Raw genomic sequence first — 568,360 nt, 5'->3', positions numbered from 1 at the left:
CCTTTCTCTCCCTCTCTCTTTTATTCGTCCTCCCACACTGAAGAGGAAACATATTTACAAAATGAATTCACCTTTGCCATGGGTATATCCTCTCCCTTAAAAACATCTGCAGTGTCCGGTTGGAGGTGAGGAGATGAAGACTAGATTCTGCAATCTCTGGGAGAGTGAGGATCAAGGAAAACTCAGGGCCTCCCTGGGCCCAAGTGCAAATTAGAAAAAGCACACCTAGCTCTGGGATGCGGGGGCGGGCGGGAGGGTGGTCTCAGGCGATGAACAGAGAAGGGGGGATTTCCTCCCCTTCCCCCTCAACCAGCTGCCCTTGCGCAGGGCAGATGTTCACCCTTGGGGCCAGCCAAGCTAGATTTGCATATTGATCTTCTATAAATCAGAACTTAGAGGAGGACGACCCACTTTGATGAGAAGAGAAAAAAAAAAATCCTGGCGAAATCCTTTTTTAGACACACAAATGGTGGCTGGACTGAAAGCAAGACAGAGACAGGATGGAGGACGATGTCCTAAACCTGCCCACAAACTGAGTCTGGGTCATCAGGTTGTGGAGAGGCTTAGTGTGGTTTGCTTTGGGCACCTGACGGTACTACCCTGAATCGGGCCTCGAGATGGGGTCGTCCAAAATTCTAACGTGACCGACGACTCCGCCCCTCCAAGTTTGTTCATTGCAAGTATTTGTGGCTGGTCTGGAGTTTGCTAAGTCCCCTTGGCCAGTTTATGTACTCAGAACTGCCCTGTGAAAACGGTGAGAGTCAGAAAGCCCCCCAACAACCCAGATGAGCTTTTTTTTTGCTCAGTCCTCTGAAACTTGTCCTGCCTCTTCCATCAACATACATATACCTCGTTGAGAGACTTTCACAACTTCCCACCCACCCCCACCAGTGCCTCCCGCACTACAAAAGCATGAACGTTGGTGCCCCCAGATTCAAGTCATCCCCAAACAATGTCAAAGAGATCCTTTGAGTAGGTTTCCGGGGGGAGAGAGATTTTAATCATCTCAAGCCTCGGAGCAAACTGGATCCATGTTCACGTGTAACTGCTCTCGCGGAGGTGCGATCTCATTTTGCATTAAACTTTAAGCAGGACAGATTGCTGAAGCCATGATATTTAAGGTTTGACTTTTTAAAAATCTCATTACTCTTAAAATGAATGCTGCCATATCAGAAAATAACCCAGGGAGGAAATTCCTCCTTGCCTGTTTTTGCACTGAGATGCAATTAGCCAACCAGATTATTGTAGCAATACTGCAATTATAATTAATTTTCAACCCTTTCAAAAATCTTGTCAAACCAAGCAGCTAAATAGCTCAGCAAATGTAAAACATGCCAGGCCATTTCCTCTAAATGGACCTTAAAGAGTCAGGCCATGTGTGTCACTCTTGTCCAAATGGGAGCTTATTTCAGGAGCCTCACACTTGTACAGACATGGTCCTTGTTATTCCATTGCCGTAGCTTTGCTTCAGGTTGTAGTGAATAATGACATAGTTTTGCATAATTCCAAATTAGAGTGTGTGAGTGTGTGTGTGTTCATGTCCAGACATTTCCAATCACCCGTGTCTGTTAAACACTTAAAAAAAATCTAGGGACAATTCTATTGCCTAACTCATTTTAATTATTTCATAAGTGCATGGATCCCTTTGTGAAGACATCAGGTAAAAAATGTAGGGGGTGTGTGTGGGGGGGTGTGTCCTGACACAGTGGTTGGAAGAGCCTAAGGAAGAGGCTGAGAGCGTGTCAGCTATTTTGTTCTCTTGGTGTAAAATGCCTCCCCCAGCTTCGGGAACTTGGAGGCAGAAACTTCTCTCTGCCTTTGGGACGAGGTATCCCCACTACTGCCAGCAGGGGGCGCCCTGAAGGCAGCTGGGGACGGTGCCGGGTTCTCGTCAGCTTCCCTCAGGCTCTGACCAGCCCAGCGGAGCCAGCCAGCCCAGGTTCCCTGGGACTGAGGCGGGACACCTAGCCGGGGACCTCGCGGGGAGGGGACAGACATCTTAAGGGCCTTGTTTAGTGCCCACCAGAGGGTTCACCTGGCTCCCCCCATTGCTCTTCAGCAGGGCTGCCAAGGTTTTCCCCTTTCATCAGGAAGAAAGAATGAAGAGCTCCTCAAAACCAAATACGCTATTTAAATCTATTGGGAAGGAGTCCTGAGCTAGGGTTGGTTTGCTTGAGAAGGAAACCAGCGAGAGAGAGAGAGAAGACACCACTCTAAATTTCGTAAGAAAACGATAAAAGAGCACCTCCTCTCACAGTCCTAACCCCTGAAGCCACAATATATTTTTGTGTTTACGTGCTGTATGGAATCTTTCCTTTCTTTTTTCCATTAAAATCATTTTAAAATTATTTTTTGAGATTGCTTAAGGAGAATTTTGTCATATTTCTGAAGATAATCAGAAATGCCCAGAGGGGACCAAGGACTTGAGCTTAGTCATTGTCGGAGGGTCTTGAAAGATGGAAATATTCTGCTTTATTTCTGCCTAGCCAGGTTTTCATTAAGTGTGAGCAAGTGACGAACGTTCTGACAGGGCATTTCTTCAGCTCTTCCCTAGCGAGGTTACAGGGTGAAGCGACTGGACTCACCTTTTTTTTTAAACCTCAGACAACAAAACATGGGATTGTGAGGGAGTAGATGACCTTTGTAAAGCCACAATGTTCTGTTAAGAAGAGGGGTGAAAACCCGTTGGTGGATTATTTTTTGTCATAAACACACTCCAAGAACTGAGTGGTTGCCCAGCCCTGCTGTGGTCTTGCCATGTCCTCTATCCCCGGTGGCATGAGAAGGCCACTTGAGAACCCCAGAGGAGAATCCGGCAGATGGTCAGACGTCTAGAGATGCCATCATTCCTGTTTCCATCTTGTGATGTCACCTCAGGGCCGACGCCCCGCTGCACTCACAGGCGGCCACTCGGCTTCCAGAACCACTGCGGGCTGTGCTGTCGAGGGAAGAGCACTGGGAGCCTCATGCTTCCAAGGAGTCCTTCCCTCCCATGGTTACCCTAATCGAAGATGATTCCTTCATGGACAATTGGAAGCTGGATTTTTGAAAATCTAACATTTACTTGAAAGAGAATCTCTCTTATTTATTGCCACCAGTTAAATATTACGGAAACATGTCTGCTAACAATTTGCTTTGTGTAATTTGTTCTAATGCTAATAAGCAACAGCTGGGATACTTCCTGTGGTAAATTCCTTTGTGGTTACAGTGGTATTATATCACACATGGACTTCACCAAAACGCTGAACTTAAGAAGAACGTTCACTCTGGCTCTCTCAGACTTCAGGAAATTCCCCTGACTTAGAAGCAGTTCTGAGCAAAAGCCCATTTTTAGAGGAAGGTTTGCTCTGCTTCACTCCCTGCTCTCTCCAGCAGGGCCCAGACCCGTGCTTTTCAATCCTATGTACAGAGCCTGAGGGCGGTTCTCCTCCCTTAGCACTGAGTTTGAGTTCCTCCAGAGGAAAAGACAGGAAGTAGAACTGAAGAATGACACCTTCCTCCAGGTGAGGATGCCGTACCCAGAGCCCACAGGAAGAGGATGTGGACAGGAGAGGAGGGGATACCCATCCAAAGGGGAAGAGGTGGCTCAGAAATTGAGCTAATAATGATGTCACCCAATGGGGGAACAGCAGGATCTTTCTGTCCAAAGGGTCTCAGGAGACCACTCGGACTTGCTCTGGGCTGCCAGCCCGCCATGCTCAGCTTTGTTGCTCCACCGTCTCACCTGAGCCTTCTAGTCGGTTCCATGCATTGATGCTTGATTCAAAAGGCCAACACAAACGTCTTCCATTAGTTCCTACTTTGGAACACACCCGGCGCCTTGCTTTTTCAAACAGCTCACTATGAAAGCACAGACCTGAATGGAGTGCCCTTGCACTGTCACCCGTGTGACAGGACGCCGCTGCCATCATAAACGTAGCATCCTCAAATTTCGGGAAGGTTCTGCCTCCCCACCCAGCGCTGGATCGCCTTCCCCACAGCCCTGAGAAACGGCTGTGCCCAACTACTTCCCATTAGGGGGAGTTCACGCCCATAGGAAGTGGCTTGTTTCTCCGTTGGACAGCTCTGGTGGTGAAAAAGTTATTTCTCAGGGAGACACAGATGTCTGTGAATCACACACAGACGTTGGAGATGAAGCCAACTCTGCAATCTTTCTCTTTTTAACAGAGCTCGTCCATGCAGTAACCGCACCTCTAATACAAATCGACATTGGCAAGGAGATCCCAGCTCTGCTACCCTCTATTTCAGGATAGAGGAGCAGACGTTTTATATAAGCGTAGAACTTAGCAAGGTCATGGCCATCAGATTCATCAGACCTGTCATGAAGAACTAGCAAAATTCTTGTGGCCTCACACACACACAAAGGAGTGTCCTGGGGGAATCCTCTATGTAGCTATGAGTCTGGCAGTGGTCAGAGAAGCATGTGAGTTACGTGGGCCTTGTGTGAATGGATCTGTAAGGCTGTGCGCTTCATTAACTGTGAAAAAATGCTATGGGACGCTGAGGGCCTATTCTCTTAATTGTACTCATTAGTGATATAATGAACTAAGAAGGCTTTCGTTTAGATAAAAATAAGATATAATTGATGATAGAAAAGTAAATATGGTCTGTTGTGACCATGTTTGTTACCCCAGGCCCAAGTCACACTTGGTGCTTATGTGTGCATGCGCGAAGGAGTGTGCATTTGTGAGTTCATGCACAAGAAGTGGGCATTGGGGGATATTAGAAGGGATCGCAAAGGGAGATTTTGCTTTCTAGAGCATTTTGTCTTAATCAGAACAACTATCTAGCAATGATTTAGAAATCAGACCCCAAACTAAATAAAACATGTAGCTTATGTAGCTTACTTGGGTAAAATTCTGGATGATGGAGCAGATTCTCTGTGAAAATATTTAAATCTTGGTGCTTGGCAAACTTAGATACTAGCTAGCCCCTTGCATGGCACTTGCCACGTAAAAGGCACCTTGTCAATGAACTGAATGAACACATGCGTGACCAGTTTTCATATTTTTGTTGAAAAGCCACTGGTTTCTCTTTGACCCCCATCGTCTTTATTGAAAAGAGAATTGCCAAAGCAGAGCACGCTTCCTCTTAACTTCCAGGCTCTCCCAACCTCCACGGTCACCGACCTGAATTTCATCTGCTTCCCTTTGTCTTAAGATCTCACATTCCGATTGGCCTTGTGGTCTACTGCAAGCATTAGGAGTAGTATTTACAGCTTTACTTCTGAAACATCTTTTCTTTCGCCTTCATAATCTGTGATGCCTCTCACAAATGAGTGGAGTTTCCATCTACGGGTAAACTACACAGGGAGGTAAACATCTCTCTGGGAGGGCCGGGGAGCTCTTTCCATGACCCCTGCCCTGCCAGGACCTCGCTCACCTTGGAGAGGGCAGGCCCACCAAACTGGGCCTCCCACACAAGCCACTCTGTCAAACGTGTGGATGGCAGCAAGCCAGTTCAAGAAGACACAGCCAAGGGGCGCCTGGGTGGCTCAGTGGGTTAAAGCCTCTGCCTTCGGCTCAGGTCATGATCCCAGGGTCCTGGGATAAAGCCCCGTATAGGACTCTCTGCTTAGCAGGGAGCTGCTTCTTCCTCTCTCTCTGCCTGCTTCTCTGCCTACTTGTGATCTCTGTCTGTCAAATAAATAAATAAAATCTTTTTAAAAAAAAGAAGACACAGCCTGTAGGAGATGGATAGAAGAGAACCTTCTCCTGTCCTCTGCCATTCTTAACCTATCTCTGTCCTTGAGAACAGATTCAGAAATATATGGGGCTTCTCTCTCTCACTCTCTCTCTTTTTAAGATTTTACTTATTTATTTGTGTGTGTGAGAGAGAGAGCATACACCTAAGCAGGGGAAGCAGCAGGCAGAGGGAGAAGTAGGCTCTCCACCAAGCAAGGAGCCCAGCATAGGGCTCAGTCCCAGAACCCTGGGATCATGACCTGAGCCGAAGGCAGACGCTTAACCGACTGAGGCACCCAGGTGTCCCTGGGGCTTCTCTCTTTTCCCTAGTGGTCACACAGAACAGAATCATAGGACTGAATTTTTTCATAACCACACCGAAACTTAAGAGTGTTCTGCCTTCAAGAATATTGCCTTTAAAAGCCTGGGCACATGTTCCAAGGATGTTGTCACTGCCCAGATATTTTTTAGTTCATCTCTTCTGGGTTCATCTTTAGAAGCCAGAACACTTTCCTTTCAAAGTGTGGTTGGAAGCATACCATCATCCCTTGGGAGCAGATTTTTTTTTTTTTTTCTTTTTGAAACAAGCCAAAGCCACTGGGGTGGTGTCTGGTGAAAACACAGGTAATCAATCCATTTGAGATTCTAAGTGGCGTGTGTCCATACTCATTATTTTGTCTTGTCCTTGTGTGTTTCCTCAGTTGTTCCAAAACGTCAAGCAAGAACAGTCATAATTCGTTTCTTAACTGAAATATATCAGGCAGGCATTAGTAGAAGGAGCTGCGGTGCATAAACAACTTGGAAGGGCAGCCTCGTCTGGATGTATACCATCCACCACGGTTCATTTTAAAGTAATCTGCTCACCGTATCTTTGGACATGGTAAGCTCAAGATACCATGAGTGTACGCAAGTACACAGACCCTGCTGTCACACCCAGAGTCCCCAAATCCCGGAGGAATTGGAAGGAAGAATCTTTAGGGGTACCTGGACAGCTCATCTCCAGTGTAGAACTTTCTCTGCATCATCTCCTGTGGGTCCCACACAACTCTGTGAGTGCAGATGATAGGGCAGTGCAAAAGAAACACGCTTTCTCAGTTACCCACCCCACACCCCCCATCCTGTCAGCTGGAAAAGGAAGGGGCATCCAGGTGACTTTGAAATCAGTGACAGTAGTCACTCCCAGCAAACACCAGGGTGGCTACTGGTTCCTCACTCTTCTGTTTTATGGCTTGTAGCTTCTGCTTCTCCCCCTGTCTGACCTCGTCTAGATATTTTCTTATCCTCTTCTCTCATGGACCCATAACTTTTCCTCAAAGCCCCTTAAGCATGGTTTTGCCATCCTCCCTCGTTTGTTTCTACCCTTTCTTTTTTCCTTTCTTTCTTTGCCCTTAAGTCCTTCTCTCCCTCCTCCTTCCTTCCTTCCTTCCTTCGTTCCTTCCTTCATTCCTTCCTGTCTCTGTGATTCTTCATCTCCCCCTTTCTGTTTTCATCCATTCCACTAGCTCAAGTGGTTTTTGGGAAGAAGACAGGAGTTGAGGCAGAAATAAAGAACAGGTAGTCTCCTCCCTCCCTAACCCCACAGTACTGACCCATGCCTGCCTTCCACTGTCCTCTCATCACCGGCCCATAGCATCCTTCTGCTCTACCATGTTCCAGGCCTGACCTCCACTTGCTCTTTCCATTTCTCAAGGTCTAGCCCTCTTGGTCGGTCCTTGAGTTTGGGAACAAGCATCCTGTTCTTTTTTTAATTTTTATTTGAGTCCTATCCTTTTTAAATGCTTCATTCTATGAGTCACCTGGATGTCTCCCTAATACAACTCATCAGCCTTCCTCAAGCACAGGCCCAAATGCCCATCCCTCTAGGGATTCCTTCTCATTCAGTCCTGAAGGTCAAGAGCCAAGTGACCTGGAGACAATCTGCCATACCTCTTGAGAAGCAGGAGTTGTTTTCTTCCAGCTGCACTGCCTCCTGCAGTCTGCATGGAGTCACTCTGCCATCCAGTAGCAATTCCGATCGTTCCACAGTTCTTTATGGAACATGGAGCTTTGTCCGGACCCACTTAACTCTGACTGCGCCCCCTGTGGCCAAAACCAGGCCAATGCCTCAGTGTAAATGAGGGGGGCCAGCCCGGATCAAAGATGAGGCACAATGACCTATCTTAGAAGAATTCTGGGGTAAGGTTGTGTTTTTAGATGTTCACAAGTCTGCTGAGAAGTGTGCAATAGCAAGTCTGGATAGGGAAAGACGATATATTTCTCAAAGGAAAATGTGGTTTAAAAGAGAGAGAAAGGCAGCAAAACTCTAGAAAGGGGATGTTCTATTCCTGGACTTTAGCCAGCACAATTACATGCCCTCAAGGTCTTTCTAGAAGTCACATTTGTTTCCACCACAGTATCTGAAAGTGTTTCTGCATAGGTGTGAGAACTTGGAGGACTTAATTTCTGAAACCACAATATTTAATTTGCTATCATCTTCCAGCCATACCTTTGATCACTTGAGGATTAAAAAACAACAACAACAACAACAACAACAAAAAACGAGCTCCTCTCATCTCATCCTCCAGAAATTCAGTTGCTTTATATAGCAAATATTTCCATTTTATAGACATTGGTTGATTACAGCTTTTCTCTCCGGCATATACCTAGATGTAATTTTATTAATGTAAAGATTTTCTCCTCTAAGTACATTTGCAGATAAACGTGCTTTTTATTCTATACACATACAGTAAAACTAAATAAAAATGGGAGAAATGAAATCATTTCAAGGTAATTGTCTTCTGTTGCCATTTTTTCTTTACACTAACAGCAAAAATTTTTGTTACAATTAAGTGCCATTGTAATATCACAAAGCGTCACTGGGCCAAAAGGTTTGTGTTTTCCTAGCTAAGCCGGGCTGTAATTATCTGACAAGGCTCTTGCTAAGTAACAAGGGCAAGTGGAAATCCATATTCTCTAAGCTTGTGAGATTGAATGATGATGATTGAAATGTTATGCCTTTTGTTTTGTAAGTTGAGGGGTTTATTGTGAGATTCTTTCTTTCAACTCAAGCTCAGTTGATCTCGTGTTTCCACCTCTTTATTGTGCTTCTCTACCCCACTATGCCCACGCAGGAGGCTTTCTGATCTCACTCCACCTGGGAGAGGGGTAGCCAAACCCTTTTTCTGGTAACCTTCTGTCCATAACCATGCACTGCATGGAAGAGCCAGAAACCAAGGGTACGAACAGGTCATCTCCCCATTTCAGTAAAAGAAAAATAGGGTTGATTGCATTGCCTTTTCTCTACCTAGATGGGCTTCCTCCCTTCTAATTAAAGGTTTTAAAAGGGTGTGTGTATGCATATTCATGTGTGTATTTACGATTGGGTTTGGCAATTTGAGATAAAGGTCATCCAGGTGTGCAAGGAGGGCCTGGTATACGCATTGGAGATACTCTAAATACTTGAAAACTCATTGTGCTTTCACTTTTTTGTGGACATAATGGAATTCTGGAACATTACTTTAATTCCATGCTTTATTTAGAAGTGCTTAGAGAGTGTGGAGCTTTGAGCTGAAGAAATGGTGTAGTTTTAGGGCCTAGATTTTCTTTCTCCTTTCTTTCTTTTTTTTAAATTTCAGTGGACCTAATTTTGCACACCAGAAATCAATGAATAAAACTCATTGTAATGGGGAACAGCATTTACACTGGAGAGAAAGAGCAGTAAACTCTGTCACCTGAGAAAGAGCCTCTCCTTAATTTTTGCTCTTTGTAAGCATGATGTAATCAGTGTTTCCTAATATTGGGACAATCCTCTCCCTTTAAAGTGTTCCTGTGTAATTGTGTCACATAATGGTACATTGTAATAGGCAATTTGGTTCTGTAATTCAGTTTGCAAAGCATGCAAACATAAGATAACTAGGTTAAATGCAAATAAGCATTACACTAAGGTACAAAAACAGGGAGGAGAAAAGATGCTGCGTCCATAACTTAGAAAGAACATGAATTTTATTCCTCATGTGCCTCAAAATGTAGTTTATTAAAGTTATTTATCCTCTAGTTTAATTGCATCACATGCCGTTCATACAGATAATTATCTGTGTATAAACATATATGTATTCTTACTGCATATGTTTATAGATTTCTCTTTTGCAACAAGAAGGCTCCAAGCAAGCATGTTATTTAGGAGTGAGTCGATGTGCTCATTTTTTACAATGTACAGTGTTTTAACAAGTAGACGATTATATATAAGCACCATATCAAAATGTGCTTTTAATTTTTCAAAGCCTTTTGTTATTGTATGTGAGCTTTATCATTTGGGTTAATTCTCTCATTATTTAGAGATCTATTTTTAATATGTCCCTTTACATGGTGACCGGTAGGTACACCATAATCAGATATGTAGTTTCATTAAGTAAACATTACTGGCCTTAATGATTTTAATATTTTGGGGTGCTTTTGCTTTCATTTTTGAGGCTGTATTTTTTTTCTAGTACAGTGTATTATGGGCCTGAGAGTGATTCAATAAAATTTCTAAATCTGAAGATTCCAAGGCAATGCAGCATTTTCTGTTCACGCTGTAAAAAGTATTTGTGTATTTTAATAAAGAATGGAATTTACGCGAGGCTGTGTATCTTTTCTCTGATCAGCTTCCCTATGTTCATTACTATTTCATCAGACCTAATTCCCATAGGTGGATAGCAAGGAAAAGCCTTTTAAAGGAGGTCTTTTGACAGCCAAGGCCAGAAAGTCCTGATTCACAGCTGCCTGCAACGCCTCAGTCGGCAGCACCGAGCTGGCTGGGAGCGACTTCTTTCAGGAGCCTGGGGTTCTCTATTGACTATACTTCCTGTCTCCCTGAACTTCCTATTCTGGCCAGTGAGTACAAGGGGGCAGCCGAAGGCAGGAAAGGAACGTGAGATTTGATCAGAGCGCCGGGTACCTGGTGTCTGCCCAGGGTCATCTTGGACCAGTCTCTCCTCTAGGATTTCCTTCCTGGTAATCAGGGACAAGAGGAGGGCTGCCTCCAGTGGTACTCAGGAACATTGAAATAAATTACAGTCCTTGTAAACACACACACCCCCCCCCAAACAGTGTCCGTTGAATCTGGAAACCTATTCCAGCTGTTTACTCCAGTGGGTTGGTTGTGACTCTGGCTATTTGGGGGTCATGATAGTTCCTGAGTTTTGATTTGCTCTCACCCTGACCTGCCAATTCCCTCTCAGAGGCCACCATCCTGTCCTGATGCTTTGTAATGATCCTTCACAGAGGCAGCAAAGTAGGTGCTCAGTGAAACAATCCAGGGGCAGGGAGGGGTCCTCAAATGCCAGAACTCTGTGCAGCTGGGTACGGTCAGAGGAAGGCCTGGAGATAGCTCTTGGAAAGGGCTGGGCAGATCCCCAAAACCTTCACTCACGATTTGCCCTTGGTTTGCTTAAAACTTAATAGATTCTGAAAATATTAACCTTGCTACTTGCCCTGCCTCAAACAAAACCATTCCCAAATTCATCTCCCACACCCCCTGCTGCACAGATCCAAACTTTCCGTATGCCTGTGAAGTCCCTGAGCCACCCCAAAAAACCCATCTACCCATGCCCTCGCACAGTCAGGTCCTAAGGGCCTCTTCTCTGAGCCTGCTTTCCTTGAATAGTTGGACACAAGCTATGAGAACCCAGCTTCTGTTACTAGCTTTTTCTTGCGGTGATTGTACCAATTGTAGTATGCAAATTATAAAAGGTCCAACTGGGGAAGAAATCCCCAAGCGAATGTGATAGACTTTTGTGTCAACTCTGAATATAGAATTGGCAACCTGAACACTTACAGACCTGGAAAGGAAGGAGGGAACACCATGATGAAGGGAGGCATCTCGCCCTGGATTAAAGTAATTGCGTGGTGTGAACCAACCATCACCGAAGGACAGAAATAGTACAGCTGTTGTGCATAGTGAGCTCTGAAGCTGATGTGCAGGTGTGTGCACAACTCAACGTGTGTATGTACATGCATCTGCCCCTGCCTTATTCCCTGTGTCTTTTTTGTTTCCCCTGCGTCTTAAGAAACAGAATACAGATTGGACCAGTAGCCACATTTGGAGTTTAGCCCTGGCTTTCCCACGGACCAACTGAGGCCATTGGGCATGCTTTCCTCTTCCAGACACCAGAGAGTTGGACTAGCTGAGGTCCATGTTCCCCCATGCCCACTCTGGCTCTCTCCAAGAGCCCGTGGGTCTGTGTCTTAGCAGTAGAAAACCCCATTTACACTAGACTCTCTTTTCAGGGTCTTGAGAGCCCTGAGCTTAGATGGCGGAGACTGGGATAACAGCCTGCGTCATGGGCTTCTCCTAAGAATCCATGAGGAAGAGTAGTCTTTAAGATCAGAGTGGAGTTGATTTTCTCAGGCAAGTTACCAGAAAAGAGAATTTCCACTATAGTCATTTAAAGCGCCATCACACACATTGAGTATGGACAGATCTTGCCTTCTGATCTCTAAGAACTTCCATTCATTTTAGTGCTCAATGAACTTGCACGTTTTCCCATTACCCCTTTCATAAAAAAATCATTTTTAAAGCAGAATTGCTTTTCTCCTTGAACTCTTCACCAAGGTTGATTTGATATCCCTCTAGGAGTGGCTCCTAACTTATTGCTAACCTGTTAGTGGGAGCAATAAAAAAAACATTGAAAGGCAAAGTCTATTTAAATGAGAAATATTTCTGTAAAATCCCCTGGGATTGGGAGGTGGAGCAGTGGCTCCAAATGGTAGCTCCGTTGCCGTTTTAAGACGAACAGGTTTGGCAATGATGTTTTGTTAGCAGCAGTTAATCAGCGAATCCCATTACTTAATAAAGCTATCACTCTTAGCAAAAGCTGCAAATTACAGTTTCTTTGTCTCCAGGCTGAAGATCACATCCTTAAAATTTTGCATCGACAAGTAGTTTCTTGTTAGCAGAAATCAGGTAAACAGAAGCACTCTGAAAATGCCATTTGTGTGCAATTCGGGCTGCTGTTTTGATCCAAATATTTCAGTCATGTTAGCCAGCCGCCTCCCTTCTCCCTCATCCTTTGGTGCCTGAGTGGACTGTGAAGGAGAGAGAGGTGGGAAACGGCTTCTTTGTTCATCCGAAGCTGCAGGAAATCCACTCGAGTGTCCACCAAGAATATATTCACGGGCTTGAAAAAGCTTTGCTAAGTCACCGCCATCCCCAGGTCTGTCGGCTCCTCAGACTTAAAGGAGGCTTTTCAGTGATTTCGTGATCCAGGACAGCTGCTCCTCTCAACAAAACCGCTTCCATTAAACCCCCAGGGCTCTCGCTTGGCACCTCAGCGCAGGGCACTTGGAGCAGCCCAGGAGCCCATCCCTTGGCTCCTGCTGTATGTAAATCACCCCCAGCCTCCTTGGCCCAACGTCCTCGGTGCGAGTTCACACAATCTACCCATCCCACTTCTTCACAGAAATGCTGAGCGGGGCTAAACACGCGGGCCTCGGTCTGGACTTCCTGCCAAGATGGCGCTGAGTCCCATGGGGAAGGGGAGGCGGTGGTGTGGGGAGTGTGTCACACAGCCGTTGAGAAGCACTGCGGGAGCCCTTCAGGAAGGGGGCGGGGGGAGCTCTTCCCTCCGTGCACAACACAGCGCCAGAGGTGCTGCGGGAGAGACGTCTGGGAGGGCAGGAGAACCTGCAGTGGCCACTTTCCTGCCGCACCGCCGCCATGGCGGGAAGTCTGCATTTGAGCACCACCCCTCCGCTCTGGGATATGCACCCAGCAGCCCTGCTAGTCCATCCCCACAGGGCTCCACTTCAGAGTTCAGTGGTTTTGTGCTGTTTGCTGCTTTTTTCCCCCTTTTGCCTCAGAAGGCTCCGAGGGGACGGATTTGAAGACCTTCCTGGGAGGTGTGTGTTGTGCGCCTGCTCCCAGCGTCCCTCCCTCCTTCCGGTGGGTGACTGGCCGTTGTGATTCCCGCCTTTTCTCTTCCCGCCCTTTCTCTCCCACCCGTTCCCAGGCATCCGCCAGGCCCCAGCGTTTCTTAGAGATGCATATCAGTCCTCCCAGGAGGGACTTTGTGTTTTCTGGCTGAATTATTCTTTAGACATTTCCAGTCACTTTCCCCTTTTGGTTGCACCTCTACATCCTTCCCACACTTGGCTATTGAAGCATTTTTTTCCCCCCTTGGGGTTTTATTTCCTCCTCTAGCCTCCTCTACCCCCACCCCAGTGAGAACATCTCTGTGCATGTCTCTCAGTCTTATATTTTCCACCAGTAAACACACTTCCAGGGGCCTTAGTGACTAGTAAAAATTCCTTCCAAACTCTCCTGGAAACAGAATGTCAGATGAAAGATTTCTTCATTAAAATTAGACACTTTAGGGGGCACTCAGTAAAAGCTCCAAGAATCCCCAGTGTGCCTCTGTCTGGTGAGGGGGCCAGCAGGAGGCCTGGGCTTTGGGAAGGGCTAAGACCAAGCACGCCAGGGTTCTGTCCCTTTTTTTCTGACACAGAATTCCTCCCCCCTGGGGCAGGGAGGTTTTGAACCTGACAGGTTGTTGCCTTCTTTTCTCGTTGCTCACTGTTGACTGCTGCTTGAAACAGCCAGTGTGGGGGAGGGGGTGCCTGGAGGTCCTCATGACCCACTGTTCTCAGAGAACATAATATGATTTATGACTTGCAGAGCTAGTTGGGGCTTTGGATATAATTCCAAGCAGCAATTTCTCATTTGGGCTCCTAATGTTTGATTATGCAGCTGGGCGGTGTCCCCTCTAACAGGCAGGTTTCTTGACATGAGCCAGTTCCCAGCTGGGGGTTTTCACTGGACCAGCAACATGCAATGGGAGTTTGGAGGAAACTTCTGGGCAGGGCCTTAAGAAACTCAGGGCCTGGGAAAGTGGTTGTGTAACTCTGGCTTGAATACAGGCAAGAAAAAGGCAACCAACTGGCCCTTCTTTGGAGCCAGGTTCAGCCCTGGGTACTCCACACACAACAAATATCTCCCTGATTCCTCAAACACCTCTGCTCTATGGGCACATGGCAGAAAGGCTCAAGGCACATTCCTGGGGCAAACCAGACCACCTGCTGGGCTGGCAGGAGCGCCCCCCCCCCCCATCTCTCTGTGAAAGCTTTGGTGTCCCCACGAGGACCCAAGGCTAGGTGGTCTGGTCTCATGATTGGGCCTGTGTCTTAGGCCATGTCCACCTCTCACAGTCCAAGCCTCAGACCAGATGGACCATTTTTACTTCTTTCGGGGACTTAGGATATAAGCCTCGAAAAAGTTGTTGAGATGTCACAAACACAAAAATGGACAGAGACTGTATTTTTTTTTGCCACCTGGCCTACCTGAAGGAAGTCAAAGATAAAACACCTTCTCAGCAGAGCACGCATGCACTCTCCCTCTCTCTCTCTCTCTCACACACACACAGAATACAGCAGTGGATTTGTCCCATCCTTTACTATAGACCATTGCCATATCTAACTTTCAGGCAAAATATTAAGATGAACATCCTTGCTGGAATATTGAATCCGGAGACAGAGACCAATAGCAATCATGTCTTCCTTGTCTAGCCTGCAGTCCCTCTTCCTTGGTCCACCCACTTGAGACTCACTTCACACGAGCAGGTACTGTTTCCATCCATAGACTGAGTCAGGTCCTGCAAACCTTGGTGTGTAAGCACTTTCCCCCCCAAGCAGGGACCGTATTTCTTCATTTGATGCTGAGACCTGAGTCTGGCTATTGACCTGGAGACAGTAGGGGTTGAGGTGGAGATTGGGGAGCAGACCTTGAAGAATACATATACCATCTTGTGAGGCTTTGGAGGATGTCTTTACATTGTCTCCAGACACCTGGGAAGCTGTTTTTCTATGTCAAGTAAGAGACATAGATTTAAGGAGAATTGGTCATGAAGAGTCAAGGAAAATTGCTGCTGGCCTGGAGAGTTAAGGAGAATTGATCATGAAGATTCTTAGATGTTTGCAATCAGTATAACTATCCCAAGTCTCAGGGTCCTACTCTTTTTCACTTATAGGGCTGTAAATTTGACGTGGGAGACCTAAGGTTACACATTCAGTATACTTGGAAGCTCTGCTACTATTCTTATCAGACCTCAGGGCTGATTTTCAGCACAGGTTGTCCCATAGATACAGGACATAGAGATTACGGGCCACCCCAGAGGTTCTCTGGCCTTCCCGGCTTGCTCAGGTTGGCAGTAAGCTGTCCTCCACACTCTTCCATCACGCTTCGCAATGCCATCGATAGCAGCCAGCACTACCACGATCCTTCTGATTACCTCCTTCTACCAATCCAAAGCCACAGCAAGTGCATATCCCAGCAGTTCCTAAGTTTTGCAGCATATAAGAATCACCTGCTGATTATCTAAAAATACTGACACCTGGCTTCCACCCACAGACCATTTCATTTCATAGGTATGGGGTGGGACCTAAGCATGGGGTTATTTTAAACTTCCCACGTAATTCTAACATGGAACAATTTGGAAATCACAGGGTTATTCCTCATCTTGGCATGGGCCTCTCGGTGCCTCGTCTTCCACCTCTATTTCACTGCCGGTGAAAGTCTCAGTGCCCCGCGGCACAGCAGGGCTTTTACCAGCCCGCTTTCCACTGGCAGTGCGGGCCCTTTGCCTTCAGACGGGTGGGCAATTCATCTCCCAGATCCCATTCTGATGGGCTGCTTCTTAGGGCCACTGTTGGAACTGTCTCTGCCCACATTCCTAGCACACAGAGGCTGAGCGAAAGCCTATAGGAAAAGACTTGATTGCGGAATGGAATTCCAGGGGATCCGAAGAGAAGAAAGAGTCAGGGCAAGAGACAGAGCAAATACACAGAGGTGCATTGCCCGGCTGGCCATGGCTCAGTGCGGAACTGATTGCTGAGGCCTGCGGGTTGTCTCAGAGAGACCACACGACACCACCCATCCTCAAACGGTCCTTCCTAGGGGAAGAAGGGAGAAGGATTTGGTGTCTGACTCCCATCTCCCACGGGTCCCGGTTTGCCAGTTGCCATTTCTGGATCGTGTCTGTTGGGCATCAAGTGTCTCTCTTAGTGTCTTGCATCTCTGTGGTGATAGGAAAGCCCTGCCACAGGAGTCGAGGCAAGAAATACGCAGCGTGGTGTGGGAGAGACCGTGCATCTGTTGTCTATGGCTGGGAGACCAACCCCCTAAAACTCAAAAACTTAAACCAACAGCTGCTTCTTTGGTTCACAGGCAATTTGGGCTGGGCTCAGAGGAAGGGTTCTGTTGGTCTTGCCAAGGGGGATGCACATAGTTACAGTCATCTGCTGGCCTACCTGGGACTCCCTTGGGACTGAAAGGTCCAAGATGACCACGCTCACATGTCCGGCATTTGCTGCCTGGCAATGGCAGGGAGTCTGTCTTCACATGATTGTTCACCCTCGCGGAGGCCAGCCCGGGCTTCCTGACATGGCAGCAACATATTCCAAAAAGGACGACAAGAGGCTGAGGCTCAGAAGTCACCCAGGGTTACTCCTACACATTTTCCTGGTCAAAGAAGTCATGAGACTCAGACAAGGAAGCAGAACTGGCCCTCTGGATGGGAGGGGGAAGAGAGACCCACCGCAATGGGCGTACACATGGCAATGCAGGGGACCTTCGCAGCTGCCTTTACAAACATTGTAAAGCGAGCACTGTCACTTCAGGCCTGCAAGTAGGCCCCTGACCCATGGCAGCGGTGGAGGCAGCCACGGCCTCCTGACCCCAAGACAGAAGCATGTATGGCTCTGGCTGGCTGGTACCTACATTCAGTTCAGAATGTACAACTATTTTAGAGGGCAAAATGGTCATATCTAATAAAGCTGGAAATAGGCCTATTGTACAGTGTCAAAATTGCACTTCTAGAAGTTCTCACAGATGTTCATAAGGTGAGAAAAAATTGATTCCTGGTAACTTGGAAGAGCAAAACATTGGAACAACCTCCAAGTCTATCAAGAAAGGAATGGATAAATGAATTCTGATATACTCATTTAATGGCATATTATACAATAACTAAAATAATATAGATGTATCAGTGTGAATAAAGCCGAACTATAATGGTGAATGCTATAAAGAAAGCTGAAAGAGATATACATATTGATGTAATTTGTACGGGTCTTTAAAAAACACAAAAAATGATACCTTTGTTAATTCAAGCATGCAATTATATATAATTATATTATTTGGGTGTAAAAAATTTGCAGCATTGTGTTTATTAGAACAAAAGGTATCTGAAGTAAATATAGAAATGCTAACTTTTCTTATACGTGGGCCTTCGGATCATGAATTTTTGTACTACCTTTTTCTATACTTACCATATGCTTGAAATATGTCATAATAAATAAAAACAAATATTCTTAGAAGGTACAAGGAGACCTCGATTCTGATCCGGATCCAGCTTCTAATCTTGTTCACGGATAGAAATAAGTCTGGGAGAGATACACATCAGAATGTAAAGGTTGCCGATCTGTGGGTGATGAAATTTTAGATTACTATTATTTGCTTAATTTTTATTGCAGTTTTTAAATATTGTTTGTATGTTTTATTGTCAGAAAAAAATTAAGATAATTTCAAGAAACCTTGATCTTTGGCCTTAGATAATTCACCCAGCTTTAAAACCACACTGAGCATCGCGTGAAAAACTGAAGGGAAATCACGATTTTGTAGATTGAACCTCTGTGTTGGCCTCTGTGGTCTTGCCTGGGTCTTCTGCACATAGCATGCATGACTGGCCATTAAACCCAGCTGCACACCAGTGTGCCTGGACTTTGGCAGGTGGGGACACAGGAGAATTCTGTGGCAGACAAGGCTCTCCCCTCACTGGGAAGTGGATCCTCTAGCCCAGTCCTTTCTTAAATAATTCTTGGCAATTGTGGTCTACCTGAGGGAGGGCCCCCTGCTTCTCTATTATTAACCATCTCCTTTTTTGCTAAAGACAATAACCTTCGTGTTTATGGCCTTCCCTAGTCATAAATGAAAGGTATTCCTGGCTTCTTAGGTGCCAGCCCTTGTATTTTAGGGCCAGAGAACTGCAACTGAAAGGAAAATTGTAGACTAATCTCACTTATGAACTTATACCCTGAAATCCTAGACAAATCATTTTCTTCAGGATGACCTCAGAATGCTGGTTAGCACTGCAAGAAAACAAAAAAGAAATAAAATATATCAAGATCAAAAAGGAGAAGCTAATACTGCATTATTTGATATGATCGTTTACACAGCAAATCCAAAACAATTGACAATCTATAGAACTGATAAGGCTTCAGTCAATCACTATCAATACACACAGATATTTTCTACTTACCAGCAACAATTAGAAAATGTAGATATTTTTAATGATATCATCACAATAGCAATAAAAAGCTAAAATTTATCTAGGAATGGATCTAATACAAGATGCGTGAGGTCTTTACAGAGAAATACAATTTTTGGTTGAAAGATATAAAAGAGAAATGGAATAAATGGAAAGAAGCACCATGTTCATGGAAGGAAAAATTCTGTATCCTAAAGGTGCCGCTTTTCCATAAATTGATATATAACTTAGTAAAATTATAATTGAAATCCCTCCAGAGTTTTTCATGGGATATTTCCATGGTCATTCATTTCCACCAAGGGATGGGCCACGGGAAAATCCTCAGAGCACAGTCACCAGTGGCGACAGCCTCACCTCTTATCTGCCATCATCCCAAGGTGATGGGACTTGGGCCTTGGTCCCCATTCACATCAATAAGGCAATGAGCAGGAGAGTCCTGCATTGGGCCCATGACTGAGCTCTGTGTTTTTCAAAGAGGAGCAATGGAGAAAATTGGTTGGGGCTGTTTCTATCGCTCAGGAACCAAAGCCTCTTCAACTCTGAGATCTGGCCGGCTAGGACATAATAAATAACCCTACCAGTGGAAAAAACGTCTTCATTTCATTCCATGAGTTTATAAAACAGTATGTTACTCAGTTATCCCCTGACTTCATCTAATATTTTTCTCCATCACTCCACCATTGGGGATAGTGTCCTGCAGGAAAAACTTACATTCTGAAATGTGCATTTCATCTTCTTCCAATATGGAAAAGCAGGCTCAGTGAAGAAGGAAGAGTGAGCGGCTGTTGCCAGCTTTCTGCATGGACACAAGCCATGGAGAGGCATCCAGGAAGAATCTCGTTGGAGGATGACTCTATCAGGCGTGATCAGGAGTTTATGGCAGCAGCTCACGCAGGAGACTCCGCTGACCCATAAGGCGGAGCAGAGCTGGCCCCCTCTCGACCTCGGTGTCTGTCTCCAATCTGGAGGAAGCTATGTGACACCGCTCTGGCCAAAAGATCAACCCCAACAACTGCACCCAAGTGCAGGTAGCAGACCTCACTGTTAGCAAATCACTTCCGGTCACTTGATCTATATAACAACCCTGTGACTGTTGTCATTTGAAAAATGGAGAATGTGGCATTTTACAGATAACAAAGCAAACCCAGACTCCAAATTCACAGCTAGTAAGCAAACAAGCCAGAACTCATGTCCAGCTTCTTAAAAAATAACCGTCCTACTCCTTTCTGTCTCCACACTCTGTACATCATTGCTCTCTGCACCCTCACCCTGCAGCCTCACCTGTGCCAGCCTCTTCCAGGTGCGGTCCCAGCTGGGTCAAGACAGCCTGCAGCTGTGGTTTTGCTCTTCTGCAGGGAGATAGAGGCCTGTGGTCAGTCCACAGGCAAGACTAAGGGAGGGTCTTTTGGTAACTTAATCAGCGTGCCGCCACTAAGAAAAAAAGGCCCTTTCTCCAAACAAGGAAATTTCAAAGGGCAGCTGGCAACCCCTTCCCTGTGCGTGGCCAGAGCTTCCTGCAGGGGCTGTGCACAGAGCTAGCACCTGGCCAGCCCACTACTGACACCTTGTGGCTGAGAAGCAAAGTTCCTGCTCATTTCCTATCAGAGTCACAAGGAAGGAAGCTGAATGTTAGGAACCAGCCATATCTCCTTCCTCTCTTTTCTGAGCTCCCCCGGCAACTGTCTCCTCTAAAGCCAAAGTGCCAGGGCTGCTTGGAGGCATAACCCTTAGTGGGTCCCTGCAGAGCTTCCGCAGGGCCCTGGCTGCCTAGCTCCTGTGAAGCCACAGTGGCAGTCACTGGGCCCTCTAGGTGGCACCTGCTGCCCAAGACAGTCAACAGCCTGAATGGCCCTCGCCAAACAACTGACAGATCAAACAAGGCTTTGCTCATAAAAATAGGCATGAACCAGACACCTGAACACTGGGTCTACTTTGGGGCCCTGTGTCTGCTGCCGCCAACTGAGCCTCAGAGCGTGGGCAGGGGACACCTGCTAGAAATAGAGCTGGTGCCAAATGGCCTCTTGTGACGGCCATGGAGGCAAATGACACTTTAGAGGCAGAAATCATCAAGGGACTTGTTCTTACGTCAGTAAGAAAACACTTCAACTTCTAAGGAAACACTGCTCGTAATAGGAAGAAAAGTACCCTTTGACGTCCATATGCGTACCCTATGGTAGAGGCATCTGACTGCAGAGTCTTGTCACTGTTTTAAGATGTGGTGTGCAATTATTTTAGCTCAAAGTATTTTCAACATTCCTAATGTAATCATCAGTATGGCTGTGACTCGCTTAATTCATTTCATAAGAATTTAAGATAGTTCTATCTCAGAGCCCCGCGATTCCCATCACGCTAAATACCTAAGTGTCCTGAAGCAGGTCACCGCATCTCTAGTCCTCTTTTCCCCACCTATACAATGAGAAGTTCGAACAAATCTGGATTTCTTAAGGGCGGTTTGTGAATGTATGTGCATCAAAATCACCTGATCTTCAATTAAAGACCCAGATTTCATACTTGTTCATCTGGTGTCTGAGAATCTACATTTGAACACATTCTTCTTCATCTTCTTTTTTTTTAATTAACTTATTTATTGGGGGGGAAGCCCATGACTGGGGGGAGGGGCAGAGAGAGAGAATCCTCAAGCTCATCTGAGGTCTGAGAATCTGCATTGAACCCTTTTTTTTTTTTTTTTTTGAGTTTATTTGTTTGAGACGAGCAGGGAGAGGGGCAGAGGGAGAGAAAGAATCCTCAAACTGACTCCCGACTGAGTGCAGAGCCCAACACAGCCTGATCCCAGGACTCTGAGATCATGTCCTGAGCCAAATCAAGAGCTGGACGCTTAACCCATGGAGTCACCTAGGCATCCCCAAACCCATTCTTCAGGCAATTTACATATGCACATGTTTGAGAATCACTGAACAAGGGGATCCAATGTCTAAGAGTTACTGAGAACCCATTGTGCACCTGGCACTGACAAGAGAAGCCTCTTCCCGTCTAAGAGCCCACAGTCCTGTTGGGAACACGGACAAGCAAACGAAAAGACATAGTGAGTGACAACGAATGCTGGGGCAGAAAGGAGGAGAAAGGGGGAAACTGCCTGGGAGCGTCAACCCGGAAGGCTGCACAGCAGAAGGGACGCTGGAGTTGTCTGGGAAGACGGGTTCCCCAGGTGCACAAAGGGAGCCACGTCAGGAGGGGGCTCTGCCCACACCATGAGCCCCGTGTGACTTTCAGCCGCTGAGGTCCTGGGGCGGGGCGCTTAGAGACCTGAAGCCCCACCCCGACAGGGAGGCCGGCATCTGTAAGAGGAGAGCAGCTCACTAAGGATTAGTCTGCCGTTTTCTTTTGATCCAAAAATGGATCCAGAGTTCTGGTAATCTCATCCTCTCCTTCCAAAGCAGTAAGAGGTCAGGTCCTCACCGAGGGAGGGCCCATGGGCGGGGCCGGGACTGTCCCTCCCCTCACACGTGTGACAGGGTTGGGGATCTCAAGAGCCGACCTGGGACTTGGTGTCAGCAAATCACTTTCTTAGTCAAAGGCGTTTTAAAAAGTAGTCCTGGGGCACCTGGGTGGCTCAGTGGGTTAAAGCCTCTGCCTTCGGCTCAGGTCATGATCCCAGGCTGCTGGGATCGAGCCCCGCATCAGGCTCTCCGCTCAGCGAGGAGCCTGCTTCCTCCTCTCTCTGTCTCTGCCTGTCTCTCTGCCTACTTGTGATCTCTATCTGTCAAATAAATAAAATCTTTAAAAAAAGAAAAAAAGTAGTCCTAGTGCTCGCTTCACAGCACATATACTAAAAGGTAGTCCTAATTCTCCTTCCAATTTCTCTCCTCTTTCCCGCTTTACCCTTCCAATTTCCTTGGCTAATATTTAAAACTGTTTACTTTTGGTAGCTTTCAGAACGAGGTACCTCCCCCACCCCAAGAAAACCCACCTTCAGTTATTTACTATCTGGGATCTGATCCATGTTCTTAAATCCATCCCTTGTGGCCCTCAGCCTGAGTTCTGCCCCAGCCTTCTCACCCAATGCCCATTGTCCCTTAGCCCAGCGCAGGAGTGGGCTGGGGGCTCCTCCTATCATCTCCTGGAAGCCGATTCTCCATTTTCAGAAACATTTTGTTAAATACAGACATTATTGAAAATTAAATTATACACATTACAATTAAATAAGTTTTGTTAAAAACAAAATTAATAGATGCCCCTACCTCATCACTTCCCAATTATTTCACCACGTTATACTATTACCTACCCCCCAGAGGTTATGTATTTCCATTATATCTAAATAGTGGAAATACTATATAATGAGGTGCCACTGTGTGGGGTCTTGCCAACTCCAAGTTCAGTGGCATGACTTTGTTAGCTTGCAACTGACTGTGGTGAAAGAATTTACACCATACAGCAGCTCATTCTGCCCATGGGTCCTGTCTCCGCCCTCTAATAAAATCACCTCTTTGCACCCAAAAAAGAAATTCACACCATGGAAATCAACATATGCTAGAAATCAGGGCTTGATTTATTATTTTCTTAATTGTCTAGATTTAAGAAAGTGATGGAAAATGTTAATAATAATGAGAATTAACCTTAAAAGCATCGTCACATCTATGGCTGTTATGTGGCGGGTAGCACAAAAATTGGAGGAAATATTTCTCAGTATTTGAAAAGTCATATCTGATGTAGAAAAGAAGTCACTCATGTCACTGATGAATGAGCAAGGTTCCAACCTCTGTCTTTGTGGTTGCACTTTTGTCTCACGTTAAAACATACAAGAAAATACCACTGAACACCCATTCAGCGATTGCAACCAAGTATAGGTAGGAGAATTCAGCAAAAATCAACAAAAGGATTCTGAGAGAACCAATTTGGTCTGTGGAATTTATAACAAAGAGTGTTGCATGTTTTCTGATTTGCGAATTGCTTTCTACTCATCCTTAATATCAACAAAACTTCTACTACACTTGTGTGTGTATATGTGCACATTTTCCCCCGAAAAGCCCATAGTTACTCATCTACCAGTGCACCATTAATCTTCTCTGAGCTTCATTTCTGAGAAAGATGCCTCACCCCCATCAAGGCTACACAGCCTATAGTCAGTTTTCATTGCCGTGATGGCCCACGGATTGAGAGTCCATGAAGACCCGAGTTCTCATCTTGGTTCAGCCAATCTTCTGCCAACCCCCTCAGCCCTCTTCCGCACCTCCATGTGCCTCAGTGGGTGTGTGGAACCATTGGAAGAGTAAAGTCCATTCCGGTTCTACACTGTTAACTATTCAGGAATCCGTGAGAAAGGGATGACCCCACAGTTGCAACAATGCCATCCGGGAGGTTTGGGGTGCACAGATGTACCCACCAAAGAACTCCGACTCTACACTGCAGTGCCAAATGTCATATGTGAAGTCACAGATATGTTTAAAATGCTCCCATGTTGTTTGGTTACTTTAATATGAATGACATGAATTCTTGGAAAGATGAGGAGAAAGACCTTACCTATGAAGAATGTCTTTCAAGGCCTGTCTCTTTGAGATGAAATAACATAATTCTGCCTGTGGGGATGGGATTAGCAAGACAGACTAAGTATCCTCCTCAGGTGAGGGCACTGCCGCCCTATCTTCCTCAGCCTCAGCCCTCCCCTTCTAGACTCGGCTGTCCTGCTCCCAGGGAACGTCTTGGGCACTGACTTCTCCCCCCCAGGGCGGGAGCAGGGCTATCACAGAGTGATGGCCCACAAAGTCTCATAATTACACAGAAAGCGCTGTATAGATCCCACAGTGCCTTTGTAGCCTTCCCGGTGTTGGGCAGGAAATGGTTAAACGCGACAATCCTGTTCCAAAGCAGCCACAGGCAGGGGAGGGGCGGCCAATTAATAACACAACACAGGAAGTGTGGGCCTCTTTCTTTCTGCCCAATGGGGAAATTCATTTTTCCTGACCTCAATGAGAAAGTTTCTCTTCCTGCCAAAAGGAGCTACAACCTTCTCCATCCCCATGGCACAGCAGAATCAGAAGACAGGAGGCAGACTGAGAGATAGCCTTGAGGGGAGAGCAAAAACCAAGGGAAGGGACAGAGCAGGGAGCTCCATGGAGACCACCCTTTCTCAGTGACACAACTCAACACTCACTCACAGAAACGGAGGACGATGGACAGGGCTGGACACCGGAAACTGTAGAAACGCTGGCTGGTGTGGAATAGCAGGAGACACAGAGAAAGGTCCGCCAAACTAGAAGAGCCGAGACAGAGCACGCCCCATCACCTGTGTGTTCCTCAGCAGAGAGTAAATGGAAGGCATACCCAGAGGTCACTATTTTAAACTAACCTGTGATAAAAACATACATAATTCTTATCCTGGTTTTTTCTGTCTTCATAATTCCCCAAGTTGAGGAACCTCTCTAGAAATTGTTTCAGATTTACCACTGGCCCAAGAAGATCCTGACCTTGTAGGTCAAGTCCCAGACCTGATGCCTTGGGTGAGAAGAGCCAGGAAAGGAACCCTGCCCCCTCTCCCCCCTCCCCACCCCTTTGTGGAAGGAGATCCTCAGGGGGCTTGTTTCCATGCAGGTGGGTGGCCTGTTGGCACATGTGACACTCTATCAGCCAAGGTCCCACCAGGAAGACAGCACAGCAGACATCTTCATGCAAGGCGACTCAGTGAAGGGGACTGGCTGCACAGGGGGACAGTGAGGTAATCCTGAGGCTGAAGGCACAAGGGGAGGGGGTATAATGGGAGTTGTAAGGCCAAGGGTTTTTGAGGAGGGACTGGAGACTTGGAGGAAAGGCGGCTACTGCTGGAGATGCTGCCTGAGGCAGAGAGAGAGGGAAAGAGAGACCTCTTCTCTCGTTCCCATTGGCTGAATTCAGCGAGGGACGGGTCCCCTGCTGGATAGGGCAGGGAAGGAAAAGGTACAGATTGGGCCTGAGGGAAAAGAGGTTTTCCAGAGCTAGCATGCATGCTGTCATTTAATCCTGGAAGTAACCCCAAAAGTAGGTATTACCGTCTCCATATCACTGATGGAGAAACCAAGCCTCAGAGACCTTAAAAGCCAATCCAGCCAGCAACACACAATGGTAAACTGTGACACTGAAACAGAAACTTAGATCTTCCATCTGTACCCCCAGGCCCTGTCTATTCTCTTATTCGGTCCTGCCGAGGTGTGAGGGGCAGGGATGTCTACGGAGCCACATAGCACTTCCAAGCTTCCAATGGTAGTGGTCCTTAACCTCCTGCTCTTTTCCGTGCCAGGAGCCACAGTCAGGGTGCCACATGGTGCTCTGGCATGAGGGGAGGCTGTCGCGGGCCAGGACTGCCAGCTGGGGCGGTAGACTCACGGGGGGTCTCGCCCAACCTCCCTGAGCCTCTACGAAAGACCTCTGTGTGCTCTTCAGAGGGCAAAGCAATGGGCCAATACGCGGTCCGTGCCAGCTAATTATCTAGACTCCCTTCTGCTCCCTGGAAGACCCGGCCTGCTGGACTCACTGAGGGTCTGCGTGTCTAATGTCAGATGGCCTGGTTCCCCCCTCTCAGCGGGGCTGGTATCTGGTTGGTCCTTCAGGTTCCCATTTGGCGCATAGAACACAAACATCTGCTGGGGTTCTGGTTGGCCTGGGGCGGACTTCAGAGCAGACACAGATAGAGAAAGGGGGGTAAAGGAGGAGGGAACTCAGGGAAGGGGAGCCGAAGGCAGCCTTTCCGGGGGGAGTTCATCAGCTACTGTGTGATGGGGGCTCTTTCCAGCTCCCCCTCCCAAGAAGGGAAAGGCAAAAGAGAAGAATTTTCACGGGGTTTCGTTGGAAAGCCTAAAGTACAATCTGTGGACGCTTCTCCTTCATTGCTTTGGTTCTCCCAACTGTTCCTTTTCTCACCAGTTGGCTATTATTTTCTAACGCATTTTGATAATTACTTTATCAATCAAGAAAGATAAACAAAAGCCTAAAAATACATCTGAGTGAATGAGTTCCCAGCGCCAACCAATCTTCTGTACTATGATTTTTATGGCTCCTTTTTTCTTTCTCTCTTTCTTTCTTTCTTTCTTTTTTTTCTTTCTAAAGACGTGCTCAGGAAACACTATAAAGGCTTGATTCCTCACTCGCTGATGGTTCAGTAGAATGTAGTATCCAACCTTTTCCCATCCTGGCACTGACGTAGCTAGCCGAAGAAATTCAGTGAGTTAAGGAAATGCTATTCAAGCAAAATAAATGCCCTAAAAACACGTGCCTATGGTCTGATCCTTATTAGAGCGATTTTTTTTGCCTTTGATTTGCTTATTACGTCCACAGAGCACTGGGTCAATCACCTTATGAGCTACCCTGTAAAAACGTAAGATGTAGGGAATTTGTATTATTGCATTGCAACTGTTTGGGAAGAAAAAGTGCCAGAGTGTCAGCGACTAGAGCTCATATTTCAGAGGCCAAAATGCTGTCTAGATATGTCCGGCGAGTGACGGGATGTAAGGACCCCCGCTACCCCCAGACTCAACCCCCCTCCCCACCCCTGCTCTATCTCATGGAGCAGCCCAGCCTGGCTTGGCTTATTAAGAGCCTTGGGGAGACGCCACTGAGCACTGCAGTGGGGAAGAGGCATTAGCCTCAACTTCTGCCTCCGTCCTAAATCCATGACTTGGGAATGAAAAAGTCACTGGGACAAAGCATCCGAATGACCAACTGGAAAGACATACCCCACCCCTTCCCTAGTTTTCACTTCCCGAAGGAACAGCGTCTCCTACCAAAAGGGGCTCTGGGTTTTCTTTTCTATCAAGAACAGCACGGGACTAACATATTCATACTAGCATATCCCCAACAATCTATAGCAGGTACTATAGGGATATCAGACCTGAAGGAAACCATCCAATTTATAGCTGCTCACGTAAAAGCCATCAGGAGAATCATGAAATGATTCTCCATATGGTGCCCTGAAGCTTCCAAAAACTATACGAGAGAGAGGCTTGGAAGGAATTCTTTCCTTTTTGGAGACAAGGAAGGTAGAAGCCAAGCATCTGTGGCAACCTGGAAAAGACACTCCTCCCCGACGCTCACCCACCCCTGCATCCCCGGGGTGGCCAGGAGGCTCTGTCCGCGCTGCGGCCCAGGCACCCGGGGTCACCGATGCTGGCTCGGTAGGCTTTTCCATTAACCAAGCTTATGTTTTCTAGTACAAATGGACTCTGCAGTTACATTGTGTGGAAGCTTACAGACATGGTTTGCCAAATGGAAAAACATTTGGAGCTTGGGAAAATATCTTGCACATAAATTACTGAAGGCACAGAGAATCTGAAAGAGGGATGAAATCAGAAGCCAAGGAAAAGCCGGGAGGGTGCCAAAGTAAAATGGAGAGAGAGACAGAGACAGGGAAAGCGATGTAATGATTTCTCTTAATGACCTGCCTTCAGACCGAGAAGGCGAGTTTCTAAACCATGTTTGAGCCTCATAAAAGCCATGTGCCTGAGTATGGGGAAATATCCTTTAAATGGTAAGATCAAGCCCTCATTTTTCATCCTTCCTGAGTGGAGCTCTCCATTGATTTTGTTAAGTGCTGGCCACCAGTAAGGAACACAAAAGCTCGTTGTCTTTGACTGTGTCGAAGGCCAGTTACACACTTGTTAATTTCCTGATTTATGACACTGAGAAGAGGGGCTGGGGAGGTGCTTTTCCTCTCTCCTCTCTCCCTCTGTGTGTCTCTCTCTCTTTTTCTCTCACTGTGTCTCTCTGTCTCTCTGTCTCTTTTGGTGGTGGCAGTGGAAACTATTAAAATAGAGGCAGATCAGGAAGTTTGTGATAAAGAGAAGCCGGGCTCTCGTCTGACACACGATCTCTCTCTTGGCTTAAGTAAACTTGCTCCTTCAAGGCCTGCCATCAACAGAGTCGGGCTCATGTTTCACCACTAAATCTGAGTCAACAATCTCTAATCTGGACACTGGGTTCGGAATCCGGGCTCAGGTTGCACTTGGAAGCTGACAGCAGGGACGAGAGCAGAGGAAAATACGGCCTTTGTTTCTGGTTTGATCGTCCCCACCGAGCGGAGCTGAGGTCATGTGTCGTTTTCTGTCATCAACAAGATAAAAGTTTGCACCTCTCTGGCCCTGAAATGGCTCTCCTGCCATTTCTATTAAGGCCAGAGAGCTCTCTGCCACAGGATCGGAGGGCCAAGTTTGTAGAGAGCTAAGATTTGGAGTCCTTTTCATCTTTCTGACATGTGATACCGTGACTTAGGCAGCCCCAGCTGGGTTGCTATGCAGATATACAATTTCTGAAAAGTTACACCCGGAAAATGAAAACCCCAGGCTGGATTAGCATTTCACAAAGAACAGGGATAAAATGTGTAGCAGTTGGGCTAAAAATAAAATTTTTTTTTAAATTTTAAAAAAAGAAAAAGAAAAAAGAAAGAAAGAAGAAAAGAAGAAAACGTGAATTAAAGGTTCATGAAAACAAACTCTTTTTTAAACCATCAGTAAGTATAAAAATATCTCCTTGCATGCCTGGCCTTTGGTCCTGAGCCGTAATCCAGCTACTGTATGTGAAGGAGACACTAAACCAAATGGCGAGGGTGGGAAGGAAGGTCTTGGCGCAGGGTCGGGGTCTAGGGGTGCTGGAATGTGAAATGAAAATGGTGTGGCTGCTTTATAAAACTCATCTTTCTTTCTACCTGTAGTTGTTTCCATTGTTTTTATTTTGTGATACTATTTCTTTTTTGTGTAAATAAACCTAGAAAGAAGCGGGGAGGAAAGGACCACATAGTCTAAAGGTTCTGACTAAATAGGCTTCAGGAGCCACCCTCCCTTTCATTACCAAGGTCAAAGGGCAGACCTTCAGAGCTCACTCACTCACAGGTGCCTTTCTCTTCATTTTTTCTTTTAAGATTTATTTATTTGTTTGAGAGAACGAGAGTGATGGGGGGAGGGGCAGAGGGAGAGGGAGAGAAAATCTTAAGCAGACTCCGCACTGAGCACAGAGCCCCACACGGGGCTCGATCTCATGACCCTGAGATCCCAACCTGAGCCGAAAGCAAGCGTTGGACAGTCAATGGACTGTGCCACCCAGGTGCCCCTCCTGCAAGCCTTTCTGACTGAAATCTTTTTTCAAGTGTTTCACATATCAGAAATTATCTTCTGTGGGACTCTTAAAAGGCATGTGACATGCTTGCACGAGGAGTAGCGGGGGGAAATGAATGAGGGCTTTCCTTGCTGTCCTCGAGACCGGGTGCCTTCCAGCAAGGACAGCATATTCCTCTGCCCCAGTGGCTGTGACCACACAGCGGGGGAGGCAGTGGCCCCTCACCAGCTGTTCAGACACCACGACTTCCCAACAGCCTCACCTGCAGAAGCTTGGGAGGGACACCCAGAGCAGGAAATGGGAAAGGGGACACAGAAGGTGTGGAGGAGATGGGAGGGACTCCACTAACGCTGCTCCCACAGCGGATGAGGGAAAGTATGGCCGCCATGATCTACACACAAACCCTGGGTCCTTCCTCACCTGAGGAAGGTACAGTTGATAGAGCAGAGCAGAGCAGAGCAGATGAGTGCAAGTAGAGAGCTGTGGCAGGAATCCCCTTGAGCACCCCCATGTGTTGGATCAGGGGGCTGGCGGTGTTTGTAAAGAAGAGTGTTGTTGGTTGTTCGGAACAGGAATCCCTTGGAGATGAAGTGAAGAAGATGGAGGCAGTTGACTCTTTCTGGAACTCCAGAGATCAGAGCCACTTTTGGCCTCCTCTAGGTCACTTCCAGGGTTGATCTCAAAGAGGAGATGACGTACATGAAAGTGACTGGTGTAAAATCCGGCCACGTATTCATGAATTAAATGCTCTTTGATTCATGCATGCAGGAATCTCTCCATCCACAAGAGGGAGGCTAACGTGGGTGTGTGCTGGTTAAATGTGTGCTCTGATATCAGACTGACCAAATGCACTTTCAGACTTCACCCTCACCGTTTTCTCATGAACGTGCTCCGTTTTCTCATCTAGAACATGGGAATAACATCGGTATCCTTCTCACAGGGTTGCTGGGAGGCATAAATAAAATGATGCAACTAAATGGCATTTTGTGCTCATTGGATACATGTCCATTAAAATTAGCAGTGGATTTCACTCCCTCTTGGTTTGACCCAACCCTGCACATGAGAAACGGGTGAGGAAAGAGCCTGATACGTTCTCAGAGGTCCGGAAGCAGGCTGCAGTGACATCACCAGGTATGCGTTCTGTTGTCCAATTCAGATTCAGACTGAGTTAAGACCTGAGTTGACACCGGTAGCTGTGGTGCCCTCGAAAGGGCATGCACGAGGGGACAGAGGGTCTAAATGTGGGCTCTAGCACTCACAAGCTCCATGACCCACGCCCATCCCTTCATCTCCTGGACGGTGCCTTCCTGACCCAGACATGGGGCTTGCGCACAAAACATGTGGTTTTGTGACAGTTGCCCAAGACCATCTGAGTGACCACTCCTGTCGTGGCGTCTGGCATGGGGAAGCTGTCAGTGTTTCTGCCCATTTATTTGGTCAGCTTAGTTGACCAGTGATCCAGTGGCGCAGCCTAGAAGTGACTGTGCGGCTTGGATTCAGCCCCTTAGAGTCTGTGAGGAGTGACACAGCCCCAGGGGACCCCAGCAGCTCTGCCACTGCTCTGGTGAGCCACCCCCATTGGCCATCTACACAAGTAGCTGGGGACAAAGTTGAGCTTAGGGCTCAAAGCATCAAAACCATGGGGAATGGAAAACAGCCTCTGACCCAGAGCCCCCTTTCTCCCCAACCCAGAAATCTAACATGGCTGCCAAAGTGCCTCTCTCTTCTCTCCTCCCTCCTCTCTCTCCCTCTCTCCACTCTCTTCCTCTCTCCGAGCTACTGGAACAGCGGCCCCCCACACCCCGTCTCCCTCAAACTTTACCTGCACATACACTGACAACAGTTGTCTTTGTGATGTTGTTCAAACCCAGGTGTGAGGAAAAGTAGGAGGAGAGTTTTCCCCCTCTATTAACAGAAAGGTCAACACTGTCTAATCTCATGGTGTAGGCACCAAATCAGTGATCCCACCCTGCTCCGCAGGCTGAGCCATCAGGTGTCCTGGGCCCTGGTGAAGCAGCTGGACAGCACCGCGGGCGGTGTGGACACTGGAGCCCGCGGCTGGGCCCTGCCTCTTATTGTGTGTAGCGCCTGCACAGGAAGCCCCTTCACCTTCATGCCTCAGTTTCCCCGGCTATGAAATGGGAATGATGATGATAGCAGTGCCACACTCACAAGGCTCTCATGAGAACCAAACAAGTGAATGTGTGGTAAGCCCGCCCTGGGGTCATGTCCAGAGGGACACCTGTCTTGGCAGAGGGCCCTTTTCCCTAGAAGAATGCCGCACACTGGTGGCAGCTGTTCATTCCAGCCATGGCCAGCATGATGGACTTAGAGGCCCTCTCTGGGTACTGAAGCCTCATTTACCATCTCTAAGAGTGTCCAAGGGTCACACCTAGAGGTTATCTTGTGTAAGGCCTTCCTGGCTTAAAAGCGTCATAGTTCTGCAACCTGAAATCATTGCACATCACAGAAACCCTGGGGCCATGATGGAGTCTTATTCTCTTGTGTAGCTCCCTACATCCAGAAGAAGCCAGAGGTAGGTAGAAGCCCCACAGGCTAAAGCAGGGTGACACTGGAGCCCCGCTTCTGTGAGCGCCAGGGACAAAATGGAGCTCTGCAGGCATCCTGTGTTCACTGCACAATGGCTCTGGCCATCAGGCTTGTCCCACCCTCTTCCACCATCAGGCTGGACTCGTGCCCCAACTCAGCCCCCATTTGCTCATCCAAGGGTGAACGATCGTTCTTCAACAATACAGTTAGGAGGGTCACAGGGTCCTATGTGTGAACACCCCAGATGACATAGGAAGGGGTGGCCTTTTCCATTTAAACAAGATCCCCAAAAGCCCGAGGGAGGAGCGGTGAACAGCGCCACAGGGAGATCGGGCTTGACTTCATGGACGGGTGGCATGAAAACTGAGCTTTGAAGGGGTGGTTTGTAAATCGCATTAATGATCATCATCTTAAGGGTTCCCCCTGTGCCGGGCCCAGGAGAACCAAGGCGAATAAGACAGGATCTGCACCCTCAAGGACTGTGCAGTCTAGCGAAGGGCACAGACAGGCGAGGAGCTGGACAAGCAGAGCGTGAGGTGCCCTGGGAGGGAGTGGGGCGTGGTAGGGCTCTTGGCCCAACAGGAGAGGGGAGCCAGTGTTTTTTGCAGACTCCCCTAGAGAGCATCACCCAAGTGGTTGGCTGCGTCCTGATGAGTTGTAGAAATTGCCCCGGGAAGATGAAGGAAAGATATTTGATGCAGAGGCACCTGGACATGCAAAGACCGAGGATGGGCCAAGAGCAGGGGCATCCAGAAAGAGTGCCTGCCGCACTGGCAGAGAAGAGGCGGCTCTGGTGAGGCCAGCATGGACCAACATTGGAGGGCTCCGCTTGTCCTACTAGGCCCTTGGCTTTGCTTCTGTAGGGAACCACTAAGGGCTTGGGAACAGGGTTGACATGTCCCAGGGTGAGGCCCTGTTGCCCCTGGTCAAGGAGGCGAGGACTCTGGCTCCTGGGTTGGAGGATAAGCCAAGGAGGGGAGGGAAGCAGTATCCATCTTGAGTGCCTTCGTACCTAGCCCTGGACTCTGGCCTTCTGCCACATCATGTAGGCAGCATGAAGGGACACCTGCTTACAGCTCAAGCTGTCCTCCCATTTTTAAGGGAGCACCTACAGTGCGGGGGGGTGGGGTGTGCATCTTTGCAAAGTGGTGAATTTCATAAACCTTGGAAAATATTCAAGGTGATTGCTGGTGAGACCAAGAAGGGGTCCATCCTTTCCACAGCCCCGTCTTCCCATTACCTGTAAGCTACGAGGGCATGGGCTGTGAAATTTATTCTTCTTCCTGTCTCCCCTTAGCATCGCACATGGGGCCCCGGGACCAGTGGGGGTTTGATAACTAACCAGGAAGACCCTGCCTGACGCGTTTCTCAGGAAGCGGAGTGGTCTCAGCACTTTCCCACATCCAATAAGGGGCAGCGGCCAGTAACCATGAATGCTCAACCTTCCGGCTTAGTTTAAAATTGAGGACCACTTTGGAACAAAACTGAGCCACTGCCAAACTTACAGGAAGTCAAAATGACTCTTCATGAAGATGTCATCTGTTTTTCTCTGGCTTGAACGTGCATGGCCTGGGCTCTGGCCGCAAACCTCATGGATTTGAATCCCATTCTGCGACTGACTGGCTGTGTGGTCTTGGGCAAATATTAAACTCACTGAGATTGGTTCTTCTTTTATAATAAAGGGAAAAGAACAAGGCCTTTCTCATACAGTTTCTCTGAGGATCAAACTAAGCCTCAGCACATGCTAGGAATAGTTGATGTTCTCATTTCTGTTTTTCTTTATAGATAGTTTTGATAGCCCAAGAGGATTTTGTATTTAGAGAACACCAAGATTAGGAGAAGGAAGGGAAGGGAAAAGGTATGCTTATGTCTACTGAGATGCCATAAAATCCTCTCGTGTTGGTACAAAGGTATCTTTTGTTTCTAGAAGGGTCAAACTGTTTGCTCAATCGTCTTGGACTACGACCACAGCAAAATCAGCATCCTCGATGATTGTCTTTATGAGCAAGTCCAGATGAAAAATCCTACCTGGGACTCTGTGCCAGACAACAACAGCTGGGTATCTGGGCCCCTGGCACGTCCTCAGCTGGGCCTACAGAGCTCTGACAGAGTTGTCGTCATAGCCCCAGGCCAGCAACATGTGAGAGTCCCTGTTTTCACGAGAGAAAGAAACTTGGTCTCCAGAACCCTCTCCCAGGAAGGTCTCTCAGAAGAAGCTGCTGACAGTGCCTACGTTTTTTTAGAGAAGTTAAACCACACCCATGTGGGACTCAGCAAATCAATTCACCTTTCCAGGCTTCGGTTTTTTTCAAAGGCAGAACAAGAGGATGAGACAGATCAACACTGGCTAGAACTAGGTACTAATGTATTACCCACCTTAGAAGTCTTCCGATGTTTAATTCAGTACCAAGGAGAAACCAGATTGACCATTCTTGTAGAGTTCTACATTCTTGTAGAGATCTACCATTCTTGTAGAGTTAACACAAAAACATCTCCCAGCCTGGAGGAGGAGGGGGTGTTGAGATGGTGTGGTGGGAATGAAACCCGATGGGGATGTTTGCAACTGGATGGTGCTTCTTGGAGCCCAAAAAAACCCAACCCTGATCAGGACTGGGAGGGTGGTTGGGAGGGACACACAGTCTACAGGCCCAGGACCTCACTACTCATGTCCCTTCGTGTCATCAGCAAGGGCATGCTGGGGAAGCAGCCCCTCACACAGGCCAGTGGCCTCTTGTTTGTACACAGGCATGATTCACTGCAGGTCAGGAAGGCCAGCGTTGCCCCTGTATCTCAGCATCCTTCAAAACGTACTCACTTTATTTTTTAGAAAAGGTTTTCCCTGGGGGAAAGAAATGAGCGCCTTCTGTAACAAGGAAAATAACAACAATAGTCATAATAATGAGAAAAGCAAAAATAAGCACATGTAAGTGCATTTTTTTTCTTAGAGATTTATTTTTGTTTGATGAAGCTGACACCAGTCAGGGAGAGAGGAGAATGTTGGGAGCCCCGCAGGGAACTGAGCACCCAGAAGAAGGACCGCTGCTTCCTGTGGGGTTGGGGGGGTTGGGGGGGGTGGTGTTGGGGTTTGTTTGTTTAATTTGTCGCTGGAAGTTTTCCTTTTGTTCTCTTTTATAAATCTCTCCCTGGGCTTTCGAGCTTCCCCTCCCTCCCACCTCCCTTCCCCTGTCCCCTAATTTCATTTTTTAAAAAGCGAGCTCGCTCGCCAGGTGTGTCCCCCAAGCTCTCACAGCTCTAATAAATAAGGAGCACCTGTAAAACAGTAGCTTGACTTGTTAAGTGACTCTGTACAAAGGAGAATATAGAAATACAGTATGTACATGGCATCCGCGGGCCCATGGTGCTTCAAGGCCAGCGCGACACTGTCCCGGCCTCACCGCCCCCAATCCACCCCCACCACCGCTTGCCGCCCCTCCTGTCTCCCGCTCGCTTGGCGGCGGCCCTGTGGGGTGGGGGGTGGGGAGGGGGGGACACCTGGACCCCTCAAGAGGGAACAATTGCTTTATCTGAGTTAGTAAACAGATACACTGAATCACAAGGTGATTTGATTTTTTTTTTTTTTTTAGTTTTCTTCTTTTTTTGGATTTTTTTTCTTATTTTTTCTCTTTTTTTTCTTTCTTTTTTTTTTTTTTTTTCTGTACTCATCAGAATGGGATACTCCACGACTGTCTCACCAACTCAGTGTCAGTACACATGCTCTCGAGGACTTCTGGACTCGCAGCTACGACCGTACAAGTGCACACAAGAAAATCTACCCTGTTATCCTCCACCCACTGACCGAGGATCGAATTGCACATTTCTCTTAACCATGACAGGAGAAAGCAAACAGTGAAACAGAATCATGGGCGATCTTTCTCACTTTCCCTCTTGTTTCCACTGGTTCGTCCATACCATTCTAATTATCATGAAAGGACTCTGCGTAGAGAGAGATTGCTTCACTGACTTCCTGGATCACCAAAAACCATCAGGGTTGAAATTTCATCCAAGTCTTTCGTGACGCCCAGCAAACAGTCCCCCCAGATTGTTTTACACCTTGAGGGCATTTTGGTCTTCAGTTCAACACTCTTGCTCTGTTCCCAAATGGGGCGCTATTTAGGAGAATTTAAGGAGAAAGCTGAGAAGAATAAACATTTACCGAGTTCTCTTGGCATTCAGTCTCTGAAAAACCACAGTATAAACTATTCATGCTGCTTCTTACATCTGTCAAATCGAAAATTAAAAGCCATAAAAGTGTAACACTGAAAATATGGCATTAAAAAGGATAAAGGTGGCCTTTGTAAAAATAACAAGAAAAGTATATCAGCCAATAAAATATTCTAACTCTTCATTTAAAAGTGCATCCTGGGCAGGACAGAGACGACGCTGAAGTGTTGGGACCCCAGGACGATCCCTCTCCGCCTTCAAAACGTGGACAGTACAGGTCCCAAACCGTACAATGCAAAAATCACAATTCTTCGTGTAGCAGCAAAACCACAGCAGTTTTTAAAATGACTAAAAAAAGATATTTGTTTTCAAATTCATATCATCTTCCAGCCTCACCTCTGAGCCTCGAAGATGGAGCGGGGAGAGTACCTATGTTGGTCCTTGTGGCTTGTCGGTGTCTTGTTGTTCTAAAACCAGGGGCGAAATCCCTAAGTTCCTCTGGGGGAAAGCAGAGACGGTGGCCGCAAGAAGGCTGGGCCGCTTGGTAGGTCCAAGACGTGCTGGCTTCTCTGGGCTGGAGGCCACCGAGGGAGGGCTTCTTCCTCGGAGATGCTTAATGACAGGAAGTGGCTTGATTCGTTTGAGTTTTAGCCAGAGGGGGTGGTGAGCTGACCAGCTGGTGTCATTGGATGGCGTGACATGGTTTGCTCTGCGCCCTCTCTCCACGCAGGGGACCCTGTGAGTGAGCATTCCTGGGAAAAAGAGAAGAAAAGGCCGGTCAGCATCCACGGGATCCAACCACACCCCTACCCCATGCAGGGAAAACCCAGGCAGGAGGCAGGGCCGCACACTCTGGCCCGGTGGGCCCAACCTGCGACGAAGGCGCAGGACAAGAGAGCACAGCGTGATTCTGACGTGTCTTTAATTCACAGTTCTGCTCGGGGTCAGCCCTGCCAGCTTTGTGTGAGGAAATGAAACAGGAGTCGCTTCTTGGAATGCTGTAATGAGCATGGGGCACCACGCCCTCCCCCAAGACCACAGCAGCATCCCTTCGCCACCAGGCAACCTTCGCCCTCCCCCATACAGCACGTTTAACTGGCAGCTCCTTTGAATGGCCCAAGGTCACCCCAAAGCGAGGCAAGGTCACGCAGGGGCCCTGGAGCTCCAGACCTCACCCCTGTACTCTGGGTCACAGCTCTGGTGTTTGCTACAAAGGAGGAAAGCCTAGAGATGTGCTTTTTAGCCCATGAATATCGACTGCAGACACGAAGACCTCTCTTCAGAGGTTTCCTGCAGAGGCAGCTGAGCTGGGAGAAATGCCCCTCTCCGTGCGTCTTGCCTGACAAAGGTGAGCCATTCCCATCTCTTGCTACCTGAACCGAACAGTAGCAAGGGACTGGCAGACAATAAGCCAACAGGGCTTCGGGATCCCAGGGCAGAGGCTCTGAAGGGGACTGTTCTCCAGGGAAGTCCATTTCTGGAGAATGCCCACCCCGGCTTTTACCACGGATGTTGGGCTCTGCCTCTCCATCCCTACTGGCTCATTTCATTGGCCACCAGTCCCTTGGTTTGAAATATAACCTCCTGAGGACACCCAGGGACTCCTAGTAAACAGCCACTTAGAAGTCTGCCAAGCAAACTGTAAAATCCCTGAGGTCTGGGGCTGTGTCTGTTTGGCCCACATCTCCACACCCAGCCCCCGGTTCAGCTAGACACGAGTTTGTCCAGTGAATGAGGGTCAAGCAGCTCCCGTCCCTCATGCCCTCAAAAAATTCCTTTTCTCTTCTGCTGATCCGTGAGGATGTCAGAAATGTAACTGGGTAAAAGCTGACTGAACGTGAGGTTTACGAGACAAGGGACTCGTAAACATCCTTACAAGGGTTGAGATTATTCCTAGAACAACGAACAAATAACCTCAGGGAGGCAATAGAATTGAAAACTTGAAGGGACCCCAGAGATAATATAATTTCCACATTTTATAGATGAAGAAAAAGAGGCCACAAAGAGACCCGCAAACTTGCTTGGGGTGTCTGTAGCCTGAATTCAGCTCAAGTATGAGGAGGTCAGCATGCTCGTTGGGAAGACTCAACACGAACTTGTGCTTTCAACCCTGCTCTCCCAGTCCTGGTGTTAATGGTAACAATAATAATGATCAGCCAAAAACAAGGTCTGAAAATCTGAATGTGCATGACAGGAAATGCCTGAGTTCCCCAAATCACATTAAATCACCAGATCTGTGTGTATTTAATATGTATATTAAAGAACCAAAGTGAAAATGCAAGACACCACAAATATGCAGTGGGGGTTGGAATTACAAGGCCATGGAAACCTTTTCATTTGGCATGGTCAGATTTGGAAATGTGGCTATTTATCTCTGAATAAAGAGCTCACTTTTTATTTCTTTCTTGTCTCTCTCTCTCTCTTTTACTTCCTTTTCTTTCTTTGTTTCTTTCTTTCAGAAAGAAACAATGGCAAGAAGGGATACAGAAATAAAAATGTCAAGAGCCACTATCAAATGAGAGGTCATAAAGAATTGGAAAGGAGACTCAGAAGGCACGAATGGATCCAAAGATACAAGTGTAGCTTCTTCTGGGGCAGTTCTTTCCATTTAGGGAGCATAGCCTGGAACTTGCTTTGAAGGGAGGAAAACCATCCCCACCCCTGGGCTTGGGACCAAGAGTGACCAAATTTTGTAGTTGGAGGAGGTCTCTGAATCCCTTCTTTAAAAAGGAAAAGGCGGGGGCGGGGGGGGGGTGGCAGCAGAAAAGCATTTAACGCTTTCTTCCAGTGACTGGGAAACACCGCCATTTTGAATGACTTACTTAGGAATGCCGTAATGGCTTTTTCAAGGATGTGGCTTCCCCCCCCCTTTAATGTAATCATGACCTCAAGAAGAGGAATATTTCTCAAACGAGTTTCTTTATATTCAAATCACCTTTGGACAAAGGCCAAACATGGACAGCATCAGCCTACTTGGAGAAAATTTCAAGGCTTTCATAAGGGACTTGGGAAAACGGGATTATAATGAGAGCCATTCTGGAACCTTAACTACAGCGTTTGCCATCCCAAACACTATAATAATCATTATTATTCTCTGGTATCTATTATTGTCTGGTAAATAATATGTGTTTTCCCCCCAAGTTCTAAAGGGTGCAGCTGCACTGCACTCTATTTTTTGCAGCCCCATTCCTGCTGCTCTGAAAGCCTCCTCACACCGAGCTTATTTTAAGAGAATGGCAAAGTAGACAATTTGTGCTGTTTCCTTGCCTCTCACCACACACTTGCCATGTCTGGGACACCCACGAAGGCCAGAGGGTGGCAGCACAAGTCCCTGTCTGCAGTCACATTTGAAGAGGGGGTGGGACGGAGGTCATCCTCCTTGTGTTCCAGTGACCCTGGCTGGTTCAGGGCAGGCCCCCCCTCCCTCCCACCCGTTGTTTGGGACATGGGAACAGACTCTGGCTTCAATGACAATGAAGAACCAAGCTTGGGCTACACCTTCCTGAAGTGACTGGTATGCAAAGTATGAAACTCAAGAGTGAGGAGGAAGCAAACTTGGAGTTTTAGAGAGGGATCATGAGGAAGTTCCAGAGCCTGAGCCAGTTCCTATATTGCCCTTGCCAAGCAGAAGGATCTTATGGAAAATCCATCCACTCTAAATTTCTTGATCTGAACAAAGGGGAAATTACTATGATAAGTGAAACAGAGACACTAGTTACAGTCCAGCGTGTCCCCTTCCTTAACCTGCCCAAGCCTTGATTCTTCTGTGAAATGGGTGCCTGGGTGAGATTTTCTATTATATCTTCCACCTCTCAAGTTCTATGACCATAGGATTTTTGGACCAAAGCCAGTGGTCAACTATGCAGGATTATAAACTTGAGCATAACATAAGGAAAACTATTAATAAATTTCTGAACTCCAAAGCCCAAAGTTCCAGAGACTCCTTTCTACGACTCTCTCTCTCTCACTCACTCACACACATACACACAGCTCTCTGGCAGAGAATTTTGGAGCGTCCCTTAATGCAGGGAATTCTGGGGAAGTGACGATATTTGTGCCTCCCATTGGGATTTTCCTGTGAGTTGGAGGTTCATCTCAAGGCAGGACAACCCAGGGTCCTATAACATGGACTATCATGCACACACAGCCCAGCTCGTACACCATGCGTGTACTGTATTTGAAGACCGGCTCCACAATGCACCGTCTCCAGCAGGCTCATATGGCCAGGTGCCTTCAGAATTCCAGACCCTTTGGTCCCTTCAGGCCAGAAGAATGAAGAACCTTCCTCAGGGAATGCAAACACCAAGGGCACTGAGAGAGCCTCTGCCTGCCTAGCACTTTCCTTTCTTTCTTTCTTTTAAACTAGACTCCACACTAGGGCTTGACCTCATGACCCTGAGACCAAGACCTGAGCTGTAATCAAGAGTTGGACGCTCAACCGACTGAGCCACCCGGGTGCCCCACTTTTCCTTTTTTCATCAGGAGAGCATTGCTAAGAATGTGATCGAGTTACTCATCCTCTTTTACCACACAAGAGTTTGCAGAGAACTACAGAGAATAAAAATTGGGCCTGAGTACTGATAAGTTTTTTCAGTGTCAATACTGTCAAAATACGACCATTCTCACCTTTCCTTCTTTGGTCTTTACAGTCTAAGACTTAACACTGGTTGTGTTTAAAAGGAAATTTTGTAATTTCTATGCAACCACTTCCAGAAGTAAACGCGCATCCAGAGAAAAATGTTTATCTTATCCTACATCCCAACATTTGCAAGCTGGTCCCTCCACGGTACAAGAGTCCACCTCTGCCAGAAAACCAGCCTTGGGTTATCTAATCCATTCTCCAAACTTCTATTCTTCTTTCCTTCCTCAAATACCTTTGTCATTAGCATCATCAAAATCCTGGATGTCTGTTGTGTCTTACCTGCTTAGAAGCCAAGCTCCCCGCATCTGTCATATTTACTCCCAGAATCTACAACCTTGTGGCATCAGCTGCACGATGTGCAAGAAATGCCCGCTGCTGAGCCTCTGGCCTTTGTCCATTTACCGGGGCCCCGCAGCAAGGCAGCTCACTCGGGCACGTCGGCCAATCACTTATCACGGTTAAATACAGCCATTACGCACTGGCTTGGGCCACGCTGTTTATCTGGGACAATAATGAGTCCCCGAGGACTAAACTGCTCTCAGGTAGCCGCAGCTATTCTGGGACACTCACAAGAGTAGAGCCTTGCGGTCAATGAGCAGAGTCACCTGCGTTAGCTGATAAACCCAAGTGTGATGCCAGATAGTGGTCTCCACGGCGAGCCCTTTCCAGAAAAGGCTGCAGCGTGGTGAGGTTTTGCCAAAAAATGGTTCCTCCTCTCCCCCATCAATCATCGCTTCGTGAGGTATTGAAATGGCTTTTACCAAGCCAGAAAGGGTTTTCATTTATGAAGTGGAGGGCACCTCTTTGCTTACAGCTCATTAGTGGGTGAAAGTCATTGAGAAACATCCCTTCTCCTTCCTGGTGTCATTACGATGGGACATAACCAGTGGCGGGGAGAGTGGTATGGGATCCAAGGGTGAGCTTCAGTTAGCTCAGGGTTGAGCTCTGGTCTGAACTACAACCTCATCACCACGGTTCTGCCCTCCCCATGGCTCTGAAAAGCCAAGGCTCAAGTATATTAAACAGAAAAAAAAAAAAGAAACCAAACATCAGGCCTTGGTTTTCTTTTTTTATAATCTTCTCCTTTAGCAATATCTCCTATTTTAGTCTTTAATCAATAAAAATCACAACCATATAAGACCACCTACTGGGATAATTCCATTTTTAATCCTTTGTTTGACAAATTAAAATTTTGGTTTTCTTTGCCTGGCTAGTTCTATGAGTTAAATGGGTAGAAAGGCCTGGTTATTCTCATAAGTGGTCACTGCTATTTCTTGCTGACCTCGAAAAGTTCCTAGGGGACAAAGAGCCCTCAGCCATGGAACCCCATCTTGTGCACTCATACAAACCCTTTTCTTCATCCTGGACAACTGATCTTCCTTAAATACCTCAAATCCTTCCTGGAACCTGGGGGATTGAAACAAACCAAATGACCCTGTCTGGCCCTACCCTAAAAGCAGGTGGGGATTCATGAGTACATGTTCACTAACGCACTGGAGCTGGTGGCTACAGTTATTCACAAAAGAGAGAAAAAAAAAAGAAGAAGAATTACATAATACAGTAAATGTTCTGCAGGAAATTTTGATGATGAAAAAGTCCTGGCTTTTAGGACTGAGCACTTCTGTAATGGTTCGGGAATTAAGTTAAGTTATTGTGTTAAGTCTGCAGTTTTCCACTCAAATTTTAGTGAGCACCTACTTTATTTCAAAGACTGCACTAGGCACTTTTATGTACTTATTTCACTTGAAAACAAGCATATTGTGTGTGGTTATCTCATTGAAACAACAATGCTACTCAAGTATTTATTATCGTCCCCATTTTGCAGATGAGGAAACTTTTCCCAGGAAGGGTAAGGAGCTTACTTGGTCAAAATCACTAGCTAGAAAGGGGCAGAGTTGGTTGAGTCCAGCTCCTATGACCCCAAGTTCTACGGTCCCGTGGAGGGAGTGCTTCCCCCAGTCCAGGGTTTCATCTCTCCCCTTCCTTCCCAATAAGTGGGGGGGGGGGGTGGTCACAGTGTCAAAGCCATAAGGGCCCCAGAGACATACACAGTCCAGTTCCTTTGCTTGACAAACAAGAACTCTGCGACATGATTTGTTAAGAAGTTATAAGTGCATTTCATTCAAGTTCCATCCAATATACAAACTGGCTAATGCTGGTTCATGTGCCTTCTAAAAATTTTGCTTTGGACAAAAAAAAAAGTAGATGTTTATTGTGTTAAGTCTGAGTCTGTCATTTCTCTATATATCTATATTATCTGGACATAGGCAGTCTAGGTTAAAAAAAAAAAAAAAAGAAGAAGAAAAGGATCCTAGAGCAAAAAGCAACTTTCTGAAGCAAGCAGCTATGGTTTACGGAGTGATAGTAAATTCTAGGATTTTAGGCGGGAACTGGAAAGGTGGTCTTTCTGGCACTTTATCTCTTCTCTACAACCAGTCCATGAGTAGAGGAGGGTGGGAAGGAGCACAGGAGATACTGAAAGAGGGAGAGGCTTCATATTCATGGAAACTAACTTCGCTGTACAGAATGAGAGCAAGCATGCTGACTCCCCACCATGCTGCCACCCACCCCCACCCCCATGCAGCCAAGGACGTGGAGAGTGAGGTTAATAATTGCTTCCCTGCAACCCTTCACCCTCACAACCCCAGATGTTGAGGTACAACTTATTTCCTGAGATCAGCTGCCCAACGTGAGGAAGTGATACCACGGGTGGCAAAAATATGCCTCTGGTTCTTGGCACGGGGTGTGTAACTCAAGCAGCTTTGGTCAGATCTTGTTTCCCACTGAGAGGAAAGGCAGATGAGGACTCAGGTTCTAATCCTGGCTATGCCACTCCGACCTTGAGCATTTGCTCTGTTTGTCCCAGTCCCTACTTGTAAAAGTTGAACCAAACATCTTAGAATTTCTGGAATGGTTTCCTCACCTCCAAGGCTGACAGCATGGAAGCATTTCCTCACCTTCCATTACACACATCCAAGGGAAGCAAGTTCTGGGCTGCAGGGGCCACTGTGACGATTCTTTTAGCAAGCACCTACTATACACCAGACACTACCTCAACATTTCACCCAGGTTATCTACACTGGAGCCTGATGACTCTATGGGGTAGGGGCTATTATCTACATTTTCCTTGTATATGAGATATGCTCTGTGATTTTATATGGGGACTCTGGAGCCGGGCTGCCAGTCGGATCCCAGCACTGTCGCTGATTGACCAATGACACTGGGTAGAAGACTTACCCTCTCTGTGCCTCAGTTACGTCATCTGTAAAATGGACTTAATAATGGTATCCCATAGGGTTGTTGTGGGCGTGTAACATCTGAACACTGCCTACATATAGAGTGTGCTCGATAAATATTAGCTGATGTCATTACATAATGAGAGAGCAGGCACAAAGAGGTTATAAAGCATATCCAAACTCACAGCTAGTAAGCGATGTGGCCAGTTTTCAAATCCAAGCAGGTCTCATTCCAGCCCCGTGGTCTTCTCCCAGACCTTGCAGCCTTTCCTCTAGGGACAGTAGCTGCTGGCTGTTGGGCACTTGTGATGTGCCCCACTGTCCATGTTTTCTTACCCATCCCTCACACGCGTGGGATCACTGCCTATGACCTGGAGAGACAAGGCACTTCCTTCCTCACCTCGAAATGCCTCTGCCAGGATCTGGACCCAGGCTGGCCCAACTCCAAAGCACAGGTCTTTTGCCAGGAAGCCACACCACTGCCAACCTTCCCCCCTGGAAGCCCACTGTCACCAGATGCGGGTGCTCGGGAAGAAGGTCTGTGATAGGGAAGGTTAAAAAAGATAAAAGGACATCTGCAGAAGCTGTCCCCTCCCCTGACAGCACTTGCAGGCGCTTGGGGGTGGGGATGGGATTCAGCGGCTGGGGACATCCCAGAAGCTGTCTGAGGTAGAACCAGCCACCCAAGCCTGATGGCTGCTCTTGGTTCCAAGACCAGAGCGTCCGGGGGTCCCCGTGGCCACCGTCCTCCGTGTGCCCGAGAGCTGCGGCCCACAGCCGGCACCAGGCCTGGCCAGCTGGTGGTCCCAAGAGATGATCCCTGTGTCTGCACGGCCCTGGGGCCCCGCCATCGTCCCCCGGACTGGCCTTGGACACTGTCCGTCCTTCCGCCACCAGCCGGGAAGCCCCTCTAGGCCCAGGCCCGATGCAAAGCCCCTCTTCCGCTGCACGGCCACCACTTCCGGCGCACAGGGGGCAGCCCCGCCCCTCTCATGGTAGCGATAACTTCCCGCAACGTGTAGCATCCACCCCTGGTAATTAGCCTGTCATCAGAACGCAGCCATCAGCCTCAGCGATGCCAGTCCTTCTCTCGCTTCCTTTCAGTCCCTGAACAGCTGCTAAAGTAATTTTCCCCCAGCACAGATTTCACGCTGTCACTCCTCCGCTCGAGGTCGGCCTGGCGCGTGGAGTACCAGCCCACGCCTCCCGCCCCGGCGCTCACTGCCCTCCTCCAGGGCTCCAGGCTCCGCCCCAGCCTGGCAAAGTGGGGGGCGGGGGGCGTTTGCCCCTAAAGGAGCTCACTGCTCTCCGCCTCTGTGGCTTTTCACATCCCATAGCCCTCCTTAGCCTGACACTCCCGACTGCCAGTCCAGGCCGCTCCCCAGAGTTAGGGCCTAACTCCCAACTCATGTGCTTTCTAGAGCCCTCCCAGGGTAACTCCATTCGCTGTTGCTCTCCTGGGGCTCTTCGCCTATATTTAGTCCACGAATACCTGCGCGCCCCCTTGGCCAGCCTTGGGCTAGAAAGTCAGTTACAGCCCCGAGGGAACTGCACAGGCCCCTGTCCTCCCTGAAGCACCCTGTCTGTGGGACCACGGCGACGGGCAGCTCTGCGTGGTGCTTGGAGAAGCTGCTTGGTTATTTCCTGTCTCTCCCAGCAGTTTATTAGCTCCTCAAAACAGTCAAGAACACCTGCCACTCCCTCTCCCCCTTTTTTCTTTTCCCTCCCTTCCTTCCTTCCTTCCTTCCTTCCTTCCTTCCTTCCTTCCTTCCTTCCCTCCCTCCCTCCTTCCTTCTCTTCCTCCCTTCCCTTGTGTCTCTTGACAACAGTGTCCCTGCACAAAGTCAACATTAGATATCATTAGTTAAAAATGGATATATTTTTTTAAATGGATATATTTTATTCTCTAGGGAAATACATGAAGACCATCTCTATCAATAAGTGAAAGGGGGCTGCCTCCCTCTGTTTAGAAATGATTGGGAGTTTTTTAAGCTTGTAGACTGTAAAATATGAATTAAGTATAAATTAAGAACTCCAATACAGAATTTTTTTAAAAGCTATTATTCTTCTGCATAGGCCACACACACACGTGTGCGTGCGCATGCCTGTACACATACACAACTGGTCAGATGATCAGACAGTGAAGAGAGCTGTCAAAATTGGACCTCTGAACCAGCTGCCCCTCACCTTCATTTGCAGAGCCACAAAGTTTTTCCAAAATTTTTCATAGTTTTCAATTAACATTTAGGATTCGTGTTGCTCAAACCTTGGTGGATATGATAATAGACATTAAGGCCCATGCTTATGATGCCTTCATATTAAAGGAGAGGAATGGAGGGACCTGGATGTATTTTTGGTTTGGCAAATTGTAGAAATATTTTTTTTCAAACATTTGGGGTTTGGCTAAAACCAAAACTTATTTTGCCAAGCACTTTGGCCTTAATTTTTAAACCCATGTGTATTTTAGAAGAAATTCAATCTATATGTTTCTGACTCATTTACACTTAACTCATGAAAATGCTGTTTGGTAAGAGCTATTAGATGTCCAAGCAAGTTTATGAGCCTTTTTTAAGCCTTCTTTTCCCTGTTCTTACCAGAAAGTTGTATTTTGCCAGCCATAAAAGAGTGTGAGCCCCAGAGGCCTGTGGTCAGTCTGAAATTTATAACCTCTGAAGCTTAAATGGATTCTGAGTGTGGAAAAAGTTTGGGTTTTTCCCCCCTCCTCTTTTTCATATGAAGTGCATGAAAAGGTGACCTCTGATAAAGACAGGATCCTAGGTCTTAGTTTCCAAGACAGCTAAAGGTGAATCATAAAGGGTCCAATCTAACCACCAATAAATTGCCCCTAAAACACTTCAGAGGAACGATATGACACTTTAAACTCATATGGCCACAGATCCAGAGCCAACACTCTCCCGGAAAAGTCTTACTAATTACTCCCAGGGTAAGACAAAGAGGTGAGACACAATACGATTCAAGTTGAACATTTTACCTTTGGGAGAACTGGCTCATTTTTTTTTTTTTAACTCACAGACAACCAACCCTGTTTATGACTTTTTATACATTTTTTAAATAAGCTGAATCTACTAAAAATAGCATTTGAATTAAAACCAGAAAAGCAGGAAGAACGTGCATGCAAGCTGCTGTGACTTCACCCTGTATCTTCTCTATATAATGGCGCTCGGATACCACTCAATTACAGTATTCCAGTGGGAGAAAGCTTTTGGATAAAGTACTTAAAAATGGCTTATAAATATTTAAAGTATAAGCATCTAACAAATCATAATGACGAAGTTTTACATTTAACCACATGTGCTCCAAATATCTTTAAATTACTCTAAATATGGGTTTAAAATATCAAAAGGGCTTGTTGATGGGATGCAGAACTTTGCAGAGAAACTTAAACCTGATCGTTCTTGCTCCCACAACACCCAAGCTGCACAATTTTTAAAGTGTGCGTGTGTAGATTTCCTTAGAAAAAGATCACGTTACAGCCCGAATTTCCAAAACAAGAGCTGAAGGATGAAATATAGGGTTTCCCTTTCTCTCACCAAACGCAGCTTAGCCACTTTGCTTCTAGATAATTTGTTAGTGTAGGTCGGCTCAAATTTAAGACAGCAACATTTTAGAAACACTTCGAGAACTCGGCCAGCTGCAAGGAGGATATCATTACAAATTGGGACACATGTTGAATGGGAATACCATTCATTTTCAATACCAAACACATGTCTGGGGAAATAAGCCATGCAAATGAGAGAGAGAGATATACTTTTTAATTGCATTTTTTGGGATGTTAGGTCAATGGTTCATATCAAATGAGTCTATAAAGTGTATCTCTCCCTCCTGTTGCATAAACGCTCTCGGCCACATTCTTACCTCCCTTTTTACCCGCAACAAAACACAGCCTGCTATCAAAGAGAGACAACACACCGGAGGCTCAATGGGGGAAACGATGAGACATCCAGCAGCACAGCCCAAGAGCAGGGTGGGATGAGGCTGGGGAGAGCTGGGCAGCTTTGATTTGTCACAGTCTGGACCCCGTGGCTCCGTGGAAAGGCAGTTCCCTTCTCTCTAATCAGAGAAGGTGCTGGGAAAACTTGGTAGAACTGCACACACAGGCTACTGCTGATGCCATCCCAGTAGGAGGAGCGAAGAGTTAAAAGATCTTGGGGGCAGCCGGACTGGTTTCCAATCTAAGAATGTGCCGTGCTCTCGGGGGCCATTCTAAAGCATAAGAGCCTGGTTTCAAGTTTTGCTCGTTCTTGTCATCTGCTTTTGCTCCGGTTGCTGTCACTAAGCATCTTTTCAATGATCCTTGAAATAATGGGTGTTTGTGTGTGAGTGTGTGTGTTCTCCCTCTTTGTGGATGGCCTCATGTTCTCAGGCTGGACCCCATCCCACTTGGTTGTCAGGCAGAATGCTGTGGAAATCCACAAATTTGGAGGAGAGCTCTACGGGGTCAACATTTCGAGCTGGCCTCGGAGAGGGCATTGACCCCTTTTCCGTGAGAATGGGACCCTGTTAAAGGATGCCGGCATTACATCGTTTATCTTTTAAAGCTAATTTATTTGTTTCTCAGAAATGGATTCCTTTTAGGCTTTTGAGACATTAAACACACAAAAAAGCATACGCATGCAGAATGCATTACCTTAACATGCATTCACATATGAAGTGCTGTCCATTTAGACTGGCAACCGAAGAGCACGCAATAATTCTTTGCAGGATGGGGTGAAGGGAAACAGAATGGCCACCTCTATCCCTCTGGAACAATCTCTTTGACAAGAGAATCTGGAAAAGGCAGCGTGCTGGGGGTGGAGGTCTTTCACCACATGAGGTAAGTGTGCAGGAGTGTATTTTGGTCCTCAAATACCTCTGGCCCTCCCCAAGACGTGTCTGCACGAAGGTAGGTGTAAGTGATCGAACCATGATGCCCAGGCAGCCGCTCAGGCTGGCAAGGAGATGATTCGTTGGAAATCAGACAGGGAGTTTATTTCTAGCACCTTTCTGAGCAATGGCTTGTTAAGAAGAGATCCAAAGCTTTCACTCTCTCCAAGCCCGGTGTCTCCAGGTGAAGAAGCATGCTAGTGAGCTACGGAAAATGGGTAGCACTTCCAGACATGGCTCCATCAATGCCTTGGTATTTACTGAGCCGTCCACTTCCCAGACGCTAGCCATTCTGCTCCCTTGTCCTCGAAAGTAGGGCAGAAGCTTGTCCCCTGAAGGAGAGTGTCTCCCTCCACGGTAGAAATCTCAAATTCCAGGGGGCTGGGGAAGTATCTAACTTGTTTCTTTTCTTGCTTACCTTTTCTTGTGCTCACAGGACATGGAGGGTCTACAGCCTTTTGCCTTTTGTCACTAAAGCCATCTTCTGGAGGCAAGTCTTATGTTATATCGCGGCAACAGCAGTTCTGCGATATTAGGTCCATCCATGGCAAAAACTGTTACAGATAATTCTGTTTTAAGGGAAACTCTACCATTAAATCGGCTTCCTCAGAGAGACAAGGAAAATTCCGGCTCAGATATGGCTTTGTGATGATGTCGAATAATCCTTCCGAGATGTCAGGCATAGTTCTTCGGAAGCTGAGGTCTACGGACCTCTCCTCCCAAGACAATGCCTCTGTGCACAGGTATGTAACCCCTGCCCTGGAATTCCGGGGGCTGCTGCTGAAGGCCACCTGTGGACTAGTCCAGGGAGCAGAAGACCAGCTTGAAGAAGCAGCCACATCAGCCAGAAGGCCTGGAAGCCAGGCGGGGACTAGCACGGCACCTGCACGCCCCTGAGACTGAGTGCTTTCGAGTTTGTGCACTGAGCACCTTCTCACTTCACCCTAGTCTGAGCCCTGCTGAAGACGGAGAGTTATGGCTCCATCTGAAAGAAGTAAATACCTGGTCACATACATCCTTTCTTATTGCACCGTAATCTAATTGAAATAACATCCAAAAGCCAGATGCTTGCACATTAAAACCACCCTTTGTGGCAAGGGTTAAAACAGCCAGAGGCCCTGAATGAGATGTGGCTAAGGCCGACCTTGACTCTGTGCAATCTAGAAAAGTCTCCTCTACACATCTGAAATGATCACAGAAAGCTCTGGCAGTTCCTCCCCACTCACACGTGTCCATGAGGTGGACCTGGCGGTTTCTCTTTAACTCTGTGAGTTACGCCTACCTAGAACTGGACAGCCCTCTGCATCTTGACAGACAGCCGAAACTTGAACATCAGGGGTTACGTGGCCAATTCACACATTCCATAACCCTATGTAGTGGGACATTAAGAATCTCCAGACTGGCAGAGGGTCTGAGTACACCCCATTGGGATCAATTTCCTCTTCTCAGGCTCAGGTTTTCTTCTTTTTCCTTGCCTTCATAGCAGGCAGCCAAAGGAGTACTTCTAACGTATGGATCTGACTTCCCAGGCAGCTGACTCTCTCAAGTTTCCCAGCTGGAGAAACTAAACTGGCAAAGAGTTACCCATCACCTCCACCCTTTGGGCTTTCCTGAAGAGGTCAGCACCCCTCGCCCCACCTTGAGATCATCCTTCTCAGGACTGTGGCTCCATAACCAGACTAATGATTAAACTCCAAGAAGCCACAACTAGGGCTGCCTCCTCCAGCTCTCCCAGAGAAAACAAAAAGTGGGAGGGACCCCTGCTGCTGAGGCGGAGGGAGCAGCATGGAATTGGGACCAGGGAAAAGAGTCCCAGATTTTCTTCCTATTTTAGAAACATGTACGAAATCTGGAAGCCACAAAGGTGGAAGTTGTATGGACTTGTTGCTCCAGGGGGATGGAAAAAGTGAGGGTGAAAAGGTTACTCATGGTACACATTTTTTCCATTGATTATTTTACTTCGAATATGTCATTTCCCTGGAAAATCGAGGAGGGGGGATATTTTCTTTTGAATATCTTCAAACATTTGCAAATGGTTACTCTGAACTCCCCAGTGTACCATAAACAAGTGTAAACTGTAGAAATTCAGAAAATGTACAAATACAAACAGCGATCCCCCAAGCTCCCAGGCAAAGACAAAGAAGGGAGTATTCCATTTACAAATGGAATTCTTTGTGGATAGAATAGTTTGGAAAATGTTTATATGTTGTTTTTCTTATTATTTGGAGAAATATTTTTTCCAGCCTACAGAAGCTGCCACACTGGTATTTGGAGCCTTGAAAGTTGAAGATTAAAGGAAGATGACAATCTTCCAAAGTCTTCGACTAAAACCTCATTAGTTCTGCATCTAAGACAATATCTGCTCGTTGAAATCATGTGTAATCCTATCAACAAAGAAGAATGCATAAAGTCAGGTAACCAGGAACAGAATCACTTCAAAATGGAAAAAAAACAAAGAAAACAAAGCCCCCCAAAAACAAAACCCAAAAAACACCAAACCTCAAATTGGCCAAGAACTAGCAAATCTGATGGCTTCTTTGGAGAACACTGTAGCTCCCCAGATTACTGATCCCAAGATACAGTCTGCTTTGAATCTGCTTAAGATGATAAACAAACAAGCCGGTAATAGGGTAGGAGAATGGCAGGCACAGGGGAAAAGCACGAAGAACCCTGACAAGTTACCGACAGACTTTCCAAGAGAAATAGTGTGTGAGTCACCAACAAGCACATGGAGAAATCCCTCAGCCGCACCTCAGCCCCCACAACTCAGTCCGGTTTAATGCTTTCCACTTTGGCTTTAACTCGTCACCAACAGTGTTCGCTGTCAGGGCACAAAAGCCATGCCACCCTTTATTTAACGGATGCATTTCCAATTTCCACCACCATATGAATGGGCTGGGTTTCTGAAGGCACTGAAGAAAAACAGCACCACATGTGCACAGAGAATCAAGAAGGGTCAGAGGATGTGAGTGAATTATGGCGGGTTGAGACGGCACTTCGAGGTGACACGTAACTCCAGAGGGCAAGAGGAAATGTGATTTAGTGGAGGAGAGGCAGTTCTTCCCCATCTTAAATCACTTGCCTTGTCACCTTACTGGAGCTGGCCAAGCCTGAGTGTCTCTGACTTCAGAGAAAAGCTGTAATTTCTTACGGGACCCATCATAAAAAGAACTCTCCCATCTCAAGGGGCTATGGGCAATTTTGTCACTGCGTCTTCTGAAACTGGCTGAAGCCAGGTTAATATTTTTCGTAATGACTCTGGTCCTCATACAAGACCCTAATATGATTCTGTATTCAGCAACATATATCATCCAAACAGCCACCATATATCTCATGCTTTTATGTTCTTTGGGCCCCTCGCTACTCATGGACCAGTGGCACTATTCTTGGCCTGGTCACTTCTCACTCCAGTAATGGCAGTAAAATTGTTCACCCTCCAGTTCCTCCCATAACGTCATAGGAATGATTGCTATCAGAATATATTTAAAATTCCAATTCCTAATGCTTTTTGGCTTTCTAAAGTCCATCACTTCTTCATCCCACACTTTCCTGTTGCTCACTGTTTTATTAACCAGGTCAAATTATGCTGGTGGAGATATAAGGGGCATTTCCATTTGAGGGTGACTACAAGAAGGCTCAGTCCATCTGTCTCCGGACAGCAGAATTTGTAGATAAAACCAAGAAAGGATGGTGAGCTGATTTTTAGTGTTCTGCTGCTACTGGCAAAGCCAGCAATGGAAAAGGAAACCTCAAACTATGGTGACTGGGAAAGCCTTCTCGAACCGCCCAACAAGCCCCCTGGCGCTAGCCCTATGCTTCCCAAACAAGCCTCTGGCTGTGAGTTAGGTAGGTCCCCATGTAAATATGCCAACATGGAGACAATGGTCTGGACACGCCATATCCAGGCTTCTGGCCCACATTTATATTTCCCACTGTGGAGTAACGGGCTGGTATTTGGGTTTGTTGTTGCTGCTGGAAAAACAAGAATTGAACACTGTCAAAAAAGAAAGAAAGAATTGAACACTGTCTCAACACTTGGAAAAGTTGACAGATATGTTTGGTTTTTGTCTAGGAACCTTCCCCAAGACAGCTAAGGTGAATAAAAGAATTTCATCAAGTAGGACAATAAAGGGACCATTCAGCCCATTCTCTTACAGTGGTTTCAAGAAAATGCAGCTCTAGGGCGCCTGGGTGGCTCAGTGGGCTAGGCCTCTGCCTTCGGCTCGGGTCATGGTCTCAGGGTCCTGGGATCGAGCCCCGCATCGGGCTCTCTGCTCAGCAGGGAGCCTGCTTCCCCCTCTCTCTCTCTCTGCCTGCCTCTCTGCCTACTTATGATATCTCTCTCGCTCTCTCTGTCAAAAAAATAAATAAAATCTTTGGAAAAAAAAAAAAGAAAAAGAAAATGCAGCTCTGGAGTCAAACAGCCTGGATTTGCATCTTGATTGCTTCCTAACTCGGTCATCTTGGGGCGCTTACTTAACTTCCATGTCTCAGTTTCCTCATCAGTAAAATGAAGACAACAATATTATCACATTGATCCAGATCCAAATAAATAGTACTAAAAAACACTTAGAAGGGGGTCTGTACATGCAAACGTGAGCCAGCCATTCTTCCTATATGGTCCACTTCTACCCAGGCTTCCTTCCTCCCCGGGTTTATGTCCCCACCAGAGTAAGTGGAGGGCAGGCACTGAATCATAGTCACCTTAGTTTCTCCCCAGCTCCTGGAAGGAACTGTGCACAAACCAGGTGCTCAGCAAATGTTCATTTCTCTTCCTTTTCTCTCCACAAACTATTGCTAAGCCTCAACTGGATGGCCGGTGGGCCTGGGGCTGTCGGGCCTGGGGCTGGCAGGCCAGAGTTAAATACTGGTTCCCCAACTTGCTAGTTCTCATTTGGACAACACCTCCATGCCTTATCTTCCTCCTTGCTAAGGTGGAGATGACACCGATTCTGCCACCTGGTGGGAGGCTCACAAGAGACCACGTCTGGCTTTGGTGGGAGTGCTACACGTGCTAGTTCCTGTTCCTCTTGCTGACATTCTGGACTCATTATCAATAGCTCATAGGGCATGAAGCGGGATTCCTTCCCTTCATGAGGTCGGACATATGGACTCCCAGTCGCTTCGGCAGCGTAGCCCTCTCGCCTGTCAACCTCTCCCACTGTCCCTAGAAGGGAGCAACCCACCGGCTGAGCCACTGAGCCCCAGAAAGGAGAGAAGGCAAAGCTGGTCAGCAATGCTGGAGGCCTGCCCTAGGGAATGCTTCAGGACAAGAGGAAGGAAGAGCCTCGCTCAACAGGACCTATGGACCACTCTTCCAACACTTTGCCACGGAAATGGGGCTTAGGGGCCCAGGGTTCGGTTGGCATAAACACGTAAGAAAGTTAGTTTGTATTCTCATCTTGCACATGGAACCTGTGGTTTTTGAGAAAATTTGGTGAGTCGAGACCTTGTGCCAATAAGCCTACCCACCTCCTGGAAGTGACTCAGTTCACCTTTACCACAGCTCTGTAACCTCACGTCTGGACATTTAAGGGTCCCGAGGAATCTCTCCCTCCTCCCCACACCGTCCCTCTTCTTCAACAGGGTCAATTACAGAGATGGGCTTAGGAATAAAAGTCTGGTTAACTAGATAATGTTTCAAGTCAGGCGCAAGACGGGGCTTCACCATTAAGTCAGTCACCTGGCACGGCATCTACCTGCTGTGATGAAGTTTCCTCGGCTGTAAAATGGGAATGATGTTGGATCAAAATGGTGACAGCGTGTGACCGCACTAGGTGAACTCTAAAACTCACACGGTAAAAACACGAACATCCCGGTAGCGCTCTCGCGCGTCTGCCTCGTAAGGAGTAGGGAGAGGTGCACGGGCTCGTGCGGAGGAGAGCCCCGGTGGACATACAAACCTTTTACTTATTCTGATTTCTAATTCGGAGGCACCTCCTTTTGAGCGGAGGCTCCAGGTCCTCCGGCCCGGCGCTGAGCATGGGCGAGGAGATGATGCACGGCGCCATGGCAGTCTTCTCCGCGGGTTTTGGCACAGGCTGGATCACGCAGCCCGTCTTGGGCAGCATCCGCAGAGCGTACGCGTGGTCCTCGTCCGCGGGGTTATTAAGGTTCGGGTCTGACTTGTCGCCCCCCGCCAGGGCTTCCTCCCCCATCAGCTTTTTGGCCGCCTCCCCGTCCAGGTGACAGTTGGAAGCACAGTTGTTCTCCTTGACGGACTCCAGCTCGCTCACGGCCGGCTCCTCGGGCGACAGCAGCTTCTTGGGGGGCGCGGGCGGCGGCGGCGGCGGGGGCTGCTCCGGAGGCGGCTCCGCGCCCTTGGCGCCCTCTGCCGCGGCGGCGGCGCCGCGCGTGCCATTCACGATGACGTTGCAGGCCGCGGCGGCCTCGGGGCCCGCGGGGGCGCCCGGACCCGGGTCGCCGGCGGCTGGCGGGCTGCAGTGGCCGTCCCTGCAGCCGCCGCAGGTCCTGCGCTCCGCGGCGCCCGGCTCGCGCTCCGCCTTGACGTGCGCGTGCAGCGCGCGGTGGATCACGTTGTGCAGCCGGGCCCGGTGGCCCACGGTCAGGTCGATGACGCCGTCCTGCGGGCCCTGCAGCACGCCGGGGAAGCCGAGCTGGCCGCCCGCGCCCGGGGGGGTGCCTGCGCGCCGCGTCAGGTCCACCACCTCGCTCCGGCCGTGCTCCGCGGGCGCGGGCGCTAGGCTCAGGGCTTGGCCGGAGCAGCCGGGCGGCGAGTCCGCAGACTTGGACGAGCCCTGCTTGGAGTCCCTGGGGGACAGGGAGTGTCCGCCTGGCTTGCCTCCAGACGCTGAAGAGTCGCCAGGGGCGCTCGGAATGAAGTTCTCCCCGTTGCTGGAGAATCCGTTGGGGGGCTTGGAATCATTGACGTGAGGGATGGGAATAGGGATGGGGATGGGCACAGGCAGGGGCACGATCACGGGGTATGGCACGAGCAAGGTGGGAGGCGGCACCAGCGGGGCGAGCGATGGCAGCCCGAAATTCATCATCTGGGGCACGGGCATCGGGCCATTTGGCATCATGCTCACCGGCGGGAAGGGGAGACTGGGCAAGGGCGCGCCCGGGGGCGGTGGGGGCAGCAGGCCCGGGGGGTTCCCAGGCATGGTCGGGGTGCTGGGGGGATGGATGTGGGGCGACAGCATGGGCCGGTGCATGGGACTGGAAGTGGGGCCCAGGTTCCTGGGGCCGCCGGGTGGGGGCCCGATGCCAGGGAGCATGGGGTTGGACAGGGGGCTGTTGGGGTTGGAGGCGTGGTGCGGCGGCCCGCGAATAAAGGGCGGGCGTATCTGCTGCATGATCTGTTGTTCCATGAAGATGGGCAGCGGCACCGGGCCGCGGTTGGTCATCACCATGGGAGGGCTGCGAGGCGGGACACCGAGGGGAGGCCCAATGCTAGCAGGTGGCTGGACGGAGACAGGAGGGATGTTTGGCGTCTCGCTGATGGGCATGGACTTGGGCACTGGCGTGGGGATTTTAGTGACAGAGCAGTTGGCAGTGTCAGATGGAGAGACGGTGGTGGACGACGATGGGCCAGGGCCCTGGCTTTGGCCAGCTGCAGCCACCGGGGAGGGGGCCTTCCTCCGAGCATCTGTTAGAGGGATATTCCAAGAGTCTGGAGTGAGCAGCTGCACCCCGGTGCCTTCTGCTTTATTTTCCATGGGAGGGTGTAGTGTGCCGCACAACCCAGCTGGAAGATTGGCCTGTGTCTCTTTGTAGAAAATGTCCATTTTGTATTGATTGAGACATTTTGCACTGCAGAACTGAAGCCTTCGTTCCCCGTCCCCAAAATCCAGGTATTCTTTTGTGTGTCTTATGTGCTTACACCAGTCACATACCTACAACACAGCAATAAAAAGAAAACAAGATAAGCAATTTCCTCTGGCAGATCGTGTTTCGTGTTTCACATAGAGGTTCTTTCAAACTTTATCACCATTTTTCGAACAGGCGGAAGGGTTTCTTTCTGAAAGGTAACATTCTTAAATGTTTGTCAAATGATTTCTCCTTGGAAGTCAGACGTGCTTTTTAAATAGTAACTCTTGGGTATAGCAATTATCACCATTTTCCAGGAAAAACAATTCAACAACAACTCCAAACCATGTTGTGCCCGTGACGCTCAACGTAAAGGGGGGTCTGACAGAAAGGCGTACATCCCCCTGCCCACATATTTTCACCTGTCCAGGAGGCTCGTTGGAAATGTAAATGTGAATGGTTGTGGAGAAGAGGATTCTCCAGAAGTTTGGCGGCCTTTGAAACAGAGCCCCATAAAATTCTCCTCACGCAAAGTACTTTACACTATTGACTGTGTTCAATAATGCAGTTGGAAAGGTTGTGCTGTGTTAACCAATAACACAAAGCGCGGAACATCATTATGTCTGGCTTCCAAAGGGAAACTTGGAATTAGTCATGAAGTCTGTGTGAGGTTTAGCTATTCCCAACCTGTGATGTTGCAGCAAGCTAGAATTATTTTTTGAGCTGTTTGCCCACTCGCTCTCAGTAGTCAGAATTTTTGGTGACATTTCTTGGCAGGCAGTCTTATTTAACAACTTTTCAAACACCAGAGAACGTTTTCCAAAAGTTGTTATGGCTTCCTCCCCTCCCCTTCAAATCTACTCCTGGCAAAAGAAAGATATCACCAAATTTATTTTAAAGTTGGGCTGCAGAACTAATTAAAGGCTGAGAGCTTTTCCCAATTGGAAATCACTAGACATCAAAGTTCAAAAAATAGTCATTCTCGGCTTCAGAACCCATTACTTTGGAGAAATTATTGTGATTTCATTAACACATTAATTTTGCAACACCATCAGCTCTCACAGATGGTGAAGACATGATCTACAATTCAAATATGACTCTTGTTTGCACAAATGTCTTTCCTTCATATGGCATTTTAAACAAGAATTAATATGAGTAATCTTGCCATAGCTATAAACAGATAAACAGATGTCAAAATTTTCAGTAGTTCTTTCAGTGCCTTACTTTTTTGACTGGAAATTACACACACATTTTTTTTTTCTTTTTCTTTTTTTCTTTTTCTATCTAAATTTCTTTCTTTCTTTTTAAAATCATATTCTTAGCAATCAAGCCATACAGCAGTGGAGGAAGAATTCGGAAATGCTGTGCAATGGTGAGTTCACTGAATTCAAGGCTCTCATCCATGAAGCATTGTTTCCAATATTGCTCTAAATGGAAACTTGTTTTTGCTGAGGAGGGTGCCTGTTGTTTTGTTGTTGGTGTAGTGTTGTTGCCTTTTTTTTTTTTTAACCATGGTAAACGGATAGCATTAAAAGATGATAACTTTTAATCACAATTGGTCGCATCAACAATGCAAAAACAACATATGCTGGGCATTTGATTACTTATCTCATTTAACTCTCAGCTTTCCTTGACTGTAAACAGTGGTGGCATGCTCGTATGTGACTGGGGGTGTACGCACTTGTGGCAGATGTGGGTCTGTATGTGTAAATCCACTCTCTTCCTTCTCATTTTTTTTCCCCACTGATATTTGCAGGTAATATACTGTAAGGCGTGAGACTGAGTAACAGACACTTAATGGCACACATTCGTTTTCTGTGTAGTCTCATATCAAATTACCCTTTCAAAAATCCTTGTTGTAAGAAGAATAATTTCAATACTAATATACTTCTGCATTTCAGTACAGTATTTTCAGGTTTCTCTAGAATTATAGGAATCTTTTTTTAAATCATAGGTGAGAAATCTGCAAGTTTACAGGTGAGTGCAGAATTGCCTCTGATGAAAAGAATCACACAAAACCCAGCAGACCTTGAAAATTCTTATCTAGATAATGGTTAAATAAACTAGTAGTTAAACCTTGAGGCAAGTAAGTTATTATTTTAAAAACCTGATCATTTTTACAAAGTTAATATGTAATGATGTGACATTTAAATCCCTATACGAAATAAAGCCACCGGATTGTTACAGTATTAGAACCCATAGAAAGCCTAAAATGTAAATTTGTAAGCTTGAAGGAAAAGATCAAATATAGCTTCTTTAATCATGAACTTAAAAAATATTATCAATGAATTAAACTAATTAAGATAATATGCCAAATTTTTTGGCATATTTCTTTTGGATCTTATTTTTTAACCATAAGGGGAAAGAGTTTTCTGAAATCCTTAATTGGTTTTTAAATTGCCAGATTGAATTATTTGCCTCCAGAGGATTCCTCTGTTTCCTCAAGCTAAATAAATATTTTCAAGTGGAGTCACAAAAAATAATCTAAATATAACTTAAATGTTCTCCCTTCCTTCACTTCCTTCACTTTTAATAATTCAGTGATGAATAAGGAATGCTCACAGATCCACCCCAATTATCAAATGAGAATTCTCCACCACATTTTATCTATTTCCACATAAAAAGAATTTCAGACATCAAAGTTTTAAAGCAGAATTCTATTGCATCAAACTTTCCGGTTAAAGCAAAGGCCTAATGTTTACAGCTTCATTCTCTGCAACATTCTAAAGCGTTTAGGTAATAGTGTGAAAGTTTGTGACTGCCTCGTTTTGGGTAATGTGAGTGTGGATGTGTGTATGTTCTTGCCTTATTATATTTCAGTTCAGAACACTGCCCTAAAAACACAGAAAAGCAATCTTTCTGATGAAGCAAAAAATTATTAGAGAGAAAAAACCCGTCACTTAAGAAATAATGAATCAAGTCTGTCTTACAGGAGACATCATTTAAGATGAGGTCAATGAATTTATGGCACAAATGGCTAAATCATGTGAGGCAATAAAACATGGTACCATCATTCATTCCACATCTAACTAATGACACACTTCTGGTAATTAAAGATTTCATCATAGGAGCCTGAGCTGATTACTTAAGATGTGATAGTTAGGTGTAAATACATACTATAGATCTCCCTCTTTAATAAAACAACATTTTCATATCCATGAAATACACAGCATGTGTCTCATAAACTATGGTTTTCTGAATTGCCTGTTATGGGGGTAATCTTCCTTTTTCCACAGGCGGCTTTAATTTTTTTTTTTTCTTAATATGCCAAGAAGTACCAGAATTCCTTCAGATATTTTAAAAGATAAAGATTAAGAAGTACAGAGCTCAACTCACTGGGCTCTGGAACGAGTTCCCCCTAATTCCACCCCAGCTTTGTTTCTGTTGGAATCTGGCCTCTTTGGTTCCACTTCTCTCCCTAACAGGTCCCAGATTGGACAGAGCTGAAGCCGGAGCCGCTTAACGATGGCAATCTGGGTGCTGAAAAATCGGCATGCAATGCCATTGAGCAGGACAGCTGAAATGCTTCGTATCACAAATACATAATGCATCACCAGGAAGACAAAAAGATCACAAAGGAGATAAACAAATGCGTATTCCATTCAACCCTCTAACGGCAGTCCTCAAAAAGATTGAATTTACCTTCTTGGGATGTGTCCAATTCTAAACAACAGAATGAACATTTCCTTTAGTCCATTTAGTATTTCTACTTTGGTGGCTGGCTGCCAGGTTTGTACTTATAAGCTCAGTGGCCTGATGGACTCACTCCTTTCCTGTGATATAAATGTGTGGCAACCTACACCCGCTAAACTACTCAAAAGACACTGCCTCAGCAGAAATATCACTTGCTCTTGATAGAAGAGAACTGGAAGGCGGGACTTCTGGTTCCTATAACTCTTTCCATCTTGTATTTCTCCTGGAAAGAAAGCAAGCTATTCATGTTGGCAACTGAGCCTTTATTTTTGCATAAACGTCCAAAGTCAAAGCCGAAGTATGCCATGAGGTTACCCACATGGGCATAATATACACATTCTACTGGGCTTAAGAGAAGATGCGGATGACTGGGGAGGGGGTCGGGGTTCCTAATTAACACATTAATCAGCTGTTGACTGTGGGAGTGAAGTTCACCCTTTAATGGAACCCACTGCCACCTTCGGAGTGGTAATCTGGTGTGAGGCAATATTTAATTAAGAAACGCTTTCGCTGAAATCTTTCTTATCTGGGCAGAGGCAATTGTAGCAACGGACCAATAAAAGGATATTAGCAATCCCCTGAATGCCATCAACAATCTGAAAAACAAAAAATCTTCGTGTGCTCCTGACTTTCCACAAATAGAGCACCCAGGTAACAGCTCAGAAGTTATAGCTCCTTAAACGAAATTGTAGCTTGTCCTAAGAGGCTGGTTCTCTGGGTCTTGGCCTGTTAAATGTGGCAAACAATCAGTGTTTTTAGAGTCTGGGGTCTGCCTTACCTGTGGTCACCTCACCACATGAACTGACCCCACCCAGACCCCTGCTTCCAGCCTGACCCAGAGGTCCCAGGGTCCCAGAAACTATTTTTGGGGGGAAGGCACTACCTCCATCGAGGCCCTAATTCCATGCCCTCGGGCAGCAAAGGATGCTATGGAAATTGCCCGGGATTTGGAATCAGAAGACATGGGTTTGATTGTGGGCTCTGTCATTTACTAGCAGTGAAAATTTCAGCTTCAGTTTTTTCCTCTGTGAAATGGAACTAACAGTAGTAATGAGCCATGCCTGTGTGCCCGGCAGATCACCTGGTTTGCTGCACAGTGCGTTTTTTTTGTTTTTTTTTTTTTTTCTTTTCAGTCCCTAGCCCGCCTCCCTCATGGTTGCTGATGTCCCAGGAACATCCCATATGTTTAGGTTCATTTTAACTAATGGGAGGATGTTTCTATGGCAGTGTTAGTAAGGAACGGGTAATTGCCATGCACAGCTTTCCAATGGGCCTGTGTGTCTTTGAGAGAGAAAAGAGTGAGTTTCTCTGTTTCTCTCTGGGCAAATGCCTGCTGTACCTCATAGACACCAGCCCCCCAGCCCAGCTTCCCAGGAGACTGTTCCAGGGTAACAGAGGGACTCTGTCTACAGGGAACCAAGCCCGTGGTTCTATACGCATCCCAGCTGACCACCATCCCGAGAAGACTCTAGTCAGCTCCTTCCGAACCCTCTCTTTCCACGGCCAGTCATTCTCCAATTCAGGCAAAAGCTTGACAAAGCAGCACGGCTGCGTGGAAATGAGTGTTCGGACCATTAAAGGGAAGAATTCCTTTCCGGCTCAACTGCTCTTTGAATAGTGGAAGCCATAAACTGTGCTTTTCATGTTTTATTAAAAAACAGAGCTGATGAGCGATCTGCTTGACTCATTATGTAGAAGGGCCAAAAGCCACAGTAACACAGCCTTTTCAGACAGGATGACCCAAGCCCTGCATTGGGAGAATGCACAGGAGGATGAGCCCCTGTGGAGCGGGGAGTGGTGCACCAAAACCTGATTCGGGGACCCAACTCACCATTCCAAATTGTCTTGCGAAGTTGGACTAGAGAGTAAAGGAAGGAAAAAGATGGCCTAGCCATAGATTTTTGCAAAGCCACTCAGAAATCTGGAGAGGGATTTAGAACCAGGAAGAACCGTTGTTTTTTGTTGTTGTTGTTTTGTTTTTGGTTTTGTTTTAAGCAAATTCATGGAGAAGTTCATTTTCAAAATAAACTTTCTGCAGGTTTGGATTTCAACATGATGATGTTTGCTACATAGTTCTTTTTATTTATGGATCTTATTCAGTTTCGTGTTTTGCTTTGTAGTTTGGGCTCTTTCTCTCCCTCTCCTCTCTGGTTTCTCTAATAGGATCTGGAACTCAAGGAGAAGCCAACAAGTATCTTTGTTAGAATTAAAAGTCTCATTAGAAGGCTGGCCTGTAGGAAATTTATACTGTGACTCATGTTCTTTGCATACATTTTAAGCTGGATTTCAGAAGTCTTGGCCCAGGTGACCAGGGCAAGGTCCTTCTTTTGCACATGTGCTATGAGCTCTGTCAAGCAGAGAGGAGATGGGCTTGGTTTGCAGGACCTCAATGAGCGTTAACAAATGGCTCATTACTGACCCAAGTCTATTTCTACAGCCAAAGCAAGAGATGGAATCCTGGCCTGTATTCAGTGACTGTGGGTCCTCCTCACAGCCAAATACATGATTGAGAAGAAGGCGATTTTTCCCTTTGGTCTGATGTGTTACCTTGCCTGAGAGCATTAGCATATCACACAAAACTCTCTGCTTCACTTCTGCTGAATAAATGCAACTTACATCTTCTAAACCCAAGTCATCCAGATGGAAAACTAAAAAAATTCAAATGTTGGAAAATCTGGTCTACCTGGTGGAAATGTCTGCCTCTTCGTTTTCTAGTTAATGCCTTGAGAGGACACAGAAATAGCCCAGGAGATCTCAGAGCAATGGAAATCGAGCCCTGAAAAGAACCTTAGAGATCAGTGGGTCTACTCCTCCAGCCTCCAGCTCCTGGTGGGGCCAGGCATCTAATCACTCTGAGCCTCAGATGCTCAGTGGTGAGATGAGCTCATCGATAGTGACAGAGCTCCCCGAGACACCTGCCAGGAAGAAAGAACCAGCCCATTCTCTGACTGCTTCTTGGAGGCTCGTAGCTGTTCCTGGTAAACTCTCATTCACTTACCAACCCTGTACTGATTACTTGGAACCTGTCCAGCACCCGGCTAAGAGTTCTGCTTGCACAGCCTCATTCAACCCTCTTTGAACAGTCTTTTTTTTTTTTTAAGATTTTTAAAAAGATTTTATTTATTTGACAGAGATCACAAGTAGGCAGAGAGGCAAGGCAGAGAGAGAGGAGGAAGCAGGCTCCCCACGGAGCAGAGAGCCCGATGTGGGGCTTGATCCCAGGACCCTGGGATCATGACCTGAGCTGAAGGCAGAGGCTTTAACCCACAGAGCCACCCAGGCACCCCCTCTTTGAACAGTCTTGTGTGTACTTCTCGGCTCCCTCGGTTACAATCTGAACCAGCTTCTCCCTGTGGATCCTCGGAATTGTTCCCACTTAAGCCCCTAGTGTCCACCTCTGCCCAGTTCTCAAATCTCTCCAGGACACTCCATCAAAAGTTATGACTTTTATTATAGTGCCTGCCAGAAGCCCCAATTTAATGTAATAAGAATTGAGGACTAACGATAACTAGCACTATTTAAGCATTAGTAACCACGCTAACTCTGTTACCTCACTGAATCTCCACAAATCCCTTATCATCTGCATAACGGGGGTTTATGGAGGTTAAATAACGTGCCCAAGATTTACACATACAGACCAACATCTGCCACAAGTGCGTACACCCCCAGTCATATACGAGCATGCCACCACTGTTTACAGTCAAGGAAAGCTGAGAGTTAAATGAGATAAGTAATAAAATGCCCAGCATATGTGCCCAAGATTATCTGTGCAGGTAACAGACGGCAGATCCAGATCTAACTTAGATCCGTCTGGCTTCAGAGGCCATACTGTCCCTCACTATCTCAAGGATTTTTGCATTTTCTTTTAAAGCTACAGGATGAGGATGGTTGACTAGTAGTTGATAATAACGTCATTCTGAAATTCCGGAATTTAGTCCTCTAAGGAAATTCACAGGTCAAGCTCAACCAGACTCCCCCAGCGAGCTTGGGTTCCCCTCTACACATACACAGACGGTCTTCCAGGCAGCACTCCGACTTCCGGTGATAGGGAGAACCATCCAGATACATCCACATAGCCAAAGAATGACCCACGTCATAGCGACCAATCTCCTCTGCACTGAGTTTTCTGGTGGCTTTCTAAAGACGACTGCAGCACAGTTGGAGAGCCCTATGCAGCCTCGTTTATGGCAGCCTATTCTGTGGTTGGGCAGTTCTATCAAAAAGCTTAACCACTTCACATCCTGGTCACTTCCACCCACTGATAGCAGTTCTGTTCACCAGGGTCTCCTAGCATAAGCCAACTCCTCTTCTGAATCTCAGCTTATCAAATACTTAAAAAGAGCCATCAGAGTTTCCCCGGATTGTTATTTTTAAACAACTGGGGGTGTCTTGTGTCCATTCTCCAGGAGGGCACGTTCCCAGAGCCCGCCTATCCTGTCTGTCCTCCTGTGCCTTGTACCAAGGCATACACTTCACCTTGGTAATGCCCCTCTTAAAGGATGGAGCCCGGAATGGAATGCAGCAGCCTGACCAGCATAGAGTCCAGGAAACTCTCCTCTCCCTCTTCCAGAACACTATACTATGCCTCCACTAATACCACCCAAGAATACATTTGCTTTTTTTTCTTAGCAGGCATATCCTGCTATAAGGTCTTTGCTTTTTAACAACAAACATTTACTGAGTAACTGTTAAGTGCCAAGTTCAAAGCTTTTGCTTATCCCCCTTAATTCTGGCAACAAACTTGTAAAGGAGCTACTATTATTCCTATTTCACTTGAAAATGAGGAAACAAAGGTTCAAAGAGATGATTTGGTTTCCCGAAGCTCTCACAGCCTACAAATTGTGGAGCCAGGATCCAGATCCAGAACTTGCAACCCAACCTCTCTCTCCGCCACACTGCTTGCTTCATTCTGAGCTTCTGGTCAACCAAAACCTTTTTCTCCTAAGTGCTCATCAATCATTTGTTTAATGATATATTCAAGGACTTTTGAGGGAAAGCCAACCAGCCTACTGTGTCTAGAGTTTCAGAAATGAGAAACTCTTTCCCAATTTTGAAAATTTGGTTAACATTTGTCCTTTTTCTGTCTTTATAAAGCCTCTCCCATCTATCATGATAGAGCAAAGATTATATAAAAGTAGATATGAAATTATCTACAAATTCCCTCAAAAGGGGATCAGAGATCTAAATTTGCTTAGCACAGCATGTGCTCTCCACCTAGCTCTTTGCCCACAATGTGGAATTCATAGCCTTCTTTAAGGTATCCATCCCACCCAGTCTCAAGAACATTCTCTTTATGGAGACAATGCAAAGAAACCAAATAAAAGTTGCCCAGCCTTGCTTTCTCACCTGCTTTTGTTAAATATTAACCATTTGCTCTAAACATTGATCTATCCAACTCTCCTTCTGGTTCCTTTCATGAGCATAGCCGTAAGAGCTCCCTTTATTACCCTGGAGAGTTCCCCAAGGGTTCAGTCCCTTATGCATCCTAGCCTTTTTGACACAGAATTCATTTTTGGAATTTCTCGCCCCTCATGTTGCTCCTCCAGCCCTAAGATTACACTGAGTCTCTGATTGTGGATCTAAATCCACCTTTCCTTGGAACTTAAACAAAATTCTGCTTTTTTAAATTGTAGGGAATGTGGCTGGTCATATCGAGCATTCTCTCCCTCTCCATTGCACAGTCCACGATAGCTGGGTCACTTTCCTCTCCATCCACACAGTAAGCAGCTGTCCTCCATCTTAACCAAATGCTGATCAAATTAAGATTCTCCTTACTGTTTCTCTGCCTTCTCAGAACTATCAACAAGACATGGGAAGAAAGGTCAGTTACTCTATTTTTAAGAGAATGACATTCTTAGTAGATATCTAGGTAAGCTGTCCCATTTCTTGCTTCTTTGCTAAATAATCTGTTTTTAACATCTGCTTCAGATTTTGTACTCAATACTCCAAAATAATTCTTGTGATGTTTCTTTTTATTCTCCTCAAATTCCCATCTTACATTTCCTCTGAAGTGCATGGATTACAATGCAAGGATATATTTTCCTGAATTTTACCCACCTATTAGATATGTCTGGGGGGAGGGCAGCATGTTGTTTTATATTTTAGTTCTTTGTGTTAGCTCTAGTCTAGGCACCAAAAACTCCAAAAAAACAAAAAACCTCCAAATCTCCGTGGTATCTCTGAGATTGTTTTTATCTTTTTGTGCCCACAGTCCAGGGTAACTCGGCCCTTCCCACTGTCTGCCTTGGTAGAGAGATGTCAGAAGCCATTGGTTTATTCCTGCTCATGACTTTGGTTACTCTTGAGAAGGACTGGTCCCTTCTTCACTATCCCATCTCTTCCTGTGTCGCACCTGCTGACTTCAGTGTGGCTAGTTTTACAGGTTTATTGAATAGCTTCGTCTCTCTTCCCCACCTCACAATTTAAATTTTTCTTGATGAGAACCTTTAATCTCTAAATACATTCTTCCCAATCTTCAGTCAATGCCCCAGGCTTTTACTCTTCACTTGGGAAGCAGCAAGGTTTGGTGAGTAAAAGTGGTGAGCTAGGAATCAGAAAACCCATGTCCTGCCTACCCTGTAACTTTGGATCGAATTTCTGTGCCTTTGGGCCCTCTGTCTCCCTTTAAGTTCTGCTATGAGGAGCAAAACGAATAGTGCAAATGGAAGCACTCTGAAAAACATAAAGTGTCATATAAATATAGATATTTTAATTTTTTATTATAAATGTGTAAGAACTACCTTTAGATGTCGAAAACAAAGCACAGAGCCAACTGGTCTACCTATACTCTACTCTTATTTACCCGTATTCTTCTGTTAAATCTCAGTTATAAAAACAAAGAGAATATCCACCACTATGAATTTTCCTGTGATGTGTACTTCAAAGTAAAAAAGCACACCACAAAAATAAAACCCAGAAACCGAAATCAACAAAACACTTGACCCCCAAATTCTCCACCCTTTCCAACGGCTTGTGGAGTGTTTGACAGCAATGTAATTGCAATAATGAGGAGGTCTGCAGGCCAGGTTGTGGTCTTGGGCTCACTGCGGATGTTTTAGCCCTAGGCTCAGCTTCAGGCCAGCACCAGTCACCTGGGCCAGAGTCACCAATGGAATCCCTTATGCTTAGTCAAACACAAATGTGACATTTATGGCATCTGGTGCACCATGCTGCCAATTCAAAAGGCCTAGGATGCTGGGCTTACAAACTTGGGGAAAAGAAAGAATATCGGTTGCCTATTGTCTTTTTAGTTAATTAAAACCTGCGAGAACACCCACTTGGTAGCAGTTTCTTAAGTCTCTAAGAGACACACGCTGGGCTTCTTCTGATTCTGGATCTACACATTGATTCTTTTGTCTCCAAAAAGCTTCCTGGATGTGTGTGGACTGTTGTTGTGCCTGGTTCTTTTCCATCTTTGTTCCATGAATTTAGCCATTGTGCCATGCCAAGCCCCTGGTTGAAAGCCAGAACTCCACCAAAGCTAGATTCTCCACTGACCATCCCTCTTCCAGCTCTGTTCTCATAAGCAAATCCCGGGCTAGCCTGACCCAATCTTCCCACCCAGCTTTAACATCTGAAGGGCTAACTGGTATGAAGCAGGACAGCCAGGACAAAGATTTGTGTTCCTACCTGTTGAAACACACCTGTTATTTATATAAGTCCTTTCTCCCGGTAAATTCAATGGACTCAACAGACACAATCACAATACCATTCACAAGAAGTCTACAAAGAGACAAGCAGCCAGGGGCGCCTGGGTGGTGCAGCTGGTTAAGCATCCAGCTCTTGGTTTCGGCTCAGGTCCTCGTCTCAGGGTTGTGAGATCAAGCCGCGCACTGTGGTCTGTGCATGGAGTCTGCTTGGGACTCTCTCTCTTCCCCTGACCCTCCCACCTCTGCTCACGCTCTCTCTTTCAAATAAATAAATCTTTAAAAAGAGAGAGAGAGAGAGACAGCCAGATAATATGTTTTGTTTTATTTTATTTTATACATTTTATTTATTCATTTGCCAGAGAGAGAGATCAAGCACAAGCAGGGGGGATAGCAGAGGGAGAGAGAGAAAGAGGCTACCCACTGAGCAGGGTCCCTGATGTGGGGTTTGATCCCAGGACCCTGGGATCATGACCTGAGCTGAAGGCAGACGCTTAACGACTGAGCCACCCAGGCAGCCCACTATGTTTTATTTTAGAGATAAATTAATACTAGCAAGAATTACATATCAATGGTCAGTGTTTGGGTAAAAGCCATCTCATGATCCTTGTATAACTAACTACATCATTCTTTGGTTCACTCTGACAAAGGCAATGAAATGGGTAGGAATACTTCCATTTTGAGCCATTGTACAACAGGACTCTTGGCTCCTGGGTAAAGAGAAATGAGCAGGACAGCTACCTAATCCAGGCAGCCTGTTCGAAGGGCCTCAGATGTGATAAGGTTCCGAAGACAGGCATATTTGGGGGTAACCTAAATATGTGAGGCCAGGCCTCTCTTCTAGCACTTCTTATCTCAGAGTGAAATAAAGGGCAGTTCTGAGTATATTCTGGTAGCTCGAGGCATGCACATGGTAGCATGTGCAGAAGTTGGGAAGAACAGGAAAGGAAAGAAGGAGGAGGAGGGAAAGAACTGTGTATTAACTATTTTGTATCAGAAGGAACCCACTAGATGCCAAGTGCCTGCTATGGCCACAGCTCACTGACCCTAAGGACACCTCAAGACCTTGGTCTGGCTCTGCCTAACAGGGACAGAATAATCCAATAACCCATTAGGTATCCCTTCCTCGAGAAGGTGGGAATTAAGATAACTCCAAGAGACTAAGCAGTGGTGGGGAGAGCGCTTGTGGGAATAAAGCCAGATGACCACCAAGGACAGGCAGTAAGCAGGAGCCAAGGGGCAGGAGAGGTCACAAGGCAGAGTGGGGAAAAGAGGACTGAAGGGGCAGGAGGAGAAGTCAAGTGTCAGGGAGCTGCAAGTCCTTGAAGGCCAAGTGCTAAAGCAGGAAGCAATGAGGGGGACACTAAGGCAGCGCAGCTGCCCACTTATTAGTACTCTGGGACCATCTTTGCTTCCAGAACATCTCCCCATTCTCCATGAGCATAAACAGCTGTGGCTACTCCCGTCTCACTTATTTTCTTGAGCGTCTTTACAGTGAGACTCTATGACTTTAGGAAGACCAAGAATCTAACCCAGCTTTATACACACACTTTCTCCAACTTAATCCTTACACCTCTGTCAAGTATCACTCTCTGTGGAAAGTTGAGGAAAACCTGGGATGGGGTAGTGACTTCAAAGTCCTTGAATGATCCTCATGATCCTTGCCCCATTGACGAAGAAGCTCTCTGCGCCATGTTACCCCTGGGTACCCTGCTGCGGGTGTGGGCTGCCCCTCAGGGGCAGCCTCAGCCCATGGAAGCAGGAAGCTGACACCAGGGTGTGCCTCTCACATGCCTCTTGACACCAGCACTGTTTTGGAGGGTCATCACAGAAAGGAACTGTGACTGTCCATCAGGTCCTCGCTTGTCCCTGAGCCCACCGTGACTGCCCTCTTCTCACTGACTGTTCCTACCCCAACTTTCTATCACCTGTAGGGTATTCTGGGAAACTCTCATCCCATCCATGGCCTGCTCCTGCGAAAGGATTCTATGGCCAAGTGACTCTGCGAAAAGCTCGTTGCCATATTTAAGCTTCTTTTGAGAAGTTTTGTAGAAAAGAAACATGTTTTACTTCATTAATCCAGAGTTTCCTCAACTTCACAAAAATAGAGCTCTTTTTTTTTTCCTAGTAGAATCTTAGAGTAGAGCACTTTGGAAAACGCTACTTTAATGATCTGGCTGCCTATAAGACAGAAGCATGAAACCTAGGCCTTACCCCTAAAGTCTCTGTGGTGCTAGGTCCGAGTCTTAATGGAACTTTCACGCCCCAGTGTACTGTCCTGCATATGGGGAGGCTTCCGTATGCAACTGTTGGTTGTCAACCAAACCGCAGGAGAAAGGAAAGGTGATTTCCCACGCCTGCACCCTTCTGCCTGTCAGCAGGCTCCGTCCTGCCAGGAGTCAAGGTTATGCGGCCCCTTGTCACACTTTTTTCAGCCCTCATCAGCTTCCTGTGCTCCCCCAGGCCTAGCCGCTATTACATTTCAGCCTGTGGTTTCAGCTTCTGCCATCACTACAAACTCAATTTCTGTCCTCTCAGTTCCAGCCACCCCACACAGCCCACAGGCCCGGCAGGATGTCATGAATACCGTTACCTGCCGTGGGACCCTTCCAAGCCCCAAGGCTCCGCCCAATGGCTTTCCAGGTCCCACCACTGACTTCTCTGCCTGGCAGACCAACGCACGAGCATCTCGTGAACAAGCCACCACAACTGAGGTGGCCGGCTCTTCAAGAACAATAACAAATGGCACGTCGGTGTCTTCACATGTAGACACAGAGAAGGGTCTTACCGGTCGTGCCGAATAAAAATATCAAGAGATAATCCCTCAGACAGCCTTGCTGGCACACTGATTCTGAAGTAAATTCCATGGGTCTGTGAGAATTTATTCTACTCTGACTCCCATCAGGCATTTTTTTTAAAAGATTTTATTTATTTATTTGACAGAGAGATCACAAGCAGGCAGACAGGAAGGCAGAGAGACAGTTTGGGGGTAGGGAGCAGGCTCCCTGCTGAGCAGAGAGCCGGATGCAGGGCTTGATCCCAGGACCCTGAGATCATGACCTGAGCTGAAAGCAGAGGCTTAACCCACTGAGCCACCCAGGAACCCACCATTAAGCATTTTATCTCTTCCCTGGGCTGTTCTCTGCCACAGGCCTTTGGGCAAAGTCACCCTTATCACGAGTGAGTGACACAGGTGTCCTAAAGGGCCAGAAGAACTATGGTCTCCAAGGGGAAAGGGTGATTAACTATACCTGGCCTAAGTAAATTCTTCTAATCAGACACCTGCCTCCTGTACCCATACTCCGAGGCCTGTTAAACCCAAGGGTAAGTGTGGATGGCCTGATACCATGGTTTCTACCAGGTAACCAGACTCTCTCAAGCTCCACCAGTTGGGAGAGGGCAAATTCTCTTCTAAGTCCTCTTGACAGCATACAGTCATGTTAGCCATCCATGTGCCGAGAAAGGGCTGCGACGATTACCTAACGAGAGAGCATACCGATACCTAAGCCTCCATCCATACCCCCGTTGCTAGAGACTTCAAGAGAACACAGGCCTGGCCCGGAGATAGTCACAATGAGCTGTGCAGTGAGCAGCCTCGCTGGCTAACGGAGCTCTTTGCTGAGCACCAGTGAGACGTGAGACGTGAGTTTGGATTGGAATTCCATTATGAGTTTTTAATAATTGAACGTTACATGTTTGGAACCTCATTCTTCTGTATTACTTTTTAAATATTAATCTAGTTATATCAGCTGGACTTCCTGCAGCCTGACACGCGGTACACGGGAGTCCCACCGAGACAGACAACTGCGTACCTAACTTAAACCATCTTTGCTGCTCAGTAACAGTAAATATGGCGCTGGACCCATCCTATGCTGTAATTACCCCTCCTTTTAGAAGGCGGCTCCCTCTGTCTTTCGGCACACTCACATTTTCCTCAGCATTACAATGACTTTTTAAACTAGCAAGAAGCCAAATTAATTTTCTTTGGAGAGTTTTATAACACCCCTTGAGCTCTCTGGAGGGAGGGAGGCTGCCCTCCTCAGAACCGGGGTCAGGATATGGATTCGGAAGGTATGTGAGCGTTTCCTTGGATCTTACCCCACACTGTGATGAGACCCCAGCAGAAAAATGCAAAAACAGGAGCGCACATAAAAACCTCATTAAGGGCTAACCTTGCTATACACAGTGCCCTCAAGCCGACAAGGCTTCTCCCCAGGTGCCCAGCAGCCACTCTCCTGGGCAAACGCTCCTGGGGCTATCGCTGTGTCCTCCCCTTCTCCCATTTCATCATCCCTGTCAGCGACTCCCCGGGGGTCCCCTCTCTCTGCTGCTGGGGGTCTATGGCTCCGGTTTTGCTGCCTGGCTGTCCTCAAAGACAGAACCCCCTGAGCACAGAGATGAGGCCTTCTTAACTGCCTGATTGCAACGGTGGGCAGCCGGAGGTCAGATTTCAATGGAACTGGGATTCTAAGCCAGGCAGGACAATTAAGGACCTTCTAAATCCAAGGATGGGAGAACCAACACAGCAAGTGTCCCCTGCTCTGGGGATTGTGGGCTCTGGGGATCGTGGACACCACTGTTTCTGCAGTCAAGGTAATCATCAGACCCATGTCTGCACTCGGCCCCTTGCAGAGCACAGTCTCCGATTTGGTTTTGATTTGAGAATTTGATTCCCTTTTGAGACAAAGCTAGCAGCACAGAGCCGCCATGAGCTGTTTTAAAGAGTAAAACAGTTTCACTTAATACAAAAAAGATGTAGGTTTCAAAGCAGAAATTACATGGGAGCTACCTGTATTATAGAAAAAGGGCCCTCCCAGCTGCCCACCTCTATGACCACAGAGGAAGAGGGCAGTGCAGACACTCCCAGGAGATTAAACTTAAAAATCTCTACCAAATGTCAGTATATTGTTTTACCTGTCAGTACTATTGAATGGCTCATGCAAAATGCCTAAATGCAAATGTCCCTAATTAGTCTCACAAGGAAGCCTGGGGTCCTGTGCCCTCTCCAGACAATGCGTGGTGCCAGCCCAGCTGGTCCAGGAAGGCTGCAAGAACTACACAGTGACTGGTGGGCCCTGGAAGCCGGGACCGCTTGGGAGAGCTGTCCGTACTAGACTGTGGAGGAAAAGTCAGTTTCCAGCATGCTAGAGAAATGCTCTAGAGGGAGAGAAAAGCTCCGGGCTTATGGAAGGTTCTGCCATGGCTGAGGCCGCCTTCCTCCTCAACCAGCAGTGTCCAGTTCTCCCTGGAGCAGCGGCTCCTTTTCACCCAGAGTTTCAAGATCCATTCCCACCAGTCACAGGAATGGATGTCGTGTCCTCTTCCTTCCCTCTAGAGGCAGGACTAACAAGCAAGCGGAGAAATGGGAGAATTCGGGCACATGCCCAGCCCTGCATTCTCTCCAGAGCTGTCCTCTGATTCTCGAGGGCAGATTTCTCCTCTGTTCCAGGAGGAGAATCCTGGTTTAAAGAGCATCAGGCGCTTGTTACAGGTGGACAGAAGTCGCTCAGCAGGGGATCGATTGCCCACTGGGCTTTTTGTGTTGTGAGACTGAGGAAAGCAGAGGAAGTGAAGCTTTCCCCGTTTGCCCAATCCCCAGAGGTCATGGTGTCCTCTAGATTATGTCAGCCTCTGTCCCTCTGATTTTCGAATGACTTGGAAAACAATGCGTAGCATTCCCTAAAAAATATCTAAACGCTTCATAAATCCATCGCTTGGAAGTACCCCATTAACATTTGCTCTAAATCTTTCTTTGCTTAATTTCATTCCATGATTCCTACCCCTTGTCTCTATTAATAAATGGATGCCTTCCTTCTTAGATGCCAATGTCCTTCAGATACCTGAAGACCACAATCGAGCCAACCACCCAGGTCCTCAGACCTCACTAATGTGCGCCGAATGCAACAGAAATGACACAGTCTGTGCACGTGCCTCAGACTCCAGCTGAATCTTTCCTGCTTTGTTAGCTCCCCAAATCCTTACCCACGCAGCGCTCCATTTTGAGTTTCCGAATTATCAGCCAAGAGGGGAAATGCCAATAGGTCAGAGTAGTACACAGTTATCAGAAGATATTTAAACTAATGCTCACACTGAATCTGTAAACAGGAGACAAAATCCCCAAAGAGTAATTAAGTCTAAATATTTCATTTTCCATCAATGATGCTGAGTGGCTTTTTTAAAAAGGGGAGAGCATACTTTAAACAGTGAAAATGATAGATCACTCTCAAATTCCCTTTTGATACTTTTGCATTCAGCATTTCACAATTCAGCAACTTTTGGAAGTTCAAGGTCACCATGCCTAGGAGTTGAAATGGCACCAGAAAGTCATTTCATCCCACCTTGCAAGCAGTGCACAGAGCCCAGCTACAGTATGCTCCGCTGGACATCTGACTCAGCTGGGATGCTTCTGCCAATGGGGAGCTCATTACTTCACAAGGGTGCCCATCCTACTCTTGTTAGCAAACTCTTCCTGATCCTGAGAGGAAGTCTGCCTTTCTGCAGACCTGGCCATCTCCCTCAGGGCCACTCAGCATGGTTGCTTCCTTGTCCAGGGCAGTACATGACTGCCTTTCATATACCTGGCAATGGGGGTATGTGTCCCCAGGAAGGAAATCCTCAGTCACCTCTATTGTCCTTAAGGCACCATGATTTCCAGACCACCACAGCCCAGAGTGCCCTCATCTCACCCCCATTTCATTCTCAATACGTGACACCCAGGGGAAACACAACACCCTCTAAACCCGCCCTCCAGGGATGGGCAGAGTTGAGCTTTCAGGAGACTAGGTGATGTGATTTTGTGTTTGCTGGAAAGATCTGCTTTCCTCTTCCTCAGCCATGACAGTCTACCTTTAAAGATTTCTCTCTTTAGGTTAAAATATTACATATCTGGACTCCTCTGTTAAAAATCCAAATACCCCTGAAGGGGCAATATTTTAAACCACCAGCAGCCGGTAGGAATTGATTTATTCAGTATCTTTGGGCTGATACCTGGATTCTAACCCCAACTTTGTCATTTTTTAGCTGCAAAACCACAAGCAAGTCATGTAACCTCTCTGAATAGGAAGGAGTTAATCAGCTGAAGTATAGGAGACTACAAGCTCTTTTTCTTTTTCTTTCTTTTTTTTTTTTTAAGTATTTTATTTATTCATTTGACAGAGCACAAACAAGAGGAGTGGCTGGTAGCAGGAGAGGAGACTCCCCATTGAGCAACGAGACTCCCCATTGAGCAAGGAGCCCAACATGAGGCTCAATCCCAGGACTCCGGGATTATGACCCAAACTGAAGGCAGATGCTTAACCAACTGAGCCACCCAGGTGTCCCAGGCCTATAAATTCTTAAGAAAACAGTCATCAAACATTAGCCAAGTATCTGTGAACTTAGAGCAAACACATTCTTTCTTCTCTCTTTCCTTTCCACTTACTACCTCTAAAACTGTCAGGAAAAAAGACCTGATTTCTACAGACAGGAGTACGGTGGGTCCTTATCACCGCTAATATCAAGGCAGTTAAGGAGTGACATAAGATACCTGCGTGAAACTCCAATCAACAACAACCTAATGGTTATGCATTTTTAATAAATGTTTTTCTGCCATCCCTCTGAAATATTTTGAGGTATCACACTTGGATCAAAGTCAAGGAGAATTCCTAACCTGGACAGGTGTTTTCCTTCTGGGGTCCATCCTAGAAGGATCCTTGAGAACCTCTACATATTGATCTTTGCAGCAGAAGCAGCATGGGAAGGATGAAGCTTGCAGTTGGGCACCCCACCCCTCGTCCCCGAGTGTCCTGAGCTCCTGCATACAGACACCTCTGGGGCTCTGGGCCTGAGCTTCTCCAACTGGAGTATACATCATAATCACCTGGAGGGCTTATTATAACACAGATCCCAGATATTTGCACACCAATGTTCACTGCAGCATTATTCACAATAGCCAAAGGGTAGAAACCACCCAAGTGTCCATTGACAGATGAATGGATAAATAAAATGCGGCATAGACATAGAATGAAAAAGTATTCAACCATAAAAGGGGGTGAAGTATGGATACACGCTACATCACGGATGGACCCCAGAAACATCCTATAGGTTGAAAGAAGCCAGACACAAAAGGCCACATATTGTATGATTTCTTTTGTATGAAATATCTAGAACAGGCAAATCCATAAAGACAGAAAGTAAGTTGGAGGCTATCAGAGGCTGGTGGGAGAGGGGAGGGAGGGGTTATTGCTTAACGATGCTAAAGTTTCTGTTTGGGGTGATGAAAAAGTGTCAGAAACAGTGGTGATGGTTGTATGACATTGAGGGTGACACGGAATGATACATCTAAAATGGTTAAAATGGCAAATGGTATGTTACATGCATTTTACCATGATATAGAAAAAAAATTGAACCCCTCAATTTCTTGGGGTTGCACCCCCAGCGTCTCTGCTTCAGTAGGCTTGGAAACCTACTGCTCTAAGCCCGGAGGGATTAAGCAAACCCTTCAAACTCTCTTCTCATCCTCCTCTGCTTTGTGGATTGTCTAGAGAAACTCAAACTTCTGTATGTGTGTAGCAATGTCAACACAGGCTGCAAATCGAAAGACCAGCCACATCTAGGCTGACTCGAAGCTCTCAGTTCCCTGCGGTTTTCTCAAAACTCTTTTTCTTCTCACTCAGTTTTGCGCCACCACTGACCAGTACAGATGCCAATAATTAACACCGGCTTCATTGGGGTAGACACAGGTGCAAGTCTGAAGGGGCCGGTGACGAAGGCGATCTTTTGGGCCTTGTCCTCGGGAACCCTGCCCCACCCTGCAACCCGAACTCGCCAAATTCACAGTGAAGTGTTTTCAGATAGGACTTAGAAAAGTGCTCGCTGCTTAAAGTTTCAAAAGAACTTGAGTGCCAGGCTCTGTGATATTGATCTGGGCAAGATACTCCTATGGGGTTGGGAGGATGGAATGCATATGTCTCATTTGGGGTCGAGTAAATTGCCTTAGAGCTCACATTTCTAGGATTCTCTTTTTTGACATTCTTGGGTTCACCTGGAGTTCACTGGTTTTCCCGACGGTATTACTTAACTTCTCCAAATTTAATATATTTTTATTCCTGCTCATTTGGGTGTTGTATGTCCACGCAGGCATGCTTAATTGAGCAGAGCGTGCTGGGCCTTTTCCCTACAGAGGTAACACTGCGCGGCTTTTTCAGCTGGAAAGAGCAGCATCCCAGTCACTGCTGCGGAGTGGCCTGCCATCAGTGGCGGACATGGAAATAGCCACGGCGACCCAGGTGAACTCAATGCCTGGCTAGACTGGCCCTCGGGTGGAGCGGGTCCTCCCACTGGGCTAAGCGAAGCCGACAGCTTTTCCTCAGCGAGCGGAGAGCATGTGGGTTCCTTTCAATTTGCGGGGCTGTCATGTTTCAATATGAAAATGTTGCTTAGAGCCAAATGTTAGTGACAGCAGCCCGTGGCGCCAATCGCAGTTTGCTCTCTTACTCCTGCTAAAAATAAGCTTGCTTTCCCTGGATTCCTTCAAACTCCACATCTGCAGGAAGTTTTTGTTGCTTTGGCTGGCCCTTTTCTTTCTTTCCCAAAGAAGATGACGGGTCTTTGGTTCCACAGGGGACCTCTCCCCTCTCCCCTTGCTGGGAGAACAGCATTCTGAACAATAACAATAAACACTCAGGGCTCAGACAGTCCCTCAAAGGCATCTTATTGGTTCTCAGTTACTATCACAGGCCCCTGCCTCCTAAGTCTTCAGTGAAGGTGGAACTGGGGCAGCTACAAGGGAATAGAATCATTTGACCACAGGTGAAAGATGAGCCCACCGGGATTAGCCGGGCAGGCTGAGAAGCACAACCTGAGGGCGAGCCTTCTGTGTTTGGGACACGCTTGACAGCAGCCAAGCAGAGAGCCTGCTCCCTCCCGGGCTGCAATAATTTTGCTTTCCAGGTATGAAACGCACACCTAGCACACAGCAAGCACAGCAATGATGCATTCCGAGCACATGCTCAACTCTTCTTAAGGCAAGTATTCGATTGCCTTTATCATTTTCTCTTCCTTTCTCCTGCCCATGGTGTGAGCAAGTGAGTGGTGGGCAGGGGTGGGGGGCAGAGAAGGAAAGAAAGAGGGAGATGGGAGGAGGGGTTGGAACAAAGGGCATAGGGGTTTAGGTGTTCTCAGAATCAGCCAGAAGATCTTGTTTGGAACAGGACCTGAAAGCCTGGAATCACTCAAGGAGGTTTCTCGCTGGCCCCCACTCCCAGGGCTTTGGATTCAGATTGTCTAAGGCGAGTGGAGCCTCCCTGAGCAAGGGCCATGGGTTGGATCTCGGGTCTCCTGGCAGTGTCCTTCTTCCCCGGGCCCCTCTTCCTCACTCCCCGCTGCCGCTGTGGGCCAGCCGCCTCGGATCCCCCCTCCTCTTCAGGAGCTAGCAAGGATTCTGGCTGAAATGTTTGACAACAGACAGTCCGGACGAGTGTTATGGTTCCTTCTCCCCGGGAAAGGAAGATAGACCAGCTCTGCAGTCCCGGCCCAGCTGTCAGGCTCCAAAGGGCCCCAGACAGCTTTTCCCCCTCTGTGGGAAGGGACGCCTCTGCCTCATTCTCCTTCTGCTCCCAGCTTTGGCTAAGTGCCTGACACACGTGTGCTTGACAGAGGTTTGCTGGAGCATTGAGTGCTTTCTCGGTTTTCCCCAGAGCTCACAGCCTCTGTGGTTGTGCAGGTGAACTCCAGTTGGGAGAGGAGATTGTGACTAAGAAAGAGATGTCTGCCAGTGAATTCCTATGAAGTGAGCCTCCTTGAGCCCCAACTTGGCTTATGGAAACTGGAGATGTGTGTCTATGGTGGGGTCCTCATAGAACTAGACGCACTTGGCCAGGAATGGCTCTTAGAGTGCCAAATGATTGAGACCTGGAACACTGGGCAGCATTTTCAGATCATGACCCCACTGGCCGGTCCTGACTTAGCATTTCCCTCCCAGTTTAATCCTCTCTAGGAATAGTGATGATGTGCAGGGTGCAAGGCTTCCCCACCCGGCCTTCCCAGAACCCATGTCCTCCTCTTTCTATCTGTGGTTCTTAATGCCTAATGGAGCCAGGTGCCACCAGGGTCACTAATGCCATGTACAACTTCAACCTGAAAACTCCTCAGGAAAAAGTAGAGAGGTCCTGGGGAACAGCTCAACTACCTTTGCATTAAATACAAATTCCATACTACAGGTGGGCCTATGACAAATAATCTCCACATTTTCCTCTACCGTCTCTAGACCCTAACATACTTACAATATTTGCTCAGGAAGAAGATGTGTAGCCCAACAGTATACATCTTGGGGCTTTTCTTATCTCTAAGAGCTTGTACTATAAAATCCAGTTTCCTCTAACAGCCTATGCACACATCCCTAGAGAGGTGATCTTCAGTGTGGGGTGGGGTAACCCGGCAGAGGCAAACATGATCCACTGATGTCATGGAAGAAAATACTAGAATATTGAGTGTTTTCTTGTTTTTTAGTTGTTGTTGTTGTTGTTTACTGGTGAGATGTGTAATCAATAACCTGCTGACATCACAGGTCTAAGTGACACAGTAGACCTTTACTTTTCATGAAACTGAATACCTGGGGGTTGGGGGGGAGAAGGACTGGGGAAAGGAAGGTGTTCGAGGATACTCCCTAGGTTTTTCTTTGGAAAGGGAGAGGAACACCAGATCAAAGGTGATGGATACCCCTTTTTTCTCTGTCTGCCTAAAGAGCTTTCTGATGTCAAATCCCCAAGACCCACCTGATTCCCTCTCCCCAGTCAGATGTGATTTATCTCTGGGACCCCTCTTTGCCACTTTTTCCCTTGCTCCAAGCTCAGGTCACTGTCATTTCTGATGTCACTTGAGTTCTTATCCTGCCTGTCCCAGATTCTCAGCTCTTTGAGGGCAGCACCTATCTCTTAGGTTATCTCCTAAAGACCTTGCACATAGTGTCTGATGGAGAACGCTCAGAGACATAAGAAAGCTTTCATTTAAAAAAAAAAAAACAAAAAAAAACGATGACCTTATCTACAGTGAGGTCACCGGGCACTAGTCAGTGTTTTCCTGGCTTTGAATTCTAGTCAGTAAGAGCTCAAAAACAGATTTCAGACTTGCCACCCTATGTCAGTCCCCTGAATTATTTTTGCCTAAAAGACTTTTTAAAAATTACTATTTATTGTCACTGCCATTTCATTTATAAAAAAAAAAAAAGAAAAAGAAAAGAAAAAGGACATTTTAATACCACACAGCTAGAAACGATATAGTCTCAGAAAGAAAAGATCATCCTTCCCGAGAAAGGACTTTGGGACCTTATGCTGCCACATAAAATATCTTTATAACGTCCTCACTCCTCATGCCCTAGTTCACAGTTCACTACTTCAGAACCTCTGAGGTGGAGGGAGGCCAAGAACACAAAAACTCCAATCAAATCGCTGACGGCCTCTTGCTCCCCAACCCAGGTGGTCAAGGGAGAGACAAGCCCTTGTCTGAATAGAACTTCAATGTATAGGGATTAAGATGTTTGTGCCACCTCGTCTCCATCAGCCTGTCTGCCCACAGGTTACATCCTTTCAGGGCCCCGATCTCGCAAACAAAACCCCAAATGTCAATCCAAGGCTTTTACCTCAGATAACGTCAAAACCCAAAGAAAATAACACCAAATGGTGAAATTCCAAATGGTGGAATTTCAAGTGAGTTGGTGGCCTATCCTTTCTATTTGAGTAGCCCCTCAAGTTCCCGCATATTCATGACTACAGACCAAACCACCTCTCTCTAGAGCTGGTCCTATATAAAGAGGTCCAAAGTTCCAGCAGCCATTAGGATCCTGGACTGACACAGGGTTTCTTATACCTGCTCAGAGGGCAAAGCTCCCTATAGATCCCCCATGAAATGCTGATACAGTTAAATCTATCATTTGGACTAAAAACAATGTATACCCAGAAAATGATTATGTTGATGGTACTACATATAGGTCATCAAGAAAACCCCACCTCCAGCCACATTCTGCCCACACGCACAAAAGGGCTTGAACAACAAGTGATCATCTCTTCCTGAATTCCTCAGTATTTATTTGGGTTTTTTCCTATTGTTTCTTCGGTTTGTCAAGTGCTGGCACCTGCTGCTACAATAGGTACCAGACACCAAAGGCTTAAGAATTATTAGGAGAGAAACTCTGAAATGGGAAAAAATTATATTCATTAACTTCATTTCTTTCTACAATAATGCCAGTATTTGACATGAGCAACGGAACATGACGGTCCAGCTGGAGGTACGTCAGCATTCCTTGGGAGCCTGATGATAACAGGCTGGACTAGTTTACATTGGGTCTGTCCCAGAAATTCCAGGTGGCCACGGACTTGATCTTTTAAATGAGCTGTCCATTTCCTATTGTGCAATAAGTGGTCACCAATTGCCTGGAAAATATCGGGATACTTGATCTGACCAATATCTATTCTGCCATGTGTAGGGAGTATAAGACGGACTGGGAAATAAAGCTGGAACCCCAAGTCATCTTGATGATTTATAGTGATGACTGGCAGAACATCTGAAAACAGGTATCCTGGAGAATGGACAGTAGCCATATCAATAGAATCATCCAGAGCACATCCCTGGGACTGAACTTAAGGTCTAATGCTCGCTGGCCCCAGTCCCTTGGTATAAATAGGGACTTCTCCCCATAGTCCTCTTTCTTGGTGTGGACAACAGACTCTGTCCCCAGACCATGCGAACCCCAAGGCCTCCCCATCTGCCATGTGCTAAGCTCCCTCGCCTTTTTAAGGCACATGATGGGAGAGGCAGAGGGACGAGGGTGGTGAGAAGCCCCGAGTTGGGCACCACTGTAGGCAACATCTTTGAAGTCATGGCATTGGGACTGCCTTGGCTACCCTTCCCATAGTGCATGACCATCTGGCCTAGTCAAGAGAGGCCAGCCAAGTCTAGCCCTTCCTGGTCCTGTAGGCAGAAAGCAAGGGTGGGAGGGGGTGGATCCTGGTGCAAAGGCTGGTCCCTCATCCTTTACCAACCCAGACTATAGATCCCACTCCATAACCCCACCACCTCCCCTAAGGCAAGCTATGAGGTGAGGACCCACTCTTTTTGTTCTAGGGCTTAAACAATGAAGCCCAAATTCCAGGCACCAGAGGCAATTTGGGATTTAGTAACCTAACCCTTTAGATGCCTCACATTTTCTTTCTAAATTGGAGCTCAGACTTCAAATATGCAGAAGTGGTAAAGCAACAGGCTAAGCTTCCTGGGGAGCTGCACTGTCTTGTGCCTGTGCCCCCCACTGCCGCGGCGCACCTGCCTTCACTTGCCCCCAGCCTGCTCCTTCTGGATGCTCCCGGCAATATTCTCTCTTAGCTGTGGGTAAGCTTTCCACCTGTCATACACAGTAAATTTCTCAATGGCTATGAAAGAGATTCTGGAAGCACGGGGGAGGAGCCCAGGGTGTGCATGGCTGAGTGTGTCACGGGCATGTGTCCTATAATGGTAAGGTGCCTACTGAAGCAGACTCAAATTTACAGGATAAAAATCAATCATCATACCCTAGCCCAGGGCTTCTCCAATCTCAGTGTGCACACGAATCCCCTGGGGATCTTTTCAAAAAGCAGGTTCGGATTCAGTTCCCACCAGGGGCCCAGTGGGGTCCCCACTGCTGGAGAGTGGACCACATTTTGAGTACTGAGGGGCCATAGGCGAGTTGGGGTTGGAGGGACAGCCCAAAGTCAAGGGGACCATTTCCTGAACCCCAAGCCAAGGCACACGGTCTAAGGAAAGATTCAGGTTTGCTTCCTGGACCCAGGGGCGGTCTGGGAACCATAGCAGGATGCTAGAGCTTTGGACTTTTTGGAATATTCACAGAGATTGAGGCTAGTGATTCCCAAACTCATCTTCTGAGGACCCACTGTATAAGCCGGACCCAACAAAGCAGCTATTGCAATCAGATCACTTTTGTCTTCTCCCAGACCACTGGAAAGAAATGTTAAGGCGCTGATTTTGCAAAGTTATGGTTTTGTCCTCTATATTTTATATTTTCCTCAGCTTTCATTAGAAGCCTTCAAGATTTAGCTATGGCAGGATAATCTCCGGTAGGAGAAAGGCAGCTAATGGAGCAGGAGGCAGTGACCCCTGAGCATCACCAGCTCTGGGGTCCCCGCTGCAGCCCCACTGGCCCCACATGGCTCTGCAGCTACCGAGTGTTTAACCCTCCGGGGAAAGCCTCAGCCCTCCTTTGACATGCTGTATTCCCACTGGGACTTTGAAAAAGTTATTATAGTATATAATATGTGAGATCGAAAGAAAAAATGTACCCAGAGAATACAGAAAACCTACAGCTTGTCTGGTGGATGGCTGGACCGTTCAGGAGAAAAAGTTGAGGGAAACTGAGTGGTGGGGGGGTGGTGGAGGGGGGCGGGACGCAAGCCAGCAGAGGGGTGAGAGCAGGAAGTGGGAGAAGGGGAGGACGTCTCTGGGCAGGCTGACAGATGACTAGATCCTGCATGGAAATTCGGCCAGAGAGAAATTCCTGGTGATCTAAGAACTTTCATGAACTGGAATGTCGTATATAAGCTTTTCATAGTACTGTGATTTAAAAGCCTTTTACCAGCTTGAACTTTCAGTAAAAGTTGAATTCGCCCATGCATGCATGCAAGGACACACACACACACACACACACACACACACACACACACCCCTATACACATACACACACTATGGAGTCTTGGCTCAAGAATCTAAAACAGCAAACCCACGGGCCCCAAAATGTTGGCACAATCTGCAGGCCTGGGTCCAGACGCGGGACCCAACTCCAAAGCCAACTTGGAGGGTGTTATTAGACCACACATTGCTAGGTGTCACCCTCCAAGGCGCACTGTGGTGAAAGCGGAGAGAACAAGCCTACCCCCTGCCCACACCCTTCTGGATTCTGGAAGAAAGGAGGTGGGGAGGGGAGACAGGTGGCAACAGGAGTTTGGGTTTGAGTGGGGGTGAAGATGAGGAATTGAGTTTAGATGCCACTCCCTTCACGAATGGAGTGGCCAAGTCTCCAGAACAGGGACATTTGAGCAGGGAAATAAACACATCACAAGGCAATCACTGCAGCATCCATAAACAAGAATTACCCAAATTCAGTAGGAAGGGACACAGTTCACAGGCCAAGGCTGCTGTATCTGCTAACAAGCATTCAAAGACAACAAAACCAGCAAGCAAACTGCAAAGACTACTTATGGAAAACCAGGAACTGTCAAACCCGCTTAGACAGCTTGATTATTTGTGAACCTGTTTATGACTTTATATTTCATATGTGTATTATAAATAGCAAAAACTACTCCCAGTTCACACAATGGGGATTAAATAGGTCAATAATTTGTAGTGTTTTAAAAAGAGTGACACTATTTCCAAATGCTGGGCACCTGAACCCATTTGTAAACCAATGACTGATGAAAACTGACAGTAAGTGTGAAACGGGGAGGCTGGTGCAAATCCTGGGACACAAGGTCATCACTCTGATGGTGAAGGCACTGTGTCTGCCTTTGCGTATGACGCCCCCAACAAAGGATATCCCTGAATAAGGAAACTTGCCCGTGGCAATTCAGTTTGCTCAATTCAGAACTTATCTCCTTATCCTCCAGTTTTCTAGAAATTATTACAGGGGTTGGGGGGACTCCAGGCCCCCACAGCATGAGAGCCACAGGCCTCCTCCTTCTGGCTCTGCTTTCCCAGAAACTCATGACGAGACCTCATGGTATCTCCCAGCTCTGGGTGAAGGGGACTGGGGTGGACATACCAGCCCAGGACATCTTCCTGGGCATAGAGGTTTCCTTCATGCACCCAAAGCACTTCTTCAGGCTTCTATTACGTGGTACTCAAATTGCTTTTGAGACAGTTTTCCACTGTGTTTTAAAAGCCAGCCCCAGCATGTCTATAAACATCAGTTCATATTCCTGGAATAAATCTTTTTTGTGTTCCGTCCCACTACCCACAGGGGTACAGATGGCAGGTTTTATGTGGCGGCCACTGTTTACAATTCAACCCCACGGAGGCCCATGAGATGCCGCAAATGGAGCCCACACAGGAAGACAGCCCCTTGGGCAGCGACATTTGTCCCGACGGGCCAGGAGGGCCAGGAAGGGACACACCCTGAAAGTACACGAGCTAACATACATTCTCCATTCGGGGCCGGCAGCGGAGTCCTGGGCATCCCCGGGAGGCACACAGAGACGCAGGCTTGACCCCAGGGACGGCAGGGTGTGCTCGGCCCAGGCATACACAAAATGCCCAAAACTGGCCGTAGAGTTAAAAACATCCACAAAGCAAATCCTTCCCTACCACGAAGGTCCGCCGCGATCATTTGCATGTCCGTGAGCATCTGCTAGCTGAGTATCAAAGCATCCTTCTTTCTATTCTGATGGACAGCCGTTAATCACAGGAGATGCGACCTTGTGGGCACCTCAATGACTGAATTATAGAAGCAGGGTTTTTTGGGGGGGAGGGAAGGGGGGAAACGAAGAGGAAGCACTTCCCTCCCAAGAATCTTCCCAAAAAGCCTCTGCTGTCTCTGTCTCCGGCTAACATAGCATTTGCTGAAAATGTCAACAGATTGTTTCTTGAGCTGGAGTTGTGCAGACATCTAAAGCTTATTTTAACAGGGCATTTTGCTTAAAATCACTTGGTTAGTTCAGGCATTTCGAATGCCTCTTAGTATATAATTTGGATCAAGAAGTTCTTGTTGAGTTTGACTGATTTAGCATAAATCGGAAGGACATACTGGAATAGACTCTTCACCAACCAGAGCCTTCAGGCCATTAATGTAGCAAAATTTGCTCTTTGTTTGTGGTGAATTTTTAATGGGGTCTCTTCTCTCTTTCTTTCTTTCTTTTAATGCGGCTTAGTTGCTATGCGGAGGCTTAGCACTCCTGCTCGGGGATCAGTTCCAGACTTTGGCTTGATTGGAAACAAGCCTAGCAAATTTGCCCAAATGTTGATTTCAAAAGGTTTTCGGTTTTCCCATTTCTCTCATCAGGAGATAGAAGAAAGGTGAAAAGCAAGTCACTATCTGAGTTCAGGTGACACTGGTCTGATTTTTTCAAAGTATTTGGTAGGATTCAGTAGACACAGTTGAGAAGGACAACCAGTGCCCCTCGAAAAGCTGCCGCAGCTCGCGAAGACCAGGTCTCGGGGAGCTAATTTCAAGATGCAGATTATTTACACTTGAGATAAAGTCTCTTTCTTCCATTTTTACTTTTCAGTCTTTCTCTTTCACTTTCTCTGTCCACATCACGTTGACTAGATGTGACTCAAAAAGTTAATGGTAATTGCGCTCATTTTAATTTAGCAAAGAGAGAGAAAGAGAGAGATGAGTACAATTTGCAGATCTGAGCGCAGATCATTACAGGTGTGTTATATTAGTGTATTCATGAGCCCTCCGGGACAGCCATGCTGAGCTATCCAATAACTTTCTTAATGTGTAATTACACACCATCGGACTATAATTGATTAATTGAAAAGAGAATATAGGCAGATGTGAGGGCAAGACTTCTGCTGCTCATTAAATGAATATGTCCTTGCTTCTCTTTAATAAGTTAAGTGGAACTACTCAAAAGCAATTAAGTCAGTAGTGAAATTCATTAAATTTTAAGTAATTATTGGTATTAAATTCTGCAATAAAATCCAAGACTTTGCGTAGTTCTATTTCAAAAAGAAGTATGATGATTCTGTGGGGCCAATGTGGCAGAAGGAGGGTTCCGGAGAAAACTACACCTTAGACTCACTGACATTTTGTGTGAAAATCACCTGAGAGAAAACGAGACAGAAATGGCGGTTGGGGGTGGGGGAAGGCATTCTGGAAGCTCTGTGGGCTATCCTTAAACCTAGGAATGTAGTGGTGTTCCTGAAGTCATCCTTTCACTTAAAATCTTCATATGCAGAGTTCAAAAGGAATGAAAAAAAAATACCTGTTTTTCACTCTAATGCCTTGAGTACTACTTTTGATACCTTCTCCAGTAGTTAAATTCAAGCATAAACGTGAATTACAGGGAGTTAAAGGTGATTTGGAGAAAATTCTTTCCAGGCTCTATTCTCTCACTTGAGAAACAAACCTGAGCTTTTGGGGTCGGGGGTGGGGGGGAGGGGATGAAGTGTGCCACAGCTCGGGGAGTGGCCACAGATAGTCCTCAGGGCCCATAAGGGGCTCCCACACCTTCTGCCACTGTTCCTTCTGCCCAGGCAACTGGACGACTCAGAAATGTGTCAGAAAGGAACTCAACTCAGCCAATGTGCCGCATTCCAGACATTCCTGACAACTCCCTAGACGCAGGGGAGACCTTGGCGTCTGGTCTGTCTGGAGAAGTGCCAACTGGGAGCCACACCGGTATGGTCTGTTCATTCATTCCTATGATATTTCTTGAGCACCTATTCAAAGCTTTTTAAAGATGACTTTACAGCAATATCTATCTATATAGTACATATGTAATATAAAGTAAATGTAGAAAGATCTTATAAAGTGTGGGGTGGAATTCTGTACAAATGTAGTCCATTTCATACCCACTCAAACTGATCTGGTGCCCCACACATAGTAGGCACTCAGTAAAAGCTTGCTGACCAAACGATGGAAGGTATCGATGATGTGGGCCATGAAGAAAGCATGATAGTGTGTGGCACTCGCATACAATTCTCTATTTAGGTTTTGGAAACCATTAACATTAGACATGTTAACGCTTGGCCAGGATAGCCAAAGAGATGGTGGTGATGGCTGCTGAAAGTAAAGGAGAACTGATTTCAGAACCTTTTATCTACCCCCAGGCTTCTGCTCTAACCATCAGCATCCTTATTAGTCCTGTCAATTCTTTCTTGCAATAGAAAACTGAAAATGTAAACCCACGTATTGTGGTCATTTTTTTTTTTAAACGTTAGATTCAACCACTTTTTTTTTTTTTAACTTGTACTTCCAGATCTAAATATAACTGTGTGTGGTTAGTTGCACAATTTAAAAAGAAACGATTGTACTTTTATTGTTTGCTGGGGCTAACACTTCAGGGATGTTGAGAGCCTGTGTCCTAGATACAAGGCTGCAAGGCTGCTGGTCCCCATCATGGAGCCTGTGAGAGGCAACCCCACAGCCGACTGACTAGACACAGAGAGAGAGCAGGGAGATATGTGACTCACCATTCCCAGCGGGAGGGAGAAAAGCATTTTATGTATATCCTCATTCCTGCTGGAAGAAAAAAATTCCAATCCTCACACACACTGTAATTTTAGAAAGCATAACTAAAGCTAAAACTAATTTAGACTAACTAGGTATATTAGGCTCAAGAAAAAAAAAATCAGGGCACAAGGAAAGACATTAGGTCTCATTTTCTGTTTGCATGTTTTTCTGTTGTAACGGGCAATTTATTGTCCCACAGCTCCTTTTAATCTTGAACGTGACCTTGATAATCTGTGTAGGGGCAGCCTGACTATTTCAAAGAGAAGTTCTAACCTAGGGAACATGCTGTCCAGCTTTCTCGTGTTCACTAAATGAGGTTTTGCTCACACTGTTTTGGAGCTTTGTTTTTCATTTTTACAACTGTTAACAGGTCCCAAATATATTACAGGCAGCTGAATCAGATCAAAGGAAAACTGATTTATCAAATCAATAATTATGTGCCTAATCTGAAATATTCTGAAACTTACAAGCATATGAACAAAGAAGATGGCCAAAGAAGATGTGATGTGATGGTATTCATTTCCAAAAGAAAAGTGGAGTTTTGGGGTGCCTGGGTGGCTCAATGGGTTAAAGCCTCTGCCTTCAGCTCAGGTCATGATCTCAGGGTCCTGGGATTGAGCCCCGTGTTGGGCTTCTCTGCTCAGCGGGAAGCCTGCTTCCCTTCCTCTCTCTCTGCCGGCCTCTCTGCCTACTTGTGATCTCTGTCAAATGAATAAATAAAATCTTAAAAAAAAAAAAAAAGAAAAGAAAAATGGATTTTTAAATGGTCAGGTCATTAGAATAACTAGGAATGTAGGATTATAAAAATTTTAATTTGAGGGTTTAAATAGCATACACTTTTTGTATGAGACTTTCTCCCCCAAAGCCAGTGGATATGCATTTAATGTTCTATCTTAGTGAACTCAATATATTTAATAAAATGTTTTTTATTTGATGAAAATCTTTAAAATTTTTAGGCTCATTACTGAATTAACACCAGCTCTCCTTCTAGAATCCAGGATATGCAAAGCATGAGAAATAAGCTAAGTCCATAGAATCAAAAGCTATGTATGATAAGATATTTGTCTTCACTTAAAAAAAAAAGGGGGGGGTTTCTACACTTGTGGTTGAGCATAGCATAGGTATAGAGTTTTCTGACCTGACCATGTTGTATACCTGAAACTAGTATAACATTGCATCCACTATATTCAAATAAATAAATAAATAAAAGGATTCTGAAGAGTCATGTAGATTTTATTTATTGTCTTTCCTTCCTTCTCTTTAAAGTTGAGCACCGAAGAGGGATTTTATTCCATTTACTAGTTACCTTTTACTGACCACTTATTATATGCCAGGCATTTTACGTGTATTATCTCATTTAGATTTGACATTAATCCTCCACAGCTATTATCTCTGTTTTACAGATGCAGAAACTGATTTTCCCAAGCCTGCAAATCTAGTAACCAAAGAGCCAGGAAGTAGACCAAGTCCACTGAGTCCAGGGCACAGACACCACACTCACCCTGTGCTGTTCTTGGAGGGAAGGGAATATTGCCTTCTTGTTAATGGAGGGTCTACACTTCTTTAAATTACCCAAATTTAAGAACATTTTTCCCCCCCAGTTTGTATTTTTACAGTTCTCATCACACTGATCCCTGAATCACCCCGGATCACAAATATTTGAAACGTCAGGGTCTTGCTTCTGCTTTGATCTTGTTTTTGCCACTGACCACATCTAGCTACTTACTCAATTAAGACTGTTATCTGAAATCTAAATTTACAAGAAAATTGGCTTGAGATGAAATCCTTGCCTGTTATTTATATTAGCATGGTCATAAGAACTTGGTGACCAACATTCTTGGCCAGCCATTTGCCGTCTCTTGCCTTTCCAGCTGTGAGAACCCTTTGTCCCCACTGCCTGGACCATACTAACCACCTTCTAGAAGCCTCCCCATTCCCGTCCTCCAACCTGTGAAAGCACTGCTTTCATAATAGTACTTCCTGGCTCAGGCACCTACGACAGAGCCCCACATCCTAAAACACCAAACGTGAGATTACCTGCTTGTTTCTCACTGTTTTTATTATTTGACCACAACCTATCAAGTTAAATTCTCTCACCTGGCACATCCAGGAGCCTCTCTCTACTACCCATTCCCGCACTCCCCCCACCACCACCGCCATGTGCTCGATGCTTACCTCCCTCATCATCATTTCCCAAACAGTCTTCTCTTTCTCTGGGATACCCTTCTATGGTGCACTCACCCTCCAAGGACCAGCCCAGTCCCTCCCTCTGAGCATCTACTCTTGATGACTCCATCCCACCATCTTTCCCATCCCTTCGCTTCCTTATTGTGTACATTAGACTCCAATATGTATTTCTATTCCCTAATCAGCATAGCACCCATCGGGCACTTTGCTATTCACTAGAAGTTCATTGCTCATACGAGGACAGTTTGTTTATAAACTCCTTATGAGAAGGGCCCACATTTTATATGTTGTTTGCACTGCAACACATGACTTTTAAGCACAGCACTGGAGAAAACTGAAAGAAGACTGTCTTCATAATCTGGGTCACACACACATAACATAACCTCCTACTCTCATACTCGTGCCCCCTTTTCAGGTGTGTGTCCATGACACTAAATGCCCAGATTTTTTAAAAAGGTTTTAAATCTTCATAGACATCGCACTGGGTTATCGACATTGTCTTCATGCACTGTATATAAAAGAATAAATTAGAGATATAAGAAACTATTCAGACCAAATTAACCAGGAAGAATATATCCCTCGAGAAAAGGTCTTTTGGGTTTGAATTATGAGGCCTGGCTATTGCCACTGATGGAGCTCAATTTCCAACCTGGCTGATTGGATGACAGTCAGAACACTGTCTAAATTTCAAAATGCTAAGGAAAAATGAAAATAAATATTTCATTACAACTTTATTTTTCCATGCTATTTATTTTTATGTATTCATATGTAAACATCAAATTGTTATAGGAAAAAATACTGCATAAATTAGAAGTGTTAGATGCCACAGGCTGGTGAGCACTTCTGTAATGGTCTAGTTTATTTTCATTTTCCTTTATATATGTATCTACATTTCCACATAGGATATAACAATCTGCCTTCATATAGTGTATTTTATACATATATATGCAACAATGCCATGTAATTTCAAAACTCAAACTCTCTGGCAAATACATAAATATTTTCTCCAAGCCAAAAATGATGTTTCGTTCCTTGGGAATATCTTCACACATTTATCAGACAATTTAGAAGCTAAAAGCACCACTGATTGAAATGGGTGTGTAACGGAGGCCTTCCCAGTATTTTACATGTTGTAATAATCTGGTTATTTTTCATATAAAGGCTTTATCCAAGCACAGTGAGCAATATTTAAATATTGCCCTCTTCCCACCTCAGGCTTTGACACTTGAAAATGTTTACATGGGTTTCCCCTCCTTGTTCCCACAAAGAAGTGGGAGACAGATCCTGCCGCCATATCAAAATCAGATTCAAAATTTCCATGAAAATGAAACCAAACCATATTGAGATCTGACCGCTATAAAACAGCAGAGTATTTCACATACAAAGTTAAGGGTGTAACTTGACCTGCACAAGCTAATATCCTGAACGTGGATTATGAAACTTGGGACGTGTAGGAAATGCACCATGTGTATTTGTCTCTTCAGTAGGTTGGGAAATTCTCTAGGAGATGTTGGTGACTGTGCTGATGACGGAGAAGGGCCTCTTGATTTATAAAAAACCATACTTTATCCTAATGTAACCTACAGCATGTTCTACGGGGAAAAAGAAAGAAATCGTGGCTCTTCGACCAATGTATCTTCATGAATTTTCAAGAGAGATCTTGGTGGATGTGCAATCCCATGGTAGAACATTAAGCTATTTTCTGGGTAATTAAGGAAAAAGTTGTGCTTATTATTTTAAACCTGGCTTATCTAGGGTCTGTCTTCACTGGTTTGCTTGAGAAAATGAACAAAGTCATCTGCAGCTCCACTGAAGGGAAAGTACACAGCAGTAACGTGCTCAGCCGCGACAACCACAGGCCAGCTCCCCACTTGAACTTGTTGGTGGCCATCGCACAATCCAGAGCCAACCAAAAGTATTTCACTTTTACTGAACTAGAGCCTGGGGGATATGTTATTGCATGCACTCATTCAACGAAAAATCACCAAGCACTGATCTCCACAGCTCATGGAATCTATGTCATCATTGTTGTTAAGATACCATTATTTTATACCACTGCTAGGGAAAAACATGGCCAATTCAAAAATGACAGGTCATCAATGATCATCTACAATCCCATTTCTGAGATGTTGGTGGGGGGGGGTGTATTTTACATTCCATGAAATGTGACGTGGGCAAGCGCACTGCTCAAGGATACAGTCTAGAAAAACAAAGGTCCAGCGCCACAGAGCTTTCGGCCCAAGGGAGCTTCACCTGGACTCAAATAGAACCTCCTCTCTGGGTTGCATGTGGTCATGCAGTAGGAGACGGAAGCCCTCCAGGAAGGCCTGACACCTCAGACCAGAAGACTGGGACGCGTACAAAATACATGATTCTGAAAAAGACTTCAAGCCGAATGCCATGAGAAAATACATTCTTTCAAGGATTCTTGTTTGTCCAAATCTGTTCATTTGCAGCTTAATCGTGGGCTTTTATCTTCCTTCTTCCCTTTCAAAATTCCCTCTCACCAGTCTCCTAACACCCCCACATCACCACCTCCAATTTCTTGCCTCCCTTATTACTCACAAATGTCATTCTTCTTAACTCCAAATATTTTTCATACCCTTTCCCTTTTTCTCCCAAGAGATTTTGGTTAGCTTGTTCTTCCAACCATAAACCAAACACGGGGCTGAATATGATGGATTTTAGTTCTGGCTGGTTACTTGTGCACTTTTATATTGATAATTGATATCCTATCTGATTTTCTGGATTTGCTTGATATACGACCTGCAGTTTTGTGAAGCCACTAGAGGTGAATTTTCTTTGGTATTTTAGGTGATTGTTCAGTTCTAGCAATTAAAGCAATGAGGGAGGGTATGACTGACACCCAACTCTGGGTAATGGCCAGAAATCTTGAAGGATGTGGGTCAGCTCACTCTGAGGAATACCACAGTACTAAATCAAAAGAGGTCAGCCACCCCACCTTTTTTAAGGTCAGCTCTTTTTTAAATGGCCTTACTGTCCACGAAAAGAATCCAAATCTTCAAAAGAAGACTTAAGCACTTATCATACACAATCTATTGCTGTCAGATTTTTATTAAAAATAACATACTCAAATGCTTATATCATATTGAAAAATATATTTTCTATAGTCTACTAAACTAGAAGACCTATGCTTTGGTTCCTTTCCCCACAATTTATTACGCAATTGGGAATTCTCCAATATTACAGGCCTTTCTGAATAATTTCCCCTTCCTGACATTCTCATGGATGCTCTTTCTGGCTTCGGAACTCTCCCAAAGAACTGTACTATAAAGAAGCCAGGAAGAATGATTCTGAATTAATTTCTTAATTCCTTCATTCCACCCACATAGCCCTGGAATGGAAGGGCGTATCAGACCTGGTCCCTCCAGCACAGGTCAGAGAGATATGGGTCAAACCTTGGCCCACGCCTGCTCATTGGATCCCCTTTCTACCCCCAGTGCAAAGAACAGAACATCTCTGAATTTTAACTTCCCCACGTGTAAAGAGAAAAATAACAATTGCTGTTGATCAAAATTAGGGAGAATGAAAAGTCTAAAGGAAAGTGTATAAAGACTGAGCACAGTACTGGCATATTGGAGGCTCCCCACAAAGGATGATTTCTTGTCTCCTTTCCTTAACAGGCACATCCATTTGCTACTGCAGATATCCCCAGGTGTAAATTAAAATTTTTCCTTTGCTTTGCACTTAATTTCTTAGTTGCATACTTCCAAGAGTAACAATTTTAATATTAAATGGCACGGCAAGATTGAAGGGGTCTTTGATCATATAGAGAGTCTTCCCTGAGAGTTATAGTAAAAAAAAAAAAAAAAAAAAAAAAGCTTAGCTCTAAGAATATTCTGCCTAATATATCTTGTCCTTCTCATTGTTCAAAAGGAAATTTTGTGTTTTTTGCATGCAAATGTGCACACCCAAGACTTTCAGATAATCTGTTCCTAGAAAATGTGGCCAAGTGGTACCCTATGATGTGTTTAAAAAGCAGGCTTGGAAGAAATAATCATGATCACAACACTGATTAACTACCACTGTTTGCCAAATACTGTTCTCAGAACCTTATGGGTGTTCATTCATTTGGACCTCATACTAGCACTACTGGACAGATATTGTCCTCATTTTACAGACGAGACATGGACATTCTGCGACTTGTCTACGGTCACACAGCCAGTGGGTGGAGTGGTGGAGATTCCTGAATCCGAACCAAACACTCTGGCTCAAGAGCCCAAGCTCTCCAGTGCAACACCATACTATATTTTGAAGGTTTTGCATTCTTCTTCAAAAAAGCATTCCAATATTGCAGTACCTCACAAATCAGCAATATCGGCTAGGCAGCCAACAGGCATCCCTGGTGCCTTCAGTATGAACAGGCAAGTGGGTAGATGTTCAAGGGTTTCTCTGAAGTTAAAATATTACATACGGGCTTCTATCCCAATCAACTGGGAAGAGACTCTAGTTAGAGAATAAAGGCAGGTACTCCCAGCATCTACCTTAAGATTTTGTTTAAACTAATGCCACCTTCTAGTTCCATTTTATTAGTCATAAGACTAACACTTACTGAATTTTTACTGTAAGATGCATACTTTTACACACGATCCCACTGACTCCTCAAAACCACCCTATGAGGTATGTACTGTGTTGATTCTCATGTTGTTGATAACAACACTAAAGTTCAGGGCAGACAGTTGTCTGAAATAGATAATTTCTACTGTCAATTATTAAGACCTGTGGGGCTTACTTGCCCAGGCTGTGCAGCAGGCACGTGTGCAGTGGGATACCCACTCTTATCTACTACACCACACTGACCCCCTTGGAGAACACAGGATCCTCCACAACTCTCTCTGGCTCTAAGAACCATTGCAAGGTACTGTGTGAGAAGTCAGCATGAAACCAAACCATCACGCCTCTGACCTTTCTGTGCCACTGCCCTAAAACTAGAAAGGCAAAGATCTCCATGTCTTGGAAAAGGGAGCTTGCTGAGGACTGAGGATCTCCTAATCCAGTCGAGGGTCCCAGATCCAATCAAGGGTGCCTGACTCCAAGAAATGTGCTTATATGAGTGCAGAAGCTGGGGAACTCTAGCCCTTACCCAAATGGCTTCTCCCCACCACATAAAGAAACTAAAAAGGGAGAGCTGAAATAGGTTTGCCTCGTTGGGGAGTGAAAGGAGATGGTCTACTGCAGTACAGAGGGTCTTTTTACGGGAGAAAAGGAAGGCTCTCCACCCTGACTGCACAGCAGCAAGGGACCCAGGAGGCTGGGAAGAAAGGGCAGCAGCAAGCCAGAGCAGGTGAAACAACAGCACCTATGGCAACAGAGGGCCATGCAGGGGGAACACGACAGCCCCGGCAGAACACGCCCCTTCCGCCCCCGCCCAAGGAGAGGTCTTGCTGCTTGGCGTCCTTGCACCACCTCCATTGGCACCGCCCCTTGCTTAGTCTAACGCGGGTCCTTCTCTTTCTAAAGAGTTCTACTTTTCTAAAACATATTTCGAAAGACCGTGGGAGCACAGTTTGGGGCCAAATAGCCCCAGACTAAAGGGATCCGGAGGGTGGATGTGAAAATGGTGGCAGAGGCCAACTCTCTCTAGATAGCAACCGGTCCCCGGGGGTTTCTGGGTCACTTGACATGTTTGGGGCTGTTACAAATACTGTTTCAGGAAACTGGCACACGGCAAACTACATACACAAATGTCGTATGATATTTTATTTGATGTGATGGAAGTCCAAGTGTGTCACCATGAATTTATGTTCTCGATGCCTTGTGCTGCTCTCCAGGAACTTCAAGCTGAGCTGGGGCATGAATCTGACTTTCTGTTAAACCAAGTGTTAAGGGGAGGGGTTTTGGTTAATTATACCTATTTTGAAAAGCCTATCAATTTCAAGGGAAATATGGCTGTTTCTATCACTTTTTTTTTGGTGGGGGGGGCCAGTTCTCATTAGGTTTCCATGATCTCGCAGGAAAGTTCTAACAATAGCTAATATGTGACCGCAACCCCAGAACAGCCCCTCGCTGATGTTATGAGGCCAACATATACTCATGAGCTGAGCTGGGTCGCAAAGAGATCTGATTTCATTTTTTAAATAAATACGTTTAGAACCATGGGCCTGAAAGTAAAGAATTCAAGTCACCACTGGCACTGTGGTGTGTTTTTTACCTTCAGGGCTTTCTGAACTAGATCTGATGTCCAAGATTTGCAAGGTCGGACTGAGCAGGAAGGGAAGAGCCCACTGCCATCACCAAGTCATTTGTTTTATGTGAATTTAGTCCCAAAGCTTCAATTCCCAATGTAACCAGGGTCAACAGGTTCTTTCTAGCCAGAAAAATGGGGGACCTAAAGTCTTTACCAAAAAAGAAGCCAAAAAAGCTTCTTCACTCACAATCCTTCAGTGGACTAAAGGGGGGATGGGGTGGTCATAAAATAAAGCAATAGATGAAGCAAGATTAGTAGTTTGATCATTGTTGAAGCTGGGTGACAGGTACAGGGGAGTCAATGGCATCACTCTTTCTACTCTTGTGCATGTTAGGGATTCTCCATAATAATTTCTTTAAATCCACAGAAGCACTAGGAATTTCCATGAAGTAGAGCTACTGACGTCCAAACCTGATAGGATATTGTCAATTATTAAAACCTGTGCAAACGAGCCAGCCTGCTGGCTCACCCCCTTTTCCTTCAAGGACTCTATACTCCGCTCAACTTAGGGGCCACCGGCCGGTAGCACACCTGGTCTATACTCTCCTGCATCCTCGTCTTTGCCAAGTTATTTCCCTCTGCTTAGAATGCCCCCTTCCCTTACACCTCAGCTCCAGCTTTGGAAATCCAACCCATGTTAAGGCCTAGATCAAAGGTGTCCTCCTCTTTTGTTAAGTCTCTAATTACTGTATTTGGAAATAATCTCTTCCTCCTTTGTACTCCAGAACTTTGCTGGTGCTCTCCTGGGCACAGCCAACTGGGTAATGGTAACAATCATGGCAATAAGAAGAATCATAATAATAGCAGCTAACACTTACTGAAGGCTACTAGGTACCAGGCATTTTAAATGTGTCATCGCTTTCAAGCCTTACACTATCTTCTGAGGTTATTACCTTTTATTATCACATGCTGTAGATGAAGATCTGAGGTTCAGAGAGGTCCAAGAGGATCCACGGTGTTGTAATGCCAGATGTGTCACCATAAATTCTAAGCCTTTGTACTTATGATCCTTAGTGATACCCCTGGAGTAATACAGTGTAAGTTAAAGTCTGGCTGGGGCAAAATTCTAACTTTCAGGAAGCCCTAAGAGCCCACATTCCTGATGACTACAATACTATATGGGCCTATTCTTCCTATTGAATTGTAAGCTCCTTCAGGGAAGGGACTGTGCCTTTTTCTGTTTTGTGTCCCCCAAAAGCACTGTGCAGTATAATTCCATGTATACAGAAGATGCTCAATAATGTCTTGCTAACTGAACAACATATTAATCCAAAGAAGTTCTGCCTAAGGACTATGTCCAACTTTTGTCTACTTTCCCAAGGAAATGAGATGGACAAATCAGCCCACAGAAGATCTGCCTAAGCATCTCACCTCCCCACCACCTCGGCTCACAGGCCACAAAACAAAAATGCTTCTCATCTTCTCCTTACACTGGCATTCTGAGTGACCAGAAAGAATTCTTCCTTGATGCTATTTTTATGTAGCCTCCCAGCTGCAGACTCTATCCCCCACCCTCTGCAAGACTCCCACCCCTAACAGCCTCAGGAAAAGTCGATGTCTCGGCAATGCCTTGGGAATCTGGAACTGAGGAAAACAGTCTGATTTCCCCCTTGAGTTTCCTTTCTCTTATTTCTCCTTTCAGACTTCCTAGAGCTGCTTTCTTCCCAACCCGATTACACGAGGCTGTTGTTGCTGTCCTTTGACTCTATTCTGACCTCCTTCAATTGCAGTGATGTTCTCGGCACTGGCCTTGAGAACACCTGGGGAGTAGGCTTGGGTGCCTTCCGTTCCTTCCCCCAAACCCTCTCAACATGCCTCTTCTTTTAGCTACTGGTCTTCTCCCTCCAGGGACCCAGCTTCTGCTGTATTTATGCTGAAATTCTGCTGTCTTTTAAGAACTGAGAAAGTCCTGGATGGTGAGGTGTGAGCTCATGACATGGTAAAGGTCCTCCTCACGTGACACACAACTTCCACCATCCATATGAGCATTGCAACAGGGGAAGAGGAGAGAAAGCCTTCTCGTCCCAAAAGAATGAGGCAAAAATGGTAAAGGGACCAGAAATGGAGGTGAAGCTTGGTGCAGAGGCTAGACACCTATAGCTTGTTCTAAATGTTCCCTCTCTGGGACTCCCACAAGTCATGTCACTGGAGTGTTAATGGGATGTGAATTTCCACAGCTTCTCTTCTTGAAAGTTATTTGCCTTGGTCATAAATTCAGCTCTGCCAGCAAAATACCTTGGTGTGTGTGTGTGTGTGTGTGTGTGTGCACGTGTGTGTGCCTATCAAAGAGGTAGATGGGGCCACACTGAATTGTGTTTCTATCAAACAGTCCTCAAGCTTTATCTAATGTCACTCATCCTGACAGCCTTGCATTTTCCAAATTAATAAAAAGCATAAGGAAGCTGCTGCTCAACCACCAACCAAAGCATCTTGGCCACCGAGCGATATATTGAGTCATCTGTGTTGGACGTTAAGTGTGAAGGCACGTATCACGGTTTGGGATTTAAATGGAAAAATCAATACCCTACAGGGGTCTCCAGTCGCACAGCGGATCTTTCTATCAGCCAGTGCTTTGTCTGTCAGGGCCTTCTGTTTAGGTGTCCCTGGGCATTCCGCGCGTGGATTTTGCTTTGCTTCTGTTGTGCTTACTTAACCCTCTTCCCAGAAGCAGAGGCTGGGGGTGGGGGGAGAGAGACCGGAGACGACAAACGGTGACTAATAAAGTCTGAGGCAGTGTCCAAGCTACCTAGCCGGGGCACTCTCTGTCAGAAAGTGTGGCCCAAAGCGTTAGCCACGTAGCCCAGGGTCCTGATGGTGTGGGAGCCTAGAAGGAACCTGTGCCCCAGGGCTTTCTCCCAAGGGTCATTGACATCCCCCACGAGGTTCCTCTGCTTTCTAAACCCACCAAGCCTCTTGCTGCAGGAAATTACGCAAAATGGCTTCTAAGCTAAGAAAGCACTTTGGAGCGGGACTTGCAGTCTTTTTTTGTGAAACCTTTAAAAATTTGCTCTAAGCTGCACTAAGAAAACTCCAAGGACTTCTTATTCCTCTCTTAAGAACGTACAAGTCTCTTTCGTACAGTAACATAACTTCTCCAGGCTTCATAACCAGCCACAAACACCACTGCCTCTCCTGCAGTTGAAAAAAATGAAATTTCTCCTTGGAGAAATAAGCTTACTTGTTTTTTTTTTTCTCTTTACTCTCCCTTTTTCCTTTATCACAGAAAAGTACTGACGAAAATAAAGCTTTTCTAACAGTGACAAGAAGGACAAAGATTATACCAATCTCTCAAAACTACTGCTAACACAATATTGTGTTGAAGCATAGCAACGACTAAACATATATTTTCTCTAAAGACTGATGGAAAAGATGTTCACATGTATGTCTTAGTTCCTCCTACACAGACTGACCACAATGGGGACCCAAGCGCATTCATTTTACAAATAAATATTTTTTTAAGAAAAATCAAATATGGCATATTACTTGTTTAACAATTTCTCTAAGAAGAAATTAGATACTCCCCAAAGCATTTTGATACCAAAACATAGCATAAATGGCCCATGGCCTACAGTCTTCAGCTGGATAACCACAGTTATAGAGTGAAATATTAAAACGGAAATGAATGAAAAAGGTTTCCCCCAAAATAGTTCATGCTAGTGGACCTGGAAGTTTAAGAGCCCTAAGATAAAATATAAGGTGAGTTGAATTTTCAGAAAAAAAAAAAAAATGCATTTCTAAGCAGCAAACCGGCCCACGGATGGGTGGGTCAAAGGGACAGGACACACGGAGTGAGTGGCGCTATTGTGGTTACGCAGTTCGCAGACCAGGGAAGGGCGTTCTCTCACTGGGAACATCTAGCAGCTGTGGCTAGGATGGGTAAGCACGGTATTTTTCTCTCTTCTCCTGCTCTTTGGACACCTTGTTTTTCATGAACAGTTGGTATCAGTGCTAAGTCCAAAGACGGCTACATGTGGGATTTCCTAATGCGGAGACCTGGCAGAGCCGAACCGTGGTGGGCCAAAAAACTAACTAGAAATGAGACTACCTCGGAATGTAACAACTGAGTATCTTCATTGTCTTTCAGTGTTTTCATTTAGCTGGAGCAAATGTTTTGCTTTAATGCAACTGAAGGGAAAAGAACATTTAGGGACAATATAGCTAGATCCCTCATAAAGCCTCATTCTCAAAAGCAGTGTTTAAATCTCTAAATAAATGACAATTCATTCTCTGTTTACTTTAGGTAAACAGAAAATGCATTGCGGAGCACTCATTTTCAAAAGCTAATCAAGAACATTAGGTCCCAACAGATTCATTTAATAGAAATATAATAGGCATTCCTGCTTGCTTTTCATCTTGTCTTGCTGTAAATGCTAAAATGAACAGCAAATTAACCCTACGCTGGAACACAGTCCCTGTCACAGCTGATATCCTCTCTCTCACGACTTGTAAACATCCCCGCATCCTGTCGCTGCTTTGACTTCTCCTACATAGGAAAGACGAAAGTGCCTGATTGAGCTTGGCAAGACAGTGTAGGAACACTTGACTTCTAAAGGGAGTACTGCGTGTCAACTCTGCCATCTTTCCTAGCAGAACAAAATATTACCATGTTGTGTCCTAAAATAGTGTACAATTAGGAAGTAGGAGGAGGAGAGGTGGTGGGATTGGTTTGTTTTGTTTTGTTTTTTTTTTCCAAGCTACATATATCCACTGTCTTTCTCTGTATTTTTAACTTTACTAGCCATTCTCCAAATGGCTGGTGATAAACTACTATACAAAACAAGCTAATAAAGACAGGGCCATCCAAGCTCTATAATCAGATATAAAAGATTTGCAAACAACTTGAGATCTTATCATTAATATTCAGTGATAGCAGAATTAGCATTTAGAACTCTATACAGAAAAACTATAATACTTCATAAATTATGTAATAATGAACAAACCCTTGCAAAAACTGTTTTCACTGTGCTAAAGTAACATTCTAGACTTGTTGTAAGTATGTTATTCTTACAAGTAGTTCGCTGTTATTCTTGAAGGCAAGCCTTGGAGTTTCCTTAGCATAGTGCTGCTGGGGAAAATTTTCAGCATGTCCATCTTCATCTCTAGCCTGAAGGGAAATATAATGGCCTATTTAGGGACTTACAAATAATGGAAGAAAAAAAAAAAAGCTAAAAGCATAACAGCTCAGATCATTAAACAAACGGGAATCCAGAAATAACAACATTATTAAGAAGTTTGTTTAAATACGCAGTACGCCTTTTAGGTATAAAAATTTGGGATTTATTTTTCTTTACATAGTTTGGTTTGAACATGCAAATTCATCGTGGTGTAATATTTTAAATGATATGAAGCAAACCAAAATCAAACAATTTGGTTGGAAATTACCACCACTTCGGGCTTCCCGCGACTTTTCGTGGCACATTCAGGGTTATATGACATACGTACGTGTTTAAACTTTTTGGCATGCTTAAGCAATCTCTAGATAATGCACTTAAAAAAAATTCTAATAGCAAGGCCATAAGAAAAGCAATTTGCATTGTTATATTTTGCATTGTAATACTGTCAGAGATAAACTGATTCCCCTTGATTTTTAAATAAAGATCTGAAAGGAGCAGTGATCTAGTAAGAACAACGATTCTTCAATCGAATGCAGTAAAAAAATAGATTTAATTAAGAAGCTGCGTTAAAAGTTACTGGTTATTTTGATCTACACTGTTAATTAAGAAAGCTGAAGTTTAAATGGAGACATTAACAGAACCCATTAGCAATACCGCTTGCATACAGTCTTCGCTTTCTAATCTCCATCGGTTTCTGGTTTGGCGTTGGAGAGAGGGAGAGGTAGGTGAGAGGAGGCGTGTCTGCAGCACACTCATTAAACCATTCATTTGGGTGACACTTGCACCGTGCTCTGCTCTGATCTCATCTTAGCCCTAGCTGCTCTCCCTTCCCTGGCCTCCTGAAATTCACAGCTGAGCTGTCTCCCTCACATATGGCTTGCATATAATTATGCATATTCCATTTTGCACTGCATTAAAATGATGAGCTCCTGGCTCCCTGCCAGCTGGTTTTAAAAAGCCCAAGTGAAGTAGGAAAAAGGAGAGAAACACAGGGAGAGTCGCACAGGAAGCAGCAGGTAGTTCTGTCTGCTGTCTCTTTAGATAAAATGTATGTCTGGCACCACGGAAACAGCTGAGAACTACCTGTTGTGATGTACGGATGGAGGGGGAGAAAACAATGCGTCTACGTCTGCGCCACAGCGATGACAGCCCTTGTGTATTGTTTCTCCTTCCATGGAGTGAAATTTGCCCGCTGACAAGTATCACTCAGAGCTCCTCTGCTAGACGAGGTACTGTCATTTTGGAAACGGATCCAGATCTTGTCCATCTTAGGATGTATTGCTTGTTTTTAATACAGGCCTCTGCTACTTATTCCATAGAGGGAACGGGATGGAATTTGGAAGTGGAATGTCACGGCCAGGGACATCTGGGTTACAAGAAGTTGGTGGGAGAAGACACTGCTCTGTTTTGGTTTCCTTTTTGAAATTTAGGAACATCTCTGGGATCGGGTGCCTTTCTAGGACACCTTCCCCCAAAACTGCCACCCCCCTTGCCCCCGCCAAATCAGAGTAACATAAAAATGCCATTACAGGATTGGGCTACATGCGACAGCGAGCGTAAGCACCACTCACGTCCAGTGGTTATGCGGGCACTGAAACTGTAATGGTCCTTCTCACAGCCTCGAGCCCTACGCTGCAGCTACATCAGGGTCTAAGCTAATAGAATCTTAAATGGGGCCCACATTAAAGTGGAGTGTATAAATAAAAGGCAGCTGGAGGAAAAACAGAAAGAAGTCAATGGGTAGGAACAACGTTACATTCTTCGATTCTTTGTTAAGTGCATTTTACGTGGCTCTGTGAGGTCTCTTGAAGGCAGGGACTTCATCTATTTCATCTTTCTTAATTCTGCCATGCCCAGTGCCTTACTTTGAGTTAGTACTTAACCAACAGTGAAGTGATGGAAAAAAAAAAATACATGGAGAGCAACTAGACCCTACCATAAACAACTTTGCAGAAAATGCCACCTCAAAATAGGCTAAACTTGGTGGTAGGTTCATTATATTCCTGGTGCACTATGATACATATGCTTGGAAACACAGTTAGCATATAGTTTACGAGGGCTACTATTTACATATATATGTCTATATTCAATATATATGTATCTTGTGTATAAATATTCATAAGGTGGAATATGTTTATTATGCGTGTACTATGTGTACACATTCATACACACCAGATGCCTGGGGATATTTTCAACACTGGTGGCAAAAATACATCCATCTCACTTACATGTAAGGTGATCACAATGCTTTTTATGTTTTTAAAGGACAAAAATAAAGAAAAGAAATCCCACTGTCTAAGATTTGAAGGTGGTTCCTCAAAGAAGCTGAATTATTAATTTATGAGGTTGAATGAAGCAGCAGTGGAAGAGAAAGGAGAGGGGAGAGGGAGACAGGGAGAATTGGAAGCGAAGAGAGAAAGCCAGAAATCTGCTTCTCCACTGAGCTGTGTACTTGCCTCTGTATGGAACTCCATGGCCCTTGGAAGGGTCTGCCTCTCCCAATCAACCTGATTCCAGAGTCTAAGACGTTCTACCCTCCAGCCATTTGCTGCGTTTCCAGCACGCGCCACCAAGCTGGAGAGCATATCACGTGCACGGAGACCGAGTGCCAAACCCTTCACGTGTGTATACAGACACAAGCACTCGCCCACCTCTTGCCAAAGCGTTTCTTTTTGCATTCTGAAGTATTTTTAGGGTAAAATTTAAAATTCCTCTTCCTAGACTAAGTGAAATTAAGTGTATTCATTGATGGCAAGAGAGTTCTCTCTTCCGGCCCATGCTAGAGTCATCCAGGTGGCTTTTGGACAGTGGAGTGTGTCCTCCCCTTTCCGCCCCACCTTTGTAAGATTCTGATTTAATTGGGCCAGGGTGGGGCCTGGACAGGGGAATTTTTAAAATTTAAAAAAAAAAAAAAAAAAGCTCTGGGATTGTAACGTACAAGCAGGGCTGAGAGCCACTGAGCTAAGGGGCATGCCCAGAGTAGGGGTATCGAGAGGAGGCCCTTGGCAGAGTGTTAGCAGAATGTGCTCCAACCACGTCCCAACCTCACTGGATAGACGGCTCCACAATAACTAAAAGGATGTAGGCTACGGCCCTCGAGATGGGTTTTGTTCTAAAAAGATTCGAGAGAGGACATGACTCTAGCTGATTGCAGGCAAAAAATTTCTGATTTTAGTCCTTGGCTTGACAACTAATCTTGGAAGACCTACTAGACCAGTTCCTCAAAAGGTCTTTCTGGATCTCTCTAAGCAGTCAAAAATCCCCACCTGCCCTCTCTTAGACTGGACACAGGTGCAACTTGATGCCAATGGGTGGGATTTTTGTCCCTCCACCCAAAGACCGCACACTTCCTAAGGGGAGGGATGGTGCCTGGTTCCTCACCCATGGCCCATGAGCCCCAGCCAGTGCCCGGTGCTCAGTAAGTGTTCTCCGGGAGTGAGCTCTATTTTCATTCCCAGTCACTTGATGGCCATGTTAGATAAAATCCTAGGAGCTTCTTTATCCTACACATAGAATCATTTTAGGATGTTTTATAACCTGTTACATACTGAAGCCAGTGCCGCCTTCTGCCTCTGCCCTATCTGGGGTACAGACAATGGCGTATCGAGGCAGGCAGATGGAGAGAGCCCACAACCCCTGCAGGGAGGGGTGTGTAAACCCTGTAGATACTCCACATATCCAGTCACAGTAATAACATGAAGCAGAAAGGCTTTGAGCTGGTTTTGTTGTTCTTAAAAGTCTCCACAGACCATGGGTTCTCTAACTGCCTGTCTTAGGGCAGACCACCCCACCGCCAGTTCTTGGCCTTTCCTGGGGCCAGGAGACACCGTGTGGATGTCTGACTTTGTTCTGGAGTGACCAGTTCTGACAGAAGGAATGCCAAGATACATGACGAACTAACTCTCTCCATGTGTCTTATTCTCAACAGCTTTATTCTGATTATTATCCTGGATATTTAGGCCAACTTTGGGGAAAAGCAAATGGGAAGCATTTTTTTTCCTTACATTTTACTACAAATGTGATTGTCAGAACAAAGGTGCATTTTTTTAAAATCTATTATTCTAAGAAGGCTCTGCTTCTCACCATAAAATAGAAGGAAAAACTCTTCAATTAAACTGTTAAAAGTAAAAATCCTTCATTTAAACTGCAAGGGGATTTCCCCCTCTTGCTGACAGTCAAGCATCCATTTTCATGTGGTACCCACCATTCAAATAAATATTAGATTATGTGAGAAATTCAGACTAATCGCCTCTCTACTTCAAAAATCTCTGGTTTAAACAAACTTCAGATTCACCTCTCTTTCCCTGTGAATCATCAGCCATTCACATTTTTATTTTGATTCTTACATACGGCAATCTTTCATTCTCTTTCAAAGAATTCAGTTCTTCCTTTGGGCCAAAGCTTTGGTGTCGTGTGCCTATGAGAGCAAGCTCAGCATTTTTTTCCCCTCTGGAGGACTCCCTCAGAAAATGTGGAACATTCTAAAAACAGCTCCACGGGCCTACCCCAGAAAAGAGAGATTTCTGACTCAACAAAAAGGTTAACACTGTTGCCATTTAAGTGGAAAGATAACTAGGTTTCCCAGTTAATACCTCCCGGTGATGAATGGGAGTTTACACCTCTACGTCTCTGTGATTTCAGAATTTCTTCAGAAAACAAGAGAAGGTTCCGCGTGGAGCCACAGCCAGGGTGAGCGCAGCCAAGCCTCCAGACTCGGCATTCCAGGGCCCCAGCAGATGTGGAACCCGTCAGCTCACACATGTGGTGTCACCAGCCGACTTGAGGATATCAAAAATAGCGCGTCTCAAACTTGCGGGAGTGAGTTTAGAGAAGAATCATTGCAGGGAAAATCTTGATATTTTCTAACTCATTTTGCGAATCAGAAGTAACAGAATTTCTTTTCAAAAGTCAAGACAAAAGCACAGGGATTCCACTTCTGGAAACTCTTAGAATTGCATCTTCTGATGTCCCGTGTCCGGTCTCTCCTTCCTGAGTCAAATGCCGACACACGTTCCTCTTGAGGAAGTTCAGGGAGGAATAAACTGCAACCATCCCACGTGGCCTTTCTGTGTGCTGTGAACATCTTTGTGAACTTGACCTAAAGGTCAGCCCAGTGTCTGGGCCCCTCAGTGAAGTTCAGCCCATGTTGGCCCAGGACTAGAATAACACAGGGAGGCCCGTGGAGGAACTCCGGCTTCTGCTGAGTTCTGACCAGTTATGATCATCTCAGTGGCCCAACTCCTCACGACTGAATGCCCAGTTCCCCTCAACTGGATTCCTGTCCTTTCCGCCCATTTTCTGTTTGTAAAACTAGATTTCAGCTGTTCTCATGACTTCTCCTGGAAATTTCTTATACGCCTTTTAAGCATTCATTTAGACTGTACTCCTTTAGGAAATCATTCCAGACCTCTTCCTCTTGGTCCTAACCTGGGCTCTGAACCCCTCTATGTGTGTATATGTGGTGTGTATGTGTGTGTATCTCCATTCTACCCATTGCATTGCATTGCATTATGACCTCCTATATGTTTATCTTCCCCACTAATCTGTGAGGTTCTTGAGTACAGAAATTATGTCCTATTCAGCTGTAAATCTGTACAGCCTCATCTATTGCTGGGCATATAATAAAGGCTCCATAAATGGTGAGTGAGTGACTTAGTTGAGTATGTGAATGAGCTCCAATCCGTCAACCCTAGCAACCGGACATTCTGCCTTACACTCCAGTCCCCAGAGGTGAGTGTCCTGCCCCTGAGCCCCAGAAGTCACCTGCATACCTGAGCCTCAGCAGGCCTCTGCCAGAGCTCTCTGATTGCTCCTGCCTCCCACCTGGGCCTTCCACTGGCTCTTCTACGTACTTCTGCCCAACACCTGACCGTCCCACCCAGTCAGACACTAGAGTCTCAGCCTCATTATAGCTCTCGTACTCAATTTGGGCTTTGGATAATAATCATTTCATCCTCGTGTTTCTCCCCTGTGCCTCCCACTCTATCTAACCTCTGGTCATTGTCTAACAAATTCTTTTCCTCTAAGTCCATTCCCAGATTAACCAACCCAGTGCCTTTCTCCCTGTTTCTGATACCTCACCTAGTCCTAGTGCCCCAAGTCAGTCTGGAACTCTTTGGTGTAACTCATCTCAGTTATGACTCATGTCTTATCTTTCCTATCAGACTGGGAACCACTTATAGGAAAATGTATGAGGCCCCCATGCTCAGCAGAGTACCATGTACCACAAAGAAACCCGTTCATATAGGTTGAATGCATTCATTAATCCTTTGCTCTTCCTTAAGCTAAGACACAGAAATGTTGTTTTCCTCTACCCTGAATTACCTGCCTCTAAAAATGGATCCCCTTAAGTATGAGTTGTTTCCATGCAAATATTCAATTCGGCAAACATCAGTTCTCAGAGAATTGCACAGTTCATGGACAGGGTTGTGTGTGCACACAGCTTGGGTAGAGAGCTTTCTCTTGCACAGAGGATTCCTGCCTGGCATCAGGCTCCCTGCTCCGGAGACACCCCAGGCACCCAGAAACATCACTCTCTGGACCCAGGCATCTGCTCAATTCACGTTAGTACTAATTTTCCATCAGGATCCCTTGCCCTCCCTTTCATTAGCTTGTCATCAAAGACTGACCGTGGGATTCCTGCAGTGGGGCTGTTTTACTCTGTTCTTTTAACAAAATGTAGTTAAAATCCCATTTAGCAAGTAGGCCAGGGGAGAAGCTGTTTCCCCAGTGGAGTTCCTCCTAATTCTCCAAGCTCCGTACCTGCCAGGCTCCTCTGACAGCTCCCACATCTCTGATGGATGAGACGGACTTATTTGCCGCAGCTCTCTTTTTTCACTCCACGCCAACCTTTATATATATCATAAATTTTTAATATCCAATTTGGAGTCCTCAAAGAATAACGGTAGCAAATATGCAACATGAAGATAATGGCAATCGAATCATGTTTATGGCCTCCATGAGCATCTCCTTAAACGATGTCGGGTCAGAGCCACTCAGATGGGTGAGTGCGTGAGGCTGGCGGGCTGATCTCATGTCTGATTAATGGCTGCCCTTACTCAGAGGCCCTAATGGATTGCATGACAGTTTCGGCAACAGATTCCACATCAGCCTGAAATACGGCTACCACACGAACTAAAATATATCATGCTCGTCCCAGCACATTACAGCTGTGTCCAGTATAATCAGAGCAGTTGCTAAGTGGTTCTGCAAATTCCTGTTTTGGCTTTTCAGTTTTTTGAATCTATTTTCCCTCGATTGGACAGGATGGCTGGATTCATCTCATGCTGCTTTTCGTCGGGTCACCTGAGTGTCTTCGGTGAAGGATTGCTTTTACGGAAGTGGTGTGCAGGTAAGGCCTGGCAGCTGGGGCACGAGGCCCCCTTTTGTGTTCTCTGCGAAAGCCACGCCACCGCCCCATCCCGCGCAGCTTCTGATTATCCCAGGACCCCTGATCCGTGGTGGATTATCCGGGCTCCTTGATGGCTCCCCGTCCCCCACCTCCCGCCTCCGCCCACCGACTGCCTTTTGGCTTTTTCACTCACTATTCATCCGTATTTATTACCCAGGGTCCTGCGAGGGGGAACAAAAGGAAGGCAATTCCACTTTGTTACCCGTTGGCACCTATAAAATACTTAAATAATTGGCCTAATCCAGGCATTTCAGGTGGTCCTTTCATTTCTTTTCTCTGAAATCCCTAGGCAGAAGGGGCTGGACTCCGGTCTTTATTTACAGACCTCGGGATGGACCGAAGAAATGAAAGGAAATGCGAAGCAGGCGAGGACCCCATCTGTAAGACTAGGAAAGGATCCAGACGTAATGGAGGAGATTCACTACCCACAGGAAGTCTCCCTCGACATAACCTGGCCTCACATGGGAATAGGAAACACACCAGAACCAGATGAAGACACTGCTCTGGGTATTATCAAAGATTCATAGGAATGGCTCACATCCCTACAGCTGTTACGCATGAACCAGACACCATTCTGAGGGCTTTACATGTATTAACCCATTACTACACGCGCCCAGACACATACCAAATCCAAACAACTACTCATGAGTAGGTACTGTCACTGTCTCCGTCTTACCTAGAAGGAAACACGAGCACAGAGAGATGACGGAGTGCACGCAAAGCTGCACAGCTAACGAGGCCTGGAACCTGGATTCGAACCCAGGCAATCTGTCTCCATGGCCCCTACCCTGTACTCAATAATCTGCTACTTCTCTGCTAATGGTCCAAAAAAAAAAAAAAAAAAAAAAACCAGTGTGAAATAACTTGAAAACACTGATGTCATGAAGCTAAAAATATATATTACTTAATTAAGGGAGGTTTTCATAATTCTTTGGTTTTCTTGGGTTTTCAATTCCAAGACGGACTACTCCAAGGAAACCAGGAAAGGAGAGTGCTGAAGAACAAATATTATGGAAGGGGGTGGGGTGGTCTGCAAAGAGCCCAGGAAAAAAGTAGCAAGAGCAAACATGAGTCAGGGAGTCTCCGGCACAGCCTGAGCAAGATGCTACTTCAAAATTTATAAAACTAATCCTTAAAACAAAACAACCTTTTTGACCTGATTCTTATTAAATAATCTCTGGATCATTGATTATGACACCCAAGCCCATCAATTCCAGAAGGACGTGTCCCCCAGAGCTCCCTCAACAGTTCAGATCCTCTAGCAATTTCCTTTGTGAATTTCTTAAAATCAGTATTAGTATTATATGATTTTTTTTTAATTAATCCCATAAATGGTGCTGTGCGGATTCTAAAGGACATTGTGTGTCTTATCTCATTCAGTCCTGGCCCTCTGGCATATAAATACAGACTGTGGCTTTGGCTAGCATGAGTTAGTTCATCAAAGCCGAGGATTCTCTTCGATGAACTGGCGAAATTAAGTCACTGTCTTGCCTCGCTGAGACATGGGCCTAGATTGTGGTGATTCTTCAAGGGTGGGGTTGTGGGGAGCCAAAGGCCAGTTCACCAGCTCCTATTCAATACCACAACACCCTCCACTATGGGGAAAAACTGAGACACAGCGACAGTAATGCAGTCCCCGTGAGGTTGATGGCTAATTATCTCAGCCGGTGAGAGGACAATGCAAGAGGCTTAGAGTCACGTCCTGGAAGAGTTAGCTTGCTCTGTGTCCCTGCCACAGCACATACCCTTCATTGTGACCTGACACGTCACACATATATGGGTCTTAGCAAAGGGGAGACGGACCCCGGGGAACATGCAAGAGCACATGAATGAGTCAGTGTGTGTCTCTCGTGACTTCTAAAGGAAACAACTCAAAGGGCATACCCGGGTGATGGCAGTCATGGAGAGCCATGAGGCATGAGCTGAAACAACTGTATCCTTGAATTAGCTTCCAATTCTGAGGCCAAGGACTATAAATTTTAAATTAGCAGCAATCCTTGTCAAAGACCATGATGTCACAATTGTTATCTGTAATAAAGGTTCAGGGCTCAAACCAACCTTCTTTTTTATCTCCTACCAGCAACCACAGAAATGCCATAATGAGGGTCCAGATACAATAGGGCTGCCTACATCTTCTCTGCATGGTTCACATGGGCCTCAGTCTACCCCATCCCCGGGGTGCCCCACTAACCTGCAAAGCGGGCCTGTAGAAGCCCCATGGTATTCAGCACTCTCGTCAATCGTTCCCTCCCAGATCCAGCTTCAAGGCCACATCTCTACCACTCTTGGCTCTCAACCTTCACCCTTGACTCTGGACCTGCCTTGGACACTTTGATCGATGCCCTTGGCCTGGCTGCAGCGGTCTCCATAGACAGTGGCCTTGAAATGGCCATTCTGGTTCTCCGCTCTGGACAGCCACAGAAAAATATCCCACCCTGGTCGCCACTCTGACCTGGGACATTGTTCTAGTCAGCAACCCTATAATGGGGCCCAAAACATAAGGTGTCCTAAAGATAAGATTTCTTTAGTCAGAAATGGAAGTGAGAATTCTGCAATGGCCTTAAAGATCTAAAATTGGCCTGACATAAGGAAGAAAGACCAAGACCAGGAGTAAAATCCTGGCTGTTACTGTGCTCTGTCCACACAAATGCTGTGACCAAACAAAGTGATGCTGTGGTTTGTGCCTCTGCAGGCGGGCAAGGGAGAAGGACAAGGCAACACGTCTACTTACTCTGCCCTCTGGGTCTTGCAGAGCGTGAAGCCAGGATGTGATTCCGAACTGGACAATTCGAACTATGAGCCACATAACATCCGAACTGTTAGCAGAGGCACCGTCAGGCTAAGAGGGACCAAGTCCAAACCACCCTGTTTTCAAACACAGGACTAGGCGCCTGCGTGGTGATCCCAGAATCATGGGAAAATGGTGAGATCAAGCCCCACGTCGGGTTCCATGTTGGGTGTGGAGCCTGCTTAAGAATCTCTCTCTCTCCCTCTGCTCCCCCTCCAGAGCCCTCTCTCTTTAACAACAACAACAACAACAACAATAATAAAACAAACCCAGGACTGATCAGCCTCTCTGAGGAGACAAATGTAAAGATGGCAGCCAAGAAGCTTCTGCTCAAATGGCATCCTCTGGAGTCTCTGTTTTAAATCCCAGCCATTCTGCAGATGATGATTGGAAGTAATAAAAGGTGGGACGGTGACATGTGTAAATAAGGGACAATCCTTTCAGCAGAATTTGGCCTGTGTTGAGGAAAAGGCCTGTTGAAGCCAACAGCTGAGCATCGGGTTAAGGTCCGTTTTTAGATGATAACTTCAGTTAACACTTGTTCCTCTGTCACCCCTTTTTAAAGATATTATTATTATTATTATTATTATTATTACATTTCCAAGAGTTCTATTCTGGAATCAAAGCCTAGGTGACAAAAGACAAAAAGTCTCCTGAGTTTCCACATCCTCTCTCTTTATGGTATAATTGAGAATAAGAGAGGGTAGTTCTCCCTGCCCCGTGAGTAGCCCTGCCCCATTCCCTCTCTCACCTAACCTTTCTGGTTACCAAAATTCCCAAACTATTCCAATCCCTCTGTGCCCTGGTATCTCAGTTGCCCAGTGTGGTTCTAGATATGAGATAACTGGAAGCCCAGTCAGAGGAAGGCTCCCAGACTGCAGACTGGGCCCTGCTGGAGAGAACATCACTGCTTCTAGAAACTTCCAAATCAGTGACTGCATCACAGAGCTGTCACCGCAAAGGAAGAAAACTCAGTATAGATGTCATTTTGGACAGTAAAATTAAGATTAAAGTTTGTTCTGTGCCAGACTCCATGCTAACCAATTGCAGACCTTGGCTCCTCAAACTCTTGTGAAGTCTATACTACCATTACCACCTCCATTTTGCCAGAAAGGAGTCTGACGTGTAGAGAAGTTCCGTAACTTATCCAAACCTCAGGAGCTGACAAAGGTCAAACTGGGGTCCAAATGCAGGTGCCTGCACACCATGCGCAGGCTCTTGACCCCCACACCACATTGGCTCTCCCACAGCAGCTCAGTCAGCACAGGATGTTAGCTGACAATGAGCAAGAGAAGCTATAGATATTACTAGAAGGCAGAGAAGTCATGGCTCAAATGTTCCTGTGGGTCTTTGCAGGAGAGAACTTTGTCCTCTAATCTCCCCCTCTATGTGGCAAAGCACCCACCAATGCCCATGGCAGCTCAAATGGAGGTGGTCAAGGAAGCCAGCACCTCCCTGAGAGTCAAGGCCTGGGGGTCAGTCTACTAGGCCAGAGGCAACATAGGTAACAAGAACACAGCCAAAGGTCGAGCAGATCAAAACCCTAAGCCCACCAGGATGGAGGGCAATGGCTTTTCCAAGTATTCTGGACTTTAAGTATGGGGCAAAAAGGAGGGAAGAAAGGAAGAAGAGGGAGGGTGGGGAGTACACATGGAGATAGGCCTTTGCCAGGGGAGTCCTCCAGGTCAGCAGGAGAAACTCTGCATGGAAATGGGGTAGGGCACATCCTGAAGTTGACAGTCTTCTCATAGGGGGCTGTTTGTTTTGAAATCCCTCTTCTTTTTCATTTGCAAATCCTACAGATTTAAGATGATGGGGTTCCAAGAAGAGAGTGGGAGCCTAAATCTTCTCTCGGGCATCAACACAGACTGAGCTGTGTTTTCAAGGAGAAAGGATTCTAAATTCATACAACTTTCCTTGTGGTTCTTATCTAATCACAGAACAGAAAACTGTTATGGTTTGATGTGGAAAATAGTAAAAGGGGAATAAGAATGATCACTTGATATAATTATTACTAACATCATTCTTCCCTTATTAGTAAAAATAAGCAGTATTTACATGCAATCAAGAATCTTTGTGTGCAAAATAAGGAAATTTCTTTCATACCTTTGACTTAAGGAATGACAGACCCTTGCCTTGGAATGATAAAAATGATTTGTCTAATTCTCTAAACAGAGGTTGTACTACTCTGTATTTATAGAGTACCAAACCACTCTATGTGGCATTGTGACCCCCACAGAAAGCAGACAACAATGACAAGGGCACTCATATAACCTTTTCCTTAGGTCCCATTCATTCATTCATTCATTCATCATTTATTGAACGTCTACCACGTGTTTGGCTATTGTAGACAACTGAATAACTAAGCATCTACAATGAATGGTATTCAGCCCACATGTCCAACACATTTTAACTTTTTAAATTCAATGATAACAAAACAAATGATCCCTCACCAAGGGCTAACCATACACAGCTTGGAGTGTCAAATATCACACATTTATATCCTATTTAAAATTTAGATTTTTAAGTAATCACAATTTTTTTAAAGTAAATAAAAGTAAACCACAAAAGGCAAGAAGTAGAAAATATTCTCATAAGCAGGTAAGAATGATAAGGAAATAAAAGGCAAGAAAAAGTGAGAGCAAATTCTCCAAGGCCAAGCACCCCATGTGCCATTTGGTGGAAGATGTTCGTACAGAAAGGGATGAGGAGGGACATTTGGTGCCAATACTGAGCTGAGTTTGATTTCTGGCACCAGCAGTAAAACAGGGGACATAACATCCGGCTCAGAAATTCCATGCAAGGATTAAATAAAACAATTCATCACATGTCCTGCACAATGCCTGCAACAGAGGAAGCACTCAATATATGAGAGTTATTTAAATTTCACAGACCCACTTTCTTCTCTGGAGAGAACAACTCAGCTGGCAGGAAGGCCACAGGGACTCACTCTCTTCTTATCATTGAAGTCGTGATTAAAATTAAGTTGTGTGCAACTTTAGAGCACGCCCAACAGCCAAAGGCCAACGTCAATAAGAAGACCCTGGTGTAGACTTGAGGACTGTTAGAAAGGCATAAATACCCCCACTAGTCAGGATCCTAACCCTCTACAGATCAGTATTAATGACCACTTCTATCTCTCTCCTGCCATCTGAAGACCCATTCTGCTCCCTGCAAATAAAGCCTTGTTTTCTTTTTTAATCTCTCCATCTCCTCTTCTATTTCATGAGCAGTATCTCCATCAAGCAACTTTCTACATGGGCTGAGCAGCTCCTATCCACTCGAGCCGCTGGGGATTCATGGAGGCTACTATACCTTGAATTCCACGGTCATTACCACACTTCCAAGGAAGAACTCAACCAAGGTTTTACTGTTGCTTCCTTCCTTACCATTCAAATCGTCTCCCTTTAGTCCATATTTTCCAGCTACTAACATCACCCTCTATCAACTTGGTTTCTGACTCAGTAACACAGGACACCTGCACCATTTGCTGATGTATGTTCTCATCAGAGGGGCACGTGGGTGGCTCAGTCATCAGGCATCTGCCTTCGGCTCAGGTCATGATCCCAGGGTCCTGGGATCAAGCCCTGCATCAGGCTCCCTGCTCGGCGGGAAGCCGGCTTCTCCCTCTCCTACTCCCCCTGCTTGTGTTCCCTCTCTGGCCGTCTCTCTCTGTCAAATAAATAAATAAAATCTTTTTAAAAAAAATAAATAAATGCTCATCAGAGGATGGGCACACATACTCTGGAACCCACATACTCTTTCCAAGCTGAATGGCCTCACCAAAGACAGAGAGGAGCAGACAAAATAGAGGGGAGAATTTCTAAACAATCCAATATGTGGTTTACTGTTTGCAGAAAACGTGCTAACGAGAGGATTTCTTATTCAAAAGGCTAGGATTTTATTTTATTTTTTCCTTTAAATGTTTCATCATCTATTCAGTCCTTATTCATTTTAGAATTCAGCACAAAATTGTTGCCTTTGAGTTTCGTTTTGTTGTTTAGGTGTTCACCCTCATCTTTCTGTCACATGCTCTCTCCTTCACTCCCCTTCCGCAGGACCCCGGGCCACCTGGCAACCTGTCCATGAGTGAGAAGCCCCTCTCCTCGCTACCTGGGCAATCGCAAACAGCTTTCTCTGATCTCCCAGATTTACTTCATCTTGAAGTAAAATGTCCTCCTTTGTATGAAACATTTTCATTTCTGCTTCTCCGCACATCCTGCCCCACCACAGGAAACTGCTACATGGGTACCATATAATGTTTATGTTCATTTGTTTCTTTATATGACATCCTGCCCTCCCGTGCTCTGCGATCGGATGTCTACAAAGATATAATCAGAATGAAATTGTGTTAGTTTAGATCAGCATCTGTGGCAGTAAGGCCTTAAATGATACAAACAAGGCAGGAGCTCTAATGTCTGTCTTGTTTCAAGGTAAAAATGAAAAATGACATCTTTGATGGAGAAGACTCCACAGAGACCCGGGAGAACCGCAGCCTCTTCCCCTGCTCACAGACAGCTCTCTTTCCCCTCATATGGCTGACAGGTGTGTAATCATGTTCCTTAGTCACAGTCTGTGTTAAAATAACCAATTACCAAATGAATGAGAATGGAGCTCCAGTGTGACCGGTGTCCCTCTTGCAAAGTCATGGTACGCATCCAAAGCATGGCTTTAAACAGAGGCTCCTGGGGTGCCTGTGCAGCTGAGTGGATTAAAGCCTCTGCCTTCGGCTCAGGTCATGATTCCAGGGTCCTGGGATCGAGCCCCGAATCGGGCTCTCTGCTCAGTAGGGAGCCTGCTTCCCCCGCCCTCTCTCTGCCTACTTGTGATCTCTGTCTGTCAAATAAATAAATAAAATCTTAAAAAAAATAAAAAAATAAACAGAGGCTCCTTCTCCAAAGATGCTCTCCAAGGCTAGAAGCCTCTCCCACTATACAGTGAATTTGCTCAAATACAGGACGTTTTTCCTCTGGCCCTGGCCCTAAGAAATGAACAGTCCCACCGGGCCACCATGGATGAGCAGTCCAATTTCCCTGGCGCTGGCAGGTCCCTACCATTTCCTGTTCTGGATCTTTCCAGGACACATCACTGTCGCCTCTCATGCCTGCCCGGATTTCCACATGAACAGGGCAGCAACCACCATCAACATATTCTTCCCTCTGTGGTGTATGTCACCTTCCACCAGGCCCCTTAGGGACAAAGGACAATGCTGAAGCCCAAGAGCCAGGCAAGGAATTCCCGAGATCTACTGCCCAAGAAAGGTAGAGAGTCCCATGCTGGTAGCCTACAGAGACACGACGTTCTCCGTCATAGATGTGATCAAGAGAAGCAAATCCGTTAGAATTCATGGAAAAATCACTTTCTTTTGGCCCAAAGGTAAATAACATGTTGTGGGAAGCAAGCTTGCAAATAACTCAAATGAAGTCAATGTAGAACATTGAGATAATGGCTTACTTACAACCGATGGATTATAAGAGTGCTGCTGTTACACTCTAGGTGACCTTCACCTTGAACCCCATCGCTGTGCCCGTGGGCGGAGGAGCCCTACTTCCCAGACCTGTAGCTAAAGAAGCTGAAAAAGGGATGAAAGAAAGTTTCAACCCCTTAGCTTTGCTTCCCGCCCGTGAAGCCGAGTTCGTACTTCTTACCCACACTTGGTAGAACGAAGAGAGGGGTTGTGAGCACCATGCAACACCAGCAGTGTTTTAAGGAAAGATTTTGAGTTGCATGTCCACCGAGTATCTTTTGATGAGAAAGACTGTATTTCAGTAAAACCAAAGGAGGCGCTGATTCGAATTTTAGGCAGCAAATATCAAAGTAAAAAAGTGAATCCCCAAAAATCTCTGCATTGGTTTATTTAGGATAAAGCATACAAGGAGATTCAAGAGAGATTCAAGGACGTGAGTGAAAAGTACCATTCTTTTCTATCTCTCAATCCTTTTTTCTCTTATCACAAAAGATGTTCCACTGGAAGATTTACCTACAAAAACCAGACCAAAGCTACTCTCCTGTAAAAGGGCTTGGTAAGCTATGCCTTGCCTGAGATGGGAGGTAATAAAAACATTTGAGAGGAAGGAAAAAAAAATCAGCTGGTTTTCCCCTTCTGTGTTCTCCTGTAAACTGATGAGTTTTTATCCTCAGTCTTGCTATCCTCATTAGCATAAATGCTAATTACCACCTCTCCTCTCCTACTGGAAGGGCAAGCAGGACTCCACGCTGGCTCGAACAATGGCTGACATCCCAGGTCAAGGCTGAGGGTGAGGAAGGAAGACTAGGGCTGCGGACAGGTAAGTGGTGAGACAGGTGCGCTAGACGGGGGACAAAAGGTCAGGGGGCTGCTGGCATCGAGGGTCTCCTTCCAAGGAGGGACGAGGCCCACGGCTGCATCGCGTCTGATGTTCTCGCCTCCACTTATTCATGGGCTCCTGGCAAGTTTGGCAGCGGCACCTTGAGTGAAAAGCACACTAGTTTGCACATATGGTGGAAAGAGCCTTGTGCATGGGTTGAATGCATACTGTACTACGTACACATTCTGTTTTATCTCTGGGCCCAGCCGTGCTGCAAACGCTTGCAAATTGGGAAGCCTTCTGTGCAGTAAAAATACGGACAGGAGAAGCTAGACTGTGACTTATAAGATGCGACACTAGCCAAAAAGCCCAAGGAACGAAAAGTTACGGCGGCGCGTGCTTCACGCTCCTTGCAACAAAGGCGGCGGCTCTGTGAGGTGGGAGAGTCCCCGCCAGCCCTGGGTTCCTTCCCCTCCTCCCAGGGTTTCAGACCCAGGGAACAGGCTTCCCTTCCATACACACACACACACATACACACACACACAAAATGCCTCTCTGGAAACCTCTGCCGGTATCCACTGCTGTTTTCATTTACGGAAAGTGTGAGACTTCTATGGAAAAAAAAATTTTTTTCAGTGAAATTTCTCATTTACTTTGGTGGGAGATGGTGACGAAATTGCTATTTTTGTCCTCCGTTTCATCCTGAGGTCTTCAGCCTACCATCCTGCACCAGGATGCCGCCGCCCTTCGAGAGGCACCAGCGTCGTTTTCACTTCCTAAGCGTTTCTGAAAGCAAAATCTGATACCACTCGGGCTTCAGAACACCCTGTGTATTTGGGAAGTGAAAGGGGCAAAGCGGTGGGTTATTCTGACCTTCCTCTTCCCGCTCTTCCTTTACCTGGAGCCCAAACACAGTCATGATTTTTATAAATAACTCCTTTAAAAGGAGCTAAGGAGAGTGACATAAAAATCCTTTCTTGATTCAAATGACAGAACTTCCTTTCTTTTCTAGTAACCTTGTATAGGAGGAGGAAAACAGTGGGAGAACATAAGGATTTGGACAATGTTTATAGGGGTCAATGCACTAGGCTTCTGTCACTCTTACTTGGCCTGCTGAAAAAGGTAAGTTCTTGTCTCAAAAACAAAGAAAGCAAGATGTAACCAGGTATTTGGGGCACCTGGGTGGCTCAGTCAGTTAAGCATCTGCCTTCAGCTCTGGTCATGATCTCAGGGTCCTGGGATGGAGCCCCACGCTGTGCTCCCTGATCAGTCGGAAGCCTGCTTCTCCTTCTGCTGCTCCCCATGCTTGTGCTCTCTCTCTCAAATAAATAAATAAAATCTTAAAAAAAAAAAAAAAGATGCCAGCAGGTATCCAGTAGAAGTCACAGAGGAACTACGATATGGGGTTCTTGGCAAAACACTGACAGCTTCAAGCGTACAAAAGGGAAAGAGCAGAGAGTCCCCAGAGCGATGCCCCATAGTGCCCTCACAGTCTGCCGCAAGCTGCTTCTCGAACCAAGGAGCCATCTCTCCCCTCCTAACCCTTCCATCTGTGCAGCGTCCGAGGTTGCGAAGGAGCAGCAGGCTTACTAATGCTGAAGTGTATGCCTTCCCTAATTCTGTATGTGGAATTCCTGATTTCGTTTCCATGTGATTCAGAATCATCTTCTCACAAATGTTAGGAGTGACGGAAGTTAACCCCAAACTGGTGGGAAGCTCTGAGTTGCCTGAGGCATGCTTTGGCTTACTGCAGTCAGTTGTTCATTTTCAATATGCTTTTAGTTTGTTGAGTTGCTAGAAACAATAAAATACATATTTAAGAGATTGTGTTTTATAAGGACTCTTCCACAGGCAACTTTCTATCATACTTTCCACCATTCAGGACTTTGTCCAGCTTTCTTTTTCTTTGTCAGGTTTTTGTGGCTGTTTTTTTTTTTCTTTAAATAAGTTGAAATATACAGAAAACATGATAAAGTCAATAATTGGAAACAGCTCCCACCATTTAACTCTATTAATAACAGTATATGATAGGGGCGCGTGGGTGGCTCAGTGGCTTAAACCTCTGCCTTCCGCTCAGGTCATGATCTCAGGGGCCTGGGATCGAGCCCCACATCAGGGTCTTTGCTCAGCAGGGAGCCTGCTTCCCCCCCTCTCTCTGACTGCCTCTCTGCCTATTTGTGATCTCTCTCTCTGTCAAATAAATAAATAAAATCTTTAAAAAAAATAGTAATAATAGTGATGATAATTACTACTGATACACCTGAAATTCTCAGTGGAGATTTCTGAGAAGTATATACAAGGGAAGAGAAAGAAATATTACATACTCGGATAAAGACCCAGGTTCTTAAATTGGACCTTTTAATGAAGTCTTAAGAGAAAGAGTCAGCTGAGTTTAAATACTGCTCATCCTTCCATACGGCCACTTTAGAGCCAGAAAAGGCAGAGCAGGGGGAGATTCTCTCGGTGACTTTCAGAGCCTTTTTACTAGTTTTATTTTGAAAAAAATAAAATAAAAAACTGACATTGGCAACACATCCCAGTCCCTATCACTTCGATACAACACAGGAGTAGAAAAGGGTCACATGCAAACAACACTTAGTCCAAGGCAGAGCTCTGTGCCTCCCGAGGCAGCAAGCCCGTCTCCCCCAGAGACCCATGCCCAGAGCCAAACTGAACACACAAACAGACCAGTCGAGAATGAAGTCGGCCCCAGGCCTCAGCACATCCCACCCTCCCTACAGCCCTTCAAGCTCCCTGATGGCAGCCATGGACATCCCCAACCAGGCCAACTCCTGGCCTCTTGCCTAGCAGGGGACATATTTAAACAAGAATCAGCCACTTTTTTCTCCCTTTCATGTGTGTATGTCCAATCTTCTGGGCCAAACAGAAAATTCCTTGAGAGAAGGGACTGGATCTTATGTGTCTCTTTCCCATAATCCCCAGAGGTGACGTTCTGTGAGATAAAGTAAAATGAGTTCAGAAACCTGGAAGTTCCTCTAGAAAGAGCCCAAGTTAATGACTGAATATGCTCTGTATTAAAATGGCAATCTGATCCCAGAACTGGGTTAATAAAATACATAGGTGTTTTGAGGATATAAAATCAAGTACCAATACTTGAAATGCCCAAGAATATAGACTTTGAGGAGATAATTTCTTGATTGAGTCAGAACACACTATAGAGCGTGACTGCTCGTCCTAGCATGAGCTGTGATGCTGAACGTGTCTTTGTCCAGGGAAGCCTGGCTCACAAGGGAGGTTTGGGAGGCATTGCCTTGGGTTGGGGTGGTCGGGAGAGCAGGGGGTTTCAGGTGGGCACTTTAGGTAGGTTTTTGATAGGAGTCTTAGTTATTTTCCAGGATCTGTCCAACTTTCCACTTCACCCTCCAGGAACAAAGCTGAGGAGGAAAAAAGTATACTCTGGATTTTGGATCAGGACCACAAGTCTAGTTATGTATAATTAAGCTCTAAACTCTACCATCATTCCCATGTGCTCCCTGTTAATCCTTACCTACTTCTAGTTTGGTCATTGTTTCCTTCCCCCCTTACTACCTGCGTAGGAAATGAACAAAAGACTGTTGAAACCTTGGACGCCTAGCATAGTGCTTGACCCAAGTGAATGCTCAGCAAATGTAGGGCAGTGGACCTGGGAGAGCAACCAAGGTGTATGGCCACCACATCCCCTTCCAAGGGACCATGTACCATGTTTGGTACCACATGACCAGCCTCGGCTAATTGGAGCAAGGATATGCATGTGACCCAAGAGCAGTCACTGGATGAGACGTCCTCAACCCATGATATGGCCTGTTGCAAAGAGACGAGGTGATTCCATCAGATCTCCTCTCTCGGGAACAAGAACTAGCATGTACCAAGTGACTGCCATACAGTGACAGGGGCTGAACTATAAGGTCACAATAGTGAGCGGAGCCGGAGAGGCCATGATGGAGTCAGCCCGCTGAACAGTGAGGACCAGGGACTATGGGGAAGATAGAAAGAAAAACATGGAGCAGACAGCCAGGGAAAATCAGAGATACCATGACAGAGGAGATGGAGAGACGCCAAGCCCAAAGCTGCCTCAGTTCTCACTGCTTTCTGCTTCCAAATCCTGCCCCCTTTCCTGAAGAGACGGGCTAAAATAGACAGTAACATCTTCTGTCTTCAATTTAACTCCACTCTCTTCCTCTGCAGAAGTCCAGAGCTTGTTTTTCTTTCTCTCCCACGGTGGAGAGGGGAAGTGCCTCCTGCACATGAAGGGGGCCTCTAAGGGTGAACAAACACGAGAATTTCAAAACCATCAAGTATCTCATCACAAACCTCCATCGCCCGCTGGGTCTGACGGACTGGGCACTGCACTCAATCTCGGAAAGGGAAGGCGTGAGTGAAAGGGGTCCTGTTTGTTCTGCAGGAGTAGACGCCAGTGCTAACAAGCAGAACCAGGGGTGCAATTTCCTTCATCACCGAAAATCACCACTAACGGTGTGGATACGACAGTGCTTTGTTTGGTGAATCCTAGAGTCTGAGCGGATTCTATTTTTTATGGCAAATCAGCCATGGCCTTTTACCCTTCGGGGCATTTGTCATTTCTAATTTCTGAGAGTGGCAGATGTCAGCTCCCTTAGCAAGGAACAATTTTTTGAAATCTGTTTGTACACATCAGCTGACACAAACCAAGCTGAAACCCACTGGGGGAAAGTACAAGATTATGCTGGAAGCAACCAGAAAACAAGGCTTCCACTGCCTTTCCTGCACAGTGGGGGTGGGATGGGCCAGGGTACCTTCTCACTCCCATTTCCTTCATTTCCATTCCACATATCCCAGCGTACATTTCTGGAAGGTGCAAAGACTGGTTGATTACTCTGAATGCTCAGACCAAGTTCACTTTAATTTTCTAGTCTCTGGCTCAGAGATTAGGTGTATATTGTACAATTTAATGGAATCTTGTTTTTATTTTGGCTTTGTTTTTTTTTTTCAGTTAATATTATTTACTCATTCTACTTCTCTTACAGTTACAGTTACAGTCAAAGTCCAAGAAAGGCCCAAGGACTGGGGAGTTACTCCCTGAATTCTCCCTCTGTTCCTTGGGTTCCACTCACCTCATCCCATATCCCCATGCCATCCCATATCTAGTTCCACTGTCAGCCCAGGAACCCTGGGAACCTGGACTAGGCCCAAGTCATCTCCTACCCAGATGACCATATGGAAATTTTAGGCCCCTTCTTCCCTCCCCCAACCCCTCACGGCACGCACGCACGCACATACACACACACACTCGTAAAGTCTGAGTCAGACCCTTTGCACCTGCCCATACTGGACTCAGAGAACCCAGCATGAGAAGGACATACAGGTGGTTCAGGGCATGGCAGAACTTCCCACTATGGTAGAGACTGAGACAAGCTGGGTTTAATCAGACTGAACCTACAAGGGCAGCCTTGTACAGTCTACAGCAGACCGAGACAGAGAGGAGCTCAACAGGACCTCCCAGAGACTCTGGAATCCTAGGACAGCTGGGTCCTATTTCTGATGGTCTATGTCACTTCCTTTGCTTCATTAAATAATCACCGAGCCCTGAGGAGAAGACTTCTTCGGGTCTCTTGACCCTTCAAATGATGAGGGGACTTCATTACAAGCTAGAGTTGAAATACCATAGATTAATCTAGTCATAGAATCCAAACTGAACAAAACACCTGGACAATCTCAAAATCTGTGTTGTAGTCACTCAAACTTCAACTTTCAATTGCCATCTCTCTGTTCTCTCTTGCCCTCTTTATTTTGATCTGCTGCCCTTTCGGGCAGTGATCCTGTTTTCTTTAGCAGACCAAAGGCAGTTTGTTTCTGAGTTAAATGTCACTTCAATATTTCCCCAAGTGAGATGTTTGAACCAGTTTGTGAGTTTCCTAAGCAACAGAGAAATGCTGGAAAAATATTTGGTATCTCAGGTCTGAAAGTTGCCTTAAACTTTGGCTCTCTGAGGCAAATGAAACAGATAGAATACTCCATGCTCTCTGAAGTTTCAGGTTGAAAACTAAAGTATTGGCCTGAAAGCACAGAGCTCTAAACACCAGCCTCCCAAAGCCATGTCACTCAGGATCGTGCCCCCAGACAATTTTAATGCTGAAATAGTCTAGTGACAGTAAGAGAAACAATGGCGGCACACATCCAGGATCACGGAGCCATGGTCAACAACTAATGTGTGAGGAGGGAAGTAAGCGTCCCTAGCCAAACACAGAATTCTGCAGGAAAATTCCTGTGGGAACCCAGATTATGCCCTGAAGGCTGAGATTTGATTAACCTTCTTGTAGCATGTGTAACGACAAATGTTATTGGTCATAAAATTACCCAGCCCTTATTAAAACACAGCTGCAGCTCTGGGCTCAGTGACCTCCTGGGGGAGAGATTTCCATAAGATAGTGAGAGACTTTATGGAGGGAGAGCGCCTTCCTAGCGTTGAAACTACGGGAGAGTGTTTTCTACTTTAATGAGGAGTTCTTGAGAGAGACCAGGCTCCTTAGTATTAAAAGCTTTAAGAAATGGAAGGACCAGATTACATTCAGTCTGCTACTTGGCGGGCAGCTGGTCTACCGCTCACAATATGGAACCATCTTCCTTCACAGAGAACATGCAGCGTCACATTCTCACAGACCTACCTATCTCGCATCCAACTGTTACTGCTGAGGAAGTTTTCATTTCTCTTTGTCTTATATAATCATAGCATCTCAGAATTTGAAGGAAATTTGGAGACTCTTCAGTCCAACAACCCATCCAACTCTACCACCAAGTAGAACTGTATGAAAATGAGAACCTATCTTTGGACATGTTCCAGAAGGGCTGTGCAACTCTAGGCCATGTTCTCAAGGGCTACCACAGCCGATGGAACATACTCCTTCCAACAGCCAGTGCTAGTCAGCTCTCCATCTCATATCGTGGGACTCTCCCTGTGCTTTTCCTGAGCCTCCACATTCATGGGGAGGACAGTTATGAGGCTCCATTCCCTACAAGCCAAACACCATTGTGGGAAGGGGATCCTTTGCTTTTCTGGCATACTGGTGAATCTGTGAGCAATATCCTTTCATCTATAACAAGTTTTTAAATAACCAAAGACAAAATAAGAACAATGAAAATGCTTATTCTTTTCTGTAGCTTGTTCCTCACTATTTATATCCTACTTTCTTTCCCTTCACATGAGCCACTAAACTCATTTTATTTGTGAGCTTTAAATTTGCTCTTAGGAATCCTTCCCCCAAATACAGAATACTTCCCCCGTTTAATTTCTCCTAACTTGATCATTTATCTGCTGAAAAATATGAACACTCGAAGGACTACAGAGTTGTATCCTGTTAATTTTTTTCTCAACAAGAAAAAATCCCCAGTCATACACTTTTTCCTCAAACGATGTGAAAGCTTTCCTTGTGAAGTTATTTTGGACCCTCAAATTCCTATAATCCGTGGTTCTTATTTTTCTATCTCATATATATCATGCATCCATTAACATTTTATCACTTTTTAAAATTTTTATTATGAATTTTTCAAGAAACACAAAAATAAGGATAGAATAGTGACTCTCCACATTCCCACCACTTGGCTTCAATAACTATCAGATTTTACCCCACTTCCTCCATCCATCCCTTCTTTTTATGCCTTCGTCATAGGAGTATTTAAAGTCATCGGAGTCATGTCATCTCCACATACATCAGTGTACATTTCATCTATCAGTTTTTACATAATGTCGATATTATTTTACTTCCCTTATTTGAGACTTTCCACATTTGGCCCTCAGGTAGACTGGGGGTCTTAGCATCTCAGCACACCACCTCCATTGTCCCTATTTAGCACAGAGGAAGGCGGGGAGAAGTTTTGCCTCACAAGTAAGAAGACGCTATCATGAAATACAAAATTCTGGCCACAAATTTAAAGTCTCTTTTATTATGCCAAATTGGCATATAAAAACTATTTGGGAAAGACAAATGTGCATAACTATATAACTCAGGAACCAGAAGATAAAATACACTGCTTGGGGCGCCTGGGTGGCTCAGTGGGTTAAGCCGCTGCCTTCGGCTCAGGTCATGATCTCAGAGTCCTGGGATCGAGCCCCGCATCGGGCTCTCTGCTCAGCAGGGAGCCTGCTTCCTCCTCTCTCTCTGCCTGCCTCTCTGCCTGCTTGTGATCTCTCTCTGTCAAATAAATAAATAAAATCTTTAAAAAAAAAAAATACACTGCTGCCTGTATTCTCATCAAGATATCATGGCACCATGTACCAAGTGACCTACAAATATCTAAAGACAATCTTTCTTTAAAAATTTCTTTTATTAACCTCTAAAAAGCTTCCTTTTAATATACCATCATTAAGTGAAATTCAGTATTTAAGAGCCATGGAGCCATTAAGAAGCAAGCGTGTGATGATTTAGTAATATTTTAGTTCAAAGAATACATGATTTTAATGATCTCTTTTGAACACCACAGAACCCCAGACACTGGGAAGAAACAGAAATGTGTGACACACCATTCAAGGGCTCTATTTCTCTCTGTTGTTCTTACTTCTTTTTAAACTATCAAGCTGTAATAATTATTCAGTCTAAGCCGCCCCCGGTAAATGAAACAGCCCTTAGACAGCTGTCAAGGCTCAGTCTTCCGGAAGCTTTGATTTTAATGAAACTCATTAAGGAAAGAAATTAACAGAAAATATCATAATTTGTCTTGTTTCAGAAAACTAAACAGAAACAAAGGGCTTCTTAACCTGACAAGGAATCTGACCAGCCAAGCTCCTCTATTATATTCAGAGCTCCCCACCAGTGAGCTCTGCACAAGCATTGGACTAGGTTAGGGAAAAAACTCTTCCCCGAGAAATGGCCCGGCCTGGAGACTTGTCTCAACTCCATGGAGAAGGCCTCCTCAGTCAGGGCAGGGGATTTTTAGACCCATAGTGCTCAAGCACAGACTATTCGAGGAAATGAAAGGCTATGGACAATGTAATTCTAATTAAAGGGCTATGACTGGAGAAATTATCCACATATTTGACCGCATTAAGTTCAACTTCTCTCCAGACAATGATGACATTTCCTTCCTTCCTTTTTTTCTTCCTTCTTTCCTTCCTTCCTTCCTTCCTTCCATTCTTCCTCCCTTCCTCCCTTCTGTCCTTCATTTAAAAAAACTCCATGAAATTTATGTTCCTTTGTTTCCTTTCCATAATGTCTTCCAACTTACATTAGGCTGGAATGTTGCAAAGACGGGAAGAAACATTCACCTAAATTTCTATCTACTAGCTAGGACGCTCTCAAGGAAGACACTGATGGTGCCCACAACCTGTACGCTCATAGGTTCAGCACAGGCCTGATTGGGATCCGTTTGGATTACGTGTAGATCTAATTAGCATGCCACCCTGCCTGGTCAGATAACCCTAGAGACAGACCTTTCCGGAGACAAGGCCTCCGAATGAAACTGAGAGCAAGTATGTAATTGACAGTGATCTTACTGCTGTAAGTACACGTTCTTCAGTCCCTCAGAAAAAAAGCCTGTAAAGGTGGCGGGGCTTTTCCAGGCATTTAGGCTGTGTCAGTGGGAGGTAAGACAAGGAGCTGGTCAGGGTAGGGAGCGTGAACATGGCCCTCCTGTACCCCTGGCCATGCATACCCACCTTCAGCCTGATGCAGGGATAGTCAACAGTACAGTCTGCTGGGGGAGCAGACCAGGGTCCCTTCCCAGCCTGCTCACTTACGGGTTGTGTGACTGGGTAAGTTATTTAACTCCTCTGAGTCTCGGTTACCTCCCGTGTAAGATGGGGTCAAAACACCTTTTTTTTTATCAGGGTACTGTGAGGATTAAACAACACAAAGTATTTAGCCCCCAATGTCTGATACAGTGAGAATTTCAAAAATAGGAGGAACTGTGAGCATCCAGGAGTGTATGTAGAGGGCGCTACCCTGATAACCCTTGGGGGTCAGGAAAGCGCTAGGGAAAGGGAGAGGATCCTGGGAGCCAAGTCCTAGAAGGAGAGGAGCCAGGAAGGAGCCAGGGTGTGGGTAGAAGGGAGACCCTGGAAGGGGAGCAGGAGGAGTTCCTGCACTTGGCTAACCTCTCCTCCTGGTGTTGTACTGTCCTGTCCAGGAAAATTCTCAAATCCTTGCTGGGCGAGTCCTATCCTTACCATGGGGATCTACACAGGAGACCCAGGAGACAGCTGCATAAAGCTTATCTGGGCATTCTTTGGAATGGGGAAGGTTAAGTAACACTTCTGAAATCCTCTCTTTTAGAAAGATTGGTAAAATGAAGGCAGGAAGCTGCTAAGAAAGTAAGAATCACCAGAGAGACAAGAGGGGAAAAAAAAAAAGTTCTTTGATGGCACACAGTATTATCTCAACTGTTGAAAAAGTAATTTTGAACTAGTTATTTTCTAACTTTTTCTGGGCTCCATTTGATACTCTGAGGGGTATCAGACCACCTCCTAATTGCTGACCCCTCATTAAGGTGATAAGTCAGATCTATGCAATACATTGAACACTGTTCTTTTTCAGAGAAAGAAATTGACATGTATATTGCAAACCAGTGAGTGACCATGACTGAGATTTCTCCGTTAGATTAGGAGTCTGTGTTTGTTCGCTACAAGATACAAGCTACGTGTGGGTAGTAATAAAGGAAAATAATCAGACCTACGTGTCACCCAACTACATAGAAATCCACATTGTCTCACATGATACAAAATAAGTTTCTTACAGAGATACCACAGGATGGGTGAGAATAAGATCATTATTCCTACTACTACAAACCTGAGAAGACAGATTAGTTAATCTGCAAAGGTTTTATACAGCCCAAAGACTCAGGGACAAAGCCACGTGGCTGGGAGATCAGGCGAGTAAGCATCCCCATGACTCGGGGTTCACTGACCCCAGACAGGATTACGCATACATTGTGGTTCTCAGTCTTTTTATAGTATCTCCTCTTGTTCTCGTTTCATGCCTGTTTTTTATCGTTTTCTTAGCTAACATAAATGTCATCTAAATGTTTTTATCTCTAATTCATTGATGGATTCTTTGTGTTAAAGGATTTGCATATTGAAAGAGGGAAAAAATCTGGTTATCAGCTAGCATAATTTGTATAGCCTCCACAACCTCTGTAACAGTTCCCAGATGAAATAAATGCACCCAAGACTTGATGGTAAAAATGAGGTTATCTATTAGCCTACAAACTAGCTCTTTTAACATCTAATTAATCTAATTTGGTAAACAAATTAACGTTCTTTTCAGTGTTCCTTATTTCAAAAAGTCAGGCCTAGTTTACAGAGTCCATCATTTAGTACAGACCCTGTTCATTCATTTGTTCGATGAATATTTATCAAGAATTTTTAATATAGCTGCCATAGTTTTCAACATTGGGAATATGCCAGTAAGCAAGACAGACATCATCACGGATCTTCATGGGGTTTTATTATAATGAGAAGTACGGACAATATACAAATAAATATCTACAAAAAATGCATGATATCCAGGAGTATTACATGTTATGAAAAGAACAGCAGTTGTGAGAAGTTAAAGGATGGGGCTGCTGACCTAAGTAGATATTTGCTGAATAAAATAAAGTGCTCAATTTGTAATATCAGTAGAGTGACTTATATTTTTTCCTAATCTTCCGAGTGTGATATGAATCAAGCATGTTGGAATAAACCCATAGCTAGGGTTTCCGCAGTTTTATGTATTAATTCAATTTTATTTATTAATTTATTTGTACTCTGCCTCATTCCTGAAAGGATTTATGGCAGAGCTTCTATACAGTTGCACAAACTGTCCTGCCCCTTTGCTATTAAAGAACTAGATCTTTAGGTAAATACAGACACAGTCATTTCCAAAGTATTTCATTTTCTTTCAATCACAAGTTGATTTCCTTAACAATTTAAGTGTGTCAGTAAGTACTCAGAACCAAGATTTTCCAGGAAGATCAAATGAAAAGGCTAAAAAATCAATACAGGCAGCAACTACTCCTTATAATCACAATTCTCTTAGAAACTTAACTTTGTCATTTTTTTTCACAGTGTGTCAGTCTCCGAGGATACGAGGAGGGATCCTGTCTGTAGCCAGCATCCTCACTCGAAAATGTTCAAATTTTGCATCCCCGTTGACATACAATAAATGACAACATGACATGAGAAGGTGGAGGCAGAATGAAGGGGGAAATTATTCATAAATCATGCAGTCATCTTTTGCTGATCCTCCTTGGTAGAATGGAGGCGGTTTAAATGACACAAGACAAAGAATCACCTAAAAATTGCACTGGAGAGCACACAACCAGTCCCCGGCTCCCTAACCAATCCCAGCCCCTCAAAGCTTCCAGCAGCCAGAACTTAGAATGATGATGACAGGCAACCCTCTGCATTGCTATTAAAACTCAATTCATGAATAATTAAGTGTAGGCTACACAAAATGTGAGTAAACAAAGCAAAATCGCTGTTACAGATCCAGTACTTGGCACTCAGAGTCCATCTGGTTGAAACATTTTGTAATAACTTTCCAAAACTTTGACTTATTTTGACCAAGTCTGATATACAACCAAAGGATATGAGATACACTTTGATTTGTGGCTCGTTTTGTCATTCCCCAAAGAGTAGCCTTTCCATTTTTTGATGGCTATATTTCCAGAATTTTTAATAGTTTGAGAAAGATGTTATATGGAGATAGCAAAAACAGATTTCTGCCTGTGAAGCCAAGCCTGTAGTTCACAAAAGCACAAATATTTATTTAATACATATTTTTAAATTTTTATTCAATAATGTAAAAGTTGAAAATATGTATTCTACTTTTCAAATCTACCTAAGGTATTCATTAGTTACTTAGGCCAAGACAGTTTATGTTTTCATTTTTCTGTTGATTTCAAGGGAAAAAAACCACCTCTAAAATGTGAAATATATTTTCTATACCTTAGTTTTAGTTCTGCTTTGCACTTATTCTCTTTATCTTCTTTTTAAGAGAGAAAGAGTAGGTGGGGGAGGGGCAGAAGGAGAGGAGAAAGAGAGAGAGAGAAGCTCAAAGAGGCTCCACGCCCAGCGCAGAGCCTGACACTGGGCTCGATCTCACAACCCTGAGATGATGACTGAGCAGAAATCAAGAGTTTGATGCTCAACTGACTGAGGCACCCAGGTGCCCCTGTTCTATGTTTATCTGATTCACAGAACAATCCTGTACTAATAACAAAATGAGTGTACCAAGTACACTGTGCAAGATACACGTACATTTAATAAATGTATTAGTAACGTCAGAGAGACTAAGTCAAATGCTGGAGGTATGTGAATACTTTGTAAGTTATAACATGTCATATAAACGCATATTCTTATTAGTATTGCTATGTATGACATCACATCAATTCATTTCCTTTCATTATATAATACCTTAGGCCACAGCTTTTTAAATGATCACATGGCTCTCTTTTATCAGGCACCTGATTCTCAGAATTGCTAGATGGATGCAGGTGTCCTGCGGTCTGACTGGGATTCTGATTCACCCAGGAATAAAGAAGGTTCCATCCAGCCGGGTGCCTAAACCTGCTGAAAAAGCTGTCCCAGCTGATTATTTACATGCTACCTCGTCTTCCTGTGGAACCATGACTCGCCTGCTCACGGTCTAGGTTGGTAGACGAGATTGTGCCACTTGCTTTGTCAGGCACAAATTAATGCAGTTGAACTGTGTAATTAATTCATGCCATTTTGTCAAGCCAAGTCACAAAGAAAGAATATTAGGAAACCACACCATTACCTCCTTGGATAGCTCTACACTGTGCTCAGTCATTTGCTCTCAGCTGCAGTGGATCCAAGTGGTCTCCAGAAAGTGTCCAAAGTGACAGAGTCATGCCGCTGTGAGCACTGTGAGACTGCGGGGAAGCTGATTTGTGTGTACGTGCTCCTAGAAGGATGGCACCAGTGTAACAGAAAACCTTTGACTACATGAAGATTTGGGGAATTATGAGGTCCTTCAGCTTATCAAGGAAGAGCACTGATTTACTACGTTAGCTTCAGAGGGTGCATTTCGGCCTTTTCCAAAGGACAAATCACTGAGCGGGATCGTTAGACGCACCCTTGCTTCGGGACCATCTCAGGACACCGGCTGCCTGTGCCTCACCATAACACCTCTGTGATTTTAACAAGCAAAACCACGGTCTGGCTTCTGCGACTTGCCACCAAATTCTCAGGTCAAGTGTAAACACCTATCACAGTGCACCCTCTGGCATGTTGGAGCCCTCATTAAAAAAACCTCCAAAAGTCTTCAACTGCGCCAATGGAAATGTTTCCAAATCCTCTTATCCCCAACATAACAAATCTCATTGTTTATTAAATCTGATGTTTTGTAAATTGGATACGGCCTGGCTTACCGGGATGGAATATCCACCTAAAACAACCCAAGAGGGTTCTTACGGAAAGACAAGCAAATCAGGAGAACCCCCTTCCGTGGTTAAGAAGGCAATTCTAGGACGAGGAGACACAACAGTACCGCGAACCAATTACGGTTCTGTCTGGGTCATGTGCTATCTGTAGCAAAAAGAGGCAAGATGGCAGATGCCCTGGGTTATTTTAATTAATTTAATCATGTGACTAATTGGTCTCTGCTGGGTTTCTGTGGTAACTGCTTCCTAAGTGCTGATGGGCAATTGTGTTAAATGTAGCTTGGAATCCGCACGCAGGGCGTGTGCCTTTGGAGAGCTCCCGACCAGAGCCTTGCAGCTGCGCTCGCTTGGAAGGTGCCCTGCTGGGCCTCTGATTGTCTGACTGCGGCGCGCTCCCAGCTGTAGAGTCCTCTGGAAGCCTGCACTGCCTCCCTCTTCTCAAAGCCACTGCTCACCTATCTACGTGGGCACGAACTCACTGTGCACGCGGGAAAATGATCTCTGATCAAAGAATACCCAGGTTCGGCAAGGGTTTGGGGATTAGAGAAAGGCATCTATAAGGAAGGGACACTGGAATGGGGAAGAGGAGGGAGGGCAGATGAAGGCTACTCTTCTGTGAATAATATGCAGGCCCAGAAGCTATCATGTGTTATTCATAGCTGCCCAAACGATACTAATAAGCCATCCTTTTAAATGCCTTTCGGGGTTTAGCTTTTTTTTTTTTTCTCATTCTCTTACAATGCCATCTCCTCCTTGTCACCGAGAAGGTGCGTGGGAGAACGGGTGGGTGGATGGCCAGTTTTAGAGCACAGTCTACTTCAGACAGATGGAAAGAAAATGACTTCCAAATTTTCTCATGAAGTGGGATATGTTTGTATTTGCGCAATGCATTCTAGCACCTGTGCAGAGAAAAAAATGTAATCACAGATTTCCCTCAGAATGGGATTTAAAAAAAAAAAAAAAAAGTAAAACCATTAACGGCAGCACAAAGATGCTGCTGTACTTGATCAATCCCTTCCATCTGTGGTCCCAGGCAGACTCTCAGAACAATAGTTTCTTCCCACCCCACCCCCACCCTGAAGAACAGGTCAGTGCTTGGACTATTCTAGAAACTCAAGAGAAACTGCTTTCCGAGATCCGTTCCTGTGTCTGTTGCAATGGCGGCATGAGTGATATTTTTCCCCCAGAGCAGCAGTGGGAGGCAATAGCTGGGTGGTGTTTCTTTTCCTTAACAAATGGCACAGTGACCCAAAGAAGCTATTGTGTGTCCTGTGTGTTCCCGGCTTCTGCAAAGGGGCAGCTCCAATGGACTCCAGCCTGCTTCCCTGCCCCCTCCCCACCACCCGCAGACACAAAGCAACATCTAGGTAAATTAAGCTAAATTGGCTTCATCTAAAAATTTCACATTAGAGATGAACATTAAATGGGCTGACAGTTTAAATTCCTTTAAGAGGTGGCAAGGAGTTCTGTTAAGCAGTACAATGCATCTGACAGGACATCCAAGCAGCCAGCATTATTTAATCCAACATCTTGCTAAGACCGGGAGCTTCCCCACATCTGTTATGTCTCTGTAATGCAAATGGAAGAATCTGTCCATAACATCACCAGTTTCGTGGCTTTAATGACATCCATTTTGAGAAGTACCTGTCCATTCTAAGTATTGGACAAATTACTGAAAAATTGTGTCATTTGATTCTCAAGGTCTATATCCTGGAAGAAGCATCATTTCTGGCACTAGGCAGAACTGCCCTCTCTCCTAATACTGGCAAGTTGATTATTGCATGCTTATTCTAAAAACCGGCCCGGGACGCTGAGCAGCACTGCTCAATCCCCGGTCTTCTTGTACCATCCTTACGCTGACCGATTTACAGCACACCTCCCCTGTCCCACACCTCCATTCCAGGCTGCACACGTCAGAACACCACCCATGCTGTATGTCTGGCTTACGAGAAGGACTCTAGTGCAGAACAGCAGATGAGGAGCTGAGTTTTCCCACATCCAATCACTCTCAGTTAGGATTTTAAATCTGAATTCAAGAGGTCAACGAATGAATTTCAGAAAGTCCATGAACCCATGAAACAATCTGTAAAATTCTGTGTGTCTGTTTATTTCCTAGAGAAAAGGTCCACTCTGAACTTTTCTTCAGGTTATCCAAGGAGGCTATGATTCAAATAAGAAGTTAAGAACGCCCTGCCCCAGTTCCCCAGTTTTCTCTGCTGGTTTCTGCCCCACTCTCCTCCTACCCTGTCTCTAATCTAGCTTACTGAATTATTGATATGTGAAAGCCTTAGCTATCATTTCTTTGTCAGCCTACTTTAAAACAGATTCAACCGTCCATCTATAGATGAATGAATAAAGAAGATAATGTATATACACACACACACAGGAATATTATTCAGCCATAACAAAACAAAATCTTGTCATCTGCAACAACACGGATGGAGACAGAGGATAAAATGCTACGTGAAATAAGTCAGAGAAAGGCAAATATCATATGATTTCACTCCTATGGAATTTCAGAAATAAACTGAGAAAAAAAGAGACAAAAAAACAGACTTTTTAAAATAGAGAACAAATTGGTGGTTGCCAGAGGGCAGGTGGGTATGGGATGTATGAAATAGGTGTAGGGGATTAAGAGTAACTTAATCATGATGAGCACTGAGTAATGTATAGAATCGTTGAGTTACTCTACTGTACACCTGAAACTAATATTACAATGTACATTAAGGGGCGCCTGGGTGGTTCAGTCGTTAAGTGTCTGCCTTTGGCTCAGGTCATGATCCCAGGGTGCTGGGATCAATCGAGCCCCACATCAGGCTCCCTGCTCAGCTGGAAGCCTGCTTCTCCCTCTCCCACTCCCCCCTGCTTGTGTTCCCTCTCTCACTGTCTCTGTCTCTGTCAAATAAAGAAATAAAATCTTTATTAAAAATGTACATTAAATATACTGAAATTAAAAGTAAAGTAAAAATAAGTAAATTCAACCACTCTTTCTCCTCAATAGCCAACCTGTACCCTCAAACAAGTCCCCTGACGTGGCCAGTCCTTGGAAAGGAGAAGCCTCATGCCATGGTTAGCAGCACAGTCCTACTGACCTACTGGACAAGCCTGGGCATCATCTCATTGACTGTGCCATGGACACCAGACCAAACATGGCAACAATCTATGTGCTGCCATTTAACTCCTCGTCATCTTTGGCCCAAGGCTGAGAACTATAATGAAAAGCTGAGTGGGAAGCTGCTTCTCTTTCTTCAGTTCACAGCTCAGGTCCGTCCTCTGTGTCTGCTCTTCTAATCTGGCTCTCTTACCTAAGCTCCTTCCCCACCAAGTCACTTCTGCCTTCCTTTCCTTCATTTTCACTTGATACAAGAACTTGATGTAGCTCATTTTAAAATCTGAGCATTCCCTTTTACTGTCTGATCAATATTCTCACTGCCCCTGGTTCTCCATCAAGACAAATGCATACTTAAAAGCATATTATAAATGGGCAGCCATTGGCCATTTTAAGAGATAAATATGACTCCATTAACAGAGTCCACAATTAAAGTTTAGAAAAACTAATAGAAATACCTCAGTTTAACTTGGTGAAATTGCAGAGTCAAAATCAAGGAGAATCCAATGGTAAGACCTGGAAGGCCCCCCATCCTGCCATAATAATTACATTTAATACAAATCTCCCTATTCATCCATTATTTTCAAGCTGGGTTCTCAGCCCATTAATGAGTCCCAACCAGCAACGTTTTAGTAAAATAGAGCAGAACAAAACAGAAAATACGAGAGCACAACACATTAAAAAAAAAAAAGTATTATTTCAGGAAGCTTTTGGTTCAGTTCGTTTGTTTATTTTTTAGAGAAAGCGATAGAGAGTGTGAGCGCCAATTGGGGAAAGGGTAGGGAAAGAGGAAGAGAGAGGGAATGTCCAGCAGACTCCCAGCTGAGCACAGAGCCTGACATGGGGCTTGATCTCACAACCCTGAGATCATGACCTGAGCCAAAATCAAGAGTCAGATGCAAACCGATTGAAGCCACCCAGATGCCCCACTTTTCGTTCAATTTTAAATGGATATACCCTCTTTTGCATATTCTAAAGCTTAAGCATTTTTCATATTTTAATAGTTCTGAAATCGTGATGCATTTTATAATTATTGCCATCCAGGTTGCAGTTGTGACATAACTGCGTGAAAATCTTCTGTCGACACTTCCTAGCAAAATCAAGAAAATGCCAGCATGGAAGTGACTTAAGTAATAGGAAGTAGGGTAGGAGCGTGTGGCGGGGGGGGAGGGGGGTATGCATGTGTACTAAATTACAAAGCAAAATGCATTTCTTACTCCAAGTTCTTGGCAAATAAAACTTTGAAAACTAGCATACTAAGCCCTTTTATGAAGTATATATGTACACTTACTAAATAGTGCTATTCTAATGACAAAGAAGAGCTGTTTCTATTGCTCTTTGAGCTACTGCCATTACAATTCTCCTCCTGCCGATTTCAGAGATCTCATGCTGATCACAGCACGGATGGCGGATGGTATCCGCCCCTTACTAGCTCTGTGGCCCCAGCAAGTCACCTCCCTTCTCAGGGCCACAGTTTTCTCACTTATAATAGGAGGATGTTGGAGAAATTTTGTCACATCACTTTCAGCTCAAACAGTCCAGGAAGCGCACAGATACGCATCCAACTCTCAGCATGTCTGTTATGAGCCGTGTCTATATGTTCTCAACTTCTCTGCCTCCTTTAATCTCTTGCACATGTTTTCCTACATATAACCTAAAGACCAAAGGACGTCCAAAATCAATTTTTTCTGTCATGGGATATGGTTTTCAGCATCCCTAGAAAGTCTGTAATATTTTGAAATGTTATTACGGACCCTGGCGACTACAATAAGGCTTATACATTTGTTTTTTAACATGTGACAAGTAGAACTCCCATTCCTGACTCAGAGCCTTTAAGCTGCCTTGCCACCCTTTGCCTTTCTCCTGTCTGTCCCAACTCCGGAATTTGCATTTCAGTCCACATCCTAGCATGTGCTCGCTCATGCAGAGGACCCTGGCCCCTGGGCTGGGGAAGTCACTCTATGGTCGCCAGTTGTGCTCATCCACATCTGTTCTGGCATGCCTCCTACCATATCATTTGCTTACTCAGCTGTCTCCCCTAGTCAACTGCGAGAGCCTTAGAGGCAGAAACCTCTCCTTGATTCATCTTTGTATCCCCAGGCACAGACTAATGCCCAGTATGCTGTGGGGGCTGAATAAATGGGTAAATGAATAAACGTGTGGAATGACATCTCCATACAAGCACAGGAAAACTCACACACTCGGACAGACATTCCTCTATCACACCTAGGAGAGTTTCTGGTTCATTTGCTGGGTGCACAGGACACACAGCTTTCTACCCAAATACCCAAATTTCTGTATTTCTCTCCAGCCTTTTACTTCCCCAGTCTCTTCCAGTGTCCAGGCCCAAGCCAAAAGTGATGGGTGCAGATCCCTGATCTGCCAGGCAGTAGCTCCTGAAAGGGAGCTGGGTGACAGCATCAGGACCCAAGAGCAAGAAGGAAACAGCCAACTTCCTTCCCATCTCCCCTGGGAGCCAGCTTGGCATTCCAGGTTGAAAGAAGGGGAAGCAGGGGGAGTGGGCCATGGGTGCCAGGCTGCCCAGGAGGGAGTGAGGCCTATCTCTCCATGTCTCCTCCCGTGCACAGCTGGTTTAGGGCAACACAGTGATGTCTACCTCTTGCTGGGCCCCTGTATGGCCCTGGAGAATACAGAGGACAGGGGCTAACTGTGATAACTACGTTGATATAGGTTTTATTCCATACATCATTCATCCATGTCCCTAACATACACAAGGAGAGAGAAATTGAGGTCCAAATCGTCATTCCCAACCCCTGACCAAGCATTAAGCCAGATAGCTAGGCCCCAGGGATGCCGAACATCTTGCTGAATTGCATGGTCATAAAGAATTACATTTAACTGATATTTATTAAGTGCCAAATGGTTGCATCAGCAATGTAAAGGAAGTGAAAAAAGCAGAATGAAGGAGAAAGGGAGTCTGCTGGTTGGGGATCAGAAGTGTTAATTTAAGCTTACCTCTTAAGTTTACTTTTGTGCACTTTAATTTTCCCCTCTCATCACATTTAATAGGGCATACCATGTAAAACATCTAAATTGTTCATCCAACTCTTCCTGAATTTCGAGTTAATTCTGGTTGTCTTGATTTAGGCTTCAACAAATACAGATAATTTCTCTGAGCTCCATCCCTGGTATAGGGCTTCGGAGCATACATCTTCATAATTAATCCTCTGGGGTTTTCTGCTTTTGATTCAGTCTCTAAGTCAAATTCAATGCTCTGGAATTTGGGAAGCCAACATTATTCGTTTCTACTTATTAAGCAACTCAGGACATAGGAAAATGAAAAAGATATCCCCGGCACAGGCTTTCTCGGGTGCCAAAAGGACATAAGATGGGGGAATTCTTTATTTCGTTTGCAGTCAGTATTGTCTTGAGTATCAGGTTTGAAGTTCTATGAGGTTTACAGTCATGGTATCTGCTGCCTTCGCAGTTGATTCACAAAGTCCTCGTCCTCTGATATACCCTCCACGGTGCCACTTTAACCAGACATGGGAAGTCGTCAAACTAAATCACGGACCTGGGATGTGAGTCTTACATTCTCTCTCTCGCCTCTACCTGCATCACCCCTTCCCCGGAGCATGCCTCATCGGCTGTGCAATGCACTGCAGGAGGGAAATGTTTTCCCAGCCCAGAAACTCATCAACTTGAACCCTGAAGCATGACATCTGAATTCCTTACTGCAAGAGCAGGAGCAGCTCACAACTGCTGTACACGATCATTAACAACCTGCTTGCATTTCCAGGGCTGCCTCTGTGGATTAATATATGCACTACGTACTAAACCATCTGCCATGGAGTCTGACCTGGTCTTTCTCCATGGTGGCCAACCGCAAAGGTTACCCGTAAGTGTTAAGAGGCAGGGCACACTTTCATTGTATTTATCTTCACCAATTCTTTAGTTTTATTATTGGTTCTTTGGTCCCCATCAGTGTACCTTTTCAGGCTCTTTGCATCCCATCTTTGTATAGTCCGGAGCCTAATGAAAATATATTTAATCCTCTATGTCAACTCTTTCAAAGTTCACCATTAGCCTTTTATAAAAATCAGGTTAAAGAAGGATGAACTACACATTTCCTGCAAAGGTGGGACAAAGCTTATTGTTTGACATACTTTTGTCCGCTGTAAAAAACTATCTTTAAAGCAAACATCTAAATGCTTTTTTTTTTTTTTTTTTAAAGTCTAGGCAAGGAACACAATTGAAGCCCATTCAAACCAAACCAAGTTCCCCTCTCTGGGGATGCTGAGAGCCAGCTTATATCAGTGAGTATGAGGATTGAAAGTTTTTGTCCTCTTGTGCTAGCTGACAGCTCTGTGAATGGAATTGCATCTGATGTCAGATTACCTCATTATATTCATATATTTGTAGAGCAGGGTTTGGTGCTGTGCGGGGAGGAGGAGGGAGCTGGGAGGAGGTAATCCCCTGTGGTTTTTCAAATGAAAGCAACTTAGAAAAAGTAGCAAACTTCCCTTCCTTCCTGTCATCTACTTCCAAATAAGCAGTGTATTAAGTGACACTATTCCTAATATAAACCCCTGGGACAGTATGCTATTAATTTATACATACTCTGAAGAATATCATCCACTCCTTACCCAGGTTCTTAATCCAAGGTAAGGCTTTATTCCTGGCCTTCAGTATTTATTTTCCTCAAGGGTCTCTTTGGAGGGAGTCAGCCAAACTCTAAGTGAATTATTTGGATTTTTGAAAATCCAAACAACTTACCTTACTTTTTGCAAGGCTACATTTAGTCATCTTTTTTTTTTTTTAAGGTTTATATTGAAATGCTAACTCAAGACACAAATACTGTTTTGTTTTATTTTGTTGTTTTGTTTTGTTCTCAGAGGAGGGTTCTCAAATGACAGCCCTGCACACTGTGCACTGTTAGTGTTCTTTTTCAGAACTGACTTCTCTCCCAGTTATGATAAAGGAAACTCACCAACCTCAAACCAGGAGAGTTTCTATTTAAGCGTATGTGTGTGTCCGTGCATGCGGACAGGAGCATACGTGAAGGTGTGTGCTGGAAGCACTGAAAGAAGAGGCTGGAGGACCTCCCACCACAATGATTTCACACTTACAGGGATGCTTACGATGTTTTAGTCGTACCGGAAGCAACATCATACTTGACTTCCTTTACATGCTTTGGGCCTTCTGACTAGGGGCGCTTAAGCTTCTCAGATGTGGTCCAGCTCCTTTTCCTTGGAGACCCAACTCACAAATTTAAGTCACATCAAATCCCTATAAACACTGCCGCACCTCAAAAGGACAGGACAGGATGCCACACCCACCCTCCACATACGCCATCTTTGTCTTCCAGGGCTTTCTAATCTCCTTAGAGCACAGCCCCCAACACCCAATGTATGGAAGCGCGCTGTATGTTTTCACACTTTCTGGCTGCTTTCTGAGATGTCATCTGTGTGTCCTCTCCATTCCCCATTGGTCTTTAACATGTCTTCCGAGTTGCCGGAGACAGATTTTTCACTTTTCAAAAGGATGCCTTTTTCGTACTAATAAAACTTTCATACTTGTCTGCTTAATCACGCCAGCTTTACTGTCCCCTTTTTACTTTTTTGTTTTTGGCTCAGAGGTATATGAACCATCTGTGCCTCTAAAACAGTTTGCTTAAATAGCCTCCAGGCAGATTTTATGGTTTTTAAGTTTTTTACTTTAACCTTCAGCCTGCTGTTAGCCATTTTCATCACAGTTTTAAAATCAGCCTCTTTTGGAAACGACTGTCACTATATGTGGTTCTCAGAAGTTACTGGAACTGGAGAAGGGGCCACGGACTCCAGCTGAATTGCACCGTGGTGCCCATCCCCCATCACCTGAGGCAGGTGCAGGTACAGTTAGGCTCCGGGAGGGTCATCTCCTCTAGCGGGCATCCTGAAGAGTGACACAGAGACCCTCCATTTTGAATATCCGTGTCCACACCATCCAGTTGTGACCCATGAAAATAAAATCTGAACCACTTACCTGCCTATTTATTCATCACCACATTTCTACGGGATGGTCATCAAGACCCTAGGCACTAAATGAGATCCTAGGCTGAAACAAAGAATACAGAGAAAGGGAGGAGAATTCCTTCCTTCCCGCCACACCATTGTGCCCTGAGAATCGTCCTCTGTTATTTGCTGGCAGACCTGCTGTTCAGTTCCCATTTTATCACAGTTATCTAGTCTGGGGACCTGGGCATCAGTAAGCGTTCCTCTATCCTGAGATTTATCACCCAAACTTCCTGTCTACTCTCGCATTAATGTAACATAGGTCTATAGTTCTCTCTACATATAATAAAACCACATCTCTTCCCACACCCAGAGGGAGGTAGGGAGGTGGGCAGGATCTGCCCTTTCTCTGGCTCTTTCTATCAAAAAATAGCTTACTCCATTTAATTTCAATCATCCAACCATATTTGTCAAACACTAATTATTTTCTTCCCCCAAATCAGTGCATTTTCACCCAATCTTTTCTCTGCTGTTATTGTTGCTTTCCTGATACATTCGATAATAAAAACACTTAGGGTCTTAGAGTTATTATTCTTATTCTTATTATTTACTTACAAAATGCTGCTACCTTCAGGAGCTACAGGCTGTCAAAATACTCCCTGAAATAAATTAGTAATATTGAGCCTAGTCCACCATCCATGAAGCAGAGTGAAAAGTCAAGGAAGGCAGAAGCTAGTAGGCAAGCAGCAAATCCCCAAGGTTGGTCGGAAGGAATGAATGAATGAATGAATGAATGAACAAAGACAGAAACAAATGGATCAATGGGATTACTGTTCCAGGGAATATCTGTTTTTTTTTTTTTTTCTTGTTTATAGGTTAACGGTCCATTCCCTCACAAAGAACCTGAAATTAGCAAAGAAGTAGCAGATCAGGGCCAGGGTTCTAGATCATGCTGCTGTATCCTCTTCCCAGAGAGCTCTTCCATCCCCTTTCTCCCCTCCTTCACATCTGTTCATCTTTTGAATTTCAGAGAAAGCCCTACTTCCTCAGGGAAGCTTCCAGGTCTCCTGACTAATCAAATCTCCCTGTTGGAGGCCCTCACAGCACTGTGCCCACATACTCACAGCACTTGACACAGTGACAATTTCACATCTGTGTTATTACGTAAATAAATGTCTGCCTTCCACCGCTTCATGAGGGCAGGAACCGGTTCTCATTGTCCATTGGAACGCCAACAACTAGCACAGTGCCCGGCACATAGTACCTGCTCAAGAAATCTTTGCTTAATAAATATATAGATAAATTAATAACTTGCAAGTTGTGGCTTTCAAGGTCTCTTCTCCTTCTGCTACCTGAACTTGATGCATTCAGCCTCAGACTAAATCACAATTTGTTTGAACATTCTCCACTCCCTACCGTTCAGCAGGCACAGTTTTCAGCCACAGAGAAAGCTTAAATATGTGGCAGGCAGCCTCACCTTTGATGAGTAACAGCAGCCTCACCCAGTCCCAGGTATCTGCCTCCCCATATCCAGTACAGTCCTTGGTCAACTTCTCCTGGCCACTCACACTGGTGGAACTAATTATTGTGCTATCTGCTCTTCTAATAGTACCATTGTTCCTCTTCATAAATAAGCATATCTAACAGCCAAACACAATCCCTGCATCTTAGTTCCATGCAATCACATATTCTATGGAGTCCAAAAAGAAGAGAACAAGTCAGCACTTTGTCCTGGTACTAAAGACAACATTCTAATAATCGGGGTTTCAAATAGCTAGTCCTAGAGAGAAGTAGTTCATCTAAGTGTCCTATGGTGAATGTTAACCATATTTTTATCTCTCAATCCATATTTGGATTTCAGATTCCTTCTTCCACATGACAAGAGGAGATGGGCATGCCATATTCATTGTGTAAAGAATTCAACCTCATGAGATAACCTCATGAGGTCCCTTCTCCTTCTCTCTCATGGATATCTGCTGGCACCTACCATCAGCCGTCATTCTGACCCCTTCCCTCTCTTAAGAGATTCCAAGTTTTCGGGTGCCTGGGTGGCTCAGTTGGTTAGGCGACTGCCTTCAGCTCGGGTCATGATCCTGGAGTCACGGGATCGAGTCCTGCATCGAGTTCCCAGCTCCTCGGGGAGTCTGCTTCTCCCTCTGACCTTCTCCTCGCTCATGCTCTCTCTCACTGTCTCTCTCTCAAATAAATAAATAAAATATTTAAAAAAAAAAAAAAAAAAGAGGGACGCTTGGGTGGCTCAGTTGGTTAAGCGGCTGCCTTCGGCTCGGATCATGATCCCAGGGTCCTGGGATCGAGTCCCAGATCAGGCTCCTTGCTCAGCAGGGAGCCTGCTTCTCCCTCTGCCTCTGCCTGCCTCTCTGCCTACTTGTGATCTCTCTCTCTCTCTCTCACATAAAGAAATAAATATATATATATTTAAGAAAAAAGAGAGAGATTCCAAATTTTCATTCTGGTAGCTGCCTTTCCTCACGTGCCTCCCATGGGCTTTAGAGGAAAATAAGCCTAACTCTAACACCCAATGGAAGCCCTGACTGGCTCAAGCTAATCAGAATAGCCATTGCCCTGGTCATAGCTCCAGGTCAGGCGTGTGCATGTGACCTAAGCATAAACAATAAATATGAATTTCAAGACTCTTGCTTGGAATGTTAGGACATAGGCACTCTGTCTTTCATTGGATGTGAACAAGGAAGCATATAGGCCTGATTGCTGCTAGCAGCCTTCCCATGACCTCTGGGGAACTTGCCTTGGAAAACAGCCAACACTCTATATACAAAAGCACAAAGATGGGAAGAAATGAAACCACTGCCCTACAGGATCAACCTGTCTGAAGCATACCCTACCGTAGGACTTGAATTCCACTGGAAAGATGTCCTTTAAAGTCTAACCAGTTTGATGGGACGCCTGGGTGGCTCAGTTGGTTAAGCGGCTGCCTTCGGCTCAGGTCATGATCCCAGCGTCCTGGGATCGAGTCCCACATCAGGCTCCTTGCTCGGCGGGGAGCCTGCTTCTCCCTCTGCCTCTGCCTGCCTCTCTGTCTGCCTGTGCTCGCTCGCTCTCTCTCCCTCTGTCTCTGACAAATAAATAAATAAAATCTTAAAAAAAAAAAAAATAAAGTCTAACCAGTTTGAGTTGGGTCTTCTGTTACTTGCATTAAAAATCCTGATACTCCACGCCCCCTGCCCTCCCTCCCCCGCAAAAAAATCCTGATACAGCCTATAACTATCACCAAATTAAGTCTAAATAAAATAAATAATAATAAATAAACAATAATAAATAATAAAATAAAATAAAAATAAATAAATAAATAATAAACAATAAAATAAACTTCAAAACACTCCCTTTACCCAAAGATGCTCCCTTTAAAGTTACTATCTCCTTTCCCTCACTCTACTTCTAGGGGCCATGCGGGTGCCTGTGGATACCATAGATCTGTCTCCCAGAACAAGGTTTGGTTTCTGCATTGAGCTTACCTTCTGAGATCTTAACCTCCCCTCTAGACTAGGTGCAAGCCCCACCTGCCATATAGAAAGAAAAATCACTATGTCAGAACACTTAACCAACAATATCCATCCTTGGTTCATTTTTCCCCCACACTTTAAAAAAAAGAGAGAGAGAGAGAAAAAAACCCTAAGCTTAGTTCAACATACTTTTGCTACTGAGAAATGTTTCATAACTACTACTGAATAATTCAGTGAATCTGACACTTTTCATTTTCTATTGCCAGACACACCCAACTCCATGGGAATGCTATTGCCTTTCCTACTCCCTAAATCCTCTCTGCACCCTGGATCTTAAATGTATTACTTCCTTAACAGAGATCCAATCAACAGAGAAGATTAGATCATGTCACACATCTTGCTCTATGCCTCACAGAAGTTGCCATCAAAGTTAGGAGAAAATCCAAACTAGTAGCTCTGTGCCCTACGTGATCTGGTCCCAACCACCTTGATCGTTCAACTCCAGACAATATGGTCTTCTTGCTGCTGTTCAGAAATGCCAAGGCTCTTCCTCTGCCTCTCACTTGCTCCCCCTCCTCTTGTAAATTCTCTGTTCTAAGCTCTTCTCGTGACAGCCCCATCCCCCTTTCTGTCCCTACCCACGCATCACCTCCTCAAGGATGACTTCCATAACCACCAGATATAACATAGCACCCCATCGCCATCCGTGTCCTCACTCTGTTTTTTCTTCATAGCACTTGTCACTACCTGAAATTTTGTTACATATATACATATTTTTAACTTGTATATTATCAGTCTCCCTTAGAGAAAGAATCTAAGTTCCTTTAAGGCGGGACTTTTCTCTTGTTTTTCAGTGTACCCGCCAAGCCCAAAACAGTGCCTAGCATATTACGGAGATGCAGTATATCTTTTATTTGTTTAAATAAATGGATGAATAAATAACAATTTATTTAATCTTGGCTAAAAACAAACAAAAAAGCAGCACAGAGACTTGTCTCCTACTAGCCAAATCCCCCTTGTCTTTAAGTATTTGCCCTGCTTTTTTCCCCTTTTTTCCTTTTTTAACTGAAATTAACATACAATATTATGTATTTATGTATTATGTATTTAACTGAGTTAACATGCAATATTATATGAGTTTCAGGTGTCCAAGATAGTGATTCAACATTTACACACATTACGAAATGATCACCATGATAAGTCTACTTGCCATCTGTCACATACAAAGTTATTATAATATTATTGATATAGACCTATTTTGTAATTTATATTCCTGTGACTTATTTATTTTTATAACTGGAAGTTTGTACTTCTTAATTCCCTTCACCTATTTAGCCCATCCCCCCATCCCTCTCCCCTCTGACAACCACCATTTTGTCCTCTGTATTTATGGGTTTATGTCTGCTGTTTGTTTGTGCATTTGTTTATTCATTTGTTTTTTTAGATTCCACAGATAAGTGAAATCATATGGTATTTGTCTTTCTCTCTCTGACTTATTTCACTCATCATAATACCCTCTAAGGTCCGTCTATGTTGTCACAAATGTCTATCTGCCCACCTGTATCTCACCTACCCCTGGGTCTCTGTATCCCCAAATCTTTTGACACCAACAATTTAAATCACTCTAGTTTATAAGATATTTAATCCTACATGTGATCACAGAAAGTATCAGGGCCTTCAAAGACTGGTCTTATAACAGAGCAGGATGCGCAGTCTTAAAACTGCTTACCCTATTTAAGATAATATGAATTTATTCTCTCAAAATAGATCACAAGATAATATATCATTTATTTGAAATCACCACTTTATCCTAGAATGGCTGGCAATCAGCCTGTGAAGCAGACTAGCAATTGTCATACCTCAAAATTTCTATTACCCACCAAGTCCCCAAAATACACTTATTAGGGTAGGACCAGCTCTCGTAATGCTAATTAGTTAATCAAGAAATTGAGACACTAGGAAAGCTCAAGTTTGTGTGACAAAAATCGGATGCAAAATCTTTGATTTATAATTTCTACTACCTCGGTGGGAAAAAAACAATCATTTCAAAGTCAAAGCAGTTGTTTTTCTACAATCAAAAGTAGTTAAATACTTTTAAATTCATTTGAACATATTTATGAAGGATTTCTCCTATATGCCTCCAAAGCTCTCTTATAAATCAGTATAATGTTTCCAAGGCACATTTAGAGGTAAAAAAAAATTCCTATCTACTAACCATATTTTCTTCTATTAGAAGATGAATTAAGCAGAAAATACATTAATGTCTGAATTTATAATAGCAGTGGTTAACCCTTAGCCATAGCAAACTAATGAGGAATATTTTACCATGCAAGGATTAATCAGGGCTCTCCAACACTATGTAATTTGACATTCAGAGGACTTAATCATGAATGGATTTTATTCCCCTATTTACTTTTCATCATGGGGATGCCTTACAAAGACACTACATGTTAGAATAATATAATTCTGGAGCTTAATCTTATTACTTTAAAGAAATGTCATTTAAATAATATTCCATAGCTTTAAAAAAAGAGTCCTTACAGAGGCAGCACTCGATGATTATGTCGTCTCTGGCTTAAATGCAGCTCAAACATTGAGAAAAATATTAGTATGGAAGTAGTGAGCCTCAAAACCTGGGTCTGGCTAACCCAGTGTCAGCAATGAGACAGCAACACAAATTCTGGGAGGTTGTGATTACCGGACATTGGCTTCCACCCCCCAGCCATTGATTATCTCTTTCTTTGTTAAAGACTACAGGAGTTTCATTTAACTAGAGTGCTGAGTACCTTGCAACAGAGTTCAAGGATCTTTTATGGATTCATTAAACCATTGATCTGCCTTCCTGTGCTTGTAGTCGTGCCCAGCTCTGGCCCACAGCCTGTGTTTACAGAGAATGCAACAGACTGACGTTTGTAACCTCCAAAGGCAGTCTGTCAGTAGACATTAGACTGCACTGTGCACACGGCCACTCTAAGAGTGGATTGTAATGTTAAGGAATTTCCCATTCTCCAGCTCAACTGCTGGGGCAGGAATTACGCAGCCATCTACAACAACCTTCTTTATATTCCATCCTAATCTGTGATAATAGGAACAAAGAGCCAAGAGCCCAAGGAACAAGTAAGTCCACGTGGCTTGCCCAGTTCACACGTTTGCCTCTGTGTGCAAAAGCCAGGCGGTGGCACTGAGACGGGATGGGGGGCGGTGTGATGCGGCAGGGATAAAGACCGCAGGTGTGCCTACAGCTTGCCTCTCCCGCGTATGGCCATCTTGAGTGTACTAGCTTTTGTGACCACACATTGCAAAAGTGTATGAGAAAAATTCTGGATTCAAACTACTACCTTAAAATATCTCAAGGCAAGCCACCTGGCCTGTCTTGGGTACTTCACATTTTTAACAAGGCATTTGAGTTAAAAACCTAACTACGATCCTAGGAAAATGTACAATCCTTCTCTCTTGGTTTCTCTGGACAGGGCACTAAATACTCTTAGAAACTTCTCCCTCCTGTGGTCTTTATGAATAAGGTCTCATGACACGGTCCTTTTAAAGTCCGGTGCAGGGAGGGCTGGAGGTAGCTCACGATGGGACAACCCATGAGATAATTCTTGAAATGCCTGTTCTTCCGATAAACCGAGAACACCGCTAGCAGCAAGGTGAGAAAGTTGGCGATGCAAGGGACTGGATCGATTAGGAGAAAGCATGTCCCAAATAACTGGAACTCTTCCTGTTCATTTGTTTCCTGAGCTGCCCGCTGCCCCCAACCAGACAGCCGGACTATGAACTTGAGGCACGCCCATTCATCACTCCGCAGCCGCACTCACCAGAACACAATGTAGCTGATGCAATCTGACACTGTGGTTAATGCTAAACGAGAGCGTGCCTTCGAGATGGATTGGATAATTACCGGCAGTTCAAATGAGAGAAACTTGATTTAAGCGTATAGCATTAGCTATCATAGAAGGATGGCCAGACTCTGACTGCGTCTGAAAATCAGCATCCGAGAATATGTCCATAGACCTGCACACGCATCCCCAGATGATCAGATTCAGACCCATGAAAAATCCACCCCCCCTTCCTTTTGTGTGCTGAACAGAAATGTTGAACAAACACTGGGGCTTGAAGCTATTTGGAGTTTTAATCATCTCTTCATATTTAGTCTAAAATATCTAGTATTATGCAGAAATTGACATCCATTCTGGATAACAGATTAAAATTATTTCTCTGTTTTCCCTACAGCCTCCAAACTGTAGCCCACTAAAAACCAGATGGGGGTTGGGCGACTGGGTGGCTCAGTCAATTAAGCGACTGCCCTCGGCTCAGGTCATGATCCTGGAGTCCTATGATGGAGTCCCGCATCGGGCTCCCTGCTCAGCTGGGAATCTGCTTCTCCCTCCGACTCTCCCCTCTCTCTCATTCTCTCTCTCTCTCACAAATAAATAAATAAAATCTTAAAAAAAAAAAATAGACAGGATGCTATTCCTTTCTTGCAGTAGAAAACTTACCTACCCCCTTCTGTTTGTGCTCCCAGTATACCTTAAACCAGCGCTTCTCAGTGGTGTTCAAGTGTTCTGATAAACATGCTTACATGCCTCTCCCCCGAGTTTTGGATGGCTGTTGGGGGGCACTAGGTCCCCCCAACACTACAGAAGCTCTGCCCTTAAACCCTTTCTGGCTTTCTTCAAGAGCCCAGGTATCACTTTAACCTGACCCACGTCTTGCTTCACTGCCCCAAACTTTCCTGCTGGAATCACACCCCAAATGCGTTTCAAAGGGCTAACACCTTCCCCCTCCTATGCTATTGCTTTTCTCGGAGGTTCTCGTTTGCAGCCTCTCATCAATATTCCATTCCATATTCCAAAATACCACAGAATGAGAAAACAGTTGGGCTTGTTGTTCTCTCCCTAGAGCTTTCTGAGGACGTCCCTGTTTGCTGTGACCAAGAGGGAACTCGGCCCCTGGACGACAGACTGAAGCCCTGGGTGGGGCAGCGGGGGCCACTGTCCACCATGCAGCCAGTGGACAGGCCTGTGGCACGGATCCAAAAGGCAGAACCAGAGTGATCGTGCTGCAGGCCAGGGGAGATAGACAGACCCAGAAGGCTCACTGACACCCCGTAAATTCCAGGTGAACCTGCAGGAAGAACTCTGGTGCTTCCCTGAAATGTTTACTGCTCAATCGAGAATATTTGCAAGCAACTGGCAAAAGCAAGTCTGTGGCCTGAGATTTGGGCAGTCTAAGAACATTAATTACAAATAATTTCTTAACGTCCTTCCCCCAAATTTCATGAATGATAACCATGTTGCAAATTAAATCTTGCAGGTGTTTCAAGGGAACAAAGTAGCCAGGTTAATCAGTAGATTTGCAGGGCGACTGTTACGCATTTCTTCTGCGCTACTAGGTTGGATAATGAAGTCTGAAACTGAGAACCTTTTCCAAGATATTTTCAAGTTTAATAAAAAGACCAATACAGGAGTGCCCCTTATCCATGGTTCACTTTCCATGGTTTCAGTTATTTGTGGTACACTGTGGTCTAGAAGCAGATGATCTTCCTGATTTATCATCACAAGGTCAAGAGTGGCCTAGCACTACATCACAACGCCTACGTCTCACAGCATCACAGGAAGAAGGTCAGTACAGTAAAGATATTTTGAGAAAGAATCCACATTCACATAAGTTTTATGACAGTATGTTGTTATAACTGTCCTATTTTTAGTTCTTATTGTATAGTATTTAATTTATAAGTTAAACTTTATCATAGGTGTGTATATATAGGTAAAAATACAGTATCAGGAGGGTTCAGTACTATCCATGGGTTCAAGCATGCACTGGGGGTCTTAGAAGGTCTCCCCCAGGGCCCGGGAGGACTACTGTAGTCTAAATTAAAATGTGTCTTCAAATAATATGATACATGCTAATTAGTGATGGGTTTTCCAAAAGGGATCTCTTCAAAGAAAAAATCACTGTGAATGTAGGAAATCTTTGAAAGTGAGATAAATGCTTTATTATACAATATTCCCCTCTTTAAATATTTGTTGTTATTATCATCACGATGGCTAGCAATTTAATGATATGATTTGCAAATGTTGTTTCTCTTTATACCCTTTTAATCTTTAATTCATCCTTACTGTTATCCCTTATCTACACAGCTTACTTCCCACCATGGTCTGGTGGTGAACAGCAACGTTATGACGTTGAAGAAATATTTCTATCTATTCTTGTTTCAAATTACAGGAAAATTAGACGAAGGAAGTAAAACTTTGGTGTTTTTAGGCAATTGTGTCTGTTACTAAGATATCAATGCCATGAACCCATAAAGAACACTAAAATTTAAGATCTTAACAAAGAGAAGAAAACAATCATTTGCATTGCCGGCATTGGCCATTTGTCTTGAATTTTTATTTCCTTCTTGATTTATGGACATGAATTTAGATAATAAGATATTTTCCCAAGCAGAAGGAAAAAGACCAAACACGGGCTATTTGGAGATGACTACTACTTGTGGTCTTGTTTGTTACTCTTGTTTTTAAAGAGATAATTATTACAAGGCATCCTCCCTCAGGAAAGACAATTTCTAAGTGTTATTGTGCAAAGTAAAATTGGTGTTTGTGACACAAAACACGTGAGCATCTCTTGCAAAACCACTAAGACACCTCTGCAACTTTTCAACTCCTAGGCGAATCACTAGGCTAGAAATGTTCCCAAGTCCTTCTCTACTTGTGGCCTCAAAAAGGGGCTGGGAAAAGAGCAAGCTCTTAGTTCCCTGAAAATTCTCCAGTGCATCGAGTAATGAGACGCACGTACCATTGCTCAGCCAATGCCCATAGACTACAAAAGTATTTTTCTTCCCCACTGTTTAAAAAAACTTTGGAGCCAGCAATGGAGACTGTTGGGGATAAGGAGTCCACAAAATATAATTACGAATTAACACTATCACTTCTTAGAGCCGATGTCCTGAAATGTATAAGCTAGTAGTTAGGTTCCTTAAGTGAATACAGCTGTGACTCACAGTCCCCCTCCTAATAGAAACTTCGTGAAGAAAGCCTACGTCTGTGTGGTGATCCAAACAACCCTTCAAATAAAATTGTAAACTTTATTATTCAGTTTAAAAATATAAACTACATGCCCAAAAGGGTTAACTTGGCTGGAGTCTACCCACCTTACTTGTTAGGGCCAAGGTTTGAGAGAGACGGATATGACATGACGTTCTTAACCTACTCCATCAAACAGACACAGAGACCCAGAGAAAGAAGGGTGGAGAAGTAAATGAAATTTAAAGAGCCAATTTTCAGGGGGCCTTCATTTTGAGAGTTGGGCTATTTTTGTCCTTGTTTTTAGCAGCAAATCAATTCCTGCCTCCATACCCAAGCATTTGTGAAGAGGAGAGCAGGGGAACCGCAGGCACAGCTGTCCAATTTACATTCACAAATGCAGGTGTTGCTCAGACACAAAACAGAGGTCAGCTGAATGCGGCTCCTAATTAGCTACCTTTTCTACTAGGATTTTTCTTCCTAAAGTTATGCATGCAATTTGGGTTCAACTTAGAGACCATTTTTAGATCCCAGCATGCTATCCACCAAGAAGCGGGCTGTCATTATAAAGCATAATTTACAGCATAGTTAACTTTACATGTATTTTAAAATCTACATTACACCTAAGGCACATTTCTCTTCTACACACACATTACCCACTCTGTTTTCCATCCCCTTCTGCCTATCTAAAATTTAGTGCAGAATGTAGCCGGAAAATCTTTTATGACAGAACAGGAAGAATTTTGCCCTTTTTCTAAGATTAAGGAAGTCCACAATTTTAATAATGAGGACTAAAGACTTGGTTAAACGGCACAAGAAAAGTAGCTATTTGCTATTGTCTTCAGTGGGGAACACCCTGGGGCTTATTACAGCAGTTCTTAGAAATGGCAGGATGGAGACTGGTATCGAATACAAGCCATTAGGAAACCCAAGCCCTAAATGAAATGACCACAAAATCCTATCAGTTAACAGAAATGCAGCAGCTGTACATGTTTTTTGTAATACAATAGGATATTGTTGCAGAGATAACACTCTTAAAATTAAAAAAAAAAAAAAAAAAAAAGCATCCAGCAAGCAATGTGACCGCTTTATTCCCCTATTTGAAAAATGAGAAGGTATGGTGTAGCAGAGCTTTGGAATACATAAATAAGCATGAAGATTGCGGAAAAGACAGGTATTGTATGTACACTAATGGGCTGCTGGGATCAGCTGTCAAAGTCACTGGCTAAACTTGAAGCCACTGTGACTCCCAGCTTCTGCAGGACGTTCAAAGACCTACCCCGGTAATTCCCAGCAGGAAGCGAAAGGTAACGGTCCCCCTCGGATTTTACCTGCCGTACGTATAATCCAAATACTAATTCTTATCTTGGCTCCCAGTTCTGTATCTTTTAAAACTGCATGCTAGAGAAGTTTAAATTCAGTTCGACCTTAAACTTTATAATGATGTAATAGTACACGTTATTTATAATGATATACATTTTTATATACGGTATTCTGGGCTATTTCAGAGGCTTACTAAAGTCAAGTCGTTTGGCAAAAGATGATATGTATCACAGGGATTGTGACAAATTCATCTCTCTTGATTGTGCTCACTACAGGCCGTCCATCAAGATTCAGAACCAAAATCCTTCAGAACCATAGAAAGACAAAAACCCCTGTTCTCTAGCCATCTTCTGGGTTGGAATGCAAAGTATTTTGTTGTGGTAAGTAGGGCTTTGAAGATGAAAGTGCTGGGTCCACTCCTGTGATTGTTACCCCAGTGCTCAGCATTCAAAACGGGAGCCCCCGGATCTCAGAGATCATTTTAATCCTTCTATATTAAAACAAAACGTGTCTCCCATGCGTTGCTCTAACCGCCTTCCTCTGGCATCTCATTGGCCCCTCCCGAGGGAAGATGAACTCGACTGTTGACTGTCCCAAAAGAATTCCAAACAATTTCCTTACTTGCCTCCCTGTTCCACTGAAGATTATGAGCCTAATTCTTCGAGACTGCTACTAAAATTCCACCCCGCTGGTTCCTGCAGCCTAATTCTTTCAGCATTATGTTTTTTGGCAGAATGATGTGACCCAAATTTGCAGGAGACAACTTGCTGCAACAGTGCTTCCTGCAATGCAGTGAACCCGAGATTAGCATTCCAGGATTACAAATATCAGACTTTAAAATAATAATAATAATAATTGTTTGCTTCGAGAAAAGACAGATTTCGAGCTCGTATTATGGAAATGGAAATGCTTGGCAAAATGTGGACAATTTTATGAATTAAAGGAAGCTTTCCAGATCAATGGAAAACAATCAAGAAGTAGCAATTTACTTCAGTAAGTGGTGGCAAAATGCTACAGCGGTTCTTTTAAAGATTACGGAAATAGCTGTGCGTGTCTGTGTGTGTGAGATTGTAAAACCATCATGCATTCCATTTCTCAACAGTGGTGGCTGATACTATTCTAAAAGGACATTTTTCAGAGCTGAGGTGTCTTAAAATAAAACAAAACAAAAACTGATGAACTATGGCTGTCCCTGTGTTCACCCACCAGGCTGCTCAACAAGGCTTGGCTGTGTGAGCGAATGTTGGTTCAGGTATCCATTATTTCACCTTTTCTCGGTTTCAGTCAACTTGCACATAAGGCATCAAGTGCGACCTGACGTTCTTCTTGATTCGAATTTTGTGGATGAGGTTTTGTAAAGAGCCAGAGCAATATCCCCATTGGGAACAAATATGAAACTGCGTGGACTAAAGCTTCCTGGCCACGCTTCCGTGGCTCGCTCCTCGGCCTGTGTAAGCCATCTCTACCACTTATCTTTCGTGAACTCTAGCCTACCCCCTCTACTGCTGGAGAGACGCTGGCACCTCCGATGTCACTCGGCTGCGACCACCGCCACCGCGTCCCTCCTCACCCGATTCTCATTCACCCTCTCAGAATCCAAACATCAAGACAGAGAAACGGAAGAACAGGGGACACTTAGAAGGGGATTCCTCATTCCGAAAGGTTAAGAATGACAGAGCAGGAGAACAGACACAACAGAAAAAAATAAAATCAAAGGAAAATGTGCACAGTGTTTTCAGCTAGAAGCTAGAGGCGCATGCGCACGTGGTCTTGGGAGGCCTGCATGGCTGCCTCTCTCTAGTGCTCTTACCTTATTTCTCTTGAAGTAGGCTCGTCGGCAGGCCGCAAAGCACTTCTCGCTGCAGAAGCTTTTCACCTCACTTCCCATACTCAGGGAATAGCGCTTGATTCCCACTTTCTGGCACCAGGCACACATTATTTGTACATTTGACACATCATCTTCTATAATAAAAGTATAAGAAAAATGTTCATATCAGAAGCAAACATCCCTTCAAACTTAGACACACCCTGAGCCTGACAGAGCTACCTGAGGCCAAATTTCAATTTCTGCACCTCACCGCTTTCTCACCTCCATAGGGGAGCCAGCTCCTGAGGGGAAGCCTCAGTGCTTGCTTTCGCTTGCTTTCTCTCTCTCTCTCTCTTTTTTTTTTCTTGGTTGGCTCTTAAGTCTCCAAAAAAACATCATTTACTTAAAATCCAGAATATGAATGCACACCCAGGAGGGCTCCCGGGGCTTCTTAGCCTGGCAAAATTGCATTTTCTACCTGGTTAAGCCAGGCCCAGGTGTCATGAAGCTGCTAAAATGACCCGTTTCCTCAAAGGTGCTGCTGAAAGCTTGTGAGGGCCACACGAGGTGGGACACCCGAGTGCTAACCCACAAATGTGATGCCCTCGTGTGCACCTTGAGGGTCAGGAACCAGGCTCCATCTTGGTCAGCCTAGTGCTTACCACTGTTAGAGGACATGGGGTGGCATTTACCCTTGTGATGTAATGCTTCCCAAGTGGTATGGCTAAGTCAAAAAAGGAAGGATGTGAGTGGCCAGGTGCCACCGGTGGAAAGGCCCTAGCCTGGCTCACTCAGCAGTGTCTTTTGACAAAACCTTCCTGCATGGGTGTCCTCAGAGAGGCACAGGCCTGATTTAAATTCTCTCCATGTGATGTAGCTCATGTCCCAAAATGGAGGGATGGTAATGGAGGTGTCAGGCATGAGACCTGAGGTCACACAGCCGTAAAGATCATTCTCGACTAGGCTGGTCGTCCTAGCAGCTCCTGCAGGACCTGCGGCCCAGGTCATGGAGATGTGCAGAATGACGTTAAGTGGTATGCGAGAATTTTCAGTAATTAAAATCCTGCATTTCTTTCCTTTTGCAAGAGAAGAAAACAAATTTAACTGGTGAAATAAGCCCATAATATCACAAATATTACTGCTAAAAGCAAAGAGAGGATTTTAAAGTGAGTCAGTTAACAAAATATATTGAGTAAATCATAATGCAGGTGATAAGAAGTTCTGACAAAAATGTGACAGTGATACTCAAATGACTCAAGTCTGAGATATACTGGTCTATTTAGGGGTGGGAGCAATAAAAGGAGACTTTAATTAGAAGTCTACAAAATAGGTTCTTGCTGCCTCCTAGGAACTTTTGCTATATTTTGAGTCTTCTTATCCTCCCAATTGACAATGTATGTACATCTGACTGATTGCCACTATCAGCCACATTTCTTCTTCCTTTATGAATTTTTTTTTAACTCTCCCAGACTCGTGCTCCAGACATGAATGATAATCACAAAATCCCCAATAAGCTCTGGTATAGTGTCATCTGATTTCTGAATAAAATCCCCCAAAGACTAATTGCTAAGCAAGGCCTGGTCCATGAGCTGTTGACATATTCATGGTTCATACAGTCTGTCATGCAATCATTCCATTTCCAGGGAAAAGATTTGGTTTGAGACAGTGCGGTCATCAGCCTGCAAAATTAGAAGCAAACTAATTTGTAGTGCAGTGATACGGCTCTTTTCCCCCTGAGTATCATCACTCAGAACTATGTGCAGCATTTTATTTACCTTAATGGAATAAATATTGTCATTTTAATGACCACTTTTTTTCACAAATTACGTAATGTGATCCATTGTTAATTACCAGATGAGACATGTAAAAATGACCTTTGATATTACTCAAACATTTTTGATAACGTAACTTTCTTTAAATAGAGTCATAACACGAATTCACAGGTCGTACAATTACTGCATTTTATAATTTGTCCTAGTCAAAGAAAGCTTTATTTCTATTTTATATGGTCCCTAATATGGTGTCTGTCTACACATAGATATTTTACATGAAATGTCGATAGACGTGAAATGTTATAGACATGAAAACTGAACAAAACTCTATAATTTACCTCAGGGTATGAAGGAGGTTTTTTTTTTTTTTAAATCAGATTAGAAATAGTATATTTTAAAAATAATCATCTGTCATTCCTAAACTAATGAGAACTACTGGTTTCTATTGTTCCCAATTGATTGGCTGCTTTAAAATAGTAAAGTCCTAAAAAAGATGATACAGCAGAACGTTCCCAAATGATCCGTTGGCAATATGTTTGATTCTGGTGAAATCTGAAAGGAAAAGAAATTTTTATGGGGGAAATTACTTGGCCTCCAAGTTCAAAAAGGAGTCCCCACTTCCCACGGAGCCTCTTTAGAACAACCATTTGGTTCCCCTTGTTGTTCCTTCCCTTGGATTGTCTTGTTTGAGAAACAAAACCTAAAATTTTTCCTTCTAGATCTTTAATGGATACAAATAAGATAAAATAAAATAATCCACCATAATGGACTAAAATTGAGATGGGAAAGGGGAGAGAACAAAGCACTAATGAGGCGGGCACACAGCCTGGCAGGAAGGAAGGAGGCTGGGGAGAGGGCAGCTCGCCATCTCCCTCACACTTCCCTCCATCACCACCAGGCAGAGTAGCCAGTCAGTTTTTCAAGAGGAGGCAAGGATTCTCTCTTACAACAGACCTAACAGAGAAACAAAAAGTAGAATTTTAAGGGAGATTGCTTTTACAAATCAGCTGTACTAGAAAGCAACAATATGAGAAGATGAGACAAAGGAAATTGTGCACTTTTGTTTTGTATATGGCAGTTGGAAAACTCTTAGAATGGTGGTTAGCATCTGTCTTGTTAAATAATTCAGTATTCCCATCCATTTCTCATAAAATTCCATTTCATAAAGGCAAACACTTGGGAAAAAAATTCCACTGGATTTCTCCTTTTCTGTCATCAAACTGTTACCAAGAGCTGGTGCTCCAAAGATGGGAAAACATTTTCAGGTATCTCAGGTACTCCAGTCTTATAAAAGCCATTTTTATTCATGTTATACTTAAGAAACTAAGAACTATAATTATCTAAGTTAATTTTTCAGCTAAAACATAGCTCAAAATTCGGGCCCTAGACATGAGATGGCATCCCATCTTAAATAGGTATAACTGTACCCTTAGCAAAATGAGCTTTTCTTAAGAGCTTAAGACCAAAGGGATAGGCTTGTTTCAACAATCACATTTTTAAAAAATCTGAAACCTGGTAATTATGTGCATGCTTTACACTGGCAACATAGAAGTCCCCAGCATTTTAGCTTTTCTAACTTGATCTGCTGTAAAAAAAGAAAATTTATTAAAAAAAAAATTTCTTTGAACTAAAGAGAACCTGACTTCCTATCTTATATTTAGACTAAAGACTGTGCCATTAGAGACTTGAGATTACCTCAAAGAAGACTGGTGTTACAGATTTTTCCTTACAGCTGTTAGCGGAGTCTTTTTCATAATGAACAATGCAACAACAAATGCAAAATATTTACAGCATTAAGTCACATTCCCAAGGCCAATAGTTTGTATAACATGATAAAATTTTCATATGATAATACCATATAAATATGCATCAATCAAAATATGCATGTTTCTATTAATCATGAAAATTTTGTACCACCTTTTTAGGATTTAATTAAGCAAAATGTTTAGGGCATTTTCTTTACAATCTAGTGTTCAAAGAGCTCTAGAACATTATTCCATTTTTACATCCCAGAAGGAGAAGTTCAGATTAATTACTTTGAGATGAAATCAAAATTGTATTTATTTATCATCGTGCAGAGAAGTATGAGATCAAACATTTCTGGAATGCCTTGCTGAAATTGTTTGAGAAACTGCCTTTTCTGGTGACTTTCAAATATAAGGACGGCCATTGGTCGGTGGCATTCTAGGGTCAATTGAATTGATTATGAGCACGCATACTAGCTTACCTGACCAGAGCACAAAGAAAATCAGGAGGGTCTTAATGGACCCCAAGGGATTAAACTGAGGATTTACCACCCTTTTGTAACTTTCATGAGAGTTCAAGACTGAGGACAAAATCTGAAAAGATTTGCTGGTGATGTTTCTCTCCTCCAACAGTTCCTGGAATGCACACATCCAGACAATCATTTCAAGATTTGAATTATATTTGAGACAAGTTGCAAGGCAGTCTGAAAGGACTCCTGGGTATTCTCCACACCATGAAAGGACAGTACAGCACGGGTAGCATTCTGTCACTCTATTTGTCAGAGTAGCTATATTTAAGAACACAAATGAAGACATAGGCTGGAAGGCAGGCAAGAAACTAGGGTTGAAGTTTGCTTTCTTTGTAGCCCTTCTTGGAATAATTCAACTCCAAAAATTTTTATGCAATCTCACTCAAAAGCCTCTACAGAGTCCTACAGAAGCTTCTGTAAAATTCCTTAGGTTCTGGAAGTGAACATACAAGGAGACCTGGAGAAAATTTGGAACACTGAGCAAAAAGGAAAATAAACATAGCTAGCCATCATTCAGTATTTTACGGTGGCAGGCACAGTGCAAAGTTCTTTAAATCTATCATTTCATCTTAATCACAACCACTGTCCCCCAGACAAATATTAACTGATCCCCTCTGGGTAAAGTGCCCCGATGGGTAAAGTGAGGTTTAGGTTAGCAATTTACTCCAAATCACAGAGCCAGTACATACCAAAGCCTAGACTCCAGAGCCCAGGCTCTTGACTACAACATCTTAGAGACCAGGGCCTTTCTAAAAGCATGAGATTACACTCCATCCACATGGACTTCCTCTGCAAAAAGGACTAAAAGCTGTCACAAGATTCTGTTACTTACACAGCACCCTGCTCCATGACACACTAATAGACAAAGGAAATGAAATCAAAAAGGTCAAAATGTCTTTGAGGAAACAGCTCAAGTGTTATTCAATCAATATTTGTTGATTGATTTTCAAAAAAAGTTAAAGTCTCACAATGCAAGCCTTTATTTCTTTATGACTATGAGACTTGGATTTGCTGCATTCTGTCTGAACTTTCACCAGCAAGTGCCACTTAAACATTAAACAAGGAGCCAGAGCCAATAATACCTGGATCTCAGGAAGCAGTCATTCTACCCACAGGCAAGGAGTACTCTTCCTGGTTTTCTGTTTAGTCAGGAGGGGGATCACAGCAAGACATGGATAAGATTGATTTTCCATGTGGGTGAAGCAGGGAATCACTTACATCTGTAATTCCAAAGATGCCACTAAGAATATCCTAGCTTCAAAAATTATGCCACAACTCCTCACTAACATTAAATTCTACCATTAGAGAGTAATTTATTTGGCCATATACTTTTTATATCCCATTAAAACACAAATTCCCTAAAAGCAGTAAAATTCAGTAAATAGTTGCCAATTATGACTTATGCTTTAAAATCAGTGGTTCTTTCTGAAAAACGTGTTTTCACAGAGAATGGGGAAAAGGGCTGAGGACAAAGTTCCAATGAGAGATGTGAAGGGCAAAATGGGACAGGTTATGGTATGAGAAGCCTGTGGTCACTCACTGCTTTGCTAAAGTCTAGCCCTGGACATACAGATAGAGAAAGCTGAGGCCAACCAAGCAAAGAGTAGACAGGAAAAAATACTATCTGAGCATACAATAGCAGCTCTATCTCCACACTGCCTTTTAGATGAGAATATTAAAAAGTAGGAGTTGAAGGAGGTGGGAGGAATAGCTTATAGACAGGGACCTCTGGAAAAGAAAAGCAACAGGCAGATCCACTTAACACCACCTCAAGGGGGTGAATTACTTTCTGTTTTTGTTTGTTTGTTTGTTTGTTTGTTTGAGTGAATGAGGTAACACACGCTGCTTTGCAAACCTCAGTCGCTATTATTTGAAAGACGATGTGATGGAGTACCAGGAACCAGAGACAGAGGACTTAAGTGAGAGTACTAATACTGCAACTTCCAGTTGTACAGCACTCTAGTTGAGTGACCCACAGTGACTCAAGGGACAGTAATGCCCACCCTAACCATAGCTGCAGTGAGAATGAAATGATAAGAGAAGCAGCCACATCCTACATGTAAACGAACCTGCCTTAGGATTACCAGCAACTAGAGCTGCAAGAAAAGGGAAAGGCCAGCTGTATACATTCTGGAGAGGCTGGATGACCAGACTCCGGTTTCCTCAATCACATCCGGGTCACCCGTATGCACTCTGGAGAGGCCCGGATGACCAGGCTCCGGTTTCCTCAATCACACCCAGGTCACCCGTATGCACTCTGGAGAGGTCCGGACAACCAGGCTCCGGTTTCCTCAGTCACATACCCCCTCCCCATGGATGACATCTGCAGAACCACTATCTTTGACTACAAATAGCAACCCAGTTAATTGGTTAAATTTCACTAACTCAGACTATTTAAGAGTAAAGCCATTAATTTAATAAAAGCTTCACTTACAGTTATTCTTTTTAAAAATTACTTAACTTGAATTAATAGTTGACAAGGTGTTACCAAATATATCACTGTACTGCCAGATGTTCTGTAATTAATAGATGGGAATTCTTGGTAATTATTACATCAACTAGCTACACATGGGTGGATCTTCCTAAGTGCCTGAGAAGTTTGCTCTTTTAAAAAGTATCATAGTAACAACCGAAAATCTCTGCCACCTTGGTAACAACTATTAAAAATTGCCAAATAATAGAGTCTGAATGAATACAATTTTATTGGACTTATTTCCCATTAAAAGGCTAGGTACAGGGGCGCTTGGGTTGCTCAGTTGGTTAAGCAACTGCCTTCAGCTCAGGTCGTGATCCCAGAGTCCAGGAATTGAGTCCCGCACTGGGCTCCCTGCTCAGCAGGGAATCTGCTTCTCCCTCTGACCCTCTCCCCTCTCATGCTCTCTCTCTCTCTCTCTCATTCTCTCTCAAATAAACAAATAAAATCTTTTTTTAAAAAGGCTAGGTACAATGAAATGATAGAGGTTCCATACAACTATGATTCTTCATAATACCAAAAATTACCCCTATTTTTTTCCTTTGGAAATAAAGCCATTTGAACTGACTTCAAGAATTATTTATTATTTTTTTAAAGATTTTATTTATTTATTTGACAGAGAGAGAAACAACAAGAGCAGGAACACAGCAGGGGGAGTGGAAGAGGGAAAGCAGGCTTCCTGCTGAGTAGGGAGCCGGATGCGTGGCTCAATCCCAGGACCCTGGGATCATGACCTGAGCCAAAGGCAGACACTTAATAACTAAGCCACTCAGGCACCCCAAGAATTTTTTTCATGTTTTCGGCTGAGGTGATTTCAAGAATTTAAATGGTCCATGCCCCTCTAAATAGAGTGGTTCTTAACCCCAAAATAAAATCGAAATCTTGGGCACCTGGGTGGCTCAGTCAGTTAAGCATCTGCCTTCAGCTCAGGTCATGATCCCAAGGTCCTGGAATTGAGTTCCGAGTTGGGCTCCCTGCTCAAGGGGTGGTGGCAGGGGGGCGTCTGCTCTTCCCTTTCCCTTTGCCCCTCCCTCAAGCTTGTGCTCTCTGTTGCTCATTCTCTCTCTGAAGCAAATAAAATCCTCAAAATAAAATAAAATCAAAATCTCTCTACAAAAACTAAAATTTCGTTCCAGTAAGTAAAAGGAATGAGCACACCGTACATAAAATGACAGCAAAATTACAGAATTTAGTTTTTAAAATTCTAATGGAATGTTCCTAGCCTATTTTTAATTTTGTATATATATATGATACATATATATGTGCAGAAATGTGTGTGTATGTATGTAAAACATGTGACTCCAGAATGAATTAAACATCTACATGCTGGTCTCTGCTCTAGACAACTAGTCAAGAACAACCAGTTGAATAAGACACAGCCCCGTTCCCAAGAACAGAAAGAAAACTGTGTGCCTCATTATATGACAGGCAGAATGTGGTAAGAGAAAGGTTCAAAAACCTGTTAGAAGCCCAGAAAGTACAGCTTTTGAGTGGGGTCTGGAGGGGGAGAACGTTCGAGAGGAGAAGGGAAAAGACAGAAGGAAAGCAGGAGCCAGGGCATGGGGCTCAAGGGTGGCAAGGAGTCCTGAAGTTGCCCCATTCACCAGGATTGCAAGAAGAGAAAAGTAGATCAGACTGGGGCCTGAACAAGGAACCCCTTGAAGGATATTTGGCAAGGCAATGGAAGGGGCTCACCCTTATTCCACAGGTAATGGGGAGCTCCTGAATGTTTCCTCGTGGAAGATGACAGGATCAGAGACATGCCAAACAATGTTACTCCAGCAGGCTGGATCGGAATTCAGAAAGACTGGAACCTCGTTCTGCATCTGGGAGCCTCAGTAAGCAACAAGGCAGCAGGCTCCAAGTCTCCTTTGCCTCTGTGTGTTCAGTGCCTAGCACACAGCAGGGCTTAAACTATGTTGAATAAATAAATGGACACATGGATGGACGGACAGATGGACGGATAGAGAGGGAAGGAGATGAAGCTTGGAACCTACAGAGTGACAGTAGAAATGAAAAGACTTAACCAATTGCCTTCATCAGTTCACCTCTCTGTGTTTCTTGTCAAAAAAGACCAGGGAAGGGATGCCTGGGTGGCTCAGTCAGGTAAGCAGCTGCCTTTGGCTCAGGTCATGATCCCAGTGTCCTGGGATCGAGTCCCACATCGGGCTCCTTGCTCGGCAGGAAACCTGCTTCTCCCTCTGCTTTTGCCTGCCACTCTGCCTGCCTGTATGCTCGCTTTCTCTCTCTCTCTCTCTCTCTCTCACACACACACAAATAAATAAAAATAAAATCTTAAAAAAATATATTTCTTAAAAAAAAAGACCGGGGAAAAGTCCAAAGAGTTCTTTGAGAAAATGGGCTATGTAGTCAAAGTCAAAGAGTGAATTTGCTTTACTTTCAGGGTCCCTTCCTCATTTATTTTCCCAACATTCAAACAAAGAAGGAAAATAGAACAAGAGATCCCATAAGCCTCAAGACAGTAATTCTCTCTTGAATACCATTCTGAACTTGGATTCTCCAACAAGACACTACTTAGCACATGTGTATAAAGATCCTCGGCATTAACTGGAATTTCTCCCCATAATTTCCCTGATTTACCACTGAAGGGACCCCTGAGTCTCCTGAAGCATCTCACCTCCACGTCTCAGTACTCACTATGGAGAGTCGGTCTTTCCTACATAATCACCCCAAGAAAGTGGAATAAGAAAGGAAGATGGTAGAACTTAAGAGTCAAGAAAACCTCCATGCGACATTACCCAAAGCACATTCTACAGAATACTAATCCCAAGAGACACTTAAATGCATGTTATTATTAAAAAGGCTTCCATGGTTAAACACATATGAAAACATTGGGCTAAACAAAGTTAAATAATAGGCCCTTTACCGTAAGCTTTTTTGGTTCCACCAGTGTATAACTAGGAATCCTAAAAGAGGGAGATAGAATGCTATATTTCACCAATCTGACCATGGACAGAGAATCCACAAGACTGAGCTTCTAAGGAAGCCTCCCCTGGATGTGCTGCTCTATTACCCTCCATTAGCACTGAAACATGAGCACTTCCACATGGGTCATCAATTATCAGGCAAATCTCTCTTTTGCCCAGAAATGGGTCCTCCATTGCCAGGAGCTTTGTCCACACTGGGCAAAAAGACAAAGCCTGAAGCCATGTGGCCAGTGCTAGGTGGGCTGACCAGCACCTACTGGTCCTCACGAAATACCACCAGACAGAACAAAGACATCCATGGTTCACAAAGTCCTGTGGTATCTGCTCCATGCACTCCATACAAAGAAGGCAACCCTTTTCCTGCAAAGTCCTACAGAAAAAAATAGCAGAAATGAATAATAAGGCAATGGGAGAACAATATTGCTCTTAACACACTGAATAATTCATGTCGACCAGGTGGTTGCCATGGACAAAGAGCTCAAGTAAAATCCTGTCCCCCATTCCTGAGCCCTGCATCTGACCCTGTGTCCAAGCCAAATGCCTTGGGACAATGATACCGCAATCATGGGTTTGCTCTCCACTGGACCTCTCTCCTACATGGCTGAGGTCCACTCCTTGAGCCCCAGCACCTAGCCAATAGATGCACGTGATTAGGGAGCAAGGTCAAAATGTATGCACCAGCAAATCCATCACTGATGGAAAAGAAATTCCAAACCCCTGCTCCACAGAGAGGGGCATCATCTCCAAAGAAATACAAATGGCACCATTTTAGGACTAAGGGGTCAAGCTGCTCTACATAGGAAGCCAGAACAAGAAAAGCACTCCCATCACCTCCTATTTACAAAAAAGATAAGATCCCAGCCCTCAAGGAGCTTCCTATGGCTGTCCCCAGTGTAAAATGTCAAGGTGAAATAGAAAATGACCATGGAAAAGCCAGCCCTGCTCCCATGGCTCTATCACCACCCAGAGGTCACAAAAGCCAGGTATTTCTGGTGACGACAGAGAGGGATATAAACAGCCCCCCTGGGGGGTGGGGGGGTGGGGAGCATAAGCAGCCGCATCGTGACTGATTAGCAGGCCAAGTCCCACCTCTTGGCATTAGGGGCAGTCCAGGCAAGCAGCATACAGTGCCAAGATTGCCATTCAAGGGGAGGTAAATTTATGAATTAGAGACTGGGTGTCAAAGGGACACCTGAGTGCAATAGGTTGAAGAGTAGGTTGAAGTTCAAGTTCAGTAGGTCGAATAGTAGGAAGAACTTCACTCAAATAAATCTCTTAAAAGAACCAAGATGAACCTACTGGAACACTGCCAACAATAATTTACTTTCCTCTTCACCTTTCCATCTTGAACTATTCATTGAGATTTCTTGAATGAGAGCAACGAATGGTTAAGGAACATCTCTGAAGGTGTCCCATGGTGATCCCCACTCGGGAATGTTTTGGCATGAGATATCACATGCCAGAGGTGTCCGGCTATAGTAAAGGTGGAGGACGGCCACACCAAAAGGAAATCTTTCAGAGTCTTTTCTTCTCTCTTCATACTCCCTTTGGTCCACTTTGGCTGTGTACTCCTGTGACTCCAGTTAGCATTCAGAAGGCGAAGAGTTCCAAATCAACATAGCTACCTCTCCTGAGATATTATTTCCAACTACCTCCCAGAATCTAAACCCATCATGTCCAAAGCTGCACACCCCCCCTCCCCATTACCTGCCCCTTTCCTGTGTTTCCCCACTCCGATTTTACCCCTACCATCTATGTAGCTACCTGCAAGCAGAAATCTGGCATCTTTCCTACTTCTTCTGTCCTTCCCACCTCCCACTTTCTGATTATTCACCAGCTCCTCCTAAATATTTTTATAATATACCCACATTCATTCAATTCATGCATGCATTCATCAATTCATTCAATAAATAAATAAATATTTGCCAAGTCTAATTATGTACCAGGAACTGTTCTAGATGCCCATCTTTATGGAGTTTACCGCTGTCCATTCCAGTGAAGTCACCAACACCTCTGGCCTATCCTAAAGGAAGCCTTCTCTCTCATTCCTGTCCAGTTCATTCCCTCCACTCAGGATATGAGAAAGTCCTCTGAAACCCAAGTCTGATCACTGCTTTCACCTGCTCAAAACACTTCAGTGGCATCCACTGCCCTCAAGAAGAACTTGGACTACCTCAGCATGACCTCAATGAGCAGACCAGCCTCTCAGTTTGTCCACTCTCTGGGCTCTGGCTTGTTCTACTTTCTTTGAGGTTCTCACTCTTCTCTGAGCCTTTCCATGTGCTGCTTCCTCATCCACAACCTCAAAATCATCGCCTAATTCAGTCCTACCGCCCTTTCATTCTCTTACTTTAAACCTCATCCTAATGAGGCCTTTCTTGACCCCAAACCTGGTCAGATCATGCAACACTCTGGACTTGATCATCACCAGATGGGACTGAGATTTCTTTTTAATGTCTGTCTCCTCCAGCAGACTGAGAGCCAGTTAAGACAAGGACCATGTCTGGTTCACTAGAATGAAATGTCTGACTTTGGACCTCAGCATAAGCGGCAGGAAAAGCAGAATCCTTACAAGGTGCACCTTGGGTGGTTGGATGCCCAAGGTGGGGGTGAGGGTGGGGATAGGGGAGAAAGCCAAAGACACCATCTTCGGTAATCACTCAGAACAAAGTTGCTTTAGTGGGAAACACCAGTGAAAAGCCCCAGAACAGAATGTGATCGTTATTTCCACTTGCCTTGGCCAAGTCCATGAACTAAGTCTTCTCAATTTAACAGAAACTTTGAGAAGTCAGCATTGGGAATGTCCCTAGAATAACAAGAATTACCAACTTCACCATCACTTCTCTCTTAACCAAACTTTATTTATACCCTCAAATAAGTAATAGCAAACAGTTCAGTTGGGTCTAGGCTAATCCCAGAAATACATCCACCCTCTACAAGCAAAGGAAAATACAGCTGACACTTCCTCTTATTTCCTGTTAGCATCTTAGCACCTTGTTGACCTAGGGACAGGGTTTTCTGGAATCCTAACTAGGTCATACCCCTAGTTGCAGGCTATGTCAGGGATCAGGGCTATGTGACTTAGAATCCATGTTTAGACGGTGTCCCCAGTTCAGAAGTGAGTTCTGGCCCTGGCTCTGCCATTAATGCAACTTGGTGACCTTGAGAAGGTTGTTTAGCCTCTCAGCTTCATTTCCTCATCTGTAAAAGAGAAAATTTAACTAGATCATCCCTGAGGTCCCTTCTAACTAAAATTTTAGGAGTCTAAATATGTCAAAATAACAAGATTCATTTAAAGGAGGGCAGCCAGAGGATATTCTTTTTCTTTTTCTTTTTTTCTTGAAGTCCTGACTTAATTTCTTCCCTTTTTACCCTTCTGTATGGCCACCATTGTTGTCCCTTGCCATTTCCACAAAAGGCTTGGAAAATTCTTTGACTGATGGTATAACTTTAGAAGTAGCCCTTTCTGAGCTCTCCAGTATTTGCACCACCATAAATCTGGTAGTTTATTTTTACTCCTTTATTATATATTTATGCCTCACTTTAAAGGGAGACAACATGAATGTCCATAAAATTTTCTATTGATGCCTGATCTTTCACTGTGGACCTCCACATGCATGATATTTTATCACGAGTTTCCCAGAAAACAGACTCTGAGACACGGATTTGCATGCAGGTGGCTTATTGGGCATGTGATTCCAGGAAGTAAGAATGAGGGGCACAGGAAAAGAACCTGGGGAGGAAGAAGAGCCAATACAATGAGGTATAACCAATGGAAAGTGGTGTTCAATCATAAAAAACATTCTTTGGAGTACATGAAATACATTTCCTAGCTATTTGCCCAGGGGACAAAAGAAGGAAGAGTTTATTCACCAACTCTCATGCCCCACTGACCCAGTGTGTTCATTCCTCTACACTCCTGGTTTGCCTGAGTGTATGTGCCAAAAGGATTTCCATAATGCCCACGCTGTCATATCAGAGAAGCCCCACAGCAGGAAGCTACAGACATATGCCATAAGTGTGAGGCAAGGCCCTTTCAGAATGCACAGGCCTAAGCTGTCAAAGGACCACCGCAATCACTGGACTAAGAGGTGGGACCAAGGGGATCCAGAGACAGGCTCAAGAGGTGTCCCATACACAGAGCTATCATCACTGTAGAGTCTACTTTCTCAACCATGGTGCTATTAATATTGTCAGACAGATAATTCCTTGTTGTGGGGCTGTCCCCTGCATTGTAGGAAGTTTAGTGCCATGTCTGGCCTCTACTCCTTTATGCCAGTAACTTCCTCTCTCCCAGCTGTAGCAATCAAAATATCTTCAGCTATTCCCAACTATCCCCTGGGAGGCAAAGCAACCACTGGGGTAAAGTATTGAATATCCTATTTTTGTTACTCACCCGGTACCACTTCATTTCTCTCTACTTACATCGTATCAAAAGCTGTTCTCAAGTAGACCACTCGGGGAGATATTTATGTCTTATACCTGCATCTTAACTTTCAGGTCTCGCTGTGATATATTTCATGTAAGTAGATGATAATGCCTTAATAATAAAGAATGAGGAGATTTTAAATAGTTGATTTAAACAGTTGATTTTGATTAGTCTATAAACAGACTAGAGATGGGGGAAATGCTGAAATTATATTCTAGGATATAGTTAACTAAATCAGGAAGAGTTAAAATAAAAAAAAAAACAAAACTTTTTTTCAAACTCTAAGTCTCCAAGTAAAGGACTCAAGATTTTTTGAGACAAGGATCTTTTCCTGCAATAATGTACATGAGGGTAGGGTCCTTATCTAATGGGACTCGTGTCCTTCTGAGAAGAGACAGCATAGAGTTGCTATATCTCTCTGCCACATGAGAACACAGAGAAGGTAACTGATTGTAACCACAGAGTTTTTAACAGATACCAAGCCTAATGTTGTTGATCTTGGACTTGCATTCTCCAGAATTGTGAGAAAATAAACTTTGGTTGTATTTAGTTATGGTAACCCAAGCTGATGAATATATTTGTCATAAATCCAGAATCTGTTCATATTTGTTTCTGAACTCCACTGCAGTGATTTATATGTGTATCCTTTTATCATTATTTCATTGTCTCTTTTTAATACAACAGAAATCATTTATTATTGCTCACGGGGTCTGTGAGTTAGATATTTAGGAGTAGTTTAGAGCAATTCTGGCTCAGAGTTGTTCATGAACTTACATCCAATGTCTCTTGGGGCTGCAGTCATCTGAAGGCTTGAATTGGGCTGCGGGACCCACTTCTAAGGCAGCTCAACCACAAGGCTGGCAAGCTGGTGCTGGCTGTTGGTGGGAGACCCCTTCCTGTCCACATGAGCCCCTCCACAGGGCTGCTTGAGTTTCCTCATGTTCCCTCAAAAATGAACAATCTGAGAGAACTAGGCAAAAACTACAATAACCTTTTATGACAGCCCCAGAAGTTAGTCACATAAACCAGCCCTGATTCAATGTAGAAAGAAATTACCAGGAGACCAGGATCATTAGGGCCATTTTGGAAGCTGGCTTCCAGAATTTCATTTATCTGAAGTCCAAAAATGGGCAAATAATAAACTATATTACTAGTGGGGAGCCTCTGCTGGTGTTAAAACTGTAGAAGGAAATAAGGCAAAGATGGCCATAAAAGTGGTTACCTCTTGAATGGAAAGTTGTGTGTGGACAAGGATCATTACTTGTGGAAAAAGATAAGTGTATATTTTATGCACTTTTACATGTATATTTTAAGTCAAAAGAGAATTAACATGAGAAACACAAAGTGTTCTTTTCTCTCTTATGCCTCAAACACAGATGAGGCTTAAAGTATGTTCCAAAGAAGGACAATAACAACAGTACAACTAACACTGATAATAACATAAACTTATTTAATTATGAATTAATTATTCTAGGTATTACAATGACTGTTGGGATCTAGTAGTATAAGTCTTCCTTTTATTTTTTTCTTCAAGATTGTCCCAGCTAATTTTGCCCCTTTGCATCTCCATATAAATTCAAGATGCAGGTTTTTAATTTCCACAAAATTTTATGCTGGGATTTTTATCAGAATTGAATATATAGATCAATTTAGGAAGAATCTGTCCTTTTAGAATATTATTCATCAATCCATAAACATGGTGTGTCCCTCCACTGATTTAGGTCTTCTTTGATTTCTCTCGGCAATATTTATAGTTTCCTATATAACAATCTTGCATATATTTTGTTAGATTTTTTTTTTTTACCCTGGGTTTTTCATGGTTTAATGCTATTTTAACTGGTATTTTTAAATTTTGTTTTTTACTACATTTGTAGCTGCTATATAGAGATATAATGGATTTGGGAGTACTGCCTATGTTTAGAGACTTTGATAAATGTACTCATAAATTATAATAGTTCACCTGTACATTGATGGAAAAGGGATGGTTGTAAACAAAATGCCATTTTTACATTTCAAATCTTGTATTTTTAGTTTCTTTTTCTTGCCGTATTACATTATCTATGAACTCCAGTACAAAATTAAATAGAAGTGGTGATAGGGGTCATCTTTATCTCATTCTTGATCTCAAGGAAAACTTCCAATATCTCACAATTAAGTATGATATTTGCTGTAGGTTTTTTGTGGATAATTTTTGTCATTTTATGGAAGATCCATTCTGTTCATATTTTGCTTAGAGTTTTTATTATTGTGTTAAATTTTTATCAAATTATGTTTTCTGCATCTATTGAGAATATTGTTTGAGGTTTTATTTTATTCTGTTAATGTAGTTAAGCATATTGATGGATTTCTTAAGCTTAAATCAACCTTGCATTCCCAGAAAAGAATTCAAATTAGTCATGATGTATTATCTTTTAGTATACATCACTGGATTTTGTTTGCTATGATTTTTTTTGAGGGTTTTTGAATAAGTGTTCATGATGAACAGAAGTTTTCCATCTTAATGTAATTCAATTACATTAAATTATCATTTTCCTTACTTCTAATGCCCTTGTCATGTCATGGGATCAAAGTCATGCTGGGATTATAAAATGAGTGAAAGTGGGTTTTTTGTTTTGTTTTTTCTATTCTCTAGAAGAGTTTCTCTACATTTGGTTTTCTTTTTTTCCTTAAATTTTTGGTATTATCTACCACTGAAGCTACCTGTACCTAGAATATTCTTTGTAAAAAGGATCTAATGATTTTTTTTTTAAGATTTTACTTATTTAGAGAGAGCAAGAGAGCACATGAGCAGGGAGAGGGTAGAAGAAGAGAGAAAATCTCAAGCAGACTTCATACTGAGCGTGGAGTCCAATGCAGGGCTTGATCTCAAGATCCTGACATCATGACCTGAACCAAAATCAAGAGTCAGATGCTTAACCGACTGAGCCAACCAGGCACCAGTTTAATTTCCTTAATAGATGTAGGACTACTCAAGTTTTCTATTCCTTCTTGTGCCTGTTTTGATAAGTTAAATTGAACATAGCATGACTTCTCTTTTGCAGAAATTCTGGGAATTACTTCCAGTAATCATTACTTATGTGTAACATCAAAATTATTAGGCCTAATGACATATGGGTGATATAATCTTTTCATTTACTCACAATTCAAATTTTTTCCAGCAGTTTTTCTAAAACTTAAATCTATTATTTCAATCACTCTTCCAGAGTAAAAAATTAATAATTAGCTGATCGTTGTCTAAGTGGCATAAATTTTCCATCAGACTTTTTTTTGGCTGCCATAATTACACATAGAGGTGAGTTTTCTTTAAATATGTTCAGTCAACTAACAAATACATATTACAGTATATTAAAATAGACTCAAATCACAAAATCAGGTGGTAAATTCACCATACAAGTCATAAAATCAAGATTTTAAAAATTAAAGTAATTACAGATTACCTAAGCTAAGTACATCATTATTAAGACAAGGAAACTGAGGCACAGAGAAGTAAAGTGACTTATCTTATTTACACGGCCAGTAAAAAGCAGAGCTGGCATTCACAACCCAGGTTTCCTGATTTTTGCTCTGGTAGTCTTTCCACCACATCACGCTACCATTCAAACCACACATTTGAGAGATGCCTTGGTGGCTCAGTCAGTTAAGTGTCTGACTCTTGATTTCAGCTTAATGTCATGATCTCAGGGTCACAAGATCAAGCCACGTGTTGGGCTCTGTGCTCAGCAGAGAGTCTACTTGAGATTCTTTCTCTCCCTCTCCCTCTCCCTCTTGCCCCCCGCTTTTTTGTACTAGGTACTATCTTTTATTCAAACAAGGCAAACACCGAGGATCAGACAGATGGTCACACAGATGGTCATCTGCCCCAGGTCATAAAGCATAGTATTTACTCAATAAATATTAGCCAACCAATATGATAGATAGAAAAGGCAACACTGGCCTCAGACCCAGTCTGACTTCCAAGCCCATGTTCTCAGCCATTCTTAGGGACCAACTCCATCCTACTGGCACAATGTGTTTCTTCCCGTCTCTCGCCATATAAATGGAAGCCCCATCAACTCATCACTCTCTCTTTCACTCTTTCTCTCTCTCTCTCTAAAATAAATAAATTTTTAAAACACACACACATATTTTGATTTGGTATTAAGAATGTCTGAACATACACAATGGAATATTACTCAGCCATAAAAAAGAATGATAGCGTGCCATTTCACAACAACATAAGGGTATCGTGCTAAGTGAAATAACTCAGACAGAGAAAGATAAATACCAAACGATTTCACTTGTATATGGAACCTAAAAGAAAAAAATGAACAAACAAACAACAACAATGAAACAGACTCATAAATATAAAGAACAAACTAGGGGTTGCCAGAGGGGAGGGGAGCAGAGGATGAGCAAAATTGGTGAAGGGGGTTAATAGGTACAAATTTTTAGTTCTAAAATAAATCAGCATGGGGATGAGAAGTATAGCACTGGGAATACAGCCAATAATACTGTAATAATTTTGTATGGTGATAGATTGTCACTACAAAAAAAAAAAAAAGAGAGAAGGAGAGAATGAACATACTGAAATTTGAGTTCCACCTTTTTAAGAACCCTCAATTTTATTAAAAAATAAAATAAAATAAAATAAAATAAAATAAGGCCCATATCATAGTAGGTAAGATTTTGAGACTTCATTTTGTATCTTTCGTTAACCACCTTGAACTCTGAATGACTGTCTTCTGGCCTACATTATGTTTTAGATGTCATTTCTCCTCAACTGTGTAAATATAACAGTTCCTGATTATCTCCCTATAGACCTTCTGCTACTCCATTTTGCCCTTTCGCTGCCACCAAGCTCCACCAAATGCTGCTAAAACTCCTTCCAAAGCCAAAGTGGAACGATGTTTTGATTATACCAAGTACACTGTAACTTCCCGGTGGTCAAGGATGATGACGTACACATTTGTATTATCTAGCATAATGTGAAGCACATTCAGTAAACACATAATTGACTGACACAGGTTTTTGGATAATCCAGGGCTACAAATATGGCTTAAGGGGACATCATCCCTAAGTTCAAATGTCAGTTCTGCCACTTATTACCTGTGTGACCTCAGGCAAGATGCTCTGGGTCTCAGTTTCCTCCTCTGTAAAACAAGGTTAAAAATAGCATCCACACAGAGTTGTTCTAGAAATTAAATGAGATAATAATCTATTAGCACAATGTCTGGCCCATAATAAGTGCTCAAAAAATATTCGCTAGGATGAGATTCTATCATTACGATTATTAACTATTCCTATTCCTGCCATACACCATATTCCTCCTGTCCTTTTTCTAAGTGAATTGGAAAATTCCCCAAACCTGAGGGTTCAGTGAACATCTTTTTTTTTTTTTTGAGAAATCTATCTGCTACATAAATAGTAAATCATCCAAATCCCATTAACTCTAGGTCATTTTATTTAATAATCATATTTTAAAAGTTGGATAAATAAATAAATGGCAGAGCAATTTTGATTAAATCCTGTTTTCTCAATGGCTATTTGGAATACATCATTCATATGCAAGCCCCAAGAATATTGAGTAACAGATAAAATAAATAATGATCATAATGCAAACCACATTCTGATTCCTACTTCTCTGCAAGTATAACTCCATGTAAGAATTTTAAGAGCCAAAAAGTAACATGCTTATTAACTGTGGGTTACTCACTTATATACATAGGGTTTAGCAGATCACGTGAATGTTTCCATATTCTCAGTTAAGCTAATTGTTCCTTAGAGCCCAGTTCTTATATCCCCTTAAGAATTCTAAGATTTGCCTGAAAAAATATATCATATTTCCATGACTATGACTGAACACAAATTTGGAAAGCTCACTGAAAGCAAACCATCCTAGAAGACAGGAAATGGTCATTGTTTTCAAAGAAAGTCAAGACGCTCCTGCACGTAGGGAATCAGGCTCTTAGGAGCTTGATCTCATGTCCCTCCACATAAACCTGTGTATGCCATGGGGACAGACCCTGTCTTTCACCTCTCCCATGGGTAGCGAGGAAGAAGAATATGGTCACTTACCATTTGAGGTAGGAAAAAAAAAACAAAACACCATTTTATTCAAAACTGCCATATAAATGCATCCAGAGAAATAGATTCCCTCCTTTTTGTACATTTAATTTCATTTTATAGTATTCTGGGACTTAGAGGGATTCTGGACTTGTGATAGGCAAGTTATACGCCTCTAGGGAAGCCTGTCAAAAGACTCAGATTTAAAATGTCATTTCCTAGATACGCGGTGTTTTCTGCAGCAGAGCTCAGCGTGACTTTCACTAGGAAAAGTTGCTGCATTTCATCTTTTCCTCGTGAACAAAAAATAATTACAACAAGAGTTTCATTGATTTTTTTTTCTTTTTTTTTTTTAATTCTTGGGAGCAAAATGTCATGCAGCAAGTCTGAGACTAGAGAAAAATCCTGGTTCAAGTCCAGTCAGCAGCTCTAACCAGAAGTAGGCAGGATAGGCAGCATCAAGCCTGACCAACCACTGTACAGGACGAACGTCTGGTCAGTGGACCTTTACATATGGAAAGCAGGGAAGATCAATATAAAGTGTTTGTAAAAAAAATCTGTATTTAAAATCCATTTCAAACGGCTTGACTTCAGTAGTCACACCAGCGGCGGAGCGGGGTCGGCCTAAATATTTGGATGGAGACTCACTCCAGCTCGGCCTTTACAGACTGTGCTCAGAGTCCTTTTCTGGCACAACCCTCTTCCAAGGAAGTCCTGAAGGGCTGAAGCCTGTATTAAAATCTCTAATATGAGAAGAATTTCAGCAAGGTCACGATATAATTAACCCGAGTTATCTTTCAAAACTCTTGCTGATATATATTCTGACACTTCAGACTAGGCTCACGCTGTGATTTTTAAAATTAGCAGAGAAGGAGGCTTTCATATTCATTCGCACTAAAAGGATAAAGGAACATTTGCATAAAAAGAAAAAGGTGGTCAGTACTTTCTATTATTCTCTTATTCTTTTAACAGTTTTTCTTGTTTTTTTGTGTGTGTGTGTTTTTTTGTTTTTTTGTTTTTTTAATGGCGTCTCTATATGGCAAAGCCTTATTCTGTCCACTTGCTAGTCTGCAGAGAAGTCTTAGTCTTATTTAAGGATCATGGTGATTCCCTTCAGTGCTTGGAGAAAAAAAAAAAAGGAAAATCAGGGCTATTATCCTGTGTTTATAACAAGTCTATTACCATAGTAACGACTGTGATGTCACAAACCCTACATTGAGGGCCAAATTCTGTCCCTGACGGGGGAAGGGCAGCTTAGCCTTGGAAATCAGACAAAACTGTACACAAACATGTGTGGCCAAAGCAGGGACAATGCTTGTGGTAATCACCAAAGCCCAGGGAGCTCTCCTTCTCTGAAGAGAAGGGGGGGAGCAGGAGGAGAAAAGCAATTCCCCAGGCCCACAAATAAGGTACACCCACACTTCTGGATGCAGCTGTGCAAAAGGAGAGGAGAAATCCAAGCAAGTGTGGTGTCACCACGTTCCCCATCCCAAGTATTCCACTGGGCCCACTGGCTGCCAAACATGGATGGGATCCAATCTGAGCCCGCCCAAGCCCATGAAACATGCTCTGGAACCGGTGCCCAACCCGATGGAACCCTCTGGTACCTCAGAGGAGCAGTGACTTGCCTCATGATGGTGAGCCCTTCAAAACCAAGCTGGGGTTTTAGTCCTGCTAGGTCATCTCAGTTCACAGAACCACAGATCCTCAGGTTCAGAGAACGCATCAAGTCTCCAGAAGGTGGGGACTTGAAAAAATGACTGTGTACCTGTCACTGGGGGGTCTGAAGTAGCAAACTAGTAAGGACTCTTATTCTGATGCAGTCTAAGCAAGTTTTGTACAAATACGCTGGAAAAGCAACTTTATATTAAAAGGAATATTGAATCAGGAGTCAGAAGACATTGGATTAGTCTTGGCTCAAGTACTTAGAAGCCACCTGACCTTGAGAAAGCCATTTAACCTATGTGACCTTTATTTTTTTTATTTAGCTATATCTAGTACACTATTTCCCAGAGTCACTGTGAAGATCAAATCACATCAAAAAATGAATGTGAGTGCGCTTCATGAACTATAAAGGATTTAATACAGACATAAGGTATTATTATTACTGGTATTGTCACATGGCCAGTTTATGGCAGAACGGGAATAATTTAAATGCTAACAGTTATTTTCTTTCCAGGAATCCAAAACATACATATGCTCCCTGTCTTCCCCATCCCGAGAGGTGGACAGTTGCATGATATAGTCAGTTCTAAATTATTCAGGGGCTGATTATCGAGGGGCCTTTTACTTCTAGCCATTGTACCATTTATTAGTTTCCCTTAGGAATGCCAGTGTTAACCTACATATAGCTATAACATTGATAGAGAATGTGCCTCAACTCAGTTACCCTGAATAACAACCCTGGCAAAAGTTTTAACAGAAGGAGAAAGTGAAGTGATTAATTAGATGAAAGTTTTTAGGTAATCTGTGGGCCTTACTTATCCATGGATAATTATACACATCACTGTCATAAAGCTATAGTCAAACTCTGACAGGTTGGGACTAATCCAGCCAAGATACTAGCATTTTCTCAACAACAGAGTGGCCCATACTGGTGATGTATGTGCAGTAGGAATTTGACTATCAACCATTCAGTCAGTTTTCAACAAACATTACTGGAGCACCTACTATGTGCCAAAACTCACCACATACCCTGAAAACCCCACCATCTTCCTATCCATGTTGCTGTCCCTTATGATATTATACAGAGCACCTTGGCAAAGCTCATAGCCTGACTCTCAGAAACTCAATCCTGAAACTTTTGCCAATCTTACCCTAGTGCAAAAATCAGCAACCTCTGGTTGTTGGGCCAGACTCTCCTTCCTGCCTTTTTTGTAAATGATATTTTATTAGAACACAGCTACACCCATTTGTTTATGTACTATCTACAACAGCAGAGTTCAGTAGTTCTGGTAGAGACAGCACAGCCCAGAGCCTAAAACACTATCTGGCCCTTTGTAGGAAACGTCTGCAGACCCCTGCACTAGATAATGTGACTGAATCAAAATTCATCTCTCCTGTCCATGTTTCTGTGTAGGGATTAATGGAGAAACCTCCTTGAAAGCAGAGATCCTTTCTGTATCTTGGTCTTGTCATATAGAACCTTGGAGAAGCACAGAGCCAAGGTTTAGAGCAGATACAGAAAATTAAACACGTCCTTCCCTACATTTTGTTTTCAACAGATGAGTGCTTTGGGGTTGCATGAAGACAGCATAAAACCACTGGTGTTGAGTTACTTCTGGCTTCTAATTCCTCCGAGTTCCTATGTCTAAGACTTCCAAGGCTCAATCTTTGGCCTGTATCCCTTTGCATATTTTTTTCCTGATCTGATGTGGAATTAGAGTTAAATGGGAGCTGTGTGCTTGAATTCCACGTGGCTGGCTCAGCAGGAAACTCCAGGGCAGGTTTTTTGGCATGCCAAGCTCATGTTAGCCTCAGCTATGCTAATTTCTAAAGCTGTTTGCTTTGCTCAAATAAATCTTAGAGGGGAATTTGCATTTGGATACACACCTTTTTATGCACAAATTATGTGCATGATAATTCTGGGACAGACTAAGGACTTAAAAAAAAAAAAAGAAGAAGAAGAATGGTGTTTACGGAACAGCTTTAGTGTCATGGGCACTTTGCTAGGTGCTTTACATATATTTTCTCCTCTCACAGCCGTGACAATCCTGTGAGATGAAACTGTGATCCCCATTTTACAGATGGAGAAACTGAGGAGGAGAGAGCTTATATAATGTGTCCGTGTCCACAGAGCTGGTAAGTGATAAAGCCTAGATTTAAGCCCAACTTGTCTAAATCGGAGGCCAGTGTCCTTTCGACCTAGACACACTGCCCTAATGTTCCCATTTATCATTACCACGCATCCAAGCCACTGGACACTCACTGGAATATGAACTCTATCTACATTTACAAAAGTAGTCACCCCGCCCCTTCCCAGTGGCCTGTGCAAAGTTATGTCTTTGGTCCTTCGGAGATACACCTGGGTCCCTCTGCATCAGAAAACAATCAACCAAAGGAAAATAGGGGCATTAAAAAGGCAAACTATGTGATACACATATTACATTAGAAACTAGCAGGCAAACACAATCTCAAGTGATTTTGATAGGTAAATGGATTTTAATGACATTCTCTCTCGAGGACTTCGATACGAAAGGACACTTTTTACTACTAAAATGTAGTAGACTAAGCAAGGGAATGTACCCACACTATGAAGAAAAATGTTAGTAACTCTCAGAATATGGTGTAAATACATCTATAATACAAGCCCAGGAATTTATATCTACAAATACCTTCACTGTTTATGAAAACATAACCACACACTTATCTCCCCCCCCGAACCCCCCCAAAAATACAAGTTATTTCCCTTCAGTAAGTTATAGTGAGTACTGCCATCAAAACTTACTATTTATCATTGTTCAGCTCAATATACAGAAAAATAACCACTGTAGCAATTAAGCATTCTAGCGTAACTTCAGCATTTCACAGCAAGCCAGATACAGTATCACTGAACTTCTCTTTCCGTATGGAGCACATTTGTAACATAGCTTGTGCTATCACATAATGCTTAACTCATTGCCTTGTACCTTTATACACACGCCATCTGATCTGGAAATATTAAAAAACTGATTACGTTTGCATGCAAGTGAAATCCAGACATCCATTTTTCTTTAAAGCTCTCAAAGACAGTTTTCCAGGGATTAGAAAGAACTCTGTGACGGAGATGGATAATCTAGGTTATTTCTAAGAAGGGCAGCCCGCTCAGGAGACCCAACCCCTCACAATGCCACCACATGGTTCAGTCAGTCCGTACATAAAATTATTTCATCCTTTCTTTTTTAATTTTTAACAGATGATTTCAGAGGAGGAAAATTACTTTTTTGTAGCCAGTGGTAGGAAAAATTCATTCAGTTGAAAGTAGATTGGGGACTTGGCCTGAGTTTGCCTAACAGAGTAATGAATGCTACTTTAAATAACACATGCACGAACGTGTCTTGTCTATAAAGCTCCTAAAAACAGTCTTTTCCAAAGGTACCTTGGGCATTTAATAATTCTTTATAAGGTAATTATAACTTTCTAGGAATTGTTCTCATTGGAAACCCCAGTAATGACTTACCTGCTGGTGGCTTTATGAAAGGTGGAGGAATTAAAGGTACAATAATGGGCACATTGCCATGATCCTTGGACCCTGCAGGTGAGTCACTGAGTCCGTTTCCTGTGGCAAGCCCAGAATAGCCTGTGCTTATATTGTATGGTGAAATAACACTGTCCTCGGGTAATTTGGGTTTTGGCAAAGAATTTTCTGTAAAAGAAAAAAAGATCACATTTACTATTACAAAAGGGCTTGTTTTCCTTGTGATCACATTTTCTCAAGTCAAATGGCCATGTAACAAAACCAACTTTTCCTTGCAGATCTTTAAACACTTTACCAGAACTCCACAGACTATCCTGTACCTTTTCAGTTTTGTTAACCCTAAATTTTGAGGGGGATCCTTTACCATTTTGCTCCATTATGATAACTAGTACCTCAACTGCATCCTGGTGATGCATTTTAGCACTGGGAAAACCCATAGAAACCTGAGAGGCAATTAACCTTTTCCGGGTACAAAGTCACATCTAGCATCACCCTCCGGCTACCAGCTAAAAACATGCCCCATCCAGTCCTATCACTAGATCCCACTGTATTAAAAAGTTTGGTCATAATATAACCAAAAGAACCCATAAGAAAGGAGCAGATTATTAGAAAGAAAACTTGTTTCACAGGGTAAACATTAGTATCCATTAACTATTAACAAAAATGAAAATAAAGAAAACTTACAATGATCTGAACTTTGTGAATTTTATCCTTGCATGTGAATCATTTAAAAAAAAAATTCAACCATGGAAAACAACTTTTTCCCTCTAGTAGCATATCCTGGCACTCTCTCCATGTTCCCCAGAGGCAAAGATTATTACCTAGACCAAGTATTACACGAGCTATTAGTTTATAGAATATAAACTCATGACTTGCATTTTTCATTTACAGTAAAATTGATGATACTATCCCTGTAACATGATGTGTACAATTTCATAGCGGGCTTAACATGAAATTTGTTACGTGCGTTCAATTCCACATGCCTGCAGGACAGCTCATTTACATTTTGTTGCTTGGCATATAAGAAGGAAAAAATGCTATCTTAGAGACTGGAAATAAAATGCACGAACAGGTAGTTTATGCCAACAGATTTTGAATGCAGTGCAAATACTGATCAAATTGCCAGTGATGGTGCACGATGAATTTTACCCATGCTTTATTGAAGTTCACCAAATGGACTGCTCCTTTCCATACTCCTTTTTTTGACAATCAAACTCTCACTCCGAATTTAGGTCCATAAATTTAGCATCCATAACAACACCCACCTCTGGTTCTAGGCTTCCCTCATGAGATATCTGACACTGCTATTCGATGATTATAATCAGTGTTAATTCGACACGGCCAAGTCTCTAATTTCCACTCTTTGGCTGGGCTTTGACGAAAATTCTTATAAAATAATGTAGGATCCAATCATGCACTACTCTCTTACTCCTCATGCCCCATCCAAGGCTGGGGGCAGGAGGAACTTCAAACACAAAACAGAAATAGGGCTTTCCTTTCGAAATCCCACCAAAAAAAGGAGGAAGAGGGGATTACCAAACTAACTTTCAAGGTCTAAAAATCCAAATGCAGTATTTCACTTAATAGAAAGCACCTGTCCCCAAAAACTAATAGATCGAAGACTCAAGAAACTAGAAGGAGAACTTAGCAAACATTGTCCCTTTCTATAAATCTGTGGGCAGAACCATAACCCTAAGGTCCCTAGCCCTTGCTAGCTAGCGCTCGCATTGCTGGAAGGAGATTAAGCTGTGTCTATTTTTGTTCGATGTTGTGCTCTTTTTTCTGTGGAATTCTGCTTATGGGAAAGCACTACTGGGGATGTACGTTTAAATCAACCATTGGCATAATCAACAGGATGAGTCCCAAAGCAACTCAATTGGCAGGTTGAGATAGTTAATCCTTCTTTGCATGAACAAAGGGATATTAAATGTCATTACCTTTGAGAACAGAAATGTGCTGGCGGCTCTCTCCGTCTGTAGGGTAACTCCTGAATTCAATATCTTCACCATCTTTCAATTCGACCTTATCATAGCCGTACCAGCCAAGGAGTTCATTCATAGTGTTTTCTGCAAAGTTCTGGAAGAGAAGCATAGGCTTCTTTTTCATATCATCAATAACTGTTTGAAAAGAATGCATAAATCGAATTCTGTTTGCACTACCCATTGACGGCTAGGCCTGCCCCACCTCCCCTAGAGTGGCGCTCGTTTTTCAAATCACGTTCAAAAACCGTAATGCATTTAAATCTCAGGATGACGCATCCAATTATGACAGGCCTTCAGACACTTGCAATTTAAAGATAATAAGAAGAAAAGGTATCTGTCAGTTTTGCTTATAAATAGAAGTCATATTTTAGAATATTCTGCAAAGTCTATATCCCACACACGCGCAAAAATATTGAAAGGTAAAGCACAAACACAGCTAAGAAAATATTTTGAAAATGAAAACAATTAATCGACCTTTTTGTGGTTCAGACTGATTTAAATTAGAATTGCTTTCTGATTCAGGTATTGTTTCTTAACATAACTCCTATCTCAGAGAAAGCAAAATCTCGGCCAAGAAATAATTTCTCAGTTGTCAAGGCTACAAGGGTCTCCCTTTTTAATTTTCCCTTTTGCAAGTGTATACTTTAAAAATCAATGCGTAATTTGCTTTACAAATTTCACTAGCGACAGATTCTCCGTAAAACGAAAGGTCACTATGATTGTCTTCTGACAAATAATGTAAAAATACCAAATAACCTTAAGGTTAATAGTAAGCCCAGTTTTGAGAACACCTGAAAACATTTTATGAACTGTCAATCAATATGTAAATATAAGGTACTATTATTGTTGTTATTATACATACCAAAAATGTGAAAATAGTGGGTATAGTTGGACAGTTTTAAAGCTTTAATATCAGGTGACCATTTTTTTTGTGACCTTATCAACAGCTAGATCTGGAAATAAGATGTGAGACTGTATTAATGATCTTAACGCTTGCCTGTGCCTTAAAACATCTCTGAGAAATAAAGTGCAGTGATAGTCACCAGGAGTTCGGGGGTAAGGGAAATGGGGAGATAGTGGTCCAAGGGTACAAATTTCCAGTTATTAGATTAACAAGTCTGGAGATAAAATGGACAGCATGGTGATTATGGCTAATAATACTGTATCATATACTCAAATGTTACTAAGAGAGTAGATCTTTTTTTTTTTAATTTAAAGTATTTTTATTAACATATAATGTATTATTTGCCCCAGGGGTACAGGTCTGTGAATCATCGGGCTTACACATCTCACAGCACATCTTAAATGTTCTCACCATGAAAAAGAAATGGAACTATGGGACGGGATGGAAGGGGTCGCTAACGCTACAGCAGTAACCATTTTGCAATATATAAGTCCATCAAATCAGTGCATTGCACACCTTACACTTACACCATGTTACGTGTCAATTATACCTCAATGAAGCTGGGGGAATTTTCTTAAAATAAAAAGAAGGGCCCTGTGCTGCAGAATAAAGGCATCATAAATACAGAATGAATTTATTTTTTTTTTTTTAAATCTCTATCTGGCAAGGCATCCTGAGCTTCCCAGACTTGCTAGAAAAGCGATACATTCTAACCTTCTCTGTGGCTCAAAGAACCTTTTCTCATTCTCCCTAGAAGCTGTCATTTCCGAATTACACTGGGATGTATAATTTATACACCTGAAACAAAGCACTCAGGCTAAACCAAGAGTGTGCACAGCCTCAACGTGCGAGTTCCTGTTCTCTTGAATTTCACGACTTTAGATTTCAGCAGGGGTTGCATAAAAAAGAAGAGATATTACACTACTGACTCCACAAAAACAAACCTGGCATTTCAAACCACCCACAGAATGCTAGCATCTTTACTTTCGTGCCCACTTAAGCTCAGAGCTCCAACTGGGTCTATTGGTGACGATACAGGGCGCCAGCAGTTTAAAAAAAAATCTAGCCAGATTGATTCAGTGTGACCATCCACAAGGCCAACAGTCAGCCATATCAAGCTTTAGTGAGGCATTTATTCTCTCTGATGGCTGGTCATGTCCACATTAAATAAATAGACATTAAATAGACATTCTTTTCATGAGTGCACAAAGATGATATGATCGATCTGTATAATAATCGGCAACTTCTGGAATACCACTGAGGAGGACTCAGCTAAAATGCTGCTTTACTCAATCAGAAGAGATCCCTTTAATGAGGCACCAGTCTCCCCTAACACCCAATTCTTTTCACTAAGCTAAGCGCCTGGCCCAGAGAATGACAGTCGCTAAGCACACAAATCGAGGCCCTCCATCAGTGGTCTGGCAGCAGAAATCTCCAAGGATAAGGATTACACCTTACATCCAAACCCCAACTCCCAACAGTGTTGAAAGCCAAATTCAAGCCATCCTCTAGGTCTGTGTGCTATTTACCCCAATCTCCAAGAGAACCATGCCAACAAGACAGAAAATCTTTTTTGCATAGTAACTCCTGGCCACCATATCCAATTTTCTAGACCGTTTGTATCTGGGCTCCTCTCTCTCTGGTTCTGTCTAACCTCTGAAGTGACACAAAGGCTACAGATGCATAATTCATGGAACAACCTGCCAGCCAAGGATATAGATTTGTTTGTTTTAGTCCAGCTGCAAATCCATTCAGCTTTTCAGAACCAATCCCAGGGACTGAGTCCAGAAGTTTCAGACATTAGGGTAAAGACTGAAACCTCAACTGGGTTATTAACACCAAATTTGTATTATTGGGGCATCTTAACGATACCCCGTAGTTTATGGTTCGTGCTGAAAACTCAGAGGCTTCATGGAACAATCAATTTGAACTTGATCTAGTCCATGATTTTCAAGTTACTATAAATGTCAATGAAAATAAACTCTGAAACATTTCCTTTCTTGTCAGTGAAATAAAAATAAACACCTTAATGCTTCACTATATGCCTGCAAAAGAAGAAAACAAAAGGTTTATAAACCCTCAAGCCATAAATCTCAAATCTTTCATGGAAGGAGAAGCAAGATGAAAGAAAAAGCAACACCAAAGTTTCCTGCAGCATATGAAATGGACTATTATTACTTCTGTCTCATACACTACTGTATTAAGAAATTAAAGAACCCCAAAGAATAGCTAATTTAAGATTTTTAATTGCTAGGTAGCATTTGATGCTAGATATCATATGGGCTCATTATGGTACTAAACCAAAGGAAATGAAATAGATTTTTACAGTTATCATCCAAGAAACATAACATACTCTAGAAGAAATGAATTTAATGTTTATGGCCCATAAGGGTTTTCAAATCCTTCTGGTAGAAAATTCCAGCAGTTGTTCTTTCCACATTTTTTGTATTCACATTTTTTGTATTATTACCCTTAAAAAAGGAGTTTTGTTTAAAAAAAAATTCCTTTCCTACAAAAGTTTCTCATGTATGCTATTTTTTTTTTAATAAAGGTGATAAGAGGGGTGACTGAGTGGCTCAGTCATTAAGCGTCTGCCTTCCACTCAGGTCTTGATCCCAGGGTCCTGGAATCAAGCCCCACATCGGGCTCTCTGCTTGGTGAAAAGCCTGTTTCTCCCTCTCCCACTCCCCTTGCTTGTGTTCCCTCTCTCGCTGTGTCTCTCTCTATCAAATTAATAAATAAAATTTAAAAAAAAAATTTAAAACAAAATAAAAAGGTGATAAGATTAAACTACAGAGATTTTAGAGGTAAAGATGTTCAATAAGATAAGTTACTATACCAAGGGAGATAGTGAAATTTATTTCCCCCCAAATCTTTTCCCAGCAAATGTCCTAGAAATAGAATGGGAAACTGATGTCCCTCAAGGTCCCTCCCCACAGTAAGATTCTCTGAAATCAAAGAACTTTGACTTACACAAGAAATTAAGTATCTTTTGCAAAGAAATATCATAATTATCATGATCACACATCATAAATTTTACCGAACAGTTACTATTTCAAATATTTTATCATTGCTCCTATAAACCATGAAAATTGTGCCAGAAATTTCAATATTCTGGCATCTGAATTGCATTTTGCAGACTGCCTCTCACCCTTGGAAATGGCACAAAAATCCTCTCTCATACCATGTGGTCCAATTTGGGTTTGGAAAATAGGTCACTATAATTATAATGATAATGTCTGACACTCTTACAGCACTTTACAGTGTTTCCACATCCTTTAACTCTCCTGTTCCTTTCAATAATCCTGTAAGTTGGGCATTTGATTTCCACAATAAACTTTTGGTGAACCTGTATGATACCCTCTTTTTACAACAAAAAATTAGTGCATCCAGAAGGTAAATGGTAGGCATGAGACATCACCCAATAAAGTCGAAACAAAATACAGATCTTCTGATTCTTATACCAGGCCTCTTTCTACGATCAGTTCCATATAGTCCAATGTGTCAGCAATTCCAAAGAAACAACCTCCTTGGACCAACCAAAGAGCTGCAAAGCAATCATACTACAGGATGTCAACATCACCTGTAAAGAGCTTTCCAACTCGGGCCCCTATCTACCTATGTTAAAACTTCATTTTACTTGCTTTTGGATTTGATCATTGGTCTCTATTCTCCTTAATTATTTGTATTGTTGGGGGGGGTCAAAATTCACTGTTGAAATTTAATCATCTCATTTTATAATTTTGGGGGCATTGCATCTGATTCTAATTGCTTTGTACAATTTCTTTTTTTTTTTAACACAATTTTATTTATTTATTTATTTAGAGCACATGATCAGGGAGAGAGGCAGAGGGCGGGGGAGAGAGAGAGGGAGAGAAGCAGACTCCCCACTAAGCAGGGACCTGACACAGGCCTCCAGCTCACAACCCTGAGAGCATGATCTGAGCTGAAATCAAGAGTCAGATGCTTAATGGACTGAGTCACCCAGGCACCCCTAATTGCTTTATATTTTTAATATTTACCCCAATACTTCCTTACCCTCTCCAATTCCTCTTTCTCAATCTCAGGACTCCTAAATTCCTAACATTTAGTCTGAAAACATGAATTTAAAAAAAAAAAATAGGTCACAGAAAGATGATGGAAAGGCTGGAAATTTTACTATTTCCCCATTCCTTCTGAGTTCTTTTGATACTGGCAAAATATATTGTTGTTGAAACTTAATTCCCAGGTCATTCATTAGTTTCTCCTCTTCTTTACCTGGAGGTACTGCACAAGTGTCAAAGTTCCATCTAAACGATTTTTCATGGAACATTTTACTGGTAAATAATAAAGAGTGAACTTCAAGACACTTTGAAAATCGCAGTAATTACAAATTCTCACAATACTTCTGAAATGCAAGTACTTCAAGGTCTTCAAAAAGGACTAATGATTTTATTTTGAAAACACCAAACAGATTTAAAATATAGGTAGGTAACAGGGCACCTGGGTGGCACAGTCAATTAAGCGTCCCACTCTTAGCCTCTGCTGGGGTCATGATCTCAGGGGTTGTGGGACTGAGCCCCCCAGCCCCCAGTCGTGCTCAGTGAGGAGTCTGCTTAGGATTCTCTCTCTCTTTCTCCCTCTGCCTCTCCCACCAAGCACTCAAGCTCGCTGTCTCTCTTTCTCTCTCTAAAATTAATAAATCTTTAAAATATAGGTCAGTATCACTGATGTCTTTCTTACCAGTCCTCATAAAACTAAATGCCGACATGTTTCCAACTTTTTACCCTAACCAAGAGAGCAGAAAGTTTTCAGAGAGTTCCCAATCATTCATTCAAATGGGGGAAAAGCCATGTCCTCTCTCTCCCCACAAACATAATCCCAATTTTCACTCCAAGTCCCAGTTTTGGTAAAATATGTCACCTATCCCAAATACACTATAAGTTACCCAAGGGCAAAAACCTTTTATTTTCCCAATGCCCTACCTAGGACATTACCTAGCACTTAGAATGCACTCTGTCAATGTACTAGTGCATTTGAGTACATTCACAAATCTTAAGTTTAAAAATACAGAGAAATGATCAAATAAATTTCAAGGAAACGGATTCTAAAAATAAGTATGTGCAAGTTAAAAGAATTGTAATATCCAGTGTTAATAAGCAGTCTCTTAGTGCTGGAAATTTAAGTTGATACAACTTTTAGAAAAGGTTATTTGACTGTATGCAGTAAAAGCCTTTAAAAATGTACATACCCTTTCATTCAGCAATTTTATTTCTCAGCACTGTAGGAACTATTCTAAGGAAATGTGTGCAAAAATATGCACATTCAGGAATGTTAATCTCGATGTTTTTTTCTTAGCAAACTATATGTCAAACAATAGGAACCTGGTTAAATAAATTACAGTTTAGTCATGGGATGACTAAAATAGAATACTATTTTGCACTAAAATATACTCTGTAGATAATTTTTTACTGCCATGAAAAGCTATTAACAATATATTAAGTTTTTAAAGGAAGGATAGTATACTATAAGACCATTTTTGTTTTAAAAAATAGTATATATCACACATAGAAAAGGGCATTAAAAGACATATATCAAAATGTTGATAGTTATTATGTCTGGGTGGGAAAATTATAGGCTTTGTTCTTCTTTTAGCTTACTTGTATTGCTTACTCTACCACTTCTATCGGGTCCATGTATTCTTATAAAAATAAATCACTTTAATTAAAAATTAATTAACACATAGTCTTCTCATAGACAGCCATGTCATCTGCATTCACAGTCCTAATGACAATAAAAAGGATCTGTCAGTTATATAACTTCAAAACATTCTGACACACACTGTCCATGAAAGTGAAGCCTATGAGAAATACTTTCAAAGGAAACCCCCATTTCTAAACAATTTACAAGGTTGCGGCGGGGGGGGGGGACAGTGCTAGTATCTCTACTGGTTGAGATTATGAATGATAGAATGGTGGTTATTTTTGGAAAATATTTTATCTCCCTTTTCATCTCCATGTGTTCTGAGACAGATTTCTAATAAGCGTCATTGAACTTGTTAATTGAGATTTTAAAGGGGGGAGTGAGAGAGCAATTTGCAGAAGACAGCTGATTTCTTCTGCAGACGTAAGAACTGAACCTGATCACAAGTGGGTTTCTAGCACAATGCCCACATCTGGCCTAAGGTTGGGTCTAAGTCACCTGTCTTAACACGGACTCACTGGATCGGTTTTATTTTAGAGTTCTGCAAGAAGGTCGGAAGGTAAAATTTAAATAATGCAAAAGAAATATTGTAAGAGCCCTTGACACATTTACTTCCACATTCATGATACCACTGGATCAGATGGTATCTTAAGGATGAAGCACTCCCCACAGATGACCCAGTAGAGGCCATCCACATGCATGGAATCAGAAGAGCGGCCAGTTTATACCTGGGTACCCACTGAAGCCTTGAAGGTTTTACCCAAACTACAGCCTATTAGCCTGAGATCCCTCAAAGATGGTCACTGCACTCCATTTGGATCATTTTGTAGCATAGTCCTTGGCCACAATGCATTGATGACAATGCCGTTCTAAGGGCAGAAGACACATCGTCACATTAAAATCCAATTCCGGCCTGAAGCAGGCCTGAAGGGAAAGTCTTGTTCTCTTAATGATATATTCTAAATGGGAGGGCTCCATCATTGGCATAGGAAACCAAAGTTGTGTGTTTCCACATATAAAACCTATATTGCTTTATGGTCTTTTTGTGACATGGCACAATTATGTCCCCACATTTTAATCTATTGGCCAGGACATCAAATGTCCTAAAAAAGGTCAAACAAGTGCTGTGACATTGCGGATTCCAGCCTTGAGGCTAACATTGTGGCAAGCAAGGCAGGTGTGTGGCTATGGGCAGCTGTGTCCCCTCGCAGCTGCAGAACCCCCCTAAAAATCACCAGGACTTGTTACATTGTCTTTCTGTCCCTGCCAAAGCCACTCGCCTTAAAACAGGACAGAGTTCCACAACCCTTTGGTTATGTAAGAGATATTAACCCCCATCAGTCTACGGATCCTAAAATATACATTCAGCAAATCTCACTCACCACATTCTTTCATGTCTGTTTACACGTTTCAGTTGGCAGCACCAAAAACAAAGTACTCTTTTTTTTTTTTTCCCCTCATTCTACCCAGTAATATCCCTTCTCTTTTAGGAAAATATTCAATAATCTTATTAGCTTGAGAGTGTAAGTGTGGCTGACTTCCCATTCCACAAGAGGAAGTTTGAGACTTCAGAGCTTTTTAAATGTTCCGCCTTCTACTACTTCTAATAATTTTTTTAAAATTTATTTATTTGACAAACAGAGATCACAAGCAGGCAGAGAGGCAGGCAGAGAGAAAGGGGGAAGCAGGCTCCCTGCTGAGCAGAGAGCCCGATGTGGGGCTCCATCCCAGGACCCTGAGATCATGACCTGAGCTGAACGCAGAGGCCCAACCCACTGAGCCACCCAGGCGCCCCTAATAAATTTTTTTTTTTTTAAAGAAAGAGAAGTATAAAGACTTTTAATGAAAAGGATACTTGCCTAGAAGATATAAAAAGCATGGTCACCTAACAAGACACTATCTTTCTCCATGACTCTCCTTTTTTCAGTCACTTGTGCTCACTGATATTTGCCCTTTTCGAGGCCCTGTTTTTTACTTTCCTTTAAAAACTCTGTTACCTCTTGGTTTCTATGAGTCTGTCTTTCACACAAGCAGAGTAGGGCTTGGCTTCTCAGAGCAGTGCTTGGCAAGCACAGAGGCAGGAAACGCAGAAGGGAATGAGTCTGTCAGACTCATTTTCTTCTAGTTCAAATGTTTATTTCAGATTCGGGAGGAAGTGGAGTGGTTCCTTTCCATTTCCTGGTCTCTGGAACCTGCGAGTTGTATAAGGCTTCTAGAATCTTGCTCTATCACACTCACAGGTTCACAGACAGAGAGAGAGAGACTCTTTTCAGAAAGCCCTGGTTTGAACAGAGCAGAATTCATAGCTCTCCGCGCCCTCCCACAACTCTCTTAATGGGTTTTGACTGGAGCCTTGAGCAGGACAACGGAGAGCAACGTGGAGGACAAAGCTGGTGGGAGCATCCCCTTTCAGCTTCCAAGGAGTAGGGACCATGTCCCAGCTAACAGGAGTCCCCGGCCCCGCCACGTGACACACCTGGGGCCACTGCTCAGCAGCGAGTTGTGAATGCCACGGTGAGATCTGTCCTGAGCCCACTTTCTAAGTTCCTGAGACTGGCTGTGTCTGACATCAAGATGGAGTGTCAGCAGCAAAACTTAAAATATACCTGTTTTAGTAATGAGCTGATTTCAACCTTGAACATGCTGACTTTTCCACATTGTGATTTCTCTCTTTTTTTTTTTTAAATAGAAACCTATTTATTTCACTGCACTCACCAGCTTGATTCTGCAACTTGCTTTATTGTCTATGCAGTTGACACAGGTCATTTTTAATGCCAAATGGAGACCATCAGAAACCAAATTAGCAAATCTTGTGGTGAGTTTACTACTAAACTCTAACAGATGTGCCTGTCTCTTAACTGTAGGCATCAGGACTGTAGCATAATTTTAGGTACAAATTACTTACTGGGAATATTTATAGACAAAAAAAAAATTCTTCAGTAAAGGAGACCCGAAGACATTTAACTCAGATTATCCTGTAGTTTAACAATTGATAGAGAAATAACATTGTAAATGTATTAATTATGGTTTGTTTAAGAAAGTTTCCAGGGCAGAGAGCTTGATCTAATCACATTGGTTTTGTCAGAGCACTTTAAAAGATAAAAATCTGACTCATTACCTCTACTCATAATGTAGTTTTTTTGAGTTGCATTACTGTTCGGTAGCCACTAATCACGTTCCCTAAGATCTATGTATGCAAAAATACATACCCTTAAGTACAACTGTATTTACACTTAACACATGTATTTACATTTACACATTTAAAAGTACAAACTCATTTTTATGTTCTATCTACCATGCTCTAGGGGAACTCCTAAAATGAATTAGTCCTTCTATATGTTGGGATTCCCTCCTAGGATCCATTAATTATGACACATATGAGCTAACAGTATATTGAAGACTATTATGTCTTCACTAGATACAATCACAATACTCACTTTGGAAACCAAAAATAGTCAAAATGTGAATTGCATCACCATCTAATTTTTTTTAAATCGTCTCTACTGGTCTCTAACTAAATAAGGCACACTTATCGTAAGTACAGTAAGGTAACAAGTCCCTTTAATCAAGAAAAACCAGGATAAAGTGAGGAAGAAGAAAAGGAAAGATAAGGAAACATTGTAAAGGTCATAATGAGACAAGCATTTCTACTTGAAGATATTTTCACTACACTACAAGCAAGCTATGCCAAGTCATGTACTCTTCACACACAAAATTATATTGTATCAAATTCAAATTTGTTACAACTGCCATGCACATTAAACCAGTGATAACGAAAATGTAACCGAATATCTGATCTAGTCAAACAGCGACCAACATTAGCTCCCAGCCACATGAAGACAATCTCCAATGCCATTACTGGTGTCAGCTAAACCTCAGCCAGTTTGTCCTCTCCAGCCATTTTTAAATAAATATGTAACTATCTCAATTAGGAGGTTTTGAAGAAAGCCTCATGATGAGGTGATTTTGTTGCCATTCTCAGCGCCCTGCATTTGCTGTACTTAAAATAGACACTTGTACCAATGTCCTTTCTATTACCCGAAGGGGGAGAAAAATCACATACACACCAGTCCTTTCTCTTTCAGCTCACAGAGAAGCAACTTGATCCACCCAGTGTTGAAACCCGAGTAGGTCACTGTACACCATGATAAAATTCCCTAATCCCTGAGCCAAATCTCCCTAAGGGGGGCCTCCTCCTGACCCTCCACTTCCCAGGCTGACTTTTCCATTCGCTCTCTCCTCTGTCCCCCTTTCATTTCCCCTACCTTCAAGCCTTGATATGTGATCCTCGGTGGGGGCTCAGGTTTCCGTTTTTACAGCTTAGGCCGTGCTAGCTGTATACATTCCTTTCTTTCTGCCGGGCAGTGATTACTTACCAGGGTTTAGTTTACACTGGTCCAGATGAAAGCCGTTCAGATGAAGGCAAACACAGCCAGGCAGCTCCAGCAGCACCGATATGAAGCTGCACAAGGCCACATTGTGTTCTCGGTGACATTTTGTTGCACATATTTTTATACAGGGCAACCAACTTGTTATGTTACTCTACACTGTGGGTTTGGGGACAAGGAGGGGTAATAGTAAGATGATGCTGAAGGGGGGTTTTATTGATGCGGTTGGTAATATTAAAAGCAGAAAAATATTAATGAGTTCAAACTAACCCTTTCACGGTTTGACTTTGAGAAAATACTTTTCAAATGAAGACTTTGGGGGCTCTTCTCTTAGAGGAATACCTACAAAACAATTCCACTAGAAATGGGAATTCATGCCTGTTGGCATGGTGTGCACTGACATAACTGACGATTTCCGCCGGGCTCTCTCACACATGGGTCCAAACCAGACAGAAAATGCCAATCGTACAGGCAACTGAATTATTTGCTGCATAAAACTTCTTAATGCTGCTCTGCGCAGAAATGATGAGGACAACTTCAAATAGTAGATGGTGATTTGGAAGAAAAATAACATATTTTAAAAAGAGGAAATTCTGTGCACGGAGGTTAATACCATACTTAGTCCTGCAGCATTGACTAAAAATTGTGTAATTTTTCCCCTTCACACAATGTTGTTTTTGTTTCTTCCTCACCAGTTCAGACAAACATCTGTTATACTGTAGAAGGACAACTATCTCCCAAACCACGGAGTGCGCCCGCAGCCAAAGTCAACAACGCGAGCCCCAAGCATTGAGCACAGTCAGCCTTTATATCCAGCCGGGATAACATTTCACATGTTTTGATTAAAATTAGCTAATTTGTAATTCTAGAACCTATGAAACTTAAAAGCTGCCATCCATATAGATCACATTAGGCAGTGTTTTAAAGGGCCAGTGCACACTGATTTCCTAGTGGCTTCACTTCTCTCCTCTTCCCTCACCCCATATTTAAAATGAAATGAAAAAGTAATCTGGAAATGCAGGACAGGAGGGAAGGGTAAGTGAGAAAGAATGGTTTTTGTAGACTGTTTGAATTCCACCCCCATTGTAAGACAACTACTGGTCTCTCTTTTTAAAAACTATCATTGAATTCAATGGTGGTTTCCATCAGAAGGAATGGCACTGATTTCCAAGGCAAATCTTCCTAAACTCTCTTTGGACCGATTGAGGCTGCCCCTCATGGTTTCAGACACAAAGTTCCTCACCCAGAAATAAAAAGTCAAATCTCCAAATTGAAATTGCTAAACATATGCACCTACGTATTCATACAGCAAGTCTTATCCATGTGCCCCTTTCTAAACGGGCTTCTCAGAAGGCACTCTCACAGAATATGTTTTAATCAAGAAAGCGTCAAAACGCGATAAATTTTATTTAGTTGCATGCCATTTTCATCCAGTCTGTCTTTTAAACACAAACTTCGCCAACCTGACAAAGTCAGTTGGCAGTGTTTAGAATTCTATGCAGAAGACGGTGAACATCAGGACGGCTACGGAATGAAAACTAAAGTCCCCCTGAAAACTGCTACTTGCTTGTAATTCACAAAAAGAAAAAAAATATATATATTTTTTGAAATCCAGAGAGACTCATGAAATCAACACAGAATAAAACCCTAGCCGGGCAAAAGCTTCAACTTCATGGAAAATAAGGGCGGGGGGGGGGGGGGGTCCGGAGCTGAGCGGTGCTCTTGTGCAATCGCTCCAACGCGAACAGCTGGAGCGCCAGGCGGCTGCGCTCACCACCTCTGGAGCACCGCTGGCCTGGCGGGGAGCCCGGCCTCGGCGACAGGACTCCCGGCTGGCCTTTCCGAACAATGGGCAGGCGCTCTGGAAGGCCGCCCCTCAAACAGTTATCTTTCAGCCGTGCTAGCCCGGGTCTGCTAAACTGGGAAGCGGAGCACGCAAAGGGGAGCGGGAGGCGGAGGCAGCCGAGTGAGAGGAGCGGACAGGGGCGGGCGAGGCGAGCCGGCCGTCAACACGGTACCCAGACCCATGCCGCCGGGGCCGCACTTGCCGGGGCACTGACAGCCTCTTTACACCACCGCAGCTGGCTAGTTGGGGGGAAGCGGGATCGAGGAGCGGGGAGATGAACTGAAGGGCAGGGAGCAATCGAGCGCTCCCGGGGTTCCTCGGCCCGGGAGCTCCTTAACTTTGGAGCGATCCGAGAAATGGTTCCCGAAGAAAAGGGGGAAAACTACACCGCCGACTAGGAAAGCGTCTTCACCATGTCCACCCGTCACTTGGGCCCCCGGTCCCCTCCCACTGAAACGCGCCTGTGCCAACCTGGGGTTTATAAGGTTAAATAGTATGTGGTTTCCCGGCCGCCCCCCACCCATCAAATCGGAGGCAGGCAAATCTCGGGGATGCAGCCCGCGAGTTGGCCTCGGTTTTGCACCTGGAGGAGGAGCTGAGGCTTTCTGGGCATCCTACAGAAACTGACAAGCGCTCCCCGTACCCCCCAAATCCATACAACGGCCAAAAGGGAGCGAGCGGAAGAAAGAGCTCAGTCTCTCCAGCCCCGAAGTCCCAAAATACCTTCATTTCCTCATTGATCTCCCTTTTCACCGGGTGAGCCGGTTTCCTGCTCCTTTTATTTTCCGGAGGTCTCCCTTCTTTCTCCATTTCTGCCATGTTTTTGTGTCTGGTTTCTGTGGAGATGAAATGGCTGCTGCCGCCGCCGGCGGTGGTGGTGGTGGTGGTGGTGGTGGTGGTGGTGGAGGTGGTGCTGATGGTGGCAATGCTGGCGGAGGTAGCGGCGCTGGCGGGGCTGGGGCTGGGGCTGGGGCTGGGAGGGGGGAGGGCAGGCGGGCGCCGGAGAAGCGGGGTCTCTTCTAGCGGCGGAGAACGTCAGTGGCTGTCAGAGGGAAAGATAGCTCGAGGAGTCTCGGGGATGCCGCCGCCGCCGCCGCTCCTGCTCCCGCTGCCGCCGCAGCCGCCAGCGCCGCCGCCGCCGCCGCTGCCCCTGCCGCCGCCGCTGCCTCTGCCGCTCCCGCCGCCGCCGCCGCCGCCGGGCTGCATCCTCGGTGCCCCGTGGAGTCGTCAGCCATCTTCCGTCGCTCTGTCCGTCTGCATGGGCGAGCGGAACGAGGGCCGGGCGCGGAGAGAGCTGCTCTGGGCGTGCGTGCGTGGATGTGTGTGTGCGCCGGGGAGAGCGCGCCAGCCCCGGCGCCCAGCGCCTCCCGCGAGCCGAGCCGGGGGCGGGCCGGGGGCCGGCGCGGGGAGGAGGGGGCGGGAGGGAGGGGGAAAGGTGGGGGGGGCTAGGACGGCCCCCGGCTCCCGAGCGGGCGTGGCTTCCACCGTCACTGAATACGCGGATGCTGCGCGGCTTCGGGGGCTGCTCGCGGACGCTTGCTCATCCGCGGCGGGCACCGGCGGGACGCGGCGCCCCTCGCGGCTGCCACCTCCGCGAGACGGGCCCTGGGGCCGCCCCGACCCCAGCTATTCTTAGCTCCGTGATGTGGGCTCGCGTGGGTCTGAAGTTAGCTTTTGAGCCCGTCCTAAAAGCTGCTAAAGAAAGAAAAAAAAAAATGAATGGGGGTGGAGGGAGGAAGGTGGGCGGTGGGAGGGCACGGGGACCCGAGGTCGAGTTGTAAAAGGGCCGCTTTGCTTTCCCTCGGGGAAGGCAGACCGCGCTAATCGCCTGCGGATCCGAGCGCCGGGGTCTCGGGGGGAAGGAGACCACTGCCCGGACCTCCCCCCGCAGTTGCCAGGACAGTGTCCTCTCCGGGGGCCCCCTCAGGGTGCGCGGAGGCAGGAGGCCCCCTGGAGAGGTCCCTGTGCCCGCTCCGCGGGTTCCCAAAGCGGCGCGGGCTACGACTGCGCTGGCAAGACCGCTTTTGCCTCTCAATGAACCACTTAGAAGTAGGACATCTCGGCCCTCAGCCCCCTTTCTTTCTTCTTTCTTTTCCCTCCAGTTCGCTCTCTTTCTCTTTCTCTCTCTCTCTCTCTCTCACACACACACACACGTGTCTCACTACAAAGTAACAGTTTTACCCTGTGACCCCGCGCGCACCCTTGTCCCAGTGCCCTGGGTTTAACCTCCAAAGCATTCGGTGCTGCTGGGAGCGCAGGGTCCCGCGTAGGGTTCCGTGGTCCGGGAGCCGGTTGCCCTCGCCCCGCCCGACGGGACCCTCCCTACACCGCCCGGCGACACTTCACCGCGACTTCCCTGCGCCCGGCTGCTCTCATGCAGCCGCGATCGCTCTCCCTGAGCTCTCGCGCCTCCGCTTTGGCCCTCTCGGTCCTCGCCTGGGGCCAATCAAGCTCGGATTGCATTTGTCGCTCTCTGGGTTGAGGCATCGGTGTGAGCGATTTGATGAGGCGTCCCTGAGATACGCAGCCCAGACCGCTCCTACGCGCTGCAGGGGGCACACTGACGTTCCCCTCTTCGCTTTCCCGCGCCGCCACACTTCGTAATTACCTGACACAATGCGATATGGGGGTGTCCATTGTTCCACTGCTTGTTATTATGGAGTGTTCATTATAACAGTGGTGGAACTTAAAATTACACAATTTTTTAAGTACTTAAAGATTGAATGAATCGGTTTGGGGAATATGAGTCAGCTTTCCATTAAAATCTGTTTGGCCTGTCAAACGAGGCTCATTCTGGGTATCACGTTGCCTAATTTGCATTTTAGCACTGTTTTGTTTCTAGAACGTCAAATTAGAGATATTTGGGAGCTCCTCGGGAGGGCTAAGCACTTCTACGGTGCCTGTTTTGCATCTTAGCATTATTTTGGGTCGTAAATGCCAAAATACAAATGCTTGGGAGTGTGTCCAAGAAAGCTGAGCACCTCCCGTCGCCTCTTCTCTTCCCGGTGTGGAGGGAGGTGGGGTGGGGGGGGAGCCGCACCCTGCTCTGCGTGGCTTGCTGGATCCCAGGCGAGCCAGGAGGCCAGAGTGAGAGAGGCAGAGTCAGAATCTGCTCCTGCAAGGGGTCCAAGCAAAACATTTGCCCGGAAAAAAATGTTTAAGATCCTGGGGTGGTTATCTGGGGCAGAAAAACTCAAGAGAGGTGGATTGCAGAGTTTTTAGGGAGCGCTTTGCCATACAGGCATCAGTTTGTTCAAGGTTTTTCCAGCAACCTCTGGAGCCTACCCAGGATACACAGGTGTGAGCCCAAGTCTTCTGGGAAGTCTTGAAGACAGTAGTAGCCCACAAACGACATACAATGACCCTGGCAACAAGAATGAGGAGAGGAGCCCAAACCTGTTCGCAATAATGCACTACTCCCCGCCTCCCCCTTTCCTAGAACAATAAAAACATTCCCCAAGGTGTGAAAGTGGGTATAGAGCTTCCTAATGCTGTTGCCAGTAGGGAGAGATGGAGAGCGGGTCTTTTTGGTTTTTCAATCTGAATTTCATCCAAAACATCTGATAATACGTGAGTTGGAGGTAGTTTGTTTTCTCTGTTTTGTCCTCTTGGTCTTTAATAAGTAGTCAGAAACTTTTTTTTTTTTTTTACTTTTAAATATTCTAAAACGGTGGAAACATATGTTGTAAAGTATACACAAAGGGAAGCTTTTTGTCTTCTGGAAACATATTTAAGTCCCCTCCGTTTCCTTTAGTGCCAGAAGCATTACAATCGATTCACTGTTATTCACTTGATATCAAATAACAAGTTATATACCCAAAGTCCTAAGATACAATTTCACAAGTTAAGAATAAACAGAAAAGGTGAACTGTAGCCCAAAGTTATATTAAGAGGCAGCTATACTTCCTTTAAAGGAAGTTTCTTCTTCTGCAATGGCTCATTTAATAAAAGTAGTGATATTAATCAGCTACCTGTTCTTTCACAGCCCTATGTCCTCCAGAAAACTGAGGTTGAGAATATTGTCTTAGAATCCACGATGCTTATCTTCAAGTGAGAGAATGAAAGCTCATATAGTATGTGTGTGGGAACTTTTAGTCCCGAATGAACTTCAGAACTAATGATTGTTATAGCTTATTAATGTCAAGTTTTAGGTTTCTTCAAATGTATTATAGATAAAGACAATTATAACAAGAGTTGCTGCTTTATGAATTTGGATATATCATGAGTCTGATCATGTTCCATAGATAACTTTATACAGTCTGTTGGACGATAACCCCATGTAGGTAGAAACAATCTCCTACATTTCCAAAGAGCCACTCTTTCCCTACTATGATTTACCATTATGCCACAGCCACCAGCTCACACACACACACACACATGCACACACACCACCACTACCACCACCATCATTCAAAGCCCTAGTCATAGAAATAGTCTTTAATATTCCCTTTACGACCCCCAACAGTCACCAAGATAAGTATAGGACTGACCTTTTTTATACATTCCTTGGGCATATTTTTGCGACTTTTACTCTTCAAGTCCTCTCTTGATATTCATTCTAACCAAATTCACCTAGAAAATACCTCAGAGAGAAGATAGGAAAGCCCCAGGATGGTGTGCTTTGGACCCTCAACTTCTAGATCTGCTTCTTTGTTCTCTCTAAAACCACCTAACTCTGAGGCCCAGTCTTCCCACCTGGTAAGGAATGAATAAGTATTTGCTGATTGATTTGTATGACATAATAACACACTTACAAAGAGACTTTCCTGTATATTGTTTGAAAATAATGCTCATATTGAATAAGCTCTGTGGTCTAACCAAATACAAGGACTAAAATATGCAGAGAAGTTACTATGCTGAACACATTATAAGAATTACCTCATTTAATATTGACAAAATCTTATGAGGCAGCTGTTACGGTTATCCCCATTTCACAAATGAGAAAAGTAAGGCCCACACAAGATAAGTTATTAAGTCACAAGCTAGTAAGTGTTGGGCTTTGTGTCTGTAACTTTCTGTCCAACTCTAGTTATGGATTTCTTGATACTATGGTAACCTGATTTAATAAGTCCCTTTTAATAATCTGTGTTTTATCTAATCTAAGCCCCAGTTGATCTGTTTACATTTTAACCCGAGATTGTGATACATCTTACAATGAATTCTTATAATTATAAATGACAGCCTTTTTTTCTCCCCTCAATAGCACACTCTCCACTCAGTGGTGTGTTTGGTTATGTTAGATTGTGCTACAACAGCAAATCAGAAAATCTCAGGACTTAAAGCAACAAACATTTCTACCGCTTGCTCACATGAAGTCTCCTGAAGATCTTTGTGACTCTCCAGAGCAACTGTCCCCTCTGTGATGGCTTGGCATTCAATCTCCACGCCAGCATGTGCTTCCATAGTCACTTCTCTAGAAGATGGAACCCTGAAGGAGCTCTCACCAGCAATTAAATGCTCCAGCCCTACAGTGACATATGTCACTTCTGTCTCCAATCCATTGGCCAGAGTTAATCATATGACCCTGCCCAACAGCTAGGGAGGCTGGGAAATTTAATTCCCCCATATTCCCCACAGGAGAGGAGAACTGGATGTGGGGGATCATTTAACATGAACCACAAGGCATCTTCATTGAATAAAATATGGTCATTAGGATCAATCAATGTAAATATCAGGGATCTTTTTTATTCAAAATCGATGAGCAGCAATTGGCTTGTGATGTGTTATATGCCCCCTAAAACATACTGTCAAAGTCTGTGCTCATGTTTAATTTCAGAGAACAGAAATTCAAAGTCAATTTCAAAAAGGACATTATGCAACAGCATAACTATAATACAGGGGCTTTAACCAGGGGTCTACATGTGAGCTTCCAGACCTTTGGAATGTCCTAAAATCATAAACAAAACATTCAGCTCATTTTTTTCTGGGGAATGGGCACGTATGTGTCATCATATTCTCATTTGGGATTCATGACTTATTCACTCATTTATTCAACAAATATATATATTGAGGCCCTACCCTATTCTAGGCACTCTCATGGGTGCTTGGGATCGAGCAGCAAACACAGCAGATAAGTTTCCAAATTTCAGAAAGCTCATAGCCTGGAGAAGGGACGATAAGCAAGCAAGCAAGCAACAGGGAAGGCAATTTTAGATACAGATAGATGACAAAAGAACAATGTACTAAGTAAGCTACAAGGGTCAGAGGTCTGCTTTAGCTAAAATGATCATAAAATATCTTTATGAAAAAAAAATTTCACTTCAAAGGGGAAAGATGGGAAGGAACTGCCCATGCAAACATTTTGACATCCTGGAGAAAAGTGTTCTGGTCAGAATTCTTCTTTGAAGATGTATTTATTTATAAATTTATTTATTTATTTATTTATTTATTTATTTATTTGAGAGAGAGAGAGACAGAGCCTGTGAGCTGGGGTGGGGGGCAGGCAGAGGGAGAGGGAGAAAGAGAATCTCAAGCAAATTCCCTGCTGAGTGCAGAGCTGGCCAGCCCCAGGGCTCCGTGGGCTGGGTCCCATGACCCTGAAGCTATGACCTGAACCAAAACTAAGAGCTGGTAGCTCAATGGACTGAGCCACCCAAGCATGCTCTGGTCAGAATTTTAAAGGAGCTGAAGAATGGATGTGCTGAGCATGTTTGAGAAATGGAAAGGTGTCTGTAGAGAACAAAAAGAGTGGTAGGAGAAGCAGGGAAAGAGGAATACAGGGCCAGATTATATGGAACCTGTAGACCATCACAAGGGATCACAATCTTATTTTAAAAGCAATGTGGTTGGATGCACTGGGTCAAGAAACCTTCCTTTGCGTGCGAAGGCCTGAGTTTCTTCCTGGCTCCATTATTTGCCTGTGGGGGTCATCCGGCCATCATTAGCTCTACCATTAAACACCAGGTTAACACAGTTAGGCACACCCTTGAGCGGGGATCCCCGTTCTCCTTGCAGTTCCAAGAACATTCTTGTCCTCTTTGCCATGGTGTCAAGGTGAAGACTGTGACCTTCCTAAAAGAAGGACAGTCTTTTTTAAATCACAGGTATATAAGGTCCTCAGCTAGTGGCTTCAAACAAACTCAAGGTTCTTGCAGGACAATAAGGGGCTTCATTTCTTTAGGGAAGGAGGGCTTGAGCAAGTGATCTTACCTTAGTCTTCATTTTCTCAAATGTGAAATGAGAATTGTAAGTTACATTTTCGAGTACTGTTGTTATGACCACATATTATCTGTTAAAGCGAGCTAAAAATAGAACTGCACAAGTTTCTCTGGACAAATATGTACTATCTGCTCTTTTGAGACTCATTGTTGTTTTACAGTAGCCTTAGGTTTATATGTACGGACTAACAGAGGTAAGTGACAATTTATGGAAACCTGACACATGAGGAATAACTCCTACATAATAATAGTGTTCTTCATTTTCAATATGATGTCCCTTTTAATAGTGATTTGTTAGAATGTTATAATTTTAATTTATAAAAAGGAGATCTCTGTATACACTTTCAAGAACATTTCAACTGTACTTATTGAGGCAAACATACCACTACCTATCAATTCAAGGAAAAGATTTATTGGAGTTATAATTTTTAATTCCTATCCACTGAATTAAAATGAGATCAAAGTCCAGCATTTATTTGCTCCAGGCATCTCTATGCTCAAAAAAAAAAAAAAAAGTTAAGCTCCACTATCAATGTGTATGTCTGAATATAACAGCTTTATGTGTAATAAGCCAGTGGAAATAAATGAAGACCACCCAAAGGAAAACAAAGCAAAGCCTGTTTATCGAGGGTGAGAAAGCCAGCCACCGTCACCTGCATTTGGCAGAGACTCAAAGGGAGGCATGTGGGTGGGAGAGCTTTATAGTAGAAAATAAAAGGCTTCGGGTATATTCTGATTGAAGGTTTTTGGCATGAAGAAACCGGAGGCTAACTAGAAGGTGGGCCAAAGGAAGCAGGACATCCCATGCAATTAGTCTGGGGAACCTATTTGGCTTTCTCTAGTTGGTCCCAAGTTGAAAGGGGGAAGTATGGTAAGGAATGGGAAAGCCAGAGGTCATTGACGAAGTCCCAACCATTCTGGGCTGATGGTGGCTTCTCTGGTTTGTTGCTTCCAAAGTTAGGGATCAGAGTTCTGTCGCCATGTGGCTTTACCATTGTACATTCGTACGGTCAGTCTCTCCATTTTAAGCCTGACAACCAAGACAAAACTAGCTCAAGGTTTAAGGGAGCTTCCATTTGCAGTGAGATAATATTTTGATGTATGAAGAAGTGCTTTGTTTTGTTTATACTTGTTACTTCCTTTCTCGCCCATGCACTTCATTCATTGGCATCCATTGCTTCTGAGTAAGGATGTGATGAGATAAATTCACAGAAAAATATGAGTTCATTACCCATGACTTTTGAGACTTAAAATGGAGCTGTGAAATTCAAAGGAGAAAAAGAGTTTGAGAGAAAACTTTTTCTGAGTTTCAAGAGTCTAGATTTTGATGACCAAGACTCAATGACCTGAAGGATTTAGATTAAAAGTTTATGCCATAAAATGTGGCTTCAGGAAAATATAAAGACAAGCCAAGGGAAGTTTTTCCAAATCAAAAAGAGATCACAGGGACGCCTGGGTGGCTCAGTCAGTTAAGCGGCTGCCTTCAGCTCGGGTCATGATCCTGGGGTCCTGGGATCAAGTCCTGCATCGGGCTCCTTTCTCAGTGGGGAGCCTGCTTCTCTCTCTCTGCATCTGCCTGCCTCTCTGCCTACTTGTGATCTCTCTCTCTGACAAATAAATAAAAACATCCTTTTTTTTTTTTTTTTTTTTTAAGGAGAGGGATCACAATTCTGTGTGGTTGGAATAAAGAAGGAGCAAAGATACCTAGGTGATGGAAGGAGACTTACTATACATTCCCAGCAAGGTTCAGTGCCCTGAGGAATGGGAGGAACAATCAGAACACTTGCTAGGTTTGGGAGAATATGAAGTCAGAGGGCTGAAAGCAGAGATGACTCGTGTCTCCCCCACCCACTAAGGTAGAGGCTGAAACAGCAGCAAGCCTTATGGAACAAGCCAGCCCAACACAGAGCAGGCTAGTGCAGTGAGCATAGGCACAGTGGAATGAAGAAGCCTGAGAAGAAGGTCCTGGGGTAGCCATAAATACTCTCCACTCACCATAATGTATGTGCTTCATGTGTGGCTGAGAACGGAGCAGGTGTGACTCCGAGAGCTGCAGAATCAGAGTAGTCCTGCCCCCAAAATGTTGGGCTAGAGACTCCAAGAAGACTTCCATCTCAGAGGATGCTGGCTAGAGAGGTAACTATGTCCAAGGAATAAACATCACCCACCCCACTAGATGCCAGCTCAGCGAGAAAAGTCCAGGGCACAGGCACAAAAGAAGACCAAATCAACTTAGACTATCTGGAGGTTTTCTGCCTCCTAGCACGTAGTTGTATGAAACAGAGACTGAGTTCACTTATACAGAAGTAAAGAAATTTACAAGTAGCAAATACCTAAGGTTTTTACACTGATACTTATAATTCACATATTTATTCTGTGACTCAAATTGGCTTTTAAGCAATTTTTACAAATGGAGTTTTCTGACTCCTGGAGTAAATGGGAGGCATTATCTCCCTAATTATTTAACATCTAAATAGTATACCCAAACAAAAATAGTTGCTTTGGGGTTATAATAAGACCAACTTAAACGTAGAGCATTTTCCATAGTTAGTCAATTCTGGTACATGTAAAACTTAACTTGGTATCCAAGTTATCGTCAATGGTCATTGCCTTCTTCAATGATATCCACTGATGAAATCAGAACTCTTCTCTTTATTTCATTTATATAGAGACTAACGGAGACTTTTAATAATATATTTCCTTTAGACAAATAATCAAATGCCCTTAAACTTATTAGACCTCTGACACTCCTGTTGAAGGGGATCATCAACTATTGTGTTGATTCCTGCTCTGAGCCAGGAATTTGCAAACAATATGTCATTTATCTCTCCCAGCCATGGTTGAGAGAATAATTGTCCCCCATTCACATCTTAGGAGAGTGAGGGTGAGCACAGGGTCACACTAGGAAGTGGCCAGTCGAGGATAAAAGTGCACACCTACGTTGCACTCTCCTCCTCTCTGCTCAGCCCTTTTACCCCCTTTTCTTGGGAAAATAGTGCATGCAGTTAGGTACATAATTTTAATTTCTTCTTTATTTTAATGTATACATGGCTGTCATAAAAATGAAAACAGCTATACCATAACACTCAACGTTTCAGAAATAATGTACTACATTTTAATATTCTCAAACCAAACATGGCATTCAGTAAATGGTTACACAGGATTGATATCTGTGTTTTGACCCACCTCCTTTGAGAAACATTACCTGTAGTAAAAAACATTTTTCTCTCACAGAAAATCTGTCTCCAATGTATTGTTTGGCCATAAGTTGTCTCTTTATTACATCCCAGAGGGAGGAAGTAGAGTAGAAAAGATTCCACAGTTTAACTATGAGAGGACATTATACATTTCCATGGAAGAAAAAAAAATTCATTGACAGCTAAGTAGATAAATTAAGGATTCCATAATAAGTCTTGAGATACAGGCTGTGTGTGTGTGTGTGTGTGTGTGTGTGTGTGTGTGTGTGTTTTAATAAGTCCATTAAAGCTACTAAATTTTTATACCACATGCTAAGAAGGACTGTGGCTTCGACTCCATTTTGCCCTTTCCCTGTGAACTCCGACAGTCTTTAGTGCAGCTGATCTCCTTTCGAAAGCCTCGAAGTGAGGGAGAGCTGGCAGGGCCAGACAGAAGAGAGAAGATGCCGGTACAGAGACTGCAAGACCTGCTCCCCAAGAAAGTCCCAGAATGTGCAGTCTGGGAAGGCACTGAAGTCCCAAACTGGAAAACAAAGCAAAACCAAACAAAAACCCAGCATGGGAAAAAATGAAGTGCATTACTGAACATGGAGAGCGCACTGGGGTGTTCTTTTTATGTGGTGAGCAGTGGAGTTTTGTGGCCTGAACACATGGACAATTGCTTAGAATTTAGTAATACAAAAGCTACTATTTATTGAATGCTTCTTTATTCACTAGGGACTGTACAAAATACTTTACAGAGATTATTGTGTTCAGTCCTCACACAGTTGACACAATATTTGGTTTGGGTCCTGTTTTACAGATGAGGAAATGGAGGGCCAATGGGACTGAGTGGGCCAGCAGTCTGACTCGAGTCTAGAACTCTCTCTACTGCCTTGCAGCACCAATGGTACTGGCAAGGATTCTTGCTTCCAAGGAATGAAAATGAACTCTGTCTAAAGGAAAACAAGAATATTGGAGGAAAGGGGGCTCCTAGAGCTCAAGAGGCTGGGAGAGTAGGCTGGGAAAACCAGCAGGAGCCCGGGGCCTTAGGAGACCAGGCATAGGGAGACCATCTAAGATGCCACCATCTTCTGGCTCTGCTGCACGACACCTTCTAGAAACCAACATTGGGACATCATGATTCCCCAGGAGCTGCCCGAAAGGTTCATTCTTCATCTTGGGGTGGACAGGCCTGGCTGTGAGGGTCTACTGCCAGATATTGGGGTTCGTGCTTCTAATTCCAGGGTGTGGGGAGACTGAGACTCAAACTCTTTGACTTTCACAGGAAGGTAAGATCCTGTATCCCAACGTCACCTTCTGTGAATTTCCCCAAACCTGAGGACAGATGGATTTTAACAGCCAAAGGAATGTTATAGTGTCCTTCCAGACTACCCACTGTAGCCACTTTGTAGCAAATCATTCCATTAGGGTAGTAAATGCAGGTCTGTTAAAATAATTTTGAAAGGTCAGACATAGGTGAAATTGTGCAAACATTAAATATGGCAAATCAAAACCTGACTGACCTAGAAATTCATTTTAATAGACGTATTTGCAATCTCTAAATGCAAACTTTGAAAAGGCAAATTTGGTAACCCATATGCTAAACATCAACTAATTGAAATGTTTAGGGAATGGAATGTTCTTGTTAATTTCAATTTCTAACTAAATGTGATTAAGCCTCTAAAAAGACCTACAAACTTTTCTATTGCAGACCTTGTCACTGAAATTCTTAATAAAATATTTGGATTGTGAAGATTTTTTGCAATGCCTTGGAATTATTAATGTCTCCATGTGTGGTTGTAAAGTACATTAGGTATAGACTGTGGTAAATGGGTATAGATCTCAGGGCTGCTATTCCATGTACATTTCATTCTCCAAACTTCTGATGCGAGTTTGCCTTTTGTTCTCTCCGTTGCACAAGTTGGGTAAAGAGGAGGAAATAAATTCTGTCCATGTAAACATTTTCTTTGTAGTCCACTAAGGGCACACACACTACTAAGTACTGTGAGCATAAACATAAATGATACCGGTGTTTTTAAATGGAGAAGAAAGAAAAAGGGATGACTAATTTCGAGTGAGGGGGACAGAGATGGCAACCATCTGAGTTGGGTCTTGAACAGTCACCAGTAGGATTCTGTCAGGTGAGGGTGGGAGAAAGAACAGCATGATAGAAAGTACAATATGAAGCAAGTTGTCAAGATGTGAAAGTGAAGAGAGAGGTAAGAGAAGAGTGAATAATTTGGGGTGCCTAGAATGAATACATTAAAGGGAGCTATGAGGTCAGTCCAAAGGGAGGATAGGACCAGATGGCTAATGGCCTCAAATAACATCTTAAAGGAGTGTAGACTTCTTTCTGAGAATCCTAGGAAGCCACTGAATCTTTTTTAATATGGTGATAATGAGATCATAAGTGTCAAATAGGAAGATCTTCTGGATAACAGGTGAAAGGCAGAAGGAGAGACCAGAAGTAGGAGATCACATGAGGGTGTTTGCAGTAGTTCCAGATGAAATAAATAATTATTTATGTCAGTGCAGTAGTGCTTGGGAGGAATTCTTTCTAAGAGTTGCCTCAGAAACAGAGTCTGTAAGAATTGGTACCTGACAAAACGGGAGGAGTGTGTGTATGCATAAAGAAATGAGCCCATTGCATAATAAGGATCTCTTTTGCAAAGCAACAACAAAAATAATAATTACATTTCTAATTAGCTCACTGAGTATGCAGAGCTGTAGGTTCCAGTTTTGATTTATCTCCTCCCCATCCTAGACCAGTAGAAGTAGATCCAATAACATTAGATCCAACCATAACTTACCACACCCTGTCTGCTCACTGTCTGAAACATACCTGAATCTCACCACCTCTCTCTAATTCCATGCACCCATCCTAATCTCAGGCCCGTTTATCAGTTGCCAAAACTAAGTAATCGCCACCTAGTTGAGTCCTCTGCTCCCACTCTTGTCCCTGCGTCATCCATTCTCCACACAGCAACCACACCAATTCTTTAAAAATGTAAAACAGATTTTGCTTAAAATGTTCCAGTGATTTCCTATCATACTGTGATGGGTTTAAATATGTCCATAAATTCTTTGATGCTTCTCCCTTGAAAAATAAAGCCAGATTCTCCTTCCCTTGATTATGTGCTAAACTTAGTGACTTGCTTCTAAGAAATAGAATGTGGCAAACTGATGGTGTACGATGTCCAAGATTAGAACATAAAAGGCATTGTGGTTTCCTTCTTTCTCTCTTTTCTTGGATCACTTGCTTGGGGGAAGCCAACTACTATGTCATGATGACATTCAAGCAATCCTGTGGAGAGGTCCATATGGAAAGAAACGGAAGCCCCCTGCCAACAGCCAGCAAGGACCTGAGGTTTTCGGCCAATAGCCATGTGAATGAGCCATCCTGGGAGCAGATTCCCCAGCCTCAGTCAAGCCTTCAGATAACTGTAGCCCTAGTCAATGTCCCGACTCCAGTTACCTGAAAGAGCATGAGCAAGAACCACCCAGGTATGTGACATCCAAATTCCTAACTCACAGAAGCTATGAGATGATAAATGTTGGTTTGAAGCTCCTACATTTGGGGAGAAATCTGTAAAGCAACAATACATATTTAACACACATATTTATAATATAATACAAATTCTTTGCTCTGGCCATCAAAGCCCTACATACTCAGGATTCTGCCTATATTACTAACTTAACCATTTACTCTGTAGAAAAGACTGTTAGTGGTCTCTTAACAACTATTTGTCTTTTTTGTTTAGAAATAGAATCACCAGGGGCGCCTGGGTGGCTCAGTCAGTTAAGCATCTGACTCCTGGTTTCAGCTCAGGTCATGATCTCAGGGTCGTGAGATGGAGCCCAGTGTCAGGCTCTGGGCTCAGCGGGGTCGGGGGGTGGTTTCTGCTTGAGATTCTCTCTCTCTCTCTTCCTCTGCCCCTCCCACTCATGCTCTCTTTCTCTATCTCTCTCTAAAATAAAGAAATAAATCTTTGAAAAAAGAAAAAAGAAATAGTGTTACCAAATTTTATTCAAGTTACATGAATTGAAGCTAATGACCACATTTCCCAGCCTCCCTTAAGCTAGATATGGTCACAGGGCAAATCGTGGCCCCAGATGTAAGCAGATTTGTTGTGTGCAACTTACTGCTGACTGGATATTAGTGTGATGGTAAAAGCATAGAAGCTGGACTAGCCAATTCAAACCACAAGCTGGAAGTCACATGGTGAACATGGCAAAGCCACAACACAGAAAGGACCTAGACCCCCGATACCATCAAGCCAGAGCTGTCTGTCTGGTCTTATACATGAGTAAGACATAGGCTGTATCTTGTATTTAAGTGATTGTATTTTTCAATCTCCTTATTACAACAGTCTAACCTGTATCCTAACTGAAACTCAGCTCCTTGTTCACCACCTTCTAGCTACATTGAGGCTCTGTCTTCTTTTCTGCTACTCTGAGGTCTTTATCCTGTCTATACTTTTGCTTGACATGCTTTTCTACCCAGAGTACCCACAGATGCCTCCTTGCTTTTGGGTTTCACTGTTTCTCTAAAATAGCCTCCTCTCACTTATTCTCTATTACATAATCATAAGTTCTGTTCTTCATGCACTCACCAACACCTGAAATTTCCTCATCTGTCTGTTTATTGTCTGTCATTCTCCACTGGAATACAATCTCCATAAGATGATGAACCTTGTCTGCCTTATTCTCTGTTGAATCTCCAGTGCCAAGACAGTGTCTGCACATAGTAGGTGCTCTATAAATAGCTTTTGTGTGATAGATAAACAAATGAACTAATAGTAAATGATGATAAGAACCTAGTCCTTGGGTCAAATTTTTATAATTTAACCTCATCTACTGCTGAAATTAAAAGAAATTAGGTAATAATAATGGCAATCCAAGATTAGCAAAAGAATGTCAACAAGTCACTTTACCTTCACTATCAAAGTGTTATGGCTTAGTGAAGAAAAAGAAAGAAACAGTAAATGAATCTCTGTTTTGGGGCCCCCTTTTTTTTTTTTAAGATTTTATTTATTTATTTGAGCAAGAGACAGTAAGAGAGAGCATGAGAGGGGAGAAGGTCAGAGGGAGAAGCAGACTCCCCATGGAGCTGAGAGCCCGATGTGGGACTCGATACTGGGGCTCCATGATCATGACCTAAGCCAAAGGCAGTGGCTTAACCAACTGAGCTACCCAGGTGCCCTGCTTTGGGCCTTTAACCTAACCTAAATAAATAAATAAATAAATAAATAAATAAATAAATAAATAAGAAACTCATAAAAATATTATCCCTAAAGAACAGATTCTCTTAAATGCTAATATAGATGATTATATTACATTAACTCTAAGATGTCAACAATTGTGAGACACACCATTGTTTTACATACCATGAGAAAAGGAAAAATTCTGTTACAATAGACTGTGCTATTGCTCCCAATTTCTGTCCCCACTGCCCCTTTCCAGACTCCTGGTGGGTGGAATACATTTTCCTATTCTACTCTGTTGTCAGGATGGGCCATGTGACTTACTTTGGCCAATTAAATGTGAGTAGACATGACAAAAGCCTTATCCAGGCAGATTTAAATGTTCTTGTGAAATTAGAGTCCACTTTTGCTCCTTCCTCAACTATGAGATAGTGGTAGAATCCTTCCAGATGGTGGCTAGTCCTGGATTCTAGAACAACATGCGTAGCTGTGCAGAGCTAAGGCCAGGGCAACCAAAGCCAACCCCTGTCCCTATGTAATGTGAACAAGAAAGAGATGTCACTGTAAGTCACTGACATGTTGATAATCATGACAAAGGCTTAGAGACAATTAAACTACTACATGCCACCAACTATAAGCTGCATCTTGATTTCAGAGATGTTAAAATGTGAACAAATGCGTGTCTTAGAATCAGTACAATAGGGGATGTATTATACTTGTTATCATATATCAGCACAGGATACATCACAGTTGCCCAATAAATATTTGTTGACGATGTCATGTATGTGACGACGTGGGGCTCATATTTTTACTGAGAGTCTTCTTGATAGACATGCTTTCTCTTTAGCACATTGTAGGTAACAGTATAACTTCAGACTTAAGTGTAATGGAAACTAAAATCTATATAATAACCAAAGTTGAAAGCTAGGAAAAAGATAAAGCTGTGACTTTTCATTACCTCTTAACCTGCCTCTACCCTCCTGCTACTATGTATATATATTTTTTTCTTTTTTCTTTTTTTAATTTATATCCCAAGGGACTTTCTCCTCTATCTGTCCTTCCCCACAGACCATATAGCTAAATATTAGTCTTCTATTATTTGGGGGTAATCAGGGAACAAAGGCAGCAAAATTGGAGTTCAGTAACCACTAGCATAAACATAAAACAAAATATTTGGATGCATACTTGTGAAACAAGTTTTTCACACATGCCCCTGAACTGGGTAAGAGGATAAATAAGCTCAAGGAGGGAAGAGGTAGAAACACACGAGCCATGAGCGAGTTTGAGAGATGTCAGCGTCTCCCAGATAAAGCCCAGATAAAGCCAGGAGCTGCGTGGAAGCCAACTCAGAGCATTGCTCACTGTACCTGGCCTAATGCTGTGTTATAAATTAATCACAATATATAACTTGTATATCTTTACCCAGAAAAAAGCAAAATAATAATAATTGTGACAATTAATAGACTAAGAACAGTAAACATTAATTGAGCAGAGCACTGACTATGTGTCAGTATCTCATTTGCTCCTCATAATAGTCTTATGTATTAGTCAGCTATTGTTGCAATAATGCCTTGTAACAGGTTACCCTGAAACCCATAACTTACGGCAACCCCCATTTCTCATCTTTCCATTCAGTCTCCGGACCAACTGTGGTTTGGGTGATCCAGGCTGGGCTCTGTTGCACAACTCTACTTCAGGCTATGGACAAGGGAGACTCGGCGACAGGGTGTGTCTTAGGTTCAGATCTGCTCTATATGCCTCTGTCATTCTAGAAAGAAAGCTAGCTGAGTCATATTCTTCTCATGGTGACGGGAGACGTGCAAGACAGGAAATGAAAACACCTGATGCCAGGTTGGGACCTGGCACGTTGTCACTCCTGCCCATACTCTATGACCAAGACTAACAGTCACAGGGAAGAAAAAATACTCTACCTCAGGAGAGATGGGAGTGAACATTTCTGAATTATAATCAAATATGTGATATAATAAGGTAGATATACAGGTATTTTACACCCATTTACAGATGCGTAAACCAAAGCACAGTAAGGTTAAGTGACTTACCCAAAGCCATACAGTTAGAAAATGATGAAACCAAGATTTCAATCCAGCTGGTCTAATTCCAGAGCCTAGAATCTTAACTATCACTCTCTATGGTTTTAACAAACCAGACTCCAGGAGGCATTACAAAGGGAAACTAGAAGCAGTGGTAATTTTACAATAATAAATGGGACCTGAGGAAAAGAAGTGGGTAAGATCAAAGACTCTGACTATTTTGAGATCCTAATCAATAAAGATGATTTTCTTACACGTTTTCATCACTGCAGGAAGTAATATCATAGACATCCACAGAAGGATGTGGGTTCATTTATTTTTAGATCCCCCCCCACCATAGAAATACATTAAAATTTTATCTACTTAAATACTACTATCTTTATTACTTATTTGCTCTCCACCTACTTGGAAAGGGAAATCTCATTTATTCTGATAATTCTGAGTAACTATCTACGAAATAATAATAAATTTTATCCTTGTAAAAACACTTAAAGATGTCAGCGCCAGTCATATTTAAATCAATATTTTTTAAAAATTAAGTCTAATAAAAACATTAGACTCAAGCTTTAAGGCATTCAAATATCCTGCGTAGAAAGAAAAAAAAAATGAGACGTAATTATAAAATAAGAGAACTGAGGTACAACTATCATAAATGAATTCCATGGGAAAATTTGTTAGGAAGAGGAGAGAGAGTCTGGGCTAGAGGAGAAGCAAGAAGGAGATCTATACCCAGGAAACTTCTTTTTTTAAAAGAATATTTTATTTATTTATTTGACAGATCACAAGTAGGCGGAGAAGAGGCAGAGAGGAAAGGAAGCTGACTCCCTGCTGAGCAGAGAGTCCAATGCGGGTTCAATCCCAGGACCCTGGGTTCATGACCTGAGCTGAAGGCAGAGGCTTTAACCCACTGAGCCCCCCAGGCGCCCCCCGGGAAACTTCTAAGACTGAGATGTTGACCAGCTCGTGCAGCTTTAGTGTCCTGGAATGCCCACAGACCGTTTTTGAACTTCATATATGCTTCCTTTAAAACAAGGACTTTAAAATGATAATTTTTCTTCTTTCGACAGTAGCAAAAGAATTTTATGTCATGATATAGGACCCTTGGTCAGTATTAGAAGTAAACTCCGGGGGCACCTGGGTGGCTCAGTGGGTTAAGCCTCTGCCTTCAGCTCAGGTCATGATCTCAGGGTCCTGGAATCGAGTCCTGCATCGGGCTCTCTGCTCAGCAGGGAGCCTGCTTCCTCCTCTCTCTCTCTCTCTGCTTGCCTCTCTGCCTACTTGTGATCTCTCTCTGTCAAGTAAATAAATAAAATCTTAAAAAAAAAAAAAAGAAGTAAACTCCGCACCCACTGTGAGGGTCCCATTTCTCACTCTAGCTTTCTCTACTCTGTTATGATGATTCCAATTTCAAATTGCAGCTGTGATCATTCATTTCCTTTTAGAATAAGTATAAAGTTGAAACATCTTCCACAATATAAAATGAACCAATTACAATTTAAGCAATGCATTGCACCTTGTTTGGATCTTGACTTAACCAAGTAAACTATATAAAATCATTTTTGAGACAATTGGAATATTAAGAATTTTGGAAGTCTTGTGAGGTGAAATTGCATGATGGCTTTTTTTTTTTTTTTTTTTTAAGGAAATTTTTATTTATTATAAATAAATTTTAAAATATTTAGAGGCAAAATATTATGATATCTGAGATTTGCTTCATAATACTTTAGCATTGTTTGGAAGAGGAGTACAAAATGTTGGTAATTTCCCAAACTAGATAATATGTACAGAGGAGTTCATTATCCTATTTTTTTCTACTTTTGTGTTAAGTTTAAACACCATAATACAAAAAAAAAAAAGAAAAGAAAAGAAAATACCCATTTAAAAACACCACAAAAACACCACCAAAAGAAAAGTCTAGCTCAGGGGCGCCTGGGTGGCTCAGTGGGTTAGGCCGCTGCCTTCGGCTCAGGTCGTGATCTCAGGGTCCTGGGGTCGAGCCCCGCATCGGGCTCTCTGCTCTGCGGGGAGCCTGCTTCCTCCTCTCTCTCTCTGCCTGCCTCTCTGCCTGCCTGTGGTCTCTGTCTGTCAAATAAATAAATAAAATCTTTAAAAAAAAAAAAAAAAAAAAAAAAAGAAAAGTCTAGCTCAGAAGACGTCTTCAACAGTGAATAGATTCCTAAAATAAAATGATATGTTCTAAGCCATCTAACTGGAAATATCCTTAAAACAGCATTGCCACAGTATACAGAAGCAACTTAGCATTCCAGTCGTCTTTTGTATGTATATACATGCTTACCCTAAATAGGCAAATTGTATCATTTGGCCTGGAATTAGAAACAGTTGTTCTCCTTAAGTGTAAGGAGCAAAACACTTTGTATCTGTATTTTTTTTTTAATTGATTTGAAGTTATGAGGACCTACATGTATATAGTGGAGAGTGATGGGAGTTCATGTTGTAAGCTCACTATGTGCCAGGCACTGATCTAAGTACTTTCTGTTTATGAACTCGTGCTCATATTTAAAATTACCCGTTGATTAAGATATTATTGTTCTGGGCGCCTGGGTGGCTCAGTGGGTTAAGCCTCTTCCTTCGGCTCAGGTCATGATCTCAGGGTCCTGGGATCGAGTCCCGCATCGGGCTCTCTGCTCAGCGGGGAGCCTGCTTCCTCGTCTCTCTCTGACTGTCTCTCTGCCCACTTGTGAATTCTGTCTGTCAAATAAATAAATAAAAATCTTAAAAAAAAAAAAAAAGGCCTCTGCCTTCGGCTCAGGTCATGATCCCAGGATTCTAGGATCGAGCCCCTCATAGGTTCTCTGCTCAGCAGGGAGCCTCCTTCTCCCCCTCCCCTCTCTCTGTCTGCCTGTCTGCCTACTTGTGATCTCTGTCTGTCAAATAAATAAAAATAAAAACATTTTTTTAAAAAGATATTATTGTTCTTCCCATTTTAGACCTAAGAAAGGCACAGTACTGAGATGAAATTACATAATTTGCCCAGTATTGCACTACTGGTTAACAGCAAAGCTGGGATACAAATTCAGGGCATCTGCCTCCTGTGTCTGATCCCTTAATCACCAAATTTTGTCACTCTCCATGGAAAAACTGTCTTGTAGAGTTGTTCTTTGTTTAGACTTTGGGAACTGGGACACTTTCATTCCTAGAAGAATACAAGGATTCTTACTCCTTTTGACATCAGCATGTTCCTTTTATTTTGTCATGCACTTCAAACCTATTACTTCCAGTGTAGTCATACCAGCCCTATAATACCCAAGCATATTTATTACAGATGCTAGTGGCATGATTTCAAAGAACAGAAAACATCACAACAAGCTCTTCTGATTAATTTAAGCCAGGATAATTTTCAGAAACCACTCTGACACTGTAGAAGTCAACAATGACATTTCTCTTATTTGGGAGTCAACTTTTGGGAAATGACCTTACATGATTCTTCCTAATTACCCAATCTTCTCAGATGGTCTTTTGCAAATTCTTTTCAGCCCAGCACGTTGGTATCTCTGCTTCCATATTGCCAAGGTTGATGATGGAATCCTCTCTCTCTCTTTCTCAATCTGTCTCTTTCTGTTCAGATCCATTGTCTTATTGTTTATTTGGCAAACAAATAGTTTATGAAAGTTGATTTATCTATGGGCCACATCATAATAGGCTTTGAATATGGTAACTTTAATTTTGGGGACTTCTAATAGTTATTTCTAGAAAGGAATTAGTGTGAGTCTACATAGGGCTTTAAATTGACTTATTTGATTGAATTGATCATTGAACTTAAGAAAAGAAGGGCTTGGCACGCCTGGGTGGCTCAGTTAAGAGTCTGCCTTTGGCTCAGGTCAGAATCCAGGGTCTTGGGATCAAGCCCCACACTGGGCTCCTTGCTCAGCTGGAAGCCTGCTTCTCCCTCTCCCTCTGCTTTCTGATCCTCCTGCCTGTGCTCACTCTCTCCCTGTGTCAAATAAATAAATAAAGTCTTAAAAAAGAATGGCTTGACAGAGTTTTATCACTAAATATGTGAAAAGTGATTTTTTTCGAATTAACTGATCATGCTGATTTGATTGTTCACCCTTAGATACATCCATCCCCAAATGAAATATTTTCCAACTTGAGGGGAAGAAAAACCTGTATTTTAAGACAGAGGAAATATTTTCAGATAGTTTAGGGGTTGTATTTATTATTATAGGGCAACAGTTACTGACCAAATGCTTTGCCAACTCTATAGTCTGAGGTTATCAATCTTTGTACATATAACAAATGCAGTATGTCATGACTCCCTTTCACCTGCTGTTAGCTGTATATGCATTATATGCAACCCAATGAGGGGCTTTCTGCACATACAATTCTATCAAAATCTCTAACTCTAGGGAATGAAGTCTGACCTATGAATTTCTTTTAAAGAAAAAGAAAAGAAAGAAAGGAAGGAAGAGAAAGAGAGAGTGAAGAGAAGAAAGAATGAAAGCAAGCAAGCAAACAAAGGGGAAAGAAAGAAAAGGGAGGAGAAAGGAAGGGAAGGAAAGGAAGGGAAGAAAGAAAGGGGGAGTAAAAGAGACAGAACCAAAACAAAATAACAGAGAAAGACTAGATTATAATTTTTCTAGAGTAGTAATTCTCAACCCTGGCTGCATATTAGGATCCCCCAAGGAATATTCCAAAAATACTGATACCTTGGCCTCAAGCCCAGAGATTTTGAGTAGTTGTGGTAATTTTTGGTCATCATGAGAAACGTTTAAATAACAATGGAGAGCTAGTTGAACTTGTAGTGAAGGAGATATTCTTTAGCCTGGGGTTCTCAGTCTCATGACAAATCAAATACAACTCAAATAACTTCTGAATTTGAGTGTGATTGTGGAGCGAACATGGGAATAAAGAGTAAAGACTTAGCACATTCATTCATTACTCATTTAACTGACCAACGGATATTCATGTGATGTCTATTCTTCCGCAGACACTGTTTTAAGAATGGGGTGCGGTGGCAAACAAAACAATTAAAGAAGAATAATAGGGCCCTCTCTGAAATCTTCCTTGTGGACCTCAAGTTTCAATCTATGTCAATGCCAAGATCAATCAGGTTGGTTGGTTAAAAGAGAGAGAGAGAGCATGAAATGACCATAAAATCAGATTAGTCTACTACTTAATTTCATTCATGGAATAAAAAGACTCTGATACTTAAGTGGGTCCAAAATATCATCTAGTTTTGTTTATAGATGAGTAATTTTCACCTCATAAGAGTTAATGACTAGCCCATGATCATATAGTCATTCAGGACAGAGCTGGAGAACCCAGATTGTTGACCTTTTATAATGTCATCTATGTTCAAGTGAAAATCTTCTCAGATGATTTTTTTTTTTTTTCTGTCATTCCATGTTCCTAAAAGAAAACAGCCTCCTGGAAAGAGCTTTTGTAAAAGAAAAAGACCAAGTTCTTCCCCTATTGAGCTAATCCTAGTGTGAAATTAACTAGCAGCACTGCTAGTTAATTCCACATTGCTGCCCTGTGGGGAGAGAAACTAGCAAAAAAAAGGAGAGTAGGTCTTGGTCTATTTCCTCTCTGACTGCAGTTGTTCTAAGGTCAAACGCACCGAACATCAGAAAGAGATAGGAAGAAAGGACTATACTGTACCTAGGGAGTGAGGATCTAAGAAGGGAAGAAATAAAAATTAAACCCAAAAGAAAAATTACAATGAAGAATTATAGTCATATACACTTTCCCATTTCATCTTTGAGGGCTCATCTGTAAAATGGAAAGGGCATTCAGCAATCTTCTCAGTGATGAGGGAAATACAGAACCATACTATAATGAGATTCTGTTTTGTACCTGTTTGTTGGAAATTTTAAGAAGGCTGACAAGAACAAGTGTTGAGAGAGTGTGACCCACAGGATCTCTCATAAACACCTGGTAGAAATGTGAATTGATAAAGCTGCTTTAGAAAGCAATTTGACATTATCTATTAAAGTTGAATATTCTCGTACCCTATAACCCAGTAATTCCAATGCTAGATACAAACTCTTGACATATGAACCTGGAGGCATTTGTAAACCTCTTCATGACAACATTGTTGTAACAGAAAAAAATGTGGAAGTAATCCAAATGTCTATTGACAGGAGAATGGATAAAGTGTGTATATATTCACTCAGTGGATATTACACAGCAGTCAAAACAAATAAATTGTCACTATACACACTGATATGGGTGAATCTCAATAAAACAACATTGAGTAAAGAAAAGAGGTCCCAAGAAATTACATGGGAATTAGCATGGAATCTCTTTTCAAGATAAAAATAACAAATACATATAAATAATACACTTTTTAGAAATGCATGTATTATTAAGTTCTTTTTTAAAAAAATCATGATAGAGATGACAGATAACAGATAATAGATAAATAGAGATAATAGAGAGAGAATGATAAATACAAGGTTCCAGATAAAGATAACTTTGGGTGGAGGAAGGAAAATGGGATGGAGAGGTCCACACTGACAAGTCTATCATCAATATTCTAGTTCCTGTATTGATGGTGGGTTCCCAGCATTTATTCCATTACACAAAGATCAGCAGATCATTGTATTAGTTATTTGTTTCAGTATAATAAATTCTCCCCAAATTTAGCAACTTGAAACAATAAACATTCGGGGCACCTGGGTGGCCCAGTTAAGTATCTGCCTTAGGCTCAGGTCATGATCCTGGAGTCCTGGGTTCAAGCCCAACATTGGGTCTCCCTGCTTAATGGTGAGTCTGCATCTCCCTCTGCCTCTCCCCCATTTATGTTCTCTCTCTCTGTGTCAAATAAATAAATAAATAAATAAAATTCTTTTAAAAAGAAACAACAAACATTTGTTATTTCACAAAATTTTGAGGGTCAAGCATCTGTGCATATCCCCCACTGGTGGTTTTGGCTCAGGGCCTCCCATGAAGTTATAGTCAAGCTATGAGTCAGGGCTGCAGTCTCTGAAGGCGCTGGGGGACCCACTTCCAAGATGGCTCATTCACATGGCTGTTGGCATGAGGCTCAGTTCCTCACCACATGGGCCTCTCCATAGAACTGCTCATGGCATGGCTTCTCTCGGAGCAAATGATGTGTGTGTTGAGGGGGAGAGATGGAGAGGGAGGAAGGGAGAGAGCAGGAGCAAGAGAGCCCAAGATGGAAACTGCAATGTCTTTTACAAAACTAATATCAAAAGTGACACACTGTCACTTCTGCCGGATACTATTAATCACATAGATCAGCCATAAGACAATGTGGAAGAGAACAACACCAGGTGGGACCACCAGAAGGCAGGGATCACTGGGCACCACCTGGAGGCTGTTGACTGCCACCGTAAAATTTTTAAAAAGCACAATGCGTGGACCAATGATAAAAGTGTGTCAAGAAGCAATTATGTGCACTTGAGTTTGGAAAATAAATGAATAAATTAATAAGTGCATTCAGTTCTGAAGACTACAGGACACAGGGGAAGGAGTGAGAGGAGTTTGAGCTTTAATTCTCACCTCTACCACATTTCAGCTTTATGAATTTGGGCAAGTCATTTGACTTGCTTCCATTTAAAAAAAAAAGAACGAGAAGATTTACTTGCCTCTTTAAAAATATTTTATTATGAAAATATTCAAACATATACAAAATGGAATAGTGTAAGGAATGCCGCATATACATTATTCAGAATTAGCAACTTCGTAGATTTCAGCATTCTTGCTTTGTCTATTTTTTCCTCTCCAGAAGTGTCTCAAAGAAAATTCCTGACACTGTATTGTTTTACCCCTATATACTTAAAAATACAGAAGTCTTCTAATTGACACACTCATAAAGTTAATAATTCCTTTGTAATATCTAACATACTAAAACCAGAATTCAAATTTCTTTAATTGCCTCCTAATTTACTTTTTACAGTTGGTTTGTTAGAATCAAGATCCAAATAAGGTCCACACGTTATACTCATCGTGCCTCTAAAAATCTCAGCTTACAGGAGTCCTTTACCACATCCTGTCTCATCCCCTTGCCTTGTTGAAGAAACCCAGTCAGCTGGCTGTAGGACATCTGACATGCTGGATAGGTCTGTTTGTTTCCTCCAGGAGCTCTTTCCCTTGTTCCACTTCCTCCTATGTTTCTAGAAAATTGGAAGTTAGACCTACTGGCTTGATGAGAATTAGTCCACTATTTTGGCAAAAATGGTTCCTAGGCGGTGCTGTATACTTCATAAGGCACAGCTGTGTGGGCCCCCTCCCCCCATGCCCCTCGTCCCTGCCCCGCCCCCGTACCTAGCGACACTGACATCAGTTAGTGACACAAGGGGTGTCTCCACTGCTCCTCTGCTTTTTCCCATCAGCCTCTCATCTTTTGAGGATTGCTGCCTGAGTGGATGATTTCAGTGTCGATTTCTCCATTCTATCCTTTCTTCCTCTTTTATTAGACAGAATTATGTTAGGAAGAACTTTCCCTCATCAGCCTGGACTGTCTACGAAAAGTGGCTTGTTCCCTGTTTTACATCCTCTCAGCCTGCCTGTCGCTCCAGCCATTGCCCAAGCAACCTGCTTCCTGCGGATGTAACCTGACAGCCCTTCTCCACATATGCACTGCCTACATGTCACATTCTGCCCCCGAGCCCCTCTGACTCCATGAGGGTGCGATGTCTGCCTGGCGCTCACATGACAGCTTAGAAGTGTGAGGGGGCCAATGCCCCAAGGGGGAAAGTTGGACCAATGGAGGCTAGGAGCTGGTCCACAGCTGCCCCTCTCTTGCACCAAGCTGACAGTTATGAAATATATTCTACATGGCAACTCAGAGTCCCAGCAGCCTCAAGGCCTCCTTTCCCACAGCGATGACTAAATCGGAGACACCCTTGTATTAGACCTCCTGTGATTCACTCTTCCTAGTCATCCGCTGCTGCTTCCTGAGGTGGCTATCCAAAATAAAACTACCTCCAAGTAAGCCCTTGTCTCAGATTCAGCTTTCAAGGGGGTGAGCCAGACTAAGTCACCATCAAATACAATTCTTACAGGAAGGCAGGATAAATGTTCAATTCTTTCATGATATTGAAAATATTCAGAGTATTGCCCTAGTTGTGTCTAATAACTAACTCAAGGATTTATATGTCATCAGTGAATCTTGATCAGTTATAGTTCTTACTCTGTTTCGATGCTCAGATTGTCCCCTTTGCAGCTAGTGGGAGCTCCTTTTATGCTGACTCCTTTGTCCCTTTGACTTGACTCATTAGACTTTATTTTTTTTAAAGATTTTATTTATTTATTTGACAGGAGAGACATACTGAGAGAGGGAATACAAGCAGGGAGAGTGGGAGAAGGAGAAGCAGGTTTCCTGCTGAGCAAGGAGCCCCATGCGGGGCTCCATGCCGGGCTCCATCCCAGGACTCTGGGATCATGACCTGAGACAAAGGCAGATGCTTAATGACTGAGCCACCCAGGTGCCCCTAGACTTGACTATAATAGAATCCCTGATTTCTGACACAACAGGGTGTCCCAGGCTCATCATGCACATTTCTTTCCCCAGCCCTGAAATCTGCCATTTTTTTAAAGGACTCATCTCTTTTAACAGGGAATGGTGTTTTAAAAGTATGATTATGAGTACTAAAAGTGGTCATTGCTATAAGGTTATCATTATTTTCAGGCCTTTTCAAGGGACAAAACAAGTAAATGCTTCTCCCCTACTCCCCAGATGCAAAACTTTTCTTATTGGGACTTAAGAAGCATTTTTGAAAAGGAAAAATTATAAGTTCATACTATTTCCAATTTAACTGTAATTTTACATGGAGTCTATTTCCTCATTGTTCCTAAAAATTCTAACATTTGTTTTTACCTATGTATAAGAATAGCTCGAAGATAATTATATCCATATTTCTACCAGCAATAAGACTGCAGATTGAGAGGTGCCTGTGTGGCTCAGTGGGTTAAGCCTCTGCTTTTGGCTCAGATCATGATCTCAGGGTCCTGGGATCAAGCCCCACATCGGGCTCTCTGCTCAGCAGGAAGCGGGCTTTCCCCTCTCTCTGTCTGCCTTTCTGCCTACCTGTGATCTCTCTCTCTCTGTTTCAAATAAATAAATAAAATCTTTTTAAAAATGCTTTAAAAAAAAAAAAGACTGCAGATTGAAGTTTAAGATTTCTTTGTAGGTTTCTTTATCCTGAGAAATTTTTTCCACTATAAATGCACTGTAATAACACTATTTTCTAGAGTCATTTCATTATTTACTTGCTGTGGTTATGCCACCCACTCAATATATGTTTAGATCATTTGCTTCAGCTTGTTTTCAAATTTTAGCAATTACATTTTTCTTTAGAATTGAAAATTATTTAGATATGTAAAACATATACATGACTATTTCTTAAATTCAGATCGTTTATATAGCAATAACAAAAAATGAAGAACAGGACAACAAAAGAAAAAAAACTATACAAAAGTTAAATAACAAATGAGAAATTGGGATATGTAATTGGAACCTCTAGGAAAATTAATTACTTTTTTACAGATTGTGTAATAAAAGACTTGACTGTTGTCTTTGTTAGTTGACCAATACTGTAATGCATTACATGACTGTACGTTCAAAACTATATAGTGAAGGTATATTCAGGGTAGTCTGTTCCATACCTGTCCCCTCCAGTTGTTTCTTCCCAACCCGAATATATAGGCAAGTGTATATTCGTAGTTCACCTATCTTCCAAAACAAATACTATACTGTTCTGCGTCTTGGTGTGTTTTTGGTTCCTGTTATTATTTTAAAGCTAACCCATGTTCTGGAGCTCACATTACATCTTGTTCGGAGTTACACAGTGTATTTCATTGTATGGATCTTCTCCAGTTTACTCACCCAGTCCCCTACTCCTGGTTGTTTGGTTGGTTTCTAATCTTTCACGATTATAAATAATATTACAGTGAGTAACCTTTTGCATAAGTCATTTTGTATTTTGGAAAGGGCTCCTAGAATTGGGATTTCTGGGTCAAAGTATACATGCACACGTAATTTTTCTAAGGATTATCAAATTCCCTTCTATAGATGCTGTGAATTATTTTCCAATCTCCCTGGAGACATATGCTGTCCCTGTTCTCCACAGCCAGCAGCCCAGTAGACGGTCAAACTTTTGGGTCATTGCTAATTTGATTATTTGCCTCCTTTTTATCATTCTGCCCCAAGATACACCACAGTGCTTTTCAACTGCTTTTGGAGGAACTTTTCTTAGCATAAACAATAGGTGATTGTGTTGAGGGTGGTAGAAGGAGGATGGCTGCCGTGTCCCTATCTATGTCCACTCGCTTAATCATGGAAATGCCAAAGCCCAAAGCATACACCATCCTTGTAAAGACCTTGTACTTCCAAAGGCTGGCTTAGGTTTCCAGCCAAAGAAAAGGACATCAAATATAACTCAACTTGTTTCTAAGGTCAGCAGAATGTGGAGAGGACAGTAAGTGAAATCCACTGGCACTTTATCAACTTCAGGATCCTGAGAAAGGTGAAGGAGGAACCATGACCATCTTTTGTCGGCTTGCTATCTCCCAAACAACCCCAAATCCAAGGAGATGGAGAAGTTCTTGTACATGGCTGGAAGTTTCCACAGGTTGTGGTGTGACCATTTTATCCCGCAAGGCTACTCACACGCAGGACCTCTTCTTTTGTTGCTTTGTGGGAGTCAGTGTCATCAACGGTCCTTGTTTTTTGTTTGTTTTGTTCTTGTTTGTTTGTTTGTTTGTTTTCAGCATCTCCCATTTCCCTATATTCCCATGGGTGATTTTGGCCCCTGAGGACACTTGGCAATGTTCTGAGACACATCAGGTTGTCACAGCCTTGGAGGGTGGCTACTGCTGGGATGTTACTAAACATCCCACCATGCACAGGACAGCCTCTCCCCATAACAAAGAATCCATGCCCTCAAACATCAGTAGTACCAAGGGTGAGAAGCTCTGCTACACTCTTTCTTTATGCACATATTTGCAAACACTTGCAAAATGACTCTTACCCGTGGCAGAGGAATGACAGAATCACAGATACTTCCTCTCCCTGCTCCCCCAAAAGTCACTATCAATTCAGAAATTTCTTTAGTCAGAAAGACTCAAAGGAGTGATATATTTATCCGGAATAAATACCATTTTAACCTTCTACAAGCGGATTATCATTAGGTATAATGCAACCTTTTAACTGTAAGTATAAAAGAAAGTGCTGATTATTTAAAGTAAATGGGACCAAAAGTCCCATGAATAATCAAAAACTTGGTTAATAGAGTATGACCGGAGAATAATGCATTTGGTTTCTGTGGAGAAATTAAAGTACATGCTGTGAATTGGTATTAAGGAAATTGCATGAAAAGTTAGTCTTAAGGTTCCGTGATTCTGAAGAAACAGCCTCAGGTGCACAATCTATCACATTCAACCTTTATCTCTCTTCATTTTTTCATGACTTCTTTCACCTTGGATAACCCAGAAGCTCAGGCCTTGGAACTTTTTGAAACAGTAAGATAGCTCACTCTCCACGTTTATTTTCATCTAGAGCAGAGCTGAATTTTATTGCCAGGACTTTGTTATCTCTTCCACAGGAATTATTTTGAACTTCAGCTTGCCTTATTTTGTGGGCAAAGACTGTGTCTAACACTTACAAGCTTAATTCATTTCATCTACAGGGTACCCCTGAGAAGTTATGCCTAAAAGTGAATTTTTGGAAATAAAATTGGATTTTTAAATCACAAGGGAAATTTGCTATTCAAAGGGAGTCTGAGGCTAAATATTTGTCGAGAAAAGCATCTTCCTGCAAAATGAGTACTCTTTTCGTCCTTTTTTAAGTCTACATTTTTATCTGTAGCCTGAATCTAGTCTAGTATTGTGCATGATACTAACTTGAAAAATATCAATCATAAATTTGAAAGCATTTTGAATGTTGAAGCGAGTTTTACAAGCTATTTTTAAGAGTGTAAAATTGGGTAACACATCTTTCATTATGAACAAGGGTTTGTTTGTTTATGTATTTGGGAGAGAGAGAAAAAGGGTGGGTGTAAGGGCAGAGGGAGAGGGAGAAGCTCCAGGCTCAGAGGGATCCAGAGGCTGGGCTGGATCCTAGCACTCTGGGATCACTACCGGACCCAGTGAGCCACCCAGGCACCCCTAACCAGGGCCTTTTTTTTTTTTTTTTTTTTTTTAAACACTTGCTTTGGGTGATGAGAAAAGGGGCAGGATACTAGGTATACCTGAAAAAAGAGAAGGTAGCATTGCTTGAATGATAACCACACTGACTGCTTCCCCTCTGCAATAAAGAGTAAGGAATGGTTAGTAGGTTGTTTCTTCACGTGGTGCTGTGGTTAAGAGCATGGATGCAGAAACCTGACTGCCTGCGACAACACCCTTGTTAAAGGCCTGGTGTGGTCTTTTACCATATACACCACTTGGATGTGCCTCAGTTTTCTCACATGAAACATGGAGAATACTAACACTACCTACTTAATGGAGTTGTTTTGGGGATAAAATGAGCTAATCATGAGCCGTAATTGAAAAGCACTACGGCCGGTGATCCGGTTTTGAATCCTGGTGGTGAAACGAAGCGTCCTTCCGAAGGAAAAGACAAGAGAGGGTGGGCCCGGACCTCTGCACCCCTGTGGAGGCATGGCTGCTTCTGCCTTGGGCCGTACACAGGGGGAAACCGAGACTCAGCGGGGAGGCTGGTGATTAGACTAGGATCAAGGGCATTCCTTGGGGAAAAAGAACCCTTTCCGCCGGGCCACGCCACCTTCCGTCCGGTTGGGAACTGAGGGCGAAGAGGGCTCAGTCACACGCCTAGACTTTGCGTCCCACTACTGAGTAGCGAACCGTAGCTTCCCAAGGCCAGTCGCCCTGAGGGCCGCCCTCACACCGGTCCACTACCCAGCCAGGGGCTGGTGGAGAACTGTGAGAGGCTTCCCAGGGGAACGGGCACATCTGCCTGGCGCCCTTCCTTCCCGGAGGGCTGGGAGCCATGAAAAGACTTGGCAGACACCGACCCTCGTCCATTACACAAATATTTCTGTGCGCCACTCTGTGCTGGGCGTTGGGCATGCCCTGATGAATCAGACTGGGCCGAAGGTTCGAACACGAGTGTACCACTCCGCAGCTCCCACAACCTAACCGACTCCCAGGAAACCGAGGTCTTCCCAACCTTGGGTGAGGAGGGGGTGTGGGAGGAGCTTAAGCTTTCGCCCTACCCCATCGCCTTCCGGGGCTCACCTCCAAAGCCCCGCCCCTTCGGGGGGGGTGTTCACGACTGTGCCATAAAGTAGGGAATAGTCTTTGGTCCTGAACTACCCGCCTCTATCTTTACGACAGACCGTATTCCATCTCGCCAATATGGCATCCCCCATTTAGGAGGCGGCGGTGGTTTCTACCCAGATAGCCCGGGGCAGTGCAGAGCTCCGGCAGTTGACTGTGTAACCCGAAGCGCTGAAAGCTGCAGTTAAAGTGCTTTTCTGGTCGCGATTCCAGGAACTCACCCTTCTCTGAGGGTCAGGAGTTGCCGCTTTCTTCTAGTTCCTGCAAGTTCATCCTCTGCCCCTGGTTTGTTCCTCGAGCCACCTCCGGACACCCCCAAGTCCCTGACATTCCCAGACTCAAACTATGAGCCTTCGGCAGCTGCTGTTGCGCTTTCCCCGTTATCTCGGGGTGTCGGGTTCCCCGCGTCGCTGGTGGTGGTCCCCGTCCCTCGATACCATCTCCTCGGTGGGCTCCTGGCGTGGTCAGTCCTCCAGGTCCCCGGGCCACTGGAACCAAGTGGTGTCAGAGGCAGAGAAGATCGTGGGCTATCCCACCTCTTTCATGAGCCTCCGCTGCCTGCTGAGCGACGAGCTCAGCAACATCGCTATGCAGGTGCGGAAGCTGGTGGGGACTCAGCACCCTCTGCTTACCACGGCCAGGTGAGCTACTTACTCCCTATCCTCCTGACACGCTTGCACCCACTCGAGTCCTTTTTCCTGGCCGACACCCCTGCCTCGCTCAGACTGACTCCCTGCTTATTTCTTTTTACTCCTTTCTTTCCTTAGCTCTCCTGGACATTTGATGTTGTCTCTTCTCCAGTCCACTCACCTTAACTTTCTTCTCCATTTGCTCAGCTGAGCGGATAAGTGGTTTAGTTTTGAGAAAACACCTGTAGTCTTCTCGCGTTTCTGCTTCTTAATTATTGAGGGTAAAGATGCCTCAGTGAATTGTAGAGAAATCGAGTAGGGATGTGGGTTTAAGTCACTTTGTGGAAATGGTCTTTTAAAAATAGGATAGATTGATTTTCGGTTCCAGACTGTTCCAGTGGTCGCCTCCAGAAAAAAATGGAGAGGGGGAGATGTTGCTGAAGGTAGACAGTTCTTTGCAACGAAATCCCAGCCTTAAAGTAAGAATCTATCCAGTCAGTAGTCACTGTCTTCTTGGGATTTTTATCACTTATTCTGGACTACTACTGTGAAACTTGCTATTAGAATTTTAAGACCACAACTTATGCTTACAGTAAAAACAAACAAACAAAAAACCTTTTTTATTTGAAAATAATTTCAAGCATACAGAAAAGTTGCAAGAATAAAAATAGTTTAATCAGGTTCCCTATTCTAAACATATGTACATACTATTTTTACATTTATGTGTAAATACACACATTTTTAATGAATTATTTTAGAGTAGAGTGCATACATCATGGCCCCTTATGCCTAAATATGTAATTGTGTATTTCCCAAGTGTAGGAATATTCTTAACAGTAATCAATTTAAACACATTTAATATTGATACAGTACTTTATTAATATACCATTGATATTCCAGTTTTGTTAATTGACCCAGAAATGTCCTTTATAGTATTCTTTCTTCTCTAGTTCAGGATCTAGCCTAGGATGACGTATTACAGTTAATAGTCATGGCTCTTTCATCTCCTTCAACTGGGAACATTTCCACAGCTCTTGCTTTTGTGAGTAGAGCTGTAGTTAGTTCTCAGATGGGGCAGTTTTGCCCCCTCGGGAACATTTGGTAGTATATGGAGATGTCATGCCTGGGGCATGCTATTGGTACTTAGTAGGTAGAGGCCAGGGGTGCTGTTAAACACCCTGTAATGCCCAGCACAGACCCTACAATGAAGAAGTACGGGCCTCCCAATGTCAATAGTACCAAGGTGGAGAAAACCTAGACAAAAATTATCTTTATTTCCCCCGTTTTCCTTTTTTTTTTTTTAAATTTTATTTTTTATAAACATATAATATATTTTTTTCCCCAGGGGTACAGGTCTGTGAATCGCCAGGTTTACACACTTCACAGCACTCACCATAGCACATACCCTCCCCAATGTCCATAATAACCCCCCCAACCCCCCTCTCCCCAGCAACCCTCAGTTGTTTTCCTTTTTTAAATTAAACTTACTTTGAAGTAATTATAGATTCACATGCTGTTGGAAGAAATAATAGAGATCCAATGTACCCTTTACCCGTTTCTCCCAATGGTAACATCTGGCATAACTATACTCTAGTATCACAAGTAGATTATTGACATTGATACAGTCAAGATGCAGAACATTTCTGTCACCACAAGGATCCCTTATGTTACTCTTTTCCAGCCACTCCCACTTCTCTTGCTTACCCTCTTGGTATAATTTTTTGAGACACCTGTCGTTTCTTTGTTACTACAGAAGTGACCAAATAACAATAAAGTGATTTTACTTGTTGGCATTGTTTCCAGTATCAGGAATATCATCTTATCAGTGGGCTAAACTTGTCCTGTAGTTAGAATGTTAATTCTCTGTAGGTTTTAGATGTTATACACTCAAAACACACACACACTTTCATATGTACTTATATGTTTTAAGGCTTATTAATAAAACTAATGAGCTTACCATCTAATTTAAAAGCTGTAACTACCAATCCTTTTGAAACTATCTGTACTCCCTAGTCCACGTCCCTGAATCCCAGTGTACTGGATTTTGTGTTTTTCCTTTTTTAAAAGTTATATTGTTGTTTCTCTAAATAATATGTTAAATTTTGCTCACTTTTGAAATTTATAAATATGGTAGCTTATTGCTTGTAGTCTGCTATGCTTACTTTTTTATCCGTAATTGTTCCTAAGATTTGTCCATGTCGTGCTTAATTGTACTTCATTAGTTTTTCACTGGTGTATGAAATCCTGTTGTTTGAATATGCCATAGCCTTCTCTCAATCAGCATTTGAGTGGTTTGCATTTTTTTTTATGAAAAATGCTGCTGTGAATGTGCTTGCGCATATCTCCAGGTGTACTTGTCTTGAGAGACTAGATGGAGGAGGAGTGTATGCACGTGTTCAGTTTTAGTAAATAATAGCAAATTGCTTTCCAAAATGACTGTACCAGCTGCTACTCTCATAAGCATGTCTGAGTTCAGATTACTCCATGTTCTCATAGCATTAGAACCTTGAAGTTTCTTAATTTTTGCTAATCAAATAGTGGGTTTCACTGAGTGTGGTGGTAATGGTAGTGTTAGTGGCAGGGCTCGTAATAGTATGTTGCATTGTGCATATTATTGTCTTTGTAATAAAACATTGAAGTTAAAAGGGCAGAGCTGGGAAAGGCCTTATTACTGTGTGTATTCTGAGAGTTGTAATTCATCTACTTAGTTGCCAGAGCATTAGAAGGGGTGTTGGAGAAGATGCCTTCTAAAGCCACCAGAGACACACTAGATGAAAGCTTGTAAGACGAATTGGCTCTAAAACTTCCTGGTTGTAGCCTGCCCTGACTGCCTAGTACCATAGCACAGTGAAAGAAGTGGAGAGGAACAAAATAAATAAGTTGCAGTAAAGGTAGTAACATGTATGAATTGTTTTATTTTGTGAGAAAAGGAAGAGCTAACGTGCATGTAGTTTTATTATTCTTTGATAGTGTATCACAATTTAAACAGTCTGATCTCATGGGCAGAACAAAAAACAACCTTTGGGGAGGATGTCCTATATTATCTGTTTTAGTAGTGGACCAAGCGTTTGATCCAAAGGGTAAGCAGACTGTGATTATTGTAAATTATAGCTAAAAACATGGATTAAGCAACTATATATTTTTGAATGATCTACACCTTATTTTGTTGAAATCTTATCAGCAAAGCATTGATAATTAAGAGGAAGGATGTGAGGGCTATCTGGCTGAAACATCTGTCACCCCATTGATTGCCAGGGGTGATTCGGCTGATCTGGATGGCTAGGTAGGTGTCCCCTTCCTCCCTCGCTGCTCCATGTGGGTCCCTCCTGAAGCTATGTGCTCTGTTGAAGAAGATGACTTTCCCCAAAAGAGGAGAGGACTGTTCTTCCATCAAGGATATACGAGTAGCTGCTCTCCCCTGCTAGGACCTCCAAAAAAGCTCTCAAGGTCCATTTGTAGGAGAATGTAAGGCAGTGAAGCTTCCAAGACTGCAGACACATCCAAATGAGGTGCTGCATGTGGCAGTCTGCCTTTCTTTTTAAAAAAAAAAAAAAAAAAAAAGAGGAAGATGCTGTCATTATGTTAGCCAAGGATGGAAAGACCCCTTGTAGTTGATTTAGTTAAACATAGGAAACTGGACTTTGTAAATTCTTTTACAGTTTCATATTTTGGGTGTCTTATTATTTACTTAAATCAATATTCTAACCCCTTGGGTCATTTTACTTTTTGTTTAAATCTGCATGGTATGTTAGAGATGAATCATGTCTAATACCCTAAAATTTAGGTGAAGGGTGGGATTTTTGGTAAGGAAATCACTCTAATTTATTATTCACTACCTTCTCTTTCTTTACCTATGCCATCTCATCATGAAAGGAAAAAGAGCCTAGAAGTGTACTCTAACACATTCAGAAGTGAGATTAAATTTAAAATCTTGGGGCATCTGGGTGGCATAGTTGGGTAAGCACCAGACTCTTGATTTTGGCTTAGGTCATGATCTCAGGGTCATGAGATTGAGCCACATGAGGGCTCCGTGCTCAGTGGGGAGTCTGCTTCTCCCTCTCACTTTCCCTCTGTGCTCGCTATCTCTGTCTCAAATAAATACACAAAATCTTTAAAAAAAAGAAGAAGAAATTACATGGGTAATATTTTCGGGTAGTTGTAGTATATTACATATCGTTTCCTTTGTGATTCTTTTTTCTTCTTTTTTCCCTAGGCAATCATACTTCTTCTGGGTATAGGGAGGACCTGAAAAACAAGTGCAGTAAAGTAAAATGAACAGCAAGAAAGGAATTAAAATAGTTAAAACAATATTGGGGGGGGAGGTAGAAGGAATCATTCTACATTATGTCAAGTCATAGATATAATTTCATTGATCAAGACAGTGTGGTATTGGCAGAGGAATAGACAGATCGATGGAACAGAATAGAGAACCCAGAAATATCAACACAAATATGCCAAATTGATTTTTGACAAAAGTACAAAAGCAATTCAGTGGAGGAAGTATAGTCTTTTTAACAAGATGCTGGAATGATTGGACATCATTGGCAAAAAAACGAACCCTGACCTACACCTCACACCTTAAGAAAAAAAAAAAAAAGGAAAATGGATACCTGAGAGATCAATGTAAAATGAATTTAAATGTGAAATGTAAAACTGTATAACTTCTAGAAGAAAAATAGAAAACATCTCTACGATCTGGGGCTAGGTAAACAGTTACTAGACATAACACCAAAACCCCATTTCATAAGAGAAAAAAAAAGTCAGGAATTTGACTTCATCAAAATTAAAGTCTTGTAGGGGTGTCTGGGTGGCTCAGTTGGTTAAGCAGCTGCCTTTGGCGCAGGTCATGATTCCAGGGGCCTGGGATTGAACCCCACATCAGGCTCCCTGCTCAGCAGAGAGCCTACTTCTTTCTCTCCCTCTGCCTGCCACTCTGCTTACTTGTGCTCTCTCTCTGTCAAATAAATAAAATCTTAAAAAAAAATTAAGTCTTTATAAAAGACCCTCTTAATAGAATGAAAAGATTAGCCAGAGATGAGGAGAAAATATTTGCAAATCAAATATCTGAAGGACTTGTATCCAGAATATGTAAAAAACTCTCTAAACTCAATGGTTAAGAAAGTAAACAATACAATTAGAAAATGAGCAAAAAGACCCTGTAAAGATGACAAGTAAGTATATGAGAAGGTGGCAGGTAAATATATGTAACATTAGCCATTAGAAAAATGTAAATTAAAATCATGATAAGATAACTGCTACTTACCTGCTAGATAGGCTAAAATGTGAAGTACTGACAATCTGATGTCCTTGTGAAGATGCAGAGAAATGAAACCAGATTTCTTTTAACGTTGCTGATGGAAATGTAAAAATGGTACAACCGCACTGAGAAACAGCTTGGCAGTTTCTTATAAAATTAAACATACACTTCCCATACAAACCAGCGATCGTACTCCAGAGAATTTACTCCAGAGAAGTAAAAACTTAGGTCAAAACCTATACTCAAATGTTTATAGCAACTTTATATGTAATAGCCCCAAGTTGGAATAACCCAGATGTCATTCAATGGTGAATTGTTGAACAAACGATATTGCAGCCATGCAATGAAACCCTGTTCAACAATGAAAATAACTGAACTATTTATTCATACAACAATTTTAATGAATCTGGAAAGAATTAGGGTGAATGGGATAAGTCAGTCCACACCACTGGTGGGAATGTAAAAAGCCACTACAGAATACAGTATGGTGGTTCATCAGAAAAATTAAAGAAAGAATTACCATGTGATCCAACAATTTCACTTCTGGGTATATAGCCAAAAAAAATTGAAAGCAGGGTCTCAAAGAGATGTCCATTCTCCCATGTTCATGGCAGCATTATTTGTAATAGCCTAGTGGTGGAAGCAGCCCAGATGTCCATCAGTAGGTGAATGGATAAGCAAAATATTGTGTACATATAATGGAATATTATTCAGCCTTAAAAAGGAAATTCTGGCACATGTTGCAATATGGTGAACCTTGAGGACATTATGTTAAGTCAAATGAGCCAGTCACAAGAAGACAAATACTGTATTATTCCATTGATATGAGGAATCTAGAGTAGTCCCATTCACAGAAAGTAAAATGGTGGTTGCCAAGGGCATAGAGTTTCAGTTTTGTAAGATGAAAAAGTTCTGGAGATTGGTCGCACAATATTGTGAATATAGTGAACTGTACACTTAAAAAACGGCTAAGATGGTAAATTTTATGTGTGTCTTACCACAAAGAAAAAGTCAATCTCAGAAGTTTATATATTGTTGGAAAGAAAGAATTTCCTCTACCCTTCAAGGTCCTTCTAGCTGGACTAAGAATCAAAATGACATGAGACAGATTAACAGGAGAAAATCAAATTTAATAGCATATATGTGGGGAGTTCACATAGACATGAAATTCCAAAGAAATGAAGCAAGGAGATGGTTATATGGGCTAAGAAGAGGTGGAGGGGTCTGGGTATTACAAAGGGGAGAAAGACCATTAGCAGGAAGGTGAAAGGAGATATTTGGAAACAAATGTTGCCCAGTTATTCAAATAAGTTTCTCAGGGAAAGAGGAGTCTCTGTTAATAGCTCTCTTCCTGATATGAGCATGCAGTTGGGGGGGAGGTGAAGAGTTTTTCCTTGATCTGCTGGGTTTCAATTGCTTTTAACTCAAAATAATGTTCATGCCAAAGTAGCCAATCTTGGGACAGCCTGCCCTTGGCCCCTGTAATTCTTTATGATTCCATTTATACAACATTCTCAAAATGACAAAACTATGGAGATGGAGGACATATTAATGCTTGCTAGAGTCAGGGACAGAGTGGGCAGCAGGGATGATATAAATACAAAGAGATATTTTTGTGGTGATGGAACATTTCAGTATCTTTTTATTTTTTAAAAAAATATTTCAGTATCTTGATTTTTTTTTTAAAGATTTTATTTATTTGACAGAGATCACAAGTAGGCAGAGAGGCAAGCAGAGAGAGAGAGAGAGAGGAGGAAGCAGGCTCCCTGCCTAGCAGAGAGCCCGTTGCAGGACTCGATCCCAGGACCCTGAGATCATGACCTGAGCTGAAGGCAGAGGCTTAACCCACTGAGCCACCCAGGCAGCCCCAGTATCTTGATTTTGATAGTAGTTACATGAATCTCTACACGGGATAAAGGTGTTAAAACTATCTACACTGGGGGCGCCTGAGTGGCTCAGTTGGTTAGGCAACTGCCTTCAGCTCAGGTCATGACTCTGGAGTCCCGGGATCGAGTCCCGCATCAGGCTCCCTGCTCAGCAGGGAGTCTGCTTCTCCCACTGACCTCTCTCCTCTCATGCTCTCTCTCATGCTCTCTCTCTCAAATAATTAAATAAAATCTTTAAAAAAAAACAAAACTATGTACACTGACACATACAAATGAATACAGGTTAAGAAAGATGCTGAAAATGGAGTAAGGCTGTAGTTTTGTGTTTTGTTTTGTCTTAAGATTTATTTATTTGACAGAGAGAGAGAGAGCAGAGGGATGGGGGGGGAGAGAATCGAAGCAGACTCCATGCTGAGCGCAGAGCCTAATGTGGGGCTTGATCTCACAATCCATGAGATTACAACCTGAGCCAAAACCAAAAGTCATACGCTCAACTGTCTGAACCACTCAGGCTCCTAGGTCTGTAGTTTTGTTAACACTAATGGACGAATGTTAATTTTTGGTTTTCGTATACTGTATTACAGCTGAAGACTGAGGAAAACCAGATAAAGGATACATAGGACTCTATACTATTTTTGTAACTTTCTGAGAGTCTGTAATTACTTAATTATTTTAAAAAGCTGAAAAGAATCACTTTGAATTGAGAGAGAGAATGAATGAGTGAATTAACCAACAAACAAGCAGTAGGCTAAGGAGACAGGAGACCTGCATGTTCTAGTTTTATTCTGTCAGTAGGTAACAGTATGACCCAAGGTAAGTAATTCCATGTTTTCTGGGCTTTAGTTTCCTAAGCAATGAAGTAAGGAGTTTGAATAAATGATTTGCAAAGGTGTTGCCATTTCTATACTAGTATAGAAATTAGTGTTGTAATTGAATATGGCAGGTAAGGGAGCCATTGTCATTTCTCAAGCAGGGAGTGAGCAGATTGGATGCAATGTGGTAACACAGATCTATGATCCTTTTCCTACTATTTAAAAATCCTAAAGGCTCAGAAAACAGAATGTTTTTTCATGCTCATAAATCTGACCTGAACTGATGAGTGATTATTTATAGTCTTTCTTTATTCCACTTAATGTGAATATTCATGCATTTTTGCTGCAGAAATATTCATGTGTTTGATTACAGTGTGCTGCCCCAGATCCTACTGGAGTGCAGGGGAGAATGCACTTTCCTAAAATCAGAAAAATTTTGAATTGGTTTCAGGGACTTTGGATGAGATATTGTGGACCTGTCCAAGCTGGACAGTGGGCTGTGGGATGGACTAGAAGCCCAGGTATGTGATGTAGATTGGTAACGTGGTGGAGGTTTAACGTGGCAACAGTTTATCAACCCTTATTTCCTCACAACTTGTACCCTATGGTTCGTTATTACCTTGCTGATTAAATGTGATTATCCACTTGTGCAAAATATATATTTTTTATTTTTAATCATTTAAATTTCTGTATAAATCATTACAGATCTCCCCTACTATCTGAAAGTAGAGCGTTTCTATGAAACCTTTGATAAGCCAAAATGGCATCAAGCAAAAGAAGCAATTACCATTAATTTATATGGAAAACTTTTTGAGTATTCCCAGACCCAAAAAATAATCTCCCTTAGGCTTTTTTTGATATCTTAGGACACATCTTGCTAACGAATGCACGAAATAAATTGAGATAAAGCACAGATGCTCACAGATACAGTTCAAAGCTATGGCAGTTTGATGCTAAGACGCTGAGTGTGGTTCCCAGGGAAGGATCTTGGTTCCAGTCTCGCTGCTCCGGTGTGTGCTGCTTCTGTAACGGCTCACTGCAAAACAAACGTTGAATGCTATTTTTGCTTTTTGCCTTTTTTCATAAAAGTGAAAATCCTCTTTGTATTTCTTTTGGTCAGTGAACTAATATATGTCTTTTGTAAAGCAAAGTGGCTCTAATGTGAACTTTTGAAAGGCAGGGTATTCCTGTATTATTTTGTTTGAAGTACTTTTAGTTTTATATACACCTACTGTCAAGACCTGAAATGTTTTCAATAATCATATGGAGGACACTTTATTGTTTCTAAGGTAATGACTTACTTTTTTCACATAGAATTAAATTTTTGTTGTTTATACATAGTTGATATTGAGTAATATGGCTTTACTTGTTTTCGTTGATTACTGTTGACATATTTGGCTTTTAGGATCAAATTTTTGTTTAAATGCTCTTATCTTTTTACTTTTGCCTTGATCTCCACTGCACATTTACATAGGTAGGACTAATTTAGTATCATTTAATGGAGACAAATTATGACATTTCATCTCTCTCTAAGGGGGTGTTGCTTCCTTGGCAGACACTTTATGTTCCTGAGTTCACTACAGTTACTTGGCTACCTATAAAGCCTTATTAGTCTTTTCTGCATGTTAAAATTCTTCAGAGATCTTTGAATTTATTATTAGAATTTTAATTTTAGTCTCTTCCATGTTTATAAAAGACCCTTTCTAGATTCAGTTCTGTAATTACTGACTGAAAACCTGCGTTACTTACGAAGGACTTTTTTTTTTTTTTTTTGGATGACTAGGAGAAAATTAAAAATTTTAATTCATTCCACAAATATTTGAGGTGCTCTTGGCATGGAATGTAGAAACAAGAATAAGACACAGTTGCTTCCCTTCAGGAATTCATCAGAGACGGTATAGTGAGCATGAGCTCTACAATCAGACTGTTTAGATTTATATCCTGTCTCTACAACTACCAACCTATGTGATCTCAGGCAATTTCCTTAACCTTTTTGTGTTTTAGTTTCCTCATTTGTAAAATGAGAATAATAATAATAGTACCTATATCTTAGGGTTTTATGAAGATTAAATGGGTAAATATAGGTAAAGTGCTTAGAAGAGTATCTGGCACATAAAAAATATCCAAGTGTTAGCAATTTTCATTATTGAAATTCATTTCAGTGGGGAGATGTGCTAATAGTGAGAGTACCTTGGGATATATGCTATAGTATGTGTGAATGATACGCTATAGAGACAGGGATAAAAAAAAATCTCTACAGAAAATTGAAGACTTTCAAAGATGAGATGACCTAAGAGTTGGGTCATGTTGGATGGAAAGGAAATGACCAAGGCAGGGACATAAAAGAGAAGAAATTGCTTAGCGGTAGAGAAGTAGTAGTTTGGTGTGGTCTGAACATGGGATGGGATGAGACATAAACGATAGGTTGAACATATATGTCACTTCCGCCAAGACAGAGTAGTGAATGCTAAACAAATAGAAAACTGTACAAAAAATATGAAACAGTTGTATTCTTGGAGTACGAAGCAGTATAGGGTTGTGATTCTATGAAAGGGAAAACAGATGAGATGAAAACTATCACTCTGGCTTTGTGCTGGGAGGTATTTTTCCAAATAGCCACACAGAGAGGGGAACAGGAGCAGAGGATGGTGGTATCGGTGAGTTTGAGACATATCAGATTTTGGGGAAGTGAAGGCAGCAGGAAATTGTGGGGCAGAATACGGAAGAGGAGGGAGTATACAGAGAAAGGCTCCAGACAGCTGAGGGGCCCACCTGAGTCTATTGTTGAAGTATGAGCAGCACATGTGTAGGATGAAAATCCCTGAGGCTGGGGAGCTATAAGCTGGCAGTTCTCGGAGTTCTCACAGAGCTGGGAGGCATCTGAGTTCTAACTGGACATTATGGAAAGACTTTGTTGAACAGCCAGGTACTCAGTAAAGACTCCAGAAAATTATGCCTCAGTAATAGGGATAAACCAGCTTTAGAGGGCAGACTGGTCAAGAACCTCCCTAATAAAGCTTAACAGCAAGTCTCGAAAAGATCAGGCTGACCCAGAAGTAGTTGTACTGCCAGCCAAAGCACACCGAAATTCTTAAAAGGAAGATGAAAATCCAGTCACTCAACAGCACAATTTAACAATATCCAACATCCAATTAAAAATTACAGAACATTTCAAGAAGCAGGAAAATATGACATATACCAGGAGAAAAATCGGTCAGTAGAAACAGATCCGTAAGACACTGATGATGGAACAGCAGACAAGACTTACTATAAATATGCTCAAGTTTTTATTTTTTAAATTTATTTTAATTTTAAAAACGTTTTTTAACTTAAATTCAATTAATTAACATATAATGTATTATTGGTTTCAGAAGTACAGGTTGTGATTCATCAGTCTTCTGTAACACCCAGTGCTTGTAACATCACATGCCCTCCTTAATGTCCCTCACCCAAGTACCCTATCCCCCTACCATCTCTCCTCCAGCAACCTCAGTTTGTTTCTTATGATTAAGAGTCTCTTATGTTTTGTCTCCCTCTCTGGTTTTGTCTTGTTTTATTTTTTCCTCTCTTCCCCTATGAACTTTTGTTTCTTAAATTCCACAAATCAGTGAGATCATATGGTAATTGTCTTTCTCTGATTGATCTGTTTCACTTAGCATAATACCCTGAAGTTCCACCCACGTCGTTGCAAGTGGCAAGTTTTCTTTTTTATGGCTGTGTAATATTCCATTGTATATATAGACCACATCTTCTTTATCCATTCATCTGTCTCTGAACATTTGTGCTCTTTCCATAGTTTGGCTGGCATGGACATTGCTGCTATAAACATTGGGGTGCAGGTGACCCTTCAAAACACCACATTTGTATCTCTGGGGTACATACCCACTAGTATGGTTGCTGGGTGGTAGGGTAGCTGTATTTTCAACTTTTTGAGGAACCTCCATACTGTTTTCCAGAGTGGCATTAGCAGCCTGCATTCCCACCAACAGCGTAGGAGGGTTCCTATCCTCAAGTTTTTTTTTTTTTAATAAATTTTATTTTTTTAAACATATAATATATTTTTATCCCCAGGGGTACAGGTCTGTGAATCGCCAGGTTTACACATTTCACAGCACTCACCATAGCACATACCCTCCCCAATGTCCATAACCCCATATCCTCAAGTTTTTAAAAGAAAGCATGAATAATGATACATGTGATAGAAAAAATATGTAAAGGGTAATATCTGGGGTGCCTGGTTGGTTCAGTGGGTTTAGCCTCTATCTTCGGCTCAGGTCATGTTCTCAGGGTCCTGGGATCAGGCCCTGCATCGGGCTCTCTGCTCAGCAGGGAGCCTGCCTCCCCTCTGCCCCCCGCCTGCCTCTCTGTCCTCTGTCAAATAAATAAATAAAATCTTTTGAAAAAAGTAATATCTGTAACTGAAAGTTCAGTATGTAAAAGGAAAACATTTATCTGGATTGGCTCAACAGTAGATTAGACCCTGAAGAAGAAAAGATGAGTGAATTGAAGACATAGCAATAGGTACTCTTTCCAATCTGATACAGAGGCTCCATGAACAATTACAGCTAATACTCTTAATAGTGAAAGACTGAATGCTTTCTACGACAGGACTCAAGGATATTCTCCTTTCCTCTTCTGTTAAAATTATACCAGAAGTTCTAGCCAGTCAAGGAACAGAATTTAAAAGCATATTGGGTTAGAAAAGAAAAGCAAGTCTTAATTACTAAATAACGTCACATGCTAGGAAATCCCTAAGAATTTACAAAAAAAACCTACTAGAGCTGATAAGTATAGCAAGCATAAGTTATATAATGTCAAAATATACAAACCAATTGTGTTTCCTTATATCAGCAATAAACAGGTGGAAAATGGATTTGCAAAATGTTCACCATAATATAAAAAACATGAAATGCTGAGGGATAAATTTAACAGAATATATACAAAGTCTGTACATTGAGAGCTATAAAAACACTGGTGGAGAAATTAAAGATGACATAAATATACCTGTTCATGGATTGGAAGAATTAATATTATTAAAATGTCTGTTCTTCCCCAAATTCATCTATAGATTTAGCATACTCCCAATCAAAATTTCTACAGATGATTTTTTTGTCAAAATTGATAAGCTGATCTAAAATAAACTGTGATTGCAAAGATTCACAATAGCTAAAACAATTTTGAAATATAATCATGCAATGCTAGCATCACATGATTTCAAAACTTCTAGATAGCTACAGTAAACAAGACTCTGAGGGACTGGTGTACAGACAGGCATATACATCACTATGACTGAATATAGTTCTGAAATGAACCCACAGGTATATATGGTAATCCATTTTTGACAAAGGTAGCAAGGCAGTTAAGTGAGCAAAGGATAGTATTTTCAACAAATGGTGCTGGGGGAAACCTCATGCCATAAAGAACAGTGACCTTTTAATGGATCCTATACCTAAACATAAAAACTAAAATACAAAAATTCTAAAAGAAAACGCAGGGAAAGAAATTGTGACTTTGAAGTAAGTCGAGAATTTTTAGAAAGCATGAAGTGTAAAAGAAAAAAATTGTAAAAGAAAAAATGAACTAGAGTTCATTGACATTTAAAACTGCACTTTAAAAAAATGCTGTTAGGAAAATAAAATGGCAATAGGGCGCCTGGGTGGCTTAGTCGGTTGAGCATATAGCTCTTGGTTTCTGCTCAGGTCGTGATCTCATGGGTTGTGGGGTTGAGCCCCTCCTCGGGCTCTATGCTCAGCGGGGAGTCTGCTTGAAGACTCTCTTCCTCTGCCCCTCTTGCTCTTGACCATGCATGCTCTCTCCCTCTCAGATAGGCAGGTAGGTAGATAGATAGGTAGATAAAAAAGAGCAAGCCCCAGAGTGGGGTAAAATATACACATGTCTGACAAAGGGCTGGAACATACAAAGAAGTCTTACAACTAAAGCAGACAACCAACTCAAAAATTGGGAAAGATTTGGACATTTTACAAAAGAGGTTACCTAGCCAATTAGTAAAATTGAAAATGACAACATGCTTAACATCATTAGTCACCTCAAAATGCAAACAAAGTAAAACCAGAAAGAGATGTCACTGCATACAAATAAAAATGGCTAAATTTAGGAAGTCTGACCGCGGTAAATGTTGGTGAGAATGTGGAGCAGCTGAAACTGTCCTATGCTGCTAATGGGACTATAAAATGGTACAGCCGCTCTGAAGAACTATTTGGTCTTTTTTAAAAAAAAGGTTAAGCATACCCTTATACCTTATAATCCAGCAATCCTACTGCAGGGTATTGAAATGACAGAGAATGGGAACAAATGTGCAGTCTTTTTTTTTTTTTAATTTTATTTATTTTTTTGTCAGAGAGAGAAAAAGCGCGTGAGGACAAGCAGGGGGAGCAGCAGGCAGAGGGAGAAGTAGGCTCCCCGTTGAGCTGGGAGCCCGATGTGGGACTCCATCCCAGGACCCTGGGATCATGACCTGAGCCAAAGGCAGCCGCTTAACCAACTGAGCCACCCAGGTGTCCCTGCAGTCAGAGATTTTAACACAATTATTCAGAGCAGTTTTATTTACTGTAGGCATAAACCGGAAATAATCTAAATGTCTATCTCAAGTGAATGGAATATCCTTCAGAAAGAAAAATGAGGGGCGTCTGGGTGGCTCAGTTGTTGAGCATCTGCCTTTGGCTCAGGTCATGATCCCAGGGTCCTGGGATCGAGCCCTGCATTGGGCTCCCTGCTTAGTGAGAGAGGCCTGCTTCTCCCTCTCCCACATCACCTGCCTGTGTTCCTGCTCTTGCTGTCTCTCTGTCACATAAATAAATAAAATCTTTAAAAAAATTTTTTAAAAAGAAAGAAAAATTAGTTGATTAATGATTCACTCAATAACATGGTTGGATCTCAAGAACATTATGCTGAGTGAAAGAAGTCAGATACAAAGTAATGCATGCTGTATGATTTCATTTACATGGAAAATCTAGAATAGGTAAAATTATACTGACAGAAAGCATCCACTTTAGTTGTTTGCTTGGGACCTTAACAGGAACAAAGGAATTTTTAGGATACTAGAAATGTATCATATCTTTATTGTGGTGGCAGTTACACAGATGTACACATTTGGCAAAACATTTTACTGTACACTTAAAATGTATATGTTTTATTGTTAGTGACTGTTATTGAATGTGTCATTTTTATTGCTAAAGGGTGTTCCTCTGCATGGATATAAGCAAATTGTTTATCTGTTCACCTTAAATGAACATTTTGATTGCTTGTAGCTTTTGGCTATTGTGAATAAAGCTGATATGAATTAAAGTTGTTTTAAAAATAAAAAAGGGGGGGGGCGCCTGGGTGGCTCAGTGGGTTAAAGCCTCTGCCTTCAGCTCAGGTCATGATCCGAGGGTCCTGGGATCGAGTCCCGTATTGGGCTCTCTGCTCAGCATGGAGCCTGCTTCCCTTCCTCTCTCTCTCCCTCCCTGCCTCTCTGCCTGCTTGTGATCTCTGTCTGTCAAATAAATAAATAAAATCTTTAAAAGAAATAAATAAATGAAAAAGGAAAAGTCGTAGCTAGTTTTTGAGGAGCTTCTTTATGTAGTGTTAAGATCTAATTTAATTTTGAGATCAGCGGAGACCACTAAGATTAAGTGGTAGAGAGATTTGAATACATATGTCTTTTGAAAGCTGATTTTTGTAGCTATGAAAGTTGTGGGTTGCAGAAAAAAACTGGAGGCAGGAAGGCCTGGCTATAATCTAGGTTGGTATAATCTAGTTATTTCTATAGGTTGCTATAATGCAGTCCTTTCTCCCCCTGCACAGCTTTATTGAGGTGAATGGTCAAGTAAAATTTTATATATATATATATATATACATATATATATATATATAGTACAATGCGATTATTTGATATATGTATACCTTGTAGGATGATTACCTCACATAATTACCTTTGTATGTGCACTGATGTGTGTGGTGAGAATGCTGAAGATCTACTCTCATAGTAGATTTCAAGTATACAGTAGGGTGTTACTAGCTATAGTCACCATGCTGTACATTAGATACTCAGTACTTATTTTCTTACAACTGAAAGCTTTTACCCTTTGGCCAGCATCTCCCCAATTTTCCTATCCCTCCCAGTACCTGGTAATCATCATTCTACTGTCTTTTTATATGGGTTGAGTTTGACCCCCGCATTTTTCCCCCTTTTTTCCAGATTCCAGATATAAGTGAGATCATACAGTATTTGTCTTTCTCTGTCTGGCTTATCTTATTTAGCATAATGTCCTCTGGGTTCATCCGTGTTTTTGCAAATAGCAGGATTTCCTTCTTTTTCATGATGAATAATATTCCACTGTTTGTGTGTGTGTGTGTTTATATATCATATACTCATTAGCATTTATCAGTCGATGAATTGTCGTTTCCCTATCTTGGCTTAAGTTGTTCCATATACTGGCTGTCATGAATAGTGCTGAACGTGGGAATGTAGGTATCGCTTCAAGACAGTGTTTTCATTTCCTTCAGATGGTTACCTAGAACTGGGATTTTCTGGATCTTGTGATAGTTCTGTTTTTAATTTTTTCAGGACCCTCCATATTGTTTTCCATAATGACTGTACCAGTTTACATTCCCACCAGTAGGGCACAAGAATTTCCTTTGGTCCTTATCCTTGCCAACACTTACTATCTCTTGTCTCTTGGTAAAAGTCATCCTAACGGGTGTGAAGCATTATCTCATTGTGGCTTTGATTTACATCTCCCTAATGATTAGTGTTGAGCACCTTTTCATGTACTTGATCGCCATTTCTGATTTCTTTGGAAAAATGTCTTTTCAGGTCATTTGCCCATATTTTCATTGGTTTATTATTGTTATTATGATTTTGCTGCCGAGATATATGGTTTGCAAATATTTTCTCCCATTTTATAGTTACCTTTTCCTTGTGTTGATTGTTTGCTGTATAGAAGCTTTCAGTTTGATACAGTATTACTTGTTTGTTTTTTGTTTTTAGTGCTAAGACCAATGTCAAGGAGCTTTTTCTTTGTTTTCTTTTGGAGTTTTACAGTTTTAGGTTTTACATATAAGTCTTTAACCTGCTTCAAGTTGATTTTTGTGAATGGTGTAAGATAGGGATCCAGTTTCATTCTTCCATTCATTTCTTCTTTCAGCAGTTGGTCAATTGTGTCCCCTAGTGGCCAGGTACTGTGCTTATTACCAGGGGATTCAAAGAACACAAGGCACTGAACCACAACTCCCCTACCCCTTAACAAAATTTATTCAAATAAGGGAAATAGATGCATAAAACAATAAGTGTAATAAAATGTTACACATGTTGGACTAAAAGTATTTTCAAGTAAAATGAAGACACAAAGAATAGAGGGGTCCACTAGGCAGGGGGCTAATGAATCAGGAATGCTCAATGAAATGACTTGAGTTAAATATTAAAAATTGAGAAGGTGTTTTTGGTGATAAAGGAATATGAGGGTAGGGCATGAACTTGGGTAGTGGTGGTGGAATTGAATTATCAAAAATGGATTTAAGGTACATTTGCAAAGTGGAGTTGACAGGACTTGGTAATTTTGAAAGTAAGAGAACAGAGTTGAGGCTAAGCTAAGAATAAGCTAAATAATTGAGTATGTTGAGGTACCATTAATTGATAGAAGGCATACAGGAGGAGAAGCATGTTTGGGTACAGAGTATAGGGGGAGTTATTTTTTTTTGTTTGTTTGGTTTTTGGTTTTTTTTTTTTTTTTTAGATTTATCGTACTTGAAGTGTTTGTGGCATGTGGAGATGTCCAGAATGCAGTTAGAATGGCTCCAGTGCTCCTAATGGAAGTAGACATGAACTAGAGTTGGAAGGTAAGATTTGAAGCCATAGGGATTTATTATCTTTTAGGAAGGGGGTATAGAATAATGTTAGTGTTGTTTGATTGCAAAGGAAGAAACTGATTTTGGATTACTTAAGCAAATAAAAGAAATTTATTGGAAAGACACTAGGTAGATCACAGTTTCAAAGGGGGAGTTAGAAAACCAGGCCTTAGGAAGAATGGAAACTGGGGAAGCGCTAAGGGTTATCAGAAGCATGAATTTTGGGACAATTTCTCTGCAGTACAGAACTGTTTTTAGGTAGTTTTGGCTCTGGCTGCCTTTTGTCTTCATATGGCTTCTCAAAGCTCAAATTCCTGTAAAGGAAGATTAATTTGGCCTTTCTTTCATCTTGTGACTATTGTAGATTAGTTCCTTTACTGGCAAATGGTATACTGTGAGCTGCCCTGCCTGGGTCATTGCCCTCTCCTTTGGTCAGTGAGGGGGTAACTACTGTATTTCAGACCAACTCAAACCTCACAGAATAAGGGAAAGGAATTTCCTTAAAGGAAGATGAAGTATAATGAGACAAAGGGAAAATAGATTCTGGGCAGGACACCCTCCCCCTTAATCCTGAGATTAGTGGCTGCATGAAGCCATTGGTGCAGCTTGAGGGGTAGGTGGCATGTAGGAGTGTACATGATCTGATAGGCAACATAATTGTGCATTCAGATCCCATTTAGGCCTGTGTCTGTTTTCTTTGATGATGGCCTGCTGGAATTTAGAATTAAATGCATCCAATAACGATGAATGATGAGCTACTGGATTGCATGGTTATATAACATTGTTGTATTTAGTTTTCACCAGTCTACTAGTGAGCCAGGTGATTTTTCTCAAAAGGAAATAGTTACTTCATTTGCTTGCTGAAGGGGCCATGGCCTTGTTCCAAAACTGTGGGGGGAGGCTGTGCAGTATTAATTGGGTCCTTTTGACAGGTTCAACACATTATTATAGGTGGAGGCATCTTTTGATTTGTCTATATAGTCATAATGTTGTAGGGGAGGAGGGCAGTATGTACATCTGCTATTTAAGCAAGGAGTGTCCCACCCAGAACTTGTTACCCCTTTGTCTGGTATCAACATCTCACCTTTCCTTTAGAAATTTTAGAAATTTCCCCTAAAAATGCAGTGATTTTGATAAAGAAATGGAATTCATTCAGCTTCTCCTTTGTACTTTTTACTGTAATATTCCTTCCTCCTGAGCCAGAGAGCCATTGTGGGATTCTGTCAGTTTGTGGGAATATCTGAAAAGTAGGATGTGTTAGTCTCACAATGACTACTGTGAGAAGAGGCTGAGTTGGAACTCCATCTCTCTGCATGACTCATAAGTCGTCACTCTGACCATGGGCCAGGGGGGTATTCTTAATTCCTAAGAGTTAATGTTAGCTCAGAGCTCGTAGGTAATCATCAAGGGCATTGGGTATTTCCCTTTCACCAGCTCATGATTACCTGGGTAAATGGCTAGAGATCCATTTGAAAAAAAAGGTCTTCCATAAGGGAATTGGCCTCCAATTCATTCAACAACTGTGGGTCTTGGCTTTGGGTCAGAGGTCATGACTCTCTTAAGTGTCTCATACTGGTCTCTGTTCACTAAATGTAGAGTTGATTGTTTTTAGCTATTTAAATCCAAACAGATCTTAGTGGGATGGCCTTTCATTTGAATTCTTGGGTCTGATTAATGAAATATAGGTAGGAATTTCTGCCTATCACAGCAAAGCCTGAGATTACCGAATATTACCCTGCTGCCTTGTTGGATCACCATGTCCACTTTGCTTCTGGCAATTGACAGCTACCACCTGGACCCACCCAACCTTCCCTGAGCTCCTCAGCACTTTCTGAGTTTAGGGAGTCCATGTCAGTTGCAGTTCCTCCCACCCAAATCCTTAGCCCTAGCAAGAGCTGTTGGAACGGTTAGTAATCTCTATAGTGTGCCCCCCTCACCAATCCTTTTCTGGTGTCAAGAGTGAAGGGAGAATCTTCTGGGCCCAGTTGGGAGACTGAGGAAGAACAGTATGTTATACGAATAAAAGTTGATAGTTTGAATAGAGAAAAGTGGTTCTTGAATCACATCTTTACACCATGGGCTTCACTTTTTCCAAAGAACTACCAGGAGAGTCAGAACCATTTTCATACTGGGAATTGCAACTTAGTTTAGGTCAAGTACCATCATCTGTCATAGTAAACTAATGACAATTTGACTAAGTTTTGTACTCAATTTGTAATTTTATTTATTTTAGTTCTATAAGAACTATAACCATACAGTGTTTATAATTTCTATATTTGGACATATTTAAATGATATTTTAATACAAATCATTTAAGGCAATAATGGATGACTGAATTTTTATCCTTTAAAAATGTAACATTACCACTCAAGGATGAGGAATACTTATGAGTCTGTGTGATTTGGGGCCCAGTTAATAAGGATAAATTGATCATAGGTTTTGAAGTGCTATAATACTTAACTCTTTGTGCTTAGATTTTAACGAATTAAAATTCAGATACCCATATCTCTCTCTTCTCATATTGCTCATCACTACTGTATTGCCAGCTGCTTTTCATCAATACTGTTATATTCTATAATTATCCCTTCTTTATCCTTTTACACAGAATTTTCCTGTGTGTGTGCATGCGTGTGTGTGTGTGTGTGTGTGTGTGTGTAACACCTTAGAGGCCCTTTAGTTACCAAAAAATACTCATCTGTGCTTGTGGTTTGAAGAGTTTAATGCATGTTTTTCTAAAAATAGCTGCCTTGGAGTAGGTTTTAAAATGGGCACTAGATGTTAACCATTCAGATAGTTGTGTCTGATTTAATACTTATTTGAAGTTCCAGATACAAATCTTTAGTTTATGGAGTGCAGCTGCGCTTGCTTTTCTTCCTATGACTCACCAAAGCTTACTCAAAGCCTTTCATTTTTTTCTATTTCTGTATACTGAAACTTCATTTTAACAAATATTTAAAAATAGTTTTAAAAATTACCATTCTTTTGGAATCTCCTTGGAAGTTTATTTCATTTGCTCCAAAGAATTTTTTTTTTTTTTTTTTAAGCAAACTGAGTTGGTTTTATTTCCAGAGTTGTGAGGTTAGAGGTAGGTCTAATAAGTATTATACCATACTCTAAAAACTTAACAGTAGTATTTTGGAAGTTTTCAAACATTGATAATTTGCATGAACATATTCTGTATAACATAGGGGCTCTGGTACAGGTACTTTCTATATCTTAAATTGTTAAAGTATCAACAAGTAAATGAAATTTAATTTATACTCGAAATTGAAAGGGCTTCACAAATCTTCACCATTTCTAACTTGATGTTCTTTTTTGTTGGTGCATATTTAAAAGGAATGTCATGTATTTTCACAGGACTAATTTATAGTATATACAAAACTTTTATTGAAAGCATTTTTAGGGGTGCCTGGGTGGCTCAGTGGGTTAAAGCCTCTGCTTTCGGCTCAGGTCATGATCCCAGGGTCCTGGGATCAAGCCCTGCATCAGGCTCTCTGCTCAGTGGGGAGCCTGCTTCCCTCTCCTCTCTGTCTACTTATAAGCTCTCTCTGTCAAATAAATAAATAAAATCTTTAAAAAAAAAAAAAGGCACTTTTATGTAGAGCACCTGGGTGGCTCAGTGGGTTAAGTCTCTGCCTTCAGATCAGGTCATGATCTCAAGGTCCTGGGATCTAGTCCCGCATCGGGCTCCCTGCTCAGTGGGGAGCCTGCTTCCCTCTCTCTCTCTCTGCCTTCCTCTCTGCCTACTTGTGATCTCTCTGTCTGTCAAATAAATAAACAAAATCTTAAAAAAAAAAATTTTATGTAGTACTACTATTTTTAAGTATTATGTATTTTTCTCAAATACATTTTGTTCTGTAGTACCCATGATTAAAACATGAGAGTGACAATAGAGTGTGTATGATACAATTTTGTGAGTACATAGAAAGGAGCTCCAGAAATGAACATCTAAGAAATTGGTAGTCCTGGCCTTATAATTTTTTTGTATAAAGCTATTTTATTTTATTTAAAGGTTTATTTATTTATTTTAGGGAGAGAGAGAGAGAGAGGAAGAGAGAGCACGAGCGGGAGAGGGAGAAAGAATCTCAAGCAGACTGCATGCTGAGTGCAGAGCTTGACATGGGGCTTGATTCCAGGACCCTGAGCTGAGATCATAACCTCCACCTCAGTTGGATGCTTAACTGACTGTGCCACGCGGACGTCCCCTGTCCTTAGAACTTTAATTTAGATTTAAAAGTACTCCTGCATTTACCTGGTCAACTTAGGAAAAAACTGGGGTGGAGTTTGAAAGATATGCTGCACTGTACAAATATAAGGTAGAAGTGGAGGCCAGGACTGTTAGCATGAGAAATAGTAGCAGTTGAAGCTATGTGGTGTAGTGGAAAACACAGCTTTGGAAGATGACTGAACTGGAGTCAGCCTTGGCTTTTGTCATTTATTAGCTGCTGTTTGGGCATGTTAACTACTCAGACTTCTGTTTTCTCATCAGCAAAAATGGGCATAATAGCACCTATGTTGTTGTGGATCTTGAATGAAAGACTTAGGTGACAACATAGTTTTATTTCTCCCTCCCTAACTGGAAAATAGGAAATATCCATGGCAAAAATAAACATCCTTTCTGGAGCAAAATGTAGATTAATTTTGCATTAGTTTATTATATTTTCATTAATGACTTGCCAGTAAAATAGGATTGACTAATGGGTTAGGCATATGAAGAAAATAGTAGTTGCTATTAACATGTGGCCCTGAGTTAGATTTTAGAACTTTTGAAATTGGTTTAATATAGAGGATTTCAAAATATGAATACAGTTGGTCACTGTGGATGGGTTACAAACCCAGACGAAGTAGAAAATAGGGAGCCGAGGGTCTCTTAGGTGGATGAGAATAATGTTTGTCGAGAGGTTTTATAATCTCTAAGTCATTTTAACAATGATTAAGGTACTGTCACTTTTTTACCCTTGCCAGGATTAAGGGGGAACATCTGGGAGCAGTAGATCTCCCAAAACTCTCCAGTACTCCTCTCCATGGGTAAATTGGCTGCTGTTTGTTGAAGCAGTCATTGCCGCTACTGGACTATGGGGCACTTAGATGTCCCAGTAGTTAGGGGCCTAAGACAAATGTTTAGATATGGTGATGCCCAGTCTAGTTTTTTGGATCATAAGCAAGGTGCCTGGCTCTTTATATGCTCTTTATTTGCCAATCAGATCTTGAAATCTCACTGAATGGCAGGTTGGTAAGCTTCCCGCAGTTAGATAAATTCTAATCTGTGATACAGAGTCACAGACTCGTTAGTAGCTTCCCATGTTCTGGAGGATACAGTTTGACTTGTGCATGGCAAAATATCCTTCCTTTCTAGTCACTTCGGCCACTCTCCACTTTCCACCCTAAGCTGGAGCCACAGGAAGTAAACCATCTATATTCATACCTGGTAAACATTGCTTAACTTAGGACTTGACTCAAGTATTAGCCTTTTTGATAAGTATTCCATGGTTTCTCCAATTGAAATTGCTCATTCCTCCAGCTTTGTGTCCCTTCGAAAAATCAGAAGATATGACACCATTGAGCTTTCATTCTCCATGGTCTTGATCAGCTGGTGTCAAGTGGTGGTTGCTTCCTTTAGACTGGGCATATGTTGTACACTTTAAAATATATACAAGTATATCTGTCCGTTATTCCTCAGTAAAGCTCAGTAAAGCTGGGAGAAAAAAGACTGGGCATATGCTCTTCATTTCACCATTTGAGATGCAGTTACAGCTGACCACTTCATGGATTAATTGGCCTATTTGGATCCTTTATTTTGGACCTCTGATAGCAATATAAGTGTTTCTAAGACTATGATCTTTTTGAAAGAAATAACTTTGTCTCTATATTCCTATTGTCCAGAATATACTTGATACATAGAAAGCCTTTAGTAAGTAATCACAGAATTTAATTGAATGGAGTAAAACTTTTTCCAACCAGAGGACTTTGCCTTTTTCCTCACCTTTGCTTGAGTCATTACTTTAATTAGATCATGATATTTATTTTACATGTTTTTCTTCATAGTGTGGAACATCATGGTTGGAGATTGTGATCAACTCCTCCCAAAGACAGAGAAAGAAAAAAATACACTTAAATTGTAGCAGGATTGATTAAAATTAAGTGGGGCAAGATTTCCTAGCTGTAAAATTTGTTAGGAATGGATTACAGCGATACTGTTGAGTCTTTTTATTTTGAAATCTTCCCAGGACTGGCATACACCTTCTTGAAGACACCAAAAAGAGTAGTATAAAATTCCTCATGAGGCTGTGCAGTGCACTACTGAGTAATCAGAATGTTTCAGAAAATTTTGACTATATGTAGTATATAGTACTGCCCAGAACTGCCCAGAATCAGGTCTAGCTCTTTTTCCATCCTTGCTTTTTGCCACTTGCTGTGCTCCCCTGCACCCCTCCAAAATTGAAGAAATCAGGAACTTAATGATCTTGTGAACAGACCAGATGAATAGAATTTGTCAAGATCAGGAAACATAAGGATAATGTGAAGTTTAAAGTTTAATGCAGCAGAGATGCCTTTATACCTTGGTCATCACAGAGAGAAGGAGGAGAAACTGAAGCAGTCCCTGTCCCCCAGGTTTGGCAGTGAAGGAGCATAAATGAAACTGGTACACTGATTTGAACTGTATTAAAATTTTAAAAATTCTAATACATATATACACATATATATATTAGCTCTCATATTATGGATTAAGAATTTGAGAACAAATTCTAATCAGCAGGTGTACAACTTCTGCAAAAAAGGTAGAGTTTGTTACTCCATAATTTGCTCCTTTATCAAAAACAGCTGTCTACAAATAGTGCCTCATATTGTTGGCAAATTCATTACAAATGCAGGAAGCAATTCCTGTTTCATATGATTGTGATTTGTAAAAATAATTTAGGTGTAAGCTATCCATGAACTTTTTTTTTTTTTTTTTAGTAATAATCCTATCTAAATCCTCAAATTTTGGCATTACACGTGAGTGTCATAAGTTTAAATTCTGGAACATCCAGGCAGAAATATAAGAAAGGGCTCGTTTAGGATGGAATGGCAAACATTCTAATTGGGAGGACCCTCATTTTGATTTCTGCCTTCCTGCCCCCACCCCTTAACCAAAAACCAAAGCAAAACATCTGGAGTTATTTAGGCAGTATAAATATTCTTAAAAGAATGGACTCCTAATCATAAAGCCTTTCTGGCACTGAAAAATGTTTTTTGGGTAGATAGAATTCGCATGATCAGTTAAAATATCTTTGAATTCATAAAGGCTCCCACAAGTCGTGAGTGGAGTTTGGGAGTATGGCGGACTGAAGCTGATGGAATTCATCATAAGCTTTTATCGAAAAGCTATCTGTTAGTGCACAGGGATTACTCTTTCAGTTTTCTCCTTTAAGAATGGTCTCCAAGAAAGGTAGTTTGTTTCCTGTTAAATGATGGCTATTTCACTTTGAACAATAGGTATACATTTAGTTTTTTTCTCTTTTCCCATGTTTAAGCAAGTTTTGCTGCAGGGAGACAAGGAGAAAACAATTGCCTTCAAAGCCCCTCTCTTCAGTTTCTGCTTTGTAGTTCTGTCCATAAGACAGAAAGTAGGGAGGAGGGGTAATAGCTAAGCATTGGGAAAAAAACCACACACACATTAGTGTCAACTCAGGAGAGGAACCGAAAGGGATAGCTGTGTTGCAGTTAGTCAACCAATATTTATTGACCATCAACTGTGTATTAAAACACAATGTCGGATTTGTTGACATAAAAAGGGTTTCCATACTCCAAGGACATAGAGTATTCTTGAGGAACCTAGATATAAATCTGTGAAGCTTGAGTGATAATGTAAAATAAAAATAATTTCATCATAGTTGTTAGAGATTGCCAAATGGAAGATTTAGTTAAGTGTTAACAGGAGTTAGGTCAGGGATAGACCACTGTGGGCTGGCTAAACCAGACGGTTCTGTGGAAGAATTTTGAGCAGCTGCTTGAAGAATGGGTACAATTTGGATTGATGGAAAATAGGAAGAATATATTTCTGCCCTTCCCTGTCACTGGAATACCATGTGTGGAATTCAGAAAGAGTAGAGTTAGCGTCATGTTAATTTTGGGTAAAAATCAGCCGTTAACCATGTGGGAGAACTTTAAGGAGCCTGAGAAAACCTCTTGATTATTTCTGCGTAGTGTAACTTTCCTTAATTCAGGCCTATAAATCAAAAACAAAACATTTTTAAAACGTTGGAAGGCATAGAGAAAGTGATGCCATCCAGGATATTCACTGTAAAAGCAGCAGTATTTATATTATTAAACTTGGACATTTCAAGCAGTTTCAGTGAGGGAAAGAACACACACAAAGGAGCCATGTGTCTCCACTTGAGAAACCTTGACTTTCAACTGCACAGAAAGGTCTGGTAAATCCAAAGCATCAATAAGCTTTCACAGATTCTGATTGTCATACAAATTACATATAAAAAGGAAATGGTTTCCTGTATGCCTTCACTAAAGTGATTATATTTTTCTCAAAATCAAGTTAAGGAAGATATCATTCTTTCCCTTCTATTTTCTTTTCCCTTTTTCCAGTCCATCTTTCCTTTACTATATATTTATTGTAGAGTACACGTCTGAGTATATTTTAATAAATTATCTATTTAAAAATATCTAAATTCAGGGGCTCCTGGGTGGCTCAGTGGGTTAAGCCTCTGCCTTTGGCTCAGGTCATGATCTCAGGGTCCTGGGATTGAGCCACGCATCTGGCTCTCTGCTCAGCAGCGAGCATCCTTCCTCCTCTCTCTCTGCCTACTTGTGATCTCTCTCTCTCTCTCTCTCTCTGTCAAATAAATAAATAAAATCTTGAAAAAAAAAATTAAACCTGTACTCATTTCTGTTTACACCTAGGTAAAATAGAGATGTAGAGTTTATCAAATTTATGGTGAATAGGCATACATAGCCCTTGGGTTGCATGGATTTTTTTTAAAAGCAAATTTGGTCACATTTTGTTTGTTTTTAGGCTAGAAATGAATGCCATTTTTTCAGGAAACTGGAGGAATCATAAAGAAAAAGCAAATGTTTCTGGATCAGAAGGGGTCGTTTTTTATTTTTTTTCTGGGAGATAAAGCAATCAAGTAGGTTTTTAACCTTCTTTATTCTTTAATATGTGTTACTTGATTTTAATAATTTAATCTCATTTTTATATAAAACATTTCACTGTTAGCATAGAAATTTATTTAAAAAGTACCCATAATCTTACCGTCTAGAGATAGCTAGTATTACTAATTTGGTGTACAGCCTATAAGACTATAAAACTGAGTTTCTCCATGTATATATTTTTGTTCATATAGTAGAATATAGAGAATTGCTTTTAATGTTAAATGAACTTAATTTTTAAATTATTTTTATTAACATATAATGTGTTATTTGCCCCAGGGGTACAGGTCTGTGAATCATCAGGCTTACACACTTCACAGCACTCACCATAGCACATACCCGCCCCAATGTCCATAACCCCACCACCCTCTCCATAACTCCCCCTCCCCCCAGCAACCCTCAGTTTGTTTCGTGAGATTAAGACTCTCTTACGGTTTGTCTCCCTCCCAATGCCATCTTGTTTCATTTTTTCCTTCCCTACCCCCCAAACCCCCCACTCTGCCTCTCAAATTCCTCATATCAGGGAAATCATATAATATTTTTCTTTCTCTGATTGACTTATTTTGCTCAGCATAATACCCTCTAATTCCATCCACGTTGTTGTAAATGGCAAGATTTCATTTCTTTTCATGGCTGCATAGTATTCCATTGTATGTATATGTGTGTGTGTGTGTGTGTGTGTGTGTGTGTGTATCACATCTTCTTTATCCCTTCATGTGTTGATGGACATCTAGGTTCTTTCCATAGTTTGGTTATTGTGGACATTGCTGCAATAAATAAATAAAGGGTGCACGTGCCCCTTCAGATCACTTCATTTGTATCTTTAGGGTAAATACCCAGTAGTGCGTGCAATTGCTGGGTCATAGGGTAGCTCTATTTTCAACTTTTTGAGTAATCCATACCGTTTTCCAGAGTGGCTGCACCAGTTTGCATTCCCTCCACAGTGTAGGAGGGTTCCCCTTTCTCCACATCATCTCCAACATCTGTTGCTTCCTGACTTGTTAATTTTAGCCATTCTGACTGGTATGAGTTGGTATCTCATTATGATTTCGATTTGTATTTCCCTGATGCCGATTGATGTTGAGCACTTTTTCATGTGTCTGTTGGCTATTTGGATGTCTTCTTTGCAGAAATGTCTGTTCATGGCTCCTGCCCATTTCTTGATTGGATTATTCTTTAGGTGTTGAGTTTGATTACTTCTTTATAGATTTTGGATACTAGCCCTTTATCTGATATATCGTTTGCAAATATCTTCTCCCATTTTGTCATTTGTATTTCGGTTTTCTTGACTGTTTCCTTTGCTGTGCAAGAGCTTTTGATCTTGATGAAGTCCCAATGCTTCCCTTGCCTTTGGCGATGTTTCTAGGAAGCAGTTGCTGTGGCTGAGGTCTAAGAGGTTGCTGCCTGTGTTCTCCTCAAGGATTTTGATGGATTCCTATCTCACGTTGATGTCTTTCATCCATTTTGAGTCTATTTTTGTGTGTGGTATAAGGAAATGGCCCAGTTTCATTTTTCTGCATGTGGCTGTCCAATTTTCCAAAGTCTCTTGTTGAAGACACCTTTTTCCACTGGACATTCTTTCCTGCTTTGTCAAAGATTACTTGACCATAGAGTTGAGGGTCTATTTCTGGGCTCTCTATTCTGTTCCATTGATCTATGTGTCTGTTTTTGTGCCAGTACCATACTGTCTTGATGATGACAGCTTTGTAATAGAGCTTGAAGTCTGAAATTGTGATGCCACCAACTTCGGCTTCCTTTTTCAACATTCCTCTGGCTATTCGGGGTCTTTTCTGGTTCCTTATAAATTTTAGGATTATTTGTTCCATCTCTTTGAAAAAAATTGATGGTATTTTGATAGGGATTGCATTAAATGTGTAGATTGCTTTGGGTAGCACAGACATTTTCACAATATTTGTTCTTCCAGTCCATGAGCATGGAGCGTTTTTCCATTTCTTTGTGTCTTCCTCAATTTCTTTTTCTTTCATGAGTACTTTATAGTTTTCTGAGTACAAATTCTTTCCCTCTTTGGTTAGGTTTATTCCTAGGTATCTTATGGTTTTGGGTGCAATTGTAAATGGGATCGACTCCTTAATTTCTCTTTCTTCTGTCTTGTTGTTGATGTATAGAAATGCAACTGACTTCTGTGCATTGATTTTATATTCTGACACTTAACTGAATTCCTATATGAGCTCTAGCAGTTTTGGAGTGGATTCTTTTGGTTTTCCACATAAAGTATAGTATCATCTGCAGAGAGTGAGAGTTTGACTTCTTCTTTGCTGATTCAGATGCCTTAAATTTCTTTTTGTTGTCTGATTGCTGAGGCTAGGACTTCTAGTACTATGTTGAATAGCAGTGGTGATAGTGAACATCCCTGCCATGTTCCTGACCTTAGCGGAAAAGCCCTCCGTTTGTCCCCATTGAGAATGATATTTGCTGTGGGTTTTTCATAGGTGGCTTTGGTGATATTGAGCAATGTGCCCTCTACCCCTACATTTTGAAGAGTTTTGATCAAGAAAGGATGTTGTACTTTGTCAAATGCTTTTTCAGCATCGATTGAGAGTATCATATGGTTCTTGTTCTTTCTTTTATTAATGTATTGTATCACATTGATTGATTTGCAGATGTTGAACCAACCTGCAGCCCAGGAATAAATGTGAATGATCCTTTTAATGTACTGTTGGATCCTATTGGCTAATATTTTGGTGAGAATTTTCGTATCAGTATTCATCAAGGATATTGGTCTGTAATTCTCTTTTTTGATGGGATCTTTGTCTGGTTTTGGAATCAAGGTAATGCTGGCCTCATAAAATGAGTTTGGAAGTTTTCCTTCCATTTCTGTTTTCAGTTTCAGGAGAAAAGGTATTAATTCTTCTTTAAATGTTTGGTAGAACCCCTGGGAAGCCATCTGGCCCTGGGCTCTTGTTTGTTGGGAGATTTTTGATGACTGCTTCAATCTCCTCACTGGTTATGGGTCTGTTCAGGTTTTCTATTTCTTCCCGGTTCAGTTTTGGTATTTTATATATATGTCTCTAGGAATGCATCCATTTCTTCCAGATTGTCAAATTTGCTGGCATATAGTTGCTCATAATATGTTCTTATAAATGTTTGTATTTCTTTGGTGTTGGTTGTGAGCTCTCTTCTTTCATTCATGATTTTATTATTTGGGTCCTTTCTCTTTTCTTTTTGATAAGTCTGGCCAGGGGTTTATCAATCTTATTAATTCTTTCAGAGAACCACCTCCCAGTTTCGTTTATTTGTTCTACTGTTCTTTTGGTTTCTATTTCATTATTTCTTCTCTGATCTTTAGTAGTATTTCTCTTCTCCTGCTGGGTTTAGGCTTTCTTTGCTGTTCTTTTTCCAGCTCCTTTAGGTGTAGGGTTAGGTTGCGTACTTGAGATCTTTCCTGTTTCTTGAGAAAGGCTTGTATGGCTATATACTTTCCTCTCAGGACAGCCTTTGCTGTGTCCCACAGATCTGGAACAGTTGTGTTTTCATTATCATTTGTTTCCATGAGTTTTTTCAGTCCTTCTTTAATTTCCTGATTGACCCATTCATTCTTTAGTAGGATGCTCTTTAGCCTCCATGCATTTGGGTTCTTTCCAACTTTCCTCTTGTGATTGAGTTCTAGCTTCAGGGCATTGTGGCCTGAAAATATGCAGGGAATGATCCCAGTCTTTTGGTACCAGTTGAGACCTGATTTGTGACCCAGGATGTGATCTATTCCGGAGAATGTTCCATGTGCACTAAAGAAGAATAGGTATTCTGTTGCTTTGGGATGGAATGTTCTGACCATATCTGTGATATCCATCTGGTCCACTCTTGTCATTTAAGGCCTTTATTTCCTTGTTGATCTTTTGCTTGGATGATCTGTCCATTGCAGTGAGGGGGTGTTTAAGTCCCCTACTATTATTATATTATTGTCGATGTGTTTCTTTCATTTTAATTGGTTTATATAGTTGGCTGCTCCCATGTTAGGGGCATTAATACTTAAAATTGTTAGATCTTCTTGTTGGACAGACCCTTTAAGTATGATATAGTGTCCTTCCTCATCTCTTATTTTAGTCTTTGGCTTAAAATCTTATTTATCTGATATAAGGATTGCCACCCCAGCTTTCTTTTTATGTCTATTATTATGGTAAGTTGTTTTCCACCCCCTCACTTTAAATCTGGAGGTGTCTTTGGGTCTAAAATGAGTTTCTTGTAGACAGCATATTGATGGGTTTGTTTTTTTATCCATTCTGATACCCTGTGCCTTTTGATTGGGGCATTTAGCCCATTTACATTCAGGGTCACTATTGAGAGAAATATGAATTTAGTGCCATTGTACTGCCTGTAAGGTGACTGTTACTGTATAGTGTCTCTGTTCCTTTTTGGTCTGGTCTGCTACTCTTAGGCTCTCTCTTTGCTTAGAGGACCCCTTTCAATATTTCCTGTAGAGCTGGTTCAGTGTTTACAAATTCTTTTAGCTTTTGTTTGTCCTGGAAGCTTTTTATCTCTCCTTCTATTTTCAATGATAGCCTAGCTGGATATAGTATTCTTGGCTGCATGTTTTTCTCGTTTAGTGCTCTGAATATATCATGCCAGTTCTTTCTGGCCTGCCAGGTTTTTGTGGATAAGTCTGCTGCCAATCTAATATTTTTACCATTGTATGTGACAGACTTCTTGTTCCGAGCTGCTTTCAGGATTTTCTCTTTGTCACTAAGACTGTAAGTTTTACTATTAGATGATGGGGTGTAGACCTATTTTTATTGATTTTGAGGAGGATTCTCTGTGCCTCCTGGATTTTGATGCTTGTTCCCTTTGCCATTAGGTTAATTCTCTGCAATAATTCGCTCCAGTATATCTTTTGCCCCCGTCTCTCTTTCTTCTTCTTCTGGAATCCCAGTTATTCTAATATTGTTTCATCTTATGGTATCACTTATCTCTCCAAATCTCCCCTTGTGGTCCAGTAGTTGTTTGTCTGTCTTTTGCTCAGCTTCTTTATTCTCCATCATTTGGTTTTCTGTATCACTAATTCTCTCTTCTGCCTCATTTATCCCCAGTAAGAGCTTCTGTTTTTGATTGCACCTCATTAATAGCTTTTTTTATTTCAGCTTGGTTAGATTTTAGCTCTTTTATTTCTCCAGAATGGGATTCTATTTCTCCAGACAGGGTTTCTCTAATATCTTCCATGCCTTTCTCGAGCCCAACCAGCACCTTGATAATCATCATTCTGAACTGTAGATTTGACACATTACAATGTCCGTATTGATTAGGTCCCTAGCCGTTGGTACTGCCTCTTGTTCATTTTTTTGTGGTGAGTTTTTCCATCTTGTCATTTTATCCAGATAATAATATATGAATGAGAGAACAAAATATTAAAAGGGTGGCAAAGACCCCAGAAAAATGTATGCTGACCATTGGGGTCTCTCAGAAGAGACCCCAAATTGGGGGGGGAGAAGAAACGGGGTTTAAAAAAGTATATATACACACACACACACACACACACACACACATACATATATATGTAGAGCTGGTGCACTAAAGAAGAATGTGTATTCTGTTGCTTTGGGACACAGCAAAGGCTATCCTGAGAGGAAAGTATATAGCCATACAAGCCTTTGTCAAGAAACAGGAAAGATCTCAAGTACGCAACCTAACCCTACACCTAAAGGAGCTGGAAAAAAATATATATGTGTGTGTGTGTATATATATATTCGTTTATTTATTTAGTTTAGACTGGTGAATAGAACAGAGCCACCCACTTGATTTTGGGTGTATTTTGGTCTCTTAGAAGAAACTGCCTCCCAAAATTTTAAAGAAAGAAAAACTTATATATACAAAAATAAGGGTAAACGTGATGCAGGAATGGAATATGACTGTAAAGATTAAAATTTTTAAAAAATTCTAAAAAAGGAATTGATAAGATAAGTTGGTTGTAAAAAGAAAGAAAAAAGAAGTGGAGAGAATGTGTTCAGGCTGGAGTCTAGAACAAAACCCTTTGCTAGATTTAAGGTATATTTTGATGTATTAGAGGAAATTGTATCCCAAAATTTTTTAGAAGAAAAAAAAAACCCTATATGTACACAAAAAATAAGGTTAAATACAATGAAGGATAAAATATGACTGTAATAACAAAGGTTTAAAAAGAATTATTTTTTAGAAAGGTACTGTTAAGGTAAGCTAGTTAAAAAATGTTAAACGAGGAAAAGTTTAAAAAAATTAGAATAAGAAAAAAAATAAAATTAAAAAAATTTAATTTCAGTTGCAAGACTAAAGGATCAAGGGGAGAAAGTCATGAATTCCATGCATTGCTTTCTCCTAGCTGTGAAGTTCCGCGTTCTGCTTGATCAGTGAGCTTGGTCTTGGCTGGATGTTCTTGCTGATCTTCTGGGGAGGGGCCTGCTGTAGTGACTCTCAAATGTCTTTGCCCGACTCGGAATTGTACCGCCCTTGCCAGGGGCTAAGTAATCTGCTCTGGTTCGCTCTCGGAGCTTTTGTTACCTGAACGCTTTCTGTAGAGCTCTGGAGGACAGGAATGAAAATGGCGGCCTCCCAATTTCCAGCCTGGAGGTGCCAAGAGCTCGGGGCCCCACTCCTTAGTGTGCCCTCAGAGAAAAGTGGTCAATCACTCCCGTCTCCTTGCCTCCCCCCAACCCAACCTGACCGAGTGTTCCTGTCTCTGGCGCACAGCCCCAGTTGGGGTCTCCAAACCCAGCAGATTCCTGCCGGGCTGCTCCTCTGGAGGAGAAAGGTGAATCTCCCCAGATCTGCCACATGTGGGGTCCCTTCTCAAAGAGCAGTGGCCCAGCTGTGTCACAGATCAGAGCTTAAGATAACCTCGAGCTGAGAGCTCACTCCTCGGCTCTGTCTCTGTAGTTGGCTTCCTCTCTCTGATACCTGTGAGCTCTGCCCCACTCAGACACCCCCGATCCTTCTGTGACCCCGCAGGACCTGAGACCACACTGTCCCCACAAGGGATCTACTCCCTGCTTAGCCTCTGGAGCAATGTCTCTCAGTGGAGCAGACTTCTGAAAGTTCTGATTTTGCGCTCGGTTGCTCCACTGCTTGCTGGGAGCCGGCCCCTCCCCCACAGTCTATCTTCCCGTTGCTTCGGATTCACCTCTGTGCATGCCCTACCTCTCAGAACGTGGTCGGTTTTCTGTTCCTAGAGTTGCTGCTCTTCTATTCGATCTCCTATTGGGTTTGTAGGTGTTCGGAATGGTTTGATAACTACGTAGCTGAACTACAACCTGATGTCATCTCAGTCTGCTACTCCTCCGCCATGTTGCCTGTTTCTCTAAATGAACTTAATTTTTAACAACCACCTTGTATTCCTTGTATTGATATACCATAATATAATTCACTATCCTTTTTGGTTATATATTTTTCCTCCTAAATTTTATGTAATGTCTTTTCCTAGCCCTAGGTCACAAAGATGTTCACCTATATTTTCTTTTAAAGTTTTAATGTACATGTTAAATACATGCAGTTAATTGTATGCTAATTATACCTCAGTAAAGCTGCCTAAATTAAAAACAAATAAAATAAAAGTTGTTTAGCTTCTTTAAACCAGTGATCCATTTAGCATTTGTTTTTGCGTATAGCATGATATTAAGTCAGAGTTCTTTTTCCTTGAATGTGAATGTCCAGTTATTTCAGCACAACTTATTGAAAAGACTACCCCGGCTCACCAAGCTGCTCTTGCACCTCTGTCAAAACTCAGTTTGTGTATTTGTATAGCTCCATATCTGGGTTCTGTGTTTCATTGATCTATGCTTCTGTTCTTCTGCCGGTATGACACTGTCTTGATTTTGATGGCTGTGTAAGACTTAAAGTCAGATAAAGTGATTCTTCTTACTTTGTCTTTTGCATAATTATTTTAGAATAAACTTGTTTATAGCTGTCATAGTGGTTGTGCTGTGGCAGCAAAACCTGGCACCTCTCCAGATTGCCTGTGTGTGGGACTTGCTGTGGCTGAGGCCAGTAGAGGGTGATAGTACTTGGTTGGGGTGAGCTTCTGAACCCCAGCTGAACACAGGGTGGGAGGAAGAATTTTTCAGGGAGTAGGAAATGGTTCCTAATGTTTAACAGAGACATGACATCATTTAACATTATTTTTGTAGAAAATATTCCTCTGATCATATCAAGAAGACTATTATATAGCATTTAAAATGGCATTATCCTGCTTGAAAGCAAAGGAGTAGATGGCTAAGTACCCAAGGACCCTTCTGTTGCTGTTTTCATTTTATCCACTGTTGTCAGGGACTTGGGTTTAGGTTTCTACAGCAACCACAGTCTGGACTACATAATACCAACACTTTGTGTGCATGTGGTGTTAACACCGATGCCTTATACACTACATGTGGCAGAGTTGCAGTTGCTATGGAGATCAATCTTTGGACACACTTGGTTGATAACGATGTCTCTCATATGTGGATTTTCCTGCTGAAAGAGTAGGAAGTGATGCTATGAGCTGACCGAGAGATGCATAAGACTTGATCAATAATTTCTCTACAGCTGAGAATCTCACATTTGAAAGCTCTAAGTTACACATTTGCTCACAGATATATTAAACTGTCTGTGTGTCTGTTTACTAATATGTGGCTTGATACCTGGAAAGTGGAGTGAAAATATGACTTCAAGGAATACAGGATCAAAGCAACTTGACTCTTCTTGCCATATTAAAGAATATGCTGTAAAAAATTCAAAGACTAGCTATCTGACATTGTTTTTGTAGTCTTATAATAAAGTGGACTATCAGTAGAAAAGGGAAGGATGCACAATTCTTCTTGTGAACTACTCTAATTTGAATATGGGCCCTTGGGTAGCAGCTAAGAGCCTTTTTCTTAGAGCATCTTATATCTGAAGAGTCCTTTGAACTCTAGAAATGGAGTTCATTAAGGAAGTAGAGGAGGTGATTTTATTTTTTCTTTTCCTTTGACAGTGTCAAAGGAAAGCTAAGACAAGCTGTTGCTGAGTGTCCTCAGGATTCTTTAAAGAGATGTGGTTTTAGGTTGATAAAACACTTTTGCTTTGGGTTAGAGACACTTGTCAGTCATGAGTTGTTTTACCAGAGTAGTGATTCTCAACCCCGGCTGTGCCTTAGCATGTGGGGCTTTAAGACATTACTGATGTTTGAGCCTAACAAAAACGAAATCAGAATCTGGAAATGAAGAGAAACTGTAGTATTGGTATTTTTTTCTTTTCTTTTCTTTTTTTTTCTTGAAAGGTGGTTACTTGATACTAAAATGCAACCAGGATTGAGAGCCACTGCAGCACAGGCAGTTTTCATCTAGAATCTTAAATTTTAGCTAACTTTGTATATTAGAATGCATCAATAAAATATGAACATTGCAGAAAGTTTAGAAAGGGCAGTCTTACCATCTATGTTAGTTTCCTCTTGCTGTTGTAACAGATTACCACAATTTTATTGGCTTAAAATAACACAAGACAATTCTCTTTTCTGGAGATCAGAAATCCTAAATGGGTCTTAGGGGCTAGAATCAAGATGTCAGTAGAGCTGAGTTCCTTCTGGAGACTCAAGGGAGAATCCATTCCTTGCCTTCTGTGACTTTTAGAGGCTGCCCACCTTCCTTGACTTGTGGCCACATCACTCCAACCTCTGCCTCTGTCATCTCATCTCCTTTTCTGACTCTGACTCTCCCAAGACTTCCTCTTATGAGGATCTTTGTGGTTATATTGAGCCTATCCAGGTAGTTAAGATAATCTCCCCAGCTCAAGATCTTTAACTTAATCACATCAGTCCAAGTAAAGTAGCATTCACAGCTTCCAAGGATTAGGACCTGGCCACCTTTTGGGGCTGGAGGGCATTTATTCAGCCTACCATACCAGCCTAATACAAAGATTGTCACTTCAGTGTTTTCCTTCGTACTCTTCTTAATATGCGTATTTTTATTAGAATGTGATCATCTTGCATATCCAGTTGTTTTTTTTTTAAAGGTTTTTTTTATTTATTTATTTGACAGAGAGAGATCACAAGTAGGCAGAGAGGCAGGCAGAGAGAGAGGAGGAAGCAGGCTCCCTGCTGAGCAGAGAGCCCGATGCGGGGCTCGATCCCAGGACCCCGGGATCATGACCTGAGCTGAGGGCAGAGGCCCCAACCCACTGAACCACCCAGGTCCCCCGCATATCCAGTTTTTTATCCTTTTCTGCTACGTCTTCATAACCATCATTTTGAATAGCTACATAATAGTCTGTCTGTGATTATAACATATTTAACATTATCTTTACCCTGTCGTTGGATTTTTATGTCTTTTCAGATTCCTATTATTGATAGATCAAGCTGTGATAGTATTTTTATTTATTAAATAGATTCTGGGATGTGGGAGTACTGAGCCATATATTTTTTTAAAGATCTATGTATTTATTTTAGGGAGGGGGAGAGAGAGAGGGAGCATGCGTGTACGCAAACATGATTGAGAGAGAGGGGCAGAGCATGGAGCCAAGCGTGGAGCCAGATCCCAGAACCCATGCATGAGATCAAGACCTGAGCTGAAACCAAGAGTCAGCTGCTTAATGGACGGTGTGTTTTTGAAGAGTTCTAATTGATTTGCACCATCAGCAATGTATGAGAACACCAGCATCAGTATATCTTTGCCAAAATTGGTCATTATCATTTTAAAAAAGACTTACTAATTAGATGGGTGAAAAAAAACATTATCCTGATTTAAATTTAATCTACTCAAAAATTTTTTCCATGTTCCTGTTCATTTCTCTTTCTGTGTTTTGTTCAAGTATTTCTCCTAGAATGATTTATTTATTAACCTTTAAGACATCTTCCTATGGTGAAATTATTGCCTTATATGCTACAAATTTTTTTAAACACATTTAAAAATTTTTGATTATTCTTACCTGTTTTTTCCTTTGTGATTCTTCTTTTTTCTATGCTTAAGATTTTTCACCTAACAAAAGTTTGTGGTAAACATTCAGTTCTATTTTCTTTTACATCTTTCATGACTTAGTCACTGCCCTTAGCACATTGCTAACAAGCTAAGAGTTCAGGGACTTAACGAGTCCAGGCTTACTGTATGACTTACTGTACCAAGCAAATACCAAGTTAATTTGGTTCTGTTTATATAATTTATCAAAATTAGGAACAAATTTTTAAAAGGACTAGAGAAGAAATCTGGTAATTTTAATGCAGTCCTAAGATGTTTATTGCCCTTTGCTAGAAGGTTTATTCACTATGCTGTCATGTTGTGTGTTCATGCAGATAATTGAGAATTATAGTAAGCTATCTTAGTCTATGATAAACAGACAGAATGCACTTTAATTACATTCTAATTTATTATCTGGTGAAAGTACCTTGCTAACAAATCAACCCAGATATGACTTATTGGGTAGCCTTTGCACTTAGAGGAATAATCAGTCTGTAATCATAAACAACATGAACCGTTCATCTTCTAGATTGCTATTATATTTATTACGCTCAAATGCCTGCTCTGGGTTTCTTTTCTATTTACTTCGTACTTCATGACTTGCATGCTCCTACCCTGCCTGCTGTAAGTTGGTGGTATCTCGTGCTTAAAAATTCATACTCTTTGGGATGCCTCAGTGGCTCCATCTGTTAAGTGTCTGTCTTGGGCTCAGGTCATGGTCTTGGGGTCCTGGGATGAGCACCGGGTTGGGCTTCCTGCTCAGCAGGGAGTCTGCTTCTCCCTCCCCCCTTACCCCTCCCCCTGTTCTTGCTCTCTCTCTCTTTCTCTCTCAAAAAAAGCAAAACTCAAATTCATTCTCTTGAAATATGAGTTAGGCACATTCCTAGGAACAGAGTTCTTTGTTACTTTACCACAGGAGTGAAATGCATTTCCCCCCTGTTACGGTAAATAGAATAAACTGTCACCATAATGTACTAATCCGTGATTTATTCCTTGCTGCCTCCCCCCGCCCCGCTGCCCCGATAAGAATTAACACAATTCTAATTCTATAAAGAAAAAGTTTGGCCCCCCAGAATAGCAACCACATCCTTTAATATCCTGTGTTACTCCCCCTGCCCTTCGGAAAAGGAGTTATGCAAATTAAGCTGAAACAAGAGCCAGCCCCGGTTTCTTTCCTTTGAGACAACCTTGTGCAGAGAATTGGTATCGAGGAGTGGGTTTCACCAAGAGAATACAGTTCTTTGGTGCAGTACCTTCTTTCATTCCACCACTTAAGAATGAATGACTTCTGGCACTAGTTCCACATAATAATGTAGAAGTTTGTAGCATTACATTACCTCTGTTGACCCAGATCTTTTTGAGTACCACTGTGTTAGGGGACTTTGGAGTGGGGCTAAAGGTTGGGAGGTACAGAACAGTGTAGAACCACCTAAAGAAATTTATAATCCACCTCCTCAAGGAGTTACAATCAGGAGTTGTTACTGCCTTCTCTGCTTCAGACACCCTTTTTCCCTCTACCTCTACCTTAAAGATTTTAATTGAATCTACTGATCCAGTATCTTCAGCAAACCAAGTTGATAATAATCCTTATCTGAGAGTATTATCCTCTTTTTCTGAACAAGGATCAGCTTACACCTGGAAGAGACCTCACTAGTGTTTTTGGTATAACACTGTGACCACAAATGTGCCTACAATCGTACAGCTCATAAGTAGTAGAAAGGAGGAGTTCTGCATTTCAGTGCTGTGATTTTTTGTTTGTTTGTTTGTTTCCATTCTTGGTCCAAATTTGTATTAAAAAGGAAGGTAAAAAGATATTGGTCTATTTCACTTACCCTCTTTTTCCACATTGGAAATTTGTTTTGGCATGCAGATCAGTTTAGGTGGACTTGGAAGTTCTTTCCATTCTGAAGATTTCTGCAGGAACTATAAATTTTTTATTTTTTACGTAGGAATTGTTCAGTTAATCACTTCTGTTTGAGAGTCCTAGTTTTACTTGGCTTCAGTCTGAGTGGTAAAATAGTGGTGTAATATCACCTTTCTTCTTTCCTTTTTGTTTAAACGTTCTCTCTGAGCCAGGTCACGTGTAAGGTCTTCCCTTAAGATTTTGTGATTATGTCCCTTGAATGCCTTGCCTTAGTCCACATATGTTCTCCATCCTCATAATCCCAGATTTCTGGAATTTCCTATGGGATATTGTCCTTAAGGCCTGTTCAGCCCCACTTGGGATCTGACTGAGGTATTGTTACTATTTTATTGACTCCTCTGTTCCTGGAACCCTTTTGCTATTTCCTCGAAGCTAGATTCTGTGTGCTCTCCTGTCTGAATATTAGGAGAGAATTAGTCATCATTGTTATGCTTACTTTTCTGCCGGGGAACCCTTAGATGGCTGCTTCTGTTGGAACTAAGCCAAAAGAGACCAGATTTAGTATTTTGAGATCAGACTAAAGGGAGAGCCACAGTGGTATCTTGACAGGGATGCAGAAGGAGGTAGTTCTGAGCAGTCCGGGGCTTGTTCTGTGTATCCTGTTCAGGCGGCTACCTATTTCCTGGGGCTCTCCGCTGTGCATGAGAATGTTAGCGGAGCTAACTCTGAGCCAAACCCTCTCTGAAGCTATAGCCTCGTTTGCTTTGGAAAAAAAATGCACTTCATGTTTGCCATCCTCTTCACTCTATAGCTGTTAGGATATAATTATTCAAGAACCCCCTTCTATGACTATATTTGAGTTCCATTTGAGGAATAATAACTCTGCAGTTATATTCTGAATTCAATGGCTTGACTTTCAGGGAGAAGATCCTTTTAGGATCTTGATTTAGGATCAAATCAGAGCAAAATAGTCTTATTTGGCCATACTGCAATGTAGTCCCCCTTTGGCTTCCAGGCTATAAATTATAAAAGACTCCCCAAAATAGATCTTACCAAGATCACTAATGACCACCACATCACTAAATCTAATGGATTTCTTTTAATCTTTGTTCTAATTGGATTATTGACAGTTTCTTTTTTCTTGAAAAACACTTTAAAAAATTTTTTTAAAAGATTTTATTTATTTATTTGACAGAGAGAGATCACAAGTAGGCAGAGAAGCAGGCAGAGAGAGTCGGGGAGGGGGGGAAGCAGGCTCCCCCTGAGCAGAGAGCCTGATGCGGGGCTTGATCCCAGGACCCTGAGATCATGACCTGAGCCGAAGGCAGAGGCTTAACGCACTGAGTGACACAGGCGCCCCAAAACACTTTTTACTTGATTTTCTTCTGACTTTCTAGCCATTCCCGCCCTGCCTCTGTGGCACAGGCTTCACCAGGTGATTAAATGTTGCTGTGCCCTCCTATCACCCACTCTATTCTGTCTCTAGTTTATCCCTCTGGATCCTTCAGTTACCAGAAATGATCTGCATTCATCTAACCTCACCCACCTGGCCTCCTTCTAGACTACCTCCCCCATTCCTGAAGAATATAAAAGTGGATGTGAACAGAGGTGCCTGGGTGGCTCAGCTCGCTAAGCATCTGCCTTCAGCTCAGGCCATGATCACAGGTCCTGGGTCTTGGGATTGAGCCCCATGTTGGGCTCCTTGCTCAGCAGGGAGCCCTCTTCTCCTGTCTGCTGCTCCCCCTGCTTGTGCTCTCTCTCTCTCTCTCTGACAAATAAATAAACAAATGAATAAAATCTTGTAAAAAAGAGTGGATGTGAATATACTAATTTCTGAATTTTCAGTTCTGCTTTATTAGTCTGTCCATTCGTGGACCAGTACTACATTTTAAAATAATTAATCTTTAATTAAAGATTTATGGTATACTTTAATATTTGGAAGAGCTAGTTCCCCCTCATTGCCCTTCTAGTTCAAGGTTTTTCAGGATCCAGTATGCACTTTATACTTAGTTACTTGAGTATTTTCATTTAGATCACTTTAGTTAATAAACTAAGTATGGGAGAATCAGCACTTTATGATACTGAAACTTCCTACTCAAGGACATGGCGTGTTTTTCAGTATGTTCACATCCACTTTTACATTCTTCAGGAATATGGGGGGTAGACTAGAAGGAGGCCACGTGGGTGAAGTTAGACGAATGTAGATTGTGGTGATGAATGTTAACTAGATTTATTGTGGTAATCCTGCAATATAGACATATATCAAATTGTTATGCTTTGTTTTATACTTAAAATGAATATAGTGTTTATGTTAAATATCTCAAAACTTTTTTTAATTAAAAAAAGACAAATACAAGTTGAAAAAAAATTTGCCACTAATATTACAGACAAATAGATATATTAAGAGAGCTCACAGAAACACAGTAGAAAAATGGGCTAACATTTGCAACAACGTGGATGGAACTGAAGGGTATTATGCTAAGTAAAGTAATAAGTCAATCAGAGAAAGACAATTATCATATGATCTCTCTGGTCTGAGGAATTTGAGAGGCAGGGCGGGGAGTTGTGGGGGGAACAGAGGGAAAAAAAATGAAACAAGATGGAACCATAGAGGGAGACAAACCGTAAGAGACTGTTAATCTCTGGAAATAAACTGAGGGATAAATAAACTCAGCTGGGGGCTGAGGGAGGGAGAGATAGGGTGGCTGGGTGATGGACATCAGGGAGGGTATGTGCTATGATGAGTGCTATGAATTGTGTAAGACTGATGATTCACAGGCCTGTACCCCTGAAGCAAATAATACATTATATGTTAATAAAATTTTTTAAAAAATTTTAAAAATGGGCTAAGGATATGAATAGATAATACGGATGGCTCTTAAACATATGAAAGAATGCTCAAGCTTACCTTAAAAAAGAAATGCAGATTAATATATCAGTAAAATACAGTTTCTTACCTACCACATTGGTAAAAATCCAGAAGTTTGATAAAGCCATTAGTTGTCCAAGCATTTTCATACATTGTTGATAGGAGTGTAAAATTTAGCAGTGTTTGTCAAAATTACAAATGCATTTATCCTGTAATCCAGCAGTCCTACTTATAAGATCGTAATAGCAAAATCCAATAATAGTTGTGGGCTTTTTCTTTTCATCCGTAGGAGACTGGTTAAATAAACCACGGTACATCCTAACAATGGAATGCTATGAGTTGCAAAAAAAAAACCCAAATAATATGTTAAGTGAAAAAAACAAGGTACAGAAAAATATGTATAGCATACTTTCTTTTGTATAAGAAGGAGGGAAGAGTGTGTGTGTGTGTGTCCTCATATCAGGATAGATGCACTACATAAGAAAGACTTAAGACTGATTACCTGTGGGGGCGGAGAAAATCAGGTAAATAGTGACAGGTTGGGAGTGTGACAGTATACCTTTTTATATTGTATTCTTTTGACTTAAAAATACCCACAAATCTGATCATCTTCTCTCCCCCTTCTCCTAACAGCAGCGTCTGTTGCTCCAAGGGTTGAAACTCCTAATGTGAATAGCAAAGCCCAAGATATCTTGTTTCTTCAGCCTTAACACACAGCATGCTTCCCCTTGTTCTCTCTGCTTTGGCCACATTGGCCTTTTTTCTCTCCCTTAAATTCATTGTGTTTCCTTCCATCACAGGGCCTTTACTCACACTATTCTTCTAGCCTGGAGACTTCACCTAGTTAGAATATGCTTATCCTTTGATCTTGACAGTATGTGACTTCTGCAGAGAAGTCTCCTTAGATAAGGTCGAGTTTTGGGTGCATTAGTGGCACCTCATTCATCTCCTTCCTAACTTTGGTTTTAAATATAGTTGTATATTCTTTGCTAAGGTTATTTAACATCTGTCTCTCCACTAGAAAGTAAGCCTCTTGAGAGCAGGGACCATGTATACTTTGTTCAGAGATAAAAGTACCTATTTCATATAGTAGGTGAACATTAAATGACATGATACCTATTATGTGCCAATCATGATGCCTAGCACATAAACACATAATGGCTAGATCCTGCTATGTGTTTTGTCTTTAGTAGAAGGAAATGGTACTGTTTGTGAATAAATTAGCTGGATCAGATTTAAAGAAGAATGCTGACTCTCCTTGCAAAAGAAAGGGTTACCTTTGGAAAGGAGTAACTAGCTTGTGAAAAGAGAAGGAGAAAATAGCTTTTTTTCTTCTACTATTCTTGGTTACTGTATCTAAGTCAAACTGCAAGAAAGCAGCTTTTTTGCCAAAATATTTTTTTTCTCTTTCCAATTGCATTTCTTTTTTTAAATCAAGTAGTAGGCAGTTAAAAAAAAATAAACAGAATAGAAACTTTCAAGTGGAATCTGGGAATTGATACATACAATTGCAGATCTGTATGTGTTAATATTAACCAAACTTGTAAAAATCTAGTAGAATTCAAGACAATGAGATCCAAGGTGATACAACAGACATTTCACATTACGGCATAGAGAAGAGGTTTATTGTCGATCACTAGGGTCATATTCCCTATTGTGTGATTTGTAGGGTGTTTTTGAAAAGTTTTAAAAATTATGTTGTAGCTGCATAATCTTTTCTTCCAGTATTCCCAAGTTACCATAGCCAAATCTCAGATCTTTGCATTTTGAAAGCTGGCAGATTATTTTAACATATACTTTAAGTGCCAGGTTTTTACTTTTCATATATTAAGTAGATATTAAGAAAATTGCCTTTTGAAATACAAATTAAAACCACAACGAGATATCACCTTACACTGTTAGAATGACTAGAATCAAATAGATAAGAAATAATGAATGTTGGTGAGATTGTGAAGAAAAAAGAACCCTCATTGTTTGTTGGTGGGAACGTAAATTGGTGTAGCCACTATGAAAAACAGTATGGAGGTTCCTCAAAAAGTTAAAAAAAGAAATACCATATGACCCAGTAATTTCACTAGTGGGTATCTTTTGAAAACACTAATTTGAAAAGATAAATGCACCCCTGTGTTGATTGCAGCATTATTCACAATGGCCAAGATATGGAAGCAACCCAAGTGTCCATAGATGATAGGTGATAGGTGAATTGATAAAGAAGATTTGGTGTATATTTACAATAGAATATCACTCAGCCATAAAACAGAATGAGATCTTGTAATATATAACAACATGAGTAGACCTAGAGGGTATAATGCTAAGTGAAATAAGTCAGACAGAGAAAGACACATGCCATATGATTTCATTGATATGTGAAATTTTAGAAACAAAACATACAGAAAAAAACGAGACCAAAAAAACACCACTCTTAAATACAGAGAACGAACTGGTGATTGCTAGAGTGGGGGTAGGTGGGAAGACAGGTGAAACAGATAAAGGGGATTAAGAGGGACAAAGTCCCAGTTCTAAAGTAAGTCACAGAGATGAAAAGTACCTTCAGTAAGATGGTAATGTGTGGTGACAGATGGTGACTCTACTTATTGTGTTGAGCACTGAGTAATGTATAGAAAGAAGTATTGGATGATTGTGTTGCATACCTGAAACTAATATAACACTGTATGTTAATTATATTTCAGTCAGAAAAATAAATGAAAGTTATTGAAATATAATTGACATACAATAAAAGACATACATTTCAAGTAAAAAAAAATAAATCAAGCAGTTGATGCTCCTGTAAAAACAATTGCCTATTTATGTTACTCTTTAGGTTTCTTTATATTTCTGGAACATTGTCTGCCGCCTTGCTCTTAGGGAATTGTAGTCCTTAGATCCAAACTGAGATCTGCATAACTGGGAGATCTTGTTTTCCTTCACAACTTGGTGAGGATGTGCGTGAAGCACAAAACACAGATGGGGGTCTGTAGGCTACTTGGGGTTCTCAGATCTGTTTTGCTTGTAGAGTAAGTTGAAATAGAGTAAGTTGAATCTCCAGTCTTTTTTTGAAAATTCAGAAAGCACAGCAATAGTGGACTGGCATTTCCATGTAGCAGCAATTGGCCGCAGTTGGTTGGTGTGCCAGATGCCCTCCAGGCTGCCATAGCTTTCTGTCTTCCCCCATCCTTCAAGGTTCATCCCATCACTTCATTAATTTATATTCCTTGCCTGGTTTCTGGCTTCTTCAGGCATTTGAGATTGTGAGCCCAGGTGAGGAGAAGAATACTGTGAGGTTAAGGGTAACAGAGACTAAAATCAGTGAGCTGTTGAGCTAACTCAGTTGTACAGTCTAAGGTCTTCTATCCCTATGGCATCCTGATCAAGGGAGTCTTTGGTCTCCTTTCCTGGAAAATGAGATTTTTAAAATGGCAGTGGATGTGTTACAGAAATTAGTATAGGAGGGCACCTGCGGGGCTCAGTTGGTTAAGCATCTACCTTCAGTTCAGGTCATGGTCCTGGGGTCCTGGGTTAGAGCCCCACATCAGGCTTCTTAGCAGGGAACCTGCTTCTCCCTCTCCCTCTGCCTCTCCTCCCACTCATGCTTTCTCTCTCTAATAGATAAATAGAATCTTAAAAAAAAAAAAATCAGTGTAGGACAGTTAGATAATCATTTAATAAGAACTACAGTACTACCCAGTCAGGGCTGATTTTACTGTTTTCTGGAGCTTCCTATAATTGCTCAAAGTTTATTGAAGTATGTTATCTGTTTGTTAAAGTGTTTGAATTTATTATTTTTTTTTTGAAGAAAAAGGTTTTTGTGGGGTTTTTTAAAAGATTTTATTTATTTATTTCGTACAGAGAAAGAGATCACAAGTAGGCAGAGAGGCAGGAAGAGAGAGAGAGGGGGAAGCAGGCTCTCGACTGAGCAGAGAGCCCGAAGTGGGGCTTGATCCCAGGACCCTGGGATCATGACCTGAGCCGAAGGCAGAGGCTTTAACCCACTGAGCCACCCAGGTGCCCCTCACGAAAAAGTTTTTAAGGGAAGATAACCTGTAACTAATAAGTTGACATGTTGATTAATGGCACAGAAAACCAAAAATTCCTCACACCTCCACAATTCTAGATTTTTCAATGTTTTTATTATGGTAAAATATACAGAATATAAAACTCAACATTGTAACAATTTTTATGTGTACAATTCACTGACATTAAGTATGTTACAATACTGTGCAACCCTCACCACTGTCCATTTCCAGAACTTTTTCGTCATCTCAAATAGAAACTGTAATCATTAAACAATAACCCTTCACGTCCCCCACCCTTCCCCAGACCTGGCAAGTAATGTCTGTTCTGCTTTCTGTCTCTATGAATTTGACTTTTCTAGATACCTTATATAAATGGACTTGTACAATGTTCGTCTTTTGGGCTTATTTAGCATAATGTTTTCAAGGTTCATCTATGTTGTAGCATGTATCAGAACTTTATTCTATTTTATGGCAGAATAATACTCCATAGTATGGGTATACCATATCTTGTTGATTCATTTATCTGTTGATGATCCAAAACTCTATAATCTTAGGCTGCCTTGTACTTTCCTATTAGCAACTAAATAGGAGGATAGATTCTTTTTGGTTCATCATCCACACTGGCTTCTTGCTCTTCCTCCTCTCTCATGTCCCCTGGAGCCTTGCACATCAGCGTGACTTTCAGTCCTTGTGGACCCAAACCAATCCAGCTTCATTCGGCCACTAGTAAAGCTGTTTGTTGATGTGTATGCCTGCTTTGCCCTACCCCATTTCCCTGCTTTACTCTAGGAGTATAATGATTTCCATCTTGATTCTATCTAACTTTTGGGTTTTCTCTTGTGCATTAGACCTTCATGCAACTCCCTAGATTTTTGGAAGGCTTAGCTTTCTGGTCTCAACTGTGTCGTTCACTAACTAGCTATGTGACTTTAAGCTATATGAGTCTTAACAATGAAGATTTTAGATATTTCAGGTTTGTTCTAACTTTTGTGTTTGTCATTCAAAACATGTTATTTGCTATCTGCATGGGGGCAAAAGCAAAAATTGTTGGAAATCCATGTAGGAGTTTATGAATCAAATGAGAATAAATATCAAACTGTTTGGTAAAGGAGATTTTATCTTAATGAAGACCACAAAAATATTTCTGTACAAAGCTGTTAGAAATAGAGTATCTTCTTTGCTCACTATATAACATAAGTGGAGCTCTATAGTGAGTGAGAAGGAAGTGAGTTTAGAGAAAGTTAACTGGGTCTAAAATCAGTTAGGAAGCAGTATCTTTTTTTGAGCATTTTGAGTAATCTCTCTACCCGGTGTGGGGCTCGACCTCATAACCCTGAGATCAAGAGTAACATGCTCTTTTGACTAAGCCAGCCAGGCACCCCTTGAATGTTTTGAAAAGCCAACTTGTTAAAACTTGGAAACAATTTCATACATTTTATAACTTTTTGATACAGCCACAAAAGCTACTAACTTTTATTACTTTTGTTTGGGCCTGTCTGAGCAAGATACCTGAGTAGTTACATCTTGCTATATGAGAGAAGAGGTGGGAGAGTCAGAGGCAGATCCTGATAGGTTGATGGAACTGGTAAATTTCTTGGTTTAGTAATTTTCAAATCAATTAGATAACTTTGGGAGTCATTGTAGTGTTGTTAACTTTCTAGTTTACCAAGAAAAAATATTAAAAAAAACCTTACTGTTTATTATCACTATTTCATAAAAGGAAAACATTCTGACAGTAAAATTTAGGAATTGTATCAGAATTAAGGATGGGTCTTAAAATAGACCAGCACATTATATTAATGTTCTTCTGGGCACTATGGTAAACTTGGTTGTGAATCAGTGGGGATTACTGGCATGGATATTTTTTTGAAATTGTGAGGAAAGGAAAATCATACTTCTCTAGACTGAGCAAAGATAGAAAGGATGGAGAAGAACCAGCGCAGTGAAAGGACAAGTTTGGGAAAGGAAGTTTTCAGGGAGTGACGAAGATGCATTGGGTTTTAGATGTAATGGATATCCATATTGAAGTTCAGCAAGCAGTTAAACAGGTTAGACCTAGAGATACAAATTTAGACATCTTCTGCCTTGCGGTGATACTAGTAGTCCTGAAAATGGGCTGTCTCTTGGGGGGAAAAAATACATGGTTGATATGGCAAAGAGTAACTTATTAGAGGTTACAGGCATGGACTTTAAAACCAAACTGCCTGAATTTGAATCCTGGCTTTGCTAGTTATGAGCAGTGTGACTTTAGTGAGGATGTCTTTTTATGTTGTCCTGAGAATTAAATGAGTTCTAAGCATTATTAAAATGCTTAGAATATTGCTTGGCAGGTAGTCAATGATATGCAAGTGTTAGCTGTCATTATTGGGTGGATTAAAAGATATCTGGGTAGTTTGTAGTAAGTAGTGGCAGGACATAGCTCCTTTGTAGAAATGGATAAATTCAAAAATCTTATTTTGAAAGTTCTGAGAGCTGTGGGAACGAAGAGGAGGAGATAAACTCAAATTTTAGAGAGGCAAGAGCCCTTCTCATGGGAACTGAGACGGCCAGCTGTTTTTTTTTTTTCCTGAGAGCAGTTGCCAGGTATGGGCATGTTCCTAGGATTCGATTTAGTCCAGGCAGAGGGAGTCCCCAGGGAGAAGGAGAAATCAGAAGCGCTTTTAACAGTTGTGTGGGCTTTTTTGACAGATGGAAATCTAAGCAAGCCCAAAATGCACACCCTTTTGTCCCCCCCCCCACCACACCCCACCCCACGTCAAGACACTCGCTAAGTGCTGGGGCAGTGGAGGAGGCAGGGGGCTAGTTTGGAAAAACTGAGTAAAATCTTTTATAGTCTCATGGTGCTTAGACTTGCTAAGTTCTCAAACTCTTTCAATCTTAAAAGTTTTGGGGGTGCCTGACTGGCTCAGTGGGGCAAGCATAAGACTCTTGATCTCGGGGTCGTGAGTTCAAGCCCCACATTAGGTATAGAGATTGATTTCTCCTTCTTCTTCTCCTCCCCTTTATTATTATTATTACTTATATAATATATATTATTATGAATTATAAATAATATGTTATATATGTATTATATATGTATTATTATTATTATTTTAAAGATTTTTTTAAAAAGATTTTTATTTATTTATTTGACAGAGAGATCACAAGTAGGCAGAGAGGCAGGCAGAGAGAGAGGGGGAAGCAGGCTCCCTGCCGAGCAGAGAGCCTGATTCGGGGCTTGATCCCAGAACCCTGAGATCAGGACCTGGGCCGAAGGCAGAGGCTTAACCCACTGAGCCACCCAGGTGCCCCTATTTTAAAGATTTTATATATTTGACAAAGAGACACAGCAATAGAGGGAACACAAGCAGGGGGAGCAGGAGAGGGAGAAGCAGGCTTCCCACTGAGCAGGGAGCCTGACACGGGGCTCAATCCCAGCACCCTGGGACCACGACCCAAGCTAAAGGCAGACGCCTAACAACCGAGCCACCAAGGCGCCCCTAGAGATCACTTTTTTTTTTTTAAATAAAGTTATTGAAAACCCCAATGAGATTCTGTTTCCATGGGTTATATCTATTGATGTATACTATATCAGAAATTTGGAAATTAAAAGTAAGAAATTATTGAAATACTAATTTTAAAATAATAATAAACTCATTACCTATTAACATTAATAAGCAATTTTTGGAAAAATAATTACATTTTTCCAAAACAAGAATATATTATTGAAAAGAGTGAATTATTTTATAAGTTTACAGTCTCTGGCTTAATACCAGACAGTTAAATTTTCATATCTGCTTCTGCCTTCCGTTGTTGCAAAGTGTTGTTTTGGTTGAAGTAAAAGAAGAAAATCCGGCCTTACATAAATAAGTAGTTGGAAAAGGGAGGAGTAATTTAATAGCTTTTTCAGATAATTGTGAATATTCTTTGATCCTGCATCAAAACTTGACAGCTGGTAGTTTCTTAAAGGTTAGCTGCAGTGTGGAATCCCAAACCGTAGCAATGAACTTTTGTACTTATTATATTAAAATCCATTGTTCTGTTTTATATTTTGAATGGATCCTTTCTTTACCCACCCACATTTGTGTATCATGCATTGGTCATTTGGAAATACTGGTTCACTGAGGTATGCAAATCTTTCAAATACTGCCATGTTTCCTTATAAAACATGTTAAAAATTCACATCATATTTGTTTAATACCACCACTGATCTCATTAGAAAAGTCATATGTATTGGAAAGTTGTCAAAGCTGTGGTAGCTGATAAAATTTTCTGCAATTCTAATCTTTGCCTAGAAGTTCAGTTTCTATTGTTGGCAACAAATACTGTTATTTTTATCCCTTGAAGTAACAGGCTCACTGCATTCATTTTTGAGAAAACATCTGCTGAATACCTAAGTCAAAAGACCATAATTTGTCTATTGGTTGTTCTTTCAAGGAAAAATGGTGTTTTGTGGAGGGAGTGGGGGCAACCACTAACTCAGTTATGGCTCAAAGAATCCCCTGAGTGCTTTTTGTTGAGACAACGCCATACTTTGGTATGCAACAGTATGCTTTATGCTTGCTTTCCCGCTTGTAACTTGGATTATCAAAATGATGTGTACTCAGAGATTTAATAAAATTAGATACTATTTCATCAGGGATTTTTAAAAAAAAGACTATTTTAGAGAGACAGAGAGAGAGTGCAGGGGGAAAAGGGATAGAGGGAGAGAGAATCCTAAAGTGGACTCCCCCTAAGCCCGACGTGGGGCTCCATCCCAGGACCCTGAGCTTGACCTGAGGCGAAATCCAGTCAGTCACCTAACTGAGCCATCCAGACACCCCTCATCAAGGGCATTTTTTTTAGTAAAACTGGTGCCTCTCTTACTGTAAGTGCATGACACTGAAGAATATAATTATATGGTTGCCGTCTGTTGCTTTGTTTGGTGCTAAGGCTGTAGCAGTTTTACCCACTGTTGCTTTTGTACCATCAGTGTCAGTGTCAACACAGTGAGAAAGACAAATAATATCTTATTCTTATAACTAACCTACCCCCCCCAAAAAAAAACCCAATAAACCAAAAAACCTCTCAGTGACCTCTTGAAGTCCACAGTCTATACTCTGACAACCACTAATCTGAGGAGGGGGCCTGCACCTAATAGCTGACAGTTTACCCTCGAGACATTTGAAAGTAGAGGTGCGTGAGGTCTAGCTAAAGCGACATTCCAGTACCAACCCGGTTCAGTCCTAGTGGCCTAGCAGAGGAAAGGGCAAAACCTCTGTGGAAAACAATACTAACAGTAGTTCCTACAGTTCTATATAGTGTTTGACGTACAGTCAGATAGATGAGGAAGGACTTTTGCTTGTCACCAGAAGGGAAGAACATAATCTGGAATTGCCTTGTCTCTGTGAACAACTAGAAAACTAGTCAAGATTCTCAAAACAGCTTTCTTCACGTATCGGGCAATAGGCAGCACAGCCCAGTGTGTGTTGTCCAGAGGTTAACTGTGTTTTGAATGAAAATGAAAGACGGCGTGTCAATTTGTGGGATGCCGTGAGAGCAATGCTTACAGGGACTTTATCGTTTTACAACAGTGGTCTAATCTTCTACTTGAATCAACTCGAAAAGAAGAGCAAAGTAAATCCAAAATAAGGAAAAGGAATGCAGTAAGCGCTGAAATCAGTGAAATAGAAAATGGACAAACAATAGAAAAGAATTAATTAAACCAAATGCTGTTTGTTTTTTTAAATTTATTTATATGAGAGAGAGAGAGATGGAGAAGCAGACTCCCTGCTGAGCAGAGAGCCTGACGCAGGGCTCTATCCCAGGATCCTGGGATCATGACCTGAGCAGAAGGCAGACACTTAACCAATCCAGCCACCCAGGTGCCCCCAAGTGCCGGTTTTTGGAAAGATTAACAGCCCCACCAATAGCCAAAATGATACTGACAAGAAACTTAGGTAAAGACATGGGCAGTTGTGTCCCATCCTGCCCCTTCCCACGTGGGGTATAAAAACAGTGTATTGGGTATGGGGCAGCAAGAAAGGAGTCAAAACAGAGGCTAAACTCCAAGTAGTGGAGTGCCAAGTTTGAGGTCTTGGTGGAATTGTTCTGGGATCAATCCTGGGTGTGCCTGTACTTCTGACACTGGGGTGGGGTGGAGAGAAAGTGGAGGGAGGCCAGGATGGAAGTCTGGAGACCCAGTTATTGATTTTGACGTAACTGAGAGTGAAAAGGAAGAAGGAGGAAGAGAGTAATGTTTGCTTTTCCCTTGTGAAAAATTCTTTGACTCTATTTCTTCATTAAAAATTCAGATCTGTGAAAGCCTTAAATGTTGTCATTGTTCACATTCACATTTAAGCTAATGAATGATGCTCAAGTTGCTTTAAAATTGTATTTAGTAAGAAAATGTCTGAAAATTTTTCTTTTGAGAATTTTCAAGGTGAACACAGAACTGAAATTCAAGAGAAATATGAAACTGCTTGTGCAGTCATCTCTCCCCCTTATAAGGTGATTTTCAACAGTATTTAACTGTGTTTTTTAAAGATCTTATTTATTTATTTGAGAGAGCCTAAGAGAGAGAAAGAGAGAAAACATGTGCGGTCATGCGCAGGGGGAGGCGAAGAGGGAGAGGGAGAAGCAGTCTACCCCTTGAGTAGGGATCCTGATGCAGGGCTCAATCCCAGGACACTGAAATCCTGACCGGAACCGAAGGCAGACACTTAACCTACTGAGTCACCCAGGCGCCCTGTTTAGGGTTGGTTGGTTGGTTGGTTTGTTTAACTGTTCCTTTTTATTGCTACAGGTCGTAGCTGACCATTTTATATCCTATAGGCTAAGTAGAAATAGGCAGAGAAAAATTCTGTTAGGTATACTTTAGATGAAGGAAAATCATTAACTGAATTCTCAGATTATTTTTAATAAGAAAATAGGATTAGTATTGGTATAAAATTCAAACTTCTTAGTTGCTTATTCTATTTTTTAAAGTTGTTTTTCTTACTTGAGAAGTGGCTAAAGTGTTTTGTATAGAATATTTATTAATGTGTGTGGTAAAGAGAGATTTTTAGGTTCTTTTCATCAAATGTTAAATTCTGTGTGGTAGGTTGTAGGATGATTCCCCCCCTGTCATTTTTGTACGTGTTTAAATTGCTTAAATTTTTAAATAATGAGCATGTATTTTTTTCAAAACCTACAGAGCTACTAAAAAAAAATACCAAACATAAACATGAACTAAATATTCATTGAGTATATAAATGAATAAAATGGAATTTATGGTAAAAAAAATAAGGGTAATATGTATTCTATTACTGTTAGGTTTAGTTGTGATATGCATTGGTATGCTGGCCATTCTAGAAAATCACTGTGTCAGTATTTCTAGTTTGCTGCGCCTCCCTACCCCAATGTGACTTTATCCCATTTTAGTATACTAGAAATACTTTTAATTCCCTAAAACACCTACCCCCCCATACAACTATTGAAGGAGGAAAAGCATCAAGAAAAATATTTACTTCCAAATGATTTCTGTACCCTGTCTGTAATTTCTCCTCCCCACCCTCCCTGCTTGGAATAGAAACTATTTCTGGCAGCAGGAACTCTCTAAGGAGAATGTTAGCCCTTACCACAGCAGACTGAGTTGTACAAAGAGTTAATTTAAAATGTAGTCCATTTGCCACCAGCCCAGATAGAATGTGGTTGGTCAGTTTTTCGTATCTTCCTTTATTCCCGTTTATCCTTTTAAGTGGTCCTCGTCGTCGTCTTTTTTTTTTTTTTTTTAAACTCTACCAATTTGTCTTTCTTTCTTATCTCTCCTGAGCTGTAGGTATAGTGTTGTGGGCCTCCCACTTCATCACTGATCTTATGAATAATGGGATTTCTTTTCCAATAGCCAAGTTGTTGTTATCTCTTCCACAAGAGTAAAATACTTAAGCCCTAAATATAAAACTTGAATGGATAGGAAGTTCTAATTTTAGTATGTGTGCTGCCGAAGCGAGCACTGGATCGGAAGTTCTAAGTAAAAAGTCTTTTTATCATAAATTATCTTTTCTTCTGCATTCCCCACACCCCCATCAGTTCAAAGAGCCTTGTTTGAAGCATTATTTTGCATTTCATGCTGCTGGGAATACCAGAGTTTTAAAAAATTAAAAAATTTTTTTAGCAGTGATGGAATCCAATTAGATTGTCCATTGATCACTGAATAGCACAAACTCAATGGTTATTCTCCAGATTTTCAGCAAAGAATATTAAGACCGAAGGTAGACTTGGATTATACATCAGATAAGCACAATATCCTGTTCTTTTCCAGGACAGGTCTGGTTTATATCTGTTTTCCTGGCATAATTTTTAAATAACACGTTTTGTTTTGGAGTAATTTGAGATTTACAGAAAACTTGCAAAGCTATTACAGAGTTCCTGTACGCCCCTCAGCCAGTTTTCCCTTGTCATTCATATCTTACATAACCACAGTACATTTGTCAAAACTAAGAAAATCAACAGTAATACATTAGTATTAACTAAACTCCAGATTTTATCCAGATTGTGCTCACTTTCCCACTAATGTTATTTTTCTGTCCTGTGATTCAGTCATAAGAATACTACATTGCATTTAGATGTCCTATCGCCTTTGTCTCCTCTGTTCTGTGACAGTTTGTCAGTCTTTAATTATCTTTCATGACTTTAATGGTTTTGAGGGTCATTGGGCAAGTATTTTGTATACTATTCTTCAGCTGGGGTTTGCCTGATATTTTTCTTATATAGACTGAGCCTATTTCTTTTTTGTTCTTTCTTTCTTTCTTTCTTTCTTTCTTTCTTTCTTTCTTTCTTTCTTTCTTTCTTTCTTTCTTTCTTTCTTTTAAGGAATGATACCACAGAGATGGATTCCCCCTTTTTATCCCATAATGTTAGGGGTACATTCTGTTAGTATGACATCATTTTTGATGTTAACCTTGATCATCTGACCAAGGTAATATTTGCCACATTTCTCACTGTAAGGTTACCTGTAGCCCCCATACTCTTATTTTTTGCAAGTCGGTAAGTCCAGCCCACTCTCAAAAGGAGCTAAGTACATAAATTATTTGTAATTGTTCTGTAAGAAAGATCTCTGTTTTCTCCCTTATTTATTTCTTCAGCTATTTATTTTTGTCAGCATGGATTCATGTGTATTTTATACTTTTAATTACCTATTATTATGTTGTTTTGTTGCTCAGATGGTTCTAGGTTTGGTCATTGGGAGTTCTTTCAGGTTGGCTTCTATGTCCCTTTGACATACCCTCATTCTTGTGTGTGTGTGTGTGTGTGTGTGTGTGTGTGTTTACACAAAAGAATCCCCTGGTTAAATCACATAAAAAGATACATAACAAATATTACAAATTCAAGAAGACTAAAATCATACCAAGTATATTTTCCAAACACAGTGGTACAAAACTGAAAGCAAAGCTGGAAAATCTGCAATGTAAATATTAAATATTTAATATATAAATATTGAACAACACACTACTACACAAGCAGTGGGCCAAATAAGAAATCAAACAGCAAATCAAAATAGTCCAGAAGAGAAACACAAAATTCCAAAACCTATGGGATGCAGCAAAAGCAGATGTTAGAGTGAAATTTATGCTATAAATGCTTGTGTTAGGAAAAAATGGTCAAATAAACAATATCACACCACAAGGAACTAGAAAAGGAAGAAACTTAGCTGAAATTTAGTAGCAGAAGGAAAAAACAAAAAAAATCTGACATAAAATAGAGACCGGAATAAACAATAACATAACATCGAAAATAATGACCAGTTTAAAAAAAAATTGGCAGTGCTTTAACCACATATCTAAGAAAAGAGAGAAGACTCAAAAACCAAAATGAGAAATGGAAGAGCAAACAATAGAACAGATAACCACAGAAATACATAGTGTGATAATAGATTGCTATGAACAATTATATTCTAACAAATCTGATAACTTAGGAAAAAAAACCCAGACAATTCCTAAACATGTGTAAGTTATCAAGATTGAATCATGAATCTTGAATCCAAGAAATGGGAAATCTTCTTAGATCAATAACAAAAATGAAAGTTGAATTAGGAATCAAGAATCTTCCAGCACAGAAAAGTCCAAGACTACAGGGTTTCATTGTTGAATTCTTCCAGACATTTAAAAAAAAATAATTCGTGGCAGTCTTTATCAAAATCTCATAAACAATGAAATAGAGGCCATGAGGCCCTTACTACCCTGATACCAAAGCAGGATAAAAACAATACAAGAACAGGGTGCCTGGGTGGCTCAGTCAATTTAAGTGTCTGCCTTCAGCTCAGGTCATGATCCTGGAGTCCTTGGATTGAGTCCCACATGGGGCTCTCCACTTATCGGACTCCCCACTCATCAGGCTTCCTGCTTGGCAGGGAACCTGCTTCTCCCTCTCCCTCTGCCTGCCTCTCCCCCTGCTTGTACTCTCTGTGTCAAACAAACAAATAAAATCTTAAAAATACAAGAGCAAAAAAGTCTAGTTTGTCCTATATAAGTATTGCTACTCCAGCTTTCTTTTGACATCCATTTGCATGATGAATGTTTCTCCACCCCATCACTTTCAATCTGCAGGTGTCTTAAGGTCTAAAATGAGTCTCTTGTAGGCAGCATGTAAATGGGTCTTGCTTTTCTAATTCATTCTGACACTATGTCTTTTGATTGGAGCATTTAGTCCATTTACATTCAGAGTTAACCATTGACAGATATGTCTTTATTGCTGTTTTATTATTTGTTTTGTCATTGCTTCTAGAGATTTTTTTCTGATCCTTTTTGTCCTTATCATTTCTGGTCTCTCCTTTGCCCTCAAAGAGGTTCCTTTAATATTATTTGCCAAGCTGGTTTAGTGGTCACTAAATCCTTTAGTTTTTGTTTGTCTGGGAACATCGTTTTTTCCTTTCCTTTCCTTTCCTTTCCTTTCCTTTCCTTTCCTTTCCTTTCCTTTCCTTTCCTTTCCTTTCCTTTCCTTCTTTCTTCTTTCTTACTTTGTGGAACTACAAATCTTTGGGCTCTTCTTGTATTTTCTTCTTCTTATATTTTCCATAGTCTAGTCCAAGAAGCAGCTATTTTCCCAAGGAACTCTGGTTCTTTTTATTGGATTTTTATTGGATAATGGCATTTAGAAACCAGTATCTGGGCAGTGAGTGTGCTCATTGCTACAAGAGTGTTTCTGTTTCTAGGACCTCTCAACAGACAGAATGAGGAAATATATGTATCCCATACATACATACGTATCTGTCGTTATTTCTGTATCTTTCCATCTGCGTCCATTTAAATGTGAGTTCATACTGATGCTGCTGATTCTAACTTCGTACCATAGGATTCTTTCTAGCTTCTCACTTTGTTTATCTGTAACTTCCCTCTCCAACTATGAATAACTTGGCTCCCACATCCATCAGTCATTGACTTACTTATTCAACTATAGTGTATATGTAAAGCAGTTTTAGAAATGTTAACTCTAGGGCTTCGGGGTGGCTCAATCAGTTGAGCATCAGACTCTTGATTTCAGCTCCGGTTGTAATCTCAGGGTTGTGAGATGGAGCCCCATGTTGGGCTCCTCAACCAGGAGTCTGCTTAACAGCTCTACCCCTCCCCCACTGTGTGCTCCTGGGCTCTCTTTCTTAAATAAATAAATCTTTGGGAAAAAAAGAAATGTTAACTCCTTCTGTGAGAGACAACCAATTAGAAAACAGGGTTTATATATAGTTCCTTTGTCTCTAGCTTTACTGTTTCAAGTCTAACATAATTTTCTAAAGTTATTTAGGGCAGCTCCTTTTTTTCCTGCACCCTCTGCAGTGAAATTATGTTAGACATTTATCATACAGGTAGACGTCTTTGCATTCCATCCTGGGACCCCTAATCTCTCAGTTGATTTTTTAAATGTGCATACATTAAAGTTCACTCTTTTTTTTTTAAGGTATTATTTATTTATTTGGCAGAGAGAGACACAGCAAGAGAGGGAACACAAGCAGGGGGAGCAGCAGAGGGAGAAGCAGACTTCCTACCTAGCAGGGAGCCCAATGCGGGGCTCTATCCCAGGACCCTGGGATCATGACCTGAGCTTAAAGCAGATGCTTAACGACTGAGCCACCCAGACGTCCCTAAAGTTCACTTTTTGTGTTACAAAGTTCTTTAGGTTTTGTCAAATATGCAGTGTAATGTATTCACCATCTCAGTACCGTACAGAATTATTTCAGCATCCTAAAAATCCCCCTGTGTCTCCTTTGTAGTAAACCACTCTGCACTGCTCTAACCCCTGACAGCTACTTAACTGTTTTCTGTCCCCTTAGTTGCACCCTTTCCATAATATCATATGAAAGGAATCATCTGTAATCTTTCAGATCTACGTTTTTCACTCAGCAAAATGTTTTTAAGATCCTTCACCTTGGGTGAATCGGTAATTCCTTCCTTTTTATCACTGCGTAGTATTACATTGTATGAATGTCTCAGTTTGTTTATTCATTCCCCTGTTGAACAGTATCTTGGTTGCTTCCAGTTTTTAGTGATTATGAATAAAGCTGCTATAAAAATTCACGCATAGGTTTTTGCATAAACATGTTTTTATTTTTTTATTTTATATTTTTAAATAATTTATTTGAGAGAGAGCACAAACAGGTGGAGTGGCAGGCAGAGAGAGAGAGGGAGAAGCAGGCTCCCCATTGAGCAGGGAGCCTGACATGGGGCTCAATCCGAGGACCCCAAGATCATGACCTGAACTGAAGGCAGACATTTAACTGACTGAGTCACCCAGGTGCCCCATGAATATATGTTTTTAGTTCATTTGGGTAAATACCTAAGAGCATTACTGGTAGGTTGTATGGTGAATCTGTGTCAGACTTTGCAAGAAATCATCAAACTGTCTTCTGAAGTGGCTGTTCATATTTTTGTATTTCTATTTGCAGTGAATGAGAGTTCTGTTGCTCTGCGTCTGTGCCTGTTATATTTTTCAATAGTGCCTCCTTTCACTTCCAGTAGTGTCCGGGTTTGGATGATAAAAGTGTGCTATTTTGAAGTAAACATTGACATAGTCTGTCGTCTCTTCTTATGTTTTGTGACTATTGGTGAGAAAAATTGGGTCCAGAATTTTTCTAAGAGGTAAGACTTTTCTCCGTTCGGAACATAATTTTAGATCATCCAGTTTCAATAATGGTGATTAAGGAAATAAATAGGTAAAGGAAATTAGAGTAAAGTAATTCAATTGATTAGGATTGGATTGACATCATGTAATGAGTGCCAGTCTCTGTGAGTTTACTCATTTTGATAGCACTCTTCTAGTTTTCTAATCACTTTCTTCAGTGGCACCACAAGTAATTCTGTACATCTTTTAACATTTAGTCGCAAACTGTATTTTGGACCTTTCTTAATATATCAGGAGTTGGGGAAAATGAAATCCTTGCACTTCTGATGTAGTTCTCTATTGGACTCACAGTTAAAGCCTGTAGGGATGGTCGGTAGGACCAGAAGGCAGTTTTTGTCCCTGGGACTCCCACAAAATAGTTGAGGGTGCTTGTTATCCTTCAGATCTTTATGCTCCGGTGTTATCTTAATTTTCATATTTATTCTTTGGATTCTGGGGTCTGGTATTTCGGTTCTACCTTTGGCATTCTTCATAATAGCCTTAGGCAAGTGCCCTTTTTACCTTACCTTGAAGCCAAACAGAGCACATAATGCTTTTATTCCTTAAAAAATTTTCTTCCTTCCTATCTCTGTAATCACTCTTCCTTATTTATATGAAACTAAAGGTGTCAGCAAAAATGAGAATTAAAGATTTGCTGAGAAAAATTTTAAGCAGCTCATTCATGTTAATCTACCCAGGGTTTCTAGAGACGGTTCATTTAAGTGAAAATTGCTAATATTTCTAGAAATCCAGGCTGCTGCTTCACTTAGTCTTGCAAGTGAGAATTGTGCTTATAGGTCAGAGGTCACAGGTGCTTCTACAAGCCTGTCATCTCAGCTTCAGGAACAGCCAACCAACCTTTTTGGTCTTTTTCACAGGTGGTGGGGAGAAGTGGGTAAAAATGCAGTTTCCAGATGTCAGGGTCTGAGTAGGTCAAGTCTCAGACCGTTTTGGGGAATGTCGATTCCACAATGGTCAGGATATAGAAGCAGAGTGCAGGGGTTGGCAGAAAATTCACAAAACCTGTCAGACTTATTTGAGGGGGAAGCGGCTTGTGAATTGAATTGCTCCACTAGTGATTTTCCTTTTCTTAGATTAAATTCAGATGTAACATGCTTGCAGGAAGAACCCTACCTTGGCGCTTTGCTGGTTCATTCGTACCTTTTTCATTGCTTTAGATCTTAGGGAAATACTATGAAGATTTCCTTTGTTACTGAAAGTGACTGCTGGTTGATCTTCATGTTCTCTTTCCAACTCAGAAGATCACATTACCGTGAAGGAACAAAACTGATTGTACCTTTGAAAACTATTTCTTCCTGGTTGAAGGTGATTCAGTTAGCTTTAATGTTAAAATATTATAACTGTGCTGTGCCTTAATCTTGAGATTACCAGGCATTTTGGATGAGTCAGCAGCTTCCGTTGGCCCTGGTTGGTTCTTTTGTAAAATGAGATTTGGACTGGTGACGTCTTGGATACCTTCCAACTTCTGATTTTTTTTTTCAAAAAATCTACATCTCCAATACAATGCTCTTTACAATTATAACCTTTCTGCATGTATCCAGTATATTTTTTAATAACAACAATTTAATAAGTTGGAAATTTTAAATCTATTCCTCTTTGTATAAATATCTTTTATAGATTGTTTTGATTCCTGAATATGAGAACCCAGAAGAAAAGTGGATCACTGCCTTCAGTGTCAGCTTCTTTTCCCTATGAATACACATAACTATTTATTCAATAATTAATACAACCTTAATTTTTAAAAATGTGTTGATTTTTGAGGAGAAAAATTTACAGCTTACTTTTCAGGCTAAGAAATGAAGATGATGGGGAAAAGGGAAGTTAACCTTACCTTCATTTAACGTGAAGTTCCAAGGTAGATGTTCTATTTACTTAACATTTAATGTGTGAGATATTTAAATCTTATGTATGATTTTTTGTAGAGTTGTTATTGTACTTTTCAGGAAATGGTATCCCTTGTTCCACTAAGCAATCCTGTTGCATGTTTTGGACTGTGTATTTCTCCTGATGTACAGTAGAGCTTTTTTTTTTTTTTAATATTTTATTTATTCTTTTGCCAGAGAGAGTACAAGCAGGGGGAGCAACAGACAGAGTGAAAGGAAGAAGCAGACTCCCTGCTGAGCAGGGAGCCCAATGCAGGACTCAATCCCAGGATTCTGGGACCATGACCTGAGCTGAGGGCAGCTGCTTAGTGAACTGAGCCACCCAGCATCCCTACAGAAGTGCTTTTATTTATTTATTTATTTATTTATTTATTTATTTTTAGATTTATTTATTTATTTATTTGACAGAGAGAGATCACAAGTAGATGGAGAGGCAGGCAGAGAGAGAGAGAGGGAAGCAGGCTCCCTGCTGAGCAGAGAGCCCGATGCGGGACTCGATTCCAGGACCCTGAGATCATGACCTGAGCTAAAGGCAGCGGCTTAACCCACTGAGCCACCCAGGCGCCCCCAGAAGTGCTTTTAAATGTAGAATTGACAGCACCTGCAAACTTACAGATTTGATGAAAGTTCCAGGCCACATACAAGTGCTGCTGTGTACCCACCTAAGTCTAAAGGAGCATTCTACCTTTGCATCCGTGTGTGTTTGGCCTAGTATAATTGTCTGCTTCTTGGAGTGGACACAGAGAAAACCACTGAAAGATGCAAAGAGATAATAGACTTTTCTCTTTTTATGTCTTCATCAAAATAGCATTTGCAGAGTTCCTTCTGTTCCTCCTCTTTTTACATCCCACCAGGAATCAGACATTTCGTATTTGAAGGGCTGTATGAAACTTCCTTCTCGACCCCTCCCCTCTGTAAGGATTCCCAAATGGTAACATTCCTCTTATTTAAGCTTTTATTCAGCTTTTCCTTTGTTTCCTTTCATTTTAGTGGTAAATTGCCTATCATTTTCTTTTATTATTATTTTTTTAAAGATGTTTCAGCTTGCAGGCTTGAGCTATCAATTTTCTTGGTTTCACCATCCTATAATAAAAGTTGGTCTACCCGGCATTCTTTCAACTGAAACCTCGCTGAATACACATTGGAACAACACCCCAACATGGAGAATAATGATAGCTGGTCAGAGCAATGACCCTAAGGCAGTACAGGATACCCAGATGTTTTCTCATTTACTCAAGAAAGATAAGACTATATTAAAAAAAAAAAAGAAAGAAAGATAAGACTATGATCAACACAATTTGTTCAGTATTTTCTCACATTTCATTTCATTTGTATACAGTAAGTTGTATACAGTAACCAGAATAACTCATTTCCTCTTCCAACAGGGTAGTAACGGAGTGTTTCTTGTGTTTTGCTTCAACTCTGCTCTAGAGCTGTTCTACGTGAAGGATGTTTTTTATTAAAACATTCAAGAAGGTTATGATAGTATCCCTTATTAGGGTCATGTACTGAAGATTTCTTAGATCTTTCCTCCTAAAGTCACTGGCTGACAATTAAATAAAGAGGTGAAATTCAAGGGTGCCTGGGTGGCTCAGTCGGTTAAGCGTCTGCCTTCGACTCAGGTTATGATCCCAGGGTCCTGGGATCAAGCCCCATGTATAGGTCCCTGCTCAAAATCTTTAAAAAGAAAATAAAAGAAGTGAAATTCAGAAATTATTGTTCATCTGGAAAGCCTCATTATAACAGTACTGCTTTGTAATCATTCTGGTTCCCTCATCTCTCATTTGAAGATTTGAGCAAATATTTATTGAGCAGTTACTATGTGTAAGATATTATGATAAGAAGTAAATAACGGGTCAGGAATGAAAGGAATTAGAACTGTGATGTTGACTTTTGTGGCCTTCAAGGACTTCACATTCTAACTGTTCCTTGCATTAACTTTCAGGCCTATGTTTATACAACTGGAGGAGTTTTAGCGTGTTTTTGTTTGTGGGGATTGAGCATTTTGCATCAGTCAACTCGAAAGCACAGGGGTGGGGGGATGGGATGATCTGTTGAAGTCCACAAATAATGTGTCATTGTTTTTGATAACAGCTTTATTGAGAAATAATTTCTATACCATAACACCCTTTTGAAGTATACAGTTCAGGGGCGCCAGGTTGGCTTAGCTGGTCAAGTGTCCGACTCTTGATTTTGACTCAGGTCATGGTCTCAGGGTTGTGAGATCAAGCCCTGTGTAGGGTTCCAGGCTGGGCCTGGAACCTGCTTAAGATTCTCCCTCTCCCTCTGCTCCTTCCTGCCACTCATGCACAGGCACATGTGCTTTCTCTCTCTCTTTCTCTAAAAAAAAAATATAAATAAAAATAAAGTGTACAGGGGTGCCTGGGTGGCTTGGTGGGCTAAAGCCTCCACCTTCAGCTCAGGTCATGATCCCAGGGTCCTGGGATCGAGCCCTGCATTGGGCTCTCTGCTCAGCAGGAAGCCTGCCTCCTCCTCTCTCTGCCTGCCTCTCAGCCTACTTGTGATCTCTGTCAAATAAATAAATAAAATCTTTTTTAAAAAGTCAACTGACCATAAATATAAGAGTTTATTTCTGGACTCTATTCCATTGAGCTAAGTGTCTGTCTTTACACTATTACCACACTCTCTTTATAATGGTACCTTTGTGGTTAAGTTTTGAAATTTCATAAGTGACTTTTTACCTTTTGATTTTCTTCTTTGTCTAAATGTTTTTGGCTACCAGTTTTTAAGTCTCACTTTTTAATATTTCTCAAACTTGTATATTTGTGCCCCCACTGACAATTCATTGGTTTAGATCTTAACACTTTATTGTTGTCCAGCTCTACTCCCTTCCCACCACCTCCCCTCCCCCCCAAAAAAGGCATTAGCTTCTTAACTGATTCTTTACATTAATTCATTTAGTCATGCTTGTTTACCTACTGCACCTGCATTGTATGGTATTGGGGATATAACAATGAATAAGTCAACAATGAATAAGGCAACTCAGTTGGTTAAGTGTCTGCCTTTGGCTTGGGTTACCACGATCTTAGGGTCTTGGGACTGAGTCCAGCATCAGGCTCCCTGCTCAGTGGGGGGTCTGCTTATCTCGCTCCCTCTGTCCCCCTATCCCACTTGTGCTCTCTCCCTCTTTCTCTCAAATGAATAAATAAAATCTGAAAAAAACAATGAATAAGCCAGACATGACCTGTAGTCTTGTGGGACCTTATATTCCAGTTACAGAAGCACAGTAAACAAGGAAAAAAGAAATTAGATGGTACAATGAAAGGGAATTAAACAAAATAATCTTTATTAAATGTAAATGTAATCTGGCTACATTTCTGATTAAAATTCTTCATTGGCTCTCCATTATTTTCAAGATGAAGTTCAAGTTCCTAATCTAATTATGTTTGAACTTTTTTTAACATTACTTTTTAGTAAGTTCTCTGCTGTCTTCCTTTGTGAATACTGCATATAAACTGTGTAGCTACTATTAAACCTCAAAAATTCATCTGTAACTGTAAAAAATTTGCAGTAGACTCTTTTTATCTTAACATATTGGCTTGTATATTGCCAATGTTGGCTTGTATATTGGAATATACTTTAATTAAATGCTATAATTTTAATGAAATATTTATAAGTAGGATGAAGTATATTAAAAGAATGTATTGACATCCTAATATGGAAGTCATGAAGTACAGCTGCAAAAGTTATTTCATAGTAAAAGCATTCTAGTTGCCTTGCATGAAGCTAGGTCACAGCATATCTAACCAGAATAATCTAATTGTGGTCTTTAATGTGTCAAATGTTCTAAAATATTAAATTGTGCCTTTAATCAGACTGCTAGGCTTGTTTAAACAACACCTAATAAATTTAATACTTCAATTTTTGGATACAGTAAATAAACATAAGTAGGGTTATAAGAAAATGGAACATATCCATGAATGAGGTAAAAAGAAAAAAAAAAAAAATCTCATTTCCAAAATGGCCAGGGTGGTGAGTCAGGTGTTTTTGTTTTTGTTTTTTTTGCCATGAAGAAATCCGGTTGTTACTGAGTATTTGATAGTATTTTACATATGCTTAAAAGCTTTTTGATTTAAAGCTGTCTTCTGTCTCAATTGGCGATGAACACAAAAACATGGATGATAAGGACTTCAGAGTTAAGAAAAGCACCTTACCTCTTGGTTCATTAATCTAACACATTTTTTAAATGCCTACTCTGTGATGGATAGTGTTTTATTCACTGGATATGCCAAGTTAGACCAAGGCAAATAAGGCTCCTACTGTCAGGAAGCTTACAAGTTAGGAGTTGAGAGGGTAGACTGATAAAGAGACATGAGGGGGTGGCATATGATATAGTCTAATGGGTACTGCTTTTCCCACACTAAAACTGAGAGCTGCAAGACACAGACCAGATTTAAGAAGGAGTTTCTAAGGAAACTAAAGATAACAAGGGAGACAAAAAAAAAAAAAAAAAAAAAGACACTGGAGGAAATTAAAGCCTCTGACACCTACAGTTGCAGCAAAAATTAAGCACAGCCTAACTCCTAGCCAGTTAGATATCAAACCTCACACTAAAGTTCTCTGTATATAAAGTGCAACAACAATCACTAGAATAGGGGAACAAAGATCTTTCCTAAGTATAAAAGAAATGTTACAATTAAAAAAAAACAGATACAAAGAAAATATAGTAGATATAAATATAGTACATTTAATAATCATAAAAAATATGGTACTATTATGACCAAACATATGAATTATATCAATAAGTGTGAATAGCCTCAGCTTACCTTGAAACAAAAAAGTATTTTCAATTTAGCCAAAAACCAACTATATGCTGTATATAAGGGGCACACGAAAACAACATGAATCAGAAAAGCTAAAAATAAAGGGATGAGTAAAGAAATACCAGACAAATGAAAAAAATCCTCATACCAAAGTATAAGTTGGCAAAAAAAAAATAAAAAAAAAAGACATTAGGAATAAGGAACACATTTCAATACAAAAAGTCCCAATTCAAAATGCAGATATAACAGTTACAAGGATCTATACAATAGGTAACACAGCAACCACATTTATGAAGCAAAAGATACGGAACATACTAGGAGACATAAGCTTACTCTTTATAATGGGAGAGTTTTTAAGGGCACCTAGGTGGCTCAGTTGTTAAGTGTCTGCCTTCAGCTCAGGTCATGATCTCCTGGTCCTAGGATCAAGCCCCGCATTGGGCTCCCTGCTTGCTGGGAAGCCTGCTTTTCTCCCTCTCCCACACCCCCTGCTTGTGTTCCATTTCTCACTGTCTTTCTCTGTCAATTTAATAAATAAATAAAATCTTTATAATAGGAGAATTTAGCAAGCCACTTCCAATATGAGACAGAAGTAAACATAGGGGAGACCTAAACAACGTAATCAAATAAACAATGTGGATAGATAAGTATGTGTATATATATCAAACTTTAAGCTCCAGTAATGGAAAATCTTTTTTTCAAGCGCACATGAAATATTCACAAAAATTGATCATATTTACGTCGCAAGAGTAAACATCAGGTGTTATAATATGGAAATATTACAAGCTATATGCTCTAATCTAAATCCGACAACACCAGAAATTATTTTGTAAATTAAAACCCAAAATACAAAATTCTGATGAAGGAAATTGAAGATGACACAAACAAATGGGAAGATATTCCATGTTCATGAATTGGAAGAACACATGTTAAAATGTCCATACTACCCAAAGCAGTCTATAGAGTTAATGCAATTCCTATCAAAATACCAAGAGCATTTTTCATAGAACTAGAACAAATAATCCTAAAATTTGTATGGAACCACAAAAAAAAACCCTTTTCTTTTTTTTTTTTTTTTTTTTAAAGATTTTATTTATTTATTTGACAGAGGGAGAGATCACAAGTAGGCAGGAAGGCAGGCAGAGAGAGAGAGAGGAAGGGAAGCAGGCTCCCCACGGAGCAGAGAGCCCGATGCGGGGCTCGATCCCAGGACCCTGGGATCATGACCCGAGCCGAAGGCAGAGGCTTTAACCTCTGAGCCACCCAGGCGCCCCAAAACCCTTTTCAAATAGCCAAAGTAATCTTGGAAAAGACAAAGCTAGAGGTGCACAATTGCAGATTTCAAGATATACTACAAAGCTGTGGTCATAAAAACCATATGTTACTGGCACAAAAATAGACACACAGATCAATGGAACAGAATAGAAAGCCCAGAAATAAGCCCACAATTATATGACCAATTAATCTTGACAAAAGAGGCAAGAATGTGCAGCGAGAAAGAGTCTTCAGCAATGTTGGGAAAACTGGACCACTTTCTTACAGCATACACAAAAATAAAATGAATTAAGGACCTAAATGTGAGATCTGAAACCATAAAACTGCTAGAAGAAAACATAGGCAGTAATTTCTTTGACTTCATTTTTCTAGATATGTCTCCTCTAGCAACATTTTTCTAGGTATGTCTCCTCAGACAAGAGAAACAAAAGTGGAGACTACACCAAAATAACAAAATCTTTTGCACAGTGAAGGAAACCCAACAAAATGAAAAGGCAACATACTGAATGGGAAAAAATATTTGGAAATGATATGGCCAATAAGGGATTAATACCAAAATATATAAAGAACATATACAACTTAACACCCCCCCCAAAAAAAAATCTGATTTGAAAAATGGGCAGAGGACCTGAATAGATATTTTCCTAAGGAGATGTATGGATGGCCAAGAGACCCATGAAAAGATGCTTAATGTCACTAATCATCAGGGGACTATAAATCAAAACCAAATTAAGATATCACCTTACTTACACCTATGGGGATGACTAAAATAAAAAAAGTATTGGTGAGAATGTGGAGAAAAAGACACCCTCACTCCCTGTTAGTTGGAATTTAAATTGGTGCAGTCAATGTGGAAAACAGTATGAAAGTTCTTCAAAGAACTGAAAATAATTCCACTACTATTTGCCCAGAGAAAATGAAAACACTAATTTGAAAGGATATATGCACTCCTATGTTCGTTGCAGCATTATTTCCAATAGCCAAGATATGGAAGCAACCCAAGTGTCCATCGATAGATGAATAAAGAAAGTGTGGTATATTATGTATTTATACACACACACACAGGAATATTACTCAGCCATAAAAAAAAGAATGAGATCTTGCCATTTATGACAACATGGATGGACCTTGAGGGTATTATGCAGAGTGAAAGAAGTCATTCAGAGAAAGACAAATCCATGTGATTTCACTCATGTGGAATCTAAAAAACAAAACAAATGAATAAACAAAAAACAGAAGTAGACCCATAGGTACAGAAAACAAACTGGCAGTTGCCTGGGGGCAGGAGGGTTATGGACAAAATGGGTGAAGGATAGTAGGGGTACAGGCTTCCAGTTATGGAATGAATAAGTCATGGGGATGGAAGTGCAGCATAGGGAATGTGGTCACTAGTATTGTAATAGGGTTGTATGGCAACGTGGTAGCTACACTTGTGCACGGAGAAGTAGAATCACTGTTTTGTAAACACGAAACTAATATAACATTGTGTGCCAACTGTACTTCAATTAAAAAATAAGACTAAAGAATTGTTCCCCATTAAAGGAGACTAAAGAGATGTGACAAGTGAATGCAGTGTGTGATTTGGGATTTTCTTTTGCTGTTATTGGGATAATTGGCAAAGCCAAATGAGATCTGTTGATTAGATTAGATAATAATGTATCACTGTTAATTTCCCAATATTTATTTTTATACTGTAGTTATATAAGAGAATGTCCTTGTTTTTAGGGAATAAAACAGGATTAAAGGGTATCCTGTCAGCAATTTGCTCTCAAATAGTTTAGGAAAAAGTGAGGATTTTTTAGAGAGAAAATAATAGAGCAAATTGGTAAGCTGTTAACATTTGGGGAATCTGGGTGAGGAGTATATAGAGATTCTTTGTATTAGTTCTCCAACTTTTCTGGGAGCCTAGAATTATGCCAAAATAAAAAACTGAAAGAAAAAAAATTATCCAACAAAGGAGGAGTTTTACTCTAAGGCACTTGAAAAATTTTTAATATCTGTCTTCCTTGGGGACTTTATAAATTTCTTTTTTCTTTCTTAGTTTCACTGGGGAAGGAAAGGACAGGCTTTAAAAATAAAAAGTAACACCATGACTGACAAGGACACTGGTCTATTTTATTTCTGACTTGGACTACTTTTTTTTCTTCTTGGGCATTTCGTGCTCCTTTTGTTCTCAGGAGAAAGGAGGTTTAAATGCCTTTCTTAGTGCATGTGTTGGAATGATACAGCTTCAGTAAAGGTGTCTTTCTAACAAAAAACGGAATGTTTTCAAAGACATGAGATGGTTGCCGTAGCTATAGTTTGGATATCTGTATTCAGAGACTTAAGTTCATTCTCCTAAATTGCTATGTTCGTATGGCCTAAATTCATTCTCCTGGGTTGTGAGGATTAGCTCATACTAGCCACCACACTTGGCCTCCTGATGCTGTTAATGTCAACCAGATACTGATGGGCATGCAGTTTCCTTGAATAAAAATGGAACCCACAGTGGAATTAGGGTACTTCATCTTCCACAATTCCCCTATGGCAAGGATATCTAACTGCACACCTGCCGTCTATATCAGGATGGTAACCATGTGTCTAAAATTGAATTCTTCATATGAAACCATTTCTCCTACTTTCCCATTGATCTCATTATCCATTTGGTTGTTCAGACTGAAGTTCTGGAAGATAGCCTAGATTCTTTTTTTCTTGATTCTACAATTCCTATTCATTGTAACTCTTGACATTTCTAATTTCTACTTGCCTCTCAGTCACTGTTACTATTGCCATAAGTTCAGATCTTCATCTTTGGTCTTTGTTTGCCCATAAGATACCTATATGATCTTTCTATTGGCAGAGCCCCCCACCATTTCCCCAACCCAAATCCATTACCCATATGATTTGCTGAATGATCTGTTGAAATAGTCTTCATGCTCTTTGGTAGCTCCCCATTTCCTACAGAAAAGATTCAAACTCCTTAGCTTATATTACAAAGTGCTTATAATCTAGCAACTGTCTTCTTTTCCATCTTACTTCTTGCCACTCATCGCCTTGTATCACCTTTACCCTGTTAACAACAGCAGATTTCTAAGAGTTCCAGGATGTACCAAGTTGTTGTTCAACTCAGAGTCTTTGCAGATGCTATTTCCGCTACATAGAGTGTTTTCCTTGTCCCTGAGGAATTTGCTTTTCTAGTAACATTGTAGAATAAGATAATATGGAATCCCTTTTGCTACAAGTACCCAATGGTACAAAATAGTGTATAACAACCAACAACACAGTTTAAATACATAGCTTAGCTCATAAGAAAAAGGGGGAGATCTCAAGATTCCAAAAAGGAAAATGTATCTCTAAGTTACAGCAGTAAGCATATTATAAACTAGTGTGGTGATGACCTTTGAGGGAAAGAGACCAGAAATAGACCCTCTTGAATAGAAGCTTGAATGTTAATGTCCATTCAGAGACAGGAAATGAACCCTCAGGGGATATGGAGAGTTGCGTATTCCTGAAAACCAAAACCTTTGAAGGACTACAATTCACAGAGAAAGGTGATCTAGAGAAAGTTGAGAAAGACTATAAGAAATGGTGTATTCTTGAAGAAAACAAAGCCACAGTTTTAGAATTTAAAAATAAGACTATTTCAGTTGTAAGGACTATATTACAGGAAGGAGGGAGGACAGAGATTCCCGGCCAAAGAAGGAACCAGAAGAGAAGGAACCATACTCTGGTTCCTTCATACATCAAAACAATGGGCTTTTCGTCATACACAAATACAACTGAAGACACTTTCCCCACACCCTAAGAATTGTCTTGCGGTCAGCAGGGGAGGGGGTGAACCTATGATACTCAGGTAGAGGGCATGAGACCTTGCCACGTGTATGAGGAAAGGGGCAGCTGAGGTTCATATTCATAAGTTCGCAGTTTCAAAAAGGTAATTTAGCGACGGTGCTGGTACCATACATTTGAAGGAGGTTATATTGTTTGTCCAGTAAAACTTTTATATCACGTATTGGCATGCAGTATTGTTTTATTACAGAGGGATAGTTTTCCGACAATATCTGCTTGAGATTCAGGGTGACAAAATTCTTCTATGAAAAGGTAAGATTTTTTTTTTTAAAGACTTTATTTATTTATTTGAGAGAGAGAGAGAAAGCATGAGGAGAGGAGCAGCAGCGGGAGCGGGAGAAACACATTCCCCACTGTGCAGTGAGCCAGATGTGGGGGTTTGATCTCGAGACCCTGGGATCATGACCTGATGATCCACCTCCCCGCTGAGGAGGGAGTCGGATGTGGGGCTCAATGCCAGAACTTGACACGAGCCGAAGGCAGACGCTTAACTGACTGAGCCACCCAGGCGCACCCGTGTTTTTATGAGCTAGCCTTTGGAGTGACAGAGTCACTTCTCTCATATTCTGTTTGTTGAGACTATCACATGGGCCCCTCTAGTTTCAAGAGGGAGAGCACATAGATCCTCCCACTTCATGGGAGGAATGTCAGGGTCTTACATGAAGACTGTTTGAAAGGGGAGGTGTATCTGCAGCCAAATTTGAAAAATACAGTTTGCCACCACCCCCAAACTTGTGTCTTGCTGTGAGTTTCAAGTCTGAGTTTATCCTCCCGGGGTGATATGGGATGTTCAAGCCTGGAATCAGGAGTGGGGGTTCCATGGTAACCATATTATAATTTGGTCTGCTGGGTCTCTAGTGTTAACAAATGCAAAACTAGTTTGGAGTATCACTTTCAGAACCTAGGCCATATAAGATTATCCCAGAGAGGGGCGCCTGGGTGGCTCAGTCAGTTAAGCATCTGTCTTCGGCTCAGGTCATGACCCCAGGGTCCTGAGATCCAGTGTCAGACCACCTGCTCATCTGGGAGCTGCTTCTCCCTTTCCTCTCTCTGCCCACCCCTCCCCCAGTTGTGCTCACTTTCTCTCAAATAAAATCTTAAAAATGGGTAGGGGGGCACCTGGGTGGCTCATTTGGTTAAGCATCTGACTCTTTGTTTCAGCCCACATCACGATCCTAGGGTAGTGAGCTCAAGCCCCATGTCAAATCAGCTTAAGATTCTTTCCCCTTCCCACTCCCTCAGCCCGTCCCCCTGCTTGCATGCTCTCTCTCTCTCCCTCTTTCAAATCAGTAAATAAAATCCTTAAGAAAAAAGATTACCTCAAAGAAAATAAAAGTTAGTGGAGAATTCATAACAGAAATGATAACTTTGTGGACATCACCTACCATAAGTAGAAGGAATCAGGAGGGTTAGCATCTCGAGAATTTGAGACAGAAAAATATGATGGGGGATATAAAATATGTGTTTTAGATGATTGCAGAGAGAAAGTAAGGAAATTTTAAAAATACAGTGGGGCACCTGGTTGGTGCAGTTGGTTAAGCATCCAATTCTTGATTTCAGCTCAAGTCATGATCTCAGGGTCATGGGATCAAGCCTCATGTCTGGCTCTAAACTCGGCGTGGGGTCTGCTTGAGATTATCTCTCTCTTCCTCTCTCCCTCACCTGCTCATGTTTTCTCTCTCTCTCTCTCAAAGTAAAAAAGAAATACTGTGAAGAAAGCTCAAGTCCAAGCATCATCTGTAGGAGGTATTTCCTGTACTCTGTGATAAGCTGTGCAAGTTACTACTGTAGCATTTAACATACTTTGTTGACATTTCACATGCTAGCTGGCTCCCTGCCACCAATCTAAGTCTTGGGCATATGTTTTTGGTAGCAGCTGGACTTGATTCTTTTACTTCCAAAGCTTAGCACAGTGCCTGATGCATAGTAGGTTCTCAGTAATTTCTCAACTAAAGACTGCATAATTCTATGTCACATTACAAAAATCAAAAATTAGATCAGTCCAGTGATAAGTTTGGATAAGAACAAGTTTTGTTTTGTTTTGTTTTTTAAGATTTTATTTATTTATTTGACAGATAGAGTTCTCAAGTAGGCAGAGGCAGGCAGAGAGAGAGAGAAGCAGGCTCCCCTGCTGAGCAGAGAGCCTGAGGAGGGGCTTGATCCCAGGACCCTGAGATCATGACTTGAGCTGAAGGCAGAGGCTTTAACCCATTGAGCCACCCAGGCGCCCCTAGGAGAACAAGTTTTTATACCTAACATCCAAAATTAACTTTGATAACAGTACTTAAGAATATTAGATGCTTTAGTTTTAATTGGTGATAATTTATAAGGTGTTCACAGGATCCTCCTTTTTTGTTTGTTTGTTTGTTTTAGAGAGGGATGGGGCAGACAGAGAGAAAGAAAATCTTAAGCAGGCTCCACACCTAGCACGGAGCCAGGACAGGGCTGATCCATTGACCCTGAAATCATGATCTGAGCCGAAATCAAGAGTCGGCTGTTTAACTGACAGAGCCACTCAGGTGCCCCAGGATCCTCCTTTTGAAAGAGAAAATCTTCTGCATTTTCTTAAGGAGTAAAAGGTTTTTCTCTTGTCCTAAGTAGTAATCCAGATATGGAAATGAGGGAGAGATTCATGTTTAAAACTTCTGCTTTAGGGACACCCGAGTGGCTCTGCTGTTTAAGTTGCGAACTCTTTTTTTTTTTTTTTAAGATTTTATTTATTTATTTGACAGACAGTGATCACAAGTAGGCAGAGAGGCAGGCAGAGAGGGAGAGAGGAGGAAGCAGGCTCCCTGCTGAGCAGAGAGCCTGATGCAGGACTCGATCCCAGGACCCTGAGATCATGACCTGAGCTGAAGGCAGAGGCTTTAACTGAGCCACCCAGGCGCCCCTAAGTTGCCAACTCTTGATTTCAGCTCAGGTCCTGAGCTCAGGGTGGTGAGATTGAGCCCAGTGTTGGCTCTGTGCTGGGTGTAGACCGTGCTTAAGATTCTCCCTCCCTCTCCCTCTGCCCCTCCCCACAAAATGAAAATAAAACAAAAACCTGCTTTATAGTCAGCCAGAGTGAGAAAAAGCAGTAGACGATCCGTAGAGCCAGAATTTCTGTGCTTTAACAAACTATGGTCTCTGGCAGAGAGAAAGTGGGGGATATTCTTTTCAGGTCCTTGTAGACATTAGGTTAGAAGAAGTATTGCTTCTTTCTCCTTTTGTTGATGGCAGTTTTGAAATAAAAATGGGCCTAGCTTGAGAATTCCTGGTTGATCATGTAAAAGTACAAGGAACACTAGAGAATAAAATAAGATTATAAGCTATCTCTAGATTCAGAATAAGCCCTAAAATAGAAATTTAACACATTGCTTTTTGTTTATAGGTAATATTATAAATAATATTTATTAATATTAATATTGATTTATTATCTATTGAGCAGAGAACCTGATGTGGGGCTCAATCCCAGTACCCTGGGATCATGACCTGAGCCAAAGGCAAAGGCTTTACCCACTGAGCCACCCAGGCGCCCCGGATTATTAGATTTATTAAGAAAAAAAATAGTTAAGTGCATAGGTTTAGCTTTGAAACTCTTATAATCGCCTGTATATATTGGGAGACATGAAAAATTGAGGCATAGAATTTGAAAGTGGTCATTTAAATTCTGCTCTAAGTTTATTACTTATTTGATTGGAACCTAATAATTCAAAATTTTTCACTTGCTAATATAGAAGAATAATGGTTTGGCATGACTTATATGATATTGAAGAAATGTATTTTCATCCAGGAAGAGATTTGTTTGCCCCTTTTATCCCTTGCGCTTTGACAAAGTCTGTTTGTTATGAATTTTCCCTAAAACCAGTCTACCTAGATGTTCTTTATCCTACCAAGCTTTGTGATTCACTCATTTTTATTGACTATTAGACCATGAGTTTGCAAGGAGAGAGAAACCAAGAGCTGGGATCTAAAAAAGAAAGTGCCTGCTGAAACTTACACCTGGGAGTCCTGCCTCCAGCTTGTTTGTTGATCGCCTTCCTGACTGCCCAGTAGAATGTGGGGAGTCTGTAACATCAGCAAATGATAAATGGCTATTACTTTCTTCTTAATTGGACCTTTCAAAAGAATAGAGTCTCTCATGTTTTAAATGGTTGTGGTAAGATGCGAAAGATAAAAAATTAGAGCCAAGGTCCTTGCTTTGAATTTTGCCTTGGTCCCACTGTAAGCAAGTTCTGAATATCAGGTTTCTCATCTGTAAGTCAGGGGAGAAAATGCATGTCAGGGTTGTTCCGAACATTGTGAGAGATAATGTGTATTTCCAGCATGTGTCTGCATCAGAATAGGAACTCAATAGACATTAGGTCCCTTTCCTTCTTGTTAGAGCCTTTAACAAATCTTTTAATTTGAAAATAGTTCTTTTAAGGAATTGGCATCTAAAGTATCATAGGCCCTAGGATGCTTTAAGACCCAGCCGAATTTTTTTGGTTCTGGAGTTATCTGTCTTCTTTCATTCTTACTAATTCTTAGTAATGTATAGTTACCAATTTTACAACCCACAGGAGTATTTTCACTTTAAAATAATCTAAATCAAGATGTCAGGGAGCATTTTACATTTACTTTGGAAAAAAAAAAGAGCTAGAATAATTATTTAGTAGATTACAAGGGTAACTGTCAGTTGAAATAAATGAAAATATGGGAATATGTAAACTGCACATTTTCTTTGCCACTTCAGACCGTCTTTGAATCTTGCTATATACAGTTTAATCACACCCCTTAATAGGGGAGTTAGAAAGAAAATCTAAAATATCCTAAAGCCTTTTCCATTATACTTGAATTTTGGGTACCCTAATCCTATAGTAAAAAGATGTTGGTCCATTTATCCAAGTTGAATAACTGTGGTAGCTTATAAATAGACTTTCCTTAATTATATTTTATAGGGGATTCTTCTATTTGCTGTACTTTTCTTTGGCTTCTGATAGTTGACATTTTCTTAAAGCATTCATTACATCTATATTTAAAGAGGTAAAAGGATTGCTCTGCTTATGAACTGGAAACTGGAGGCTCAGGGGTACTCGGATTTTCTTAGCATCATAAAGAACTATCTTGCTTTTTGCCACTTGAGAGGAGGCAATAAAATACATTATTCTAGAGTTGTTATCTGTAGGTCTAGAATTGATGTTTGCTAAATGGGGAAAGAACAGAATTGATACTTGGATACCCTGCATTGTAACCAGAGAGGGAGAAATTAAAATTTCATTATTCTTTAATATGTACTCCCTTATCATTGAAATATACTCCAGTTTTGCTTAGATGGCAGACTTAAAATTCAACATTGTAAACCACACCATTCTATCTGTAGAGATTCTTAAATTTTGCAGATGTTATTGAATGCAAAACTCCCAATGGAAACTGCAGATCAAGAAGCTTTGTTTTACTCACTAATTTCTTTGTGGAAATCATTCTGGTAGGGATGGTAGTGTTTGCGTGGTCGTGTTTTCTTCAGATTGGGACTGCGTTTGAAGGTGATCTTGTGTAAAAGATCCAATGAAGAGTAGCTGATGCTTTCATTGAAACACATCCCACTGATCGCTGGTGAATATTCTCTGAATTACCCAAGACCTTGCTAGTAGTCTGTACTAAAAATATCTGGATCTCAGATGATGACTCTGTAGAGTTTTAGCCAACCTGCCACAACTCTTGAGCATAGTCCAGAGCTAACCGTTAATGATGGGTTGTCAGGTGATGTTCTCAAAGGTCTCTGGTTCCTTCATCAGTCACTTCAGCAATTCCACAACTCAGAAGTTCAAAGCTGTGGTTTATTTTTAAGTTTCAAGAAAACAGTTTCTCGGGGCGCCTGGGTGGTTCAGTGGGTTAAAGCCTCTGCCTTTGGCTCAGGTCATGATCCCAGAGTCCTGGGATCAAGCCCCGCATTGGGCTCTCTGTTCAGCGGGGAGCCTGCTTCCCCCCCTCTCTCTGCCTGCCTCTCTGCCTGCTTGTGATCTCTGTCTGTCAAATAAATAAATAAAATCTTCTTTAAAAAAAAAAAAGGAAAGAAAACAGTTTCTCATTGTTGAATGTCTTTTGGGAATCTGTCTGTATTTTAAAATTGCGTATTAGAACACTAAATTCTTTAAAATCACTCAATAAGTTTTATAGAAATATTTATGTTGTCTCTTTTCTAATAGTTCATTTTGCTTAATTAGAAGTACTTACAGGGAAGGATAGATGCCATGTGATTTTACTCATATGCAGAATTTAAGAAATAAAATAAGAAATAAAAAGTCAAGATCTTTGACTTAACTCTTTTGTGGTCATAGAACACATTTTTAATGATTTCAATGTTCTTAGATTTATTGAGACTTGTTTTGTGGTCCAATATATGGAGAAATGTCTTTGTGTGCTTTGAAAAGAATGTGAATTCTGTACTCACTGTATTGAGTACTGCATTAATCTCAATTATATCATGTTTATTGGTAGATGAGCTTAGGGGAAGGGAAGAATAAAATGATATAAAAACAGTGCAATGAAAAATTAAAGGTATCCAGATTAGGAAAAAAGTAAAACTGCTGCATGTGTGTGTGTGTATATATATACATATACACACACACATATATATGTATACATATATATACATATATATATACGTGTATATATATGTATGTGTATGTATAATACATGTGTGTATGTATGTACGTGTGTGTGTATGTATATATATATATAGCTGAATATAGCTATTCAACTATCCTAGCACCATGAGTTGAAAAGACTCTCCCCCACTGAATTGTCATGGCACTTTTGTCAGAAGTAATTGACTATATTTATAAGGATTTAGTTTTTACTCTCAACTCTGTTCCATTGATCCGTATGCCTATCCTTAGGTAATCCACATTACCTTAATCGTTGTTTTATAGTTAAGTGCAGGTAGTATAAGTCTTCCGACTTTGTTCTTTTTTTTTTTTTCAGTCATTTTGGCTCTTCTAGGCACTTTACATTTCCATATAAATTTTAGAATCATCTTACCAAGAAGTTTGCTGGAAATTTGATGGGGATTGTGTTGAATCTAAATATCAATTTGGGGAGAATTAACATCTTAACAGTTGAGGTTTCCAGTTTATAAAATAGAATGATTCTCAGTTTATCTAGGTCTTTTAATTTTTGTCAGTAAAATTTTATAGTTTTCAGTGTCAAATACTACACTTCTTTTGTTAAGTTTATTCCTTAGTATTCTTTTTAATGTTACTGTAAATACAATTGTTTTTTAATTTTTATTTTTATTTTTTTGCTAGTATATAAAAATACAGTTGATTTTTATATATTGATCATGTATCCTGAGATCTTGCTAGACTCATGTATAAATTCTAGTATTTTAATTATAGATTCCTTAGGATTTTCTACACAATCATCCTTGTATAAAAACATTTTTCTTTTCTCTTTTTCAGTCTGAATTTAATATTTTAAGTTTTAATTGCACTGACTAGAAACTTCTGTGCAATGTTGGGAAAAAAGTAGCAAAACCTGCCATTCTTACCTGATTGTCCTTAGGTGGGAAGCATTCACTCTTTAATCATTTTATGATGTTAGCTGTAGGTTTTTCATAGATGCCTTTTATTAGGTGGGGAATGTTCTCTTATGTTCTTTATGTATTGAAAGTTTTTATTGTGAATGGGTGTTGGATTTTGTTAAATTCTTTTTCTGTGTCTATTGAAATGGTTATGGGTTTTTTGTCCTTTATTAATATATTACATTACTTGATTTTTGGATGTTAAACAAACTTTGCATTCCTGGGATAAATCCTACTTGATCATCATGTATGAGTCTTTTTATATGTTTCTGGATTCAGTTTGCTAATATTTTGTTGAGGATTTTTAATGTCTATATTCATTAGTGATATTAATCTGTAGTTTTCTTGTGATGTTTTTGTGTTACTTCAGTGTGCTAGCCTCATAGAATGAATTGGGAAGTTTCTGTCCTCTATTTTTTGAGGGAGTTTGTGAAGGATTGATACCTTCTTTTTTAAATATTTGATAGATTTTTCTAGCAAAGCAGCTGGGCCTGGGGTTTTCTTTGTCATGAGGGTTTAATTAATAATTCAATTTATTTACTTTTAAGTCTATCTATATTTTCTATTTCTTCTTGATTCAGTTTTGGCAGTTTCTTTTCTAGGAATTTGTCCATGTTTTTTCTAAGTTGTCTGATCTTTTTGTATAAAGCAGTTCATAATATTCCCCTATAGTCCTAGTGCTTTAAGGGTCAGTAGTGAGGTCTCTTTTTTCATTCAAGATTTGGGCAATTTGTGTCTTCTCTTACTTTATTAGTTTAGCTAAGGGTTTGCCAATTTTAAAAGATTTTATTTATTTGACAGAGAGAGAGAGATCACAAGTAGGCAGAGAGGCAGACAGAGAGAGAGGGGGAAGGGGGCTCCCTGATGAGCAGAGAGCCTGATGCGGGGCTTGATCCCAGGACCCTGACCTGAGCCAAAGGCAGAGGCTTAACCCACTGAGCCACCCAGCTGCCCTGGGTTTGCCAATTTTATTGACCTTTTCAAATAGCCACTTTTTGGTTTTGTTGATTTTTTTTCTCTGTTTTTTTTTTTATTATTTCATTGATATTCACTCTGAACTTTATTATTTCTCCCTTTTTCCTGTTTGCTTGGGGTTTAGCTTGCCTTTCTTTGTCTAGTTTCTTAAGGTAGAAGCTCATATTATTAATTTGAGGCTTTTCCTGATTACAAACTATAAATATCCCTCCTCACTTCTTTAGTTACATACTGTAAATTTTGATACATTGTGTTTTCATTTTCATTCATTTCAAAATATTTTTAAAATTTTCTTTATAATTTCATCTTTGACCCCTGTGCTATTTAGAAATATATTGTTTAATTTCTAAATATATTGGTTTTCCCAGATATCTTTCAATTTGAGATCTTTGACTTAACTCTGTTGTGGTCATAGAACACATTTTTAATGATTTCAATGTTCTTAAATTTATTGAGACTTGTTTTGTGGTCCAGCATACGGAGAAATGTCTTTGTGTGCTTTAAAAAGAATGTGAATTCTGCACTCATTGTATTGAGTACTGTATTAATCTCAATTATATCATGTTTATTGGTAGTGTTGTTAAAATCTTTTATATCCTTGTTGATTTTGTGTCATTCTATCAATTATTGAAAGTGGAATGTTGAAATCTCCAACTATTATTAGCGAATTACGTATTTCCCCTTTTAGTTCTCAGTTTTTCCTTCCTTTTGTGTCTCTATTGTTAGGTTTATATACACTTATAACAAATTATTACATCTTTGTGATGCACTGTTCCTTTTGTGATTATGAAATGTCCTTCATTGTCTCCGGTAACATTTCTTGCCTTAAAGTCTATTTTGTCTGATACTAATATAGCAGTTCCAGCTCTATTATAGTTACTGTTTGTATGATCTATCATTTTCTGTCCTATTACTTGTAACCTGTTTATGTCTTCCTGTCTTCCTATCTATATCTTTTAGATGCAATATACAGTTGGCTCTTGCTTTTGAATCTAGTCTGATTCTCCCTACATTTCGAGGAAGTTATTTAGTCCCTCATATCCAATCTAATTATTGATATGATTGGTTTTGAGTCTCTCAGTTTTCTATTTGTTTTGTATTTGTCTCATGTCATTTTTGCCCCTCTGTTCCTCCCTTATTCTTTCCTTTAAGTTAAATAGGTATATTTTGGTGTATAATTTGATTGCTCTTTTGTGTTTTTAACTATATGATTTTGAGTTATTTTCTTGATGGTGGTTCTAGGAATTATAGTCTTCATCTTAATTTGTCATAGTCAGTTTCAGAATAATGATAACTTAAATTCCAGCAAAGTATAGAAACCTGCTCCGATATATCTCCTTTTTCACTTTGCTTGTGTTATTGTTATATATATTTTATATCTGTATATGTTGTAAACCCATCAATGCAGTATTGCAATTTTTGCTATGTACAATCAATATCTTTTATGAAATTTTAGAGAAGAAATAAGAAAAAATATATTTATGGAATTTTTTTCATTTATCTATTCACGACTTCTAGTCCTCCTTTGTTTCTTAATGTAGATTTGGATTACTATCTGATGATACCCTTTCATTCAGCATGAAGGACTTCCTTTGGTGTTTTTTATAAGGCAAGTCTGATAACAAATTTTCTCTTGTTTATCTCCAAATGTCTTTATTTCACTTTTTTTTGTTTTTTAAGATTTTATTTATTTATTTAACAGAGAGACACAGCGAGAGAGGAAACACAAGCAGGAGGACTGGGAGAGGGAGAAAGCTGGCTTCCTGTTGAGCAGGGAGCCTGATGTGGGGCTCAATCCCAGAACCCTGGGACCACGACCCGACCTAAGGCAGACACTCAATGACTGAGCCACCCCGATGCCCCATATTTCACTTTATTTTTAAAAGGTGATTTTACAGAATACAGAATTCTTAGTTGCCAAGCTTTTTTACTCCCAGCATTTTTCTGGCCTCCATTGTTTCCGGTGAGAAATCAGTCATTAATTTTATTGTAGTTCCTTTGTACATGAATCATTTTTCTCTTTTTGTTTGCAGTATTCTTCTTTGCCTTTCAGTAGTTTATCTATGATGTGTCTAGGTATTTTGCATTTGTCCTGCATTGGGTTTTATTTGGGGAGCTTGGCTCTATAAGTTACTATTTTTCATCAAATTTAGGAAGCTTTTTGGGGCACCTGGGTGGCTCAGTGGGTTAAGCCTCTGCCTTCGGTTCGGGTCATGATCTCAGGGTCCTGGGATCAAGCCCCACATTGGGCTCTCTGCTCAACAGGGAGCCTGCTTCCTCCTCTCTCTGCCTGCCTCTCTGCCTGCTAGTGATCTATCTCTCTGTCAAATAAATAAATAAAATCTTCAAAAAAAAATTTAGGAAGTTTTTGGTCAATATATCTTTAAGTATTTTTTTCTGCCCTAGTGTTTTTCCACCTTCTGAGAGTCTTATTATACATACATCAATGCACATAATATTGTCTCATAGGTCTCTGAGGCTCTGTTTATTTTTCTTTAGTCTTTTATTGTGTTCTTCAAATAGTGTAATTTTTACTGATCTATTTTCAAATTCATGGATTCTTTTTTTTTTTTTTTGCTATCTCAAATCTATTGAGGCTCTTAATGAAATTTTCATTTCATTCATTGTACTTTTCATCTCTGGAAAAGTTCAACATTTACTGAGATTCTGTTGTCAGGGTCATTTAATTCTTTAAACATGGCTTTCTTTACTTCTTTGAGCATGTTTATTATAACAGCTAGTTTGAAATCTTTGCTAAATACAAGATCTAGAGACACTTGGAGACATTTTCTATTGACTGCTTTTTAATGGATCACATTTTCTTGTTTCTTGCATGATTCATAACTTTCTGTTGAGTACTGGACACTTTAGGTACTGTATTGTAGCAACTTGAGTTTTTAGTGTTCACTCCTCCATTGGAGGTGTTGGTTGTTTGTTTGATAACTCCTGGACTAAACCTTTGAAATGTGTCTTCCCCGCAGTGTGCAGCTGCTGCTGTCTCGACCCACAATTTTTTCCTTGTTTTTATTTGTCAACCTGGCTTCTGAGGGATTGCCCTGTGTCTACATAGCTCAGTGATCAGTCAGAGATGATCAGAAGTTAAAATAAAACTCATTGAGCCAGTAAGGCTTCTAATCTCTCTTGACAGATCTGTGTGTGAGCTGGGAAGCGCTTTCAGACTTAAGCCTGCCCTGGCTTTTACTTCCTGTTGGGCCTTCCCATGTCTCACCTGCACACGCAACAGGCTCCATTAGCTAGGGACACAGGGGCCCTCTCTGTCTCTGTAGCAATGCACATGACCTCTGGCCAGTCCCAAAACATGTGGGGTCCAGTCTTCTCTGGCTGTCTTTGCTGGAACTCCCTGCTAAATCCTTGGCAGTCTGTTTAGCTTGCCGCTTGCCGCAAATGCCACCCCTGCCATTGCTCCTCAGGGGATCCTCTGTGGCAGAGGTGACAAAGCTTCTTGGTTTCGCAGCCTGCCCTGTGCTGCCCTGAATGAGCTACTTGCACTGACAAAGCCAGAGGTGGAGATGGGAGCAGCCCCTGGCAAAATCATCATAGACTCTCACTATTTCTCCCTGAAGTTTCATGGTTTTCATGAAGTACATGCTTCTGAATTCCAGAGTGCTAAAATTACTGCTTTTAACTCTTTTATTCAGTTTTATAGTTGCCTTTTGAGGGAGGATTTGTCAGTCAGTTACTCCATCCTAATAAAGTCTGAAATCTCTATATCCATTTTATCTTATTTCATTTTTTTAAGATTTTATTATTTGACAGAGAAAGTACAAGCAAGGGGAGCAGCAGGCAGGGGAGAGGGAGAAGCAACCTCCCTGTTGAGCAGAGAGCCAGATGCAGGGCTCGATCCCAAAATCGAGGATCATGAGCTGAGCTGAAGGCAGACACTTAACTGACTGAGCCACCCAGGTGCCCCCTGTATGTGTTTTAAAGCACCAGTGATTTTGGTTATATTACATGTGTGATCCTGTATTTATGTTTGTATTATGTATAAATAATGTCTCATTGGTTAGCCTTTTGGGGGGCATTTTCATTAACATTGTATAGGAACATAAATGATTGGTTACTCAAGTGAAGTAATACTTTAGAGAAAAGACATTGGTAAGGTCAAGTAGAAAGTGTCAACCCTAAAAATTTTCCTTGAAACATGAATTGAAAAATGAAATGAATCAGAGATCATCAGTTAACTTTAGAGCCCTTTCCTCTTCAGCGGTGGCAGCATGTTGCCTGGTATAATTCAAGAATCGTTTGTTAAATTAATCCTGTACCTGTGTGAAATATCCACAATATTGACTTAAAATGCAGGGTGCTAGTTTTTTTTTTTTTATAGATTTAGAAATTTATTAGCATTTCGTGTTTATCTTCAGTATTTGGGATTATTCAAGGAATATCAAAGGAATCTGAATTTATCAGTAAAAGGTTTATTTAATACCATTTGTCAAATTATTTATTTATTTATTTTTTAAATGAGAACCTTCCTTACAATGTGAAGCATCATTTTGTTAAAATTCTAATTTTTCGGGGGCACCTGGGTGGCACAGTTGGTTAAGCATCAAGACTCTTGGTTTTGGCTCAGATTGTGACTTCAGGTTTGTGAGACCGAGCCCCCCGTCAGGCTCCATGCCTAACACAGAGTCTGCTTAAGACCCTCTTTCCCTCCGCGCCCCCCTACCCCGTGCATGCTCACACAAGCTCTTTCTCTCTCTCTCTCTCAAAAAAAAAAAAAAAAAAAATCTATTTAAAAAATTCTCTAGTTTTTTCACAATGAAGTTTTTTCATATAGGACTTGGGTATTTACCATATATCATGAATATTATAATACATTTAAATCAGCATTAAATGCAAAATACTTTGGCATTGCAGGGTTTTTTTGCAACTAAAAATAAGTTATCTTCTATCTAAATCAATTTCTCTTTATCTCTAACATTTGAAATTAAATGTTCATGTACCATAAAATGCTGTTCCAATTAGACTTTGTTAAAGGAAATAGTGCCCAGTATGTAAATTCAGATTTAGCAAATTATGTCCAATTTTATAATGTTGGAGATACCGCTATACATAGAGTCAAAACAAAACAGTATTAACAGAACTTTTCAGCCTGTAGGCATCCCTTTGTGAAAACACAGACCACTCTCTTTCATAATGTTGAAGAAATAAAAGTGTGTTGAGTATGAGAAATGGAGCCCATTTGGTAACTTTATAAGTGAAGATAAAACCAAAATGAGCAGCACTCTCCCCTTGATGATTATGATTGCTAAATTCATCAGTTGTCCAGATTACTTTTCATTTGTTTTCAGTACAGAGCCTCCACCATTGTAGACGGGCACTAAAGGCAGGCCTGTCTCATGGACTGTGCCTCCAGTGGCTCAAATTCATTGTAAAATGGAGCCTGAGCCATCTCATGCTTGGTCACTGACCGTCAAATATTCCTTTCCATCTTTGTCTCTTGGTGGTCTTCTTGTACTTTCATTGCCCTATGCCCCCAGATTTTTAATGAGGTGCTACCCTTACCAAGCAGTTGTTCAGAGTTTCATACTTAGTAGATGGAAGTGTTAGAGCAGAGAGCAAGAAGCAGTGGTTAGTTCTTCCCCTTCACATATAGACGACTCTTCAACAGCATAAGTTTGAACTGCTCAGATCTATTTATATGTGGATTTTTTTCAATGAATACAGTACTGTAAATGTAGTTTTGCTTCCTTATGATTTTCTTACTCACATCTTCTTTTCTCTAGCTTACTTAAGAATTCAGTACATAATACATACAACATACAAAATATGTGTTAATTGACTATTTATTTATTGGTAAGGCTTCCAGGTAACAGTAGGCTATGAAGTTTAAAGGGAACTGGAAGTTCTATGTAGATTTTTTTTTTCTAGATAGATATTTGATGATGCAGGCGGTCAGCGTCTATAATCCCTTGTCGTTTCAGGGTCAGCTGTGTTCAACAGATCTGACATTTGCTTGCCACCTCAATTATTTGGTTCTTAAACGAACATTTTAGATATCTGCAGTGTGATAAATCTGAAGTATTTTTGGTATCTTTGGAAAGTGTGATACTTGAGATTGGATTTATAACTATTTTTCCCTCAGAATTCATATACAGAGAACAGAAGCACATGGTTTCAATGCTCTGAGGCCATTGGATGGGTTACCTGTGAGCTGGATGGCTTGCTCCTGAACACCAGCCTGTCTCCCATTAGGAACAGGAACCTGTTCATATTTCTTTGGGCTTTTTGACAGTTAGTGGCAGAAAACCGTAGAATCAAAACCTAAGCCACACCTTGATATGGAGTTTGTGGTTTCACTCCTCTACTCAGTACCGTAATGCTTGATGCCATGGAGCCAAAACTATCTTTAAAAGAATATTAAAGCTCCAGATTTGCTTTTGCCTGCCTCTTGGTGATATTTAATATGTATCCTTAGCTTGAAAGCAACATAAGGTAGATTAGTCTGTCTCATCCAGTGTTTCTCAACCACGGCTGGTTTTGTACCCCCCGGCATATTTGGCGGCTTCGGGAGACATTTCCGATTATTACAACTGGAGGATGCTACTGGCATCTCTTGGGTAAAGGTTAGGAATGCTACTAAACAGCCTGCAGGGCACAAACCTTACAAAAAAGAATTAACCAGCTTTAAGCGTCAAGATTGAGAAACCCTGGTCTTATCAATTTATCTCCGTTTAAAATATCACCATATTTTTAAGCAACATGATTCTCTCTTTGACTTTCTCACCAATCTCTCAAGTTCTTTATCATTTCATTTCTGCAGTGGCTTTTACTAGGTTATGGATGTAGATCATGCTATACCATCTGTATTCTCCATAGAGTATGGCACAAAGAGCATAGAATAATCACTTATTACTTATGGATAAGTGGAAATAATATCACTATCAGAAAACATATGAGTGAATAAACCATATTATTTTTTTTAAAAACTGGATGCAGGTAAATGTGGTAGTTTGAAATAACATCAACAACTACCACATTGAATTTTCACATCATCTTTGGAAGATAGGTACTCTTCACTGATTTTACAGTATAATAGTATTTTGACAATTTATGTGGTTAAAATATTGCTATTATGTTTACCTTAGGCAAATTAGCCTCTCTGACCCTTGTTTTCTTATTCTGTAAAATAGTATATTGAACTAGGTTGTCCCTGCTGCAGTTTCAACTCTAACATTCTAAATATTTTTTAATAAGATGTACAAGTGAGGGCGCCTGGGTGGCTCAGTGGGTTAAAGCCTCTGCCTTCGGTTCGGGTCATGATCCTGGGGTCCTGGGATCAAGCCCCACATCGGGCTCTCTGCTCGGTGGGAAGCCTGCTTCCTCCTCTCTCTCTGCCTGCCTCTCTGCCTACTTGTGATCTCTCTCTGTCAAATAAATAAATAAAATCTTAAAAAAGAAAGATGTACAGGTGATTCCTCATTAAAGTTCAAATGTTCAGTTTGTTAATCAGTATTTATAGATGAGACAGGAAAATTATCAAAGGATAGCCATTGCCACTCAGATTTTTCAAAATAAGTAATGTAAAATGCACTGGATTTAGAGCCAGGAATGTGTGTGATTCCCTCCTCCAGTTTTAAAAAGATAAATGTGTGTTTGTTTCATTATTTTTTAAGTTTGAATAAAAATTTAGTTCTTTGGGTTGCCTGGGTGGCTCAGTCCATTAAGCATCTGCCTTCGGATCAGGTCATGATCCCGGGTCTTGGGATCGAGCCCCACATCAGGGTCTTTGAGCAGTGGGGAGTCTGCTTCTCCCTCTGCCTGCCGCTCCCCCTATTTGTGCTACCTCTCTCTCTCACACACAAAAAAAATAAATAAAATCTTTTAAAAAAAAATTTAGTTCTTAGTAAACAAAGCTTATTTGGTCCTGTCAGGTCAAGACAAAAGGCCACTTGTCAATTTATCACATTCAAATGAGGTTTAATATGAACGTCTTTGTTTTGGGACTTGGGAAATGTTGTATATGACTTCAGTATCCTCTGTGATCAGGATGATAGAAAAATACCTTTGTATTAAATTAAACTCTGGAAAGCTAGGCATTGCTTTCACATGCTAATAGATGGAATTTAAATTTGTATTTATTTTTAATCAGTTGCCTAGTACTAAAATAAATTTGGATACCAGCAGCTCATAATAGTTAATAGCCTGTATAAATGGGTCCCAAGACACCTGTTCCTTTATTGTTAATGAAGCTCTATTTTATGTGCAGGAAGACTAGAGTTCCTGTTGATTCTCTGTCCTAGCAAATCTCCCTGTCTCCTGTGTGCATATTTAAATAACATTAAGAAATGTTGTTTCCTCTTGTTTTCTGCCATCTCTAGAATTCTGCCAGACACAATTATTCTCTTTAATAGGTTGCTTCTTCCCAAATGCATTAGAGTGATATTTTTTCCTGTTTTGTGTGTTTTGAATTTTTTTTAGAATTAAACCTCAATCATGTAATGTTATGAGGATTTGATGTAAAATTATGATGAGTTAATAGCACCAGACACACAAATAGCCAAATAAAGTTTGTCAAGAAAAAAAAATAAATGACTTGTGGAAATTTCAGCAGCCTGTGGAAGAAAACAAACAAACAAAAATAGAGAAATCAGTTACCAGGCCCTGATATCATCATGGTTTATCCTCTGAGATTATTTCAGGTTATTCTTCTCCCTATTCTCTTTTGCTGACAGCTGGGAGAATTTGTAATTATTTTATTTCTGTTTGCTATTTCATATGAAGCAAGAGGTCATTGGTCTTCTTGCAAATAATTTGAAAGGGCAAAACCATATATACAAAGAACTATTATCACAATCTACCAGACATTTGTGAGTTTCTGTGTGGTAAAGTTTGCTATGCATAGGTGGCCCAAAATAACATTTGTGATTTTATGGCATTCATTTCTACTCTCTTGGGGACAGTATATTAACAGGTTTTGAGGAATTGTTTTTATATGTGTGCTTCAGAAGGTGAAAAGCATCCTTCTTATATCTGTAGCTTTTTCCTTCTCCAGACACCTGAATTTTCACTACTGTTGGTGATAGTTTAAAGGTCATTCTTGAAAAAGAGAATATCATATCATATCTTGGGGAAAAAAGATCACATCAGAAGTGAGAATTACACTGCTGCATTTATTCTGGGACTGCTGAGGGTAGAAAATACATTGTAACCAGCTCAGACACTGAGTACATCCTAAAAGAAGTGAAAATTCGCTATTCACAAGTCTTGCTGATAATGTTAATCTTTGTAAGAGGTAAACCTTACTATCTAGAATCACCATAGGGAAAGGTTTTTCACACCTCAGGCTTCTATTTTGCTGAACTCCTTTATAGTAAAATTTATTATACCAAATAATTCAGTACAACAATGTCTCTGCTTCAATCTCATGCCTCTCTGCAGTGGTAAAGAAATCTAATACTGGGGCGCCTGGGTGGCTTGGTTGGTTAAGTGACTGCCTTCGGCTCGGGTCGTGGTTCCAGGGTCCTGGGATCGAGCCCCACATCGGGCTCCCTGCTTAGCAGAGAGCCTGCTTCTCTCTCTCCTTCTGCCTACTGCTCTGCTTACTTGTGCTCTCTCTCTGTCGAATAAATAAATAAAATCTTTAAAAAAAACAAAAAAGAAAGAAATCTAACACTGAACTGTGTATCCTGAAAAGATAAAAGTGGTGATTTGAGATCTCTTTCTCATTAGGGGTAAAGAGAAACATGAAATCACTGTCTCTTTGGTGCTCATTAGAATCACACCTGAGGAGTATGTTTTTTTTTTTAATTTTTAATTGAAGTATCATTGACATATTGAAGAGTATGTGATTTTTGCCTAAACTGGCATATGCCTAGGATGTTCCTCTCATTATATTTAAAGCTCTTAGTTGATTCCGTTTGATTGCCAGGGCTGAGACCACTGTTAGGAGAAGATAAATGAAGCTGGGGGTTATGGGTTGCTATTCAGTCAGATGCATTGAAAACCCTCTGAAAAGGACTTCCGGTTACCTGATGTCTGTGGTGGTGATCACTCACTGTAGGTAGGCATGTAGGTTTTTTGGGTGGGTGAGTTTCGTACCTTGTTGGAGACTCTTTCCTAGTTTCCGCAGGTTCAAATAATTTCCCCAAATTGTGTTATGGCAGCAGTTTTAAGAGACTGTGGAGTTCACTGTAGCTCATCCAAGATACATAATTAAAACTTTTTTTTCCCAGTGAGTCAAATATAAATCTAGGACAGTCTCTTCTACTCTTAAAATATTTGAAATGAAATTTGTTGTTGTTGTTTCTCAGTTAAACCATGATATACTTTGCATCCTCCAAATTCACTCCGTTCATAAATATGCATTCCCTTTTTTCTAAATTCTCATCGGCGATTGTTCCGCAAAATGAAATACCTCACTTCCAATGAACATGCTTTGATGTGAGAAGCAAAGAAAGAATTTACAAACGATGAAAGTCAGCAAATTTAGGGATAGATGCATGAAAGGGAGAATACAGGACAGTTACCATTTACTGAATGTTGTTTTGTAAGTGTAATCGGATGGCTGTTGATAGAATTAAAAATAGTAAATATTATCTTTTTTTTTTTTTTAATATTAGCATTCCCCCCACCTCACTTGGAAAAGATTTTAGTGCCTCTACGATGGGCCTGTTAAGAAAGGCTGCCAGTGTTCCTGTGGAGCCACAGGCTTAGACAGCCCCCTCTGCCTGCCTGCCTTCGAGATACCAGGGTTGCTGCTGCAAATGCGTTGATAATACATGTAGGAATTGGCTGTTCAAACTTTTACTGCCAGACTAATCCCATTTCTAGTTTCTTGGCTTATTTGAGTTTTTAAGCAAATAGTACCTAGCAAGTTACCACAGTTAAACCTGTGGAATTCAGAGCACCTGCATCTCTGAAAGCCACTGCTGTGTACATGGAGTGGAATCGAATGTTCAGTTAACGATTTTGCCATTTGCTTTTGCAACCTATTGTTTATGGTAAAGAAATTCTCTGTGCTGCTTAATTTCTCATTTCTTCTTCAAGAAGAGATGGCCAAGGAATACATTTACAGACATGGTTCCCTTTTTATTATTTCAATCCATTATTTTCTCCTCCGGAGATTCATATTTGTGGTGATAGGCCCTGCATGGCAAGTGCTGAGAAAACATTTGTACAGAGTCTTGCCAAGGAAGACTGTTGACTCTGTGGCATATAGAATAGTGACTTCACTGTTCAATATCCTCATGTGTTTATTAAAAAGAAAAAATCCTCAGATACTCGTTAATTCTATTTGTCTGTCTAAATTACTAGATCTTGTGGTTAGTATATGAGAATTATTCAATAGTTCAAGTGTATTCAATACAGTATTACAGCAGTTTTATTGATATACTGGCAAAGAAACAAACATGACCACTCTTTACCATCTGTTTATGCTATATAAAGAAGACCATGTTGGTTGCCATGGAAACTACATTTCCAAAACCACTGAGTGTTTGCTTAAAATCTCCAACCTTTTAAAATCGAAAGCTTTATTCCTGAGAAAAACGAATAGAAAAGTACATTTTAAAATTTCCAGTGCTTTTCTAAAAGTCGTTTTTCTTTCAAATTCATTTATTATTTGTAAGGTGATATTTTACCTCAAGATTTCATAAATTAAGTCGAGGGACTCTTAATTTGAGACTCTGGCATTTTCAAGAACTGGGGAGAAAATGTTAATGCTATCCTGTTGAGGGGACCACCTATTTTTTATAAGTAGAGGCTTTGCTTCTTCAGAAAAACTTTATTGATGTAACAGTTAAAAGGAGTCTAAAGAGGTAACAAATATAATAACATGGTAGCTGGGGAGGAAAGCCAGTTATAAGGTAATTACCATGGCTAACTCTGTTTAGTTACTGCTGTCAGGTTAGCTAGTATGAGAAAAAATTATAGCAGGGAAGGCTTAAACAGATTCCGACTCTAAAAAGTGTGTCTATTAAAAAATATTCCATTATAATAAGTGTAAATACAAGAACTATTTTGCAGTAAAATGAAACAAAAGGAATAATTATTGTAAGTTGCATTAAAGTTACATATTCATAAGACAATTTTTAATAATAGAATTTTAGAATCTTCTAAAATATGCAAAATGTAATATATAAAATGTATAACTGAATTTTATATTTAAAAATGGGAAGAAATTCTTATTTTAATGTATTCAACTATAAATGCCAAACTAAGGTTATTCTGTTTGTTTTTCCAATTATTGACTTATTTAGGAATATTTGGTAAAGTTTGTGTGACTCTTTTCTGTGATATTGAAAAATTAAGATAATCATCACCCATCCTTACAAAGTTTAAGAATCTTTTCCTTTTTTAAAAAAAGAATTTATTTATTTATTTGAGAGAGAGCATGAGTGAGGAGAGGTCGAAGGGAGAAGCAGACTCCCCATGGAGAGCCCGAAGAGGGCCAGGATCCCGAGACTCCGGGATCATGACCTGAGCCAAAGGCAGTTGCTTAACCAGCTGAGCCACCCAGGTGCCTGAGTTTAAGACTCTTTTAAAGATAAACTCAGAAAGCAATACTAATTTAATAGATTAATTTTCTGCTCTTTTTGAAACACATGACTGTTTTTGCTGCATTTTCTTCTTTAGGTTTGTTTTAAAATAAAATGCATTTCTTAGTAATATTTTTTAATTAAAATTTTTTATAATTAAAAATATCTTTTTTAAGTATTTTTTTTTTTCAAGCCCTGCGTGGAGCCCCATGTGGGGCTTGAACTCACAACCCGAGATTAAGACCTGAGTTGAGATCAAGAGCTGGACACTTATCTGACTGAGCCACCTGGGCGCCCCCTTAGGAACATTTTAAAATTATGATATTGCAAAATGGGACTGAGCTGGCCTCTGAATTGATAAACTTAATCATGTTTCCGGTGATTTGGAAAGTTTCTTTACCAAAAAGTCTTGGCTTATTAGTCCATTCCCTTACAGTCTCATAAAAATGTGAAAATATTTTTCTATCAGTGGAAAGATATTTCAGAAATGTGTATCAGTAGACGGTTCTGTTAATGCTGTTTGGAAGGAAAAGTACTGGATCCAACTGTAGTTAACGAAAGAACATTTTGGAAGAATGCAGACATAGAGAATAACCGTGTCCGAAAAGAATGAAAATATTAGACCTTTGAGTTGAGCTGAAATAATTTTGCTTAAAAACTATAATTTTTACCAATTTTTTATGCAGGCAATAGCTTGCAAAGTATTTATATCACATTTGGAGACCAGACTGAATGGCGAGCAGGTATAGTGTGAAGACTGTCAGTGCTTGTATAGTATAGATCACTTTTCAGCTCTTGAATACTATGCAGCAGTTAGAACCACTCAGCAAGAACAGATCAAAATACAAAATGAGGAACACATTCCAAACAGTCAAGCATTTTGACAGGCCTTACTCATCTATTAATAAGTTTCTAGTTTCAGCCTGTGTGTGACTAACAAAACAAAATGATCCTGAAATATATCAGCTACAGTGTTCACCTGATCTTTAAACCTAGTATTAGTCTGATTACTTTTGAGGGAAGGGGGAAACTTTTGATACCCGATGATACAAATAATACCGCTCTTGTTGACATAACCACACTAGAACTTTATACCAAGGGAAATCATTGCTTACACTTGAGGATCAAATTCATTAGGTTTTTGACATGTGCTGAGAGGCAAAGATTTCATACTTTTATCATTGTCCTTGAATTCATAAGGTTTGGAGTATTATTGGCAATGTGGAGAAAATAATTACTTTTGTCCCATTACTTTTCTCAGTTTTATTTGATTCTTTACTTTTAATATGGTAAAAAAAATTTTTTTGTCTCTCTTTAAATTTTTGTCATCCCTAGTTTCTCCCTCTCTGCTAAATTTGAAAACATATTTATTTTGCAGTTATCTTTTTAAAAGCCATTATATAACACAAAATCTCTATTTGTGACCTTTTTCTTTACCTTTTATATTATCATTATTATTAGATGTGGATTTTTTTCAGGGACAGGATAATGACTGTATATCTCAAATATTGAAACTGTCACTGTTCAATCATTTGCTTATCAATTAAACCTCAAATTTTCTTTTTTATTCATTTAAGAAAATTTGCAGCAATACATTTTTATCTTCCCAATTCTTTTTTTTTTTAAAGACTTATTTATTTATTTGAGAGAGAGAGAGACAGAGAGAGTACAAGCAGGGAGACAAGCAGAGGGAGAGGGAGAAGCAGACTTCCCACTGAGCTGAAAGCTCACCGTGGGGCTCCATCCCAGGACCTGGAGATCAGGACCTGAGCCAAAGGCAGATGCTTAACCATCTGAGCCACCCAGACACCCCCCCCCTTTTTTTTTTTTTACTTTATTGAGCTATTTGCTCAGGAGAAGTAATGATTATAAGTGCTCACCAATGTCTGGTGTTCTCTGATATGTGAGGAATGGGATATTTGTATAGTTTCTAAGTGCCTCCCCACAAAGCTTATTAATTATCGAGAGGAAAAGTGTGTCTTCACTGTGGAAGAGTATGGTAGATATCCCCTTAATCAAACGGTCAAAGTGAAAATCTGCTGTGAAGAAACGAAATGAAATTGAGGTGGGAAGAACACTAAATCATTTCTGTGATATTCCTGCCGAAGATAACACAACCCAAATCTAATCATGAAGAGATATCTGGGAAACCCACACTGAGGGAACTTCTGCAAAATAGCTGGCCTGTAATCTTCACAGTCATCAAGGCCTTGAAAGTCAAGGAAAACCTAAGAAACTGTTCTAGATTAAAGGAATCCAGAGACATGGCAACTAGGTACAATGTATAATCCTGAACAGGATCCTTCTGCTCTAATAAATATGATTGGGGTCATTGGCATAATCTACATGGCGTCTGAGAGTTAGATGGCAGTGATGTATTACTGACTTATAAATGGTTCAGGAAAAGAAGATTCTTTGTTCTGTACTTGAAACTTTGCTGTGAGTTTGAGATTGATTTTTAAGAAGGGGCAGGGAGGGTGAGGAAAGATGTAGTTTCTGGAATCCTAATGCCTGGGTTAGATTCCTGACCCTACCACTTGTTATTACTTTCCTTGTATCTCAGTTCATCATCTATAAAATTAGAATAAAAAATGGTATCCTACAACCTTGCATGAGGTTTAAGTGAGTAAATGCACTTAGAGTGCGAAGAGTAGTACATGCAGTAGATATTAGCTGTTACTTGGGTGTATTTCTGGAATAAAGGGTTCCCAGTGTATCAGTGGGTAAACCCAATTACTTGGGTTTATTTCTGGAACAAGAATGGGTTCCCAGTGTATCAATGAGCAGTGTTTAGAATCTGGGCTTATTTATTCTTTGTGGTGCTAAAGTGACCTTGATACTGATGGAGTTTAGAAATATGAAGCAAACAGTATACCACAAGTCTGTACATTGAAATCAGTGTAGACCCTAATTTTTTATTTGAGTGGTTAGAGAGTTTAAAAACCCACAATAGCTGTTTTGTTTTAGTTTGATATTCCAATGACTGTTCAAAGGCTCTTCAGCCTTGTACCAATAGGAAACACAACCTAGCTTGTTTTACTCCCAAGTTCCACCCGTCCTTTCACTTTGAAGTCCTGTTCTTGCCTCCGCATTCTTCGTCCCTGGGAACCAAAAAAACTTCAACACGTAACCAGTAATTATGGGAGCATCTTTGGAGTCAAATAGTCCCAATTTGGAATTCTGACTCTCCACTTACTTTTGACCTTGAACAAGAAACAAACCCATCTCCAGGCCTCCGCTTTCTCACCCTTAAACTGGAGATAACTGTAGTACCTCCTTCACGATGTTGTTGATGGCACGTAAATTGCGTCACCCCCGGTATGTGCTGTAAAACTGACAGCTTACCCCCCGTCCCCCACTTCCATTGCCCCTGCTCTTGCCCTCAGAAAGTCCGTCAAAAGGATAGGCAGATGGATGGCCAGAAATTCCACTATCTTATTTGTGGGGAAGGGAGAATCAATGACTTATGTCATTAGTTTTATTCTCATTTCTAGTGAAATAAGGGCTGTCCTTTTCAGCTCATGCCCCAAACTCTTCCAGAAGGAAAACCGGGGGGGGGGGGGGGGCAGAATGGCATTCTAATGCAGCAAAGCTTAATCATGACTGCAGCATTTTTGACATTTCCCAGTACTTCACAGCTATCGCGCTACCCTTTACTCTCTTGTACCTTTTAAAAATGAATTATTTTAGTATGACTTAGGACAAAATACAGCTATTAGGACGGGGACAAAAAGTCTCTAAACGTAAATTTCCTGTCTTATTTTAATATATTCCTAGAAATAAAATCATAGAATGTATATAAATTATTCAAGTAACTATATTCATGGAGAAATTCATGTTCCACCCAATTTCAAGGAAAAGATCCAGAGTGTTTGGTGAAAAATGTCACCTCTGCCTTCCCTAAAAGTTGTAATTTTGTGGACTGTTTTAGGGGATCGACTGTCACAGGCCACCAAAAGGGCACAAGGCCATAAGCCACAAACCGGGCCCATGCAGATGCTCATTCCAGTATAAGACTCCTTTGCTGTGGTGTAGAGCCTGGCCACTCCTGCAGTCTGTGAGGGTTTTTGTTGTTGTTTTTTAGTTGTGGTTTCTAACCTGGACAGCACTGTCACTGCAGTGCAAACTTTACTCAGCCGCTGTGTGAATGGGCGCTATTCAAGGCTTCCCAGGGCCTTGTATTTAATGGACCGCAAATCCTCTGTCTCTGTGCTGCCTGTGAGTCTTGTTCAACTTGACTTTAAGGAGAAGGCTGCACCCAACTGCTTGTCTAGCTCTCAGTGCACCAGACCTGTAATCAAAAGAAGTTTTAAAGAGGTGCTTAGGAGAAGTTAACTTGAAACATTTTTTTCACACTTCTTACCTGTAAGGTACTTTCTAAGCCCTGATTCTAAGCCCACATTCATTTTTTATTACTCTCTGTATTGCAGTGCTGCTGTGATCATTATTTCTTGTTGGGTGAATACGAGTTTTGGAGGCAGACACCTGAATTGAGCCCCAGGTCTCTCACTTATTGGTTAAATAATCTTGGGCAGGTTACCTTATTCATTCATTCATTCGTTCAGTATTTATTGAATGTCTGTGTGTGCCAGGCACTATTCTAAGCAGTGGAGATACGACCATGGATAAGTAAATATGTTGTAACATGCTTACGTTCTAGTCAAGGAAGACAAATAACTGAAATTAATGAACACAACTATGTAGTGTATCAGTGATAATCACTGACAGAAAATAAACTGTGAGTCTCAGTATCCTCATTATAAAATGAAGAAAACTACCATCTCACAGGATGGTTGTCAGGTTAGATAAGTGAACACCCATGAAGGCCTGGGGATAGAAGAGGGTGGATGAGGCAGTCAGTCTACCCAAAGGAAGCTTGGTGACAGTCTAGCAAATGAGAGATTTCTTCCCAGAGCCTTGTGACCTTATAGAGTACAGCAAGTGTTATTGTTATCTGATTATCAGATTGCCTAAAATAATCTGTGTGTATGATTTTTTTTTATTCATTTATTTGACAGAGAGAGATCACAAATAGGCAGAGAGGCAGGCAGAGAGAGAGGAGGAAGCAGGCTCTCCACGGAGCAGAGAGCCCGATGCAGGGCTCGATCCCAGGACCCTGGGATCACGACCCGAGCCGAAGGCAGAGGCCCTAACCCACTGAGCCACCCAGGCGCCCCTGTGTGTGTAATTTATCCCAAGCCATCCCTCTCTTCATTCAGTAGGTGCCATTCCTATTAATGAATAACATGTGAATGAAACTATAAAAAATCGAATTCTGTTTTCCTCTTGACACACAGAATTTGGAAGATGCCACTACCATAGTAGTCTTTCCCCTTTACTACTTCTCTTAGTGGCTTGCTTATTTATTCATTCATTCATTCATTCATTCATTTATTTAAGATTTTGTTTATTTATTTGACAGAGATCACAAGTAGGCAGAGAGTCAGGCAGAGAGAGTGGGGGAAGCAGGCTCCCTGCTGGGCAGAGAGCCTGACGCAGAGCTCGATCCCAGGACCCTGAGATCATGACCTGAGCCAAAGGCAAAGGCTTAACCCACTGAGTCACCCAGGCACCCCTATTATTTTTTTTAAAGTAATCTCTACCCCCAACGTTGGGCTTGAAGTCACCATGAAGTACCGCACACTCTCCACCGACTGAGCCAACCAGGCGCCCTTGTGATTATTTTAAGTATTTATAAGGTCTTAATGTTATTGGGTGGCAATATTTGCAATTATGAGAACTAACAGATTTGAACTTAGCCAGTCATCAGGTCTTTTCTCTTGTGGAATTTCTGTGAAAGATAAACACAAGGCAGTCTGTGTCCCACCGCCTGTCACTTCTAATTCTCCCATGCTTTGGTTTTCTGTACCTTGACTTCAGTGTTGATTTTGGAAGAAGAGATGTTCCTAAAAATTTTGCACTTGATTTCTGAACCATCGTGTTGCAACGGTATGGTTTTAGATTTTGATTGCTTTTCTCTTCATTTTTAAAAAAGTCTTTTCTCCTGCCAAAATCCATGCTAGCATTTGACTCTGCTGCACCCCCAGCCCTCACCCCAATTTGCCCTTAATGTATTAGCTCTTAATCTATAAGGTGTTTCATCATTTTTTTCCAACTTGATTATCTTTACTGGCTTCTCCTATCTGCTTTCGTATCTTTATTTTTGGCTTCACCTCTTCATGTTATGTAAAAGCCAGCTGAATGACCTTTTACCTTTTCATCTTTTCCAACTTGTTCTCAAGCAAATATTCTAAATTTTGCGCTGTTGGACCACCTTCATTAGCTAATAGGACTCAGACCCCCAGGTACTAAGCAAATTGGGTATTATGTTAAAACAGTCTTTTTTCCCCTAAAGAGATTCTTTTTGAATTAAAAAAAAAAAATCCTGTGCTTATATACTAGCCTAGTAAAACCGTAGAAAATTATGGAAGATTAATCTGAAAGCAGTTCTTTTTGAGTGGCAGAGTCTATTGAAATCAGGACTGCAAGTTGAGAAAAGCACTGAGCATTAAGGGAACACTCATTCATGTTTGGTTGATTTATTCCCTCTGCAGACGGATGGTGGTAGTAGGAGGTGTAATTCACAGCACCAGCTCTTAGCCGGGGGCCCCGCATGAGTGGTGGTGGGAGTCTGGTGTGTCTGTGGAGTGTAATGATGCCTGTGTTCCAGCACTCAATTTTTCTACCCCTTTGCTTCAACACTAAGGTGCTTCTTAAAAATGTGAATAAAAGAGGTCTGTATATAAAAATTATTGTATGAGATAATTTTAACAGAGTTTTCAGTGTGATCAAAATATTATTTTTTTAAATGGTCCTAATTTTCTACATTCATATTTTTAAATCTTCAGTTATCATTTGAGTACGAAAGTCTTCATGGGGTTTTTTGTTTGTTTGTTTGTTTCCTGTTGGTATGGTTTAATTCTAAGGTGGCCGGTCAGCTTACAATGTTGCTGCAGACTTGATCAGTTATGGCATTATTTTATACTTCGTTTTTATTTCAATCACGTATCATCAAACTACTGGTGTTAATAATCATTTCTGAAAAGCTCCTGGCTTGGTTTCCACGCCCTGCTCAACAACCCCTATGCCTCACCCCCATTCTACTTTTCTCTTCTCTCTCACTTCCTTTTTTTGTTCCCCAGCACCTGTCTCCTGCCACATGCCCATCAAACCTAATTGCAGCTTTGGGAGGGCTTTGGTAAGACAGTTCCGTGGCCCTTATGTCCCTCAGGGATTTAATTCAGGTGGGATGTGCATGTGGCCCTCGAGCCATGTCAGTGACTGCCACAGCTCCCAGATTCTAAGGGCTGGTCACCCCAGGCCCTAAAGTTGTTTCAAGTCTAGGGCAGTTTAGTCTCAGGATGGATAGAGCAGGAATAATACAATTTGGGTCATTTTGTCAATGGAAATTAACTTCCAGTTCTTCTGCTAATTTTGTATAAAAATCTGTGACATGCAGACTATTTTTAGTCTCCCTCAAATTATAGTGCTTTAAAACAATTTTCATGAGTGTTAATTTTTTTTCTTTTACAACTGAGTAATATTACTGTCATTGAATTACTAATTATATATTTTTTTAACAGCACTTCTTTGATATCGTTTAAACATTGGCCTTGTGTCTAACTCTTAGAGAAATTAAAGGTGAAATATGAGAACCCAACATAGGACTCTGGGGTTCATAAATGTGGGTTAAATTTTTTTCTTGAAATGAGAAACACAACTATAATATAGTAAGTCATCTGCCTTCTTAAAATTCTGTTATTCTTAAAATACAGTACTTTTTTTCTCCAGACTTAAAAAGAGATCTGTGCTCTTACGCATTTTAGGAAATAAATCACCCTTAATCTAAAAATCTGTTGATTAACGTTTATTATCCTATAGGGGTATTTGCTTCCTATCTTGTTCCTTTTCATTTCTTAAACAAATATTTTAAATGTACAGAAAAATACAAAGACACTTTGTATATGGAACACCTATGTAATGATACCCAGATTTAAAACGTTAATGTTTGCCATATTTTTTTCTAGTTTTTGTCCTTGGCCTTGTTTATATGCATATATATGTGCATATATTGAAACATAATTGAGATATTATGTATACAGTTTTATATTCTATCTTCATTTAACATTTTAAGTATTCCTCCATGTCATTAAAAAAGTTTAATGGTTTCTTGCAACACTAAATTTGTTCTAGTATATGGACAGATTTTTTTGTTTTTAAATGGTGATGATTCTGTTCCTACTTAATTAGTTTTACATTATGCTTCCAGTTCTTTTGACTTTATATATCACATACTTTACATGACTCAAAACACTATTTTTCCCAAAAAAAACTGCAGGTTGCAACTCATTAGTACAAAATCAATTTAGCAGGTTGTAGTCAGCATTCAAAAACATTAGAAAAGATCAGAGTATTTCTAATGCTTCTTTGGCAAAAACTGTGCACATTGCAGGTGATCCTGACGTCTCAGTTTTCTGTATATAAATCTTAAAAAAAAAGTGTCTAGGAGTCGCAGTCACTGTCCTAAAGCGCTATTAGGAATCTTATCGATCAACCCACCTCATGTATGTTAGTTTTGACATTTATCTTTGGTGCTTACATTGTTTGGATTGGCTTATTGGAATTGGATATATTTAAAGTGACGTAATAGAATAGTAAAGCTCTGTAGCTGTAGGTGTTAGCATCTGAGGGAGTTCTTATTGTGGGGGTCTGAGTGGTACCGATTCTTTTGCCTTTAGTTTTATTTCGAGGCACTTTGAGCTGACTCAAAGGTGATGGTCCCTTCTTTGTACGTGGTTAAACTCTTTCCTTAATATTTGACTATAAATGTACCAGAGGATTGTGATTTGGATCATACCATAAGTTAGAATTCTGAACTCTTGAGCATACATCTCAAAAGTTTTCTCTCGTGCCCCAGTTCTGCCATCCTACCTCAACTCTCCATCTGGAACTAATCCCTACCTTCTGTTCAAAGTGAGGACAGCCTTCTCTCACGGGCACTGATGCAGCAGTGAATTCATTCACTTCTCCTAAATGAGGAAACAAAACACATAAACACTCCAGTATATTGAGTTCTCTCTATTTAAAACTTAAGGAGTCGATCCTTTAATGTGGTATAATTCTCATATATGGTAACTTTCCAGTGTAGTATTAAAATCTCAGCCTGTTTTTTAGAGTATGTTGGGGCTTTTCTCCTGTGTGGCTGTCGCTTTTAAAGAATATACTCTGATTTAGGAAGAGGGACTCAAGACGCAGAGCTGACTGGCTCAATGTGGCAAATGGAGAACAGAAGAGATGAGGAAAGTCCGGAATAGTAGTGGGGCTGTTTGGGTGGGATGTGTGAGATGGAGAATCTGCTGTTCTACTTCTTGAACCTATTTATTCTCTCATCTTGCATGTTTTTTTTTTTTTTTTTTGAGACCTGCTCTATGTCCGTTATTCTGCTAGGTGCAGGGCATCCAAAGATGGCAAGCCTGAGTACCTTCAAGGTTTTCACAGGCCTGTGAGGTATATAGTACCTGTGAGCCAATAATTAAATAGCAAGGCCATATAAAGCCTGAGTGAATCTAGGCTTTCGGGTCCAAAATGGCCTCCGTCGTGCATGCTTGTTCACACTTCTTTCTGGGTATCTGCGGAGACCCCTTTTATTTGTTTGTGGACCCACTGTGTTCCTTCATGCTGGTTACTCATCCTTCCTCTGTCCCCTAAGTGAAGGAATTCTCCAAGATTCCTTTTCCCCTCTCATCCCTTCCCTTCCCTCTTTTCTCTTCTCAAAAACTCATCCATCAATTCCTACTAATTCAGCCATTGCCTCTTCGAAGATACTTCCCAAATCTGTAGCCACAGCATTTCCAGCTACCTGCTGGGCATCTCCATCTGGAAGTCTTTCTTGCATTCAAAGTTAACATGTCCAAAACTGAGCTCATTAATTCCCCATTAGTTCTCTTTTTTCTTCCAATCCCCATGAATGCTAGCATCATCATCTCCGGGAAACAGGTCTGAACCTCACATTCATCCCTTATCTTTCCTTCACTGCATGAGGGTCGCCCCTCACGCAGTCAGCTGGCCAGACTAGCCTGTTCCATGTCCGTGCTGCGGCCATCATTCAGCTCTTCTTTTCCATCGCTGCTGCCACTGCCCTAATTGAGGCCCTCATTATCTCCCACCTGGACTATTGGAAGAAGCTTTCCGAACTAATCTTCCCTGTCCTTTCCATCACACCCAATGCGCTACTGCCAGAGTAACAATATCAGGCCCAGAGTAACAGTTTTAGTCTTTAGCTCTGATCACATTACTCCCTTGCTGACAAACCATCCATGCCTTCAAATTGCCTGCAGACTGAAGTCCCACCTCCGAACCTGACTCCGAAAGCCCTTCATTCTTTAAGCTGTCTTTTTTCTGGGCTTGTTCGCCTTCACATATTGCCCGGTGGGTAGCCCCCACAGCTCCGGAACCTGCTCCTCATTCTAACACCTTCTTAGCATGCATAACTTGTCTTTTTTCTCCTCAGATACCGCTCTTTCCAATCCACTAACCCCATTCCAGTCCTGCCTCCATTCTCTGCTTGGGGAAGTCTGACCAACTCTCAGGCTCCATCTGAATGCTACCTCTACTGTCAGGAGCACCTCTAGCGAGAAACAGTTTTCTTTCTTCTTCTGTGTACTGATAGCTTTTTGTTACTCTACTACCTTTGGTATATGTTGCTTGTTATTATTCAGCTTAAACATATTTGAACCTATTATTATAATTTTTTATTTATATCACTTATTTCTTTGTATGCCTCTCATGTTTGGTACATATGTGTTGAAGAAATGGAATTGAGAGGCTACATGGAAAGGTATCAGGGACGCCTGGGTGGCTTAGTCCATTAAGCGTCTGACTCTTGACTTTGGCCCAGGTCGTGATCTCTGGGCGGTGAGATCAATCCCTGCATCGGGCTCTATGCTGGGCAGGGAGGCTGCTTAAGATTGTCTCTCTCTCTCTCCCTCTCTCAGTCTCCCTCTCCTTCTCAAAAAAGAGGTGGGGGGGGGCATAGCCATGATTTGAGGATTTGAAATACAGAACTGAAAGGAAGGTAGTAGCTGTGGAAAGATATGATGATGCATGCAGTTAGCCATAAAACCATAATGTGAGAAGGATATAGAGCTGGGTTGCACAGAGTTTCACCTATTCAATCCTTATGTCCATCACGAAATGGTGTAGCTATTAAAATATTAGTGTGTGTTCGCTCTTTATATCTGTTGTAGATCTAGAGCAGAATTTTAGAGGGGGCCAAATTCCTTCCTACCATGCCCCCAAATTCAGCTACAGATTTTTCAGGATGATATTATTTGAAATTAGTGCTCTATCCATATTGGCTAATTTTCCAGGACTACATAGTATCCACCATCGATGTAAATTGAATTGCAATATTACTTTAGATTTGGTACCTCTCTCACTTGTCCACCCCCATATTTCTACCTCCGTATTTCTCATTGACTACTGTAAAAGCCTCCTAACACGGCTCCTCATACCCACTTTGTTTCCCTCCTTCCTCTCCACCCAAGTCATTTTTCCACTGATGATAAGATTTTTTTGTTTTTGTTTTTTGGTTTTTGTTTTTAAATATCTGATCATGTCTCCTGCTGCTTAATAAAAACTACAATGGCTTCTCACCACTCTTTGGATAAAGAGCAAAAGTCTTCACGTGGCCTGCTTAACCTGTGTGGTCTAGTACCATCTGTCTCCAGCTTCATTTCATACAGTGCTCTCAGCCTCACATATGCCTGGTTTTGCGTTGCAGATATACTCCTCGTGTCTGTTCCCATCCCACTGACCCCTCTTATATCTCTTCTGCCTTTGGGTATCAGCTTAGACATCACCTCTTCACGGAAGCCTCTGACTTTCCTCGCTAGGTCAGTTCCCCTTTTTTAAACCCTCCCAGTATCATCTTTTTCCTTTGTGGCATTTACTGCCATTGTAATTTTGCATTTCTCTGTGATTCTTCCATTATTTCCGGTCTTTTCCACTAGCCTGCAAGTTCCACAAGCTCCATGCCTGGTTTTGCTCACCATTGTGTCTGTGCCTCACACAGTGCCTAATTTATGGACGGTGTCCAGTCTGAATTAGTTGAATGAATGAATGATGAGGTTTTAGTTGACATGAGCTAAAAGGAACACAATTCTGTAGAACTTCAATAAATAAGATTTCAAGGTATTAATATTGCTTTCATTCATGACATTCTAATTTTGATGACAATAAAGGATTCTTCCAATTTGGGGGCCTATTATACATACTGTAGAGTATTGGATAATTAAATAAGTGAGGTGAGATCATGAAGAATCCCAGAGGAAGAAGAAACTTCAAATGTCAAACAGTCCAGGCGTGTATGTCAGGGGCTGTGCAGTTTCCCGAATGTCTCTGTTAACGGGACTCAGCATCACCAGAGGCTGCTTTGTTTTTTGTTTTTTGTTTTTAATTTCTTCATGTTGAATCAATATTGGCCTGCTCTGTTTTCATATTTTCTATCCAGTTGTGTCAGTTTCTATAGTAGTTCTGTCTCCTACCCAGATGGAGCCCTTTCAGACGAATAGACCCCTCTCATGCCTTTCGCCAGCTTTCATTCTCCCAACTCTTCCCCTCACAAGCTGTGCTCCTGCCATGTTGGTTCTGGAAATAGCTGCGCCCCTATCTTTCCTCCAAACCTTCACCCATACTTTTTCTTCTTTGGAACACCTTTTTTTTACCCCTTCACTTCCCCTTTCAGCTTTAGCTCCTCTGGCTACTGCCTCCTCATCCTTAAGTCTTGGGGAAGTCTCCTTCACCCCTCTCTGCCCCCATTTATGTTAGTGGCCCCTTCTCTGTGCTCCCACAGCCCTTGTTCAATCCCTTAAAGTAGCTCATGCCACATTTTATTGGGATTTTTAATCCAGACTCTATTTATCCATCGGAAGGGAGACCACAGCTCACCAGCGCTCACCATCAGGCCCTCCTCCACTGTTGTTTACACCATGCCTAACATGCTGTAAGTGTTCACTGCCTCTTTGCCTGGATAAATTTGAGAATACCAGCCTAACAGAGCTTTTTCTACAGGCATGCAGGTGGCACTAGAGGAATTCACCGTCTTCTAGCCATGCTCTGGCTCAATCAGTGTCCCTCCTGTAGAGAGGCACTGAGAGGAACTCATGCTGTTTCAGGCAGAGTACAGCCTGATCTAGATGAGAACCAGTATCTCTGTATTATAGAATCCCAAGGATTTTTTTTATGCTCAGAAGCAAAAGTTCTTATTCTCGTTTGGTTGTGAGCTAATTTTTGAGCTGCAGACATTATCAGTTTATCTTGGTGCTTTTTTTTTTTTTTTTTAAGGGTGTTAATGAAGTAAATTTCAAGAAGTGGTGTTTGGAAGCAGTTTTTTAATTTACTTAAGCTGTTAAGCTTTTCTCCGGGTCGTTAACTACTGTCAGAAGGTGGGCTTTTCTGACTCTTCCCTTGGTTTCTGTCAGCCAGTCCACTACGGTTTCTCTTCCTGACCTTTTCAGAATGCTTTCTCAAAGTGGCAAATGTTTCACTGATGCATGATGAAGTTTGCAGAGGGTGGGGGCTGGGGGAAGAATTCCTCGACTTTTTTTATTTTGGGAGGTAGGAGAGGAGATTTATAGGCGATTATGTATGCCTGTGGAGTGGGCTAGACTTTGAGAGACAGGAACAGAAATGGATTAGAAGAAAGAAAAAATATGAGTTGAGAAAAAAAATAGGTGGCAAAAAAGTAATAAGGACAGCGAATGTAATTTTCTGATTATGTGATCACCTACCACATGCTTCCACGGTATTAGATACTTTCTTCTTGTTGCTTCTTCCATAAAATGACGATGGAAAGTAGACATCGTCAGCCTCATTTTATAGTGGAGGTAACAGTCTCCAAGTCCTACAGCTAGTGAATGGGAGAAGGAGTTTTGTTTTTTTTTTTTAAACCTGTTTCTAAAGCTACAGTCTTCTCATTATTAGCAAATAATTTTGTACATGGGATGAAGCAGATTGGAGAGTCATGAGAGCATAATGGTTAAGAGTAGATTCTAGGGCATCTGGGTGGCTCAGTTGGTTGAGTGACTGCCTTTGGCTCAGGTCATGATCCCGGAGTCCCAGGATCCAGTCCCGCATCGGGCTCCCTGCTCGGTGGAGAGTCTGCTTCTCCCTTTGACCTTCTCCCTCTCGTGTTCTCAATCTCTCTCTCATTCTCTCCCTCTCAAATAAACAAAATCTCAAAAAAAAATTTTTTTCTAAAAAGAGTGTATATAGATTCTAGAGTCAGTTGGTCTGGACTCAGATCTTAGCTTTGTCAAGGCTCTGCTGCTACGCGCTGTGAGCAAGTTGCTTAACTTCTTCGAGTGCTTCATTCTTCCTCATTCATCGGCAAAATTGGGGTAATTGTGGTACTTTCCTCTTGGAGTTTTGTGAATTAATTTAGTTAATATATAGTAAACCCTTAGAACAGTTCCTGGCATATATGAAGCACTATATGAGTATTTGTTGCCCTTCTTCTTCTTCATCCTCCTCCCCTCCCTCTCCCCCCCGCCCTTTCTTTCTTCTTTTCTCTTTCTTCTTTCTTCTTCGTTTGTGTGTGTGTCTCCTGTGGAAGGTCCCATCTCTGAGAACTTTGAGGAAGGCATCAAAACTGTTACCAGAGCTCTTTTATTAGCATGATGTAGCCAGACTTTTCTCCAGTTTCTCACCCTCTTGGAGGTCTTATTGTGTTATTATATCCCTCATCCCTCCCCAGGTTCAACCCCCAAAACACAAGCACCCACATACAGCCTCACCTTCCTCTTTTCCCTTTCTCCAGTTAAGAGCCAATTCAGACCTTCTCCTTAATATTATTATCTAAAAAGGGAAGAATAAAGATTCACCTTGGGCAGTGCATTAATAAGGATCTAGCAGCCTAAGTTAAAATTTGTAATTCAAAGCAGAAAACTTAGGAAGTGTTCCTGCTCCCACTTTACATTTACTTATTATAAAATAGGGTGCTTCCCAGCCTCCCTGCCGTTTGGGTCTACAGGATTTAAGTGGAGAGCTACATGACAATGAGAAGCTTTGGATATTTCTGATATTTCTGATGATTGTTTCTGTTGTGATATAACTTAATTACTATAAATTAGCTGCTTTTTCCTAAGAAATTAGAACTTCCTTTTAAAAATTACTAACTCCTCAAACTTGCTGATGATCACTTACTAGATTGAGGGGAAAGTATAATTAGCAAAAGAGCTATATCTGTTCCTTTGCAGAAAGCCTGAAGATCTGCCTTATTTTGAAACCAGGAAGGTTTTTAAAATTTCTGTTTGGAGGCATGAGGGGCAAAGATTTTTCTTAAGTAATGAACTAACTCATTAATTTTGGCTATGTTAACTTAATTAATTTAAATTAATTCTTTGTTCAACACTTACCAAAGAGGGCTTAATAATTTAATGAAGTATAATACAATTTTAATACTTTTTCCCACAACACTCAAGAACTATATTCGTGTGTTATTTATGTACGTATGCATAGTATCTATATGATTAGTGCTCATGAGCATTGTTCTAAATATTAATTTATTATAATATATTGCCCATAGTTTCCTTCTTTCTCCTTCCTTCCTTCCTTCCTTTCTATGTTGCCATTTAGTTCTTATATGACAACCATTTACAATATTTGAGGGAAAAAAAAAAACCAATGTATTCCTGGCCTTAGTTATAGTAGAAATTATGAAAATTCAATACTCATCGCAAAAATAAAATGACATGCTAAGTTAAAGCCATATTGTTGTCTAGAATGATAATGCTTTCCATAAATAATAGGAAATGGCAAGACTTGCTGATGGCATACATTTCCATTTTACTTATCAAATAAATTTTTAAGTCATTTGGATTTGTCATTTTAATTCTCTGATCATCTTCTCTACCTGTGAAGACAGAAATCATTTTTTACCACTCTCCCAAATAATATCACTTCACCCAAGCCATATAATTTGTATTTCAGTTGCTATTAGCTACCGTAGAACAGTTTAAAACTATGGGTTGAGCAAACAGTTGAGATTGTGAGGTGGAGGGTCCAGACCATAGGAAAACCCAGAAAGAGCAAGGAGCCAGATCATTAAGCCTCACAATCGGAGACTGTCACTTTTAATGCCAGCCATGGGTTTCGCTGGTCATTTCCTGAACTCACTGCTTTCTGCTGTGTTAGCTCTTTCTTCCCCTACTTCTATTTCTTTCCTCGGAGTCCCATTCTCTGATTTGGAAGTCTGGTGAATAGTAGCAACTTCCTAACTTGATGTGGCTGATCCTGTAACAGTATATTAATCCTCTCCTTTCTTTGTTGGCAGGGGGCTCGTACACGATAGCCGGCATAACCTCCAGTTGCGGGGCTTGGTGGTGCTACTTATTTCTAAAGCAGCTGGGCCCAGCAGCACGAACGCTTCATGTCAGAGCTATGACATGGTCAGTGGCATCTATTCATGGTAAGAAGAACTTAGTCTTTTGACCTGACTTTCTAAATTGTGTTTCCTTTTACTGAACAGTGGTCAGTGGAACTCACTGTTTAGTTCTTTGTCATTCTCTGATTCACGGATAGATTAACATATTTTGTATGGTTAAAAATGTATTTTTATTGTTCTTTTTTTTTTTTAAGCTTACTTATTTATTTATTTAGCAATCTCTACACCCAGTGTGGGGCTCTAACTCATGACCCCAAGACCCAAGAGTCACACACTCTTCCGACTCAGCCAACCAGGCACCCCCCTCTTTCTTAAATGTATTTTTATCATTCTTAACAAGTCTAATAGACTTAGCAGCTCCATGCGTAACTGGTAAATTTCCCTATACATTTGTGTTGAAACTTTCATTTCTGTTCTAGCCATTTAAAATTTTCTATTCGTGACTACCCCTCCTTCACCATCATGGTATTTCTCTATAGAGACATAGTCCAGGATTTATGATTTTTAAACCTACTCAAAATGATACCTAACTATAAAATAATGTTGCAACTATCATTTTAGGAGAACGAACGTACTTCAGTGCCATATCGTTTTATTATGCTTATTTTTATGGTGAAAAGGTTTTTAACTAAACTTACTAGAATAAGAAATTTTTTCTCCTACACACTTAGACTAAAAAACAAGTATGTGAGTATGAGTCATTTTTGCTTCACATAAAACATACTTAAAATTTTCAGTTCTATTTTTTTAAAAATCATTGTATTAAAAAAATTATTGTGTATTTTTTAGTAACAGTATATCAGTAATAACTTTTTTAAATTTAGTATTTATTGCACTTGACATTGTGTTAAAAGCCTCCCTAGAGCCTCTCTGTAGCCCCTGCAGGTGGACTTTGGCACGTGAAATTAAAACCACTCCAGAAACATGGGTGACAAGGAAATTTTCCTCACAAAAAGAAGCATTTCCAGGAAGTTTGACTTATGGCTACTGTATCTCATGGATTTACTTTAAAAATCAACCCATACCTTAGTTTTGTTTTTTTTTCTACTAGTCCTATCCATACATTTTTTTCTTAGATAATATTTAGAGAGGACTACTGCTTACCAGGTATGAAGCCAAATGATCTTCCTCATTAACAAGCAATCAGAATTATCACTGCTGGACCCCTCTTCCAGCCAGGATAATTTTGCAGACCTTTTACCTTTTATCCATGCAAGTATCTTCACCAGAAGGGATACCTGGGATCGTTTTCAGTCCCTACTCACTGAGAAATAATTTATATTTGTTTAGTGTTTTATAGGTTACTGATCATTTTTATTAGTTATCTCATTTGATCGTTACCAAAATGCTATAGATAAGAGTTGTCATTATACTTATTTTACTCTTGAGCAAACTAAGATTCAAAAATCTTGAGATTTTTTTTCAAGGTGCCCAACTGGCAAATGAGACAAGTTGAGGATCCAACTATAGTTCTTTTCCTTCCAAATTTCATATGGTTTTTTTTTTTTCTTGATTCCATTCTGCTTTTCTAGTCTGATTCAAAGAATTTATTTCACGTATAGGTTAGGCTATCCATTAAATTAGTATGCCAAAAAGGATCTTCTTCTTGTAAGCATGTCTTTGAAAAACATCTAAATGGAAAGTAAGTTGGCAAATCTTCTATACATCTACGTCCTTCCCCCAGCCTGTCTGAATTAGAGCTCAAAACTTTACCTTAGGAATTTTGTAGAGAGCCCTTGATTGAGTTTAGTTGAATTAACCAGAGAAAATACATAGAGATCTGTAATGAATACCAATAATCTTGTTAATCCCTGGAAAGCAAATGGACTCCATAGCACCTTGTATCCCATGTATCTTCGTTTCCTTTAGGAACTCTGTTGATTTTCAGTCTGCCACTTTGACCCTATTTGATTGGACCTCTGCTCTTGCAATTGGGTGACTGTACATATCTTTAATGAAGACCAGCTATGTTTTATTATCTCTCATCCTAAAATAAAAATAACCCTTGGAAAGTACTATTTGATGCATAGGTGTTCCATAAATATTTGCACAAATGAATTATCCCCATTTTGCAGTAAAAGAAGCTAAGACTGAGGTTAAGAACTATCTAAAATCCTCTAATTGGAAAGTGATAGAGTTGGTATGTAAATCCTACTTTTACTCTAAAGTGCGCCCCCTTTCTCCTAGGCCGGTGGTGATATCTGTATGTGGACAGGGCACAGTGATGTGATCTTGTGTTTTGAATTTCGCATCTAGCCACTAAGAAACAGTTGCATCTCCTTCTGATCCTTCAGAGGAATATAACACATGTGACAGATGATTATTGTAACATGAACAATTATAAAAAAAAACTTTACAAAAGAGTAGGTGGTACCTTATGAATATAAAAACTTTATAAATAATATAAATGGGTTTCACACCCAAGTGTATAGAATCCATAAGTATGTTTAGCAAATAATCCTGGTGTGTTGTTCCAAGCTATTTTCTATAATCAAACTTAATCTAGTAAGTCGTTGGTGATGCTTGGGTGTTTTACACACTTGTTAATGTGAAAATGTAATTTGGCACAGTACTATGAGAAACCATTAATTTGTTTCTCTACCCCTGAAGTCATTTGTTTGGCTCTTGGTTCCTTAATTGTTCAAGTGTAACTTTCGCTGGAGGCTTGTATCTATAATGCCACAGTGAATTATTTAACATTTGAGGGAAGTACTGACTTGGGAGCTTTTTAATTCACCTCCAAACTTCTGGGATTTACACTGTTTGTGTTTTTCTCTCATAAACTTGACTTTGAGGTCAGATCATGGGACCTGAGTAAATTACCTAAGGGACCAAAAGTGAGTGAGGTGACCTCTTTTGTTTGGCCTAAGGATATAAATGATGGATATAACCTGTGGATATGCTTAGGAAATGTATCATTTAATGGCCAAGAGAGGCAGAAGTGAGGCTAAAATGTAATAATTACATTTTGAAAAACAGCTATGAGAGCTACATTTATAAAACTGCACTATAAACATCTACCATAGCCTTTTGCCAACAAGGCTGTGGACTTCAGTTTTATTCCTCCAATCCTGGCTTTCAAAAAATTGGTTGCAAAAGTGATCAATCAAAAAAGTAATACTATATAGTTGTAGAGATGGTGACTATACTGATTGTGGTAAGCACTGAGTAATGTATGCAATTGTCACATCACTGTTGTACCCCTGAAACTAATACAACATTATATGTCAGCTATATTTCAATAATAAAAAAATTAATCTTTAAGAGTATTACTAAATTGCCAGGTATCATAGCCACTCCTAAGAAGATAAATTTATAACTTCCTACTATCTTAAGGATAGAATATTTTTATTTTATGTACAAGAAAGTCATTACAATATATAAAATATGATATTACAAAGTATAGATGTCTCTAATGTAACGTAATTATTAAGTTTAAAGAAACTTAGGTGAATTTTCCTTACGAATACTTCAGCTTTCTCGGTTGTTTTAGCAAGAATTGATTCAGTTATTTCTTGTCTAACTAACTGTTATAAACAGACCACATGTTTTCATTCTACCTTCATTGCCTGAAATTTCCCAACATCTTTTGTTAACTCTGGTAGAAGAGATTGAAACAAGAACCTTTGCACGGCCGAACCTCCATAGAGCATAAACGTAGTATGCCAAACAAAATACACATTTGGAATCACACATTTTACAGTAGTAGTTTAACATGGACTGTGTCACAGTGACTGTACCTTATTATGTCCTTTGACACTTCCAGTTCAGGACGTGAGCTGTAAAGCCAACTCTAAAGTACTCCTCATGGAACATGAAAAAGTCTCAAATTTTCATCATAGTTATCATGTAAAGTGAGATGTAAAGTTACATTTCAAAGGAAAAAAGTATTAGTGGAATATCACTGAAAAATACAAAAAAAATAACTCACATAGTATTGCAGAAGATCTACTAAATTTTTTCATCTTTTAATTTTATCTTTTTTTAAAGATTTATTTGAGAGAGAGAGAGAGTGGGGGAGGGGCAGAGGAAGAGGGAAAGAGAATCCTCAAGCTGACTCCCTGCTGAGCAAAGAGTCTGCCTGCCTCGTGGCCCCTCAGCCAGGACTCAGGTCATGACCTCAGTGGGAATCACAGAGCCAGCTGCCTAACCGACTGAGCCACCCAGGCACCCCTAAATTTTTTAAAATCCCATTAAAAGTTTATTTGCTTTATATTTTGACCTATTCCTTCTTTCAGTGCCTTTTATTTGCTCACCTCTGTTATCCACAGCTCCCATTCTAGCATCTCTATGGCTTGATGTTTTACTGGTTTTAGACTCCTCTGAGTTTATGTTGTCCTCAATTCCCATTTCCAGAGGGAGGAGAATGACCTGCTGTTGGGGAACCAGTGTAGTGACAGTGTTGCTTCTGGGTGACAGGTGAGCTGATGAGTAAGAAAATAAAATTATGGACCGATCATTTTCTGTATTTATTTGTAATACTGATAACAGAAGACTGTGTACTTTGTGTGCTGTGAAACATAGTTCAGATGATCTATTTTCTCCATGTTACCCCAGCACTCAGTATATTCCTAACACATCGATGGCAGTCAGTGACTCTAAGATCATGGCTGATTAATAATAATAATAATTTTAAATTATTATTTTTTAAATTTTTATTATCATTTAATCTTCAAGCAAGGAAGACCTCCCTAAAAGGTTCCAGAACCCTGAAACTATAAACAAAAAATACATTTGACTGCACATAAGTGGAAAAAATTACTGTAAAGTCAAAAGAAAATGCCAGAGTTACAAAAATATTTGAAACATACAAGCCAAAGGACCAATTTTTAATGAACAAATCAGTCGAAGGTCTTATAAATCCAGAAGAAGATAATGCAACACAAACATGAACTAAAGAAATGAACAGGCTGTTCAGTGAAGAAGAATCTTAGATGATTAGTAAACAACAGGTGGAAAAGTCTGGAATTCATCATAATGGACAAATTAAAACACAGTCACTGTTTTCCTTTGTCAGATTGGCAAAGATTAAAAAGTTTGATACCCAGTATTTGTGAGTGTGTAAGAAGTAAGCACTTGAATGCTTTGTTAGTATGGACATTAATTGATAGAGTTACTTAGAAAATAATTTGGTAACTAACAGTTATAAAACAGACCACATATTTTCATTCTACCTTTGTTGCCTGAAATTTCCCAACACCTCTTATTTAACTGATAAAAGAGATTGGAAGAAGTTTGCCAAGCACATTTTCTTTTCTTCCTGAGTATTCAGCTAGACTACATTGCGTAGCTTTGGGGTAGCTATAGCATTTTCAACTATAAATTTTACTCTAATTCAACCACCCTTTGATTTAGCAAAATTGCTGATGTGTTAACACAAATGCTCAAAGATGTATGTATAAGAATGCTTTTTATAGCATTGTTTGCAAGAACAACAGCAACCCCAAAAAAGGGAAATAATCAAAGCATCCACCAAGAGAGCCCATGTTGTTACTGACGCAAGGGAGTATCAGATGGATGTTTAAAAACATTAAGGAGGTCTGTTTGCCTGATCTGGAAAGATCTTGAAGAATCAAGAAAAAAAATCAAGATGCAGAAACATATTACAGTTTGATCCCACTGGGGCTTGAATGGGCGAACGGTGGATTTTTCTACACATGGAAAGTGCTTTAAAAGAGACAAAAAGAGTTAATTGTGGTCACCTCTGGGAATGGGCAACTGGTTGGGGGAAATGGGATGAGAGAGACTTCATTCATTTTATGTCCTCAGTGGTCTGAGTTATTTTTAACTGTATGTTTGTTTTACTTAAGCACTTCATAATGCACTTTTACCAGAAAACTGGTGGTTAGTTTAGTCCTGCTGTTAGAATGAGGGCTTTAGAGTCCCTGGGCTGACCTGAACTTTTTCTTTTCCCCTTTTTGACAAGATCAAGTAGACTATGAAAATGCATAAAGTATAGATTTTTTTTTTTTTAACAAAGAGAGCAGGAGTGAAGCAAAATGATTTACTTTCTTAGGTTTACTGTCCTTGTTAAAATGGACACCATCGGGGCACCTGGGTGGCTCATTTGGTTAAGCGTATGACTCTTGGTTTGACTCAGATCATGATTTCGCAGTTACGGGATTGTGTCCTGCACTGGGCTCTGCACTCAGTGTGGAGTCTGCTTCAGATTCTCTCTCCCTCTTCCTCCTACTCACTCTCTCTCAAATAAATACATAAAATCTTAAAATGGACACCGTCAATTTCTTGGAAATTGTGCTAGTTCTTTTTTTTTTTTTTTAACTCAGTGTATTATTCAGTTGATTAAGGTTAAATTAATCATTATATCCTAAGGTTATTGTTGGGCTTTTAGAACTAATAACAAAAAAAGCATTATAAACATAACTATAAGTTAAATCTAGAAAACATCTTAATAAAATGACTCGTGTTAAGAGTGATTTCTCCTCTAAGAGGAAGTTTGTCAGACTTGGGATGCTGTCACAGAAGTGGTGGTAGAATATTTGGAGGCCCAAATGAAATCTTAATTTAAGGAGAACGGTGGAAAATTTTAAAAATGGTAAAAGAAGTGAGTTTTGTTGTTGATAAATCTTTAAATTTAGGGAATAAGTCTTGGTCTCAGCTGAAAATATTTTAGTTCATAATTATCTTTTTAGTGTGGCATGAATTAATTTCTGATGACGTCTAGTCATGGTAACAGTAGACTATCCATCTTCACCTTCATACCTCACATTAGAATTTGTCTGGTACTTAAAACTGACTAACAAAATTAGGAAACCATATATACCTTAGAGATTGACCAAATCAAAAAATACCTTTGAAATGAGGATTGGGGCATCTGGGTAGCTCAGATGGTTCAGCATCCAATTTGTGATTTCAGCTCAGGTCATGATTTCACGGGGCCTGAGGTTGACCTCCACCTCTGGATCCTCTCCAGAGGAGTCTGCTTGAGATTCTCTCCCTCTGGCCCTTCCTTCATGCATGCCCACTCTTTCTCTCTTTCTCTCTCTCAAATAAATAAATAAATCTTGAGGGGGGAAAAAAAAAGAAATGAGGCTTAAGTAAGAACACGTTGATTATATTCATTTTGGGCTCTCAATTACATTGATGTGAAATAATTAATATTGAAATGTATAGCAGGAAACATAGTAATGTTTGTTGTTTTTTTTAAGAGGACATATGTAAATGCTAGAAAAGAGTCTGGGAGAAACCTCACCCACCTGATGATGACAGTAGTTGGAAGAAGTAGGAAGGGAGGAGGTTTGGGAACAGCTATAGAAAAATCATCAAAGGGGGCTTTATTTGGAACATTTAATTTTTTTTTGTAAAGAAAATCTATTCCTATTATTTTGTATGATTAAAATTAACTTGAAAATTAAAAGAAAGTTCTATTTCATACTTAAAAAGCAATAAAAACCTACTTTAAAATGCATCTTTTTGTACTACAAGAACCTTAAAAATGAGAAGTGCTTATTGACAGTGATTTAAAATGGTTATGCCGAATAATTGAATTTAGAGTAGGCTTTTGAAGATAATTTCCTAAAGATATCTCAGCTCCCTTTCAGAGAGATTTCAAGAGATGAAAGCATGTGCACTTTGATTGCATATTCCTATTGATTGTATTCTGCTTACAACAATAAAAATAAACTCCAGATACAAATCTAGCAATATTACTAATTCATTACAACCAGTGCTTATTTTCTTCATTAACTTTTTATTGTTATTTTCACTTACACAGCGTGCACAAATGCAGCAATTATATGTTGAAAAAGAAAGGGGAAGGCTCTTTATGTTCAGGATACTGTACATCACAAGTCATAACTTCACCAGAGCTGTTGGAGAAACATAAAATAAGAACAGCCTCTTACCAAACAAGTATAATTAACCACAAAAAGTAGGTGGGCTCAGCTACTAATCTACCAAGCTGAGAGTTCGCTTATTGTATATAAATATCTTGCTATAGATTAGCCTGCCTGAATATATCACAGCAAAAAACACACCACATAAATTGCTTTGGTGTTGGTGAAAAAGTTTAAATCTTTTCCTCAAAGAAGGGCTGTGTTGACTAGCAAGAAGCCATAGTCAAAGCCAATGTCCGGTATCTAATTCTGCATTTTTTTACATATTTATTTTTAATTTTTTAAAAAATAATTTATTTATGGGGGAGAACTAGCAGGGGGCAGTGCAGAGGGAGAGTTCTGGAGAAGCAGACTCCCCCCACTCAGCAGGGAGCCGGATGTGGGGCTCGATCCCAGGACCCTGAGATCATGACATGAGCCAAAGGCAGGCACTTGATCGACTGAGCCACGTAGGCGCCCCTAATTCTGCATTTTAAACAGGGCTTAATTCTTGACACTTGTCATAACAAAATGTTAGCTTTGTGCGGTAGAAGATGTACAGTCAAAATGTTTAGTGGCAGAGTTTGCTTAATAGCTTCATCCTTCTTGTTGATCCTTTGAACCCAGACCCAAGGCACCTCCCACTAGCAGACAGTGTGGTGTAATAGAGACGTGGGTATAAGGGCTAGAGATCTGGGTTCTTGTCACAAATGTGTAACTGATGGGCTATTTCATGTAAGGCAGTCCTTTAATCGCTCTGTGTGATTACTTATCTATAAGATGTGATCATAATGGGCTTCAGGTCCAGGAGCTCAACCACAGGACACATATTCAGCAAGGTTCAAGTAGCGTGTGGTACAACACAGCACATCCTGACTACCTCGTCTCTGCAAGGCACAGGGCTGAGTCTGCGAATATTAATAAGAAATAGTCTCCGGCCTCTAGTGACAAGGTAGAAAAATAATATGCATCTAGTAGCCATCTGACACTGGATGCAATTTCATTTCTAGAGCTCTGTTTCTGGAATTTAACTTTTAGAGCTATAACCATATTCACTCTTGGGTCCACAATCCTTCCATATTTAATTAAATTAAAGTTGCTTATTTAAAGACCGATAATCCTTAACATCTCTCGCATAAGTTGCTACCAGAGTACTGGCATCCACGGTGCCCAAGGAACTCCCTTCTCCACTGTGCTGTTGGATTTTTTCACTCTTGGATTGTGTAGCTGGGTGGTGGTTGTAATAGAGGAAAAGAGCAGATCCTCAGGTTGGTTATCTCTAATCCTGGCATCCTTCCTCCTGAAGTTACTGGTATCTTGGGTCTTCATTTTCTTTTTCTTTTGTTAATATTTTATTTATTTATTTGACAGAGAGAGAGATCACAAGTAGGCAGAGAGGCAGGCAGAGAGAGAGAGAGAGGAAGGGAAGCAGGCTCCCTGCTGAGCAGAGAGCCCAATGCAGGCCTCTATCCCAGGACCCTGGAATCATGACCTGAGCCGAAGGCAGAGGCTTTAACCCACTGAGCCACCCAGGAGCCCCTTCATTTTCTTTTATTAAGATTCCCCCATTCCCTCCTTTGCTCAAGTTTTTAAGTTTGTAAGTGGAGTATAATATCCTTAATTCTTCACTGGTGTCCCATTCCCTGCAGGATTAAATACAAATTCCTTAACACAATAATTCCTAGCAGCCCTAGAATAGAAGTGGAGAAGGTAAAAGCATGATCATGGTTTTTCTTTGCCACCAAGAAAAGGATATGTGCAAAGGAATGCTTGACCTAATAAATTATTTAGGTGTGGGCTGCCTGGCTGGCTCAGTTAGAGGAGCATGTGACTGTTGATCTTGGGGTTGTGAGTTCAAGTCCCACGGAGGATAGAGATTACTCAATAAATAAATAAACTCAAAAAAATATATTATTTAGGCTTGATGAGCAAGGAAGTGAAGCTGAGGGAGTCCAAAATTAGGGAGAAAACAGTGATCAAGGTCTGGAGGTCTTGATGACTCATATTCGGGGTTGGAGTAGTAATGCAGTGAGAGAGCTCAGAGGTTAGGTGGTTGTAGAAAAAAAGTAGGAGATTCACAGTGAACATTTTAGAAGTAGAACAGTCCTGAAAAGTAAGTTCCAGTTGTGTGCCTAAGAGTGAGGTTGATGGAATGTAGTAGAGATTGAATTGAGTAGATTGAGAAACTACGGGATGGGGAGTTCATGTTTTTGAAGTCAACCAGGAGAACAACAAAACTGAGCTGAGATGCCAAAGACTGAGGAAAACAGAGTAACAGAGGAGAGGAGTGGCGGTGGAAAGTAGTTCAAAGGATCAGTGGGTTTCTCAAGATGGTGAAGAAATAATGAGAGTACTGGCCCCACCTCTCAGCTCCTCAGCCTGTGGTTTATAGGTAGTGAAGTATATCCACTCACAAAGATACAGGGCTCTCAGTACTCCAGGAAAAGCCATGTCTCTATTAAAGCCAGAACCTAGAGAGAATGTTCTATGAGTTTTTAGAACACTTAACACACTGTTTTGTAATGACTAATTTATGTATATGTTTTCCCACTAGACATTACCTTCTAGAGGTAAGGGCCTGTGTTTTAGTCTAACCCAGCATGTCTCCAGTGAGCCTTCTGTTATATTTTGTATCTCTGAGACACTTCTTGTATGTCTTGGAATGATTTCTGTTCCTATATCATCCCTCTACTAGAGTTGTTCATTCATTCATTGGCTCATTCACTCATTGGCTAATTCATTCATTTAGTCAACAACCATTTATTGAGCACCTGCTATGTGCAAAGCTGAGTATGATAAACACAGAAAAATAGTAATTATTACTATAGCTAACACCTTTTTTTAAAATATCTGGTACCAGTTCCATGTGCTTAAATGTTAATTTATTTAATCTTATGACATTAGTTAAGAAAAAATTGCTTTTCTTGGGCAACAGGCTTATAGAAATTTAATAACTTGAACAAGTTTATAGTGTAAGTGAATGGCAGAATTGGGATTGAAACCCCATTTGAGGGGTGTCTGGGGGTGGCTTAGTCGTTAAGCATCTGCCTTCAACTCAGGTTATGATCCCAGGGTCCTGGGATCCAGCCCCACATCGGGCTCCGTGCTCAGCGGCGGGAAGCCTGCTTCTCCCTCTCCCTCTCCCCCTGCTTGTGTCTCCTCTCTTGCTGTCTCTCTCTCTCTGTCAAATAAATAAAATCTTTTTAAAAAGAAAAAAAAAGAAAGAAACCCCATTTGATCATAGAACCCATGCTTTTTCCATTACTGTACCTGGCCTCTAGAGTAGGGTGCCCTAAATATACTTTCTTACTCATCTTGACATCCTCAGCACTAAACACAGATTTTTATGTTCCATGTTTGGTGGTGCAGAATTGTGTAGTTAGATGGAAACCAGGTTTTCGTTGGCCACCAAAGCCCTCTCATTATGGTAGGCACTCAGGGGCTCCATGAACTACGGTTGATTTACTGAGACAAAATTTCCTTTTGTTTTGAGATTGAGTATGGATTTCTCTCTACAATTTAAAAATAAAAACGTTTACATTTGCAAACCTTATCTCTTTAACTCCATATTTCCTTTCACAGATTTATTCTTTATCTATTGGGAAAAACCGATAACTGTGTGTTTTCTCTGATACACGAACCACTTTCTAAGACAGACTTGTGCCCTAAGAAGATGTTCTGTCTAATGAGCATTTCCTATAGAGCAGGAAAAAACTGTATTTCATTGGTCATTAATCTTGAAATACTCAGTGCTACAAATTTTGGTATTGAAAAAACCACTAAATTCATACTCATTGGAGTCATGGTTTCAGGGAAATACTTGGATAATTATGCACCTACAAGATAAGCTGCTGTCCATGGGTAATTTACATCCTGCAGAAATAGAGAGTGTCTATTACTCTACCGTAATTACTTACATATTCATCGCAAATAATGATGTAACAGATTTTTAGAGGCTGTGCATAAGAGAACCAACAAACTGAGACGCAAAACAAGTTTCCACCCCTTCTTTCCAAAGCTATAGTTAATCACTTGAACACTATCCAATATAGCAGAAAGCTGGCAGACTTTTCTTTGCAGCAGGCTATGTAAAAATGTTGATAATTTACAGCTTATTATGCCATGCAAACGACTGAGTTCTCAGTGTAGGAGAGTGAGAAAATACGGCTGTGAAATTACTGAACTCCCCTTTGTTAGTTGTTTACTGGCAACAGTGGAAGGAGTCTTTGCACTTAAAATGCATTTCTGTATTTAATTTTATAACATTCAGTTCAGGATTTTTTTAAAATGGGAATTTACTTTTTCTATCTCTTTGTAGCTAGGCCAGAGCAGTTTTAATTTAACAAAAACAGTAAGCTGAAAAATCAGAATTGTGGGGGAATTTCAGTGGAATAGTAATAAATTATTAGGGTTTAGTTTAGTTTATGGTTTAAATGATGCAAAGCCAGTTCTTTTTGACACCCCTGCAGTGTTTCATAGTCAGCTTGTTATTTTCATAGGTACCTTATGCAAAGTTTGTTTGGCTGGAAGTTATTTTCTTCAGGAATAATGAGGGGGTAGGCAAGGTAACCTGGACCTCTTTGTGATGTGTTGAACATAGCCACCTATGTTAGTTCTTTTCTTAACATTTTCTCATTTTACTGATTCCCCTCTTCAATTCAGAAAGCCCAAAAGTCAGGTACCACATAGTCTTTTGTGGTTTACATTCTCTCTGTGCCTGGTGTGCTATTGCCAACTTATCCTCAATAAATATGCCCAAAACCATGACCTCCAGTTTGGTGGGAAGGTAGCTCCTCTGTGAAGGACTAGCCAAGGTTCGGTTTTAGATGCTACCTACACTTGATAGGGGGCCTTGAGTGAAGGAAGTTCCTAAAAGAGCCAAGTAAAGACATAAGAACTGTTATTTGAAAGTCCAGAGTCTTTTTCCTTCTAATTCTTCAACTCTAAATGGGCGTAGAGCTTTCTATGTAGTTTACACTTCCCTGAAGATAAAAAGAGAAGAAAATTCGTATTTACATATTTAAAACATTCAAAACAGCCTGTTTAGTTTTTCTGTTCTCCTGTTTGTTTTAGAAACAGTTTAGAAGCTGGGGACTTTCTAGTTCTTATTAATCCCATACTCTTTTTTTTTTTTTCCCGTAACACAAATAATCAGATATTGAGTATATTTAAATGGGAATTTTTATACCTCTGCAACTCGTATGTTTTTGAGAAATAATGGAGTATTATCTCAGAGAAAATAGGAATATCAAGGCATTATCATTTTTATTGTCATTGTCCTCTTCAAGCAACTTTTTAGTATAAAAACTTATATTTTACAGCCACACAGAAGAATTTGTTTTCTACTTCAAACCTTTTTTTTTTTCTTTTTTAAGTCAAACATTACAACAATCTTCAAGTCATCTGTGTTTGTGGCAAAGTAAAAAAATTGAGTATAATGATTTATTTTGTTTTCTTCTTTTTGGGTGGTGGGCGGGGGGGCGGGGAGGGGTACTAGACAGAGACCTGAAGTGTGCCTTGTGGGTTGGAGGATGGGATACCTAACACTACTCTCCACTGACCTCTTCTGGCCTCCTGTTAAATGTGGTATTGGAATGGACAGCGATTCTCTCTTAGAATGCCTTGGTGAGAGAAAGAGGATGCCAGAAAATCAGCCAATGTAGACAGACTTTGTGATGATAGCCTCCTAACCACTTTCATATCCTTTTGCTACTCTCCCACCCTGATTACCAAACACACTTCATAGGTAAACTAATAATTACTCAGTTTTTTCATTTTATTAGGTACACTTGTAACTGACAATCTGAACATCTGATGACCTTGAGATGATACTCTTAAATCTTATCAATGTGTACGAAGCTAAGGAAAATTTGAATACTTATTAACAGATGTACCTTTATCCAGAGGTGAATGAAGGACTCCTTAGACAATTTGGGAAGGGGAAAATAACACTTCTGTGAAGAATTCTTTACCTACTATGAAGAATCCTTAAAGATCTAGGAATTTAGGTACCTGGGTGGTTCAGTCAGTTGAGCGTCTGCCTTTGGCTCAGGTCATGATCTCAGGGTCCTGGGCTTGAGCCCCCCATCAGGCTTCCTGCTCAGTGGGGAGTCTGCTTCTCCTTCTCCCTCTTCCTTTGTGCTTGCTGTCTCATTCTCTCCCTCAAATAAATAAATCTTTGGAAAAAATGCTTTTTTGTAGGTATCAGATTACACTGAACTGTACTGGGTACCATACCAAAAGAATTAAATCAGTCTACTCTCGGTCCTTTTAAAGTTTATTATCTCTAATGTGTATTTTTAAAATATACATACAGTATATCATGGACACGTATATTAGATATATAACACATCATAGTTCATACTTTCATCAGTTTAGGGAGAAAAAAACAAGGATACCGCCCTCATTTGTGGTGGTAAAGATCAATTAGAATAGCCAATGAAATTCAGATTTTGGTCATATCAAATTATTCAGATTTAATTAACATCAAATGGATAATACATTTATCCACTCTGAAATTTGATTTACCATACATGGACCTGACCAGGTAATCTATTCCTTAAGATAATATTTTTCAAAATTTAAAACATGGTTATCTGAACTGTTCTAGAACTTGTTTGCTGACTTTATTTCATAAAGTCCATCATTCCAACTTTAGGATGTTTTCTTCTAATCTGGGCCAGTGTTTAAAAGAGATTCCTTGGGGCGCCTGGGTGGCTCAGTCAGTTAAGCATCTGCCTTTGGCTCAGGTCATGATCCCAGGGTCCTGGGATGGAGCCCAGTGTTGGAATCCCTGCTCAAATGGGAAGCCTGCTTCTCCTTTTCCCACTCCCCTGCTTATGTTCCCTCTCTCGCTGTCTCTCTCTCTCTCTCTCTGTTAAATAAATAAATAAAAATCTTTAAAAATAAAAATAAATACATAAATAAAAGAGATTCCTTAAAATGGTATGTTCTAATGATTCGCGGTAAACAGCCCCACTTCAGCCCCTCACTCTCCATTTCTCCACATTCCCAGCGAATTTTTCCCCTACCGTTCCCTAATGGGTAGAATTACCCTTCGGGTCCCACTTTAAAAGCTGCTTTCTTTGGAACTCCTTCCCTTATTCCATCAAGATTTGGGTGAGGCCTCCTTCCTCTGGGCTCCCTTGGAACTCTGTGTTTACTTCTAGGATAGTAGTTATTGCCCAGGATTAAAATCATTTGGTTTGATCTCTAAACCCTTCCCTGATCTGGCTAGCCATCAGCTTCTTGAGAACCGAGCTATGGTTTTATTCCTTTCTTTTCTTTTTTTCCTGGATGAATTCTCAGAGCCTATCACAGAGTTTGACATGTGGCAGGCATGCCATAAATGCCCCTTAAGGAGAAGTGAGGGATCCTCAAATGTTGACTACAATTGCAGGCTGTTAATATTAACATATAGAGAAACTATTTGAAATATTGTTCTTTTAATTGTAATGAATTTGAACAGGTCATTAACAACCAGTCAGGACTTCAGAAACATCTTCAAAAGATCTTTTTGCTACAACTATTTACCTCAGTTCAGATGCTGTTAATTGGTTATCTGATGATTTGACAAAATCTATTAAAAAGCTGTTATTTAGCAGCATCTATTTTAATATTCGTAACTCACTCCAAGATGTCCCCTCTTGACCAAACCTTTCTAGTTATAGTATAGCCCAAATTCCAATTCATTAGATATCAATAAATGTGGATTTGCCACAAAGATAAGAAACTCGGTTATCTTTTTAAGAAAATAAGTATTTACAGCAATAAGTGAATTTATAACCAAGTTGAGCACAAAAGCAGAGTAAAAAATGTTTAAAAGTAAATTGATGTAAATGAGGCATTTGAAAATACAGGTTGGTCCTTCATCGTTAACTTTAATTTTGTGACTTTTGTCAGTTGATGTCACAACCTTAGTGTTATTTTTAAAATAGTTTTTTTTTAGGGGCCTTTAATTAAGTAATGTGGTGTTTGCTTATTTCAAACAGTCTGTCTTTGTTCCTGTCAAAGCCATGCTGGCAGGGCATCGCTTTTCTTTTCCCTTTTGTTAATATTCTGTGTTAGATAATGGTTTCACAAATAATAGATTCCAAGGACCTTTGATCCACCATTACTGTAAAATAAAATACAACTTAATTTTTTTCTGGGCATAATGGTTTTAACCTTGTGTACTAATTTGACTGTGCTTGTGGGGGCAGATCCTTAAATGAGACACAAATGAAGGAAAAATTGCTAATGCTGCCACTGTATATGTAATGAGCACTGGGTAATAAACCATAACCTCTTCGACATTTCTCTGGAAAGCAGCGTGATTATTTTGGATGGCTAGCCCTTTGTGGATGGCTCATTACCGTCTGGCATAATATGTATTGATAGAGACTGTAATTGTCAACTCCTATTTGACATGCTGCCTCTAATAAATATGGCTTGCATCACTGGAATCTACTAATGGTTATATGGGAAACTGTAATTAAAGAAAAAAATTATATATGTTTTAGGTTTAAAAAATAGTATATACGTATAGAAAGTGTCTCTATAGAGGATTGTCTGTTCACCACCCTCCAACCCCCCCCACCTTTGCAGCTTCTTGTCTTAGGGTATTTGAAGCTTCCCCTGGGGATTGGTACTTTTTCATCAGTATAGGACCAATATGTGACAAGACCCGCGTGCGTGTGTGTGTGTGTGTGTGTGAGAGAGAGAGAGAGAGAGAGAGAGAGACAGAGGGAAGAGATTTTCCTCCACACTTAAGGAAAGCATTCCTTTTTTTTTTTTTTTAAGATTTTATTTATTTACTTGAGAGAGAGTGAGAGAAGCAGGCGCCCCACTGAGCCAGGAGCCTGATGTGGAGCTCGATCCCAGGACCCTGAGATCATGACCTAAGCCAAAAGCTGTCACTTAACCGACTGAGGCCATTCAGGCGCCCCAAGGTAAAGCATTCCTATCAACAAAGAAGTGGCAGTGTGAAAAGTCCTTCTATGTATATAAAAGATCCATAAGACTCTAGTTTATGCTTCTGGGTTCAACTCCTGAAGTTAATGCTTTATATATAGCCAGATAGTCTCCTATTATTCACCTTTTCCATGGTTTTCTTTAACTATATTTTTTTCTAACTTTACTCTCATTTTGTTATAAGAAACTTCTGTTCTTTGGTAGGAAAAAAAAATACCTAAGAAGCCAGATTAATATGGAATAGGAGGGCACCTGGGTGGCTCAGTTGGTTAAGCATCTGCCTGTGGCTCAGGTCATGATCCTATGGTTCTGGGATCAAGCCCCATGTCAGGCTCCCTGCTCAATGAGGAGTCTGCTTCCCCTACTCCCCCTACTTGTGCTCTCCCTCTCTGTCAAATAAATAAAATCTTTTAAAAAATATGGAATATGAATCACAGGGATATTAAAGACCCACAGAATACCTTACATAATATTTAAGCTTGAAAAAGTGTAAATCAGAGATTAGAGCTGGACCTACCTCATGTTATAAAATGTAGGCCTGGTCATTTTGTGTCTGAAAATATAGAATTGGAATTCTAGAGAATAATTTTTTAAAATATTTTATTTATTTATTTATTTGAGAGAGAGCATGAGCAGGGGGGAAGGGCAGAGGGAGAAGCAGACACCCTGCAGGGATCTCAATGTGAGGCTCGATCCCAGGACCCTAAGATCATGACCTGAGCCAAAGGCAGATGCTTAATTGACTGAGCCACCCAGGCACCCTGAGAATAATATTTTTGTTACACATTGTGTAATTGTAATAGACTCTAAACTTCTTGACAAGGTTCTCTTGCTTTATGTATATAGCTCATGATTTTTATGAAATGAAATCTGTAGCATAGCTCATGAAATCAGAACATGGGCACATGTTTCTATTTCCTGGAGTAGGTCTAGAAAATGATATAAAAACATAGGCAACTCGGGTTTTTTCTCAGCAATGTGAAGTTTGAGATCATAATTTTCATTCTAAGGAAATGGAGTCCTATTTTTACTGTTCTGGTGAAGAGACGTAGGTGTTGGGAGAGCACAGCTGTACTCATCCACCCATAGTTTTAAATCATGGTCCTGTTGGTTTGTCTGGGCAAGTTTCTTGACTTTTCTGAGCCCCCATGTACTCATGTATAAAAATAGGGACAATACTACCTACCTACCACAGCTATTATAAGAATCATTTGGAAGAACAGGGACTCCTGGGTGGCTCAGTCAGTTGGGTGTCTGACTCTTGATTTCAGCTCAGGTCATGATCTCGGGGTCATGAGATTGAGCCCCGCTTTGGGCTCCCATGTTCAGTGGGGAGTCTCCTTGGGATTTTCTCCCCCTCCCCTCCCAAGATAAATAAATAATTCTCTAAAAGAATCATTTGAGGGACACCTGGGTGGCTCAGTTGGTTGGGCAGCTACCTTCAGCTCTGGTCATGATCCCAGGGTCCAGGGATTGAGTCCCACTTTGGGCTCCTTGCTCAGTGGAGAACCTGTTTTTCTCTGCCTCTGCCTGCCACTCTGTATGCTTGTGTTCTCTCTTTCTCTCTCTCTGACAGATAAATAAATAAAATCTTCTTTAAAAAATTTAAAAATGGGGGGGCGCCTGGGTGGCTCAGTGGGTTAAGCCTCTGCCTTCGGCTCAGGTCATGATCTCAGGGTCCTGGGATCGAGCCCCGCATCGGGCTCTCTGCTCGGTGGAGGGCCTGCTTCCCCCTCTCTCTCCGCCTGCCTCTCTGCCTCCTTGTGATCTCTGTCTGTCAAATAAATAAATAAAATCTTAAAAAAAAAAAATTTTAAAATGGGGATGCCTGGGTGGCTCAGTTGGTTAAGTATCCGCCTTTGGCACAGGTCATGATCTTAGGGTCCTGGGATCGAGTCCCACATCAGGCTCCTTGCTCAGCGGGGAGCCTGCTTCTCTCTCTGCCTCTGCCTGCCACTCTGCCTGCTTGTGCATGCTCTCTCTCTCTGACAAATAAATAAATAAAATCTTTTAAATAAAAGAATCATTTGAAAGAACCTATGAACTTAATGCAGTACTTTTTGGTGTCAACTAGCTATTCTGTTGACATTATACTTCTTTTTTTGCCCTTTTATTCTTGCTTCTTCATTCCCCCTCTCCCCCCACAGAGGACCACATTTCTAATCTGGTATATTCTCTGCTTTCTCAAGGGTGTCCTGTCCATGAATCACAGAGTTTTAATTTTGTTAGGCCATAATTAATAGCTAATACCTATTAGCATCCAGACCCCATTCTAGTTTTCTTACATGCATTAACTCACTGAATCCTCACAGCACCCCTAGAGATTATCATCCCCATTTCACAGATGAAAAAAACTGAAGCATATGGAGGTGAAGCATCTTGACCAAAGCGACACAGTTATGGGGCCAGGATTTGAAGCCAGGCAGTCTAACTCCAGAACCTCAACTCTTAGCCACCAGCTACACTGTCTCTGCAGTTCACCTCTGCTTATAGCGCTAAGACAAAAGGAGAGAGCAGGTACGGTTCTAGAGAGGCCTAGTCTGCCTCCCTTTTTAGGGCTAAATTATATTTAAAAGGACAAAACCAACACAGCAGTTGAGGGGATAGGTGGATGTTTTTTGGGGGGGGTAGATGGTAAACCATGTGGAGGAAGAAGCAACTATGTTGTAGGATGCCAAGGGAAGGGGAAACTGAGTCATGACTAGTCTTACACTACACCTGCCAGCAAATACCAAGTGTTTCCTCAGCATGGAATACCCAGGTCTACTGCTCTTGATCTCACTAATTCTTTGCTATTCTTTAAGACACAGCTGAATCCTCGTCTTCTCCAGGAAACCTTCCCCAACCCCCAGGCTGAGCTAAGTTCCCCTTCCCTGGGCTCCCATAGGCACTGCACGGAAGTCTCTACAAACATTAGTGGTCATAGCTGCCATGTACTGAGCACAGACCACATGCCTGGTGTCACACGTGTTATCTCTTTCGTGTCCCATGCCAGTAGTAAAGGGTCAGGAGTGATGTCCCCTTTATATAGATAAAGACAATACAGCTCAGAGGTGTTAAATTATTTAGCCAAGATCCCATGGCCAGTAAACGACAGCTCTGGGATTTAAATCAGGTCTTTCTTACCCCAAACATATTCTTTTTTTTTTTTTTTAAGATTTTATTTATTTATTTGACAGAGAGAGAGATCACAAGTAGGCAGAGAGACAGACAGAGATGAGGAGAAGCAGGCTCCCTGCTGAGCAGAGAACCCGACGCGGGACTCGATCCCAGGCCCCTGGGATCATGACCTGAGCCGAAGGCAGAGGCTTAACCCACTGAGCCACCCAGGCGCCCCCAAACATATTCTTAATGACTGCAGTGTATTTACCATACTTCGTTGACATTATCTACCTTTGTCTTTCTCCTAATCGGATTGCAAACCCTTCAAGGACTGCACTGTGTCTTATTTATTTTTTACCCTAGACTCTGTCAAAACTGTGCTTTAGAAAAGAAACAGACTATTCAAATATGCTTATTTTTGCTGAATGTACTTGAATGTTAAATGTGTTTTTAATGAGCAGAGATTAATGTAATTTTCCTTTGACTTAATATATTATCAAACTGTATAAAACATGTACAGGTAGTGCTGGATAGATCTTCTTCCTTTAGAGCTGAAATCAAATATTACATGAAGAAATGTTTGTAATTAATAACAATAAATCTCCAACAAAGAGTAATGCCATATAATAACACAATATGTAATAATATAATTAGAATAATTGTAAGTTCTTTGCAGAAATACAAAGAAATCAAACTGCTGGTGTTATCAGGGATTTCAGAATGACAGCCACCTACCTTTAGCTCCCGGAGGGAACAACCCAGCATCCTTCCCTTCCCCGAGTGCTGGCACTAAAGCTTGTATCCCTCCTTTCGAGATTCCTGGCTCAGTCCTTTCCTGTGGAGAAGGGCTTATGGTAGGGCAAGACCTTTACAGTGGAAAGCAGTTCAATTATGAACTGTTTAAGTTATTACCTAAACTTAAGGCCCAGGAAGGCTAAACTGTGGGTACATTTTCATCTTTTAACAGGGCTTGCTAAAAGGACAAGACACAATATCTCTGTGTCCTCCCCTGATTAAGTCTTCCTTCTATTCTTTTCTTTAGAATGAGAATGAAGACAAAGAGCTGAGTTAGGTAATTCATTTCTCTGCTCTCTTCAAACTGAGTTAATTCTGTCACACCACTCTGATTAATATGTAGGTCTCTGTTTTGGACCGCAGCAGGGCACTTGTGTCCAGAGGTAAGTATGCTGGTGAAATTAGGTGGTATAATGACTTGACATTCTGATAATTAACTGGCTGTGAATATTTGACTTAGGTACCTAAGACCCAACTGTTAACTCACGTTTCTTCGTATAGGTAACCTCAGTGAAGCAAAATATAAATAGAAGTATGTTAATTTTCTTTTGTTTCTATGTGAAAATGACTCTTTGGCAAATAGGGGCAATTCAGTCATTTTGGTCTGTTAATTTATCCAAGTCATTTGAGGCTGTGACCGGAGGATGAAGGGTGTTCCTGGACTTCTCTCCTTTCTTGTATTGTTCTCATTTCTTTCCCTCTCGGCCCTGTCTGTGAGGAGACACCCATGCCTTTGTCCGAAACCTACGCTCCTCCCATATTCCTGTTTCTGTCTGCTGGCTGCAGCCTCTCTCCAACCATTCCAGGGCAGCTGCCGACTCTGTTCGTTGTCTGGCAGGGGCAGTGAGCCCTGTTGGGATCAGTGGCAGGCGGCAGCAAGCTGACTGGGGAGAGCCTCCCCCACACGCTTCCCCCAGCACTGCTGTGGCAGCCCCGCAGGGCACCAGTCCGGGCGAGAAGCTGCATCCTTGCCTTCATTGAGCTCGGTGTCCCTCTTCTAAGTAAAGCCCAGCTCACCTGTCACCTCTTCCATGAAGCCTTCCCATTTCTCCCCCGCCCCTGCCCCGAATATATTCCTAGGGTCTGACACACAATAATAATAACACATTAATAAATTTATGGATGTTAATGATAATCAGACAATCCAGGTTGACCATTCTGTTTTCATTGGTTCTGAATTTTAAATCACAAATAATCAAACCATTTAGTTTGTAAAGCTTTTTCCAATTAATTAACTCAGGCGGCTATTTCATGGTCATGAAATTTTTCTATTATGATGAACATATTTTAGCTTGTTGTAGTAGGGCTATATGTAATCTGAATTGAGTGTTTATTAAATGACTCTTTTTTCTTATTTCTTTCTGCTGGTCTTTGACTTCCAAATTGGCTTGTGAACCATTTGGGTAGGCTGAGCAGGGAGCCCAGTGCAGGACTCAATCCCAGGTCCCTAGGGTCATGACCTGAACTGAAAGCAGACACATAACCGACTGAGCCACCCAGGCTCCCCAAGTACCACGAAGGGTTTTAGTGGTGGAAGTTGGTGGCTCATACTCAGATATTTTAGGTTTATCTTATTCCTTTCAGCTTACCTAATTTAAAGCTTACTTACAGATAAATTCATTTGTAAAGAAAAGAGTTGGTATTTTTAAAATAATTACTGTAGGGTTCAAATACTCTTTAAGTGATCGGACTTGATTGGAAGAATGTCTAAGAATGCAGACAGGTGAAAGGAAGCTGGTTTTCTTTGACAAAACCGTAGTGTGGACATAAAAATGAACTAGACCAGTACCAAGGAAGACAATAATGGTAACAGAGGGCCAAGATGATTAAATATGGAGATGTATAAAGGCAATATAAAACCCACAAGAAATGGAAAAAGATCAGCTAACTTGGAACATCGCAGAGTTTGGTCAGAATAAGCACAACGTTGGAGGCAGCCATACTCTCAGCTGCCTGTTTCTAAGACAGTCTTAGGGAGCAGAAGTGTCTGTCTCTGAATTGAATTATATTAGATGAGCTTCATGTTCTCTGTTTAATTCTTTAAATCCAGACTTTTAAAGATGCTGTGTGGTCTTTAGGTTGAAAGCCAGACTAAAGTGTTGGCTGACCAGCGTGTGTAGCTTTATCCCTTTACAAAGTTGATGTATTTTCTGAGGTAAGCAGGGGACATTTTCAGATGTCTCTGATTCTGTTTATTATTTTCTATCCCTGCCAGGCTTTCAGCCCCTTGAGAGCAAGATTCTGATGGGTTTTTGGTGGAAAAGTGGCACCAAACACCGTGCCTGGCACATCCTGGGAGCTCACAAAATAACAGAATTGGCAGAACCTTGTGTGCCTTTGACCATCCTTTTAGAGTACATTTTGTCAGTTATTTTTTTAAATGTATGTTCTTCAAATGTGTGTATATTTTATACATATTTTAAGAAGCCATATTACTTAACTCCTCCAGAAGCAGAGATGAGCATCCAGAAGGCCAGCGTGAGAAGCCATGATGAGACACAGGAGAAGGGAGAGATAACTGCAGGGAGGAGAAGGCGCAGTGGTTGGGCCAAGTTCAGCTGTAGAAAGGTGTTGGTTTTGTTTCCTGAGTCCCTGTCTCCCCACAGCCCTTGATCATCGACCACCTCCAGTATCTGCTGCCCTCTTGTTGTTATCTCGCTCCTCCCCATCAGAACCTGTGGGAATAATCATGAATCATTGATACTTTAGGGTGAATTACATTTATCTAAACAGTTCTGTTATCAGAAAGCTCTGGTTTTAAATTCTGGCTTTATTGCCTATGAGCTGCAGAACCTTACAAGTTACCTCATCTCCCCCCACGCCTTAGTCTTGGTTTCCTCTCATTTGCTAAGGGAATAAATAGCACTGAGATTACTTGAAATATGTAGCAAGTGGTTTGGTGTTTTGTCTTGTTTTTGAGAAGATTAGGTATCAATATGAGAGAAAAAGTATTTTCTTCGCTCATAAAATAAATATGTTGACTGTAGAAGAAAAAGCACGGGATGAGAATTAGGGCATCTGGATTTTAGTTCTTTTCTCTACAACCTATGTGTACCAATCCAAGGAACCTGACATAATTCAGTAGGTCTTTCTGATCTGCTGGTTCTTCATCTTTTACATAGATGTGTTAATCTAGCTCAATAGAAGATTTACAGAAGAATTTCAAGGGCTGGTCATGGGTAGGGTTGGGGGATGGGTGGGGGATGGGACTAGAGGGACAGAGAAGGATTGCCCATCACTAAGAGAGGCATCCAGAAGTCCAAGGGACTATGGTCTATGCCAAGCCCCGGACACCCTCATAAGAATGCCTGCGGTATATAGTGGGTGACCCTCTGCCGCCACGGGTTATTGTCTTGCTGCTGTTGGCAGTTCACTCCTGACCAACCAGATAGTTGGGATGTAACGTTTCCTCTAGAGATTTATTTCAATAGAAAGGTGAATTGATTTAAAAGCAGTAATGGCTAACATTTGTGGAGCACTTACTGTGTAAAGGTATCATTCTAAGAATAGTATACACAGTTGTTTAAATCCAGGACATAGACACGTGTGCTTTTGTTATCTCTGTTTTACAGACGAAAGCACTGGTCCCTGAGAGTGGTCCAGCAAATGCTTTAAGATCACACGGCTACTAAGTGGCAGAGTTGGGATGTGGATCTAGGCAGGATGGCTCCAGAATGTGCATTTCATTAGCCCTTTGCTGTGTGGTGGCTCTAGACAAAATCCTAAAAAAGGATTTAAAGATAAGTTTTAAAGAAAAACCTAAGTATGTAAGAACACACATGGTATCGTGTGGAAATGACAAAAACAACACACAAATAACTAAAGTTGGTAAATGCTGCTTTGGAGCATTGCCCTTAGCAACTCTCTGATAACCCTGAATTTCGGATTCCCCAGAGAAAGAACCTGAGTGCCCCTGACTGACCTGGGTGCTCAGCGCTGGGTCACCCAGCTGTGTAGGAAAAACTGAGGGCCACATAGAACAGACAAGACAGCTATGACTCACCATATGGTCTCAGGACAGGGATGGAGAGGGAGAATTATTTCCAGAGGAAACTGAATCATTATCAGGGCAATCACCCTGGAGGTACCCACCATAACAAGCAGTTGGCTAAATCTGGGCTGACTTCACGACATAAGTTAAAATTGTTTTTCTTCCCCGGATCCCTCACATGAAGCTCATATCCTTGTCACTTCAGAGACTCATGGAGAAATGATAGACTGTCACAAACCAAATCACTTATCTTTTTGTTTTAAAAATAGAATAGCCCAGGGGTGCCTTGGTGGCTCAGTCATTAAGCATCCAACTCTTGGTTTCGGCTCAGATCATGATCTCGTGTGTTGTGAGATCAAGCCCCGCATCGGGCTCCATGCTCAGTGGGGAGTCTGCTTGAGAGTCTCTCTCTTTCTTTAAGAAATAAATAAATCTTTAAAAAAAAAATAGAATAGCCATTTAGAAATATATAACACAATTTTAAGTGTTACACTGTGACTCTGTAATTTCGCTTCTAGGGGTAGATCCTACAAAAATACTCCAACATAGGCACGTAAATACATGTCTGAGGATGTTCACTGCAGCATTGTTTATAATAATAGAAAATAGGAAATGACCAAAATATTTATTAATGGAGTCTGGAGAACATTATGGTATATCTATGCTATAAATAGATATCCATCATTAAAATGATTTAGGTGGTCCCCCCCCAAAAAAAAAAGATTTAGGTGGTCCTATATATAGTGACAAAATTCTTCCAACTATGTGAAGTCAGTAAAGCAGGTGACAGTACAGTAAGTATGAATGAACTCATTTTTATTGGAAAATGTGTAGCATTTGCTGTGTTTGTAAATGCATTTGCTATTTATAAACATACATTTTAAACATATAGCAAAAGTCTGAAAGAAAATGTGCTAAGCTATAAGAAAGATAACTTCTAAGGAAGGTAGCAGGACGGAGGGGTGGTGAACCTGGTGGAGCCCCGTAGAAATAGAATTTTAAATTTGCTGTAGCCACACCAAAAATATAAAAGGAAACAAGCAAGTGAGATTAATACTAGTATTATATTTTATTTAAGCTAATATATCTAAAATATTATTTCAACATGTCATCAATGTAAAACACTTATTACTGGGATTTTTTTTTTAATTTTTTGGTACAAAGTCTTTAATGGTTATAAGAAATCTAGATTTGGATCCAGCATGGATCAAGTGCTTACTGGCTTCATGTGGGTAGTGTCCAGCATATTGAACAGCTTAGCTCTGTAGACTTTTATATTGTTCCAATTTTTTTTACATTAAGGGTATGTTCATCTGACTTATATGCTGCATTTTTCTAAGTAGACCATTTGATAGTTGTGATGTTTTAAAAAGGTGAGTTTTAGGGGAGCCTGCCTGGGTGGCTCAGTTGGTTAAGCCTTGGGCTCAGGTCATGATCCCGGAGTCCTGGGATTGAGCCCTATATCAGGCTCCCTTGCTCAACCTACTTCTTCTCTCCCACTCCCCCTGCTTGTGCTCTCTCACTTGCTCTCTTCTCTCTCTCTCTCAGATAAATAAATAAAATCTTAAAAAAAAAAAAAAAGGTGAGTTTGAATCTCATCTTTTAATCTCCCTGTATCACTTTTCTGTGAAACCAAAATTTGGATGGCACACTTATTTCACTTGAAATCAGTAGTTGTTGTGGATTTCTATCCCAGTGAACACACATTAAGCCCATATTGGAATTAAATAAAGTGATATAATTTGAAAGAATGAGTAGAGTTATCTTTTAATAACATCTAAATTACAACGTGGACTTTTAAGGTTTTTTATTCATTTTTGAGAGAGAGAGAGAGAGAGCGCATGTGCACAAGCAAGAGCACAAGCAGGGGGAAGGGTCAAAGGGAGAAGGAGAAGCAGATTTCCCGCTGAGCAGGGTGCCTGACATGGGGCTTGATCTTAGTACCCTGAGCTGAAATGTGACATTTCTGCTCATGACCTGAGCCAAAGGCAGACATTTAACAGACTAAGCCACCCAGATGCCCCCAACTCCAGACTTTTTTATTACTTTGTATATATATTACTCCTTTGCTTGCCGGGCTGTGGCAGCCTTTGGAACATTTTCTGTTATTTCTGTGGTTGTAAACAGAAAACGCACTAAAGAAGAAATGTGAAGCTTAAGGGTTACGTGGGGAATGAAGTGTGAACATAAAATAATAAGGTTTATTTTTTTGTGCATAAACAAATGGTATACATTTGCCTTTCAAAGTAATTTGCTTGACAATTATATGTGGATGCCATTTTCTGCATTGATCCTTTGAAATACCTTATAGTCTGTTTTCTAAAAACAAGTATTACCGGGACACCTCGTTTCAGCTCAGGTCATGATCTCAGGGTCATGATCTCAGGGTTGTGAGATCAAGCCCTGTGTTGGGTCCATATTCCGCTGCTTGTCCCTCTCCCTTCCTCTCTGCTCCTCTCCTCGTCCTCACTCTCTCTCTCTAATAAATAAATAAAATCTTTAAAAATCTTAAAGAAGAAATTTTTTTCTTAATGGCTTTCAGACACCTACTGGATTGGTCAGTCATTCATTTGGCTTTGGAGAATATATATATCATGTGCACATTATATGTTTACCACAGATTGTAATATTCTTCTTAGGAAAAGTTACGTTGACATTTCCATTTTCTGTTGCTCTCCTTTATACTTAATTTCTTTAAAAATTCCAAATACTTGAAATATTAAAGTGAAAATCAAGACAACTAGCCTAAATAAAGAATGGCTCTAAATGAGCATAAGGTTTGTTTTTTTAGGGTGATGGAAAAGTTTAAAATTACATTGTAGTGATGGTTGACAATTTTGTAAATACTAAAATGCATTGAACTGTGCTCTTAAAACAGGTGAATTTTATATGTAAATTATATTTCAATAAAGCTGTTTGGGGGAAAAAAATAGCCTCCGGTGACCATACTAAGAATTTTTATAGCTGTATCTGTACTGAAAATAGGTTTATGCATGTTAATAGGAGTATTTTGTAGGATGCATGGTAGGATGCATGGTAATAGGAGTATTTTGTAGGATGAATGGTAGTAGGAGTATTTTGTAGGATCTAATCGTTTAAAGAGATACTTGAAAGTGTCATTTGATTTTAAATATTCTTTCCATTTAACATTCAGATTGTATATCTTTGCCTCTCCTGGGTAATGTTTTCTATAGAGACTCACTGGCCTTTCTTTCCCCTGTGGAAATCCATTTCCCCATCTATAAAACTGGGTTAATAACTAAACTTGGTGAAGATTAAATGAGATGCTATGTAAAAATTATAATATCTGGGATGTAGTAGGTTATGAACTGTGCCATTGTCTGCTTGCTGGGTACCTGCCATGGGTTTCTTCTATTGTCTGTAGTGTAAACATGCTGGTGAGAAACACTCTACTTTTATACGTGAAAAGACCTGGTGAAATATTTGGGGGAACATTTAGGATTTTTTCTTAAGACTCTTGATACTGGGTCCATTAGATAGCCACGTAAGCAATCTAATTTAATGCATATCCACATACACCCTATGCCTTGACACCGTTTTCCATCAGAAATGGATCTTTGCCCCTTTATGCTCACCTCACCTTCCCGTTTTCCAGCCTCAGACACATTTGGTGGTCTAAGGGAAGCCAACCAAGGCTCCCTCTCCAGTCCATCCCTGCCTTCTGTTCCTTAGTTGGAGAGGTCTTTGAGAATGACATATCCTTCCTACAGTGCTTCCTGTGCCCCATTTAACATGCAGCTTTCACATTTCTCCTAGCCCCTACTTGCTCTCTAAAGAAGGGAAAATTCCAACTTTAGCCTCTCATGAAGCAATTCAGAGCTCACGGAGCCCTGGCAGTGGGCCACGGGCTCAGCACTGAACTTCAGTAATGATTCAGAGTCCCCTCGTCTATAAGCAAGCGCCATGATTCACAGGTGAAAACCTCCTTGTCACCTCCTGCCATCACATATCCTTCCTTTTATCCTCCCCAGAGTGTAGGCCACCTCCCAATTCAACAAATACTGTTAGTTTCCTTCCATTCGAATTTCGCTCTGAAGTATTTTCTTGCGTACTCTCTGGGTTGTCACTGGCCTGTCATTTGGCCCAGTCGGGTTGTGCCCAAAGCAGTTTCCAGAGCTCCATGATGCCCCTTCGAAGATAGAGGTTTGTAAGAAAATGGAGACACCCGCGTGCTGTTTGTAATCACTTCTCTCATCCTCCACCTGCCATCATGTGGAGACAGTGGATAATTATCGGAGCAGAGAGCCCGAGTCCTGGACTGCAGCAGAAGAATGAGTGCCATGGGCGGGCGAGTGACAAAATCCCCTCTCCAGTGGGGAGGGAGACACACATTTTGGAAAACTTTGACCCAGAATCAGATGTATTTGTATAACCTTTTCATGTAGAACTGTGCGGCAGTCAGAGAGGGGGTTTGGGTTTTCTTCATTAAAAGCTTATTAAATGAAGAAATAGGACAGTCGTTTTGCTTCGGTAGATGGGGGTCAGGGAGGCAGGTCTGATCTCCTCAGGATATTAATGTCTGCCTTCAGCCAGGGGAAATGAGCCGTCACTTGAGTTAGAGGTAGCTTTATGTGCTCATCACTAGGGATTCCCATATGTCCGGGGAGCTGCAACAGTAAAAAATGGCAGAGCGCAGTGGTAGAGTGCAGAGGGCTCTCATTGGAATTCATGTCAGGGAGCTCAGCTCAGTCTGCCCAGAGCAAGTCTGTTTAATGTTGATCAGCTGTCCATCTGATAAACCGAATTGATATGGGCATTCCCTCCGAGGGCTGCCCTGACAGTGACAGTCACAGCACCCAGATGTCTTGTTAGGCTTTTTTTTTTTTTTTTTTTTTTGGTAGTCTGGAGTATTTTTAACCCCTTTTGTGATACCCAAATGGAAAAGTACTTTTCGAGACCTAGATAAGGATGCCTAGCTATGCTTTCCCTTTGCTTCTCTGGCAGAAAACAACCCAGCTTAAACTATGTTCAGAGACCAGAGAATATTCACTGGCCACGCTTTCTCCCACCTCATCATAAACATCTCATTGACCTGCAGGATAATTATGTGTTGACAGTCAAGTTTGTGTCTAGTTATTCAAAATGATGTTCTGTTTTTTTTTTTTAATGTTCTTAAATACAGTAAGTCACCTGGCTTGGTTATGCTTTACTAGTTTCAGTGTTAGTTGATCACTAAGTGGAGCCTTATTCTGTTCGTGCATAAAGAGAAAATGTATTGCAGATTTTATTTCGGTTGGCTAATTTCTAGTAATAACTGCGGTGACTCCTTACTGAATCTCAACATCATCTGCTTTCTCAAGTATGACTGCCACCGCTGAAGGCAGCTCCTTTCTTTGTAGATTGGTTGACAGGTATGGAGGGAACTAATTACAGAACACATCAATACTGAGCTTTTTTTAAAAAAAAAAAAAGAGGGGAGAGTAACTGTGAGGAGATGGGCATGTTAATTAGCTTGACCATAGTAATTATTTCAGTGTGTATATGTTTATCAAAACATTATGTTGTACATGTTAAATATGTACAGTTTTTACTTAAAAATCTAAAATATACTAAGCTTGCTTTCTAGAAAAAAATCAAGAGACAGAAATCTTTGTGTTAAGCTGGGATTATTTTAAAATTATATTTCTGCAAAACTACCAGTTATTCAGAATTATATATGGGAGGACTTTGTTTTATTTTTATTTATTTACTTATTTATTTTAAGTAAGATCCATGCCCAGCATGGAGCCCAACATAGGGCTTGAACTCATGACCCCAAGATCAAGGCCTGAGCTAAGATCAAGAGGTGGATGTTCAACCCACTGAGCCATCCAGGCACCCTGAGAGAACTTTGTTTTAAAGGTTTCTATTGAGGACTCCTGGGTGGCTTGGTCTGTTAAGAGTCTACCTTTGGCTCAGGTCGTGATTCCTGGGATCCAGCCCCGCATCCGGCTCCCTGCTCAGCGGGGAGCCTGCTTCCTCCCTCTGCCTGCTGCTCTGCCTACTTGTGCTCTATCTCTGTCAAATAAATAAATAAATAAAAATCTTAAAAAAAAAAATAAGTAAAGGTTTCTGTTGAAATACTACTTAAGGATTTTTGTCTCCCCCTATCCCGCCACACACATACTTCTATATCTTATATTTTCATGTCATGGCAAGATTTTAACATAAATTCAGATACTGAATCTCCTTGAATGAGACCGGCCTCTAACTTACATTTTCGGGTGAGTTTTCCTAAAAGAGACACAGAGCCCTTAGCATTTTCAATGATTTCTTAGCATGTGTGGTCAGAGCTGGAAATAAGACCTGGTTATTCTGTACAGCCCTTGAACCTCTGATTCAATCTCTATTTGGAGGTCGTCGTTACTAGGGCCTACAGCTTTGGCATTTTGCTTTCAGTGATTGAGATTTCTGGTTTCAGATTAGCCTGTTTTTAATCAGATTTCTCATGTCCAAATGTAGGAATGAAACAACATTCATTTTGAATCCTGTGATCATGACAAATTCAAAATTCAAAGTTCCATCTTCGCTTAGGTTTTCAACATGAGTAAACGGGAGAATAAGAAAATTATTATGTTTTTGTAATTATTGCAATGAATTGAATGAACTTCTTGGACCTTTGGGTCTGGCGCACTTATCCAAAAATCAGTATTTAACAGTTATGATTAAAGGTTATCAGCAAGAAAGATTCTTTTACCTTACATTGAAAACATATACTTTTCCTTTCTATTATAGTTCATATGTCTTGATATTTTTGATATTTGGGTATTTTTTTAAAGTGTTATTTTTAAAGATGACTCTGTGCTAAGTGCAGAGCCTGATGCAGGGCTCAGTCTTAAAATTCCAAGATCATGACCGAGTTGAAACCAAGAGTTGGATCCTTAACCAACTGTACCACCGAGGCACACCTAAAGTATATTTTAAGAATTCTTTTGCTCAGGGCGCCTGGGTGGCTCAGTGGGTTAAAGCCTCTGCCTTCGGCTCAGGTCATGATCCCAGGGTCCTAGGATCGAGCCCCGCATCGGGCTCTCTGCTCAGCAGGGAGCCTGCTTCCCTTCTTATCTCTCTGCCTCCCTCTCTGCCTAATTGTGATCTCTGTCTGTCAAATAAATAAATAAAATCTTAAAAAAAAATGGGTTAAAGAATTCTTTTGCTCTTATGTGCTTTTCTCCATTAACCCCCATTTGCCCTTCTGGAGCTTCCTTTCTGTGGGGCTGTGAAGAGGGAAACAAAACACAGACAAAACAGCTAGCATGTCAGAGGACTAGAAGTGCAATGAGGGGGTTGGGGGGAAGCAGGAAGTGGAGTAGGGACATCTGGTGGGTATGGGAGGGTCACTGCTATAGTGAAGTGGTCAAAGAAGGCATTCTGAGCAGGTATACTTTGTGGGGACCTAAAGGAAGCAAGTGATTAAGTTTTGTTAGATACATAAGGGAAGACTGGAACAGACAGAGGAAAGGGCAAAGGCACTGTGGTGAGAACAGCCTTGGCATGTTCAAGGAAAGTCAAAGAGAAGTATTGTAGCTGGGGAAGAGTGAGCAAGGAGGAAAGAGGGTAACATGAATTCAGAGGGGTAAGGAGGTAGAGGAACTGGAACAGATTGTGTTGGACCTTGGAGTCCATTATAGGGACTTTGGCATCTACCCTGAATGAGATGGGGAGCCACTGGCAGGTTTTAAGTGGAGGACCAGAGTGATGGATTACATGTGTCTTCATCTTCCTACTTATTCATTTCTATCTTTTCTATTTTTGCAAAGCTAATGGACTAAAAATATTATCTCATTTTTATAATACTCCTTTTTCAAATTATTAGTGAGGTTGAGCATCATTTTGTATGTTTTTTTTTTTTTTGCCATTTGTGTTTCTTCTGAAATTACCTCTTCATATCCTTTCCTATTTTGCGCTTGAGCTGTTTATCTGTTTCTTATTAATTTCTTGTCCAGTAAGCTCCACTCATATTTTGAATACAATCTTTTGTCTGCTGTATGTGTTGCAAATACTTTATTTCAAGTCTCTATTTGCCTGAGTCTTTTTTTATGTTTTATTTCACTAATAAACATTTTTGTACATTCTAACTCCTCAGATTTACCCATTATTTTTCTTACGGCTTCCTGACTTCCCATTTTATTTTACAAGGCTTTCTCCCCCCAAGATCATTAAGAATGGTTTCCTAAATTTTTAGTTTTTCACATTTAGATCTTTAATCTATCTAAATATATTTTTATCTATGATGCAGGATAGGTATATAACTTTATTATTTTTTTCCCTGAACTGACAGCCATTTGTGCTAACATCTTCTGTAGAAATAATCCATCTTTTCCCTAACAATTTGAAATGTTATCCTTACCATTAGTAGTTTTCCAAATACATTTGGATCTCTTTCTGGATTCCATTCCACTAATCTATTAGTTTTTTCTAATATTATCATTATTTCTAATATATATATAATATATATATAATATTTGATAATATAAAATTATATCTCTAATATAATAATGATAATATTTCTAATATTATCATTATTTCTAATAATATTCATCATTATTTCTAATATTATCATTATCATGATATTACTATACTTTTTTAAGTTGCAATAACTTAATTATAAATTTTGAAATCTAGAATGGCAGGCCTTTTCCAAAAGTTTCTCTGACATTTTCAAATTTATTCTCACATCATAAAAGTTTTCTAGTTAAAAAAAAAATCTTGTGATTTTAAATAAATAACTCTTGCCTACCAGTTTAATACTTTTAGAAAACCCTCAATTTTGTACATTTTGTATTTGGGATTTTTCTTAGTTTTCCACTGATATGCAAAGAGCCTGGGATTTAGAAATCAGAGAGCCCCAAGCTTGTGGCTCTGTAGTTCACTAGCTATATGAACTTGAGCAAGTCAGTTAGCCTACCAGCCCATCTCCCTTCTGTATGGTAGAGATAATAATGCTTACCTCAGAAGTTGTTGTGAGTTTGACATTATCTTATTTATTAATCTGTTAACTGAATTATTGTTATGCTTGCAAAATTATTTTTCATAAAATACTTAGCATACAGTAGTTAATTGGTTCAAAGTAATAATTAATTTAGTAATTAATTTCTGATCTTTTTCATTTCTAGTAATAAATAATTTAGTAAGTTGGAACCATAATTGCTCTTAGGCATTTAAAAAAATAGGATATTTGAAATATTTTCAGATGAAATGAGATGATACCTGGCATTTACTTCAAAATAGTCGGCAAGAAGAGTGAAAGGTATGGCTGAAGCAAGATTAGAGTCCACAGAGGTTCTTTATGCCAAATTTTCTACTTCGGTATATTTTAAAATTCTCAGAATAAAAAGGTTTTTTAAAAAATGCATCTTTAAAAACAGTTAAAAATGACAAAGTATAAACCTTTGTTATTTCCAAATGGAATATTATGTATTTGTTATATTACTATCTGTACTTTTCTTTGCTATAGTTTAACCTCTCAAAAAGAAGGAAAGCAAGGAGGGAAGGAGGAAGAAAAAGGTAAAAAAAAAAATAAAGGGAAAGAAGGCTTCATTGTCTTTTACCTCCCTTGCCTGTATAGTGAAACACAATTGACCCTTCTACTGTTTTAACGCCAGCTTAAACATGTAAAACATTTGAAAAGATTTCAAGTTAATATAAAGAAAAATTTCTAATAATTAAAACTGCTTATCAGCAGACCTGGTTCCTGTGAGGTAGTTATACTCATCCCTGGATGGGGCTAATTGAGCTTAATTGACCTCTGGGGTCACTTTGAACTCTGATTCTATGAGCCTGACTTTGTAGTTGATCTCATCCTTCCCTTTTGAAACTAAGAATCATAATAATCCACAATACCTTTATAAGATTGACTGATAATTAGAGTTACTCATTTAACAAGCATTTGTAGGCAGCCTAGAGAAATGGGATAGTATAATTTACAGTGCAGTGAGGGAGAAGGGTAGCAGGAAGATAGATGGCTAAAGAAATAATTATAGGATAGTACAGTAAATAACACTCCATTCAGAGACTTTTGAGCACAGAAGGGGTTAACTCTAGGAAAGTACGGGAAGACTTGGACTGAGTCCTAAAAATTCTTCATAGAAAAGTATATTTATCACTCACCCTGTAGCAACAAAAGTTGTATGAAAAAAAAAATAAGTTGTGTCACTCACCCGTACAGTGGACTTCTGTAGAAATGGTAAGTAGAATAGGGAGATTCTCTGTAAATGATGTAGAACTATCTCCAAGAGATAATATTTTTTAAAACTCTTAAAATTTTTTAAGTAATCTTTACACCCAGTGTGCGGCTCCAATTCATGGCCCCAAGACCAAGAATCACACATTCCACCAACCAAACCAGCCAGGGGCCCTCTAAGAAATACTAAGTGAATAAAACCAGAGTGCATAAATATGAACATAAAATATCTTTGCCATCTTTTATGGTATAATTTTTACTAGCTTTTAGGAAGCTATTGACTGCATATAACAGGACTCTAACAACAGTAGCTTAAAAGAATGCAGTGTTTATCTACACTAACAAGAAGTCTAGAGGTGAACGTATCAGAGCTGGTATAGCCCTCGAAGAAGTAAGTCATTAGGGCCCCGAGCTTCTCTGTTCTTTCTGCTCTACCGTCCTTAGGTTGGGGGCCCCCTTTAGGATCCTTAGGTCTCTTCTGGGCCATCCTCTAGGCAGGAAGGTATTTGGGCCATCTTCTAGACAGGAAGAAGGGGTAAGCCCAAATTTCCAGAAGTACACAACACACCAACTGACTCTGTCCCCTAACATCAGGAACTCAGGAGATGTCTCAGAAACTCCTCCTAGTAGATTTCTGCTTACAATCTTTGGCCAGACTGTGCTACATGATCACTACTGGCCTCAGGGGATCTTGGAGAGGTATTTTTAAGTGAGTCCATTGTCACTCCATATATAATCAAAGATACATTGGTAATGAGGAACATAAAAATGGATAGGTGACTAGCAATGGCTGCTATCATTACGTCTAAAACCTAGGATGCTAAAAAAAATTTGGAGAAATGTTGGGGAAAAAATGGACCAGAACAGATGAAGTTGTTTAGTGTAACTGAAAGTGATTTGGTGAAAATTTTTGTAGAAACATTGATTAATCCTCAGTTTCATTCAATGTGGTAATTACTTCCCTACTCTGATTATTTAACATAAGTGGTATTCATTTGTGACTCTTTTCCAATCAAGATTTAGCATGAAAAATACCCAAGAGTACGAAAATATATGTACATAAAATGGCATGAAGACTTTTATTTAAGATAATTTTTAAAACCCAGTATGTTGAAAGTTTACTAGATTGTTTTGGTTGGCTAAAACAGGAATAAGATAATGAGAAGAAAAATTCCCCAGATTCTTTCATACTGTCACTACTTCTCTGCTATACGCTAAATTATACGCTGGCATAATGTGATCTGGAGCTGTTTATCTGATGATAAAATCTTAGAAATTGAGAGCACACTACCGGATAGTGGAATTGCAGGACAGATTTCAAAGATGACAAATCATTTCATTTCTATTTTCTATAAAAAAGTAGTGTTAATAGCAATATTTTGGTCTCTTTGTAACTGTTAACTGCCAGTCTAGCTAACTTTTAAATCCCTGAATTGGGGGCACCTGGGTGGCTTATTCGGTTAAGCAACTGCCTTTGGCTCCGGATGTGATTCTAGGGTCCTGGGATCTAGAGCCGCCGCCGCCCCCCTCCACCCCCGCCCCCCGCTGCTGCCCCTCCACATTGAGCTCCTTGCCCAGCAGGGAGCCTGCTGCTGCTTCTCCCTCTGCCTGCCGATTCCCCTGCTTGTGCTGTCTGTCAAATAAATAAATAAAATCTTTAAAATCAGTCAGTCAATCAATCCCTGAATCATAGGATTTGGGAACTGGAAGGAATTGTTTCTCCTTCAGTGACGAGAAGACTGCGCACCTCAGAGTTGGTGAACTGTGTGATGTCATAGGCAGAAGTAGAACTGTTATCCAGATTTTCTGACTGGCTAAATCACTTGAGTTGGTTCTGATCAAATGATTGGGAAACAAGTTGATTACTTTTCCAAGTTATTATGAACAAAAGGAGTCAAATCTATTCATAATTTATTTTCTCCTAGAAAATCTTCCTCTGGAGCACCTGGGTAGCTCAGTTGGTTAAGCGTCTGCTTTCTGCTCAGGTCTTGATCCCAGAGTCCTGGGATCCAGCCCCACTTTGGGCTCCCTACAGGGAGCCTGCTTCTCCCTCTCCCTCTGCTGCTCCCCTGCTTGTGCTCTCTCTCTCTCTCTCTTTCTCTGTCAAATAAATACATAAAATCTTAAATTAAAAAAAAAAAAAAAGGAAAATTCTCTTCTGTAGTGCTTAGAACTAGGGATCAAAATTGGACAAGTTTGGGTGGGCATATACCAGTGTTGGTAACATTGGTAACTTGGGCCTTTTTTCCCTTCTCATTTACAGTTCATTTGCAAATAAACATTTTAAATTATCATTGGTCATTATGATAAGGTGGCTCTGAGTTCCAGCTTTGTCCTTTACAAACTGAATATTCTTGATCAAGTACTTAACCTCCCTAGACCTGCTGTAATTAGAATCACAAGTAGATAATAGAAACGAAAGTTCTTTGTAAATGGGGCGTACTGTACAAATTAAGGCTTTTCACTTTTACTATTACAATTGTTTTTGTTGATTCTGACCACGTGGCATTTAAAGATTGCTATTTATTTAATGAATGCTGTTTTATGATTATAGATGTTTTTCTTTAAAAGCTCACAATTGGGGCGCCTGGGTGGCTCAGTGGGTTAAAGCCTCTGCCTTCAGCTCAGGTCATGATCTCAGGGTCTTGGGATCGAGTCTCACGTCAGGCTCTCTGCCTACTTGTGATCTCTGTCTGTCAAATAAATAAAGAAAATCTTTAAAAAATGATAAATAAAAGCTCACAATTATTTGGTTTCAGCCTCAGAGGAATTCAAAACACCTACAACTTCTTGCATACATGGTTATTATGTTCTTTCATAAGCTGACTGAATGAAACATCTGTCCAGTGCTTAACCCTTCCTAAGTTATACACTTGCTGACAGTCCCATTGTGTGATTTTTGTGAAATGTGACTTTTTTATGGATTTTTACAGTGTTGGTATTATAAATTAGTGAACAGGATACTAATAAAATATGTTTTTATTCCTTTCTCTTAGTTACTTTTTTAAAAGATAATTTTAAATGTTAACTCCTTTTGTTAGTTTTTAAATGTTTTCTGTTAACTTCTCAGTAGTCTTCTAAGCCTCTATCATTGGTGATTTTCTTTGGGATGTAGTGAGGTTTCCATCTACACTATGAATATATTCTTTATTTAGAAGCTATTTAACTCACTGGTTCGTGTTCTCCTACTCCCCCAATTTGTAATCAAGTACCTTATATACACTGGGTCATTTTTACATATTCTTTTACTTTTTTTTTAACAAAAGAAATTAAAAATGCGATTTTTCTTTTTTTTTTAAGATTTTATTTATTTATTTGACAGACAGAGATCACAAGTAGGCAGAGAGACAGGTGGGGGCGGGGGAGGCAGGCTCCCTGCTGAGCAGAGAGCCTGATGTGGGGCTCGATCCCAGGACCCTGGGATCATGACCTGAGCCGAAGGCAGAGGCTTTAGCCCACTGAGCCACCCAGGCACCCTAAAAATATGATTTTTCTTTTATAGCTGCCCAGTTATTTGGCTCCTTAATCTTATATAATTGTACCTTTATGTAACTATCATGTCATAGTTGTTTAAACTAGTACCGTATCTTTCTTGAGATAAAATTTTCTTCCTTTCTTTCAGTTACTTTTATAAAGGCTAATTCTAAATGTTAGCTCCTTTTGTTTATTTTTAAATGTTTTCTGTTAACTTCTCAGTAGTCTTTAATATAGGATTAAAAAGTCTCATATTTATTATTTGATTATTTTATATTTATTTGTCTCCATGTTTAAGGTTGTCCTAGTTCAAATGCTTAAATTTGACCTTTAGGTCAAGCCCTTTTGTTACATTTCCCTTGGGCCTTTGTAATAGCTTCCTCCCTCACTGATGTCTCTACTTTCACTGTCTACTTTTTCAGATTTTTCTACATATCACTTTCAGAATATTTTTCCTAAATCACTTTAAAAAAATATATCATCCCTCCTTCTCAAAAACACTGCCTGTGTAACAAAATACAGACCCTTTAACTTGCTATAATCTAGCTCTAATTCCTACTTCTCACTTAACCACACAGACCCTATGCTCTTACCAAAATGACCTCCTCACCCTCTGGTCATGTTTTCCCCTCTTGCCTTCACCCAACCTTGATTCCTATTCTTCCTCATTCTGGGGTTCCTAATTCCTACTGTTGTGTCTGCCCCTTCTCTCCAGCTGTAGAAATCATACCTGTCATTCAAGAGCCAGCACAAATTTACCTTCTTCAGAGAAAATTTTAAAATCTTGCAACTGGCAATCTAGGGAGCACCCTGGTATAGTGGAAATAGGTTGGATTTTGAAGTCCCTATCAGTTATCTGTTGCATAACAAACTACCCCAAAACTTGGTGGCTTAAAACAGGAAACATTTCACTTTTCATAGTTCTGTGGGTTGGCTGGACTGCTCCTCTGCTAGTTTCTCCTGGATTTATTTATGTGGCTGCATTTAGCTGGTAGGTCAGCTGGAGGGTGAGCATGGGTAGGAAAGCTGGTCTTTCTTCCCTTCATGTTGTCTTTCATTCTCAAGGAGGCCCAATGAGGCTTCTTCACATGTAGTGTCAGGACAGCATTCCAAGAGAGTAGCCCCAATGCAAAAATACTCACCCATCTTCTTTGTCCCACATTTACTGACATCCAGCTGACCAGGCAAGTCAGCTAATCAACTCAGAATTAATCAAGGAGGAGACGTGACATGGATGTGACGAAGTGTGATTCAGTCACATGGCTAAGCCCAGAGTCAGTGTGGAAAGGACAACACAGGAGCATGGAAACCAAGTGGTGTGATTCACATGAAGTCATCTGTAACCAATTTCAACAGATTTCCAGCTCTGTATTACTGTATGCCTTTGGGAAAGTCATTTAACAGTGTGCAACGATTTTCTCACCTATAAAAAGGAGTTAGTAATACCTACCATAGGATGGTTATGAAATTTAAGTATTTTAATAATTGTTTGGGCTTTTATGATTTTAAGATAATGGTTTTGTCATTGTAGAAAATGTACAAAGTATAGAAAAGTATAAGAAAAGAAATATTTTGGGGCACCTAGGTGTCTCAGTTGGTCAGCATCTGTCTTCAGCTGGGGTCATGATCACGGAGTCCTAGGATCCCAGGGTCATGGGATCCTGGGGTCCTGGGATCGAGCCCCAAGTCAGGCTCTCTGCTCAGCTGAGAGCCTACTTCTCCCTCTCCGTCTGCCCCTCCCCCTATAACCCCCTCTAGTGCTCTTTCTCTCTTTCTCTCTTCTCTCTCTCAAATAAGTATGTAAAATCTTAAAAAAAGGGAAAAGAAAAGAAACATTTCTTGACATCCCATCTGAGACAGTACTATACTATAAACTTCTCCAGGGCCTTCTCTGTTTTATTCACTACTGTAGGTATATATCTTGGTTTTTATTCTGATATGTAAGGTCTTTGAAGAAAGAGACCACATTTTATTCACCTTCAAATCCCATAGCTTTGGATTAGAATTTAAAAAGATAACATATGAAAGTGTTTAACTTAATGCCTGACAAGGTTTATGGTCCCCCTTAAACTGGAGTTTCTTTAGGTATTAGAAGGGAATTTCAGAAATCCTAAAATTGTGGAGATGGGAAGGGTATGCTGGTAGCAGAGTATCTAAATGGAACTGTAGAGGGTCGCCCCACTAGCAGCTTCTCTCTGGGAGTCCTGTTTATTCATGAGAGGGAGGGTGAGGAATGTTCTAGGGAAGGAACATGTCAAGATCTGCTTATAGATCTAAAACTGCTCAGTGGAGAGGCCTCTATTAAAAACTTCATTAAGGGGTGCCTGGGTGGCTCAGCGGGTTAAAGCCTCTGCCTTCGGCTCAGGTCATGATCCCAGGGTCCTGGGATCGAGCCCCACATCAGGCTCTCCGTTCAGCGGGGAGCCTGCTTCCCCCCTTCTCTCTCTGCCTGTCTCTCTGCCTACTTGTGATCTCTGTCTGTCAAATAAATAAAATCTTTTAAAAAAATTAAAAAATTAAAAAAATTAAAACTTCATTAAAAAGGAATAGTCTCAAAAAAAAAAGAGGGAGAGGGACTAGTCACTGAAATAGTTTGCTGTTGAGCACTGAAGTCTGCCATTACTGATATGGTGGTATTCTTGACACTCAGCCAAGTCTCACCTTCATATTTCAGTCAAAGAAGTTTGGCAGAGATCACAGAACTTATCCATACTGCTCTCCTCGTGCATCGTGGCATAGTAAATTTAAATGAGCTGCAATCTTCTGATGGACCACTGAAAGACATGCAATTTGGAAATAAAATAGCTATCCTGAGTGGAGACTTTCTTCTAGCAAATGCCTGCAATGGACTAGCGTTGCTACAGAACACCAAGGTAATGGCGGGCAGGTTACTCGTGCCTGGATGACTTTCAGGTGTGGAGGTCTGTGCACCCCGCTGCCCCAGCTCCCCACATGGAGATGCTCAGTAAAATTGTAATGATGGTGGTGGCAGTGTCAACACCTGTAAAGCTGATAAATGCGAGCAAAGAATTTTGAAATTAATTTTTTTTCTGGTTATAATGATTTGTTCATTATAGAATACTGTTAAATAGTTAACACAGAGAATATATATATAAACAGATACTACCTATATTACCTCACTATCCAGAGATAATCACTGTTATTAATATTGTGATGTATTTCCTTTCAAGCTTTTTGCTTGCTTACTCCTACCTTATATATGTGAATTTTTTGTAACATAGGTGAGAACTTACATTTATAAGAACTTACATGTATAATCCTGCCCGTTTTTTCCTACTTCATATTATGATGTGTGTATTTTCCCATGTTACTAACATTTTTCACAAACTTGTTAATGGTTGCATAATATTCAGTTATTTAGATATAATATTTATTTAGCAAATGTCTCATTTTAAGAACTTAAGTGGCTTCTAATTTTTTATTGTCATAAACAGATCTGCAGTAAACATCTTTACACAGTAGTATCCCTCCTTCCAGATTATTTTCTTCAGTTAAGTACCTAAAAGTGGCTCAGAAGGTTTAGACATTTTTAGCATTCTTGATACATACTGCCAAGCTTCTCTCTAGAAAGATTGTAGAGTTAATCCTTGTATATGAATTTGAGTTAGATTTAGTTATAAAATAACAGTGGCCGAAACAAGGTAGGGTTTATTCTTTCTCACGTAAAAACATCCAGGACTAAGCAGTGTAGTCTTGGATTGATTCTCCGAAGTCAGGAGCAAAGGCATTTTCTGTCTTACTGCTCTGCCATCCCTATCTTGCTCTGTAGTTTTGGCCCCGGATAGCTGCCATCATGTTCTCCCTCCAGTCAATACGAAGGGAGGAGGAGGAAGACAGAGAAAAGCAGATCTCCTTCACCTGAAGGTCAAGAGAGGGTACATCCTCATTTGCTAAGGAGAGTCTCAGTGTAAGTCCACTGTCCCAGAATTCCAAATGACTTAACATTTGTCCTGGGTTTTCTTCTTTTAACAGAGAACAGTTACTAATAACTACATTAGGAAGAGCCAGGATGGGTTTCATAGATGTCTACATTATACTTCCAACCTCTGCCTCAGCTTTTGTCTAGTGTGGCTAGTAGAATGGGAGACCCATGTACAGTGGAGAATGTTTTCATGTAGATGTTAAATCTGGAGGACAACCAGAAGTAATTCATCTCTTTTCCCAACCCTTTCATATACCTCCCAATCAAGAACAGAACACGGGGCAGTTGCTCATAGAAGAAAGTGCAGTGAATGTCTAGATTAACTGTTAACTTCTTCCTGTATCGGGTGTAGAAGTATTTGACATTGCTGCCCCAGCTGGCCACTTGATGTATCTTCCAAATGTCCTACGGCCTACAAGAGTCACCAAGCTACCAGGTACAAGTCCCAAAGTGCAGTGGGACTTTGGGGCATCGGTGAAGTACCTGTGGGAAATCGAAACTGATCGGAGAGGGTAGCAAGTAGACTGAGCATGTTGGCTTGTGTAATATAAACCTATAATTATTTGTTTGGCAGCATTTTATTTTCGCAGTAAACCCTTTTGGCAGCAATAAGCTAAAACTATATATTTCATTTTTTAAAGTGCTGAGAACGTTGATGAGGAATGTGTAATTTGCACAGAATGTTGGCATTTACTATCCACTGCAGAGGCCATTCTGGTATCACTAACCACATGAAAACAGGAAGCATCAAATCTGCTGAAAAAATAAGCCTAACTTGTAGACAAATGCCTGTTTTTCCAGATTAATTTCACTCATTCTCGACTACAGGTTTTTAATGTGTACATAGGAAAAGGTAAGCAATCACTTTATATTTGTTGGCTCCCTTGGCAGAAGAAAAATGCTACAAACAGTTATATAATTACAGTGTTAGTTGAGTGCTAGCCTGGTACTTAAAGTATTAAATCATTTTAGTTAATTCAAAAAAATGTTTCATTTTTTCCATCCACTCATGGGACCAAGGTAAAGCTTTTGGAAGTACACTCTATCAAAGATAAAGCCATTACGAATGAGTTTGGAAAATCAGTTTAAAGTACAACATGGGGGGGCGCCTGGGGGGCTCAGTGGGTTAAAGCCTCTGCCTTCAGCTCAGGTCATGATCTCAGGGTCCTGGGATCGAGTCCTGCATTGGGCTCTCTGCTCGGCAGGGAGCCTGCTTCCTCCTCTCTCACTGCCTACCTCTCTGCCTACTTGTGATCTCTGTCTGTCAAATAAATTTTTTAAAAATCTTCAAAAAAATAAAATAAAAAATAGAGTACAACATGGAAGGGGTGCTTAGCTGACTTAGTCAGTAGAGCATCCGACTCATGATCACGGGGTCATAAGTTTAAGCCCCACTCTGGGTATAGAGATAACTTAAATAAATAAGGTTCTACATAGGAGAGAACAATATTAGTTTATTTTTTTTTAAGATTTTATTTATTTGTTAGAGAGAGCGTGAGCACAGGCAGACAGAGTGGTAGGCAGAGGCAGAGGGAGAAGAAGGCTCCCCGCCAAGCAAGGAGCCCGATGTGGGACTTGATCCCAGGACACTGGGATCATGACCCGAGCCGAAGGCAGCTGCTCAACCAACTGAGCCACCCAGGCGTCCCACAATATTAGTTTATAATAATAATACACGTACACATGTTGGTGAGGCACACACAGTGTTGTGGTAAAAACAATGTCCTTACTACACTGCGAAACTATGGAGTAGTTGGAATTCACTATGATGTACCCATAATTCCTAATCGCATCTAAACAAGTGTTAACATTCTATTAATTGAAATAGAAGGTATTATTATAATAATTTACAAGTATCTTTAATGTTCAAGTCTTCAAACTCTAAGATTTTGAGGATTTTGGTGTTGAGTACAAAAATACAGCACCACAGTATGTACCTTCTGTCTCTATTGCCTACCATTAATCAGATTTTCAAAATCTTTATACCCGGGGCACCTGGGTGGCTCAGTGGGTTAAGCCGCTGCCTTCGGCTCAGGTCATGGTCTCAGGTTCCTGGGATCGAGTCCCGCATCAGGCTCTCTGCTCAGCAGGGAGCCTGCTTCCCTCTCTCTCTCTCTGCCTGCCTCTCTGTCTACTTGTGATCTCTCTCTCTGTCAAATAAATAAATAAATAAATCTTTTTAAAAAAAAATCTTTATACCCAACAACGGTATTAACTTTGTTATACATGAGTCATAAGATTTTGGTGACATCTTGCTCAAAATCCATTAGAAATGTTAAAGTCTTCAACAAATAGAACACATAGGGGCGCCTGGGTGGCTCAGTGGGTTAAGCTTCTGCCTTCGGCTCAGGTCATGGTCTCAGGGTCCTGGGATCGAGCCCCGCATCGGGCTCTCTGCTCAGCGGGGAGCCTGCTTCCCTTCCTCTCTCTCTCTGCCTGCCTCTCTGCCTACTTGTGATCTCTCTCTGTCAAATAAATAAATAAAATCTTAAAAAAAAAAAAAAAAAACAAATAGAACACATAGTGAACGTTTTAGGGAATTACAGTGAAAACAATGAATGAAAATTCCACTGGAATTTTTCCTTACAAAAGCAAGGGAGGAACAGAACAAAATAAATAGTAAGATCTCAAATGCTACCCAAGATTAAAATTTACAATTCTATAATTGTGCTTTGGAATATCTCACCTTGCAAGAAGAATATTTTGGTATGGCTGCTATTTTGAATAAATTACACACACACGAGTAAAATGAAATTGACAAGGCCTAGATTTTGTAGCATCTAATTTTAGCAAAAACATTCAGAAGAATCATAGAGGCAATTTATTTGACAAGCTTTGTCTTATAAAAATATTGGTCAAAGGGGACGCCTGGGTGGCTCAGTTGGTTGGACGACTGCCTTCGGCTCAGGTCATGATCCCGGAGTCCCAGGATCAAGTCCCGCATTGGGCTCCCAGCTCCATGGGGAGTCTGCTTCTCCCTCTGACCTTCTCCTCGCTCATGCTCTCTCTCACTGTCTCTCTCTCAAATAAATAAATAAAATCTTTAAAAAAAAAAAAATTGGTCAAAGAAAGGTACTCTGAAGGAAGCAAAAAGACAGTACCTTGAAAATATTTGGGCTGGAATAGTTACACTTTACAATATTTTCAAAATTAGAATTGAGTTTTTCTTCCATTTAGCAGATTTGCTCAGAGCTTACCAAGTAACTCAGAATCTGTAGAATGAGCATTTTCTCAATTAAAAATATTATGATCTACCAATAAGAATCAGTTGAAGTTATCAATAATTTCAAATTAGTCATAAGATGCCCTGTAAAGAATATTGCTGGCAGTTTTATTCTTAAATTACATATATATATGTACATATATATATATATATTTTTTAATTTTTTCCATTCATTAGAGAGAGAGAGCATAAGCAGAGAGGAGAGAGAGAAGCAGTCTCCCTACAAGCAGGGAGCTCAAGAAGGGGCTTGATCCCAGGACCCTGAGATCATGACCTGAGCCAAAGGCAGACACTCAACCAACGGAGCCACCCAGGCACCCCAAAATGCTGTATTTTTCAAAGCACATTCTTCAGGGGCACCTGGCTGGCTTGGTCAGTAAAGCATGTGACTCTTATCTCTGGGTTGTTGGTTGAATCCCCATGTTGGGTGTAGAGATTACTTAAAACCTTTTTAAAAATAAAATAAAAGCACATTCTTCAGAGAAATGCCAGTTACATAATATTAGGGACAGATATGGCTAAGAAATGAGTTAAAGTATATAAGTAGATACGAAGAATAATTATTCTAGGGGTGCCTGGGTGGCTCATTCATTAAGCGTCTGCCTTCAGCTCAGGTCATGATCCCAGGGTCCTGGAATCGAGCCCCGCATCAGGCTCCCTGCTCAGTGGGAAGCCTGCTTCTCCCTCTCCCACCCCCGCATCTTGTGTTCCCTCTCTCACTGTGTCTCCCTCTGTCAAATAAATAAAATCTTAAGAAAAAAAAAAAAGAATTATTCTACTGGCTGTTTTTTAATATTCAAATAATCAATATAAAGTTCTTTTTTGTTTTAATGTACATGGATATATGTTTTTCTTTCTTTTTAAATTTCATTTTTGAAAATGGTTTTTGAATAGAACTTAAGTCCACCAACAGAGTAAAGTTAATTGTTAATAAATACATGCTTCAAAAAGGTTAAATTTTTTTTTTTTTAGCACTCCCTTTTATTCTCAAGTGTCCCAGTTTGGATGATAAACTATACAGTATCACCTCTTTAAAGACATTTCTCAGAAGTCACTTAGGATGGTTCTGCTTACCAACTGGCCAGAATTTAATTATATGGCCACACCTACTTATAAGGGAGACTAGGAAATATAAACTTTCTTGTGGGTAGCCATGTGCCCAGACAAAAGTCTCAAAGATACAGATAACAGATACGAGGAGACAAAGAGCATTCTGCCTTATCTCCCCATCACACTTTTGGCTAGCACATATTTTCATGAGACGGACTTGCTGATTTGTAGGGGAAAAATGGTATGGTACCTTTAATATATAGTTTATATTCACATGGAAAGGAAGCCAGAGTAAGAAATGAATTGATTATATAAAATGGAATAATAGAGCATCTCAAATCTCCCTCTAGAGATTTATTACCATTTGGGTATTCTTTTTATTTTTATTTACCTTCAAATTGCTCTATTTTCTATGTGTATAGTCTACTTTGGTGCATCTCACTAAATCCTCTCCTTTACTGGAATTCATATGTTAGTGGAAGGATGACAGGTCCATTGCCTTTGAGAGCCCCTCTCTGACGGCAGCATCCATCTTTCCTCTTGACCTATACCTGCTGTGTTCTGTGATGAACTTTAGGTCTTGGGAAAGGAGGAGACCTCAGAAGGTACAGGCCTGGTATAGTTTCTGGGTGCCTGGCACTGGCCACTCGTAGGTTAGACCCACCTACCTAAGAAGAAGAGCTAGTCAGGATTTGGTAACTAGATCCACATTTCAGTAATTAGCTGACAGCCTGGCCCCACTTTAAAACGAGACTTACTGCCTTTCGACAAATTTCTGTTTTCTCTAATCATTAGTTTTAACATACTTTAAGCTATTCTGATGAAATCTTACATAAGGTTAAGAAGACGGTATTTCATACAAATATAATCATACTGTAACGACATAAACAAGTATTTGCACTAGCAAACTCACTTTATGGGAATGATGTTTAATGTGTTCCTTTTTCTTAGCTAGCTTGCATCATTCACACATCTTTCTTTCAGTGCAGTTCAAGTTCAGAGAAAATGGAAGCTTTACTCCCATCAAAATCAATTCTGTTTCATAGTTTGTGAAACACTCTTGGTGTTTTGCATTCAGAAGCATCACTATAAATGTTCCAGAGTCTAAGACCTCCACCATCTGCTCCACTAGGCACTGGATTTCAGTGGCAGTATTTGATTCAAAAAAAAAAAGAAAACCAAAAAAAACCCCCCACACACACACACACAAAATAAAAACAGCATATCCAAACAACAGTTCAGCCCGAAGCTTCTCCTTGAAATAAGAATGATCAGGGGCGCCTGGGTGGCTCAGTGGGTTAAGCCGCTGCCTTCGGCTCAGGTCATGATCTCAGGGTCCTGGGATCGAGTCCCGCATCGGGCTCTCTGCTCAGCAGGGAGCCTGCTTTCCTCTCTCTTTCTCTCTGCCTGCCTCTCTGTCTACTTGTGATCTCTCTCTGTCAAATAAATAAATAAAATCTTTAAAAAAAAAAAAAGAAAAAGAAATAAGAATGATCAGGCATTTTCCTTCCCCTTCAGTGAGCCCTAATACCTTCATGGTCTCTGTACCGGTTTGCACTTTTAGATTTTCATTTTATTGACCTTTTTGGTGAGGAATTTCTTTTTCCTTTTTAGACCATGGTATATTGTGTTTTTTTTTTGTTTGTTTTGTTTTTGCTTTTTGAAGATTTTATTTATTTATTTGACGGAGAGAGAAATCACAAGTACACAGAGAGGCAGGCAGAGAGGGGGAAGCAGGCTCCCTGCTGAGCAGAGAACCCAATGTGGGGCTCGATCCCAGGACCCGGGGATCATGACCTGAGCCGAAGGCAGAGGCTTAACCCACTGAGACACCCAGGCACCCCGGTATATTGTTTTTTAAATGTGATAATTGTGTGTTGAATTGAAGCCTTCCTTCTATGCAACCATTCTGTTCATTCAAAAAAAAAAAAAGGGATCTTTTTGTTCCTTGTTCTTCAAAATTTGAAGAAAATTTTGAAGGCTCTATGAAGGTCCATTTCAAAAGATACTTCACTGGATCAGTTCTTGTGAAACACCTTGAGCACCGTGTCCAGGGGTCTATAATTGGTCTCTACAAATCTAGACTCCTAGTACCTCTCTTTTAATCATACTACATGGTTTCCAAACCATGTGAACAGTAGTTTAAACTGAGGAGATTATAAGGGGTAACTCAAGTTCTTGAAAGTCAAGAATTCTCTTGATAAAGCAAATCTTCTGTACTCAGAACGAATTCCTTTCATTTAAATACTTGACAGCTTATTTTTTTAAGGAAAATAGTTATACCTCAGAAGAAGACTAATTTTATTAAATGAGTTCCCAGAAGCTTAAGTTGATTAAGGATAATACTAATCAATAAACATTTTTTAGGCGGAGGAGGAGATAGTGATAAATATTTATTTGGGGCAGTATTAAATTTTTTCAAGTTCTACACGTGGTGAATGCCTTAGTAAAGTTAGATTTCTATTTAATGATGTTTTAATTTTCTCTTACAAGAAAGAAACATTGTTGATAGATGAATGGGTAAAGAAGTTGTGGTATATATACCATGTGCTATATATTTATGGGTGTGTGGAGTGAAATCTTACCATTTGGGACAACATGGATGGACCTAGACGGTATTATACCAAGTGAAATAAGTCAGACTCAGAAAGACAAATGTCATATAATCTCATTTATATGTGGAATCTAAAAAGCAAAACAAATGAACAACAGAACAGAAACACTCATAGGTACGAAAAACAAAGGAGTGGGGTTTGCGCGGACAAAATAGGTAAAGGGAATTAAGGGGTAAAAACTTACAGTTATAAAATCAATAAGTCATGGGGATGTAATATACAGCCTAAGGAACATAATAATATTGTAATAACTTTGTATGGTGAAGGATAGTAACTAGACTTATTGTAGAGCTCATTCTGTACTGTATCAAAATACCGCATCAGGGGCACCTGGGTAGCGCGGTCAGTTAAGTGTCAGACTCTTGGTTTCAGCTCAGGTCACGATCTCAGGGTTGTGAGATCGAGCCCCATGTCCAACTCTGCATTCAGCACGGAGTCTGCTGAAAGATTCCCTCTGTCCTCCACTCTGCCTGCCACTCCCTCTGCTTGTGTGCTCTCTCTCTTTCTCTCTCTGGCAAATAAATAAATAAAATCTTTGAAAAAAAACAAAAAAGATTCTCTCTCTCCCTCTCTCTCTGCCCCTTCCCCATTCTCTCTCTTTCTTTTTCTAAAATAAATCTTTTTTTTTAATTGCATTACTGTAATGTACACTTAAAACTAATAGGCTATTGTATGTCAATTGTACTTTTCTTTAAAAATGAAAAGAAAAATTTGTCAGTAATACCAGTGAAAAGAGAGGGGCACCTGGGTGGCTCAGTCTGTGTGGTGTGTCAACCTTTAGCTCCGGTCATGATCCCAGGGTCCTAGGATTCAGCCCTGCATCAGGCTCCCTGCTCAGCGGGGAGCCTACTTCTCCCTCTCCCTCTGCTGCTCCCCTATAGTTTGTGCTCTCTCACTCTTGCTCTCTCTCAAATAAATAAATAAATAAATAAAATCTTTAAAAAAAAAAAAAGGCAATGAAAAGAGAGATCACAGCAGTGAGGGAGCAGACAGAACTTAATACAGAATTTCTGTGTATAGTATATCAGTCTTTTCACAGTGACAGCTTTTTTTGAGGGTCTGTATTTAACTTGGTAATTAAAGTTAGCGTATTTGTAGCAACTTTAATTTTCTATGACTTATTCATTCTACCAATTTTCCATTTTCTTGTGCTACTGGGTTTTTTGGGTTGTTTTTTTTTAGATTATTTATTTATTTAGTTAGTTGACAGAGATCACAAGTAGGCAGAGAGGCAGTCAGCGAGGGAGAGGGGGAATGCTACTGGATTCTTGTCTGAATTTCTGCATTATGTGTTTATCTCTGTACTTCTCCTGGGGCAGAGAGGAAGAACAAGCGTTCTGCAATCATAAGAAATTCAGAGCTGTTTTATAATTGCCAAGGGTAAAATTAGCAAAGTCAATTATTCTCCCTTTGGCTTTTCCCTGAAGATATTAGGGGTCTTCAAGGTAATTGCCGTAGGTAACACTTAGATTTTTAAATATCTCTAAGTATAGAAATTGGTATATTAATCCTCTGGTAATTGTCTTCTTATTATAGCTGTTGTCACATAAGTGTGAATTAACAACATTTTGAATTCAAGAGTGAGTTTAAAAATTAGTATTTTGAGTTTTCGTTCATTTTCAGTTATGGAAGCCAAGAACAGCTTTTTGTTCTTGTACTTCACGATCCACAAACTCTAGGCTTTGAGACCTCAGAACGCCCCTTTTTAAACCATAAATTCCCGGACTCCATTGGAATAAGTTGCTCTCTGTTGTGTTCATGTAGACTTATCACTGAATCCTGGAATGATGGGGCCATACCAGAGTCTAGAATTTTAGTGTCTGAGCATCAAGCTACCAGACATGCTGAATAATTGGGGAAAAAACATGAAATGGAAAAGCACTCTAATTTAAAAATCTGGCTGACCATTAGAAGCTTTTTTCAGGTCCCTGTTTATTTTGTAGACTGGATCTGTAGTTTAGGATTAAGCCACAGTACAAATAAGGCTGTGTGGATTACTACTTGTCATCTTTTTTTTTAAGTCTTTCATTTTACATCTATAGTGATAACCCTAGTATTTAAAAAATTGAACTCACCATGGGTTTTTTTTTTCTTTCCTATTTTTTTTAGTCATTTTCATTTAATGGACCTTTAACTATACATCAGGTGGGAGAATGTGAGTTAGCCCTGGTTTTGTTTGAGCACCCCAGAATATTATCATGATGTCATTCCTGGGGACTGTTCTATTAAGCATTAGTGATTTATATTTCTAAATAACCAGGGGCACAGATGTACTCCTTACATAACTGATGTATTTCCTTATGTTAACTTTGTTTTCCTAAAGGCATAAATATGTTGTTTACAAGGAAGATTTTTGTTTGTATAAATAATGTTCAATTTATGCATATAAATCTCTTCCTTTTACACCATCTATATATTTTAATAAAGAGACTGCTATTGGTTACTTGATGTTTATATTATTTGTTGTATTAATTCTACTTTCAAATTCATGTTAAAAAGTGAAATGTGGAGCACCAGGGTGGCTCAGTCGGTTAAGCTCTTGATTTGGCTCACGTCATGACCACAAGGTTGTGATATTGAGCCCTGCATTGGGCTCCATGCTGGGTGCGGAGCTTATAAAGATGCTCTTCTCCTCCCCCTCTTTTTCCCTCTGCCCCCATCCCCGCCCCAACTCATGCACATGTACTGTCTCTCTTAAAAAAAAAAAAAAAAAGTGAAACCTAGGGGTTTCAGTTGGTAGAGTGTGTCACTCTTGTTCTTGTAGTCATGAGTTCAAGCCCCACATTGGGTATGGAGCCTACCTTAAAAAAAAAAGTGAAACCTAGAAACATGTTGTATATCGTAGGAAATTTGAGTTTTTCTTTGTCATATTCATTTAAAATAGATGTTATGACCTTGTGTGAAATTACTGTTTTATTTGTTGAAATTATTGGTTAATATCTTTTAGCCTCTTTGGTCTCACACTCAAAATTAATGTTCTTTTTCTACATATAACCCACTCAAGTATTGGTTTTCAGGACTAGAGTAAATGTGTGCAGAAGGTAATTGGGTGTCATATGTTGTAACAATAAAGGCAACTATCTCCCTATCAGTTAAAGAAGCCAGAATGCTATGACAAAATTATAATTTCAGAATCCCCCAGTTTTTTCCAGTTTATCATTTATTAACATAGCTATTAAACAGACACTATATCCATTCTGAGCCACTTCCTTGATCTTTAAAGCAAAAGTGATAAATGATTGGTGTTTGAGAAGTGTACTAGAAACAAGAAGACAAATATTATGCTCTTTTAAAATTTATGATCTCATTAAAAACTTGACCTTTGCCCTTTAGGTGCCATAAAACAATGGAATGAAGTGTCTTTTTGCCATAAGGTCAAATGCCGTCATGCAAAATGGACACTTCTCTGAATGTCTGTCCACCCGAAAGTTGATGACCCAGAAGGGAATTTCTTCCATCTGCCTGGCATTCAAAGAAGCCCATTTTAAAAAGTCTGTGTTCTACAAAAAAAATCTGTTCTCTAAAATGGGTAGAGTTGAAGCCCATACCCTGGTTGGCCATGAGAGGTAGAAATACATTGGTATGGCACTTTCATAGTATACTTAATCACTTCAATTTTGTCAATCCCTTTTTCTACTTTCCAGAAATAAAATTAATCAGAAGCCAGCTTTTTTTTTTTTCCTCTCCATTTTCACTGGCATAAGAGAAAAAAATCTCCTTTTCAGCTTGAGTTATTCAGTACTCTTCCTTTTGCCTTTCTAATGATTTTACTCAAGGAACTTCCAGAGGTAGGAGTTAACAAAAGTACTGGGTAGATGAACAGCTGATCCCTTCCCCTCCATTGTCAGCTGCCTGACCTCACATCTCTTCACTTGTCCTTCCTTTATCCCATAGATTTGTCCTCAGTGCCTCTTTCTTTGTCTCTTATTGTTCCCAAATCAGTTAATTTCATCTCAGGCAATCCTCAGAGCGTATACACATACTCTTCAACCCTTTTCTTCCTGTTTTTTCATTCTTTATCTTCTTACCTGTTATTTCAGAAAAATTGTTATCCATCCTTTTGCCTTCTCTGTGCTCCTTTCGAAGGAAAAACCAGCCAAGAAACTTTACTGAGGAGTTGACAAACATCAGAGTGAAGCTTGGAATGGTCTTTTGTTAAGAATAAGGAAAGTTAAAAAAAAAAAAAAGAAAGAAAGAATAAGGAAAATTATATAATTAGAAATGAAGTGGATATGAGAAAGAACCAGTGTCTCTACCCTCATTTTCTTATTAAACCAAATTTCCCTATAACTGTCAATGTTTAAAGACCATTTAAAAAAATATTTCCTGTTTAGTTTTGTTTTCCTGTTTTGTTTAATTGCAAGTCTTATAAGATTGTGGTTTTCTATTTGATTTTCAATTATAAGTATATGGCATTTCTAATGTTATGGGCTGCCCTGAGAACCTACCCACCATTTATAACCTCGAATGTTAGGAAAATGAGGTATGAGCGCCAAACAACTGACTTACAGATAAAATTCCAAAATGGTATGTTTATAATCTGGTGAATGGTTCTATAAGATTGATACCAAATTTGAACCCCATAAGCAAAAGAACAGGTAAGAGCATCCCAAAGGATCCATGTGACTGCTTATCATTAGTAGCCACGTATAGCTTAGTTGTGTTGATATAATTTTGGTTTTAGCATTTCCATCATTTTCCTGGCTCCTCAGAGTTGTAAATACTCATGGAAAAAATTCACTCTAAGCCACAGTTGGCTTATGGGGCCTTAACCCAGGAGCAAATTTTATTTATTTAGCAATAGTGATTGGGGAAGAGCCCTTTCCTGGCAGCTAATGACCTACTGGAGGACTCATGTGCCCAAGGCAAAGCTGAAGGCCATTAGCCCAACAGGCCATTAACTGACAAATGCCTGACCCTGAGGTCATTTCTGATACTGTAAACTATGAACACATTAAAGTGGGTTTGTTGGAAAGTATGGCTGTCCCAAGAAAGTTTCTTTTTAAACATTTTGGAAAATTCATTGTTTGTTTTTATTCATGTGGCTTAATTGTCTTTGTTCTGGGGCCATTTTCACTGTGCACAGCAAGTCCAATAAACACCAAAACTATGCTCTGTGGCCATCTTTGATATTTAAAGGACAGTTTTCCTGATTAGAATATCAGATTAACTATATCATTCCTAAGGAGCTCCAGCTTTCACTTCTGTGTGAAACTTATGTTTTCATGATGTGTTGAGCTGTGTAGCCCTTATCTATTTTATAGTTCTCAGAGAGGACCTATAAAGCCACATAAGTGGAAAGAACTCCAAAGTAGAAGTCTATGGACCTAGTTTCTATCATTTGTTGTTGTTGTTTTTAATTGGCCAGTTAACATTGGACAGTTCATTTTATCTCTCAGGTTTTAATTGAGAACATTCATCTTTTTCTCTAGACTGTTTATCTAATGTCTTTCTTTCTTTCTTTTTTTTTTTTTTAAAGTAAACTCCATGCCTAACATGGGACTTAAACTTAAGACCCTGAGATCAAGGGTTACATGCTCTACCGACTGAGCCAGCCAGGCATGCACCTCTAATGTCTTAATATTCCATTTTACAAGTGAAATTAGAAACTTCATGATGTAGGCTATCCATTAAAATTAGTACAAAACATTTAAAAAAATTTTTTTAATAATTTAAAAAATATTATTAACAATTTACATTTGTGAATGCCTACTAAGTAGTAGACACTGTAAGTGCTCTGTGTGTATTAACTAACTTAATCTCTCCTGAGGCATGGGAGAGAGTTAAGTAATTTCCTAGAGGAAATGGTAGAGCTGCTGTCTAATTTTAAAGGCAATATGGCTCCAAAATCCTCATGCTTAAATAAAGTAGAAAACAAGCACACCAACTAAGAACAATGATACTTCTTTTTGCCAGCAATTTTGCAGTTACCAATATTGGAATTTATAATATTTTAAACAATTAATAGTTTTTAAATATTGGAATAAATATTTCAGTACAAACATCAATAGAAACTTTAAGAAACATTTTAGAGGAATAACTAGTAAGCAAAGACAACTTATTTTCTTAGTTTACTCATCTGTATAACAAAGGCATTATTCCATCTCCTATATCTTTACTGATGACAATATTCTACAAATCTGAGTGTTGTAGGAAAGAGTCTAAGCATGCATATATATATATATCCAGATCCAGAAAATGTCATGAAATAGGAAGAAAAACAAAGGAATCGAGAAAAAGTTGTTTATAAACTCAGAGATGTAATAGAGAATTGAAAATATTTTATAAATGTCTAAGACCTAGAGATATATATGCACATTTCAGCCATCTAAAACAATACCCCAAATTAGTGAACTCACCTTTAAGGCCGGTTTGTCCTGGGAAACTGGTATGACTTCATTCAAGTTCAAACTTTAAAAGTCATAAGGGGATATGCAAACAAATTTCTGGAAATAGTGATTAAACGGAGTGATAGTTGTGCAAATTTATTTTGTAATAGTTATGATTTATACAACTGATTCACATATTGGAAAAACTATTGGTAATGCAATAAAATTTTTTGTGTTTGTTGTGTTAAGCCATAAGAAGGTCAAATGCCATCATGCACAATGGACAGTTCTCTGAGTGTCCACCAGGAAGTTGATGACCGGTAGGGAATTTCTCCCATCTGCCAGTTTAAAATACCAGTTTAAAAGCCAATTATATCACCTATTTTCAGTCTTCATGTTAATTATATCAACCAAAAAAAAACCAAAAAAAACAAAAACAATTGTATCTCTGCAGATTGGAGAATTTCTAATCCAAGGGTACCATACAGCCAGTCTAAAGTTTCTACTACATGATTTTTTTGAAGGAGAAGGGAAAAAAAAGTATTAACTAATTTTCTAGAAGGCAGTACCAGTAGAGCCAGTTATTTTTAGAATTCCATTGATTCACAGATTTTGAAGAGCTGCAAAGGTATTTGGAAGAAATACAATTACAGTTTTAGACAAGATGCGTGGATTTTAATGCACATGAGTCATGCTTTTATTTCTGTGGTTGCCTTTTAAGTGCAAACCTTGGGATGTCTCTAAATTACAAACATCTGTCTTTTAATGTAGCCCAGTTTGAAGGGAACTAATTGAACTAAAAATTGAACTATGTTATCCAAAAGACATGATATCCCAGGAATTTGCAAGATATATGTATGAATCTTAAAAAAATCCTGGGATTTTTAACTCTGGCCAAATGTGGTTTAGTTTTTTTCATTTATCTAGTAAGATCAAAGCTAAAAGTCAATATTAGTGATGTATATAAATCAAGATGGAAATATGTCCTAACACTATATCCCATAGTACCCGAGAATGATTCTGTTTTAACCTAACTTCTGCCTCTGTTTCAGTTCCATATTTAAGTGTTTTTGAAATAAAGTGATAAAGAAATTAACACCTTTATATATATTAATTTTGTTTCAGAATTAACAGTGTGTAAACTGCCTGTCAAAAATTTGGGGACCTTGGGTGCAGTTAAGATGGCTAACCAAGGTAGGAGCTATACATGACATATCAGCATAATATAAGGTAATATTTCAAAGTACCAATCACATGCTGTTTATTGGTGGGTAGTGAAATCACTTTAGCAAATCATTATCAGCACTTTTTTTTTTAATGAAACACAGTAGAAAATAGAGGGATAATGAAATTTTTGTTTATGAAAATGTTCACTCATTTTTTATACATATGCATGCGTGCATGTACAGTGTCATAATATAAAATATAGTTCCTCTGTGGCTGCAACCTTAAAATCTCGAAAGTTCATAGTATTAGTCCGTGTTCTAGCCAGCAGCATCCTTTCAGCTGAGTGAAATCATGTACCACGATTCTGGTGTGCTAAAGTTTTCACATCATGAACTTGTGTTTCTCAAAGGTGGGATTAACTGTTAAGTAAGATCACACTTGGAAAATATCACTTAACATCACTGAGAGTGGCATCAAAGGAAGAAGCAATGAAAGCAAAATGGAGGTTATCAGCCACATGGGGGAAAAGAGAGCACATCACTGAAATAGCAGACATAATTCTCTCTGAGAACTTGTCAGAACAATGTGTAATGGTGCCGCTAAGTGTGGAACATCCTGAGTACAATAAACTTCATATACAGAAATTCCTGTGTTGGAGATAATGAAAAATAAAGCAATTAAACTGTTGTCTGATGTTACAGTTACTTTCTTTTATGACTAAGCATTCAGTTCCCAGCAACTGTGTACAGTTTTTGTAGTAATGCAAAATATTTAACATAACCAACTTTTTTTTTTGCCCACTGGAAAGCATCTCTTTTTCCTTTATTTCTCATGAAAAGTTTCATTTTGGTGTAAGCATTTTAAATTAAAAACTTTTTCAGGGGGGCGCCTGGGTGGCTCAGTGGGTTAAAGCCTCTGCTTTCGGCTCAGGTCATGATCTCAGGGTCCTGGGATCGAGCCCCGCATCAGGCTCTCTGCTCAGCGGGAAGCCTGCTTCCTCCTCTCTCTGCCTGCCTCTCTGCCTACTCGTGATTTCTCTCTGTCAAATAAATAAATAAAATCTTTAAAAAAAAAACAAAAAACAAAAAACAACTTTTTCAGGAACCTAGTCACTGTTTAAGTCAATAAAAGATTGTTCTTTAGTAGTGAACAGAAGAGTAACCATGTACCTTCATTGAAAAAGTGAACTCAGTATTTTTGGATCACTCCATCATTGCTACTGAAAGAAATCCAGGTCACCTGGGTGGCTCAGTGGGTTAAGCCTCTGCCTTCGGCCCAGGTCATAATCTCAGGGTCCTGGAATAGAGTCCCACATCAGGCTCCCTGCTTAGTGGGGAATCTGCTTCTCCCTCTCCCCTTGGCTCTCCCCCTACTTATGTGCTCTCTCACACTCTCTCTCTGCTTCTCAAATAAAATCTTAAAAACGAAATAAGGAGGGGCACCTGGGTGGCTCAGTGGGTTAGGCCTCTGCCTTCGGGTTGGGTCATGGTCTCAGGGTCCTAGGATCGAGCCCTGCATTGGGCTCTCTGCTCAGTGGGAAGCCTGCTTTCCCCTCTCTCTGCCTGCCTCTCTGCCTACTCGTGATTTCTCTGTCAAATAAAATCTAAAAAGAAAGAAAGAAATCATATTTTGGCATCATCCTTACAATTATGAATAAAAAATGTATACAGCTACACAGTTACGCATTTCTGGTCATGGGGCTTACTGTTGATAAAATGCAGATCCCTCTTATCTAGATAAGCAAACCGAGGCCCAGAAAAGTGATATGGCTGGCCCAAGGTCATGCTGCTCATCTATGTATTAACCTTCTAAGTGGTCAGTAACAAAGTAATGTCATTTATAAGGTCATAACTAGTTTCATTCGTACAGTGCCCGGAACACAGTGAACTATCAGCAAATGTTTATGGAATGAATTAGCCAATATAGTATTAAATTTCAACACTGCATAGTCAAGCCATTTTCTTGAAGTTGTGGCCCATTTCTTTTAAGTTTATCTTTTAAGTGATTTTTAAACTTTTCTTCAGTTCACTGAATTTTCTGAGCCCTTTTTGACAAATGTTACCAGTAGTTAGAGGCGATAAACCAATGTATCAGCTGTTCTAAATTAAAAATTAAGATTATCAATTTGCTTAGTTTTTGCTGCACCTGTCCTACTGGTTGTGCCATTTCTCTCTCTGCTCTTCCCCCTTAGCCAGAAAGAACTTCCAGCTCACTAGAACAGATTGCTCTCCCTCCCACAAATAAGCACGGTCTTACACATTTGGCAGCATTGAAAAGGCCCTCTTCAAAAAGCCTGCCCAGAAGCTTCCTCCAGAACTCCTGTGAGTCAGTGATATGTTTATTACAACAGACCTTTCATCATTGTCTTCATTAAACCTGGTCCTTGTCTCATAGGAAGGAGTGGAGCGAACCACTCTTTCATAGACTTCATCAATGGCTTTATTAAAGCTACTCATTTATATTAATCAGCATGCAGATTAGGGCTCATCTGGGTTGTTTGTGCCCAGGTGGTGGGTGAGTAGATTTACCCCTGATTTGGCCACTGCGCTCATCCCTGTGTTCTTCAGAGGTCTCATCTCCACTGAGGCTGCCAGCCTGAAAGCTCTGGCTGAGCACTGGGGACTGAGTCCACCTGGAACAAAGTCGTTTGCTTAAACCCAGTTTGTAAATGATAAAGTGCTTTACAAATGTTAGATGTTATTATTGGTCTCTGTGGGAGAGCGCTGCTCCTTCACCCATTGCTCTGTCTCACCTTGGTGGCATAAGCAAATCTTTCCATCTTTAAATGCATCTCTCAGATGCTTCGTTTGCGGGAAGAGGACCTAAAGAAAGAGTGAAGCTTGCCACCCTGGTTACTATTAGCAGGCTCTTCGGCTGTTTTTCTGTAAGGCATTTTTCCCGACAGTATAGTTTTTGTGGCTTAAAAATAAAATCTTGGGGCGCCTGGGTGGCTCAGTGGGTTAAAGCCTCTGCCTTCGGCTCAGGTCATGATTCCAGAGTCCTGGGATCGAGCCCTGCATCGGGCTCTCTGCTTAGCAGGGAGCCTGTTTCCTCCTCTCTCTCTCTCTCTCAATCTGCTCACTTGTGATCTCTGTCAAATAAATAAAATCTTTTAAAAAAAAATCTTGACTATCCCTTGAAATATCAAAGCTCTTTGGAAAGGACATATTTACGCTAAATCTGTCTTTTGTTCCTCCCAAGATGTATATGAGGATTAATTCTTCCCCAAGGGCGTTTTACCTTTGCTACTGCTTCATGCATTGCTGTTTCTTCCTGTAGGTGGGGGAAGGAGTGCAATAAATTTGTGTGTAATTAATGCCATCAGCACTGCAGATGTGTGCACGCACATGATTGTTTCCTTTGCTAGCAGCTGTTAAGAGTAGTAAAGGCTGAGGGGCTGTGGGTTCATTTGCTTCCTAAATAGAGTGATGGATCACACGTTGTCTTGTCATTCCACACTGTAGTAAAAACTGTCATTAAAGTAACCTCTCCGGCGCAAGTTTTTGAAAGATGATTATAAATCTGTAATAGCCTCCACAGTTTCAAACAGGTTAAGTACATAGCAACCTTTTTTAAGTGAGTTAAAATACAACCTTACTATGTAACCTCGGGTTATGCTGGCTTGAGCTTTCATTGAGCCACATTTGTCTAAATATACAGCTATATTTTACTTGTAATTTGGGATAGGTGATCCTTTGGTCCTCTCCAGTGGTCTGGTTTACTAGTTAACCACCTACGACTTGGTTGAGACTGTTCTGTCTGACAAATGCTAACTGACAGTACAGTACTCCTTGATCACGTTCATTGAGAGAGGCGCAGCTTGTCTGCACAGAAGGCTTACCACCACTTACTGATCTTATTTTTGCTAATCCAAGGACTATTGATTGATCGATATTTTCCAGAAATCGGTTTGTGGACCCAGCTCAGGAAGGCTATCCGAGACGAAAAGCAGAGCATGCTTCCCAACTCCCCACCCCAGCCCATGGAAATAGGGTTATTGTTTTACCTAATCATAAAAGCAGTACAATAAAAGGAGGCAGAAAATGTAGTACATTATAAATTTCAGCCATGACAAGTTTAGCAATTATAAACTTAAGCAGTTCTGAAAAGTCAAAAGAGAACATTTTTTAATAAAATCATCCAGGAGCTTACTACTAACATTATCATTCTTATTAATGTTTTCTTGTCCTTTCGACTTTTTTCTCAGTGTATATAAACACATAGATTGACCTCATTTTGCTTTAAAAATTCCTATTGTGCTTTTCCGTTTTATAACCAGCTTTTTTCTTTTCCTTAAGAAGATATTACGGATATCTTTGTACAGCAGTGTGAGGATGTCTTTTGGTCATTGTTCTCTTACTGCCCCTACTTCTCCCATTTCCTGTTTTTTATGTTAAGAATTTTAGTACAGCTGAGGGCATAATCACTGCAATACCTTTTGCAAGGGTATATACATCGCTTTTGCTTTTCAGTTAAGAAGAATCTTTGAATTGCAGTTACCCTTGCCAACAGATAAAGAATGAATCAATTACATATTCCCCTGAGACTGATGAAATTTGTCCTTTAAATTAACCATTTAAGAAATTCATTCCATCAATTACAGCTCAATATGATAATAGTAATAATAAATGTATTCCATACAGGATGGTTCAAGAAGCCAGCTCATAACATGGACAGTCTGAAGTTACCACTTCTGGCTCACTGAAATCTAGGGTATTACTCAGAAGATTGGGGGAGAGTATATAGCATTGCTGTATAGTGAGATTTCAACAGGACAAATGGTAGAGAAAAGCATTTTTGTATTGTACGTGCAGGTAAGCATTTCTGCCATTCTTGCACCCTCCAGAAATGCAGAAATAAAGAGACTTATCTCCTGTTTGATTACTTTTTAGACAGCTAAAGTAAACTTCATAACATTAATGGTGACAGATTCTCTTCTACGTGTCCTCCACATTCACTCCTAGAGAGGAAGCGATGCATTCAACTAGAGCCATTAGTTTGACTCAACTTTGCACTTGAACCTGATATCATTCTGAATCCAGCAGTGTGAATTCTTCCCAAGCATTAGAGCCATTCAAGACCCAGAATTCAGCAGTGTTGACCTTTCATTAACCCATGGAGGACATTTTTGTCAGCTGGTAGGGTGGACTACCAGTTATAATGGTTTAAAAAAGGAATGGTTCAGAAAATGGAAATTGTTTCCATTATGCTTCTAGGTATTGAAACCAAGGGCGACTGGGTGCAAACACTTTGACAAAGAAAGTAATCAGAGTTCAGATACAGAGAAAGGTCCATGTGAAGAGAACATCTAAAAATAATAATCTAAGCAAAGATGACTCATCAAAGTTTACAAAAAAGCAGTTTTCAAATTTACATGCCTAATTATAAATACTAAGATTTGCATTTCTAGAAGCTCAGAATCAGAATTGGAAGGGACCTTAAAGAGTTATATTTTGCAACTTCCCTCATTTTATAGTTGGGAAGACCCCAAACTCAGAGAAATTAATTGGTTTGCCCCAGATCTCACCATGGAATTAGTAGTAGGCCTTGCAGTAGAATCTCGATCCTCTGGCTCCTAATGCCTGCTCTGTTTCATTATAGTCCTCTAATTTGTTGGGCTCCCAAGAGTGGCCAACATCGATGCTCTTTTAGTCTATCTTCTTTTTGTAGTAGAAAGTATTTGTGGGACGCCTGGGTGGCTCAGATGGTTAAGCGTCTGCCTTCAGCTCAGGTCATGATCTCTGGGTCCTAGGCTTGAGCCTCGAGTCGGGCTCCCAGCTCAATGGAGAGTCTGATTCTCCCTCTCCTTTTACCTCTCCCCCCTGCTCATGCTCACTCTCTATCTCTCTCTCTCTCTCCCTCTCTCTATCGCAGTGGAATAAATAAAATCCAAGAAAGGAAGGAAGGAAGGATGAATTTGCATGTCCCCCCTGAGCCTAAGGAACAGAAGTCCTTGAATCTTATCTAGAGCACCAAGAAGTGGGGGGCTTGGCCTCTTAGACCCAGGAGATCTGGCAGTTAAGCTTCTGGTTTCTCTGGCTGCTGCCATCCTTCCTACCATTTGTGGTTGCTGGAACAAATCACTCCACAAGAAGCTGAGGGAGAACATTAAGCAGGTGTTTTCTGGGGCACCTGGGTGGCTCAGTCAATAAGCCTCTGCCTTTGGCTCAGGTCATGATCCCAGGATCTTGGGATCAAGCCCTGTATTGGGCTCTCCGCTCAGCGGGGGAGCCTGCTTCTCCCGCTCCCTCTCCCTACCGCTCTGCCTACTTTGCTCTCCGTCAAATAAATAAATAAAAATCCTTAAAAAAAAAAAAAAATGCAGGTTCTTTCTTACTTTTAAGTACACCAGGTACCAAAACAGGTGAATGCCTATGTTAGTTAGCCATATATTGAAAAACATTCAGATCATTAAGTGGTCTTGCTAAAGTATGTGTAGCTGGTAGTCTTGTGGTCTTTCTAGAAATATTACAGTTTTTAAAGGAGAATAATAAACACGTCTCTGGTGTAACTTTAAAAGCAAAATCAACATTTCAGGCAATGGAAAGAGATTTACATGTGCACTGAGTAAGTCACCCATGCCTGGGAAACATTCAACAACCCTAGGCTATTCCTGCTTTCCATAATCACTTACCTTCCAACACTTGTTAACTAACCAAGGAACTCCAAAGCTTTTTCCTCAGTGCTCGACATTGGCTTTGGAGGTGTATTCTGCTCAAATAAGGAAGGCTTATTTGGAAGTATGGGTTGTTTATAAATGGTGAACTTGTAGGTGCAGCTCTGCCTATATTTGTTGATTACATTAAAGAGAAAAAGAGTGAGAGAATAAAATGTTCCTGTTGCTTCTGCCTGGTCTGGAATTTCAAGGAAGTAAAGGCATAGTCTAGTTATCCAGAGTCGTCGTTAAAAGTTCATGCCGTCATCTAGACACGGAGCATTGGACTTTCTCTTTACAAGTCGCTCTTCACTTTACCAGTGCTGGTCTCAGAGCTCAAACTATTTCAAAACCATAACATTTCTTAGTGAGTGATTGATCTGTATTACGTGTCCAGCCATCAGGGGGATCTTGGGATGTTGCTTGTATAAACTGTAATCCAATCTGATGCTGTGCATTTAGTTACAATCTTTTCATAGACCTATTGGCGATACTCTATCCTCCTGGATTTGGGAATAGGGCTTATCTGATACCTTCAGGGGGAAAAATATCCATTCATTTTCTTTCTTCCCCACTTAAATAACTCAACACATCTGGTAACACTGTAGGATCATTGTCCTTCTAGTTCCTCTGCAGCTCATATTGCTACAATATTTCTTAAGTATTTGGTTACCTAAAGGGCAATGTGATTAAAAAAAAAAAAAAAAGACTTTGTATAGGTCTTACAAATTAACCCATCTGCAGAGCTAGGAAAAAAAAAAATGCCTTTAATCAGCAGAATTTCCCTATCAGCAGCCTTGTCTCTGTTAAACAGTATGAATATAAATATAAATTTGGAGATAGATGTCCATGTGTTAAAATTTTTTTAAGAAGTCTTTCCACAAATTAATATAATTTGCCTCTAAGAAAATGTTTATTAAACCTAGGGTACCTGAGATTAAAGTATCTTGTTGTTTGGGTCTGTCTCCTTTGGGTTAATAATGTCTTCAATTACAAGAATGATAAAAGCTGAAACAAAATCCTTTAATTCAATCAGAACTGAGCTAAATTTTAGGAAGCAGAGAGTGGGAATCAGATACGGGAACTGCATAATATAGGAAGCTAAATATACAAGATATTAAGACTTCGTAAGAAGCGGTTGGGGCAGCTTTGAGGAAAATCTGTTTGAAATGGCTGCATTGAACATTCAAGTAAATACCACTATTTTATTCTCCTGAATTAAGATGGTTTATGCAAACAACTCTAAATTGCACAGAGTTCCAAAGAGACTGTTTTCTGCTTGTTTTACATTCTGGAACAAGTTCAAAGCTTTTGATTTTGCTTGATTTTTTTTTTTTTTAATAGCCTGAGCCTTGGAAATAGTACAGGTTTGATGAATTTGATTTCACTATCGCAGTTCTGTAAAAATTTTCAGTGTTTATGGTACATTTGACCCAGGGGCCCTACACCAAATATATCCACAGTGCATTTTAAGGACAACAGAATGAACACATTTAAAAGGTTAACCATTCTTTTGCTTTTGCTTTTCTTTCTGTATTAAGTGTGAAAATTAGCATTGTAATGGCTCCCAGAATGAAGATACTGAAAAAGTATCCACCTGACAGAAATAAACATACAGAAAATAAATCGTGTTAAGATTTCATTAGGTATCTGAAATTTAAGCTTAGGTTCAAAATGGCTATTACTGGATTTTCATGTATATTAGTTCAATGCTATGCTTTTTTCTTGAATTATGCCTGAAAAAAAAATTGGATCACCACTCTAATATCCAGGTGGGCAGTGCCATTTGCCAGGATTTTTGTATATAACCCCATTTTTTCCATCAGGCACAAATACTGTCTTGCTACTAAGGCTCCTGAGGTAGAAACGGGGGCAAAAATTGTATAATTGTTTCTTTTAATGTTTTTTATTGTCTTTTAGGTTGTGGAACTTATAGCAAGTGCTCTTATGGACTTGGTACAAGGGGTATACCATGAAAATTCTACTTCAACAAAGGTAAGGATTTGGTATTCATTATAAAATGTTAAGCTAAAAACCCTCGTGGCAAAACTAGAATTGATGAGCGAAAATGTCATTCTTGTTTTGTGTTTAAATTGTACATGACATTTTTTTTAGATTAGTGTTTTGGCTACAAATTCATGGCCATACGCTTAGTACATAGCAGATTTAGCCAATTAAAACAACCTCTTATCCTCTGGCTGGATTCACAGTCTGTTCAATCTACAGCAGCCCAGTAGACTCCAGGATGCTGCTGGCTGGCAGGTAGCACCGTCACCAGGCAGACTGGAGAAGCAGCTTGTGCTGAGGTACCTGGGCCCAGCCTGTCCCCCAGAGGAAGGGGCCTTCCATGTCCCTGAAGAGTGGACATGATCTGAAGAAGACGATTTTGGGGGGGCAAGATCCAGAATTTACTGCGTTATTAAATTCTCAGTGATAAGAAGTAGGATAGTTGTGCAGTTGAATCATTTTGATTAATTATATAGATCTAGAATTAAGGTTTTTTGACTCATTTAACAGGACATCTTATGGGTTAGCTTTTATTTCTTTAAAATGCAGTTATTTCATTTCAGTAGGATATTGAATGTGAAGCAATTGCCTCATTGACCACCACCATCATTTACCATGGTATATACTGTTACACAGGATTCCTATCTTAGTGTTTCATTATTCTAACTTCTTTAGCGTCTGTATTAGCAAGATTTCTCTCACTGCAGATTAGAGAAAATATGCACGTATGCACATCTTAGGCTTTTTGACATTTCCATTTGAAAAAAGAAAGACAGATTTTACTGGAAATGAAACATAGAGCATGAGCAACTTGGCTAAGAAATGTAGAAGTATAACCCAGGGACTCCGGATGGTTCGGAGAATGGTAAGTAAAATATGAAGAATTATACCTCAAACGTCTGCTAACATTTGGTTCAAGGAACCATAGCTCCCAGTAGGCATATCTAGCTTCACCTAAGCAGCCTAGTGCTATGTGGGAGCCTGTCAGTATGTAGGACCACAGTGGGACCCCCTTTGCTGTATTTTTCAAAAACAGCGTACTTCACTACCATTGCTGAGGGTGCATAGCAGATTGTAAAAGGGAGGATTCTCGGTCTAGTTCCCTTGTAGGAAGTTGCCTTGTACGTAGTATAATGAAGATGATGATAGCTGAGCACGTAACACCGTGGTAAGTCATTCATCTGTGTTTCTTCATTTAATCTTCACAGAAAGCCAGCTAGTGGACACTACTGCTTCCCCATTTTACATATGTGAAAACTGAGGTTTAGAGAAGCTTAAATACTTGGCTCACAGTCGGACCACTTGTTAGCTGAGATTTGAACCCCAGAGCTCAAGCTCTTCACCTCTCACTTTTTGCCTCTTTACCTTAACGAAACCCCATTTGTTAGTGTCCCTTTGCCATACCTGAGATGTCACCATGTGTGATGACTATAGTGACCTCTTCTGGTGGTTGAGGCATTGGTCTCCCCTGGGATGGTTCCAAGATGTTGAACTTAGTTCCATGGAAGAGAGTAATAGTTTACAGTTAAGTATCTTAATTTTTTTTTAAGATTTTATTTATTTATTTGACAGACAGAGATCACAAGTAGGCAGAGAGGCAGGCAGAGAGGGGGAAGCAGGCTCCCCGCTGAGCAGAGAGCTGGAATCGGGACTCTATCCCAGGACCCTGGGATCATGACCTGAGCCAAAGGCAGAGGCTTTAACCCACTGAGCCACCCAAGCGCCCCAAGTATTTTTAAGCAAAAGTGTTATTACTGGTGTTAGGGTTGTTGATTTATTATTTATTCGCTCTTACTCTTCGCCCACTATAATTAGCCTAATTTGTTAATAATTTTGTGAACATTCGTTAAGTACTTCTTATATGTCAGGCAGACCTCATGGCAACAATGATAAATGCTTAGATAGTACTTTATGGTGTGCTTATGCTCTCTTCCTGTACATTCACCCATGGAAAGGATAACATGTGTCGGTGTGCCCATTTTACAGAGGAAAAACCTGAAATTCAGGGATGACAGATGGCAGGAAAGCAGTGTGTCTGGAAACTATTTCTTGATGCACGTTTCACAGTGACATGATCTGAACCCAAATTTTTTGACTCCAAGTCCCACATAATCTGTTTCTTCCTGGGAAAGAGAAAAGAGGAAGCAACAAAAGTCTTTGAAGGACTGTTGATCATATGCTCATGGCCACTTAGCAAGCACTAATTGCTGACTTTGATTAGCTAGTTTTCCTCAAAAGAATCTGTAGCGATGCTTTGTTCATCTGCCCTCTTTCCCTGCCATCTCCTCAAACACAGTCCTTTCAAACTAGAGACCTTCTTTAAGCAATTACATTTCTGAATATAGCCAAACCATTTAAGGAGCCTTTTTGGTTTTGTGTGTGTGTGTGTGTGTGTGTGTGTGTGTGTGTGTCTTTAATATAACGGAAGCAGAATGCATAGTTGAACCAAAGCTGTGGGAGAGCTTCTCGATGCCTCCATTTGTGCCCCAGGTCCAATTTAGGTTAACCACATTTCCCTTCCTAACCAGAAAAATTCTGGCTTTTATCCCCCTCCTCTTAAGTGTACCGGCCATTGCAAATGGCTGTTCGGAATTTGGGTTTTCGGACTTGGCCCAGGAATCACTTCAGAAGCAGAGCGAGCACTGCCCCACATGAAGTGCCTTCAAGGTTTTCATGTTCTGGCTCGATTGGGAAGCAGCCGCAAGTGGAGGTCATGTGGGAAGTGAGTGGCACAACCTCCGTAGCCGTGGGCCAATTCAGTACACAAAAGAATTGCTTTGTGATTGAAAATCAGCTGCAAACCATTTCATCTCCCTAGGGAGAAGAGAATACAATAGCAGTCTGTTTTCTATATGGCTACTTAATGCAGTGATAGAGAACCTGGGTAGTACAAAAATAGCTTTCTGTGGAGTCGTATCTCTGTGACCAGAGTAGATGCATTCAAAGCAAATGGAGGGGAATTACAGCAGAACGTTCAAAACCACCTTCTCCAGAAGGATTTTGCAATTTCTTAATCCTCCTTCAAACTATGGGAATTGAAGGTGACTTGTGTCAGTAATACTTGACAGATCATAGGTAAATTGTGATCATGTAAACATTTGAAGTAATTCTAGAAATTCATCCTTTGTTCTAGCCATTGAAAAATAACATTTTTATTTTTCTGTTTGCTAGTGTGTGAGCCATTTTTTCCTTATAATGAAAATGAACCATGTGCTTTCTTCGGTGTTTATAATTTTCCTCTCTTTCTACCTGTTTTTGTTGTTGTTAGCTAATTGAAAAAAAGCAAATTAAATAGAAAAATTGCATTTTAAAAGCAGTGGTTGTTTACCATCCTAGGAGTTCCTCAGTCAAGTTCTGCCTTGTACATTGTGTTCATGTTACTCACTGTACACACTAAATATTTTACATTTTAGCAAAATTGATATTGAATCCACAGACCTTTGTATCTAAACTCTTTTTAACATAATTATCTTATACCTTGTTTCTAATTAGAAGAGTAACTGCATGTTTGTTAAATAAAAATTGGAAGCACAGAGAAAGGTCAAGGGGAAAATAAAATTTATTTTACATAAACCATTCCCCAGAAATGAATCATGATTACACTTAAGTGTATTTCCTTCTAGATTTCATTCTGTATTTCTCTCATTTTAGAGTTATTCTGAAAAGCTTTTGTCCTGATTTATTTCTCAGGATTGGTTATTAAAAGTCTTCGAAATTCAGGTGCCTGAGTGGCTCAGTAGGTTAAGTGTCTGCCTTCAGCTCAGGTCATGATCCCAGGGTCCGGGAATTGAGTCCCACATTGGCCTGCTCCTCCCTCTCCCTCTGCCTGCCGCTCCCTCTGCTTGTGCTGTCTCTCTGAAAGTCTTTAAAAACTAAAAATAAACTAAAAGTCTTTAAACTTAATTTTTTTTTTTTAAGATTTTGTTTATTTGGCAGAGAGGCACAGCGAGAGAGGGAACACAAGCAGGGGGAGTGGGAGAGGGAAAAGCAGGCTTCCAGCTGAGCAGGGAACCCAATGCGGGGCTCGATTCCAGGACCGTGGGACCATGACCCAAGCTGAAGGCGGATGCTTAATGACTGTGCCACCCAGGTGCCCCTAAATTTTTTTTTAAGATTTTATTTATTTATTTGACAGAGAAAGAGAGATCACAAGCAGGCAGAGAGGCAGACAGCGAGAGAAGGAAGCAGGCTCCCTGCTGAACAGAGAGCCCGACGTGGGGCTCGATCCCAAGACCCTGAGGTCATGACCTGAGCCAAAGTCAGAGGCTAAACCCACAGAGCCACTCAGGCACCTCTTAAACTTAATTTTAATGGCTATTTAATATTTCTCCTTACTACTATACTGTAATTTAGTGAACAGTTCCACAATTTTTAGATACTTCCCCCATGAATTTAAACAATACTGTGATGAACTTAGTGTATATTACTCTGCTCTATTTCACACTGTTTGCTAAAAAAAAAAACCTGAAAGTGAGATTTTTTTTTTTAATCAAAAGTAAGAATATTTTCAACATACTCCTATGCAGAAAAAGTTTGCTGTCTTTAGAAAAGCCTGCTTATAAGGGGTGCCTGGGTGGCTTAGTGAGTTAAGCATCTGACTTGATTTCAGCTCAGGTCATGTGATAGAATCCCACATCTGGCTTGTGCTCAGTGGGGGAGCCTGCTTCAGATTCTCTTCCTCCCTCTCCCTTTGCCCCTGCCCCCCAAAATAAAAAAAAGGAAAACCTTCTTATAAGGTTGGCACTTGGCTGGCATCTGGGTACTTGGATTTTAGGAGGGTCTCTACCATTATCTAACTGTACGTGAGGCTCACTGTACCCAAACTGTTTCTGCAAACAATATGGTTTGTTTCATTTTGTTTTAAATATTCATTCATCTATTTATTTATTTAAGATTTTCTTTATTTATTTGACACAGAGAGAGAGAGCAAGAGGGAACACAAGCAGGGCGAATGGGAGAGGGTGAAGCAGGCTTACCGCTGGGCAGGGAAGCCGATGCAGGGCTCAATCCCGGGACTCCAGGATCATGACCTGAGCCAAAGGGAGACGCTTAACTACTGAGCCACCCAGGCACCCCCCCTTGTGGTTTAATTTGAATACATGCTTTCCTTCTGGGAGTCTGGAATTTTGGTATATGCTAGACAGGGGGTGACCAACCCCTGCAGAAAAACCAAGCACTCAGTCTCCAATGAATTTCCCCAGTAGACAGCATTCCGTATATGTTAACACATGTGCTAATTCTTGGAGGAATCACTCACATCCTGTGTGACTCCACTGACAGAGGATTCTTGGAAACTTGCACCCAGCTTCCTGTGGACTTCACCTCGTGCACATTTTTCCCTTTCCTGGTTTTGCTTTGTATCCTTTGAGTTTGACTGTATGTTGAGTCCTATGAGTCCTCCTAACCTGTGAGGTGTCAAACCTTGGGGTGGTCTTAGAGCCCACTACACACTCTTCTTCTGACTCCTTATTTATACCCCACCCACTCCTATTCCTTCTTTGAGAATCAAATCAACTCATGTTGGTGTTGAAAGGGGGAACAGCACACCTGTTTCCTGTCTTTAGAGATTCTGCTCATGTTGGTTTGGCTCTAGTCTCAGGAAATTGAGAGGGTTTTAAAGAGGATCCAGGTCTCTTGAACTGGTTTTAACCGAGTCACTAAAATTACAAAGATCCATCCTATTTTTTCCCAAACATATATTTTCAGTAGATTATTCTCTTAAGAGAAGGAGGAAAGGGGCACCTAGGTGGCACGGTCGGTTGAGTGGCCAACTCTTGGTTTCAGTTCAGGTCATGATCTCAAGGTTGTGAGACTGAGCCCCTGCATCGGGCTCCACACTCAGCATGGAGTCTGCTTGGGATTCTCTCTCTCCCTCTCCCTGTGCCCCTCCTGCTTGTGTTCTATCTCTTTAAAAAAATAAATTTCTAAAAGAGAGAGAGAGAAGTAGGAAAGAAAACTTCTCTCCATATATTTTTTATGCTTATCTTTCTTTAATCCCTTAGCAGCTTTCAAGTAAAATATAAAAATAAGATAATTCAGTCCACCAAGAAGGTATAGAATAGCTCCTACCTGCAAAGCCCAATGCCATCTTCTAAAATACAGTAAAAAGATGAGTTTTGACCATTGAAAAACATAACAGGAGGAAGATGTGAACAAAAAGTCACTTCTGATTGGGGAAACCAGAAAAGACATCAAGGAGAATGTGATCCATGAGGTGGACATTTAAGGATGGGAAGGATATCTGTCGATGGGGAAGGATAGCATTCCAGGCAGAGGAAACCGCATGATCAAAAGTTGAGAGGCATATTTAAGATCAGGGTTTCATCCATATTAGAATAAAGGAGTCATAAGGATACTGGAAAGGTAGCTTTTGCCACATGCTTGAAGACTTGCAATACCAGATTTAGAGCTAAATCCAGATTTAGTACTTGAGATAAGAGAGGGATTAAAGATTTTTAAGCAAAAGAATTACATAATCAAATTAACCTTTGGGAAAGCTAACTCATCAGTGGTCTTTATGATGATTTGCAGGAGATTAGAGGTATATGAAGAGAGATGGAAAACTAAAATAATAAGAGCTAGGGGTATTCTTCCTCTACTGTAACATAGTTGGCCCCTTTCTATATTCATATCTCTACACCAATATTGTAATTTTCAGAAACGAGCCTCCCACCCAATCCAAAATAGCTACCCTACTTAATGCCTTTACCTTATTTTTTTTTAAATTTTATTTATTTATTTGACAGACAGAGATCACAAGTAGGCAGAGAAGCAGGCAGAGAGAGGGGGGGAAGCAGGCTCTCTGCTGAGCAGAGAGCCGGATGTGGGGCTCGATCCTAGGACTCTGAGATCATGACCTGAGCTGAAGGCAGAGGCTTAAACCACTGAGCCACCCAGGTGCCCCTGCCTTTACCTTATTAATCACAGTTCTAACCATTTGATATCTTCCTTATGGTTTCTCCAACAAGCATATAAGCTCTATAGGAGGTGGGTTTTTGTTTACCCAATACCAAAACAGTACCGAACACATTAGTAGTAACCCAAAAATAGTTGTTAAATTAGTGATACAGATTTCTTGATGTACAATAAACTAAAAACAAAGTGCACAGTCTGATATATTTTGATACATGTGTGCACCAGTGAAAATATCATCACAATCAAGATAATAAACATATCCATTACTCCAAACAGGCTTGCTTCTGGCTTGGTACAAAAGCAATAATCCCCAAAACTCATTGACTATTTTTTTAGCTGTAATGCAAATCCACTGAAGCGTAGCTTCCATCTGAGCCCACATTGTTGCCCCTTCAGGACTTGGGACCAAGAGTAAACAACACAAATAGCTGATGCACCTGTTTCTTGTTGTACCATGAATAATAGTCTGTTGTCTTTGATCCAGAAGTCTTGTGTCTTCTGTTAGCCTCCCTAAAACGGGCTAACTCATTAGTTTGTATGTAAGGTAAAGTAAAATCTCAGACCCAACAGCTGATTGTCTCAACACAATATTGAACTACTGAGAATGGATATTCTTGCCCTGCTCCTCCTGATGCTAGGAGGAAGACATTCAGTATTTCACCATTAAGTGTGATGTTAGCAGTAGGCTTTTGGTTTTGTTTATAGAGGCTCTTGATTAGTAAAGAAGTTCCCTTGTAGTCCTAATTTCCTGGGAGTTCTTATCAGGAATTAATGTTGATTTTGACAGTTTTTTTCCTACAGCTATTGAGGGGATCATATTTTGTTTTCAGTTGTCTCTTTTAGGTTAGTTGATTGATTACCAAATGTTAAACCAGCCTTGCATTCCTGGAGTAAACCTCATGTGGTCCTGATGTGGTCTCCTTTTCCTATATTGTTGAATATGACGTGCTAAAATTTTGTTAATCTTTGCATCAATAATAAATTGGGAAATATTTCCTCCTTTGCACTTTTTGGGGGGGAGCAAAGGGAGAAAGACAAGCAGACTCCATGCTGAGCATGGAGCCCTATGTGGGGCTCAATCCCATAACTGAGATCATGACCTGAGCCAAAACCAACAGGCAGACTCCCAACTGACTGAACCATCCAGGTGGCCAACTCCTGTTTTATTTTTTTTTTTAATTTTTTGGTGGAATTAGTGTTATTTCTTCCTTTATTGTTTCATAGAATGCATTAGTGAAGCCATCAGACCTTTCTTTGTGGGAAAGTTTGTTTGTTTGTTTGTTTTTTAATTATGAATTTAATGCTTTAAAAACTGTTGGACTATTTAGGGTTATATGTTTCTTCTTGAGTTAACCTTGGTAGTTATGGAGAAACTGTTTATTACATGTAAGTTGTCAGATTTATTAACATAAAGTGTTTTTTTTTAAGATTTTATTTATTTATTTGACAGAGAGAGATCACAAATAGGCAGAAAGACAGGCAAAGAGAGAGGGCGAAGCAGGCTCCCCGCCCCCGAGCAGAGAGCCCGATGCAGGGCTTGATCCCAGGACCCTGAGATCATGACCTGAGCCAAAGGCAGAGGCCTAACCCACTGAGCCACCCAGGTGCCCACATAAAGTTATTATTAAAAACTTCATCATATATGGAGAATTTGTAGTGATGTCACTCCTCTCATTTCTGGTACTGTTCATTCCCTGCCCCAAGAGGCTTAACAGTATTATTGATTTTGAAGAACCAGCTTTTGGTTTCACTGACTTTCTGTCTTTTACTCCTTTTTATACTCTTTCTTTCGATTACTTTAGTTTTATTTCCTCTTTTTTTTTTAAGTTTTTTAAACTGAAATCATTTATTTGAGACCTGTCTTCTTTCCCCCCCCTTTTTAAATTTAGATTTTTTATTTATCTATTAGACAGACAGAGAGAGAGAGAGAGCACAAGCAGGCAGAGCAGCAGGCAGAGGGAGAGAGAGAAGCAGGCTCCCTGCTGAGCAGAGAGCCCAATGTGAGGCTAAGTCCTGGGACCCTGTGATTATGAACAAAGCTGAAGGCAGAGGCCTAACTGACTAAACCACCCAGGTGCCCCAAGACCTGTTTTCTTTTCTATTATGACATTCAAGCAATGAATTTCTCTCTGAGTGCTGCTTTAGTAACATCCCACAAATTTTCATTATGTTGTTTTTAAATTTTCATTCAGTTCAAACTATTTACTAATTTCTCTTTTGACTTTTTTTTTACTCTTTTATTATTTAAAACCTTGTTATTTAGTTTCTGAAGTGTTTGGAGATTTTTCCAGATGTCTTTCTGTTATCGATTTATAATACCATTGTGGTTAGGGAACATATTTTATATGGTTTAAATTATTTTTTTAAGGTTTTTTTTTAAAGATTTTATTTATTTATTTGACAGACAGAGATCACAAGTAGGCAGAGAGGCAAGCAGAGAGAGAGAAGAAGAGAAGCAGGCCTCCTGCTGAGCAGAGAGTCCATTTCGGGGCTCGATCCCAGGACCTGGAATCATGACCTGAGCCGAAGGCAAAGGCTTTAACCCACTGAGCTACCCAGGCGCCCCTGGTTTAAATTATTTTAAATGTATTGAGAGTTGTTTTATGACCCAGATATGATCTATCTTGGTAAATGTTCACTTAAAAAGAATATGTATTCTGATGTTGTTTATGGAGTGCTATGTAAATATCAATTAAGTCAGATTGGTTGATAGTGTCATTAAAGTCTTCTATGTCTGAAATGGTTTTCATTCAGCTCATTTTGTCAGTTACTAAGAGAAGGATGTTAAAGTCTCTGATTATAATTGTGGATTTGTTTTATTTCTCCCCATAGTTCTATCAGTTTTTCCATCATGTATTTCAAAGCCCTGCTTTAGGCTCATTAACCTTTAGGATCCTTATGTTGTTTTGATTATTTGATCCTTTTATCATTACCTTTTTTTAATGAGCTTTTTTTTAGCCCTAGTTATATTCTTTGCTGATTTTTCTTCTCTTTTGTTTTGTTTTTTTTCTAATCTGTACCTTATCTGATACTAATATAACCACTCCAGCTTTCTTTTGATTAAAATTATGATATGGTATATCTTTTCCATCCTTGTACTGTTTTTATATTTAAAGTGGGCTTCTTATATGCAGCATTTATTTGGATCTTGCTCTTTAATTTAGTCTGACAATCCCTACCTTTTAATTTGTGTGTTTAGATCATTTACATTTGATGTGTTTATTTATATGGTTGAGTTTAAGTCTGCTATCTTATTATTTGTTTGCCATTTATCTCATTTGTTCTTTCTTCCCTTTTCCTCTTTTTCTGCCTTCTCTTACATTATTTTTTACAATGCCATTTTGCCTCCTTCTTGTTAACTACAACTCTTTGCTACATTTTTAGTGGTTACTCTTGAGTTTATAATATATATCTTTAACTTATCACAGTCATGTTTCAAGTGATAGTATACCGTTACTTACAGGGTAAAAAGCTTACAAAAGGTTATTTCTACTTCTTCCCTCTCAGGCTTTGTGTTATTCTCATGTATTTAACTTCTATATACATTATAAATCTCACAATACAATGTTATTATATTTGCTTTAAACATTCAATTATATTTTAAAGGGACTTAAATTTTTTAAGCCATTTATATTTATCCCCATAGTTAATATCTTCAGTGCTTTTCATTTCTTTCTGTCAGTCATCCAGATTTCCATGTAGTATTATTTTCCTCCTTCTCAAAAGATTTCTTTCGACATTGCTTATAGTATAGGTCTCCTGGTGATTAATTCTTCCAGCTTTTGTGTCTGAAAAAAATCTTTATTTTGACTTTGTTTTTAAGATATATTCACTGGATATAAAATTCAAGATTGACAATTTTTTTTTCTTTCAGTGTTTTAAAGATATTTCTTCATTGTCTTCTCACATTGGTTCCAACAAGAAAATTGCTGCTGTCCTTATTTGCGTTCCTCTGTACATAACGTGTCTAAATTTTCTCACACTGTTTCTGATTTTCTCTTAGCCACCAGTTTGGAGCATTTGAATTATGATGTGCCTTGGTGTTCTGTTTTTCATGTTTCTTGTGCTTGGGGTTCATTAGTCCTCTTAGATCTGTGAGTTTATTGTTTTTGTCAAATTCGGGTCATTATTTCTTTAAATATTTTTTCTGTCCTCCTCTCTCCTTCTCACAGGGACTCAAGTTACTTGTGTAATAGGTTGTTTAGTGTTGTTCCAGAGCCCACTGATGCTGTATTTTTTTTTTTCAGTGTTTTTCTCTTTGCATTTCATTTTGGATAATTTCTATTGGTGTGTGTTCAAGTGCACCAATATATATCTTCTATGTTCCTATTTAATATGCGCAATGTCTCTTCTAGCTCCTAGATCATATGGATCACAGTTATGAAAACTGTTTAATATCCCTGTCTACTAATTCTATCATCTGTGTTATTTCTGAGTTGATTTCAATTGACTGATTTTTCTCATTATAAATTAAGTTTTGCTGCCCCCCCCCTTTTTTTAAGATTTTATTTATTTATTTGACAGAGAAAGAGCACAAGCAGGTAGAACAACAGGCAGAGGGAAAAGGAGAAGCATGGTCCCCACTAAGCAGAGAACCCAGCTTGAGGCTCAATCCCAGGACCCTGGAATCATGACCTGAGCCAAAGGCAGACACTCAACCAACTGAGCCACACAGGCACCCCTGCATGCTTGGCTAGTTTCGATTGGATGCTAGACACTGTGATTTTAATTTTGTTGGATTCCAGATATTTTGGTATCTCTGTAAATATTCTTGAGTGTTCTTCTAGAATTCAGTTAAGTTACTGGAAAAAGTTTGATCTTTTCAGGTCTTACTCTTAAGTTTTGTTAGGCAGGACCAAAAAAGCATTTGGCCCAGGGCTAATTTTCCCCCCCTCTAAGGTAAACCCCTTCTGAGTTCTTTACTGATACCCTATGAATTATGAAGTTTTCCACTCTGACATGTGGGAACAGGAACTATTTGCAGCTGTGTGAACTCTAGGAATTGTTCCCTCTGTAGTTTCTGAATGATTCTTTCCTCAGACTTTAATAGGGTTGCTGCACGCATGCATTGGTAATACTCAGCTGGAGACTTCAGGGAAACCCTCTCTACATCTCCAGAGCTCTCTGTGCAGCTCTCCTATCTTGAGAACTCTGCCCTATACAAACTAGCCTATACTTCAAACCCCTTTGGCCTCTCTAGATACACCGAACCATCTCCTCAGCTCAAGGATACTGACTGTTAGGCTCTTCTGTGACCTGGCATTCTCTCTAGGCAATTAGCTGGAACAATTGTAAGATTCACTTATTTGCCATTTCTTAGAGATCATGGTCATTTGTTGCTGACTTCAAATGTATTAAAGCTCTTGTTTCATGTATTTTGTCCAATGTTTTAATGGTTTCAGGTGGAGGAGTAAATCCAGTCTGCTACTCCATATTGGTGGCAGGGCCAGTCCTTGTGACTTTATTTTTTTATTTGTGTTGTAATGACTTTTTAAAAAATAACAAATATAGGGACACCTGGGTGGCTCAGTCATTAAGCATCTGCCTTTGGCTCAGGTCATGATCCCAGGGTCCTGGGATCGAGCCCCACATCGGACTTCCTGCTGTGCAGAGAGCCTACTTCTCTCTCTCCCACTCCCCCTGCCTATGTTCCCTCTCTCACTGTGTCTCTTTCTGTCAAATAAATAAAATCTTAATATATATATATATATATATATGTATATATATATATATAAATTTCCTCCTATAAATTTTGTTATGCCTTTATATTGCTGGTACCCTTCATGCTTACTTTAGTGTGTCTATTGCCATGTGTACTTCAGCCATGAGAATTAGAAATCAAAAGTGGCTCCAATATTTCACACCTGGTTTACTGGGGGAAAAAATGATGATAGATTTGACATAACAGAGGCCTGGTTATAGAGAGAAGTAGATGCATTTAGATGAATCAGATTAATGTTGAGCTGTTGGCAGACTCTTCAGATAGAAGAGTCAAGAGCTCCAGGGAGGTAATGTGGGAATTCCTCTTTGTAGACTTCTAGGTAAATGAGTTTGGGTAGACAAAGAAACAAAAAGTTTAGGAAAATAAAAGTAGAATGGAGAATATGGAAAGGAAGTTGAAACTGTAGTCAGACCTACCACGATATGCTTTAGTAGACTTTGAATTTGACATCGTTTCTTTCCAATTAAGACTGAAAGAGAAATATGTTGTGTTCTGAATTTGTCATTATTTGATGATTAATTCAATAGATAATTTTTGTATAGAAATGTTTTCCTGAAATTAAACAAATAGGGATATATGTGGTAGGCCCATTGATGAATATGGTTAATAATATCTTCTTCATAGGGGCACATGGGTGGATCAGTTGGTTAGACGGCTGCCTTCAGCTCAGTTCATGATTCCAGGATTCTGGGATTGAGCCCTCTATTGGGCTCCCTGCTCTGTGGGGAGTCTGCTTCTCCTTCTCCCCTGCTTGTGTGCTCTCTCACAGATAAATAAATAAATTCTTTTTTAAAAAATACCTTCATCGGGGCGCCTGGGTGGCTCAGTGGGTTAAAGCCTCTGCCTTCAGCTCGGGTCATGATCTCAGGGTCCTGGGATCGAGCCCCGCGTCGGGCTCTCTGCTCAGCGGGAAGCCTGCTTCCTCCTCTCTCTCTCTGTCTGCCTCTCTGTCTACTTGTGATTTCTGTCTGTCAAATAAATAAATAAAATCTTTAAAAAAAAAAAATACCTTCATCATAAAATTGCAAACAGCCAGGATGCCTGGGTGGCCTAGTCTGTTAAGTGTCTACCTCTTGGTTTTTGCTCAGGTCATGATGTCAGGGTCATGTGACTGAGCCCCATGTCAGGTTCCCCACTCAGCAGGGAGTCTCCATGAGATTCTCTCTCCCCTCCGTCTGCCCCTATCCCCACTCACTGGCGCTCTCTCGTGCTCTCACACTCTGTCTATCAAATAAATAAATAAAACTTTTTTTTTAAAGATTTTATTTATTTATTTGACAGACAGAGATCACAAGCAGGCAGAGAGGCAGGCAGAGAGAGAGGAGGAAGCAGGCTCCCCGCCGAGCAGAGAGCCCCATGTGGGGCTCGATCCCAGGACCCTGGGACCATGACCCGAGCAGAAGGCAGAGGCTTTAACCCACTGAGCCACCCAGGCGCCCCTAAAACTTTTTTTTAAAAATTGCAAACACCCAGTTCTCCCAACATCTACTCAGAAATCAGAGGATGTGTAATAATTGATATCTCGGTGAAGATACTTCTTTTTGATGGAAACTGAGAGAGTAAAATTCTATCTCCTGATACTTCAATATAATAAAGAGATTGAATTTGAGAAACCTAGACAGTGTTTCGCATTGGCTTTTGGTTGAATTGTTTGTTATCATGAATCCTACGTGAGCCATAGAGCTAGATTAGGCAGTTTTGATAAAGTGCCTATTAGTAAACATGACTTGCTGTTGTGTCCACAACAGCAGCACGCTGAGTGCTACTGGATTCTTCAGAACAAAGCTACAGCCAAAAACACAGACCTGCCCTCAAGGGCCTGATGATACACATAACTTAGAGGAAAGACATGCACGAAAACCACTGGGAGCAATTTACCCATAAGACCACATGGAAATTGTTATGGTACAGGATAAATATGCAGGAGAAAGGGCAGCATTAAGAGTTCACACTATTTCAGGGGAGCTTCCTAGAGGAGGTAATTTTCTTTCAAGTTGAGCCTTAGAAGTTATAGTAGAAAGGAACTCAAAGTTGTTGGGGTTTGTTGGCACCGGGAAGTTGGCTGTGATCGTTGGCATTGTGTATTCATTATTTAGTATACCTTTTGAGCATCTGCTGTGGGATACAAGTGCTCAGTGAATAGGACATCTTTGCCCTCAGGGAGCTTACATCTTAGTGGAGAGGCCAACTCTAAACAATCGTATACACAAGTAACCAAGAGAAATAACTGATAGGTATAATTGTACGCAAAGAATGAAATAAAGAGTCATGACAGTGAGGGATTGAGGGAGTTCCTCTAGACTGGATGTTCATAGAAGTCCTCTCTGAGGAAATAACTTTCAAGCTGAGATCTGAATGATGAAAAGCAGCTGTGTAAAAAAAAGAACAGAGGGAAAAGCATTCCAGGAAGAGGAAGCAACTCAGGAAAAGGCCTGAAGGACGAATCAGCTTAATGTATCCACAGAACAGAAGGAAGGCCTACCCAGCTGGCACACACAGGACGAATAGTAGAGTGGTTGGAGGTAAGAGCCAAGAGACAGACCAGTAGTACAAAAACACATATGACACCAACATACGGGTGCCTTGGATGCAGGCTCAACTAAAACCAAGAAACTTACTTTATTTTAGGATTACCCAAGTATTATTCTAGGCCTGCTCATTCAACAAATTTTATTGAGTACCTATTATGTACCAGCATCTGTGCTTGGACACATCAGGTACGTGGGTGTTGAGAACTAAGGTGGAGACAGAGTTGTCGTTGGAGCTACAGCAAAGAGGCCTTGCTAGGAAAGGTTATCATTTTCAAAGGGATCCATGAGTGGGGCGATGGGTGAGCCCGATGATGGTTACTAAGAAGGGCACGGATTGCATGGAGCACTGGGTCTTACACACAAACAATGAATCATGGAACACTACATCAAAAACCAATCATGTACTGCATGGTGACTAACATAACATAATTTAAAAAGAGAGAGAGAGAAAAATCCAAACTCGGAAAAATAAATACACTGGTAAAATTAAAAAAAAAAAAAATCCATGAGTCAAAGTAGATCTTGAACATTTATATTGGGGAGTTTGGATTTAAAATAAAGAGGAATGCACCATAGGATCTTATATAATGAGAAGAGCTGTGATGAAGATTATTGTAGAAGCTGTGAATAGGATCGATTGGAAGCCAAAGAAATTGGAAGTGGAGAGGCCAACTGGAAGAACATTGAAATAACAAGGGTCTGAAGCGACAGACAAGACTGTTGGCAGTGGAAGCCCATGTGGGGCAAGGGCCCAGGAGTTCAGCAGGTATTCTCTCTCTCAACTTACTAAGTGATTGACAATTTATGTCACTTGCTTTTTTACCATCTCGCTGTGTGTTTTGCGGAATTGAGTCAACATTCATCATGTTTTAACCTGTTCTTTATGTAGTGCAGACTTTTGTTTTAATGCCTAGTACCCTCTAAATAGCATTTTCCCGTGAAATGAACTGTGTTGCACAAAAATATGTTTTAAAAGTAATAGACAATAATTAGAAATACAGGGTACTCGTACAGGTTGGTTTCAGTCTCTTTATCTGCAGATGATAGTCTTTTGTTGAGAGGCCCCAAGCTGAAACCACCCAGCTGAGCCATTCCAGAATTCTGAACCAAAGGAATTGTGAAACGTAATACATGTTTGTATGTCCCTTGCCATTTAACTGCAGTCTTCACTCACTGTGGGCAGGGTGTGCTTGCATGCCCTTGACCTCTGCATGCAACCATTTGACTTGCTTTGGCCAACAGGAGGCTCTCTTGGGCTTTTGCAATCACTGTGAGAAAACCTGTTCTGGCTAGACTTCTGGAACAAGAAAAATGAGAAGCATTTGGAACAGAGCCCCTCCAGCCAACCCAGAAACATGCCCAGAGAAGCAGAACCACTAGTCTAGGTTAGCTGAATCTGTCTGACCCACGGACACGTGCATGTGATGACTGTTTGGAAGCCACTGAGTTTGGAGTAGCTATACCAAGAGTAAATTGGAGTCAGAGAGAGTTAGACCATCCATGGGGACCTGGAGGTCCAGGCCAAGCCCATCATGAGGGTTCTAATTGGAGCAGTTGACTAGAAGCTTCCAGCCTGAGGACCCAAGTGCTGCCTTCCAGGGCTCGGAACTACTAAGTAACTGGATTCTCATCCCTCCTCCAGCTCAAGAGAGCAGAGGATTGGTACTTGGCATTTCAGGCAGGCCATGTCAGGGCTGTTCATGAGGCATCTACAGTGGGGTGGGGTTTTTTTTGTGTTTTTCTTAAAGTTTTTATAGTTTAGTAATCCTCATGAAAAATCTGCACAGTTAACCCAGGTCAAGTCACTGCAGAATCGGCTCCTTCTTGCCAGCACTCCTTCTTTGGCCTTCGCGGTCCCCCTGACTCTCTTCAGTCTGTTCTTGTGTTCCTTTTACGGTTTTCATGAGGCCTTTTTCAAACAGGCCACATCATGCTAGACTGTATTGGGGTCCATGAATCATAAGTCACACTAAACCCACTTGTCTTGCCACCACCAGAATGAGCTTTGAATCCAAGTACAAAAATGACATCCAGTGTGGTCTTGTACCTTTTAGCAAGTTTTTCCTCAATTTCTGTTGTAGTTACTCTTGCCTTCCTAGGATGAAGGGCAAGCAATGAGCATTTGTTTCCACTGAAGGAGGGTAGATGGTCATGAACTTCTTCATGGTGATAGTTAACCATGTTGCTCGTGAGGGCAGTCCTCCTCAGGTGGCCAGAGAGGAACACAGTGTTTCTTACAGAGACGTCATTGTGCAGTGTGCAAACAGAAGCACAAAACAATGTGGGAAATCCTGGGTTTTGTAGACTCTTCCTATAAACATGGATAAAGGTGGGCAAAGGAGGTTAACTAAAGAATCAGTGAGTTGAGTTCCAAGAAACTAATTAATCTTTTCACAGTGGAAGGGAGTTCGTATTGGAAGTTTTCTTTTGTAGATTAGAAGTAAGAAAACTTTATTTTCCTTTTTTTGGAATTAAAAATATCCCATGTGTGTATGCACATGTACGTGTGTGTGTGTGTGTGTGTGTGTGTGTGTGTGTGTAAAAATTGTCTTTAAAAGAAAACATGTATTTAAGAGATTTAGAAGTGAAACAGTGAGTGCTGTATAAAAGCATTAAGATACTCTGGGGTGTATTTCACTGGTACATTTACTCACAACCTGTCCCTCACATTGCACCCAAGGCATGTATTAACGAGCTAATAAAACATGCCATGTCATGTTTTATTGTTTGCTGGGCATCTGTTCAAGCTTATATTACTCCCATATCCAAGACTTTGAAGATGCTAGTGGTGGTGATAATAAATACCTATAATTTTACTAACATCCTTTTTTCATAAAGTAGACACAGTCTTAAATCATTCATTACAAATAAAAATGTTGAGTTTATTCACATTTAAAGGCTACTGAGAGTGGTTTAAAAATTGTTTTTATTATGAGATGTATCACTCATACAAGAGTATATACAGCAGATACATACAGTTTAAAGAATAATAACAAAGGTGCCCACCACATTTAAGCAATAGTACTGTATCTATTTTTTTTAATCCACAAAATGTTTTTATTTAATAGCAGCAAATGTATTGTGAAGTAAACATATTAGAATCAAATGTAGGAGTATGAGGTTAGATAGAGGTGAAAAGTGAAGGTTGACACAGATACTGAGAAGGCAAAAAAGCCGTTGGTGACTGAGACAGCTTAGTACATATAATGGTCCTTTCAATTAAGTAGACCCTCAAGTTTAGAGTGGGTCTGGTTGGTGAATGTTTTTATTTGTTCAGTGTTTAAATTGAATTTGTACACCATTTAGAGGTACTCCAGGTCACTTAGTGATAGCTATCACAGCAAAACATCTTAAGAGGCAGTTTATTTGCCTGAGAGATAAAACATGACTATTAAGCATGTAAATTGTTTAACAGAATACCATTCTGATCACAGGACAAGAATAGACCTCTCAGAAAATGAAGCCCAAGCCTTCAATTACCAGCTGTCTGTGTGCCAGTGAGTCTCAATTTATGTCCCCATCCCAGACCACTCCTGAGCTCTGGAGCTAAATATTTTGCTGCTCATTCAATATTTCTTCTTGGAGCTCTTACAGGCATGTCAGACTCAGTACACATAAGACCAGATAGATGATCTTTCCCTCCAAACCCAGTCCATTCTTCTCTGTCTTCACAAAGAACACTACTGTTTATCCAGATTCTCAGGTCAAAAGCAGAGCCGTCATCCTTTATACGTCTGCCCCTCACCAGGCTTACCCCCATGGCTGCCTCACTCCATCTTCTGTATCATCCTCTTGGCCAGCGCCATAACCGGAAGGGAGCAGAGAAATCAGTTGCTCTCCTGAGCACTCTTAAAAAATAGAGTATGGGGGTGCCTGGGTGGCTCAGTGGGTTAAAGCCTCTGCCTTCGGCTCAGGTCATGATCCCAGGATCCTGGGATCGAGCCCCACATCGGGCTCTCTGCTCAGCAGGAAGCCTGCTTTCTGTCCTCTCTCTGCCTGCCTCTCTGCCTCCTTGTGATCTCTGTCAAATAAATAAATAAAATCTTTAAAAAAAAGAAAATAGAGTGTGGTGGTTTTAAAAAAATAAAATAAAAAGGTCACAATTTTTTTTTTTTACTTTCCTCCCATGATCTGCTATCAAGTAGTAAGGATCTGTGTTCCTTCCCCTTGAATCTCAATGCACTTGTGAGAACGTCAGCCAATAAAGTACTATAGAGGTGACACTAGACGACTTCTTGGGCTCGGTCATAAAAAGGTCTCTTAGAACGCTTGCCGTCCGGAAAACTCCCTCTGCCTGGTCTCTCAGAACTCAAGCAGCTCAACCACCTTGCTGGGAGAAGTCATGTGACTTGCCCACAGGGAGGCGCTCCTGTCCTCAGTCCCCCAAGGGCCTCACGGAGGTGTGGGTAAATAAACTGTCTTGTTGGAAGTGGATATATCTGGTAACCGTGCTGTCCCAGCCCCTAGTCGGTAGATCATCCCCAGCTTTTCTAGTCTTCCTAACTGAGGCCCCAAGAATCCCGTGGCAGAGACCAGCCATCTTCTCTGTTCCCTTTTCAAATCCCTGACCCACAGAATCTGTGAGCATCATAACATGGTTGTGGTGTTTATGCCATTAAGGTGTAGGATGGTTTGTTATGCAGAAATAGATTGTCAGGGGCACCTGGGTGGCTCAGTTGGTTAAGCAACAGGCTTCAGCTCAGGTCATGATCCTGGAGCCCTGGCATAAAGTCCCACATCAGGCTCCCTCCTTGGCAGGGAGTCTGCTTCTCCCTCTGGTCAGAGGTCCCTCTTCTCATGCTCTCTCTCTCTCAAATATAATCTTTAAAAAAGAAATAGATTGTCAGAATATAGATCTTTCCAACATATTTTAAGGCATTATGTTAGCATAATGCATGTTAGCATGACCATCAGGTCATGAAGACTGTGCTGAAAGATACTGGGAGGAACAGAGTAAATATGCTTTCCGAACATCCATGATTGAATCCTAACATTTATGCAGAAGGTGCTTCTGTTAGCTTGGATTGCCACAATAAAATACCACTGACTGGGTGGCTTAAACAACAACAAAAAATTTTTTTTCACAGTTCTGGAGGCTAGAAGTCTGACATGCAGGTTCTGGGCAATTCGGGGCATCAGGGAATTAACATGACAGCTCCACGATATCACGGTTTTCTATTTCTGCTTGTCTCTTTCTTGCCTCTGCCTTCTGGTGTCCTCTTTATCATCAGGCTGTTGGCAGTTTGGCTGCAGTAGTCCTGGGTGTGTCTCAATGAGATGGAGCAACATCCCAAGGAAACAGTTGCTAGTTTCACCTGGGTCTCTTTCTAGAAGCCTCCTGGGTAGACTTCCCTCCTGTCTCATTAGCTAGAGTTAGACCACACTCCCATCCCTAAAGTAATCATTGGAACTATCCCATGAAATGGCGCGGGGGTGGTCTGTGCAAGATGACCTCCAAAGGCCAAGTGAGCTGTAAGACCAAAGAAAAAGGCGGACCAGTTCAGTTAGATGAAAAATGGCTTATCTTGGGGACTGAGGGACAGAAGCGTATCTTTGGCAGCAGCAAGGCTGCAACCCCACCTCCCTTAGGATCTATTTTTATAGCCAAGAGTCTGGGAGTACATTCTAGGGAGCCAAGAGGACAGTGTTAAGGTGTGTGCCCCTGTCCTATCTCCTGGACAGGTCAAGGGCGTCATGCCCTGAGGGTATACATAAGGGTGTGGTTACATAAAAGGAAAGAATGTGGGAGGGGATGGTTCAAGTCCCAGAACCATCAATCATGGCAGATTTGTCCAAGATGCTGTTAGTCTGGTTTAGACCTCAGAGCTGTGAGGACCTGAACAAAATGAGGTCTTGTTAGTGAGGAGGGAGAGTGGTGTGGATCCTAGGTGGGCAGCGTCTTGTCCACAGGTGGGAGCTATCTTGTTTTCACTTTTTGAGCAGCTCATCTTGTTCTTGACTCTAAGTCTCCATTAGCTACCCCTTTTCTGTGATCTGCTCACCTGGAATGTAACACTTTACCCCGTAATGGAGCTTCCCGTTGTTGCCCCCCCATCTAAATGACCTCCGGAACAACCCTTCTAAATTGCACATGTAATCATATCATTTCCCTGCTGAAAACAGTTTCCCTGCACATAAATGATAAGAATCCAAACCTCTGGACCTCTTACCTATCTGACTAGTCTCCTCTTTCCTCACCTACCCCTCCGCTGTAGGCTTCAACAGTGCGGGACTAATATGATGCCCCCAAGTCATCCTCTACCTTACCTTCCAGGCTAATTGCAGTTTATTATTCAGAACCTAATTCAGCTCCAACAGTCCCCAATCAGTCTTCTATACTCTTCCTTTTTTTTTTTTTTTAATATTTTATTTACTTATTTGACACAAAAAGATACAGCGAGAGAGAGAATACAAGCAGGGGCAGTGGGAGAGGGAGAAGCAGACTCCCGCTGAGCAGAGAGCCCGATGCGGGTCTCTCTCCAGACCCTGGGATCATGACCCGAGCCGAAGGCAGACACTTAATGACTGAGCCACCCAGATGCCCCTATCTTCCTTAATAGAAGTATTCACTCCTTTCTCTGTACTGTAAGCACAGCTCTCTTTTCACATACCAAACTCCTTTCTATGTACTGAAACCGAACTTCTGCTGAAATTCTAATCATCAAGAATAATGCCTGATTTTTAAATCCACAGTGCTTGGCATATAGTAAGCGTGCAGAAAACTCAGCCACCTGCGTCTACTGCACGTACCCATGGTATCCCGAGCAGCACCGATGCTGTGCATTTCAGAGCAGACCACATTTGCTCTTGGTGCTGTCCAGTTTGCTCATCTCAAAGAATCAGTCAGTATTCCCTACTGCCCCTACTGCGCAACCCATCTGAAAACTATCTGTTGCCCTCTAGCTCTTCAGAGCTTCCCCCTTCCCAAGGATACCATCTGCTGAAGAATTTGTGCTATAAAAGGGTCTTCCCTTCTCCATCCTGACCCCTTTCCAGGGTGGTCATTCCTACACATTTCAGCAAGATCTGACTAGTGCAGAAGGCAGGAAGGGACTGGCTTGCTCAAAACCAAGAAGTCCCTGGTAACCCTTCTCTCTAATTTGTGACTGACGTTTTAATAGCTTTGTGGTGTAGAAGCATTTTTTTTTAAAGATTTTTTATTTATTTATTTGAGGGAGAAAGAGGGAACAAGAGAGAGAGTACAAGCAGGGGAGAGAGGGAGAAACAGGCTCCCCGCTGAGCAGGGAGCCCGACATGGGGCTCTTCCCAGGACTCCAGTACCATGACCTGACCCAAAGGCAGATGCTTGACTGCCTGAGCCACCCAGATGCCCCTCTAGAGGCATTTTTTTTTTTTTTAACAGTATTTAGTTAGGGACGCTTGGGTGATCCAGTCCGTTAAGCAACTGCCTTCGGCTCAGGTCATGATCCCAGAGTCCTGGGATCCAGTCCCACATCAGGCTCCCTGCTCCACAGGGACCCTCCTTTTCCCTCTGCCTGCTGTTCCCCCTGCTTGTGCTCTCACACTCTCTCACTCTCTCTCTCTCTCTGGCAAATAAATAATTAAAATCTTTTTTTAAAAAAACAATAAAACAATGTTAGTTATACGTGTGAATCAGATCTTACCGATTTCTCTCCCATGATTTACAAAGATATAAACCTTCCAGATACCTACTTCACTGTCTCCCATGTGCTTGGATTATAAATCAGAGCAAATTATTTTACCCTATTAGATGATTCTGTTAAAAATATTATACTTTTTTTTTTCCTCCGTAGGGATTCCTAAAAAAATACCTGTGATGTCTGCTATTCCTAATCTCATTACTCATCTTATACTCTAGACTGTTGGATTTATTCAATAGATATTATTAAAAGACTTAATTTACAGGTTGAAAATAGGTTTTTGATACATAGATAAAACATGTCATTCATCCTTAAATACAACCTACTTTTCCAAGTACAAAAGATTTTTCATATATTTCTATTATGTATTAAGCAAAATAGAATCCAATTGCTATTTGTCTGAGACTCATCTCTGTCATGTACTAGTGTCTGATTTTGGTCAAAATATAGTCTTCAAACCTCCTTAACTTTTAAATGGGAATAATGACAATTAAGATTTTTGAGAGCTAATTTAATAATGAATGTGAAAATGCCATCAAATAGCTCGTTCCCAGGAAGTACTAGACTTCATTCTCCCCCTTGCTTCCTTCTTATCCCTAAATTTAGAGAGTCCCTATTGAGAATTTCCTGAACTTAATTTTTTTTTTTAAATAAGGCTAGTAAACTGTGTCGGATCCTGTTTAACTTCTCAAAATAGTTAAAAACGGCAACTAAAAGTGAACATTTAAAATGGTAAAATGGGGCATTAGAGAGATCAGGTCTCTCACCAGAGCCAAATTTATGCTGCATTTATAAAGATAATGGCTCTGAGCATGTATCAGAAGTAAGAAGCATGACAACAGAGGCTATTTGCATCCTTTCTTTGAAGTGCTTTTAACTCAACAGATAGCCAGTTCCTTAATCACCCAAACTCTTCTTTTCTGATAGTATGAAAGGTAGACATGATAGTATGACGTGGTAAGTTCTGGATGGGGCTTTGTCATCTTCCTGCATCAGTTAATCTGCTTTTGTTCTGTAATCTGACAAGCCACTTTATAAACACACTCCGGTCTCCTGTGAATACTTATATACAATGTATTACTTTCATGTAACTCAAAGTACGTGTCCGCCAGACAATTCAGTTAGCAGAACAGCATATTATATTTGAGCAAAACCACCAGTGCCACTATCTCAAGCCAACATCGTCTTTCAGGCTTCAGTTTGTGTATGTGTGTGTTATTTGAACCAGCCTTACTTGAGCAAAAAGGTCATGTGACAGTGGATGAGAGACTTGCGTTTTTTAAATCAACGTTCTTCTGTCTGACAGTCATTCGATAGGCATATGGGTATATATCACCTTTATGGAAAAAAGGAAATCCCGTCAAAAGTAAATATTCATTCACTGTGTCTTCCTTTTATAGATAATAAATCTTCAGTAAAAACTACACATATGTAAGTCGATGCTATAAAAATATCTAAATCTCATTTACTCTGACTACATTCATTCATTTCACACCAATTCTGTATCTCTGATGTGTGAAGATACTGATTTGAATGTGGTTATCAAACCAGTTTCTTGGTATTTTATAATTGTACATTCCTTTTTCCTTTGTAGTACAGCATGCTCTCATAATACATACATGGCAAGCTGATGGAAATGAATGGAGGGACCTGGTTTCATTTGTAATATGTAATAATTTAATGTTCAGAGAATAAATGTTCTGATTAACTTAGAAACAAAATTATTAACTTACACCCTTATTAACTTATACAAATAGATTTCTAGGGACTATAAATTAATTGTTTTCTTGGTTATCTGATTTTTCTAATTTTTTTTCAGTTATCATGTATCACTTGTGTAATTTAAAATGTAGAAATAATGAATAATAAAACATCTTAGTCACAATAAGGAAAATATAATGAACCAAACTGAATCTTTGATTGGAAACCCTGCAAAAATTATTCTGAAAAAGAATCATATTGCTTTAACCATACATTTATGTAGATATATTTATACATGCCGTCCTTGGACTGTGAGCTTCTTGAGGACAGACCGTTCATCTTTATATCTATATTGTTTGGCGGAGAACCTGACCCATCAGAGAATCTAAGTAAAGCTTGTATGAATAAATGAGGATGGTATACAAGCCACAAAAAAGTTAATTGAGAGTCATAGAAATTGTTGAAATGACAATTTAAGCATTTAAGACCAAGAAATGTAAAATATTACTCAGTCATTTTTTTCTTTTTTAACTTTATTGAGCTATATTTTACATACCATAAAATCAACCCATTTCAAGCATAAAATTCAATGATTTTTAGAAACCGTATCCAATTGTACAGTAATCACCATATCAGTTTTAGAACACTTTCACACACACCCTCATAAGGTCCCTCATGCCCATTTACAGTTTCCACCCCCAGCCTAGGCAACCGCTAATCTCCATTTCACATAAATGAAGTCATACAATATGTGGCCTTTTGTGCCTTTTTCACTTAGTTTAATGTTTCTGAGATTCATCCAATGCAGGGCGTGTGTGTGTAGTTCCTTCTCTTGTTGCCGACTAGCATTCATTGTATGAATACATCTACTCATTAGCGTGAAAAAAAATTTTTAAAGAGTGTGTAAATACTTAAGAAATGCAACAGGTAAACATAATTCTATTCATTCAGCAAACATTTGTTGGAGATTAAAGATGGACTAAGTGATTAAAAATATACAAAGATGCCTAACACAAGGTCCACCCTAGTCAAGAAAAGACAGATAAGCAATCCCGCAAGTCAGAAAGAATGCAATGCTGGGCGCCTGGGTGGCTCAGAGGGTTAAGCCTCTGCTTCGGCTCAGGTCATGATCTCAGGGTCCTGGGATCGAGCCCCATATCGGGCTCTCTGCTCAGCGGGGAGCCTGCTTCCCCCTCTCTGTCTCTGCCTGCCTCTCTGCCTACTTGTGATCTCTGTCTGTCAAATAGATAAATAAAATCTTTAAAAAAAAAGAAAGAAAGAAAGAATGCAATGCTATGTTGTGATATAAGTAGGGTAACATTGGTTTAGAGAGGAAAGTGTTTGTGGGAATATTTGAGAATGCTACTCAAAGAATCAATGTTTGAGGGGCGCCTGGGTGGCTCAGTGGGTTAAGCCTCTGCTTCGGCTCAGGTCATGATCTCGGGGTCCTGGGATCGAGCCCCATATCGGGCTCTCTGCTCAGCAGGGAGCCTGCTTGTCCCTCTCTCTGTGCCTGCCTCTCTGCCTACTTGTGATCTCTCTCTGCCAAATAAATAAATAACATCTTTAATTAAAAAAAAAAAAAGAATCGATGTTTGAACCGGATGTATTCAATCTAATAGGAAGGGAATGGGAGGAGATGATAATCTTTTTGGAAGGGAATAATATTTTTAAATTCACACAAATGTGTAAGTACATATTTTATTCAAGAAAACAGCAAATTGTTCTGTGTTGCTAGAAAGCAGCCTTCGAAGGACTATTTTGGGTAGGAGATGGGCTTGGAGTATTGCTTGGTACCAAAAAGGAGTGCCTTCAATGGTATGCTGCAGTTTTTCTCGAAGCTGTGAGTGCTAGGAAGGTGTTCTAGGAGAATTATTTCGGTTCTTTATTATTTCCAAGTTAGGGCTGACAGAGGAAGGTGGAAATGAGAGAAAGAGAAGAGTATCAAAAGAAAGATAAAGGTTCAGCAAATATTTGTTGCACATCTAATGTAGTGGAGGGCAAAACAGACAAAGCCCTTGCTTTTGTGCAGCCAGCATTCTAGCAGAGAGGATAAGCAATAACCCATTAAACTAGTAACTATATGAGGAGTCTAGTAGAACCACGGAAAAGAGGTTTAAAGCAGATAGGAAGTGATAAGGGAGGGAGGAAGTGATAAGGGAGGGAGGGAGACTATTAACGATGAGTTGAAATTTGAGCAGAGACCCCAAAGTGATGAGGAACTGAACCCTGTAAACATCTGGGCAGAGTGCGTGACAGAGAAGGGCAAGTTTAGGAGCCCCAGAAGAGCCTGCCTGGAGAAACAGCACAAAGGCCAGTGTGGTCTGTGTGGCTTAAGTTGTAAAAGGATCACCCTTGCAGCTGGGTGAACAATAGACTGTAAACCTGTATGTATTTCATTTCACATGTGTGTGGGCTTAGATGCACGATTAATTCCTAGAAGTGGGATTGCCGGGTCACAGGGCAAATGCATTTGTCATTTTCATGGATACATGGTGCAGTTACCACCCAGTCCCCCCCTCCACGAGCTGTGCTTGACAGGCCTGTTTCTCCAGAGCCTCACCAACACTCAATAAAGCTCTGCAGAGGGGGCAATTTTTTCTAATGGTCAGAAGCCCCCAAATCAAGATGTTGACGAGGTGCCTTTCCTTCTGGAGGCCCTAGGAGAGATCCATTTCCTTGCTTTTTCTAATTTCTGCCTTCATTCCTCTGCTTGTGGCCCCAGCCTCCATCTGCCGATTCAGCAACATGGCATCTTCCAGTCTCCTTCTCCCTCTCTCTCTCTTCCCCCCTTCCCCTCCCCTTCCCCTTCTCCCCTTCTGTCATCACATCACCTGATTCAGACCCTGATGCTTTCCTCCCAAAAGATCCTTGTGATTACCATAGGCACACCCAGTTAATCTGGGATGATCCCTCCATCTCAACATCCTGAATTCAGCCACATCTGCAGAATGCCTTTGGTCATGTTAAGGTGGCATTTGGGGAGAGACGGGTGCAGGGGGCACAGACTTTATTAGCTTAGCGCAGGGAGAGTTCCCATTTGTCTGTGATAGAAAATGGAAATACTTTTCCTCATCGTCCTTTGTCTTCTCACATTGCCTATGGTTTTGTGGTTGGTTGCTTTGCTTTTGTCTTTGACATTTGGAGTAAATGCAGATCAATCTTATTTTTTTTTCTAGGTAGCTATTCAATTATACCAGCACCATTGAGAGAAAAAGTCCATCTTTTCCCTAAAATGTAATAAATTCTTATATATAGTTTGATTTCTGGATTATTTTGTTCAGTTGTCCTTCTGTCTAAAAAGTACACTTTTTTAAAAGTTTTTATAATTTATAATTATAATTAACTATAATTATATATAAATTTTATCTATTTATATATAACTATAATTATAATTTTATAATTATAAAATATAATTATAACTTATAAAATTTAAATTTTATAATTAAAATTATAGTGTAATACGTGGTATCTTTAGATTTGTAATGCCTAATAGGGCTAGGCATCTTTCGCTGTCCCCATCCACCCCCGCCTCCCCCAAGCCCCCACACACTGTTCTTGTTCACGGTTTTCCTGCCTACTTTTATTACGTTTGTTTGTTCTATGTGAACTCTAGAATCAGCTTGTCTGGTTTCAGGACAGGAAAAAGGTCTTTTTAAGTTAATTGGGGTAAACTTTATGAGGTTGGACTGTACTGTCTTTTTTTTTTTTTTTAAGATTTTGTTTATTTATTTGTTAGAGAAAACACTAGCAAGGGGAGCAGTAGGCAGAGCAGGCAGAGCGAGGAGCAGGCGTCCCGTGGAGCAAGGAGCCCCACGTGGGGCTTGATCCTAGGACTCTGGGATGGTGACCTGAGCCAAAGGCAGACGCTTAACCAACTGAGCCACCCAAGCGTCCCTGGACTATAGTGTCTCTAAACATGATATATTTTTATATTTATTCAACTTACTTGTGTTCCCTCCCTAGTATTTTAACATTTTTCTTCATATCAGTTTTTCACCTAAGTTTATTGCCAGCTTTTTATTCTTTATTTTCATAGATATAATAGAAGAAAAGACCCTATTTATAATGTTTTCTGATTATTTTTAATGCATGAAAGCTATGGTTAATACATTTGTTATATTAATAATATATTCATTTTGTATGCCTCTACTTTATTGAATTATTTTGCTTATTATAGTTTTTAGTTGAGTCTCTTGGTTTTTCCCAATATGCAGTCATACTGTATTCAAGTAGAAAGAGTTAAAATCTTCCTTTCTAATACATCCTTTTCTTGCCTCTTTTATTACACTGTTAAACAACAGTGATGTTGTGCTTTTTTCTTATTCCTAACTTTAGTAAGACTCATATTTCTTTATAAAGTATTTGCTGACGTTAGAGCTGACACACAGACACACATGCACACACACACGCACACATCATATTAAAGAAATACACATCTGCTCCTATTTTATTTAGGCTTCCCCCCCCCCAAAAAAATAGGAGTTGAATTTTGTCAAATGCTTATTTAGTATATATATGGAGAGATAATATGGTTTCTGTCTTTGATTAATTAATATGGTATGTTAATCACATGTTTAAAAATACATTCTCAAACAGTAAAATTAAATATGTTATTATTCAGGCCTAATATTTTATAAAACTCTTATGCACTATTTCTCCCTTGGGTGGCCTTTTTTATTATTACACAATGTTATTTTGCACACTTGTAACTGTTGCCATAAGTGAAACTTTCTTCTTTTTTAAAGGCATAATAAATAAAACGAAGCTGGGAATTTGATCTGACCAATGGGCTGAAAGTGCCCTTCCTCATGGTGAAAGAAATAGACTAGATCTGAACTGACCTTTTCATTGTCCTGTTTTCTTATTATTTGTTAATTTTGTCCTCAAAGAATGATGGAAGGAGAAAGATTATGGTATGGGTAGCAGGAAGAAAGTATTTGGGTTAGTTAATCCTTTTGGATGGGTTCTAGTTTGTTAGAAGTTTCAAAGGAACAGCGTAAAGCGTTCATCATTCTTGTCCTCCAGGAGCCCCCTGCCTAGAACAGACTGGTCCAGTAGGTCAGCCTCTAACTCCTTGTACCCTGTGAGCACTTGAAATGTGGCTGGTGATGGGCTCTAAGTGTAAAATACACACTGATTTTGAAAACTTAGTATAAAAATATATAAAATATCTCAGTAACTTTATATTAATTATATATTGAAATAATATTTTGGATATATTGGGATAGATAAAATGTCATTAAGATTAATTTCACCTGTTTCTTTTCACTTTTTTAATGCAACTACTGGCAAGTTTTAAATGGCATATGTGGCTTAGATTTTATTTTTACTGTACATCACTGGTCTAGAGGCAGTAGGTGTGTGTATACTTATAAAGATTTTATTTATTTATTTGACAGACAGAAATCACAAGTAGGCAGAGAGGCAGGCAAAGAGAGAGGGGGAGGCAGGCTCCCTGCCAAGCGGAGAACTCCATGAGGAGCTTGATCCCAGGACCCTGGGATCATGACCTGAGCCGAAGGCAGAGGCTTTAACCCACTGAGCCACCCAGGTGCCCCAGTGTGTATATACTTACAGATACTACAATGATTTTCATAATTTAAAAGATAAAATTAAATAAACTACACTTATATACTCCCATATGTCCTTGTTTCTTCTTATGGGAATAAATTTGGTTGGATAATGGATCTAATCATACTCCATTATAACTGGTTACCTCCTCTGTGATTTTTTTATTGAACTTTCTAAGACAATGCAGTTTCTTCATTATGCCCTTGACACTTCCGCATAAGTTAAAGGCAATAGTCTTGCATTTTGGAATACCAGCACTCAAGAACTTATGCAAATATAGAAGGGAGTTAGTCTGGAGGTGCAAGTTTCTAATTTTGCCTTCTCCTACAAATAAATTTTAATAGACGTGTCCTAGTTCAAAATAAAGTTTACTTCAGCATTGCTTTCATTTTTCTCGCCATTACCCTAGAACAGCAGCTCCCGCCTCCTTAGTTCTCTTTAGGTAGCCCTGGGATTTAGCATCTTTTTAGTTCTGTCTTATTGCAGTAGCCTGAGTGTCTTTTTTTTTAGCCTGAGTGGTTTTTTTGTTTGGTTTTGTTTTTGTTTTTTTGTTTTTAATTTTATTTATTTGACAGACAGAGATCATAAGTAGGCAGAGAGGCAGGCAGAGAGAGAGGAGGGGAAGCAGGCTCCCCACAGGGCAGAGAGGCTGATGTGGGGCTCGATCCCAGCACCCTGGGATCACGACCTGAGCTGAAGGCAGAGTCTCAACCCACTGAGCCACCCAGGTGCCCCTAGCCTGAGTATTTTAAATAGTGCATTTCTTAACTCTTCTACTTGCCAAAATCCAAAACAATTAAATTACTCCTAAAGCATTTGTAAAATCCTGGCTTTGTTGCCTTTTTTTAGGAAAATCTTATCACAAAAGATATTGGAATATCGACTTGGAAGAAGCAGGCTTTTCTCTCCCATGGAGCCTTATTAGCAAAGAGCTGCCAGGCCGCCATGGAATTAGCAAAGCATGATGCTGACGTTCAGGATGTGGCATTTCAGTACGGGAAGCACGTGGCCATGAGTCATAAGGTATTTGCACATTTTCTCTTTTTCCAGTTCTTAAATAGCTAAAATGATACATAAGAAACTTCTTGCCATTTAATAAGCTGCTTTTATATCTCAAAAAAAATGTTTATTGTGCGCTTAACACCTATCAGCCATAGATGGTGATTGTTACATATTATGAACAGTATGATTGGTGGGGACTATGTAGTTCTTATAGAAAGCTACAGCTTACACCGTATTTGTCATGTTTGTCTTTTCTTACTACCTGAAAGGGTTCTTGAGAGTACTCTTGCAGATTATTAAATAACACCTAATGTTGCCATTTACAGAATGAAAGAATATTTGCATTTTTGTTACGGTTCCCTTACGGTTTCATATGTGAAACAAATTATGGAAAGTTAATGAAATTTAGAAATATAGGGAGTAAAAGTGAAGGCTTTAATTCTAAAAATTGATTCTTTTGAATGGGCATAATGAAATAGAAAAAGTATCAAGTTAGCTGTTACATTGCTGTCTCTGTATATATGTAACTTAAAAATTCCATTTGATATGTATTTCTTAAATGTTATGTAAATAGCTTTTAAGAGAGGAGAAAATACGTACATATGTTACATACACGTAAAATATCTCCAGATGAGTTTTTATATATTTTATTAAATCTTAGATTCGTTTATTAAGCAGTTACATTTACTTAAACTTTATTTAAATTATTGCTTTTGACTTAAAAAGTAAAACAAAGTCTTCTGCCAAATAAAAAAGGAGATGTGTCAGGGAAAAATTACTTTAAAGAATTTTAAAGATTATTGTGAATCCTATGAACTGTTCTTTGGCTTTTTATTAAAGTTCATCTAAAGCTGTATTTCTTTAGCTTCATTTTTCACTGCATTAACTGGTATTTTCTGAAAGGACTAAAAGGTACTAGTGTGTGTGCATTTGAATGATTTAACTCTTTTAACTACTCCTCCTAGATAAATTCTGATCTCCAGCCTTTTATTAAAGAAAAGACCAGTGACTCCGTGGCTTTTAATCTAAACTCAGCTCCCGTAGTCTTACATCAGGAGTTTCTTGGAAGAGATTTGTGGATTAAGCAGATTGGAGAGGTAAAACAAAATTATTCCTATTTTAGGTATCAGTAGAGGAGTATTTAGTTGATTTTGGAACATAACTGGTATTTCATGATGAGCGAAGCCATATAAGAGCATTTTCATGTAACAGGTAACATTCTTACTTTATAATCTGCATTTTTAAGAGGCAAATGTTAGTTAAAAGTTAGGGATTGAAATACTGTTTTCTTATTATCTGGATTCTTAGAATACTGCAGCACAAAACCAGGGCCTGTGGTGGCTGCTAATTAATTCAGAGGTTTTTTTTTGTTCGTTTTTTTGTTTTTTTTTTTTCCTAAAGGCTTTCAAAAATTGGGCTATGGTAATAGCACCACCCTTTAACTGACGGCAATTTCCCATCTGCAGACTCTAGCACAAGCTGCAGAATTCCAGAAGCTCCGTCTGTCAGCTCATTGGGTTATTTTAAAACAAACTTGGACCCTGAATACTCCAATTCTGAGGTATTATCAAAGAAAAAAAAAAAAGCACGGTAAAGTCAGAGGGGAAAAGGGCCTTAAATTGGGTGAATTTCCTACTTTTTTTGTAGGAGAAAATGTGTAAAAGATGAGAGGGAATTTTTTTTTTTCTTTTAATCGAGAAACTCTAGAATCACAAAGTATTGCCCTTTTACGCAGAACTTCATGGAATTTACTTAGCTTTGTGGTTCTAATCGATTGGGTTAATGTGAGACTAGACTTAGGGAACTAGGCACAGCTGAGGGTGGGGATAGCAGCCATACTTCAAGCAAAGACAGCCTATGTGATATCTGCATTTGGAACAATAAGATTTTCCCTGTCCTAACCCTCTTCCCTTATTGGCTCTCAACATGCCATCAGTCAGCTTAAAATCCCTCATATTTACCTGGTAGAAAAATGGGGAAACTGTCAAGCCCAGGAGAAAAGACCTACGGACCTGGGTGCTTAGGGCTCCCTTGTGCCATATCCCTGACCAGTCCTCCTACGGGGAGGCCCACCAGTTGTCAAGCCTCAGAGTACCCAAGTGCACAGAATATCCAACTGAAATGGAGTAGGTATTAGAGGACCTCTGGGCATTAGAGAAAAGCCTGTGCCATGAGGGAATGAGTCAAAAGCAAACTGATGGAAAGGGAACTTGGAGGAAACAGACCATGCAAAGGAAGAAAGACATTCCAAAAGCACTATAATCAATCTACTCAATGAGAAAAGACATTAAGTTCATGAAATAAGAACAGATGATACATAAAAACGGACAATCCAAGAATAAGAAATGAGAATCATTAGATACAAAAATATGAAAGCAGAATTTTTTAAAATCAGGAGCGTAGAAGATATAAATGAGAAAATTTCCCAGAAAGTTGAATAAGAAGGTCAGCAAAAGAGATAAGAAAATTAGAGAACCAATTCGACAGATCCTAGATTTATTAGGGGTCCCAGAGAAAAAAAACTGAAAATGGAGGTAAGAAAAACTAACAACAGCAAAAAAAATTATAAAGAAATGTCCTGAGAATTGAAGGACTTAAGTTTCCAAGTTGAAATGGTGCCCTAAATAATTAATTTTAAAAGACTCATACCAAGTCACATCATTATCACATTTTGCAACAATGGGGATGAAAAGAGAACCTAATACTTTCAGGAAGAAAAAGAAAAACCATACAAAGGATGGAGAATCAGAAAGGCCTCTCAGTAGTGACACTGAAAGCTTCAAGACAATGGACTAATAGCTTCAACATTCAAAGAGAAAATTGTTTCCAACTTAGACTTTTATGACCGTCACATTATCAAGTATGGTGTTAAATAAAGACAATTCAAAACAGATATACAAGGTCTCAAAAAACTTTACCTCCCAAGCATCTTTTTTCAAGAGACGTATTTCGAGTGATGTGTTTTATTAAGATGAGGAAGTAACCAAGAAAGAGAAAGACATGGAATCAAGGAACTAGGGGATCCAGACATAGGCTGGAGGCATTTGCGAATTCCTGGGACAACATGAAAGGAAGGATAATAAACTAATAACGCCAACAATAAGAGAATTTACTATGTGCCAAGCACTCTACTAATGAGGAGCCTGAGGCACAGAGAAATTAATTTGCACACAGTCACACAGCTAGCAAGCAGCGGAGCCAGGATTCAAACCCAGGCAGCCTTGCCACCGGGCTCACATCTTTAAGTAACAAGTGACATGCCACTCTGTCTCTCATCCAAGCACGTCCTAGGCTGATGGTGATGCCTTCAGTCCAGATTGGAATGAGAGGACAGAGATCTCAAGGAGAGATTTTTCTAAGGAAAACAATGAAACTAATATGCTTGACCATATTGAGGATTTTTTTTTTTTTTAAGATTTTATTTTTGGGGGCACCTGAGTGGCTCAGTTGTTAAGCATTTGCCTTTGGCTCAGGTCACGATCCCCAGGTCCTGGGATCGAGCCCAGTTTTGGGATCCCTGCTCAAGTAGGAAGCCTGCTTCTCCTTCTCCCGCTCCCCTGTTTGTGTTCCCTCTCTCACTGTCTCTCTCTCTCTCTAATAAATAAATTAAATCTTTTTTTAAAAGAGAGAGAGATTTTATTTATTTATTTGAGAGAGAGAGAGAGCACGAGCAGGGGAAGGGGCCAAGGGGGAAGGAGAAGCAGACCCCTGGCTGAGCAGAGAGCCAAACGCAGGGCTCAATCCGAGGACCCCGAGATCATGACCTGGGCCGAAGGCAGACACTTAACCTACTGGAGCCACCCAGGCTCACCGTGTTGAGAATTAAAGACAAATATGGAGATACCTAGAAAACTAAGTGTTGCTGTTTAAAATAACGATGTAATTACGTTCGTGAATTTTATGAGTCAGGAGTTTGGACAGCACACCGAGATGACTACCCCCCAACATCGGGGGCCTCAGCTGGAATGCCCCGGAGTGGGGAGGTGACTCAGCAGTGCTGGGCACTGGAGGCATCTGGAGACTCAGCTCGCGCTAGCACCTGGGCTGGGATGTCAAGACCACGTTGCTGACCAGCCGGAGTGCTCACACGTGGTTCCTCCATTTAGCTTGGCTTCCTTGCAGCATGGCAGCCTTAGAGTAGTCGGATTTCTTCCTTGCCAGCTCAGAACTCCGAACACCAGTGTCCCAGCAAACCAGGTGGAGACTGCATCTTCTTCTCCGACCAGCCTCAGAAGTCACACACAGTGTGACTTTCCCATCGTCTCTTATCGAACACTCAACAAGCCCGCCCACAATCAAGAGCAGTTTGTAGGCTCACCTGGCAATGGGAAAAATGTCAAAGAGTTTGGGGCCAGGTTTTAAAACAGCCACACTAAACTTATGAATGAAGATGTTATTAGCTGTTGGGAAGAATTTCAATGTATAAGAAAGGAAATACAACATAATACTCTACATGGCTTAGAGAATAATATTTATACAGCATAAAAATATAAATGCAGAATGTCGATTTAAGCCAAAGAGGGTAATCAATGGGAGGAAGGTAGGGGAAAAGAGTATGTTTCATCATGTAAGAAATGTAATTATTTCTTTCATGGTAGAATCAATAGATAATGTCTGCAACCTAAAATCAAGGAAAAGCACTGTTTGAAGGTAGACAGCAAAAGAAACAGCTAAACAGAGGGACACAGAACAGATAAGGTCTGGAGAGTGCTAGGTTGTTTTGTTAGAAGTCTTAAAGTTGGCTTTTTTGTTGTTGTTGTCGTTAGATTTTATTTATTTATTTGAGAGGGAGAGAGAGCATGAGCAGGGGGAGGGTCAGAGGGAGAAGCAGACTCCTCACTGAGCAGGGAGCCTCACGTGGGGCTTGATCCCAGGACTCTGGGATCATGACCTGAGCCAAAGGCAGACACTTGGCCCATTGAGCCACCCAGGTGCCCCTAAAGTTGGCTTTTTAAATACAGTGTTCGCTTTTATTTGAAAACATATAGTTTAAAATTGTATATTTCCTGTTGTAATTCTACTTCTAATAGTCTATCCTCCAAAAAAGATCAGATGTGAACAAAGACTTACCTATTAAAATATGCACGAAAATAGTAACTCTAAAAAGAAAAAAGTAAAAATTGGCCCATTTAAAAATAGAAAAAAGGGGGCACCTGTGTGGCTCAGTTGATTAAACGTCTGCCTTCAGCTCAGGTGATGATCCTGGAGTCCTAGGATCGAGCCCTACATCAGGCTCCCTGCTCACCGGGGAGTCTGCTTCTCCCTCTCCCTCTGCCCCTCCCCCTGCCCTACTCCTTCTCTCTCTATGTCTCTCTCTCAAATAAATAAATAAAATCTTTTTAAAAAAATAGAAAAAAGGTTAAATGAAGTACAGTACAATGAAATATACAACTATTGAATATTGTATTACTGGGGTGTATTTGTGTGTTTTTTGACAGCTGAACCAAAAATATATATACAGATGGTGTTAGTAGCTCTAATTGGGTTACATTAGAATACATTGCAGATTTACATTTTGGTTGAAAAGATCCAGCTAAATATGTTGAATGGAAGCTACCAACTCTCCCTTGGCTATTTACATATACATACATACATACATATATATATATATCTCGGAGATGTGAATTTTAAAGAAGCTTCACAGAAAAGGGACATATTTAATTTTTGGTTTCTTTGCAAGCATACAAAGTCTTAAATGTAGACAACATGAGAATCCAGGATTTCCTAAACAGCTGGTGAAATAGTCCCAAATCTCTGTCTCCAACTTGATTTTAACTTTTCAGAGGGATATCCTTTCCAAATAGCCAGTGCCTTAGGCAGTAACTCAAATAAACCAAATAGATCTTGTCCAGAGGTCAGCAAACCCTGCCAAGATGATGTCTGTGAGCAGATGATGTCCTGCCCACCGACCTAGGTTCCCTGTGATACTGTCTAGATCCTCATCGTTCCGGAAAGCCTGGGAGCTTATTGTCCATCTCGCAGCCCCACCAGGCCATGTGGTTTTCTCCAGTTAGCTTCAGGCCCTTCTTTTATCTCCATGTCTAACTCATGAACAGGATTGCTGGTGAAGAGAAGATTCGTTCATCTAAAACAAATAAGGACTAGGAAGTTGGTTGTTGTCGTGCAAGGGGAAGCATTCCTCAGGTTAAAGCCTCCTTACCTGAGTTTATTTTTATCTTCTAAATTATAATATTCATGTTTATATAAAGCTCTAAATGATGATAATGTTGTTCTGTGAGTGCCCCCTAGTCAGAGTTAGGGGACACAATTAGCATAATACTCGAGAGGGACTTTCTATCCTAAATCTCAAGGAGGTTGCTTATTAATCCTGAAATTAGTTCTAATACTTTCTTTCCAGGTTTTCCTGTTATTTACCCCCACTGCATTTTTGTGATCCTTTCCTTCTCAGGTGTTGAATTTTATTTCACGGTCCTTAAGGGTAACAATGAATTCACCTTTGAATTGTCTATGGCAGCTGACATAGTGATTTACTTGGAATAGTCATCCAGTTAATACTCGTCAAAAAAGTGTGTATGGTATGGTTTTCACAGAGTTATACTGGTTGATGGCAGCTCTGCTTTGTTAAATAGAAAAAGTCAAGTTGGTGTAGCAGAAATGGAGAGAACCAGGTTTTGGAAGACCTTGATTCTAGTTCGGACTCAGCTAGCATCTGTATAACCTTAATCACAGTCTTTCGTGTCCTTGTTATTATTTTCTGTAAAATGATGCTGTTGAACTAGATCATTCTGCGGTCACTTTCAGCTCTCAAATAAATCTAAGAAATAGGTCTCTTAGGTAAGAAGTGCATTATAAGAAAAATATTAATCTCTATTAGATGCTTAATACTAGCTTTGACACTGAGAAATGGAAAAGTCTTGCTCTCTGATGGAAGTCACCTATGATTTCTTATTATCACATGTAAAATTACTTCCCTGCTCTACTCAGACAGGTTTGTGTCCCATCTACCCTTTCGATTTCCTGCTTGGAGAGAGTGAGAATTAATGACTAGACATGGCAGGGAAGACGAGATCACATACCCTTAAAGCCCATTCAACATCGTTGTGAAGCCAGGAAGAAGAAACTTCTGGAATTTTTCATATCAGGCCCTGCTACCTCCTCCTCAACTCCCTAAGTCTCAAGATTAGATAGCTTAGATAGCTGTCTTCCATCACACCCATTAGCAGGCAGGTGCACGTGTGTGTTCGTGCATGCACACACACAAACACACACACACACCCCTTTTGTAAGAGGCAGTTAAGAGCACTAGGCCAGACCTAAAACAGCTGAAAAATATTTGTTGAACAATGTTTCCATACTACATTCTACCTTAATTTTAAATTTAAATTTGTCGCTGCTGAAAAATAATGATCAGGTAAAAATACTGAGTGAATGGGTGATTCACCCAAGGGAGGTGAAGTCACTACTCAGTTACCATTTTGATTGATAATAAAAGAAAGTAGAATCCTTCAGAGAACCACAGAGCTCTGACTCTCTCAGGGAGTCCGGGGGCTGCTGCGGGTCAGCAAGCTTTATTTTTAATGATGCTTCTAGTTTTCTGTGGCCATTATAAGTCACTGAAGAGATAGGAATTATGATTATATTCTCCTGGCTATTTCTGAAAGTACTGAAATGTCACTTAGGCTTGTGACATTCTGACAGTGTCATAACTGGCTGTAAACTACCTTAAGTGAACTACATTTTACCAGTGCTGAGCTGTGACTCACTCATCCCTAGGTATCTGGCTATTATTTCTCATTCAAAACCTGAAGCAAAGATCGCTAGTCAAGGCTGGTGTACATGAACGTAACAAATGTATATTCTTAAAACAAAGGAGAGAAATGCAGAGTCCTCGTTAACGCTACCTGATATGCTTCTAATTATTTAAGTTATTTTGAGTTCTTTTTTTTTTTAAGATTTTTATTTATTTATTTGACAGAGAGAGACACAACAAGAGAGGGGACACAAGCAGGGGGAGTGGGAGAGAGAGAAAGCAGGCTTTCTGTCAAGCAGGGAGCCTGATGCAGGGCTCAATCTCAGAACCCTGGGATCGTGACCTGAGCCGAAGGCAGATGCTTAATGACTGAGTCACCTGGGCACTTGTTGAGTTGTTTCAAAAGGAATAATATTAACATCCTCTACCACAGAGGGTGGATAGTATGGGCCTTTGAAGGGACTGTATATGAGACCACAAAGACTGAAATGGCTCTAGAGATCTCCTAAATTAAAATATTTCTTATGGTTTTCTGTTACTTTTAAGGAAACAAAGTGCTCGAGTACAGGAGATATAGAAATAAATTACCTGCAGGTTGTCTGTGGCCTCTTAAAGAGGGGAATAAAAGAAATACACAAATACAAAGAATACTGTAGTGATGTCATTTAGAGAGCACAGAGGAAAGTCAAGAAGTGAATTGGGAAATTGGTGATCTCTGAGGGGGTCGCTGAAGAAGAAGATCTCAATGGCAAAGCTGGGAATGAGAGGCTTCCTAGCCAACAGAAGTCATGAAAAAGGAATGCAGGTGGTCAAGTGCACTGTATTCAAAGAAATACAAGTATTATCATTTGGATTGAATGTGAAAAAATACAGGGCAGTATAGGGAGAGGCAAAGAATTGCTCTGAAATAATATGTAATGCCTATGTTTAAAGATTTTGGTTCAAACAAACATGTACATGAATGTCGAGATATGCAATGTTTACAATAGCCAAGAAGTGGAAACAACCCAATGTCCATCAAATGATGAATGGATAAACAAAATATAGTATGTCTGTACTATGGAATCTTACCCAGCCGTAAAAAGGAGAGAAGTATTGGTATGTGCTACGATACGACAAAAATGTTCTGGAACTAGATAGTGGAGATGGTTGCACAACATTCTGAATGTACTCAGTGCCCCCTGAATTATACTCTTTAAAATAATAAGACTGTGGATGTTTGTTTGCAGAAAATGAATTTGATTCAGGTCAGGGAGCAGACACTGAAAGTTTCTGAACCAGGTGAAATGTGTTTTAGGGAGATATTTTTTACTACGTCCTATAGGACGAAAGGAAAAAGGAAATAGTAGAGAGAAGGAGTTTGGTTAGGAAGCTTTGGGGAACTTGTTGATAAGTTCAGGAGAAAAGTACTGATCAGAGTGTTGGCAACAAAAAGAAGGTTAAGTGTAAAATTCACTTCAGAGAGGGGCACTTGGCTGGTTCAGTTGGTAGAACATGTGACTCTTGATCTGGGGTTGTGAGTTCAAGCCCTGCCTTGGGTATAGAGATTACTCAAAATCTTGGGGGTTGGGGGAGAAATAAACGCATTTCAGGGGAGAAAATGTACAAGGCCTGAAAATTGGTATGGTAGGGAGAAGCCGGCAGGTGTGTACTAGGGAGGGCAGTCAGAGGCCAAAACCAGGATTTTAAACTTAGATTATAGGAACAATCATGCCATTAATGAAAATAGAAAAGTTAAGTGGAAAAACTGGTATAAACTTGGGTTGGTTTTTTTTTTTTTTTAAGATTTTATTTATTTATTTGACAGAGATCACAAGTAGGCAGAGAGGCATGCAGAGATACAGAGAGGAGGTAGCAGGCTCCCTGCTGAGCAGAGAGCTGGAATCGGGACTCTATCCCAGGACCCTGGGATAATGACCTGAACGGAAGACAGAGGCTTTAACCCACTGAGCCACCCAGGTGCCCCATAAATTTAGTTTTTGACATTGTGAGCTCGAAGTGCATCGTCAAAGTTGGTGTCCATCACATTGGAATCTGGCCACTGGAGGAAACAACTCAGTTCTATGTTCAGCCTGATTTCCTTGCTCTTGGCCTTTCTGCAGTGTGGGTAGATTTTGTCTGTGTTTGAAGTTTTAAATTTCGTGACTCTTCCAGATTCCAAGAAAGCATAGCAAGAAAAAAGGTTTTGCAAAGGGATGACAAGATTTCTGAATAAAGAAAAATGTATTATGTAGATAATGCAAGTCCTTCCTCTTTTTTAAATTTTTTTTTTATGTTTTAAAGGTTTTATTTACTTATTTTGAGAGCAAGAGAGTGTGTGAACGAGGAGAGGGGCAGAGAGAAAAGGAGAGAGAATCTCAAGCAGACTCCACACAGAGCACAGAGCTCAAGTCAGGGCTCAATCCCACAACCATGAGGTCATGACCTGAGCCAAAATCAAGAGTTGGTTGCTTATGATTGAGCCACCCAGCCACCCCTACCCTCCTCTTTTTTTTAACTGGACACCATGACCTCTGTGCACCTGTCTGTTGCTTCCTCTTTTCCCAGGTAGCCCAAGAAGGAGAATACAAAAAACATTCACATTCCCCTCTGAAGATTAGCTTTCCCAGGTAAAAGAGAGGGTAACATAGAAGTCCCGTTCTAAATGGTATTGACTTCTTGCCGATGCCTTCTGTGCTGTCTTACAATAGGCAAGAATGATCAGGATCACAAAGAAGCCTGCCCTCTTCCTTTCTATTCTGATACCTTTCCCACTTTGTAACTGGAAAGCTGGGTTGGTATAAGGCCTGCTTTTCCTGCCAAACCAAAATTCAACTGCTTAAACTTTAGGACTAGCAAATCTAATAGATTCTGATTTGTAAGCTTTCTTTTTTTTTTTTTAAGATTTTATTTATTTGAGAGAGAGAGCACAAGCTGGGGAAGGGGCAGAGGGAGAGGGAGAAGCAGACTACCCACTGAGCAGGGAGTCTGATGCAGGGCTCCATCCCAGGATCCTGGATCATGACCTGAGCTGATGCAGATGCTTAACCAACTGAACCACCCAGGCACCCCTGATTTATAAGCCTTCTAAATCCTTATACACTCTACCCAAACCATTCTAGGATGAGGATGGAAGTCCTACCCTTCCTCCCTTCCTCTGTCCCCTGATAAACCTTTTCATTCATGTATAACACTAAACTCCACCCCTTCCTACTAATACAGATGCACAGAGAATTTCTTTCCAGTAAGACCTGTCTTCTCTAAAGGAGCCAATGATATTCCTGCAAGACCTTTCAAGTGTCATTGTTTTTGCAGCCACCAAAGTCATCTTTTATTCAAACAAGGATTATTAATGGATACTAGATTAAGACAATTGGATGAATGCTTAGAGGAAAACCAAATATTCACATGGACTCAAAGCATCTCACAGATTATTTATTAAATACAAAGAGAAGCAGTGAACAAACTTAGTTTCACCAATGAGACAAACATATTGTATGACTCCTGATGTAATGAAGAAGTATACAGCATCATGTATGTAGTTATCTTGCCCCCCCCCCCCAAAAAAAGTTTTCATTTAATCTGACCACGAAAAAACAACTGGACAAATCCAGGGTAAGGGACATTCTTTAAGGCAGTTGACCTGGACTCTTAAAACATGTGGTATTATGAACAACAGAAAAGGTGTGGTGTGGGGACTCTTATAGATTAGAAGAGATTTAAAAGCCGTGACATCCAAAAAGAATATATGATTTCTAACTTGACCTTGGATCTGGTTAAAAACAGCTCTGAATGACACTATTGGCTGAACTGGAAACATTTGAGTATAGACTTCTTAGACATTATAGGAAGCGTTTAACTTGTTGGATATGATAATGAGTTTGTGGTTATACAGAAGAACATCGTTGTTTTTGGAGATAAATGCTGTAGTATTCAGGGAGGAGCCATCATGATGTCTACAACTTACAGCAGATAGATAGCAAATGATCATCCAAAGAAAAAGCAAAGGTGACAAAATATTAGCAATTGAGTAACGTAGGTGGAGGGCAGATGGGTGTTCATGATGTTGTCTCCACTAAAAAATTTGAGGAGGAAAAAAATGTTTGAGGCGAAAGGTAGTTTTCCTTAAAATTTCATTTACTTATTTATTTTTAAGATTTTATTTATTTATTTGACAGAGAGAGACACCGCAAGAGAGGGAATGCGAACAGGGTGAGTGGGAGAGGGAGAAGCGGGCTTCTGCCGAGCAGGGAGCCCAATGCGGGGCTCGATCCCAGGACCCTGGGATCATGATCTGAGCCGAAGGCAGATGCTTAACGACTGAGCCACCCAGGCGCCCCTTTCCTTAAAATGTTAAAAAGATAATCTCTTTTAAAACCACTGTTATTCCCAAATATAGCTGCTAGCATTTGGGAAGAATAACGTGGTAAGTAGAGATGATGAGTCTCTAGCAATTTCCCGACTCCCTGCTGTGGAATATTAGCTTTCTACTTTCAGAAAAAGGTTTCTCCATCTCCAGCCTTCAAGTCCAGATAGCAGTAGTTGAAAATTGGAAACAGTTCATTTATGTCATCCAATCCTTCTTTGTTACCTGACTTATAAGAAAGCATTTGTTTCTTAAAGTAAAAGACCACATTGTACATCCATTACTTACCAACAGGGAATCTGTCTGCCTTTGGTCTGCAGAGACGGGTGTATAAACCTTTGGAATTAATCCCTCTGTGCATCCTCTCACTCAGAATGCTGGCTTTTTTTTCTCTCTCTCTCTCTTGTACAGAATATTGTTTTACAGTGCTCACTATAGCTGTCTGAGGAGGCCTCTGGTCATGAGCACTGGCACACTATCTTGTCTATTTTCACTTTTTTTTTTTTTTTTTTAAGATAAAACAAGGTTCAAACCACACATTCTCTGTGAACTGCTAAAGACTGGGAAAAATTACCTTCTTTTCTCCTGACCTGGATTGACAAGAAGCACACCTACAGGAGGCAAAAAGATGACTGAATCCCTTTTAAAGACCCTGGTAATGAAGCCCGCAGGGAATTGTCGTGTGCAGGAGAATTTACAGTGGCTTCTGGAGACGAGCAGTGTGGCAGGAAGAGGTTCAGGACTGCTGGCTGTTGAAATACAGTCTGGATTTATTTTATATCAGCCTATTTTGGGCCCCAGCGAGAAAGTTATTTTAATAATATCTTGCTCTGCTAGAAATATACATGATAAGTGGCAGATGTCAGAAAAAGAGGGGAAAGTTATAGCACTCCATTCTCCTTGAGACTTAAGGAGTTTATATAGTTGTTCTTGTTCAGCCTTTGAAGTAAACATTGATGCATACGGAAGAATAAATTGAATAAAATAAATTGAAAAGGATGTTAGACAATGGTCCAGACCAGTGATCTTCAAATGAGTGAGAAACTCAGGGCGAGGGTACTGAGGCTCTGCGGTTTTGTTTTGTTGTTTTTTTTTTTTTAAGAGGTCAAGAAAGTCTGTATTTTATAAACATATATATTTTTCCCCAGGGGTACAGTTCTGTGAATCGCCAGGTTTACACACTTCACTGCACTCACCATAGAACATACCCTCCCCAATGTCCATAATAACCCCACCCCCCCTCTCCCAAACCGCCTCCCCCCAGCAACCCTCAGTTTGTTTTGTAAGATTAAGAGTCACTTATGGTTTATCTCCCTCCCAATCCCATCTTGCTTCATTTACTCTTCTATCCCCTTAACCCCCATGTTGCATCTCCTCTCCCTCATATCAGGGAGATCATATGATAGTTGTCTTTCTCCGACTGACTTATTTCGCTAAGCATGATACCCTCTAGTTCTATCCACGTCGTCGCAAATGGCAAGATTTCATTTCTTTTGATGGCTGCATAGTATTCCATTCTGTATATATACCACATCTTCTTTATCCATTCGTCTGTTGATGGACATCTAGGTTCTTTCCATAGTTTGGCTATTGTAGACATTGCTGCTATAAACATTCGGGTGCACGTGCTCCTTCGGATCACTACGTTTGTATCTTTAGGGTAAATACCCAGTAGTGCAATTGCTGGGTCATAGGGTAGTTCTATTTTCAACATTTTGAGGAACCTCCATGCTGTTTTCCAGAGTGGTTGCACCAGCTTGCATTCCCACCAACAGTGTAGGAGGGTTCCCCTTTCTCTGCATCCTCGCCAGCATCTGTCATTTCCTGACTTGTTAATTTTAGCCATTCTGACTGGTGTGAGGTGGCATCTCATTGTGGTTTTGATTTGTATTTCCCTGATGCCGAGTGATATGGAGCACTTTTTCATGTGTCTGTTGGCCATCTGGATGTCTTCTTTGCAGAAATGTCTGTTCATGTCTTCTGCCCATTTCTTGATTGGATTATTTGTTCTTTGGGTGTTGAGTTTGCTAAGTTCTTTATAGATTCTGGACACTAGCCCTTTATCTGATATGTCATTTGCAAATATCTTCTCCCATTCTGTCAGTTGTCTTTGGTTTTGTTAACTGTTTCCTTTGCTGTGCAAAAGCTTTTGATCTTGATAAAATCCCAGTAGTTCATTTTTGCCCTTGCTTCCCTTGCCTTGGGTGATGTTCCTAGGAAGATGTTGCTGCGGCTGAGGTCGAAGAGGTTGCTGCCTGTGTTCTCCTCAAGGACTTTGATGGATTCCTTTCTCACATTGAGGTCCTTCATCCATTTTGAGTCTATTTTTGTGTGTGGTGTAAGGAAATGATCCAATTTAATTTTTTGCATGTGGCTGTCCAATTTTCCCAACACCATTTATTGAAGAGGCTTTCTTTTTTCCATTGGACATTCTTTCCTGCTTTGTCGAAGATGAGTTGACCATAGAGTTGAGGGTCTATTTCTGGGCTCTCTATTCTGTTCCATTGATCTATGTGTCTGTTTTTGTGCCAGTACCATGCTGTCTTGATGATGACAGCTTTGTAGTAGAGCTTGAAGTCTGGAATTGTGATGCCACCAACTTTGGCTTTCTTTTTCAATATTCCTTTGGCTATTCGCGATCTTTTCTGGTTCCATATAAATTTTAGGATTATTTGTTCCATTTCTTTGAAAAAAAATGGATGGTACTTTGATAGGAATTGCATTAAATGTGTAGATTGCTTTAGGTAGCATAGACATTTTCACAATATTTATTCTTCCAATCCAGGAGCATGGAACATTTTTCCATTCTTTGTGTCTTCCTCAATTTCTTTCATGAGTACTTTATAGTTTTCTGTGTATAGATTCTTAGTCTCTTTGGTTAGGTTTATTCCTAGGTATCTTATAGTTTTGGGTGCAATTGTAAATGGGATGGACTCCTTAATTTCTCTTTCTTCTGTCTTGTTGTTGGTGTAGAGAAATGCAACTGATTTCTGTGCATTGATTTTATATCCTGACACTTTACTGAATTCCTGTACCAGTTCTAGCAGTTTTGGAGTGGAGTCTTTTGGCTTTTCCACATATAGTATCATATCATCTGCGAAGAGTGATAGTTTGACTTCTTCTTTGCCGATTTGGATGCCTTTAATTTATTTTTGTTGTCTGATTGTGGAGGCTAGGACTTCTAGTACTATGTTGAATAGCAGTGGTGATAACGGACATCCCTGCCGTGTTCCTGACCTTAGCGGAAAAGCTTTCAGTTTTTCTCCATTGAGAATGATATTTGGGATGGGTTTTTCATAGATGGCTTTGATAATATTGAGGTATGTGCCCTCTATCCCTACACTTTGAAGAGTTTTGATCAGGAAGGGATGCTGTACTTTGTCAAATGCTTTTTCAGCATCTATGGAGAGTATCATATGGTTCTTGTTCTTTCTTTTATTAATGTGTTGTATCACATTGATTGATTTGCGGATGTTGAACCAACCTTGCAGCCCTGGAATAAATCCCACTTGGTCGTGGTGAATAATCCTTTTAATGTACTGTTGAATCCTATTGGCTAGTATTTTGGTGAGAATTTTTGCATCTGTGTTCATCAAGGATATTGGTCTGTAGTTCTCTTTTTTGATGGGATCCTTGTCTGGTTTTGGGATCAAGGTGATGCTGGCCTCATAAAATGAGTTTGGAAGTTTTCCTTCCATTTCTATTTTTTGGAACAGTTTCAGGAGAATAGGAATTAGTTCTTCTTTAAATTTAAGTTTGGTAGAATTCCCCTGGGAAGCCGTCTGGCCTTGGGCTTTTATTTGTTTGGAGATTTTTGATGACTGCTTCAGTCTCCTTACTGGTTATGGGTCTGTTCAGGCTTTCTATTTCTTCCTGGTTCAGTTGTGGTAGTTTATATGTCTCTAGGAATGCATCCATTTCTTCCAGATTGTCAAATTTGTTGGCGTAGAGTTGCTCATAGTATGTTCTTATACTTGTCTGTATTTCTTTGGTGTTAGTTGTGATCTCTCCTCTTTCATTCATGATTTTATTTATTTGGGTCCTTTCTTTTTTCTTTTTGATAAGTCTGGCCAGGGGTTTATCAATCTTATTAATTCTTCCAAAGAACCAGCTCCTAGTTTCGTTGATTTGTTCTGTTGTTTTTTGGGTTTCTATTTCATTGATTTCTGCTCTGATCTTTATGATTTCTCTTCTCCTGCTGGGTTTAGGGTTTCTTTCTTGTTCTTTCTCCAGCTCCTTTAGGTGTAGGGTTAGGTTGTGTACCTGAGACCTTTCTTGTTTCTTGAGAAAGGCTTGTACCGCTATATATTTTCCTCTCAGGACTGCCTTTGTTGTGTCCCACAGATTTTGAACCTTTGTATTTTCATTATCATTTGTTTCCATGAATTTTTTCAATTCTTCTTTAATTTCCTGGTTGACCCATTCATTCTTTAGAAGGATGCTGTTTAGTCTCCATGTATTTGGGTTCTTTCCAAATTTCCTCTTGTAATTGAGTTCTAGCTTCAGAGCATTGTGGTCTGAAAATATGCAGGGAATGATCCCAATCTTTTGATACCGGTTGAGACCTGATTTAGGACCCAGGATGTGATCTATTCTGGAGAATGTTCCATGGGCACTAGAGAAGAATGTGTATTCTGTTGCTTTGGGATGAAATGTTCTGAATATATCTGTGATATCCATCTGGTCCAGTGTGTCATTTAAGGCCTTTATTTCCTTGTTGATCTTTTGCTTGGATGATCTGTCCATTTCAGTGAGGGGAGTGTTAAAGTCCCCTACTATTATTGTATTATTGTTTACATGTTTCTTTGATTTTGTTATTAATTGGTTTATATAGTTGGCTGCTCCCACGTTAGGGGCATAGATATTTAAAATTGTTAGATCTTCTTGTTGGACAGATCCTTTGAGTATGATATAGTGTCCTTCCTCATCTCTTATTATAGTCTTTGGCTTAAAATCTAATTGATCTGATATAAGGATTGCCACTCCTGCTTTCTTCTGATGTCCATTAGCATGGTAAATTCTTTTCCACCCCCTCACTTTAAATCTGAAGGTGTCTTCGGGTTTAAAATGAGTTTCTTGTAGGCAACATATAGATGGGTTTTGTTTTTTTTATCCATTCTGATACCCTGTGTCTTTTGATTGGGGCATTTAGCCCATTAACATTCAGGGTAACTATTGAGAGATATGAATTTAGTGCCATTGTATTGCCTGTAAGGTGACTGTTACTGTATATTGTTTCTGTTCCTTTCTGATCTACTAGTTTTAGGGTCTCTCTTTGCTTAGAGGACCCCTTTCAATATTTCCTGTAGAGCTGGTTTGGTGTTTGCAAATTCTTTCAGTTTTTGTTTGTCCTGGAAGCTTTTAATCTCTCCTTCTATTTTCAATGATAGCCTAGCTGGATATAGTATTCTTGGCTGCATGTTTTTCTCGTTTAGTACTCTGAATATATCATGCCAGCTCTTTCTGGCCTGCCAGGTCTCTGTGGATAAGTCTGCTGCCAATCTAATATTTTTACCATTATATGTTACAGACTTCTTTACCCGGGCTGCTTTCAGGATTTTCTCTTTGTCACTAAGACTTGTAAATTTGACTATTAGGTGACGGGGTGTGGACCTATTCTTATTGATTTTGAGGGGGGTTCTCTGAACCTCCTGGATTTTGATGCTTGTTCCCTTTGCCATATTGGAGAAATTCTCTCCAATAATTCTCTCCAATATACCTTCTGCTCCCCTCTCTTTCTTCTTCTTCTGGAATCCCAGTTATTCTAATGTTGTTTCGTCTTATGGTGTCACTTATCTCTCGAATTCTGCCCTCGTGGTCCAGTAGCTGTTTGTCCCTCTTTTGCTCAGCTTCTTTATTCTCTGTCATTTGGTCTTCTATATCGCTAATTCTTTCTTCTGCCTCATTTATCCTAGCAGTGAGAGCCTCCATTTTTGATTGCACCTCATTAATAGCTTTTTTGATTTCAACTTGATTAGATTTTAGTTCTTTTATTTCTCCAGAAAGGGCTTTTATATCTCCTGAGAGGGTTTCTCTAATATCTTCCATGCCTTTTTCGAGCCCAGCTAGAACCTTGAGAATCGTCATTCTGAACTCTAGATCTGACATATTACCAATGTCTGTCTTGATTAGGTCCCTAGCCTTTGGTACTGCCTCTTGTTCTTTTTTTTTTTGTGGTGAATTTTTCCGCCTTGTCATTTTGTCCAGGTAAGAGTATATGAAGGAACAAGTAAAATACTAAAAGGGTGGCAACAACCCCAGGAAAATATGCTTTAGCCAAATAAAAAAAAATCCCAAATAAGGGGGGGGGGGGGGGAGATATAAAGAGGTTCAGAAAGAAAAAAAGAAAAAAAAAAAGGAAAAAATAAACAAATAAAAAAAGAAAACCAATAATGAAAAAATATAAAAAGGAATATATATATATATATATATATATTAGATAAACTAGTTAAAAAACGTTAAAAAAGAAAAGGGTTAAAGTTAAAATATTTAGGAGAAGAAGAGAAAAAAAATTGAAAAAGAAAAAAAAATTAAATTAACTGCAAGGCTAAAGAATCATGGGGAGAAAGCCATGAGTTCCGTGCTTTGCTTTCTCCTCCTCTGGAATTTCGCTGCTCTCCTTGGTATTGAAACTGCACTCCTTGGTAGGTGAACTTGGTCCCGGCTGGGTTTCTTGTTGATCTTCTGGGGGAGGGGCCTGTTGTAGTGATTCTCAAGGTCTTTGCCCCAGGAGGAGTTGCACCGCCCTTACCAGGGGCCGGGCTGAGTAATCCACTCGGGTTTGCTTTCGGAAGCTTTTGTTCCCTGAGTGCTTTCCGTAGAGTTCTGGAGGGCGGGAATGAAGATGGCGGCCTCCCAGTCTCCGGCCAGGAGGAGCCGAGAGCTCGGGGTGCGCCCTCAGAGAACAGGGCCCAATTGCTCCCATCACCCTGGCCTCCGGCCGCGCTCCGAGCTCACCGAGCCTGCGACCGGTTCAAGGTAACCCCGAGCTGAGAGTCACTCCTCGGCTCCGTCTCTGTAGCCGGCTTCCCCGTTCTAATACCTGCGAGCTCTGCGACACTCAGACACCCCCGATCCTTCTGTGACCCTGCGGGACCTGAGGCCACTCTGACCCCGCGTGCGCTTCACCCCGGTTAAGCCTCTGGAGCGATGTCCCTCAGCGGAACAGACTTTTAAAAGTCCCGTTTTTGTGCTCCGTTGCTCCGCCACTTGCCGGGAGCCGGCCCCTCCCCCCGCGGTCTATCTTCCCGTCGCTTTGGATTCACTTCTCCGCCAGTCCTACCTTTCAGAAAGTGGTTGATTTTCTGTTTCTAGAATTGCTGTTCTTCTTCTCTTCGATCTCCCATTGGATTTGTAGGTGTTTGCAATCTTTAGATAAGCTATCTAGCTGATCTCCCGCTACCTGAAGTAGTCTCAGCTGCTACTTCTCCGCCATCTTGACTCCTCTGAGGCTCTGCGTTTTTAACAAACCACCCAGGTGATTCCGGTAGCCAGTCCAGCATTTATGAGAGCCTAACATTTGGGAACATAGCATCTAGTTCAACACTCTTATTTTACAGAGAAGAAAATGAACATGAAAATGCACAGAAAAATTTTTTAATTGTTGGAGGTATTAACATATTATGGGCTAGAAACCAGAGTTGCTGACACGCAGCATATCACATCTTCCCAGGATGGCACAGTGCTTTTTGGAGTGGTCACCGGCAAGATATTAGCCACTTGCTTTCCTCCATAGACAGGGCGTTCTTAGCACCCTAAGCTTTGAGGTTTGGCTCTTGAAATGCCCCGAGGTGTCTATTCCAGGCTCTTTACAGCTTCAACACACTGCTTTCAAGGTTGAGGCACTGAATTACACTAAACCACTGTTTCTATGATCAGTCTTCTCTGTTCTATCCTTTTGTTGTTTGATTTTCGTGAATTCTTTGAATTTATAGTCCATAGATTTCCCTCCTTAGCCCACTTCTAAACAGCAGTTCAGCAGTAAAGTGAACATATGGTATTGTTCAAGACAGATGAAAATGATTTGTCAAATACCAGCTAATGCTTCCACATTAACTACATCCTTAGACACCCCACTTTCCTAGAACTAGGAGTGAGTATAATGAATGTTGCTTCGTAAGTTTCCTGAATAGATAGGACATAACCAACATATATAAAGAAAAAGCACTTATCCATCTATGCGTTCATTCACCAGATGTTATTGGCCATGTGCTCAACCCTAGTCCCGATCTACACATGGAATGCACTTGTAAGCAGGAGACAAAGTTGTCTCTTCTCAGAGAGCCTAAGTCTTAGAGGGAGATTGTATGTGAAGCCTGTGCAGCCCCTAGAGTATAAGCTCTGTGAGGGCAGAGATTTCGATCTGTTCTGTTCATGGCTACGTCTCCAGTGCCTAAGCGGTACCCGACACGTAGGAGATGCCTGGTGAATTTAGTGAATGAGCGATTGTCTGGCCAAAGAGAAACTATGGCCCCTCCCAAATTAACTGCTTTACAAAAAAAAAAAAAAAAAAAATAGAATAGGTACTGTTTAATGAGTAATATTATTTATAGAGGGGATTAAATCACCATTGCTGTTGGTTTTTCAAGTGCTCTATTTTTATAAGCTCTTAAAGCCTTCTGTGAAAAAATTTTGTGTCGAAATATATATACTCTTAGGTATGTATATGACCTACGTAGATATTAACACACATGGCTGGAAATACATATATATTCCCTACCAAAAAGATTTAAATCTTTATCATCTTTGTTTTATAAAATAACTCATACTTTTATGTACAAGCTAAAGCAGTCAAGGATGAAATGGTTTCACATAACGGGATGTTTGTTGTGATAAAATGAAAAGGACGTTCCGGGGAGCTGCATATCAACAGCTAAAGTCTGTTCAGGTTGTAATGGCTGCGGTAATCGTGCTGTCATTTTATGTAGGCTTCTAATCTCTCAGCTTTCAAAACATTTAAGAGCTGATATTGAACAGATGTGGATTACATACATGGTGTTCCTCCGCTGCTGTCTCCAGCAAAGTGTATCTCTACTGGGTGAGGGGTTGGTAGTAAAGCTAGCTATGTGAAATAAAATGAGAGAGTTTGAAAATAGCTTGTGATTGGTAAAGCACAAGTACCTCAAAGTAATAGAATTCTCTAAGATAATTCATTTATAACCCAAGTAGGGAAACAATGGTTTTACAAAAATTTCTGATAGGACCACTCTAGTGTTCTTATCTATGAACAGCGTTACATTCATTCTTCCCACCTGAAGGAACAGCTGTTGGTTTTGGGTTTGGTTTTGGTTTTATGAGACAAACTGGAAAGCAACCTCATACCTCCAAAAGGAGAAGTCCACCTGAAGTCATCATAAATTATGTGGTTTCTCCCTCTCTCCTTACCTAACAGCCTCAAGATACAAAGGCTCCTCCACTTCCTAGCCTTCAACAAAGACCACTTTCAACACTTTTAACATACCTGTTGCGTTAAACACTGGAAGATAAGGATGTTGAAAGATGCAGAATGTTAAGCTGGTTAGAACGGGAACAAAATTGAAAGTAGTGAGGAAATGGCCAATTTGTTGTGGGAATGAGTTGTTGGACAGTAGAAACAATTAATTCTGTGGAGCTCCCCGTTTGTGCATCCTTTGAAAAGTGCTGTGGTGGAGGAATCGTACTAACCAGCAAGAGACAAAGGAAAGGATGAACAATTGAAAAGGGATGGAAAGCTTGTGACCACAAGCTCGGTCTCAATGTCAGATATCTCTTAACCTAAAATGAATGCAAGAGACAGCTGGGAGTTTGAGAACTTAAAGACCAAGCAAATTGTGAAATGCTTTTGCAAAAATTTTGGTCACAAGCCATGGATTATTCCTTGGATCAAGGCCTGTTCATGTTCACGCACTAACAAAGTTTAGTAGCTGGGTCACAAGTGCGCTGAACGGATGTGCTGAAGGCTCCCTAACAAGCTGCGGGTATTAGAGTGGAGAAAGAGGGATTTTGAGTGTAGACAGAGCTATTCTGGGAAAAAAATGTCCACAGACACACAAACAAGTAAATATAAAATATCTGAGTAAGTGGGTTAAAGCCTCTGCCTTCGGCTTAGGTCATGATCCCAGGATCCTGGGATCGAGCCCCGCATCGGGCTCTCTGCTCAGCAGGGAGCCTGCTTCTCCCTCTCTCTCTGCCTGCCTCTCTGCCTACTTGTGATCTCTGTCAAATAAATAAATAAAATCTTTTTTAAAAAAATAAAAAATAAAATACCTGAGCAGAAGGAAGAATAAGCCTAGTTTTTACAGTTCTCCAAGAAATGACTCCTATTCCTTGTGGTATAATGCATCTCAGGACTAAGTTCAAACTCTTCCTGGTTCACTGAAAATCTAGATCCCTAAAAAATTTGAAGAGCAGATTGAAAACCCTGAATTATTCATTATAATACATTGGTTGCAGAAAACTTTTGTTTCATAGAAAACATTCAAGTCACACTTTCAACTTAGAGTGGTTTGCGTTAGTGCCAGGGGCTACTACCTGAGCAGTGTCTTCTTCTAAGTTACTTATTAAAGAAAATAAGAAAGAAAATGCAGACATCTTTGTATAAAATTTTTTAAAGGATTCTAAAGAAGCAAGAAGAGTCAAGATGAATGTTATATAAAATCTTTTCTCTCAAGTAGTAATTTGACTTAGGAACAAAATGGTCTCAAGACCTAACCTGTTTGCAAATCGAACAGTTCTTACTCTGAGGTAGCAGGAGTTTTATTCTGAAGTCTACAAAAATGAGCTGACGGATCAACAAAGATTAATACACTGATTGTCTCTGTTATGTTAGGAAATTTTATATAATACTTTTGACTGTATGTGTTAATTTTAAATTTTTAATAACTAAAATATTTTTAAATAAAGTCTGACCCCATTTAGAATGTCTTTTTTTTTTTTTTTAAGATTTATTTTAGGGGTGCCTGGGTGGCTCAGTTGTTGAGTGTCTGCCTTCCGCTTGGGTCATGATCCCAGGGTCCTGGGATCAAGCCCCACGTCAGGCTCCTTGCTCAGCAGGAAGCCTGCTTCTCCCTCTCCCACTCGCCCTGCTTATATTCCCTCTCTCGCTGTGTCTCCTCTGTCAAATAAATAAATAAAATCTTTTTAAAAAATAAGATTTATTTTATTTTAGAGACAGAGATAGTGAGAGGGGGTGGGAGGCAGGCAGAAGGAAAGAGAGAATCCCAGGCACACTCCGTGCTGAGCATGGAGCCCAATGGGGGCCTTGCGCGACCTCATGGTCCCGAGATCATGACCTGACCGAAATCAAGAGTCGAATGACTAACTGAGCCACCCAGACACCCCTAGTATGTCGTTTTCAATTCGACCTTTCTTCTCTCTAATCTCTGAGCAGCTGGGGGGTGGAGGTGGGGGTCTTTCAACATAATACAACATAATAAAAATTATGCCAAAGGAACTGGAGGAGACACTGGCCCCACACATTACTTACGTTTATGCAAGAGGAAACATTGTTACAGGGGAACCATCTGATAGTCACCACCTTAACCAAGTGATCAAATTCATAGCTTTACTAAGAGTGGGACCGCCTAACATTTTGTGCCTCCTGAATTGATACAGTATTAAGTATGTAATATTTTGTATAAAGTACTCATGGCAGAAACATTTAAACAAGTTTTTTTGGACCTAGCTTTCAGTTTGCAAGCAAAACAGGGACAAGTTAAGTGACAGTGAAAAAATAATATGGCAAATCAAAAAAGTCAGATTTTCAGAGTGCCTGGCTGACTCAGCAGTTCTTGATCTCGGCATTGTGGGTCTGAGCCCCACATTGGGTGTAGACATTACTTACAAATAAAATCAAGGGGCACCTGGGTGGCTCAATTGTTAAGTGTCTACCTTTGGCTCAGGTCATGATCCTGGGATCCTGGGATCAAGCCCCGCATCTGGCTCCCTGCTCAGCGGGAAGCCTGCTTCTCCCTCTCCCACTCCCCCTACCTGTGTTCCTGCTTTCACTGTCTCTCTCTGTGTCAAATAAATAAATAAAATCTTTAAAAAATAAGAATAAAATTTTTAAAAGTCCATGATCTTCATGAAAAATTAATAGTTTTTATTTTTACTTCTTGAAAAATGAGAAGGGTCTAGTCTAGATTTAAAAGACTAACCTCTGAGGGGCACCCGGGTGGCTCAGTCGGGTAAGCGGCTGCCTTCGGCTTGGGTCATGATCCCAGGGTCTTGTGATCAAGCCCCGTGTCAGGCTCCCTGCTCAGCGGGCAGTCTGCTAACCCCTCTCCCTCTGCCTGCTGCTCTGCCTACTTGTACTCTCTATCTGTCAAATAAATAAATAAAATCTTTTTAGAAAATTAAAAAAGAGAAAGACTAACCTCTGAGATACAAACACTATGTGCAGTGTGTAAATCTTGATTAATCCTGGTTGGGGAGGGGGAAGCTATAAAAGATACTCTTGGGACAATAGGAGAAATTTGAATATGGATTGCATCTCAGATAATATGGAATTATTGTCAGTTTTTAACATTGGGTAGCAGTCACGTGGTCACGTCTGAGACGTTCTATGCTTACAAGACGTGTGCTGAAGCGCGGCGGGGTGAAGAGTTATGATGTCCGCCACTGCCATGTCTAGATAGAGCATATACGTGTGCTTCCTCTCCTGTTCTTTCAACTTTTCAGTGTGTTTAAAAGTGTTATGTGTATAGTTGTGTAGAGATACAACTATATAGATGTATAAAGAGATACATGGTAGGGAACCAAGGGAGGTCAACCTTTATTCTTGGAGAAGTACAAGTTATAGAAGCACTAAATAATTTTTAAAGAACTAACAAATTAATTTCCCCCTCTTTCTACTTTAGGCTCGAGAGAAAGGAAGATTAGACTATGCTAAGGTAAGTAGATTTTATACATATTGTACGGTTTCATTCATTCCAGTCTGGTGTGTGGTTTTTGTTTTTATTCGAAAGGTCAGAAGAGGAATCATCCCTTTCACAGTTGAGGGATGTTCCCTGTTAAGTAACAGGCGTCCGCAGGTAAGTGTCCTTACCCAGTGCCTACTTCATCTAGACCTTGGTGGTGTCGAGACTACGACAGTAAGCCAGATGAAGTGTTTTCTTTGGGGACATTTACAGTCCAGTGTGGGAGATTGAGAACTAATGAACAACTAAATGGATACATCATATACAGTCATGTTCTGGCAAGTGCAATGAGGAAAAACAAAGTGGAGAAGATCACTCACCATTGCTAGAAAGATGCCAAAGGCATCTTTGGCTTTTTAGCGCCATTAGATAGTACGTGAGAAGGACCACACAGAGCCCACTTAGACTCCTAAAGGTAGTAGTTTTCACATCGTCTCTGGAGCTTTTGAAAACACATGGCTAAGTGCAGCATCACACCCTTGTTCACCAAGATCAAAACCCCCTGGTGGAGAGAGCAAGGCAGGGGGAGGGAGGAAGTATTTGAAAAAAGGCTCCACAGATCGTTCTGACACGCAGCCTTGGCAGTGCGCCAGTGCAAGCCTCTGAACACACTTGGGTCACGTTCTGTGTCCCCCCAGGGACAAATGGAACATTGTAGCGTGCGTGGGACGCGTACAGCTGCTTGGCCAAAGGAACGTGCTAATTGTCTGGTCTAGGCAGTAATCAGGAGTCTCCCGGGTGTGAGCACACCTGCACTCAAAGACAAGGAGGAAGAAATACGAGCTGTAAGGGCAGGCAGTGGGACAGCTGAAACCCACCGTGATCTCTCGGGGCTTATCCAGAACCTCGTGTCCATGGGGTGTCCGCCCATGGCTCTGTGCCTTTGCTCTCTTTTCCTTGATTGAGATGCAGTCCCTCCTTCTCTCTGTCTCACAAACTTTTGCTTCCTTTCTGAAAAACTAGATAAGAGCACCTCTAAACTGAGGGCCTCCATATGCATCACTCTTCTTAGATGTCTACTTGAGCCTTAATGTACCTGAACTCGGGCCATGGACGTGTCCTCCTGGGTCTCCCACAGGCATCTTAAAGTGAACTCACCATCTTGCGTGACATCTCTGGTCTTTTTTTTTTTTTTAAGTTTTATTTATTTAAGTAATCTCTACACCCAGTGTGGGGTTCAAACTCATGACCTCAAGATCAAAAGTTGCATGCTTTTGTAACTGAGCCAGTCAGGCAATCCTAAAAAGACCTTATTTTTAGAGAAGTTTTAGCTTCACAGCAAAATCAGGCAGAAAGGATCAAGAGTTACCATATCCTCTGACCCTACACGCACTGATAGTAGGCCTCCCCTACTATCAGTAATCTGCAGGAGAGTGACATATTTATTAGAGAAGCTACATCAACATATCGTCAGTACCCAAAGTCCATGGTTTACATCAGTGTCCACTTATGTTGTATCTCTTGGCCGTTTAACTTATTCTCTCTCCTGATATTGGCCCTGTCATCCCACCAGTCAACCCTGTGAGAATCTTAGAAGTGCCCTTGACAGCTCCTACTCCTACTCCCAGGTTCTTTACCAAGTCACGCCATTTTGGTATCCTACGTTTTCTTAAGTCCAACCCCCCACCCCCTTGATCTGTCTTCCATTATTTACATTGAGTTTCTGACTGGAAAGCCTACTGACTGGTCTTCGTGACTTTGTCACCGCAAGTCCATCACTAGCTGGAATGTCTATCTAAATCATAAACCTGACAGTTTCACGCTCCTGCTGGAAACCTGTCATTGGTTCATGTCGTTTATAACGCAAATTCAAAGCTTGCCAGATGATTTCACCCCCTAGAGGGACTCTCCAGCGTCATCTCTCCCCACTCTGTGCTCCAGCAGCACCAGATCACACAAAACATACTGTTTCTGTTTTCTATGCCTTGACTCAGGCTGTCCCCTCTGCTTGAAATGCCCTTCCCCCTTAATCAGCTATGCTGGTTCTTTATGTAAGGCTTCAATTAGGATCATCTCCTACAGGTGGTCCTTCCTGGTTCCCCAGGCTGGATCAAGTGCTTTCCTTCATTCTTTAATACACCATGCATCTCTCAGGCCATTACTCTAATATTATGATGCCCCATTTATGGGACAGACCACACACTATGAGCTCTCTGAGGGCAAGGATAGTGTCTTATTTGTCTTTGTATACTTGCTGGTTAGCCTAGCGTTTGGCACATGGTAAACGGTGAGCGACTGAATGAGGGAGGAAGGCATGGAGGAAACGGATGAATGTAGAAAATAGGAGAGTAAGAAAAGAGAAGATGCATGAAGTTAGTTTCAGGAGAAAATCTGGTATAGGGTTCTTTGATCTCAGAGAGGAAGGATGCTTTTGATAAACATCATGGATATCAACAGGGTTAAAAAGGTTGTTGGGGGAGGCGCCCGGGTGGCTCAAATGGTAAAGCGTCTGCCTTCCGCTCAGGTCACTATCCCAGGGATCGAGCCCCACATCAGGCTCCCTGCTTGGCGGGAAGCCTGCTTCCTCCTCTCCCACTCCCCCTGCTTGTGTTCCCTTTCTCGCTGTGTCTGTCTCTGTCAAATAAATAAATAAAATCTTAAAAAAAAAATTGGGGAAGACTGTAATATACTATCTTAGAGATAAAGGCTGAGATTTTTCTTTGACAGTAAAAGAAAGGTAACCAAAAAAGTCGGGAAAAGTCAGCACAATTTGGCAATAGAGTGTTGATAATTGATATTTATTCATGACTCAGAGAACTCCCATAGGATTTTTTATTACAGAGACACATGACAATTGAAGAGGTTAAGAGAAAGGAAAAAATATGATGCACAGATAGAAGACACCCCTGGGCCAAGCAGAGGCTCGGCCACCAATTCACTGCAAAATTTGATGATCACTTAACCTCTCTGGTCTTTGGTTTCCTTCATAGAAAGCAAGCGGTTGAGATAAGCGCTAGTCAGTTCTTCGGGCCCATTCCAAATTCAAGAGGAGACATTCTTCTTGGTGGGTGGGGGAAGGGGGGTTGGGCATTCTTATCTTGTAGACCTGAGGTCCGGATTCATTCCCTCTTCCACTTTGTCCACCCAGCCACTATGTATTGGACAGTTAATATGTGCAAGTCGCTGTGCATCATGAGCAAGATGGCCTTGCCTTCACATGCTTCCGACTCAGACCTCCCTATCTTTTTTTTTTTTTTTTTAAGATTTTATTTATTTATTTATTTGGCAGACAGAGATCACAAGTAGGCAGAGAGAGAGGGGGAAGCAGGTTTCCCCGCTGAGCAGAGAGCCCAATGCGGGGCTCAATCCCAGGACCCTGGGATCATGACCTGAGCCAAAGGCAGAGGCTTTAACCCACTGAGGCACCCAGGTGCCCCCAGACCTCCCTATCTAAAGTAGCCACTCCCCAGGGACACCTGAGTGACTCCATCTTAGTTGAGATGGAGGTTAAGCATCTGCCTTTGGCTCAGGTCATGATCTCAGGGTCCTGGGATCGAGTCCCACATCGGGCTCCCTGTTTAGCGGTGAGTCTGCTGCTTCTCCCTCTGCCTCTCCTCCCAGCTCGTGTTCTCACTCACCCTGTGTGCACTCTCTTGCTCTCTCCCTCTCTCTCAAATAAATAAATAATCTTTAAAAAATAATAGTAGAGTAGCCACCCCCCCTTTCTCTCTTTTTTATTAACATTTATAGTCATCTAAAATTATCATTTTCACTGAGTTGATTGTTTCTGCTTTTTCTCTTTAACTGAAACAACAGAGCTCTAAAGGCAGGGCCTAATTCATGGTAACATCATCTGCACCCATCACAGGCTTCTATATAGGAGGGCTTGGTGAATGCATGCGTGTGAGTTGCATTAGTGTTATTCTAGAAGGGAAGGCAGTTCTGGGAGGTCTGGAATGGAGTATTGTAGACTTCAATGAACTATTTTAAGAGTACACTGACTATATAACACAGTCCATCTCAATGGTCAGTAGCCCTAAGGTTGCCTTCTGAAGTGCCTAATGACAGTATTTCTCATGCCAGTAAACAGAACCTAGCCCTCTGGAATATGTGGCACAGTTCTGACACTTAAGGGCCACGTACTTGATGTAGGCAATTAATCTAGATTTATCATCCTTACACAGACCTACACCCAAGTAACATGGGGAAATTATATCCATCCCTTCCACATATGGGGGAGGTGCCTGCAAGGTGCAGTTTATGATACTGTCTCCGTGTACTGGACTGTGGGCCCATAGTATACGTATCATGACCCCAGCTCTCTTCCTCTCTGTTCGGCATGATCATGGTGCTCGTGCTGACCGATGGAGGCCCCATGCTTAGCAGCTCAGGGCTGCCCTTGTGGGGTTATCTGTAAAAACTACATCTGGAAAACTCTGCAGCCATTTCTGGAGATCATCATGAAATGTATTCATGGCTGGGAATTTTTTTACTTCCAAGTGGTATTTACCCCAAAACCAAATTTTATCTGAAAAATCCGATTTCGAGGACCATGGAAAATTATTTTGGCCGTGTGCTCTGAGGCCTCACCTGCCATCTCTCAAATTCTGTGGGTCTTAGCAGGGCGAGGAGGTAAAGGGAGAGATAGAAGAGGTGGTTGTTTCCAAAGCATTTTCGGCAGAATCTTGAGACTGTCGCTTTCTGCAAAACTGTGGTCTATACTCAGTCACTCAGATGAGAAATGGAATTACTTTTAATTGAGCGCCTGGTGCGATACAGTGTGGCGATGAATGCTTTACACCCCCATGGTGCCTTTCATCTTAAGATACCAAAGTACTCAACAACTATTCATTCATTACGTCTCGCCCCCCTCTATTAGGCAGTTAACACACTCATGGGCCACTCTACCTATCGTGGAAACTCATCCACCAGGAGTCCGGGCAAGGCCGGGGGCGGCTGTGTCACTGTAGGGCAATTTCACACAGTAGCTTCTAAAATAGAACAACGAGGAACGTCTTCCTTCCCTAGTTAAAACTGAGGAAGTTCTAGAAGACAGAATGTAATTATCCGAAGTGAGTATGACCCAGAAAGCTGGTGCTCGCACTTGAGCTCATGTGCACAATGCGATGGGGATCTTAATTACCGCGATGGGTCTGCAGCCCCCGGGGGGTGGATCTCAGATTCCATTCCATGCTCCCTGGGCTTCCGGCCCCACGGTCAAGCGCGGCGGGTTCAGTGCGGAGCTAGAGGAAAGAGTGCCACCTATGGAACTGTTAGGAATTCATGGGTGCTTGTTGGGGCTGGTGGAGAAGCTTCTCGGACCCCACTCACGCTTGGCTTGCTATGGTAACCTATATGTCGGATAGAAAACGAGTATGTTGACTCCTCTTGCTTAGAAAAACATCTACACACGTCTGCGTATTTTCCCCAGCTGGCGCTGCGCGTGTGCCTGCAGTTCAGCACTACTGCTTCTTCGAAACAAGCCTGCTGCTAAAAGACTGAGGCAGATGGTATTTTTACCACTTCAGGCAAAACATGGCACCTATGGTGCGGCTTTCTACAATTTTAATTTTTTAACACTTCCAAAATGGCTGCTCAAATCTCTCCAGCCTAGAGATGCAGACTTCTCTCCCAGTTTCTTTTTAATAATTGCCGCAGATGGGGGCGCCTGGGTGGCTCCGTGGGTTAAAGCCGCTGCCTTCCGCTCAGGTCGGGATCTCAGGGTCCTGGGATCGAGCCCCGCATCCGGCTCTCTGCTCAGCGGGCAGCTGCTTCCTCCCTCTCTCTGCCTGCCTCTCTGCCTACTTGTGATCTCTGTCTGTCAAATAAATAAATAAAATCTTTTTTAAAAAATAATAATTGCTGCAGATACCCAGGCAGGAATAAAGAGTACCTAGGTGGTCAAAACCAGACTCAGTCATGCACTTTGCCGGCCACCGGCTCATTCCTGCACAAGACCCTGGACCAGGCCTTGAAGGGGGAGCTTCGTTGACCTTCATGCTAATTTTGACACAAAGAATATAAATGGTTTATAGGAGCTTTCTTTACAGTCCTCTCTAGTCTTTTCCTGGGCATCCTAATAACTTCCCTCATGATGCAGTACAGAAGAGAGAGTTGCTTTTTTCATGTCTTCCTCCTGAGGTTCACTCTAAGCGTAGAGTTGCGCGAGGTTAAGCACCGGGAAAAGAAAGATCTTGCAGGTGTTAATTCATTACGCATCCAGTTCTCAGTTAAACATGAGAGATTATTTTTAAAGGAGTGGGGTTTTGACGCGCCCTCTCCACTGGGGTCTGTTCAGGGTTGCGGAGAAGCACGAGCTTCTGGCTGTGTCCCACCACACTCAGCCTCAGTGTCCAGAGCCGCTCTTCTCCTCCCTCCCCGCCCTCAGAAGGCCTCGCACATTCTGTTTTATTATAAAACACATTTGCATAGGGTACACATTAAAATTCTCTTCCCACCAGCAAACAGGGTTGTCCGCAGACATTTGCATTTCCTCGCATATCATCACTTCCCTTCAAGAAGAAAAAAGAGACTTTCCTCTCATGTCATGGTTCTCCTTTCCAAGGTTTGCCCCTGTTCATCTTTTTTTTTTCTTTTATTATCCATAAATTGCTTCCACCATTTTGCTGCACACTGAGTCCAAAATTCTACTTTTTTGAAGCCTGAGTATAGAAAATTTTCTGTAAATATTATTGTCCTTTCTTTACTGACAAAGCCAGACGTTTTTTGTTTTTTTTTTGTTTTTTTGGCAGACGGTTTTTGCCTGCTCGTTCTCTCTCATAACCCTAGCTAACTGGCTCTGAGAATTTTTCACATTGGCACATTGAGAGACCAGATGTTACTGTGTTTTCTCTTCCGCATACCCTTTCTTGGGCAGATGCTGCTTCTCCTACCCTGGGACTTCACATTAGCTCCTTTGGTAGAGTGGTCCATACGGCATCATTGGATGTACTAAACCTCTCGTTTCCTCTAACCTCCTGAAGTTGTCTTTACATTTAGGATTTCTGTTTTCGTGGTAACAACAGACACTGTATAGAAGCATGGTCATTTTCTCCCATCTTTTCCCATAAAGAACGTGGTCCAATTAAATGAGGTGTTTATCATAGTGTTTAATGAAGAAAATCCAAATACCATGATGATATGGGTGCAGCTATGTAAAAAAAATTTTTTTTTAAGATTTTATTTATTTATTTATTTGTCAGAGAGAGAGAGGGAGAGAGAGAGAGAGTGAGCGCACGGGAGAACACAAGTAGGCAGAGGCAGAGAAAGAAGCAGGCTCCCCACTGAACAAGGAGCCCGATGCGGGACTCGATCCCAGGACCCTGGGATCATGACCCGAGCTGAGGGCAGCGGCTTAACCAACAGAGCCACCCAGGCATCCCAGCTATGTAAAATTTTGATAAAGACTGGAAGAAAGCATTAAAAATATAAATATGGGCATTAAGGTGATAACACTTCAGCATGCTTTAAAATAAATACATTTTCTTTTTTTTAATAAGATTTTATTTATTTATTTGGCAGAGAGAGACACCGCAAGAGAGGGAACATAGCAGAGGGAGTGGGAGAGGGAGAATCAGGCTCCCTGCAGGACAGGGAGCCCAATGCCAGGCTCTGTCCCACGACCTTGGGATCATGACCTGAGCCTAAGACAGATGCTTAACAGCTGAGCCACCCAGGTGCCCCGAATAAATATATATATTTTTTAAGATTTCTGGTTTTGAAATGTGTACTCACGTACTTAGAATTTTGACCTGAGCTGCGGGGAATTGACAAGTAACTTGCCTGAAATCATGTGTTTAGTGACATAACCAGAATTTAATTTTAGACTCCTAAAAAATTGCATGTCTGCTTCTGTGGCAATAGGCAGAAATACATGGTTGGAAAATGTCATTTTTGTACACTGCGAGTTTCTGTGCTAGACCTCCTGTAGTGGTTGAAGTGATGGAAGACAATTGAGGAAAATGGAAAGCTAGCACTGAGCAGGCCTTGCAGGTGTTGATCTGATGACCTAACCACAGCACAGGGATAGGTGCTAGAAGGGACTGCCAAGACTGCCATCTGAAAGCTTGAAACCCCACCTCCACCCCTTGTTTCCTTAAAAACCAGATAAAAAGGGATGCCTGGGTGGTTCAGTCTGCTAAGCATCTGCCTTCGGCTCAAGTCATGATCTCAGGGTCCTGGGAGTGAGTCCCACATCAGGCTCCCTGTTTAGCAGAGAGCCTGCTTCTTCCTTTGCCCCTCCTCCTGCTTGTGCTCTCTCTCTCTCTTAAATAATTAATAAATTCTTTTAAAAAATAAAATAGGGCGCCTGGGTGGCTCAGTGGGCTAAAACCTCTGCCTTCGGCTCAGGTCATGATCCCAGAGTCCTGGGATCGAGGCCCTCATCGGGCTCTCTGCTCAGCGGGGAGTGTGCTTCCCTTCCTCTCTCTCTGCCTGCCTCTCTGCCTATTTGTGATCTCTGTCAAATAAATAAATAAATAATATTAATAAATAAATAAAATAAAATAAAATAAAATAAATTCTAGGGGCACCTGGGTGGTTCCATCAGTTATGCAAGTCCCACTGTTGATCTCAGCTCAGACCTTGATCTCAGGGTCATGAGTTCAAAGCCCCATGTTGGGCTCCATATACCATATTTAGTATCTTGAACCAGAGTCATGCCTTACTATGAGCCCTCAAGTCTTTTTGCAAAACAGTTGCCCTTTGGACATGTATTCATCCCTAGTCATCAAGCTAGTTTCTTCCTCCTTAAGTCTCTGAGTATGTTATTTTGTATTTATCCCCAGTGACTATCATCTTGCTTTGATGATCTATTCCTCTAATTTCTTAATGTTATTTTAAAATTAGATTCTTGTTCTCTGAGGTGTTAGCAATCCAACACACCTCAGTGGCATCAACAGACTTGATGGTCATAATCTCTGTTCCCCTGTGGATCATGAATGATATTAGTAAATTCTATCAATAATAAGTCTCTTTGTGACATCATAAAATGTGCCATTCTCTCCATTGTTAACCCAAATACTATTGATATTATTTGAATTCAATTCTCTACATAGTTGCAAATCTTTTTTTTTTTTCTTCAAATCATATATTCCTAGCTAGCTGATCTCAGGTTTCTAATTTTATATGTAAACTGAGAAATTAGTTCACAATAATAATATTTAGTGGGACAGTCTCTCTCAATCTTAAAATTACCATTTTGAATTGCTGACATCTAAATAATTACATAGCTATATAATATCTGTCATTCATCAGGAAGCTATGGCAGACTTAGATTGTTGGTGAAGACCAGTTTTTAGTTGTAAGCCTGGAATCGTGTCCGGTTTTGCTCACCACTGTACTCTGAGGGCCTAACACAGTGCCTGGCACACATACTAGGTACCAGATAAATATTTGTTGGATTAGAATAGAATAGAATGAGTGAATAACCCAAGATAAACCAAATGTTTGTGCCTCGATTCTGTTCTTTTCATTCATAAGATGTATTTGGCTCTGCCTTTGTTCTTTTTCCCTCCCAAGTATATTTGCAGTCAGATGGTTACATCCTCTATGCTTTGCACTCCCTGGGTTGAAACAAAAATTCACTTGGGGTAACCTTTTGAATCGTGGTCTAGAAAGCGAACTAAAAATGCCCTCCAGGCTGGTTCTGTGGGTGACTCCTCTGCACTGTGGGAGACCTGGATTCAATTACTGCTCCCAGTTAGTGGCATCAGGAGCCACCTGTGCACAGGACGTGCCTATATGCCTTTATGTGGAGGATAGAGCCTTCTGTCCCCTAGAGGAGCCTGTTCAGTCCACTGAAACCATTTTAAGTAGATCGAAGGAAATACCATTCCCTTTCCTTGTCTAAAAACAGTGGCAAGGCACGGGCTTTCCAAAATTATGTTCTTGAAGAGAAAGAAAAGGGAGGCACCCCCACGTAGACCCCGGATGTGGTTTCAGTAAGTAACAGGTCTTTGTCATTACCTAGATTGATACTTCCAAACTCAGACACTCCTCTTACAGCCTGGTTTTATACAGAATTGAAGGTTCTTGTGATTTCAGCGTGATCGGTATCGGAAAGCTATAATCTGTTTCGTTGGCACATGTGAAGCCATTCTCCCACATTCCCCCACATTTCCCCACTTGCCCCATCAGGAAGAGCACTGATCCTGGAGGAGCGGAACTGCCTTTCCTGAAATGGCAAGGTGGCAGTGCCACCTCCTTTTTCAAACAGAATTACTGAGATAATGGTAGAGATTACAAGAACTGCAGCATTGGCTAGTGATGTGTAAGATGCTACTAAAGCTTTTGGGCAAGTGGATCCTGTCTCTTTCCCACAAATCTTTGATTTGCTGGCTTGATGAAAGATCTTATCTATTCACCGGATCATAACAAAGCCGGAGGTGGACCGCTAAAGACAGATTCCTGCATAGTGCGATGGTGCCCCCTGTAGAAGGTCTCCCAGTTCTAGGTCTAAGGAAATAACACTCACCTTTATCTTGGATTCAGCTAAAAAGACTTGTGTGCTCCTCTTTAAAAAGGTTGTAGGCCTTTCTACGTGCTATGATCTCTGTGCGATGCCTACCCTAGGACACGTCTCTCATTGTGCACTCTGCTCAAGACACACGAAACACTTTGATCATATGGCTCTATCAAATTCTATCTTTGAATCCCTTCGTTTTATGGAGAAGAGATCAAATAACCTCACAGTGTCCACACCGTTACTATCTCACAGAGTCATGATTCTGTCCAGGTTCGCTGACTCCACGGGATCTACTCTTTACCACCATACTGTTTCTCAGAGGGCTTAGACCTACTATGAAACAAGCAAGGGAGAATTTGAATGCAGGCTCGGGTTTTATGAACATCCGGGAGATGTGATGCCTCACTCTATAATCCAACATCGTTCTTGTCTCAGAAATAGTGATTATCTAGTAAATGACTGTCTTACGATTTACGTTTCCTGATCTAGTGCAATAATTATTGGGATTTTTTTTAACTGGCAAGCATTCTTCACTCTTCAAAGAAAGGTTTATGGATATAAACATTTAAAATGACTTCTCGTTACCATTCTCTTGAGGGAGGCAAAGATCTATGTTAACAAATACACCTTCCGTAACTCCGTATCGTAGAGATCTCCTTCTGGAAGAAGTGTTCACCCCGTACCCTGGTTCCTGCGTTTGCCTGCAGTCTGATGTAACCTGCCTGGAAGATAATGTCACCGTTGTAACTCTCAGTAGATAGAGTCTTTCTGTTGTTGGACACGGACTTTAGTGATGGAAGTCTTAAATGTGTTTTAGCTCATGTTGTATCAGGATACATGTTAGGATGTTAGAAATCTAGGGTCATGTAGACAGCAGTGGTAGTGATAGTAGTTTTGAGGCAAGTGATCCCCAGTTACCAGCATCCAAATGCTAAAGCAGACAAAAAATTGAGACATAAGGAGGAATTAAGAAATGGATACGTAAGAAATGTACGCACATAGTTTATGTGTTCCACAAATAACCCCCAGGACTGTCACATTCCTACATGACGTGATTGCTCTCATCCCACAATATTCTTTTTAATTAAATAACCAGCATAGTATTCATCATGAGATTACAGAGTTTAGTATTGATTCACTCCTAAAAAAAGCTACAGGCAAAGAGTGGCTCGTTGCGGCAGTCTATAACCTATGATATGTTTTGCTTTTTGAATTTCAATGTGTATAATTAAGCTCCTCTTTGGAATATGATACTAAAAATAAAAAAAATTATTTTTGAATCAGAATTCAGATAAATCTGAGATTATTTATAAATAGTTAAATTTTCCTTCAGAAGACATGATTGCTCTCCTATGCAATTTAAGCCTCAATTTAATATAATTCCATATTACTAACCTCAAATTCCAATGAAATGCCAATGGAAGTTTATAAACTAAGAATTAAATTCTACATTGTGGTCCATCTGAGTGCCTGGGTGGCTCAGTTGCTTAAGCGTCTGACTCTTGGTTTTGGCTCAGTCCATCTCAGGGTGGGGGGATCGAGGCCCACATAAGGCTCTGCACTCAAGGGGGAGTTGGCTTGAGATTCTTACTTCCTGTCCCGCCCCCACTACCCGCCCATGCACACACTCTCTCTCAAATAAAATAAATCTTTTAAAAATAAATAAATTGCACATTTTGGTCCATTTAATTACATTTTGGAATCAGGTACATCGGCTCCTACCCTGAGCTACATACAAGTTGAAACTGTCTTTCTTAAGGAGCAAGCACTACTTTTTTTTTTTTTTTTTTTTAATTTATTTGAGAGAGAGTAAGCACACAAGTCAGGGGAGGGGCAGAGGGAGAGGGAGAAGCAGAGCAGGCTCCCTGATGAGCAGGGAGCCCAACATGGGGCTTGATCCCAGGTTCCCGGGATCATGACCTGAGCTGAAGGCAGACGTCCAACTGACTGAGCCACCCAGGTGCCCTGAGAAGGAAGCGCTACCTTGCCTGAATTCTCTGCCAAGGAGTCAACAATTTAGGTCAGTCTTGAGTATGTCAGTAAAATGTTTTTAGCTACATGAAAATACTTCTAAATACATACATATACATGTATATGTAGGGGTACTGAACTCTATACATATGTATATATGAGTATATGATTTTGGATTATTTGTACATATAATAGGGATGTATATATTCAGATATGATCATTTGTATGAAATGAGCTATTTGGTTATGAAGCTATTCGTGGATAGTAGCCAACAGCACAGACTCATAAATGTGCTCTGCTAAGACAGCGTGTCTTGAATTGAGCTCTGAAACAAATCTCACTGGCCCACCCAGGACATCATCTTATTGCCACACATCATCTTATTTGTTCTTCTTAATAACTTCATGTGGTATGATATGATCTTTCCAATTTTACAGGTGAGGGCTTAGAGAAGTTGCCTAGCCCAAGATCACACGTGTCCAGGTCCACAGTTTCCCTACTAACGTTTGCTCATTGCCTCTCTATAGTTGTTTTTCATATTATGAAACAGCAGAAATGGATTAACCGGTCTTAGGAGGAGAAAACCTCATCCCCTTATTGGATTAAAAAAGGTTGCTGTGTGGCTTCATCTGGGGGTTTCTGCTCTGGTTCTTGAAAAACTGCCCTATGTGGAAATAGCAGCATTTTGTCCCTCCCAGAGCATACCTCTTCTCTTAACTCCCATCTCCACGGGCTTCAGGTCCCAAGACTCAGCAAGGGAAAAGAAGAGCAGAGTAACAAATGCCATGTGTGTCATACATGCTCATACAATTATACAAAATGATCTTAATTCTGCAAAAGAATACAAAGAACTTATTTTAAAAGTATTGTAAAGCTTAATACATATTACGGGAGTTTTCCAGACTATATTACAAAAGAAAAAATACTCTGATGTTTTATAAGAGAATGGAAAAATGTTAAAGTATGGGCTAAATTATATTTGTCCATTTGAACTCATTAGTCCTTTATTCAATGACTTCTTTTCCCCCAAGATTTATTTATTTAGAGAAAGAGAGAGCAACCGAACACAAGCAGGGGAGAGGCAAGGGAGGGAAGAATCCCCAAGCAGACACCCTACTGAGTGCAGAAACCCACCCAGAGCCTGATCCCATGACCCCAAGATCATGACCCCAGCAAAATCAAGAGTTGGGCGCCCAATCAACTGAGCCACCCAGGTTCCCCATCCAATGACTTAAATGTAGTATGATGAGCCCTGCGATTGCTTTTATTTAATTTTTTTTGAGAGAGAGAAAGGGCATGTGCATGAGGTGAGGGGAGGGGCAGTAGGAGAGGGAAAGAGAGAATCCCAAGCAGGCTCCACAACCAGCACAGAGCCCAACACAGCGGCTCAATCTCACAACCCTGAGATCATGACCTGAGTGGAAATAAAGAGTCGGACACTTAACCAATTGAGCCACCCAGGTGGCCCCCAAGATTGGTTTTAAAAAACAGTGAAAACAGGACGCCTGGATAGCTCTGTTGGTTAAGCGGCTGCCTTCAGCTCTGCTGTGATCCCAGGGTCCTGGGATCGAGTCCCACGTTGGGCTCCTCACTCACTGGGAAGCCTGCTTCTCCCTCTGCCTTCTGCTCCCCCTGCTCGTGTGCGCGCTCCCTCTCTTGCTCTCTCTCCTTACCCCACCCCCCACAATTAAATAAATAAATAATCTTTAAAAAATTAATAAAGTATAGTGAAAATGACATGAGGGAATGATGTCCTGTGATTGTGTGAAACAGCAGGTACCATTACTGCAGTCAGAATCTTTGGTTGAGATTTTTGGTAAAAATAAGTTTTCACTATTAAGGAGTTAAGTAAAAATATGTTAGTTTTGTGACTTAAAAAGTGGAAGTGATGATATCTGAGCCTTATTCAGGGCCTTAGTTTAAAAAATAAAAAGTATGACCTGAAGAATATACCTAATCAATTAAAATATTTATGGCCTTTTTCTTAGCAGAAATGTGGAAATTTTCCATTTCCAATTCTTACTGACATTTGTCCTGCAGCCATATGGCATTTTTAGTTATGGTTTTTAAAAATGTATATATTGTAATAGAGATGCGTGGTTAATATAACAATGGCTTCAATTTTCCGTCATCTCTGTAAATAAAGTTTTATCCAAAGCTATTTGACTTAATGTATTTCTTAAAATCTATGATGTAGGGGTGCCTGGGTGGCTCAGTGGGTTAAAGCCTCTGCCTTCAGCTCAGGTCATGATCCCAGGATCCTGGGATCGAGCCCCGCATCGGGCTCTCTGCTCAGCAGGCAGCCTGCTTCCCTCACCTCTCTCTGCCTGCCTCTGTGCCTGCATGTAATCTCTGCCTGTCAAATAAATAAATAAAATCTTTAAAAAAAATCTATGATGTATAGTGAAAAAATTTGCCCTTGGGGCACAGGTTTGCAAAGGACATTATTGACATAGATAGGTGTTCTCTTCCCAGATGAAATTGATATGCCTCCCAGTTCACGTACGAGTGAAAGGAAAAGCATTATACCATGCTGCTTAAGAGCAAGAAGTATTTGGATCTTGACTCCAGCACTTATCTTCCATGTTACCTTGAGCAAGTTAACTCTTGTCTAAGTTTGTTCATCAGTAAAATAAGAATAATGTTAGTAGCTACCTCATAGGGCTGTCGTAAAGATTGAAGGTACGTATGTCTTAGTGCTGGGCGCACATAAGTACTGTGTGGTTGTCTTTGTTGTTATTGCTAGTATTGTTATGATTATGGGCTATTTTAATATTGGGAATTGTACCATTCTTGTCCTTTGGCACATGAATTCATGTGCTCGAGGAAGGAACTAAAAATTCTCTTATTTCGGGGTGCCTGGGTGGCTCAGTGGGTTAAAGCCTCTGCCTTCGGCTCAGGTCATGATCCCAGGGTCCTGGGCTCGAGCCCTGCATCATGCTCTCTGCTCAGCGGGAAGCCTGCTTCCTCCTCTCTCTCTGCCTGCCTCTCTGTCTACTTGTGATTTCTGTCAAATAAATAAATAAAATCTTTAAAAAAAATTCTCTTATTTCTGTCCCCCTTCCTTTTGCTGAAATAAGATATTTAATTAAATCAGTAGATTTTCTTTCTATAGACTCTTGTAGATGATCTGTTGTTCTGAGGAACAAAGAATGCTCTTTAGATTGTTTGCAATTTGTTTGTTTATCATGTTTATCATATTAGAGAAAAGTTTTAATTATAGCTTTTCCCTTTGTACCAAGTCTTGCCAATCAGAAGTTGGGAAGACCTTTCAGTTGAAGCACTGTATCAGCTAGAATCTTGGAGTTGGATGGGACTTTGAAGGCTGCCTTGTTCCACTTCCCACATCTGCTAAGAATTTTATTCAGAGGGATGCCTGAGGGGCTCAGTCAGTTGAGCATCTGTCTGCCTTGGGCTCAGGTCATGATCCCAGAATCCTGGGATCAAGTCCCACATTGGGCTCCTTGCTCGGCAGGGAGCCTGCTTCTCCCTCTGCTTGCCATTCCCCCTGCTTGTGCTCTCTCACTCTCTCTCTCTCCCCCTCTTTCTGTCTCCCCCTGACAAATAAATAAATAAAATCTTAAAAAAAAAAAAAAAAAAGAATTTTGTTCATCCCTTCTCTGATGTGGTCATCTAGTTGCTGAGGACTTCCAAAAACAGGGGCTTCACAGCTTGTGAAAAATAATTGTTCTCTTGTTAGACAACTCTAGTTGTTTGAAAGCTCTCTCTTATTTGTCGTTGAAGTCTGCTTCCCAGAAATTTCACCTTGTTGCTCTTCGTTCTGTCTCCCAAAGCACACAGAACAGGACTGTTCCATCTTCCATTTGATTACTTCAGATGCTGGAAGATGGCTTTCATCTCCTCCTGTAATCCTTTCCTCCAGGTTAAACATTCCTTAGGTGCGTGTTTTCAAATACTTCTTCATCCTAATACTGGAGCCAGGCTACCCTGAATGCCCATCTTGATACGTGGCCATGGCACCCAGGACAGAACATAGTTTTCTAACCACGAACTGACCATCAAACAGTACAGCCTGACCATTCCTGCCTGTGTTTTGGATACATACCTCTGTTGACGCTGCCAAACTTTGTGTTTGGGCTTTTTTCTAAATTTTCTTTAATCTGTATCACCGTCTTGGCTTATATAAAGAATGTGGTTACCAAAGATTCTCACCACTTCTTTATGAGTCACTGTCAAACTGAAGCTCACACTTGTACAATGAATTTTTGAAACCTATAGAACCTGTAGAACTATACAATTATCCCTGTACATTGTATCTTGTGAGTATCAGTCTTTTTTCAATATGTGAAAACCATTAAGATTTTGATGCTATCCATGTGTTAGCTTTCTTTCTTGTCTCTATGACATCTGAAAATTAAAATCTAGTACATATTTCTTCTCCGTCTTCATTCAGGTAATCCATGGAACTGTGATAAAGGAAAGAAATCAAATTGGGGTTGTTTTTGGTTTTTCTTTTTTTATTGAAATATAGTTGACTGGGTGCCTGAGTGGCTTAGTTGGATAAGTGTCTGCCTTTGGCTCTGGTCGTGATCCCAGGTTCCTGGGATCGAGTCCCATGTTGAGCTCCCTGCTCAGCAAGGAGTGTGCTTCTCCCTTTCTCTCTCCCTCTGCCTCTCCCTCTGCTTGTGCTTTCTTTCTCTCTCAAATAAATTTTTTAAAAATCTTTAAAAAAAAAAAAAGAAAGAAAGAAAGAGGGGGCGCCTGTGTGGCTCCGTGGGTTAAGCCTCTGCCTTCAGCTCAGGTCATGATCTCGGGGTCCTGGGATCGAGCCCTGCATCAGGCTCTCTGCTCAGAAGGGAGCCTGCTTCCCCCCCACCCCCTGCCTGCTTCTCTGCCCACTTATGATAGCTCTCTCTCTGTCAAATAAATAAATGAAATCTTTAAAAAAAAGAAAGAAAGGGGGCACCTGGGTGGCTCAGTGGGTTAAAGCTTCTGCCTTCGGCTCGGGTCATGATCCCAGGGTCCTGGGATCGAGCCCTGCATCGGGCTCTCTGTTCAGCAGGGAGCCTGCTTCTCTTCCTCTCTCTCTGCCTGCCTCTCTGCCTACTTGTGATCTCTGTCTGTCAAATAAATAAATAAAATCTAAAAAAAAAAAAGAAAAGAAAAGAAAGAAAAAGAAAGAAAGAAAGAAAGAAAGAAAGAAAGAAAGAAAGAAAGAAAGAAAGAAAAATATAGTTGACACACAATGTTACATTGTTAGATGTACAACATGGTGATTTGACAAGTCTATATGTTATGCTGTGCTCGACACAAATGTAGCTACCATCTGTCATCATACACCATTGTTATGATGCCACTGATCATATTCCCCATGTGGTGGTACCTTTTATTTCCGTGACCTATTATACATTTCATAACTGGAAACCTGTATCTCCCAATCCCCTTCTCCTTTTTGCCCATCCCCCAATCCTCCTCCCCTAAGACAACCATCAGTTTGTTCTTTGAATCTATGGGTCTGTTCCTGGTGTTTGCTTATTTGTTTCATTTTTTAGATTCTATATTAAATGAAATCATATGGTATTTGTGAAATCATATGGTATTTGTCTTTCTCTGTCTGACTTATTTCACTTTAGCATTTAATACCCTGTAGGTCCATCTATGTTGTCATAGATGGGAAGATCTCATTCTTTTTTATAGCTGAGTAATATTCCTATGTGAATGTGTGTGTGCGTGTATACATACCACATCTTTATCCAGTCATCTATCAATGGACACTTGAGTTGCTTTTGTATCTTGGCTATTGTAAATAATGCTGCAATAAACACAGGAGTGCATATATCTTTTCAAATTAGTGTTTTCAAAAGATACCCAGTAGTGGAATTACTGGATAATATGGTATTTCTATTATCAATTTTTTTAGGAACCCTCCTACTGTTTTCCATAGTGGTTGCACCAATTGACATTCCCACCAACAGTGCACAAGGGTTCCTTTTTCTCCACATTCCCACCAACACTTTTATTTCTTGTCTTTTTGATAGTAGCCATTCTGACTGGTGTAAAGTGATATCTCATTGTGGTTTTGATTTGCATTTCCCTGATGATAGTGTTGACTATCTTTTCAAGTCTCTTGACCATCTGGGTGTCTTCTTTGGAAAATGTCTATCCAGGTCCTCTGCCCAATTTTAATCAGATTATTTGGGTTTTTTAATAAGTTCTTGATATATTTTGGATATTGACCCCTTTTGGATATGTTATTTGCAAATATCTTCTCCCATTCAGTAGGCTGCCTTTTTGTTTTGTTGATGGTTTTCTTCACTGTGCAAAAGCTCTTTATTTTGGCATAGTCCCAGTAGTTTATTTTTGCTTTTGTTTCCCTTGTCTGAGGAGACAGATCTAGAAAAATGTTACTAAAGCCAATGTGAAAGAAATTACTCCCTATGTTTTCTTCTAGGAGTTTTATGATTTTATGTCTCACATTTAGGTCTTTAATCCATTTCAGTGTTATTTTTATGTATGGTATAAGAAAGTGGTCCAGTTTCATTCTTTTGCATATAGCTTTCCATTTTTTTCAGAACCACTTATTAAAAAGACTAAACCAAATACTGAGTCCTGGAGGTTGCTTTTCTGACCAAAATAAACCCACTACCAAACATTCTTTAAGAGGAGTTATTTTACATATTTGAATTCATATTACTATACTCTAATCCCTCAGAGCCCCATTTCTCTGTCTTATCCACAAAAGACTGTTTCCTTTTTTTTTTTTTTTTTTTTAAGATTTTACAATGTAGGGGCGCCTGGGTGGCTCAGTGGGTTAAAGCCTCTGCCTTTGGCTCAGGTCATGATCCCGGGGTCCTGGGATCGAGCCCCACATCGGGCTCTCTGCTCAGCAGGAAGCCTGCTTCCTCCTCTCTCTCTGCCTGCCTCTCTGCCTACTTGTGATCTCACTCTCTGTCAAATAAATAAATAATCTTTAAAAAAAAAAAAACATTTTACAATGTATTTATTTGTCAGAGAGAGAGAGCACAAGCATGGGGAGCAACAGGCAGAGGGAGAAACGGGCTCCCCACTGAGCAAGGAGACTGATGCGGGACTGATCCCAGGACTCTGGGATCCTGACCTGAGCTGAAGGCAGATGCTTAACTGACTGAGCCACTCAGCTTCCCAGAACGAAGTTTTTAAAACCCAAATATACTCTATCTTTACTGTTTCTGAAGCTAACAGTGAGCGGCCATATGGAAAGAAAAATGAGAATATTTTGTAATGATTTGCTCATTGTGACCCACCTGTCCTGGGGCTGCAATCAGCAAGCACTGACTTTTTTTCTAGAGCTCACAACCCATCTATTTGATAACGTTTTTTAGAATTTTGCCATCATTGTCCATAAATTCACTGGTCTTTGTTCCAGATGCACCTCTATCCTCATCTTTTTCTTTTGTCCTGTGTTCGAAGACATTTGTCAGTTGAATCTCTCATCTCTGAGATTTCTTAGGTCTTTCAGTAGCTGGAAAGGACCATTTGTGTGCACTGGGAGCATGAAGAGGACCGAGGTGAGTGGATGCCTCTGTCAAGGTGCTCTAGACTAGAAACTGGGTTTCCAGAGTGAGGAGGAAGACGGAGAAGGGAAGTGCCACCAGAGATATTAGGCAAAACGAGTGAGAAATCTGCTGGTGGGGAGGAGGCTCAGTGAGGGTGTCACGCAGTAATTTGTCCAAAAGGGCAATACTGTGTTCAGAATGGGAGTGGTGGTGGCCTTAAAACGCAGAGGATACCAGAAGCCAGACCTAAGGCAGGTTGGTAGCTGCCTCCTCCCTGACGACCTGTAACGGGCTGTTTCATCCTTAAAGTCCCCTCTTCATGGAATTTATTTTCATCTTTACAGTTTTTAACTCATTCTTTATTTCTGTTTCCTTTGTCTTCTCTTAATAATACGTCATCTTTTGGGACTATTTGAGAGTACTTGTCCTTCTTTGACATACTGCCCTGATATTTTGATGCCTCTTATTTTTGTCATCGTCTCCTTCCCCTGTGCACCCCCCATCAGTCTTCAGCACATTCTGATGAGGTTGTTTCTGAACATTTTTCTGTGAGGAATGGCACTTTAAAAACATGTGTGACAAGTGTCCTGGTGATAATACAGACTTATGGGTGGATTCCCACACAATTCTCACAGCTTTCTACCTCTCCTTTGTCAGCTCCTTCAAATCAGGGATAGCATCCGATCTCCACAGTGCAGCTCTGTGCAGAATAGCTGCTCAGCCCAGGCTCAGCAATGGAGGAGGCAAAATGCTGCTCCTTTATACCTGGGCCTTTTCCAGTCTGAGCCCCAAGAGACCTTATCTGTAGCTGTTTATTTTGGGCTCTTTCATAATTAATGATGACCATAGTTGAAATTTAGTTTTTTCAGAGGCTCTCATCCCCCTTGAACGATTTCCATTTATGATCCCTTGGAATCATGGCAGTCTTTTCACTAATTTTTAAATGTGCATTCCTAATTTATGGTCTGGGTGTCCAAAACCATGTGTGCTGGTCCTTTCTTTCACTGAGTCTAGTACCAGGTTGGAGTCCCTTATCACTACTGCATGTTAGTTTCTGCCATCTTCTTAATCCCCATTAGGGAAGCATGGTCCACTTCTCCCACTCGATTAGGAGATGAGTGGTCTCTTTCCATAACAGCATGGCCGCCATTTGTTACCTTTCCTCCTTATTCAAGTGTTTTCAACCATTAAAAACAAACAAACAAACAAAAACCCCCTTTAACATACTGCTTCTACTTCCTTAGTCTCTATTATCCAGTTTCTACAGAACAAGGTCTACCCTAATTTCCAGATGAGTTTCAGCATCCCCATTCTCTATGGCACTTTCTCTGTTTGGGCAAAGGAAAACTTGGGGTTCTCTCCAATTCTGTTCCAGTGCTATAGAGAGAAACAGCTCTGGATGTGCAGAAATGAAACCCAGGCCATTTCTCAGATTTGCTGTTGGCTCTTGCCACTCAGCTGATCTCATCCTAATTACCTTCTCCTGCAAAATGAGATGAGAAGATAAGACTGGGCTTGGGTTTCTACCAGGTCTGAAAGTCTTTCTTTGGTTTCATTGGAGAGAAGCAGTTGTCTCACCCACTTCTGCTAAAGCTGCCTAGATCTCATGGCAGGGGCTTGTCTTTACCATTTAAGAGAATTTTTTAACCAAATGGTTTTCAAAAGCATATGATGATTTCTCAAAAGGGTCTCATAAAAGCAACATTTATCACTGAAAAAGTGTTTAATAACACCTTTTAATAAATGTTAAATAATAATGCACTTAACTTTAAGTACTTTGCATCTTTTTCTCTCTGTGTTAATGTCTTTAATTGGATCCTCTAGCAAGGGATTTGGACTTAATTTATTGCAGGTGATGCTGCACTTACATAATTATTCAGTTGACTTAATTAGAGATTTAATTATATTAGTGCCCTAAAGTGCTATATCAGAGAAGTAAAAACACAGACTGGTAATTCACCTTTTCGTATTTTTTTACATCACTCACCCTACAACTAAAACTGTTTTTCAAGCCATAAAGGTCAGAGGGCATGCCAGCCTCTTCTAGCCATATCCTAATATGGAAAGTTCTGTCTGTGCATTTATTTAGGCTTTGCCCAGTCAAAATGTAGGTGAAAGCAAAAGTGGAAAGAATTTTTCCAATTGTGTAGTGAGCCTGGGTGGCTCAGATGGTTAAGCATCTGCCTTTTACCTCAGGTCATGATCTCCACGTCCTGGGCTTGAGCCCCACATTGGGCTCCCAGCTCAGTGGGGAGTCTGCTTCTCCCTCTCCCTCCGCCTCTCCCCTGCTTGTACCCTCTCTGTCTCTGTCTCTCTCTCTCAAATGAATAAATAAAACCTTTAAAAAAAAAAAAAGGATTTTTCTAATTGTGGTCTTATCTCTTGCATCTCTTAGAACCAAAGTTGTAGGTCCAGTCCCTCAGCAGTCCTTTCAACCCCCTCCAGCTCTGCTGCCCTAGGGCAGCCCCCTAACAGGTGGTCCTCGGAGGAAGCAGCTGTGTTTCTATCTCCCACACCTACTACACACCCACGCCATACAGGTGCACAATACATGGTGGTCAAAACAGTATAAACCCTTGGGGCGCCTGGGTGGCTCAGGAAGTTCAGCCTCTGCCTTTGGCTCAGGTCATGATCTCAGGGTCTTGGGATCGAGCCCCGCGTCGGGTTCTCTGCTCAGTGGGGAGCCTGCTTCCCCCTTCTCTGCCTGCCTCTCTGCCTACTTGTGATCTGTCAAATAAATAAATAAAATATATTTTTAAAAATGTTCATTAATGTTGACTATAATATTTTTAAAAAGTATAAACTCAACCCATCTATTTTTTTAAGATTTAATTTTTTTATTTGAGAGAGAGATCAACGAGCAGGGGTGAGAAGGGTAGAGGGAGAAACAGACTCCCTATTGAGCAGGGAGCTCGATGCAGGACTCCATCTCAGGACCCTGGGATCATGACCTGAGCTGAAGGCAGCGTTTAACTGACTGAGCCACCCAGTCGCCCCCAACCCAACTATTTTAAAATACAGTAACTCAAAATATGTTCCCCAGCAGGTAAGGTACTCCCAAATCGGGCTAATCATTGGAATGACTTAAGAAGCATTTTTAGGCCTTATTAAATCCGTCTCTAGGATTGGGGCCTAGATATCTGCATTTTAAAGTTCCCCAGGTGAGGGATGCCTGGGTGGCTCAGTTGGTCAAAAGGCTGCCATCACCTCAGGTCATGATCGGGGGTCCTGGGATCTATCTCTGAGGCAGTCTCCCTGCTCAGCAGGGAGCCTGCTTCTTCCTCTCCCCCTGCCGCTTTCCCTGCTTTCCTCTCTCTAATAAATAAATAAAATCTCAAAAAAGAGAGAGAGGGAGAGACATGTAGAATGCAGTTGCACAACACAGCCTGATCCTTTCAAAACGGCAATATCATAGGGGAGAAAATATTAAAGTGTTGTAACAGTTGAATGCAATGTGTGAAGCAGGACTCATCATGATTCAGGGAAAAAAATAAAAAAACTAACAAAGACATTTTAGAGCCAAGTGGGGAAATTTGCTCATGGACTTGATATAACACAATGGTGGAGAATTATTGTTAACTTTCCTAGTTGGGACAATATTCTGGTTATGCAGGAGAGAGTTCTTAGGAGCCGCAGTCAAAACAAGGGTGAAGCCTACTGCAGCCCAACGTGTGTTCAAGCCACGTCCTGCCAGTTCAGAGCCTGTTGTTAAATATTTCAGAATTTTGTGATTCCACCGTCATTGATCGCTTGCGATCAGCTGTGATGGGAGTTTTTATACCACAAAAATCTGCAAACGCTACAAACCGGGTTTTTCTCCTCCCCTGGAGAGGTGACTTACCAGCATACCACTGCCCACAGCTTATTTGCAAACAGTTGAGAAAACACATACATACAAGTAGATAAAACAAAAATAGCAAAATATTGACAGTTGTTGACTGTCAGTAGTTATGCGGTCATGCGTTGCACTAGACGAGGAGTCAGCAGCCAGTCCAAGAAGGCGAAGGTGGAAGTATTTTAGGCTCTGGGGGTGAGTACAGCTCTGCGGCAGCTACTCACCTCTGCAGCTCTGCCACTAGAGCGCAAAGCAGCCACAGACAGTATGTAACTGAACGGACATGGATATGTGCCAATAAAACTTTATTTATAAAAACAGCGGGGTTAGATTGGGCCTGCAGCTTGCCAACTCCTGTGCTAGTCTTTGAACTTTTCTGTACTTTTTAAATATTTGATAATAATTTTTTTTTAAATTCAGATTTCTTAGCCTAGTTTTCAGAGCCCTCCTGGATCCCCTGTTACTTACCCCTGTAAGGCTTGTCACACCAATCTACCTTTATTCCCTGGACACTGTACTCTGGTCTCCTCTGTGCCTTTGTTTAAGCTCTTTCGATAACATTCCCTTGCTCCCCTCAACCCTGTAACTGCTTACCAACGTTCTCAAAACATGCCTCAAATCTCACTACCCTGTAAGGTCTTCTTGAATCTCTTCTAATTACAGTTGATCTCTCATTTCTTTGATCATTTATAGTCCTTTATTCGTCCCGTGGTTTTGCTGCTTTTTACAGTATACCCTTAACTAGTTCCTGATCTGTGAAGCGGAGAAGGATCATCGTACTCCTTTCACATAGTAAGTGTTTAGTTAACGTCTGCACACTGAAATCCACTCATGCATTTATTATGTATGTGCCTGCAGGTACCAACCCAAAGTGTAGAATACAGAATGTTGGCCTGTCTAATTTAGGTTTGGGGTAATTAAAGATAATGAAAATTGAGCGCATGTTCTCTCTTCCTCCCTCCCCTCCCACCCTTTTGCTTTTCTTCCCCTTTCCTTCCCTCCTTCCTTCCTTAATCCAACTCCAACTACCTTTGAGGTTGTTGTGCATGAAGCTACAACAGACTTCATCTTTTGGATGGGTTGGCTTTCTAAGGACCTGAGGAGGAAGAAGACTTCAGTTGTTTGGAATATTTGTAGTGTTTTAGACACTGTCTAGCACTCTGTGCTGTCTCAGGTAGTTGCTTCCAACAGTCCTACAAGGGGTGATATTACCCCACGTAGTGAAACGGCTCCTCTAAGATTATAAAGCTACAGTGGGAGTTCGAATCCACCATTTGAGTGCCTTCATGCATTCAGTGGTTGGCAAGAGACCAGGGCATCCCGGGCTGAAGTAATCCTGAAGTTCACGTGCAGTGTGTGGCAATACCCGTGGGGCAGTGAAATTCTGGCAGAGTATAGTGTTCGGTACTGCGGGACGGAGTGTTGGAAACCCTGGCTTCTGACCACAGCTGTGCCACTCCCCACCTGTGATCTTGGGTGAGCTGCTGAGCTTCTCTGAGCCTCTGTTTTCTTCTCTGTGTAATTAGAGGAATAAAGCAGGTTGTTTCTTTTATTCCTTCATGTTACGTGCTATATGCAGTAGCTTAAAGTCTAAGGAAGAGCTAGACATGGGGATGGAGAATTGACGTACAACACTACAATAATGCTGTACTCCAGGGGGCGCCTGGGTGGCTCAGTCCTTAAGCGTCTGCCTTGCGCTCAGCTCAGGTCATGATCGCAGGGTCCGGGAATCGAGCCCCACATCGGGCTCCCTGCTCAGCGTGGAGCCTGCTTCTCTCTCTCCTACTCCCTCTAATCGTGTTCCCTCTCTCACTGTGTCTCTCTCTGTCAAATAAATAAAATCTAAAAAAGAAAAAAATAATGCTGTACTCCAGATATGCACAGGGCACTTGGGGAGCCCCAAGGAAAAGAACGGGCACCCATCTCCTTAGGGCTCTCATGCCTAGCTGAGCATATTCCACTCAAGTGGAATTTGGGGAGTTTGAAGGACGTGGGGAGATACAGGAACAGTCTCAGGGGAGATAACTGAGCAGTTTCCCTAAATAATGATGATGGGAGAACAAGGGAGAACACAGGCTGGGCAAGGGCTAGATCAGGAAAGGACTTCTGTGACCTCATGAGAGAGCTTCGACTCTTCTGAGGGGTATTGGAAAGTAGTGAAGGGTTTTGAACAAGATCACATTTGCATTTTATAAAGCTCTCATTGGCAGCATGACAGTTGGAGTCCAGGGGCAAAATCTGCTGGTGGGAAGACTCTTGAGGAAGTGGTTGCGTAAAACAAGTGGTCATCTGAACGGAGGTCGTGGCAATGAGCATGAAGAGGGGAGGATAAATTTGAGAGCTCTAAAAGAGACGGAATGGCTAGGACCTAGAGACTCCGTCCGCCCAGATGGATACAGACAACCTCACAATCTCTGTGGCCTCAAACAATAAGAAGTGTTCCTTGCCCATGCTCCAGGGCCCATGCAGGTAGGAGAGGCACCGTGGCGCTCAGTGTGGTCACCCCGGAATCCAGCCACAAGGAACTTCTCCATTGTGGATGGGCAATATAGCCACCTTGGGGAAGGCTCTGGAGAGATTTATGCGGACGGTTTAAATGCTGCCGCCCAGAAGTGACTTACATCCCCTTCGACTCACAGACTAAAACTTGTCCCTTGGGGGCACCTGGGTGGCTCAGTGGGTTAAAGCCTCTGCCTTCGGCTCAGGTCATGATCTCAGGGTCCTGGGATGGAGCCCCGCATCAGGCTCTCTGCTCAGCAGGGAGCCTACTTCCCTTCTCTCTCTCTGCCTGCCTCTCTGCCTACTTGTGATCTCGGTCTGTCAAATAAATTAATAAATAAATTAAAAAAAAAACAACTGAGGACAATTCTGAATGTTCCTGTTATTTAAAAAAACAAAAACAAAAAACTTGTCCCTTGGCCCCACCCAATCTCTGGGGGCCAGAGGGCCTGACTGGAAATGAGGCATGAAGGAGGACCCCCCCCCCAGGTTTCTGATTTAGGGAGTTAGGTAGAGGTATTCACTGAGAAAGAGGAGAGGGAACTGGGGGAAAGGGAAGCAGGCTGACCAAGTCACTATAAATCTCAGCTCTGAAGGGTAACCCTATTATTGGCCCTTCCCTGTCATCCAAAAGAGGGATTAGAAATAAACTCCAGTTATTGGCAAGAGTTTCCTTTATCCTTTACAAAGGTGTGTTTCAGTTCATTCTTCCCAGTCAAATAAAGGCTCTTAGTTTTAAAAAATGTGGCGTTCAGACCTCAACTAAGGTGTCTTTCTTGAATTTTCATACGGACTATTGTGTCAGCATATAGCATTAAAAAAAAAAAAGTCACTAAGTAGGATGTTAATGAAGCCTTCTTCACGTAAGAATATCAGGCTGCTGCATTCAAAATGCCAGAGATGTAAATGCCCTCCGCCTTCATTACCGCCATCCCCCAGCGGGGCACATTTCAGGATATCAAGGGGTGGGAGCCGCCGGGGAGGAGGTATTATCAGGCTGATTGGAGCCAATTGTGTTCCTCCGGAGCCCAGACACCTAGCAGCCTTGGGGAACGGTAGTGCCTCCAAACCTTTGGGGACTGGTGTCCTCTTTACCTCAAAAAGAACGTAGCAGAAACAACGAATCCACACTGTGCCTCCTCCCACCCCCGCCCCGTGTCCACCTCCCCTCCCCAATTTAACTGTGGTACCTGAAAAACTGACTTTTATTGTGCATTTGTTTCTTAACAGTTGCGGGAAACAATCAAAGCTGGCAAAGGTGTGACTTCAGCTATGGACCTGTGTCGTTACCATGGAAACAAGGCACTGGAGGCCCTGGAGAGCTTTCCTCCCTCGGAGGCCAGATCTGCTTTAGAAAACATTGTGTTTGCAGTGACCAGATTTTCGTGACACCAAATTAAAAAGACACTATTGTTCGTTAGCCGGAAAAAAACAAGAAACAAAAAACCTGGGGAATGAGGGGATCGGGAGAGCTTTCCTGATGGCATATCTAAATGTGTTTAATGACTTTAAAATCATAATCCATTTTTTTCCCCCTTCCTTGTATCACATTGGTAAATGAATCCTGCCTCCTTTTTGGAACTGCTACAAACAAAATTAGAAGAAAAAAGGTCAAGCAGTTTTCACTTGTCACGCCAGCAGCACACTTGAGGCTGCAGTAGCAGAAATAATTAATGAGATTCGCTCCTGTGACCTCAGCAAATGGACAGGAAATAAGTCCTTATTGATTGGACCGAGCCCGGGATGGCGCCGGGGCGGTGGCCTGTGGTTTGCCTTCCAGAGAGGGCAGAGCAAGCTGGAAGCGGCAGGTGTCAAGAGAAACACTGATCGGTGCCGACCAGCGAGGACTGTCAAATCAAAAACTAGTGACCAACTGTCATAAGGGACAGTAGTTTTGATAATGAAGAAAAAAAAATGTGCTTTGTCTCCTTGCAATTATGTCTCTGTATCTGTAGGTACAGTATGAATACACTTCGTGCTAACTCGTTTTGGTAAGGGTTTTGTTTTGTTTTTTTTAGGAAAAATTTGCTGAAAAAATAATGCTAAATATTTGAAGTAGGAGATTAAAATGTTATCATATGTTAACTTGGGTGTAGTAGGAATGGCTTGCTTTTCTTTCTAGAAGACCAAATATTTTTTTCAAATGCATTTCAAAGACCCAAACTCTTTTTTTTTTTTTTTAAGCCAAACAGGATGCTTTTTTTCAAGTAGGATATATTCATTTGTCATATTTCAGTGTAGAGAATACCTTTACAACTTTTACGAGTGGTCACATACATACCTGTTGATCTGGGGAATAAACTGGCAATTTTTTTTTTTTTTTTTTAATTCAGAATGTCAGATTTTGGTCTTGAACCACAGACATCCAATTACAGAGAGAATACGAGCCATCTCCCAGGCCTGCAATCAGACACCGTCTCTGTGTGGTTCATGGAGATGATTTTTGTGGTTTGCCTGTGTGCAATATGAGAAGACCGTGGACAAGAAGGCTGAGTTTACATAAATGATCCAGATTGAGACTCAGCTAGCTACCTTTCTTCCTTATGTGGTGTAATTACAGCCCTATCTGCAGACAGTGAACACAGCAAACAGATTTTATTACCTCGTTCACTCAAACACTAAGTGAAGTTATTTTAGTTAAATTCCTTCCCCCCAAAGTTACGAAACCATTTTATCAGGACCCAGCCTGTGGCCTACGATGAAGAGAAAATGTGAGCTGCAAAGGTGAAGGTATTGTATTATGAAATACTTTTTAATATACTTAAAATATTATAATCGTATAGTTTATGCTACCACAACTCGAAGGCCTGTAGATTTAGCTTCAGAGAATGCTTTTCTGTTTGAAACGGTCTTTTCTTGAAGAAATTGGCTTAATTAGTAACTCTGGTTAGCCACATTAGATCAGACTAGGTTTTAATCATTAACTTCCACCAAGGAGGAGTCCTGCTTTTTGTTCTCTAGATGTGCAGGAACTTACCCCGACCTGTCGGTTTTCTGAAGCAGACGGTCGGGTGCTCTGAGGCCCAATTCCTGGGCTCTTCTGTTTCTGCTTTAGCAGCTGGTTTGTTGGGTGACCTTGAGCAAGTCACATCCCCCTGAGTCTCAACTTCCTCCTCTGTTAAATAAATGAGAGAATGTATGAAGTCCCTTCCGGCCTTGTTTTATTTTCTAAAAGACTGTCATTTCTGACCCTGGATAGCAGAGATGCTCTGTGAGGTTCAGGGAGGAGGAAAGGTGAGACCCAGGGGGAGAGAAGCTATGAAGGAGTACATAAAACTTAATGGCAAATTTCCTCCGACACTGCCTTGTGGCTTAGGGCCCACAGTATTCCTAGCTCTCTTTTGTATGGCCTCTAATCCTGGAGTCTTCTGTTTCAGCACCTGACTTTCTGCTTTCTCGGGACCTTTCCTCCCCTGGCTCAGGTGTCCTGCCCTCAGTGTTGAGGGAGCTCTGCCTCTGCCTTCCCGCTCAGCAAAGTTCTCACTCCCAACCTCCCCTCGGGCTTTGGGTAATTCACTCTCCAGCTTTAAATGGTGAGAGTGTTTCTTCATGCCCCTTCTTTAGAGATGTTTGTTTATGAACTCTTATGTCCTTATAATTTCAGATAATTTAGGGAGAAATTTGGGTCACCAAGACATGCCTAATCACACCTCTTAGTCTACCACCTGGGTGCAGCCAGGGACATCACTGCCGACCAGGTAAGACTCTGGCCTCAGAATGTCCCCTCCATCCCCTCTCCATCGCCCCCCCATCCCCAGTTTCTTGCTAGAGGGGAAGAATTCCTTCATCAGCCATTGTGCTGCTCCCCTCCACCTGGTCCCCCCAACTTGCAAATTGGCTCCTCCCAACCTCATTCAGTTCAGGCTCCTAAGACCAGCCACACTCTCCTCCCTGTCAGTCTTGTCTTGCTCCGGTGTGTGTAGGCTGCGACGGTGAGGGCCTTGTGTGCACACTGAGCTCGTGCTCTCTCGTTCTAGTCCCGCAGCCACGCCCTGGGGGTAAGCCTCTGACCCTCTCCAGATGCAGAAGCAGGCCTAGGGGACCACCTCTGACCTCCTGGCCTGCCCCACCTCCCCACCTCCCCACCAGAGAGTCTTTCCAGGTAGCGCCTGGTTCTCTCTTCCTCTGCTTCTCTTTCCTGCTTTCCAAGATCTCGAGCCTGTGGCCTCCTATCTCCTTCATGCCCCGATTCCTGATCTTCAGTGTCTCCTCTGCTGACTGACTATATATGTTCCATCCTCCCTCCAGATCCCCAAAACGAACTTCCTCCCTTCACGCTGTGTGTTCTTCTGCCTCCATATTTTTTCTTCTCAGCATCACCAACACATTTTCTTACAGTCTCCTGACTCTAACCCTTGCAGCCGGTCCCTACCAGCCCCCACCACCTAGACCAGTGTGGAGCTTTAGGTGCTCCGAGAATCCTGTGGAACAGATCCCTTGGGTCCCTCCCTGAACAACACTGAGATGGCCTTCCAGCAGATGGCAGCCAGACATCCCCCCAGCATTCCAGGTCTCTAACGCAGCCGCCCCTCTCCCTGGGCACACCTTGACCCAACTCTGTGGAGGTCCTTCCCCCTTCTCCATCCTCCTTCATACCTGACCCATCTCTTCGTCACACCCCGGGAGACATTCTTTTCTAAACACTTACATTCTATTTTCCCAGAAACTAAAAAGCAGTTTCCTGCTCCACTAAGTTTTCTGCTTTTAAAGTCCCCAACTTCGAACCCCTGTTTCCTGGCATACAAAAACAGTATAAGTGAGATATGGATTAGATAGTGAGCAGTTTGCCATTATGATGTCTTTCAAAGAAGATACAGTTTATGACTATCATTAAACTTTGTTGTAAGTTTTCCTTGATAATACTAAATCCCCTTCATGTTTTCTTGCTCACATAATGTGGTTTATGTAGGCACACCGAAAAATAAATTATCCGTGTCATTACTGGCCTGGTGCAGGTCTCATTCTGTAATGTTTGAGACTGTGTCTTACGCATGACAGTATTACTGCTATGGCCCAGGATGTGGGTGACACCAACAAGTTGGGATAAAAGACATATACATTAGTACAAAATGCTCCAAAAAGATAGAGACCTTTTTTTAGGTCCAGTATCTGCAACACACTGAACTCCAGTGACCGCAAAGCAGTTGGAATAATCCATAATGATCTTTTTTCAAAGTCTGAGAGGGTGCTCCAACATAGCCCTCTCCGGGCAAGCAGGTGTTGGGGAATTATGTCTGATCAACAAAAGCACAGCTAAAGGATACGTCTCCTTTTTTTTTTTCTTTAGGACTCTAGCTAATCAGCAAGTTCATCACTGATAAAGAGAACCTTGCTTTTCAGAAAACCGTTGTCAAGCTCCTTCCTAGAGTTCTTAATTTCAGGAAGCTCCTTTCCTGCCACTTCATTTATCTTCCCACTTGGAAATCCTATTGTTAAGATCACCTTTCTGGGGGCGCCTGGGTGGCTCAGTGGGTTAAGCTGCTGCCTTCAGCTCAGGTCATGATCTCAGGGTCCTTGGATCGAGTCCCGCATCGGGCTCTCTGCTCAGCAGGGAGCCTGCTTGTCCCTCTCTCTGTGCCTGCCTCTCTGCCTACTTGTGATCTTTGTCTGTCAAATAAATAAATAAAATCTTTAAAAAAAAAAAAAAATCACCTTTCTGACCAATAGATGCTCCAGAATTTATCTTTATAATCTGGAATGACTGTCCCTCACGGTAGAGCAGACATGCCACACCTTTGTTAAAGCACAAAAGGGCAGAAATGAATTAGACTGGTTCTTGAATTCATTAAACTGTGAGGACATAATTGTCATTCCATTATTATTAATAGTTTCCATTATTGTTAATCGTGTTTTAGTAATACTAAAGCTATTTGCACTTTCTTTTATAAGCAGAAAGCAATCTAACAAAATAATCATTTGCCTCTTTCTCTTCCCTACCTTCAGTCCTGATCTCAAATTAACTGTTTTCTTCTTTCAGAAAGGGTCCTGCCTTTCCATTAAGGAGATAAAATGCTTCTAAAGGTGACGGAAGGAGCGCCTGGGTGGCTCCGTGGGTTGAAGGACTGCCTCCGGCTCAGCTCATGATCCCAGGGTCCTGGGATCGATCCCCTCATCGACCTCCGTGCTCAGCGGGGCTTCTGCTTCTCCCTCTCCCACTGCTGTCCCCCCTGCTTGTGCTCTCTCTAATAAATAAATAAAATATTTTTAAAATAAATAAATACATACGTAATAAAGGTGACTAAAAACCAAGTGTCACCTGGGGAGAGTCTAGAGGGGCCAGACCTTATGGTGGGATCCACCTCTTTCTCTAGGTCACCCCACCTGCCCTTGGGGTGCTGATGTGCTAAGTTTTCAGCCTGCTCTGGTGAAGGAATGTTCATAGTTCCGTCTTTCTTTCTTTCTTTCTTCCTTTCTTCCTTTCAGACTTTATTTATTTGACAGAGAGAGAGAGAACACAAACAGGGGAGTGGGAGAGGGAGAAGCAGGCTCCCCACCGAGCAGGGAGCCCGATGTGGGGCTCGATCCCAGGATCCTGTGATGATGACCTGGGCCACCCAGGTGCCCCGGCATGTTCATATTTCTTTCTTTTCTGTAGAAAGAGAAAGTTTCTCAGACTTTTATTCTTTTTCATTCTTTGGAGATGCTGACCATCTTCCTAGAAAAGCTGCATCAGCTTCCTTTCAGCTTGATCTGCTCATTTCCAGGTCTCACCGTGTGGTACCCATCACTGTGCATCCTGTGAGCAAACAAGTGGGTCACCCCTGCCTTGACTGTTGGGGTAGCTACAATTTAACTTTTTGAGCACATTAAAAAAAATTAAGATTTTATTTATTTATTTGTCAGAGAAAGAGAGAAAGAGCACAAGCAGGGAGAGCTACAGGCAGAGGGAGAAAGAGGCTCCCCACTGAGCAGGGAGCCCCATGCGGGACTTGATCCCAGATACCTGGCATCATGACCTGACCCAAAGGCAGACGCTTCACTGACTGAGCCACCCAGGTGTTCCCCCCCAACCCCAAAAATTTTTTTTCAAGTAAGCTCTATGCACAATGTGGGGCTTGAACACGTAAATAAATAACAACTTTAAAAAATTTTTGGAAAATAGAAAAAAATTAATCTTTCACAGTCTCACCATGCTAAAATAATCATCTCACCATTTCGTTTCTATTTCAGCCTTTTCTTTTTTTTTTAGTTTTTTTTTTTTTTTTTTTTTTTTTTTTTTAATTTGACAGACAGATCACAAGTAGGCAGAGAGGCAGGCAGAGAGAGACAGGAGGAGGAGGCAGGCTCCCCGTATTTCAGCCTTTTCTATCATGCATATCTTTTTTTTTTTTTTTTGCATGGGTCTAATTATAGTATACGTTTAACTTTGGGTCCTGCTGTTTTCACATAACATATCATAAACATTTTTCCATGATGTTGCAGTTTTTATAACCATTATTAATAAGTAGGTTAAGTTCTAAAGGCAGCTAAATTTCTATTCCTGGTCAGATTCTGCAGTATAAATAGGTATACGGTAAATACTCCATAAGAAAACCTCCTGGGGCGCCTGGGTGGCTCAATGGGTTATGCCTCTGCCTTCAGCTCAGGTCATGATCTCAGGGTCGTGGGATCGAGCCCCACATCGGGCTCTCTGCTCAGCAGGGAGCCTGCTTCCCCCTCTCTCTCTGCCTGCCTCTCTGCCTACTTGTGATCTCTCTCTCTGTCAAATAAATAAATTAAATAAATCTTGAAAGAAAGAAAGAAAGAAAGAAAGAAAGAAAGAAAGAAAGAAAGAGAAAGAAAGAAAGAAAGAAAAAGAAAGAAAGAAAGAAGATAGAAAAGAAAAGAAAAGAAAAAGAAAACCTCCTAACCTGGGGCACCTGGGTGGCTCAGTCTGTTGGGCATCTGCCTTTAGTCGGGCCCTGATTCCAGGAACCTACAATGAGGCCCTATATGAGGCTCTCTGCTCAGTGGGAGATGGCTTCTCCCTTTCCCTCTGCACCTTCTCACCCCAACTCATGCTCTCTCGCTTACTTGCTCTCTCAAATAAATAAATACAATCTTAAAAAAAAGAAAAAAAACCTCCTAACCTGCTACAAAGAAAGTCTTTGAACTTGGAAAAATAATGCTCCTGTGGTTTCTCCCTAGTAGCAGGTTAAAACTGTGGAACCAAAACAAAACAAAAAACTGTGGAACAAATTCCTTTAAAATTCTGCAACTTGAATGATCAATTTTTTTTGGTTGGTGGTTCCATTCCTGCAAAATAATGACTTCTTCCTTCCCACTGAAGTTCACAATCGAAGGAAGGAAAGGGCCTCAATCAATAATCATACCTTCTGCTCTTGGCAAAGACCACAGAGAAACGACCTTGTAGGAGATGAGAAGCCATCTTTGCTTGACAGTGTAGGGGAATAGGGGCGCCTGGGTGGCTCAGTGGGTTAAGCTGCTGCCTTCAGCTCAAGTCATGACCTCGGGGTCCTGGGATCGAGTCCCGCATCGGGTTCTCTGCTCAGCGGGGAGCCTGCTTCCCTCTCTCTCTCTCTCTGCCTGCCTCTCTGCCTACTTGTGATCTCTGCCTGTCAAATAAATAAATAAATAAAATCTTAAAAAAAAAAGAAAGAAAGAAAGAAAGAAAGTGTAGGGGAATAAAATAGGCCACTCAAAAGTGTGCTGCTTTGGCACATTGGTTATTTTGAATTAAAGGTTATTTTGAATTGAGGGGTACCTGGCTGGCTCAGTAGGATGAGCATGCAACTCTTGATCTCAGGGTTGTGAGTTCAAGGCCCATGTTGAGTATAGAGATTACTTAAAAATAAAATCTTAAAAAAAAAAAAAAGTAATTGAGAAACAGCCTGTGCAAGAAGGACCCTCTGACCCTCCTTTATCCTTCTGAAAACGAAATAAATCTCCCATGTAAAAGGTACCCTTCCTCTACCAGGAGGAAGAGAGACCTCCTCATCACAAGAGATAGGAATTTAGGGCTAAGAAGGCCTTGGAAACAAATTTTGTTACTTCTTCACTACTACCCCCAAGCCCAAACCTCTTCGTCTTGTTAGCTCTTCACAAATTAATTCTTTGTCTAAAAGGTATAAAAGCTGCTTGCTTTGGTTATTATTTGAGTTTCATATTTTTATGGGCTCCTTACATACAAAATTAAATTTGCTTTTCTCCTGTTAAACTGTCTTCTGCCTATTTAATGATTAAGCCAGCAAAAGAACCTAGAAGGGAATAAGGAAAAAATGTCCTTCCCCTACAGAAGACTTGGGAGAAGGAAACTTCTAGGGTCTGTTCAAAGGGAAACAAAATAATCTATATCTGACTCCGATCATTTATGCTGTAAAAGTATGAGCTTATCGTGTTTTGTTATTATCTTGTTTCATTTGGGTCTTTTTTTTTTTTAAGCCTAGAAAACATCATTCTCAAAGAATTAAGCTACACTTGAAATCTTTCCTTCCTTAAGTTAATCATTGTAATTTTCCTATTTGCATTATTTCTCACTTCCTTTTCACCTCACTTCCTCGCTATTTCTCACTTCCTGTTTGTTATTTCTCACTCAAAACAGCATTTTGCTGATTTCTGCCACCATAATTACATCATGAATTGCCTAGTAACCTGAACTCGTATACACAGAATATGATCAATTTATTGTGAACTTTCTGATTGCTGCCTGTTTATGCTTCTCTTTCCTTATATCCTTCTTTCTTTCCTTTTTATGAACATCAGGACTGCTTTAATTGCATTCTTTTTTAAAAGCAGCTTAAGTGAAGTATAATTTACATACCATAAAATTCATCTAGTTATGCAATTGGATGATTTTTAGGAAGTATACAAAGTTGTGAACACGTCACCACATTTCAGTGTTAAAGATCCCTTGTGCCTACTCACAGTCAATCCTTGGGCAGCCACTAATCTACTCTCCGTCTGTAGATTTGCCTTCTCTGGACATTTTATGTAAATGGAGTTATACTTTTTTACATCTGGTTTCCATCATTTAACATCATGTTTTTGAGGTTGATTCACGTTGTAGCATTAATCATTACTCCTTTTTTTGCTAAATAGTGTTCCATGATAGGGATATGCCACATTTGTTTATCTGTTTACCAGCTGATTGGCATTTGGGTTGTTTCTACATTTTACCTATTATGAATAACGCTGCTATGAATAGTCAAGAACAATCTTGGTGTGGACAAGTTTTCATTTCTCTTAGATTCCTAAGAGTAAAATTTACGGTAAATTTATGTTTAACGTTTTAGAAATTGCCAAGCTATTTCCCAAGTAGTATCATTTACATTTCTACCAGCAATACATGTAGATTCCAGTTTCTTCACATCTTTACCAACCCTTGATAGTCTCATTTTTATTATAGCTATGCTAGTAGAAATGAGATAGAATCTCATTGTGATTTTTGTTTGCATTTCCCTAATGACTAATGAAGTTAAGCATCCTCTAATGAGCATATTAGCTGTTTATATTTCTTTTTGGTGAAATGTCTATTCAAACATTTCGCCCATTTCTTAATTGGGTTATTGTCTTATTATTGAATTATAAACATTTTTTTAAAGATTTATTTATTTTAGAGAGAGAGAGAGCATGTGCAAATAGAGGGAGGGTAGAGGGAGAGATCTTCAAGCAGACTCCCTACTAAGCACAGAGTCCGACGTGGGGCTCGGTCCCACAACCCTGAGATCATGACCTGAACCAAAAGGAAGAGTCAAACACTCAACCACCTGAGCCACCCAGGTGCCCCGAGTTATAAGCATTCTTGACATATTCTGGATACAAGTTCTTTATCAAATATATTTTACTCCCATTCTATTACCTGATTTCATGTTCATAATGATGGAATTTTTTTTGTTTGCTTTTAATTTCAGGAGCAAGCATGAATGGGGGAAGGAGGAGAAGGAGAAGCAGTCTGCATACAGAGCAGAGAGCCCAATGCAGGACTTGGTCCCAGGACCCCAGGATCATGACCTGAGCTGAAGGCAGATGCTTAACTGACTGAGCCACCCAGGCACCCCCATAATGGTGTCTTTTAAAGCACAAGTCTTTAATTTCGATTAAGTCCAATTTGTTAACTTTTTTTTAACATATCATGCTTTTGGTGTCATATCTAAGGCATCATTGCCTAATCCAAAATGACAAAGATTGTTTCTAATGTTCTTTTCTTAAAGTTTTATATATTTAGCTCTTAAGCTTAGGCCTATGACTAATTTTCAGTTATTTTTTGTATATGGTGTGAGATAAATCAGGGTTTCTTGTCCTCAGCACTGCTGACACACCAGGCTGGGTCATTTGCTGTGGGGGTCTGCCCTGTGCCTTGTTAGATATTCAGCAGTATCTCTGGCTTCTACTCAGTAAGTGTCAGTAGCACCCTTGCCCCCAGTTGTGACAACCAAAGTTGTCTCCAGACATTGCCAAATGTACTCTCCCTTTGGAAAGCCCAAATTACTCCCATTGAAAACCACTGAATTAAATAAAAAATTTTTGTATGTGGATATCCATTTGTTCTAGAGAAACCTTTTGTTGAAAAACTATTCTTTCCCCCTTTGAATTGCCTTGGTAACTTTGCAGAAAATCAATTGGCCATAAATATAAGGGTTTGTTTCTGGAATCTCAATTCTGTTCCATTGATTTTTCTCTTTCCTTAAGGCAGTATCATACCGTCTTGATTACTATAGCTCTATATTAAGTCTTAAAATTGGTAAGTGTTGGGGCGGCTCAATCACTTAAGTGTCTGCCTTTAGCTTAAGTCATGATCTCCACGTCATGGGATCGAGCCCCGCTTTGGGCTCCCTACTCAGTGAGGAAACTGCTTCTCCCTCTCCCTCTGTCACTCCCCTGTTTGTGCTTGCTCTCTTTCTGTCAAATAAATTAATAAATAAATATTTTTTAAAGATAAAATTGGGAAGAGTAAGTCCTCCAACTTATTTTTTTCATTTAACTTTTTTTTTTTTTTTAAGATTTGATTTATTCATTTGAAAAAGACAGAGAAAGCACAGGCAGGGGTGAGGGAGAAGCAGACTCCCCGCTGAGCTGGGAGTCCCACAAGGGATTGATCTCATGACCCTGAGATCATGACCTGAGCCAGAATCAAGAGTCCGCTGCCTAACAGACTGAGGTGCTCCACATTTCACAAGTAGATTCACAAGTAGTTATAAGAAATAACACAGGGAAAAAAAAAAAAAAAAAAAAAAAGAACACAGAGAGATTCCATGTACCCTTTATAGTTTCCCCCAATGGTAACATCTTATAAAACTGTGATACAGTACCACAGCTAAGATAATGAGATTGTTACAGACCATCAATCTTGTTCAGATTTCCTCATTTATACTTGTAATTCTTTTTCAAAGCTGTTTTGGCCACTCTGGCATTTCCATAAAAAAGTTCTGTGAGTAGCTTGTCAATTTCTACAAAAGAGCCTTCTGGGATTTTGACAGGGATTGTACTGAATATATAGATATAATTTTGGTAAATTGCCATCATAGCAATATTAATCTCCTTTTTTTTAAGATTTTATTTATTTATTTGACAGAGAGAGAAAAATCACAAGTAGGCAGAGAGGTAGGCAGAGGGGGAGGGGGAAGCAGACCCCTGCTGAGCAGGGAGCCCAATGCTGGGCTCCATCCCAGGACCCTGAGATCATGACCTGAGCCAAAGGCGGAGGCTTAACCCACTAAGCCACCCAGGTGCCCCAAATATTAATCTTCTAATCCATGAGTCATGATTTTCTTTTCCTCGTTTTTAATTGTGGATATATAATATATGTATTATATATATATTTTTTAAGCATAACATGCACCATTCTAGTTATTCTAAGTGTACAATTAAGTTATATTAATTATATTCACACAGTTGTGCAACCATTACCACTATCTACTTCCACAGCTTTTCCATTACTCCAAACAGAAACCATGTTTTTCTTCTTTAAAGCAATAGTGAAATTGCCAACTTACTAGTTACTGTACAGTCTTCTATGGCCTCCAAAGTCTTACCCCCCACCCCAGGTCAGTAATTCAGTACCAAACCGTGAATCCCAGAGAATCCCGGTAATTATCTTTGGAGAAAAATAGATAGAATCTTTGTTAAGAAACTGGTCTTTAGGGGCACTTGGATGGCTCAGTCATTAGGCGTCTGCCTTTGGCTCAGGTCATGATCTCAGGGTCCTGGGATCAAGCCCCGCATCGGGCTCCCTGCTTAGCAGGGAGCCTGCTTCTCCCTCTCTCTCTCTGCCTGCTGCTCTGCCTACTAATGATCTCTCTGTTAAATAAATAAGTAAAATCTTTTAAAAAAAAATAAAGAAACTGGCCTTTAGAGTCTTCAGATCCCAGCTCTGCCATTGACAAGCAGGTTACTTACCTTCTCTGAATCTTAAGTTATCATGCACAATTTGAACATTCTTGTTTCTCTCAGTCTTCTAGGTGTGGTCTTCACTGAATGGGGAGTAGGGACTCCCAGCCATCCTCAGCAGCCTGCAGGTGCTGTGGGATGCCACAGAGTGAAGATGCACGTTACCTAAGAACATATTATTTTCCCCCCACAAAGCTAAAGTTAGGTAATTCAACTATAAATGATTTTTTAAAGTTTTATGTCATATAAAATACACATATTATGGAATTAAATGTAAGCTTTGTATTTATTTTAATATAAAATGTAAGACTTAAGGGGCACCTGGCTAGCTCAACGTAGACTCTTGATCTCAGGGTTGTGAGTTCCAGCCCCAAGTTGGGCATAGAGCTTACTTTATTTTATTTATTTATTTTTAAAGATTTTATTTATTGATTTAATTGACCAAGAGAGAGTGAGGGAGAGCACAAACGGGAGAGGAGCAGAGGGAGAAGGAGAAGCAGACTCCCCACTGAGAAGGAAGTCTGACGCAGCGCCCGATCCCAGGACCCTGGGACCCTGACCTGAGCTAACGGCAGACACTTAATGACTGAGCCACCCAGGTGCCCCTAGAGCTTACTTTAGATACTTAAATCAATCAAATAAAATGTAAGGCTTAAAAAAAATGTAGAGTTTGTGTTGGGTGTTCTGAGCTCAACCTTAAGTGTCTGCCTTTAGCTTAAGTCATGATCTCCACGTCATGGGATCGAGCCCCGCTTTGGGGCTTCCACATCCCACATTCCACTTAGCGAGTCTTTTACCCTCTAGTCTCCCTCCCACCCTGATAGGTTCTCACTTACCATTCACAGCACTTTTTCCTACAGAACCTCAGAACCTTTAACGCAGCACACCAGGCAGTGGCTATTAAAATTTCAGAACGAGCACACAAGTTGAGATCTGCCATCTCCGTTCAACTAGCTAACAACTATTTGCTTCATATTTTATCATTTGGGAGTATTTGAAATAGAATCAATAGCCCTAAAAATCAAAGTAATTTTATTTACTCTTGGCTTTCCAAGTGTTCCATTCTTTCTTTCAGATAATTTTGTTTTCTCTGCTTTACATATAAACTGTCATGATAAAGACAATGAAAGGCATCATGTGATAGGTTGACTTTGAAAATGGCAGTATCTGGGGCACCTGGGTGGCTCAGTCCGTTAAGCATCAGCCTTCAGCTCAGATCATGATCCCGGAATCCCAGGATTGAGCCCCGCATCGGGCTTCCTGCTTCTCCCTTTCTCTCTGCCCCTCACCCTATTCGAGTCTGCTTCTCTCTCTGCTCCTTACCCCACTTTTGCTCTCTCTCAAATAAATAAAATATCTAAAAATAAATAAATAAAATAATTTAAAAATAAAAATAAAAATGGCAGTATCTGTCAGGCTATCCAAGTCTTCTGGCCCCAAGGTATTTATTTTATGTAACTTTGTCTTCCTAATATCCATCAACAGAAAGAAATTGAAAAAATCCTTTTGAACTATCTATGTAAAACACTTTACATGCACTATTGTGGTCATTAATTCCTATTTAAGAAATGTTGAAATGTGTTCTTTTGTTCCCTATTTAAGAAGGGTTTAGGGGCAGCTGGTTTGCCCAGTTGGTTGAGCATCTGACTTCAGCTCATGTCATGATCCCGGGTCCTAGGATTGAGCCAAGCCCCAAGGCTCCCTGCTCAGTGATGAATCTGGTTCTCCCTCTCTCTCTGCTGCTCCCCATGCTTGTGTTCTCTCGTGTTCTCCCTCTCTCTTGTAAAGTGAATAAATAAAATCTTAAAAAAAAAAAAAAGGAGGGGGCACCTGGGTGGCTTAGTTGTTTAAGCAGCTGCCTTCGGCTCAGGTCATGATCCCTGGGATTGAGCCCCACATTGGGCTCCCTGGTCAGCAAGGAGTCTGCCTCTCTCTTTCCCTCTGTGCTTGTGTTCACTCTCTCTCTCTCAAGTAAATAAATAAAATCTTTTCAAAAATAAATAAAATTTTAAGACGAGACAGAGGGACTGTGACCCCTCTATTAAAAAAAAAAGAAATAAAAGGAAGGTTTAAATTTTGCCTTATCAGTTATAACACTGGGATTTGTTTGGGATTTTTTTTTTTTTTTAAGGTTCTCATCTCTTTATATATATAATGAAGAGATAGATGAGAGCGGGTAGTAGAGAGACAAATCTTTTTTTGACTAAACTATTAAACACCTAAACATTTTTATTTTTCTTCCCAGTGATCTACCTACCAACTTTTTATGATCGGAAGCTGGCATGACAGATTACTTTAATTTGTATCTAGCTGTTGCTAAGCTATCACCATGGTATCAAGGCACTAAGGCAAATATAGATGCCTAAAAACAAATGTGTAGGAAGAAAATTTTGTCCCTAGCCCCCTCACCTTTCCTGTCATCTGGATGAGTCGTTCAACATCAAAATTCTGTGTCATAGTTGCTGTTCAGTCATAACAAAACAAAACTTTTGAAAACCAAATTATTACACTCCACAAAAATACAGTGTCTGCAAATGTTAGATTTGTCATTTATAAAAGCCATCACCAGTCTTTGTACCTACACCTTTTAATGATTGAAATAGCACTCATAGTAACTGTTGAATTTTTGCCCTTAAGCAATATAAAAATCAGCAAGAATACTGCCCTATTAATTTAGTTTTTATGGTCAGTCAGAATGAATGGCATCTTTTTGTTCTGCCTCAATAGTTAAAGCTTTTCAAATAGTTTTTAGAATTTCAAATTCTAGTAGATGATTTCAGCCAAATGCCCCATTGTGAGCTTTATCTTCAAGAGTGGTATAAATGCACTCTCCAGTCTTGTCTCTTAGTCCTATTACTTCCTCTGCCTCTCCATGCATACGCACTAAGAGATTATTTAATCCAAAGGGACCAGCTCAATTTTCTTAAAAGTGCCCATCAACGCTATTAAAATATGTTTATAGACTGGATGTATCACTTGTTTACCCAAATAGCAGCATAAATATCTGTTTTTAGAAAGCTTTACCATAAATCTTTCTATATGATTGGATTCTTCAGCAAGGCTATGATTAGGAAATAAACCATTTTCCCCCTTGGCTAGTTCTAATGAAAGCTTTCCAACTTAAACATTGTGTTTGAACACTTCTTCCATTCATAGCATGTGCCCATCAAAAAGCCCTTTCTGTTTGCAGTGTGTCAGCTGTACTATTTATAACCTAGTTAACAATGCCAACTAGAGGCAGTAAAAGGTGTATATTTCATATGCAAATTCCTAGCAGTAATTTCTACAATTACATATAGTTGCTTGCTCTATTATGTTTAACACCAGCCTTATAAAACTGAGTACAGGAAGTAGAAAATGGTCTAATATTATGTTTTTACATTTTTGTATTGCTTAAAAGTTGCACTGAATTAATCAGAAAAATGAAAATTAAAGAGTGCAACGTGAAAGTACCCCTAGCTTGTAATGGACATTTTCACATAATGGGACCTGTCACTTTGATCACCTGTAACAGTAGCTGTTCAGACCAAGAAACTCACTGTGGGACGCAGGCTCTTCTTTCTGTTTTGCCTCCAAATTTGTGTTTTCCCAAACAGTCCTCTTGGTGCTTTTTTGTTTTGCCAGATTATGATTCCCCTGACTTGGAACTCATGAGTAGAGAGAGAAGAAACCAGAATAAATGTATGCTTTCTTTCACTGCCGTTCACTAAGTGTTACTATGGGCAAAACAATGTCTTTCCTACAGAGATGACCAGAGTGAGATTATTTGTTTCCTCCCCACTATGATGTGAACTTCTTAGGATCAGATTCTCTTTGAAGGCAGTGGGATATAACAAACAGAATACACAGATCTGGGTTCAAATACTGACTTCTCCATTGGATGTGATATCAGGCAAATTCCCCAAGTTTCTTCTTGCTTTCTTAAAGAAATGAAGAATGTCATGCGTAGTAGTAAAATGGCTGAGAGCCCAAATACCCTATCCCTGTACCCATTACAGAAGCTGTCAGTAAAAGGTCAGTAAAGGAAATATGTTTTTATAATGAAACAAGCAAGTAAAATAGAGAGAGGGTAAAGGAGCAGTTGATTGTAAATTCTCATTAGAAGAATATAGATTATGAAAGTAGGTCTAGACAGGACATGCAGATGGCCAACAGACACATGAAAAGATGTTAAACATCACTTAACGTCAGGGAAATACAAATCCAAACTTCAATGAGATACCACCTCACAGCTGTCAGAGTGGTTAAAATCAACAACACAAGAGACAACAGGTGTTGGTGAGGATGTGGGGAAAACAGAACCGTCTTGCACTGTCGGTGGGAATGCAGACTGGTGCAGCCAGTGTGGAAAACAGTATGGAGGTTCCTCAAAAACTTAAAAATAGAACTAGCCAACAATCCAGCAATTGCACTATTAGTCATTTACTCAGAGAATACAAAAATACTAATTCAAAGGGATATATACACCCCTGTGTTTATAGCAGCATTATCTGTAGTAGCCATATCATGGAAACAACCCAAGTGTCCATCAACTGATAATGGATAAGGAAGATGTAGTGTCTATATATAATGGAATATTATTCAGCCATGAAAAAGAACAAAGTCTTACCATTTGCAATGACATGAATGCAGCTAGAGAGTATTATGCTAAGCAAAATAAATCAAGACAAATACAGTATGATTTCACTCATATGTGGATTTTAAGAAATAAGCAAAGATAAATTAAGAAAGTCTTTTTTTTTAAGATTTTATTTATTTATTTGACAGAGATCACAAGTAGGCAGAGAGGCAGGCAGAGAGAGAGGAAGGGAAGCAGGCTCCCCGCTGAACAGAGAGCCCGACGTGGGGCTCAATCCCAAGACCCCGGATCATGACCTGAGCCAAAGGCAGACGCTTAACAACTGAGCCACCCAGGCACCCCTAGACCTTTTTTAAGGAAGATTTTATTTATTTATTTATTTGAGAGAGCACATGAGAGAGAGCATGAGCTGGGGGTGGGGGACAGAGGAAGAGGGAGAGAGAAAAGCAGACTCCCCACTGAGCAGGGAGTGTGATGTTGGGCTCAATCCCAGGACCCCAGGACCATGACCAGAGCCAAAGTCTCTGGTTTAGCCATTTAGTCGTTTAGCCGACTGAGCCCCCCAAGTCCTCCAAGAAACAGACTCTTAATTGTAGAGGACAAACATGGTTACCAGAGGGGAAGTGGGGGGGGAGTGTTAAATAGGTGATGGGGATTAAAGACTGCACCTATGATGAGCACGGGGTGATGTATGGAAGTGTTGAATCACTATATTGTACATCTGAAACTAATATTATACTATGTATTAACTATACTGGAATTTAAATAAAAACTTTTTTTAAAAAGGTGGATTAGAGACTTTTCTAGGCATATAGGACAATATGAGGTGAAAGGAGTCTAAATAGAGATGATTATCACCAATTCAGGCATGTATCTCTATTTTTCCCCCCTAGGGACCCCAGGGGTGTACCTTTATTTTATGTTTTTAATATTTTATTTACTTATTTGACAGAGCACAAGCAGGATGAGCAGCAGGCAGAGGGAGAAGGAGAAGCTGGCTCCCTGCTGAGAAGGAGCCCCATGCCAGGCTCAATCCCAGGCCCCTGGGATCATGAGCTGAGCTGAAGGCAAGATGTTCAACCGACTGAGCCACCCAGGCGCCCCAAGGGGTGTATCTTTAAAAAGCAATATTTAAAGTTCAAAGGCAAGCATAAAGCTTATCATTTGGGAAGTTATGGGGCTAGATGGTAACCATATTTCCACAATGTGGTATGTGAACCACCTGCGTCCAAATCAGGGGCTTGTGTTAGTATCAGGGTCGCCCCCCCTGCCCCCACCATGTCCTGAGCCAGAACCTCCAGAGGAGAGGGGCAGGGATCACGTTTCTCAAAAGCTTTCAAGTAATTCTCACATACTTTCCAGTTTGGGATCCAGTGGGTATAGATGACACATTTCTAAGGTTCCATTGATATTCTAATTCTTGCTGGTGCAACAAAGAGAACATGAGGTTTGAAGTAAGACAGATTCCAGGCAGATTGAAATGCTCAACAGTAAAGCCAGAAAAATAAAAATCCATGGAGAAAAACAAATACTGCATGACCTCCCGTATGTGTAGAATCTTAACAACAACAACAAAAAAAAACAAAATCCTGAATTCTTGGATACAGAACATAGATTGGTGGTTGTGGGGGGTGGGGGGTGGGGTGGGATGGGGGATGAGGGTGGAAATGAGGGGGTGGGAGGTGGAGGATGAGTGAAGAGGGTCAAATGTACAAACCTCCAGTTACAAAACAAATATGTCACAGGGACGTAATGTACAGCATGGTACCGCTGGTGAATAATATTGTATTGCATATTTGGAAGTTGCTAGAAGAAAACATCTTAGAAGTTGTCATTGCAAGAAAAAAACCCTGCAGCTCTGTGTGGTAATGGATGTTAACTAAACTTAGTGTGGTGATCATCTCATAATACAGTTGTCCCTTGAACAACACAGCTTTGAACTGTGTGGGTCCACTTATAGGCAGATTTTTCCCCAAAAATACAGTACTGGTAATAATGTATTTTCATTATGATTTTCTTTTCTCTACCTTATTTTATTGTAAGAATACAGTATATAACACATATAAAATATGTGTTAATCAGTTGTTCATGTTCTCAGTAAGCCTTTCAGTCAGCGGTAGACTATTAATAGTTAAGTCTGGGGGGGACTCAAAAATTACACATGGACACAGACCTGTACCCCTGGGGATAAAAATATGTTATATGTTTATTAAAAAAATCAATTAATTAAAAAAATTATACATGGATTTTCAACTGTGGTGGGTAGTGCCCCTAGCCCCAACATTGTTCAAGGATCAATTGTATATACAAATATCTAATCGCGGGTGTCTAGCTGGCTCAGTTGGAAAAGCATGTGACTCTTGACCTCAGAGTTGTGAGATCAAGCCCCACATTGGACTCTGTGCTGGGCGCAGAAGCTGTTGAAAATTTTCTCTCTTTCCGCCTCCCTCTGCCTCTTCCCCCATCTAAAAAAAATACAGAAAGGGGGAAAGAAGTATAAGATGTGGGGTGCCTAGGTGGCTCAGTCATTAAGTGTCTGCCTTCAGCTCAGGTCATGATCCCAGGATCCTGGGAGAGACCCCTGTATGGGGCTCCCTGCTCAGTGGGAAACCTGCTTCTCCCTCTCCCACTCCTCTTGCTTGTATTCCCTCTCTCACTGTCTCTGTCAAATAAATAAATAAAATCTTAAAAAAAAAAAAAAAAAAGACATATAAGATGTGTAGTAAATGAAAAATGTAGAATAAAATGGCAGAAATAAGTACTTATATTGGAGTGCATTATAATAAATATACGTTAATTAAATTGACCAAACACTGTATGTTAACTACATGAATTAAAAATTTTTTTAAAAATTAAATTGACTAATTAAAAAAACAGACTCAGGGGGCACCTGAGTGTCTCAGTCAGTTAGGCCTCCAGCTCTTGATTTCCACTCAGTTTGTGATCTCAGGGTCCTGGGATTATGCCCCATGTCAGGTTCTGCATTCAGCAGGGAGTCTGTTTGGGGATTCTTTCTCCCTCTCTCTCTGCCCCTCTGCCCACCTGCACCCCCCCCCAAGCTTGTGCTTGCTTGCTCTCTTTTTTTCCTTCTCTCTCAAATAAAAAAAATCTTAAAAAAAAAAAAACAACACACACTCTGATTAGGTTAAAAAGTAAGATCCAATAATAGGTTGTCTAAAAGAGAAACTTAGGGATGCCTGGGTGGCTCAGTGGGTTAAAGCCTCTGCCTTCGGCTCAGGTCATGATCTCGGGGTCCTGGGATCGAGTCCTGCATAGGGCTCCCTGCTCAGCAGGGAGCCTGCTTCCTCCTCTCTCTCTCTCTGCCTACCTCTCTGCCTGCTCGTGATCTCTCTCTGTCAAATAAATACATAAAAAATCTTAAAAAAAAAAAAAAGAGAGAGAGAGAGAGAGAAACTTAAGACATAAAAAGTTTAAAAATAGGGGCAACTGGATGGCTCAGTGGGTTAAAGCCTCTGCCTTTGGCTCAGGTCATAATCCCAGGATCCTGGGATCGAGCCCCACATCAGGCTCTCTGCTCAATAGGGAGCCTGTTTCCCCCTCTCTCTCTGCCTGCTTCTCTGCCTACTTGTGATCTCTGTCAAATAAATAAATAAAATCTTAAAAAAAAAAAAGTTTAAAAATAAAAGATGGGAAAAATTATGAACCAAAAGAAAAAAAAGGGGGAAAATCTTAATAGCTGACAATATAGAATATAAGGCAAAAAAATATAGGGGACAAAGAAGGACATTATATGCTGATTAAAGGAATAGAGTAAGAAGCTATAACCATCAAAAACATGTATGCAGGGATGCCTGGGTGCCTCAATGGGTTAAAGCCTTTGTCTGTGGCTCGGGTCATGATCCCAGGATTTTGGGATCGGCAGGGAGCCTGCTTCCTCTTCTCTCTCTCTGCCTGCCTCTGTGCTTACTTGTGATCTCTGTCTGTCAAATAAATAAATAAAATATTTAAAACAAACAAACAAACATGTATGCACCTAACAATACAACATCAAAATATACAAAGAAACAAAAAAATTTCTGGGAGAAATGAATAAATCAAGTTATAGTTAATAGATTTTAGCCACATCTTTCTGAAATTGAAGATCAAGCCCATGAAATAAATATATCAAAATGCTTAATAATTCAGTTAATAAGCTAAAGCTTGTGAGGTATATGTAGAACCCAGCACCAAAGGAATAGTTTAATGGTAACTATCAGATTAAACTATGTGAAGATGTTCATAGTTGACAATTTTTGGCCCATAGAAGTGGTGGTTTCATCTTATTCAACCTAAACTGTATAAGTTGCTGAAGGGACTAAATCAGCTAATGTGTATAAAATAATCAGCACAATGTCTAATTTAATCTCCTTTTCCTGTAGTCCACTAAGACAGTACTTGCCTTGATCTTTGGTTATCATAAACTAATTCACTAAAACCATATTGTAATTGGATAAGTAAGAGCCAAAGAATTCAGTAATGTGAAATGTAAGGTCACAGTTTTCTGTAAGGTCAACAACAAAATGACCAGTGTGGAGCTAGCTGGTGAGGAATTCTGGGAACCCAGCTGCCATGTCTAAATTCAGCCAAAGCTGTGATTTGGTGCCACCTGGTGGTGGTGGTTGGCTCCAATTTAAATATTATTGGGACAATTCTGAGGCCGGAGGCAGCGGAAGAGCATCAGTAATTCCAGAAATGTCCCAGTTAGTTGGCCAGATTCAGAGATTTGCCTTGGAGAATACTGAAGAGCAGTGACTCACTCTTCACTTTTCTCTTTTTCTGCAACAAGTTTATTACATGCCTTTCCTTCACCTTCATGACCTTGGTCTCCATGCCAAGATCCCCATCCTCAACCCTAGCATAGAACTTTAACGCCCACCCCAACTCTTATCCCTTCCTGTTCTCAAACATAGGCTAGGCCCAGAATGGGAGCCAGTTGCCAATTCTGCATTATATCTAAAATCATATATATATATATTTTTTTAAAGATTTTATTTATTTATTTGACAGACAGAGATCACAAGTAGGCAGAGAGGCAGGCAGAGAGAGAGAGAAGAGGAAGCAGGCTCCCTGCGGAGCAGACAGCCCGATGTGGGGCTCGATCCCAAGACCCTGGGATCATGACCTGAGCCGAAGGCAGAGGCTTTAACCCACTGAGCCACCCAGGCGCCCTAAAATTATATTTTTGATGCGTGCCTTATTATGGGGGTTTTACTGTGCTTATAAAGGATCCCCTGAATGCCCACAACATAGGAGCACTGTATTTTTTTTTTTTTAAAGCCTTTGATTACTGCAAATGTTTCTGGTTGGCTATAAAAAGACTTTATTAGGTTGAGACTAATTGAAATTCAAGCAGGAAAATAAAAGGAATATTAACCCTATTATATGAATGCTATGAAAACTCAAATTTATAGTTGCCTTTTGTGGTTGATCTCTTGTTATCCAACAGACTCAGAACTTCTTTGGTTACTTCTTTGTTGAATTTCCTGGTTTGGGGGGGCGCCTGAGTGGCTCAGTGGGTTAAGCCTCTGCCTTCGGCTTAGGTCATGATCTCAGGGTCCTGGGATCAAGCCCCACATCGGGCTCTCTGCTCAGTGGGGAGCCTGTTTCCCCCTTCTCTGCCTGCCTCTCTGCCTACTGGTGATCTCTCTCTCTCTCTCTCTCTCTCTCTCTCTGTCAAATAAATAAATAAATAAAATCTAAAAAAAAAAAATTTCCTGGTTTGGGCAGGGGTGGGGGGCAGCCTTTCCTTCCTTATATAAACATGCCCTATTCCAGTATTATAGGCATGTTCCCTGAACCCACAAACTGGGCTTCTCAGCATCTGCATGGAGGGGCAAGCCTGGAAAGGGGGTAGTGGTCAGTTTTTGGTTACATTTCTGTTTCTGTCCCCGTCCCTTTTCCTGGCGTCCCTCCACTTGTGAGTTATGGCTGGGTCACTAAACCGAGTCGGAGATAGGCAGTCTGAGAGACCGGCACTGCTGAGAGCAGCAGAGCTAGCTAGCGGTTTGAGATCAGGCTCTTCTTGGTCTGTGGCTGCAAGAGGTCCCATCTGATGAAATTGTCAAGCACCAAGCTGGTGTCGAGCTGCGGAAGATTTGCAGCACACACCTTCTCTGCCCGCTACCTATTGTTCTGACCTTACCTGTTCCTTAGGCCTGGACTCTAACTTCACAGGCTCTCTGGTTTTTACTCCAAAGGGCTATTTATAGTTTTCGAAGTACGGCCTGCAGTTTCCTGCTCAGTGGCTGCCCAGGATTTTCTCCGCTCAGAATGCCCTTCAGCCAGCGTTTGTGGGTCAGAATCCCACTCAGACTCCTGCAGCCTCTCAGGACAGCCCCGTCCTTCATGGAAACTTCTGAGCCAGCTGCTGACTCATGGCCACGCTGGGGCTCCCTCTGATGCTGCCTTCTGTTTCATATTCCAGTTCTCAGGGCTCATGCTGGGTTCGTTGGGTAGACTGAAATCTCTGTGAGGACAGGCATTTGACTTACCCATCTTTTAATTCCTGAAAGGGCTCAAAGCTTTGCAGTCGTAGGTGTTCAATAAATATTTGTTTAATTTTGAGAGCTTTTGTCACATTAAAACCAGTCAGGCTGTCTTCCAGAGAATTCTCACCCTCTCCTGCCAACTGCATGGGTGCACAACCCTAATTTAGGGACTAAGTGGCCTCCCCCACCTCCCTCTACAATTGATATCAGCCAAATTCTGTCCCTGCAAAAATTCTCTGGGAATGTAGCCATTGGGAAAACACATTCACTTACTCTCCAGCCTAGACTAGCGATCCCTTTGGCACTGAAATAATTTACTTACTTACCCAGTGTCAAGGCTGGATAAATGCAGTTTCCCTAAGTACAAAGTTTACTTACTAAAAGCTGGGATTGGAACAAGCATCTTACAAAGAATTTGCACGGGTACAGAAGCCGTACCTTTTGTGCGTCTTCATTTTTTAACGTTTAAATGTTATTAAATCATTGGCTAGCAACTTGGATGTAACATATTTTATTACAAATACCATTTGAAGACTTCAGTATCTCCAGAAAGAGAATTCAGGAAATACCAAATGTGTGAGTCTTCGAGAATCACAACGTAAGTGCCTTATCTGTCCCCAAACTGGTTATTTTTCATTTTCATTTTCATTACTACTCATTTGTTTCTACTGAAGCTAATACTTTCCTTTAAAAAAAAAAAAAACTATTTTTAAATTTATTGAAGAAAAGTAACCTCAGACCTCTCTAATTTCTAATGTAGGATATCCCAAGGGAAGCAAGTAATGGAGATTATTAGATTCCTCCGGTCCCTTTTCCCTCAAATTCACACATGTGAGTTCCAAAGGGCAATTATTCCTCTTTGGTCCGTGCTGATTATATATGTCAGGAGGGTAATAAGGTCATTTATTTGAACGATTTTTATCTGGTGTACTTCTAATATTCTTGCCTCACTCCTGACCACTCAAATCAGTATCACAGGGAGACCGGCATCTCTCTCCCACCACCAAAGAAAATGATGAAACAAAGGTGATTTGTGTCTGAACTTTCTGCTCCCAAATTTATCATCTTCCCGGAGCACAAGGATTGTATGGCTTTAGTCGTTTAAGCCAGTAACGGCTCAGTAGTAATGTTAATCCTTTAAACCAATGACGGCTGGGTAATAACTAGTATCACGTGTTTACTATTAACTCGATGGATAAACCTCCAAGATATGACCTATTTTTCAAAACCTTTTTATTGAATTCTGAAATTGCCCCCTGCAGAATCAGGAAAACAAGGTACTGTACTAATAAAAGTAAATGCTACATTATAATAAATTATTAAGAAGACCCTGTGTTAGATACTTATATTTTACTGTGAAAACTGGAATCTGATTAGTTGGCTGAATTGGGATTTCCTTCCTAAAAGATTGTCCTAGTGCTTCCCTAGAAGCCACCGAGAAATTCTGAAACTGCTCTATAGATAACGTCAACTCACATATGTTCAGCAAGATCATATTTTTGAGGTAGTAATCTGAATTTTTATTCTCCTGTTATTTCCCTTTCTCTTCCCTGCCTCCAAGCAGAAATTCCCATCTGGGTTTATTGTCTTAGTGAAGGGATGAGATGGAACAGAAAGTGGAAATCGTCCTCAAGCTTTAGTTTCTAAAAGCATAAGCCCCAGCAAGGAGATGATTTGAGCCAAAGGCAAAAGCAGGAGGATCCCGGACAGAGCGGTGGAGAGGAGCAGGGGCTGGCACAGGAGCTTTCCAGCAAGCTGGCTGGAGGCAGGCCTGTGCTTTGAGAAGACACAGTGTGAGCCATGGCCTCAGACTAGAGGCCTGTGGGCCAGACCTGACTTTGTTTGGCCATGTGAATTGCAGTCATTTATGTTAAAAATCTGAGCAATTTCACATAAAATTCCAGGTTTGGGTTTCTCGGAAGTAACTGGCAGAGTTGGCCGTACTGGATTCGGTCTGTAATGACATGCAACGGCTGTCTGCCTTAGATAAGGAATGAACCCTGTAGTTTGCCGGAGTCCCCACCACTCCCTGCCTTATCCCTCCGCTGACCCCAAGGGTTAATCACCCTAACACTTCCACTGCTGTTTTCTGGACAATAGAGGATGCTCCTCTTTACCCAGGATTTTCCCCATAAATGGAGAAACAAAAGATAGACTAAAGATGGTTCACATTGAAAGAACCCACCCAGGGAGCTAGTGCATTTTCTTGTAGAAGGGATGATCTTATGCGTTGAATAGGCAATCCACTGGCTTCCCCCATGAATTCTTCTTGCTGCTTGCTTTAGGCAATTGCATCAAGTATCCCTGTTCTAGGCAGCCTTGCAAAGAGATGACGGTGTCCCCGGTCAGGCTTGGCAGAGCCATTGCCCGCAGGGGACAGTGAGCAGAATGATGGATGACTTAGCCAGAACCGAGGTGGGCAAATGCCTAGAGGAGAGAGGCCCTTGGAAGCCCACTGAGAGTGGGGAAGACTCTGAAACGATGGGGCTTAAAATAGAAAGTAAAATATAAACGTGGTTATTTCATTCACACAAATGGACGGACTCAGAGCTGCATGCAATACCTGTATTCTCTCACTGGCTTGGTTACTTAGCTCAGGGCTCTAGTGGCCCCAATGTGCACTCGTGATAGAGGCTACCAGAGCCTGTCCTGGGGAAACACAGCAGGACATGTTGTTCTTTTCCTTGTGGGTGGGGGAAAGATAATAAACACTAGAATTGTGGTTCGAGGAACATCACCTGTTTTAGAATTATATGATGGTATCTCTCTCTTTCTGCACGGAGTTTTGATTTAAAATAGGGTTCTAGGGCGGGGTGCCCGGGTCATTCAGTCGTTAAGTATCTGCCTTCAGCTCAGGTCATGATCCCAGGGTCCTGGAATGGAGCCCCACATGGGACTCCTAACCCAGTAGGGAGCCTGCTTCTCCCTCTCCCTCTGCCTTCTGCTCCCCCTGCTCATGCGCTCGCTCTCTCTCTCTCTCTGTCAAATAAATAAATTACAACTTTTAATTAAAATAATAATAAATAAAATAAAATAACTTGGGGTTCTATGGGTGTCTTCCAGATAGCATTCGGATTGGGCATATGAACCTTTGTGTTTTTGCTGCTAAACCAGAAATGTGTTTTTCAAAACCCCAACTGTTATGTGCCTGGGTTAGTTATCTTAATAGTTTGCTCCCCTCATTTATGACCAATAAAAATAACAGCTCTCCTTTATTGAACTAACCTTCTGCCAGCCTGTAGCTGTGCTACACCTAACGGCCTTGTTTATAAACCCCCTGTAGGGTGGGGTTGCCCCGTGCTGTGAAACGGAAATGGAAGCTCAAAGCAGAAGCAAGCTTCCAAAATCTCACACTCAGTGCATGCTGGAGTCGGGATTCAAATCCACATCTGTCTGACTTTATAAGCCCGGCACTCTACAGCTAGCAAGTCTACAGCATTTATTATCACTCGCTATTTGCAGGACAGTGATCGGGCAGAGGGATGGAAATATGAATGCAATGGCCAAGTCTCCAAGGAGCGGCAAAATTAAATTAGGCACATTCTTTAAAAATAAGAGGGAAGGCAGGTTCCTGCAGTGACAAGTTTTATAAGAATCCTTGGATTTGTGCTGGTAGCAGAGGAAATTACATCGTCAGCAGAACATTCACTCTGGGACCCTGGGCTTCTGGGATGCTAGGACGGAGTCCAGGTGAACATGCTACTCTTTTCCCCATGAGTTGAAGTGCATCCCCCAAAAGACATTGAAATCCTTACCCTCAGTATCTGTGAATGGGACATTATTTGGAAATAAGGTCTTTGAGGATGATCAAGTTCAGGTGAGGTCATTAGGTTGGCTCCACTCCAGTATGACTGGTGTCCTTATAAAAAGGAGAAGTTTGGGGGCATCTGGGTGGCAGTCAGTTGAATGTCCGACTTGATTTTGGTTAAGGTCATGATCTCATGGGTCATTGGGTCTAGCCCTGTCTCAAGCTCTGTGCTCATTGGGGGTTTGCTTGAAGATTCTCTCTCTCTGCCCTTCCCCCACTCTAGGCACATCCGTGCTCTCTCAAATAAATCTTTCATAAACTAAAATTAAATAAAATTAAAAGGAGAAGTTTGTACCCAGAGACCGGCATGTACAGAGGGAAGATGATGCGAAGATGTAGGGAGAATGTCATCTACAAGCCAAGGAACACTGAGGCTACCAGACACTGAGAGAGAGACTTGGAGCAGATGCTCATTTACAGCCCTCAGAAAGAACCAGCCTGGCCGACAAACACCTTGACCTTGGTCTCCTTGACTCCAAAACTGTGAGATAATAAATTTCTGATGTTCTAAGCCACCCAGTTGGTGGCACTTTGCAATGGCAGCCCTAGGAAAGAAAAACACCATCCAACCTGTGTTCTTTTAGTTGTTTTATTATTATTTTTGAAACGTTTTGCTTATTTTAGAGAGAGAATGCACCAGCAGGGAGAGGAGCGGAGGGCAAAGGTGCGGCTTTGTCATCATCTCCTTCAGAGTCCTCCTCCTGAGTGAGTCTGGGACGTCCAGGAAGGCCGGGAATTGTCCACGTGCAATCTTAAGCCCATATATCATGGCTTGGCCCCCATCTACAGCCTGTGTCCAAGCCACAGCAGGGAAGAGCCCCTTGAGATCCTTAGTGCGGAAGGCAGTGGGACACACACTGGAGTCCAGCCCAAGGGTATCTGGAAGACACTAATAACAGTCCCATCAGGTAAGACCACTTAGGCTGAGATAAGGGCTGTCTGCAAAAAAGGTCTAAGCGGGAGCATAGACCAGGGTGCTACTCCCCCTGGTGGGGAAGGGGGTGGTGAAAACACAGCAGAGGAGGTTTTGGAGGAAGAACAGGCATTGACTAGGAGACTCCAAAAACCTCAGAGTACAGGCAGAAGAGGCAGAAACTCCTGGCTGGGCAGGAAAGGAGAGCTCTAGCGCTCCTATATGTCTTAGAGTAGAATGGGATTTTCTGCAAGGAAAAGGTGAATTTCTATTGTAGTCAGCACTATTTCTGTTTTGAACAATTAAACTGGGAAATAACTAGCCTGAATTGGAAAACAGCAGAAAAACTAGTACTAAGGCTGTAATGACGGTCGTGCCAACCGCGTGATGCTTCTAGATCCTGGCGCATATTAGGTCTGCAATAACTGTGTGCTACATGAGAGGATGAGTTACAAACCACGCAATCTCTCTGGACATTTGTTTTTTTCATCTGTTCAAAAATGGGATAGATTGATACGGGGAGGTGATACACCTATGCCACCTCTCTCAGATCTGTGCTCAAAGGCAAACAGGGTGACAAAATGTGAAAGCGCTAATGTTACAAACGTAAATGTTTATGTTCCTCCCAAATCCATATGTTGAAGAGCTACCCCCCCGCCCAGGGTAATGGTATTTGAAGATGGGGCCTTTGGGAGGTAATGAGGCTTAGTTGAGCTCCTAAGGGTGGGTCTCTCCTGACAGGATCAGTGCTTTTTTTTTTAAGATTTATTTATTTGAGGGGTGCCTGGGTGGCTCAGTGGGTTAAGCCTCTGCCTTCAGCTCAGGTCATGATCTCAGGGTCGTGGGATGGAGCCCTGCAACGGTCTCTCTGCTCAGCAGGGAGCCTGCTTCCCCCTCTCTCTCTGCCTGTCTCTCTGCCTCCTTGTGATCTCTCTCATTGCCAAAAAAAAAAAAAAAAAAAAAAAAGGATTTATTTACTTGAGATAGAGGGAGAGCATGCCTGAGCAGCGGGGAGGGCCACAGGGGGAAAGAGAATCCCAGGCAAACTCCCTGCTGAGCGTGGAGCCCAACACGGGGCTCAGTCTCACAAGCCTGAGATCATGACCTGAGCTGAAACCAAGAGTTCAGACACCCAACCCACTGAGCCACCCAGGTGCCCCAGGATCAGTGAGAAGAAATACCCAGGGAGTTTGCTCTTTTCCTATCCACCATGTGAGGACACAGTGGGAAAGTAGGTGCCTGCAAACCAGGAAGAGGGCTCTCGCCAGAACCCAGCCAGGCTGGTGCTCTGATCTCAGACTTCCAGCCTCCAGAAATGTGAGAAGATCCATTTCTGTTATTTAAGCCCCATAGTGTAGGGTATGTTTGTTACGGTGGCCGGAGCACACTAAGACAACAACGGAAAGAACTTCATGAGGCTCTATATCGGGGAGGGGGCCGCAGTCCTGGCACGTGGCGTGGATCCTACCTTGATTAGCTGCTTGCCTTTGGGCTCGTCCCTTCTAACGGCATGGTGGGGGTACAGGGACGTTTCCGGACACCATTCATGCAGACTAGGACCCATCCTGTTCCTCATGTTCGACCCTTTGTTTCTTCATCTATAAAAAAAGGATGAGGAGTGGAACATGATATCTGCCTCCCGGAGTTCACAGAAAGGCTCTTACAGCTTCCCGGGAACAGAGTCTCTGTATTAGGCACCTCAGGCTGCTGTAGCAAAATATCACAGATTCAGGGGCTCAAACCACAGATCTTTATTTCTTATAATTCTGGATGCCAGAAGTCCAAGGTCAGGGTACCAGCATGCTTGGTTTCTCCTGAGGCCCCTTCTCCCTGGCTTGCAGATGGCCACCTTCTCTTCACGTCCCCTGATGGCTCTCATGTCCCCATTTCTTTGTGCGCATCGCTGGTGACTCTCCCTCTGCTTTTAAGATACTTGAGAGACTCTTAATCTTAGGAAACAAACTGAGGGTTGCTGGAGGGGAGAGGGTAGACGGATGGGGTAACTGGGTGATGGACACTAAGGAGGGCACGTGACGTAAGAGCACTGGGTGTTGTGGAAGACTGATGAGTCACTCACCTCTGCATCCGAAACCAATAATACATTATCTGTTACTTAATTGAATTTATTTTTTTAAAGATTTTATTTATCTGGGGCGCCTGGGTGGCTCAGTGGGTTAAGCCGCTGCCTTCGGCTCAGGTCATGCTCTTGGAGTCCTGGGATGGAGCCCCGCATCGGGCTCTCTGCTCAGCAGGGAGCCTGCTTCTCCTCTCTCTGCCTGCCTCTCTGCCTGCTTGTGATCTCTCTGTCAAATAAATAAATAAAATCTTTAAAAAAAAAAAAAGATTTTATTTATCTGACAGAGATCGATCACAAGTAGGCAGAGAGGCAGGCAAAGAGAAAGAGAGGAGAAAGCAGGCTCCCCACGGAGCAGAGAGCCCAATGTGGGCCTGGATCCCAGGACCCTGGGATCATGACTGAGCCGAAGGGCAGAGGCTTTAACCCACTGAGCCACCCAGGCGCCCCACTTAATTGAAGTTAAATTAAAAAAAAAGAAAACCAGTCATTGGACTGAGGCACACCATATGACCTCATTTAACATTAATTACCTCTGTAGAGAGTCTATCTCTAAATACAGTCCTCTGGGCACCCGGGAGGCTCATTCGGTTAAGCATCTGCCTTCAGCTCAGATCATGATCCCAGGGTCCTGGGATGGAGCCTGCGTCTTCTTCTGCCCCTCCCCCAGCTCGTGTGTGTACGCACTCTCTCTCCATCTCTCTCAAAAATAAATAAATACAATTTTTTATAAAGTTATTAAAAAATATAGTCATTTTCTGAGATATATTGGGGGTTAGGACTTCAATACATGGATTTAGGGGGAGGTCAGAGTTGAGTTCCTAACAGCCTCTATGACCAGGAAAGAAAAGATGCCTTGGCAGTAGAGCAGGGGCCTGTCGCCCAGACCTGGACTACCCAGGGCTTCTCCAGGAAGAGAGCTAAGCTGCTCACCGAAGGATACGGCTGGCGGCAGGGGCCGCTCTTCTGAATAAACACTCTGTGAAGCACAGACCTTGTGTATTTCACTTTTTTGTGCCCTCTTGACTTTCTTTTCTTTTCTTTTTTTTTTTTTTTTACTCTGTTTGGCCTTTGGTAGGAACAACAAAGAGGAACCCAAAAACATCATTCCAGAAGCCAATGTGCCTTGGGCAAGCCACCTTTCCTTTCTACCTCAGCTTCCTTCTTGGTATAATCAAGTAGTTAGCATTTATTATTTCTCAGACCTTAATGTGCCATGATTCTAGGGAAATCCTTAGGTACAGTCACGGTTACTTCTCTAAAATACTGACAGTTCATGGGACGCCTGGGTGGCTCAGTGGGTTAAGTTGTCTGCCTTCTGCTCGGGTCATAATTCCAGGGGCCTGGAATAAGTCCCACATCCGGCTCCTTTGCTCAGTGGGGAACCAGCTTCTCCCTCTGCCTGCCGCTCACTCTGCTTGTGCTCTCTCTGATCAAATACATATGTACGTTAAGATACTGAAAATTCAGAAGCTTGGGGAAGGGGAGATACAGATTCTGCAGCCAAATACCATATTTACTTTTGGAGCCTTATTAAGATCTCTTTCTCTGTTTTCTACTAAGAACATGGAGATAAAGGGGAGCCTGGTGACAGGAGAAAATCCAGACTCACACCAGCTCTGCATGACTTAGCTACTCTAGGGAGACTTCCCCTCTGCAGGCCCTGGTGACCACTCAGGCCTTCGCCTGTGGGAAGGGGGTACAAGGCTGCAAAAGCAGTGGACGCCCATTGTGGGAAAAAATGAAACCCAACATGACACAAAGGTATTATGTGAACAAGTAAACATCCCCCTTTTCTCCCTACCATCCTGTAACATTGGCTCCCCCGTTTTCCCCAGTCTTCTCACTTACACAGAAATAACATGTGCATGGTTTTTTTTTTATTTTTACAAAAACAGGATTACACATGTCATGTGGCCTGGCACACAGAGGTGCGAGGGCACCTGGCTCCAGGAATCCCAAAAAGACCAAGCTCAGCCCGTCGCCACTGACAAAATTCAAAGGCAGAGAAACAAGTGGTGGTGGAACAAGAAAAGAATTAAAAAAACAACAACAACTTTTTTTATCATCTTTATACCCGGACCTGGGGCTCAAACCATGACCCAAGATCAAGTGTTGCATTCTCTTCCAACTGAGCCATCCAGGCACCCAGAACAAGAAAGGAATTTCAAAGAGGCCAATAGCAGAAAACAGAGGTGTGTACCCTCTCGAAACTCTGGCCAAAAAAGGGAACGACTTCCAGGTTTATATAAGGAAAAATGTGGTGCAAAGGTGGTTGGGTACCTGCAGGTAGGCTGAGAAGGTCAAAAAGATCAGTGTCCTGGAGTCAGTCCTGGGTGGGGTCTTAGGGTCTCAGCCCGGTCCTTATTGCTTCGGGGGTAGTTTTGGTTCGCAGCTAGGGACGATCTTGCCCTCAAGGTCTTCGAACCAAACTAGAAAGTTCGAGGTCAAAACGGAGGCAGCCCAAGTCTTCTTTCAAATAGATCTCTGATTGTCTTTTACTCAGTAAGGTGGTTATAGACTTTCTTCTGTCTCTGTAAAAAAAGTACTTCTCTTTCTAAAGCCTGTGTAGTATGCCTAGCATATGTCATTTATTGAGCAGGTTTTCAAATCCCCTCCCATTTTTTTTGCTAACACGAACGATCCTGCAATAAACAAACTTGCAGATGTAGCTTTGGTTGAGTATCTCCCCGGGAAGGAGTCTTAGAAATAGAATCACTGACCCTCGAGTTCATTTCTATGAGGTGTTTCATTGTATAGAAAAATTTTTAGGCAGGTCAACTAAGACCAAAAAAGATGTGTCTGTGTATGTATATCATTTCATTTAAAGGCTCTTTTGATCCACAGCCTGAAATAATTTCTTAAAAACTGGCCGGTTACTAGGAGAGTATGTCTTCTTTTTCTTCTTTTTTTAATGGGCACCGATTGGCTGGGAAAGCGGCCTCCCCTTACTCCCTGCTTCCTGCCAGTCACAGCTGTGTGATCAGTGTGGGGACTCCTGACTGCAGGCCCTTGGGCGCCCCTCTGGGCTTGGGGGCCCTGGGCCTGCGATGCCTCCAGCCAGCACTCTAGGCTTGGGATGAGCTATAGTTCAGATTGGCATTTGTTTTCTCAAGGGCTTGAAATTGAGAGCGGGACTGCAGTGATTTTCACTCTTCCTAACATTTCTTTTTGCAGAATCCTATTGTGTAAGCCAGATATTCAGCTAAAATCAGATCTTAATGGCTGTGTTGGGTACTTAAAATCTCAAGCTGCTATAAATTATTAAATAGTCCTTCCACGCAGAAGAAGAATTGCCCAGCACAAATTCTCTGCAGCATTTTCATTCAAAACTTAATCTTTTCCCCCATGTTGTGTCGTTTACCTCCTCCGGATTCCACTAAAGGTAGGTCTCCCCGCCCCCACGCCCCAGCACACAAGGGGTTAAACTGAACTCGCGGAGCCTAATTTCCCAAACAAAAGCCAGTTTTGCAAGTTAGTTTTCAAGGTGTGTCTTTCCATAAGTTCTATTTAATGAAGTTAATACGTGTTCCCACTTCCCTTCTTTTTTTCCTTCTTACTTTTTTGTCAGTATTCATGGAATCTGGATCTGTCAGCTACTTCTGTTTGAAGTGGAAGAATTGGCAAAATTATACATCCAGCAGGCAAGAAATAAAGTGGAAATGTCTCACAAGTAACAGTGAAATCTGTTGCGTTGTTTTAAGACTTAACCACTGAGGGGGGAAAAAAAAGCCCTACTAAATATTGTCTTGGCAACTATAAATATATTTTAGCGACGATAAAAACCTTTAGAATAGCAGTTACAAGATAACTGAAACCTAATGCCTGTCTGTCTGCCACTCTGAATTATATATATTTACATTATGTATATATCCCATTCTTTTTATTAAAGGCTGGAGCAATTCTCCTTTTTGAGTTGGTCTAGTGTTTTGTGTGAATCCTTTGTATGGCCAGGGAGCCGATCTCCTCCCTGTTGTTTTTGACTCAGGTAAGATTGGAAATGAGCTCATTAGATCAATTGCAACAACTCTGATCTGAAAACTTGAAAAATGCATTTCTAATTAAGAAATTTCCAATCATGCAGATATCTAAAACTCAGGGATTTATTTATTTATTTATTTATATTTAAGGTCTTTCCACACATCCCCATGAACCAGGAACCGTCGTGACTCCTACTGACTTCGGGTTGTGTTGGGCAGGAATTGTTTTTTATACGTCATTCCTCTCCCCATCTTACTCCATGTTTATTCATCTTTTTTCAGAAGGCATTACTTTTATTTGCATGCACTTTCAGACCTATTATTTTTTTCAGACCTTTTATTTTTTAAAGCCTCCAAAATACAAGTTAGATAAAACTATTCCAATGCAGCTTTGGCTGTTACCTTCAACTTCATATACTATTTTCCCTTATGAAACAAAACAAAAAGAGCATACAAAACCATTTGAAGGTAGGTCATTTCCTAGATAGCAATGATTTCCATTTTGTTAATAACTTATTTGGAATGAACAGCTTTGTTAAGTAGATTGATCCAGTTATGCAAATTAAGATGTGTCATTTATAATAATATTCAAGGTCACATTTCTCTAAGATGTTTTAAAAAGTCAGCGGTCAGGTAAGCATGCTGCTCGCCTGAGATGCTATTTATTAACAAAACTACTATATTTGACAAAATCCTTGGTTTCAAACACAAGGAAATGTTGGTTTCTATTTTTATTTCAATTGTTTTATTATTTAATTTCTCCCTAAACACCTCAGTTGTTACTGTAGAGGGCCGGCTAAAGCTATAGATCTTCACAACACCTATCTCATCTAATCCCCTTTGTAAAAATGTAACAAGGTCATTTTACATTTTTAAACCACTTCTGCAAAGTGGTTTAAAAATGCAAAGCGAGCTTAAATGCTACTCTTAACTCTTCCTAACTCTTCTACTGGGAAATCCTAGAAAACTGAACTAATGAAATGCAATTTATACTCTTTAAATTCTAATTCTAACTGTCACATTAAATTGAAGGTGAGACTAAAACTGCTGTATCTGTTAAGTGAGTCAAGCGATATTCCGTATTATACATGTTATTTAATGTGCGAGTGTAAAAGTCAAGTTCCCGGCAGAAACCGAAGCGCCTCCATTCCGTCTTCTGGGAATGTATAAATTAACCATTCTCCCCCAAGCGGTCCTCCTCCCTTCCTCCCTCCGCCCTATTTTAAATGTAGATAGGGCGTCTCAAGTCTTTTGAATTTGAAGGGCTGCTATCTCGGCCCCATTCTTTTCATCATCCTGTTTTGAATGACACTGAGCACGTATAGATTCTTTTATAAAAGCACCCCCTGGATGCAGAGCTCGGTTCTCCCCGAGGCTTGCTAATTTTGCATAGCAATTAGTACTGACTTCTCAAAATGGGCTATCCAAATGCAGCCTCCAGAATGTTCCACGTAGTTCCTCAAAGGTCTTAGATAACCGAGCGCCTTTTGATTTCAAACCCGAAGGGAAAGAACTTGCATAATTACTAAATTCCCAACGGGAGGGGTCCGGAGGATACGGTAATCCAGACCTATACGTTCATTCAAACCCTCCCCGCAACTGGGCAGCAAGGAGCCAGCATATGCCTTCTTTTAAAATCTATTCTACCTATTCACGGACCGCGCAGGGCTGGGCCACATGGCTCGCTCCCGCAGCCAGTCAGCTGTGAGCAGCAGATGGGATCATTTGCATTTTTCTTTTTATATTTACTCCGACCGGCAAATTAAAGGTTTAAAAAAAAAATCTACATTCTCATTGTTTGCCTAAAATGTAAACGTGGTTTAACTGTTGGATTGGGCTTCCCTGACCTTCACACGCCACACCCCTTCAAGTCACTGAGACTTAAGAAAATACCCGAGGGGTAGGTTTCGTATTTATCAACTTGGAATCTACAGTCCGGGAGTTAGGAGTAGGAAGAATCAGGCTTTATTGAACTGGTGACTCGTGTCCTTCTATTTTAAGCGCTCGGCGCAGATACCCCGTGGGTTTGTCGGTGGCATGTGGGTCTGCGAGCGCGCGCACTTCTGAATGTCTTGCTCTGTAGCCTCAAACCTCAAAACTTCGGGTTCCAAGTAGAAGGGTGACTTTCAGCTCCGGCTCACAACAGAGGGCGGCCACCCTGCCGGGGGAGTGGCCAGAGCCTGCGTTTCCCAGCGCCGGGGTCGCTCTCCCGCGCCCCGCCGGACTCCATGCCGGCTTCGCGGGGGCCCCGGGGGCCACCCGGGTCCCGGCGCCCCGAGGTCTTTGTGCGGATCGCGGCGCGGGAACACCCGCCCGGGGTGGGGGGTTGCGGGGCCACGACCGGGATGCCAAAAACTGGGGAGAGACGCGGGCGCGAGGGGAGGAGACGACCCGCAACAGTCGCCGTCCCGCGGAAGAAAAAAAAAAAAAAAAGTGGAAAAAGAGGCTTTTCAGGTCAAACTCCTCGGGGCTGAGCAACCACGTTTCAGAGCGATGACTCGCGGGGGGAGAGCACACGACGTGCAGGGGACATTGTTAGGCAGCGCTGCCCGGGCTCGCCGTGGGTTGCGCGGCCGCCGCCCCCCGCCGCGAGCCGCCGGCGCGGGCCCACGTGGAGCGGCGCGGCGCTGGACGAGCGCGCAGGGCCGCCCGGGTCCCCGGAGTGCGCGCCCCAGCTCCCCGCCGCGGCCGTTCACGCCCGAGCGCCGCCGCCGGTCCCGCGTGTGCCCCGCTGAGGGGGAGGGGCGGGCCAGGGGTGGGGGCGGAGGGGTTGTGGTTCCACTGCAGCGGGGGCTCCTGTGTCCTTGTGCGGAAATGACACACGGAGTCCCGTCACGTCACGCGAGAGCGCAGCGCACGGACACACACAAAGAGAGGGGAAAATACACGGCGCCCTCCCGCCGCCCCCAGCAACTCCCCGGGCCGCCCCGGCCAGGCCCTCCGCGCGCGGCCCCCACTCCCCGGCCCCGCGCTCCCCCACCCCCCCCACGTGGCGCCCAAACTCGGCGCGGGCCCGCTCTGCAAAGTACACAACTCGCGTCCCAGGTAAGTGCGGGGCGGATTAAGCCGGCCGCGCGGTGGCGGCTCCGGGGCAAGACGGACGGGCGAGTGGCTGCAACATCCATGCCGGGGTGGGGGCGGGAGCAGGGGAGGGGACGCGAAGGGGGGCTGCCCTGAGCGCGCCCGCCGGGAGGAGCGCCCACCCCCGCGCAGGGCCGAGCCGCCCAAGCGGGCGCCCAGCGCCCACGGGCTCGCCGCGCCCATTGTGCCGCGCGCCCCTTTGTGCCCGCTCCGAACGCGGCGGCTCCATGGCGTTCCGGGGAGCACGCGCGCTGCGCGGGGGCGGGGGGAGCGCGGAGTGGAACGGTCCGCGCCGCCGCCGCCCGCCCGCCCCACTCGCGCCGTGCGCGGGCCCCGCACCCCCGCCTGGCGCTGCGATGGAGCGGCCGGGGCCGCCGGAAGGCTCTGCGGAGCCCGCGGTGGGCTCGGCGCTCGCGCTCGGCCGGGCTGCGGCGGGGCACGGCTCGGCGTGTACAAGGGGGTGTCAGAGCAGGAGCAGGGGGCGGGGACTGGAGGGAGATGCCGAGCGGGGAGCTGGAGGCCGGAGGAGCCCCCGTTCGGAGGGACGCTGCCTCCGGAGTCTGCAAATGGAGCTAGGCAGGCCGGCGGCGGCGGTGGTGGCCGCCGGAGCGGACAGGGAAGGGCCCCGCCGCCAGGGGGCGCAGCGCTCCCTTCCCCGCTGTCCACGGCGCGGTTCGCGGTTCCCGCTGCCCAGGAGCTGGAGGCGGGCCCGGCGCCCTGGGTGTGCACCCGGCCTGGCGCGGGGCCTTCCCGGCCGGCCGCGAAGCTGCAGCACAGGGCGCTCGGCGCTCCTCGTGACCGCCCGCCCCCTTTCCCTCTTTATTGTAAACTCGGGTTCCCACGCAGACTTTGCCCTCGCCTTGTCGGTGAGCTGTGCTGCAACGCTGGTGAGGGCCTTGTGTGTCGCGGCTTAGTTTTTTACAAGGTGTTTTTACGGGGGTGAGAGAGTTTGATTGCCCAGGTGGCCCGGCTGGAAGAATTGTACACGCAAAGGCTAACCAGACGAGGGGGCACGGAATAGAGCTAATAAGCACCTCGCAGTTGGTAATGTTCAACTTCTTAAAGTGACTTTTGACTGTTCACCGTGGCAGAAAGCTGTGGCTGCAGGAAACTGAGGCAAGGAAGTGAGCACTCTGGCTTGCTGGGTATGTGAGAGAGGGATGGAGGAGATTCTTCTGTTAATCCGTACCCCAGCCCCCTTGGTTTTTGTTCTGTTTTGTTTAATCATCCGTCCCCAGTTCATGGTTTCATATCACCATACAGGACATTGAACAGAAAAGTTTTATGCCCTTCCCTTCCCCCACCGCGCACACAGCAGTAGTTCCAGCAAAGAACAGAGAGCAGTTAGGACCTAATAGACAAGATCTTCATCCCAGTAACCTATTAGAGGGTACTGCGTTGCCCACACTTAATTAGTACTGCCCCTTTTGGTGGTGCCCTTCCAGAACATCCTTTACATGAGCAGAGGAACTGCAGAATGTTTAATAATTAGGAAGGGAAAAATTAGAATCAACCCTGACAGATTTGCTGAGGTGAAAATTTAATCTCCTGCAGAATGTCCCACCTGCCACTTTTTCAAGCTAAAAAGCCCCTGAAGCAATGAGGAAGGAAACAAGAAGCTTTTATGAATTGAATTGACACCGTGATGAAAAATCTGGGGATGTGTCTTTTAAATACCGCAAAATTGTATAATGTAGAAACACATGAAGATTGCTAGCCAAGCAGCAAAAATAACTTGGTGTTAGTGGATGGGAGGCTGGGATGTAGCCTTTTTTCCCCTGGCACCTGGTTGTGATGACAGGTGGTGAATTATGGTGGCCTCCCTTATTATTCATTAGCCCCTTATTGGCTAATGTAAGTTTGGGGGAATTATTTGCAGAATTAATCTTCTGGCTGATGGAACTTTTCTGCCTCCTCCCCCTTGGTGGTTACAGGGGTGTATACGCATGTTCTTTTTCATGGAACTGTGTACCTTTCCCCCCCAGAGAGTGAATCTTACCGTGTGACAATTTTTTAAAATGAAATTTAGAGTCACAACACACGTGCCCTCCAAATGGGGTATTTTATAAAGCGCTTTGTGAGCATCGTTCGCTTTTGCTATTTCTTTCCCCCTCCAGATTGGACAGTTGTTCTTGTCCCTTCTGATGCTCCGGTATTTCTTGCAACATTATTTCAGCTCCGGGCTCTTAGGGCTTCTGGAACAATTCGCCACACATGACCCCCACGTGTCGTGCTAAGAGTGCTGCGTGCTTGGCCTCAGGCCTCCGGCCTCCCGGGGGTCAAAGAGGAGAGGCGCTGTTTCTCTGGGAGCATGTTAGTCACCGAATGATCTGATGTGTTACAAACCAGCCGCGGGTTTTCTGAGCAGCTCACCTGGTAGCATGCCCACCCTCCTATTCAACGCAACTTGAAACACGTTGTATTTAAAATCAGCCCTCTCAGTTCTTTGTTCTCTACCAATGGCCCTGCTCTCCCCTCTCCTATTGGGTTATCAGTGGCCAGTGAAACACAGTTGCATCAGTGTCTGCAATTGCATTGATTGCTAAATTTGAATAAATTACTCATTGGCCTTTTTTTTTTTTTCATGTTTTTATTTATATAAGTAATCTCCATACCTCACGTGGAGCTCACAACCCCGAGATCGAGAGTCGCATGCTCTTCCAACTGAGCCCGTCAGGGCACCCCCCCCCCCCGCCCGGTCTGTCCTGGGGATGTGTTGGGGAATGTCGGTTTGAGCACCGAGCTAGTAATGATGGGAAGGTTGGAGGCATGGGGGTGGGGGAGGTGTTTACAGCCGACTGTGCCCCAACTCTAATTAGCTCATGTGGTCACAAGACGACGTACTCCGAAAAAGTGGGAAGTACAGAGGAAACTCAGCTTGTACCTCCTAGGAAAATTAGTCACCACTGTACAGTCAGGCAGTCACATGGGTGACTGATAGGGTGTGCTGGCCCTTTTTCCCTCCTCGAGCCCCAGCTTCTGGGTACCAAGATTAAAGTTACAAGTCCGGCGCCTTTCCCCATTGATGTCTTTGGAAGGTAGCCTCTCTTGGCCTCAGGAAGGCTTTGAGAGTGTGGCTTAGCTGAGGAGGAGGACATTGTGCTTCCTCGGGTTCAGACAAGACAGTCTGAAGGGTAAGACAGCAGCTCGCAGGCGGGCAGCCTGCCGGGCGGAGGTCGCGCTTGGCCTTGCTGGAAGATGCGGTGGTTCTCCAACGGAGTAAGGAAGGCAGCCACAATTACAGCTTTCGAAAACTCGGGGGAAAATTGCCCTGTTTTTTTTTTGTGAGGACTGGTATTTTTCAAACTGCATTTGCAGATGTGTCTAAAAATAAAAACAAATTGCAAACATGTCCTACAAGTCCCAGGGGCGGGATGCCAGTGCCAAGAGGGCCGGGTTCCGAGAGCCGCGGGACTCCCAGCTGATCCCGTAAACGCAGAGCCCCGCGCCCCGCAAGAGCAGATGGCATGGGAACATTCTTTCTGTCCTTAGGGAGAGCATTTTATTTGATTTCACCCCCTTCCAGTTTGTTTCGTTTCTTTCGTTTACAAGAAAAGTCACTAAACTGTCGAACGCTTTGTCATATTACTTAATTTTGTAGTTTTAAGAACTATCCAGTATTACAATGACTTTGAAAATATTTATTTTAAAGATTTTATTTATTTATTTGACAGGCGGGGGGTGGGGGAAGCAGGCTCCCTGCTGAGCAGAGAACCCGATGTGGGACTCCATCCCAGGACCCTGAGATCATGACCTGAGCCGAAGACAGAGGCTTAACCCACTGAGCCACCCAGGTGCCCTGAAAATCTTGTTATTTAAAAAAGCCTTAAAATGGATAACGTTTACTAGGTGCCATGTGCCAGTCACTTTCTCTTTTGTAATTTTCACAAGAATTCCTTAGGTAGGGTAGTGTGTTCGACTCCATTTTACAGAAGAAAGAACCGAGGGTGGGGAAGCCATTTGCCCCGTGTTAATAAGCTGAACAGTAGGGGGGCCAGGGTTTTAACCCAATTCTTTCTGACCCTGAAGTTCGGTAGGTTTTTCTCGATTTTCTTCAAGATCAGCTGCACTCATCATTGTTCTGGTGGTCCAGAGCCCGGATCCCGGGCTGTCCAAGGGGCCCGTGGACCAGGTGACTTCTGCACCAGAGCCCACCTACAAATGGGTGCTCGGCGGGAAGGGAGGAAGCAGCGTGGCGCACTCATGCCCCACTCCTCAGGCTCTTCTGGAAGGCTGGAGTGAGGCCCCGGAGACCACCTGGGGCCCTGCTCTCTGTGAGGCACAGACCGCTGCCCTCCGTGGTTCTCTGCCTGCAAAGTCAGAGGGCTCTTTCGAGGATGGTGTGGGTTCACCTGGGGAACAGACTGCCAGCCGGCCTTCCAGAACGTGAGCTGCTGTCCTCCTTTTCTCTGCTTAATTTTTAAAATCGATATGACAGAGAAGTATCACAAAGTCAGATGAGTTGTGGCAGTTGTGAAAAGGATGAGGTGAGTTTTTGTTAGGTCTTTACCTTTTTGAAATCCCGAGTATGTTTTCTCAGTAATGGTCCGAGCGTGTTTTCCCCGCTTTACCCCTTGCATGTGGCAACCGGCACAGTCCCCAGCTCCCTGGTGCCCAGGTTCTAAACACAGTGCTCTTCTGGGGCTCCCGTTCTCCAGCAGCCCTTCCTGTGGTGAGAGTTTGCCTCACTTTGCATTTGAGAACGTGACTTGGGAAGGAGGAAGATCTGCCCCCGCCGCATGGCGTGAGGTCAGGGCTGCTGGGCCCCGTCTTCCTGGACCGTACCTCAGCCCGGTGGCCGGTGCTAAGTTCAGTGGACGTTTCCGATTTAGTGGGCTAGAATCCTGAGTCAGCTGGCTGGGATTTGAACCTCGAGGTTTCAGGAAGCCCAAGTACTTCCCATTTCAGGGCCTGCTGCTGGTCCTGGGTGAGTCCTGGCCAGCCACAAGCCCCCGGTGCCTCAGATTAGCATCACACTGCTCTCACCAAGGGGACTGCTCTGGCTGCCCTCTCATGAGCACAGGTTCTCTGGAAAGAACTTGATGAGAAGACCCCTGGCCACTCCTAGCCCCCTCTGAGCAGCACTGGAGAACTTTGTCCCTTGGACACGTGTGGGACACTTAGGGAAGAGCTCCATGACCCTGGGAAGGCAGTGGGCATTGGCAAGGAATCACCACACCAGATGACCCCTCCTTCCCTTACTGTGGTCTTGTCTTCAGCTCTCCACGATAATTCCCCACGACAGATTCTGTGTGACTCCTTATTGCCCACTTGAACCAGTCACCTCACCACACCTTCCTTTTTCTGTGGTCCAGCCATTCCTCAGGTCCGCAGACCTCCTGACCGTCCCTCTCCCCACTACCTCCTGCTGCTTAACCCAGGAGCCAGGCTCCTCAGAGCAGGCCTCTGCTTGCCCAGCTAGGGCCAGTTTTGAGGAGTCAGGGAAGGAGGGCCCCAGAGGCGGGTCAGAACATCTCCCAGACACCACAAGAGAACCCTGAAGAAAGGACCACGTTGAACAGTGGTCATTCAGAATACAGAGACCCAGAAAGCAAGGCCTCTGCCCTGGCAAGTTGTTAAGCTTTGGGCCAGCCACAAACCCTCCGGTGACCCCGCCTTCCATCCCTGATCCAGAAGTCTTGCTCTCTTTTGTTTGTTTGTTTTTGTTTTATTTTTTCCTGCCATGAAATTTGCCTTATTTTGAAAATCCTTCAAGAATAGGCAAATGCACTGATAGAGCCTATGATGTACCCACCAGGAAATGACATTTCCTGATGGTTCAAAAACCAATCTCTTCACCTTCTTATTCATACCCAGGTTTATGAGCTGAGACTTTTTCTGATCTCTCTTTCTCCCCATACTGAGGAGCATTTTTGACTTTCAGAGGCAATAATTCAGAGAAAGATATGAAATGAAAGGCCTTTCCTAGTTTGTCAGTTGTTACATTGTTTCTTAGATTATCCATATTTTAAATGTTTAAAAGTTGAATGATTTGATTTTACATAATGATTATGTTGCTGTCTGTGGGCTTAAGTGGGACCATGGCCTGGCTCTGTTCTATATTCATATTGTAATACTAATTATTTTTAATTTTAAAATATTTTTTCATTTTCAAAGAGTTGCATGCCCACTGTAGAGTATTTGGAAAGAAGAAGGAAATATTAAGGGAAAAAAGTAATCCATAATCCCCTAATTGGAGGTAATTAACATTTTGGCATATTTCCTTCCAGCTCCTTTATGGCATTTTTTAATTATGCAGTTGACATATCCCCAGCAAACTTTGAAGTAGGTTATTATTGACTGGATAGCCCTGTAATGAACAATTGATTTTGAATCTTTACACATAATTTAATGCTCAGCTCTTTCTGTCAATAGAGGTTTTCGAATTCACGCGTTGAGAAAATGTGTTGAAGTTGACTTCCTAACTTTGTATAATGGAAATAACGATAGTGATCAACGGGGATCTCAATCTAGGTCCCTTTCAGTTTGATGCCTCCTACTTTCTCTGCAGCTTTTTGTGAAATTGATCAGTGCGTAATAACAGCTCAGGGCTGCGGAGGGCTTCTGCACCAGGATTTCCTCCCTGTGCTTAACCTGAGAGCCTCTGCCCTCAGCCTAGTGTGGCCACTGTGTATCGTGACTGTCAAGGGTGGGAGACTCCGTAAAGGACCAAGATTTGGTTAAAGGTCCTTATAAGCTCAAAGTGATGAGGAAGATCAAGATTTGCCCATCTAAGCACTGACAAAGTTATTATTTTTTTAAAGATTTTATTTATTTGTTTGACAGAGAAACAAGTAGGCAGAGAGGCAAGCGGTGGGGGTGTGTGTGTGTGTGTGCGCGCGCGTGTGCTTGTATGCGCACGCGAGGGCGAAGCAGGTTCCCTGCTGAGCAGGGAGCCCGATGTAGGGCTCAATCCCAGGAACCTGAGATCATGACCTGAGCCGAAGGCAGAGGCTTAACCCACTGAGCCACCCAGGAATCCCGACAAAGTTATTTTCAAAGTAGATTTCTTTTCCCCCTAGAATAGTGTTATTTCTTCCCTCCAAAGAAAAAAGTCTGATTAAGTACATACCAGAGCTTAAAATTATTTATATCCAGGTCACAAAATTGTAAGCGTTGGTGGTCTTCTGCATAGCTGTGGCAGGCAGCCTGTGTTTACTGGATTTGAGTTATGGTTGTTATAGAAACCCTAATGTAATATCTCCTAACCTTGGGGTTCTGAGTGCTCTTTCCTTCCTGTTACTTTTATCTCACGCTGTTTACCCATCTTCCCCTCCGACAGAGGTTCCCAGAGTCCCATCTTCATCCTCTGGGCCCTCCATCCCTGCTTCTGTTGGTTGTGATCAGTCCTTGTAAGTCAGCTGTCTGGTCGGTCACCCCCTGCACAGAGGACGGTCCCCACACTGGCACCAGCAGCTCTGGTGCGCAGTGGGGGGGTGTGGTCACTCGAGTACTGGGCAGGGAGGCCTCAGCATGTTCCCAGCCTTTCTGAGCCTTGGATCCCGTACCTATGAAAGGAGATCACCTCTGAGGTCCCTTTTGTCTCTCAAACTGTGCCTCAGTTTCCTAATGTGTAAAATGAGACTAACAAGAGTCTCTACCTCATAGGATTGCTGGGGCAGTTAGTTTCTACACGGCGTAAGCTATTGTTTCTGTTGATTGTCTGCCAAGGGCGCAGAGCACGGGACAGTGAGGTGAGGAGTCGGAAGGGATCGGCAGGGCAGCCTGGCCGGCCTCTCGGACTCCCCTGCTGGTGCCCTCAGCACCGCCCGCAGACAGGGAACGCCTTCCCCCACGGAAGGAAGCCTGTTACCGTGACCTTGACTGTCTCCTCCCAGAGAAACTACTCTGGAGCCCTGTCTCCCAGTCTGTTTCTGGGGGAAACGCAAACTAAAAAAAAAGAAATGATAGAGAAATTTCTATGATCTATTAAATGAAAAAACAAGGAGCAGGATCTTAAACCTTCCAGTTTCAGCATCTCTATATGCTTAAAAATTATTAAGACCCCAAAGAGCCTTAGTTTATATGGTTATATCTGTCAGTATTTACGGTGTTAGACATTAAAACAGAGGGGTGCCTGGGTGGCTCACTCGGTTTGTGGAGTGTCGGGGACAACCAGCTCTGGTCATCATCTCCAGGTTGTGCAGTTGAGCCCGACGCCAAACTCCATGCTTACGTCAGAGGCTGTTTGGGATTCTCTCTCTCCTTCTGAGTCTCCTCCCTGCTTGCATGTTCTGTCTCTAAATAAATGAATCAATAAAAATCTTTAAAAAATTTTTAAAAAGAAATTAAAATGGAAAGGTGTTGAAATTTTTTAAAAAAGATTTTATTTATTTATTTGACAGATGGAGATCACAGGTAGGCAGAGAGAGAGGAGGAAGCAGGCTCCCTGCCGAGCAGAGAACCCCATGTGGGGCTCGATCCCAGGACCCTGGGATCATGACCTGAGCCGAAGGCAGAGGCTTTAACCCACTGAGCTACCCAGGCGCCCCTAAATATTTTTAAATTTATTTAAAAACAACCATAATAAGTCCACTACAAGGTAGTGTCAGTAGTATTTTAATGAAAGGTAATTATTCCCCCAGCCCCCCAAAAAATGTTAGTGAAAAGATTGGTATTGTTTACATTCTTTTTTATTTTTTTAAGATTTTTTTTTTTTTTAAGTAATTTCTACACCCAATGTAGGGCTTGAACTCACCACCCTGAGATCAAGAGTTGCAGGCTCTGCCAACTGAGCCAGCCAGGTGCCCCTGTGTTATTTACATTCTTGCATCTCTCTTTAATATCCGGCTCAATAGAAGGCAGCTGAATTTTCCTGGTTGCCTCTGTAGTCAGTCTTTCACAAAATAACGCTTCATGGAGTGTCTGGAAAGCTCTCCTACACGTCTATGAGAGAAAAGGGGCAAAAATACCTCAGTGTTATAAAAACACTTTTCATCTCATAGAACCCTTGAAAGGTCTTGAATATACTTGTAAAGTGGTTCCCCAAAAAGAGGAAAAAAAAGCTGTTTTTAAAAGTGCCCATTTCGGGGCGCCTGGGTGGCTCAGTGGTTAAAGCCTCTGCCTTCAGCTCAGGTCATGATCTCAGGGTCCTGGGATCGAGCCTCACATGGGGCTTTCTGCTCAGCAGGGAGCCTGCCTCCTCCTCTCTCTCTCTTCCTGCCTCTCTGCCTACTTGTGATCTGTCAAAAAAAAAAAAGTGCCCATTTCCAGGGTGTCAGTCCGCCTGGAGCTGGGGAGGGACGCACAGGCTGTGCATGCGGGGACGAGCCAGTGCTGGCAACTGCTGGACACGGTTCATGCTCTGAGAGCCGCTGACCCTGAACATTCTGTGCAAGGATGCACGAGAAAACGGACATCGTTGCCTCTCAGAGAGTGACTGGGGACGGAGGGGGTGGGGAGAGACAGTGGACTTTTTTTTTTTTTTTTAAGATTTTATTTATTCATTTAAGAGAGAGACTGAGAGAACGAGTTGGAGAAGAGCAGCGGGGGAGCTGACTCCCGCCGGCAGGACTCGATCCCAGGACCTTGAGATCACTGACCTGAGCCAAAGGCAGACGCTCAACCCACTGAGCCACCCAGGTGCCCGACAGTGGACTTTTAAAACAAATCTTTTTAAAAATTAATTAATTAATTAATTAATTAACTTATTTATTTATAAGATTTTATTTATTTATTTGACAGAGCGAGATCACAAGTAGGCAGAGAGGCAGGCAGAGAGAGATGAAGGGAAGCAGGCTCCCTGCTGAGCAGAGAGCCCGATGTGGGGCTCCATCCCAGGACCCTGAGATCATGACCTGAGCCGAAGGCAGAGGCTTTAACCCACTGAGCTACCCAGGTGCCCCCAAATCTCCTTTTTATACTTTCTGAATTTTCTTTCTTGTGTGTGCGTTTTCTAGTCAAAAAAGAAAAAAAAGACCCTAAGCATCTTCCCTTCTTAAAATGAACTCCAAAAATAGACATTGACCTGTAATTTGTAAATCTTTTCAACGTTTCCATTTCTTTGTGGCATCTCTGAGAACTGATTCTTTCTCAGCCCCATGAGTGATTCTCACCGTCTGCCTCCCCTGTCGTCCCTCCTCCCAGACTTTCTTCCCGCCAGAGGCAGGAGCTTGCTGATACTCAGGCATCAGATTTAGGCGCATTTCAGCAGGAGGCATGGAGGGAGCCCTGCCAGTGACTGCATTTATGTAGCCAATTTAAGCAACTTAGCCTTTGTAATTTGATATTTGAGTGACTAAAGCATCTTGTTATTTCTGAACGTTTGGGATTACCCTCCCTTTTGTGCTTTTTGTAAACGGAAGGCTTTTCTGATGACATTCTAATCTTCCCCCGCCTGTGTGCCCTGCATGGAAAATTGAACATTGTCTGTCTCGCTCCGTGCAGAAGGATTGAGACTATTAGGCATTTTAATAAAATCATATATACTCTTACGAGCTCTGCAACATTTAAACCTTTCTGTACCCATGACAGTCATTTAGCCTAAGGCTTCCTAGGATGTTTGGTTAAAAGAATAATAATAATAACTGAGCATTTTCAGTTACTAAATTAACCCCTGGAAATTGGTCCTGTTTGAGAGTTCCCCTCCAAGAGGTCATGGGCATTGTAGAACCTGCGATATTTTCGTTAGAGGCAGCAGCAGGCTACATGGGTCTCATTGACCTTTGTTCCCCTCATTTGTTTAAGCATTCCTTTGGGCTTGGCCTGGGGTTTCTGGGGGACATGGAACAGCCACCCCTTGGGGGAGAAAGCTGATTCTCAGGAACACGTGGGTACATACTTTGGTGGTCTCACAACTTGCGAGACTGGTGAGAGCAAGCCCCAGGGGCGGGAGCCATGGTGGTTGGTAACTATAACCTACAGTTCCTGCGGCATGCTCGGCCTCTGGGCGCGCGGTGTCCACCCCAGACAGGCAGCCTTGTGACCTTCATCCGGGCAGATGACAGGAAGTGGAGGGAGCCATGTGTGGAGGTGGCAATGTGATGTCCCTGTCTTTTCTCCCACTGTGTGATCACTGTGTCAGTACAGGGAGGCTGGGAGTCCCCCTGGACATCTCTTCTGCCCTGTGGAGTCTGTGTCTAAGCACGGAATAGACAGATTTTCCAGGTAGCTCCATGCAGACAGACGGAGATTTGGGTGTTCCAGCTGCTGTTGGACAGAAGGATGCAAGGTTGGAAACTGGCCCCCGTGTTCACCAGAACCACCTTACTGGACGAATGAGGATTCTGTGATTTCCGCCCCGGGGGGCTGACTGGAGAGAGACATAGGCTAGTTTTGAATCCTAGTTCTGCCACCGATCAGCTTGGTGACCCTGGGTCAAGTTACCTGCCCTGTGTTCCCTTCCCACCCCCCCTTCCATTTGCAATTATTGTGTTTCCATAATCAAAATATTATAAATATAGTTTTTTCTCTCTTCATTGGAGTAGAGTTGACAAATAAGAATTGTCCAAATTTAAGGAATAATGCCCTTGGTTTCTTTATTGGTAAAATTGGGATTCAGAGAGCTCGGGGCGAGATGGAAGTGTTGGTGACGTGGCCGGTGCATCCAGCTTGCGGTGGGCGGGCTGCGGTGTTGGTTGAGGACCCTCACTCCTGTCCACATCACACAGTCAGATGCAGTTGTGGGTTCTTCTGGCTTTGCCAAAGGGAAATTCCCCAGTTTCCCATGGAGCGGGGTGGCTTTTCTGGCTGGGAGGGAAGGGGCCCGCTGTGCTGGGGTCTGGGTCACTTCCCCTGCTAATCTAGCATCTGTCACTGGTCTAAGGTGACACTGGTTCCAGAGCAGATGCCCTCTGGGTGTCTTGAGTGCCCAGGACGGGGGCCACCGGGAGCCTTCCCAGCCCCGCTTTTGGCTTTCTGCCCCCCCCCACCCCCGCAGGAGGCCAGGTGTGTTCTCTTCACCGTTTTCCTCACCAGGTGCTTGTACGCCTGCGCTAATATCACACGGTGTGGCGTAGAAAACACCCTTCCTGCCTCCTGAGCCCCCGTCCCGGCCAAGTGTACGCCCAGCACTGGGCTGCAGGCCCTACCGGTCTGCCGGAGCCCCAGCGGTATCCCCAGCCCGTGCCAGCACTTGCCTCCCCAGCTCCCTGCCGCTCTCCGGGAACAGCTGGGCAGATAACATGCAGATAACTGTGCTGGCCTTGCTGGGCGCTGTGGTTCTGCCTGCTGTGTTTTTTCACCGACACCTGTTTTCTTCCAGGATTTGCTTGTCCTTTTAATGTCCTCTGCTTAGCGTCTTTGAGTCTTTGTGGTTTTTCTTCCACCTTGACCCTTTCTCTCCCCCGGTGAGCCATCCACCGCCTCCTGCCTTTCCCACCCTTCTCCCCAGTCATCTGTGTCGCGCCCCGCGCCCTCTCTAAGACTCACTCAGTCCTGCCCATCGGTTTCGCTGCTTCTCACCTCTGCTCTGGATTTCAGTGACCGTGGGGTGGGGTCTCCCAGGGCCGTTGGCATCAGGCAAGGCCCGCAGTGCATTTCCTTATGAAGCTCCCCTGCCTGGACTTGAACTTCTCCCCGTGTGGGCTGCCTCGCTGTTTGCAGACTGTGGTTCGCCTGCCTGCCTGTGCTCCACCCGCCCTCACTACTCCCAGCCCCTCAGGGGGGTGATGTCAAAAGTGGGGTTTTTCCCCTTGCAATACAATGGAAATTCACCGTTGGTACTCTTGACCCTTGAATTGGACTTATTATCTTCCCTCAATACCATCTTGTGTGTTACATTTTTCAGATAACAGATACTTCGGTAAATAGCAATTATTTTCAGTGTAATTGCAGTTTCAGATAAATCTTACATTTTTTATTCATTTCTCTGAAAATTAGTAATACAGAGATGGAAAGAACTGTGCCTGTCATAAAGTTACTGTGACATTCTGAGGATACCACATCACATCATAAGCACCATACGCATGTTGCTATTATTAGTGAATTTTGAGGCTGTTAACTGTGTGCATAGTTTACCTAGATTCACTCCCTCTTTCTTGCTTCCCCCGCAACTAAAACTGAGAATCACACACCATTCTATGGCTGTTTGGTGAGTAGCTTACTGGACTTTGTAGATAGCACTGTTTCTCTAGAAATTTCTGAGAAGATACTTCTTAGTCCTGCTCTCCTCAAAGGGTTAATCAGAATGGAAACTCAGTATTTGCAGTCGGCTTAATCAGTTGTGAGAAGCACAACTCAGTGTCAGTAGTACAGGCCGTCAGTGTCTTCTTTTCTAGCATTACTGCCTCATGTACACCTTATTCTGTTTATGAAAGCTGTTATGTCGTTTGGGGGAATCTCAGAGATTTAATGCTACTTTTAATCATGGTGTCTGTTCCATCCTGGCGCAGGCAAGGGGAGTCAGGGGCTCCGCGCCTGACCCTTGCAGCCCATAGAGTGCCCCTTACTCTCGTTGTTCCCCGCCGCCCCCCCCCCCACCTTGTTCCCTTATCAGTAAAAAGAAGGGTTTGGGCCAGATTCTGTGGCGCTCCAGAGCTTTAAAAACCCACACTGCCTCTTCTCCCTGCTTTGGAAGGAAGGGCTAGACCAGCACCATCCAATAAAAATAGAATGCAAGCCACTTAAGTAGTTTCAGATTTTCTAGTAGCTACATTAAAAAAAAAAAGGTGAAATTAATTTTAATAAAGTTTTATTTAGCCCAGTGAATCTGACATTATTGTGTCAACATGTAATCAACATAAGTATGATTAGATATTTTACTTTTTTTTTTCCCTCCGCTACATCATTGAAATCCAGGGTATACTTCCACTTACAGCATGTCTTCATTTGGACGAGCACCTGGAGTCAGTCCTGTGACCTGCTTGTGTCCCAAGGAGCCACCCCCTACATCCTTAGTCCACCTTTTCGGTCTGTGGCTGGAATTTAGAAAGCAGGGACTGACAGGAGATCATCTGAACTTGGGTCTTTTCTAAGACTTGATTTTCTCAAATAACGTTCCCCCTCGGTGTGAAAGTGACTCAGTCGATGCTTTAGGACCCATTCTGCCCACGTGGAGTTTTGGAGAAGCGCTCCCAGAGGGTACGCAGAAGGCCTGGCTGCTTCTAACTCAGAGGATGCGGCTTTCCATGATGTTAGGGAACAGTGTCAGCTCAGCTTCCATGACCCAGAGCCAGGGTTGGGAGGGTAAGGGAATTTCTCATGGGTATGGAAAATTAAGAAGTAAGTCAAGCAATAAATCAAGACTTTGTCTTTGTCTTTTCATTTAGTGGAATAGAAGATGAACTCAACTGAATTCAGTGAAGATGTAGAAGAAGGTAAAAAAAAATGCTTCTTTTTAAAAAATATTTTTAACTTAGTATTTTTTTATTAGGCCATACACTACATGGTTCAAAAATAAAAAGCTACGTAATGAAACATCAGTGGAACTTCTCCCTCCCCTGGTTCCCATCCCCCTCCACCCATACACCTGCTAGAGGTGTCTTATGTATCTTTCCGGAGTTATTTTTACAAATATCATTTCAGAGATGGTATTTATTTCTTTCTATCTACTGTCTTCCCCCCCCAAAAGGACTTTAAAACCAGTTTTGAGCAAAAATTTCTCTGAACATGGTTTTATTGTCTTAGCACTAACGCGGTAAGACAGCGATCACTAGGTTGGAAAGCGCGGTTTAGTTGTTCTTAGACTTCATTATCTGAGTGGTAGTGTCGAGGGCAGCCCGCACCCAGCCTGTCGCTCAGGGAACCCTGCTAACCTCCGAGCGGCCCAGTGGTCTTTCCCGCTGAGCCCTGTTTCTTCTCTGCCACAGTTCTAAAAAATAACACTGTGAAAGTGGAGACAGCGGCCGAAGATGCTGCCCTGGACTGCTCGGTGAGCTCCAGGTCCTCCGAGAAGCACCCTCTGGACTGCGTCTTCACTGCCCTCCAGGATTCCAGCAAGCGGAAGCAGCCGGGTGGCGATGGCCAGCCTGACTCTGTCCCCGGCGTGAAGAGGCGGCGGCTGATTCCCGAGGTGAGGGCCCAGCCCCTTCTGCTGTTTGCTTGGGCTCTGACGTCTCGTTAGATGCTCTGTCTCTCTACCTGTGCGCATCCAGGCGACTGCTGAACCCATGGGCGTGAGAAAGCTTTCGTTGCAGCTGTGCCATCTCTGGCTTAGATTTCGGGAAGGTGTGCTCTCTAACTAGAATTCTTACAGATGTCTGGATTCATGATGCAGCTAGAGGAGCCTTCACAACCCAACCGCTTTTGAGTTTTGCTTTGCTTTGCTTCACTCGATAGCAAGGGCTGTTAAGAAAAGCCTCCCGCATTTTATGGAGTACACACTGTACACAGATTCCTGGAAAAGTTGAGGGGTGGGAGGTCTTTTCCTAAATCAAGCCCATCTTTTATATTAGGAGAACTTATTCAGTGAATCTTTCTACAAAGGGAGTTCTTTTGTAACATACCTGTTACCCCCTAACCTACGAATTTTATGAATTTGCTCTATTTTTTTTCTTTACCTGCTGGTTAGATTGAACTGGACTAAATTTATTATTTTTTTTAAGATTTATTTATTTATTTGAGAGAGAGAGCATGAGCAGGAGGGGGAGAAGGAGAGAGAGAAAGAATCCCAAGCAGACTCCCCACTGAGCATGGATCCTGACACAGGGCTCGATCTCATGACCCGGAGATCACAACTGAGCTGAAACCAGGAGTTGGATGCTTAACTGACTGTGCCACCCAGGTGCCCCTGAACTTGGCTAAATTCTGAGAGATAGAGACACTGGAACTGGACATGGTGGCTCCCTCTAGCAGCCTACAGTCCAGGTGGGAGACAAGACCTGCACACGGAGCAGTTAAGACCAAGGAGAGAGCGGAAGCTTTAGGACATCAGGGGTCTGGCGTGGGATGTTCTACCTCCAAGCCTCCCCATGGGCTGGCAGACACCTTAAACTTTTTTTTTTTTTTTAAGATTTTATTTATTTATTTGACAGAGAGAGATCACAAGTAGGCTGAGAGGCAGAGAGAGAGAGAGGAGGAAGCAGGCTCCCCGCTGAGCAGAGAGCCTGATGTGGGGCTCGATCCCAGGACCCTGAGATGATGACCTGAGCCGAAGGCAGAGGCTTAACCCACTGAGCCACGCAGGTGCCTGCCCCCCCCGCAATACATTTTTGAAAAATCAATAATGCCCACGTAGGAAAAAAGTTGAAATTTGTTATAACTAGATGAGCATTTTTTTTTTTCCTTTTTGAGAGAGAGAGAATGGGAGAGCACTGCTCTGCCCCTCACTCTGCAGAGGGAGAGGGAAGCAGGCTCCCCGCTGAGCAGGGGGCCCGACGTGCGGCTCGATCCCAGGACCCTGAGATCATGACCTGAGCCAAAAGTCGATGCTCAGCTGACTGAGCCACCCAGACACCCTGTATGAGGATTTTATTTTTATTTTATATTCTGTATGAGCATTTAAAATAAAGGGTTAATTGTGGATCTCCCGCCCTTGGCTCTGGCTGCTCTGGCTGCCTGCTGGATGCCTTGTGACTCTGGGGAAGGTCTCACGTGTGGCTAGCAGGCTCCGGTGCCCTGAGTAATGATTGCAGAGGAAACCTCAGACTCCTCACTGCTGAGTGAGATTCGTGCTGGTTGAATACGGGCTCTAAGATGGTTCGTCAAAGAGCTTATTTGAAAAACATGTAACCACTTTTTTCTTGTTTCATTTTACACCGTAAGTTATTATCCTTTCCTCTAATGATTGCTAGTTAGATGTTTTCCACTCCCATGTTATCCCAAGTACGGCCGCAGGGACCATCGGTATACGTAAATCCAGTGCCCTCTGTGAGTGTTTCTGTGGGTTAGATGCCTAGAGGTCAACCTACAAGTGTCGAGAAGCTTCAGAAGAAGCACTGCTGAGATCCTAAAGGAGCTCCCGAAAACGTTTCCTTCTTTGTGTCACATTACATTTCTGCCTCAGACCGGTTCTGTGGACTCCTTCAAGTGTGCAAGCAAAGCCAGAGTTCCAGAAATGGAATTCAGAGTTGAGTGTATTGGTTCACCTTCGCCGTGGGACAAACTACCCTGAACCTTAGCAGCTTAAAATGGCCACCTTTGTATTTGTTGGCGGTTCTGGGGACAGCTGGTAGTTCCAGATTTGGCCTGACGTGGCTGGGGCGAGGTGATCTGGAATGGCCTCCCTCCTGTGTCTGGGGCCTCGGCTGGGCTGGCCGTGCCTGCTGCAGCTTCCCTTTCTGCAGGTTCTCGCCCCTGGGAGGCTGGTCCAGGCTTGTTCATGTAACACAGAAGGGTTCTCAGAGCAAGGGAGGCCAAGCTCAGGAGCACAGACACCTTTCATACCTCTGCTTGCGTCACCTCTTTAGCTGGTGTCCCTTTGGCCAAAGCAAGTCCCACGGGCTACCCTGGACACGGGGGCCGTAAGAACAGACTTCGCCCTGACGGTAGGAGCAGCAAACCCACATTGTGAAGCGGCTTTTCACCCAAGGCTTTCACACTGCGGCGGCTGTTTGTTCCCACAGTCCGGAACAACAAGCACACCAGGAGGGAACTCTGGCCACGTTTTCCTGGCTTGTGACCTTTGTGGACAGCCTGGGGTGGTCCCGTTGTCTCCTTGTGCAAAGGGGGTCACTTTATCCTTCCATTATGTATGATCTTCTTGGAAGGGCCTCACAGAGAAGGGAGTGTCTTTGCATTCCTGGGGACAGAGAGGGAAGGAGAAGGTTCTTATGATTTGTATTTAGGTTGAATCCTTCAGTATGTGTAGCAAGGCAGGAAAAGACCTGGCATTGGGCTGGAACTCCACTGAGGGTCATAGATAGTGCAGGGATCTCCCCGAGCGGCACATGAAGGTTGCGGCTGCCTCCCAGTTTGGTGCGGCGGCAAGCTTCAGCTGGGACCTCAGGCATCGTCCTGGAATTCCCACACATTGGGAGAAAGGGGAACCAAATGTGTTTGAATATTTCTAATATCACTTGTCCAGTTTACATATTCTTACTGGGCAGATATGTTTACTTTTCAGTAGGTTGGAGACAGCAGGCAGTACTAACCTGTTAGATTTTAGATTGGAAAAGACAGGTTAAGTCCTGGATTTTGTTTTGGGTGTTCTACTAGTTTTGTTCATTCTTACTGTATGTAAAGTGAGGTTGATAGCCACGCACCGCTTCCTGTTCCGTAAAAAGAATATAAATATGAACCTTTTGAAATTCTGGAGCTCCTTGGAGAACGGTGTCTTATGAATTCAAGGCAGTATTTCCTTTTAAAAGTCTGTGTAAGTTGATGTGTCAGTAAATCAATAGCCTCAGTACCCTTGGGATTTTGGAACAGTCCATCAGTTTTATGAAATTATAGTATATGTTGATATATTTTTTTAAGATTTTTATTTATTTGACAGAGACACAGTGAGAGAGGGAACACAAGCAGGGGGAGTGGGAGAGGGAGAAGCAGGCTTCCCGCTGAGCAGGGAACCTGATGTGGGGCTCGATCCCATGAGCCAAAGGCAGACTTTTAATGACTGAGCCACCCAGGCGCCCCTATGTTGATTTTTCAACATAGTGAGTAGCCCTTTATCCTTCTCCCCCTGAATTTTATTTTATTTTATTTTATTTTTTTATTTGACAGACAGAGATCACAAGTAGGCAGAGAGGCAGGTAGAGAGAGAGAGAGAGGGAAGCAGGCTCCCTGCCGAGCAGAGAGGGGCTCGATCCCAAGACCCTGGGATCATGACCTGAGCTGAAGACAGAGGCTTTAACCCACTGAGCCACCCAGGCGCCCCTCCCCCTGAATTTTTTCTGATCCTTCTTAACAGATAAGGCAGCAAGGGTGAGAATGGGGGTGGGAGGACGGGGGAGGGGAGGTGGGACGACCACATATGCAGCTTTTTTTTACCAGAGTGAGACAAGAGGAGCCAGGAGGCCGAAACAAGCGATCATCCAAAAAAGTGGAAAGGAAGTTCATGAGCAGTGTCGACTTGACAAAGGGCACCATTCCTTATTCAGTCCAAATGACAAACCAGTGACAAGAGAGTTAACAGCTCCCACCAGACAGATGAGTCCCTTCCGCATAGAAGTTAAAGCACCAGGATGCCAGGGGGCAGCCTTGTTCCTGGTGCAGAGTATTGCAAGGGACTGGATCCCTCACTCCCTGCATCTGGGGAGGCGAGCCCCACCGTCTCTGTCTCTGATCCAGCCCGGAGGAGGAGGAAATCGTTAACCTGGGAGTCAGATGCGGAGAGTTCACCACGGGGCCCTGGGCCAATTCCGTGACCTCCCAGACTCTCAAGTTCCTCTGTGGTGATGAGCGCGAATTCTGCTCCTCTCATGAGTTTCTTGTGTGTGAGGGAGCCCAGCCCAGGGCCTGCCCCGAATCAGCCCTCAGAACCACCTGGCAGCCCCCATCTCCATTTCCCACCCTTCAAGTTCAGCATTTCTCCTGCCTCCTTCCGAGTGCATCAGAACGAAAAGGGCATGGCATTGCCGAGGGAGACCATCCAACACCCTTTAGGACACCCCGGGCCGAATGTCCTTAATTCTGAAAACCATCCAAGCCGGAGCCTAGACCGCCTTGTCTCTTCTCCCCCAAGCCCGAAGACGGGGGAGGAGGATGAAGGGTGGGGGTGGGATTTGCGTGGTAGGCATGATGGCAAAGGTACGTCAGGTTCCAGCTCCTTTCAGTGCTGACGATACGTGTTCATGGTGACACTGAGTACAGTACTTAGAAGACACACAGAGCCTCCCTCAGAAAACCTAACAAAAGGCTGTATAAAGACTTATTTGGCACCTCCACTGGAAAGGGCTTCATAGCCAAATACAGCAGATGTGGGAGGTGAGTAGCCAGCATTTTTATTGGTAATCATCTTTTTATTCGCGGAATTGGGGGCGACTTTCAAGACCCGTGTGCCAGGCAGGAGTTAGCCTTGTTCTCCTGGGGCTCTTCGCTTCTTTGTTTGTTTTTTAATTCTAAAGTGTCACTGTGTTTTGTTTTTCCAACTGGAGAATGGGAATGTCATCTCCCTCATGCGGTGCAAACAGTCTGAACACCTCCTCAGTGGCCGTGGCTGTGGTACCAGCTGGAGAGTCACAGTAATTTCTGTCGCAGCCGCAGCGGATAGGTACTGTGCCATTCCCACTGTAACGAGGCTCGGGGAAGGTGGTGCTCCCAAGCCTGCTCCGTGTGAGGCTGTGCAGTTACCCACCGGGGGCCCTGAGGGCTGCGGGGGTGTAAGATGCGGAGAGGTCTTTGAAGATGTCCTGCCCCGGCAGTTCGAGTCTTCTCCAGTGTAATTGCTCTGTCTCCCAGCTTACTCCTTCAGGCCCCACAGCAGTTTCTACATCCAGGAACAGCGAAAGGATGACCCAAGGGGTAGAAACCATGAGGTCGGGGGGACGATCTAGCTCCTTCCCTGGGTCCCCAGAGCCTGCCAGATGTCAGGCATCCCATCCTGTTCGCTCCCTGGGTCTACGTGGCGGCGGAGAGCTCTTCCAGACCTTGTTGCTAACCGTAGCTGGTCATGGGATGATGGTGATGATGGAGAGAAACATTCTGTTGAGAATGAAGAAGGTAAGCGCTGCTTCTGGCTTGATCACTGATGTGGGATCCCCCTGGGAGCCAACTCCTAGGGTCTGGCCTAGAGGCCGCACGAATTCTCCACCTTCTCTCCCTCTGGAAGGCGGGCTGCTCCGTGGATGCTCTAGTCTGCTAACTCTTCTGGGCCCCAGTTAGCCACTCGTCATTGGCCAACCTGCCTCCCGGGACTGCTTGGATTTGGAGCCCCAGAGAAGGTGTTTAATGCTTGAAGTGTCTCCATGGAGACCCCGTCCCTGAGACGCAGCTGGGCACAGACCTGTGGAATCTGCCCTCCATGGTCGCCTTATCCTCACATCAGCCCAACATCAGCCTCTTTGTGTTCCTGTCCCCCAGCGAGAGGTGTGGGCATTCCCTCTTGAGTCTGAGGGTGCTAGCGGGGATCTGAAATGCCTCGACCGAGTCCAGGACAGAGGCTGGCACTGGCGAGCTGGAGCCCTGCGGCAGAGTTCCCATATGGCTGGAAGATGAGCCTCAGAGAACTGGGAACGGCGTCAGCCAGACAACCCTGTGCCAAGTAGCACAGATTTAAAGATTTCTTGATACTCCTAGACAGCTGAGCAGAGATTTTTATCAGCAGCAGCAAAGGCAGCCAGCTCGTTGTCGCCTTGGCAGTGTTTGTGGAATTAACTGGAACACTGAGTTGACAGGACACCAGTGTGGGGCTATCTAAGAACCTTCTCTTTGGGGCTCGTGTTGTGTTTTGTGTTGCATGGTGTATCTAAGGTCTCTGGGAGTGAGGAATGTTGCCCTCTACTGGGACTCGAACTTAATTTTTTCTTCCAGCAGGTTAGCCAAAACCGTTTCTATTTGATGGCAGTGTTTCTAATGTGCTTAGTAGAAACTGAAATATTTTTATTAATGATCCTGAACAGTGAGAGTTATAGAGGGGATTTCCAGTTCTGATATACCCTGGCGTTCCGCCTGCCGGAGAAATGTGGGGGAGCACAGTGACTTCTCTTCGTTACTGGTGTTGAGACAGTTGAACCAGAAAACGTTCCCTGGACTTACGCTCCATACCGGGTGTTAATGAGGGCACCCCGCTCTCTAGAACGTGGTACTTTTGCTGCAATGCATGTGAGTTTCTAGTGACCTCTGCACAGAATCTTACTTTATGATGTATTAGTGGGATCACTTGTAAAGCAAAGACCCTTGTTCTAAAATAACTCCCAATGTATTTATCACTTTTTTAATGACTGCCATTAGAAACTCAAATTCCTCCATATTTGAGAAATGAAAATATAGAACGTCATGGTAATCTCATGATCCACAGGACATGCAAAATTATTTCGGTGTAATTGAACTTAATGGTGAATAAGTTGCTAAAATTTAATTTACAGCCTATAGGAATTAGCAAGTAAGACACTTGGAATTAGGGCAGTGCTTTTAAGATTTTACTTATCTATTAGAGCACGCATGAGTTGGGGGGCAGCAGGCGCCCCACTGAGCAGGGAGCCTGATGCAGGGCTTGATCCCAGGTCCCGGGGCCCATGACCTGAGCTAAAGGCAGAAGCTTAACCGACTGAGCCACCCAGGTGCCCCCTACAGCAGTGCTTTTCAGCAGTGACCCACAGCTGTAGTTATAATAACTTATAACAGTTATAACAGTTAGAACTACAGCTCACATGTATGGATTTGTATGCACAGAGAAACAGAACTTTCCCAAGCTTACTTGCCATAGCAGTGCACCCTGCTATTTTCTGTTCTTTTTCCCCTTCTCCCTGCCTTTTTTCCTTCTTCTGCCTTCCCTTCTTTCTTTCTTCTTATGCTGGTTATGACTCACCAAATCAACTTCATCATTTACTAATGGGTCACGATCCATAGTTCCAGACCATGTTGGGATAAAGATTTTCATCTCCATCCCCTCTTTTCTCAAGTTTCTGAGGTGTGTGTTGTGGGCGTGTGTGAGCCTCCCTCCCTTCATAATCCTCTGCTTTCTGTCTGGTAGCAGAACAAAAGAACCATAAAGAGCTTAAAACCACACCTTCAGCGGGGTTGTCCCATACCCCTCCCCTGCCCCCAGCCATGAGGGCAAAACTGACCTCGAAGTGCCTTCTGGGAGTGACTTACCCTGAGGCAGTGCAGGGAGGTCCTCCATTTGTTTACAGGCTGAGAGTCATCTTTACAGCTAGTTTAATAAAAGGCCCCCCCTGTATTACCTCTGCACTGGCTTGGGAATAGTAATAATAATTATATTCTAACAGTGAGTATTTATTAAGCACTTACTATGATTCAGACAGGGCTCAGTGCTTTCTGCACATTATCTCATTAAGTCTTCATAACTACCCTGTGAGACCTACCATTATTTATCCCTGAGTTTCTAGAAGCCGAAGCATGAAAAACCATTTGATTTGGCCAAGGTCACAGAAGACAGGCTGAGCTAAGATCTTACCCATGCTTTTATACCTCTCAACAGACATGTTATTCATAAAGTTGGTGCCCTGTCTGAGCCGCTCCTCTTTCTCATGCATAGGTTTGAGAATGGCCAAACGCCGTGCCCTGCTTTAGCCATCCATGAGTCTAGCGGACACACGTTCATTGAGCATGTCTGTGTCCCAGGCACTGTGCAAGGTCCTGGGTGGGACTAGACTCAGGAATGACCTGGTCCCATCATGGGAGCAATCCTGCAGCGTGATGAGGACGGGGCCGGGTGAGGAGACCCCAGGAGGGGGAGGGTCTAGTGGCAGGCCATCTGTGCTAGGCTCCTCCCAGGTCAGCCGGCCCCTGGTCCTCCGTCCTTGAGAAGCTAGTGCCTGGGAGGAGGAGCAGGGGAGGAGGGCCAGGTGCCGCCTCTCAACAGTCATCAGCTTATACAAACAAACCCTGAGGAAAGTATTGGCCAGCTCCATGGGATCGTTAAAAAGTACCTTCAGGTACTTAGGGAGTAAAGTAGCTATTCTTACGCATGGTTCTTATCAACTGAGAGGCAGGAGAAAAATTAACCTCCCTCTGTGTGAGTCAGATTTTTCCATTATTTAAAAGAGAGGGTCCAGGAAGTAATTCATTAATTTAGAATATAAAATGAAATATAACATGTGGGTGGTTGAAAAAGATCAAAGTCTTGTATGTTTATGTGGCCTCATGCTCTGTTTTCACCTGAACCCATGTATTACGCACCTGCCCTCATAAATCTGGCCTCTTGAGCTTGTCTTTTCTCCCTGCCCTTTTTAGGCTACAATAGAAAAACACGTCATACACTGTTTTGTGCCGGCATTCATTATCTGAAGACTTACAGGTGACATTGAATCTGCCTGAGGCAGGTTGAGATGAGGCAAACTTTGAGAGCAGGTGCTGTCTTCCAGGCCTTGGCCACTCAGGACCCACAGCACCTGGGAGCTTGTTAGAACGGCAGGCCCGGGGGTGCCAGGCTGGCTCAGTCAGAAGAGTATGCAGCTCTTGATCTCAGGGTTGTGAGTTCGAGCCGCACATTGGTTGTTGAGATTACTAAAATAAATGAATCAATGAATGAAAGAAACTAAGTTAAAAGAAAAGAAAGGAAATGTGGCCCAGGGACCAGAATCTGCATTCTAACAAGATCCCAGGTGATTCATACATAGATTGGAGTTTCAGAAGCACTAGCCTTGGCCACCTTACACCAACCGTATTCTCCGCGGGTGTGGAAGTATCTCAAGGATGCGCATTGTTCCTCCCGATTCTGCAGTTGCCTGGGGCACACACCTGTCAGTAAAAGCAAATACTTTGTGCTTCAGCCCTGTGTGTTCGTTCCCCTGACGCCCACCCATGCTTACCAGTTAGCTTTTCTGCTTAATTAAACCCTCAAAACTACATTCCAGGAAGGGCTTGGGTCAAGTTTAACATTTGTAAAAACCAGCCTTATGAAGTTGGGACTGAGATGAAAGAAATGGCACAATATTTGAGAAGCTCTGACATCTGTGTATATCAGGGAGGGCGTCACCACGATCAAGATAACACGAATCACCAACTACCATAAAGTTTGCATGTGCCCCTTTGCGTCTTTCCTGCACCCTCAGGTCCCTACCCTATCGATGTTTGTATTTTCTAGAATTTTCTGTGAGTGGAATCCTACAGTAGGGCCTCTTTTGTTTGGCTTCTTCTAGCATAATTATTTTAGACTCATCGTGAGTACTGTGTGTATCAGTTCTGTTGCTGAGTAATACTCCATTGTATGCATATAGGACAGTTTGTATACTTGCTGATAACATTTTGGGTTGTTTCCAGTTTTGGCCATTTACAGATGGGGCTCCTGTGAGCATTGGTATGTAAGTCTTTGTAGGATCATGTGCTTTCAATTTGCTTGTAGATAAATATCTAAGCTTGGAATACCAGGATTATACAGTCCGTGTATATGTATCTTTTTAAGAAACTACCAGCTGTTTTCCAGAGTGGTTACACCATTCCATAGCCCCACCAGCAGTGTGTGCGAGTTTTGATGCCTTCACATCTCCAGCACTGGGTATCATCTTTTTGCTTGTACGCACTCTGGTAGGGATGGCAAGGTATCCCCCAGTGGCTAATAAGTGGTACTAATAAGCATCTCCTCTTTATATACTTATTTATTTTGACAGAGGTAGATAGCAAGAGTGAGAGAGCACGGGGGGCGGGGGGAGCGGCAGGCAGAGGGAGGGGGAGGAGCAGGGACCTGGATGCGGGACTCGCTCTGAGGACCCTGGGATCATGACCTGGGTGGAAGGCGGACGCTTAACCGGCTGATCCACCCAGGTGCCCCTGTCCATTTTTTTCTCTTATGGTTTATATTGTGGTGTCATAACTAAGAAATGTTTGCCTAAACCAAGGTCATAAGGGATTTCTCTTAGTTTTCTTCTAGAAGTGTTAAAATTTAAGTTAGGTTTTTTTTTTTTTAAGTTAGGTTTTATATTCACATCCACAATGCATTTTTTTTTCTTTTTTAAAAATATTTTATTTATTTATTTGACACAGAGAGAAAGATCACAAGTAGGCAGAGAGGCAGGCAGAGAGAGAGGGGGAAGCAGGCTCCCTGCTGAGCAGAGAGCCCAATTCGGGGCTCGATCCCAGGACCCTGAGATCATGACCTGAGCCGAAGGCAGACAGACACCCAACGACTGAGCCACCCAGGTGCCCCCACAATGCATTTTGAGTTCATTGCTTTACATGGCACACAGAGGATGGGCATTGGGGTTTTGTGGTTCTGTGTGTGTATCCAGTTGTTCCAGCATCATCTGCTGAACAGATGATTTTTTTTCCATTGGGTTTCCTTTGAGCCTGGGTTACAAATTTCTCGTCCTTATATACATAAAACGTTCAGGGCCTGGCAACAGGGGAAACCACTGGTGAAAGCAGTGAGAACTTTGGGTTCTCAGTTGGCCAGGGTTGATGGCTATCTGGTGGTGGAGCTGGGACTCAAGCTTTGGGGTCTTTAAAGGGGATCTCGAGCTTGCCCTGGGGGGGAGGAGTCCAGCAGAGTGGACTTGCACAGTGTGCATGCCATTCCTTGGGTGAGCTGAGGAGATAGTCCCTGAAATGAGTGTGGTAGAGCTTAATTCTCTCACCGCCCTTTGTGGAGCAAGGCGGAGGGTACATGGCAGGTAGCTTTGTAGGTGTGTAGGAGAGGCGTGAATGCATTCCGTGCAGTGGCTGCCTTAAGACACTGGGGCTTGTCTCCTGTAGCTCTTTGAGAATGGCTGCGGGGCCAGCAGGAGGTGGCAACTCAGAAACCTGGGGACCCCGTCACCCTGTGCAGCCCACAGCTGCATGAGCTCTGGGACGTTCTGGGCCAGCCCTTTCGCAGCCTGAGATAAGAGGTCACGCTGGGCAGCGGTAGAGTTGCCGCAGACCCCCGTTCTGTGCTCCCCATGTCTCACCTCAGGGCCTGTCTGCTGTCCTCGAGGCTGCAGACCAGCAGACACACCACTGTCTTCCTGAGCGGCTGTGGGCAGGAGTCCCGATCCCCTGTGGGAGAGCCCCCGGAGGCCCAGGTCAGTGAGGTGCCGGACCCCCGCCCTGGGGGCTCCTCTTGCCCTGGTGGTCACTCTGGAGTCCCCGGCAGGGCCGTTGCCCAGCCGGCCCTGTGTGCAGGAGGCGCGGCAGCAGTGTCCTGCAGGAAGTGGGAGCCCCCAGCCAGAGCCTCCATCAGGGACTAGGAAGAGGGAGCCGCTCAGGACGGGCATGTAAGGCTGTGTCAGCTGTGCGTTCCTGGCCCGGCAGGGTGAGCCGGGGCGAGGGAAGTGGTTCCTCACGCACGTCTGAGGGGGGGACCTCGGCACCCCTGTGTGCCTCGGACCCACGCATCGTGTAGTAAATCAGAGCCTAACACGCTGTCTGTTTTCCAGGCCCTCCTCGCAGGCATGCGGAACCGTGAGAACAGCTCACCCTGCCAGGGCAACGGGGAGCAGGCCGGCAGGGGCAAGAACTTGGGCTCCGCATGGCCTGGTGAGGAGGAGCCCTGCGGCGACATGAGCGCCCCGTCCTACAAGAAGCCCTTGTACGGCATCTCGCACAAGATCATGGAGAAGAAGAACCCTCCCGCTGGCGACTTGCTGGGCACGTACGAGCTCTTTGACAAGGCCAACTCCAGCAACAGCCCCTCGCCCCTGCGGCTCCTGAACGAGCCGCAGAAGCGGGACTGCGCCGGCACCGTGGCGGCCACCACCGACGGGGACCCCAACATCTACTTTCTGATCCAGAAGATGTTCTATATGCTCAACACGCTCTCTTCCAACATGTCCCAGCTGCACAGCAAGGTGGACCTGCTCTCCCTGGAGGTGAGCCGCATCAAGAAGCAGGTGAGCCCCACTGAGCTGGTGGCCAAGTTCCAGCCGCCCCCCGAGTACCAGCTCACCGCGGCGGAGCTCAAGCAGATCGTGGACCAGAGCCTGTCGGGCGGCGACCTGGCCTGCCGCTTGCTGGTGCAACTCTTCCCCGAGCTCTTCAGCGACGTGGACTTCTCCCGCGGCTGCAGCGCCTGTGGCTTTGCGGCCAAGCGCAAGCTGGAGTCTCTGCACCTGCAGCTTATCCGCGACTACGTGGAGGTCTACTACCCGTCCGTGAGGGACACGGCCGTGTGGCAGGCCGAGTGTCTTCCCCAGCTGAACGACTTCTTTAGCCGCTTCTGGGCCCAGCGGGAGATGGAGGACAGCCAGCCCAGCGGCCAGGTGGCCAGCTTCTTCGAGGCGGAGCAGGTAGATGCCAGCCACTTCCTGGACAACAAGGACCAGGAGGAGGCCCTGTCCCTGGACCGGAGCAGCACCATCGCCTCAGACCACGTGGTGGACACGCAGGACCTCACCGAGTTCCTGGACGAAGCCTCGTCCCCTGGCGAGTTCGCCGTCTTCCTCCTGCACCGGCTCTTCCCGGAGCTCTTCGACCACCGGAAGCTGGGCGAGCAGTACAGCTGCTACGGGGACGGCGGCAAGCAGGAGCTGGACCCGCAGCGGCTGCGGATCATCCGCAACTACACGGAGATCTACTTCCCCGACGTGCAGGAGGAGGAGGCCTGGCTGCAGCAGTGCGCCCAGCGCCTCAATGATGAGCTCGAGGGCCTGGCGCTGGATGGGGGCAGCGAGGGCGAGCCAGCGCGCGACGACTGCTACGACTCCTCCAGCCTGCCCGACGACATCTCCGTGGTCAAGGTGGAAGACAGCTTTGAGGGCGAGCGGCCGGGCCGGCGGTCCAAGAAGATCTGGCTGGTGCCCATCGACTTCGACAAGCTGGAGATCCCGCAGCCCGACTTCGAGGTGCCGGGAGCCGACTGCCTGCTCAGCAAGGAGCAGCTGCGCAGCATCTATGAGAGCAGCCTGTCCATCGGCAACTTTGCCTCGCGCCTGCTGGTGCACCTCTTCCCCGAGCTCTTCACGCACGAGAACCTGCGCAAGCAGTACAACTGCAGCGGCTCCCTGGGCAAGAAGCAGCTGGACCCGTCCCGCATCAAGCTCATCCGCCACTACGTGCAGCTGCTCTACCCGCGTGCCAAGAACGACCGCGTCTGGACGCTGGAGTTCGTGGGCAAGCTGGACGAGCGCTGCCGCCGCCGCGACACGGAGCAGCGGCGCTCCTACCAGCAGCAGCGCAAGGTGCACGTGCCGGGCCCCGAGTGCAGGGACCTGACGAGCTACGCCATCAACCCCGAGCGGTTCCGAGAGGAGTTCGAGGGGCCCCCGCTGCCCCCCGAAAGGAGCAGCAAGGACTTCTGCAAGATCCCCCTGGACGAGCTGGTGGTCCCCTCACCCGACTTCCCAGTGCCTCCGCCGTACCTGCTGTCGGACAAGGAGGTGCGCGAGATCGTGCAGCAGAGCCTGTCGGTGGGCAACTTCGCCGCGCGGCTCCTGGTCAGGCTCTTCCCGGAACTCTTCACGGCCGAGAACCTCCGGCTGCAGTACAACCACTCCGGCGCCTGCAACAAGAAGCAGCTGGACCCCACGCGGCTGCGGCTCATCCGCCACTACGTGGAGGCCGTGTACCCGGTGGAGAAGATGGAGGAGGTGTGGCACTACGAGTGCATCCCGAGCATCGACGAGCGGTGCCGCCGCCCCAACAGGAAGAAATGCGACATTCTGAAGAAGGCCAAGAAGGTGGAGAAGTGACGGCTGGGCGCCCCCTGGGACTGCGCGTGCTCTCGGAGCGCGCCAGGGGCGTCCGCAGACGCGCACCTTACGGTGGCGGGGAGGGGCTCGCTCGGTTTGCACACGTGGACACCGCGCAGCCGCAGGAGGGACAGAAGCTTCGCGTGCGTCTCTCCTCCTGGCGATTTTCAATCCCGTGTCCCCAGGGTGCGGCCGGAGTCCGGGAGAGCGGAGAGGCCTCGGGAGCCGGCCCTTCTCTTCTTGGCCGTGTCTCTCCATCCACCGCCCCACCCCCTGCAATTTCAAATGCATAGTCAGCGCCTCTCTTGTTCCTCTTCCCACATTTTACATCTTCCATTTTTATCCATTTTTTTAATTAAAGAGAAACCCTTTTTAAGAAAAAAAAAAAATCATTGGGCTCTTTGGGGGCCATTTTACTTAAAAAAAAAAACTGTCTTTTAAATATTTGAGACGAAGTACTGTAAGATGCCTTCAGTTGCTGGGATTTTTTTTAAAGATGGTTTCAGATTTATGAAATTTTTAGAAATGCCACGTTCCTGCATGATGGCTAATAATAGCTTCAGGTGGCATAGAGACCAATTTTACTGACCTTGTCTTTTACATATGACTTTGGAAGAATCAAGATGCCCCTCGGATGGCAGTCGAGGGGATGGAGAAGTGTGACCTCCTTTCCCATGGTGGTTGCACCCTCCCTTCCGCTGTGGTGCTGAGGAGGGGGCCTGCCCTCGCGACCTGGCCTGTTCCCCGTGGCCGTGTTGGTAGAATGCTGTGCCCGCTCTCTGTAGACGAGAACACTGGATGATGATGATGATATGAATGTAGGTAGACGTGGAAACACGTACGCAATGTCATTTTGAGCTGTGTCCTTCCACTGCCCCCTTCCCTCTCTCCACAAGGATGCTCTTTGGAGGGGCAGACACATTTCCTTGGAAAAGAGTGTGTGTGAATATTTGGCTTCTTGTTTGATTTAAGGATGGGCCCCCTCTGGGCTCACCAAAGCTGTTTACTTTCCGTGTGTGTTTTTGTGCAACACCCGGGTTTTGCGAGCTGTCTGGTGGCTTCCCCACACCTCAGTGCTAGCCCCTCCTGTCAATAGCGCATCCTTGTTCCTCAGGGCAAGCCCAGGCCTCAGGCCCTCTTGGGGATACCTGGCATTGGAAGGTTACAGGTCGTTCAAATGGGGCTCCCCCGTCCCCTCCCAGAATCCAGTTCTGTCGCCTCAGAACCCCAGAAGCTCTGCTACCCTATGTCTCTGGCCAGTCCCCTGGCCTCAGAGTAAGACATATCTTCTTTCTTCACTGGTTGGGAAGGTCACACTGCTCCAGGCCAGTGGCAAATTCTCCGGGACATCAATCAGGAAATTCCCCAGAGGTAAAGTCCTGAAAAACAATATTCTTTTACCCACCTGACTTTGGGGTCCAAAGCCCTAAGAGGGAAGGGAAACGGTGTCACCCAAATCAAGTACATTATACCAGAAATTTGGAAAATGAACTGAATCACGCAGGGTGGTCCCAAAACCCCTGTAGAACGTTGCAGAGTTAATAATCTAGTGGCTTAATGTTTGCTACCTTAAGATGCAGAAATAATAGAAACAATCTGTGAATTTTCTCTATACAACTGATAAGGACTTTAGTTCTGGTGGCTATAGGACATAATTTTGCCTGTACCCAGAGGGCTTTTTTTTTTTTTTTAAATGACAGGATTTTGAGCAATGTAAAGTTGCCAGTCTGACTTTTAAGTAAATTTGTTTTTTAAATGCCATTTACAGATTATTTCTGTTGAAACTGCAGACCCAAATTATTGAAATTTAGAAATGCACAGGGACTTAATGACTCTCACATACACCCACACCCACCCACATGTGCACACACATTTCTTCTATCTAAAAAACTTAAGTGGGATGAAGGGGACCTACATGAGCAATGAGCTCAGCCTCTTTGTGCCTGGAAAGAAGGGACTAGAGCAGCCAGGAAACTCACTTTTTCCCCCTCACTTGGGCCTTTCTCTATGCCTTAGTCTCTCCAACACACACACGCATGTACGTGCCCATTCGCACGGCCTACCCAAAGATGGCAGTGGCACTCTCGCCTGCCAGCCCTGTTGGTTGGAGAGTGCCATGGAATTTGACCTGGTCTCTAGGATGTGTCCAAGAGGATTCCAAGCCATGTGAAAATTGCCCTGCTTTCTAGAGGGTGGACTACGACCCTACAACTTCAGAAGCACAATCATTTTATTAATAATAAGTCCTGTCTCCCCATGTTAGAAAAATCAAGTTCTAGGGATGAGATGTGTTTCTTCACAACCTAGAGCATGTTCAGTTTTTGGAAACTGCATTTTGATGGTTTCCTTAATACCTTTCCTGCGTGGGGCCTCCCCCCACCGACCCCCACCACCCCACCCCCAAATCTTAGCGTCCCTTTTAGTGAAGAGAGGTGGACACACTCTGAGAGTTGTTTACTGTCCCTCCGGACTGTCTCATCAGGAAACACCTGCATGTCCTGCGTCTGTCTGTATGGCCGCCTCAGTTCTCTGGCCATACCGGCGGGCCCCAGGGCAGTTTTTTACATGAAGCAATAGAAGTACAAAATACTTACTTTTTCAAAATTTAATATTTTCCATAAAATGTGTTGGTAAATCCCTTCCCCCTCCCCGTTCCAAATTCTTCTTTCTTTTTTTTTACTTGTTTTTGTTTTTTCCCCCTTGTATCTGGAGGACTAAAGAATTAGCACAGACACATTCTGATGTTAAGGAAAATAGCAAGTCACAGTAGCTGGTAGTGTCCCTCGTTCTCTCTGTTAGTAAGTTTAAAAGAATGTATGAAGGTAGTCATGAATGTACTAAGTGTTCTAATCCTGCTTCAGTCCACTTGGGCTGTGTCTACATGACCACAAACATTTGACAGGGAATAAAGTCGTGTCTAGTGTCATGGGCGATAGTGTGCCCCTCCCCCTTTGGTGTTGGCCCCAGATCTTCCTTTATTTTTATGTTTGGGTTGGAGGGGTTACCACATCTGCAGCAATCATCCACCAACCTATGGGATCTACTTAGCAGTGAAAGAATTCGCTGTTTAAATGGTAAGAGTGACTGGCCTGCCCACACCACAGCATGGCCACTTGGGTTCCTACAGAGATGGCCTCGGTTTCCACCTCCCCCTCCCCGCAATGTTGGATTCTTGTCCAATTGCAGTGGGGTCTCGAGACCCCTCATGGGAGGTCACTGAGATCTCGCACCCTGCCTGGCTGTGTGGGTAGGAGCGCGGAGTGGAGGTGGGGGCCCAGGGGCCGTTCATGCCATTTGGAAATACTTGCCTCTTGTAGATCCAGCCTTAATGTTTTTCTGACATCCTAGTGAAAGCAGACCCTGCACAAAGTGGATATCAGAGTTAATACTGTGAGGAGACAAAATAACGAGAATAGTTTTACCAAAGATAATGAAATACCGCATAATGTCTGCATTTTACCATTGATTTGAGTGCGTCCTTAGAAAACTGAATGTAACAAAAACCCAGGACATTTTTGGAAATTGTATGCTCTCTAGCAAACTTTGTGTGAATTTTTATACAAGCACTGTTTTATGAGTTATATAAAATGTTATAAAAATAGAAAAAATACGGTCTTTGTAACATCTTGTTTTCTTAGGGCCCAGGTCGCTCAGAGCCTGTGTTGGTCTAGTCTTTCCGTCTTTCTGTGAGGTCTCCCCAACCCCTCCCAGGGGAGGACAGAAATGGGGGTGGGGGGGTGAGAGGGGGGTAGGGGGTGTCTCAGCCTCTCAAGCTTCTACACCCCAGGGTGACCGTGGCACAGTTCACAGGATTTCAGTTGGCTGCAGCTGACAGAAATCGACAAATAAATCCTAATCCTTTTCTACACGAACCACTTCCTGGCCACACAGTGAGAGGCGCATGTGACCTTTTCATACCTTTACTGGTCAGGTGCCAGCCCAGCCCTGCGACCAAGGACCAAGCCTGCACCCCCACTTTCAACCCCCGCCCCCGCCTTTTTTATCCTCTCACTTTGGAGTAAATGGGATTTAGTTACTCAAAGGTAACATATTATTAAGTGATAACAAGTGTTTACGTGTTTTTTCTTACCTCTTCTCTTCGGCTAATTATAAATTATTTCATATTCATAGTAAAAATACCATCTCAAGCTGTCAGAGGAACGTTGTTTTTGGCCGAGGGTCACGAAGATAGAAACTTGTGGCTGGTGATTGGGATACTTTTCCCAGGGACTCTGCTGTGAATCCTGACACGTGTGTGTGTGTGAGCCTCTGTCAGCAGGTTAGGGCCAGTTGGGGGCTGGAGTAACAAGTTTAAGCAAGACTTGAAGGAAGACTAAATTCTTTGCATTCTGGCTGTGGGTATGTTTGTTTTCTGCCCAAAAGAGAAGTCACAGAATTTCAGTATCTGTGAGCTTACTTATAAAATCTAGTTCTCGGAGATAAGAACCACACACGAAGTTAATTATGATCACTGGAATGGTGACAGGCAATGGCCTCTTTGGGGACGCTTCTAAACAAACATAACTGTCCCCCACCATCCCCTGCGGCCAGTGGTGAGAAAGGCGAGACAAACACTCCTTCCCTACTCGCTGTGACGGCCCCTCACATTCACCAAGTACATACACGTGCCGTCCACGCTGCTGAGAGCCCAACCTTAATGATGGTCTCAAAAACCCCACTAGGGGGGCGCCTGGGTGGCTCAGTGGGTTAGGCCTCTGCCTTGGGCTCAGGTCATGATCTCAGGGTCCTGGGATCGAGCCCCGCATCGGGCTCTCTGCTCAGAGGGGAGCCTGCTTCTCCCTCTCTCTCTGCTTGCCTCTCTGCCTACTTGTGATCTGTCAAATAAATAAAATCTTAAAAAAAGAAAAACCCGTGAGGTAAGTTCCAGAAATGTGCCTATTAAGAAAGGTATGATATGGTCCTGAGGGGTGCATATACTCTCCGTTAATTCTCCTAAAAACTCGAGTGTCTTGGGAACCATGATTTGTGTTGTGGTGAGGAAGCAGAAGTAAGTTTCTTGCCCAAGTTTGCACACCTGGCGAATTGCGGTGTCAGGGTTTAAACCCATGGGCCCGCTTCTGCAACAGCACACCAGTCCCGCTGCTGAACACCCTCTGAGTCATAGCACACACAAGATTCAGATTCAAAAACAAGTGCAATTCACTGGTGTCCTTGACCACCCACGTCCCTCTAAACCCCAGTTTGTCTGATCTCAGATGCAGGTGTGCTGGTTTCAGATTTGTGTGTGAGATCACCGGCGACTGTGGAGAGCCCTATTCTGGGACCAGTGAGCACACCTGGGAAGAGTTTGTGAGAGGAACCACCGTGGATTGGATTCCCTTGGGGCAGAACCTGAGACGTTCCCGTGAGAGTGGCGGTGGGCTTGTCCTCAGGAAAAGGGGCAGGAGGGATGCAGCAGAGGCCGGGGAAGGCCAGGAGCTAGGGTGTGGGTCTCCACTGCTGTCCAGCTTCATCCCCATTTTGGAAAGCCCTAGAACTATGGATTGTTTGGCAGAATTAGTCCCAGGTGAGGCAGAAGGGCTGGTTGGTCCTTGTTAGAGGTCTTACCCAGGTTGGAAAAGGGCAGCTCTCCCGGCAAGAGGGCCAAGGGCTGAGCTCCAGAAGGGCCGATGCAAGCAGGAGCGGTTAGCGGGCCCTCTGCTTTGAGGGAATGGGTGTTCCGGTGAAGGGGATCTGGGTTAAGCCTCCCATCAGCATCACTAGGGTCAGACCACCAGAGAGGATGTTAAGGCAGACCAATGGGCCCTATCCCCAGAGTAGGCTTAGGTGGATCTGGATGGGGCCTAGGAATTTGCATCCCTGCCAAGTTTCCAGGTGATGCTGGCCCTGCTGGTCCACGGCCACACTCTGAGGGCCCCTGCACCAGTGACCACAAGGTAGGCTGTGCAGGTCACAGAAAACCGACAGCTTAGCCCTTTTTCAATTATGAGAAATAGATCTCAGCTGGAATAAATGGTTTCCCATTGTGTTCAAATAAAACTGCTTCTTAACTAGCAATAAATGAAATCTTACCTTTTCAGGTCAGCAGGAAGACAGGTTTACAAATGCTTACGCAGCATGGCCTAGGAGCACTGGCCAAACGTGGCTTTTGCCAGAGCCTAGTTCTACAGGGGGAAGCCTGTTCATTGATTTTAAGGAGTAAGAATTCATTTGTTCTTCTAAAGGGAGTTTGTGTTCCGGATGGTGAACTGTGTCCTTGACAGAGGTGGAGAACGTGTCATGCCACAGCTCATCCTTCCAGAAGCTCCTACAGTGTGGCAGCTGTGTAGTCAGAAGTGACGATGGGTCCTTAAATTACAGGGAGTTCAGGTTTTTGTAAGCCCTTTTTCTGAGCCCACTAATGGCTTAGGGACTTGACATACGTTATTTCATTTAATCCTCCCAGGAACCCTGTTTCTATCCCCCATTTTACAGATGGGGCTGCTTCTAGAGGTTGAGTAACTTGGTCAAGGTCAGACAGCTGGCAGAGCCAGGTGCTGCTAATGATGACTGGCTTGACTCCGAAGTCCGTGCTCGGGATTTCGGTGCCACGCCTTACGTGGCTGCATGCAGTGAACTTCTCCATCTTTCTGCCTAGGGGCCTCCTGCCGTTTAACTTGGGGTTGTGCTGACTGTCCAGGAGCTGCCTCAGTGTTTGACTTGAGAAAGCTTTCAGTGCAGAGAGCAGAATGAGAAATACAGTAAGAATCATCTCGTCCTCTAAAGGAAGTGCGTTCATTCTGCAAAAATATTTGTTTTAAGATTTTTATTTATTTGAGAGCGAGAACGAGCAGAGGGGAGTGGCGGAATGGGAGGGAGAAGCCGGCTTCCCGCCAAGCAGGGAACCCGACACGGGGCTCCATCCCAGGACCCCAAAATCATGACCTGAGCCAAAGGCAGGCACTTAACCCACTGAGCCACCCAGGAGCCCTGCAAAAGTATTTGTAATGCCAGTTATCTTCTGGGCACTCTTCCATGACTCTAACAAGTCCTCAACTCATTAATTGGTAGTTTGGAGGCCTTGGAGAGAAGGCTCTGGTGGTAAACACCACCAAACCTAACCTCTCTTGCCTGAAATGGAATTCCAAGCTGCATGTGGGTAATAAGCGGACTGTGAAGCTGGGCTCCTCGGCTCAGTGCCAAAAGCTGAGGCCACGGCAGATGGAGGAGGGCTGGGCTCCGGCCTGAGGCAGCCGCAGGCCCACAGCTTCCCGACTCTCCTGCTTCTCCCAGACTGGAAACGCTCCCACTGAGAGGCTGTGAATGCCGGCTGCAGAGCTCCATAGCCTTGGTCTTCCTGGTGTTCGGTTCCTGCTACTTCTGACACAGGTATTAAACCTAAGTCTCCTCCTCGGCGTGGATGTGGGGAAGCCTCAGCTCAGGCACAGCGCGGGCACGAGGGGGCCTGTGCCTTGGCCGATGCAAAACCCCTGGCGACGGGCGTCTTCTCGTCGGGTTGTTGCTGGTTGTGTTGCTTCAAAGGAGAGTTGGCTGCTGTCATTTTAGCCTCACCTTTTGCGTCTCTGCATCAGAATCAAGAGGTAAGGGCTCTCCTCTACGTCCGAAAGAAAAATCTATGCATTGCAAGGGGCAGGAAGTATCTAATAGGAAGCCTTCTGAGTGGGGTTCTGGAAATCACTATTACCCAGTCCAGAACTCTAAACAGAAATGGCCCATTTTAGATACTTGCTGTTCTACCCTGACTGCAGTTTTGGGGGCTTCACTTATCTGCCTTGGGGAAGGTCTCATCATCTTTAAGAATTCTGTCCCAGGGGGCGCCTGGGTGGCTCAGTGTGTTTGGCCTCTGCGTCTGGCTCGGGTTGTGATCTCAGGGTCCTAGGTTCAGGCCCCAGATTGGGCTCTCTGCTTGCGGGGGACTGGGGGGGGAGCCTGCTTCCCCCTCTCTCTCTTCCTGCCTCTCTGCCTACTTGTGAACTCTCTGTCAAATAAAGATAAAATCTTTAAAAAAGAAAAAAAAATATTCTGTCCCAGGAGGGTCTCCTGGGTGGTGCCGTCAGTTAAGCATTCGACTCTTTGATTTTTTAGCTCACATCATGATCTCAGGGTCGGGAGATCGAGCCCCACACCAGGCTCCTTGCTGGGTGTGGAGTCTGCTTAAGGGTCTTTCTCTCCTCTTCTCCCTCTGCCCACCCCCCCCCCCACCCCACACTCTCTCCGAAAAAATAAAGTCCCAAGATAGAAAGCCCACTGGGTACAGATCACGTCTCTACGGAAGAATCGAGAAGGGCATCCTGTGTGGCCCATGTCCTCGAGGACATTTGCATGACCTTGCAAATTCCTACTTTCACTGGCCTGCTTCTGATACGCCTGCTTAACCAAAAACGAACAAAAAACCCCTTAACCCAACGTGCAGGTCTTTGAGAGGAACAGGAAAGCGGCAGTTTCGGAAAGCTGCCTCCAACCTCAGGGCCTTCAGAGAAATTCCAGGGGGCGATTATGGAGTAGCAGCTACCAACGGCAGAAGGAACAGCAGGTTGTGGGGCCTTTCCTGTGCAGGAGAAGAATTTACGAAGAACGCGTGGCAAAAGTAACCGCATCTCTTTGCACCTAAGACTAGCCAAGGGGAGCAAGCCGGCTGGTGCGGGGGCTGGGTGAGGCTTCACACACAGTGCTGGGCACTTCCAGTGGAAAACTTCTGGGTGTGTCTCCGCAGTCCCACCCAGTGATGTGCTGCTAGATGTTTAAGAAATGACTCTCCAGGGGCGCCTGGGTGGCTCAGTGGGTTAAAGCCTCTGCCTTCGGCTCAGGTCATGATCTCAGGGTCCTGGGATCAAGCCCGCATCGGGCTCTCTGCTCCACGGAGGGCCTGCTTCCTCCTCTCTCTCTGCCTGCCTCCCTGCCTGCTTGTGATCTCTCTCTGTCAAATGAATAAATAAAATCTTAAAAAAAAAAAAAAAAAAGAAATGACTCTCCAAGGGAAAAATAAGTACTGGTTTTTGGTGATTGCGATTTCCAAGGTGAAAATACTACCACAGGTGACTCCAAGCTTCCTATGTGACCTGCTGAAAGCATTTTGGGAGATGCCCTTTTTCTGCTCACAAGTCCACTCCATGGAATTTCTAATGTCCTACACTACTCCCTGGCGATTGTCAGTAAGCTCATTGATAATCTGACGGCACCTCTCTGCAAGCCAAATGTGTGTGACCGAGATGAGGCCGAACTTGAGCCGAGTGTCACTTTACTTGCCGGATACGGGCTGCACCGTTAGAAGGTTCACGGAACGTACACCAGCACTCCAACCGCAATCTTTCTTTTCAAAGCTTCTTAGAAAATGCTACTTATGTTTCCATCTTCCCAGTCATCACTAACCAAATAAACTGTGACTTAAGAAATATCCCCCAAATGTCTACTTTTCTCTACGAAATGTTAAAAAGATGATGAAACGATAGCCTAGCCATCCATCTATATAATTTTCCAGGGAAGACAACAGATGCTATTTGGCAGAGAAATGCTATTAGCGTCATATTTCCTAGAGGGCAGCTACGTCTTTGAAAGAATTAGCCATCATTACTGATAAAAGGGCTAGATCAGCCTCTACCAAAGTAGTCATAACTTAAAAAAAAACAAACAAACTTGCCGTCCCATTAGAGCAGGGTGTCTCAACCTCATCTCTACTCATTTGGGGTCCAGTAACTTTGTTGTGGGGTGTCCTGTCACTGTAGGACATGTAGAGGCATCACTGGTCCCTATCTACTCGATGTCCCTAACCACCCCCCTCCACAGGCTGTGACACCCGGGAGAGGTCTCTAGACATTGCCCAACGTGAATTCACCCCTGGTTGAGAACCACTGCACTAGAAACATATACATCTTTAATCTTTTCCAATTTTAATTTTCCCGGAGGTGGCGTCGCCACTGTGGCATTAGAAGGCAACCGTCATTTGGGTCAAGTAATGGGTGAGTTTCGAGAGTTCTGTGAATCCTTATGAATTGCTTTTGTTTCTGCTATTTCATAACCGTGTTCCAAGTCCCTCGCACTGCAGACAACTGTAAGAGCTGTTTGCCATGTGCCCCCGCCAAACCAACATTCTCCATGAGATTTTTTTTTAGTTTGATTTTTTAAAACAGAGAGGTCTGGCGTGCGGCCCTGAACACTGCAAGCAGCTAGGTGAGGTCCTAATTACCAAAAGCTTCAAAAAGCCTTTCAAGTGGCTTTTCCTGCTTCCTAGCTAGCAATAGCTCCTCTTACCTCATACAACACATTTTGATTTTCTCCTTCCTTTGAACACATGACAAGGTAAAGCAATTATACCCTGGTCCCCATTTGACCAATGAGGAAGCGGAAGCCCAGAGACAGAGGTCAAACTGTAACCAAGGTAACCCGACTTACTAATGCCAAGACTGAGCCTAAAAACCAGGACCCCTGACACATCCCTAGGTCATGCTGCCACTCACCACACAAGACTTCTTAGTCTTTCTACAACTTTCTAAAGAGAAATCAAGAGGAGAGTGGGAAGGAGGAAGAGAGAGGGAGAGCGAGACAGGGATGGAGGTAGAGGAAATGAGAAAAAGTAAAGACATTAGTCTCCTAAATTATAACTAAGTCCTGTTAAAATTAAAGTTTTTACTGGTAACTCAGTAAAGCCCAATTAACAAGTGGTAAAACGGAAACATTCCCTCTGTTGCTCTGCACATTATGTAGTCTTTCTTCCTGAGAGCTTACTTAAGCTTTCAAATAAAGATCAGTTTTTTGGAGCCTTCTGAAATTCAAGGTGTTAAGGCCTCCATACTCATGGGCCCAGACATCCCCCTGCTTTGGGCCACAGAAGTTTCCCTTCATTGTCAGTTAACCTGAATTCTCAAGAATTCCTGGAGGGCAATAAAAGGACCCAGGCACAGCCAGTCTTTTTTCCATGACACCATCTCATGGGTCTCTACTTGAGCGGACTCTTCTAGTGCTAGGAAACTGTTCCTGGGAGTCTACAAACCAGTTTATTTCTGCAGATGTCCTTTTCTTAGATGACGTATATTTTTTTTTTTTTTTAAAGATTTTATTTATTTATTTGACAGACAGAGATCACAAGTAGGCAGAGAGGCAGGCAGAGAGAGAGGAGGAAGCAGGCTCCCTGCTGAGCAGAGAGCCCGATGCGGGGCTCGATCCCAGGACCCTGGGATCATGACCCGAGCCGAAAGCAGAGGCTTTAACCCACTGAGCCACCCAGGCGCCCCTTAGATGACGTATATTATGTGTGTGTCCCTTCTAATACTATTATTTTTTTAGGCTTTCTCCTTTTTATAGCACTTTCTTGAGAATTAGAATAATCGGTCTCTCTTTGTTCTCTTCGTTGATAATATCTGTGCTTCCCTTAAAACGTACTACTAAAATCTACTTTCACCTGAAAATTAAACTCTCAGCTTATTATCCTAAGCTGGGACACGGGTCATCCTATTTTTTTTCTGTAAAAGGTCAGATAGTAAATATTTTAGGCTTTGTGGGCTACCTAAGGGCTCTGTTCATACATTCCTTCCTTCCTTTTAACAGTGTTTTAAAAGTGTAAAAACCATTCTTGAATTCCATAAAAAAGGCCTCTGGGGCCCCCTGCCCTAAACGATTACTGTTAAATGGGCCCTAACTAGCCCATTTGCAGTGAGTTGGACAACTTCACATATCTATCCTTCTGAAGACAAACTGAAGGGAACGAAAGCTCACAAATCGGTAATCCAGAAGGGCTGGTGGAGAAAGGGGTCTCCCAACGGATATGAAGGGTGACCTTGACTTCAACTGGTTTTGCCATTAAGAAGTCTGAACCCAGGGAAGCTGGTCAGCAGGGATAAAACTGAAACGAAGGCATAAACAACAAGGCCAGTTTATTTTACACAGATTCCCGAGGTAGTTACTGTGTGGAACAGCAGGCTTGGCATTAAAACTCTCTCTGGGGTTCGTTCACTCAGAACACGTCTCATTCATGCTCACGAGGCCAAAATGAGGTCAAAGCGAGCACAAATCAAGCTCTGGAGAGGATTCCAGGGCACGGGCAGTGTCTCCAAGCTATGGATCCCCATTTCCATAAAAGAGCTCCGCAGATTCCACTAAAGGTGAGGTGACTTTATTTTAATAAAAATGTCCTCTTTTGAAGCTGGCCCTTCCCTCCATCACTAGAAAGCAGTTTTATTAATATAAAGCAATCCATTTATTTAGACATACTCTTTTTAGGCAACTTTAACTTTTTCCACCGGCGTAACACCACTCTGTACTTTTCACTTTCTGTTTTCTCCTCCAACACTTTTTTCAGGAGAACCCTCATTACTGTCTCTGTTTCTGCTTCTTTATCCTCTCCAATCAGAAGATCCAATGTATCTCCCACTTTCACCTGAAAATGGAAAGAAAACTCAGCCTTCATCGCATTTTGGGAAACGCAGGCTAATGCAAATGTCCTTTTTTTTTTTTTTTTAAGTTTATTTTTTTAGTCATCTTTATACCCAACATGGGGCTTGAACTCTCGGCTCTGAGATCAAGAGTTGCATGCTCCACTGACTGAGCCAGCCAGGTGCCCCGAAAATGTCCTTGCTTTGAGTTTTTATCCGGGAACCATCATTACCCAGAGGGCCATGTGAGAAAGGTAGTGGTTCTGCTGAAACCGTCCCTTATCCCTGGTGCCTCCAGGTGAAAGGGCCTCGCTCAGAGGATGCCTCCAACACTCGTGCCCAACGCCTTCCGTGTCCTTCCATCAGACCTAGACCGCTGCCTGCTCACGGCAGTTCTGGTGTGGTGTGGCCCACTCACTCACCTCTACTGGATGACTGAAGGAAACACAAGGAGGGATTTGTTTCGGTAACGGTGACAAGAGGCAAAGAGAGTGGGGCACAATCAGAGAGTTTGTGCATAGTAACTACTGCCAGCACTGAGAAAATAATTTCCAGTGTAACTTTTCATTGATTTCGACCCAGATGAGCTATGTAACTGGGGATGGGGCAGTCCTTTGAAAATTAGCCGCTATGGAAGAACATTCAGCTGTATCTCTTAGAGATATGGTGAACTTCTTCTCTAGCACTGATTAGCCCTGGTGATGCCACATCTTCAAGAAGACAGGACTCAGTTCACAAAGACAGAAGGATCAAGTTGGATGCTGACTCAATGGGTTCAAAGGGCTAACGTCAAACCCGTTCTTGCCCAGGTGGGACCCTTAGGCTGAGTAGTCCTGGTCATGTCCCAGGGCAGTCACAGCAGTGTCGCCAGGGACAGCCCATAGTAGGCACCTGGTCCTGGCAGGTCAGGATTTCAGGATCTGCCCAGTGACTCGGGAAGGAGCTAAATGGACCCAGGTGTCATATGCTCTTTCTGGTAGGACACAAGCCAGGACTGACTGGGGCCACCTCAGACCACTCACCACTGCTTCCCAGGAGGTGGGCAGCAACCCCATGTGTGTGGGCCATGGACTCGAAGTGTGCACACGTGGCCATTTTAAGAGTCTACTGGAGGTTTCTGTTTAAGAAATATGGTGCCACTTTTACCTTATTTTCTGATTAATGTTCTCTGAGGCAGTCCTAAATTCATGCTGTCAAAAACACCTGCACCTTACCTGGGCAAACTCATATTTGTGCTCCCACCCATTCAAGGGCCCAGTATTCAGTCCACAACGTGGGAATACACACTTCTGCCACCATGCCACGCTTGTCAGCCTAGAGCAGTGACATGCGAAACTCACGTAGAGCTGGTTATAAACCATTAACCTTCTCCCCTCTGGGCTAAGAAGCAAAAAGGCTCAACTGCCAGGAAGCATGAAGACCGCTTCTCCCCTGGGTCTGAAGGATGGGCTGACCCAGGCATCATCTGGGGGGGGGGGGGGCTGTCCTCCTATAGTTCTCATGAGTTTAAAAAAAAAAAAAAAAAAAAAAAAAAAAAAGACCATTTGCCCCAACTGTGTGGACATTTAAAATCAATGTCCCGGGCGCCAGGGTGGCTCAGTCAGTTAAGCGTCTGCCTTTGGCTCAGGTATGATCCTGGAGTCTCAGGATCGAATCCCACATTGGGCTCCCTGCTCGGCAGGGAGTTTCCTTCTCCCTCTGCCCCTCACCCCACTCGTGTTCTCTTTCTCTCACTCTCTCTAAAATCATAAAATCTTAAAAAAAATCAGTGTCCAGAAATACAAGGTTTGAGAGCATTTTGAATGCTTTTACATTTTTCAGCATGGCTTTATTAAAATTCACTTTTTAATAAGAACATACGCATGTGATACAAAATATACACAGAGCCAACTGCAACCCTCCTTTGTGTCCCTTCACAATCTGCTCTGTGTCCTGCGTGCGGCTGAGCAGCAGAGGCCTCTGGGAGCTTACTTCTAAGGCAGCGAGCAGGGAAGGAAGGCTTCCCCTTTAGCCAGTCAATCCTGGGGAGCAGGGAGTTTAGGAAGCTTCAGTCCTTTTGTGTAAGTCAGCAGGCCCTGGCTCGCACAGACAGGCGGCCTGCTCGGAGCTGCAGCACCACAAACCCGTCTGACCCTTCAGGGCCGGTGGCCAGGCACAACCCCGTGCGGCAGGCCTTGGAAGGGAGGTGTCCTTTATTCCCTACAAGGGCCTGTCCTCCTTCATGCGGGAGACAGCACAGCAGACACAAAGCAACACTGGTTGGGATTAAGGGCTGTTCCAAATATCTACATTTCAAATCTCCCCTTAGCTGCAGTTACTATGGCTACAGGCCTCCTAGTAACAAGGCAGTCGAGTGTTAACATTGGCCCCTTCCTCTGCTGACCCTCAGGAGAAATCTGGAAGGCAGCCGAGACAAGAGAACACCCAAGGCAGAATGCAGCAGCAGCAATTAGACTGTAGTTAACAATGTCTCAAAGCAGGGGGGGGGTGGATGGACTTGTGGCGTTTGTAAATGAGGCCCTGGCACAGAGGCGTGGCGCACCCAGAGCAGGTCCTGTCTTAGAAACACTGCGGCTGAGGAGAGGGGGCAGGGCTACAAGCAGGCAAAAGCAATTATGGGAGAAGAGGAGCCTGATCTCCAGAGGCACGTCTGTAGCGCCTGGCCAACAGCTCACACCCTCTCCTGCCCCAGAGCAAAAGGATGTAGCTCAAGCCCCCATCCCCAGGGGAGTTGTGAAACATGAAACAAGCTTCGAAGCCACCTACAAAAGTGTGTCTGACTTCCCGGGAACATTTGTTCTCTAGACACTAAGAGTGAGATTATGTCTGCTGATGCCTCGTCTGTCTGTGTCTTCCAAGCTTTTTTTTTTTAAAGATTTTTATTTACTCATTTGAGATGGAGAGACACAGAGAGTGTGCATGAGGAAGGGGGAGTAGAGGAGGGAGAGGGAAAAGCCGGCTTCCTGCTGATCCTGCAGCCCCCTGATCCCAGGACGCTGGGATCATGACCTAAGCCAAAGGCAGATGCTTAACCACCTGAGCCACCGGGCATTCCCCTTCCAAACTTTTTTTAAACAGTCTCTGTCATACACCTTTTTATTGTGCTTCATTTACTTTTACTATCATTACTATTTTTCCAATTATGAAAGTGATCTGTACTTATAAAAAATTCAGAAAATAGAAAGAAGAAAATATAACCCATAATGGCCCAAAGATAAATACTAGTATTACGAATTCCAGATGTATGTATACATGCAACTTATTTCTACAATACACAATTTATACACACGTATGTATGTGTGTGTGTGTGTGTGTGTGTGTGTATGATTTATAACAACACTGGATGCTGGAAATACATTTTCTTATACCTGATTTCTTTCACTTAACGACAGTATTGCTATGGACCTGTTAGAAAATGGGAAGTGTCTTTTCTAATGGCTGCTCTGCGCGCAGAGCAGGGCATGTGGCAAGTGTCGCTGGTACCGCCGAACTGACCAGAATCACACACCCACTCAGCTAACAGCAGTCCACCGGGATCGCTACGCAATCAACTCTTCTCAGTCTCATTATTAGCTTTTCATGGGACTAATGACTCAGTTAACGGATCTTTGCGAATTGTGATAGTGGTCCGTCTTAAAATTTTAAGGAAAAAAGGAAAGTTTTCTCTTAAGGACATCAAGGCTGCAGAAGAGCAAGTGGTCTGTGTCACCAAGTTGGCAGGTGATTCTCACTAGCTTGACCAGGCCTCTGGGGAGTCACAGAGCATGCAACACAGACACACACAAGGGGTCACTGATGCCCCCTGAGGGGAAGTCGGGGTGGCACTGAGTACTGGCAGAGAAAGAGACAAAAATATCTGCTGTCAGAATAGCTCACCGTTCTGCTTTTCTTCCACAATTTCTCCCCATTCAGCCTGAGCTCACCTTTGTAGAATGCATCTTCCACTTTGCTAAAAAAAGAAAAAAAAAAGAAAAAAAAATGCTTTGAAATAGAAATACATCCAAAACAATTACATAGGTCTAAAAAAAAACAAAAAACAGCTGCCATTAAGGCTCATTCTGACAGTGACCAGCCTCTCCACAAAGCCTCCATTCTGGCTGCTGGGAAAG

General features: G+C 42.1%; 4 protein-coding genes across 5 annotated transcripts in view; 2 read left to right on the top strand and 2 right to left on the bottom strand.

Moving 5' to 3' along the window:
* Nucleotides 1-37,340: 37,340 nt before the first annotated feature.
* Nucleotides 37,341-196,720, bottom strand: SOBP (sine oculis binding protein homolog). 2 transcript variants are annotated; one of them, XM_032858249.1, is made up of 7 exons: nt 196,450-196,720; nt 182,862-183,000; nt 180,907-181,092; nt 155,813-155,964; nt 102,169-102,264; nt 55,366-57,318; nt 37,341-37,452 (listed from the first exon to the last, which is right to left on the bottom strand). In XM_032858249.1, the coding sequence occupies exons 1-6, from the start codon at nt 196,543-196,545 to the stop codon at nt 55,369-55,371; spliced, it is 2,619 nt and encodes an 872-aa protein (XP_032714140.1). In that variant the 5' UTR covers nt 196,546-196,720; the 3' UTR covers nt 37,341-37,452; nt 55,366-55,368. The 2 variants fall into 2 exon arrangements, with proteins under 2 accessions (XP_032714140.1, XP_032714142.1); XM_032858251.1 differs by lacking the exon at nt 102,169-102,264.
* A 30,959-nt stretch (nt 196,721-227,679) lies between these two features.
* PDSS2 (decaprenyl diphosphate synthase subunit 2) lies at nt 227,680-486,719 on the top strand. Its single transcript, XM_032858248.1, has 8 exons — nt 227,680-228,187; nt 336,981-337,115; nt 378,095-378,293; nt 402,323-402,397; nt 433,324-433,497; nt 434,442-434,573; nt 458,369-458,401; nt 485,865-486,719. Exons 1-8 carry the CDS (start codon nt 227,892-227,894, stop codon nt 486,021-486,023), a joined length of 1,203 nt encoding a protein of 400 aa, XP_032714139.1. The 5' UTR covers nt 227,680-227,891; the 3' UTR covers nt 486,024-486,719.
* Nucleotides 486,720-522,728: 36,009 nt separating this feature from the next.
* Nucleotides 522,729-552,083, top strand: BEND3 (BEN domain containing 3). The gene is made up of 4 exons (XM_032858247.1): nt 522,729-522,847; nt 537,091-537,138; nt 537,631-537,833; nt 549,676-552,083. The coding sequence occupies exons 2-4, from the start codon at nt 537,102-537,104 to the stop codon at nt 551,923-551,925; spliced, it is 2,490 nt and encodes an 829-aa protein (XP_032714138.1). The 5' UTR covers nt 522,729-522,847; nt 537,091-537,101; the 3' UTR covers nt 551,926-552,083.
* An 11,893-nt stretch (nt 552,084-563,976) lies between these two features.
* Nucleotides 563,977-568,360, bottom strand: part of MTRES1 (mitochondrial transcription rescue factor 1) — a 13,338-nt gene continuing 8,954 nt past the window's right edge. Inside the window, exons 3-4 of the mRNA XM_032858246.1 lie at nt 568,128-568,200; nt 563,977-564,256 (exon numbers count right to left, since the gene is read on the bottom strand). Of these exons, the coding sequence (XP_032714137.1) occupies nt 564,077-564,256; nt 568,128-568,200 (253 nt within the window). The 3' untranslated portion in view covers nt 563,977-564,076. The remainder of the gene's footprint in view (nt 564,257-568,127; nt 568,201-568,360) is intronic.

This window comes from Lontra canadensis, unplaced genomic scaffold (assembly GCF_010015895.1).
Source record: "Lontra canadensis isolate GAN:19392208 unplaced genomic scaffold, GSC_riverotter_1.0 scaffold14, whole genome shotgun sequence".
Classification (NCBI taxonomy): Eukaryota; Metazoa; Chordata; class Mammalia; order Carnivora; family Mustelidae; genus Lontra; species Lontra canadensis.
Note: the sequence above shows the minus strand (reverse complement) of the source record. Positions and strands in the feature narration are given on the sequence as shown.

Excerpts from the sequence above, each read along its gene's own strand:
- SOBP (XM_032858249.1), bottom strand. The coding sequence starts at position 196,545 with ATGGCAGAAATGGAGAAAGAAGGGAGACCTCCGGAAAATAAAAGGAGC. Across the intron at positions 155,965-180,906 it reads TTTCATAAAGCCACCAGCAG|AAGATGATGTGTCAAATGTA; the intron begins GTAAGTCATTAC and ends CTTTTATTATAG. Across the intron at positions 57,319-102,168 it reads AGAATAACAGCGAACTACTT|GTATGTGACTGGTGTAAGCA; the intron begins GTAAGAATAACA and ends GCTGTGTTGTAG.
- BEND3 (XM_032858247.1), top strand. The coding sequence starts at position 537,102 with ATGAACTCAACTGAATTCAGTGAAGATGTAGAAGAAG. Across the intron at positions 537,139-537,630 it reads CAGTGAAGATGTAGAAGAAG|TTCTAAAAAATAACACTGTG; the intron begins GTAAAAAAAAAT and ends TCTCTGCCACAG. Across the intron at positions 537,834-549,675 it reads GGCGGCGGCTGATTCCCGAG|GCCCTCCTCGCAGGCATGCG; the intron begins GTGAGGGCCCAG and ends TCTGTTTTCCAG.
- PDSS2 (XM_032858248.1), top strand. The coding sequence starts at position 227,892 with ATGAGCCTTCGGCAGCTGCTGTTGCGCTTTCCCCGTTATCTCGGGGTG. Across the intron at positions 378,294-402,322 it reads CGTTGCTACAGAACACCAAG|GTTGTGGAACTTATAGCAAG; the intron begins GTAATGGCGGGC and ends ATTGTCTTTTAG. Across the intron at positions 458,402-485,864 it reads GAAGATTAGACTATGCTAAG|TTGCGGGAAACAATCAAAGC; the intron begins GTAAGTAGATTT and ends GTTTCTTAACAG.